The 566,513-nt window shown below is 44.3% G+C and overlaps 2 protein-coding genes, 1 long non-coding RNA gene and 1 pseudogene across 4 annotated transcripts in view; all 4 read right to left on the bottom strand.

The window, feature by feature from the left end:
* SOX21 (SRY-box transcription factor 21) overlaps window positions 1-2,683 on the bottom strand; it is a 7,506-nt gene extending 4,823 nt beyond the window's left edge. The window contains exon 1 of the mRNA XM_045070888.1: window positions 1-2,683. This exon is cut by the window's left edge and continues 4,823 nt beyond it. Within this exon, the coding sequence (XP_044926823.1) occupies window positions 1,822-2,652 (831 nt within the window). The 5' untranslated portion in view covers window positions 2,653-2,683 and the 3' untranslated portion in view covers window positions 1-1,821.
* A 251,379-nt stretch (window positions 2,684-254,062) lies between these two features.
* ABCC4 (ATP binding cassette subfamily C member 4) lies at window positions 254,063-501,394 on the bottom strand. Of its 2 annotated transcripts, none has more exons than XM_045070905.1 (31): window positions 500,948-501,394; window positions 457,981-458,091; window positions 457,297-457,417; window positions 446,932-447,156; window positions 427,832-427,921; window positions 425,730-425,893; window positions 425,053-425,178; window positions 423,853-424,102; window positions 414,636-414,737; window positions 409,529-409,618; window positions 408,180-408,371; window positions 398,887-398,981; window positions 398,576-398,662; window positions 392,939-393,035; window positions 389,518-389,727; window positions 388,373-388,513; window positions 387,935-387,972; window positions 387,263-387,357; window positions 385,319-385,465; window positions 342,296-342,375; window positions 313,211-313,361; window positions 307,622-307,741; window positions 306,309-306,419; window positions 305,265-305,365; window positions 303,966-304,157; window positions 295,058-295,213; window positions 284,632-284,721; window positions 276,927-277,099; window positions 276,386-276,491; window positions 267,425-267,559; window positions 254,063-255,814 (listed from the first exon to the last, which is right to left on the bottom strand). In XM_045070905.1, the coding sequence occupies exons 1-31, from the start codon at window positions 501,019-501,021 to the stop codon at window positions 255,707-255,709; spliced, it is 3,978 nt and encodes a 1,325-aa protein (XP_044926840.1). In that variant the 5' UTR covers window positions 501,022-501,394; the 3' UTR covers window positions 254,063-255,706. The 2 variants fall into 2 exon arrangements, with proteins under 2 accessions (XP_044926840.1, XP_044926841.1); XM_045070906.1 differs by lacking the exon at window positions 500,948-501,394 and adding an exon at window positions 487,621-487,819.
* An 18,036-nt stretch (window positions 501,395-519,430) lies between these two features.
* On the bottom strand, window positions 519,431-519,550 carry LOC123389468 (annotated as a pseudogene).
* Window positions 519,551-541,826: 22,276 nt separating this feature from the next.
* LOC106005216 lies at window positions 541,827-545,565 on the bottom strand. Its single transcript, XR_001178435.2, has 3 exons — window positions 545,526-545,565; window positions 544,937-545,179; window positions 541,827-543,181 (listed from the first exon to the last, which is right to left on the bottom strand). It is a non-coding gene; the product is annotated as an uncharacterized LOC106005216 (long non-coding RNA).
* Window positions 545,566-566,513: the final 20,948 nt, after the last annotated feature.

The raw sequence follows: 566,513 nt of genomic DNA, 5'->3' as shown, positions 1-566,513 counted from the left end.
CTTCTTTCCTATTCACGATTAAAAATGTGATAAATCAGGTTTTTGGCTCTGAATAACAATGGCTTGATTTAGATTTCCTAGTAAATCTATTCAAAAGTGAAACAAAGGCTGCCTTTGGAGGATACCTTACACTTCACCTGGACCAGGCACGTAAGGGCAATTCAGATAAAAATCTTGTTAGGAACTCAACAAGAAATAGAGGATTTTCTCTTTTCCCTGGTTCAGGCTTTATTTAAACTCTTTGTTCAAAAAAAATGAACAGAGTGATAGTCGGATTCTAATTTACAGATATAGTTTAGACGTCTAATATTAAATTAGAAGATCACACAAGAAAACCATTTACACATAAAGGTTAAAACCAATACTTAAACTTTTTAAAACTTTATATTACATAAAGTCAAAATGAAACTAAATACATGTTAGCCAACTTCATTCACAAACATTAGTCAAAAATATATACATTTAAAAAGAAACAAAAAGCTATAGTTGAGGTTCTTTTCTCTAAAATGTGTTTTATCATAATTTGCAAATGAATTGCAGGTAATCTAAAAAATAAGCTAATTAGGGAAGGAACTCCAAAACACATTTAAGCGGTTCAAGTTGGTGAAGAAATGCTAGCTGAAAATCAGAGACATCTGTCAAACAATTCTGTTTTTCTTTCCAGTTTTGCTAAATAATAAATATATCATTGCCACTCAGACGAAAAAAGTCTGATTTAATCTTAGATAAAATTGCGATTCTGAAATAGTCCCGCAATTTTTAAAAGTTAACTTTGACATTTGCTCAAAATGCTTTAGAGTCTAAAACCGACTCAAATTTAGGGCAACGCAAATAACACATTTTCAGACTCCATGTTTTCACGGACATATACACATTTACAATCTTAAGGTGAACTCAGCCATAAGGGGAAAATAGGAACAGTGCCTTTTATCTTTCTGTAAACTGTGTCAGAAATCCGAGCAAGTGGACTCAGGGAGACTTATCAGCTGTTGTTGTTGTTGTTTTAAGGTATAAAATCGAATTGACAACTTTTCATCTCGCACAGATTTCTTGTTTGCATTCCTTGCTCTTAAGAGCTCTCGCTCTCATTTGCATATGACGTGATAAACAAAAGAAAGCGTGATCATCTCACATACAAAAGGCCAGATTGGAGCCGGTCACTGGTCAAGAATGGATCCGGTCTGTGAGTTCTGCTTGAGAGAACAGAGATTTGCAAAGTCAAAAAGTACAAATAGGGAGCAAGGCCGCTCAGAGCCGTATCGCTCTGAGAAACTAATGACACAGATCAGCTTTTCCCGTGTGCCAGCCATTTCAGACCTAACACTTGAACAGAGTGCATGCGACACAGACCAGGAGGGGGATAGCCCCCCCACAAAAAAAAACAAAAACAAAAACAAAAAAAAAACAAGATAATGAGAAACAAAAACAAAACCGACAATTAACTTCCAACAAACAAAACTGGAAAGCCCAACATGTCAAAAAAAAAGTTACTCCTCCACCTCCTTGGGCCCAAACGCAACAGGTTCCGAAGTGCAAAGCAAACATCAACTGCTGTCGGATACAACCGCCCTCCTTAAAGTGGGCTGCCGAAGTGCGGGTCTGAAATGATCCTGTGAATCCACACGCACACTCGCCCGAGCACGCGCGCGCTCTGCCACTCGCGCCCCGACTGGCATCTCCGCCTCTGCCTGCACCTATACATCTTATGTACATACAACCCGGGGCCCCCGTCGCGGGAGGGCGCACGGGGAGGCCGCGGAGCTCGTACCTATACATATGTACACGTGCGCACACCGGTCCTCGCGAGGCGGCCCCGCGGGGTCATAGCGCGGCGGCGTAGGCCGCGGGGTAGGGGTCCAGCTGAGGCTTGCCCATGCCCGGCAGCAGGATGTAGGCGAGCGGCGGCTGCAGCCCGGGGCTGGGCCACGCGCTGCAGTTGCACGGGATCATGTAGCCCGGGTTACCCGGGCTGGGGTGCGAGTGCGTGTGCCCCCCGGCGGCCGCCGCCGCCGCTGCAGCCGCCGCCGCCGCGCCGTGGAAGGCGCCGGCGCCCGCGGTCGGGTAGCCCAGCGACGACGCGTACGGGAGGCCGGACGACGACGACGAGATCTCTGCCATCTTGGAGCCCAAGTCGAGCAGCGAGTAGGGGCTGCCGGCGGCCGCGGCGGCGGCGGCCGCGGCGGCGGCGGCGGCCGACTGCGGGAAGAAGACGCGCGCGGCGGCGGCGGCGGCCGCGGCGGCCGCCTTCTCGGGGTTGGCGAGCAGCGATTCGGGCACCAGGCCGCCGCCCGCGCCCGCGTGCAGCCCGGCGCCCGCCTTGAGCGCCGGGTGCTCGGCGTCGGCCACGCCGCCCAGGCCGTAGGGCACCGGGAAGGCGAACTTGTCCTTCTTGAGCAGCGTCTTGGGCTTGCGCCGCGGCCGGTACTTGTAGTCGGGGTGCTCCTTCATGTGCATGGCGCGCAGGCGCTTCGCCTCGTCGATGAACGGCCGCTTCTCCGACTCGGTGAGCAGCTTCCACTCGGCGCCCAGGCGCTTGCTGATCTCCGAGTTGTGCATCTTGGGGTTTTCCTGGGCCATCTTGCGCCGCTGAGCCCGCGACCACACCATGAAGGCGTTCATGGGCCGCTTGACGTGGTCCACCGGCTTGGACATGCTCTCGCCGTGCCGCGGCTGCAGCCCGCCGCCGCCGCCGCCGCCGCCGCCCGGGCCGTCGCCCTCCGCCCGGAGGAAATCAATGTTGGCTGTCCGCGGGGACCCGTTCGGCCGGCCCGCGCTCGCCGCGCCCAGCTTCGCGCCCCGGCGTCGCTCCCGCCCGGGGAGAGGGGGCTGGGGGCTGAGCCCAGGGCCGCGCCGCGCCCCGGGCCTCCCTGGTCTCTCCCGCCGGGCGCCCGGGAAGATCCTCTCGGGGGCACAGGAACTTCTCGGCGCTGCCCCCACCCCACGGTGGCAGTGGGCCCTTTGCTTTCTTTTTGTCCTTCCTCTCCGGCTGCGTCGGCTCGCGAACTCCCCGCAGGTAGTCGCGGCCCCGCAGAACTCTCCTCGTCCTCGGTCTTTTCTCTCTCAAACGCCGCGCAGCTCGGAAAGTTGCGTCGCGAGGACCCCACCAAGTTGAGCCGAGGAGCCCGCCGCCGCGTGCTGCCAAGTGCCAAAGGGGGCCCTCGGCGGCTGGAGTGTTTGGGTTCTCCTCGGTGACTTTCTCATTTGACAGTAGCAGATGGGGGTGGGGAAGGAGGGGAGGTGGCCCCGGAGGAGGAAGAGGAGGGGGAGGCGGAGGAGGGTCCGGGCGCAGCGAGGGAACGCAGAGCTCAGCAACGGTTATAAATACAAATACAGCAGCGCCGGCCGGTCTTCCTGACTCGCGGCAGGGCTCGCCGGCGGGAATCCCCCCCACCCCGATCGGCTGGGGGCTCGGGGCGGGGAAGACGTCTGCCGCCCCAGCACCTGCCTCGCGGGTCTTCCTCTCCCGCTGCCGGTCCGGGAAGGAGGCTGGAGGCTTGAGCAAGCCTGGGGTCGCTGGGCCTCAGGGGAAATCCTTCCGGCTCGCCGAGGCGCCGCGTCCCGTAGTCCCCCGGGCCATGCCGGCTCCGCTCGCTCTGAGCTCCTCCAGGGGCACCGGCCGACTCGGGCTCCCGGAGAGCGCCGGGCGTGGAGGGCGGCGCTGCCGCGGTGCGGCGCGGCGCGGCGGGCCGGCTCCGGGCCGCGTCCCCTCCTGGCTCCTCCCGGCCGCCGCCCGGCACTTGCAACTAACTTCAACCAAGTTTCCTGCGCCGGCGCGCTCGCCCGGCTGCGTGCGCCCGCGTGTGCGCCGCGCCCGGGGCCCCGCTCTCCCGGCTTCTCCCGCCCGAGCCGAGCGGGCGCCGGGCGGAGGTGCTGGAGGAGGGGATTTAAGCAAAACGCGCCATCACCTCTATTCGCAGGTCCGCGCTGGGGCTGCTCCCGCTTCCCCCACTCCCGTAGCACAGGGGGCCCCTTCCTGGCCCAGGCCGCCACTCCGCCGCTCCCGAGGCGGCAGGAGCCCCGTGCACGGGCTCAGGTGAGTGTGGCTACCTGCGTGTGCACGCGCCCGGAGCCGGCGCGGGGTGTGCATGTCCGGCCGCGATTGAGTGTGTGTATATCTGGGGGCATGGAGGAGGTGGAGCCCAAGACTCCAGGAGGGAGGAGGGACCAGCGGAGCCTCCTCCCGCTCCCACACCCCCAGGACCGCGAATTAAACTGGAGCCCCTCCGCCCCCTCCATACTCCTCCTCCCACCCCATTCACTGGAGAGCAGGTTGAGGCGAGCGGAGAGCTAGGAGCGCGCCGCGGAGTCTGCGCACTGTTTGGTGCTGGCAACCCCTGGTGTCATCCCGGCCACCCCGGCCCTGGTCGCGGCTCTGGGCTCCTCTGCCCGGAGGAAGGAGGCGCGCAGGAGGAGGAGAGCCTCTCCAACGACGGCAGAAGAGGGGACGCGCTCTAGAAAATGTTGGAGACTTTTCCTAGGAAGAAAGCTCATTTTCCTTGGAGGTCCAGATGTTACTGGCAACAGATGCTGCCCGCATTTTCTTGCGCTGGTGACGCACCCAGTCAGAGGTAGTGAAGTGAAAAATAACTCAGGAGGAACTGAGCGTGCTCTTGGCAACCCTTTCGGAAAGGAGCTCGCCCAGGGTGAGAATAGGCATCTTTGGCTGACTGTTGAGCTCTTTGAAAAAAATCTGAGTGTTTTGTTTTGTTTCTGTTCTGGTCGACAGAGCCACCTTTACGCTGATCTCTTTAAGGTACAGTTAACTTAACACGATCTCACTTAAATGCACAGCTAGGGGGAAGGTGTTCAGAATCAGTAAGTGTCAAACGTCGCTCCGAAAGAACAAAGTGAAACATACCAATCACTCTGTACTGAAATCGCTTTATGCTGTTAAGCTCAGTTTCCTTTAGAAAGAGTAGTTTTTCCCTCATAATTGACAGGATGCAAAAAAAAAAAAAAAAGAAGAAGCATGCGTTTGTTTGCATATTTTTATCACTTCTTGGTATGCTGTAGCATGATCGGTCTGGAGGTTTTATTCACAAGTTGGCCTGTCCTTCAGGGAGAACTTGCTTGCCTTCTTTCTTTGGCAGTTAGGATGGGACCTAGCCATGCATGCGGTGTACACAAGCAGGAAGTTCTGTAAGCAGTTAACTCTTGAAGACTTCCCCGGGATGTATGTTCATCCCATACCCAGACACACAGACACAGGGCACTGATTGTAGTTGTGAACTTAAATAAAACTGTTTGGGCCATCAGATATATTTAAAAGTTAGGCTTGTTTTAGTACTCATTTTAAAAATAATGATTATTGCTTTTATTTTAGTTGCTGTGACATACAGAAACGTGAGCCAACAGTGGAATGTATGGGAGTCTGTATTTTTCTTACAGTATCTTACTTTGTATGTTTACTTTGTATGTCCTTGTATTGCTGTATTGCTGAAACAATTGGGCTGATTTCTGTAGAACCATTTTCCTTTACAAGCCCTATAAAGCCACCAGGTCATTCACAGACTCTGGGTGGAGTAACTTTAAAACACTAGCAGGTGTAATTACATAGACTAGAATATTAAATATACTGTTTTGTGATGATAAACGACAAAATTATCATCCCCAAGCTTTCAACCCAACTTCTATAGTAGGTTTGAGACAAAAATATTATACACTGTCATATGAAGAACATACGCATAGGGATGCAAAATTCGAAAAACTGTTATTCACTAAACATTGTGGATAAAGTCGAATCTAATGAAAGTTATCTTAACATATACAGATAAGGACTGAGAAAAGGTATTTATATTGGTGAGTTAAACTATAATCTGCTCTTTGCAAATTTACATTAAAAAATCTATTGTAATAAATTATTACCACGGGGAAAAAAATGTTCATACATGGAACTGAAACGTGTGCTTATATGTTAGAACGTCTTAGAGAAAGTAAAATACATAAGCTTCCTTGGATATAGTTTTATAAATCGTGCAGTATTGCCTGTTTAGTGATATTAAGTGACCCAAATTTGAAAGTTTTTAAGTCCAAGAAGGCTGAACTATAGAAAACAAAGGTGCTTTCCATACCTGAAAAGAAAATAGTTCCTGTGTGTTTGTTTGCCTAGTCACCAAATTAAATTTCACACATGTCAAAAGAGGAGAGATTTGGTTTTCAATTTCAGTTTTCAGAGGGTGCATAGCCTTGGCCTAGGCCCTTCCCAGCCAAGGCAGGGCCCTCTCAGTAAGCTGGAGTGAAAGGCAGGCAAGGCAGCACTGGTCCTCTGAACCAGCCTTCACACTTCTCCGAATCTGACTGAGCTTTTCACAAAGTTTTTATGCCGTCTTCTCTCTTACGTGCCAAAATGTAAATTCAATTTTAAAGTCCACAGATCATATGCTCGAATGGAGATGAGGTTATATTTTTGTTCTTTTTTTTTTTTTAACCTAAAGATGAAAAATACCAAGATATAGGGAATAGTGTGTGTGAGTGAAAAGTGAAGGTGAAATAAACTGAATGAGAATTATAAGTTCAGCGGGCTTTATATGGTTTGCTCTTGAGTGGGATCAACCAAAGAAGCCTGTATCTTGAGCAGTAGAGGCGGCGTGGGCTCTGCATTTTCCTTGTGGCCGCTTCATACCCGCGATCACAAATCTGTCTCGCCAGAAACTGAGAGGCAAATTCTATCCAAAAAAGTTTGTGAGTCTGTATAAATTCAGTTTCTATTTTTCCCCCTGAAGTCCTCCCCAGTCAGTGGTCTTTTTTCCGTTCTAAAGCTTTCACTAGGAGGCAGCAATGAGGTTGTTGGGGAATTAAAAACAAAACAAAACAAAACCAAAAAACAAACTACAAAACCTTGGCAACACCAGACCGACTGGCTTTCTTTCTCTTTCTCTTCCATAAAAGAAGAGAGAATATCTTGTTCCCAAAGGAAGACAAGGGATCAGAATGAACTAAATCATTTTCCTCCATCCTTTCAGTCCTCACGCCCATACTGGATTTTCACAGAGCCGGCTCACCAACACATTTTCCTAGAACCACGGAGCTGGTGAACCACAGCAAAGAAAGTCCACTAGTGGGGGACCAAGAGGTGAGCAGAAGAAAGTGACTGAGCAGTAAAGGTGCCGCCTTTACTGGAAGTTAGAGACGAAGTCTTTGCACCTGGGAACACTAGCAGCCACAGTGAAAGAACTTTGGGGTTCTGGTCTGAAGCAAGTGTAATGAAAGAATTCATAAGGTTTCAGACCTGCATAGAAAGGTAATACAGCCTGTTTGTCCGGTTAAGGAGGAAATGAGCAAACTGTGACAAAAGCTACCTCATCTGGGCTCTTGTGACTGTTCTCGAGCTCCCTAACTCTTGTCCCATCAGCCCCCAAACGGGGGGGAAACCCCAAATCTGGAGTCTGCAGAAAGCCGAGGAGATGAAAGAGGCCTTGGATCAGGCACAGCAGGAGCCAACAGCTGCGCAAGTGGCCTTTCACTGGCTCCTGCTACATTTTCATCTTTTTGAGATGTCTGTCCCTTTCTTCTCACCGCTCCTGCCATACCTGGAAACTGGGGCTAGACAAGTCAATTAGGGAGACACCTTTCCTCATCCTTAGCAGTGCTGGGGCAGGCGAGCATTTTCCAAAAGGAGCTTCACCTAGATGACAGAGCAAGAAAAACAAAACCCAAAACAGCGCACCCTCCCGCTCCCCTGCACCCCGCCAAAAAACACCTAAGGGGGGGGGAAAAAGACAATGCAAATAATCCAAGACAGACAACTTCACAAAGTATTGATTTCAGATCCCAAGACATTCTTCAAAGCAAGGAGAGAATTACCCCTCTAAGGACAAGAGCTTCTTGAAATATGAGGGAGACAGCGGGGAACAAACCCAGAAATGAACAAGGCCATTCAGGCGTACCCTGCAGCCTGTGTAATGAAATCTCGTCCCAACCTATTTGCAAGCGAGGAAACTGCCGTCAGGTGTGGTGGGGCTACTTGTAAATTTCATCACCCCAAGGGCTTTGGTTGTTTTCCAGAAGGAACAAAGCTGAGAGAGGGAGTACCCCTTAAGTGTTCCAGAGGGGTGGTGAAGAAGCCATGCTTCGGGCTTTCCAAACTCGCCGTCTTACTGTACCCCCTTCCAACGTGCTCCCTGAGTGTTCCTGCCCCTGAGAAGGTCTCCTGTCTAAGGATGGGTCTGCTTTCGAGCTCACTTTTTTAGGAGAGCTCTATAAGGTAAGACCTACCGACCGCCATTTGCAATTGCGGAACTGAGCCTCAGAGCAGATGAATCACCTGCGCAAAGTCCCACAACCCAACACAGAGGAATGGCCTTTGGATTAAGCCCATGTCCCTCACCACCAGCACCACCAATCTGAGACCTGGCACAAGACTCAGCCCCCTCCTGGCACAGAATCTTAATTCCACCTCCTTCCTCAGACCTTCTGTGACTCCCTCCATGACCCACTGCCCCTCTGAGGGAGTGCTCAGTGGCATTCTCCCCAGGAAGACGGTCCAAATCCACCTGAGAGGTCATCTCCGCAGGTCTCTTGCTGGCTCCTCTCAGCACAGATTGGGTCTCAGCTGCGATCCACCTTTCCCCCTCTTTGGGCTTCCCACCACAAGCACCCCTCAGTTGCCAGCCCAGAAAGACCCCAATCTCTACCCTCTCTCTGACAGCTGGCTCAGGGTCGCTATATGAGAGTCTCCTACCAGTGACCTCTAATCTCAGTCTTTCTGTTCCTCAACACAAGAGATGTTCCTTGTCCATCCTACCTCTCTCCTTCCCTCTTTTGTGAACTCCAAGTACACAAAGTTGGTATAATCGCAATTCCCACCAGATTTTTGACATGCTTGCCGATTGCTCCCTCAATGGTCTGTTTTATAAGGTAACAATGAATCCACCACTCAAAATAAAATCTGCCTGTAAACCTATATCAAACCAAATGATCTCCCCAGTGAACTATGTACTTGCCTCCCCTAACCCAATGTAACGATTTTCATTCCTTCCTTTTTTTTTAAATTTAGCTATATAGCTTTTCATTTATTTATATGTATCCTTTAAAATTCATCAATACGTATCCATTAAAAGAACATTTTTATTTTAATTTTTAATATAATATCTATTAATGAACTGTTTTCATTTAATTATATTGTATGGATTCAATAGTACTGGATATCATTGAGTTTATTCGTCCTAGATGCAATGTAATATTCAATGATATAAATGTACCACAGTGTATTTGCTTATACTCTCCTGTTTTGAGCATGCGGGTTGTTTCCGGTTTTTAACCATGGTTGCCAGAGGCATCCTTGTTCTTGTGTATTATACACATGCAAGAAATGTTACAGGCACAAAGCTGTGAAAATGGGAAATACCTGGTGCTGTACCCCTCTTCCAAGTGTGTCCCTTTGTGTTTGTTTGCCTTTGATTTTTTTTCCCTGCGCATTCAAAGAAGTTGTCCTTTATATTTTGTCTAAAGTTCATGGTTATTATCTATGGGCAGGTAGGTCTTATAGGAGCTCTTTCTCCATTTCCAGAATCCATCTGAAATTGAGATGAGGTTTGATCCCCCCCCCCTTAGGATACTCAATTTTCTAGAGCCATTAATTGAAAAGACTGCTTTTCTATACTGTTCATTAGTGCCACGTTTGCCATCTGATGTGAGTCAGTTTCTGAGCTCTTTATTTTACTTCATATTATTCATTTTTTCTATTTTTTCACAATATTGCACTATCCTAATTCTGGCAGAACAAGTCTTCTCATCTTGTTCTTACTCAAAATTATCTTGGCTTCTCTTGGCCTTTGCCCATATAAATTTTAGAACAGATTGTTAGGTTCCAAATATTCTTTAAACGCCTCAAATTTTAACATTATTTTTACTTTTAACTTAAGGTATAATTGGCATAAAACATTATATTAGTTTTAGGTGTACACTGTAATGGTTTGGTATTTGTATACATTATGAAATGATCACCACAATCTAATTTACATCTCTCATCATAAGTAATTGCAAAAACTTTTTTCTTTTGCTGAGAACTTTTTAAGATCTACTAAAACCCAAACACTTAAAAAATATTTTATTTATTTATTTGAGAGAGACAGAGAGAAAAAGAGCACTCATGGGGGAAAGGGCCAGTGGGGAGGGGCAAACACACTCCCCCCTGAGCAGGGAGCCCCGACATGAGGCTGGATCCCAGAATCCTGGGATCATGATCTGAGTTGAAGGCAGATGCTTAGCCAACTAAGCCACCTGCCCAACCCAAACCAACCAAAACATTTTTTAAAAGCCTTTTAGTTAAGATTGCTGTGATTCTTGGGGTTGATGTAGGGAGAATTGACATCTTTACAATTTTAACACTTGGAATCCACGAGCCTAATTTCCTTCCCTTAATTTTGTTCTTCTTTAATAGTCTGTTATCTTACAATTTTCTAGTAGAATTCTTATTCATCTATTATTCCTATGTTTTTAAAACTATTTTTGATGTTATTACAAATAGCACATTTTAAAAATATCTTTTTAAAAAGGTATCTTTTAAATGATTTTATATTCTATGGTTGGTATACAGAAATACAATAGATTTTTGTATATTGACTCTAAGTGGCAGCCTTGTAAAACCATTTTTTAAAAAGATTTGATTTATTTATTTGACAGAGAGAGAGATCACAAGTAGGCAGAGCAGCAGGCGTGGGTGGTGGGGGGAAGCAGACTCCCTACTGAGCAGAGAACTTGATGTGGGGCTCGATCCCAGGACCCTGAAATCATGATCTGAGCTGTAGGCAGAAGCTTAACACAATGGGCCACCTAGGTGTCCCGTAAAACCATTTTAAATTCAAGAAATTTATTTTTGGGTTCTTTTGGATTTTCTACCTACAAAATCATCATCTGTAAATAATGGGAGTTTTCTTTCTTCCTTTCCAATCTTGTATACTTTATTTCCTTTTTCTTGTCTTATTGCGCTGTCTACACTCCTCAGTTCATTGTTGAACAGAAGTTGTGATAGTGGGCATCTCCACGTTTTTCCTGACCTGTGCATGGCATAGTGAGGGGAGGGAGTCATGGTACTCTTTAGAGCTTTTGGCTGTCAGTGATCTACTTCAGTTCTGGTCCCACTGTCACCCAATCATACACCCAAACCCATTTTCCTGGGATTCTACTTGGTTACGCTTTTCTGACTTGGACAGTTTGTTTAACCACCCAGTCTTTTTCTCTAAAACAACAGCAAGCCCACCTGGTTGGGTCCATGAACTCTGCACACTGGAAGAATATCTCCACTGGTATAAATTCCTGCATCTTCCATTCCTCCATCAGCCTGGTGGAGGTATTCGCCAAATATCGTTGCTCATCCCCTGAGTGGTTTTCATATTAGATCGTTTGCTCTGACCTGTCTGAATGCCACTTTGCTATCTTCACCTTGCATTAGGAGCTATACCTTCTATGCCTGCACCATTAGGGGCTAGGTGGTGGGACTGGTTTTCTCTAGTTTCTTGTACCCCCTATGGAGAAGGTCACTACTTGTCCCAGCCTCAGCGCTCGGTGTATTGAGGACAAGACAAGTCCTCCATTCACTCCACATGGTCCATGCCAAAATCAGGATGTTTGTTTCCCCAGCTGCATAATGTTCCCTTTCCTTCTTCTAGAAGCACAGCAAAATAATCCATAAGCAAGCAAATGACCTAAATCCTTCTAATTTTTGCAACTTCAGTGTACTAAGGAGGATACAAGGCAGCAATCCAGAAGCATTAGGGAATGATGGTTAGTCTGAGAGCAGTCTGCTCCTAATCATTCCAGCTGCCTGAGAAGTTGACTCATGACCTCAGTGCACTTATCACCCCCCTGGTATTTGGAGAGCTGCATTGTATTGTAACGCTTTGTTTGTGCACTAAAGTGTTTCTATACACTAACTTCCTAGTTGACGTGTCCTTTTGTTCATAATCAGCCTCCAATTTCACATTCCAGCCAGTTGTCAGGAGTGGCCAGACGCTGCGATCATAGGCATGCCTGCAGCGCGGATTTCAAGGCACTTTTAAAACAGTATTTGACATTTATGCGTGTACATTGTCTCCTAGCAAATACATCTATTGCTGTCAAACAAAGCCTGGTATTTGATAAAATTTGTCTTTGTTTATTTACTTGAGGCAAAGGGCTTTTTCATTGTGTCCCAGGGCTTGCTTTTTAAGAAAATACTGCCTTTACTCTTTGGACCCAGGAGAGTGAGTTAAGAGGCTGGCAACGACCTGATAAGAAAGTAAGATCAGATTGATTCATTAATAATAATTTGGAGCTGCTTCTTTTATAAGCGTAACATCAAGAGGCTGCTTTCACTGCTCTCTGCTTTACGTCTCTTCATGCCCAGCCCAACTGTTTTTCCAGTACCCACACCTCTCTTTTATTTTTTTAAGATTTTATTTATTATTTGACAGAGATCACAAATAGGCAGAGAGGCAGGCAGAGAGAGAGAGGAGGAAGCAGGCTCCCGCTGCAGAGAGCCTGATGCGGGACTCAGTCCCAGGACCTTGAGATCATGACCTGAGCCAAAGGCAGAGGCTTAACCCACTGAACCACCCAGACACCCCCAGTGCTTGCACCTCTTGATTTCAACTATTAACTTACTATGTATTTCCTGACTTCACTTTAAATATCCTAAGGGCAGAGACCGTATCTTATTGATCTTTGTATCTCAGTGCCTAATGAGGCCCTGGGCATTGAGTAGGCATGAAATAAATTGCTGAATGAATGAATTCATTCAATGAATGAATTCGCCCCCACGCTGAAGGTCTGTGCACACACCGCCAAGGAGGGTTGAGGACCAAACCTTATGATTCAGGCACAGGATGACGAAGCTAATCCTGATCAGTTATTTAATTAATTAGTCTTAATGACGTCTGGAGGCATGCCGGAAATGAGGAGACCTTGGTAACGTCTCTGATCCCCCTAGTAGAACTCCCGCATTCTTGCCTTCTGTAGCCGGGGGACTTGGTCATTATTAAAGTTCTTCATCTTACATTGCAACCAAGGACACATCTGTAGCAAGGACACCAGTTTTTAGAGCGTTCAACTGGAGAAGGTATTTCACCTCTGGTTTTTTGAAGATCCCGGAAAATTTACAGCTGGATTAAATCACCATATACCTCTTTTTTTTCCCCCCTATAAAATGAAGGAAATACTTAAAACACTTAAAGGTGATTGCAAATCTCACTGGCTACATGCTGAACACCACAAGCTTCTTCTGGGCTTTTGCCATGAATGATGGAGTGTTTACTCTGAAAGCCCAAGGCAGCGAACCCTCAGCCCTTCTATCCAGTGTGTCAGACTCACAGGTGTGCCAAGATTTGCCTTTTTCCAAAAGCTGCCTTTGAGTCACAAAAGCTACATGTGAATCTTGGGAAGAGAGCAGGTCAAGGGGGACTTAAATATTTTGTTCTGAACTTCTGCTATGGGCTGAGTTTGTGACCCTCACCCCCAAATTCGTATGTTGAAGACCTAACCCCCAGTGTGACTGTATTTAAAGGTGGGGCCTATACAGAAGTCAAAAAAAGGTCACAAGGATGGAGCCCTGATCCAACAGGGGTGGTGTCCTTGGAAGAAGAGAAACCAGTGACCGAGCTCACCCTGCGTGCACTCAGAAGAAAGGCCACGGAGGACAAAGCCACTGACTGCAAGCCAGGGAGAGAGAACCTGCTGGAATCTTGATCTCGGACTTCCTAGCCTCTAGAACTATTAAGAAAAAAAAAAATTATGTTGTTTAAGGCACTCAGTCTGAGGCATTTTATTATGACAACCTGAGCTGACTCAGGAATATTAGAACTGTATTGTTCGATATTTTACATCAAAAAATGTATTTTTGTATTTTTTTTTTGTAACAATAGAAAGCTAATAAATATAACCCTCATCCTCTGAGAACTTCACTCTATTTCACCCCAGAAATGAAATAAATCATTCTGGGGTAGATAACATCCTTCCTTATTTCCAAAGCATGATGGTTCCACGTATAAGTACAGAATAGTTCAATGGCACAAACTATGAAAAATTGTTAATATTATCTTTGCTCATAGACCAACGGTGGTCTGGGATTCCAAGTTGGGATTAAGGACCTCTATCCACAAGTCTGAGGCAGGGGTCTTTGAGACAGGATGGGTGACTCTGCACTGCTTGGGGTGATGATTCCAGAGGCAAAACTTGTTAGGGTGGGTGAGGAAAGTTACCCGGAGCATTCACACTGCTCTGCTTTTAAGAAATTACTGCAGTGAAGTCTATGGTGGGTTGGGATGGCAGACTGAGGGTTAAGGGTATGAATCTTTCACTGTGTTCACTGTGTTGCCATAGAAATGGAATGGGCTGCTTCTACCCCCCATGCTCAATGACGACAGACTTTATGGGAGATGACGGATTGAGGCAAATTCTCTGTTACTCCTTGGGGGAGAGAGAGAGGTGAAGAAGTAGTAACACAACCAGTGAATCTGGGCTTGTCTTAGTGTTTGGTTTGACCACAGAGCACAGTGGGATTGTTATAGTGGGACTTCTAAGAAGCCTTGCAACTTTCACCTGGGTCTCTTGGTCTCTAGGAGCCCTGAACTTCCGTGTGAAAATTCCAACTACGCTGAAACCCTCTATTTAGAGATATGCTTTCATAGGACCGTTTGACTCAAGCCTTCACTGCCGAGGTGATCAGAGTGATGTTGTTTTGGATCCTCCAGAGTGGCTCATCCGCCCACAGAATCCCACCCCGTGACCTTTTGTCATGCCATATGCGACAGAAGAATTGCCCAGCTGAGCCCTGCCCCTGCACCTGACCTACAAAAGCGTGAGATATAATACAATGCCTGTATCACACCCCTTAGTTTAAGGAAAGCTTGTGATACAGCAATAGAAAACCAGAACAGCCTGCATCTGGACATCAAGGTCAAGGGTATAATAATGAACTAACCAAATCAATCTACTACTTTACAAGTGGCTTCTGTTGAGGATTCCTTCCTTCTCTTGACCTGGAGAAGTCAGATGTAATCTAGCAAGTGAAGGAGGAAAACAGAGGTGGTAAAGCCTGTAGGGGGAGACTTTCTCTCAGTGCAAAGGGAATGACTTAACAGCTGGAGAAATTCTGTATCTGACAGCCTCCTCCCCACCAATCTTACATTAAATACGGTTTTGTAGGGAGGATGGAGAAGTTAGGAGTTCCTATGCAGAGCTGAGACTACTCTGTTGTAATCTCATCTCATTCCCAACCTGAAAATAAGTTAGTCTTTTTTTTTTCTTTTCAGTCCTTGCTCAGAAAATTAAGTTTTCTCTTCCAGATTTTCTGGGAATAGCCAGTCAACAATATACCCTTTACTCTCCACAGGAGAAAGACAAACTTTATATGATCACATATGCCACTTTTCATCTGTACAATTACTATTATTTTTTAAGATTTTTATTTATTTGAGAGAAGGAGAGACACAGCGAAAGAGAAACACAAGCAGGGGAAGGGGGAGAGGGAGAAGCAGGCTTCTCGCTGAGCAGGGACCCTGATGTGCAGCTTGATCTCAGGACCCCAGGATCATGCCCCGAGCCTATGGCAGACGCTTAATGACTGAGCCACCCAGGCGCCCTAGGATATTCTGTAAAAAAAACAGTGCTTCAAATGTAGAGTATTAGAAGATCTCAATTAAAAAGACAAATACAGGGACTCCAAATATTTCATATTCCTTGTTAATATTTGCCTGGTGTTGGGGAGGTTCTAGGGTCCCAAAACGTAGTCATTGTTTTAGAGATTATATTCAGGATTACATTTCTTTTTCCTTTTAGACTCTAAATTTGGGATTTTATTATTTTGAAATAAACGTGAATAAATTATCTTCATTGGTCTGAGAAAGTAATCTGTTATTTAATGAGAGCAAACTGCACATCTAACAATGATACTGTTGAAACAAAACAAAACTGAGTAGCAACAGAAGACCTCCCTAGAAGACACAAGAGCTTTACTGAAAATTAACATGTAACAAAGGACTTTGATGACCTTCATCTGGGGGTGGTTCCACCTCTTTTGCTTTAGCGATGAGCTTTTTACTTTCATCTCTTTGGGGGGATGTGTTGCTTAAGGAAAATATTAGTAATGTCTGCAAAGACAGATTAATAAATTCCAGAGCCGACTGGACTCCTACTCAACTTGATGAATCAGTGGTTTTGTGGTTTCTGACATCAGCAGAGCCCATCAATTAAAATACATACTGCAATGAATGAGTTTTTAATTATAAACACGCTGAATAGCACACTATCATAGAGAATAAACAATATGTATTAAAAAGGCAGGTAGGAGCAACACAACATAAGGAACAGTAAACCAGAAATCACACGCTCTGTGTTTGAGTTCCTTCTCTGCTTGGTTTCCAGCTAATTTTTGGAGCCTTGGTCTTATCATCTGCAAAATAGTCCCCCCGTCCTAACTCACTTGTGAAGTTGAATTGAATAAAATGAGGCAATGCAGATGAGTGGTAAGTTGTTATTTTTCAGAAAAAAATCTGTTAACTGGGCAAGCCAAGGGTAGAGAACAGAGGTGTGTCTGGTTTCCTGGAGAGTGTGGGCAAGATGGCTGCTCATTAGGTCTAGTGCAGAGACACCTCCAGAGCCCTTCAGAGGCTGGAACTAGCTGGAACTGTTCATGCTATCTTCCCCCACAGGATGTTTTCCATGTTAAGGCACATTATAAGGCTTGTATACTCTGCCTCCTCTGATGCTCAACACCCTTCTTCATCCCTCCCAGGACTCCGTCATCAGGGCAAGCATTCGTGGCATACTGTACTTCTTTAAAGCTTCCTTATTAGGATATATTCACCACACAATTCACTCATTAAAAGTGTACAAGTCGATGTTTTTATTTTTTATTTTATTTTATTTTTTTTAAAGATTTTATTTATTTATTTGACAGACAGAAATCACAAGTAGGCAGAGAGGCAGGTAGAGGCGGGGCGGGAAGCAGGCCTTCTACTGAGCAGAAAGCCCAATGCGGGCCTCGATCCCAGGACCCTGAGATCATGACCTGAGCAGAAGGCAGAGGCTTTAAACCACTGAGCCACCCAGGCGCCCACAAGTCGATGTTTTTAGAGTTGTGCAACCATTACAACAATCAGTTTTAGGCCATTTTTATCACTAAAAGAAACGTCATTTGAAGGAAGGAAGGAAGAAAGAAAAGAAAGCAAGAAGAGAGAGAGAAAGGAGGAAGGAAGGAAGGTTATATTCATTAGCAGGAAACCGTGTTGTACCTCAGCTGCCTCATCCCCCCTGAGCCCCGACAGCCCCGAGCAACCACTAACCTACCTTCTGTCTCTACAGATTTGCCCATTGTGGACATGTCACATAATCATGTAATATGTGGTCTTTTGCGAAGGACATCTTTCATTAAGCACCATGCTTTCAAGGTTCATCTATGTTGTAGCATATATCAATGGTTTATTCAGTTTTATTGTCGAATAATAAATAGTCTTTTGTATGGCTGTACTCCGTTTTATTTATCCATTGATCAGTTGATGGACATTGAGGTTGTCTCTATAATGTAGCTATTATGAATACTGTTGTCATGAACATTTATGTAGAAGTTGTTCTGTGAACATAGGCTTTTACTTTTCTTGTACATGCCCAGGAGTGGAATTATTAGTGATATGGAAACTCTGTTTGACCTTCAGATGAACTCCTTGTCTCTAGAATGATAATGTAATAAGGGTCTTAGCTAACTGTTCAGCTATTTTCCAAAGCAACTGTACATCTGTAAATCCCTATTAGCAGCTTACAAGGGTGCCAATTTTTCCACATCCTGGCCAACTCTTGTTATTATCTGTCTTTTTGGTTCCAGCCACCGTAGTTGGTAGAAATGGCATTTCCTGTGATTTGATTTGCCTTTACTTGCTAGCTAATAGGTTTGAGTTTCTTTTTAATGCATTTTGATCAATTATATATCATTTTTTGGAAATATGTCTGTTCTTTGTTCACTTTTAATTGGGCTGTCTTCTTAAATATTGAGTTGTAAGAGCTCTTTTTGAAATAGGGGAGTGTGAATCCTTCAACCTTGTTCTTTTTCAAGATTATTTGGTTGTCTAGAGTTCTTTGCATTTAAATAAGTTTGTTGATATCTACCAAAAAGTCCAGCTGGGATTTCTGTGTGTATTGTGTTGAATCTATATATCGATTTACAGAGTTTTACCATCTTACGTATTAAGCCCTTGGGAACATGAGCATGGTATGCCTTTTCATTTATTAAGATCTTTGTTTCAACAGTGTTTTGTGGTTTTTAGTGCACAAGTGCAACTTGTTAAATTTATTCCCACATACTTTTTGGTTTTTGATACTATTGTAAATTAAATTGCTTACTTAATTTTCAGATTGTGTGATAATAGTGTATAGAAATATGATTGGGACGCCTGGGTGGCTCAGTGGGTTGAGCCTTCGGCTCATATCATGAACTCAGGGTCCTGGGATCGAGCCCCGCATCAGGCTCTCTGCTCAGTGGAGAGCCTGTTACCCCTCTCTCTCTGCCTTCTTCTCTGCCTACTTGCGGTCTCTCTCTCTCTCTTTGTCATAAATAAATAAATAAATAAATAAATAAATAATTTTTAAAAAAAGAAAGCATGATTGATTTTTGTATATTGGTCTTATGTCCTGCAATCTTTCTAAAACTCATTTTTTAGTTCTGATATTTTTTTGTGAATTCCTAGAAGTATCAATATACAAGTTCATATCACCTTCAAATAGAGAAAGTTTCTTTCTTTCTAATTTGGATACCTCTAATTTTTTTTTTTAATGACTATATGTTCTGGGTAGGACCTCCAGGGTACTGCTGAACAAATCTAGAGTGTGTTTAATCTGTCACTGTTAAGTATGATCTTAGCTCTGAGGCATTTTATCAGGTTGAGGAAGTTTCTTTCTATTTTTAGTTTATTGAAGCTTTTATTTTTTAAACATGAGGAGGTGTGGAATATTGTCAAATACTTTTTCTTCTCTATTGAGAGGATCAGATGCCTTTGTCCTTTCTTTTATTCACATAGAGTATGACATTGATGGTGGAACCTTTGCTTTCCTGGGATACATACCACTTTGTAATGATGAATAATCTTTTATATACGTTGCTGGGTTCAATTTCTTAGCATTTTATTGAGGAATTTTGTGTTTATATTCATAAGAGATACTGATCTATAGTTTCCTTTTCTGATGTTATCTCTGTCTGGTTTTAATATTAGAGTAATATCGGCCTCACAGAATGAGTTGGGAAGTGTTTCCTCCTCTTCAATTTTTTTGAAAGTGTTTGTGAAGAATTGGTATTAATTCTTTAAATGTTTGGTAGAAGTCTGCTGTGAGGCATCTAGGCCAGGGGCTTTTATTCATGGGGAGTTTTAAGATTATTAATTCACTCATTTTTGTTAAAGGTTCGACCCAGATTTTCTATTTCTTCCTAGATTTTGTCTTTCTAAGACTTCTTGTGTCTTTCTAAATTTTTTTTTTACATTTTATCTAACTTGTTGGCATACAGTTGTTTATAATATTCTCTTACAATCCTTTTAGACTTTATAATCCATTACTACTATTAGGCTGGAAGTCATGTTCCTCTTTTATTCCTGATTTTAATAATTTTAGTCTTCTCTCTCTCTCTCTCTTTTTCTTGGTCAGTTTAGATAAAGGTTTGATAATTTTGTTGATCTTTTTAAAGAAACAACTTTTGATTTTGTTGATACTATCTGTCAATTTCTATCCTGTATTTCACTAATTTCCATTCTAATCTATTGTTTTATTCCTTGTTGTTGCTTTTGGATTAGGTTGCTCTTGCTTTCTCCAGTATCTTAAGGTGGAAAGTTAGGTTACTGATTCGAGATCTTCCTTCTTTCTTAATACATGGTTTATTGCTATCCATTTCCCTCTAAACACTGCTTTAGCAGTAAGCCATACTTAGTTATATCCTGTTTATCTTTAGTGCCTTATAAAATATAGTGAATCGGTGGTTTCTTAAATAGGAATATATTATTCAGTTTATGCATGTTTGTGAATTCTCCAATTTTCTTTCGGTTAGTGATTTGTAATTTTACTCCATTGTGGTCTGAGAATATACTTTGTATGATTTCAGTTCTTTTAAATCTACTGTAGAATATGTTTTGACCTAACAAATGGTACGCTGGAGAATATTCATCTGCTCTTGAAAGGCGTATGCATTCTGGGGGCCTGGGAGCTCGGTCAGTCGAGCATCTGACTCTTGGTTTCAGCTCAGGTCATGATCTCAGGGTCCTGAGATAGAGCCTCATCCCAGGGTTCATGCTTAGAGGTCTGCTCGAGGTTCTGTAACTCTCCCTTTCCATCCGTCCTTTCCCTCCACTCTCTCTCTCTCTAAAATAAATAAATAAATCTTCAAAAAAAAAAAAAAAAAAAAAAAGGAAAGCATATGCATTCTCCTGTCATTGAGTGGAGTGTTGCATAGATGTCTGTTTGGTTTAGTTAATTTATCGTGTTTTTCAAGTCCTCTGTTTCCTCGTTGATTTTCTAGTTGTTCTACTGTTTATTGAGAGTGGGATATTATAGTTTCCAAATATTATTATTGAATTGTCTACCTTTTCCTTGAATTCGTTAAGTTTTTGCTTTACATATTTTGGGCTTTTTGGTTTAGGTACATATATATTTATAATTGATTTATCTTCCTGATTGACTCTTATCACTACCTAATGTCTATATTTCTATTAACCCTTTTTCCTTTAAAAAATATTTTGCCTGGGGTGCCTGGGTGGCTCAGTGGGTTAAAGCCTCTGCCTTCAGCTCAGGTCATGGTCTCAGGGTCCTGGGATTGATCCCCAAATCAGGCTCTCTGCTCAGCAGGGAGCCTGCTTCCCCCTTTCTCTCTGTCTGCCTCTCTGCCTACTTCTGATCTCTCTCTCTCTTTGTCAAATAAATAAATAAAATCTTTAAAAAGAAATGTTTTGCCTGATATTACTATAGCCACTCCAGTTTTCTTATGGTTGTCATTTGCATAATGTATCTTTTTTATCGCTTTTACTTTCTACCTATTTGAATTTTCGGATTTGAAATGTCTCTATATATAAGATACACCTGGGTCTTGTTTTTTTTTTTAAACCCAGTCTGACATTCTCTCTCTTTTGATTGTATTGTTTAACCAATTCAAATTCAATGTTATTAGGGATATACTTGGATTTATGTCCATCAGTTTGCTTTTTAATTTCTATGTCTCAAGTCTTTTTGTTCCTCTCTCTTTAACTATTTTCTTTTTGCACTAAGTGAATATTTTCTAGTCTAGTGTTTTAATTGCTTAAATTAATTGCCAGCTGGAATGGGGCTCAGAAAGGGTGGTATATATGTATAAACCTATTACCACTATTGGGTGAATATTCAAGGATTTATTGTCAATGGGGAGGGAGATATTATTAGATAAAAGAGAAATAAGAGTAAGCACTGTTCCCATGGCTAGAAAGAATGTGGAGAGGAAATACAGACCTTATTATATGAGACAGGATATTCTGCTTAAAGATTAAAAATATTATGATTGAATATATCGAGAATTAACTTAAGAAGGAATATTTGTCTGTGAAAAGCTGACATATAATTTATAAAAGCTACAAGAACCCAAATTATTAGTTGATGCAATTATTTTCCTAGAGCTAGTGTAATTTATCAATGTCCATGGAATTTTAAGGAATCTATGAGGATAATATTTCAAATTCAGGGGTAGATTCTAGATCTACTTCTGCCATTATTCCCTTACTCATTTATTTACTCATTATGCTTAAAACACTTTTTTTAACTGTGAGGAACTATGGGACTTTTCTTAGACAAACTATTTAACTCCTTTTGTCATACAATAAAAGGATTGGATTCTGTAATATCTAAGGATATTTCTCCTGCTCTAAAATCTCATGATTCTAAATGGTATAGTTGAAACAATCATTCCTTCATTATTCAGCAAATATTTATTGATCTACTAGGGGTGATCCATTGTTTTAGGAATGATGAGCACAGTAGACATAACTGCTGCCTTCATGAAACCATCAGGCATTGAAACAAGTAATAACAAGAGTGACAGCTTCATGAAGGAAAAAGTATAGGATACTGTTGGGCTTCAAGTCACAATTTTTCTAACTAACCCTGGTGGGACAGATGATCTTTCAAAGGTTTTCCTGAGGAAGTGGATTTGATGCTGGCATTTGAAGGATGCATAAGAGTTAACAGAAAAGCATAGTTCAAAGGGCAGGATATGGGAAGAAAGTTCTAGAAAGTGGTGAGAACATGTTCAAAGCCCAAGGACAAGAGAAAGCCTAGGGGGTTTGAGGAACTCTTAAAAGTCAAGTATGTCAGAATTCAAGACAGGAAATGAATAGAAATGAGGCTGGAAGGAGAGGAAAAGAGATCACAGAGCCTTAAGTCAGCCACTTAAAGTGATTGGTCCTTCACCTGTGGACAGTAGTGGTCTATCCAAGTGAAATCAGATGCATGTTAAAAAAGATGACTCTGTCTGTGAAGCATGGGGGAAATTGGAGGTCTCTGAGGTATCTGGATGGTCTGCTCTAGGGTGCGTGTGAGAATGGAATGAAGTGAATGGTTTGAAAATTAAGTGTTTAATAGTTGCTAATAGACTGGATGGGGAAGCTAATTAAATGCTAATAAATTAAAACTTAACTCTGTACCTTAAATGATTTAATACAATTTACAAAGATGCTTACAACTTAGCTGGGCAAAATATATTTACATGCTTTCTAAAACAAAGACGAGGGAAAATAAGAATAAAAAGTTAACAACCCAGAGGAAGATCAGTTTCTGAAATGAAACCCCTAAAGTCCTATTCCTTTAGAAATGGCTCTCCAAAATAGATACATATGTGGGCGTATTTATGATTATCTTGAGAACTGAGAGGCAAGAAAATGTGTTTGTCTGAAGAGGTGGTTTTTGATAATGGTATGGTGGGTGCTAATCTCAATTTGTATTCTTGGGTGTGTGAGAAATACCACTCCTTTCTGTCTTCTGTAAATGAACTTGTTCTAGGTTTTTGGGCAGCCAGCATGGTAGAACAGTTACTGCTAGTTGTTATGGGCATCCCTTCAAATTCCTGGGGTTTATGCAGTGTCATTTGACCCTTCAGCTCCACCGGTCCTCATGGTTCCCCTGCTGCGGCCAAGACTCAGGAATCTGAGTGACCTAGGAGACCTGAATGACAGTGAGGTCCCACCAGGGAAACAGAAACCACACCAGGTTTTTTCAAATACAAAGCGCTCGATCTGGAATCTGTTACACAAGAGATGAAAACCTGAAAGAGCAAACAGGGATCACTGAGTAACCGGAGATGCTGACACAGGAAGCCATTGCCACCTGGAAGACTAGACAAATGAAAGGAATTTGGGGATTACCAGAATCTAGGAGTGCAGGACGGGACCTGTGGGATTGGTTCTCGGACCTCTGAGTAGGGGGTCCCACCTTTCTGCTGCTGGTATCTCTGAAATGGTGGGGCTTGTTCTGGTTGCATAAAAAGAAGATGGCAGCTGAAGCCAACTGCTGTTGCTGGAGTCATGCTGATGAGAACCCCCCACCCCCCAAAAAAACAAGGAATATTTTTTTCCCTCCTTCCATCTTCCAATCTGCCTCAGAGCCTTCCTTTGGCAGAACATGGCAAGGAGGCCAGGTGACAAAGGAGTCTGGGAAAGGAAGTTTACAGAGCTCTAGTTTCAGCATCAGAGGTAGAATATAGAAAGGTAGCTTGAAGCTGAGATGTGCCAGGTAAAGAATGGGCTCACTAGGGGAACCCGTTCCTGGCAGCCTTGCTACTCCAGACTCACAGGTCTCTCTCCTTCCTGGAGCTCACTCTCTCCCCCTAACTTGTGGGCATTCCTTTCTGTGTCTGCCTTTTAAGAGTCTCTCAAATCCTGCTCTGTCCTCCCCAGGAGCGTTCACAATAAATGTTGGTGTCCAATAGAATCGGACCCCGAAATGATTAACAAACGACTAGTTCTTCTTTTCTTGAGGGCAGATCTTCCAGGAGGCAAGGGTAAATGTTTCCATTCTCTCCTTACAAAGAAAAGAAAAACAAAGAGGTTACCTTCCGTAAGAGAGCTGAACAGCCACCAGCGGCCACAGTCACCATGCAGTGTGACGTGGGCTGAGTCATGGCCCACAGTGATGTCCAAAACCTAATCCCTGGGACCTGTGGAGATGTGATTAAGGGGATTTGCAGATGTGGTTAAGGTAAGGACTCAGAGATGGGGGAGGTTATCCTGGCTTCTCAGGGTGCTCCCAGTGTCATCCCAGCAGGAAGAAGCAGGAAGGTGAGAGTCAGAGAAGGACCCATGACCGTGACTGTGACCGCAAGAGCAGATGCCAGAATGACGTAGGGCCTCGAGTCAAGGAATGCAGGTGACCTCAGAAAGCTGGAAAAGTCCAGAAAGCAGACCCTTGCTTAGAGCCACAAAGGAATGCAGCCCCCCCTGGCCCCACAGAGGGGAATCCTGTAAGAAAGACTCACTTCAGACTTCTGCCCCCCAGAGCGGTAGGATGATAAAGTTGGGTGGTTGGTGGCAATTTGTCACAGCAGACATAGGAGACTCATGTGCCACCACCTACTGTGGGGCTACAACTGAGCCTCGGGCTGGAATTTGTGCAAACACCAGTTACGTTTAATTCACTCAGCCACTTGATGAGGCGGAAGATGATCATTCTCATTTCACAGATGAGAAAAATGACTTAGAGAGAAAATGGATAGACCCTGTATCCCGCCTGATAGATGCGGCTGGCATGTGGAGACCTTGGGTGTGCCCCCAACCAAAGCCTATAGGTCTGATCACCAGAGAACTGCTTTCTCCCTGGAACCTGCAACTAGAACATCAGGAAGAAGTCCTCTTACATCCTTAAAGGACTATTAAAGGTAAACAGTTCTGCATGTCTTTAGACATTTTTACATATTAGCGATTAAAGCAGCAAAATGCTAAACATCTTGGTCGAAATGGCACCTTGACGTTTTATTGACGGTATGAATTTTTGAAGATCTCTCTTTTTTTCATTTCAATTCAATTAATTAACATATAACGTATTATTTGCTTCAGGGGAACAGGTTTGTGATTCATCAGTCTTACACAGTTCACAGCACTCTTCCTAGCACACACCCTCCCCAGTGTCCATCACCCAGCCACCCCCTCCCTCCCATTCCGCACCCCTCCAGCAACCCCTACTTGGTTTCATATGATTAGGAGTCTCTTAGGGTTTGTCTCCCTCTCTGATTTTGTCTTATTTCATTTTTCCCCCTCTTTTCCCCTATGCTCCTCTGCCTTGTTTCTGAAAGTCCACATATCAGTGAGATCATGTAATAGTTGATTTTCTCTGATTGACTTGTTTCACTTAGCCTAATACCCTCTAGTTCCATCCACATCATTGCAAATGGAAGATCTCTTTGGGAAAAAAAAAAAAAAGGTGGCTTCAGGGGTACACTTTAAGCAGTATGGATTGATCTATAAACTCAAGAAAGTCGATAAACTCAAAAAAAGCAGAATCAGGCCTATAAACACAGGGCCTGTCAACTCTAATAAAGCAACTCCATTTTTATAGACTGACATCATACGTCTTTGGAATACAAGTCTATGTGGAATATTATTTCTTTAAAACTGATAGGAAATTGAAAGATTGTTATAAATCAGGAGATTGATAAAGATTTTTTGAGGATTACAGCCCTTAAAAAACTCTTTGTTTTAAGCCAAAAGCATGTGGGTATTTAGAAAACATAGACAAAAAACAAGAAGAAAACAAGTATTAATTTCTTATAAGTGTATGTTCCAAAATTAATACAAGATGAAAGATTTTGAGTTTTGTGACAGGAACGAGAATTTGCTTACTCCACAACATAGATGTACATAAAAAATATAGTTTCTTTATTTTGTTTAAAATCAGTCTAGTTTTCCTAATGAGCTCTCACCTCCTGGGATGCCTAAAACCATTTAGACATTTGCCTAAACTAGTAATTCAAACAATTTCTTTAAATAATGCTTGCTTTTCTGAGACAACTACATAATGTTCTCACTTCCTCTGCTTGTCTCTAGAACAGTATCTCGTTATACTGGGAAGCAGGGCTCATATGATCTTATAAAAGCCAAATGAAAGGCTTCTTGGATCTAGATAGTGTTTTTCTTCACTTGACCAAAAACTGGGGAAACACTTGAGAAAAGAGAAAAACAAAAGGCCAATATACATATGAAAAAGTCCTCAAAATCAGCAACTATACCAAAATAAAAGCCTTTGTACAGTGAAGGAAACCATCAACAAAACAGGCAACCAACTGAATGGGAAAAGATATTTGCCACTGATATATCTAATATATAAAGAACTTATACAACTCAACACCAAAAAATCCCCCAAACAATCTGATTACAAAATGGGCAGAAGACCTGAATAGATATTTTTCCAAAGAAGACACACAGACGGCCAACAGACACATGAAATGGTGCTCGATTTCTCATCATCAGAAAAATGAAAATCTGAACTACAATGAGATATCACCTTACATGTGTCAGAATGGCCAAATTAAAAAAGACAAAAATTAACAGCGGTAAAGAGGATGTGGAGAAAAAGGAATTCTTGACTATTGGTAGGAATGCAAATTGGTGCAACCACTGTGGAAAATAGTATAGATGTTCCTCAAAAAATTAAAAAGGAAAATACCAGATGATCCCATAATTCTACTACCAGGTATTTACCCAGAGAATATGAAAGCACTAATTTGATTTGATATGTTTATTGCAACATTATTTAAACCTGCCAAGATATGAAAGCCACCTAAGCATTCATCCACAGACAAATGGATAAGGAAGATATGGTACACATACACACACACACACACTGGAATATTACACAACCATAAAAAGAATGAAATTGTGCCATTTATGACAACATAGATGGACCTAAGGGGTATCCTGTTAAGTGAACTAAGTCAGACAGAGAAAGACAAATACCATATGATTTCACTCATAGGTGGAATTTAAAAATAAAACAAATGAATAAGCCAACAAAAAGCAGAATCAGGCCAGAAAACACAGAGAAAAAAGTTGATGGTCGCCAGGAGGGAGGAGGGGGGTAGGGCGAACAATGTGGGAAGGAGAATGGGAGATATGCCCTCCCAATTACGGAATGAGTAAGTCACAGGGTTCAAAGGCACAGCACAGGGAATACCGTCAATGATATCGGAACGGGTTGTGTGGTGACAGATGGTAGCTACCCCGTAGTGAGCGTAGCACAATGCATAGAGAAGGTGAATCACTATGTTATACACCGGAAACTAATGTAAGATTTTGTGTCAACTATACACAAATGAAAACATTTAGAAAAAAAAAATGCTCAAAGTCACTCGCACTCAGGGAACTACACGTTAAAAATGACACTGCACACCTATGACAAATGCTGAAATGTAAAAGACTGGTTGCTATGAAGTATTGGAGAAGACATGAAATTCTGGAATTCTCATTTAATCCTGGTGGGAGAGTAAATGAATTCAACCACTTCCAAATTTTTTGAAAGAATCCATTAAACTAAACATATTGGATTTTTTTGCTTTTGGCTCTGCTCGGACTTTTGATTCTCAGCTATGTTTACAATAATAATATCCACTCGTTAGGGGCTGAGTATTCCTGCCCCCCTACACCCCATCCCTGGGACCAGATTCATAGGTTGAAGACCCAAGCTGCAGTGAGCTGACGTCTGGAGAGGGGTGCTTTCGGTAGGTAATTGGGTTTAGATGAAGTCATAAGGGTGAGGCCACATAACGGGATTAGTGCCCTTATAAGAAGAGGAACAGACAAGAGCTGACTCTCCGCCTTGTGTGCACAGAGCAAGAAGGTGGCCATCTACAAGCCACATGCACAATCTGCTGGCACTTTGGTCTTCAATTTTCCAGCCTCTGGAACTGTGAAAAATAATGTCTATTAAGTCACCCAATTTACGGTAATTTTCTTTTATAGCAGCCCAAACAGACTAATACACTATAATATCATATACTGATCTGTAAGGGGAATTCCTCATAAATTCAGCTAAGCCATGCACACAAAAGGCCAGGCAAATCAAGGGTGAGGAGAAAGAATGTCTTCAAATGCTCAGCAGGATCCCCCCCCACACACACAAATTCTAAGGATTGTCCCACCTTCAGTTTTGAGCCACGGCTCTAAGCAGATTTTTGTCATTCTCAATGACTTTTCTCATGCACCAAAATTCAACATTTTCCCCAGTGCTGCTGTTTTGACTCAGATAAGGACTATTTTCCTGCAATAAGAAGATAATTTCACTTATTAATGATCAACCAGACATTAAAATGTATTTCTGTTTATTTTAGGGCATGCATATCCTCCCCTACCTCCTCTGCCTCTTCTTCCTTATTCATTGAGAGCTACGTATTGAGATCTGTGCTAAAAGCTGCCCCTGAATGAACTGTTTTAATACTCATCACTAGTCTAGGAAATATGTACTCTTTCATTTCACAGGGACCCCAGACTCTGAGGGTTTAGCAGAAAGTCTGAAAGCTGAGAAGAAAAGCCCGGTTCCTACGGTTTACAGATGACCGCTCTGTGTTCGCCCAAAGTCTCCACAGTTGGATGGTCAGCCACAGCCTTTTTCTTTTTTGACTTTTTTGGTGGAACTGCTGACCAGGATGTGGCCAGATAGGCAAACAAAGTGTCTTGGCACAAACCAGTCAGTCCCTGGGGATGTCGTCCTTCCTGCAAAACAACAGAAAACAAAAAATCATGAGCCAGGTGGCCTAAACAACAGACATTCATTTCTCCCAGTTCCAGAGGCTGGGCACTGACGATCCAAGTGCCAGACATGTCTCAGCGAAGGTGGTCCTGGGTATTAGATAGGAAACCCCAGATGCGTTATTCAGAGCAAAGCACACAGGATCCCAGACAGGGAAGGTATTCACCATCGCACGGTGAACCTGACAGTTTTCTTTAGCTCAGCGCATGGCAGCCAGACTTTCTATCTTCAAAGAGACAAGGATACACTCTAAGCACTGTGATGCTCGTAGATGGACAGAAAGACCATACATATGGGGAGTATGGACCCCGAGCGTGAGGGTTAGTAGGCACGGGACAGGGTGATCTCAGTCTCACATTCTGTTCACAAGGATTCCAGGAGGTTCACAGATGTCCCAAGGGGCAGCATGTGTAGGAGGGAGGGTTGCAGGTATGAACACTTGGTTCAGGTGTTAACTCTTACAACATGCCTAGTTCATGTTCTCCAGGCTCATTGAACTGTTGACTCTAGGGCGCCTGGGTGGCTCAGTGGGTTAAGCATCTGCCTTCAGCTCAGATCATGATGCTGAGGTCCTGGGGTGGAGCTCAGCATGGGGCTCCCTGCTCAGTGGGGAGTCTGTTTCTCTCTCTCCCTTTGCCTGCTGCTCTGCCTACTTGTGTTCTCTCTGTGTGTCAAATAAATAAAATCCTTTAAAAAAAAAGAACTATGGGGTCCATTACCAACAGCTTACCTGGAGAGAGTTTTGACCGTTTGCAAGCTGAGCGGCTTGGTCCTGGAGCTGGCGGAATACTGGAGACGGAGCCCATGATGAGACCAGTGGACGAAGACGCTGAGCACTGGCATTTAGGACCAGCACCCCTTGGCCTTTGCATTTCTGTTCCCCAGTAGCTGACCTGGAAATAATCCCCACTCACCCTACCTTCCCTAATGGCACCACTGGATTCTGGCCTAGATGACCCTCAAGAGTTTGGGCTATTGTTTCTCTCTCATTTCGAATATAAAGATCTTCCTGGAGCGCCTGGGTGGCGCCATCGATTAAGCATCTGCCTTTGCCCCTTGCAGGACTCCTACTCAGTGGGGGGTTTGCCTCCCCCCCTTCCCCTCTGCTCCTGCTTGCTCTCTCTCTCTCTTTCTATCCCAAATAAATAAAATCTTAAAAAAAAAAAAAAGTCTTCCAACAGAAACCAAAGTAGATAGAATAGCACGATGAGCTCATTGCCCAGTTTCCATAATTCCCAACGTTTTGCCAGTTTTTTCATCTGAGTTGTTTCGTATCTCTTTTCTGCTGTAGTATTTTCCAGCACATCCAAGAGCTCACTTAGGCTCACAGGCAGAGATGCAGGGTATCTCTTCAGCAAGTCTGGACTTTCTTTTTCTCCCAGTAGAACTACACCATCTTAGCACACTTGACAAAATTAGCAAGTACTATTCAAATAGCCAGTCAGTATTCATTTTTGGGGAATGGGTGATTTGCTCAAATCAGAATTCAAACAAGACCCGTGTGTCGCATATGATGGCTACGCCTCTCTAGTTTGTTTTTTCTCCCCGAACAGCATCCCTCCTTCTTGTTTTCATGGTGCTTATTTCTTGGGTGGTTTGTTTGAGGAAGTGGGATGGCAGACAAGAACCAAGCAACTTCCTGAAATATCTGAGTTCTTTTCCCATTTTTAATTTTACATTTAATATCCTTAAATATCTGGTAAATAAAGTTATTTTGCCGCCCTATAATACTAATGCATTATGATATATTAGTAATATTATATTAATAATAATATATTATAAATTATATTATATTAAATATATGTTATATTATATATAATCATATATAATTTATATATAAATACTAATATAATTATATATTATCTAATATAATACTAATGTAGTATAATATAATTATATTATTATAATATAATATTATGTACTTTGCCACCAGGTAGGTATTTCAATGGGGCTTCAACTAGTATTGCTTTATTATTTTGGGGACCCAATAACAGCTATTTGAAAGGGTTTTTTTCCACATTATACAGCTCAGTGTTGGTAAGGTGATTTCAGTACGTTACCACATCTTGAGCTTATAGCCCTTTTTTTCAATCATCACACAGGTATTCAGATATTTCTTTAAAACATTAATTATACAGTTTATTCATCTTATTCTTTACAGATCCAAATTCAATCCAAAATGACTCGATGTATCAGTTGTCACTGTTTTATGATTTTCTTAAAAATTTGATGACACTGGATTCTTTCTCTAGATTGCTCAGAAGAAAGGTGATCTCAGATATACACACAGATCTAAAGATAGCCAACAGTGCTCCTGCTAAACCGATGGCATGTTTGGTATAGAGAGATTGGAATGTGCCCCGAGTTCCTTGTGTACCGACATAGAACATGACCTTGTTCTGCAGAGACCAAGATCCTTACCCAGCGCCGCCATAAACACGTGACCTCCTCATTCCGAAGTGGACTGTGTATGTCAACTCCCACGTTCAAAGCCAGAATCGATTTCTGATGCACGTTGCATGTATGATTTTATTTCACTTGAGAAGTTTTTAGACCATGAACTTTTCCTTCTGGGAGACATAGTAACATTATCCAGGGAAGAAAACAAACCAACATAGCAACTGGGATGTCTGACTTCCACGCAATTAATCGGGTTTCATCAGGCACAGCATTATGGATCAAGTAAGTAGGACAGATACACTATGTGTGTGTTACCGGGAACACACGTGTGAAACACACCGGAGCATTCTCATTTGAGAAGGGGATCACAGCAAAGCAAGGACGTGCTCTTCTGAAGCTGACTTCTCTCTGGGGCTCTCCTCTGCCCTCTCTCTGCTCGAGTGGGTACAGAGGCCTAACCCCCAGTGCAGTTGAAAGCTGATGGGCCCTCATTCAGATATGGGGTGGGAGCAGGGTTTAAGAAAGAAAGAGAAAATGGAAAGTTTATAAAGAAAAGAGGAGGAGGGCCGAGAGAGACTAGAGGTCATGAGAAACCAGTGGGGACAAGGAACACGAGGCATATCAAGTCCTATTAGCCTGGAACTGAATTCCAGGAAGAGTCACTCAAAAGCTTACTAACCAAAGTTGGTTAGTTGCAAATGTTGGGTTTAATTAAAAGATAACCCTTGCTAAAATCATAGCAGACTCTTCTCTTTATCTTACTCTCTGATTTTAAAGTCTCACTGTATTCGTGAGCTCAGCTTTCCTTTATTCTTAAAAAAAAAGGTCAAATAGTATTTTCATTGGTTATAAGGTTATTTTGTTTTGTAGATATCATTTTATAAATGTGACCGTGGCTTTTATAACAGCAACCTTTTGTTGCTGTTTTTCATATCAAAAAAATAAAAAAATTTAAATGGTGGCTTTTTGTTATTTCACGTTGATTCATTCATCTCTGTCTTTTGTTAGACAGACGTATGTAGGTGCACAGACCCTTAAGGACGCACAAATTCACCTTGCTCACTCTAAGCACCTGGCCTGGCACTATTTTTAAATACTTAGCTTATTATTTATACATAATCTCTTCTTGAGGTATAATCCATGACTTCTTCTTTATGCAAAAATTAGATAATAATTTCTATAAACTCTAAGTTAAAATTAAAGATTTTTAACTGAGCCACGACTGTACAGTTCAGTTTATGCATTCTTGAGCTATGCATAAGCCAATTTTCAACTCTTGTGTTATGGAAGGATTAAATTATAGCTTTGCAGTAGATTAACTTTCTTTGTATTATTGTATTTATACATCTGGTTGGTCTATTACGCACTTTCTCCATACTATCTTATAAACTGATTAGGACATAACTCCTTTTCTATTGTATTCATAAGAGCCCACCATAGCATGGATTTAAAAAGCAAAATTAAATACCCAGTATCTCTGGCTTAGAAAATCACGGGTTCTCAATTGCTGTATTGTAATTCTGTCTATAGATCTACCTAACTACATTGAGCTTTAAAAAGAAAATGCAATTAAAGACACAGATTGCTGTGAACGAGGAATTTTATTCCCCCAAAAGTAATGAGTAAATTTTCCCCATTCCTGACCCCAGATGGGACATCTCCGAGATTTGCTTTAGAAAGACTTGGGTGACGCTCTTATGTCTTAATACAATACATAATATATAAGAATGTTCCCAGATCAGTTGGCATTTCTTTTGGCTGGAAGAAGCTGAGCCTTTGTGTCCTAAAATTATAGGCACATAATCCTTGAATCTGCTGTGTGGCCAAAAAAAAAAAAAAAAAAAAAAAAAAAACCCAAGAAAGAAAGAAAAGAAAACAAAGAAGGAAAAAAGAAGTCAAGCGCACTCTTTTTGTTTACTGAACACTCAATACCCAATATGAAAGCAAAATGCTTAGTATTTTACTAAGGAATAAAATGTCATTCAAGTGATAATACCCTCCACAATTTAGCAGTTTCTGGCTTTCGTGTTTAAGAAAAACCAACTAGATGGACTGGTTAAATCCAACCAAAGGTCAAGGGCTTTGAAAGTTCTTCCTTATGATGTGGGAGATGGGCTGGCCCCCATGTGCCCCGTTGAGAGCGGCAGGTTGGGCAGAAAGAAACAGGCACTGGTGAAGGTAGGGGTGTGTCAGCATATACGTGTGGAAGTGGCCCGGTGTATAACATCTGGTGGCATTTTCATTTGAAACAATGAGCCATGTTAGCTTAAGATGTTTCTGGTGTCTCTCCCCGGGCAGTAGCCAGAGCTTCTTGCTCCTTTGTAATTCGATCCTTACTTGCCTCTGTGCCCAGGTCCTCTGTGAACTCCTTTGGGGCAGGGACCAAGTTCACATGGCCCAGTCTGTACAGGTGGCTGGCCCAGGGCCAGGCACTTAGTAGGTGCTTATGAACTGTTGGCTGAAGCAAATGAGTGACTACAAGTGACTACAAATGAGTGACTACACGCTTCTTTTTTAAAAATTTTAATTCGGGGTGCCTGGGTGGCTCAGTGGTTTGGGCCGCTGCCTTCGGCTCGGGTCATGATCTCAGGGTCCTGGGATCGAGCCCCGCATCGGGCTCTTTGCTCCGCAGGAAGCCTGCTTCCCTCTCTCTCTCTCTCTCTCTGCCTGCCTCTCTGCCTATTTGTGATCTCTGTCTGTCAAATAAATAAATAAAATCTTAAAAAAAAAATTTTAATTCAATTAGCCAACATATAGTACAGCATTAGCTTTTGATGTAGTGTTCAATGAGTCATCGGTTGTGTATAACACCCAGTGCTCATCAATCACGTGCCCTCCTTAATGCCCATCACCTAGTTACCCCATCCCCGACCCACGATCTTCTTTGGAAATACTCTTTCACTCCTGTCTGAGAGCTCCACGCACCAAGCCTTTCACTGGGTCTAGCACATCATAAATACTCTTAAGTTTGTTGCCCCATGGACTGAGTCGAGCCTTCAGAAGCATTCCAATTTCTAGACTGGAAACTAAAAGTGACTGATAACTTCCATAAAACATGCTTTTTCTTTCTATGACTTTGGCTATTTAAATAATAATTGTTCCCAAGGCCTTTTAGGGCACCCACTTACGTTCTTTGGGAGAACACATAAATTTTAGGGTCCAAAATGTGGCTTCTATTAGCTCATATTGCTTTCCTTAGCTGCACTGAAAAGTCTAGAAAATTGTCATTGGTGTTGAGAGGTATAAAACGAGGCTTGCAGGTTCAGTAAGAAATCACCCACAGTATTTCATCTTTTCCTCTTCCTTCCTCTTTTGTCCCTTGTTTGCTTTTCAATAACCTCTCTTCCCACCCTATCTCTTGTCTGCCTTTGACTGCAGGAGCTTCTCTCCCTATGAAAATGTGCATTGGACCGTGACCTGTACAGTCCATGGAATTGTTCTCAGGGTGAAAAACCTTCATGACTATTAGAAACAATTACCATTTCCATTTACAACCAGACCAAAGCTTTATGAGTGGCAGAGATGTAAATTTATTTTAGCCTTAAATCTCAAGTATGATTCTTGTGTATGGGAAACCAGGAGTAGGAGACCAGTGTGATTGGGAGATACATTTCAATTAATTCTTCCACCAACACCTTATCTCTTCTGCATCAGAACCTTTTATAGTGTTAAAATTAACAATTATGCAGCTGATGGTTGGCTAAACCCACCAGGGGACCTGGAGAGAGCCTCAGATAACACGACACATATAAATCATTCAGGAGGACAATTCATGAAAGAAAAGTTATCTGTGTTTGGGATGACATTGGAAGAACTAAATAGGAGTCAATTTGAAGAAGGGACATTTTGTCGCATTGTCCAGCTTGCCTTTTCCTTTTTTTTTTCTTTTTTCTAATTGTGTCATAATATGCATTTTTAAAATTAATTATCCATTTGGTGGCAAGATAAAGGTCTCTTCTTGCGCTCAGGAAACAGTGGCCTCTGTGGTGAAAGATGATTTCACATGAGTAGCACTCGTCAAGAAAGCTGTTACCAGATAAGGTGGCAAGTCTTCTTTGAAGAAGCACAATGAAAGGTGACAGACAAGTCCATGTTTACCAAACTGAATAGAGAGGCCTGGAGATTTCAGCCTCCTGATCGGTTACATAAGCAGAGAGGACCAGATCTGAAATGATGTTACACCGTCTCTGTGGTTACAGAGAGCACCAAGCAGTAAGCACTTAACAATATGATAACCTATGAAACTGGGTTCTAGAGAGCACCGAGCACTGCTTTCGGGATCTCTCCCTGCAAATATTTGGCAAGTACCTCTAGAACTGGCTTCATGCTTAGACCTTCATCACCCTAAAAGAGGTCGATTGCGGGGCATTTAATCATGTTTATAATTAAAACATTATTATTTTTTTAAAGTAGCCCAGCAGGGAGCCCAACGTGGGGCTTGAACTCCTGATCCCGAGATCAAGATCTGAGCTGAGATCAAGAGTCAGATGCTTACCCGATTGAGCCACCCAGAAGCCCCTAAAACATTTGATGATGCTTATGTATTGTTCTTGATGCAGGGAAAATAAATATGCACACATATATTCTGGAATAACCTGAAATTTCATAGGACCAATTGCCAGATACTACAATCTTGCGAGTGATCTGTTTTGCGTATTTATATTTTTATTTAAATTTTCTCTTTTTGTATCATTTATCCCACTGACACTTTAAAAAAAAATTATATCTGCATGGTCTTGATTCATCCTTCTCGGCTTCTGGTTTGGATTTTTAAATTTCACTCATCGTCAACAGAAATATTTAACCTGCTGTTTGCACATCTGGAATAGTAACGAGCCTCAAAGCTTTAATAACCACAGGGGTGACAAAATTGTCCTATAATTTTCATTTCCTTAAAGTAATTTATTCTTTTCCCCTCACTCCCACACCTTGCTACTAACATGCCGAAGAAATAAAAGTCATGAGAGGAGAAAAAAAAAAGATATGGGTTTTTGACAAGGTTCAATGACTATGTCACAGTTTGGTGAACATTTTACTATTCATTATTCTTTAGTGAAGTATGAATCAGAGTTGCCTTAATATTTATTTGCATCCAAAATACCTGGATAAAATTTATTGTTTTGTTTTGGTAGTCCATTAAATTGTGCCTTAAAGTATTTATGATGACACACGATGTTTTTAATTATTTGCTCTGATGAGCATATCAATTATAATTTCATTCTGGTATTTAGTTCTTTGGGAAGACATAAATGTTTGTGATCAAATGTTAACAATCAATAATGGTGCAAAGATGTCATTGATTTGTTTAACACCCTCATTAAAGTGTGGAAAATAATGGTGAGGATATAGACATAACCATTCCAGAGCAAATGTCATGAAGACACGAACAGCGTCACATAGGAGAGGACTGACAGAAACAGAAGACAAATCCAGACTGTTCTATACCAGAAACTGTTCCTTCATCAGGCTTTTTTGTGGAGAGAAACATCAAGATCAAGGTAAACATCAGAATCCACTCGTAATTTTTAGACACGCTGACATATTCAGGTACTAAGAATACAGGCAGATAATACAATATTTTGTAGGTAATAAAATATATTTGTCCCTCATTACATACATCACACTCTGAGTCATTTGCTGCTGATGAATCCTTTTGTCAATCCTATAATTTCAAGGCTAAAAAACTAAGGACTGAAGGTTAAAAAGGCTTTAAAAGGCTTTAAAAAGGCTAAAAAACTAACTCTTTTTTCTCCAAAGGATAGTTGGACTGGGTAGAGACTGGCCAACTTCTCCCCTCTGTCCCAGAAGAGCTCTAGCACATGGGTCTTTTTCCTCCCTACTCTACTCAAAGATGTTAATTAAAATTAAAAAGAAACTAGACATAATGCACATATCATAAAATTCACACATTTAGAATGTGTATTTCTGTGGCTTTTGTGTATTCAGAGAGTTGTGTGGCCACCATCAATATCTTATTCCAGAACAAGTTCTTCTGGCCAAAACAATAACAAAACCCCTTACACCCTTACCCATTAATAGTCACTCTACATTTCCCCCAACTCCCAAGCCTGCCAACCCCTCATCTTTGCTCTGTCTTGGTAGATTTGCCTATTCTGGACATTTTACATACGTAGAATTCTAGGATATGTGGCTTTTTGCATCTGGCTTCCTTCACACGGCACTATTCCCTGACACAGAGAAAAAAGATTTTTCTGCCCTCACGGAGGTCGTAGTATTGTAGGACAATCCAGCTGGGTTAATACACACCAATCACAGAATGGACAATGCGTTTTCCTCTTGACCCTGTCTTCCGTTTCTTTGGTGTACGATGTATCAGTACAAAACAATGACCCCCATGATGCTGTTGCCGGGGTGACAAGGCCTGCAGAATTGGGATCTCCTTTATCTTCAACTCTACCTTCAACTTTATGCTCAGTTTTTACACTCAATTCTCTTTATTTCTGAGCCGAGGACCGAGAGACTATAGAGACCCAGGGTGGACTCATGGATCACTTTCAAGCCGCCTTTCATACAAGGGCAGACTCGCCCTGCTTTTGCTTCCCTGTTCACCGTTTCATTCCACATCCACTCATTACGCTGCCGTATTGGGTACCATATTGGGTGCTGGACTCAAGATGCATCCTTGAGCATCCACTCAAGATGTTGCCATATTGGGTGAGGGACTAACCCACAGAATAACGCAGCATCCCGGAGTGCCAGGCTTTTGTACGATGTGAAAGATGATATTCTGATTTGTCTGACCTAAAGCTGTCCCTTAAAAATCCACACAGCAGCCCCAAATCCTCTCTTACTGCCTTTAAAATGTTCTGTGAACATCTTTAACTCAAGTCAATAAAACCACTTTTTTACTCACACATGTCGTAAAAATTTTCTGTAGGAGACTTGAAAGATAAACTCTACAGAAGACGGTGAGAATCACCCATAACCTCGGCAGGCAGGATAAGCTGATGTTGACAACTTACATTTACTTCTCTCTGTTTGGGGGCACCTATATTCTTTCAAATTCAATAAAAATAACTGAGTACCTTTTATGGACAAGTGGGAAATTGGAAGTAGATAAGAACAAATCTCTTGGAGTTCACCAATGTTTGAAAATAAGGATCACCAGGGCGCCTGGGTAGTTCGGTTGGTTAAACTGCTGACTCCTGATTTTGGCTCAGGTCATGATCTCTGGGTCATGAGATCAAGCTCCCTGTTGTGCTCCAAGCTGGGTGTTGGAACCTGCTTGGGAATCTCTCTCTTCTTGTGTCCCTCCTGCCACATGCTCTCCCTTTCTCCCTCTCAAAAAAAAAAAAAAAAAAAAAAGAAGAAGAAGAAGGAAAGAAAAAATAAAAATAGTATTACCCCTCCCTCTGCCCAACGATAAACAAGTATATTTTCCCATTCCTTGGGATATTCAAAAACCATACTCACACCTGTATGTGAATGAGCCATTTCCAGACCGATTCATTTATGTTGTTTACTATTTTTTAACCATTAAAAAGAATGTTATGTTAAAATCATGTTGGATAATCTTTTACATAAAAAAAGCATTCGTAATTAAATTCTGAGAACAAACCGTCAATGGCATTGCTAAACCAAAGGGTATTTTTGTTTATCTTTCAGCATATTTATGGATATTGTTAAATTATCTCTAACCTATTATGCCAATTTATACTCATACTGGCTTTGACTAATAGTGTTCCTTTTTCAATCTCCTGGACAAAACTGACATTATAATTGTAAACATCCTTACCTACTTATATAGGCAAAATGTTATCTTTAATTATTGGTAAAGTTGAATATTTTTATATGCTTATTGGCTATTTTTGTGCATATATTATGTATGATTTGACTATTCTTGTCTCTGCCTCTTTTTTTAGGTTGCAGGATTTGTTTTTATTGGTTAATAAATGCTCTTTATATAACAAATGATCTGTCAGATATTACGTAATCTAGTCTTTGCAGGTTGGCTCAGCCAGTAGAGATGGTGACTCATGATCCAGCCCCCGCTGGATGTAGAGCTTACAAAAACAAAATTTAGAATTAAAAAAAGAAAAAATATAGAAGTTTTAAATGTTTTCATAAACTACATTTATTAATATTTTTCTTCATAGTTTTCTGTCTTTGATTTCATGTTTGATTGTCCTTTTCCAATGTAAAGTAAAAAGAAAATTCATATTTTTTTCTTCCAGTTGCTATGTTTTTAATATTTAAATCTTTACTCTATTTGCAATGTATTTTGTCATATGGAGATGTAGGTATTCAACTTTACTTTTTCTCTGATAGCTCTCCAATTGCACATTTATTGAATAAATCTTCTTTTTGCAAGTGACTTACGAAGTCTCCATGAAACACTAAGCTCCTACATACACTAGAACGCATTAGTGCTTTCTTTCCTGGGTACACTGAAATTGTATGTATTTTGCTATTCTTGTCAACTGTTCCAGGAAGAGCCAGGCACAAATCTCACTGTGAAAAAAGAGTAAGATCTTCCTCTCCAGATTCTAATTTTCTCTATTTCTTCTTTGAAAAGAAAAAAATGTGACCACTTTTTGGCTTCTGTGTAATGTCTGATACAGAGCCATGCTTCATCTATGTCTGTTGAGTACTTGAATGAGCAGACTCCTGGGAAAGCATCTGTGCACATGACATCAAGGTGGTCAGAGGTGTGCACTGGGCAATCTTCAGAAGTCACACAGAGCCCAGCAGTGAGGTCATGAGACCCGAGCACACAGTCTGCTTCCCACAAGGCAATCACACAGCTCACTCTTAAGTTGTGTTGTCTTCATCGAAACAATTCCCTTCATTCTTTGATCCCAATGTTCGTGACATTCCAGAACTTTTTTTTTTATCTTCGAGAAAAGTCCTAGCAGGAAAATCTCCACTGCATGGCTTCAGACATCGTCTTATGGAACTCCTTTTTCTCTCTGGAGTCCAACTCAACTTCTTTTCTCCTTCCTGTCCTTTTTCTTCTATGTGCCGAGGGACTGGATCCCTTGAAAACTTTCTTTGCCATAAAAATGAAGTTTGACAAATTTTTAATAGGCTAAATTTTAAATTTTTGTCTAGTTATTATACCAAAAATGAACGATTTTCTGGGCCCCTGACAAATTTCCCAACTTTTGAGAAATTGGCTTCAGCTGCTATGGTGTGTGAAATAACATAGGCAGTCCTTAGCACAAATGTACTTCAAAAATAGGAGTCTCTTTTCAACCTTTCCTACATGAAAATGCATCTTTTTCTCCCATGAGACTATATTCTCATTGGCAGAGATGATTTATTACCTGACTTTTAAAATCCAGTATCTAGCCCAGGGCCTGGTACAGAGTCAAACTTTAAAAAAGTATATGATGATTGAATAACTGAAAATTCAATAAATTTTTATTAAGTTATTAAAAATTATTGTTCAACGAATAAACAATAAATGAATGATATAATTAGAAAAGATAGTATCAGTCCCATTTTTTTCAACCCTAATTACTATTTGTCAACAAAGTCCGCTAATTCTGCTAGCCCACTTTTCTGTCATTATGTTCCAGACTATTCACTTCTGTACCAAACTCCATATGCTTAATTCCATTCTCCTTCAGATTGATGCTTCAAAAGTTACCTTTCCTTTACTTCCAGTTCTATTACCATTTTCCAAGATGGAAATGCAATTCATTTCCATCAATGTGTGTGTGTGTGTGTGTCTGAGTCAGTGTGTGGGTGTTTGTGACTGTGTGTGCTTGTGTGTGTCTATGTGTCCTAAGCAAGACTTGACCTAGGGACGGTGCTCAGGTAAGAGCTATTGAATTTGAAGTCTGATTCTTTTCTCCTCCCCAATCTTATTAATGATCCCGTATCTTCTGCACTTGAACTTAGGTATTAACAGCTACATTTAAATAGCTTCATTACCCTCATTTCTTATACTAGAGCTTACATTGTTGCCTTTCTGGTACTTAGACTTATCTCTAGATTTTTCGACATAATTTTTATGTAATATTAACATTAAGATGGAGCATGCCTTTATTCTTATAAAAGTTATTCTTTTACCATATTTTGTGATTCCAAAACGTTCTCAAAATTTTTCTGTCTTCTTAAAATAACTTGGGTGTAGTACTTCCTCCTGACCACAGGTGTGCTGTTTCCTGTATTCTTCCTTCTTCTGGGGCTCAGATGCAACTAGACCTGCTTCTTATCTTCTTTGGTCATTCCATTTATTGATGTCCTCCTCCCTTTTTCTCCCCTTCTCCCCCCTCTCCTTCTTTTGGCTTTGTTTTCTCTTTTTTTTCCTCTATCCTTTCTGTTTTGGGACACTTCAAATAAAGCTCTCCCTTCGAAGGAAGTGTTTTGGGTTTCTTTTTTTTTTTTTTAAGATTTTATTTATTTATTAGAGAGAGAACATGAGCAATGAGCAAGGGGAGGGGCAGAGGGAGAAGCAGACGCCCTGCTGAGCAGGGAGCCCCATGCAAGGCCCAATCCAGAAACTCCAGGATCATGACCTGAGTGGAAGACAGACGCTTAACCGACTAAGCCACCCAGATTCCCCCTAAGGAAGTGTTTTGTATCTTATTTTCGATAATATTTAGGTAACTTCCATCTCTGTTTTTTTTTTTTTTTTACATTGTTTTACTTTCTCCCGTGTTCCTTCATGAAATCTCTTTTATTAACCTTTCCCCACTCTGCCACGCCATCTGCATTCTCTTCTCCCTGTTTCCTTCTCTCACACCCAGGAAACAGGCTTACGTTACCTGTTTGGGTTTTTCCTCAGGATTTTCGTTGTGGGCCCTTAGAGCTAGTCCAGCAAACCTGCCTGGGCTTAGCAACAGACCTGTGTCTGCTTTTATTACAAAGAGGAGACACAGCCCCACAACAGACTTGCTGGTGGAGGAATTTTGAATGTGTGGTTTTCTGTATCAACTTTAATCTTTTGCTGACTCTTCAGACCGAACCGAATCAAACAAAACCACAAGACAACAACAACAAAAAAAAACATGACAATCTTTTTAACAGTAATTTTCTTGATCCATTCAATTTTATTTTGTATCTGTATTCCCTTGCTCCAAAGGTTTATTGTTTGTTTTTACTGAAATCCTTAATACAACCAAAATGTCTTTCTATTGTGGTCACAATGCTTCCCATACCCAGAATTTTATTCTCCAAGAGACTGAATCGCATTCTGAATTACCAAGACTGTCTTCCCAAAGTACTTACCCTTTTCTCCTAATGCTGTATCCAAAGTAAATGCTTGTATTTTTTTCCTGGTAATATGAATCACCCATCAAGCACGTTGTTTCCTGGGATTTGAACCAAAAAGTTTCTTGCATCAAGAGAAAGCTCAGTAAATTTTTGTTGGATGAATGGGTGAACCTTGATTTATGTCATGCCAGTTGTAATAATAATTAATATCTTCATCTCCACCAATATTACAACATTTTTATTGCAACAGTTAGCATTTACCTGCTTTGGGCCAAGGACATAAAACATGTTAGAGGCGTTATCTAGTCATAGTAGCTGTGTGTAACTTGGTTTTTCTTTAGAATTATTTAGATTTCAGGATCCCCTTCTATAGGATTGTAGATACTTTCTGTCAGATACTTCAGGGTTCCCCCTTTTCCTGAGGTCATTTCTATGTATTAAAGTTGTAATGGACACTGTTCTTAACCAATGTAACTCCCCCACCCTCCTTGTTAACAAAATACTGATCTACGGGCAGCAGAGTGCCCAGCTTAGTCTCTGTTTCTCTGCGTCCTCTGCAGCTGGGGTAACTAATTGTGGCCAGTGAACATAAGAGGAAGTCAGCTGGAACTTTCTAGGAAAACTTTTGTATCCACATGACCTGATGCTGGCACCACCTCTCTCCTCCTTGATCTCAGATGTGATGCCTGGAGCTGTGGCAACAATCTTGTGACCATACCAGCCAGGCCCTAAGCTGCAAATACATTACTGAACTATAGAACCAATTTGAGTATTCCTCTGTTTTCTGAACCCTGCCATTTTTTATTTTCTGTTCTAGTTTTTGCTGTGATGGTATTGGTGGCGGCGGCAAGGGTATCATGTGTTTTGGTGCCTCTCTGGGGTATGACGATATTTGCAAAACTAGTCATAGCTCTGCTGAGCTATTGTAATGGTGGCTCCCATTTAGCCCCCATAGGCATTCTTGCTCTGTGTAGACCCTTTCTGCATTGACTCTAGGCTTGGTCTCATGACTTGCATCTGCCAACAGGACATGAGCAAGCATAGTGCAAGTAGATGGTCAATACGCCATGTGTGTGGGCCTTGTCTGCTTGGAATGTTCCCAGCCATGATGGCCTGAGAATCCTGGCCCCACAGAGAGGCCAATGGAAAAGAAGGGAGGCACTCATGCGACCCTCAGCAGAACAACCTGCTAATAGCTGGCACAAGTTGACGGCCATGCGAATGAGCCACCCTGGCTAGTCCAACCCAGGTGAGCCTCCCGCTGAACCACATAGAGCAGAAGACTTGCCTAACTGAGCCCAGGCAACCCACAGAATCATGAGAGATCATAAAATGCCTGTTGATGTAAGCACTAAGGTTTGGGATGGTTGGTTACATAGTAACAGATAACAGGAAATGTTCCCTTCTTCCTAGATATGCCATGAGTTAAAGAATTGCGGTATCCTACAGACTAGCACAGCTGTAAAATTAGGAAAAGAGAGAAGTATTTGCTTTTGCATTTTTGCTGCAAGTCCTAGATATAATTTCTGTGTCTAGGGGAACATGAGAAGCCTGATACATTATGAACCAATTCAAAACACTACGTTTTCTGTTTAATTCTACTTAGCATTTATATAGCACTCATTATCACAGAAAAGAGGGGCTTTACGATGTTATTATTTAGCATTTATATAACACTTTTTGCTTTTAGCATATATTATAAATTATTTTAATTTTTATATTTGCAAAGTACGTTAGGATCATTTAAATTTTAAGATTATTTCATAACACTCTTTGTGAAAGAGAAAATTTATAACCAATATTGAGCACAATTTATATCTTCCCAGGGAATGTGCATACTTTGGCTATATAGAAAGCTGGGTGCAGGGGCGCCTGGGTGGCTCAGTTGGTTAAGCATCTGCCTTTGGCTCAAGTCACGATCCCAGGGTCTGGGATTGAGCCCCACATCGGACTCCCTGCTCAGCGGGGAGCCTGTTTCTCCCTCTCTTTCTGCCTGCCACTCTGCCTACTTGTGCTCTCTTTCTATCTCTCTGTCAAATAAGCAAATAAAATCTTGAAACAAAAAGAAAAGAAAGAAAAAAGGAAGCTGGGTAGCAAGGAATAGAAGTAAGGAATAGAAATGTAGCAATGATACAATTGCAACAAAGGCCATACCAGATCAATCGGCATTGAAAAAATGAGTTCCAGCCAATTGCTCCCTTCAAGCAATATTTGATACAAATATCCCAGAAGCCATAAATATCTTCATATAGCAATTCAAGTGGGAGGCATTGCACTGTGGTAGATCAGAGCAAGGCTTTGGAATGCCACAAAGAAGGTCTTCAACCTTTCTGATGATTAGCCTTTCATCCATAAAATGGATATCATTGGGTGACTGTGAGCATTAATTGAGCTTGCATGAATAAAAACACTTTATGTAGGCCTGATCTGCTGAAAGTGCCTAAAAATTAGAGCTAGACCACTAAGATGGTATTAAGATTATTGCTAAGATCTTCTTACTTAGATCTTACTACTAAGATCTAATTACTCACTAAGATTATGTACTAATTGAGAATTAATTTCCTTATTGTCACAATGTTGTCTTGGCTTACAGCATGACCATGCCATCCAGGAACTTACCACTTCTCTTATACTCTCCGTAAATGATCACCGAGAGGGAGTCCGTCACAGGGTTTATTACTCCTGTGGTCCTCCTTATCAGCTGGAAAGAGTGTCTATTTCCCTCCTGTTAAAGCAGCTCTTCCTAGTGGAGGAGGGTGGGGGGATGGGCTAGATCGGTGACGGTCATTAAAGAGGACACATGATGTGATAAGCGCTGGGTGTTATATCCAACTGATGAACTATTGAACTCTACATCTGAAACTAATGATGTACTATATATTGGCTAATTGAATTTAAATTAAAAGAATAAAGTGCACTCTTCTTTATTGTTATGAAAGGACATGGGGTTTAGGAATTCTCCACAGAGCTCTGAAGCAGAGGTCATCAGGTAGTTCTGGTGAACGGGGACACTATGCTATTCCCTGGGAAGTATGGAGTTTTCTTACTTAATGGCAGGGGCACCCACACAATATCTCCCTCTTCTTAACAATGCCTTCAGTGACCCTGGCCATTAAGATTTCCTATTGCCCCAAGAGAGCATTTGGCTGGTGCCTTCCAGGGTTGAGGAGGACAATGGGGCCATCGTTCCTTTGTTTCCTGCAAAAAGGAAGTTGAGGAATGTCTGCTAGATGGCTTGTTACATCTTAGTGCCAGAGTTATAATTTGAACTCAGTCTTATGTTCTAGAAATGCATGTTCTTTACAGAGCTGCAGAAAGAGTTTTCCTATAGAGTCTTACAGTTTGAAATTATACAGTTATCTATATGTGTGCGTTACCAAATGATCAGTCTGATTCCTCAAACTTTCAACTCAATTGGCTTGGGCCCCAGAATTTAGGGGCTTGGTTTCCTAAGAGAAATTCCTATTTTCAGCTTGTTTTCACACAGAGCAAAGGAGACACCTGGGTTCTAAAACTAGTTTGTGCTTCTGAATGCTTTCACACTTTAAAAAACAAACAAACAAACTTCAAAACCGGAAGTTAAATAGAATGACAAGTAGAAACTATCATGTTATCTTTTTTTTTCTTTTCTTTTTGAGATTGTTAACCAAGGGTAGACAATTTTCTAAAATTCATGTATACTTTCAAAAGAAAACATAAAATACTGGGTCCATGCATCTGTTTCAGAAAGACTGGCTGTCTTTAGAAGGAACTTTTTTGTTTTATTTTAATTGCTCTCATAGTTCTGTCTCTGTTTTGAAATGTGTTGGCCCTGAAAAGCTGTGGAAACACTTAAGTTGAATAGTTTGTCGATTCTTATACAGGTAACAGGTAAAACCACCAACTTTTCTGAGGTATTCTTGAATTATTAGATTTACTCATTCTCAGGCATTTTCAAATCCCATTACTTAAGGATTTGGCCCTAGCATCCTTCCTATCTTAGTTCTCCCCTACAACACAAGCACGTTGGAGAAAAACTATGCGGCGGTAAAAGTGAACAAGAACATGAAACTTGAGCTGTGCTGTGGGCAGAGGTAAAATGTCAACAGAAGGCTCCTGTCGTGCTTTCCTGTGGTTCTAAAAGCTGATTCCTGAACAAATAGGACAGCAGAACCTGGATAACTTGGGGGATGTTCTTGTAAGAAGCCCATAAACCACAGTCACTGAAACACAATGAAAAGAGGAAGAGTTGGGGTGCCTGGGTGGCTCAGTGGGTTAAGCCTCTGCCTTCGGCTCAGGTCATGATCCCAGGTCCTGGGATCGAGCCCCACATCGGGCTCTCTGCTCAACGGGGAGCCTGCTTCCTCCTCTCTCTCTCTGCCTGCCTCTCTGCCTAACTGTGATCTCTGTCTGTCAAGTAAATAAATAAAATCTAAAAAAAAAAAAAAAAAAAAAGAGGAAGAGTTGGAATTCATGAGCCACTAATAAGAAATATTTAGAGGAAGAAAAGCTGTTAGGAAAAATGTTCAAAATGAAAAAGAAATTGATACTTGAATATGATGCATACAAGAAGGGGGGAGGGAAAAAAAAGCCCACAAAAGAGATTCTTAAAAGTGAAAAAGCCCTGGAGATGAAATGTTATATAAATATCGTTAGTCAGTTACAATCAGCCACGGCAAAGCCGCATGTTTTGTAACTGGAAGAACCGACAAAAGTGAAATGACCAGGTTAGCATGGGAAGAAGGGAACTGGGGGAAAGAGTGCTTACTAACTGCACCAAAAAGAGAAAAAAAAAAAAAAGGAGGGAGCTGGTATTGAGGACAGCAACAAACCTCCCCTTGGCATTATGATGGCGTTAAATAAGAACTAATGATCATAAACGATTATGGCCAAATCCAACAAGAGGGAGAAAAAGAACCCACTGACATATGAGATCCAAAGAATGGAATTTGTGGCAGGTGGAGGAACACGGATCAAATTCTTCATAGCATTCTTACCAGGTCAGTCTGCTGGTAAACCCCTTAGTGGTCCCCACTGCTTGCTGATGATTCCACCCCCTCAAGGCATCGGTCCTACAACATCTGGTTCTGCTTCCGTCTTCAGGAGAACCCTCCAAAGCAGTAGAACCTTGCTCAGAGCTCTTGCCTTCTCCTCTTCAGGGTCTGCCCCTCTACCTCGAAGTAATGTTCCCCCTTCGTTTCAGCCTTTCTAGGCCATATATCAAATATACCGCAGATTCCCTTCCCCACTATTCATCTGTTCAGGAAATACACACTGACCACCGACTATTACCTGGAACTTATTCTAAGACTCTGGATACTGCAGCAAAATAACAGATTGAAATCCTGGTCCTCGGGGAGCATATTTCAGTGAGGGGCGGGGAAGGGACGTGGCCAATGAATAAATAAACAAGCAACAGAATATTTATAAAACCTCTCCCCATCTCTCCTGTATTGGTTTCCCATGGCTACGGTAACAAATTACCAAGAACTCAGTGACATTGGACAACAGAGATGCGCTCTCTCATGGCTCTGGAAGTGCTGGCGAGGCCCCACCTCCTCTGGAAGGCTCTGGGACAGAACCCTTCTGGCTTCTTCCAGCTTCTGGTGGTGGCCCGCAGTCCTTGGGGCCACATCACCCCAGTCTCTGCCTTGGTGGGCACACAGCATGCTCGTCTTATCTGCGTGGGCCCCTCCCCCTGCCCCGTCCTCTCTCTCAGGAAGCCACTTCTCCTTGGTTCTAGGGTCTTCTCTAAATGAAATCCAGCATGATCTCATTTCAAGATCTTTAATTAACTCTACAAAGACTCTTTTCAGTAAAAATAAGGTCCCTTTCCACATTCCAGGCACTTGTGTCTGTTATCTTTTAAGGGGCCATTGTTTTGGACGTAGCACATCTTCCAGGTCCATGTAGACAAAATTTCTAATATGTTTTGAAAGCACATAACCCACTCATTTTGTTGTTTTATTTTTTGAAGAAAAAAAAAACACCTTATATTTTGTATAATGGCCATCTTTGGACTTGTTTTTTTTTCCTTTTTTTTTTTAATGTGTTTTTTTTTTTTTTAAAGATTTTATTTATTTATTTGACAGAGAGAGATGACAAGCAAGCAGAGAGGCAGGCAGAGAGAGAGAGAGAGGAGGAAGCAGGCTCCCCGCTGAGCAGAGAGCCCGATGCGGGGCTCGATCCCAGGACCCTGAGATCATGACCTGAGCCGAAGGCAGCGGCATAACCCACTGAGCCACCCCGGCGCCCCTGGACTTGTTTTTTCTACCCTTTGCTGCACCCACTGCAGCAGCTCCGTTGAAAGTAGATGACAATGGCTTTTTGTCGTTCTCCACTGCTTCCCCTCTGGTCCAAACATGTAGTTTTGTGGTAGCCTCCTCTCTGTCCCTCCCCACCTCGTGCACCCCGCCCCTCCACAGGTGGGGCTCCTCCCAGCAGGAGCAGAGCCCTTCTAAAAGCAGACCAGAGCCTCTGTAGGTCTCTCTGACAAATGTCACCTGCTCAGAATGCTTTCCAGGATGATCCTAGCTAACATTCAATGTACAGCGATCAGTGTGATTATGTATTTGTGGAGTATACGTTTCTTATCTGTCTCCCTGCCCTGCTCTGGGATGTAAGTGTTTTCTGAGCTCGCTCTTTTTATTTATTTATTTATTTTTTAAGAGGTTAAGATGGACATCAGGCCTGTAGGATTTTAGGACGCCTGGGTGGCTCAATCAGTTAAGCGTCTGTCTTTGGCTCAGGTCATGATCTCAGGGTCTGGGGTTGGAGACCTGCATCCGGCTCCCTGCTCAGCGGGGGGTGGAGTGGGAAGGGTCTGCTTCTCCTTCTCCCTCTGTTCGCATGCAAGCCCTCTCTCTCCGAAAATCATATTGCTTTAAAAAATATTATATGAAAAAATGGAAACTCAAATAGGTATGATAAGATCAGGGTGTTTTAAAAAATTAAATGTTAACAGAGAGGTCTGTTCATTCTAACTCTTTCTGATGATTTGTAGAAGTCATTCCTAAATCAGCGGCGGGAACTATAGCGCCTGCTCTTCCTTCACCTCCCACATACGGGGCACATGCAGGAGGACTCTCAGGTCGTGTTTGACAGATAGTTCCCTTAGCCAGGCTAAGATGCTGTTCTGCCGCAGTAACAGGGGGCACCATGGCAACCATTTGGGAAGGTTGGTGAAGAGGAGCTGAGCTCAGAAGGCACAGTCACTTAGCGCACAATTACCACACGTCATCAGTGCCCATGACTGTTGCCATTGACTAGCAGCCCTGACACCATGTTGGTGTATTTCACTACTTATGATTCCATACCCGTCCTTTTCTGACCAGATTTGGCATTGTCAGCAAAGAAGGGGAAGGAGAGGAATGACAAGAGGACATCCGGGAGAGGTGTGACGTGGCCTCTTCATAAGCCCATTCATGGTGTGGGCCCTCCAGCATGGTGGTAGGAGAGGTGGTGTTCAATTTTACAAAGGAAATAGAGAAACGTAGTTGAAGAAACTTAGCAAGGAGTTACCATAGCTTTGTGTTTAGGCACAGATTTGGAGTTCGAATCCTGGTTCTTTCTCTAAGGAGTATCTTTTCTTTCATTTCCTAGAGGGAAGGGAGCAGGGAGGCAGCTTCCTCCTTTCTAGTCAGGGCCCCTATTCCTCCCCAACCCCCCAAACTCCAAACAAAGCGTCCGAACTAGATTTGGTAGGTGTTTCTTTGTTGTTGTTGTTATTATTATTATTATTATTATTATTTAACAGGGGTATGACTTGATCAAAATAAGATTCGGTGGAGATAACTTGGTGATGACCTAGCAGACAGAATGGAGAGAAGACCCAGCCTGCCCGCCACAGTGGTTTGCATAAGTGTCTTCTATGAACGTGAGTGTGAACATTGGGAATGGTCTCTGGGAATGGAAAGGAAAGAATGGAAGAAAAGTCAAAGGCGTCTGAAAACTGATTTAAAGCGAGGGGCCACGGAAATGGGGAGGACATCAGCAAAAAAGACTTAAATTTAAGGAGGCAGAATGTGAACAATTAGTTTGGTGGCAGGAAAGGACGGATGAGTTTGGTCTCAAACAAGCTGACCTTCAGATGCAATACACAGACGAAGCGAGAAGGAAACGGGGGTCGGGAAAGAGAGCTTGAATATGTGAGCGCATGAGCTACGATGGGAGACCAGAACGGGAGAGAAGGAGCAAGGATGCTTCCAAGACAGTCTGGCAAAGGGTTTTTTGGATTCATAGGGCAACAGAAAATACGGATCATTTAATAGGGTTTGAAACAGAAACGACAGGCAAATAAGTTAGGTAGGACACCAAGTTTGACCAAAAGCATTATTTTATTCTTGTTTTTGTTTGAGTCTAGACATGATTATGGAGCATCAATCTTGTCTTTAGATTTGATCTATCACGGTCACTAGACAAACTTGTCCTGTGAAATTGCTTATGTTTAATAGGGAACACTCTGGCCTCACTGTGAGTGTCAGGCCCACTCATAATGATGCCGGGACCTAACTGGGCAGTTCTAGGCTTCCCCCCATTGGCGGGGCTGCTTTTCCCTTTCTGACTATGAGTTCTCCCCAGATGCTAGTAGTTCACTGTTACTCAATAACTAGTGATATGTGTTTATTTATTCAACTGACTTTTATTGAGCAACTTTTATGTTCTGGGAATATAATGATGGTCAAAGCAGACATGGAATCTTTTGGAAATTAGAGCCACAGTGGGTAGAAGAGAGATGGAAACACATTAATTAAAGAAAAAATGTATTTAATTACAAGCTGTGATAGCTATTATGAAGGAAAAGTGCAGAGTTGTCAGAAAGTATAACCACAGAGCTAACCTAGCCTATAGAGTCAGAAATTGATGTTTGAGCAGAAATTGAAAGCATAAGTAGGAATTAGCTGGGTGAAGAAGGTGGAGATGGATGGTGGGAAGGGTATTCTGGGTAGACTGAATATCATTTGCAAAGGCCCTGGGGCAGACAGAATTTGGAGAAACCACAAGAAGGTCCATCTGAAAGCTATTTCCAAGTTTTCTCTTGGATCAAACAATATTTGTCACAATATTCAGCATTCCAAATAATGAATTCAAAAACTTAATGGGCTGTTTAGAAGCCAGTTGGTTTAGCAGAAGAAAGCTGCCATATAGTTTGTAAGAGTTGATGCCATAACGGTTTATAAGAAGCAATGGTCTCATTATCTGGGAATTCATCAAAATCTCACTGTTATCATTTGAACCCAGAACGTTGGTGTTTTCACACTGAATGCTTGGTCGGTTCCATCTTCTCGCCCCTCATTTCTTAATTACTTTCTTGTATTCTGTGTCTCTCATTAAATCCCTAGCCCCTCTGAGGATAAAGGTCTCTCCTATTCATCTTCACAGATCCCCTAGCACCTTGGCGTTTAGTGGATTTCACTGGTGTCACTAACATTTCTTGAACCATATGCCCAGTGGTGTTCCACACGAGGATACAAAATCTAAAACAATGACTGCCCATCCTCAGGGAGTTTAGAGTTGCTGAAGGAATCTGAGCCACCATCTTAAAACATAAAACATTTTGGGGCTACTTTAACAAATAACTCGACGTAAATTTCGACAGTCGCTTCTCCTGCGATAAAATAATATTTATACTTCAGAGGCTAAGAAGCTACTTTTAATACTATTTTCGTTTTTCCAAATAAAGTTGGAAGATTACAAGATGGTATTACGGTTGTTAAAATCAAATGACTTAATTGTGATCCCATTTATAATTGATGCTTTCACCTTGAGGTATTTGAAAATGATGTGCAATTCCTTTTATCTTTCCAATGGCAGCCCCTGTAATGCTTGTGGGAGCCCAAGATGGAGAATTAGGAGCTCTTCACTCGGCCCCTGACTCACCAGGTTACCCAACTTAACCTCACCATTTCCTCATCTGTAAAATGGGGATAATAGTACTTCCCTCTCTCGCTGGGGTGTCATGAGTATTAATTAGTGTTTGTCAAGTGCTTTGAGATCTTCAGATGAAAGGCCCCGTGGAAACCCAGTCTAAAGTCTTATTATTTAAAGCTCCTCACCTCCCACTTTCACTGAGCAGTGATTACCAATTATAGCCAACTCTAAGTGGCAGTAATGGTGCATTGAGACACGACAAGGCAAGTTTTATTGGTCCATTAGGACATGCCTATTTGGGTGAATTAGTTTTGTGAAAACGGTTACTATGCCAAGGACTTTTATTTTGGGCAGTTGTTGGTCTTAATAGTTGAGAGTTAAATATTAAGCCATTTGGAAAGGCTGGTTTCGCGTTTCAATTGGGAAGATAGCCCTTCGGGGACCGTTCCATTTACATCTAAAGAAGCTTAGGTATGTAGTGAGGTAGAACTTCCCTCTCATAAAATGAAGTTATATTTATATGGAAGGCTGACTTCAGTTTCTGAGAAACCAGCTGAATAACGAAGACAATACTACCCACTTAATTAGCAAAGGAAGAAGTGTCTCCCACATATAATTTTCTGGATTCCAATTTCAAAGGATTCATAACTTGTGAAAAAAATTAATTTTCTCATTAGAACCATATTTAATACATGGCAGCAAGTTAAATCAATTCTTGGTACCTTTTTTTTTTTTTTTTTTTTTTTTTTTTTTTTTTTTTTAAGCTCTTTTGTGGATCTGTATTGATGACCCAGTATTTGAGAATTAGCGGTCTGGTGTTTGACTTCAAAAAGGGGGCACATTCTTACCGGTGATTGCAGAATCAAAATAACATATGTTCTTTAAAGAATTGAAGCACCATTAATTTGTCTTGTTTCAGGTTTATTTGTTTTTTGATCTAAAAATGCTTAGCATTTTCCTGGTTCAATAGTAACAGCTAATTTCTTCTTCAGGAAGCAGGGTATTAGCTAGATAAGTCTGGTTCAAAAGCTATCTGAGTTGTGAACACGATGATCTTATCTAGACCTGAGATGACACACGCATATTTTCACGACCACAAGTTTCTTTTTAAAAACACACACACAAAAACAATTCCATAAAAGCCAGGATGCCTCAATTGTGGCAGAATCGCGTGTTTTTCATTTATCTACAAGGCAAGACAGAAAAGGATGAGGTAAAAGGATTTTACTAAGTTTTTTTTTTTTTTATGTAGAAAATAATAAACTATCTTCCTATCAGGTAGATCACAAGGTAACGTTTCATCATGAATTCATAGCGTGTTTATAAACACTATATGATCTCATTTAGATTCATTCTTAATTCGCGATAATTTGAGTGTGAAGAGATGTAAAAACACCATTGTTCTCCCCGTGAAAACAGAGTTCCTTGAACAAATTCATTGTGTAAACAAGGGAAACACTTTCTTTACTTAAGAGTGAGGCCTGACGTTGTCTAGGGCCTGAGAAACCAGCTAGTGGCATTGTTGGCATACAAAGAACATGCCAATTATGACTGATTCTTATCTACCTATTAACAGACTTAGCAGTCACTCCTTAACACTTAGAGCCCATTATCCTGACCATAATTTTGCTGTTTGCTTACTAAAATACACACACACACACACACACACACACACACACACATCTTTTTAAAAAATCACAGATTTAAGTGATCTAATGAGTGTTCGTCTATGCCTATTTCACTATTTAAAAAAACTTTCCCTTAAAAATCATGAAATTCCTGAAAATCACGTATTCACTCATTCAACAAACCACACCACTGAGAATCCGTCACCCCTGAGCTGGAAGGGGGAGGGGAGAAAAGACGACCACAAAGATGTGTTGTGTAGTGTGACATCGGAGAAGAATCTTATTTATTCTGGTGAATTCTGGGGAGGACAGACAGTAGAAAGGGTGCTACCAGACTTCATTTTTTTCTGGAAAAATGGTGTGGAATTATGGGAAGGACCTGGTAGGAGGCAGGAAGGAAGAGAGTGCAATCAAATACAGGTGCAGCTGAAATGCCGAGAGGGCTCGGGTCAGACAGAGCCTGGCTCATGCCAACTAGATTTGATCCCCAAGGTGACTGGATGTGGTTGGAGGGATTAGCAGGGTGGTATGTTCAGATGCAAGTTTAGAAAGTTCTCTCGGGTGGCCCTGCTCAGGACCTTCCAGAGCTGGCTCATCAGTGGAAGGACTAAATGACACAAAGTAAAGGCAAAAACACCATTTATTGTATTTGCTTTTGTCAGGTTAAACATTGAACATTAAAATCAAAAGCATTTGAAAAGATGAACTAGCCCCATTTTCTTTCACACCCTCAGTAACAAAAAAAAGCAAACAAACAAACAAAAAAATTACTTCCACTTATGTTTATGTCTCCCTTTCGGTCTTTCATGAAATCCAAGCAACTATGAATATGAATTCGTTTGTTCCCTTTCTTCGCCCAAGGGTAGAAGATTATAGTCACTATTCCGCACCTTGCTTTTCGTTATTGTTTTGAGGGAGGTTTGTCTTTAGAGTTTTTTGTTTTGTCTTGTTTTTTTTTTTTTTTTGAGATTTCGTTCGTTCAGAAAGAGCAAGCTTGGGAACCTATATTTTTATAACGCTCCTCACTAATGCTGATAATCAGTTAGAAACCACCGACCTATGGGATGGTTGAGAAGCATATCAGTTTGGAAGCAGGAAGCCAGGTTGGAAGCAGTGGGAATGGGAAGGAAGGTACACCTTCGGAGGTACATGGGATCCTTAGTATGGGAAAGTCATACTGCATCAGGGTAATATTTCAAAAAATATTTGTCCTAGGTGTATTCTATTCCCGGCAAGTTGGGTTTCACAATTACAGCCTCAAACACGGGTCAAGGGGATGGTATTGCTAAGGGAGGGAGTTGGACATGGGGCAGGGGAATGTTGGCTAGGTGGAAAAGGTTCAGGCAGAGTGGGGCCTTGGCTGTATTCCCTCCAGGGTGGCAGAGGAGGGCCTGGGTTTGGTCCTGAGGTTGTCTCTTAGTCAACTATTGTATGGGGGCAGAGAAGGCATCCCAGATTCTCCAGAAGCCTGTGGAACGGTACATATGTTGGCTGTTGGACCACCTGCAAGCTTCATATAGAATTACTGCACAGGGGAGATGGGTCCCTGATCTTGAGGTCTCCCATGGGGATCACCCACAACAGAGACCAAAGGGTGTCACAGCCCTATCTTGAGACTGCCACAATACCCAGGCGGCTGAGATGGGTTCCTTGAGAGGAAAGGAGGGCTTTCCTGCCAATGGAATGGACGTGGGGTTGGGAAAGGACCAGCACTGATAGATCCAGGCCCCCAGTTTACCTTGATGTACACACAGAGCTGCCATCTTGGATGGGAGTAGAAGGAAGGAGAGGAAATTTGGAAAAGTGAGCACCTCCCCTCAGGAAACCAAGTTACCTTAAACAGATGCTTAAGTTAGTGGGTCCGGCTGAGTTTACTCGTATTGTCAACAATGAAAAGCAGATCGGTGATAGAGGGGGGAAAAAAAGAAGTGATTTTTTTTTCTTTGCACATCTAGCTAATATAAGTGCTTTTGCAATGCCCCTATGACACCATTCACATTTTTTATAGTACATGGGATTTCATACTTTCCCCAAGACCAGAGCATTTAAAGATGGCGAAGAAAAGAGTTTTGCCCAAGGCTGAGAAAAGTGCTAGGAAAATATGCAGGTCAAAGAATAATTGAGTTGATTACAGGTACGTTTATTAGCCTTATTTTTTTGAAGGTGGGAATTAAGAAAGCTCTCACAGAGTTAGAAGGGCAATTATATGGGACTAGTTCTGGAGTTCTGCTCGTGAACTTGGGCTTTCGTTCCTTAAGACCATTCTCCTCCTATGGGTCATTTTGGCGGTGTCTTTAGTCTACTTTAGTTTTTTACCATGAAAACTCAGAGGAAGTTAGTTCATCAGTGCAACTTTCCTGGGTCCCTAAATTCTAGAGGCAATGAGAATTGGCATCAACGTGGCCTGCCTGGAGGATTTGCTGCATTGCTGATGACTGATGGTTGATTTTTTTTTTTTTATAAACATATAATGTATTTTTATCCCCAGGGGTACGGGTCTGTGAATCTCCAGGTTTACACAGTTCACAGCACTCACCATAGCACATACCCTCCCCAATGTCCATAACCCCACCCCCCTCTCTCGACCACCCTCCCCCCAGCAACCCTCAGTTTGTTTTGTGAGATTAAGAGTCACTTAGGTTTGTCTCCATCCCGATCCCATCTTGTTTCATTTATTCTTCTCTTACCCCCCAAACCATTTTTTAAACAAACTATGGACTACTCGCTTTGATTGGCCTATTAGAGAAGTCGTTGGCCCTTTAAGGGACAATCACTGCTGTCAACAGATAGGATTCTTTGGTAGAAAAAAAATGACCCCAGAGAAAATGTACCTTTCAGCATAGCTGGTTTCCTATATCCACTCTCTTCTTTTGGGCATGAGAGCAATGGGTTCCAGATCAAGGTCTGAAAACCCATTTACCTACCATTAAAAAAAAAAAAAAAAAAATTCAGCTCTGCATTGCCCCTAACCCCGGAGGCTCATTCTGTTAATTGAGGTACAAGAGATATTATGAAGAACAGACCCAAAAAACCCAAATTGTTCCTGCTCTAAAATGTTTAAGTGGTCCAGAATCTGTCAGTAGATGAGGTGTGCCACATAAAGAGTTTGAAATAAGTTATTTGATCACAAGGTTCATGTGGTTCAGGCAAATGGCTTAATTGTACAGTATTTTTTATTAGGTATAGTTGTTAGATTTTGCATTATATAATTTGGTTGCTGTTGCTCTTCAATAAAGACCTTTAATAGTAATATAAGCCATAAGTACACGGTGATGCTGACCTTGAACCATCAGATGTAAAGACTATTGAACCAATAAAACATGCCCCTAATTTCTCCTGTTACAGTCGTTACTTTTTTAAGGAAAAATTATTCTAAGAAAAAATAGAAAAATAAAAACTATTTGAAGGAATATTCTTATTAGAGGACCAGTAATTCAGAGGAAAAGTAAGAGACAACTACCAATTAAAACACAAGTCAAGAATTTGCTACAGAGAAAAAAGATATTTAAAAAAGATGGACTGGATATTACATACAATTATTGATGTCGCTCTTTACATATACGTGCTTTTCGGTTCAGTTCTCTTTTGGAAAAATGTGTTTTGTTTCGTAATTTCTCTCAGCCTGGGATCTCCTTCTACCTTCGCTTCAAACTTTCCTCCCGTTTCTCAAAAGCAAAGCTCTCACAGAGGCCAAGTTTGCATTTTCAATTTGTTTGCTGGTAAAAGAAAAATAAACAAGATTTTAGATGTTTAAAATGAGTGAAAGTAGGACGCTTGGGTGGCTCAGTCGGTTAAGCGTTTGCTTTCGGCTCAGGTGATGATCCCAGGGTCCGGGGATCAAGTCCACATCGGGATCCTTGCTCAACAGGGAGCCTGCCACTCCCTCTGCCTGCCGTTCCCTCTGCTTGTGTTCTAACAAGCAAATAAATAAAATCTTTTTAAAAAAAGATAGATAAAATAAGTGAAAGTTGCCCACATGCTCAGAAAATTGTCTGGGCACTAATTAGGGGAAATTTTACACAGGTAGCATTTCAGAGACTTCTCTTAGCTTGTGGGTTTTCACGATGGATTCTTCCTTTTCAATCCACTTTCAGAAGCATCTGGGTGGAGATGGGGGAAGCTGAGCTCCTCATCAAAACAGTTTCCTCGGAGAGAAAATGGTGTTTGGGGAATCTCTGCTCCTGGGCGAGTTTCTACAAGTTGGGCGGAGCCCCCCACCCCCACCCCCCCCATCATGCAAGGAAATGGACGGAGTACTTGCCCAACATCTTTGGGGGAGCTGATACTATAAATGATAAATATTATAACTAATATTTATTGTCTATTATTTCCCAGATCTTTCATGAGCACTGGGGCAGTGAGCACAGAACGGTGCTTGTGAAGTCCACGTTTGATGAATTGAAAATCAGGTTTTAAGCCGGAAGCATCGACTCTCCCCTAATTTGGGGGAGGGGGGAGGAAATGTGGCTTCTTTTTTAAAACATAATTTCTAAGACGTCCGTGTTTCCATCTTCTTCTCTAGCTCACGCGTGCAGCCGGGTGATCGTGGGAGAGCCATTTATTTCCTTTGGGCTTTGGTTTCCTCATCGAAACTTAGGGAATTTGTTGGAACAGGAGATCTCCAAGGGGGCCTCAAACTCATATAAATCAGAGTCACTGGATGGCTTGATGAAGCACATCCGGCTGGGCGCCACCGGCAGTTCACATTCTGATTCCAAGAGCATATGAAAGTCACCTTCATTTCTATCCAGGCCTTATTTAATTCACTGTGAAGCGATAAGGCAGCTCCCCCCAGCCAAAACTTTCAGTCCTTCTCCTCCCCTATCTCTTCCCTCCTCTTGGCAGATCTGACGTCTTTGGGGAGAGGAGGGGGGTGGACCGTCTCCCTGGCGCAAGTCAGGCAGGGATGTTGGTGAGCGGCTGGGCTCCTGAAATTCTGGCCCGTTGTTGAGTTTGTGTATAAACTAACAGGTTGTCAGAGTCTGTCTGGGGCATCCCTATACAGATGTTTTGATATCTCTGTGGAGGAGGCCACCTCTGGAATGAATCTTTACCCATGCCACATGTGGTGAGAAATGAGTGAAATCGTTGTGATCAAGTCTATGTTCTCTGGCTTCTTGTTTTGTTCTGTGATTTCTGTCCTCGTGTACATTTCCTGTACCCTGTCATCACCGCGTTGGTCAGCACCTGACACTAAAAGCCTTGGCTTTCCCCACAGGAGACCCAGGGGAATCTTGAACCCTGAGAAAGTAGCAGTGGCTTGTTCTTGGTCTCCTGGATCAGGTCCCATCGGGCTGTCTTAGACTGCGGGTGAGGTGATAGCAGCGGGGACTCCTCATGGCCCCCCGACACCCAAAGCTGCCGTAGGTCCCCAGTCAGCCCACGGCTGGCTGCACTTGTCACTCTCAATTTTATACTTTATCTTCCTAAATCTTCATCAGGCCATGTATCTATCAACCGCAGTATACATGATACTGATTATCCTATTTCATCTCACTATTCTGCTTTTAAACAGGGAGGGACCATGGGATCCTGAGTTTGGAAATTATATATTTGGGTCATTTTCAACTATATCTGAGAGCACTACAGTGAAGAGGGTACTTTGGGGCTGCCAAGGATATTAAAAGAGAGCAGATTGGACAGATCTCTCACTGAGCTCATCTCTGTCTGTCTTGGGTATTAAAGTTCTACATAGGATTTTGTTTTTAAAAAGTTAAGTAGCCTTTAAAAACAGCAGTTTGAAAACAACTGCCACTAATTTGGTGTAAGATCTCATCGCACAATTGGGAAATCAGACTCAGAAATTAGCCCAAGGTGACACAATTACAGCAGAGTGGCCTCTACAAGTTCAGGTAATTTGCTCTTCCTAAGTCTGGCCTCCGGACCCAGGTGGTGTGACTAGCATTTATTTGCAGATTCTTTATTATTTCTTATTCACTTAGGATTCCCATAAAACGAACCATTTTTGAGTGTCTGATCCAGGGGCATCTACTACACCTGCAATGTTGTGCAACCATCTTTTCTGTCTGGTTCCAGCATATTCTAATCACCCCAAAAGGAAACCCCGAGCCTGTTAATCACTTTGTTCCCATTCCCCTGCCCACACCTGCCCCTGATGATCACAGATCTGCTTTCCATCTCTGTCATCTTCCCTGTTCTGGACATTTCATAAGACTGAAATCATACAATATGTGGATTCACTCACCAAACAGAGCTCACGGCAACATAGTGCTTTATGGACCAGCACTTTAGGATTGTTGATGGCTGAGTAATATCCCACTGTGTGGATCGTGCACACTTTTGTCTGTTATTTTCTCTTCGAAGACACCCTCTTCTCATTCCTGGGAGTATGTTGCCAGCAGCCCTGCTCCCCTGGGAAGGAGACAAATAAAGGTAACAGCTAAATTATCACACTCAAGGCCTTGTCCTCAGTTGTCCAGTGCCGATTTCTGGTCCCTTTAGCATCCAGCTGGCACTGACCTTGAGTCAGCACTTGATCGCCCTGTGCCTCAATTCCCTCCACTAATGAGGGAGGGAAACAAGATGAGATGACTCCTCGTGACATTCTCCACAGGTAATAATGAGTTAACCCTCATTAAAGGCTTTGAGGTCCTCAGACTTGAGGCGCCATATGTCATATGTAAATACGAGGTCGCCATGTAATAAGCATCCACCAGGAGCTCAGTGGGTCTCTTCTAGCTCCCTTTTTATAAAATGACAAGCACTAGTGAACTTTCCCAGGCACGCTGTGTGTGCTCTTCCTTTTTGCTAGGCAGAGTGGGGTACCTTCAAGGGCTCCTGTCCCAGTGCCTCCAGCCCATCAAATGCTCATCAACCCTTGAAAGAACTGCAACATGTCGAAAGCTACCGAGCACCACCATTTGCTAAATGTAAGACATTCAGTTCTATAATCTCCTTCGAGCTTCACTGCGCCTCTTGGGATATAGATGTTATACAATTTGAATAGGAGACGCGAGAGGCTCAGTGAAATTATGTGACTTGTGCAGAGTCCCAAATTTCAAAGCCAGGAACCGGTGGAAGTAGGACCCATTTCTAGTTGTGTGAAGCCTTTATGCTCTGCTTCATCCCCTGAGTTGACTGGTTCCTGTCCCGAGAAGGTCTGAACAGCCACACTGGTCTGCAAAACCTGGGAGAAAATTGTAGAACTGAATGGAAAAAACACACTGTGCTGAGTTGAAGAGGGTCCCTCCTTCCCCAAATTCACATCCAACCAGGACCTCATCCAGAACATGACCTTATTTGGAAAAAAGGTCTTGGCAAATGTAATTAAGATGGGACATACTGGTTTAGGTTGAGCCCTAAACCAAGTGGTTGGTTCTTTGATGAGAGAAAGGAGAGGGGAATTCGGACACAGAGGCCCACAGAGGGAAGATGTCAGGTGATGTCAGGCAGAGATTGGAATGGCGTAGCTATAAGCCAAGTGACATGGGAAGTTGCTGGCAATCGCTAGATATTAGGAACAGGCAAGCAATGATTCTTCTCTAGAGTCTTTTAGAGTCTTCTGCTGAAAACTTGATTTCAGACTCCCAGCCTGCAGAACCATGAGCCAGTAAGTTTCTAGTGTTTAAATTCAAATTTGTGGTAATGTTACAGCAGCTTTTGGAACCCAATGCATAAACCTTTCTCCATCAGTTCGTGCATGGATTCTTTCAGTGGACTATTAATCTCATGGAGTTACAATCGAATGAAAAGATTCTCTGAACCAAATTGCCCAGATGGCCAAATTAATGGAAAATTGAAACTTTTTGGAAAAAAAAATTCATTGTACACACATATCCTTTAGCTACATGGCTATGATGTTTGTTAGGAAATGTTGGTGTAGGGGTACCTGGGTGTCTTAGTCGGTGAAGCACCTGCCTTCTGCTCAGGTCATGATCTCGGGGTCCTGGGATGGAGTCCCACAATGGGCTCCATGCGCGGCAAAGAATCTGCCTCTTCCTCTCCTTCTGCTGTTCTCTCCCTCTGTGTCAAATAAACAAATAAAACCTTTAAAAAGAGAGAGAGAATTGTTGATGTAAGCAGGAAAAAAGGAAAGGACTAAAATGACATATATTCATAACTAATGGAATTAAAGTGATAGGCTAGAAACAATAGATTTGTTTGGAGGGAAGTGAGAACTACTAGTGATGGAAACAGTCTATACAATTAAGGAGGAGAATGAGGTGAAAACAAAATACTCAAGGCATATATTGAAGAACAAGGAAATGTAAAAACCTGACAGAACTTAATGTCTTGATTACTACATATTTATCAGGATGAGCTTCCTGGTTAATGAATCTGGAAATAGAAGGTGAACTGGATTTTTCCACTTTGGGACAATTCTATATAGATTAATTAAAGGCAAATATAATTCCTTGTCATAATATAGATTAGCTATGGGGACTTTTTGGCTGATTCGTACTTGTGTTGCTTTTTATTAATGGCTTCATCCTACTCTTTACTGCTGAAGCCTATGGCTGTAAAAAACCCTAATTTCCAAGCTAAGGGTTGGGTAGCTGGCCGTGATTTTCATTCACCAGAGCAGAAAAGAGCAGAGGATGGTGACCTGAAGGTCTGATTTTTGTGGCAAATTCTCATCAACTAGTCTGTGGCCTCCAGTAAGACCCCAGTCTCCCTGAGTCCCAATTTTCTCTACGTGCATATGCTAAAATGCCCCTTCCAGGCAAATGAAGAAGCCAAGAATGATAAAGTTGCTACAGAACACATAGGGGTTGGGGTAAGAGCCAGACCGAAGGGTATGGGTGAATGTATTCTTCATTCTAAATAAAATTAAAGATTTAAGATGAAGTTTCATGAAAGCCTAAGAATATCTAGTAAATGAATTCTTGCCATTGACTTGATACTCCATTTGCTGTTGTACATACAAGTTCAAAAGATATATCACATCCCCGTGATAGCTACCCTACATTAGAAGAAACTGACGTGGGGCGCCTGGGTGGCTCAGTGGGTTAAAGCCTCTGTCTTCGGCTCAGGTCATGATCCCAGGGTCCTGGGATCAAGCCCCACATCAGGCTCTCTGCTCAGCAGGGAGCCTGCTTCCCTTCCTCTCTCCTCCTGCCTCTTTGCCTCCTTGTGATCTCTGTCTGTCAAATAAAGAAATAAAATCTTTAAAAAAAAAAATGAAGAAACTGTCATGAATAAAAATGACACTCTCAAGGAAACAGATTAATGCATTGATATGTCGTACCAAAACATCTGACCTAAAAAAAAAAAAAACTGCAGTCCAAAAACAGTGAGAAAAGAGCCAGACCCACCAAGCAAGCAAGGAGGTTATTATTATAACCTTCTGTGCATAGATACATGCATATAGAACTTCCAAAATGCCTTGCTTTTGGTAGCTGCTCAAAGAAGATTGCTTGGATGAATAAATACTTGTCTCTTCATGACACCATTTTCCCCTCCTCTTCCATTTTCAGTTTGCTTTCATTTTGATTTCACTGGGTTTTGCTTTGTGTTGTGTTTTAGACTTACGAGCAGCAACTTAAGAAATGGATTGCCCAAACACTTTCTTGCTCCTTCCTTGACAGTTCCAAACCCACGCATTCAGCCAAGCTTTTGAAGAACCACGTGGATCTCTTCATTAACCGTTCATGAGACTTCATTTTAAAAATAAAAGCATGTCTGTTCATCCCAAATGCAAACTAAGAAAAAAAAAACCAACCAATTCAATTATTCCTTTAGGTCAAACCAACACCAAAAATCATTTGCCAGGGCTACATTTTGGTAATATTGAAAGTTGAGGAGCACCTGGGTGGCTCGGTTGGTAGAATGTCCGACTCTTGGATTTTAGCACAGGTCGTGATCTTGGAGTCCTGGATCAAACCATGGGTCGGAATCCCTGCTGAACAGGGAGTCTGCTTGTCTCCCCCTCTCCCTTCCCCTGTTCACGTGCTTGCTCTCTTTCTCTCTCAAATAAATAAATCTTTAAAAAAAAGGTTGAGGTGAAGATGAAGTACAGGTTGCATTTGGGACAGAAAGGACAAAGTTTCATTTTCTCTGCAGAACTGCTTTTATGGGAAACTCTTGTAGCTGGAATGTCTTTAGCAATCGTACCTAACATAATTCCTAAATTGCATAGAACTGCTATCCTTTGTCCTTATCGACTCACAGTATCCTGGCAATCACAGGCCATTCAGTGTAATGGAAAACAGAGTTTAGAGTTAGAATTTGGTAGGAGAACTAGAGCTTGTCATTTACCCCTTTTGTGCCATTCTATCTTACACCTGTTGGATTATTGTCATCATTGACAGTAGTTCTGTCCCTTTTCTGGACACAGTGACTATTCAGTCCATGAGAATGTTCATCATAATAATTACAAAAGGAGCTTTCAGATCCGTGGATGAAAGGCATGGGGTAAATACAGAGGCATTGTGATTATCAATCATGATTGTTGCTATTATTACGATCGCTGGCTGTTATTATAGTTTTATTAGAACCTCTCAGGAGTAATGGCCATGCTGGTGATCTTAAAGTTTTTTAAGAACAGGATTCTTTGCTCCTTTATCAGTTTTAGTTGATCTCGATCCTCGTTTAATCTACTAAGGATTTAAGTTAATTGAATTATTGGAGCTCAGTGAAAATAGCTGCAGCACAGTTAGAGGGTAAATCATATCAGTTTTTGTGAACCAGATGAAAGATAACTTTCAAAAAAGAAGTGAAAAGTTCCATTTATGCTTCTCCTATCACTATGCTGGGACAGAACATTTTCACTCGTGGAAATCAAGCATATTATAAGGAGCATAATTCGGCAAAAATACATTGTTGATGGTTTATAGATGTTGATTCTAGATTATCTATATTATATATCCAATTCAATGAACCATTTTTCATGGAAATTATCCATTTCTCCATGTTTCTGTATTCCCAGATTATTGATCACTCTACAGAATGATGGTTAATGTACAACTACTTTCTACCCTCAGTAATTCATAGTCTAGATGGACAGAAGACAAATAAGTCAACAATTCTAATACCCTGTGCTATGCATTATGATAGAAATATACATAGCACACTAATGGAATTCAGAGGAAAATCACCTAGACTATGGGGTGGGGTGCCCAATGCAAGGAGATGGTGGGAATAGAAGAGGGAGAGGAAGAAGTTCACAGAGTAGATGGGCCAACTAATGAAAGATAGGTAAAATTAGCTGGGGAAAGAAGAATGATAAATTTTATGATATATTTGGAGAAACTTGGTGTGTCTGGAGGATAACACGACTTTGGGGAAATGAAAGTGAACCTGGTCAGCTGAGATGGACCAGAACACAAGAGCTCTATATGTCATGCCAATGAGTTTGGATTTGGTCTTAGAGGTAGTAACGATCCTTATGCTATTTTAAGTGGAGGCTTAGAGAACATTGTTTGGGAAAGACCATCTCAAAGGCAAAGCATGGACCAAAGAGGGTGGGAATGGAGAGAGATTGAAAGATACATATAGAAATATTTGGGAGAGTAAAATCAATAGAACTTGGTGATTAATTGGAGATGGAAGTTGAGGGTAAGGGAGGACCTAAGATGATTAGCAGATTTTTGGCTTGTGTGATTCCAAGCATGATGGTGCCCCTCACTGAAATGGAGACTATGTGAGAAGGTACAGGGTTCAGGGAAGATGAATCCTATTTTTTTAAATGTTGAAGTGGTAGTGTGGCAACTGATTTCTTGGTTCATTTCCTCCACTCACTGCAGTGAGGATGGTGGGAGAGAGGAAGGAGAGACAACTGTAGAAATCTTTACTAAGAAATGAAGATCATTTGATTCCTTTTTTTTTTTCCACTAAAAAGATTGTTATTCAAGGCTGAGTAGATACTGTTGTCCTGTCTCTAAGATTTATCTTGACAAGTAAGAGCTATGTCAACAAACTTGAATTGAGAAAAGGAAAGAAAAAGAATCAATACAAAAATTAAATTATACTGAGTTTCAAGATACAAATACAAGTGCTATAAGCACTTAGAAACCCATGGTGGGTGGCAGTTTCTGAACTCAAGGTGCCTGTCGTATGTGGCAGTACCATGGCAGGCTGTGAAAAGAATGATGGGAAACACAGGCTGCAAGTTTCAGCGCTGTCACTGACAATTTGCATGATTTAAAATAAGGAAAGCTGGGGGCCCTTGGGTGGCTGGGTCAGTAAAGTGTCTGCCTTCAGCTCAGGTCATGATCTTGGGATCCTGGGATGGAGGCTGAGTAGGAATTCCTGCTCAGCAGGGAGTCTGCCTCTCTCTCCCCCTCTGCCTCCTCCCCACCCCCATTCTGTTCTGTCTCTCTCTCAAATGAATAAATAAGTATCTCTTTAAAAAAATTAAAAATAAGGCAAACTAATAACCTTCTTCCATATCTATACTTAATACTTTTATAGCCTTTCCAAAATGCAAGCTTCTGTAAAAGTTAACAGCCTAAATTCAAATCCTGGCTTTACCACTTTCCAGCTACACAACTTGCACAAGTCATTTAACTTCTTGTATCATGGTTTCCTCATCTGGGAAACTGACATCAAAAAAGTGATTACCTCATCAGATTGTTGTGAGAATTGAATCACTTAAATGTATATAAAGCTCTGAGCACAACACCTGGCACATTATAAGTTTATGTAAGTGTTAACTGTGAATGTTACCGTCATAAACCATTATCTCTTCTGAGGAGCCCACACTAATTGGCTGAGTATTTAAAAACTTAAGAAGGTAAAACAGCATTTTTTTTCAGTCAAAAATAGTTGTAGCTTTTAAATGATTAGAAAAACATAATAAAATTTCACAAAAGACCAAGACGTAATTATTTGTGAAGTCTGTGCCTTACCCTAATATCAAACAGGGTTGTCTATGAATATCTTGAGGGAAGAACGCGGACTTGAGGGGAAAATCTGTTACTGTCTAAAATGTGTTTAAAAGAGAAAACTTTGGCAAAGTACCTGTGAAAAAATGGTGAGGGACCGGGACACATGTGAAGGTCTACTTCCTTAGAAGAATATCACAAAACATGGCTAAGGAAGAGAAATGGGAGTTTTGAAAGAGAAAATAAAGCCAAGGGAGAGATTGTCATCGGAGTTTTGGAAGCAAGGATTCCTTTCCTTAGATACCTAAAGGATTTAGGAAATGACACAAGCTTTGGAAGACAAAAATAAAAAATGAGTAGAAGGATCACTAATTCCTATCTTAGCCCTCTAACATTGTTTTATGAATCTTTGTATTAATTGCTAACAATCATGTGAGGTAGAGTAGTCCTTATTTAATACACAAGAAAACTGAAATTGTATAGATATGCAGAGTTGATTTGAATGTTTAATGGTAATAACTTAGACATGACTTAATAAAAATGATAGAAGTGATTATGGGAGATTGAAAAGTTTTTTTTTTTAAAGACTTTAATTTATTTGAAAGAGAGAGCATGAGCAGGGGGAGAGGGAGAGGGACAAGCAGACTTGGTGCTGAGCATGGAACCAGATGTGGGACTCTATCCAAGAACCCTGAGATCACGAACTGAGCTAAAGTCAGAGGCTTAATTGACTGAGCCACTCAGGTGTCCTGAGAAGCAGAGTATTAATGAACAGTTGTGTAAGTATTTTCATAGTATAGTTAAGAAGGATAATGTACCTTTAAAATGCAGGCCCAGAAAATGTCTAACATATCCAGTCACCAGTTAGAATGTTTAAGAGTTGTTTTTATCCTCCCCCTATACCTTGGGTGCCCTCTCCACACCCCTATGTTTAAATCCATATAGTCATGCTCTGGGACAGTTACATTTTAAACCTCAAAATCAGATCTCTAAAAGAACTAAGCAGGGCAGGATGGTTATTGGTGTGCCAAAATTTATGTTCTCCATCCAATAGGATAGAGTTGTGCTGGAAAATGGCTGCCTTGCTGGGGACTACATTTCCCAGATGGCCTTGCAGGTAGATGGAGTCATATCACCATTTCTCACTAATGGCAGGTGAATGGAAATGATGGGTATCTCATTTTAGGATGTTATTCTTCACCCACATGCCTGCTCCTTTCACTGAGCAGATGCCGATGACAAGGCCCTAGGGTTTGGTGGATTCACAGGTTGGAATAAGACCGGGTCCCTGAATTACTGTTTGGAGCAAAGTCATCAGAAACTCTCACCTGGGTCTGTGTGTGAACAACAAATAAATTTGTGTCACGTTAAGACACTGATATTTTGGGGTTTATTTGTTTCAGCCATCAGAGTTCCTCCAAAGATAACAGTAAATATGATTTTCTTTTTAGTGATTATTTATTTTGCAAAAACAGTTTTTTAAAGGGCCTATCACTGAATTTGTATTCTTAGCTGCTCTGTGTGTATACTTGGGAAATCACTTGGCCTGGCAAGCTTAATTTGCTCATTTTCCAAAGATGAATGAAGATAAAATTGTGTCTACTAAAGTGCCTTCAAAGTATAAAGGGCAGGAAATGTGAAATATTATTAAGATTGCAAGAGTGTTTCATACTTCTGTGACATCACACATGCTTTCCTTTTGGAATGCCCTCATCCCCTATCTCTTTCTATGGCTCACACAACTGTATTCTTCAATTTCAAAAGTTCGAGTTGTCTTCTCACTGAAGACTTTTTCAACACCACAAAGTCTCCCTTTTCACTCCTTTTCTCTCTTTTTGTTCTAGCCAGTGGCTAACTGTTCCCTTCTCTTAAGCATTGTACACGTTATGATTAATGAACTCAACAAATACTTAACTTATCATCTATTATGTGTTGGAAAGTATTCTAGGGTGGGATAGCAATGGATAAGGGAAACAAGGTCCTTGCGTTTGTAGTTTATAATCTAGTAGGAGAAGGTAGAGAATCAACCAGTAAATACATTAAAAAATTTTTTTTGAGATAGGGACAAGTGCTGTGAAAAAGATATAGAAACAGTATGAGAGAATCACAGGGAGGAAGGGAGCTGCTTTCCACTGTGTGGTCTTAAATGGCCTTACCAAGAAGGGGATGTTTGGGTTGAGCTAAATTACCAGAAGGAAGGAGCTATGAAGAGCTCAGGGGAAGTGTTTCAGGCAAAAGGAGACATAAATGCAAAGATACATACACCTCATGGGCAAGGAACATGGAGATGAGTGTGTTCTAAGTAGAGAGCGTGGGGTTAGTGGTCCAAAGCTGGGGTCAGAGAGGTAAGCAGAAACTGGTTCTTGGGGGCTGTGAACTCTATGGGACTATGAACCATATGAACCATGCCTTATGAGGTAAGCCATGGGAAGAGTATAGGTTTTATCCTGGTTCCAATGGGAAGTCACTGTAGATTTTCAAGCAGAGGGAAGAGTAAGGTCATATACATTTGGGAATGGTTACTCCAATTAGTGATAGGATGGTAGTGGGCAAGAGTGGAGAAGGTTAAGGGGCAAGTGCAAAAGGGTGAGAAAGAGATGATGTGGCCTTAGACCAGGGTGATACAGAGGGGGGGACAGAGAACACTGACTGTCAATGACATCAATTAAACAAGCAAATCTTGACTCGGGCCCATCAGGCTGTGTGACTCTGGAGAAAGGGCTCAATGTCGGAGACTGTCCACATCTGTAATACTTATCTCAACAAGATGGTAAGTCTTAGAGAAGATAATTTATATGTGACAATTATATATTGTTGTTACAGACTGAATTGGGTCCCCCACCACCAACACCTCCGGTTCATATATTGAAACCTTAATCCCCAGTGTGACTGTATTTGGAGATAGGCCTTTGTGGGGGTAACTAAAATTAAATGAGGTCATCTCTAACACAAGAGGAATGGTGTCCTTATAAGAAGGAGCAGAAACACCAGAGTGTACTAGCTCTTGTTCTCCCTGTGCGAGAACACAGAGAAAAGACAATACAGGGCAAAGATCCCATCTGCAAGCTGAGGAGAAGTCTCACCAAAAACCAATCTCACGGGCACCTTGATCTTGGACTTCCAGAAACCACAACTCTGGGAAAATAAATTGGCATGTGTAAGCCACTCAGTCTCTTGTATTTTGTTACTTTCCACTGAATGGACTAATAGAGTAATAATAAACCTTCTCCCACACAACCTTATGAGCTTCTTCAAGGATATCATGGTGTCTTTGTCTCCACTGCACCCCCAAGAGCCTAGTTCACAGCTGCCACTAGGGCAGAGTGACTGACTCCATGTATCTGTTTGCTGTGGAAATTTCTGTCCATGTGGATTTCAATGTGGAATCCAAGCTTTAGATATTGTCATTTAGGCCCCAGCTTTAAAAAATTTTAAATTGCATTCTTTAAAAATTGAATTTAAAAAATTATAAAACTCTTAAAAGAAAACTTAGGCCTAAATCTTTGTGTCCTTGGATTAGCTATAACACCTAAAACACAAATAACTAATATATATATATATATATATATATATATATATATATATATTTATACCTCATTAAAATAGAAAACTTTTCTATATGAAAGGATACTATCAAGAAAAGAAAACAACATTCCACAGAATGGAAGAAAATATTTGTAAATCATGTATCTGATAAGGGTCTAGCATCAAGGATACCTAAGAAACTCTTTCAACTCAACAAGAGAAAGAGAAATAATCCAGCTTAAAAATAGGCAAAGGATTTGAATGGCACAAATAGACATGTCTCCAAAGAAGAATGGCCAATAAACACATGCAAAAATAGTCAATATCGTTAGTCATTAAGGAAATACCAATTAAACCACAATTAGATACCACTTCATACCCACTAGAATGGCTATTTAAAAAAGGGGGTGCCTGGGTGGCTCAGTCAGTTAAGCATCTGCCTTCTGCTCAGGTGGTGATCCCAGAGTCCTGGGATCAAGCCCCACATTGGGCTCCCTGCTCAGCTGGGAGCCTGCTTCACCCTCTGCTCTGCTGTTACCCCTGCTGTGCTTTCTCTTGTGCTCTGACTCTCTCTCAAATAAACAAATAAATGTTTTTTAAAAATTTAAAAAATTTTAAAAAGAGACAACGATCAGTGTTAGCAAGCATGTGGTGACATTGGCGATCTAGAACATTCCTAATGGTAATAAAAATGGTGCAGCCACTGTAGAAAATAATTTGGTGTTTCCTAAAAAAAAAAAAAAAAAAAAAAAATTGAAAATAGAATTGCCAAATCATCCAGTAAGACTACTTTTGGAGACATACCCAAAAGGATTGAAAGCAGGGTCTCAAGAAGATATTTATACACTCATGTTCATGGAAGCACTATTCAGAATAATCAAGAATTGGAAGTAATGCAAGTGTCCACTGACAGACAAATGGATAAACAAAACACGTATATACATACAATGGAATATTCTTCCATCTTATGAAGGAAGGAAATTCTGACAAATGTTATAACATGGATAAACCTTGAGATCATTACGTTGAGTGAATGAGTCAATCACAAAGAACAAATACTGTACAATTCCGTGTACATGAGGTACCTGGAAGGATCAAATTCATAGAAATTGACAGCAGAGTGAGGGTTACTAGGGGCGGGGCGAGAAGGCGAACACAGAAATTGTTCAATGAGTACAAAGTTCAATTTTGCAAGAGGAAAGAGTTTTGAGATTGATTGCATAGCAATGTGAATGTATTTAATGTTACTGAACTGTACAACTTGATTTGGTACATTTTATTTTGTGTGTATTTTATCACCATTTAAAACAATTTAAAAGGTCCTTGACCATCTCATGCGTGTGTTCACAGGTCACACCAACATGTCTACACACACAGTTCCTCTCCCTTGATTTCATTTATCCTCATTGTGAGGCTCACGGTCGTTCCAAGTGAAACAGATATGTACTCACAAAATTAATCCAAATTCATTCGCAGGAGAAAGGCCAGACTTACCCTGCTTTAGATGACAGAAGGACCAAGGTTAAAACTCTACAACTTTTGCACAGGCTATTTTGTCTTAAAACCCTGGACAGAAACTATCCTCCAGAAGCTGGATTTTCCTTCCCGGTAATGGATTGTCTTCGGCCTGTCTTTTGCTGTAATCAAAGTTCGACTCAATAGTAACAAATGGCTCTGAGTGTTCTGAGGCTCTACTTGACAGGCTATAATTAGAAACACTTTACTTGACCTTTTATAAGCCATGATCCCCCAACAAAATGCTGCCAAATCACATTTTAAAAAATGCTCTCGCATCTTTTGTGAGTGCGGGCAAGATTACAGGATACTTTTATTTTAGAATAATTACACAGTGACCTTCAGAGTTATTTGCAAAGGTCATATTCTCTTCACATACCCTTGATTTCCTTTCAGTGTTTCCTTTTGTCCCACCAGACATAAATTTAGCGAAGGCAGAAGAAAGACAGAGAGTATTTTTTTTTTCTGCGGATGAACACTGAGGAAGATAGTTCAAAGTCCCCATAGGCGCGCAGAGGGCTGTGGGCTATGATAGGCTATTTTCTACCATTTAGCTCCTGCATTATCACTGCTCCTTTTTCTTCATTATTCGCCACTTATCACAGGCAGCATCACTGCAGAGCCCAAATAGAGAGTTGTAATTACCCCGCTGCCACCTGATAGCGCCTCTTCTATCATCTTTATCTCACGAGGCCTTGCTGTTTCATCATTGGATAAGGCTTGCCCATGGCAATGCCTGCGATAGTGCATCTCACAGATCCATTTAACGTTTACTCATTTATCGCAGAAAAACGCTGAGCCCGGGCCATTATGAGACGCACTTGCCAGTGTATTTGTTCGGGAGGTTCCTGTTACTCCCTTCCGCAGCAGCCATTTCCCCCTTTTCTTCTCGGAAACACCCAGGCGGCAACTGGCTACGGAGATGAAATTTTAATGAAATCGTCCGGCGGACCGGAGCACCGAGCCTGCCTCTGGGTGCGGGTGGGTGCGTGGCCACGGGAGCGCACGTGGACACCCACGCGCCGGGCGGGGAGCTCGGGCAGCCGTCCAGCAGGTGCACCTGCCCGGGCCGGCGGGCCGCTAGGAAGGGGGCGCTGGGGGCGCGGGCAAAGTTGCTGTGTACACACACCTGCGGAAACATCGCCTTTGGTAAGGGGTTGGCCTGCCGTTGATTGTAAAACTCGGAGCCAAAGTTGATTTCTAAAAAAATATATAGGTACATGGGATGGGTACCTCTTTGACAAATTCCTTGACCTTTTCCCCTGGGGAATTGTCCTTGGGGAATTGAGCCCAAGGACAGGTTTCAAGAATAAGTGATGTGTGTGTGTGTGTGCGTGTGCGCACACACACGCATGCACGCCCGTGTGCAGACACGCTCACGTGTACTCCCATTCTGGTTAGTGCAGTTAGAGGTATATGCTTATATACGCATATCTATTTAAATGGGATAATTTGCTCACCTCATGGCCACTGCCTTTAAAGTATGTTGGAAATTCACAAGGGTATTTTTTAAAATATTTTATTTCAATTCAATTCAATTAGGACATACAGTATTATTAGTTTCAGAGGTAGAATTTAGTGATTCATCAGTCCTGTATAACACCAGTGTTCATTACATCAAGTGACCTTCTTAATGCCCATCACCCAATGGTCACCTCCCTCACCCACCTCCTCTCTAGCAACCTGTAGTTTCCTAGAGTTAAGTCCCTTAAGATTTGCCTTCTTTTCCATTTTCATCTTACTTTATTTTTCCTTCCCCTCCTCTATGTTCATCTGTTTTGTTTCAAAAGGGCAATTTTAAAAGATTATATTTATTTATATTTGTTAGAGAGAGAGTAGAAGCAGGGGGAGAAGGATGCAGAGGGAGAAGAAGGCCCCCCCAATCCCCATCCTCTGAGCAAGAGCTGGATGCAGGACTCCATCCCAGGAGCCTGGAATCATGACCTGAGCCGAAGGCAGACCTTTAACTGAGCCAGCCAAGTCTCCCCCAAAGGGCATTTTTAACAGCTTTGTTGAAGTACAGTTGATGTACCAAAACAACAACAACAACAACAAAAACAAACAAAAAACAAAACTCTGTGCATATTTAATACTCAGTTTGATGAATTTAGACATGCACACACCTGTTAATACCACCACAATCGAGGTAATAATCATAGGCTACCGCCTCCCAAAGTTTCCTTGTGTCCCCCTTTTGTGTTGTTTGTGGGAAGAAAGCTTAATATGAGACCTACAGTCTTAACAAATTTGTAAGTGCTCAGCACGTCTGGTTAATTACAGGCACTACAACCCAGCAACTTTCCAGAACTCACTCCTCTTGCATAACTGAGCCTTTCTACCCACTGAAACACAAAAGGTTCTTTTTCACTCTGGCAGAAAGGCCTATTAGGGAGAAAAAGAAATTTTAGGGTTAATTTTCATAACACTCTTATAAATATTGAGATTGTTAGTAGTGAGTCTAGTTAATATTAATTGACCTTAAATTAACAAGTGAGAAATGAAATGAAAAAAAAAATAGTTACATTCATTTTAACAATGGAAGTTTCATTTAAGTGGACTTTAAAAAACACTCAGTGAAAGTTCATTTTAATAAATAACAGCTTGAAAAATCTTCCTTTTGCTTGTCAGACAACGTTGCAGACAACCCTGCCCATTATGGGAAAGGCAGATTTGTGTGTGTGGTTGGACATCGGTGAGAGAGAAAATGTGTTGCTCTCCATACTAACAAAAGGTGCACATTTCCCAAGGGTCGGATTTAAAATGTGGTTTTACAGATGTGGTTTTTAAAATTACATCCTTCATGAATATTTAATCTGGCTTGATTAATTTACTTTATGGGATGATCTATTTAAAACAACAAACAGTAATTCCTCTTAATAACCACTACCTGTCAGCTCACCATGAATGCCTTTGCACACACGCTGATAGCAAGGTATCTGGACACAATTTCCCAGCTTGTTGAAAAGCTCTTCTGTGCTCGTGTTTGATTTCTTTGTGATATTGAGATAAATTAGAATTGTGCCTTGCACTTCTGTAAAACCATTCTTTCACAGAGTAGCTCTGAAGGGAATAGGTGTGAGACAAGTTTGGGCTGTCCTTGAGAAATAAAACCCTACTGCAGAATGCATAGGGTTTTATTATTTAATTTAATTTTTTTTAACTGCTTTTTGTGGACATAAGAGTTGGCTACATGGGGTGCCTGGGTGGCTCAGTGGTTAAGCCTCTGCCTTCAGCTCAGGTCATGAACTCAGGGTCCTGGGATCAAGCCCGCAGCATTGGGCTCCCTGCTCATCAGGGAGCCTGCTTCCCCCCACCTCTCTCTGCCTGCCTCTCTGCTTACTTGTGATCTCTCTTTCTGTGTCAAATAAATAAATAAAATCTTAAAAAAAAAAAGTTAGCTATGAATAGAGTTAAGGAGATGATCAGAGTTGGCCCTCTACGAAAAGAAGGGGCCCCAGGTTTTTAAAAAGGAAGAAAAATAATTGGATTCTGAGGCTCATCTAGAATAAGGATGAATTTTATGAAGTCCTATTTTCCTGGTATTTTACCCTTTATTTTTATTTTCTGTTTGAGGAACTTACTCTGTGTGTTTTTAATTGCTTTACAGTTGTTCTGGGAAAAAAAAAAAAGACTTGAGATTATACATCCTCAGTTCAAATACAGTTTAATCAATGAGAAGACCGTTTATTTATTTACTATGACTTCAAATGTATCCCCTGCAAAGAGTAGAACAGCACAATAAAACCTTCCAGAGGGCATCCAAAACATGACTGTAGGTTGTGATTTCTATTTCTGTCTTTCACCAAGTAGACTTAGAAATTGACACCAGGTCCTGGAGGATGTCCCCACCCCCATGTTGATGGTTTTCCAGTGGCTCCAGGGGAAGACCAACTCAGTGCCTCCACGAATCTCCTGCATGAGCCATGAAAGTTGTTCATCTCCTTTGACTAAATGCCTTGGCAATGGTGTCTGAGCACAGCTACATCACATAACCTTGCTTACCGATGTGGAGCCTTGAGCAAGTTACTCCCAATGCCTGTTCTCTCATATGTACAATAGGCACAGTCACCCCACCTACCTTACAGGGAATGTGACAGACTGAGTGCATGCACTGAAGTACGCACACAGTGAGTGCTGGGCCATTGATCACTCTTAGCTGTTTTCATCGGGTATTAAAATGGTGCCCTGGGTTGAAGGAAAAGTAAGTATTGGGCCAGTGGAGCCAATGGGCAAGACATCGCTCTGCCCTTAATCATTGTCTGGTCTCCATGGGTGAGGCGGGTTTTTCTGGAGCATACTTTATTTACTGAATGGCCAGGGTTGTTTGGCTCACGTTGAGTCACAGAAGCAAAGTCATAAGGTGATTAAGTCACGCGTGGTTGTACGTCTGACAGGTAAGAAGAACCTCCTGGAGGCCCGTTTGTCCCAGGGAAGCAGAGTTTTGTTGCATAGTGTATATTTATACAGAGAAGGGAACATAGGCTTTTAGATAGTGAGAAGCCAGACCAACACCGGGTGTTAGCATCAGGAACCTGATTGCATGTTGGGTTTCAGATTCAACCAAAAAAGGTTACATTAAAATTAAAAGGTTTCTTTATAATCTAAAACTTCCTTTAGAGAAGCTGTTTTCGAAAAAAAAAAAAGAAGAAAAGAAAAGAAAAGCTGTTTTCAGTGAGTAAACAGAATCCTCTTTAGAATTATATGCTCTTTCTTTTTTTTACTGACCAGGATGGCTATTGGACTCAGGGCAAGAGAATTCAGGCCTCAGGATGAAGTGTGTTATGGCCATTGCCCAAAGATGAGGTAGGAGAGAAATTTCCCAAATACATGGGACTTCCTCCCAGAGTCAGGATAAAATCTAGGTGAAGCAACACCTGGAGTACTGACCAGCCAGATAGTTATGAACTCACTACTCTAAGCTATGGCTTACAAATGAAATGCCTTTCAGATTTAATATATTTCTACAGTAACTTAAAAGACCTGTCCTTTTTCCTCATTCAGTGCCATCAAAGATCACTTGGAGGGGATCTTAATTGGAGGTCTATAGGGTTTTGGAGAATCTGTGGATCTGAGAATTTCTGCCCCGTTTTGAGTCTTATGCTCATTTTTCTCTGAGACAGTACATGCTTTGGATCAGATTTTTCAAAAACATTTGTGTCCCAAGAAGAGGTGAAGAACCAATCTTTTGCAACAAACTTTCCAGAAAAGGGAAGAACAGAAAATCTAATAGGAGAAAGAAATCTGATAAAAAGCACATACAAAAGGAAAGGAAGAATGGGATACAGGTTTTCAGAGAGTAGAAAAGCCCGTGCAATCTCGTCTCTCCTTTTGTGCTACCTTCTCATACTCCTTCACTGGCCTTGGCCAAGCCCTTTGGCCATGATTCAGGAAGCCTAACGCTCGGGTGCTCACCCTGTTCTGGAGCGGCATGAAGAGGTTTCATGTAAACCCCCGCCCACTTGAGAAACAAGAGCCAGGTCATTAGTTTGAATTGGCCCGGATTTTTCTTTCTGTTTCAAAGAGCTATGATTTGTGTTACGTGCACCCTGACACAAAATGGCGTGTTGGGTCATGCACGTCTTAACTCCAGCTTTGTGGAGCTCCTGTGTGTCATCCCTCCTGACTACCTTTTACCACTTTGAATAAAAGTATAGGTGTTATTATGGCAGCTCCTAAAAGCAAGTCTATTGATCTATTAAAAGAAGCACTTTTAATTAAGCAATAATATGTGGTTGATTCAAGATGCCAAGTAGTAAATTTCTATGAATGACTGCCAGGGGAGAGCATTGCAGAAACTTATTTGAGTGATTTGCCAGATTTGAAAGCTCTTCTTCCAAGAAAACCTCTCTCCCTCACTGGAAAGCCAATATATCTGTAATTTTTACATTGCTATGTCTTAAGGACATCAAGGCTGAAATCAGCTGCATTTCAAAATGGATGATCTTATTTACCTTCTCCTGGGACCTCACCTTACAGATAAGAGTTCGTGCTTCATTGAGAGAGTTATTTCTCTCCCGGGGAGCATTTGTCCCTGTTCCTATCCTGAACAGGGAAAAGGTTAATAAAAGAACAATTATCATAATTTTATGTTGATGCTATTTTAAAATTTCAAAATCCTGCATGGTTCAAAGGTCAGAGGTAGAGGTGGGTATCAGATAAAGCTCGGGTCAAGTCTCAGAATGATTGGTTCTTCCCTCATTGCTGATCCTGTACTAGCCTGAGTGTCCCTGTCTATAAATTCAGTCTATTTAATGCCTTCCTGACAAGGCTTTTCTCAGTCGTAGCTCCCTGCCTCCTCTTGTCATCACCTCCCCAGCTGGTAGGTTCTCCAGTCTCTCCAGCTATCCAGATTTCAGCCACACTGAAGAACCAGCTCAAACCTGCCTCCTTCACCAGGCTTCCCCCAAGACTTTCAGCCCACAATGATTTTCGTTTCTTGCTGAACTTACTCATGGCACAGATCTGTCTCTGTTATGTATAGTTTTATGTCACCATTGTCCCACAAATGTTCTTTTTATGTTTTGAAGCAGATTGAAAACTCCCTGAGGGAGTCCATCTGGAATGTTTCCCAGCACAGTACTGTGCATATAGTAGATGCTCACTAAATAATAATGATAAGAGGAATAGCCACTTTATTTTCTTGATGTGATGATCTGACATTGTGAGTTGGAGAAAATTAGTGAGGCGGGTTTCAGCCTGTGCTTGGGAATTTCCCTCTATATTTGGTTTCCTGTCATGGCTCTTTAAAAAAGGAGAAAAAAAAGAGAAATCAAGATTATACTAAGGTTTAGACATTTAGATAATTTAGTGGAATCACAACAGATTCCCCTGGAACTGGATTCCAGATTCCACTGGAAAGGAGCACCTGGGTGGCTCAGTGGGTTAAGTCTCTGCCTTCAGCTCAGGTCATGATCTCAGGGTCCTGCAATCGAGCCCCGAGTCGGGCTCTCTGCTCAGCAGGGAGCCTGCTTCCCCCTCTCTCTCTGCCTGCCTCCCTGCCTACTTGTGATCTCTCTCGCTATCAAATAAATAAATAAAATCTTAAAAAAAAAAAAGAACTGGAAAGGTTGCAAATAATTCAAGTAAGCACACAGGTGTCATACTGGGATGCTGTCATCTGTTAAAAATCAAGTCTGTGTTGGGCACAGGGGTAATCAGTTTTGTACATGCCTCTTGCTTTTCACCATCTCCCCACCCATGAGGTGTATTATTATCTACATGTTACAGCTGAAAAAATGAACTGAAGGATGTACCTGACTTGCCCATGATCACCTAGGTAAAACATCTTGATGTTGGGATTGTAAATCGGGTATCTGACTTCAAGGTCCATGATTTTTTTTTACATTATTTATTTCCCTCCTAACTTTACTGAAGAGTAATTGACAAATATATCTAATACAATACATGTTGAAAGCATACACTGTGATGTTTTAATATATATCATGGAATGATTACCAAGGTCAAGATAATGAACACATGCATCACTTCATGTGGTTAACTCTTTTAAATTGTGTGTGTGTGTGGTAAGCTTAAGATCTACTCTCAGCAACTTTCAAGTATATGATACTGACTAATAACTATAGTCATGATGCTATATATTAGATTCTCAGAACTTGTTCTCCTTATAACCAAAAGACTGTAATTTGACCTGTATCTCCACAAACCCGACCCCCACAACCCCAGGCAAGCACCACTCTTTCTCTGTTTCTATGAAATTGGCTTCTTAAAAAATTATTATAATTCCACACATAAGTGATATCATGCAGGACTTTTCTTTCTCTGTCTGGCTTATTTCATTAGCATAATACCCTGTAGGTTCACTTATGTCATCACAAATGGCAAGATTTTCTTCTTTTTTATAATTGAATAATATTCCGCTGTGTGTGTGTGTGTGTGTGTGTATCACCTTTCTTTGTCCAGTCACCTGTGGAAATGATTTCTTGCTACTTCTTACAAAATACTCTATTATTGTTTACTTGATATGAGAGTCATATATATACATAAACATTTTTCCTAATGGTCAACACAAAATTAAGCACTACTGCCTTTATTCATTTATTCAGCACATATTATCTGAGTATTTTCTAAGTCCCACGCTTCTCTTTCAGGATGGGGTGTTGAACAACACCTTCCTTCCTAAAGTGTATATACTTTAGAAATCAGAGAGACACACACACAGAACAATGAGCTAAAATGTGATAAATGCTGTGAATGAAGGATGCAATGAGAGCCTAATTATGAAAATGATTACTGTCATCTGGGAGAGTACGTGAAGAGGTGGTAGAGAGGGAGGGTGGGAAATGGGCCAAGATATAGATCAAAACCAGACTGGGACAGAAGTTATATGCCACATAAAATTTTAGGATTATGTTCATAGGAAGGCACGTAGGTAATTAAGCATAGGAATGACATGGTTACATCTGTAATTGGGAAAAATAGCTGGAGGCAGTGAAGAAGGTGAACTGAAAGTGGAAGGTATGGAGGCAGATGCAATTAAGAGGTTACTGGAGTGGTCAGGCACAGAGATCACCAACGGTGTTTGAGTCTGTCTGAGTATCTGAGTGTGTCATGGACAAGGTGGGGGGAGGGGGCGGGTGGGAGATGGATTCCAGAGCCATTTCGGTTAAGTTAGAGGATTTCTGCATAGGGCTGTACTTGAGGCTAAGGACAAAGGACCTTGGTTATTTTAGAGGTTTCTGGCTTCTGTGACATGTGGAGGGTGGTGCCCATTAGTAAGATAAGATAGAAAATGTGTTTTGCTTTAGTCTGAGTTGGAAATGTGAATCAGGGGCCTGTGAGAGAGGCAATGGCTGGAGAAATGAATTGGAAATCATTTCCAAAGAGGCGGTATTCAAAAATGTGGAAGTGGACAAAAGCATCTACCCTGGCTTTGATCATGGAACATTCCAATATGGCAGGCTAATTGGCCAAAGGTGACCCTGGTTTGAGCAGAATGCATGAGCCTGCCATATTATTCCTGATTCCTTAAAGGACTAACTTCCAGTGGAGAAAGCCAGGTGTATTTTCCCACCACCGCTCTCGGTTGACTTTTCTTACAAGCTGTATGTTGCAGCCCAAGAAGCCTCAAACAGGTGGTCCAGTTTCAATTCTGAGCTGCTGCACAGTGAGGCTCTAGACTTCAACAAAGGCAGGGAGAGACAAGAGCTGATCCAGAAGTTTGCATTCCACCCAAGTCAGACCTAAAGCTCAGAGCTCAACTGCTAAGAATTAACCAACTTACTACAAAGTATATCTCAAGTTGTGAAGGCGGTTTAGCAGCAGTCCTTCTGGGCCATGGTTGAACCAGGGACCCACCATCAGGGGTGGTGCTCTAGGTTTTAGGACAATTTCCTTTGGGTCATCACCAGACAGAAAAGCCTGTGGCCACTTCAGGTACCTTGAAACCTGTTTTATATGCTTAGTAGATGGCATCTATGCAACTATGGCATCTCCCCGGCCTGTAGGTCATGCCTTCAAAGACAGTCTTTTCAAATACTAGGCATGGGTGAAGGTTGACTTAAGTTAGCCCCGATAGCAGAGGTGGCTTGGCAGAGGCATTAGGAGACTAGACTCTCTAAATCCTGGCCCCATTAATTACTGTCTCTGGGTTTCAGGCAAATTGCTTACCTTCTCTGTGCCCACATTTGCCCTATATGAAATCGGGGCACCAAATGCACTTGATCCCAGACTTAAATCAGACAATCTGTGTCAAGTGCTTAGAATAATACCTATCACATTGTACACACAATATTAGCTACCATTATTTTTTATATGAAGTTTGGATTGATTCACTGAGTCAAATAGCCAAGCATGCCGGGTTTTCAGAGTATTCTTTCTGTGGATTTCAAGATTTCTGTGACTCTGGGACCCCTGTCCACTGCCTTCACAATTTCAGTACCATGGCACCCATAGGGCAAGTAGGACCTTGGCTAGTGAGGACTTTGAAATGACAGGTCATTGTACTCATTTTTCCAAAGCACTTTAGTTTGGCAATTCCTCTATCACTAAAAAAAGATTAACACTTGACATGATAAGAAAGTTAGGTCAACAAAAACCTTTGATCCAGGAGATAGGATAAGATAGAAAGTCACAGACTTCTATGGGCTGGACATATAGCAAGGCTGACTTCTAGGAAAATGCCTGCTGATGACTCAGTTTATCTGTAAAAGACAAATCTAGTGGAGACTAATCATGAAAGAAATGAATTAATAGTGTTAAAGATGAGATAGGAAGGAAAGGCATTAAAGGGAGAGATTGTCATGGTCAATAAGAATGAGGAAGAGAATGACCCCAGCCTGAGTAATCTCATCCCATCATTTGGTTGATGTGCTGCTGCTGATGGAAAAACATTGAAAAGCAAAGAAAAAGAAGTCAAAGGACAGACAAGTCTCCACCTGTCTGGCTTTCAGTCTTTCCTTGGCAAACGTGGGGGTTGAACAAAATGACCTCTGTGGCTTCTTCCTGCATTGTCATTGTATGATTGTACAGTTCCAGTGTAGAGAAAAAGAGAGAATGAAGGGCTGGAGTTACTGTATATGCACACACACACACACACACACACGCACACACACACACAGAGCCACCTAATCATGCACAAACATCACGTCTACTTAATATTTTCTCAATTATTAAATTTTTATTTCATACCCTTTGTGTGTTAGGGACTGTTTAGCCCTGTTCTTTCTCAGCAGTTGTGATTTTAATCAGCTCAGAGCTGTAAACTAGAAGACCTTTCCCACACTTGCTCTTTTTGTCATTCTGTCTTTGTTTCAGAAGGGAAATCCTACAAATGAAATGAGCCCGTGTGCTTGTCTTTTTCCTAGCTAAGAGGCAGGAAGCATGGGAAGACTGGTTACCCTGCCATCAGCTTGGGGGAGCCCACTCTATGGGAAGGCAGGATGGGGCTGTTAGTAAGAGGAGAAGAAAGCAAGCTCTAGCCAAGGATTGAAGGGTTTAAAAAGGAAAGAAAAGAGCACAGGGCATGGACCACTGGTCTGGTCTACAACAGGGCCCTGGAGACAAGACCTGTATGTAATGCCATATTATAAGAGAGTCCTTTGCAAGCTTTAAAAATATCTTAGGAAAAATTACCTTGGACAGTTTTGAGAAACAACCACTTGCCAGAAACAGATGTTCTTGGACTTATTTTTGCTTTATTTCATGTCAGATACATTCAGAAGTTTTAGCTTCACTTGGTCATGGATCAACCAGTTAAGCACTGGATGCTGGAAATGGTCCTTTCCTAGTTTTCTACTATTTTGAATGTGTTTGTTGTGTAAAGCTTTCCATTTCTTCTAAAAAGCTGAGGTATATATGAGATAAATTATCTGTACACAGTAAATCTCTCAAAAACTAAAAAGTCAGAGTATTAGTTTCCTATTGTTGCTGCAACACAGTGCCACAAAGGAGTGGCTTAAACAGTGGAAATCTATGATCTTACAAGTCTGGAGGTTCGAAGTTGGACTTGGGTCTCACTCGAGCTGATGTCAATGTCAGCAATGCTGCCTTCCTTTCTGGAGACTTCACGGGAGAATTGGTTTCCACGCCTTTCCCAGTTTCTGTTGGCTACCCGGATTCCCTGGCTTGTTCTTCCATACCCCCACCCTTCAAATCAGAAGCACTGCTTCTCTGAGACCACATCACTCTCTGCCCACAGCCAGGAAAATTCTCCAGTTTTAAGGTCTCATGCAATAAGATTGTGTCTCACGAATAATCCAGGGTGATCTCCCTATCTCAAGGCCTTTAAATGAATCACATCTGCAATGGATATTTTCGGGGGCAGGTGGGGCATTATGGTGAGTATCTAACTAATGCAGAGTTGGGGATTTTTTTTTTGTTCAATGAGGCCCGTGGATTGTGAGATGTGCTATACTAAATTTCTACCTAGAATCCAAAATGTTGCTTCTTACAGTCATTCTCAATATATAGTACACCTATGTCATCATTCCTCCTTAAGTTATTATTTACCTTGGGTTATACAGTTGGACAATTCTCATTTTCCTTGTGCAAACACACACATACATACACACACACAATATCACAATATAGGTTTCCCCAACCGAAGAGCACATTTTATTTATTTATTTATTTAATTAACATATAATGTATAATTTGCTTCAGGGGTACAGGTCTGTGATTCATCAATCTTACACAGTTCACAGCACTCACCACAGCACATACCCTCCCCAGGGTCCATCACGCAGCCACCCTATCCCTCCTCCGACCCCCCTCCAGCAACCCTCAGTTTGTTTCCTGAGATTAAGAGTCTCTTATGGTTTGTGAAGAGCACATTTCTTATAATCCAACACAGTGTCCAAAAGTCTTTCCACAAGAATTGTAACTTCTAAGATTGTTTGTTTTGCTTCTTAAATTCCACATGTGAGTGAAATCATATGACATTTGTCTTTCTTTGACTGACTGGTTTCACTTAGCATTGTACTCTAGCTCCATCCATGTTGTTTCAAATGACAAAATTGCATTCTTCTTTATGGCTGAATAATATTCCATTGTGTGTGCTCGTGAATGCGTGCGTGCACGTGTGTGTACCCCATCTTCTTTTATCTGCTCATCAGTCAATGGACATTGGGTTCTTCCCAAAATTTGGTTATTGTTGATAAGGATAGCCCTGGCTTTGGGGAGCACCAGGGGTTGTGTGGAAGTGTTGAATCACTACAAGGTATACTTGAAACTAATATTACACTGTTTGCTAACCAGCTGGAATTTAAATAAAAACTTTAAAAAAATACCCAAGAAGAAATAAAAACAACTGGAAGTTAACAGCAGTCTGATTTATCGTTCACTGTTCTGTGTCCCATGATCTTGAACATAGTATGTACTTTAAAGAATTTACTTGAACAGTACAGTGGTTACTTTAGAGAAATTTGGTAGACATAAAGATCTCTCAAAATCTGGAAGACCTGGAAGGTAGAACAATTGATTGTCTTATACATAACCATCTGGGGAGAGGGCTTGGAATATGTCAATCCCAAATAGTTTCCTTGTATAATCCATATTTTTCTCTTAAAAATGTGTTAATAAAAAAGTTTAACATGATATTCACAATCTTTCTATTTTCAAAATGAAAAAAATATATTTTTCATTGATAAAAATATCTATAAAGAAAATGTGCAACCACAAACTATTCCTTTCTAAATTGCTAATGAACATTATATCTCTCTATGCATATAGACTCAATTCTATGTACACAACACAATGCAGATTTTGCTTCTATTGTTGACTTCAAACAAAATGTTTTGGAGTTTTTTCTATGTCAGTGAATATACAGATGGTCTTTAACTTATGACGGTTCAACTTATAAGTTTTTGACTTGATGATGCTATAAGAGTGTTTGCTATACATTCAGTAGAAACCACTTTGAATTTTGATTTTGATCTTTTCTTGAACTAGCGATATATGACACGATATTCTCTCATGATGCTGTTTATTAGCACTTTATATTGTGTGTTTACAAAAGTGGTATTGATCTGTACTTTCCCTTTATAAAGCTGATTTTATCATTATTAGCTTCACAAAGAGAACTTAGAAACTGTTTTTTTTTTTTTCATTTTCTGAAAAGCTTAATAAGGACACCATGAAGATTTGAAATTATTCAACTCTGAAACAAGCTACTCCTAACACATTTTGGTGTGTAGGGAGGAAATAATTCTTTGGTATCTTCTATTTCTTCCACGTTTATTGATCTGTTTATTAGGGCTTGGGTCTCATTTTTGTTCATTTATGTTTTCATAGAAATCAATGTATTGGACACAAATTTAATAAATTTGCATGACTTTTTTAAAAGTATTTTGCCGTAACTCTCCCATTTTGTCAGCATCAGAAGTGATTCACCCATTCTTATTCCTAATTTGGTTATTTGTGTCTTTTCTCTATTATTTATCAGACTAGCTAGTGAGCTTTTTATTTATTCCCAGCTATCTGGAGATATTGACATATAGTGCATAAAAGTTTAAGGTTTACAATGTGATGATTAAATACATGTATATATTGTAAAAAGATGACCACAATGTTAGGTTACATAGCTAGTGATTTTTTCTTAAGATATTTTTTATTTATTTGACAGAGAGAGAGAGGTCACACGTAGTCAGAGAGGCAGGCAGAGAGAGAGGAGGAAGCAGGCTCTCTGCTGAGCGGAGAGCCGATGGGGGACTCGATCCCAGGACCCTGAGATCATGACCTGAGCCGAAGGCAGAAGCCTTAACCCACTGAGCCACCCAGGTGTCCCCATAGCAAGTGATTTATTAACCTTCTCTCTTTTTTTCTAATATAAGTAATTATTTTCCTTCTTGTATAAAAGATACAGATGATAAATCTGATGACATCCAGTCAGATTTACACTGATGATTAGGAGTCTTAGCAACTGGTTAGATTAGGAAACTGAACAATCCAAGACACTGGTTTGGCTCCAATGGCCCCCCTGAGAAAGAAGGCACCAGAGTTCAGCTACTTTCTCCAAAAGACAAGTGTGTAAGGAAATGAGAATGTCTGGTTTGTAACAGAGTATGGAGTTGTAGCTGCTCATGGAATATACATACAAGATTCACTTAGAAATCTAATTTTTTTTAACTTTTTTTCCCTGATTCTCTTCCTTGTCTCATCTCTCCATCTTCTCTGGCCATGCCATTCACCTGTTTCATGTATCGGTTGGAGCTATCAGAAAAGTTTGTAATCAGCTACTTTTTAGAATGCCTAGGTCCTGCTAAAACATATTCAACCTGAAGATTCTGTATAACTGGGGACGAAAGGGAGAACTTTTAACAAAATGCACAGTGGGTGGGTGTAAGAACAGGGAAACTGATTGTTTCTGCTGTGGGTTTTCATCATCTGTTCTGAAAGTTGGAAGGCAACCATCTACTTTTCATCTGGCCTCCAGGAGGCAGTGAACCTCACTCCCAGGGCTAGTGTTAAAGGTAAAGGGGGTGACAAGTGGGAGTGGGGGGGTCCCTGTGAGGGAGAGTAGTTACCACTTGAAAATATTGTGTGGTCACAAATACAGTATCTTATCTAGTTCTTATACCAACTGAGCCACGTAGGTATTGCCATGTTTGTGGATAAGAAAATGGGAATAACCTGTGTGATTAAGGGAGTCAAATAGACAGGGGGCGGAACTGGAAGATGATCCCAAGTGCTGCTGACTTCGAAGTTTTTCCTTTTTTTTGTTGTGCTGTGTAGTCTTTCTCCTTGTGACCCAGAAAGGATGGGTGTCATCATTAGAGTCTTGTAGACAAGGGCCACCAGCAGAGTCTCTGCAAATCCCATGGACTATTATCAATACCCTGTTGTTTGTTGTTGCTCAGATAAACTCAACCTTATAAATATGTCCCGTGTGTGTGATTCAGAAATTGCAACTATCCCATAAGAATCTATAGACACAGGGAAATTGCTCGTGATGTCACTCCCCTTTGGCCGCCAGTTTGCTTCACCACTAGCCAGATGGAAGGCCCTCTTCTCTCACACAGAACGGTCACATTTTATCATATAATCTTTGGTGCCATTGACTTTAATTCTCCCTAGAGTAGTGGCAACTAGTACTTCCTGTGCTGGATCTCCAGCATTTTGCATAATTTCTGGCCCATTTGTAACTTAGATATATTTGGATAGATTGACTATTTCTTTTACAGGTTCCAACGACTCTTAAATTTAGCTTTCTATTTCATGTATTCTATTAAAAAAATTACTGAAAGTAATCCTTTCACACTAGAGACATTTATGATCATTTGTAAACAATAAACGATTAAGCAGAAATGCCATAATCACTTTTAATTGGATAAATCCAATCTGCAAAGGAAGACTAACTCAATATGACATGAACTCAAGTCTTGGCCAGCCTGAGACTATTTTCCATCCACATTGTTAGATCGAATAAGGAATTACCAATCCAAAAGCATCTACCAGTTTAGTAAGACCATAGGAAGCCTAAGACAGTGTAAGAGCTGTTGAGAGTTTTGTACTGCATTTGCATATCTGCGAGATCTGTGAATGATACCAAACTGATCATCTTTTCCCCCACGGCTGTGTAATGCCATCTTCTCATATACTAATGTGACACAAGTTTTTGCATCTCTTTCTGGACTTTCCATTGCTTTGCTGATTACACTACTGATTACAGTAGCTTGAGTGTAGGTGTTAAAATCTGGTAGGACTTGTCCCTCTCCCTTATTCTTCTTTTAAACATTTTCTTCAGTATTTTTAAATGTTTACTTTCGATATGATACTTTTAAAATCTTGCTGGCCCTTTAAGTGGAATTATGGTAACTTTATAGATGGATTACCGAGGATGGTTTTATTTAGAATAATGACTCTCTCAGTGTACCCGAAGAAGGTGTGTCTTCCCGTGTTTTCAAAACTTCTTCACGATTCTCAGAAGAAACTCAAAGGATATGTATTTCACACACACAGGCACACACTCACACACACATCCTTGAATTTACTTCAGTTTGTTGTAATTTTTCTCTTTATTCATTATTTTCCTTCAAAAGATTGTCAGTTCTTGAAGGGCAGCTCTTTCTTAGTAGTAGTTGTAACCCAGAACCATGGGCAGTGCTAACAGGTAGGGAATGCTCAAGAACTAAATGGGGGAAGTAACTACATTAATAAGGAAATGTTTTTGACCATTTAAGTGACTGACAGTGAATGTAAGGAGGTAGAGGCTCCTGGTCTCAAAATCAAATTAAGACAAGTGACACTTACTTCTCTATTTAAGTAAAAAATTCAAAGGTACCAGAATGGACTCTCCATTAATATTCCCTTTTCTCTAAGGGACAGAAGCAGATCGAAGGCCAGAGAAGGGCTCTTTAGGATACAAATTCTTTATAGCAAAGGCACAGATTCTTAACAAAGTCCTCAGCTCTCTCCTCTTTTGTCTGTGGTGATCGAATAGGGATTCTGTGCTCAAACATCTCTTTCAGGGAAAACATAAACACTCCAAAATTTAAACTTCACAGAGCTGCATTCAAATTAATGAAAGCTGGAGTTGTCGCTGTTCTCAGGATGCCTGGCTATTGTGGACAATACCTTCTCAAGCACTTTTGGCAGCCAGTCTCTTGCACAGAGCAGTCCAGGGAGTACCTCTGCCCTCTCAGCCATGGAGTCCATATCCTAGGGGGCCAGTGGGGTCAGGAGTGGGGGGGGGCGATAAGTGCCTGCAAGGGTTCTCCAAAAAGGCAAACCTCTTGAGTATCTGCCTTTGGAAGTGCTCGCTGCAGTAGAAGAATGAACATTGACCCTTGGTCCTGCTGAGAAAAAAAAAAAAACAAAAAACCAGAAGGGATGACCACTTATTCCAACTTGACCAAAGTGGGAACAGGTCCCTCCAGAGGTGTGGCTGACCACACCTGCATGAGGAGATTTTGCAGATACTTTGGATATTTGAAACCAGGTGTTGGTAAGTATATATATAGTATATATATAGTAAGTATATATATAGTTGTTCAGTCTCTTTAGTTTGTCTATCAAGAAGCTGAGACCAGAGAATCTAAATGATTCAATAGTACTTACCTAGCTAGTTAGAGTCCGAGCTGGAATGAGAGCAAACAGCCCAACGTTCTTTCCATTCTGTTTCTCTGCCTCTATAGAATGCCAATCTGCCTTCTATTTGAAGACATTTTTAATTCAAAATTATTTGCTGTTAGACTAGGTGGAAATAAATCTGGGCTTCCAAGTTTTTGGAATCTACTTTTAGAAAAAGTAAATAAATCTGCTTTTAGAAAAATTATCACTGCCCTGGAATGTTTTTCAAAATGTGCTTTAACATGCTTGTTCAGCTTAAAGTATTTTGGGTCAGGGTCAAGAGAGGTAGCAACTGTCGGTCAACGTTATCACTATCTGAGAGAAATTTAACTCTCACCTGGTGCTGAGCAAGGCATACAGTTAGAAAAATCACCCCACTTTGAACTTTCTTAAAAAATCACAAAACATGTGAAAAAAAAGGTTTCTTTTTAGCACTTTGGATGGTTATAAAACATCTTTCCTCTCAACCACATGTATGAAAATTCTGACAAATTTAGGATAGTTTGGCAGTTCCTTTCGAACCTATTAGTACCTGAATCATAGAAGATCTGATCGTGGGATCTAAAATCATATTGTAAAATGTTATGTAATGATCTTGTCTGCAACGAGTCAGCTTCAGTATGCCTTTCCCAAGTTGGAAATACTGAACTTAATAATGGATACAAAGATAAAGGGCCGGTTTTGTATCAGTTTCATTTACACATTCAAGAACAATCTATTTGTGATTTAATTATGCAATTATTCACCTCAACATGTCCAATTCTGTACTAAGGACAAGGATGAATAAAACAGACATGATCTCTACCTTCAGGAAGTTTAGAGTATGTAACCTTGAGAACTGTTACAAGAGAAAGGATTGTAATGCATGTTGGGAAAGTATGACAGGGACTTGAAGACAGAGCCCTTTAAGACCTAAAGCATGATAAGGAAACAGAGGATGAGACCTAAGAGAGGGCGAAACAGGGGGAAAAGTGAAAACTGTGCTTCCTCTCTCTCTTCTTCCATTTCCTCCCACCCCGGACTATGGCCAAGTTGTCTCTGCTGGAGGCAAACACGGAAGGTCCTTCCATTCCCCCAGTCCATTCTGCTGCCTCTGGAAGCTGATGTTCACTCCATCATGCCCTTCATGCTTCCAGCTCAGTGAATTTCATTTCGTGGACCTCTTAGAGGCGCCATGTTCTTCCTCTTCCCCTCTTCCTCCTCTTCCTGCTCCTTCTTCTTTCCTTCCTTCCTACTACAAATACAAGTAATCATTCACACAATGGGGTGAAGTGTTAACATGATTATTGAAAATGAAATTATGTAAAATTAGATTTAAAAATATAAATGATATTAAAAAGATTTTTTTCTTTTTTTAAAAATTTATTTATTTGAGAGAGAGACAGTGAGAAAGAGCATGAGTGAGGAGAAAGTCAGAGAGAGAAGCAGACTCCCCGTGGAGCTGGGCGCCTGATGCGGGACTCGATCCCGGGATTCCGGGATCATGACCTGAGCCGAAGGCAGTCGTCCAACCAACTGAGCCACCGAGGCATCCCAAAAAGGTTTTTTGAAGTAATCTTTTCCCCTTCAGCATAATACGCAATATGTATGAAAGTATACGCATAATGCAAATCTGTGCTATGAAGGACAAATAAACAAAATAAAAACAAAACAAAAATCAAATAAACAAAATAAACACCTGTCCATCACGCAACACAAGAAATGGACTTCTGACCATATTCCTCTTCCTTGTCCAGAGGCAATCACAAGTCTGAGTTTTGCATCATTCTGTTGTTTGTCTATATTGGTATGAGTCCATAAAGAATATGTTTTGCAATTTTTGTGGTGTTTGAGATTTGGATAGTGGTATCAAACTGTGTTATCTTCTCTACTTGGTTTTATCCTCACCATTATATTTCTAAGATTCCATTCATAGTTGCAGCTTATTCAACCTCCCTGTGGTATAGTAGCCCATCATGGAAATATATCACAATTTGTTTTCTCTTCAATGAACATTGCATGTTCTTTCTCTTTTCATCCACTCACCTGTCTGTCTATAGGTTTTTCTATCCATTCCTCCATCCAAATTTTTTTTTAATTCTCCTTCAGCTTTATTGAGATACAACTGATGCACAACACCATGTTAAGTTTAAGGTTTACAGCATAATGATTTGATGTAGATGTATTGTGAAATGATAATCATGGTAAGTCTAGTGAACATCCCTTACCTCATTTAGTTACAAAACTATGGTTTTTTCCATGTAATGAGAATATTTAGGATTTACTTTCTGATCAGCTTTGAAGTATACAATTACAGAAAAAGAGATCAGATTTTGTGATTATCAGAGGTGTGGGGAAGAAGGTGGGGGAAACTGGATGAAGGTGGTCGAAGGGAACTTTGACCTTAATTTTATTTAATATATATATATATATAATTATATATATAATTATCACCTTAATTATGAATAAGTACTGTGGATGTAATGTAAACATGATGGCTCCAGTTAATACTGCTGTATTGTCTACTCCTCCATCTATCTTTACAAACAAGGCTGCTGTGAACATTCTTGCATATTTCTCCAGAAGCATATATTTCCTCTGCATCTTTTTCTTAGAGCATAAACTTAAGATTAGAACTGGGCCAGAAAGCACATGCCTGGTCAACCTTACAAAAATAATACTAACTTATTTTCCAAAAAGCTTTTTTGAATCTTTACAGTCTTTCACATCACTCCACTTCCTCGCCAATGTCAGGCATTGTCAACTCACTTATTTTTGCCAACCCAACAGTTATAAAATAGTATCTCATTGGGTTCTTAATTTGTATTTCCTTTATCGCAAGTAAGGGTGAGTAGTTTTTTGTCCTTATTCACCATTTTAAAAGTTCTTTATATATTCCAGATATTAATTCCTTTTCCTGATAAATATGCAGCAAATAGTTGTCTTCCCCCTACTCTCTAGTTAGTGGCTTCTGTTTTCACTTTCTGTGTAATTAAGTAACCAGAACTCAATTTAAAAGTAACCCAATTTATAAATCTTTTTCTATTCTTTATGCTTTTCCTTTCTTTCAGAATAAATTCTTCTGTTCCTTAAGGTCATAAAGGTATTTTATATTTTATTCTGAAAACATTAAAGTTTTATATTTTATGTCCAATCCATATAAAGTTGATTTTTTTTGTGCATGGCATAAAGTAAAGATCCAATTTCCTAATAGCTTATTAATTGATTATTGATTATGTCCTCCATTCTTCTACTGATCTGTGGTACCACATCTTGTTTTCATATATATGTGAGGCTATATCTGGACTCTTTATTCAGTTGCATTGGTAATTTTTTCTATCTCTGTTCTTTTCGATTATGGACTTAATTGCTATAATTTTATGATAAGTCTTGATAAGTCTGGTAGGGAAATCTTCCCTCACTCTTCTGCAGAACTGTCTCGGTTGTTTTTGGCTCTTTATTATTCTGTATATATTTTAGAATCAGTTTGCCAAATTCCTCTAATAATTCTTTTGGAGTTTTGGTGGAGATTACTTTGAATTTATAGATTAACCTAAAGAGAATTGGTATCTTTATTATCTCAAATTCTTCCTATCCATGAGTATAATATATCTTACCATTTGTTTAGGTTTTATATATCTTTAAATAAATTTGTTTTATTTCTTATTATTGTAAATGATGTGGCATTTAAAAAAATTAGGCTTTCTAACTAGAGCTACTAAGTTATTAAAAGGCATTTAAAAATATTTGATCTTATATACAGCCCCTCTGTAAATGCTCTTATTAGTTCTAGCAATTTGTAGACTCTTTTGAGTTTTCTATATATACAATCATATCATTAGTGAGTGAGAGTTTTATTTCTTCTCTTTCAGTCCTTTTTAACTTTTATTTTTCTTGTCTCACATCTCTGGTTAGGACCTCTAGTAAATGCTGAACATTGAGTTGAAATAGTGATAATACTTTCTTTGTATTTTTTCCAATTTTAAAGCTGGTTTAAATATTTTGCCTTTATGAAAAATGTTCACAGTAGATTTTTAGTAGAGACCTCTTATAAGGGTCTCTTTGTAAGATATAGGAAGTTTTTTATAAATCATATTTGACTAAGATTTTTTCCCCACTCTTTAGCATGAATAAACATTTGGTTATATTCAAAGCTATAATGGGAATAATTTCAATAATGAAATTTCTATGTTAAAACAATTCCACACTTAGGGGTAAATTTAGTTTGTTCATGATATATTTTCACTGTGTAGGATTTTCATCTGTATTTATAAGTGAAACAAGTTAGTGATTTTCATTTTTTATTCTCATCTTACCTAGTTTTTAATTTAAAGTTTACTAGCCTAATCAGATAAATTGGGCAGTAGTTCCTCTTTCCCTTTCCCTTGAAAAATTGTTTAAAGGTGGAATGACCTGTTACTTGAAAGTCTGGTGAAACTCAATTCAAAAAAAAATCATCTGGACTTGATGTTTCCTATGTTGGAAAAAATTTCAAGTTACTATTCACATTCTTTAATAATTACAGGACAATTTGCACTTTCTAGTCTTCTTGAGTCAGATATTCTAAGTTACAATTCTGGAAGATGTATACAGTTATATCCAAGTTTTCAAATATGTTGATGAAATTATTCTTAGTGCTCTCTTATTTTCTTCAAAATGTCTTCTTTTATCTATACTCATGCCCCCTTTTCAGTCCTAAAATTTTTTATTTGTAACTTCTTTCTCTTTTCCTTGAATAAGTTTATCATAGGTCTGTTAATTTTATTAGTCTTTCCAAAGAACCAAATTTTGGCTTTTTTGATCATGTTTGCATTAATTTTTGCTATTACTTCTACTATATACTTTCTTCTACTTTGAGGAAGGAGAATTTTACTGTTATTTTTCTAACTTAAATTGGATTCTTATGCCTTTAATTCTCAACTTTTGTTCTTTCTAATACAAGCATTTAAAACTATACCTGATAGAAAACATATCTTTTCACCAGCACTATCTTGCCACAGACTAAAAGTGTGTGTGTCTTCTATGGCTACCATTTTATTCCTTAAGAAAAACGTTGTTTATGGAAGATTTTAAACTTATTAAAGAGTAGATAATGCAAGCACTAGTGAAAAGTAGATAATGAATTACTTGATCACTGATTTGCTGACCCCTACTCTAGACTAGAGGCTGCCAATAGCTGCAGGGAATATTTCGCTTGTGCCCAAGTGTATAGAGAAGAAGAAATTAGGGGCCAGATGGAAATAATTAAAGCAAAGTCTGGAAGGGAGATGGTCCATCCATTACCCTCCAACAGGAAAACCCAGGAATTGAAAACTACTGATGACCACCATTCGCTCTTAAGGCTATAGCTATACTCAGTAACAGAAAACTTGGGGTGTCCCCTCCTTGCAAAGCATTACAGTTGCTAAGGTTGTAAACTGAAGTTCTTTCTTCTGAGAATGATGATGAAGATGACAACAAGGGACAGAACTGAGAAATCTCTCAGTGAGGATCCAAAGCATGAACAGAATCCCATGCCCCACTCCTTATTCCCCACCTCTGTACATTTTTATATTTTCTGTCATTGCTTAAAAAGTATATTAATATACATACAAAATTCAAGTCCCTACTTCTCTGATGAATGGCATACTTCTTACAATTTTTCTCTACTCTGCTTTTCTTTTTTCTTTTTTTTTTTTTTTTTAAGATTTTATTTATTTATTTCACAGACAGAGATCACAAGTAGGCAGAGAGGCAGGCAGAGAGAGAGGGGGAAGCAGGCTCCCGGCCAAGCAGAGAGCCCGATGTGGGGCTCCATCCCAGGACCTTGGGATCATGACCTGAGTCAAAGGCAGAGGCTTTAACCCACTGAGCCACCCAGGCGCCCCGCCATTTTTCTTTTTAACCTCAACAGTATATCCTACCAATCACCCCACAGTGGTATATAGAAATGTCATTTATTCCATTTTAATATCCAGCTATTATTTGAACAGCCCATCATTGATAGACATTGGCCATCACAAACAGCCCGCTTATCACAACATAGCCATTCTTGGTCCATGCTGCAGACTTTACATGTAGCATCCCATTTAATTCTTCTAGCTATCTTATAAGAAGAGGTTATGATCTCCCCTTTACAGGTGAAGAAACTGAGGTCTGCAGAGGTTAAACAACATGCCAAGGGTCAAGTAACCGTAAGAACCAGAGCAGGAATACCTAACATCGTGACTATGCTCCTGGGCCTGCCTCCTTCTGATTCAGGCCCATGTTGCAGAGGAGACCAGGATCCTCCTTCTCTGATCCCCGCAAGCTTCATGGCACCAACTCACATTTTTTGGCAAATGGATCAAAACCCAGCTTTCTACCTCTTCCAGCTTCCAGCCCTCAGGAGGGAGTGGATCTGTTAAGCAGCTGCACAAGGTTTGGAAAGTTGCCCAGGATGCACAACCCCCTCTCCCCTCCCCACACACATAAATAGAGTTTTCCTGCCTCACCTGCATTCTCCCTGGGTCTCCAAGAACCGCCCTGCTTGAGAATCTCTCTCTGCCTGAGGCTGTGTTTCCCCGGGGCACCCTCTGGGGAGAGCAGAGGGGTGCATGGCTGAGCTAGCCTCTCCCTTTTGAAGTCAGAGGCCCACAGGACTTTCAAGGCTCTGCTGCCTCTCCCTTCTTGTGTCTATCCTGAAATGACCCGATGCCCCGCTAGCTAATCAGGGACAAAAGGATGAGTTTAGGGAACCTGAGAAGCACTGGAAGCTCTTCCCTGGCCCTCTAGGCTGGCCTGAGTGTGGGTAGAGCCAAGACATCAGAGAATATCAGTCCAGGGGTGCCCCCAAAGTCCTGGCAGTTGTAAGGGGTCAAATGACAGCAGCATCTGGGTCCAGGTTACAAAGGCCAAGGCAGAAATTGTCCAGGACCTCAGCATGGCCTTCCCGGGAAGCTGCTGAGGCTGCCCATCTCTGTGCTCAAAGCAGGACAGTGCCTTATGGTGCCAGGGAAGGAAACCATGCGTCTGTCCTAGGTGGTAACTCTATGTAGTAAGAGAGCCAGCAAGGAGACTGGGAGAAGCTCCGTATTTTGGAAGCACATGGTTGGCCTTAAACACTGGGTCAAACTGACATTTTATTTTTGAAGCAAACAAAACAAGTAATAGCTTATATTCACCAAGGGCGTAGGCACTGCGATAAAGAACCTACCTGCATCCGTTTAGTTAATTCTTACAATAATCCCGAAGATACAATTCCCGGTTTACAGCAGTGAAAATGGCAGCTCAAAGAGCTTAAGTGATTTGCCTGAGTTCCCAACGTCAGTAAGCAGGGGAGTCCTGATTCAAACTTGGTTCCGCCGACTGCAGAGTCTAGGTACTTGGCCATGTTCTTACGCTGGGGTCTCTTCATTCAGTCACTCAAAAAATGTTTTTTCAATATCTACTCTGTACTAAACACATGTTATCATGGGAATATGATAGTCAATGAGACAGACATCCTCGCTTCTGTGGTATTTCTCTTCTAGTAGGGGAAAAAAATAAACAAGGGAATAAGTAGATTACAGGTCACAGATTCTGATAAATGCTATGGCTCCCATCTAATATTTGAGATTGCTTTAAAACAAACTCTTTTTAAATATCTTCTAATCAAAAGACAGGAAAGGGTCTACGTAAACTCTCTTTCCATTGCATTTGTCCGTGCAATGTATAGTATTTTACCACTTAGCCAATTCTTCTAATCTGAGCTCCTCCCAGGTTGAACCCAAACCAGTTTCATTATTATGTGCATTTTTTAATATTCTGGATTCAGAGTTTCAAAGGATCTGAGTTTATACACTCTAACTCCGTGAAATGGTTAGAGGCATGTCCTCAAGAAAATTAAAATTATGTCCCAGGAGGAATGTTGGGAGGAACTACAGGAGGTTTTTCAGCAAGAGGGAATGGCTCTCTCCCACAGGACATAGCCATTTTATCTCTTACACGGTGGAACTGTGTGAAAATCTCTCACGAACAAAGACAGGATAGGAATGCAACCTATAATTTGAAAGACAAGTATATCAGATGAAAAGTGATCTAAACAGTATTATTATATTCTACTATTATCATTGTTCTTCCGTGTCATTGGAAGATTTAAATCAAGGCTATCTTTTGTTCTTTAGGTTCACAAATACCTGGGGGGTAGGGAGGGAGGTAATATGTGTTAGCATTCCCATCATTTCCTAAACAGCATCTGAATTAAAAATATCTGCCCCCTCCTCGTCTGACAGGGACCTGGAGTTTAATTAGATTAACATCTCTAAATTGCCTTAGGTTTCCCAGAGATAGGCATTAGATAAACATAAGGTATTATTATTATTATTAGCATAGTGTCATTATGTTATTGTAATTGTGTGGGTTCTCCCATAAAGCTTCACAGGATGGGATCCTGCCCTGGACCATTATTCATCTAGGGCTCTGAGCCTAGGCGAAAGGCACACCCGCGCTGCCCTGTGTTAGCGTGCTCATTGGGATTATGGTAGTATGTACGATTATTGAACAACGAACCAGGATTCAAGCTTGTCGCAACAGTCGTCCAATTGTTCTTGATGTTTCCTATGTGATTACAATCGTGTGCTCTTCTTTATCTGTTTGATGGCTTGGGGCAAGACATCACTTGGGGCCAAGGAGAGACAGGCAGGGTCTCCTAGGATGCTGGAGTGTATCCCTGTTGGGCCAGAGCCCCAGCGTGGAGGGGTCCGGGGGCAAGTCTCTCGACAGCCACTGTCACCTAAGCCATTCTGGCCAAAACCAACTTTGAGGGGCTCCTCCATCACATTTGCCACCTTTAGGAGCCACGGATGGCTGTTCTGGAAAAGATGAAGGTGGGATCCATTTGGGAAAAAGGAAGGAAGAAGAGATGGAGAGCCAAACAGCACACGGGAGAACCACTTTCTTAAGATTTGAGTAGCCGATCCATCGCTAAATGGACCAGCTGGTAAAGGTGTACGTTCTCTCTGAGGAGGGTATTAATAAATCCAACGATTGATGTTATCGGTGATGAAAATTGTAGTTTGAAGTTTGTGAGTTTGGGACCTGCTTTATTTTATCTTGCTGTGCTCTGACAATGTCACACTCAAAGGTCATTGTCATTCTGTTGCATTGTTTTTCCCCCAGGGACTTCTACTGTTATTTGTGCCCGGGCTACTGTGGTGACAGATGTGGCCACAATTACTTACCTGAAATCCTTGCCCTTAAGGTCAGGATTCTTTTTCCTTCTCCTCCACGGAAGGGGCAATGTTTTGAAAACCTGAGAAACTAACTTCTAGGTGTGAGGTGGTAGGTCCCTGTATCTACTTCCGTCCCATAGTTCTTTGCAGGGCTCAATAGCATCACTTTTAAATGAAGGGAAAACCTCCCGACTGATGCATCAGTGGTTTGTTGAAATTTTTCTGTCTATTTGAGCCTGAGACTAACGTGGCTCTGGGATTTACTAAACACGTTTGTAATGACAGCGTTACCCTTACTCTCTCTTACTATTTAATGAGTGGGTCTCGGCGGCTGTTTCATGAGGGGCTGAGACTGTCTTAGAGGGGAAGTTATTCTGTTCTTGTGTGAGGATCAGCCCCCACTGCTGGCTCTGCCTGGGGAAAGGCAAGGCTGTCCCAGGGTGCTGAGGAGACGGGAGGCAGGGTTGTGCGCACAGACACTGGTTTCAGAGGCAAATGATTGAATAAATCAGCCACCGGGACTTGAACTGCTATTTCTCACAGAATTTGCAGGAGCATTTCATGTGTGACTACAGGTTGCAGCTGGCCTGGCCCCGGTTTTGTGCAGCTGAGTGCTTAGGCCGACACTTTATTATCAGAACAGAACAAATCTCGCCGATGCGCTTGGTATAAAGAATCCCGGGGAGTCTCGGCACCTCATTCTCCCGCCATTCTCTCCAGTTTTTCTGCTGTTGCAGTCCGGATAATTGCAGTTTAATTGGGTGACATGAAATGAAAACTGTGTCCACATTATCCAGGATTATCTCTTTTTCCTGAAGCCTGCCACCGGTCGAAAGGGACCCATTTATCAGACCAAAGAGCTGCGCTCGGCTGCTTTTACAAGCAGGGAAGAGTGTGGGAACCGGCTGGGAAGGAGAGAAAGGGAGCTGACAGCTAAGAAAAATTATTTCAGTTGTTTATCACGAGGAAACTTTATCTGATTCTTTACAAAATGATACGGAGGCCGGCGTGTCGAGCCATGAGTAATGAACATTGACCAAGTTGGCTTCCTCAACGGGTCAGACCCAGCACTGCCTCTCCTTTGTGTGGGCGCAGATCAACTTTAAAAGCCTCTTTCAAGCGGCATGAATGCACTTCATTTTACCAAAAAGAACTTTGTATTGATAGCTAGAAAAAAGGAAGGTTGTTTAAAAAGGAAGGGTAGACAATCGGGACAAAATGAGGAGCTTTTAGCTTCTATTATGAGCATGCCGTCCATTCTTCTCATTTGTTTATACATCTCCCCACCACCACCACTGTGCAATAATGTCTCTTTGCAGTTATATCCTTCCTCTTTTATACCATTCATATTGAAAAAGCCCTCACATCATGACCACGGTAATAAATACCATAGAAATGTGGGTATAATGTCAATTTGCATTCTGTGAGAAGATCAAGGTAAACCTGAGGGCCGGAGGAATATTCTGCTAATACTCATTCATCATTCTCCAGATCCAGGTAAAAGAAGGACCTTGTCACTACACTGCAAACCCCTTCTGTTGCTATTGCGTTTGTGTGAACATTTTAGCCTAATGCATCAATTGTTAAGTAGAAAGAGCAGTCTTTGAAATTGTCTATTGCACTCAAATCCCTAGCTGTACAAGGTCTGGGCAGGAGGCGTTCCTATTCAGAAGGAAATAGAAGGCTTTAGTTCAGTAAGCACAGTGTGGTTGAAGGTTACGGAGGATAGTGTACATTTTTTAAATGAAAGTATTTGAATGGGGGAACCTCATTGTCTCTGAAGGCAACAGTGAACATGAAGCCAGTGTCTGGCGAAACGGTATGATACGCAGCTCAGGTCCTTGTGTTTGGAGTTAGTCCTCAATGGCTGGTGGGCATCAGGGTGCCCTATGTGTGTAAGGTGGAGAGTCTTTTATGTACAGAAATAAACACTTCATCGCACAGCGAGATGTACGTTGTGTCATTGCGCACATGGACTGGGTATTCTCGATAATGCCTGGTGTTCAATTTGGTATTGACCTTCAAAAATAAGGAGTGGCAAGACTGGAAGTTAATGTGAAAGGCCAAAATTAGAGATTCTACATATATTATGAATAGATGGTTCATTCTATTTATTGATTATTGAGGTCATATGTATACTGAGGTCATATAACTCAGCGACCTCTAGAACTCTGGGCTTCCTCTTCTCTCAAAACAGATGCCCAAGTGTCAGTAATATTCCCAAAGCAATGACTTCCTGTCGGATTTAGACGCTCTCTTTCTTTTTCCATGTTGATCAGAGAAAAGTTTAAAGAAGTTTAAAGAAGCAGGCCCTTGGAAGACAGCCGTAATTCCCCTAAGGCTATCTTTCTCTACTATCTTTAAAAAAAAATTATTAGATAAAGCTATCTTTTTATGCAATAATTTATAACATTGTTGAACAAGGGGTGTGATTCATAAAATTCCTATGATAATCTGTTATGTTTATTCTAGCCCACCCGCTTAAAGAACTTTAAACACAGATCTTTCTTTTCTTGTGATTTGTTTCCCTTTCCTCTGCCTCTGTGCTGTCTGTAATTAAATACATTCCCAAGGGCCTCTCTCTCCTTTCACTCATTTTTCTTTCCATTTGAATTATCATCTTTTTAATGTCTAGTTTAAATAATGTGTGATTTATTCAGAAAGAAAAAGTCATATGTCAATTACATTTCATCAAAACTGGGAAAAGGAAAAAAAAATCACATTTAATTTTTGCAAAAAAGCATGAGCACAGACTAACTCCATGGAAATCTCCAAATCTTACCGTATGGAGAAAAAAAACTCGAATAAAATGAGATTTTGATACAGCTTCTCCCTGTGCTAAGAAGACGGATCCACCACATATTATTATCATCTTAATTTAAAATTCTAATTTATCCCCTGGCTCTTAAAAAGGATCTACTGGTCCATACGCCACGTTTATAGCCATAACCCAAAGCAAGAAAATTTGACAAGACGTTATTTTAAAAGGGATCTTTCACTTCTTTCCAAATACCGAAGAAATCACGTCCCTTGACTTGTTTTCCCTCCTCTGGCACAAATGACAAATACACACACAGGCAGACAGAACTCCACGTCAGACTGATTTATAAAAGCCTGGAGATGAGTGTTGGGTGATGGGAAACCTATTTGTCAAATAGCCACGCCTACTTCCCTCGCCTTCCTGCCGGTCAGGACAGAAGACGTCTCGGATTAGGCTTATAACAAACACTGGAATGTTTTTCTTTATGTTAGATATCGGAACTCTGGACGTATGGGCAAATATACTCATCCTCTGGAAAAGAGGCAGGTATGGATATTACAAAAAGGGAGGGAGATCACACAAAGACTGACGGCAGGGGTGCCATTACTGTCCATCAAGGCAGGGGGAAAAAAAAAAAATTGCATACATTGGGAGCCCCCACCTGGATTCCATCCTTCTATATGCTACCACATGGGAAGGATATAGAAAAAGCAAGATATAACAAAGCAAGATATAACAGAGCAAAGCAGACAATCGAACAGACCCAGAGATTCTAGAAAACCCGAAGGCTGAGTGAGAGGGTCCTGCCGCTCTCCTACCCACTCATTCGGGTGTAGGTTTTAGCCGGATACCAAGTGGAGTTTTTTCACTATTTTTAGGCAGTTCCCCATTCAAAGCTCAATTAGGAGTAGAATACAAAGATCATCTTTTGAATCTGGATAAGGAGGACCCCCCCCCCCAAAAAAAAGCCATATGTTTTCATGCAACTGCAAGGTAATTATCAAAGAAATCATTTGAGGGTCTAGGAAGTCACTCCAGATGGTCCCCTAGGGACATGGACCCCATATAGAGCTGCAATGAAACAAATCCAAGGGGATCCTTTAGAAGTACTGAAAATGAAACAAAAACCACGACCATGATGACAGCTAACATTTATTGAATGCTTATTACGTTAAGAAAGCACTTTACCTGCCTTACCTCACAACAAACCCAAGTCATAGGTGTTAGAAATTCAGGCATTGGGAGGTAAAATAATTTATCTAAGCTAACACAGTGTCACATGTTGGATTGTCTCTTCCTCACCCCCATCCCAGTCCTGCTAATTCATCTGTTGACCATCTAACCCCCAGTACCACAGAATGTAACATTATTAGGAAATTGAGTCTTTGCTGATGTAGTTAATGAAGATGATGTCATAACTGGAGTAAAGTAGGCCCTCACTCCAGTATGACCATGTTCTTATAAAAAGGAGAAATTTGGACACACACACACACACACACAAGAAAACAACATAGGAACATGAAGGCAGGGATAGGACAACACCTGTACAAAGCAAGGAATGCTGAAAATTGCAAACCACCAGAAGCTAGTGGAGAGACATGGACAGATCCCTCCTTACAGCCCTCTGAGGAACCAACCCTACAGACACCCTGATCTCAGACTTCCAGCCTCCAGACATGTGAGACAATATATTTCTGTTTAAGCCACTCCGTTGTGGTATTTTGTTGTAGCAAACAAATGCACAGAATTGACAGGTGGTGACGTTGGAACTTAAACCCAGGTCCTCTGGCTCAGGTTGCAGGCTGGGAGCACTGCGCCCTATCACCGCTTCTCTGGAACCTTGCCTGCAATTTGGAGCTCCCTAGCTAAGTAAGCTCTAGTAAAAGCCCAGGGCATTTCTACATTAATCCCATGTGATACTTGTTCTCCAGAGCAAAGAAAGATTTCCCTATTGTTATTTGAGATCATAGGATGTTAGATCGAGAGGGACCTCAAAAAATATTCTAGGTCATGCCTGGGGGGTACCTTAGGGCCGCCCACAATGTCAAAGGAGGAGAGCAAGCAGGCCACTTCCAGGACCCCCAGTCTTACTTCACTGCAGTCTTGTGTTTTTCTATGCTTTGTCCTTGGGGCTTCCACATAGGATTCTGTTTGAAGAAAGGGTTTGTAGCTTAACAGATGAAAACCACTGATCTAGTTCAAGTCCATGATTTTACTGATGAAGACATACAGGTCCAAAAAGACTGCATGAAACTCTCAAGGATGTGAGTGAGCTTGGCAGAACTAACATTGGAAGTCACTTCCATTCTGTGAAAACTTACTGCTCATTATCATAGGGAAAAGAGTGGGTGTTCCCTGAAAATGGAGGATCCCAGTGGGGTGGCTGACCTTGGAATCTGCTGATTTGGGGGCTGGTCTTCAGCCACTTTAATAGAAAAAAAAAGAGCCTCGGTATGTACATTGGTTCCCAGGAGAGTGCACCTGACACCATCCCTCATGACATAGAGAAAAATAGTAGCTCCGATACGGAAATTCATGCACAGGTTAAGATTCTAGACGTTTCCCTGTTCATAGCCCAGGTGGGAGCACTTTATATAATAAAGCTCTTACTGTCTGGCTACTAGTGGGCTCTCCTGGTATCTGAAAGTTGCTTTACGATTCATCTATCCCACAGAGTCAGGGAAAATTGGTAATACACAAATGATAACAAGAGGAAGAATAAATGATGTCTGGAGAAAGAGAACTTCCTTTCGAGCCTAAGGAACCTGTATGTGACCCCGCCTTCTCTCAGAATCTGTTTACTTTTAGGGGCTTACCCGGGCTAAGAAAGTAGCTTTGGGAGGGGGACACACTTGAACCCCACATGTAGTTAGTGGTTAAACATATCAACACTGATGGTTTGGGAGAAGGAAATTGGACAGAAGCTAGTTTCTGTGCAAGAGGAAGGAGAGGCACAGAATGAGCTGAATGAAGCAACAGGCCCTAAGAATTGAGGAGGGGTTGGAATTCCTGTATGTGTGGCTGCCGTGAATTGACCGTTGTTCCTATGAACTGGGAGAATTGCTTCATTAAAGCCTTTCGTGCCTTGGGTCCAAGTTTCCACACTGTGGTCCCAACCCCCCTTCTAACCCTCCCTCTCTGCCCTCTCCCCTCATAGGAGACTGCTCAGCTGTCCCAGCATTACAAGGTCAAGAACATCATCAGCCAAATGTGGAATCTTAAAGGAAATCAGCACCAAGATGGCAGCCTATGCTAACGGAGAAGATCCTCTATTGGCTTATGATAGAGAAAATAGCTGTTCCCAAAAAGTCTCTTAAAATTCTAAGGTTAAAGTAGTGCTGCTGTGAGAGAGACTCTTTTTAATTGAGAATAGCAGAGAAGGAAGGGATGTTTGCTTTCCGACTTCACAAGATCCTTGCTGGCCAACATGAATTGGCAGGTGTCCCCTCTAAGAGGTGGTGGAATGCCAGCTCCGTTGGCACTGGGACCAGAGCGGCTCAGCCAGGAGGGTCTGAATTCCAGCAGAAGAGCCCTGAGGTAGCAGGGGTGTTGCTTGGTCAAGGCCAGCAGAAGCCGAGCCCTGGTTTGGCAGAAAACAACTACACTGATTCAAGAAAACATGTAAAATGCCTCTTGCAAATTAGTGGAAATGTTTGGAGGAGGGTAAACGCCAAGGAATTGGGTTCCCCCACATTTGCAGGTCAGGGTTTGGAGCTTCCTGAATGTGGATATTCATGCAGAGATGACCATATTTCCACACAGAGGCCAGCAAATCCTAGGCCACTTGGGGTACCCATTGCTACTACTGTCCAGTGGGTATGATTACAGAACAATTTGCTCCTTAAATACTAGTTTTCAAGACCCCAGTGAGAAAAGTGAAATCCTAATTCCTTCTCTGCATGAAGTCTCTGCATCGCTGAAAATGAGTTCTGGCTTTGGCACACCAGCCAGCCAACTAAATATAAATGCTTACTCTCCTTTCTTCCCAAATACCATTGTGATGACAACAAAAAAGAACAAGAGGGAACAAGGGAACTCGAGGGAAACGGGAAAAGAAACATCAGACCAGAAAGAATGATGAATTTCTGGAAACAGGAAGCAGAAGTGAGACAGTGAGGGGCCACGGGAACAAGCTCCAACCAAAAAAACATTGCACACTTGGGGCATCTCCTGCCCCTACTACTGCTGAACCAAGCTCCTTGCGGAGTAGAAGCAGGACGAGGCCAGGAAGTGGTCCCAGGTATCAGCCAGACTTATAACAGAGGACCCTGGCTCCCAAAAGCACCAATGAGCAGCCTGAGTTGCCTTCCAGCCAATCAGGATAAGGGAATTTTCTCCATAAAAACAGGCCCCGCCCCTCCGTTCTGGGAGGGCGGGGTAGGTGTATCCTATGATGGTGTTGGAGTTCCTTCAGCTGGAGCTCTAGTAGAACCCTCCCTGTGCCTTTGAGTTCTAGGTTCGAGGTCGCTCTTACCGTTATCAGGGCCAAGAACTCGGCTAGGGTAACAGAAAGAGTAGAGCGACGTTCTGGAACTGGACAGTTGAATAGTTCCTGAAAGAGTGGTGGGCATGCAAGGCATGAGCCAGAGGGGTGAGCCAGACAGGGGCTCCAAGCACAAAGGTGGCGACGGATGGCAGGAGTGAGTGAAAAAATGATAGTCACAGAAGTGTTTTGCAGTGTTACCCAATCCAGGAGATGGGTAACATTCGTTGTTGGCTGGAGAAACATCAAAGTTCACTTCACTGTCCAGCAACCAGTCAGAGGATGGCTTTTCTCCTGAGTCATTCTGGGAGAGCAGCTCGGCCATCATTAACCCATAGTGTCTGGGGTCTTTCCAGCCTGCAGAAAGAGGTAAAGAGGTCTTGGAGGAGTCCTGCTTATGCTCTTAAAGCACTCACCCAAGATGGGCTCATGACCTTAGACTAAACACGTAGCCGTAAGCACACCTGGGAAATAAAGTCTCACCTTGAACCAGGAAGAAGCAGAGCAGATTTTGTTGAACAGACTCGTACAGCAAAGGACAACCAGAAGATGAACAATAAACATTCAGTGTTACGGCACAAGACGGAACAAGACAGAAAAAAGACAACAATCAACCTCAGAACTGATTCAACAAATGTAAGAGACATGTCGTAAGTTCTATTTTTTTTTAAGGTTTTTATTTATTTATTTGACAGAGAGAGATCACAAGTAGGCAGAAGGGCAGGCAGAGAGAGAGAGAGAGGAGGAGGAAGCAGGCTCCCTGCCGAGCAGAGAGCCCGATGCAGGACTCGATCCCAGGACCCTGAGATCATGACCTGAGCCAAAGGCAGATATTTAACCCACTGAGCCACCCAGGTGCCCTCGGAAGTTCTATTTAAAGTTTTGAAAAAACACTGCATCCATTTAACTAAAAAATTAGGCTGCTTGGTAAAAAAAAAAAAAAAAAACAAAAAGAACCCAAAGAACAGAAAAGAATCATTCAAGTGTGATGACTAAAATCTTAAATTCAGTAGATGGGTAGATGATAAATGTGGTTGTTGGTTTTTTTTTTTTTTAATTTAAATTCAAGTAGCCAACATATAGTACATCATTAGTTTTGTAAGTAGTATTTTATAATTTATCAGTTGCGTTTAACTCCCAGGGCTCATCATATCACGTGCCTTCCTTAATGCCCATCACGCCTACCCACCACCCCTCCAACAACCCTCGGTTTGTTTCCTAGAGTTACGAGCCTCTCATGGTTTTTCTCCCTCTCTGATGACCTCCCATTCAGTTTTCCCTCCCTTCCCCTATGTTGGTTTTGAATTTGTCAAATAAACGAAAGGAAAAACCAGGCTTAATTATAATTAAATAACAGGATATAAAAGTCATGGAAGTCGGAGATACAGAGGCAGAAATGTGGAGGGGACAGGTAAGGGCTTGAATTTCCTCAAATCACATGATAGGAGGTCAAGCCATACAGACTGAAGCTAGTGGGTCAAACAAATAGAGGAATAAGTAGATCATTTTCATTGATAAAATTAACCAATAGAACTAAAAATAAATGTGACGTTGGGAGGGAATAGAGAAAGAGCAAGAAAGTAGTTCAAGTGAGTTCAAAGTTCTCAGCCACTTAGTATACCTTCAAGTTGACAAGTCAAGTAAGAAAAGAGGGCACAAAATATCTGGATATATGGAGGTAACTGCTGGGAGAAATATAAAAGAAATAGAAAATACATATATAATTTATATTTTATATAAATATAAAATAAATATAAAAAATAAAAAAGAAGTACAAAAAATATAAAAATATAAAAGCTTAAAGTGGTTGCCTTTAGCAGAGGGAACTAAAATACAAAGGGGGGGGGAGGGTTGGCTTTTCTCTTGTATCCTCAGATATTTTAAATTTCATTATCCTATTTTTTCTTGTATTAAATAAGTTTGGGAAGGACACAAGCCCCCAGGAGTGGCTGTGGTGAGTAGGGGTTTGGGTAGGAAATTTTAACTTCTCTTCCTTCTTTATTTAACCATATTGCATTTTTTACAGTAACAACCATTACTTAGTATTTAAACCCCTTATTAAAATGTTGACTATCACCATCCCCCAAACTTCAGGGGGTTATGAGAGGAACAGGCCCCTCCCTACTATAAAGGGCAACAGGCACAAATCACAAAATCAAAATTGTGCAGTCGGGGCTCTGAATTTCACCATGAACCGCATCCATTTTTGTAAGAAACAGATTCTCGGAGGATGCTGGATCTAGCTTCCTATGGGCACACTTTACAACTTTAACTGATTCATTGTGCCAATAAACCTCATTGCGTTATGACGCCGTTTAAAAAGCTCTGTAGAGGTGCACACTTTTCTTTTTGGGTGCTATCACCCAAGGACATTCGGTACAAGATTTTTAAAAATTTATATTTAAAGCACGAGATTCCTAACTTTTCAATACTGTTAACTCTTTAACAATTTATTTCAAGCTGTGATGTGTATGAGCAAAATCGAATGCCAGAGGGCTAGCTTTTATGGTTCTTGTTTTAATAATCGCATGGTAATGTTTTTTTATTAATACAGCTTTGTAACCCAAGCCCTGACTTTGACTGATTTAGTTTAATGACCATATAACTTCCACAGATATCAGGACATACCTTAGGCCAGAAAAGACTGGAAGGTTCTGAAAGGAGAAACTGCAGGAAGCAAAAACACATTCTGTTCACTTAACAGTGTTTCTCGCTTGATAGCAAATAAATATTATTTCTATGTTATAGATGTCAGAAGTTGCGTGAGTCTTCACTTCACTACATGGGGAGTCCTCGGAGGACAATCTGGGGTGGGACCAGGGGGCTGCCGCGTGCACTGCGAACCTTCGAGAAATATGTGTTGAATGAATACACATATATTTGAGTTAGTGGATGGATGAATAGATAGACTTAGGTGGACTTCAGTTTTCAGAGTCTCTCTCTGGTTCTTTTATAGAAACCCACACCACCTCTCTCCTATCATGGTCACGAGATTACCAAAGTGAAATCTGAAAAGTTTAAGGCCTCCAAAAGCCAAGACTGACCCCTGAAGACTTATTTTCCAGTTTTGATCAAAGGGAGCCATAGGGACTGGCTTACTTCCTCCATGAGTGGCATTTATGCCAAATAGAGTTCATAGGCTAGACAGTCCATTCTTAAGTAGGTGAATTTATTTCAAAGTTTAGACTGTAAATAGGGCACCATGGAAACCATAAAAGTGAAGGTGCGGTGATTTACAGGAAGATACGTGTTTAAATCAGAATATCTCCTTGGGTGAAAACATATCACCACCCAAACAGATTTTATCAAGGGGCAGATTCAGAGGTAATGATGGGCTGACGTGTGAGAGATAAACCTGAATAATGGCTGGCCGATCTATTGAATTTGGACATTCATGAGGATTTCCTTCCAGCAATTCCTTCTAGAACATGCCCCAAAGGGAAAAACTGCTCTCCCAGCATGATATCTGTGAACCTGTGTAGCTTTGCAATGAAGTCTTTAAGAGAGCAGTACTGAAATAAACTCAACTCTCCAGCCTGCTTTTCCCCCAACAGCATCACAGTCCTCTCCTGCTAGGGATGGAAATGGGAATTATTTATCCCAGGGCTCCGGAAAGCCACAGTGGAATGGGAGAGCCCTTTCTCACGGATGCCCTGTCGTTTCTTCATTTGTGGGAGCCTCACACTTCTCACTGGGCTCCTTCTTTAGGTCTCCCATGAGGTCATGACAACATGGGCCTTGCCAAGGACCCCTTCCTTGGCTGGCCTACCATCACCTGGGAGCCCCGTGGGGATGTATCTCAGAGAGAAGTACTAGATCTGAAACAAGCGATTTCAGTTTTGTCATAGGGTTACGCCCCTTTCTCTCCCTCCCATCCCCCAGTTAATCTGCTAGGGGATTGGTGGGGGTTAGGGATCTGACAAGTTTACCTTGACACAAAATCTCCTTGGCACGGCTCCAAAAGATACAGGAGGCCACGCCCTTAAATATAATGTAGTCCAAGTGCTATTAAGCTAATTATAGCATTCATTATAGAACTATTTACAAGGCAAAGTCATGCAACGTAAAACATTAAAGAAGCCTAATTACACGACCATGGAGGAGAGCAGGCAGGCTATCACTTATGAGGCCCTTGATTAATCAGCTGGCTCTGAGAATGGGTCCTATCCAGAGGAGCCCAAAGCTGGAAATGACCTTTTGGGGAGAAGACAGGTGTCTTGGGCTCTAGGGTCTTGCTAGTTCTTTACTTGCTCTTCATTTCGATGATGAGAAAATACGTATTATTTTTTTCCTTGAAGAATGAGAGCCTTCACAGAGCAGCACTGCCCTTGTCAGTCACAGGTATCTCTCCAAATCAAGATGAAGGAAATCACTAAGGGTTCACAAGTGTGATGGTATCTCTATGCATAGAGTAGATACCAATCTTGTTGTCCTTCAGCTTAAAGGAAACGCCACCGGCTACATTGTGGTGTTTCCTGAATGCTGCTTCCAAGGATTTGTAGGGTTTGTTTAGAAGGATGCGGGCTCTGGTTGAACCTTCCCTCCTCTTCATGTTCCATATGACTCAGGACATGGCGTGTAGACTTTATCAATTCAATCCACTCACAGAGGGACTATTTTCTCCCTTGGTTTTTAAAGTGTTTCCGGTGTGTCTCCAATTCAGCATTCCCCTTCCTATTTTTGATCCCATTCCGTCATTCATCCAAAGGACAGCAACTCCATTCTTCTGATTGCTCGACCCAAAAATCAGAAGTCCTCCAGACTGCCTTTTTTATGCACATCCCACATCCAATCCCTCTAAAAGGCCTGTTGGGTCTTCCTCCAGAAGATATCCAAAATAGGTGGGTAAGTCACTTAATTTCTCAGAGCCTTTGTTTTCCCATCTGTAGTATGGGGATGTCCACTCCCAAAGATCTGTTGGAAAGATTAAATGACATAGAAATAAGGCAAAGTGTCAGGTAGCTGAGAAATGTTTCTTAAGCGTTAACGTCCTTGTTACTAGGCATACACGGCAATTCAAATTATATTACCTGGGTCCTACTTCTGTGGAATGATGAAGGATTCAGAGGAATAGCAAGAAAGAGGCACCAATCAAGTATCGAGTAATGAAAGAAATGTTAGTTTAGTAAAGGACCTAAAAATGTATGCAATTCTATTAAAAGTTTGGAAACTACGATTAGTCAAGAGAAGTACATAGATACTCTTAAAAAGACAAATGAACAGAACATTAGAGAAATAATTGGCAACCTAAAATAGCATGTCGAAATTAGCATGTCGAAGCCAGGAACTTTCATGGAAGAGGGGAAGAAAAAAAAACTTAGAAATTTGAACAAACTATTATAAATATATATAGCTTTTAAATCACAAATATGAATACCTCTCATCATGTCTGTTTATGAGTTATTCTTAGAAAATTCAACTTCTTCACCTTTTCTGGATTTTCCATGAAGAATACATGTAATTTCATAATCAGAAAAACATTCTTAAAAACCACTTGCTTTGATAGAAACAAAATGGCAACCCCCTATTTTGTAGTTAACAGAGATTCTAATAAAAGAATAAAAAACTCTAGGTTTCACCTGGTTTGCATTTATTTTGTTAAGATATGAAGTTTTCAAAGGTTAAAGGCTGAGCCAGTTTCCACTCAAGAAAATCAAACCTCGATTTACTCATAATTGGAAAGTAAGTTAAAAATGTCAACATTTTGGGGCTAGTAATTTGCATTTTAAAAAAGTGAAACATATCCATACACATTCACGGTGTTCTATCAGTTTCCGGGGGGAGAGGGCTGTTTTTATAGTGTTTAGTTGTTTGGTTTCGGCTTGTTAAGTTATAATATTAAATGTGTTTATAAAAGTTTGGGGAATATAAAACTAATAAAAACGATCTTCAGTGTGGCTTTTCCCATAGGCTTCCCTTTGAAGTGCAGTACTGTGGTTTAAGTAGTTTCAAGGCTATATTTATTCTATAATTTTAAAATATAAAAGTTAATAACTTAATAGTAGCATCTTGAACTATAATTTAATTGTGAAACTGTTCTTCCTCTTGACCTCGCAGTTCAATATAGTTAGGGTTTGAAAATCAGGCTGCAAAAAAGGGTAAATGCACCCAGATTTTATTCTCAGAATTTACTTTATGACACATGACTGTCATATCTTTTGGTCGTTGCCCTGAGAGGTATATTGGCAGCCTGAACTTGCTGGCAAATATCCCAGTGAACCAGCCTTGGTCCTGCGCATATACTATGTTGGGTGCTTGCAAATGTGTTGGGATGAGAGAAGAAATAAGCATTCTCGAAGTTTTTCTTTCAAAAAAATACTCATAGCACTCCCACTCTGTGCCTGGAGCTGTGCTGGCTCTTTCTATCCATGTTACCTCATTTAATTCCTGTGAATGTAAAATCCGGAAGTGAGGCTTGAAGGCCGCCATCTTCCATGGAGGGACAAAAGAAGTGGTAAGACCAGGACGGGAACCGCAATCACCTAAGTCTCCTGCACACCTTTCAAACTTGAGTGAAAATGAATTTAGGAAGAGGAGACGGTGTGGCCAAAATATAAGCCACATTCCAACAGAACACACAACGGAGTAGGATAGCCTACCGTTCTGAAGATAGCAAAGCAAAATAAAATGGAGGTCTCGCAGACTCGTCTGTAGGGGCGCCATGCCTTATTCCATGAGGCTGTGTGAGTCCCAGCTCTCTCGGTCGTCAGGGTTACCAGCAGGGCAAGGAGACGACAGTATCAGGGAATGGAGTCCTCCTCTGTGGACAACAACTCACCCCCATTACAAGACCCACCAGCGGAGAAGGGAAGGGGCACATATCAGGCCCAAAAGCCTTGTGCACCCCCCGTGGGTGGCAGGGAGGGGTACGCCCACCGCCTCTGTGGGCCAAGCGTCCTGGTGAGTTCCTGAGCAAGATGTGGCTGGAGGGAGCAGAAATGTAAGGGCCGTTGTTTGTTTTCAGGGTGTTAGAACCCATTCCATTCCCCTCTTTCTAACAGGAATCTTGGTGCTGCCACTTTCTTGGCAGAACTGTGACCCATAGAAAATGACCTTATAGTTGATCACCAAATAAAAGATCGTGATGAGGTTCACGCTGTCCCTATTGTGAGGATATCGGTGAAGATATCGTGTATTACACTGCACAGGAAACAGCTTTCCTAGGTAGAATTGTTTCTACCTGGTCTTAGTATCCAAAATGGATGGTTTTTGCTATAGACACTGTGAGTTACATCCCCAGTCAGGATTAGAGCCAAATTTAGGGTCCCCATTAGAGAGTGCACAGCATTTTAAAATAAGCGTTTTCATATTAGCCTTATTCCTAGCTCCAATTTTTTTTTTTTTAATTTCTCACCTAAACACATTTTGTTACATTTTTGGAATAATCCCCCTTAACTTGCCTAGGAGGCCTCTGGAAACAGGGGAAGATAAAAGACACCCCCACCTAGGCATCCAGGCGACCGAGCTGCTGGTCAGAGAGAGTCCATGGGAGGGAGTGGGGATGATCCCAGGGTCTTGCCCTCCCTCACAGGTGTCCCCCCTAAAGGGCCCTCTACGACTAAGCATCTGCATGTGGCTTTGTGAGACCCTCATGGGAGGCGGAAGCTGCTGGGGGAACTTGAGAAATTACAGAGAGGCTGTAGAGGAAAGCTCCCACCTCGCTGTGACTGAGCCCCTGTGAATCTTGGCTCGCGGGTGCAGGAGCATGACCTCGGGGAGATGCCTTCCCCTCTGCTAGTGTCCACATTTCTAAAATAAGAACATGGGGCACCTGGCTGGCTCAGTGGGTTGAGAACCGCTGGACTCTTGGTGTCAGCTCAGGTCATGGTCTCAGGGTCCCGAGATCCAGCCTCAAGAGCGGCTCTGTGCTCATCAGAGAGTCTGTTTCTTCCTGCTCCCTCTCCGCCTCCTCCTCCCTCCACTTGTGTACTCTTGCTTTCTCTCAAATAAATAAATCTAAAAATAAACAAACCAATAAAAATAAGATAAGAACAATAGCAGTGGAGAAAAATGAGATATTTATAAACTACTCACCCAGTGCTTAGTTCATAGAAAGTAATAAGTATATGTTAACATTTATTATTTATACCATCATCATCATCATCATCCCAGACAAGAAAAATTGTTTGCAGAGTCCTAATGACTTCGTGTGATATATGTGCGCACGCACACACAGATCTCCTCAACTGTCTATTACAATAGAAAGATCATCTCTGGCCTCAAGGGTCTCACAGTGATTCGAGCAAACAGGTGAACAGGTGCGCTCCCATCAAACAGGTATGAGTGCGTATCCTGGGAAACTTGTTAAGGACGAAAGCGTGAGGGAGCTGGGCTGGGAGTAATTTGCTGAGGCAGAAACAGAGGAGTCAGCTTCCTTTTTCAGGTAAGATTTAATTAAAAGTGTGACCATTTACATATCTTTGAGACCTGCAAGGAGAGAACCAGTGAAGGGGGCCTTCCCCCTCCCTAATTCTCCGCAAGGTCTGGCCCAGGTGAAAGAGGACCCCACTTCTTCCAGCAGCCTGCCGCCTGATTCTCATTCCCAACAAACCCCAAAGATAGGAGAGGCTTGGCAGCCAGCCAGAGAACCCCAGCCCAGCTAGCCTGGTTGTCCCCTCCGCAGCCTCCTGGGGGACGTCTTCGTGACGGCACCCCTGAAGCTCCTTGAGAATAGAAAGCAATGAATATGTATTTCTTGGCATCAGGTGCACACCTTCCAGAACCTTCTTCCCATGCATCTTGTCATGGGAAATAGGACCCTCCCCCCACTCGTTTCCCACCCCGTGTCCTCCAATCCTTCCCTCAAACACATACGTAAGTCACAACAAAATCACTGTACGGTGTCTCATCCCTGTTGCTCTCTCCATTGCATTAAAATAAGTAGACATTAGTTAACTCATTCCTGACATGCTGGAGAAATTCTTTATCTATTGCTTAAAATCTAAATCTCAAGGGCATTTCTTCCTGTTTCATGATGCGCAGAAATAGAGAACCGTTCTCCACTTTCTTTTGCTGAAGAGCTCTTAGAATGTGGCCACACTGATTTTAACAAGACTTGTGGGACCTGGAGTTCTTTGAAGAAAAAATTACTACTTGACACAAGATATTCTAAGTTTACCTAAAGTGGAGCAGTTTGAGATGTCTGATGAGTCTGTGTTTTACACACTTTAAACACATAAGGCAGATACCCACTTGTAACTGGACAGATGCTTCTAACGCTATCATTGGATTAGGGAGTTTGAATGGGAATTTAGAGAAAATGGCTGTAAGAATCCATCTTACCTAGGTGGTTTAAAAAATGTGAACTTTTGCTTCTTATATTTCCTGGAGAAATACAATCTATGAAATTTAAAAAGTTGAGACCAAAATGGGCTAGAAAATACTGGAAGGAAACCAACAATTATAAGTCATTGGTAGGAAGATAATTAAGAGTGTCATTATGCAGATATTGCAGTAAAAGAATATTTGCCTTGGTGACTCATAATAGCATTAGGCATTTGAAATGAAACCAGTGAAATGTTATGTGATGAGAAAACAATTGATCTCAGTTTTTATGTACACATTCTCATTGCCTGGAGTTTCTTCTTGTTAAATGAAGTTCTTTACACTTTTTAAATAGTTTGCTAGGCAAAGTCTTCATTTAAAAGAATTATTCCTATCACAAATGTAACAGGGCTCTAAGGAATATTTCTATGCAATTTTATAATGATAATATAATACACAATCTGTATTTATAATAACAAAATATGATGATATATTTATAAATACATAAGAATCATAAGTGAATTTTTTATAACTGTTGGACTGTGTTAGACTTCTTAAATTGATTTATTGCAAACATGATTTTCTTCCTTTTTCCTATGGGTTTGAAGAGCTCTCTCAGTTTTTATTCTATGTGACTCAACTTCATTTTTAGCAAGTTGCTATGTATTAGAGATAATAGAATTTTGTGGTTATGAAAGGACTTGGTCATTGTAACATGGGGACTGAGGTTGAGTTTGCATAAAGACTAGAAGCCAGATCTCTTTCTTTTAATAACTAAATTGCGCATATCCAAAATTCTTACCCATGGCTTTTTAAATGCTTATGGAAATCTCTATCATCAAACTGCTACAGAAAGCTAGGTGATATTCTAAAGGAGCAAAATAATATATCAATGACAATTTGAGAAAAGACATGTTGCTTCTGCATTCTTATGGGTGTCTGTAAAAATACTACTGTAACAAAATTTGGAGTGATTTCCTGCAACTAGTGGCTAATAATTTATCAGAAATAACTTTTATAGAATAATATCTTTTTTCCATATTAAAATAAAAAACAGTATAATTAGCTTAAAGTTTGATTACGACCCCAGACCTCAACCCAGAGTTTAGCTGCCTCAACCCAGAGTTTAGCTGCTAGTGGAGCCTGATTAGCCAACATTTGTTGACTGAACAGACAAAAGAAATTGTTCTAGAAACTGGTTAAGTCTGATGGACCACACTTCTGTAGTCAAAGGAAATGGAAAAGTTAGGTTGTTTTTCTAAGCAATTTAAGCAAAAGTGATTGTGGATCAGGAGGAAAGAGGGCACGAGAGAGAAGAGCAGAGTGCCGAGAGAAGGTAAAGTAATCTGAATGATTTATTCGACCATTCCTGGTGCTTTAGCTTTGGAAACCTGGCTCTAATATGGCAAATGGGCAGCATGTTAAATATCCTTTTGGACTCTCGGTCCATTTCAGTTTCCATCAAATTCCACAGCCTTCTGGGAAGGCCCATTCATTCAGGGGGTTCAACCAATCTATTCAGTGGGCGCCATTATCCACGCCCATTCATTCTCGATTCATGACTGGGAGATACTCCATCAATATTCGCTCAGTATCCTTTCAGTTATGCAGTGTGAGCGATATCAGAAAATCTTTAAGCCAGGCACAGTTCATCTTAGGCAATTTTCATAGCACTTCTTACTGCCTGTGTATTTATTAACAGTAGAAGAGACATTGTCTGGCCTGATCAGTGTATTGATCACAAGTGAATGCCCATTGTCTAACTCAGTACCAGACGCATGAAAGGAGCCTGATACATATTTGTTGAAGGAATGAAAGAATAACTATCACACACACACACACACCCTTTCCCTCATTCTCTTTCCTCTCAGTGCCTGACAGGCAGCGGCAGGGGACGGTGTCTGTTTGGGGACACATCTTTTGGGGTGAAGTTTAGACATGAATTTAGACCAGACACCCATCTTGGGCCCATTGTCCCCGGGCCACAAGTCTATGATGGCAACTCTTTGCTCAGATGACTGAATTCATGTTCACTTCCTATGGGTGATAATGCTCTACTATATTTCACCTTCAGTCATGCCCACCATAATGACAGTGACTTAATTCAAGGTGGCACTGGGAAGCCACTCAGAGCTAGCTGCTTTCTCTACTGAGTTCACAGAATGGTCATTATTCTTCTGCACAACCGCCTTTGCCACCTCCATTGGAAACCCCTGAAGAAGACATTGTTGTTGTTGTTGTTGTTTTACAGTTATGTTTTCATCAGGTACATAAACTCCTAACACAGTTCATGGTCTACCAGGAAATCATCTTAAGGAAGCATTTCCTGAAAGGCTATGAGGCACCTGGCATATCACATCCACTCTCCAGTCCAGGCAATGGTAGTCCCAAGAAGATGTTAGGACCCTCATTTCCAGATTGGACAACTAAGACTCTGAAGGTTTAAGTAAGTTCCCCAGGTCAAATAAATGTAAGAGCCAGGACTAGAATCCAGATACTCCAAATCCATACTAGAATTCCATACTAACTCCAAAGCTCCTGCTGTTCCCACTGCAAGGCACAGCCATCCCCATAGCATGGATGCCTCCCTGCTGACTTGTTTTTATGACACGGTACATCCTAGGTACTTAGGGAGCAAAAGAGCATTACAATGTAGTTGTCCTCAGAGAGCCTGTATCTTGGCCATCCTTGGCATGCTCTGTGATTGGACACTTAAGAAGTAGACCAATGCTTATGACAATATAAGGATGCAATAATTATTATACTGTTCATGAAATCCTAATTAATTACTGGAGACAGCAGCTGTATCAGGAACCTGAGCATAATCAGATCTATCTGGATAGAATTATATTTTGGTAAGGAAGCTGTGGGCCGTGGCTCAAATAGACCTCTATCTCAGGATCACTGTGGGGAGAAGCCAGCTCTGTGTTACTGTTATCATCCCCACACGGTTTCTTAATCGCAGCAGCTGAATGAGATCACGATGGTGATTATGCGATGCAGCGGGAACATTGCCCCAAACCAATGATCCCACAAGTCCAAGGCTTTAATTTCATACCCCATCTTAAGATCTGATCATCATTTCCTGTATGGGGCAGTCAAACACTTGTTCTTTGCTTGCAACTTCTGTGAACGAGCATCCTTCATTGGGGAAGAAAAGAACCTTAAAAATAGATGACTATCCAACTTTAACTTCAAGTCTTTTTATTGAGGAATAAGCACAAAAACCACAGACAAATTTGTACCCAGATGATGGCTCAATTCTTGTGACCTTTTTTTTTTTTTAAGATTTTATTTGTTTATTGGACACAGAGAGAATACAAGCAGGAGGAGCAGTAGGCAGAGGGAGAGGGTGAAGCAGGCTCCCTGCTGAGCAAGGAGCTGGATGTGGGACTCAATCCCAGAACCCTGGGATCACGACCTGAGCTAAAGGCAGATGCCCAACTGACTGAGCCACCCAGGTACCCCTCACATGACCTCTTTTAGAGGCAGAACTTTTTAAACCAATCTTTAGTTTTAGAATAGTCCTAGGTTTACAGAAAAGTTGCAGAGAGAATACAAAGAATTCCCACCCACCCCTCACCCAGCTTCCTCCAATGTTAACCTCTTACATTTCTGTGGTTCGTTTGTGACAGCTATGGAAGCATTTTCCACCTGGTAACAAAAATCTGTGCAGGGGCACCTGGGTGGCTCAGTGGGTTAAAGCTGCTGCCTTCGGCTCAGGTCATAATCTCAGGGTCCTGGGATCGAGTCCCGCATCGGGCTCTCTGCTCAGTGGGGAGCCTGCTTCCCTCTCTCTCTCTCTCTGCCTGCCTCTCTGCCTACTTGTGATCTCTCTCTGTCAAATAAATAAATAAAATCTTTAAAATTAAAAAAAAAATCTGTGCAAATGATGGGCTAACACATGGCCAGTGACTGGCAGAGCCTCTTCCAGGCAGTTTTAAAGAAAGGCAGAAAGGAAAGAGTTCAAAATAGGAGTGACTGGGAAGTGGACAAGGTGGGAAGGAAAGCCACAAAGCAAAGAAGCCAAGGGTAAGCAGCATTCAAGTTGACTGAAGAGCTGCATGGAAAAATGAACTCTTGACAGCAACCTCACACTATACACACGAAGTCCACTCCGGCTGACTTTAGATACAAATGAGGAAAGAAAATAAAACTAAAAAATTGCTAGAAACTAGCCTAGAAGTTTCTTGATTTTGGAAAGGTACAGGTTATTTATGTACGTATGTATGTATGTATGTATGTATGTATTTTAGAAAGAATACACAAGCAGGGGAGAGAGGGAGAGAGAGAGAATCCCAAGCGGGCTCCACACCAAATGCTGAGCCCTGTGTAGGGCTTCATCTCAAACCCTAGAATCATGACCTAAGCCAAAATCAAGAGTCTCAGATGCTCAACCAACTGAGCCACCCAGGCACCCTAAGGTATAAATTTCTTAAGTGAAACATTAAAAATATTAATAATTTGGACCTTGTTGAAATTAAGAACTATTGTTTATCTGAAGACACCAATTCTAAGAATGGAGAGGAAACATTCCCAGTTCATATATTTGACAGAAGACTTATATTCAGAATATACAGAGAGCTCTTGCAAATCTGTGAGGAAAAGGCAAGTCAAGTTTCTACAATATGGACAAAAGAATTCTGTAAGCATTACACAAAATAAAGAGAGCCACGTGGCTAAAATAAGCATCTCAGTGCTCAATCTCATTATTCATCAAGGAAATAAAAATTAAAACACAGCATGATACTCTATGTATCTCCCCAGAATGACAAACTGTCTTGAAACTGAGAATTTGGAATGTGGAGCAACTGGAACTCTCATGCACTTCTGGGAGAAAATGTAAATTGTTATAATACTTCAGGAAATTGTTAGATTGTAACTCCTAAAGCTGGTTGTACACACAATCTATGATCCAGCAATCCCATGCCTAGGGATATGCATAACAGAAATGTGCACATGAGTATACAGAAAGAAAGCTATGTAAGGGGCATGCAACACAATTCCTAAAGTCAAAAATAAACTCAAATTGGAAATAAGCCAAGCTTTCATCAACAGTAAAATGCATGAATAAGTTGTGGTTTATTAGTACAATTAGTGAAAATAAACCACAGCTACATAGCATGATATGAATGAATCTCACAAACTTAGGGCTGAGGGAAAAAAAAGTCAAACAAAAAAAAAGGATATCTTGTATGATTCCATTTACATTAAGTTCAAAATTGTGCAAAACCAATGTATTTTGGTAGTAGTAGCCAGAGTAGTGGGTGCTTTGGGCAAGTAATGACTGAGAGGACATGAGATTCTAGTAATACTCTATTTGTTTTATCTAATGGTTACTTGGGTGTTTTCACTTTGTACAAATCCATCAAGCTGGACACTCAAGATCTCTGTGCTTTTCTGTGTGTATTTGTAGAACCTGAATGCTAGGGTCAGTATATGATGATAATTTTAAACTTTTTTGATGTTTTAGAAATGATTGAAGCATTATTATATGATGTTCTCATAAAGGATATTTTGGTCAGAATTACAACCCAGCAAGGATAAAATGGAAGGAGGGGCTCATATTTGCCTGAAAGCTGTAATTCCAGGGAGAAGACCATTTTAATCCTTAATTAAACTATTCTTTATGCCTGGACAGTGACCACCAGCATCTCTTTGAAGGACTACAATGAGTCTCTTAAGTAGTTCACAAGAGGTTTTCACCTGGCTTGCTAAGATTGTGATGGATATTTTAAAATTCACCTTACAGGGAAAAGTTGATTCATGCAATTTTCTGTTTGCCCATAATTTCAGGGTTCTGCAATTTATCTGAGAACTCAGAGAATTTGCAGAAATACAAGAAAACAGTACCCCAAATTGCAGTGTGCAATTTACTTGCCCATAGAAGTCTCTCTTTGTAAGATAAGACCATTTGCTTTTGCATTTCTGTTGGAGAGAATATGGACAACTGTTTCTTCTCAGAAATGTATAAAACAAGCCTCAAGAGGAGTTGGCAGTTTCCCAAGTAACTTACCTGTAGAATACACTCCTAATGGAAAAGCTCACAAACCCACTTTTTAGAGTCCTTCCCCCTGGGACTGTCTAGCCAATGTATTAAGCTTTATGGAAAAGGGTACAGGGCAATCAAGGCTGTAACAGCCTACATGACAGTGAGAAGTGGGCTCTGGTGTGCTTGTGGTTGGAGAGGAAGGGCTGCTGCTTCCCTAACCGCCCACTCCAGAGCTCTGTGATAAATGCATCATGTGGTCTCATCCTATGTGGAGCCCCCAAAATGCTTTCATCCTGGGTGTTGAATAGAAGAACAGATTGGGGAAGTGAGCAAGTCCCAGAAAACAGTGGTTAGTGCTTCTTCTTCTGCCCCATTTTCCTGCAGGAAATGGCTCTTTTCTTCCAACCACCACGCCTATAGAAGGACGGTGACGTTGAAGCCTTGAACGTTGCATAGGTACATGGTGGGAGGCCCAGAAAGTTCTCTTCCCAGTTCCACAAGCAACAGCAATCCCACCAAAGCCTTGGAGAACAGGAATACTTCACAAGCCAGAGTTTAAACATAAAAATTTGTCAGTTGTTATCTTCTCAAGAAACACATGTATACACATGCCTGTTGTCTACCATCATTGGAGTGATTCGTTTGCTAGATACAGGGTTACTCCTATGCCCTGAAGAGTTTGCAGCTATCTTTGGGGTGTGATTTGAAGACTGAGAAGGGCATCCAGTCACAGTTCCAGAAATAACCCCCATTAATGGTTTCTAGTGAGAGGGTTGGCTCCAGAGAGCCTTCTCCAGGGGTAAGCGGGCTAGCCAGATGGAGGAGGTAGCACTTACTCATCACCACTACCTTCACCGTTAACACAAGGGATTGTCGCAGCTTAGCTAGCTGTCACTCAGCATGAGGAAGGACAGGCAACTCCTCCTGGAGCGGCGACAGACCCTGTAGGGGCACCAGGAACTAACTGGAAAACCCTTGGGAAAACTACGTAGGACAGAAGTCTCCTTAATGATGTTCTGTGGGCCGATTCCAGATATCGATTTTTTTTTTAAGATTTTTTTTTTTTAATTTGACAGACAGAGATCACAAGTAGGCAGAGAGGCGGGCAGAAACAGAGAGAGTGGGAAGCAGGCTCCCCGCTGAGCAGAGAGCCCCATGTGGGGCTCAATCCCAGGACCTCCGGATCATGACCCGAGCTGAAAGCAGAGGCTTTAACCCACTGAGCCACCCAGGCGCCCCCAGATATCCATTTTAAGTCCATCGAGTAAAGAAGAAATAATCCTGAAATACACTCTTAAATGCTGAGTATGAAAAAGTAGAATCCATCATCTTTGTGTTTAATGCAAGTGAATTAGCCAGAAGCCTTTGGGATCTGTTCAAGCCCGGCAGGGCTGGGTCCCTGGCTAGTTTATAGGATTGTAGGGTGCCTCTGCTCTTCTGTTTTATGTTCCCAACCCCATCCAATAGAGATACACGTCTTGTGTCCGAAGCCCGTCAGCACCTTTATCCTATGACGCAAACATACAAATACGGTCCACTCCCTGTTCCGCGTTTCCTGCCCACAGCCCGTCCCACCCGGCTCTGGCCATTCGCGTCCCAGCTCTTGGTGGAAGAGATAGGCTGCACAAAGGAAGACCAAGGGACTCTGGGCTTGACCCTATGGACACACTCGGGCACCCCATTTGCCCCGGACATAGTCATGAGCAGGTGGACACTCCTGAACGAAATTGAGGACCATTGCTGAATGCAACAAGGGACGCCAGCGTTCCCGTCCGCCCACATTTCATTTTTATTCTTCATCTCAGGCTGCCTTTGCCCGCCGGCCAGGAAGCTTCTGAGTTACCACTGATCTCCCTTCTGGGCCAACATCATGGCAGAGGAAGGCCGGAGTAGATGAAAAACAATATAATTCTAAAAAAGAAAAAAAAAAAATCAAGGTCAGTAATACACATTTAAAAAACAAGCTAAAGCAGTCTTCTGTTACATAGCCTAGCCCATTAATGTCCGTTTCTAAAAACAATGAAGGGGGGCACCTGCGTGGCTCAGTGGGTTAAAGCCTCTGCCTTTGGCTCAGGTCATGGTCTCAGGGTCCTGGGATCGAGCCCCACATCAGGGAACCTGCTTCCCCCATCTCTCTCTGCCTGCCTCTCTGCCTACTTGTGACCCCTCTCTCTGTGTGTGTCAAATAAATTTTTAAAATCTTTAAAAAAAATTTTTTAATACATTAAAAAAAAACAATGAAGGACAAGTTGGATGAAGCCCATGGATTTTAAATATTTTCCACTTCAAGTTTTGTTTGGCTCTTATTTTGCTGACGGGTCTGCTGATACTGAAATAGGGTAGTTTGCAGACACTGCGGGCAAGTTAAAAAAAAAAAAGTAATCTGTATTCATTGGTTCAGTAATGATTTCTGGACTCGCTCTTACAGGGCGGGTGCCCAGGGAGGGCCTGCCTTGGTGAGAGCTGCGGGTTCAGCCTCTGGTACAGTCTCCAGCATTTGGGGAGGTATTAAAATTCTTCCTGAAAAATTAGCGCTGCCCTAGGTGATGAAGAAGTAGGTGTTCTCGCGATGTTGAGTCTACAGGTAGAGAAATACTCTGAGTTAAATTTCCAGGCTTTTCCTCCAGGAAAAAAATAAATAAATAAATACACAAATCATGAGGATAGGAAGTCTTGGATGCCAAAGGGCCACAAACCAGTGTTGTGCCTTCTGACCCTGTTGGTGAGCAGGGTCTGCTTTTCCCTTCTGAAAAGTAAGAGTGTGCTTGCGCTGATGAACCCAAAGAGCCCAGCCGAGCTGTTCTGACTACAAGGAAGAAGGTGGGTCCCCAGTACATTCAGTGGCTTTTCCGCTCTCTGTAGCATTTGGACCGCTTTGCAGGACGGGGGCTGATGGATGCGATGCGAGCCTGGGGGCCCGGGCACACGTGTCCCCTGGCCAGGCCATTCAGGGGCTGGGGCACTGTTGTCGCGGTGGCCTGAGGAAGCCCCTGGCAGGAAGGAGTTATGTAAGCGCTCTGCAGAAATGTTGCTGGGGTGAGATGTTTTCGTCCTCCTGCAGCTCCGCGTTGCTGGGCAGCCGTGGGCTGGCTGTCCTGGCAGTTAACGTGGAGGACAAGTCCCAGACTGTCCACTTCAGCGGCAGCTGCGACTGGGAAGACTGTTTGCAGCCCCTGGGTCGCTGGAGCCAGCCCAGGGCTGTTCCGAAGGTGGGGGGAGGAATGCATTTCCCCACCTGCATTGTCTTCACGGCAGCTTCCCTTTGCCGCTGCCCCTGGAGAGGAGACCCCTGCAGAGACACAAAACACCAGCGGGGGGAGGGTGGCAAGGTCCCTGCAGTCCCCAAAAGGCAGTCTAGGTAGGGAGGAGACCCGTGCCTTGCCTCCCATTAGCATCAGATCACTCTAACCTCATTGAAAATGAAATAGAGTTTGCAATCCTTGTGCCTCTGCCCGACAAATGCCCCATAAAGCTGCATATGCAAGGCAGATTCCAAAAGCGATGGCACTGTGCTTATTAAAAAGTCAGCCCTTAATTTTTCAGTGGAATGCTGTGTGTGTCCCATCATCTGATGCCTAGCACCTCACTTCCAAAATTGAATTTTGTCCCAGCTTGCCAAACGAGCCCATTAGTGACAGCATCAGGAAGTCCTGAAATCTCCCGGTGACTGGAGAGGGTTCATTAAACAAACAGAACAGATCAGGATGATGTCTGGATTTGATTCCTGGCAGGGATTTTTTACCGCTCAGTTTCCCCATTGGTGAAATTATGACCAACGTCCCTACAAAACCGAAGCAGGAACCTGTCACAGATGCAGCAGTTTCAGACGTGGTGTCTTTCCAGCCGCCGTGAAACCCACGAAGGGACACTGAATTTTCATCCAGACAAGAGTTCGGGCTAGCCGTGTCATCACTCAGAGCCATCTCTTCGGTTCCCCTACAGGACTCATGGGTGATGGTTGCAGAAATACTCGAAAAGAGCCCCAGAATTAGAGCTAAACACACAGACGCACCCCTCACATCGGCACACGCACCACAGAGTGCTAAACCCATAGCAGAACAGACAAGGAACTGGAGACGTGGCAAAGCAAGAACCAGATCGAAAAATCTCCAGTTCGAGCTGAGCGTCACACACCCAGGTCAGACGTGGAACAAAGGCTGGGTGAACTCACTTCCATCCTGGAAGAAAGGAGTGTGACTTGAGTTGTTTGGTGTCACATTTAATGATACCGTGATGCAGATTTCCACATGACACAACCCCTCTTCTGTTGTTGTTGTTGTTGTTGTTGTTGTAGGCTCCACACCCAGCATGGAGCCCAACGAGGGCTTGAACTCACGACCCTGAGATCGGAACCAGAAATCAAGAGTCGATGCTTAACCAACGGAGCCACCCAGGTGCCCCCAACTTCTGTTGCTTTTAAGAAAAGACACCCACAGTGCTAGTTTGGATAGCCATCGTCACAAATAAGGGGCAGGGAAGTCAGAAAATGTGGGCTCAAATTTATGGGCCAGTTCTGTAGTTCATCCACAGAACATCCCGCTGACTCCGGCCAGCAGGCTCCACGGTGTGTGTGGAAACAGCTCCGCCGAAACTACGCAACGGACCTTGACTTAACACTTCCCAAGACTTGAACACTAAACAATTTGCCTGGCTCTTCCTATTCTTCTTTGTGACGGTCATCTGCTGTTTGACCACGTTTTGTATTATGGATAGCCGACTTAACACACATCCAGAGAGGTCCAGACGGAGGGACACAGAGAAAAAGAAGAAGAGGAGGAGGGAAAGAGAGACAGAGACAGAGACAGAAAGAACAAGTCTTTTCTCTTTCTCCATTTTTGTTTTGATTTTTCTGGAAAGCCACCTTTCTTTTTTATAACAAATCTGTCTACTTCTATTCAGGGATGATTGGCACTAGAAATAAAAAGTTAAATGTCTTGCGTAATTGGAGACGACTTCAAAAAAACAATTTATACTTGTTCTAATGTCAGCAGCCACCGAAGAGAAAGGAGAATCATTTGCAAAAAAAAAAAAAAAAGTCACAGGTCTAAGGCTTCTAACGGTGTTGAGCAGAGTGCACGTTCTGTGTGCTTTTCCCAACGGGCGAGGAACCCTGTGAATGGTTGTGTTCAGAATATGCGGTTGCACTGTCAAGTTCGATGGCAGGCAGACGGGAGTGGTGTTTGGAAAAGTGAAAGCAATCACTCGAAAATCATTTTGATCATTATATATCAGAGTACCACTGCAGGGCAAACATGGTAGGGTCTAAGACTCATTTTATAATACATATAAGATGGCTCCCAACTTTGTGTATTTTCAAAATAATCCCTCTCTTTGCTCAGTAATTATTATTAAAGATTTAGTTATGAGAAGCCATCTTCCAACAGCAATGTCTGAGTCACTTCGATGGGCACGCGCTCTGATCTGTTTTCTCAGTGGGACAGTATGAAAAATCAGAAACTAAACACGGTTAATATGTATGTTTCCCAAATCAGTGATTTTTATGATATTTGAATACTGGACTTTATAGGTTGGAAATAATACATATGCTACTTATTTTAGACACGGCACTACAAAATTAGCCAGTCAGCATGCTTTGTAAAAAATGCGTAACATGAAACAGGAAGACCTCTGGGACATGGGGCAGAAGTAGAAACAGACCCTGCCCTTTATACTCAATGTGAAAATATTTTATTTGTGCCAACAAAGCATTACTCAGAAGATGGTTTCCGAGCTGTCACATTTGAGGTAAATCTCACATTTTGTGCCCACCTTACATTTTCCCTCAAGGTGCGATAATGAAAGAATGAACGTCCAGAAAACGTTAGAGCTATTCAGAGTGGCCGTGAGGTGAGGTCTTAGGAATGACAACCCCTGGATTTTCCTTGATATGCATGACTTTCTTCCCCAGTCTTAACAAATTATTATTCTGAAAACTTCACATTAGGAAAAGTTAACGGGCATGAAAAGTGTCGCAAAAAGAGAACTTGGTCATTGACAGAAAGCGATCGAGAAGGTTCCTGGTGAGACAAGAACGGGGAAGAGAAGTTCTTCTAGCTCTCTGAGCGCATTTGTTGGTTCTCTGTACAGCTGCTCATCTCCATCCCAGGCTACCTGGGGGTAAGGGCTCCTTGTTTCTGGGCAGGATGGCTGCCTCGAGCCTCATCCCTCCAAGCTCCGGTCAGGACCAACTTAGAAGTGACCAAGCACCACGAACTCAGTGGACACTGGCTCACCAGGCAGACTAGCTTCCTTGTTTCTCCTCCAAAGACGACTTCTCTTGCAGCATCACACAGAGGACTGCTCTAAACTCCCAGCTCTGCTGCTCTACTGTCTCTCTTGCCATAGGACTATGTTCACGACAGTCCGGATTCATAGCAACGACCGCTGGAGAAGACAGCTTGCTGCTTTGCCCACCTGAGGCGGCTGAAGTCTGGATGTCCGGGTGTATTTGCAGCAAGGGTTTGCAACAGTAGCTGCTCGGGTGTGCCCCGTCGTCTCCTGCATGACCTGTGTGTCAGACCCCAAGAGCAGAAGGACAGAGAAGTTAGACCAGACGTTTGTTTGATGCTACAGCTCTTTGTTTACTTGCCGTTGCTGTTCTGTTTAAAACCCACAGGCAGAATTTATTTCATCAGTGGTGGGCGAATATGTTCTTCAAGTAGGTTTTTAATTTTCCGGTGATTTCTCAGACTTTGTATCAAATAAAATGAAGAATAAGCTTTAGAATACCTTTTAGTAGACCTAATTTCTGAATCATTAATGAATTTCTAAGTCATTAATGGACCATTGCTATAAAATGGAGACAGGAAATCAAGAAGGCGTTCCTTGTTATTGATTTGCTGACTCCCGATGGTTACTATAAAGTCTGCCTGTTATGTTCACCCATGCACATACACACTACGTGGGAAAGGTCATGTTCTGTCATATGGCATTATACCTTCCGCCTTCAAAATGTTCTCTGATTCCTAGAAAGAGAAGAATGTACAACCCAGCTTCTGAAGCTTTGGGCCCAGCTGTCTGACTTTATTTCCCACTCAGTCTATGGATTGCAAATTGCAAAGAAAATTAGCAACACTGTTAAAAATTACAATGATTCTGCTACCGCAAAGATTCCTGACTTTGAGAAATAGTCTTTTGCGGAAGGGACAAAATACAAAACAAAACAAAACAATAAAACCATTTTCTCGTCCAATCTACACAGCCTTCGAATGTAATTGATACACCACTTACATTTCACCCAAAAATGCTCTACAAACAATTTATCTAAGTGTGGCCCCTTCGTTTAATGCCATCTGCATCTTTTTAAATCACTCAGAAATACTCTCCAAGATAGTTAACCTCTGCTGTCCTGGCATTTTTCAATTATCGAGCTGAAGCCCAAGAACATATTTATAGGGTGTATGGTTATTACAGGGTTAAGGCAGAAAATGTCTGAAGAAAATCAGCTTAAATATGTTGTACAACAAAACATGTTATTGCGGGTATGGGAGTTAGGCTATGATAATGAATTTCAGACTCAAGTATTTTCTTTGATTGTCACAGAAATATGTGAGGAGCCTACGGTTTGCATTCAGGGTTCGGCATGGAGTTGGTTGCATTTCATTACCAGAGGCTAATTGTCTGAAAACTGTATTCACATCCAGAGGGTTGGGGGCGGGGGCAGGGAGACTCCTGGGGACCCAGACGCCCTATGTGGGTGATTTCTTAAAAGAGGAAGGATTAGTAGTAGCCATTGGTGTTTCAATACTTTTTGAAGGGGGGGGCTCAGATTATTTCGGGTCCCCAAATCACACCCATTTGCAGTTAATTCCCTGCCCGTGGACCCCTCGCCTCCAACAATCTCGATAGCCTTTTCCAGAAGGATACGGAGATCTCTCCAGAGGTCCATGAGCGTTCTCTGTTAGATCATTAAGTATGTCGATAATGTTCAACAATCAAACCGAAAGAAAATACACTATTAATCCACTCCTTCCCGAGTGTTTGTTAATTGTAATCATTCATCACCCTAAGCCCGAGCACTGACTTATAATTTTTTTTTAAAATTGGCCGAGATGCTGTGCCTTGGTTAAATACCCCTCAGTACATGAACGCGACAAACCTAAGAGAAAGATGGGCATGTTGCCTGATAAAGAATTACAGTAGAAGTGAAAGGCTGACCTACAGTCAGGGAATGTTAATCATTTTTACACCAAAGTGAGTGTAACGTTTCTATAGGGAAATTACTTCAATCTGGTCAGTGCAAGGAGCAGTTTGTATAATCGGATTGCAAATAAGGTTTGATCACATTCCAGCTTAATCTACTCTCTGAGCACCATTTACGGCACTAAATCAAACCCAGGGAAGCTGCCGGCGTGGTTTTCCAGTCATTACACCCAAGGGGCAGGGACTCGGTAATAAACAGCAAATAAATTGAAGCGCTGAGTTGCCTGCTACAGGGCATTTCTAATTATCCTCTAGTTTAGCTGGAAATTGTCATGCTCTCATCACAGCCTATTTTAACTGCTGCTGAATAAGAGTGATACTTTTAGGCTGAATTAATTGAGAATATGAGGAAATGCAGATTGCGCCTCTGTTGCCCCCTCCCCCGCTTCTCCTCCCCGCCAGCTCACCCCCCCATCCCTGCCCACTTATTGTAGGCATTTAAGAAGACCTGAGCAAACTGTTTCTTCTGACTTCATCAGTCTCCCTCCACTTCGAAGGAATCAGAAATGTAATGTAACAACGGCACGCCTCGTTTATTTCAATTACAACCCTGAGGAGCCACCAGAAAGGACAGCACTAATAAAGATGACTTGGAAGTCCTCCCAAATGGGCTGGCAAAGTAACGATGGCGGGTTCTGTCCCCCGAGCTGCCGGGTTGCAAATGCAGTTACCAATCTGTGGCCTCACGAGGCAGAATCGGCTTGGGTCAGAAGAGGTGACTCAGCTAGTGGGGTCCCGGGGTGGCCTCCTATCTACCTACACTATAGACTCTCCCCGCTGTCCTGGGAGCAGGATCAGTGAGGCTGCGGTCCCGATGATCTTAGCAGCTTGAGCAAGCTGCTCGGTGGGTTTTGAGCACCTTAAGAAATACCCATTTGGGTAAATTCTGTTGGGAGGTAAGCACTGGGAAGGGTTCGGATCCTATGATTCATTTGAAAGGTAAGGTATGGGGGCACCTGGGTTAAAGTCTCTGCCTTCGGCTCAGGTCATGATCCCAGGGTCCTGGGATGGAGCCCCGCATCGGGCTCTCTGCTCAGCAGGGGAACCTGCTTCCCCCTCTCTCTCTGCCTGCCTCTCTGCCTATTGTGATCTCTGCCTGTCAAATAAATAAATAAAACCTCAAAAGAAAAAAAAAAAAAAAAGAAGAAGAAGAAAGGAAGAAAGGTAAGGCATGGAAGCCATGCTTTTTGCAAAATAATAAGAGATTTTAGAAATTTAAGATTTAAGAGAATCTCTCCTCCTTCAAGTTCAAAGACTGTGACTCTAAAGTAAGGCGCATTGAAAAGCCGCTCCTGGTTTCCAGGCAAACTTAGCAGTGCCTAGGCAGTCTTCCCAAGTGGGAATGGACTTATTATTCGTTCTGACTGAGCTCCTAAAGTGAGATGAGAACAGAGAACAGGACCTCACGGGGAAAACAGAAGGTTCTAAGCTACTCGTTCTGCTTCCGGCTTCCACTCTCCAACCAGCTTCTGCCTATCTTCCTGCCGTTCAAGTGATTTTACCGGCTCCCCTGGTGATCTCAGGATTGAGGGTGAATAACGTCCTATATTCAGGAAACTCTCTGACTTCGTTTCATATCAGGCAGCACAGCTCAGCCCTTCCAGCGGAGCAGAATACAGCCACCTGTGTGCGGGTGCTGGGGGTGGGGGTCGGTTTCTCTCTCTGCCCTCAGACCAGCGAAACATGGGAACAGGAGGAAGTTCTCGACCACTAAGGCAGGGCTTTGCACAGCAGTCCCTGTGCAATCTAAAATGGTCTTTCACTCACGGATTTCAAAGCACCTTTCATCATGTTTGTATGCTTTCCAGAATGTGGACAGGCAAAGCATATAGGTATTTTATTATCCGATGCTTTTAACAGCAAAGACTTTCTCCATGATGTATTCATTGCAGCTGGTAAGAAAGCAATGTGTCCTCCAGCTTCTCTCTTGGGGACTCGGAGGCACGATCGTGACTCCTGGTCTCCAGCCCCGCCCCCAGCCCTGGAGGGTTTTCACGATGGGGCACCTGTTAGGAGGGACTCCTTGTTCTCAGTCCTTGTCCTTGAGGGCTGTCACAGGAGGCCTTCGGCGGTGCTAACAAAACTCCTGGTGACATGTGGGAGGGAAATAGAAGAATTCTCCAGGGGAAGCACAGAACTACCATATTTTAAGAAAGGCTGCAGAATTTCAAAGCCCGCTGGTGGTATTAGGCAAGCTGACCTCAATTTAAGCAAATTAGGACCACCTGAACCTAGAAAAATATGAAAAGTTCTACTCAACTAAAAAGTTTTTCTCCATAGAAGGGTTATCCACAGAATTTCTTTAAATAGGCACTTCCGTTGGTAGATCACCGTTATGTCGCGTGCTGCTGCCACACCACAGCCCAAGTCCCCTCGGACAGGTTTGTCGACTGGCTTTCCTTATCTCTAAAGTCAAGAGCTGAGAATGCTCACTTCACGGGGTTACTATGAGCAATAACACTAAATAGATACCAATCAAAACCACAACAAGATACCACCTCACTCCCACCAGGATGGCTATTAACGAAGGACATGGAAAAACCAAAACCTCCAAGCATTGCTGGCGGTGTAATTTGCAGGTGCTGTGGACAACCGTTTGGCGGTTCCTCCGAAAACAAAACATAGAATTCAGATGATCTGGCAATTCCACTCCTAGGCATATCTCCAAAGGAACTGAAAGCAGAAGCTCAGGACAGATGGATACGTACACACCCCTGTCTGTAGTAGCATTATTCACAGTAACCAAAAGGAGGAGGCAATTCAAATGTGTATCAGAGAATGCATAAACAAACAACATCGCTTACATGCACAGAGGAATATTATTCTGCCCGAAAGAGGAATGCAGGGCTTACTCACGCTACAACGGGAATGCACCTTGAGGACGTTATGCTAAGTGAACAAAGCCAGACACAAAAGGACGTGTGTTGTATGATTCCACTATGAGAGGTACCTAGAATGGTCGAATTCACAGAGACAGAAAGTACGGTGCTGGTCATCAGGGGTTGGGGGGAGGGAGGCATGGGGAGTTACTGTTTTGTGGGTACAGAGTTTCTGAGTGGGATGATGAAAAAAATCTGGAAATGGATAGTGGTGATGGTTGCAAAGCATTGAGAATGTTCTCAACGCCATGAAATTGTACACTTAAAAGTGGTTATTAAAGGGCTGAATCTGGGATACCTGGGTGGCTCAGTAGGTTAAGCCTCTGCCTTCAGTTCAGGTCATGAATCCAGGGTCCTGGGATCGAGCCCCGCATCAGGCTCTCTGCTTGGCGGGGAGCCTGCTTCCTCCTCTCTCTCTCTGCCTGCTGCTCTTCCTACTTGTGATTTCTCTCTTGGTCAAATAAATAAATAAAATCTTTAAAAAAAAATAAAGGGCTGAATCTTACATCTATTTTACCACAATAAAAAAGAACAAAAAGTGCTAAATCAATTTTTAAAATAACCTCTGGGACTGATGTTCCATATATGCTATTTGATTCTAAATCCTTTGACTTATGCAAAATAACGGCTTGCCCAAAGTTTCAAGACCTCCCCTTCGGACACGCATCTTGAGTGGATGTCACCCCTGGGGACACATCAGAACCTCCTGGGGCATTTTTTAAATATATTGCCTCCTAGGCCTCAGGCCTGAGGGTGGCCCAAGAGCGGTATCATCTGTTTACCCCAGGGCACTCAGTCATTATTTCCACCTTGTGAGTCTGCCGTCATGTACAAATGTGCAGAAGTATTGCCCAGGTGAAGTCCTCTTCTGTGATGGGCAGGGACAGTCCTTCAGCTGCCTGGCTGCTGGTTACCCTCTGAGGGCTAACCTCAGAAACTAATATTGATGGAGTGTTTATAATCTGCCCACTGAATGTTCTAGGAATCCCATTTAACAGAGGAAGAAACTGAGACACAGAGAGACTAAGTCGCCGGCCCAGGTTACTTGTTACACGAGCACATGGGTTCACCTGAATTCAGGTCTGGGTCTGAACCAAGGCCTTCTTTGGTTTTCCTGCCCCAGTCTTCCTGAGCTTTCTTGTTCCCTGGCCCTAGCACTTACCTCGTGGCAATATGGACTAGAACCAGATCGCAAATCCTGGCCAGGCCAGCGTGCAGCCTCCCCACTTCTTCCTTCCAAGGCCCTTGTGCTATTTCTCGTGTCTGGGTCACGGGAATAAGACTCCATCCTCAGCCAGTGTCACCCCACCCTGCTGCCCTTTCCTAGGTTAACTAGAACTGGATCACCCTGGAAAGTGAACCTGCATGTCCCCAAGACGCCATGAGCTCTAAACTCTCAGCTGCTTTGCCTAATACATCCCATGGGGCTCCCTTTACTGCCAGATGGTCTAGAGAATATGTTTACTTACCTCTGGGTTAATGATCCTTTCTCCTTTGCTGACATCACACACAATTGCCATTCATTTAACCAAGTCTTAGCTGCATACTGTCCTGGAGCGGCCTGGACAAGGACATGGCATTTCAGTCTGGGAATTTAGTCCAATGTACTGCTTAGGGCAGGGTGATAGATGTACCTCGCACAACTAACTCCACATCCACCCCGATTTCGTGCTGTCCTTTCCTGGGGGTCAATTTTATCTGATTCAGCAGAAACCCAGGAGGAAGTCTGCAAAAAGGTATGTTGTACCCCCAAACAGGAGAGAACTAATAAATGCATCAAGATGAAACTCACCCACCCAACTCTCCCCGGCACAGAAGCACCTGTTGCAATGGCCATGCTCATTGGGCAATGGGCCCAAAACAGCCTTAGAAAAAGTCACCTTTGAGGGGCGCCTGGGTGGCTCAGTGGTTTGGGCTGCTGCCTTCGGCTCGGGTCATGATCTCAGGGTCCTGGGATCGAGCCCCGCATCGGGCTCTCTGCTCCGCAGGAAGCCTGCTTCTCTCTCTCTCTCTCTCTCTCTCTGCCTGCCTCTCTGCCTACTTGTGATCTCTGTCTGTCAAATAAATAAATAAAATCTTTAAAAAAAAAAAAAAGAAAGAAAGAAAAAGAAAAAGTCACCTTTGAGAGCTCAAGTTCCCAAGACACTTTTGTCTCAAGTACTTGACTGAAGCTCTACAAACTCTGGGTCTGACCAGGTCATTGCGCCCTTGGACTGCTAGCTGAGTTCATGTTCTCATCCCCAGGTACGTGTTCAAGCCACAGCATTCACCAGAAGATGCTCTCGAGCTGCTCCAGAGGTCTGTCTCCTCAAGAACACAGACGGTGAACACAGTCTCCTGGGCTGAGCGGGGAATCATACAGCATCAGCATGAGTAATAATTTCACTTTTTACCTGGATATCCAGAGAACGTCTGTTGTGGGATCCATTGTGCCCCCACCAAAAGATGTATTGAGGTCTGAACCCCACGTGGCTGGGGATGTGACTTCATTGGGAAATAGGGTCTGAGCAGAAGTCATCGAATTAAGATTTGGTCATTAGCATGACTGGTGTCACCTAATGACACTTAGCCAATATGACTGGTATTTCTCCAAGAGGAGGAAAAGGCCACGTGAAGGTGGGGACACACAGGGACAAGGCCATGTGACCGTGGAGGCAGAGCTTGAGGGCTGGGAAGTCAAGTCAAGGAATGCCAAGGACCGGCAGCCCCATCAGAAGCCAGAGGAGGCGAGGAGGGCTTCTGCCCCGACTCTCAGACAGAGCGTCGCCCGGGCTGCACGGTGCTTTGGGAATCTGGCCTCCAGAGCCGGGAAGGAAATCATCTGTGTGGTTTGAAGGCTCCCCCCAGGCTGGTGTGCCTGCTTGCAACAGCCCTAGCAAAGTGCTACCCTACCCTTTTCTTCAGAGTCCATTTGGTTTGGTATCTGCATTTAAAGTGTCTACATGTTGTCGATACGCTGTTCCATATTGTGCTCTTTCTTTTGGTTTTGAGGCAAATTAATTAACATGATACAGAGAGGGGAGAATACAGATGCTGAAGCCCTCACTTTAAGCCCTCATATTCCTTTGTGCTCCATTATTGCACCAAATTATTTAATTGGGTCTCTCTGATTGTGCTCAGACACAGAAAAGAACACAGTCTATTGTGAGACGCCCTGCAACCATAATGCAATATCAAATTCAATTCCCATCCAAGGGCTCGCTGCTGAAAGCCTGTTCTGTGGCTGCAGATTAATGAAGATCTGCATTGAGCAAAGTGGTGGTCGTAGAGACATTATTTTCCTCCAATAGAAGGCCTATTCTCGAAGAACAATAAAAGCATAGAGAAGCGTTAGTCTGCTTACGGATAGAAATAAATCAAAATGAATAAGAGGGCTGATGGAAATAGTCTGAAAGCAGCGGAGTGCAATTCTGAAAATACTGTTTTTGTTTTCTGAGGACATTTTCCTTCCTCCCCGCTCACCGCCCCCCACGCCCAGACCCTTGTAAAATGCTGCTGGGTGGGGGATCAAAAGCTGCGGAGTGAAGGACAAATCTGAAAATTTAAAAGCCAGTTATAGATAATCAACATTTTATAAATGCAATCCAGGCCAGCTTTGCCATTTCTACTCACAATGGAGAGGCAGAGGGAGAGGGCTTTGGTGTAAATTTGGGCGGGGGGCGGGGGGAGGAGCCACACCCAAAGAGGGGACCATGGTAAGGATGGCCAGCCGTAATGTGTGGATTTTAGCAACTACACACCAGGTGGGTTCTTGGTCCTTTTTGCTCCCTTTCTTCTTAAACAGTGGGGCTTTCTACTCTTCCCTTCTTCCCTCTATCCCAATATCCCCAAAGGCCTTTGCCTTGAGGTGGCCCCTTCTCCCCTCCCTGCCCCCATCCTAATTTTAAACCCCATCCTAAATTCCATAAAGAATTCCCCAACTTGACACCATCAGCCTTCATTAACCTCTGCCTGTTCCTAATTTCCTAAGATCCATATTACCCATACTGCCCCTGTGACACAGGTGTGTCTTACATCACATGCACCCGAGCCATCCAATATGGCAGCCACCGGCCACGTGTGGCTACTGAGCACCTGAAATGCAAAATCCAAATTGAGATGTGCTGCGAGCGTAAAATGCATACCGATTTCTAAGAGACAGTACACAAAAAAGGGAACGAGATACCTCAATAATTTTTTAGAGTTGGATTACGTGTTGAAATGATACTTGGTTATACTGGGTCAAATAGAATATATTATCAAGATTAACGTCCCCTCTTTCATTTTACTTTTTTTAAATGTATCTGCTAGAACATTTTAAGTGGCGTAGGTGTTCACCTGTGGGCCTTGAATTCTATTTCTATTGGATAGCACTACCATGTACAACTGAGGTTGTAGACCGTCTCTGGCCATCTAAAGTAGAGGCCATCTAAGCCAGGACTGGAAGTCCAAGGCACTCACCTTGGCATTCCAATAAGATATCCAGCTCTCCAAAGTCAAGTCCTGGGCATCCTCGCACTCACCTCTCCATGGCTCCTCCTCTTCCCCAACCCAGCAAAGACTGCTTTTCCAGGCCAACCAAGTGGGCCCGACGTCACACTGCCCTGCACACCTGCTGCATCTCTTTCCTTCTTGGGAGGCATATCGTCCCTCCTCTGTCCTTTCCTGCCCAGCATGCTCTCGTGCTGTTCCATCGCCTCCTATCAAAGATCTATCCGCAGCCAGTGCAGGTGATCGATTATGTTTAATGACTGATTACGGGCAGCCTTCCTCAGCACACTGTCTCTTTAGCAAAGGCAGAAGAAGCCTCTGTGTTGGCTTAAGGCAAACGGAGGTCTGCGTGAATGCCCACTTGCAGCAGGAAGCTGATGAGGGAGACCCAGTGTTAAACATGAAATGGGTGGGAAGCCCTGAAACCCCCCACTCTCCATTCTCCTCACGGTGTGTGCACTGAACGGAGGAGAACCTCCACAAAGGATGCCTATGGGCACTCCTGCCGGCGTCCGCTCTCTGACCAGAGGCTGCTCTAGTGTGGGATTCTATCACCACTGCTCCCCACTGTCTTCTCTCTGTGTCACAGTCATCGGTCTTTCAGACAACCCCCGTCCACCTCGAGGACCTCAGCCCTGGCTCATCTTCGTCTCCTGTCCTCTGCTTGCCCCCTCATTGGTGACCTCATCCTCCTTGATGAGAAACCATCTTCCCAACACGTGAGCATTGTGCTGTTTCACCGTCGCAACGCCGCAAACCCTCCCCTCCAAACGGTGTCCGATTCTCATGGTGTTACCACAAGGAGAACCTTGATTCATGTGGCTTTGCTTCATCTCCAAGATTTTGACCTCAGTGCTTCCCCTTCGTCTCCACGATCTGGTACCTCTATCTGTCTACCGAGTGCCCCCATCCCTCTCTCTTCCGCCAGAATGCCCGTTTTCCTTGGCTTTACCCCCAAGGCCTACCCTGTTTGACTTTCTGATTAGTGTCTATAATGGACTCCTTTTCACCCCTGAAACCTCCTTCACCTTTGACCTTCTGTTGGGCAGGTCTCATTTCCAGCCTGATGTCGTCGTCCAGGCTGCTGAGGTTTTTAGATAAGACAATGTGATCTATATAATGTCACCTACCACTAATACTGCTATTAATACTTCTACTCTCATTTTTTATTGTATATACTTAAAGTGTTCAACTTGGTGGTTTGATACATGTGTACGTTGTGAAATAATCATCACAGTTGGGCTGATTACCATCGCCATCACCTCACACAATTGCCATTTGTTGTTTTATGAAGTGAGATCACAGGATTCACCCTCTGAGCAAATTTCAATATGTAGTATGATGCCGTAACCATGCTCTCCATCAGACTCCAGATCTGATTTACCTGGTTTATTCCTCTGTGTGACTGAAATTCTGTGCCCCCTGACCAACATTCCCCCTCTCCTCCTCCACACAGCCCCTGGCGGCCATTATTCTGCTCTCTGCTTCTGTAGGTTTGACTATATAGATTCCACCTATAAATGGGATCATACCGTATTTGTCTTTCTGTGTCTGATTTATCTCACCATAATGTCCTCCAGGTCCATCCACATTGTCACGGATGGCAGGATCGCCTTCTTTTTCAAGGCTGAGTGCTATTCTATGATACATATGTGTCATACTTTCTATATCCATTCACCTTGGCCTGGTGGCTGACAACCCCTTTGAGCTCTCCTTTTAATTAGCTTCCAATTACATTCCTATCCAAGGCATTTCTCTCTGATCTTAAAATTCACCTCACGATTCTTTCTGCATAAATTCACCTCTTGTGGAGCGGCTGGGTGGCTCAGTTGGGTAATCAACTGCCTTCGGCTCAGGTCACGATTCTAGAGTCCCAGGACTAGTCCCGACATCCGGCTCCCTGCTCGGCGGGGGGTCTGCTTCTCCCTCTGACCTCTCCCCTCGCATGCTCTCTCCTCTCATTCTCTCTCTCAAATAAAGAAATAAAATCTTTAAAAAAAAAAAATCACCTCTTGTAGAGGAAATCAAGACCACTCAATACTAAGTGTCTTAACTTCCCTCATCTCTACCTCTGTCTTTCTGTCCCCATCATCAGAAATGCTTCATTCACTCTCCTCTTTTCTGAGGAAGAAGTGCCCTTCCTCCCTTAGAACACGACACACCTCCTGCCACCTCCAGAGATTTTCTTTATCAACCTTGCATTCTCTTTTGCTAGCATCTCCAATCTCTGCCTTTTCCCTGCCTACTGTACTCCTTTTCTCTGCCTACTCTAGTCCAAATATCTTTTTTCCTGACACTTCCATCCTATTTCAATTCTACTTCCACTGTTAAATATCTTTAAAGGGTATCTGATATTTGCAACATTGCCACGGGGCTTTATCCCTCAAGACCATCTCATGAAGATTACCTCCTATTCAAATGACTAAGTCCTCATATTATCTATCTTCATGTTGCTCTATCCCCGGGCAGCCTTTGACATCACTGGCCTCTTACTCTTTCCTTCCTTCTTTTTAGGTTTTACCTATAGTACACTTTCCTGGGTCTCCCTTTAAGATTCTAAATTCCCTCCTACTAAAGATTTATATGACTCTGCTTTCTTTGCTCAACCCCTAAATCTGGGTGTCCCAAATTCTATGGGAAGCTCTCTACTTACACATTTACTCCTGTTATTCAACTGTCAACTTAGCACGGATAACTCCTACACACACGTGCGTGCACACACACACACACAAACCCACACACTGATGAGATCTCACTCCCAATCTGTAGGCCTGATGGTGGCATGGCCCGGGGCATGTCTCCCAAACTTTTGATGAAGAATCTGCATTCTCCAAATCTTCTCGTCCTTCTGACATCCCATGTCTCTCATCCAGTCACTGGTACTTGGACGCACAGAGTCCTCTTCCACCTCTTCCACTCCTGCTTTCACGCTCCATCCCACCCCGTTGATTCTGTCCCAGCGGTGTTCTCTCTGTGGCTGTGCGCTTCCATTTTCACAATGTCGCTGACATTAACCTTAATAATGTCTTCCTTGGATTGATACCAAAGAGCACCAGAGCTGGCTTTGTATATATCCCATTGATCAAACACAATTTTGTATCAGGAAAGAGGTTTCTGAAGTAAAGAGTCAATCAACAGCAGCTTCACTCTAATAGACACATTTTTTGTTCAGTCCATCAACGACAGTCTCACTGGAGTATCCATACTCCCCCAGCTAAAGGTCAAACAATTCCTAAACACCCCCATTTTGGGAAAATCACTAAACATCTTCACTCTTCTCCCAAATCCTGTATAAGACCAGGTATCAGTCATGAATGGATTTCCCCAAAAAAAAACCCTCACAATAAATGTGAATTTCTCATGTTTTTCCCTGTATTTCTATTAGTTTCTGACTTACATGTTTGGACGTTATATCATTTGATAGAAAAAAAGATTTAAGTTCATCTCATCTTTTGGTTGATTGTACTTACACCATATGAAACATACTTCTTTGTTCCATTAAATGGTGACTTCAATTCGATCTCATATATTGTTACACTCTCTTATTTTTCTTCCTATTTGTCTATTATATATTTTTCACAAAATTTGCTTTCAACTTCTCTATTGTTTAGAAGATGTACTTTCTATAAATAATGCAGGAAAAGATTATGGTTTTTTTGAAGTCTTAAATTCCCTTTCAAGTAACAGAGAAATTTAATTCTTTCATGTTTATTGTGATTTCTGATATATTTGGGCTTCCTTGTGCCATCTTATTTTATGTATTCTACTAAGTATGTTGTTGTTGTTTCAATTTAGGTAATCTCTACACCCAACATGGGGCTTTAACTCATGACCTTGAGGTCAAGAGTCACATGCTCCTCTACTAAGTATGTTTTATTGCTATATTTCCCCTTTTTCTGCTGCTCATTTTCTCATTGGATTGAGTTTTATTTTCTTATAGTTGTTTGTTTCTTTTTTCTGGCCCCCACAGTGGTTTGGAAGTTCTTAAGAGAGTAAGAGAAGGAGACTGACTTGGGGTTTTTATGGTAGTTTGGGGAAGGGGCAAGGGTTCCACATGTAATTTGAACTTCCTGTCAACACCAAAGGGGAGTGCACCCATGCTGTCATATCAGCTTTTCCAGATGTGGGAGAGAGGGAAAGAAGAAGGAGTGAGGTTTAAAAGCTGCCAGCACTCAGACAAAACAGAGTCAGATTCTGTTACATTGGTGATGCTCACTTTCTGGGCATATTCCTTGGGATCAAAGCACTTAATGCTATCACCAAACTCTAGCAAAGCTTAATTAACACTTACATTCTCTTTTTCTCATCTACAGACCAAACTGTGTCTGACCAGGGAGTCTATAGCCTCCTTAGTATTCTTGCAAACTCCGTCTCAGAACAGTTCCTTGGAAGTGAGTTCCAAGAGCCTGCATTTTTGCTGCTCTCCCACTCTTCTTCACTGCAGTGCCATTGTTCAAATGACTTGGCTCTAATTCTAGCATTTGTAACCAGTCCTCAGTGCAGATGGTTACGTACTGTACAGGGATCCTCAGCAATCCCGGATGAGCCCTGACATGTATCAGGATGACTCAGTCCACAAACTTAGGAATGCAGCACATTGAATTTTATTTCTTCTATAAGTTTCATTTCTATTTTAAGTCTCCATTCCATGCAAGGGGTAGAAATCTAATTCCAGCCAACTGAGGTCTCATCCCCGTCTCAAGAGCTACCGCTAAGCTCTCAGAGGCTTACATTGTAACCACCCATTGGGTTTTAATGAAGTATGCTTCAATATACTCAGTAAAACGATTGCTGAAACATTATTTAGCATTCTTTATGTAATAACTAATATTCACCCATGCTTTCATATCATATGCATTCTTTCACTTAATATTCTTTTTCTAAAGATTTATTTATTTTAGAGAGGGAAGGAGAGAGAGAATCTCAAGCAGTCTCCCTGCTGAGCACAGAGCCCCACAAGAGGCTTAATGACCCTAAGATCATGACCTGAATCAAAATCAGGAGTCAGATACTCAACGGCTGAGCTACCCAGGTGTCCCCCACTTAATCTTCTTGATGTACGTGGCTAGGAAGAAATAGAATTTTGTCCCAAACATTTTATCACATTAAATGGAAACAACTTATTCTAAAGTGTTGTCCTTTTTCTTTGTATTTTGAAATTTCCAAACCAAATTTGCCATTCAATTAGTGAAATAATTTTATTCCACTAGGATATAATGTCCATGTGATCAGGCTCATATCACCTTTGTGTCCCTGATGCCAAGCACATTGCCTGGAATGTAAGTGATCAATAAATAAATATTTCTAGAATAAATGGATATATTTTCTGGTTGTGGTATGGTAGTCTTACTCATACACTTTCTGTTTTTCATTATTTATGATTTATTGTGCAACACTTCCAAACCACTTTTGGAATGAGATGGGAAACAGGAAGAAAGGAGAAGAGAAAACAATGGGAGGGGGGCAGTAGGGAATGGAAAGGTAATGTGAAAATGCTATCTAGGCAACTCCACTAGCTGACAACCTAACACTTCTCTTTTCTTCTCCCTCTCCCCTCCCCACAGACCTTTTTAGCTATACCTTTTTCTATTAGTGCATTTTCTAAAGAACCAAAGCATTGAGTATTTGTGATACACAAAACAAATAACAAACAGATCCGGACAGAACAAGGGATTTATCTATCCATCCATAAATTATTAACTGGCCTACTATCACCAAGTGATACCAAAGTGATATTCAAAGGGATACAAAAATATCATGAGGGGATCTGGAAATGAAGACCCTCCCGAGTGCTTACTAGGTGGGATAAATGTATAAGCAACATGGTGAAAGATGTATGACTGGGGTGTAGAGAGCACATGAAAGGATGGTGACACAGAGGTTAGGTGAGCTGAATCCTGAAATATTAGTAGGTGCTTGCCAAGAAGTGAAGGCTAAAGAGCTGTTAGGAAGAGAATTCTGGGGAAAATTATGTTTCTTCCCCCATTCTTCTAAAGCAAAGAATATTTGCAAATTTTAAACTCAAACTCAAGGCTGATTGCCTTAAAACAAGAACTATTTAAATTTAATTTAGTTTTGTGTTACCTAAAGGTGTACTTAGATTAGAGGAGACCAATTCATTTGGCCAACAGATTTGCTTCTGAAACACCATGTACACAAGACCCAAACATCCAGAGAAATGGTTTCCTCTTGGAAAATCTCTAGATTGTACTCCAAGTGCCTTGAATTCAACTAACAATGAGAAATCTCCTTTTTAAAACAAAGTCATTAAAAGTTGGATAGTGTTACTATTGAAAAATATTCTTTATGAAGAAGTTGATTTCTTTGATATAATATTCATTTCCCTTAGGGAAACACCCTCAATCAATGAAAGTATTTTTATAGCAAATAATCTATTGCTTTAAGTTCATTTAAATTGATGTGATAATCTGTTTCAATTCCTGTGGCAAATTTCTATATGGAAAGAATTTTAATTAAAATAAAAGTAATATATGCATTTGACTTTTAAAAAAAATCCTAACAGTAGAAAGAGCTTATAGTGGAAAAATAGCTCCTTCTCCAACCCTCTTCATCCCCAGCTACCTCCCAGGGTGATGGGGGGATCACAGAATCCCTACTTTCAGTCCTTCTAGTGCTTACCTACATACCTGTAAGTGGTATATTTCACCCTCATTTCTTTACCTCTCAAGCAGATTTGGCTTCACTTAGACCCCTCATCTCCATGTTTTACTATCACCATATTTTACTTCTTCTATCTGTTTACCTTTGTAAATTAACAAATTTGCTTCAACTTATACTTCTCATTCTGCCAACTGGAGATAGTACATCTTAACACTCAAGTTTGTAAGGTGAGAATATTAACTCCTCTGTCTTTCTTGCCTGCTCTCCTCCCCAACTATCCCCTCATACCCCATTTCTGCTGGCCATACTGTGTTTTTCAAAATAAAAATTGCCAAAAACAAGGGCAACACATAAATCATGTTCACCACAGATTCAAGTGTTGTGATACAATGGTATTTCCTTCTCTAGAGTACTGAAATGGTTACCCTAATTCCATTGTTAAAATGGACTCATCTTTATTAAATTCCATCACTTACCGAAAAGTTTCCTACAATTTTGTTTGCTTTGGAACCGCATCAGGCTTTGCACAACTTTTCGATTTTCCACAAGATTCTGACTTGGCTCTTCCAGTTGAGAGAAGAATCACATGCATTCATACAGTATCCTTAATATCTTTCAAGCTTCTTATGCATTCTATTACTTGAAGTCAATTTCAGTAATTTTTTTTAATAAAATCTACTGATTTTCTCTGCTAACCAGAAACCAATTGCTTCAAATTTGGGCCATCACTTTCTTATATATTTTTTTTCCTCCCATGAAGTTTTAAGTGTCATTTTATCTCTTGAATTCTGTACCTTTAGTAAATCCTCAAGGTCTTCTAACATCTCAGTTTTTCTGCTCTCTGATGGAATCACTCCACTCCTTAGACCTTCCTCAGGAAACCCTTCATCCACCCGCATGAGCCTGGATTGGTTTATTTTCTAGACCCCTTGCATAACTGTCTTCCTGGCACTTCCCTTCTTTGCTTTTCTGGATTATTCTACAGTTCCCTGCACCTCCTCTTCCCTTTTTTGGGTTTACTCTCTCATTTTACTGGAGTATATCCTCAAGTGATTCCCCAACGAAAAGTGTATGACTAGTAAACTACATGAGTTTTCATAGGTCTGAAAGTATATTTATTTTGCTCTCCTCCTTGATGAGTACTCTGGCTACATATAGAAATCCATTAAAATGCATTCTTTCTTTGTAGGCACTGCCCATTGCCTCTTAGCATCCAGATTGCTGATAAGTTTGATGCTACTTTAATTGTTGGTTTTTTATTAGTAGTCTATTTTTTTTCCTCAGTAGAACGTTTAAATATATGCTATTATTCTTGCCATCCTGCAATTCTATGATGATTGTCTGAGTGTGGGAATTCTTTCAAACAACCTAGTTAGTACACAGTAGTCCCCTTCAATTTGAAGATTTGCACCCCTATTAGCTCTAGGAAAATTTCTATGTTTGTTGTTATTATCGTTTTGCTAATTTCCTCATCTCTAATCTGTACTTCCTTTTTGGGGGGCACTCTTATTAACTGTATTTTGACTCATCTAAATTAGTGCTCTGGGGTGCCTGGGTGGCTCAGTGGGTTAAGCCTCTGCCTTTGGCTCAGGTCATGATCTCAGGGTCCTGGGATCGAGCCCCACATCAGACTCTCTTCTCAGCAGGGAGCCTGCTCCACCCCCCCACACCCCCTCCCCCGCCTGCTTCTCTGCCTACTCAGGATCTTTCTCTGTCAAATAAATAAATAAAATATTTTTTTAAAAATAGTGTTCTATGTCCTTATTCTTTCTCTCCTATTCCTTGTTTCAGAATTTGGTTTTACCTTTTTTCTTCAATTTTTTCATTCTTCAAATGTCTTTCAAACATCCAATCAGTATTTTCATTTCAACAACCAAAAGTTTGATTTTCAAGAGTTCTCCATTTCTTTTTATGACATATTGTTCAATTTTCTGAATGTATTCTCTTCTGTTTTCTTCTGATCAGTTTTTCTGTTGATATTTTGCTGGTTATACTTCTTTCAAATATCTAGTGATTCTTGACTGACTTCATTTTTTAAAATGAGGTCCCAGGAAGATGTGTAAGAACTCAATGTGGATGGATAGTGTTGGTCAGTTGGGAGACTTCTTGAGTAAAGTGAATATATACCAATAATTAATTCCTTGTAAGTCACCCCTCTCACAACAGCCCTAGTAGAATTGCCTCATTCAGGTGTGATGTCTCCCCAAGATTCTACCAGGTTGCTTCCTTCTCTTCCTGCTATTGTGCCCTCCATATTTATTATGGACAGCAGCCGTCTCCATGTTACATCTCCATCAGTATTTTCCACTCACTCTCTTTCACCCAGAAATATCCTTCCCTCACTTAGGAACTCCATCAGTTTCTCTTCATTGCACGGGATTATGCTTTGCAAAAACGTCTTTACTTTCATTTTACTAGAATCTGGGAATGGGAAGAGAAATACATGTGCTAAATTCAAAATCTACTACTAATATTATCAAAAATTTTTACTGATGTGAGTCACCTGGGTGGTTCAAGCCATTGGGTCTCTGACTCTTGGTTTTGGCTCAGGTCCTGATCTCATGATTGTGGGATGGAGCCCTGAATCAGGCTCTGTGCTCAGTGCAGAGTCTACTTCAGATTCTTGCTCCCACTCATTCACTTTCTCTCTCTCTCTCTCTCCCAAATTAAAAAAAAAAAAAAAATCTTAAAATTTTTTTTTCATGGATGCATATATTGGATGTGAAATGATTTCAAAAAGGAATTTGGGGTTCTTTTCATATTTGCTTCATTAGTTTCAGAGTATGTCAGTTAGAAATGTCTGACTATAAGTAACAAAAATCCAGATAACAGTAGCTTAAATAAGTAAGGAGCTATTTTTGTCTGTAAAAAAAATTCGGGGAGTAGATAATTTAGGGTGTTCGCTCATCTTCTAAATGATGCTATGAGGAAAGGATTCTGTGCCTTTTTATTTCACCCTCTCTAGGATGGTGGGTTTTGTCCTCACGTTTGTCACCTCAGGCAATGGCTCCTGCCATTCCAGATACCACATTAACATCTGAGGCAGGAAAAAACTAGACTTCTCGCTCTTTCCCCCATCTTTCATCCACTCACTTCTCATTGGACAAAACTGTGTCACATGGCCACTCTTATCTTCCTGGGACCTAGGAAATGGAAAATTATCCTTGATTGGGCATGTGATTCCAAACAAAATTGGAATTAACAAGGAAGCAAAGATAGATATCCAATAGATATTAAATAAGCAGCCCATAGTGTCTAAAACAGAAAGCAAAATATTATTTCTTTTTAATATTATTCTTTTTAAGATTTTATTCACTTATTTGAAAGAAAAGGAGAGAGAGCGATAGAAGCAGAGGGAGAGGGAGAAGCAGACTCCCCACTGAGCAGGGAGCAAGACGTGGGGTTTAATTCCAGAACCCCAAGAGCATGACCTGAACAAAGGCAGACCTTAATCAACTGAGCCACTGAGGCACCCTGTGATTTGTTTTTAAATAACATTTTGGAAAAAATACCTGTACAATCAAATGCAAAAATACAAAATGTAAGTGATCACCATTAAAATTCTAAGAGCCCACATGCAAAAATATATTATGCAATTTCAAGCATTTTTTAAGTTTTTCAGTCAAGTTTCTCATATTTTGAAAACATCTGGCAGTCCAAAGTACAGTACAAGTATTTGCAATTAACATGTATCAGGGTCACGATCAAATTGCATGATGGGGGGGCACCTGGGTGGCTCAGTGGGTTAAGCCTCTGCCTTCGGCTCAGGTCATGATCTCAGGGTCCTGGGATCGAGCCCTGCATCGGGCTCTCTGCTCAGCCGGGAGCCTGCTTCCCTCCCTCTCTCTGCTTGTCTCTCTGCCTACTTGTGATCTCTCTCTCTGTCAAGTAAATAAATAAAATCTTAAAAAAAAATTGCATGATGGTCATTGGTCGATCATATTATTCTTCCACCTCTTTACAAGATCAAAACCAATATCTTCTATAAGAAATTAATTTTTTACAGAAAGTAATTTTCTGTTTGTCTTAATGCTTGCTTCCCCTTTCAGCCTGATACTCATTGTACAGGGTAGGATACCACCTCATGAATGCAGGGCTCCTGGCCATCAAAATTCTTTTTTAAAGGAAGTGAAGGTTAAAAGGAATCCCAGGACTTCTTGACTTACAAATGCCTGGCATGTTAAATATTTTTTATGTATTAATATATAAATGGCCATCTCAGCCAAGGTCTTATCTTTTGAACTATCTGCCACAATGGGTATGCATAGGACTCCAAGGCCCTCTCCAGCAAGCTGCTTTTCCACTTAAAGAATTCTAGAGGGCATTTAATTTCAAAAGGGTTTTGCTGCATGTGATCTAAACCCAGAATAACAGTGGTGTACACAAAATAAAATTTTATTTCTCCAATATGAGAGAACTCCAGAGTTAGGAAGTCCAGGGCTAGTAAATCAGTTTCATAGAGTTGTCATGGTCCCAGGCTCCTTTTATGTACTGCTTTACTCAACCTGTTGCTTTCCCCCTGATATCCAAAATGGCTGCTTGAGCTCCAGCCATTATAGCTACATTCCAGATCGCAGAAAGGAGTAAGAGACACTTTAAAAACACTTCTGGTAAGTGACACTTCCTATAAGCCATTGGCTCAACACATGGCCATACTTAGATGCAAAGGAGGTGGGGAAAATTTTTCCTGATTCCATGTGGCCCATTAAAAAGCAGGTATACCTTGACCAAGGAAGAACACTGGGGACAACAAGCCGTCTTTGTCACAATAGAAAAATGACCACTTAGCAAGGCTTTCTACGACTCTGTTACACATAATGTGCCAGGCCCTGTCCTGAGTGCTCAGCATATACTCACTGATTCTCATAACACCTCTGAGAAGTAAGTGCTGCTATGTCTGGTTTACAGCTGACAAAATGAGATGTACAGAGATTCTTTTAGTTGTCTGATACCTTGTACACAGCCTCACGCGGCACCTCTTACCCTGAAGTATTTAATTAAGGCTTTTTGGTGATCTTGACTGACAGTGAAAATGCCCAGGTTTCTAAGAGGCTGATTTAAAACCCCTTACTTTGGGTAATTATGTTTGCAAAGGGTTCTAAATTATTGATATTTATTTTCTAAGACTCTGTGCCAAGGAGCAAGCATTACAAAGCTGGGTGCTAGAAGGAAGAGCCCTCATGATTAGACTTGTTGGCTAAATATCCGCAAAGGACTGGAGTCTCCAGCTGATTTAAATTCTGGCCCCAGGGCAGGGTCAGGGGGACAGCGCGTCCCTACTTTGTGCGCTGTTGGATGGTGAGTGGTCTCTAAGACCTTGGGCAGTGGCCCTAGAACCAGGAAAGAGCCGGATGTGGAGTAGGAAGATCCCTAGGGACCGCACATGCCAAGGGCAGCTGGAGGAAGGCTGGCTTACAGTCATCTTTTTTACATCACTGTTTTCCTGTTATTTCCTAGGTGGGATGGGGTCCTTTAAAGTCCTGGAAATATAATATGACAAACGGCCTTCCATCACGACAGCTGTCTGATCCAGAAACACAGGAGCAGAATCGCCATTTCCAAAAAGCACCATCATCTATGTTCATCCATTTTCTAATTGCCTTTTCCAAGGTTTCTGCTTGTTACAGCTTTCACGGTACACAATGATGACAGGTCGCGAAGCCTTTCAGATTATTTTGCAGTGAGTTTTTTAATATTTCATGTAAACCGTAGACTGTAACGTTTATGACCGTTTCCTCATCCTGCGCGAAGCTTGCCAAATAAAATAGCAGGAAGGAAAAGTCTGAAAGATTTTTATGTGCGGACCCTTTCTGTATCTTTCCTTAAAATATATTTCCTCTCCTTGCAACAAAGGAACTTTCGCTGCAGGAAGCTCGGTGCTGTGTTATAACTTTCATATTACCCGGTCCACAGCCATTTTTCTTTGGCTGCATGGTGTCTATCATTCATTGCAAGTTTACTTCATTCCCCTGGATTCATAGCCGATGCTCTGTGGACCATAAAATTTCAGCTGCAAAACCAGAACATCTCATTATTTCTGAAATATCAAGCTTGTATCTTCTTGATAAATAATTCCTACTAGTATAATGTATCAGACTAAAACATATTTTCTGAGGCCAGTGAGGTTAAAGCGGCAATCTCACCTTTTTTAATTTTTTTGCCCCGAAGACAGTGATTTCCATATATAGAGTGACCCCGGTTTGTGTTGAACATGAGGAATGAGGATGAAGCATGAAACGACATATATTGCTGTCAGAGATTTGAAATGAGGCCTGCTAACCTGTAGGCAGCCTTCCAAACTAATCAGCCCCTCGCAGCGCCAATGCATTCAGAGGGCTGCATACCTTAGCCAGCAACCGGCTGGGAAGTTCCCCCCTGCTTCCTCCTTCTCCCCCTCCTTTTTTTTTTTTTTTTTTTTTTTAAATCACAGCCATTGACAAACATGACATTTTAATGCAATTCTTCCTTCCTTCTCAGTACTCCACAGGCAGAAGGAGAGAAAGTATCCATTCCCGACCGGCTCTGGGACACACTGGTCTCATCTGGTTTCCCAGGTGCTTGAGGAGTGGGTGTGACTGTTGGGATTTGCTTCTGAATGCCCGTCAGTCATCGGGGCTTACCAGGTGATAACATTTTCAGTCTTTCGGTTGACAACAGTCAACGCTCTGGAATTCAGCCACTGACTGAAGTGGGCTGCCCCGTGTAGCGCGAGAAAGTTGTTTACAGGAAATCACGTCACCCCTCTAGGTTTTGTTTGTTGTTCATTACATGGTAGTAACACTGGGAAGGGGAAGAGGTTTTTTTTTCTTTTTTTAAGTGGATAATTTGTTTTCTGCTTCCTGAAGTCCTCTCTTTTAGTGTCTGCTTCATAAATAAGGAAATCTGCCGGAGCCTTGCCAAAAAAAAAAATCTGTGTCCCAGGTCTGCCACTGAATGATGGTAGAATTTACAATGTATGATTAATTTATTAAATCAATAAACTATTGGTAATAATAGCAATATTAATATTTAAACTAGTAATAATACTATTAAAAATAATAAACTATTGATTTATTAAACTTATCTATTTACATGTGTTGATTTAACATCTGTATACATTCGATATATGTATGTAATGTACACACACGTCTACACATACATATATACAGGCACAACTCAGGTGACTTAAAATAAGTCATTTCAACAGTCAATTATTCCCCTATCTCTCTGTTGGGGCTGCCCTTCTGGGAGCTATTAACAATGCCGAGAAGCCCTGGGATTGTCTGCTCCGGTGAGCCTTGGGCCCTTGGTAGACCATGACTTACTTCAGGTGGTCTTTGCATCCATATGTTCACCAACCCTTCTCCGAAGACTGAATCCACAACATTCACACATACAAGGGCTGTTTCCACACAGCCCACATAGTGGCTACCTTGATCCGTTAGGCTAGAGGTGCTGCCTGCAGGAAGCAGGGGCTAGAACCAGAGGACAATTACAGCCAGCTGACAAAAACTTACTTTGACTTTTGACTCCTGGGGCCTCCATGGAGTGAAGGTCACATCACATGTATCCCTTAACAGAGCCAAAATGTCACGTGACCAAATCATCCAATAAGCATCCCCTTCTTGTAGCCAGAACCTAGGCAGCCATGTTTTCTTGACTGACTTTGTCATTGTACCTGTCAACAAAAATACAGCAGCTTGTTGAAGAGGAATTTAGATTAGTACTTTGAGAAGCACTAGCGAAGTACTCTTTAGAAGTGCTAATGAAGAGACTTCTTCTAAGGGGAAAACTGCATCATTAATGGCTGACTTCCAATTTGGATTAATAATGTTACTTTAAAATATGTGAGCGTAAAACGTGGTATGACTTCCCGATGCTCACAGTCTCGTGATAAATCAAACATAAAAAATTTAAAATTCCAATTAGCAGCATGAAAGTACGATGTCATTTTGCTGAAAATACTATCGCAAACTTATGTCAGGTGGGCTGATAGCCACAACACAGACTCTTTTTTAAAGTCTGGCCTACCATGTGGTGTGTGATAATTCAATTCTTCTACCATTTTTCTCTTTCTAAGCTATTTTTAGAGTACTTTTGGTTATCATTCAAAAGAAAACGGCAAACTAGGAGATTGTTACCGAGTGTGCCCAACAGCAATGAAGGAAATGTCAGAGGCAGCATTTTCAGCAAACAGTTTAGGCAGAATGTCATTCAACATAGGAATATCCTTTAAAAAAAAAATACACTGTTGGGGTACTGTGACAGAGTTCAGTATCAACACCTAGAAGTAAGTCAGAGCAAATCAAGCTTCAAAATAAAGTGGACGGGGCGCCTGGGTGGCTCAGTTGGTCAAGCGTCTGAGTTCTGCTCAGATCATGATCTCTGGGTCCTGGATAGAGCCCTGCAATGGCTCCCCGTTCAGATGGGAGTCGCTTCTCCCCCTCTCCTAACCACCCTCTTCCCGCCCCCCCCCCACCCAGGCCACAACCTCGGCCCCTCCCCCTCCCGCACTCTCCCTCTCAAATAAATAAATAAAATTTCTAAAATAAATAAATAAATAAAGATGACAAGAGGACATCTTTTTCTTCTTAGGATTTAGGAATTTGTGAAATTTGGTGAAACATTTTTCTGAACAATAACTTTTCATATTTACCAGATGCTCAGACTTCTTGCCTTTCTTTTTATTTTTTTTAATTTGAGAGTTAGAAACATAGGTATCGCAAGAGAATATTTGAGTTGCCTCCTTTTATACCCACGAAGCCGCTTCCTTTCTAAATTGTGAAAAGCTCATTGCAAAGTGTCTCTCCTTTATTCAAACCGCCTCACAGGGGGTTGCCAACCCAGGGAGATTCGCCCCTGGGGTGTTCGGCAGTCACTTCGCCCACTAGAAGCTGTAGCAGTGTACTTCTTGCCCAGATTTGGGGTGATTTGACGTGAATGAGGTCCACATGCTGCCAAGGATTTCTACATTAACAGTTTTACACTCCCAGAGAACTGCTCGCCAGACGCTGCTCTCTGAATTGCCCCATATTCGTGGAAGTGGCTTTTGACTTTGACAGCCCTTCATTTGACTTGCTTGTCACTTGGGAAATTTTTGGTGGATGCTTTCAGTCACAATTTCTAACTCAAGTGTGCAAGTATAGGGTTTTCTTTTTTCTTCCCCCGACCCCCGTAGGGTTTTTTTTACCCCTCTCCTGGAGCTTTACTGGTATTTTCTAGAATTAATTCCACAAAGGATTAATCCCAAGGATCCACAATCACAGCCGTAAAAGATGTGGAGTCTTTTTCTTATTAGGAAGTGTTATTTAAGAACACGATCCGATTGGCATTTTATTCTAACAAATTGAGTCATTGTATTAATAATCTAGAAGGCATGATGAGCATACGAGTAAATAACCAATTTATATATATTTACGGCAACTGGGTGAACTTTGTAAAATTGTGTTCCTACAATTGTCGCTAAAATGTGTTCAGCATTTTGCATATTTTAATTCTAATTCTACCCCCAAGAAAGATTTTTGTAAGTATTTTTAAGAAGAGAAAGCACACTCCAAGAGACAGCTTTGTTTGGTTTAGGATTTTTCGTAAGTTGCTGAGCCAAAATTCAAACTCAAGCCAGGTTCCCAGAGTGTTCCCCTTGAATCTGGTAGAAAATGGATAATCATCTCAGGGGATTCTGATGCTCTGACCAAAGGGGCAAATAGAAAGGTACAAATGGAAAAGAATGAACTATGTTGTGACTTTGCATTGATTTCTTCAACAAATATTTACTATACATATAGACTATCCTATAGGATATTCTAATTGCCGCAATTAAAGGAGTCATTTTTGCTGAACCACAAATCAAATCTTGGAAAATTTCAAAGCATTGATGTACATCGAACACAGAGAGTAGAGCTATAACTCGCAAGAAGTTAACTACAAAATCCTGAAATATGGAAATTAAGAAACATACTTCGTAAAAGTCACAGCGTAGGGAATATAAGTCAATAATACTGTAACAGTGTTGTTTGGTGATGGATGGTAGCTACACTTATGGGGAGCTACACTTATGGAGCTACATAGGGAGCTACACTTATGGGGAACACATATGGCATATGGTAAATTCATGCTTTGTACCTGAAACCAAGGCAACATGTGTGTCAACTTAAATGAACAAAAATTTTAAAAATAAAAATAAATACACTTCAGTTGGATATTCAGGTGAATGTCCTAATCATTTCCTTTGCCCAATTTCTAATATTTCCTTAGTCTGTTTTATTAACATCAATTCATGCAAGTTCTTTATATAGTCAGCATATTAATTATTTTGCCTTATACATATGTTGAAAATCATTTATCTCAGTGTCTGACTTTTCTTGTGACTGTTTGTCAATTTAAAGTTCTAACTTCTGTATAGTCAGCTTTGTCATATTTCTCTCATGATTTTTGTTTTCGTATCTTATTTAATAAATCCTGTTCTTTCTTGAGGTCATAAAATTATTTTTCTGAAGTTTAATATGTAACTTTTTTCAGAATCAGATTATTAATATGTCTGAGGTTTTTTTTTTTTTAAAGATTTTATTTATTTATTTATTTGACACTCAGAGATCGCAAGTAGACAGAGAGGCAGGCAGAGAGAGAGGAGGAAGCAGGCTCCCCACTGAGCAGAGAGAGAGATGCAGGGCTCAGTCCCAGGACCCTGGGATCATGATCTGAGCCGAAAGCAGAGGCTTTAACCCACTGAGCCACTCAGGCGCCCCTGAGGTTTTTAATGTTTGGAGTGAAATAGGACCCAGAGTTTATGTTCTTTCATGTCGAAAACCAACTGTCTCAAGACGCAGTTGTCAAGTCCTTCATTTACTTCTCTGCTTCCTTTCCACGGATTCATTTATCCAGGCTTACACTAACCTTTCCCCCTTTTAATTTCTAGAACTTTATAATGAGACTTAATAGCCAGTGGCATAAGTCTTGCCCCGTATCAGAATTGCCCCCGGTGTGGTGGTCAGATGTGGGGAAGAGGGAAAGTATTCTATAAATTTAATGATTAATCTCAGTCCTTTAAGGGGACTGGGACTCTGGCTTATGACCTTCACAAGTGTTTCTCAGCTTCCCCCCAGTCCCCGTAAGTTAGACGGAAAGTGTAAAGGGTGGTGGAGTGGGAGGAATGGCCTCCCGCAGCTGGGAGAAGGATCTGGGAGAATCTTCTACTCTGAGAGTACAGCGGGCCCCCCTCATTCACGGGAGACACGTCCCAGACTCCCAGACATGCCTGAAACTGTAAATAACACCAAACCCTAGAGATGCTGTGTTTTTTCCCGTACATACATTCCCATGCTTAAGTTTAATTTATCAGTTAGTCACAGTGAGAGATGAACAAAAGCTAATAATAAAATAGAACAATTACAACAATATACTGAAAAACAAGTTATGTGAATATGGTCTCTTTCTATCTTATTGTACTATACTCGCCCTTCTTCTTGTGTTGAGGTTAAATGATAAAAATGCCTCCTGGAGGAGATGACGTGAGGTGACTGATACAGGCACGGCAAAGTAGCATTAAGCTGTCATTGACCTTCTGACTTTAGGTCTGAAGGAGGATGATCTGGTACTGAACCAAGCTTGGGGGTGGGTAACAGCAACCAAAAAAAGCAAAACCACAAAGAAGGGGGAACTACTGTGTTTTGCCAGGATTACTCTTCCTCTCCCCTGCCAGAGCCATGAGATCGTTCTAGATCTTTACTGTAAGATATTGACGGAGTTCCTGGACGGAATAAAAATGTTTGCCACCCTCCACCCCCACCCTAAGATATAGCCCCAGGAATTTCTCACTCTCATACCAACCTACATTCAGCTTCCAGAAGTTTGTCAAAATTGTTTCAAGTGGAGAAATCACCAAAAACAAGACATGAAGGGACAAGGAGATGAAAAATAAAAAAGAGAAACTAAAGGATGAAGAAGGTAGATTTTAAAACTCCAACACACATCTAACCCAAGTTCCAGAAGGAAAAGAATTTTTAAAATTGTAGAAAGATATGAGTCTTTTCACTGAAAGAGCTCCCCATGGATTCCAAGGTAATCCCAATAAATGAGGGTTTAAATAATTAAAAGACATAAATAATTCTTTAAAGATATATGAGAGACCAGTCCCATCTTGAAAAAGACAAACTATAAGAGACTCTTAATCTCAGGAAACAAACTGAGGGTTGCTGGAGGGTGGGAAGGGGAGGGTTAGGGAGGTTGGGTTATGGACTTTGGGGAAGGTATGTGCTATGGTGAGTGCTGTGAATTGTGTAAGACTGATGATTCACAGACCTGTACCCTTGAAGCAAATAATGCATTATATTTTAATAAATAAAAAAAATTTAAAAATAATAATAAAATAAAGTTATACAGGGGAAAAGGAATAGATAATACAAGCCAAAAAAGTAAGAAACATCAACAATTGGTGGAGACTGTAAGAAGACAATGGAATCAAGGAAAGTTTGAGTTAAGAGTACCAAGAAATTTAAGACCAAAGAAGTCTAATGTGCACAAAATTTTAATCTGAAGCAAACAAAGCATCAAGTGTTATCGAGCATGAGAAGAACCTTAGAACTGAGAAAAGGCCATGAAATTTGCCAAGAAGTAGGTCATTTGTGATTTTAAAATCAGTCATTTCCATACAATGATAATGGCAGCAGGCATACTGTAGAATATGAAGGAAATGAGTAGAAAGAGATCTAAGAATTCTAATCATATATTATTGAGATCCTGGTAGCATAAGTATATCAACCTCTGCTCTGTTAATGTGAAAAAAAAGTTGTTTCTTCTACGAATTTAGTAATACTTATGTATGTATATAGATCTCATCCTTTTCTGTATATAACCACTGAATTTAATTGAAGCGGAAAAAGGCAGAAGTGATGACAGAAACATTGCCCTGGAAATGAGGAGACTGGCCATCTAGTTCTGGGTTATCTGAGAGTGACACCCGAGGCAGGACCACATTGAGAGGGGGGAGAGAAGGGGAGTTTAGACTGAGTGGTTGACAGTTACTGGCAGAGGCACCTTGGCATGCTGCTAAATTTCAACTGATGTTAACATTGAACTTTGGTGACAATTTACATTTTGTACCATCTTTTATATGGCATGTTGTGCTGAATGGGTCATATGATGAAATAGAGAGTAGGGTTCCACTTACTGCCAAGTAACTGGTAAACACATGACATAACATCAAGCCACCAACAAAGAAAATTATGTGTTTCTTCAGTTTGTGAGAACACTGTCTCGTGCATTTCAAGGATATCTTGGTCAGGATGGGATATGGCTCTTTTCAGTCACTAACCCAGGAATGAAGGGGGACCATACGTATGGATCTCTTTACAAACTCTCTAAGACACGGATACTCTGTGTGTAGCTGGAATTATGGTTAAATTACAATTAGTGCTGTCTTCTTTAGTATATTTAACTGACTCAATTCCCTTAAGTATAATAACCATAAGTCTGTATTTGAAAATGTGTTATGAACGCAAAATGATGGCTTAGTCATCACTGAGATCCCTTCCAGCCAGAATATTTGATCATTTTTTAAGACAAGGTATACTAGTTTTGATGTCCATTAGAAACCAATCTGTTTCAAGGAATGGAGACTGATCTTTGAAAACTTTTTTTTTTTTATCTTGATGAATTTAGAGCATCAAAAAAGTCTACCCCAAGAATAATTTTTGGCTCAGGATCAATGACATTTTCATTTGATCAAAAGCGAATTGTTTCTTTCCCCCACTTTTTACTCTTGCCTTGTGTTTTTGTTCTTTGGAGACATGCCAGCACATGTAAATAGCTATGTTAGATTACTAATATTACCACCCTGTTTGAGGAAATGGTTCGTTATTTGAAGAACACCTCACCAAAGATGTAGGCACATTTAAACCTCAATGAGTTACCACTGCACCTCTTTTAGAATGACTAAAAAATTTAATGGATCATGCCAGAGTTCCCAATAATGTGGAGGAGGTGGGATTCTCACACAGTGCTGCTGAGAGCGTAAAACAGTGCAATCGCTTAGGCAAACACTTAGAAAGTTTCTTAAAAAGTTAAACGTACACTTATCATCTGTTGCAGCCATGCTACTCCCAGGAATTTATGCAAGAGAGATAGAGGCGTATATCCTTAGAAAAAAAAATCATACCCAAATATTCAAGGCAAGGTTACTTATAATAATCAAAACTGGAAATGATCCAAATGTCCATCAGCAGGAGAGGAGTAAATTGTGGAATACCTAAACAACGGGCTAATCCTCAGCTACCCAAAGAATGACTTTTTATACACGCTGCAACATGGAGAGTTATAATTTAATTATCCCAAGCAAAAGAAGCTGGATAAAAAGAATGCAAAGGGTATAATTCAATTTATGTAAAATTCTAGAACATGCAAACTAATACGTAGTGACACAAAGCAGATCAGTGGTAGGGGGTCAGAGAGGGACAAAAGGGAGAATCTTTATTTATTTATGTTCTCAAAGGGGAGGGACCAGAGTTGTTCATGGTATTCTTTTATGATCCTTGATGCAGAGGGAGAATGTTTAAAAGGCACAAGAAAACTTTGGGGGTGGGGTGATGAATATGGTCACTATCTTGATGGCAATGATGGCTTTGCAAGTATATACAAACGTCAAAATTCATCAAGATTATATACACTTTATTTTATGCATTTTATTGTGTGCGCATTATACCTCTAAAGATCTGTTTGAAGAAAAAGAGGAGTGAAAACCTTGAGGCTGTTACAATTAAATGGGTTGATACTGACATGTAGTGAAATCCTGAGTAAATGTTAGCTATTATTATTATTATTATTATCAGCCAAATGGGGACCAGATCAGTTTCCCCCTCACTGGATCAGGGGTAGGACAGAGTGGGTCAGCGCAGGTAGAATGCCCGACCCCTGCACTAAGCTCCTTCCCAGGTGTTCTCAGGAGATGGGGGTGGTGGGTAGAGAGTGTCTGCTCTTACTATTATTATTTGCTTGTCATAATACTTAAACAGCCCCTTTACCTACCAGGAATTTTGATGGATATTAGCATGGTCTAGCTTCCCACTAGCCCTGGGAAGTAGGTCTAGATGGGCCAGACATTACCGCTAGGGGACCCTAGGGCTGCCGCTGACAATTTAGTTCCCCAGCTGTGGCTGCTCCTTATGGGGAGAAGGGAGGTCTCCTCCTGTTGGAAGTACTTACTAAAGAGCTCCTGTGTCTGGGTGCCGTGGAGTACAGGGTAGAGTCTCATTCCAGTCTTTAAGAAAATAGACTCAGGGCGCCTGAGTGGCTCAGTCGGTTAAGCATCTGTCTTGGGCTTGGGTCATAATCCCAGGTCCTGGGATGGAGCCCTGCATCAGGCTCCCTGCTCAGTGGGGAGCCTGCTTCTCCCTCTGCCCCTCCTCCTGGTGGCTCGCTTGCTCTCTCCCTCTCAACTAAATAAATACATAAATAATCCTAAAAAGAAAAAAAAAAAAAAGAAAGAAAGAAAAATGTAGCCTCACTGCGATGTGGCATGCAGTTCGATATCAGTGACATTTACCAAGGTTTACCGCCGCCAGGGGCAAGGTCACCCCCTTTGTAACCATTTCTCACTTAACCGACCCTACACGTAGGTATGATTACTATTATCATTATGATTATTATTTTACAGGATGGGATTTTAAACCATAAAAAGTTCCAAACCTTAATCCTAAAGTCCTTCTACTAGAAACCCTGTCCGTTGTCTCTTACCAGTTTCTTCCCTGTCAGAAGTTACCAGATCAGGTTTCTAAGCAATCAGAGCCTTGGAGAGAACTGTTTCGGAGCGTTTGTCTTTGAAACGCTCTGGTGGGGAGAATGGAACCGGGTACAGCAGAGTCTCAGGGTGGTGGCCGAGCGTCTTTGGGCAGGATGGACAGAGCTTCGGAGAGGAACGGGACAGGCTCTTCCCCGCGAGGACCCGGCTCCAGCTCCTGGGGAAGAGCCATCCCAGCGGCCTGCGGGGGTGGGTGGCAGTGCTGGGAGGAGGGGGCACTCAGGTGGCCTGGGGACTATCACAGGCCCTTTTTGTGAGGGCCTGTTGCCAGTTAGCGATGGGTCTTCTGAGGGCAAGGGAAGAGAATCGTAGCAAATCCGGTCCAATTTCCTCTGTGCAAGGGGAGCTCGTGAGTTTTGTCTTTTGGCCCCACTTGGGTTAAATTTCAAACCCCTCAATGTCCTCACACCTTTAGGTGGTTCTGATCATTATGAAGTGTTCATTTCGGTTTATAACTTTTATTTATTACAACACGCTCATGTTTAGCATCTGATATAACCGAGGGGAAAATCCATGTGGTTAATCTCTCACAGAGGATTCTGGCAAATGTAGGTGCTCCAAGCCCTGACCAGGAAGTCAGAAGTGAAGCTCTGTGTGGGCAACACAACAGAAAGTCCGATTTCCGAACATGCACCTTGACAGGTTGAAAATTGTTTAAAACAAAAGAATTCTGTTCTGGCTTAATGCCTCTCTTAACGCGAGAAACTGCTCGCCTTGGAGAGTTGCAGTAACATCTTTTTGCCCATGTAAGTGAAGGCACCTTGTCTCAGCTCTCGGGTCTCATCTGCAGAATGGGACGGATTTCATCTCCAGCGCCTACTTCGCAGGGATGTCACGAGGAAGTAAGGAGATCGTGCCCATGGGAGTGCTTTAAAAAACAAGAAATAAGGGCCGCCTGGGTGGCTCAGTGGGTTAAGCCTCTGCCTTCGGCTCAAGTCATGATCCCAGGATCCTGGGATCGAGCCCCACATCGGGCTCTCTGCTCAGAGAGGAGCCTGCTTTCCCCTCTCTCTCTGCCTGCCTCTCTGCCTACTTCTGATCTCTCTCTGTAAAATAAATAAATAACATCTTTTAAAAAAAAATAAGAAATAAGATAGAGAAATAACATGGCATTCTTGCTGACGTGAAGAATGATGGTAAAAATGATCTCATCTTTTGTTTCAAGGGGAACAATTCGCCTTACATCCTATCTGCTGCAGGAATACTGACCATCATCACTGGAGTGTGATTTCTTCCCTTTAATGCTTTTAGCTTTGATTTAAACATGATCTTGAGGGGCGGTGGGTTATGCAGCTGTCTTCAGCTCAGGTCAGGATTTCGGGGTCCTGGAATCGAGCCCCACCTTGGGCTCCCAGCTCAGCAGGGAGTCTGGTTCTCCCTCCACCTCTGCCCCCTCCCCCTCCTCCTCCCGCTCTCCTCCTCTCCCTCCCCTTGCTCGTGCACACTCTTTCAAATAAATAAATAAAATCTTAAAAAACAAAAACAAAAACATGATCTTGAGCAGCTGGTCAGATTTAATTTTATCGTAACCGTTTGTACCTCAGCAAGGATGAAATGCAGAGGGGACTTAACCATTCCACTTTCCTTTCCAAACTCTGGGGAATCATGAGTAAGAGGAGAAGATGGCATGAAGCCCAATGTCATCAGAATCTAGATTTTAATTTAGGTGACTTAACGCATAGAGTAAAATCTTCAAAAAAAAAAAAAAAAAACTTATTCTTGGTAGGGCTCCGTTTTCTCTCTCAGTTACAGCAAGAGAGTAGGTGTGATGTTCCAAATTTCTAAAAATTCTAGCCTTTCATCACAGTAACTTGCCAGGTAATAATCACAACACCTATCAAAGAACGTTTTCTTCCCTCCATTTGCAAACAGGAAAGCAGGTAAGGGGAGCCAAGTGATTTGCCCGAAGTTCACGGAGAACTATCAGGTGCCAAAGCCAAGTGTCTGTCTTTTGGTTTCTCTGGAGGGTGGAATGAGTCCACCATGTCCGCCTGGATGGCTTAACCTATAGCAAGTCCATGGTGTCTCTCAAGCCATAGCTCTCACCCACGCATATTAGAATCCCCACGCTTTTTAAAAAATACAAAACCGTAGTGACATGCCACCCACACGCATTAAGATGGCTAAACAGACAAAGAAACAGAAAATGACAAGTGTTGGCGAAAACATGGAGAAATCGGATCCCTCGTGCCCTGTGGGTGGGAAGACAACATGGTGCAGCTTCTACGGAACACAGTACGGTGGCTCTTCCCCAACAAAATTAAGCTGGGAGTTCCCGGAGTTCCACTTCGAGCTATGTAAACAGAAGGGGTGAGAGCAGGTAGTCAGAGAGCTAAGCGTTCATCCGTGTTTACTGCAGCGTATTCACGGTATCCAAAAGGTGGGAGTAACCTAAGAGCCCATCAGCAAACAAGTGGATAAACGAATCGTGCTCCATCCACACCACTGAACAGCACTCAGCCCTCAAAGCAAAGGGACACCTGCTGACACCTGCTACATCATGGGGGGAACCTTGGGAACATTACGAGAAATGAAACAAGCCAGACACAAAAGGATGGAGACTATACGATTCTACTGATATGAGGCACCAGGGGAGCCAAATGCCCAGAGACAGCCCAGGGGCCAGGCGGAGAGGTGAAAGAGACATCACTGTTTAACGGGAAGCGAGCCTCAGTTTTGCAAGGTGAGTTTTTGGAAATGTGCGTGCTGTGACTGCCCAGCCATGGGAATGTACTTAAAGCCCCTGAACTGAACTCTTAAAAATGGCCAATGTGGTCGATTTTCTTTTATGTGTATTTTATCACAATTCAAATTAATTTTTTTTTTTTTAAGACTAATGCCAGAGCCGGACTCCTGGAATCAGACTGTCTGACAGTGGGGTCAGGACTCTGGCCTCGTGCAAAACTTCACTTTCGGCTGCACAGTGAGTGCTGAGAAGTTTTGCTCTAGAACCCCAGGTCTCCGCTGCGACCAAATGCCTTGGAAACCCTCATCCTTGAGACCAAAATGGCATTTGCTAGTTTAAGCCAAAACAAAAACCAAAATCACTGGCGTCGCCTCCTGCGAATATTCTCTTGAGCGTATTCTCGGAGAAAAGAAAAAAGCTTCTGTCTTGGGTTTGCCGACAAGAAAGAGTCTTCTGTGAGCTTATTCTCTTCTGAAACAAACCTCACTCTGAATTCTCTGACCCAGAGAAACAAGCTCTGGTATCTGGAGAAAGCAAACGGATCCCCGGCTCCAATCAAGGGAAGAATGCCTGGGGAGTCAGAAGAACATTCCGGTGTTGTATAAATTTCTGGTGAGGTTTCAGCCTGCAGCATTGTCCTGAATTCTATGCAAAACACCGGGGATGCTGGTGAATTGGGAGGTGACTCGGATAATCACGGGCCTCGGGCCTTGCTGCGATGATGAAGTTAGAAAAAAAGAATAGGTTTACAGTCAGAGGAAGAGAGGAAATGAAGGAAGAGGGGGTTTATAGAGTGTGCCAGAAGATGCAGGAGAGAGCATGTTGCAGAGCCCTAAAAGAACGATGCTACACTCTAAAGCCATTAAGCGTCCGTTCCCTTCTGCAAAGACGTGGCAAGAAATCTGGTTTAGGTCTGGGGGAGGGAAGGACCGATGGGGCCCTGTCGACCCTTAAAGTCTTTTATCTTTGTTACCAGTGTGGGAGCTGGGTGTCTCATTCTCATTCTGGTTACTGCTATCGTCACCCCAGTGAGCTGGTGCCTTGTTTGGGTCATTACTGTCCCAGAGAATCTTCTGCTCTGATGGGTATGTTTCAGGGGTCTACAGGAGCTGATTTTTATTGGCTGGGTGGAGTGGGTTGTTTTATTTTCAGGAATTTTGTGAGCTGGTTGTTAAGCATCATCATGATTTAAAAATTGAATTCCATAAATATATGAAGTATTATCTGAAAAATAAAGGTAATAAATACCCCAAACTCATTACACCTTAATTATTTCCCTCTTATGTATACACTGAGGTTTGCGCTATCCAATATGGCGGCCACCAGCCATACAGGCCCATGGAGTGCTTGAAACTGACTAGGTGACTGAAGGAGGGAGTTTAAAGTCTTATGTAAGTTAAATTAATTTATATTTAAATAGCCACATGTGGCTAGTAATGGAGTGTGCCAGGCCTGGGGGGGTTGCACGAAGCTACCTATCCCATTGACCGACTGTTGGAAGAGCATTTATTTCAGTTGCTAGATGAGTATCTTTCTCTTTCATGTCAATGAATTTAGTTTGTATTGTCCTTGGGATCTGACCTCAAGTTATTTGGGGGGAGCAGTGGTGAAGGGAGTGGCAGACAGTGAGGGAGACTGAAAATTCCTTCTCAATTGAATTCTTGGTGCTTTGTGAGTTTGCATGCTAATGCCAGCAGGAAATGGTTTAGCCTGCTATCCTGCCTTCCCATGAGCCAACACACAGCATGGCTGCCTGGTCCAGAGCTGACGTGAGATGCCTGGTGACACGGGCAGGCATTTCTGGGGTTTCCTTAGACTTTAGGAACAATGGCAGTCTCCTCAGATGCACAGGGGACTCCATCCAGGATCCCCTATTCCAAAACCACCAGCTTGACTCTGTTTGCAAGGAAGTGAGCAGGGCTCTGGCTGCCTAAGGTCAAGCCCAGTCAAGGTCAGCCGTCTGGGAAAGGGCAGGACTATTAACACCTGAAGGTACTGCTTCAGATGTGCTCCTCCTCTGTCCCCGGCCCATTCCCCCCCAGGTAGCTAGCTCCCTGCTTTAATTTCCCTGCAGGTTTCAGAAAGGATGCATTAAATTATCATCACTAGCTGTTTTGTGAGCAGCCTTTTGTGGCCAATAATGAGTGTAATGAGAGAAAAGAAAAAGGAAAAATGGGGTGATTGAAGCTCACCAGGCTGCTTTTGCTGAGCTGTTTGTAAAGCAACACAGACAGACAATCGGGGTCCTTTTTTGCCCATTAATTTGTATCTGTGTTTTCATTTGTCGCTGAAAGGTGAGCCTGTTTATTAGGCATCTGCTAGACAACAGAGACCCTTTTACTTAACCTAAGGTGGGAGCCCAGAGCCCGTGAGTCATGTGACTCTGCCTTCTGCTGCATTGCCTTTGCAATCTTGTTTCTAAATGAGTCAGCTCAGTGCGCCCTGCTATGTGATTAAAGGAAAACTACAGCTGGGACTCTTCCCATTAAACCTTTGACATCCTAATAAAGCTGCCCCTCCTTCCTAGCCCCAGAGCCGTGGGCTCTTTGTGCTCATCTGGACCACGGAAACAGCCCCTAATGTCTTCCTAAAAAGGCAGTGATCTAATCTTAATACTCCCATGGTCTAAAATCTTCAGTGGTTCCCCGGCTATCTGTGAGGTCTCTGAGAGCAGGGAACCTGTATCTTGCTCAGCTTTTTTTTTTTTTTTGTAAGATTTTATTTATTTGTGCAAGAGAGGGGTGGGGGTGGGGAGCAGAGGCAGAGGGACAAGCGGACTCCATGGGGGAGCTCCATGGGGGGCTCGATCCCAAGACCCTGAGACCAAGAGTCAGAACTCAACTGATGTAGCTACCCAGGCTCCCCTCTTGATCAGCTTTTTTTTTTTTTTTTAAGATTTTATTTATTTATTTGACAGAGAAACAAAGAGATCACAAGTAGGCAGAGAGGCAGGCACAGGGAGAGGGGGAAGCAGGCTCCCCGCTGAGCAGAGTGCCTGATCCCAGGACCCTGAGATCAGGACCTGAGCCAAAGGCAGAGGCTCAACCCACAGAGCCACCCAGGCACCCCTCTTGCTCAGCTTTTTAGTCCTAAGAGCTTGTAGCAAAGAGCCTTGTCCTTAAGAGCTGCATGAGTTTTTGGACTGGACTGAATCGAAAGCAAGCAAATAAACACAAACCAGAAATTCCAATCTTTTCATGAGGTGCTGTTACTTGGTTGGATATGCAGACTTTTAAAAAAAAAAAAAAAAAAAAGTTGTACTTTTTCCTAGAGGAATCATTTTCAATTTTTTTCTAATAGCAAAAACCTTATACATTTTTGATGCCTGCTGTCAAAAGTTGTATGTCAGAAATTCTCTATCTTGGCCCAGCCCGTCCGTGCCCAGGTTCCCAAGGCACATCGGAGACCACGCTGAGGACAGCCAGAGAGCTTCCGCTGTGAAAACACTCAGAGTAAGGAAGAGACCTGGGCGGAAAGTTAGGCGACCCGCCTCTGTGCCTGTTTCGTATTTACTGGCTGAAAGAGCTTAGACAAGCTCTGTGTTTCTCTGTTGTGAAACGGAAATGGGGCTGAGTGGTCACCAGTGCTTCTCAGCTCTCATGTATGTCCATGATTTTAAAGGGTGCTGTACATTTTCCAAGGACATGAGACCCTGCATCCACTTCTTTCCATTTGGGGGCCTGTGAATCTTACATATTAAAGGCTTTAATTTAGCACTAGTTCTATCAGGGTTCATTCAGGAGACACCTGCCCATTGCCGAAGCTGTAGACTTGAGGAGCGCACCTGGGTTATTGCTGACTCCGCTAACTTCCAGGGCACACCTGCTCTTTGTCCGGGGCGTTCAAGCCCCTCTGTGGAATGATACTAAGGAAGTTGCTCAGACAAACCTCCTGTCCATCCTTTTTCCACCCCAAAATACAATCCAATGCTAACTGTATTTGGAAGGCAGCTATGCTCACCACTATACCACCAACGCATTAACTCTATTTTGGGGTTAATTCTGAAGAATATGTGTTCTTGCTCCCGCAGCAGACTCTGTGGTTCATCGCCAGGCCCCCTCTTTAGAACTAACACATGCAACCCCCTGTCTCTGGGAGCCTCAGCGGCTGAGGACCTATAGCGGCAGCCATCACTGCAGATCCCCCAGGGTCCCCGGGGACTCACCACAACCAAGGTTGTGTCTAGAATTAAACATGGAGATAAATTCTTTGTTACCACCCCCACCCCCAGTAAGAGGTGTGGGTTGAATCCCACCATCCAGCCACCTGGACTAAACCATCACAACTTCCATGTCCCACAATGATTTCCGGAACCTACTTCTCTTGCCTTCTGTCACCATTGCTTACGAAGCACCTAGGCTAGACTGGGTGCCATATAAATTCCTAGCAGAGGGACCAGAGAGTAAATGGCCCTAAATCAGCAGGGCTGCCTTGAGGCCACAGACTCTCCATCTCCTTCTCCTTTTTTTTCCCTCCTACAATTTCACAGTTCTCAAAATGTCAACAACTGAAGACTAGAAAAATGCCTAGAAATAAAAGTAAAACTTAAAAGTGATGCTGTCTTTCCACTCTGTTATTTTCCCCATAGTTTTCCAGGATGCATATTGGGTCCTCGTGCAATGGAAAATGCATGTAAAACATAAGCTTTGCGTCGTACATTGAGGGAGAGATGGTAAGAAAATAAGTCTTTGAAGAGTGGCCAAAGCTTCACCTTCTGGGGCCCCCAGCGCCTGGGGTAACGCGGGACCTCAAGACTGGGAAGTTGGGTGGGGTTGGGGACTAGAAGGCTCAGCACACCTGGGAAAGTGCGTCTGTCTCAAGAGCTAACTCCAAAGTAGCAATTTCCACAGTTTTGGATGATGACTGTCGCTGTCCTGGCTGCTCCTATCCTGCCTATCACCTGTGGTGAAAGTTATTTTAGTACGAATCCTGAGCTGGGGTTTCTGCCTTGGTTGGAGGCTAGCTCTTGGTTCAGAGATGACCAGAATTCATGTCAGCCATGCCCACACTTCCCTCGGTGACACAAGCAGGATAAACATGGGGCAGAATTCAGGGTGGTTCCCCACAGCTACGAGGCCGTGGGCTCCTTCTCTCTGGGCACCCTCTTGTTCAAGGATGTTGAGTTTCCATAACGGGCATCAAGAGTTGTGACTCCCAGAAACCCTGTGATAACGGGATGCTTTTGCAGGCATCCTGAGATTCCAGAAAGTGTGTCTCCCCCTAAACACCTTTTAAAAGACACAAGCTCACTGGAGCTCCAAGGTAGGGTTTTCCAGTCCTCCCTCTGTGACCTCTCTGGGTGTACCTCAATTTACTCCCCCCCCCCAAAAAAGATTCTATGTAGGTTTCAAAGCTAAGTTGACTTTTATTCCCTTGAATTTTTATAAAGACACATATATCCAATAAAGCAATCCGGGGAAGGTATGGCCTGATAGATCAAACACGTAACCAATGTCATGGGCTCTCTGTCCTCTCCTCTGCTCTCCTTAACCCCTTAGTCCTAGTTTTCTAGAACACAAAGGAAGAGGCTGGAAACAAGTTTTGGGGGTGGGAGAACCAAATGCCTAGGAGAGGACCACGGGTGTTTTTTTCCAGAAGAAGGAGCGTTGATCAAACCAGGCCAATCCCTGGGTGGGAAGAAGTGTTGCCGACTTCTTTGCAGAACCCTTGACATGTACCCATCCACACACCTGGGCTCTGAGGTAACTCTGCAGGCTTTCTTGGAGAGCGAAAGGACTACCTTTCAAGGCTGTGTATGCTCCACATGGCCTTCCTGCTCGGAGGAAGGTCCCAACAAGCAGCTGGGCACCACCTGGGAGCTCGTGGAAAATCTCAGCTGCCACTCCTGCGCCCTCATTAAAGATCTGCATTTTTCACATGTGCCCTCATTGAATCTTTAGCACATCAAGGTCTGAAAACTGCAGGTATGTAGGCTCCCTCCTTACCAGTGTTAAAGGATCTTAACAGCCCGCAGGACCTCCCACCATTGCCTGAATTTTCTGCCCTCCAAGCGGGATGAGGCACCCATCCCCAGGGTTCCATACTGATGCCTGGGACACGCCATCCCACTGCATCCCATACTGGTTTACAGTGGTCTGTCTCTGCCAGGACTCTGCCAAGACCCTGGACTAGGGATATGGTGCAGCAGAGTGATGAGAGTGGACTCTGGAGCTAGCCATCTGGGGTCATGTCCCAGCTCTGCCACTAACTAGTTGTGCCATGTTGGACAAGTTACTTAACCTCTTTGTGCATCAGTTTCACCGTCTGTTAAGGAGGAATCATTGGAGGTCTCTACTTAATGAGATCATTGTGAAGATGAAATTAGTTGGTAAGCCACATATGTTATGATATTGACTGATAGAACGCATTACAGTGTTTGTTTGGGTTTTGTCTTATTAGACCAAGCAAACCCAGTACCTCTGTGATGTCTGTAAGCTTTGCATTTTTATTTAGCCCTAGGTAATCAGGGGGGAAGGGGTCTGGGGAGGTTCCCTTGCCTAAGACCTCACAATAAATTCAAAGTCGTGGCAGGACCAGAACTAGAACTCTTTTTGGCTGATCATTTGTGCAGGATTAATATCTTAATATTGCTGCTGTTAAATCTGTCCAATGGGAACACAGTGAATTTTTAAGTGGGTTTCTAGGGGCGCCTGGTGGTTCAGTCATTTAAATATCCACCTTCTGCTCAGGTCATGATCTCAGGGTCCTGGGATGGAGCCCCGGGTTGGGCTCCCTGCTCAGAGGAAAATCTGCTTGTTTTTGTTTTTGTTTTTGTTTTTTTAAGTAAGCTCCATGCCCAAAGTGAGGCTTGAACTCACAACCCTGAGATCAAGAATCCCATGTCCTACCCAACTGAGACAGCCAGGCACCCCAGGTCATAAAAACTTGTACCCTATGCTTCTTGTTGCCAAAGACCAGTGACCATACCTGCACTCTTGAAGAGTAATGGGTCACCCCATCTTATCACCCAGAAGACTCTTCTGCCATCCCAAATTCCATCCCAATTTTATAGCGTTTGACATACAAAATCCTTAGGGATACACGAGCTAACTTGACGATTATTTATTAAAATACTGGGAATTTAAAAAAAAAATACACCATAGACTGATAAAAACTGCCCTTTCTAAATATTCATAGTGTGTATTTTCAATATTGCAAAGAAAATTCTCATAGCACTATGACCAAAATAACCCAGACCTCCTTATTAATTTATTTGCCTAAAAATCATTTTCGTTCTGAGTATGAAAATGAACACCCATATAGTACAACAGTAGTAAATACTTTGTTTTGTTTTTAACTGAAAGGGAAAAAAACTGAATTTTAATTTGAATACTAAACCATCCAGAATATCTAGCTGAAAACATGTTTTTATTATTTGCATTCTTAGGTCTGGCTTGTTACGCTTTTAGCATATCTACTGATATCACTCACAATATTTTTTCATTTCATATATTAATATTTAATATTCTTTAAACATTGTTCAACCTTAATGGTTGTCTAATTTCTGTTTTTCATCCACAGAGAAGCTATTAATTTATGAGCATATAGGGCAGTAAGTAATAATTTGCATGAATGCCCTGACTAGATATGCTTCCCTAGGCCGCCCAGAGCATAGACTCTGGAAGGAGTGATACCATCTATTGGCCAAGCTCCAATGAACATTGCTTTACAAGAAGACGAAAAAAAAGTTTTTTAATCCATAAAGAAGTCTGCTAAGTGAAAAATCAACAGAGATGACAGGAACCGGTTTGTTTCTATTCCTTTCTTCCTTTTGTGTGTGCTCCGCAGTTTTCTGTCGGGAGAGATTTCTGCAAATGGCAAAGCAGTAAAGGAGCCAGAGCGCTTTGAAGAACTGGAGACCAGCTCACCTTTCTCTGTGTCCAGAACCTCGCCTCCCCCCCACCCCCTGTTACTCTGTGGGCAGAGCTCCGTGTCCATGTGCCACAGCTGAGCTCACCCAAAATAACGTCAGTTGGGTCAAAAAATCCACTGAGGCGTCAGTCCAACCAGCATTTTAACTCTATCTAGATGTCTGAAATCTACTCCACACCCCTTCCCACTGGTAAAGATACTGTGCCTTGCGTAGATTTGAAAAATGGTTTGGGACAGCACAGTAGTGCCCGTGTTAGATGTTAATCTTGCATTTGGAGGTACAATTGCACAGTCAGAGGTGAGAGAACACTTTATATTTGAAAAGGAATTAGTTTAATTGCCCTCAAAGCACTTTCAATACTTCCCTGCTCCCAAAAGGTGTGGGGTTCTTTCTTTCCCCTTGGGCGAGGAAGTCAACGATGAAGTCAATCACTGTCCCCATAAATCCTGGCCACGAAATTACCCTCCCCAGTGCTAATGCATTCTAGAGTTACCTTTCCTAAAATCTGGGATTTATAGCCACCTCGGGACAGACGCCACACTGGCACCCTGAGGTAGATAATTAAGGTAGTTACCCAGACAATTTAGAACAGACAAAATAATTTTTCCTCAATTATGTACGTATTACTGTTTGTCTTTCCTTTTCAAGTAGCTATGTGATTGTTATAATTCTCTTGTTTCATTTTTTTCCCCATGTTGAACAAGCCTTATAGGTAACAGTAGAAGTTTAATATGGTTTAAAATTAGTGCCCATGCTAATAAAAGCTCATCTCAGAATCCAGTATTTTGACATTCCAAAAGCATATTTAGCAGAAACAACAATTTTCCCAGCCATTCAGGGAAGTTAAACTACCTTTCCCAGTGCCGGGAGAAGTCAAGACTCAGAGCTTTACACCAGGCTCTGGAAAGTCATAACGGTACTTCAATTCTCTTTTGCTGAATTTACGTAATGGCTAGACTTTCTGGATGTGTTTCTCCTTATCAAAATACTAAAACAAAATTAGGACAAATTAGTACACAAAATAAGTGCTTCAATTCGAAGCATACATTTTTAGGGTCACATTATTTTGGATGGGGGGAGATGATTTCTGTTGTTTAATTGTTTTTGACTAGAATTTTTATGCACCAAAAAAGCATATTTGGATATAAATTTATCCATAGATGAACGGTATTCTGCTGAATATTCAGTAAACTGTAATGCTACTTCCTCTATCCATTGTCCATTTATTAATAGAAGAGTTCTGCTACTTGCCATTATGTAACAGAAATAGCTTAGTTTAAGACTTACTAAAGATTTAGGACTCTATTATTGAAACCATTATTTTTAGCATATGATAATAATTTGGGATAATTTATATAAACAATGTTTTTCTTTTCCTATAAATTATAAACATTTAAAGTAGCTTCTCTTATATCACGAGCTTTGAATGCGACTCGAGCTGCCCTTACGACGCTTAGCCAGCGAGAGAAGCCACGGGACTAAAGGGACTGCCTTTGAAATAAGCTCATTTGTCACTGTTTTCACTCAGGATGGTAGCATCTTAGGCTTTGCTTCTTAAGGGTAGGGGTTATCAGGCAGAGTCATGACATACCACAGAGTCAAGGTCAGTGTTGTTGTTAAATAATAACAAACATCTGAAAAGTATTTTTTTCTGGGTTTTGGGGGGAAGTTGGGGGGATAAAGGGAGAGTGCTGGTCATCAAAGCAGAAGCCAGACCAGTCCGTAATAGCTTCACTGTCTCTCTCCAACAGCCTGAAAGGGCTGCCTTGAACCGCATCCCTGCTAAGTGCCCAGGGACTTGCAAAGGGTACAAGGAATGACACGCAGCCTGCAGGCAAGGTCACCCCGTCACAGGCCAGAGAGCGGGGGGGGGGGGGGGTGCGGTCAGGGGGCGGGGCTCCTGCTATGGCTGTGTTGGCTGCGTGGCCTGATTTCAAAATTACCTCGTGTTCTTTTCATTTTACTGATGGATAACATTGTAATAAGGAAGAAGCCCAGGACAGATGAAAAGAAACAAACAGTGTATCTACACTGTGCTATGATCAAGAAAGAGGCCATGGACATTTCTCTTGGTCCCGAAGGCAACAAAATAATCTAAATTGAGTTTTTAACTATTCTGAGTATTAATAAAAACCCATGAGAACAATAAATTCTGTGTGCTATTTTAGCAATTAAATATAAGTTATCTGGGCTTATTTTCCAATAGTATTTGCCACATGCCTCATTAACATTACCTGGAGAGGGAAGGTCTAAAAGAAACAATCAAGATTCCTTTTACAGGGGCACCTGGGTGGCTCAGTTGGTTGCGCCTCCGCCTTCAGCTTGGGTCGTGATCCCTGGGGTCCTGGAATGGAGCCCCAAGCAGGGCACCCTGCTCACAGGGGAGCCTGCTTCTCCCTCTCCTCCTCACTTGTGTGTTCTCTCTCTCTAAAATAAATAAAAATCTTTTTTTTTTTTTTTTTTTTAAGATTCCTTTCATGGGGTCCCTGGGTGGCTCAATGGATTAAAGCCTCTGCCTTTGGCTCAAGTCATGATCCCTGGGTCCTGAGATCGAGCCCCACATCTGGCTCTCTGCTCAGCAGGGAGCCTGCGTCCCCTCCTCTCTGTCTGCCTCTCTGCCTACTTGTGATCTGTCAAATAAATAAAATCTTTAAAAAAAAAAAAAGATTCCTTTTATAAAATAAAGATCAACATTTTAAAATGTTGGCTAGTGTATGTATTTTAGTACTTCTTTAGTACTAAAATAGTACTTCTTTAGTACTCTTATTAAGTGACAGATTTGGGTTTTTGTTTTTTTTTTTCCTTTTGAGATATTAAAACTGGTTAACTATGACAAATACTTTTATAAAAAGTAGGTCAGGGAAAATGCTGTGGCTCTATTTGACAATTTCAACTTCTGGATGCCCGTCAAGAAGCATAAGTAAGAACTGTCCTCCAGGTACAAGTGCAAAACTGTTCAAGGATCCCAATCTAGGGCACCTGGGTGGAATTAGAATCAAGAGCCCTGATTCCATGGGGTCAGCCTAGTTCCTCTGCAGGTTTCAAAAAAATCAGACTTGCCAATTGTGGTAAGAAACAAAGTAACAAGTCAGAAGTATAAGTAAGAAGTAAGTAACAAAGTAACTCTATACAGTTATTTGTATAGGAGTTACTTTGTTACTTACTTCTTACTTATACTTCTGACTAACATGTTACTTTGTAACAAGTGTCAAGCATGTTATCTGCATTAAGGCATTTGTTCCTCAGAGCAGTGTTATTAATATTTCCATTCTTTTACATAAAGAAACTTGTCCAAGATCATACAGATGGGAAAAGGCAGAGCTGAAATTCAAACTTGGACTTTCTGGCATCAGCTTGTTTGCTTCTAATGGAGGCATCCCATTCTGTCTGGTTTAGCAGCCCAGGTAACTTAAGGTCAGTGGCTGACAAATCATCGTCATGGGCCAAGTCCAGCCTACTGCTCGTTTTTGCATGGCCAAGAGCTAAGAACAGTTTTTACATTAAAAAAAAAAAATTTTTTTTTTTAATCAAAAGGAGTATAAGACTCTGTGTTGTGTCAACATTACCTGGTATGTAAGTTTCAGTGTCCATAAAGCTTTATTGGAACACAAGCCTCTTCCATTCCTTTACACATTATTGAAAGGTGCTTTTGCGCTGAAATGACAGAATTGAGTAGTTGCAAGAGAAACTATATGGCCCACAAAGCCAAAAATATTTACTGTTCGGTTCTTTTAAGACAAAATTTGCCTGAAGTCAACAACTGAGCCCCTAAGGAGGGAGGCAGAAACAACATGGGAGTTTGTCAGAATAGGTCAGATCAGAAATTGGGACACCAAGTTCATCATTCTACCTCAAACACAGGTGTAGAAGTTGCCAGTTAAAGCTTTGTTGAAAGCTGGTCTGTTGGAATGTTCCAGGGCATTCTGGAATTCCAGAGTCCTCCACAGCAGTTTCTTTCTTACAAGAAGGATAAGAAATGACAAGTTGAGGTTGGGACAAAATGGTGAGTAGGTGAGTTCATGTAATGTTTTTAATTACTTAATAAAATTCATTTTTATAATAAACCCACTTCCAGAGGGGGAGAAAATAACCCACCAAGGTCATTGCAATAACATTCCTACCTGATGATGGTTCAAGGCAGGAGGGTGTTTTCTGGAAAAGTTAAGATTTCTAAATCAAATTCTTTCAAAAACAGAATAAAACTCTCAAAATGAACAAGAGCGTTCCATGATTAAATGTTTTCTTAGCAGTAATAAAACTTCACTAAGTTGTACTTACTGAAAATAAAATCAGACTAGTTTACTTTTTTTGATCAAACAGTTTTTTGAACGAAGCTAATTATTTTCAGATATAATATTTCGAATTAATTAAATATTGGCTCAAAGGCACCAAATGTTAAAAAATAGATATCCATATGGGGCACCTGGGTGGCTCAGTGGGTTAAAGCCTCTGCCTTTGGCTCAGGTCATGATCCCAGGGTCCTGGGATGGAGCCCCGCATTGGGCTCTCTGCTCAGCAGGGAACCTGCTTCCCCCTCTCTCTCTGCCTGCCTCTCTGCCTATTGTGATCTCTGTCTGTCAAATAAATAAATAAAATCTAAAAAAAAAAAAAATAGATATCCATGCCTTTTTTTTGGAACTAAGAATGAATAAAACCATTTATTCTCTAATATATTTCAAATATTTGCTCTGGATAATGGTTGCACTATTATTTCACATAATCTCTATATAATGGATTTGTTCAGTAGAGAGGAACTGGAAGCTAACTTATACCCAATCAGAATTAGTGATTTTTAAACGTTTCAGCAACCAATGGTACAGCCATCACCCAAAGGAAATGGCATGTTTCAGCAAATGTCTATGTGGACCCGGATTTTACAGATCAGAAGTGAGATGTGCTGGAGAGCAAATAAAGGAGGCGAGTAAGTATTCCACACTGTTCCACTGACATCTGTCCATTCCTTCGCTCTGATCGCCACGCTCTCCGTTAGATTCTGGAGCTACAAGGATGACAGGGACGCCTTTGTCCCCCTTACCTGGACTCTCAACTCCACTTTTCACACCTTTCTACCTCTCTACTTCTGGAGAGGTTTTTCTCCACTGTTCTCATTATGCTATTTCACCATTTCTGTAGTCTCTCCCTCTGACGGTCTTACCTTCCCAGGAGGATTTTTAGGGCATCATCTAGACATCCTACCTGGTCTCCTGGATAAAAATGTGCATCCTGTCAACATAGCAGCCTGCCAGACAGTTACCTGTTGCCACAATAATGCTATGCAGCAAACAATCATAACACTTCACTAGATTATAATAATATGCATTTATTCAGCTCCTGAGTCTCTCAGGTTCCGTCGCTCTGACCACACTCGGCTGGAGCTGGACTGCCGGAAGGTGCGTAAATTTGCTGGTTTGGGCTGGGCTCGCTTATACGTGCAGAGGTCAGCTGGCTGTTGGCCAATCCAAGGTGGCCAAGTTCATCAACCTGCAGGCTAGCCAACAGGTAGGTCCTTCTCATGGACACGACACAGGGCAAGAGTAAGCAAGCCAAATCCTGCAAAGTGTCTTTCACGTACATATATCACATGTTAGCCCTCAGCTCAGGACAGACTGTGTAATTTGCAATCCTAATGCAAGAAGAAAATGTATAGCCCTTGCTCAAAAATGATTAAGAATTTCAAATCAGCAACTGTAGAGCATTAAACTAAATGCCAGCACCTTCTAACTAAATGGTAAGTCACATGTGCATGAAACCAGCCCAGCCTCTTGGTAAAAAGAAGAGGATCATCTTTGGGTACCTGTCATGGGTCAGAAAATTACTCACAACCAGCCCTGCTCTCCAAAAGCGGCAGCAGAAATTAAGACCCTTAAAAACTAACATTAGAAAACGGGGCCCACAAATTCTACCTATTGATTTCAATTTTATTTTTCTAGAAGCTTCTAAGAATCACTTAATTTCAATACCCAGACGTTCACTTCAAGGCTGGAGCTTCGCAGTCAGCCAGGGCCAGGCCACAAAGCAGCAATACTTCCCGACTTGTCGTAATTAATTTCTTGGCAGTCATTGCCAAGGGAGAGAAATGCTACTGAGAATGAGAGAGGCATACAGTCTCCCCAGTTAGCACGAACACACAGTGCAGAGGCGACTTCGGGAAGCCTGAGTCGAGCCCGGCTTCACCACGCTCCATGTAACTTACTAACCTTAAGCAATGAGACAGCCTCAAGAGTGAGAAAGGAATTTAAATGAACAATGGGAAGTCATCTTTCCTAAGTACTTGCAATTAGCGGCGACCCTCAGAATTTCACGATACGAAAATGGACATTTTGAGGAACCCGGCTTTATAGCACTCAGCACTTTAGTAATCAGAGGAAGTTCCCTTAAGCTTGTGGTGATATATGAAGTGAGCAGTTGGCCTTTTCACCTCTTATTGCTGTCATCAGATTTCTTCCCTTTAAAAAGTTCTCATTAATTAAAAAAAAAAAAAACATAACCAGCAGCACAATCAGAACCTGAGTGATTTCTTCTTGATTCTGCAAATTACATTAATGACATAATAACTTTAATATAAAAACCATGGCTGTCAGATGCTCACATCACCCAATCAATGGAAACAAATCATTTTCTCTTATGTTTAATGATTCTCTCGAGGAGTAAATCTAAGAAAACAGAACAGTCAATCAGTGAGGAGGTTGCATACATTGTCTCTCATCAGTAGAATTGAAAACAAAGGTTTCCTTTATTGTGTGAATTTCAACTAGCGGAAATCAATTTTTGCACACAGAGGGAGGGGGATCTATGTGGTGGACATTAAGATCTGACTTTGGTATTATAAAGTCCCAGCAGAACAATTATTGCGGACCATGGCTGCAAATCAAGGCTCACTTAGCCGTTTTGGGAAAACTGACTCTGTAAACCATGCCATGTACAAGAGGATGCTTTGAGAGTCTATGGTCCTGCCCTAACTTTGTCATGTGTTGGGTTTTTGGAAACAGAGATGTCCTTCTAGATAAGGGCAAGCAGTGCCATTGAAGACATGATGTTTGCAAAACACAGACCCACGTGTCTAGTTCGAACCCACTGCAGAGCTGTGCAAACCTTCTTTGAACTTGGAGCTGCCCAAAAAGAGCATGAAATAGAACCACTGAGTTAGCTCTGGCTGCTCGTTTTAGATGCAGCTTCGGCATAAATGTTGTAAGGTCACCTGCTGTGTTGCCACCAACTTAGGGGAGGTCAGAAGAGCAAGACAGGAAAAGACAGAAGCAGGAACATCTTAAATATGAGGTCACATCCCATGTTAACTCCTTAAAAACATGGACTTCCTTCCTAACTTCCTCTTCGTTTCAGCTTCAAAAGTGTCCTTATGACTATTTAGGATATGAGAACCAAGCCCAAAACTCTGTCCTAACTTTTTCCATTTGTGGTATCATTGTTTTTTTGCCATTCCTTCAATCCCCTGTCACTCTGAGATAAAACTTTCATTGCCTCTGTGCTGGTTTCCAGGTCCCCGCTCCTCCTACATCACACACCACTTACCACAGCCAGGGTCATCCTGAAGCACAGCCACCCATATCCCGGTTCTCCCTCAAACATCCCAGAATGCTCCCATGATCAACTGTTCAATTTTCCACATCGCTGCTGCCCTTTTCCTCTTTCCAGTCCCCAGGGGAGACTGGATTGAGGGTCAGGAGCTCAGCTTTGCATTTTTAGGGATTTGATTTTTATCAGATCACCCAGAGGTTTTTCACACCAACCAAGCTCCTGCGACTGAGTTGTAGCCAAAATAAGTTTCAAGGAACACACGATCACTTGATAGCTAGAACATGTCACCAGCTGCTCAGTGTTTTCTTTCAAAAGAACCAGAAGGACTCTGGGTGGTCAGAGAGGAGAGCATGAGGAGCTGATCAATCTTCCTGAACAACGTAGTCACGTGATGATAGCTAGCATCTGTCAGGAAGTATTTATCGCGTGTGTACCAATTGTCAAGTTCCAGGCCCTTGGGGGTTCATCAGTGAATCAAAATGAAAAAAAAAAAAAAAAAAAAAAAAATCTTTGTAGAGCTTATATCCTATGGGAAAGCAGTAAACTCTAGAAATAGCAGATGAAAAGCAAACATGTATAGAGCACTTACTGTGTGATTGGCTCTGTTTTAAAGGACTCATTTATTTCTCTTGACATTCCAATTAGCAGATACTATTATTATCCCAAGTTCCCAGAGAAGGGCACTGACATGCTCAAGGTCACATGTCTGACAAGGGGTTAAATCCCATCCATTCTCTACAACTTTTCTATTTCCTTCTACCTTATGGGAATATATTTGTAGGATAAAATCCTAGAAGTAAAGCTGTTGGATCCAAAGAGTAAGTGCATTTGAAATCTTGGTTGATAAGTTCAAATTGCTTTCCACAGGGGTGGTACCGGTTTACAATTTATAATATGAGAGCGCTTTTCTCCATGTGCCTTTATCAGCATTGCAAACAATGCTGTTATCAAGCTGATAGATGAAGAGTGGCAACTCATCTAGTGTTTTAACTTCCAACCCCTTAATTGTGAGACTGACCATTTCTTTCTGTGTTAATTGGCCACATGTGCATGCGTTTATGTGAGTGAACTGCCTGTTCTTGACCTTTGCCCATTTTCTTTTGGGTTATTCTTTTTTTATTAACACATATGAACTCTTCATACATTAATGAAATTAATCCTTTGTTGTTGATGTTCCTAATAATTGCCCCAGTTTTCTACTTGTCCTTTGCCTTTAAGATTTTTTTCTATGTGAACATTTAACATATTGCTCATTTTTTTCATTTTACAGTTTCTGTTTTTACTGATTTGCTTGCTGAGAATTCCAAAGACCCTTTCTCTGCATCAGGGTACAATGAACTAAAAATCTCAATTTACATTTCCAAAAGAATTTTATTCCAATTAAATTGAATATTTTGACTTCCAAAATAACACTATTTCAAAAATACCATTCATGATATATCTGTGGTCAAGTAGGATGAAAGACAATGGTTTGGTAGATTCACAGTTGATTTAAATATTTTATTCTATTAACATTAATTGGGATCAATACAGCCTAAAAGAAGATGCTACCTAGTGGCATAACGCTAGTCTCTGTGTTTAGTTCAATTCTGTTTGGTATTTTGATTAAATATTTGAATTAGAATAAAACGGATATCCTTGCTAGATTTAGTAATGGCACAAAGTTGGATGGATGTTAATATACCAGATGTCAGATACATATTCAAATTGATTTTGACAGCTCGGAACAATCAGCAAAACTAATAAGATGAAATTTAATAGGGATAAATGTAAAGTTCTGCAATGAGGTTAAAAAAAATGTTGGACCAATTATAAGATGAGAGACACCTGAGCCATTGGCAATTCAAATAAAATTGTTTAGGGGGTTTCATTTAATGAAAATTGCAATACTGGCCAATAGACAGAATTGCCGGAAGAGCTAATGAGATCTTGAATTATGTTAATAGAAATACTTCACCCAGAATAAAAACAGTAATAGCCCCAGATGTATGTTTTGCTGGTGTGCCCGTGCTCAGAGAACTGTTTCAGTTCCGAGTGTCATATTTGAAGAGATACATTGACAAAATGAAGTTCCTCCAAGAACAGAAACCATATCATTGGGATATTTAAGCCAGAAAAAGAAATCTGTTAGTGGGGAACAAATAATCATCTTTAGATATTTAAAGGACTGTGATGTGAAGGCATGATTATACTTACCCTCTGTAATCAGAGAGTGGGACTGAGACAGCGCAGTCATAGAAAGGGAAACTCCTACTCTGTTTAAGAAAGTTTTCTACTCTTCAGAGATGTCCACAAATTGAATGATCGCCTGATGAGAGAGTGAGCTTTACATCGACATGGATATTCAAGTGAGGTTCAGGGGCACTGTAAGAGAAGTCAAGCATTAGCTGAGATCAGACACAAAATCACAGGGAATCTGTTATACATAGTTTAAATAGGGCCAGGTTTGCAGCTCCAGTGTTAGCCCTATAATAATGTCACTTTCAATTAGTAGCATCCCATTAAGCATTATTGAACTGGAGAGAGAAGAACAGGGTTTCAAGCTCTCTCTCTCTTTAAAAAAAAAAAAAAAAAAGATTTGTTTATTTATTTGAGAGAGAGAGCACGTACGTGCACGCTCGTGAGAGGTGGGAGGGGCAGAGGGCAAGAATCCTTCAAGCAGACTCCCTGATGAGTGCAGAGCCCCCATGGTGCTCCATTCCACAACCCATGAGATCATGGTCTGACACCCAAGTGTCCAACACTTAACCAACTAAGCCACCCAGGTGCCCCCAAGCTCTCTTATATGTGCTGCAGCCAATAATATGTGGTACCCTTGGAAGTACGTCTTGTTAAAGAACATATATCGTGTCTGCTAATGCAGAAGGAAAAAAGATTAAAAAAAAAAAAAAAAAAAGCAAAAACAATTCTGGTCCAATGCTCTTTAAAACTTTCTCCAATGTGGGGCACCTGGGTGGCTCAGTCATTAAGCATCTGCCTTCAGCTCAGATCTTGATCCCAGGGTCCTAGAATCGAGTCCCACATCGGCCTCCCTGCTCAGTGGGGAGCCTGCTTCTCCCTCTCCCTCTGTCCCTGCTTGTGTGCTCTCTGTTTCTCTCTCTCCATCTCAAATAAGTAAATAAAATCTTTAAAAAAAAAAAAAGTTCCTCCAATTCTGGGGGCACCTGGGTGGTATAGTTGGTTGAATATTGGACTCTTGGTTTGGACTCAGGTCATGGTCTCATGGTGGTGAGATCTGGCTCCACACTCAGGGTGGAACCTGCTTGAGATTCTCTCTGCTCCTCCCACTCATGCTCTCCCTCTCTCTAACATAAGTAAATAAATCTTTTTAAAAAGTAACTTTGATTCTGGAAAATCAAAGATTGTGCATCTGGGACAGCAGGTGTAGCTTCGGTTAGAAGAAGGTGGTGGAAGACAGTTGGAAGAGGTTTAGGAAAGAAGTAGCTGCACCTGAAGGGAGGAGTGCTTGGCCACAGGCAAGTTCTCGAGATGGGAAGGTGTCCACAGGGTTAGTAAACAAATGATCTAAGGTGGAGATGGAAAGTGGAGCTCGGTCACATGAAAGAAAGCAAGTAACCAACTTTTGGAAGCAGAGTTCAATGAAACCAAGACCCTTCATGCTCTTGACCCAGCCTGTTTTTGCCCAGGCCATCCCCTATCCTACCCTGCCCACAGAAGACTGCTGGCACCTATCTGAACACCCAGAGCCCTCTCATTACTCGTGCGGTCCCCTCTGCCTGGAATTCTCTCCCTTCCTTCTTCATGGCAATCCCCTAGACCTTCCTCCAGACAGAGCTCTCACATCACCTCCTCCATGAAGTCCCCCCAGGTGCTCCAAGCAGAGGTAGGCACCTCCTTCTCTGTGTTCTAAAAGTTCCTTCCAGGGCGCTTGGGTGGCTCATTTGGTTAAGCAACTGCCTTCTGCTCAGGTCATGATCCTGGAGTCCCAGGATTGAGTCCTGCATCGGGCTCCTGCTCGGCAGGGAATCTGCTTCTCCCTCTGACCCTCCCCCTTCTCATGATCACTCGCTCTCTCTCTCTCTTTCCCTCTCTTGCTTATTCTCTCTCTCTCTCTCAAATAAATAAAATCCTTAAAAAAAATTCCTTCCACATAAGGATTACATTAGTAATTAATTATCAGCACATAATTATTCTCAATATATATGAGTGTTGCACTAGACCTTGAGCCCCTCAGAGCTAGGGACGATGTTCTGCTGATGTTTCACCTTGTGCCAGGTACATATTTGTGGCTCAATAGGAATATGATGAATGAATAAAGGAATGAATCAATGAGTGAAAGACCAGCAGCCCAGCTGAGGCCAGGCTATGGACGCCGATATCCTGTTCCTTTAGTCTGCCATGAAGAGGAGCGAGCCCCTTGTAGCAGATGACTATCCCCAGGTATTGAGACTGAAATATTTCCAGAATAGAGAGCAAGACACATTGTTCTACATGAGTCTCAAATTTTCCTGAAATCCTCTAGAGACTCTAACATACTGTTTTGCCCAATAAATATAATTGTTCACACTATCCATGTATGTATCACACAGATGAGCAAACACAGATATGGATATGTGAATGAAGACTCATTTCCTCAAGTGCAAATTGATTTTCCTCAGTCCAGATGCCTACTGTGCCCCCCACCCCAACACTGACTTTATTTCTTCCTGAGACATCTTCTGTCTTCTGCTCAGTCTGGTCAGATCGGCAATTGATTCGAATGAGATGACTGCCGCCCCGCCTCATACTGGTCACCAGTTTTTACTTCACTCGTCTGTTCAGTTCCTTCCAGCTCTGTCGCTCACTGTGCCACTACCCTCATTGCTGTTGACTTTCCCAACCAGAAATTACTGTCTGGGAAAGGTACTCTTCACATCTGCCTGCTGAAGGCTCCAGTCCCACCCCTGGAAAGTCCGTTTCTGTCTCCAGGCATCACTTCAGATATTTCCTGGCTTCTAAGGAAATATTCTTCCCTTTCCCTATTTAAATATTTTTGAATCCTTCCAACAACAGCCTGTCTAAATGAGGCCAGTGCTTACTTAGCACCTATCAATATGCTGTCCCCTGTACATAGACCTAAAGGCACCGGCATGAATGAAGTACATACAGTCCTGTGTCCCCATTACTCCAGCTCACATGGCTGCCCTGACCCCCAACCCAGGCTTAGCATGACCTGCTTCCCTAGTACTGAATTACCCCAGATTTCTTGATACTGTTACTTTCCCCTAAGAGACTTCAAGCTCAGCTTCTTGGAAACGCACCACAGCAACTGGTTGCATGCTAAATGTATAGTAGGCATGATAAATATTTGCCACCTGAGCTGGAGGGGGTGGGTTTTCAAGGGTTGACATGAGTCATCCTAGGACAAAACTTCCAGATCACTTGGTTTTCTTGGATTGGGCACAGGATGGGAAATTTTACTCTTTCTATTGTGATTTTCTCATTAGAGAAAATAACTAAATTTTCAGAATTTAAGACAGGAATTAAAATCATCTCATTTGGGAGATATTTTTCCGTGTTATAATCTGGTTGGCCCTCTTTCTTTGCCAGAAAATTGGGATTCTGTGACATTTTTAGGCTACGGTTCCTGGTTTCTTTTTCCTTCTTTGTGCCTGGGTTCGGTCTTACATAGGGTCAGTTTTGATGTCAAGAAGTAGAAAGACATGAGTCAGACAAGCTGGACCCATAATTCAGAAACACATTTTCTATAGTGAAAGACATGTGCCATCAGCTAACGGTAAAGTCTTTCCCTTTCTGTACACCTGACTCTTATCATCTGAAAGGCACTTCTCTTCTCAAAGGAAGAAAAAAAAATAAACTAAAATATAAGCCACCATTAGGAGTATAAAAAAAGATTGCAGATAGCTGGAAAACGGATTACGCCGTGCACCAGGATGAAATAACCCCAGCACCAAAAGCCAGGGCTGCCGAGGATCAATTACCACTGAGCCCAGTAATGATCTTCCTACATCAAAAGCCCTTTCAAGACACAGCCACATACCTGCCCGGCAAAGACTCTTGAACCAGAGGATAATGTAATCATCAATACTATATCCTTTCTCTTTTGTGAGCACTTTAGAGAAAGCCCGGTGGAGTAGTGACTCCGGTATTAAGTGTCATTTTAAACAATACCTTGAAACCATCATGCAATCTTACTCCTGACATGCGGAGTATTTGCTGCCACGGTCGGTCCACCTGGTACGTCTGGTCGCTTAATAGAATAAATCCATGATTTCCTTTCCACTTGCTTTCTCGGCCAGGCCTGGCCAAGCCTGGCCAAGTAAGTTGCAAATCAGTTGAACTTACCCCTCTTTTCTGTTTTGTTTCGGGATCTGGTATTTGTTTGTGCTTTATCTTTCCCTACCTCTTCATAAAAAGAGTAAACCAGTCCGCCTGCGAGCGTATTGACTGTGCTAAGAATGCGGGATTGTGTTGCAAAGGAGCTCAGGCCTGCAATGTTATCACTCAGCAGGACTGGGTCCCATCAGAAGGCACATGGTGTGCCATGACGTAGCTGGTCTTCGACCACAAAAGCAGACTTTTCTCTGTGAATTAGACAAAGCACACAAAAGGCAACAATAGCTAGCATAAACACCATTTAATACTATTCACAGGCCATTGAAGAGATGGGCGTTGACGGAGAATTACTGCAAAGGCAGCACATTGTGGGCAGATAAGAGGGAGCCTAGCGAACGGGAAACATCACTGGAGCCGGCTGACAGTCACCATATAAGGGTGGGATTGTGGGGCTGGCATTTACCCCAAGGGTCTTTACAGTCAGAAAAATAAAGAGAAATTAAAGCATAAGGAATCCTCTTTGTGGGCACTTAAAGCCCATGAAGCAGCACAAGAAGCTAGACAATTGTCTTTTCACAACTCGTCTGTGCTTTAGATAATTATGAGAAGGAAACATTTGGGGTGTGCTCGCTTATCGGATTCGATATCACCCGTGGGGGAGACTCGTCTGTAAAAACAGATGAAATTTTCACAGCAAGAGGAACCTCCGTAGAAACTTTTGCCTCAGTTTAAAACAGGGAGAGCTACGTGCGGCTGGATTAGTCGGGCAGGTCGCTGTTTCTGGAACCCTCTGTTGGCTCTGTGAAGTGTCTGGGGCAGGGTACCCTCATTTTTCACCAGGTACCTAAAGAAAACTAAAATTAAATAATTTCTCAAATCAAATAAACCCTTAGAAATAGAATGCCTACCTTTAAAATATTGATCCCTCTGTCTAAAAGAAATTTACTTATACAGATATTTTTAAGTAGGAATTTAAAGTACTTTAAGTAAATCAATAATGATAATCATTCTTTGGCGCATACTGAGTTTTTCTTCTTCTATTTTATTATTGTTATTATTTTTTAAGCATAACGGGTATACTAAATATAGTGAGGAAGATTAGTGATGAAAGCACAAACAGATTTTAGAAGGGCCCTTGGAATGTTCTGGAACGTCATTTTACTGAAGACGAAAAGAGAGCCAGGGAGTTAAATGACCAGCCAGAGTCACCCAGGTAGATGTCAGGTCTCCCTGATTCCCTGTTCCGCTCTTTTGAATATAGAAAATTTTTTTGAATACAGAATTCCTTCCCGTGTAAAATAAACTTTTTGGTCATTTCTTTAGCGGCTAAATCTTGGACAGGTTTGCCTCACCTCTCTGCACCTCGCGCTCACTGTCCGGGCATGCGCGTTAGCCTACGGCATAGAGCGATGAGATGGGCTCCGGTGGGACTTACTCCAGTAGAGACCTGGAGTAAGCCTGGATGGCTGTTTTGTTTTCTTCTCTTTGGTTTATAAAACAGCCAAGAGGGCTTTGAAGACCCCAGCCTCATGGCATCCTGGCACCATCAGAGAACATCTGGGTCGTCCTGACAGGTGAGAGTCTGCAGTCCAAAGGGGCTAGATCGGCCCGAGGCACACACTGACGGACCAGTTCTCAGCTCTTCTAACTGCAAACCACAGTTCTCTTTCTAACACTACTTGATGTCTCTTAAGACCTTAAAAAATACTCTGTAAGAACAGTGACTCTGCCCGGTGTCACATACTGGGTTGGTAGAAGCTATGTACATTAAATTCTTTTCTTTAGAGCAATGGCTCTCAAATGTTAGCACGAATTAAAGAGAAAGAGAGAGAAGGGAGGTCTTTCCCAACATATTCTAACTCCATAGGTTTCCTGCGGGACCCAGGAAACTGTATTGTTCTAAAAAGCACACGGTCCTACCCAGGTGATTTCCAGGCAGGTTGTCCAAAGACCACACTTGGAGAAAAATTACCTGGAAGTATCCACTCCTTCCTTCCTCCCCACTCCATCTTCTGGAGGATCCGCATTTAGTTTTCCTTTTTTTTTTTTTTTTTTTTAAGTATTTTTATTTCTTTATTTTTGCGAGAAAGAGAGAGAGCGAGCTAATGGGGGGTCAGGGCAGAGAGAGAAGCAGGCTTCCCACTGAGCAGGGAGCCCCATACAGGACTCGATCCCAGGACCCTGGGGTCCTGACTTGAGCCAAAGGCAGATGCTTAACCAACTGAGACACTCAGGCATGCCACCTCCCCCCACCCCCATTTAGTGTTCTCACCTGTACTATGGTTCCACTGTTTCCTGTTCATTTGGTCTGCTAGCAGTGATGTTAGCGAACGGAATTCTTTTATATCAATTAAAAATAACTAGCAAAAGCTAGTTCTGCGGGAGCTGATCCAGTTAGTGGTCTCCAAGCCCCAAATTCTGATTCTGACTCTAGCCAACCATTTGCCCATGAAAACACAACAAATAAGCGACGGAGGGGGTGACAGATCATCGCGGGGACCTCAACACAGACCGAGAAGCTCGCCGAAACACACGCTCTACTCAACGGTGGGTCTATCCACATCAGACGTGCGTTTATTCACCTGTTGACCATCTGTGTCAAGGACTGTGGTTGTGGAAAAGGGAGACTTACCTAAACAAGCCGCATTCCTTCTACCCTCAGGCCGACTGTGATCTAAAAGGGAAAAGGAAAGCGTATACACACTTGACCTTGAGTAAAAGGCGCCTTGTCTGACCCACGATGGTATGCATCATAGAGTTCAGCTGCTGGTTTCTATTTTCTTTCTCCTGAAGTTGCTTAAAGTAACACAGGGATCAGATAATGAGAGAAAAGCCAGAGCAAAGACGATAAAGCAGGAAGAGGCCATCTGCTGGCAGTTTTCTTCCTGTCCGCGTCTTCACCATCCCTATTTTTGCTTGCTTGACTTCCTCTGTCCATCCTGAAGCCTCCGAGTTCACACATCTTTTCTCTCTCGCTTCAGCCCCATCCGGAAAGGTATACCAGGGCAAGCGTTCTGTGTGGGGCGCTGGGCACGGCCCCAGTAATGGAAAAGGAATAAAAATGGGACCTCTGCAATCAAGCAGGCAGGGAATACGCTTTCCAGAGCCATTTGTGAATGTTTCCTCTCCATCCTACAGCGGATCAGGTCTTTCCACGTAATGGCGTCGCGTCATCTGCACCACAAGCCTAAGAGCACGATTACCCCATTCACCGGCAAGATACCAAGCCTTGGGGAGACCTAGTAACTCTCCACGCTTCACACAACTGGAAAGGGCTAGAGAAGAGACAGAAGCCCTGTTTGATTCTCAAGTTCTCAGTCTTCCCTTGCCTGAAGTATGAACCCAAACATTGCATGCATTCACTTCATGCCTGGTCTGGAACTCACTGAGATTATGCTAATGAGGTATAATGAGTTCTGCAGTGACAGCCCGTTAATGAATAACAAGGCAGTGTTCTCAGCCGGAGGCAATTCTGAGACCCTCACCCACCCCGGGATATTCGTCAACTTTTGGAGCCATTTTTGGGGGGAACAGAGAATGCTTGGGCAGGGAGGGGACAATGAGCCTGGAGAGGTGCCCGCCAGCCTGTGTGCTAGACACAGGGTATGCCTTTCTCCCACTGGGAAAGGGGCAGAGGCGGAGAGGAGAGTGGGCAGGGGCCATGGTAACCCAGAGACCATCCTAATGAGGACAAGCCTGAGAGCAGGAACCATCAGGGCATACATGCAGAAAAAGATGGATAAGACACTGCAGAAGAGGAATCCACTTGCTTTGGCCAGTTAGCGTTGGGGGCCACTGAGAGATGCTGAAGTGGGAGAGAAGAAATTCTCAGGGTGGGTGAGCCGGTTACTCAGGATGTGTCTTTTTCCTTACTCTCTTCGTTTGGAAACCTCATCACTGTTTATCATCTCTTCACCATGCCTGAATGCAGTGGGGAGTTCTTGCCCTATCTTTTCTCCCAGGGTCCTGTCCCCCACCTCCTCAGGGTGGTTATGCCCATGCCTCCAGCTGAGAAATGCAATAATGGAGTGGTTGGAGCACTGACCACTGTGCGCCATCAGGCTGGCCCCAGGTAGGGTGCTTGTGGTCCCCCCACACCGCCCAGAGCCCCAGTCGGCCCACATGTTAAATGAGCAAATGTGCATTAAATGAGATATTAGAGAAAGCATGGCTGTGACCAAAAAGGCAGTGAATCATAAGTTTTGGTGAGGATGGCAAAAAACTGGAATGCTCATACATTGTCCGTGGAAATGCAAGATGGTAGAAACACTTTGGAAAACCGTTTGACAATTTCATAAAAAGTTACACATAGATGTGTCATACGACCCAAGAATTCCACCCCTAGGTATCCTCCCTAGAGAAATGAAAACATATGTCCCTACCAAGACTTATATAAGAATATTGCTCACAGCAGCAATATTCATAGTAGCCAGAATATGACAACAACGTAACTATCCACTAGCTGGTGAGTGAGGTGTGTTCCAACAGTGACGTATCACACAGCAATGAAAAGAAATCGTAGTGATACATGTTGCAACGTTGATGAACTTCAATACTATTATACTACATAAAAGAAACCAAATGTGAAAGACTGCATATAGTTCTGGTTACCTTTGTATGAAATTTCCCAAAAAGGAAAATCCATCAAGAAAATATAGATCAGTGGTTGCGGGGCACCTGTGTGGCTCAGTGGGTTTAGCATCAGACTCTTGATTTCGGCTCAGGTCATGATCTCAGTGTCATGGGATCAAGCCCTGCATTGGGCTCCACGCTCAGCATGTGATCTGCTTAAAATTCTCTGTCTCCCTCTCCCTCTGCCCTCTTGCGCACACACGTTCTTTCTTTCTCTAAAAAAATAACAATAATAGTGTAAGGGCCTATTTAACCAGAACAGCTCTATCCTGACCCTGCCCCAACCCCCTCAGAGAACTTACTTAAAAACAAGTCCCAGAAACCAGTCCCACATAACAAAGCCCAAATACAAGGGTGGGTCAGGCCAGTCTGAGGTATCCAATCAGTGAGGGCATATACTGTCTCCTAGCCATCAAGGTGGATGGGCCCCGCCCTTTGGGTGCTCTCTGGGTGCCCATTCTGACCAAGGTGATAGGCTAATTCAAATATCTACTATAGGGTAAATTGTAATTCAATTGGTCACCTATGTGTGACTTAGCAGGACTGTGCAGCTTTCTCTGTGTTACAATCTCATTGGTCACCTGTGCATGGCCAGACCCAATCACATGGCCTTTGCCCTTAAAAGCTAGTCTGTAAGTCAGAGAGAGGTCGCCGTTTTGCAAAAGACTTCCCTGGCCAGTCGGTTTGATTCTCGATGCTTGGCACAAAATAAAGCTTTGCTTGACCTTCGCTTTGTATCAGTCTCACTCCTTTGACCATGAACCCAACAATAGAAAATAGATCAGTGGTTGCCTGTGGCTTGGGGGTTGGGGGTGAGAGCAGGGAGTGAACACCCTAGGGAGTCTTTATGGAGTGATGGGAATATTCTATAACTGGTTTGTAGTGATGTTTACCCAGCCCTGCTTTGCCAAAAATCATTGATTGTATACTCACGATGGGTGAATTTTATAATATGAAAATTGTATTTATTTTTAAAAATGACCAGGGACAGTTATCTTTGTATAATGCTCATTCTAGATGCTTCACTGTTAATAGTATCACTCCCTATCGGAAATAGACAAGATATCCCTAGAAATTGGACATAAAACCTACTTTTTGAGAGGAACACATTTAAGAATCAGGAGACAATGGTCTTGTCCAAGGAGGCTGAGAGACAATCAGGTGTGACCCAGAGGCATGATTGCAGCGCTACATCCAAAACTATAATCTCACCATTTCTGGTTTATACATCAGTCTGTCATGAGTTTGGTTTTACATGACTCAATTTCACTCTACTTGTCTGACTCTGGGTTCTCTGATGAGATTTATCTGGCTTTGCCAAAAAATATTTCTCAAAAGCTTCATAAACCTCAGCTCAGTTCTTGCTTAAGCCATTACAATTTCTCAATAACTGGCAAAAACTAATAAAGCTCAATTAGACTTTAAAACATACCATTACACCCAGAATTTTAAAATGTTCAAAGTTATGGATAATGACAGACAATAGAATTGATTCTTCCTGTCTCTATTTTTGTCATTATAATGTGAGAGGCCATTAAAACCTTAAATCAAAAATTATCCTGCCTCAGAAACTTTGAAATCAACTAACTTAATATAATTATATTCACAGAACAGAAGGGATTTATTTTCAATATAATCAGAAACTAAACATATCCACCGAGTCAGGCAAAAATTCATGGTTTATAGCAAATTAAGGATTAATAAAATATTCTAGGCAACATTATCAAGAACCTGAGATTTAAATCATGACTTAGCTTTTCCTTAGTATTTAAGTAATCACTGGGTGCAAAGTCTTGGTCGAGTTTGCCACCCCCCTCCCCACCTCCGCCCTGGTGTATATTAGACATTTAGGGTTTCGTCCATGGATCAAATTACCCCAACTTCGATTACAAATCATTATAGCATTATACAATTAGCACCAACGGACCAGTTGATAGAACTGGAACTTTCCCCGTTATCTGAGTCTTGCAACAGCCAGTGGATCTGGAAAAGAGGATGTTTGCCGGCCTTCCCCCCCCCCCCCCGCCCCCCTACCCCAGCCTGTGCTGAGGAAGGAGGAAGGAAGTTGCAAGCCCAGTAAGCAAGGCAAAAGAGCCAGGCACTCGCTCTTTTGGGGAGTTCATCTGACAGCGGGCTCCAGATGGGCAGAACTGGCAGCTTTCTTGCGGCCCGTGTGAACTGCATGATCTCATGCCTTTCCGAGCCCGGGACAGAACTGAGGGGCTCTATTCACACTGCACCTGCCCCCTAAGCAATCGCATTGATTTCTGCTCCCAGAAACTCTCAATAAGTGTCACTATTTCACTGGGTTTGCTGCCCCGTTTATCACCCGGAAAGAAGGGTCTAGCTTCTTGTGTCTATGTGATGGAACTTTTCTCTTTATTTTCCAGTGTATTTATTTTTGTAAGAGACTTCAGAGACCAGAAACCCACACACAGCCTTTGGTTCTGGATCTGCAAGAAATGACACAACATAGTATTTCATTATTTCTTTAAAAGATGATGTGTGATGAGTCTGCTTCTGTCCACTGACTCATAGTAAATTTCTCATAACCAAAAGAAGCGTGTCAGAGGGAAAGCATTCAAATGACACTTTCTCCTCTATGCTTTAATGAAATTTTTCTTTTCTTTTTTTTTTTTTTCCTTTTGTAGTTTTAGTTGGTTAACCATAGCAGATAGTCATCATAACCCACAGAACCAGAGAAATGAAAGGGACTTGGTAAGATCAGTTTACCCTTGACTCGATGAGGTTCAGACCGTCCCTGAAAAATAATGTTTTATTCCCTCTGCAAAGGTCTCTAATGAAAGAAGCTTCCCAAAACTCATGTCATATACTACTTCAAGATTGATACTCAGCTATCCCCGTGCCCCACTAAAGGTGGATTCATTCTGTGGTTCTGGAAGTAGGATCTCCCTTTGGCTGCTGCCTCCAATGGAACATTAACCCTTCTGAGCAGCATCAGCATGTCTCTTTGTGGCAAAGCAATTCGTCCCTTTGAATAATTATTCTCTGATTATTATAAAATGACAGGACTTAAGAACTGAAAGCCACATTATTGACTATTACGTCCAACTTTCCTGTTTGTAGGAACCTATCTACATCCTTCCAACAGCTCTAGCCCCTACTTAATTAGTCCCTGAGATGGGGAGTTCATTCCACAAGAGGATGACAGTTAGCCATGAGGCAGCCTCCATTGTCAAAAAGTCAGTAAATTAAAATGTCCCTTGAGCAAAATTTGCCTCCCAGTGACTTCCACTGGGTTCCACTGGTCTTTCTAGAAAGAAAAAGAACAAACAGGAACCTCTTTCTCATAGGCTTTCAGATAGTTGACTGTACTGATGGCACCATCCCTTTGCCCTAACTTTCATAGAGTTGACAATACTGATAGCACCATCCCTTTGCCTGTCACCAACATTCTGATGACACACACTGCCCCACTTTGCTCCAGATCACAGGTCCGGATTCCACTTTAGCTGTGGTCCTCGTTTGCACTTACATTGCAATAAAACAACATTAATATTAAATCACAGTGAAAATGCTATATATGTAACCTAAGTGCATGGACAGTAAAGAATAAATATGTTAACTAAAGGGGGAAAAAATCTCCACTTGATATTAGAAACTCTACAGTGTTTTACATTAGCCAACTCCAAAATGGAATATGCTCCAAATAACCCTTTGAGATGCAGGAAGAAAACTATAACCGATATTTCTTCATCTAAAATACAAGAAGGAAACTAAGTCCTGCTGAGTTTCATTACCTGGAGCAGGACATGTGTAAATTTACAAATAAACATGCATAGATTGGGGATACATGCTCAGATTTCCTTAATTGCAGGGATGCACTTTCAAAAGTGTCTGGGGACCTGTGGTTTAAACTATATTTGTGATCTATTAATCCATTAATGTTAGTTATAAATTTCTGTAAGGAGAGTAGGATGTTAGTGTCCTAAAATGTAAAAGAGACCTTTTACAACAAGGTCTATGATCGTGACAACCAAAAAGCAAGTCAAAAATCTATTTTAATGTGTTTTAAATTGCATCAGCTGTTTTAATAACCAAATCAAATAGATACAGTTTGTCCAAAGCTTTCCAAAATAGGGCAAGTGGAAACAAAACCTCCTTACAGAAACAGAAATTATCAAAGGTGTATTCTAATACCCATTCAATCCACTTAGAAATCACTTTCCTATTGAGTTAACTTTCTTATTTTAATGTTGTTGTTGCTATTATAAAAGTTACCTGAGTCAAGATAATATTTTTTTCTGAGAGATTGTTGGTGATGATTACTCAGGAACCACTTCTCTTTTTTGGAGCAGTGGGGCATAAAGCAGAGATAGTCTGTGTTCTGTTCAGGTACACACTTCATAAATCAGGACAGTACAAATCTATGCTATGGGCTCTTTCTGTAATCCTGAATCAAGTGCTAATGTTTTAGATCTTTCTCTCTCTTTAAAATGGGGGTCGTGGCACGGAGTCGTGAAGAAACATCTGGTTTAAGAGAAGACAGCAACAGAAAACAAAAACTTAGGAAGTAAGGAAGGTGAACTTAAGAAGTCTGAGATAGAGACACGAGCCACGTATAGTTACTTGAGAAAGATTTCTACTCTCAACCTGCCAGTGATATTTCCACACCGCAGTGTCAGTAATATCGTAGCAAATCATCCTCAAAATGGGGTCTTTCGCTGTAATATGAAGGAAAAAGAAACACTTGAGAAGCACATTATTTATGCAGTGAATTTGTAGCACGTCTTAAAGAAGAGGAGGGGCGCTCACACACGCGTGCGTACACACACACACACACACACACACAGAGTAACGCAAAATACCCAAAGCACTGAATCCCTCTAGGTCTGTTTTGCTATGATTTTTACAAGACAAGCTGTTGTCATTAAAGCTGATGAGTCATGGGTGATAATTGTCCCTATTGAAGATGTACTTTAATAAATGGTCAGGAACTTCCTTTCTGGGTGGGATTCCATGAACCACGGTGCATCTCTCTGCATCTCAGTGGGGATGGAAGCAGAGAAGCAGGGCCACAGACAAAGCAGAATCCCAAGGATGCTAATGTGCTCAAGAGGGTTAGGCAGCTTGGCCATCTTCCTTTTCACCCATTCCTCTCAAAGTCCGAGCCACAAACACTGCCCAGCGCCAGGGCACCTGCCGCCCGGAAATTCTCTGACGAAGCTGCCTGATTTGAATCCTAACTAGAAAAACCAAAGACTTCAGCTCAGACTCCAGGGGAAGATGAATAACATAAATGGCCTTCTCCCCTAGAAAAAAAAATCTAATTATATGTGTATAGATTTTTTTAAAGGTTGGCACTGAATACTAGAAATGTATTAAAATCATATTTTCTCGCAATAGGAAAACTGAAAGGGAAATAGTATTCTGAGACAAAGGGCCAACTCTGAAATCAGGAGATGGCAACAGTTACAAAATGCAGGCGTGTGAGGAGAGTGTATCTGTAAGGTGCTGACAACGTCTCTCATCCGCTGTGTGGGGAGAAGGGCTCAGAGGCTAAGAACCATCACCCTTTACCTGTTCTCTTCTGAGCATCCTCTCAATGAGGAGACTCTCTTTTTTCACCTTGACCTTCGTAAAAAATCTTTTTTGAACATGAGGGGTTTTTTGTTGTTAGTGATGGTTATAGATTTGCTATACATCTATATACTAAAGAATTCAACTGTTGCTAATACATTGGCATTACTAAAACTACCATAAAGAACGTTCCAGGGGCGCCTGGGTGGCTCAGTGGGTTAGGCCTCTGCCTTCAGCTCAGGTCATGGTCTCAGGGTCCTGGGATCGAGCCCCGCATCAGGCTCTCTGCTCAGCGGGGAGCCTGCTTCCCTTCCTCTCTCTCTCTGCCTGCCTCTCTGCCTACTTGTGATCTCTGTCTGTCAAATAAATAAATAAATAAATAAAAGAACGTTCCGGGGCAGCAATATTGCATAGTACTAAGAACATGAACCTTGGACTCTGAAAGGCCTGGATTTGAGTCCTCAGTCCATTACTACCAACCGCATGGCCTCGGCAAGCTATACAAACCCCCTCAGCCTCAACCCCACACCCACACGATGGGATTATAATACCTATAACTCAAATTCAGTCTAAAGGGAGATCTGAATTACAGGTGCAGATGTGGATGTGAATCACAGAAGTTCTCAGTAAACAGTCGTTATTGGTGTTGTCATAAATTCATAACTATTGTTAAATACTCAGGTTAAGATGGTAAGGGAAATGTCTTATCTTCAAACTAGAATGGATTTCTGCTTCTCAACTCTGAACAAATGTATTCTATTTATTCTACCAAACTCCAGACCGGGTGCGTGCTTTTGCTTGTAAATATTTATCATATTATAATCTTTTGGAGAATTTAAAAAGGAAAAGTAATCTTTCAAGTAATATCCAGGGTGACATTATAATCACATCTTGCTTTTAGCATCCCCTCTGGACCCATATGGGTCCATTACCCTGATTTTCAAAATGTGGGACAAAATGAATGAACTGTATCCACAGGAGTTTCTCCTGTTCTCATTCAAACTGTAAGTCTATTTACATAATTTTTTAAAATTATGGCCAGAGAAAAATAGTTACTGATCCAGGTCAAATCAATGCAGTCCCAGCAAGGTCCTCAAACTTACATATTAAAGGCATAACATTAAGAAGACGTTTTGCAGGTGTCTAGCTGGCTCAGTTGGTTAAGCATCTGCCTTTGGCCCAGGTCATGATCCCAGAGTCTTGGGATAGAATCCCACATCAGGCCCCCTGCTCAATGGGGAGCCAGCTTCTCCCTCTCCCACTCCCCCTGCTTATGCTCTTTCTCTCTGTGTCAAATAAATAAATAAGATCTTTTATAAAAGAGAGAGAAGGTTTTTGCCACAAACTCTAAAAACAAGGTTGTGCACCCTCCACATCTTAGTATACTATTAATTTAGACCTCTCAGTTTAGAATACTTAGACTCACGTCTACTAAGGCAGGCAGTAAAGGCTCATTAAGCATAAAAAGGAGTCCTGAAGATGTGCAATTGTTATCGCATGATGCAGAAGTAAAACTCTTCATACCTATATTTTTAAGAACTGGTTTTGCTGGGTCACGAATTTCACCAAAACCTGGCAGCTTTAAACAACAAATATATATGATCTCACAGTTCCTGGGAGCACAAATCTGGGAGCAGCTTACTAGGTGATTCTGTTTCAGGGATCACCTCTCTTGCGGTTATAGTCAAGCTATTGAACGGGGCTGCTGTCTCATCTGAAGGCTCAACTGGGAGAAGATCTAGGTCCAAACTCACTCACTCATGGGGCAGTTGGTGGGCCTCAGGTCCTCATTAGCTGTTACTGGGGACTTCAGTTTCCTCCTTTATGGGCCTCTCCATAGGTTGCTTGAAGGTCTTCATGACTTGGCAGCTGGCTTCTCCAGCTCTTTGCAGGGTTACGACATGGCAACTGGTTTCCCCCAGAGCAGGTGAAGAGAGAGAGAGAGAGAGAGAATGGGCCCCCCTCTGAAGCCACAGTCTTTTATAACCCAATTTAGGAAGTGGCTAATCACCACCTCTCTGTATCCTATTGATCTCATGGACAGTTCTGTACAGTGTGGGAAAGGCTGACACAAAGACATGAAGACCAGGGGTGGGATTACGGCCACCTTGGGGGTTGACCACAATACCCATAGCCGTTAGCAGCAGAAAGGGCTCTTCTCTGACTTAAAGTTACGAGTTTTCTCTGGCTGAAGGAGGATAGATGGGCCTCGTGGTCATGGGAGGGCCTCAGTTAGAGCAAAATCAAATGAAAGACTTATTCCCAGGCACTCAAATGTGAGGCCATTCCTGAAGGTTCATATTGTGGTTATGTTTCTATAGAGAAAATATGTTTTTCCTGTGGCTTCTCTGCATGAGATGAAAAGAGTCCTGATTTGGAAAGGGTTTTTTTTTTTTTTTTCATTCCAAGTCTTTTCTACTTGGAATGAGGAAGGGGTCAGGGGAAAATGATTTGGAAAATTCTACTTTCACGTGTAGTTACTGCAGTCTCCCAAAATGTTAGCCCCTAGTCAGGGGCTAACTTTTCAAGAAAACTAACTTGGATTCACAGGATTCCAAGGCTGCGAGATACCTAGAGCCATGTGTTTGCTTCGTGCGTGATGGAAGGGGTACCCTGGTTAGTAACTGCCTTCCCAAGGGGCCACTGAGGCAGAGACAGACTTCTGAATGGAACTCTTAGAAGGATAGTATTTATAGTAATTTTTTTTTAGCCAGGAGGAGCTCAGAACAGGATTTTGCCAACATACCACACAGCCTTATTTTAATTTATTCAGTAGACACCTAGGGAGGACTGTCTGTATAAAGGAAAGAAGAAATAAAGATAGGAATTGGTTCTTGTCTTCAAGGAATCCATCTCCTCGAAGGGGGGAGGGGGGGGCAAAGCTGAAGCATAATGTCAGAGCAATGTGATAAGAAGACAGAGCCCAAGCATACCTCTGTAGCCGTTGGAACTGACTGTGTCTGGAAGGTGACCAGTTGCCCTTTACTGAGTATGTGAGTGGTAGGGGCTGTGTAAGGTGCCTTAGGCTAGGCTCATTCACTCACTGGGTTACTGCTTCTACTGCCCAGATTCCTTAGTCAGGTAATGAATTTGTAGACAGGGTCTAGCTAGGGAATGCAGCCAGCCCTGAGAATACTGGTTTTTCACCATAACTTAAACATTTGAGGCCTGGACCATTAATGGTACTTAAAATCAGATCTGAGAGTTCTCAAACTTGGGCTATACCTGTCTTTTCCTTCTTTAGGCAGATAATTCATATCTAGCACATGTCAGAGACTGGGCTAGAGACTGAAGACAGAGCAGGAAATAACCCACGTGTGTCCCCAAGCAGGTTTTATGAAACTCATAGCCTACTCCTCCCCTTCCTTCTACAGAAATGGTGACTACCCCCTTTTGCATCACTGGTAGCTTTATTTTGTCATTCTTGCTGACAAGATTGTGCCTACTGCCACAAGGACATTCAGGCTTCAGAAGTTAGCCTAAAGACCGCTGGCTTCTACAGGTGAAGAAAAATCATGAACATATCTGGTGTTATCGAATCGGTGTTATCATTTCCTTAGAGAAACCCATTTTGGAGTTTGTTTCCTCAATACCAAGTGTACAGAAGACCTTAGTCAACCTAGCAGCACCCCCAGAATGGACTTTCCTTTCCAGGGTTTGTGACAAGAATGCTTTCTTCTGTGAGTCATAAGAAAGTAATATCAGAAGGAGGGCTTGGGTCACCTACGGGAAGTAATCGCTACTCGTTTGTGTGTGGTTCATTGGAACACTGAGGTTTCCCAGGACTAGCTTGTTAATGGTTGAACGAGCTAAGCGCCAATCAGGAGCAAACCATTTGTTTTCCATGAATGCTTCCACTTCTTGTGACCTGGAGCCTTCCCCTCAAATCCCATCTCTTTAGGGAGAATTCGGGGACAATGGATTAATGGCATTAATATTTTCCTCTTCACCTCCTGGAGAGCTCGCATTTTTCAGGAGAAGGTGACATCAGTGTGAAACTCACCCTTCTTAAGCTTTCAGAAACATGTCTCCTTATTTAAAGATTAGATTACCCTTCTGCCATTGTTTTCCATTAGATTTTGTTTCCTTTCTCCTTTTTGGGGAAGGCCAGCTCACTATTTTTAAAAGGTGATGGACCATGTCAGGATTTAGAAAGTGAAAGGAATGAGAGATTGGTTTGGATTTTCTCACTCTCTTTGTGTGCTCTGAAGCTCAATAAACTTCCAATGGTGACTGCAGGTATAGGGGTAGAGGAAAGCTTTTGTATCCTTAGAAAACCTAGGTTTCAGTTGGATTATAGAGGTAGTCAAGAGATAGGGGAAAAAAGTTCAAACAGCACTTTGACTACTTTCCATGTCAATGGAAATGTGTCAGTCATATTCCATTGCTATAAGAATCAGCATGGTTAAGTATTGATAAAAAAATTTTTAAAGGGCACAATACAAGTTATCAAAAAATTGGATGAGTTTGTTGTAATGAAGACAGGACTGTAGGTAGTTTATATTCAAGTTTATGGATTTTTCTGAATACTGAATAAATTGTCAAAATGGCACTAAAACTCGATGTAAAAGAATCAGTCCAAACTTAATCTGTTTGATACATCTTTTTGTGATTTTTTTCTGAAGACTCTAAGCAAAAATTTTAAGCTCATTCCAGCTCTGCTACGTAGATTCACTGGGATTTGAGTATATTCATTTATTGTGTGGGTCTAATGTCACCTTTCTTTAGAGCAATTTACAAAATACCGCAGCACAGGGCGTATCTAAAGCAAACGGTAAAACCGAGAGGTGCAAATCTTACTGCAGGCTTATAGAGAAAGGAGGGAAATTTTTTAGTCTATGCTTAAAATCTGAAACTCAGCATTAGTCGTCAGTCAGTTTTCATCACGCCTCCCCAGTTTCTCCACCCAGTCAATGCTGGCTACGGGAGCAGAGGTACCTGTGGCCACTCACAGGTTAAAATACTAACTGATTAAAATTTTTCCAATTTTCAGCATGTGCCTCCTGGGAGACGCTGGGGATTTCTGTGAGGGACAAGACTCAGAGAGTTAGTGAACTTGAATTCACAGCCAGCCAAGGCATTCATTTACTTCCTTCATACAGTTGTTTCACACTCCTCATTTCTGAGTCCTAGCCTTGAGATCTTTCTGCTCCCAGAGTTGTGCATTATCAGCAATGACTGAGAGAAAAAAATAATTATGTGTGTGAGGGATTAAAGACAGTACCCCGACCCAAAGTTAAGGAATGACAGAATGAGGCACGACGCTATCACTTTTTTGTTGTGACTACTCTCTGATTTGCAGAAATAAACGCTGTGTAAGCATTATCAGATAGCCAGTGCCTCCCGTCACTCTTTCTCTTCATGTCTTTTGATTTGTGTCCACATATGTATAAAGGAGGATAAATTAATTAACTGTGCATAATTACCGAATTCTCCAAACACACGCAGACTTTACCCAGTGGAAGCCAAAGGAAGCTGTACATTGCACGTAGTTGGTGTAGATGGTAGATAGCCATCATCTGTTGTAAATCTATTCCCACAGCGGGATTAAGTGATTCAAATTCAAATGATGCCTCCATAATATGTTGTCTAATGTGAAGCATTGTAAATTTCCTCATGGCAAAAATCGAGTAACGCTTTCCATACAGAGTATTTTTCAGAACTATACTAACTATAAGCTGCGGTTAGATATCAAAAGATAATGACTTTAGAGAATATAGGCTTTAATGACTGCATTTTTGTGATTGGGTTCCATTGTTATTTGGCTAGAGGTATTAATTTAATTAAATGTACAAGAGGACTTCCTCCCAATACCCGAAGAAGACTATTTGCATTTTTAAAAATTATCATAGCTTGTTATGTCATTGCAGCCAGTGGGGCTGGCTGGATGCCTATGACATTACCCCCAGTCTTCCTCTCTCTGCAGCCTCTCTCACCATAATTCGGTTTCCCTTCGAAGTTTTCCAGTGTATTGCACTCTATAGCTCACGTCTTCTTGTAAGAAGCAAGTTTGTTGGCTCATTAATACAAAACTTACAGAGAAGGTTCACTACCTATTGATCTAATTAAATGTTTTTGAGTCAGGACAACAATAATAATGGGATTAATTATTGTAATTTGTGCAGCTGATGTAGATACATAAATAGGTAATCTTTATTTTTCAATATCGCTAGTGGAAAATGATTTCAGACATTAGGACCTGGGAGAGCCGGGAGCTACAGCTGCTGAGTGAGTGCCCCTCCCACGGTTCTGGCCAGCAGCCCCGACATCCTTGCACAAAGTAATCACAGATCACAGCATTTAATCACTGAAAACAAGCACTCCAGAGGACAGCAGTGTCAATATCCCACTCTCTCATTATCTGTTTGGATTGCACATCCACACTGTCAGATAAACAGAGTGGAAAATTAAGATTAAAAATATGGTAATTTCATTTCAGGCAGCAGGCACCACTCACTGCCCCTATTATGCTATTGATTACCTCTGAATTCAATTTTTCTTTCAATGCAAACTTTAATCTGTTTGCTACCCAGCAATTCAACTCCCCAAGGGCTATTTGAGAGTAAGTAACCATTTAATCTGATGCTAACTGAAAAATCACCGTCCTTAATGAATTGTGTAAATCATTCAGCTCTAAAGCACCTTTGACTTCTATTTCATTTTTTATTTTCTACTCAATATAGGAAAGGATCGGTGTGTGAATAATTACAAAGTAGCAAGTATTTTTACATAGAGCAAATATGATAAAAACCCTATTATAGTGGGGCATGTGTAATGAACAGTACTTTTTAATTTCAAAATAGCTATTCATTAAAAAAGAATGGAAGATTAAAAAGAGAGGCTCAAAGCTCAAGGTAAAAGTTGATAGACATTGTAATTACATGGTTAATTTCAAAGATTTATATGCTGTTATGATTTAAAAGGAATTTTTATGACCTGACATTTTCATTTGAGAAGATTTTTTATTTAAAATTAATCTTCGAGCTCCTATTCTTAATTATTTCTTGGCAAGCGATAAATGAGAATACAAAAAAAAAATGCCCTATATCAAATTTTAAACAGAATAAATGCATGCGAATTTTCGAACAGCAATAAAGTGGTTTTTACTTCTTTGAATTGCTTTACATTGAAATCCTCGGTTGGAGGAATTTGTGGGAGAGAGCTGGAAATTATTGGCCCATTTAAGGGAGCAGCAATCTTACTGCAATGCAGCGTTTATGACATTTCAAAATATCAAATTGGAGAGACGGTTTCACTCGGGCGATTTGATTGTCTTTCAAGTTGGCGTTTCGAGTTTTCAACAGGTCTCTTTCCCCGCTCGTCCCAGACCCCGAGGGCTCCCAGGAGAGGGGGTGGAGGGCGCGGACAGCTGGGGCTGGCCCCCCCACCCCCACCCCGCGCGGGCCGCAGCAGGAGACCCGCCGCCCGAGCCCCGCAAGCGCCCGCGCCGGGTGGCAGCTCGGCCTGCTCTGCGGGCGCCCGGCCCGGCTGCGCGGCCGAGGCTGGGGCGCCGGGCGGCCGGGCGCTCTGTCATTTGGCCGCTCGCTGCAGGCCGATGACACGGCGCTTCCCCCTGGCAGCCCCACAAAGTGTAGGGCCGCAGGGACAACACGGCGTGGCGCCCAATTCCCCGGCCTAAGGGGAAGGTGGCGCCCGGGGCCGAGCGCCGGCCACGGGGGCTCGCAGCCCCCCGCACCCCTGCCTCTGCGGGCTCGCGGCCGGGGCGCCCTTCACACCCTCGGCCTCCCGCAGGCGATCGCAGCTGCCCGCGGGCCCGGGCCCGAAGTTTGGGGCCGACAGCGAACAGGCAGCGCCTTTTCTTCGCTCCCTTTGGTGCTTCCAGGCTCCACGGGGGCAGGGGGCTTTGCAGGCCCCCCGAGTCCCCATCCTCACCTCCACCCTCGTGCCTCTGCTGGGTTTGGGCCCGGTCCCTGGCTCCCCCTTCCGTCCTCCCCCAGCACCGCGGGGGCCTCTCACGGTGCCGGGGGGGTCCCCGAGCGCCCTGGGGGCTACGGAGAGGGGGCCTCCGTCTGGGAGCAGAAGCGAGATGGGAGCGGGTTTAAATCGTCGAGTCCCAGGAGGAGCGAGGCGGCCCCCTCCCCGGGCGAAAAGGGGGGGACCCCGGCGGAGCGCCCGAGCCGGGGCCCGGAACTCCTGGGCGCGCGGGGAGGGGTGGGGCGGCGCGGGCTGCGCGCGGCTCGCTCGGGTCCCAGCACCCGGCGGGGGCTGTGCTCGTCTCGCCGGCGTGGCCCGCTCCACCTCCCCTCTGCCTCGCACCGAGCCGGCGGCTGCGGCGGCCGTCGCGTGTGCCCCGGGCGGCCGGGTACCCGGGCGGGCCCTCTCTAAGCCCCAGCGCCCGCGGGCGCCCGCTCGGCGGCCGGGCGCTCGGGCGTCGTCCAACCCCCGCGCGGCGGCTCTGCGCTCGCCGAGCCCCAGCGGCCCCCGGGACGCTCCTCGGCGATTTCACTTTCCCGGGGGAGGATGGGCGGGGGACGGGAGGGGGAGAAGAGAAAGGAAACCGAGAGCGCCTAAGCCAGGAAATCCCTTCGGCCCCGTCGGAGCTACCCTTCTGCTCGCTCTCCGGGTAACTTAAGAGTCTGCACGAAGCCGGGGGCTCGGGGAGGCGTCCCGGCGTGGAATGTGCAGAAGTCAGTCGTGCCGGCCGAACACCGAGGTCGAAATTCTATCCCGCACCCAGCCCCGGCTCTGAAATCCTGACCTCGAGCTGATGGGTGTGATTTCAGGTCAGCCGAGCTTCTGAGAAGGCGGGAAGGCAGACTCTGGCTCGGCGCGACTCACCTCTCCAACCTCCAGCAAGGGCCTTTTTAGCCCAAAGCAGGATCAGGGCCCAGATGGAAACTGGTCCGTTCCGTGGATTCCACTCGCTCCGAGCTGTAACCACTCTGTAGGCTTACTTTCTCTTTGCTTGTTTTTTAAAACAACATTAGCAAAGACTTATTTCATTCATTAGCTACTTAGTATCAGACAACGTGCTAGGCAGAAGCCCAGTTCATGCAGTTTTTAAAAGCACTCTATTTTGTTGAAAGGAAAACAATACTTAACGTATTTTAAATACATGCATTTCTTCTCCAGCTGGCTGTAATAACTTCCTTAGAACTCATCCGAACTCTGCTTGCCATGATGGTGTGAAGACAGTGAATTCTACAAATTACCAACTACTAGGTACTGGCCTGAAGATGAGTGCTGACCTTTTAAATGTATTTAAAATTGTTATCCCTAATAGATCATAACGCAGAGATTTCTGATGGGGCTTTAAGGAGAGAATATTTAGACTACACATTGATTGCTATTTTGCACACCTACAATTTAGGAAAAAGTTTTCTTCTGTTTGCTTTTGCCAGCATTCCAAAGGCCCGTGATCTCAATGTGTTTATGAAGCAGCACATTTTTCAATTTTAAAATACTGACTCATGCACAAACCTCAAAGGGAAAAGAAAGGAAAAACCATCGTTTGTTCTGATCGGTGATCTAAAAATGCCTGGGCCAATTTATTTTTTAGCTGTTGATTTTTAAAGGAACCCTTTCACTGAGAGGAATGTCAAGAAGCTGAGCCATTAGATTTGCCTTTTCTCAATCTGAAAATGCATGCAAAGCAGCAACATTTGTAAACGCAGACCTATGACGATATATGTAAATGAAATGCTTAATCAATGCAAAACTCCTTTAAAATATTAAGTCTGAAGTGTCATATAATACGGCGAAAAGGCAGGTTTGTGTTCTTCAGTCTCTCTGATGTCTAGTGAATTTATAATGGTCTTATTATACTGAAGGTATGCTATTAGCACTGAAAACTGAGAATTTCCCATCATCGTTCCATATTTTCTTTGTTTTTTGAAGTTACGTCTTATTGTTTAAATGATCATTTCTTCTGGTTTGAATATTGGGAAGCAATTGGTGGAAGAGGTTGGTATGAGGCGTATAAGGCTTTATTCCCTTGCTGGTGTCATCCCCCCCTCCTCTGTCCCTAAAGTATATGTCAAAAACAACCAAGTATATGAGTTACATTTAACATGCAAATATCACTTTCCCTTGATTTTTAAAATCTAACGATGGGAAGTAAGAAGTGGCATTAAGGAGGTATCACTTTATAGTAACAGTATAACTGTTAGAGTTAATTGGGAAAACAAACCCAAATGATTCTCCTAGTGAAACACTGTTGAATCAAAAGATGGTCTAACCGACAACCGCCTGGACCAGGTCTCCATTGAGAAAGGACTATGTCATTAACCAGAGGAAGGAGGAAGTCCATCTGGAGGAGATGAGGGTCATTCCAGAAACCCTACAGAGGGAATCAAATACACTGAAATTCCCAAGGGCAGGGGACCAAGCAGCTTGCTGAATGCTCATTTGTACAAAACAGTTGTTCTGCACTGAGAACATCAACAGAAAATTAAATAACCAACCTGTTCGTCGTTAGTCTAGATAAGGGAGATCACTCGACTTTTTGCAAGGAAGTGGGGGAAATCCATGGAAAAACATATGTTAAAGGCATGGATGTAAATTATAGAAATGTTCAAAACTGGATGAAAAGAGTAGGAAGGAGTAAAGACATCAGGGGTTGGGAGGCATTTATTCATTCATTTGTTCAACAAATGTTTACTGAGCACCTACTAGCTCCAGGCACTGATCAAGCTCTGGCGTTACAGACCCTTCCCAAACAGAGCTTACACTACATTCACCTAAATTAATGCCTACCATTAGTGCATTGCTAGGAAAGAGAAAAAACTTTCCTAATTTGTTACTGGGTATTAATTCTATGCTTTGCTTTGGACTGTACTGTCTCTTTAGTCAACGGAATCAACAAAATTCCAAAGAGAGTTCTTCCCATTGACTCATTCAAGTTCAGTTCAGAAAGGCTGTCTGAACTCATCAACTTTCACAAAGGGAGGGGAAAATTAACATTTCAAGCACCTACACCTGTTCTGGGTGTATTAGATACATTAGCCCATTTAATCCACAAAATGGCACCCAAGGCTATTATTATCACCTTCTCACAGAGGAGCAAACTGAGGCTCAAATATGTTAAATTTCTTACTCATGCCATGCAGCAAGTCAGTGGGAGAAATCTATTTTGAATCTAAGTCAGTCCTCCCAAGCCTGTCCTCTTCTAGCAGGAGAATCCATCGAGCTGGGTGAAGTCACCTTAGAAGCTGCAAGGTGTTTCGGAAATGTCCCTGACTCTTGGTTTATTTTAAAATAGCAATTCTTACAGCGATACATAACAAGACATGGCTATCATTTCATCATTGCTAGTGAACACCTTAAGCACCTTCCTCTCGTGTGATTTTTTTTTTTATTTTCGCTTGAATTAATGGTGTAGAAACAGGGCCCAAATTATGGTTTATCCTTTTATCTACAGATATCTATCACCGAGGTCCCCATCCTGAGGTAGTCTGTTCCCAACCATTTGTGTCCTCGGGCTCATCCCTCTGACCCAGGCTCTCTGTGCGTCATTCTGCTGTGGTCAAACTGGGGTTTCTTCTCAGGAAGGCACTCCAAGTGAAAAGAACTCCATTAGAATGAAAACAGCAGGGGCACCTGGGTGGCTCAGTGGGTTAAAGCCTCTGCCTTAGGCTCAGGTCATGATCCCAGGATCCTGGGATCAGGCCCCATGTCGGGCTCTCTGCTCCGCAGGGAGCCTGCTTCCTCCCCTATCTCTCTCTGCCTGCCTCTCTGCCTACTTGTGATTTCTCTCTCTGTCAAATAAATGAAATCTTTTTTTTTAAAAAATGAAAACAGCAGAGTCATGTCAGCTTCCAACTATTGCACCAATGTACAACCCCACAGGTACTAACTAAATCTTCTTTATAATCACTTTTTTTTTAAGATTTTATTTATTTATTTGACAGAGAGAAATCACAAGTAGATGGAGAGGCAGCAGAGAGAGAGAGAGGGAAGCAGGCTCCCTGCTCAGCAGAGAGCCCGATGCGGGACTCGATCCCAGGACTCTGAGATCATGACCTGAGCCGAAGGCAGCGGCTTAACCCACTGAGCCACCCAGGCGCCCCTATAATCACTTTTTTTTATAATCACTCTCAGAATCGTTGGGCATTATCTGAATGTCAAGAAGCATCCTCGGGACAGGAGCGATCTCTGCACTTTAATTACCAGACTCTAGAAAAATACAAATGAATCCCAGGAACCTGGGTGGATGCGGCTGCTGCCGGAAATTTCCTCACCGCGCCGTGATTGGTGGAGCCGTGCGTGACGTCACAGCCATGAGCCAATACACGCTGAGCTTCTTAAAACGTCATTGTTTCCCTCTTCGGAGAAGTTGGAATCAACTCCATGGGCAGAATCCACGGTGGCGGCTTGCAGTTCTGTAGAGCGAACAGTTTGTTAAAGAGAATCCAGTGGTGTCCCGTAGATCCGCTGAGAGGAAGGCAGGCACAATATTGCAGGATTCACCTCAGTGTGGAAGGCGTTAAAGACTTCAAAATCCATTTTCAAATGTTTCTTTTCTTCTCTGAAGTTTTCTTGCCAATGAAGCCTCCTTCCTGCGAGCCTGCTGCGGGGGGCCGTGTCCGCCGTGAAGGTGACTTGGTACCTTCACTCTGTTGTGCACTTCCAAAACCCCTGTGGTCCCTTTTCAACCTCCCCCTGAAGCTAGGGGTTTTCTGTCAGCCTAACAGTGTTTTCACGGAAGCCCTTCATTTGTGCCGTGTTTTTGCAATTTCTAAAGTGCTTCTGCAAAGGTTCTCTCGTGTGGGTCTTCTGGGTTTTTTTCGATTTGCAAAAGCAGACGAGGCACCTCAGCTTCAGAGAGATGCCCGGACTCGTCCACAACGAGACAGCTCGGGAGTGCTGGAGTCCAAGGCCGGCTGTCTTCCCACTCAGCACCCTGCCTCTGCAAGGAAACCAGTTTGGGTCCCACATGGAGCTGTCAGATTTTCCACCTAAAAGTTCCCAGATCTGCTCAGACATATAAATGATAGCATTATCGAGCTTTATTAACAGAACGAAAAAGTTCAACACTCCGTTTCCCATGAGACCTTTTAAAGCGACCTTTAATTTTTCAAGTCGTTTTTTTTGTTTTGTTTTGTTTTTTATTTCGGACCAGATGGCACTGTCTGTGCCTGATGGAACCGTGTTTATTTTCAGTCAGCTTAGACTCCTGCTTCCAGTTCTTGTAGAATATTTCAGGTTCATGTTCAAAAGCTGCTTAGCTGTCCAGCCATTGGTCGATTGGTCAGTGGAGGTGAGTGAATTATGCTAAAATAGTGCTGGCTTGGCTGAATTTTAAGGAGTTATTCACAGGAACAAAATGTTTGGAGCTAGCATTCTACTAGGCATATGGATCTGATGCTAGATTCTGATGTTTTTTCCAGTTATTTAAGGAGATTCTCTCTCTTTTTTTTTTTTTTTTTCCTAAATATGCATCCTTAGCTGGTCTGTCTCCGTCAGTTGAAGATATTTGCAGGATATTCTACATTCCTGCCATAAGATGATGGATACTGCTGATCCTGGGTCCGGCCACATCTGTAGCATCTCGGCCTCCACCCGGGGTGTTAAACAGATTATTTTTCTATCACTCTCACCCATACTGAATACGCTGAATGCTGTATCTCTAAACTAGCTAGCCCACTCTCACAGCCTGAGTCTCCATTATCGGCAGCCACAGCATGCATATTTCTATTTAGTTTCCAGTCCTTAGGGAATCCTCTCTCTGTGCCCTTCCCGAGTAACAAAATCTTTGGATTTTCCCTTTTCTGTTACATCTCCTGAAATACTCATCTTCGAATGTGTATTCAGAATGGTTACAGATAGCCTTCCCACAACAGCAACATGCCCCTGCCTGCTTTGAATTCTGGCACACGGCGACAATGCAATCATTTTATGCATGCCTGCCTGTGTCTTCTGGCTGCTTTCAGTCCCGGTGCAAGTCTTGCTGCAGTTTCCAGAAGCACAGTGGATACCAAGCTGTTCTAAAATGTGCACCCTTTTTCATCACAAATCTTCGCCTGTTTGCTTTGGATGTGCAGTTCTACACCAGTCTCTTGGTTAAGGCACTAGTGAACTATCCCTAAACTGCCAATATCGGGACACTTCTATAAAACTATGGCATGCAAAACAGCATGTTGATATGTATACGCTGAACCCTCTTATATAGACAATAACAGAGGCGCTAAAAGGCCATTGGGAATTCTGGCTTGAGTGTCGCAGGTGTGCAGGAGACAGACTGGCTTTCCTACAAACGGCACTCTTCATCGCAAGGGCAAATTCGGCTTTGGAGGAATGAAACACAGGAGGGAGAACCTGCTCTCTTCACCCAAAATGCCCCTGGAATGGCACATCTTCTCTTCACAATTGGATCTGCAAGATGACAAATTTATTCTGGTGTTGTTCAAAAATAACTGATCTTTATTCCTATTTATGTTTTTCAGACTACCATAAAATTGCTAAAGGCATATGTATCATGTGCTCCGTGTATCCCAACAATTTTGGTTCTTTGAAAGAGAACAGTTGCCAAGGCAGGGATCTGGGATATGATTTTGTTTACTTTCTGGATATATTTTCTTAGGAACAAACAAGTCCTTTGCCAGCTAGGATTTACCCAAGAGAAAGCGTGACTAAAAGCATCTCGAGCACAAGACGCTTTCTCTGACTGAAGAGTCAAAGCAGCCTTTCCTTTCCCCAGGAGCAAGCTCACTCAAGTAGCCACACTTATCGATACTCTTAATTAGGGATAATTTGCACTTCAACTTGGGAAAGAAGGATGTCACAGCCCCTGACGAATCTTTATCAGGATTCCCATTTTAGAGGCAGAGCAAAGGAGGCACAAGGTTAAGTGATTTGTCAAAGGTTGCAATAATTCCTTCCACCGGTGCTTCTGTCCCCACTTAGGGACAGAGATGTGCTCCCCCAGAACTATTAGCAGGAGAGAGCAAAAAGAAGAGATTGGTGGAAACACGGCTGAAACCTGAGGCTTATGGTGGAGAGGAATAGCCAGGAAAGCTTGATATAAGAAGAAAGAGATCTGGATAGAGCCTGCCTTTAACTGGACAATGGGACCAGTGAGTAACCAACCATCCATGCTTACTCGCAGAAAAAGAGTAACAGAAATAGTCATCCAATGATTGAATATGTTTTTACCAAGGGACTGCTTTGTAAATGGCATGGTTCCAGGCATCCTGTAGCAACGTATGAAGAAATAGTAAATTAATCTTCTAGGAGTTTTCCATATAATCAGGGAAACGGGGCATATAAGCATAACAAAATGCACCCAACCCTGATGTCCCAGTACCTAGTGTAAGTACTGGGGCATAGTAGATGCTCAGTAAGTGTTTGTCAAACTAATAGTTCTTCACTCCCTATCAAGCCCAAGCTCACACTCTGCCCAAGTGGTTATGCATGGGATTTGACTGTGTTTATGTAGTAGGCTTTAGGGAAATCATGCTTAAGTTGGTTTTAGAGTAAGTTTTTTAAAAAATGTTTAGCCTTCAATTTTCAATAACTTCTAACTTTCAAAACAGTTCCAAATACAGTAAATCAATTCCTGTGTATCACCTTCATTTTTTAATTTTTTTTTCAGGTTTCAAGTTTCAAATTCTAGGTAGTTGGGGTGCCTGGGTGGCTCAGTTGGCTAAGCGTCTGACTCTTGATTTCAGCTCAGGTCATGATCTTAGGGTTGTGAGATCGAGCCCCTTGGGGGGCTCTGTACTAGGGGTGGAGCCTGCTGAAGATTCCCTCTCTCCCTCGCCATCTGACCCTCCCCCTCCCTCTCTTAAAAAAAATTCTAGTTGACATATTGTGTAATATTGGTTTCAGGAGTAAAATTTAATGATTCATCACTTACGTGTAACATTGTACTCATCACAAGTGGCCTCCTTATGCCCATCCCCCATCTAGTCCATCCCCCACCCACCTCCCTCCATCAACCCTCAATTTGTTCTCTATAGTTAAAAGTCTCTTGTGATTTGCCTCCCTCTCTTTTCTTCTTTCCCCTTGGTTCATCTATTTTGTTTCTTCAAGTCCACATATGTGTGAAATCATATGGTGTTTGTCTTTATCTGACTTACTTTGCTTAGCATTATGCTGTCTAGCTCTACCCATGTCCTTGCAAATAGCAAGATTTCATTCCTTTTTATGGCTAATATCCTATTGTATATATTCATTCATCTTCTTCAAATGTTAACATCTTATATAACCACAGAATAATTCATTATTAAAGCCAGAAAGTTAACCTGGGTACAAGACTATTCACTGGTCTTCAAGACTTCACTGACTGTCCCATGAACAGCTATTGTCTGACCCAGGTGTTATCTGTATTAAGTTGTCCAGTGTCCTTACTCACTCGTAACCTGAATCTGTTCTTCAGTCTTTCTTTGCCTGTCATGACTTTTGGAGACTACTGCCCCGTTATTTTATAGACTATCCCTCAGTTTGAATCTGTATGACATATCCTCTTGATTAGATTTAGGTTGTGTCTTTTCGGCAAGAATTTCGCTGTTGTGTCCTTCCCAAGAGCATGAGGTCATTCTGTCTTATTCTGGGCAATGTTCATTTTCCTCAGTGGGTCCTGGTGATATCTGACAGTTTCTCCACTGAAAGGTTACTATTTTCCCTGCATAATGAAGGAGTTTCCTCTGGGAAGATATGTAGAGATTGTGCAAATACTCTGCTTCACATGATACTCTTGCCCATTAATTGTGACGATCTCCCCGTGATTCTTGCCTGCAACAATTATTACTGTGATATTTGCCAAATGGTAACTATCTCCTTCCACCATTCCTCTCACTTTTATTAATCAGAATTCTACTTTAAGGAAGAGCTGTTTCTTATCGCATTCACTTATTTACTGAACTGTTTTTTCAAGAAAGAAGAGGATTTCATGAAGGCAGGGTGCTCGGCTCTAACACAGCAAGCACTGGGTGAACAGTGATCACCAGGTTGAGTGAGACAAAGAACAGAAGCTGGGCCGTGGTCAGAAGTATCATTGTCGGAGAGTAGAAAACAGGTTCTGAGAAAACAGGAACACAGTCAAAGGGCTAGTCAAAGAAGGGCATCTCAGGTACAACTGATGGCTGGCGACGAGGTACAAGGTATCTAAAGACAGGTAATGGCAGAAAGATGAGTTAGTTCGCAAAAGGAGAAAAAGATAATTCTGTCGACCTTAATGACAAATCAGTGCAAAAAGAATGGTAGCCACTTCCAATGGTGACTGGAGAGGTAGAAAGTGCTAGAGATTTGTAGGAAAATGCAAGGAACCCTCCTTGAGTTGGGATGAGCTCCACCTGTAAGCATCCATAAGATGTCCAGGAGCCTGAGAAATGGAGTGGAAGCAGCCAGTGCTGGAGGGCAGGGCATTCCCAAACCTGAGAATCTGGAGGTAAGCTGGCTCTTTATGCTTGATGCTGCCTCAACCAGAGGAAGTCATACTGCCTTGACCAGGTAATATTGGGCAGAAACAGAGTGTTCCTGAGAGTATTTAGCTGTTACATAATGGTCTGCATTCTTTCTAAAGAAGAAAGGAAACATTCAGGGTCCACAGTGATACCCTACCCCCACCCCGTGAGCCTACTAACTTGTGAAGTCTACTTGGCGTTTGCAGTTCTCCTCAGCAGTGAGCAGTGAACACACTGAGCCACTGGGAGAACCTGAGGTTTTCCTTACACCATCTTCTCTGCCGGCCTCCCCACCCAAGAAGTCTGGTTTGAGCACCCCCTCATATCTTGTGTAGCCCTCCAAGTACCTCCACAAGGTCAGTTCTAGTCCCCCTATTTAAGTATGTTTGAAATACACCTTTGGGGACAATGGGAATTTGATCAACTCAAACTCCTTTCTGTTCTTTCTTTGGTTAATGAGGGCCGAGGTCACCTCTGTAAACCTGTCCTGAGCCTTGTAGAGCCATCAGACCATTTGCCCATTTTCACCACCAGCCCTTATAGGGTCACTGAGCCTGTCTGACAGGCAGAGGTAGCCTAGAGTGGCCCCTCTCTCTTTGCTCTAACCCTCAGATGAGGGCTGGCTCTTGCCACAGGGCAGTGGAGATCCCATCTTTCAAACTGGTAGGGCAGCAGCAAGGAGATACTCCAGGAGAAACTGAGGAAAACCTCCCAAATTCTTTCATGCAGACACAGAGCGTTGCATCACTGGCTGCACTTCCACTTGGCCTGGAAGGGCCACGAGGGTCAGGCCTTGGCCTGAAACCTGCAGCAGAAGAGAGAGGGGCAACACCCAACCATCACTGCATGGAGCTCCCAGTTTTTCAGAGACTGAATTTTCCTTTTCCTGTGGAGAGAAGCTTCAGCTTCAGATATGTGTTCACACTTCAGCTCCGCCAAGGTCATCTGTTCCATGCCTCTTTCTCCTCAACAAACAAAATGGTACCTGAGTGCCAGTCAATGAATGGCAGTTATGATTAATGTCATTGGTGAAACCAGTTGTCCCATGGCCATATTCTGATGCATCTTGCCTTGTAGTTCAGAAATCTGGGGGTTTTTTTCCCCTCATGATTACTCAGATTGCTTTTTTGCACCACTGCCATCCACTTTAATTCTCTCATTCTCGGGAAATTGGATAATGTCTACTGGTCAGAGCATTATGCATATGGGTGAAGATTACTAAGACATCATCCATTTGAAATGTCATAATATTATACTTAAGTATCAGTGGATAAAAACCAAAGCAAAGTTCAATAAACCAAAAGTACTGCTTGCAACAGTCAAGTGAAACTGTTCTTGACTATAGGTTTCTCTACTCATTTAACCCTTAATGAATTCACTCCCCTCCCCCAGTGCCTGGGAGAACTATCCTGGATGGCCACACCACAGTCCGTATTTTGTTTCTTTATTTTTTTACAAGGGTAGTTTAGTTTCCATTATTTGTGATAGTTCTTAATAGCATATATTATCCAAATAATGATGGCCTAGTATTATGAGCCCTTAGTGAAGATCACTGTTATTAAGTCTTGCTGAGAAGTGGGGCATGACTGCCAAACTTTTTTTATAAGAATTACAGGGTTCCTGGGCTCAAAGCAAGGTATGGCAGGACTCGGCAGTTCAAGACAAACACAGAAGACTGTTAAAGCCAGTGGAGGCTGGAGGCAGCTCTGGGGAAGGAACTTAGTGGACGGAAAGTATTGTTCGAGGGCTGGGTGCCAAGAATCTCATAGAATTTCTGTGAAAGGAGCACTTGCATTAATTATTAGCTTCTTCCCTTAAACTAAGGGTAAAATGTCTTTGCCTAATCCAAATGTATGCCTATATTGAATAATAAATGTGTGGCTCTGTGTGTGTGTGTGTGTGTGTGTGTGTGTTGTGTGTGTGTTTCCTCAAATTACATATGGAAGATCAGAACAAAGTTGGAAAGTCAGAGGCACTGTGCCTAAGAACCTTCACCAATAAGCAGTACTTTCAAAAGCCCAAACATGTTTGGAGTTTGGAATCCTGCCATGAATATTTTTTAGGATTCTACTGAAATATCCTCTTGGTCGGTAAGTTTCTCGTACAGCCTAGTGAAGGAATTTATAGGCATGGTTTTTAGGCCAGTTAATATCCAGAATGGCTCTGGGTAAAGTGGCATGAGCTCATCTCTACTTTCTCCCTGTGAGAATAATCAGTGGTGATGTGCTCTTGCCTCGCTTCTGAACATGTGCTTGTGAAGCCCTTAGAGAGGAATGACTTATGCCAGGCAGGTAGAAAATGATATAGTTTTTATTACTTTATTACATGTGAATCTCCCGGTGTGTGGCAAGGTGATTAAAAGTTTCTACAGCCTGATTTATTTTCATACCGATTTGCAAGTCTGCCTTAGCATTTCTACATTCCTTATAATTTGGGTATTTATGACCCACTTTACAAGGCACTTGTGTAATAGGATATCAAACTTAAAAGTGGTATTGTATATACAGAAACTCTATTAATAAAAATTACTAAGTAGTGCTATTTGTTTATAGTAAAAGGAGCCTCATTTATGCACAAGATGGAAGATTCCTCTATGCACAGTGATTTAAGTAGCAACTTGGAGATTCGTTTTTCTGGTTTAGCTATCTGAGAGGCTAATTTCTACAAAATTCCTTGGCCAAACTTAACTCTTAGTCTGTCCCTTCCAATACATGTATTTTTTTTATTTTCACACATGGAAGAGTCTCTTTATGATTTTTACAAATCATGCATGAAGATAGGTTTTAAATCACTGCCCTGTGGAACGTTGAGCTGGTCAAGGTGAGCATTGTGTTGGCCATACCAAATGCTACTGCATCCTTCCCTCCATTGATGAAACCAGTGGAATCAACTGAGTCTAGATTGCCCCTCTCATGGTGTATCTCAAACCATTCTTATCATCCCTCTCAGACCCCAAATTCTGTGAAATAACTGGAACTTAAAGTGATTTCCTCACTTGATTCTATCCACAAGCAATTGAAATTGCCATCTTGACCTTGATCCCATTTCCACTACAGAAATCAAATTAGCAAGAAGGGCTGAGTGGGTCCTACTGCAGTCAGCGGAGTGACCAGCAACAGCGACAAGTGGGGTGGGAAACCCAGAGACACAAGTGGGGTGGGAAACTCAGAGACAGTGGTTTAGTGCAGCTTCTCATCTTCTCCTCCCTTAAGTCCTCTTCACAAAGAAGGATCTAAAATGGTGGTTCTCAAAGTTTAGCTCTCAGACCAGCAGGATCAAGACTATGTGTTAGAAATATCAAGTGTCAGATCCCACCCCAGACTGACAGAATTAAAATCCCTGGGGTTGGGTCCCCCACCCCGCAAATCTGCAATTCGGATTCACCCTGAAGTTGGAGAACGACTGAATGAGAGAAACACCCCCTGTGCATGGCTGCAAGAAGCAAATCTATCAATTGTTTCAGCCTTTTCTGATGACTTGTCTTTTTAAGGGTGGCTGCCACCAAAATTTCTTTTTAACTACCAACTGGCCCTAAGTCCAAACACAAATACCCTAGCATTTTTGAAGAATTCAGATGAGATTTTATTTGTCCATGTTTTCTTCTGATGCTCAGCTACATTCTGCCTAATTCCAATCCAGGGTAAATTCCGCTTGACCTGTTCCCATTTTTTGAGTTTAAATTTTATAGAAATCTTTACCCAACCCAACCTTTTTTTCTTCTCAATTAAACACTCACACACTACTCCTCTGACTAATCCAACTCATTTTCCATCCTCACAGGAAATGAACAAAATGAAGTTAAAAAAGTGACAGGACTATGTCAAAGACCACATATATGGTACACACGACAGTCTAATTATCTGATATATTTATCTGTTTTCCCATGGAATTTCTTATCATCCTGCAAGTGCTTTTGCGTGTTTATGTGTAATGTATAAAAATCAAGTATTTAGTCATTATATGGTTCAGCCTTGATCAGAGCATTAGGGTTATCCAAGAAGACAAAGAATCTTATAAATTAGTATCATAATCCCATTTCTCAGATCAGGAAATAGAGGCACAGAAAGGTTTGTTTGGATATAAACATTAAGCAAAATCCTTGTTGGTTTGTTTGAAATGAAAACCTCTTTAAGTCAAATTTCCAATTCAAATACATTATAATCAAGTAAGTGACAATAGAGACTCTATCTCTTGTATTTGTGAATAAAATTCAGATTATTCACAGGCACAGTGTGAGATTTGAATGTAATTGCTACTATCAGCGGCGTTTACTGAGCAACTAGATAGGATAGGGCACTTACCTTTAGTCTATGAGAGTGACAAAGGAAGTAAGAGTTTTAATCTCGGATCTGGAAAAGGCTAGAGGAAATGGTGACAAATGAAAGTTATATAAGTGAAAACACACACACACACACAGACAAAAGTGATATGCGAATAAATACAAACTTACATGAAAGAGAAAGAGTGCTCACTATATATTCTGTATCTTTCCCGGATTCCCAGTCTCTCCTGCAGTTAGGTAGTTAGGATTTGTTCTAACTGACTATGTGCAATGGCTAAGATGGTTCAGACCTGGATTTGCTCCTCCGTTCCTTTCCTCCCCTTCTGTGGCAACCTTGGAGGCCATGCTTTTCACATGGTATAACTGTAAAATAAGGAGGGAGGACTGCCCAACACACCTAAGGGCTGACCTGAGAGAGAAATAAAGTATGATTGTATTAAGACTTTGAGAGTTGGGATTTGTCTGTTCCAGCACCCCATGTTAATAACCCTAATTCAACCTGGAAATATAAAGCCATGCTGTGCACCTGTGCCTACCCTCGGGTTCACTCTTCCCTCATCAGGAATGCCCTCTACCTACTCCCTGTCCATGTAACTGAATCCTAATCTTCTATGACCTAAGTCACAATGCTAAGTCATTGATTCATTAGACAAATATTGTTGCACGCCTAGTATGTGTCAGGTATGCATTCATTCCTGAGAATTCAACTAAGACAGACACACCCAGGCCCTGATTTCACAGAGTTTATACTACAGCAAGGAAGAAAAGAAAATCTAACAAGGGACTCTAATCCAATCTCCAAACAGACGCAATTTCTTCCTCCTCTGAGCTTTGGGAGATTCTCATACACACTTAGCCCTTTCTACCCTCCATGACTGTTGTTATTAGTAACATTGTCTCCCTTGCCTGCCAAGTGGTTAAGTATTTTGATGGTAGATAATTTATTTATCTATGAGTCTTCCCCAACTTTATGTACATGGGACACTCTCTGTAAATAATTACTGATGAAATATAGAGAGGGCTATGTTACATGTGTGAAAGCAATTGCTAGAATTATTTTTGAGAATTGAAACTTTGAGGGGGTGTGTCTAGGAAGGCTTTATGGTGACTTTTCAGGATCATCTCACTGCGATCGAAGAATTGATAATTAGCATTTTCTTCCTATGTGCCTAGCACATAGGAAGCACTTCATACGCACATTAAATGAATGAACTGAATGAGTGGGTTATCCACTTTCTTATTGATCAATGGCTCTCCTGATTGAATGAATTCCTACCCTAAGGTATCTTCGGTAATTGAATGAGACATGCCATGCATTTTTGTGGCAAATAAAGACATTTCCGAGCCCACAGAGCAGCCAGGATATTTATTTTTTCTTTTTAACATCTTGAAAAATCAATAGACTTACACCAGTTCTGAGCATTTAAACCAACTCAAATGTAATTTTCTTTATAAAGGAAAACACAATTGGCGAGGTTAAGAATCCTCCTTTTTAAAGTTTGGTGAACTTATATAAATTATGAATTAGTGATCTTCTTAGGATTCTGCTAACCTAAAATAATTTCAGGTTTGAAAGAAAGTGTATAGACTTCCACATTAATTTAATGAATTTAATTTTCCAAAGCTTCTACATTTCATAAAAAGTGTAACAAAGACTAAAAGAAAGTGAGGTGATCACGTTTTTATACTAAATTTAATTCCACTTTAGGAAAAGAGTTTGCTAAAATATTCTATCAAAAATTATAAAAGTAATTGGGGAAATTATATTTTTACATTGTTTCCCACCATCCTCATTTTTTTCTGTGGAGGTCCACCAAGGATATGCCATCATTTTGTATCTGTCATATTTTTTTATATTCTTTTTTGTTATAATTGTTCTAGTACTATGTGATATTCTAAGTCAAGTTCTTAACCACTACCTAGTAATATCACTTGGGAATATTAAATAGTCATTTTGTATGCCCTGATTTTATATTTCTAAGGTCTCATCTTTTTGCTTTAGAAACATTATTTACTTAGCATCTTAGCTTCCTATAAGTAGTGATTAAATTATTAAGATTAGATTTGTCCTCAAATAGAAATAAAGAGATTATCCTTACTCTATAATAATACTATTCTGGTAAATATAAAATAGAAACTCCTGGTTTTGTTTTTTTTTAAGTGTCAGAAGCAGCACAAAGTTAACTCAGCATAATGAAGCAAATGTAATTCACATTAAAGAGAAGTACATAGTAATAGTAGTAACATATGCTAATGACTTACACATTTTAATTAATGGAGTTGTTTATCGGGCTTCAGACAGCCAGGCAGAAGTCTCTCCTATTATTTTTGGAGGCATACAATCTTGCAAATTCAAAGTTGTTATGTATGGAACAAATCCAGTGAGCTCCATGTAATTCAGAGGAGCCTTTCCAAGCCTGAAGATTCATTTTAATTGTAGATACTAGTAAATGTATATTTTTACCCAGGTTCTTGTTGACCAGGTGTTGTATGTTGCCTGATTTTTACATCACCACTGAAATTGAGACTCATTGTGTTAATTTGGGTCGTTCTCAATGATGGGACGTGAATTAGAACTATCCTGAGTGAATGTGTAGATAATAAGTCAGATCTTTCAAAATCCTTATTTCTATTAATGAAGGAATTTCATTGTTTTTCTTCCTACCAAGTTCTGTTGAAGTGAAGGTTTATTCAAGGCTTATCGAACTCAACTAAACTCCAATGACTTCAGTTCAAATCAATTTAAAGTATGAAGAATGAAGGGATGGGTAAGAAACCTGGATGGCCAAACTCGGGCACTTCAGTTTAGAGAGCAATCCCAGAACCTCAGAATCTTAAAGCTGGAAGGGGTCTTAAGTAGCTACCTGGTTGTGGGACTTCTGGCCGGGCCAATGGGAAGCCATGGTAAAGTAATGGCCCACGGTCATGGTCACCAGCTAATAACTCAGCTCGAAGCACAGTCTGAGACCTACTCCAGCCAAGTGGTCTTTCTCCCAGCAGACTTCCTCCTCAATGAAATCTGTTTGTGTGAAATCACCCTGTTTTTCAGACTCTCTGCTAATAGGACCATGGTGAACAGGGGCACGTCCGCTCACTGAAATAGAGGGCAGCCATGAAAGAGAATACTTACGAAGGTTGCGTGGTAACGCAGGAAAGTCACAGAAGGAGACGATAAAAACAGCAGGGGTAAAGCTGTGTGTATAGTAGAATGACAAGAGTTTTCGTAAAAGCCCTTCAATAGAAAATAAAGGAGGAAAAAAACTGAATGTGTCTTGTGTTTATATTTGAATGGTAGGACTAAAAGAAATAGTTTCCCTTACTCCCAATTTCCAATACTTTCAAGTTCCTTTATAAGTATGTCCTATTTTATCTTTTTAGGATTTATTTATTTATTGGAGAGACAGAGTGTGGAATGGGAGAGGCAGAGGGAGACAGAGAGAGAGAGAGCCTTCACACAAGCAGCCTTCACACGGAGAGCAGCGCCTTAACGAGGGCTTGATCCAACGACCCCGAGATCATGACCTGAGCCCAAATCAAGAGTAGGACACCCAACCTATGGTGCCACCCAGGCACCCCAAACACATCCTGTTTCAGAGTGGAAAAGTGAGAACTGTTGTTCTCTGTTTGAAGATAGCTAAGGCGAAGTCCTTTCGCAGTGGGTCGAATGATGTTATCTGAAGAGGATCAACAGTGAAACACAGCGTGCAAGCCATCCACTCAAGAAGTTGAAGCGAGGGCACTAGTAGCTGTCTTCTGGCCTGTCTTTGCACAGGAGGCCCAGGCCCAGGCCCAGGAGGCAGGAGAACACTCCCCACCCATGCTCAGCTGGAGCCCTCAAAGAGAGGCGTATGTAACAGGAGCAGTAGAGGGCATTTGTCCCAGAGAAGACAAATCCAGAACGAGACTCCTTTCCAAGCACCAGGGAGCAGACTTGAGCAACACACTGGAAGGCTCATGACCCTGAAATGTGAGGGCCTCATTGAAATGGGGAAATCCTGGGTTTCCTCACAAGGTTCCGTTACTCATTTAAATTGTGATTATGAACCATCCTGATACATGACAACTTTCACAGCCCCTCTGCTTACCCTAAATCCAGGACACCTTTCCTTCCACCAGGCCTTTCAGCCACTTCTAAATCCCCTCACGTGTTGGAGTCCCAGTGGCCTTTCAGTTGGCTGACTTGCTCTCCCAGAGGAGGCTGCAAACATTTCTTTTCTAACAACCTGATGGAGGCATAGTTCACAAGAAATGAATGGCTCTTTTTTAAGATATGTGCACTTTAAAGGGTTTTAACAAATGTATAGACCCATGAAATCCCAACAACGAATAGGACAGTAACATTCCATCTTCCCCAAAATTTCTTTGTGCCTCTTTGTTTTCCATCCGTCTGCCCTCTGCCCCACCCCCCACCTCACACACCCCTCCTCCCTTCCCTGGGCGGTGGTTCTATATCCTGACTATACAGCAGATCCACTTGGAGAAATTTTTAGAAATGATTGATTCCCGGTTCTCCCCTGAACCATTCAAGCCAGATTCTCTTGGGGTGAGGGGTTGTCTAGCCTTTTTTGAAAGCTCCTCAGGCAATTGGTTTGTGCAGCCCGGGTTCTAGAACTGTGGAATCCTTTACGAAACCTGTGGGTTCCGTGCTGTACGCCATTTTCCTTGGAAGTACTCTGTAGTAGGTCAGTTCTATTAAATGATCAGAAAAGACCCTCAAATCTTCCACTATCAAAGCCTAATTTCTGTTTTCCACTTGCCCACCGAGTCTTTGGAAACTGTGACACAAGTGACTTTGATTATCAGCTCATTGGCTTATCAATTTAAGTTCTGTATGTAGGAATGAATGAATAATGAATGAGTGAGCTTTTTCTAGAGATCTGCCCACTTTCTCTGGCTCTTTAAGTCATCCATCACCAAGGTGCTTCCAGAAAAGAGAGGTTTGTGGGGTTTTTTTTGTTGTTTTTTGTTTTTAATAGGTTCTATGCTGGCCCATGCATGGCTTGAACTCGCGACACTGAGCTGAGATCAAGAGTCAGGTGCTTAACCAACTGAGCCACCCAGGCGCCCCAAGAGAGATCTCGTAGACTTTTATCTATAGAAAGTTACATATCAGAACTGCATCACCAAAAGCTTCACACAGAAAGACAAAATGAAAGACATCATTTCCATCAAAGGAACATGGCATCAATTGTAATGTTTCTTCTGTATATTAAGAAAGACATCTTATTTTCTTCTTTCACATAATTAGAAGTGGCTGGGTGGATTCCATCTGATTTTTTTTTCTTTAAAAAAAAAAAAAAAAACTGCCTAAGGATTAAAAGCAAGCATGGAAAAATTTATCTCCAAAGTAAATATTCAGGAGAGTTGTGGCACCTTAGTATTTGCTCCTTTGAACACAGTAATTAAGGAATTTAGATACCTATGTTGATATACTTCTAATGTTCATTTGGAATATCTTATTCTGTGTTCTGTATTTGTCAGGGCGGTTCCCATGTGCTTTTGACTATGACTCGACTGGGCTCTCTTGAACTTGACATTTCATTATGTGGTGTCTCACCTGACACACTTGGGCTGAGAAATTCCCGGTTTTCGGGTTTGTCTGCAAAAAAACTTATTACGTATAATGTTTTTTGTTTGCTCTTTTGTCTTAGAAAACAGTCTGCTTGCATATTTTCCATAGAGAACCATGGGCTACTCAAGGCTGTTCTTCAGCTTTTATCTGCGTCATCTACACACTTTAGGAAGACACAGGAAGAGAAATTTGGTGCAGTTGCCAAGTAATCTCTGAGGTTTTTCCAAATTGAAGTCTCTTTTGCAGAATAGGCAACTTATAGTAATAAGTGAGACTCAAAATCAGATGCCTGAGCTTGGGTCTTGTCAGATAGAAGAGTTCCGAAGGGGGTCCAGATGTCGGTGGAATACGAAAAGCTCCTGAATAAAGAATGTGTCGTGGGTCTGTTCTCTGCCTGGATGCACAGAAAAATGGACCGAGGATCCTGCGTGGTAATCATAAACCTTACTCCTCAGTGCAATTTGAGTAGATTCCTAAAAACAATAGCTCTCTAGGGCACTCGTTTTGGAAAGAATTGTGCAACTTCATTTTTTCCCAGAAAGGATTCAGCGGGGACTTTTTTTTTTTTTTTTAAATTTCCCCTCTGGATGTGCTGAGGGGGCAGTCCTCGCCTGTCCACATGGTTGGGAAGAGGAGTTCCAGAAAGTCCAAGTGGAGGCTTGCCAAGAGAGTCTGCCTGATAACTCAGTCCTCTAGTGCCCAATGGCTGGAGGGTGTGGCCCGAAGAGAAGGGAACACATAATCATTTTCTATTTAGTCACATAGTAAGTACAGTTCCCACAGTCAGTTGGGTTGTCGGGCCAATGCAGAACTGATTGGAATGCCACATAGTTGATCTGATTTAGTTATTGAGAAGGCCAAATTCAAGGGAAACTGACACTTCAGAACCCAATGATTTTGGCCATATCTGTTGCTGAAGGAGATGTCTCTGAAGGTCCCCAAGGACTGTCAGGGCATCAGACTTGAAGTTCAGAGAAGTCACAGGGCAACTGGACAAATCAAGGTAGTACAGTCGTACTTGATCAGATATTTCTCCACTTTATTTCACTTTAAAGAGGGTGAGCCAACATCTATTACTCACTCATCTTGGGGGAAACACATTGCTTACAGAGAATAATAAATATTTATAAAATGTGTCTTTGCCTTAGGGGAATTCACAGTCTCAATGAAAGATACACCATCAGCTGACTGATGGAGCTTGAATAAGTAACAAAACATAGGGCAGAAAGATCTTTCTTTGGGAGTCTTGAAAGGAGGCGTAGCGTCCATGGAGAACAGGCATCAGTGTCCTCATTCCCCTGTGAAGCCAGCTATTGGGTGTGGCAAATGGATGAAGGGAATCGAGTCTCACAGGTTGAAAACAGAAGCCAGAATAATGGCACAGGGTAGTACTTACTCTATGTTTGCCAAATAATCATCATCCCAAACCACTGCTATAGGACTCTTTCAGCAAGCGTCAAAATACCCACTTACATGAATTTAAACAGAAAAAGGGGGATGGGAAATTTATTAATGTTCCTGAAAAACTCAGAGTTGCACACAGGCTTTGCTGGACACAGGTACTCCTAATGCCCAGATTGCAGTCCATCTCTCATTTCTTAATGTTGAATAAGACTCTTATTAACATCAGCTGGGTATTCTGTAACATAAATTCTTAGAGCTGGAAGAGCCTTTGAGAATACTTGGCAACCACTCCAAATTCCTCTAAGGGTGTTGCTCTAAGGAGTATAAGCTAAGCACGGCTCACCGAATCCACGGTGGGTCATGTCCCCTTTCCCGGACCCATCAATGTGAGTAGGAGAGATGAAATGTCTTAATTGGCTGGGCATGTTTATGTTACCGCCAGCCCTTATCAGGTTGGGTATGCATGGAAAATATGAAAATATGGTCTCTATCCAGAAGACAAGGTAATGGATGTGAGTCCAGAATAGAAAATAAACCTCCACTATAAATACCATGCCTTGTGGATTTATTAAGTGGTAGGAGTTGTACAAAGAGCTTTAGAAATGGTAAAACATTTGATCTACTCAACAATCCCACCAAGGTGGGAGGAAAGTCAAAATACTTAGTCACCTGTGAATCAGAACAAATGTGGGAAGGCCCCTACAGACCCAGAGCAAGATCTCAGAGGCCCGTCCTACACCAGGCATTGGCCCCTTATTTACTGGGTCAGGAGGAATTCTGGAGAAGGGAGGTCTCATGGGTGAGACCAGGACAGCTGGGTGACAGGGGGAAGTAGGGAGGGCATGAGGCAGAGAACCCTACTAGCTGTTCTAGAAGTATTTCACTATTTTCTAACAGCTGGCATGGTCATATTAATGCACACCAGATAAGTTGATAGTTGGTAGTCATGGATTTAGGGAGTATCTCTAGTTCACAGATGACGAAGTTTATCTCACAGAAGTTAAGTAGCTTGCTCAAAATCATATTAGTAAACTGTAGGACTGAAATTCAAAACCACATCTATATGATAGTAAATCCCAGGCCCTACAAAGAATTAGAATAATTCAGAGATATTTCATATATTATAATAAGTGCCCATATATACCCATATCTTACCTTTGAATGAGAAAAAGGAGCTTACCCAAAAAGTGGCCCCATGTAGCCCCAATGTGCCAGAGTAGCTTTTGTCAGTAATCCCAAAGCTCCACCTTCCCAGCACTCACTCTATTACCATGACCGCTATTCCATTCAATTCTAAATGTTCAGTGTCTGGTTCTGGGGATAACAAGACATAAAATTAATGGCATAAGCACCGGCTATTTCTTATATCATTTCATGTACCACCTTAGTTTTGCTGCAAAAATCCGAAGGAAAGAAAATGTTTTATCAGAAAAGTTGAAAGTTCTTTGAGCATATTTTAGCATTTGTAATTTTTTTTCTTAAAGATTTTATTTATTTATTTATTTGAGAGAGAGTGAGAGAGAGGGTGTGAGAGCAAGCATGAGTCAGAGGCAGAGGGAGAGAGAGAAGCAGACTCCCCATTGAGCAGAGGGCCGGATGTGGGGTTCCATCCCAGGACCCTGAGATCATGACCTGAGCCGAAGGCAGATGTTTAACTGACTGAGCCACCTGGGAACCCCTGCATTTGCAACTTAATAAAAGTTGCTTCTGGAATGTAAGCCACTCCTAGCCCTCACACCACATCGTAAATTTCTCCACAAGTATAATTATTAGGAAATATACTGTTAATCTTTCTGCAGCTTGAGAAGGATTTCATTTCTTCCCCCAACACTGTGATAGTCACCAGAAAGTCATGGATGAGCAAAATAATGTCCTTAGATTATAATTGTGTAGTGGAAACAAGGACCAAAAAAAAAAAAAAAAAAAAAAAGGGCAGGAAATTATTAGTCTTACAAAATGTGAAAGATTTTACATGATGGTCTTTGAAATCATATTGCTTGGGTTAGAATTCTAGCTCCACTACTTGCTGGTTATATGAACTTGGGCCTGGCATTAAATAACCTGAGGTTTGATTTCCTAATCTAAGATATGGAGGTATAATAGTATCACCCTAATATGGCCATTCTGAGAATTTATGAAACAATCCATGTAAAGCACTTAGCATAGTATCTGATATATTTTATACCAAGTGCTCTGAGAATAATCATAAAATAGGGAATGTGAAGAAGACCAGAGAATTGGTGAAGGCTTCCTGGAAGAAATATTGTGTGAATGAATTTTGAAGGTTAAATAAGAATTGAATAGATAAAGAAGGAGGCATAGCACTAAGGTAAGAAGTGTTAGGTAAGGAGCATCAGTAAAGTAAGGTAAGGAGCGTGAATATAAGAAGACAACAGACACCATGCTGTTACCAAGATGCTGGCTAGGAGGAAGGGGATGATGACAGAGAAAGATACATGATGACATGACATACAGGGCCTGTGTGATATGTTTTATACCCACACCTGGGTCTATAGCAGTGCCTTGCACAATGCTTATGTATGAATGAGTGAGCAAATGAATGAAAGAATGAATGAAAATCTATCTTACCTTTCCAAAGCTGTGAGGGTGTGGTGGTGGTGGAGAAAATATTTGCTGCCAGCTCACCCACCCATGATAAAAAAGGCAGATTCTACAAGGATGCTGGGATTGGGCCATCCCAGGACAGTGAGGCCAAGAGAATGGTGACAATGGAAAGCTGTCACAACCACATGGCTGGTGCAGGGAAGGAGGTAGTGTCTGTGCCCAGTGGGAGCTGGAGTGGGAAAGAAGAGCTATAGTCATGGAAGGACACTGGTACGCCCAGACATGCTTCCTGAAGAAGGTAGGGAAAAGGAAGCTACACCTCCATTTTCCACTTTTCTGGCCCATCAGTCTCCTGATGATGTCTCTCATTTGTCGAACCAAATGAAGGTAAGCCCTTGAAGCAGCCCAAGTGTGTTTCTTTCCAAATAAGACAGAGAGGAAGAACAATCAATGAAGATGAAAGTGTCAAATGGGAAATCACCACCACAGATCCACAGATATCAAAATCATTAACAGATCTTAAAATATGATTGATCTACTGTGAAGGCTGCTTGCTTACTGTAACTTTATTTATTTTTTAAAGATTTTATTTACTTATTTGACAGAGAAATAGAGAACACAAGTAGGCACATAGGCAGGTACAGGGAGAGGGAGAAGCAGGCTCTCGACTGGGCAGGGAGACTGATGTGGGGCTTGCCTGGATAATGACCAGAGCTGAAGGCAGCTGCTTATCTGACTGAGCCACCCAGGCACCCCTCCCTGTGACTTTAATTCCAATTGACTTGAATCTATATTTTAAAATATCATAACATGAGACTGGACCACTTTATTTCACCATACAGAAAAATAAACTCAAAATGGATTAAAAACCTAAATGTGAGACCTGAAACCATAAAAATCCATGAAGAGAGCACAGGCAGTCATTTTTTTCTGACACCAGCCGTAGTAACACTTTTCTAAATATGTCTCTTGAGGTCAAGAGAAATAAAAGAAAAAAAATAAACTCTTGGAACTACAACAAAATACAAAGTTTTTGCATAGCAAAGGAAACAATCAAAATTAAAAGGGAACCTAATGAATGGGAGAAGACAAAAGACATATCTGATAAAGGGTTAGTATCCAAAATATATAAAGAACTGATACAACTCAACACCCCAAAACCAAATAATCCAATTAAAAATGGGCAGACAACATGATACATGATAGGATGCTCAACATCACTCCTCATCGGGGGAATGCAAATCAAAACTAAATTGAGGAAGAGTCAAGATGGCAGAGAAGTAGCAGGCTGAGACTACTTCAACTAGCAGGAGATCAGCTAGATAGCTTATCTAAAGATTGCAAACACCTACAAATCCAACGGGAGATTGAAGAGAAGAAGAACAGCAATTCTAGAAACAGAAAATCAACCACATTCTGAAAGGTAGGACTGGCAGAGAAGTGAATCCAAAGCAACAGGAAGATAGACCCCGGGGGGAGGGGCCGGCTCCCGGCAAGCGGTGGAGCAACGGAGCACAAAATCAGGACTTTTAAAAGTCTGTTCCACTGAGGGACATCGCTCCAGAGGCTAAACCGGGGTGAAGTTCAAGCGGGGTCAGCGTGGCCCCAGGTCCCGCAGTGTCACAGAAGGATCGGGGGTGTCTGAGTGTCACAGAGCTTGCGGGTATTGGAACGGGAAAGCCGGCTACAGAGACAGAGCCGACAGTAAGCTCACAGCTCGGGGTTACCTTGAACCGTCGCAGGCTCAGTAAGCTCAGAGTGCGGCCTCCGGCCAGGCAGACAGGAGTAACTGGGCGCTGTTCTCTGAGGGCGCACTGAGGAGTGGGGCCCTGGGCTCTCAGCTCCTCCAGGCTGGAGACCAGGAGGCCGCCATTTTCATTCCCGTCCTCCGGAACTCTACAGAAAGCACTCAGGGAACAACAGCTCCCGAAAGCAAACCCGAGTGGATTACTCGGCCGGGCCCCTGGTAAGGGCAGTGCAATTCCGCCTGGGGCAAAGACACTTGAGAGTCACTACACCAGGCCCCCCCCCCAGAAGATCAACAAGAAATCCAGCCAAGACCAAGTTCACCTACCAAAGAGTACAGGTTCAATACAAAGGAGAGCAGCGGAATTCCAGAGGAGGAGAAAGCAAATCGCAGAACTCATGGCTTTCTCCCCATGATTCTTTAGTCTTGCAGTTAACTTAATTTTTTTTTCTTTTTCAATTTTTTTTTCTCTTCTTCTGCTAAATTTTTTTTAACTTTTACGCTTTTCTTTTTTAACGTTTTTAACTAGTTTATCTACTATATATATTTTTTCTTTTTTATACTTTTTCTTTATCCGTTTTCTTTTTTTAATTGTTCCTTTTCTTTGCTTTTTTTTTTTCTTTCCTTCTGAACCTCTTTTTATCCCCTTTCTACCCCCTCATGATTTGGGATCTCTTCTGATTTGGTTAAAGCATATTTTTCTGGGGTTGTTGCCACCCTTTGAGTATTTTACTTGCTCCTTCACATACTCTTATCTGGACAAAATGACAAGGCAGAAAAATTCACCTCAAAAAAAAGAACAAGAGGCAGTACCGAAAGCTAGGGACCTAATCAATACAGACATTGGTAATATGTCAGATCTAGAGTTCAGAATGACGATTCTCAAGGTTCTAGCCGGGCTCGAAAAAGGCATGGAAGATATTAGAGAAACCCTCTCAGGAGATATAAAAGCCCTTTCGGGAGAAATAAAAGAACTAAAATCTAACCAAGTTGAAATAAAAAAAGCTATTAATGAGGTGCAATCAAAAATGGAGGCTCCCACTGTTAGGATAAATGAGGCAGAAGAAAGAATTAGTGATATAGAAGACCAAATGACAGAGAATAAAGAAGCTGAGCAAAAGAGGGACAAACAGCTACTGGATCACAAGGGGAGAATTCAAGAGATAAGTGATGCCATAAGACAACACAACATTAGAATAATTGGGATTCCAGAAGAAGAAGAAAGAGAGAGGGGAGCAGAAGGTATACTGGAGAGAATTATTGGAGAGAATTTCCCCAATATGGCAAAGGGAACAAGCATCAAAATCCAGGAGGTGCAGAGAACACCCCTCAAAATCAATAAGAATAGGTCCACACCCCATCACCTAATAGTAAAATTTACAAGTCTTAGTGACAAAGAGAAAATTCTGAAAGCAGCCCAGGAAAAGAAGTCTGTAGCATACAATGGTAAAAATATTAGATTGGCAGCAGACTTATCCACAGAGACCTGGCAGGCCAGAAAGCACTGGCATGATATATTCAGAGCACTAAACGAGAAGAACATGCAGCCAAGAATACTATATCCAGCTAGGCTATCATTGAAAATAGAAGGAGAGATTAAAAGCTTCCAGGACAAACAAAAACTGAAAGAATTTGCAAACACCAAACCAGCTCTACAGGAAATATTGAAAGGGGCCCTCTAAGCAAAGAGAGAGCCTAAAAGTAGTAGATCAGAAAGAAACAGAGACAATATATAGTAACAGTCACCTTAGAGGCAATACGATGGCACTAAATTCATATCTCTCAATAGTTACCCTGAATGTTAATGGGCTAAATGCCCCAATCAAAAGACAGAGGGTATCAGAATGGATAAAAAAAAAAAAAAAACCCATCTATATGTTGCCTACAAGAAACTCATTTTAAACCCGAAGACACCTCCAGATTTAAAGTAAGGGGGTGGAAAAGAATTTACCATGCTAATGGACATCAGAAGAAAGCAGGAGTGGCAATCCTTATATCAGATCAATTAGATTTTAAGCCAAAGACTATAATAAGAGATGAGGAAGGACACTATATCATACCCAAAGGATCGGTCCAACAAGAAGATCTAACAATTTTAAATATCTATGCCCCCAACATGGGAGCAGCCAACTATATAAACCAATTAATAACAAAATCAAAGAAACACATCAACAATAATACAATAATAGTAGGGGACTTTAACACTCCCCTCACTGAAATGGACAGATCATCCAAGCAGAAGATCAACAAGGAAATAAAGGCCTTAAATGACACACTGGACCAGATGGACATCACAGATATATTCAGAACATTTCATCCCAAAGTAACAAAATACACATTCTTCTCTAGTGCACATGGAACATTCTCCAGAATAGATCACATCCTGGGTCCTAAATCAGGTCTCAATTGGTATCAAAAGATTGGGATCATTCCCTGCATATTTTCAGACCACAATGCTCTGAAGCTAGAACTCAATCACAAGAGGAAATTTGGAAAGAACCCAAATACATGGAGACTAAACAGCACCCTTCTAAAGAATGAATGGGTCAACCAGGAAATTAAAGAAGAATTGAAAAAATTCATGGAAACAAATGATAATGAAAACACAATGGTTCAAAATCTGTGGGACACAACAAAGGCAGTCCTGAGAGGAAAATATATAGCGGTACAAGCCTTTCTCAAGAAACAAGAAAGGTCTCAGGTACACTTTAAGACTAAGGTCTTAATCTTCTCAAGAAACAAGAAAGGTCTCAGGTACACAACCTAACCCTACACTTAAAGGAGCTGGAGAAAGAACAAGAAAGAAACCGTAAAAACCCAGCAGGAGAAGAGAAATCATAAAGATCAGAGCAGAAATCAATGAAATAGAAACCAAAAAAAAAAACAATAGAACATATCAATGAAACTAGGAGCTGGTTCTTTGAAAGAATTAATAAGATTGATAAACTCCTTGCCAGACTTATCAAAAAAAAAAAAAAAGAGAGAGAGAAAAGGACCCAAATAAATAAAATCATGAATGAAAGAGGAGAGATCAAAACTAACACCAAAGAAATACAGATCATTATAAGAACATACTATGGGCAGCTCTACGCCAACAAATTTGACAATCTGGAAGAAATGGATGCATTCCTAGAGACATATAAACTACCACAACTGAACCAGGAAGAAATAGAAAGCCTGAACAGGTCCATAACCAGTAAGGAGATTGAAACAGTCATCAAAAGTCTCCAAACAAACAAAAGCCCAGGGCCAGATGGCTTCCCAGGGGAATTCTACCAAACATTTAAAGAAGAACTAATTCCTATTCTCCTGAAACTGTTCCAAAAAATAGAAATGGAAGGAAAACTTCCAAACTCATTTTATGAGGCCAACATCACTTTGATCCCAAAACCAGACAAGGATCCCAACAAAAAAGAGAACTACAAACCAATATCCTTGATGAACACAGATGCGAAAATTCTCACCAAAATACTAGCCAATAAGATTCAACAGTACATTAAAAGGATTATTCACCACGACCAAGTGGGATTTATTCCAGGGCTGCAAGGTTGGTTCAATACCCGCAAATCAATCAATGTGATACAACACATCAATAAAAGAAAGAACAAGAACCATATGATACTCTCAATAGATGCTGAAAAAGCATTTGACAAAGTGCAGCATCCCTTCCTGATCAAAACTCTTTGAAGTGTAGGGATAGAGGGCACATACCTCAAGATTATCAAAGCCATGTATGAAAAACCCACTGCAAATATCATTCTCAATGGAGAAAAACTGAAAGCTTTTCCACTAAGGTCAGGAACACAGCAGGGATGCCCATTATCACCACTGCCATTCAACATAGTACAAGAAGTCCTAGCCTCAGCAATCAGACAACGAAAGGAAATTAAAGGCATCCAAATCGGCAAAGAAGAAGTCAAACTATCACTCTTCACAGATGATAAGATACTCTATGTGGAAAACCCAAAAGACTCCATCCAAAACTGCTAGAACTTGTACAGGAATTCAGTAAAGTGTCAGGATATAAAATCAATGCACAGAAATCAGTTGCATTTCTCTACACCAAATACAAGACAGAAGAAAGAGAAATTAAGGAGTAAATCCCATTTACAATTGCACCCTAAACCATAAGATACCTAGGAATAAACCTAACCAAAGAGGCAAAGAATTTATACTCAGAAAACTATAAAGTACTCATGAAAGAAATTGAGGAAGACACAAAGAAATGGAAAAATGTTCCATGCTCCTGGATTGGAAGAATAAATATTGTGAAAATGTCTATGCTACCTAAAGTAATCTACACATTTAATGCAATTCCTATCAAAGTACCATCCATCTTTTTCAAAGAAATGGAACAAATAATGCTAAAATTTATATGGAACCAGAAAAGACCTCGAATAGCCAAAGGAATATTGAAAAAGAAAGCCAAAGTTGGTGGCATCACAATTCCGGACTTCAAGCTCTATTACAAAGCTGTCATCATCAAGACAGCATGGTACTGGCACAAAAACAGACACATAGATCAATGGAACAGAATAGAGAGCCCAGAAATAGACCCTCAACTCTATGGTCAACTAATCTTTGACATAGCAGGAAAGAATGTCCAATGGAAAAAAGACAGTCTCTTCAATAAATGGTGTTGGGAAAATTGGACAGCCACATGCAGAAAAATGAAATTTTAACATTTCCTTACACCACACACGAAAATAGTCTCAAAGTGGATGAAGGATCTCAATGTGTGAAAGGAATCCATCAAAATCCTTGAGGAGAACACAGGCAGCAACCTCTTTGACCTCAGCCGCAGCAACATCTTCCTAGGAACATCGCCAAAGGCAAGGGAAGCAAGGGCAAAAATGAACTATTGGGATTTTATCAAGATCAAAAGCTTTTGCACAGCAAAGGAAACAGTTAACAAAACCAAAAGACAACTGACAGAATGGGAGAAGATATTTGCAAATGACATATCAGATAAAGGACTAGTGTCCAAAATCTATAAAGAGCTTAGCAAACTCAACACCCAAAGAACAAATAATCCAATCAAGAAATGGGCAGAGGACATGAACAGACATTTCTGCAAAGAAGACATCCAGATGCCAACAGATACATGAAAAAGTGCTCCATATCACTCGGCATCAGGGAAATACAAATTAAAACCACAATGAGATATCACCTCACACCAGTCAGAATGGCTAAAATTAACAAGTCAGGAAATGACAGATGCTGGTGAGGATGTGGAGAAAGGGGAACCCTCCTCCACTGTTGGTAGGAATGCAAGCTGGTCCAACCACTCTGGAAAACAGCATGGAGGTTCCTCAAAATGTTGAAAATAGAACTACCCTATGACCCAGCAATTGCACTACTGGGTATTTACCCTAAAGATACAAATGTAGTGATCTGAAGGGGCACGTGCACCTGAATGTTTATAGCAGCAAAGTCCACAATAGCCAAACTATGGAAAGAACCTAGATGTCCATCAACAGATGAATGGATCAAGAAGATGTGGTATATATACACAATGGAATACTATGCAGCCATCAAAAGAAATGAAATCTTGCCATTTGCGACAACGTGGATAGAACTAGAGGGTATCATGCTTAGTGAAATAAGTCAAGCGGAGAAAGACAACTATCATATGATCTCCCTGATATGAGGAAGTGGAAATGCAATGGGGGGGTTAAGAGGGTAGGAGAAGAATAAATTAAACAAGATGGGATTGGGAGGGAGACAAACCATAAGTGACTCTTAATCTCACAAAACAAACTGAGGGTTGCTGGGGTGAGGGGGGTTGGGGGAAGGAGGGTGGGGTTATGGACATTGGGGAAGGTATGTGCTATGGTGAGTGCTGTGAAGTGTGTAAACCTGGTGATTCACATACCTGTACCCTGGGGGATAAAAATATATTATATGTTTATACAAAATTAAAAAATTAAATTAAATTTTTAAAAATGACCCAAAATCCCTAAATTGAGATATTACATCACAGTTGTCAGAATGGCTAAAATCAACAAGACAAGAAACAGCAAGTGTTGTTAACGATGTGAAGAAAAAGGAGCCCTCCTGCACTGCTTCTGGGATACAAATTAGCACAGCCACTATGGAAAACACTATGGTGTTTCCTCAGAGTTAAAAATAGAACTACCCTACAATCCAGTAATTGCTCTACTGGGTATTTGCCAAAAAATATAAAAAGACTAATTCAAAGGGATACATGCATCCCTATATTTATTGCAGCATTATTTCTAATTGTCAAAATATGGAAGCAAGCCAAGTGTCCATCAATATATATATATATATATATATATATATATATATATATATATACACATATATAAAACATATTCTTTATCCATTCATATATATATTTAATATATATATATATTACATCTTCTTTATCCATTCATTATCTATCTGTCTATCTATATATATATATAGGCATATTATTCAGCCGTAAATAAGAATGAAATTTTGCCATTGGCAACAACATAGATGAACCTAGAGGGTATAATGCTAAGTGAAATCAGCCAGTCAGAGAAAGATAAATGCCATACGATCTCACTCATATATGTGGAATTTAAGAAATAAAAGAAGCAAGCAGAAGAAAAAGGAGAGAGAGACAAGCCAAGAAATAGACTTCTAACTCTGGAGAACAAACTGGTGGTTATCAGAGGAGAGGTGGGTAGGGGGATGGGTGAAATAGGGGATAGGGATTAAAGAGTACACTTATCATGATGATAATAAATTAAATTTAAAATATCATGACGTAATGATATATCAAAGACAAGAATCATAAAAGCTATCATGAAGAAAAGACAAGTTACTTACAGAGTAAAAACAGTTAAAGTGGACTTCTTACCAAGACTAGGTGCCAGGAGACAATGATGAAGTAGTATTTCCTAAATGATAAAGGGAAGTAATTGCCATATATAATTTTATACCCAGATAAATTATCATCAACACTGGTGGAGGTGGAGATGTTGGGGGAGAGAGGGGATGGGCAAAACTCTCTCTTATCCCAGATCTACAGTAACTAAAAAGTTTACTATTTGCCTAAGTCTATTTTATCTACTGCACCAAAATACTACAGATTGGGTGGCTTAAACAGGTTCATTTCTCACAGTTCAGAAGGTTGGGAAGCCCAAGCTCAATATGCCCGCTGAGGGGCGCCTGGTTGGCTTGGTCGGTAGGGCTTGCAGCTCTTGGTCTTGGGGTCATGAGTTCAAGCCCCACATTGGGTGTGGCACCCATAACCAGGTGATTTTTAAACAAACCTTTTACTTTAGCATAGTTTCAGACTTACAGAAAAGTTGCACAAACCCAGCTCCCCCTATTTTAATATCTCACCTTCTTATAGTATACTTCCTATAGAATACATTTTTTTTCCTAATGTCCCTTTCCTGTTCCAGGACCATCCAGGACACCCCATTACACTGAATTACTAAGCACAGCCCACACTCAGGGACTGGAAAGCTAAGCTAAGAGGAAATATTGACACCAATTATTTGGAATTCTGCTGTATAGTGTATTTACCTTTTCTCCCTATTTACTGAATTATTCAATGTCTCTTTCCTACTCATGTGGGCTCCTGGATATTTATTTTGTACTTTGGATTAGAATCTAATATTTGTTTTTTTACTCAGATTGTTCCAGGTTTGGCCACTGCCAGCTCTCTCAGGTTGTATCCCTTTGACACAGCCCCACTGTTCTGTTTTTGAGCACCTTCCTTCCTTCCTGCTATTTTCAGATGCTCCGGGCTTATGGTGAAGACTCCCTGCTCTGGCCCTAGGATCAGCCATGTCTCCACAGAGCCTCATCTCTTTATCATGACCAGCCTTCAAACAATCTGAGTACCAAATGAAAACTAAATTCCTGGGATCAGAAGCTCATCATTTCTAACTCCTCCTGTAGCCCACAGAGCTCTGGCCTTTCAGAAAATGTAGTGCTGGTGAGCTAGCCCATGACTAACACCACTGACCAAATGGTGTTGACCTGAGCAGCTTTTTAAAAAAAGGCCAAGGGGGCACCTGAATGGCTTAGTGGGTTAAAGCCTCTGCCTTCAGCTCAGGTCATGATCTCAGGGTCCTGGGATCAAGCCCCACATTGGGCTCTCTGCTCGACAGGGAGCTTGCTTCCCCCTCTCTCTCTGCCTGCCTCTCTGCCTACTTGTGATCTCTGTCAAATAAATAAATAAAATTAAAAAAAAAAAAAAAGGCCAAGATGCCTGGGCCAGGCACTTGGGGATTCCAATTTGGGCAATCTGAGATAATGTTCAGACCCTCTAGTTCCATAGGTGATGGTGATGAGCAAACAGGGCTGCAGACAACATACAGATTGTCAGCTTTAGATTATTTAACCTTTGATAATCCATCATTTGCTGAGCAACTACTGTGGGTTACATGCATGATCTTATTTAATCACCACAAAACCCTAGAAATTAAGGTTATCATCCTGTGTTAACCAAGGCTGAGCAATTTGTTCAAGGTCACAGAACAGGGGCATCCACGCTGAAAGAGTTTTAACTGAAGTCACAGCCTGTGCCCAATTCTCCGCCATCTTGTTTCCCACTTGAAAGCACTTCTGTCGAGTGGCTTGTAAGGGTAAGCAGCACTTCCTGCCCGCGGTTGGCCAGGCCCTGGAAACAGGTTATTTTCCCTCATTTGATGGCCACTTACCCTTTTCCACAGCAGCTGAAATAATACACTGTGTTCAATTGAATGGCCAAATCAAATTATTCTGGACTTTGATAAATTTGCTATTAAAGGCTATTTAGTGAAAAGGAAGGAGAGCTAAAACAAGAGGGAATGGAGAGAGGAATTTGACTTAATGACCTCCTAATAGCGAGGCAATATTTGAAGCCCTTCATCATGACTGAAGTTACAAAATAATGATGTGGACTTTAAGCTTTTTAAATCAATTCCCTAAAAGGCACCACATTTGGGAATCAACTAATTATATAGCTTCTCATCTTCCAGGTGGGGATCCTTGACAAAAACATGGACGACCCAGAGAAAGAGCCAGAGATTATGTGCATTCGTTTTCTATTACCACATAACAAATTACCACTAACTTGAGTGGCTCCAAACCACACCCGTTTATGAGTTCATGGCTGTGTAGGTCAAAGGTCTGGGGTGACAGCATGAATAAAGGTGTTGGCCAGGCTGACTTCTCATCTGGAGACTCTAGGGAAGCTCTGCTTCCCAGCTCATTCCAATTGTTGGCAGAATCCAGTCCCTTGCGTCCTCGGACCCAGGACCCTGTTTCCTTGTTATCAGTAGGGGCTGCCCAGCAACGTGATGGAGGTGGCTCCCACATCACGTCACTTGGCTCCGCCATCCCCCATGTTGGCCAGTCCTTCTGTTTGCTCTGACTTCTCTTTTCCAACTTCCAGACCCGGAAGCCAGGTCTTTTAATATCCCTATCTTAAAATCAACTGATTTGGGACTAATTAATCTGCGAAATCCTTTCACAGCAATACCTAGATTGGTGTTTTCATTGACTAACTAGGAAAATATGTGTTTATACCAGGGGCCCAGGAATTTGGGGAACATCTTAGAATTCTGCCTACCCCAGAAAAAGAGAGAAGAGGACGAGAGACAATCATGAAGCAAAATCATCTTGTTTTCCTCTCTGTTTGTTGTCTTTATTCATAGTAGTTCTATATTTCTTTCCCTTTTCTCTCAATCTCTCCTCTAACCAAAATGTTCCCTGCATTGCATGTTACATTGTAGGTAAAACTGAACTGGAAAATTGAAATGCCCTGAAATGTATCCAGTCCGACCAGTGGGGATTTCCCTGTTCCTAACTATGGGCAATGAAAGAGGAGAGGTGGCTACCTGCCCCTTCGCCCTCCCTTCAAGGAATCCCAGTGAAGCCTGGGAAAAGACCCAGCCTACCAACCAACCAACATGGCCGGGAGAGTGCCACAGCAACTGGATGGGGATCCCCCAGTGTTCCTTTAGGTTTGGATCTGAGGAGTCCTGGACAGACAATTCGTGTGGGGTAAAGGCGTGGGACCAGCTTTCTCCACTCCGGGACATCATGGCTCCCACTAAGCCTATGGTTTCTACTTCATACTGGTTCTGATGTGTACAACATACTGTTGGACTCTTCAGAAGAAGGAAAGAAAAAAAAAAAAAAGGTGAGGGGTGCCAGGGTGGCTCATTGGTTAAGCATCTGCCTTTGGCTCAGGTCATAAGCCAAGGGCCCTGGGATCCAGCCCCAGGGGGTTGGGCTCCTTGCTCAGTGGAGACCCTGCTTCTCCCTCTCCCTCTGCCTACTGTTCCCCCTGCTTGTGCTCTCTTACCCTCTCTCTCGCTGACAAATAAATAAGTAAACTCTTTAAAAATATAAAATTTAAATATAAAAAAATAGATTCCTTGCTGTGATTTATATGGTCCTCGAAGTGTGCCCACCACCCCCCACCCCCACCCCACCCACGGCCTCTGCTTGTTACTAGACAATAACTTTTTGAATTCCCACCCCTGTATCAGGAGAAATCTCTACCAGAAAATTGAACAGTGCTAGTTTGAGACCATGGAGGGCCGCATGTATTGCTTCTCAAATCTTCAGAATGACTTGGGGGAGACCCTACGCGGACCAAGTGATTCAGAATTCCTTGGGGGAAGGAGATTTCACTGTCACAAACTCTTTCCCCAGATGACGCTTACACATGCTAATGTTTGAAGTCAACTGATCCAGAGTTTAGAAAAAATTCTGTAAAATAATGAATGTGGATCTGCTTGGTAGTAATTTCTCCTTAATGGGAAAATCATTTAAAAAAAAAACAACTATACAAATATATGTCTTCTAAAATGTATTTAAAACACATACATAAGACCAATATAAATATATTTATATGGCAGTTATTATTAAATTCGGGTAATCTACCTTTTAAAATGGCGCAACACACCTGGGGGGACCAGAAAGTCCGGTCACCTGACGCACACGCTCACTGATTCACTGCGCATGCTCCCTTCAATCAGTAGCCGCCAGTTAGGAAGCCAATGGTCTCCGCACAGGTGTGCGAGGATTCAATGCTCGTTCTGTGTTAGCACGTTTGTCCCACTCAGCTTTTCTCGTAGTTGTAGCTGAGAGATGGCAGTTTTAACGAAAAGCCGATCTTTTCAACAAAAAGTTGAACCGTTCTGAGTGAGGATAAATTATTTCAGCCTCCAGATCCTGAAAAAACTGGAAGGTGAGCTCTCCAAGATGAAATAATTAATGATTTTTGGAGCAGCCATTGCAAAGATACCCAAATATTGCAAAACATGCAATTTGTGTTCTCCTTCCCTTTGCTACAACACCCTCTGTGCTCCAACAAAAACAACGTAAATGAATAGACTTGATGTTGCACCTGATACGAAGTTCTGACTCAGCCCCATTGTTCCAAATGTTAATACCTGATAAAGAGACATAAAGTAGAGTTCATTAAAAGTCTATTCAGTATAATATAATACAAAGTATAAGCTGAAAGACGTTGATTTTATTCTTTAGTTTGTCATATAGTTGTTCAATTATGTAAAGCTGTGTTTGTAGAAGTTATTGTCTGTGATAGTGCATATTAAAGGCATATGAATTATCGATAATAAAAAGACAATTCAATGAAAATTGAGCCAAAGAGGGGCGCCTGAAAGGCTCAGTTGGTTAAACGTCCGACTCAATCTCAGTTCAGGTCTTGTTTCATGGGTGGTGAGTTCAAGCCCCATGTCCGGTTCCACACTGTGCATGGTGCTTACTTAAAAAAAAAAAAAAATGGGCAAAAGATTTGCAGGTATCTCTCACGGAAGAAATAAATAGATGCAAAGGTGTTCAACAACACTAGCCAGAGAAGACATGCAAGTTAACCAAACGAGACACTAGCACACCCCCATTAGAATGGCTAATTTTTTTTTTTTAATGGACCTTACTACAGGCTAGATCTCGGGTCTAGACTTGTATTTTTTAAAAAACCTGACATTACTAGGTGTTGGTGAGGCTGTGGAGACGATGGAATTCTCATTCGTTGCTTAACATGACAGAACTTTATTCTCTTAAGACGTCCAAAATGAAGGTGGCAGGCAGGGTGGTTTTCTCTGTGGCGGTTCTGACCGAAAATCTTCCCTCTTCCAGCTTCCGGTGGCTATCGGCATTTGTTGCTTATGGTGCATCTCTCTGGGCTCTCCTCCAGGGGTCTACTCCAAACTCCCTCGGCTTCTTCCTCATGCAGGTGACTCCAGAGTGTAGCCAGATTTGTGAACCGTGAGCTCTGGCCAAGCCAAAACAGCTGTAAGACGCTGCCACTCATTGGGGGAGGTGTGGATGGATACCAAGAAGGTAACCACAATGCCAGCTACCAGCACAGTTTTGGGGGCACTGCCGTGTCCTGTTGGTGGGCCAAATGCCTCTGCAGGAGCGCCACCTTGAATTCGGGAACACTTTTTTATTTTATTTTATTTTATTTTATTTTATTTATTTGACAGAGAGAGATCACAAGTGGGGGGGACAGGCTCCCCACTGAGCAGAGAGTTCCATGCGGGGCTCGATCCCAACACCCTGGGATCATGACCTGAGCCGAAGGCAGAGGTTTAACCCACTGAGCCACCCAGGCGCCCCTTTATTTTTTTTTCTTTTTAATTTAAATTCAATTAGCCCACACATAGTACATGATTAGTTTTAGATGCAGTGTTCAGCAGTTCATCAGTTGCTCATCCTATCACGTGCCCTCCTTCAGGAACACTTCCAAATAATGTTTAATGAGTGCCATCCCCCCGACCCCAATACATTTGAAGAAAAAAAAAAAAAGGCACTACCTGTTTTCTGGCCATTCCATGTGGTTCCGTTTCCAGGTAATGCTTGGTGAGCAAATGCATCTAGGGATTACCTCTCAAAAGTGTCCTGTGGCCTTTGTCCATTGAATGGGAACCCCTATATTCGTATGCCAGATGTCCGCTTGCCTACGCCTCCTGCAGGGAGGGATAGGGGACCTGAGGGCTCCTCCCCCCCCCCAACACCCGTTCTGCGGGGAAGGCAGCTGGGAGCCCCCGTGCAGCGCGCAGGCGCGGACTGCCTCTCGGGGAACCAGCTGGGCATCCTCGCACCCGGCTCTGTGGGCAGGAGCCGACCCCTTTCAACTCTACCCAAGCCTGCCTGCCTATTGCATACGCGCTTCGTTCTTTCTTTTCCTGTGACCAGGGAGCCAAGAGGGCAGATTCCTCAAGAAACATCCGAGAACAGCCCATCCTCAGTGCGCCCCAGATCGCAGGGCGGCGATTCCCGTGCGTCGACCACAGCCTTTTTCCTTGGGGCGGCTCAGCGCCGGCCTCCCTTTCGCCCCAGCCGCCGGGGGACTGCGCCGGCGGAGGACCCCCTGCGCGCGATGCGGGAGAAGGCCTCGCGCAGCCCTGGACCTCTCCGTGGGAACGCGCCCGCGGTCGCCCTGCCCGGGGGCCCGCGCCGCGCCCCTCCCCGCCCCCGGGGCCCGCAGGCGCGGCCTGTGATCGCGTTCCAGGGAGCAGGCGGGCTCCCGGGCCGGGCCGGCGGAGGCCGGGCGCCTGTGATCTGCGGCCAGGGAGCGCGCGCGCCGAGTGTCCCCCGGGCGCCCGCCTCTGATCGCCCGCCAAGCGCGGCTCCGGGCCCGCGCTCGGTGCTCCCGGCGGGGGTGGCCCCGGGCAAAGGGACGGGGGAACCCGGCTCGGCCGGGGACCTTGGTGCGTTGCGGCTGCTCCTTGGCCTCGTGCGCCCGCCTGCCCCCACGACGTTGGCCAGGTCCCGGGAGGGCACCCCCGCTCGCCTCAACACCTTCGCAGCAAGGATCCCTCCTGTCCACTCACCGGACGGAGCCAGGGGCACAGCCCACCCCCAGCCACAGGACCTGGCCCTCCGCCGCTCATCACGTGCGCGAGAACAGAGGAAAAGGTGGATTCGGGCCGCCTTGTGGGCAGCAGGGCCTCTGCTTTGCTGAGCAAGGGTCTGGCCAGAGAGAACCCGCTCATGGTATTTTTGCTGAATACAAGGTGGTTATTAGAACAGGTGTGAATCGTTTAGCAAGAAAGAAACATTTCTTCCAAAAACGGGTCCCTGTGCAATCTCAAAGCAGACAAAAGCCCCACATTAGCATCGGTTGTGCAAAGCCACCTGTTCAAATAACTCCGGCAAATAGAGCAGAACAGCCTTGGAAGAAGAAAAGAACACAAAGCAGAGCAAATACTTGAAAACAAGTCCTAGGGTGAAGCTTCATCAGAGTCACAGGCAGGAATGGGGAGAGGTGCTGCCCGCTTGTAACCCACACTTGCAGGACCTATTTTTAGCAGCCTATTTGCTTCCATTAGATGTTGAGATAGCCGTTTTCTGAGCCTTGTCAAAGTACAAATGCAGGAGGAAAATCCCGCCTGCCCTAACCCAGCGCGAGTTTATGTTTGCGAATCCTGATTTCAGGCCACGGGCGCGCGGATGGGATGTTGTGAGCAAACAGCAGCTAGGCGCTGGAGAGACTGCGTCTCTGGTTGTTGTTACTACTGTCTGCTTAGGTCCCAGGAAAACAAAAACACGATTTCGTCAGCATTAATTTTCAACATTTTTGAAATGTTATTTTTACATTTGCTTTGTGGCGTAAGAGAAAAGCGGAGGAAGGAGTGGAACACGGCAGGGAAAGGAGCCAAGAGAAACTTGACTTGGGGAGAGTGGGTGGGGGATCAAAGGTGGTGGTGGCGGAGCTGGGGGAGGACCAGGGCCCCGCACTGTGGGAACAGAGCCCAGTGATGCAATGGGAACACGGGCAAACAAGGGGCCAGAACCAGCCCTAGATCAGGGCAGGAGGCCAGTCTCCATAGGATGAGGTGTTTGAGAGCCAAAGGGCACAGCTCTCCAGAGCCGCTGCATGCAGGGGCTCGGTCCACGGTGTGGTTCACGAGCCAGCGGCCTCAGCATCACCTGGAAGCTTGTGCAATGCAATGCTCTCGGCCCTGCCCTCTGATCTATAGCACATCATCAGCAAGATCCCCAAGTGGATTTTATGCACATTAAAGATCCAGCAGTACCGGGGCGCCTGGGTGGCTCAATGGGGTTAAGCCTCTGCCTTCGGGCTCATGTCATGATCTCAGGGTCCTGGGATCAAGCCCCGAGTCAGGTTCTCTGCTCAGCAAGGGTTCTCAGCAAGCCTGCTTCCCCCCATCCCTGCCTCTTTGCCTACTTGGGATATCTCTTTCTCTCTCTGTCAAATAAGTAAATAAAATCTTAAAAAAAAAAAAAAAAAAAAAAGATCCAGCAGTACTGATCTAGACCACTCAGGGCAGCCAGGATGCTGAACGGGCTGCCCGAACGGCCCCAGCCCACCTGCAGGATGGATCTGTTGCCTGACTCCATCCTCAAAGGGGCGACGACATCAGGCAGCATTGATGGTATGAGTCGTCCTGGGCCTGGGAGGGCCTACCGGCTGGGGTTGGCAGTAGACAGGATGGCCTGTGTCGTCCATGCTGTCCTTACTTGTGCAGCTGAGGTTTTAGCAGGTGTGGGCTGTGGGTATTGGCCAGCTCTCCCCACACTTCCACGTGTCAGCCCAGAACCCAGAGAACCCAAGAATTCTAAATGTGAATCAGGCCTTCCAGGTGATTCTGAAGGATTTCCAAGATGGGACAATAAAACATCTATTAGTGAACATTGTGTTAGCTTGACTTTAGCTAAACCTATTTAGACATATGATATGTGGGCCTCCGTTTGTTCTCTTGCTCTGAGCTGGAAAATATTAGGGGTGGGGCCTGCCAGTAGTAGATACTTTTTCCATCAAAGCAGAGAAAAAACAGAAATGATTGGCATAAATAGCACACTTAGTACATAAAAACACGTCTCCAATCAATGATCGCAAAGTTTAACTACATCTGAATTTTTTCATGTTGAGATGTGGGTGACGGTTATTTGCCATAAGCAAGGATCAGCTTGTTCAACAATACTCCGTATGAAAGCCATTCATTCTCTCAACTGACACTGATTATTCTTCTCCTATGGTCCAGATGCCGTGTTTAGCCAGGCTCCGATAAAAGAGAACTCATTGACCTTGAACACTCCCTTGGCACCTTAAGGAGAAATCTTTCTTTACTAAGGCAGCCTGGTTCTTCAAGTTCCTTCTCCCCAAAATGAGGAACTCCAAGTCAAATCCTCCAAGATCCTCGCACCAACTATGTCCCAAAGTGAATATGAAGGATAATTTGGCTTAATAGGCAAGACCGGCAGGTGGCTGGTGGTCACATTTATACCTTTGGCTATAGACAGTGAAGCCAAATTCACTAATTTCCTGTGTGTTATGCAGGATGTGGGCAATTTCCTTATTATGTTTGATATCTTGCAATATGATTGTTGAAATATCTATATTGATAAGATTTCTGTGTTGTTTACTGAGGATGAGTTCTTCCCTTCCAGAAGGCTCCCAAATACCACTTCCTCCAAATCAGGTGTGGTATCTACTACTTCTTCATTAGGGAGAAAGCAGTAGGGTAAACTCACTCATCTAAAGTATTAGTGACTTCATGTTTTATCCCTTCATAAGAACGCAATATCTTATTTTTAAAAGTCAAGAGCACAAGGTATCCATAGGAATGCATCACCAGTGATGGCCCTTCAAGCATCAGTGAGAAACATATTCTATGTAGAGGATTTTCCCAGGACTCCTTAAGTCACAGTAACATGGGTGGGCATCTGGTCTACCTCCTCAAAAACCAAGCTTTGAAGAGAGGCTCCTGGCACTGATGAAATCAACATAGTGATATCTTGCTCTGGTAGAGGTAACTATTGCTGGTTTCAATATGGAACTGATTCTCAGATAGGTTGTATTATCTCCATCCAAAGGCCAGGAAATTCTTTAAGCTCTAGTCATGTTCTATTTAGCGGCAGAGGGAACAGAGGTGAGAAAGCAAGGAAAGAACCCAGAGTTACCGGCAGATGGCTAAGCTGTTCTCCTCCCTGGGTGGCATGTGTCCAGCAGCAGTCATCATGGCTGAGCTGACGTGATGATACAGTCTTCCTACTCAACCATTCCCCAGGAGCCCACCTGCTTGAGAAGGACTTGAAAGTCTAAATTCCACCCAAACAAGTCATTGTCTTAGATTGCTAGTTGTCATCTGCATTTCTGCCCCTGCACTTGGAAATCAAAAGCTCAAACATTATTACAAAATGGGGAAACACTAAGTTTCTCAGAAAATTTTGCCTAAAATTTCTTTTTGCCTGATAATTTGATTTTAGATGCCTCCCGCCCCCCCCCCCAAAGACATGTGGTAGCAAATTTAGACCCATTGTGTAATTTCAAAGCCAGCATTTCAGTAAAACCATATGTGATATACAGGAGACCATTATTGTCCTTGTTGGATGGTGTATGGACAAAGTAGGTCGTGTTCATCACTATTAACTTGGTTTTCTTCTTAACCCTTCCACAGTGATATTTAGGTCTTTATTTAAAAAGATTTCCAAGTTTTAGAAATGAATGATTATCTGACCTAAAAGTGTGGTTCAAAAATTGTTTTTGAATGCAAAGCCTCACTAAGCCCAGTGTTCATGTGGCCTGGACTTTTAATGGGAATAACATCGGAATTTTCAAACTGGCCAGATAGTGCAAGAGAATAGGAACACTGGAATGATATGTAGACCATGATAAAAACTTTTCTAAGGAAGCGTACAGCTCATGAGCTAATGGAGTATCTGATGTAAAGGTGTTGAAGTTAGAGCATTTGTGTGGACAGATAAGACATTTTTCATAAATAAAATATAAACTCACTATTCTAACTGAAAGAGGCAATATGACTTCTCTTTATAATTTCTGGACCTTAGAATTAACTCATGCTTGTTGTAGGTAATTTGGAAAGTGAAAATAAAGAAGAAAAATTAAAAAATCAGTGATAATCAAATCTCTTAGAAATAACATTGTTAATATTTTTATTACTTTATTTCAGAGCATTAAAGATATGAATGTGCTTTACAAGGTATTTAAAAATTAGACGATTTTTCTCATTTAATATTATAAAAGGAGTATTTTTGGAAATTATCTTTGGAAAGACTATTTTGTTGGCCTCCTAATACTTTATTGCATGAATATACCAAATTTGGACCTTTTCTGGAATATAGCTTATTTCCATTTTTGATTTTACAAGTAGTATTGCAACAAATATATTTGAATATGGGTTTTCTCATTAGAATTCATAGTTCTATCTTTGAAGTTGATGCCTAGAAATTTTTGAGCCAAAATACAGGAATGTTTTAAGGACCTTAACATGTGTTACTATGTGACATCTCAGAAAGTTTGCAATTTACATCTCCACCAGCAGTTTTGAAAACGCTTGGTTTGTTATGTCCTTGCCACAAGTAAGTACTATCTCTTAACTATGGCAAATTGGAGACCATAATGCACCCTCATTATTTTCACTACATTCACTGTAAAACAGCAAGGAAGAAAAACTATAAAATTCTAGAAAAACTAGAAATATTTAGTAAAAGAAATCAAATTTCAGTAGAACTGTAAAGTGACCAGAGACGTTCATCTGTTTTGTAGAATCAGACATTCCTATTTCTCAGCACTCTTTCAGATTGCCAAGGTGAACTTTCTTGAAATTGGTTTCCTATCTGGAGGAAAGGAATTCTAGAACAAATATCCTTGGCTCATGTGCTTGTATATTTACAGGTAGCATCAACATAGCAATGATGCTTTCTTCTAAAGTTCACTGGTGCCAGAACCAGATGGGTTAAACCAAATCTTTAAGAAAATGAATGAAAAGAAGTTCGTCTATTTTCAGATTAGGAAAATGCACAGCAGGATAAGCCTGATGGGTACAACTCCAGATAGGAATGTCTTATGTATCACGGGCAAGAACGAGAGCCTTCTGGTGGAGATGAACTGACTCCAGAACACAAAGTTTGGAATCGTCCACGGGGTTTTTGTTGAAGGGCAACGAACAGCACTTGGTGTTTCAATTGTCCGTGGACACCCCAGGCAACCACTTCTAACCCCGGTTCTGTTCTTGACAAAACCTCCACTCAGAACATGGGGGACCCCCCAGGTGGCTGCTCCCTCCAAAAACGGAGTAAAAAACGGTCCTGGAGATCTGGCCCATAGTGATTCTGCATTTGACATTGTCATGGCCTTAGAAGATCACATAAGGCTGGCTCTTGCCTGCATGGAAAATAAATCCGTTAGCAGGAGGCACCATGAGTCTACCTGCTCCCTGGTGAAGAGCATTTGCTTCCAGCTAGATGGGAAGCCTGCAGCATGGAGGGGGCTGGACCAGCCCTACTCACAGAACTAGAATCGTCTGATGATCTCTACAGACCACGGGGAGTCAACTCCGGCTTTGCCGAATATGGAGTCTTCATTGTGGCTGAGCTGTGGCACTTTTTCTTTTCTTCTTCTTCTTCTTTTTTTTTTTTTTTTAAACTGATGTCTACATCAAAGTTGCAGTAAGAGTACAATGAACTCCAGTGCATCTCTCATCCAGGTTTGCTCATTTAACATGTTTAACTACATTTGCTTTCTCTCTTTATAGATAAGATAGGTAGGTAGGCAGAAAAATTGTTTCTGATCCCGGATGATATATGATATGACATATATGATATGACATCATATATAATACAATATAATATATAACATATATATATAACATAATTCTTTTTATTGAACTATTTGAGTAAGTTACAGACACCATAAGCCTTCCCTGCTAGATACATCAGTGTGTATTTCTTGAGAATAAGGACATTCTCTTACATAACAGGGTTTGAGAAATTTAATATTGATAAGACTCTATTATCTATTATCTACAATTCTCATTCTTGTGTTACCAATTGTCTCAGTATTGATTTTTTTTTTTTTTTTTTTTAATCCCAGGATCCTAGGAGCCTGGATCATGTCCTGAGCCAAAGGCAGACACTTAATGACTGAGCCACCCAGGGGCCCCTGTCATTAACATTTTTAAAGAGTACAGGCCAAAGGTTCCTGACTGGCTCAGTCAGTGGAGCACATGGCTCTTGATCTAGGGGTTCTGAGCTCTAGATCCACGTTGTGCATCAGATTACTATAAAATAAAAAAACTGGTTTTTTGTTTTGTTTTGTTTTGAGAAGAGTACACGTCAGTGGTTTTGTAGAATGCCCTCAATTTGGGATTGTCTGTTGACTTGAGATTATGCTTTTTTTCCCCCTTAGTGGAAAGGCAGAAGTACCCCAGAAATGGTATGATGTCATTGCCTCGCACATCAAGGGGCAGGGTGTCAGGTGGTCCTTTACTGGTGACCCATGGTCACTTGGTTAGGGCGGGGTCTGCCAGAGTTTTCCACTTTAAAGAAACAATTCTTCCCTTATGAACTGATTAGTCTGAAAAGATACTTTCAGTCTGTGCAAATACCCTGTCCTGTCCCTCTGCCTCCCAAAACCCATTCCTCCTATATCCATTTAGCAGCCTCTGTTGGATGTTGTCTGAATTATTTCTGACATGAGGACTGCCATGTGGTACTTCTTCCGTCACTCCTTCCACAAGTACTAGTTGATATTTTACTGCAAAAACAAAACAAAACAAAACAAACTTTCCCTTTTATCGATCACCTATCTTATTAGAATCAGTATGGATTCATGGATTTTTTTTTTAAAAAAAACCCATGTGCTCTAAAATTGAAATATAAAAAATCCTCCATCCTCTGTTGATGGTTTCTTTCTTACAGCACTCTTAACGTGATATAAACTCTGCCTCAAAGAGACTCGTTTTTAATTTTTGTCTAGTAGTTTGCAAAATTTAATTTAAAAAATGTTTTGCACGTAATGCCCTCCAAAATTAAATATGATTAACTTTTGGATCAAACACTGTTTTTGGAATACCCAAAGCTTCCATCTATTGGGATGGATAATTGTGAGTTGGCTAGTCTTATGAGCATGGTTGCTGAAAGACAGAATTTAGTCAAAACCATCCAATGTAAGCTTTCCGCAAAACATTCTTAGTGTATCTAAGTCTTGATCTTGGTTCTTCTTGAAGAATCTTACCATCCCAATGTTGACCCCCAAGGCAAGTTAGATGGGCCCAGAGTATACATGGGGGTCTTACAGGGCTGAGGCAAGTTATTCCTTTTATTAATGTTATTTTTAAGTTCTAAAATCAAATAAACATATGTTTCTCTCTGTTTTTCAACACACACTGCTGTTTTAGTTTTTAGGAGGGAAAATGAGGTTATTTTCCTTAGAACATTAGATTTAAAAAGTACAAGTTCACTTAATCCATATTCTTTCTGTTTTCCAAGGGAAATCAACAGCTCACACATAAAACCTTAAGTTCCTCAGAGGACTTTTTTTTTTTTTCCTCAGAGGATTTTTCAAGTGGCCTGGTGTGTTCTTAGGGACCTTCCCCGAGAGCATGCTTTAGATTCAAGAATATAGCGGGTATAAACACATACACAGTATTGTTTTGTTTTTTCGGTATCTTTTTAGACTAAGGGGGAAAAAACTCTTAATTTCGAGCAGGAATTTCATTATTTTTAACTTTTTAATGTTATGGAGTATTGCAAATGCAGAGTGGAGACTTTTGAAAGCCTATGAGGTTGAAGTTTAAGCATAAATATGAAATAATTTTTGCTTGATATGGTAACAATTAATGAAGAGGCTAGTATTTATTGAGACCTAATTACATATTCAGCACTGCCCTAAAGCAGTGCTTCTCAATGATCTGGGATTAAGAATCAGTTTAATTACTTTTTAAAGATTTTATTTATTTGGGCGCCTGGGTGGCTAAGTGGGTTAAAGCCTCTGTCTTCGGCTCGGGTCATGGTCCCGGGGTCCTGGGATCGAGCCCCGCGTTGGGCTTTCTGCTCGGCAGGGAACCTGCTGCCTCCTCTCTCTCTCTTGCCTGCCTCTGTCTACTTGTGATCTCTCTCTGTCGAATAAATAAATAAAATCTTTTTTTAAAAAAAGATTTTATTTGTTAGAGAGTGAGCGCACATGAGAGAGAGCACAGGCTGGTGGGGGGAGGGGAGAGGTAGAGGGAGAAGCAGACTCCCCACTGAGCAGGGGCTGGACATGGGGTTCAGTCGATCCCAGAACCCTGGGATCATGACCTCAGCCGAAGGCAGACACTTAACCAACTGAGCCACCCAGGTGCCCCTATTTAATTATTTTAAATTTTCAGTCCACTGCAAATTAATGCAGATTCCACCACTTACGGCGAGAACGTAGCTCAGGCTACATGCTCCTCACCATACAAGGTCAACACTCAAATTCCTCTCTAGCCTGCTGGACAAGATTCCACCAATCCAGAGTTCGGATGTCATGGCAATGTCAAATAGTTGCAGACGGTTCGTGGACTGGTATTAGTTCACAGACCGTATACTGTGTCACAGTCACATTTAAACTTTGCAAGAGCCCTCTGAGCAAAGCACCATTCTGATCTCAATCTTACAAAGGATTGATGTGTAGTGCTCTTCCTGACCATAAGATCTCACGGTTAGCAAGTGATAGATCTCCTGTCCACAGCCAGACAGCCAATGCGCAGAAGGAGCCAGTATTTGAACCTAGAAGACTGTCTCCAGAACTTGTGCTTGTTTCCTTTGAACTCTATGCGTAGTAAGAACAGTTTGGCAGAGACCATCAGATGAGGAGCTCCTCAAACATATCTTCCATGGTCTACAGACCCACCTTCATCCACACCCATCTTGCTCTCTTCTCTTGGTGGAAGAGGGCGACCCTCTTCTTGTCCAAGGTCAATGATGCAATCCCGTCTCTTTGGAGGCTCTTGGCCCTGTGATCATCCCAACCAAAGCAACTATGCAAGGGCAGGAAATAGATTCACTTTCCAGATGAAGCAACTGAAGTTGAAAAAGATTGAGAAACCTGTGCATAGAAGGAGGGCTACGTGGCTAGAGGGTGACATATCCCATTTTTGTTGTGGATGGTGCTAGTTTATTGCTTAGGCACCTTAGCTGGTTGACACTTTCCTTTCAGTCAGAAATGTCCCACTTTGGATAGTACATTCTCCTGGTCACCCATTTTACTAGCAAGTGGCAGAGACAGAATTGGCAGGCAGATCTGTGGGACTGACTCCAAACCAGGGCTTTCTGCCCAGGCAGGCTACATCTTAAAATGTCAGAATTATAAAGTTTAAAAGAAAGATTTCTTCCGGAGCACCTGGGTGGTTTAGTTGGTTAAGCATCTGACTCTTGGTTTCAGCTCCAGTCATGGTCTCAGGGCCATGAGACCGAATCCTATGCTGGGTTCTGCAGCCAGTATGGAATCTGCTTGTCCCTCTCCCTCTGTTCCTCCCCTCTGCTCACACTCTCTCAAATAAATAAAATCTCAAAAAAAAAAAAAAAGGAGCATTTCTTCTGTCATTATTCATTTCAGCAAACATTTATTGAGCATCCCCTTTGTAACACTTTGCTGTAAGATGTAATTAAAAAACAAAGAGGGCACCGCTCAAGTCTTTAGAAGCTCTTGGTTGAGTGAAGAAACAGGTCTAGTTAGGCTAGGCTACAGAATTTACAGGGCCCAGTGCAAGATGACAAAGCAAGGTCCTTTGATTAAAAATTAAGTGTTTCAAGATGGCAGCAAAGGACATCAAGCTAAGTTTAGACTTGGCAACAAAGGACATCAAGCTCAGTTTAACACATGGGTTGGTCGGGTATTACAGAAATACATAGATAGGAGCAACCCAGGAAAAGGTTGATCCTAAAATGGTCTCCTAGAAGGGATGAAAACTGGGCTGACCCTAGAGAATGGGCCCCTTCAAGGACATTGCTCCAGCTGCCGGAAGTGCTGCTAGTAGGCAATGTCCAGCCACCAGCCCTTCTGGGAGCATCCCATATGCAATAGCCAATCAAGGCAGGAGTATCTTTAAAGGCCTGGACATCAGCCCATAGCAGGACACTCTGATGGGCTATGTGAGTTCCAGGAACCCTGGCAGGGTCAGCTAAGGTCACCCAGCCGGCATTCCAGCTTCATCCAGCTTTTCCCTCTGCCCTATCCTGTTTCTTCCCTTGTGATTCTACAAGCACTGATCTCAAAGGCACCCCTAATAAACATTCCCAACACGCCACCTTGGAGTCTGTGTCCCAGAGAACCGAAATGCAACAGGTATCGAAAATGATTCCAATACTCGGTGTTGGGGGTTTTGCTTGAAAATTATTGGTTATATATATAATATTGTCTCTAAATCCCCCAAATGAAACACAAAATGGAATTACTTTGTGTGTGAATATGGTTAACCTTTGTTTAAAATACAGAATTTGAGGGGTACCTGGGTGACTCAGTCAGTTAAACGTCCAAGTCTTGATTTCAGCTCAGGTCATGACCTCAGGGTTGTGGTATCAAGCAGCATGGCAGGGGCGAGGATCCCCCACATCCTCAGTGGGGAGTCTGCTTGAGATTTTCTTTTCCTCTTCCTCTCCTACTCCCTGATCCCCATCCCCTGGGCTCACACTGTCTCTAAAAAAAATCTTTTAAAAAATATTCAATTTGATGTGTCTGTTAGCCATTTGTATGTCTACTTTGGAGAAGTGTCTGTTCATGTCTTCTTCCCATTTTTTTGACGAGATTATCTGTTTTTTGAGTGTTGAGTGAGGAGTTCTTTATAAACAGTTCGGAGATTCCTTAAGAAATTAAAAATAGACCCTATGACTCTGCAATTGCACGCCTGGGTATTTACCCCAAAGATACAGATGTAGTGAAAAGAAGGGCCATGTGTACCCCAATGTTCATAACAGCAATGGTCACAATTGCCAAACTGTGGAAAGAGCCAAAATACCATTCAACAGATGAATGGATAAAGAAGATATGGTCCATATATACAATGGAACATTATACCTCCATCAGAAAAGATGAATACCCAACTTTTATATCAACATGGATGGGACTGGAGGAGATTGTGCTGAGTGAAATAAGTCAAGCAGAGAGATTCAATTATCATATGGTTTCACCTGTTTGTGGAGCATAAAGGAATAACCTGGAGGACATTAGAAGAAAAGTGAATTGGGGGAAATTGGAGGGGGAGATGAACCATGAGAGACTGTGGACTCAGAAACAAACTGAGGGTTTTGGAGGGGAGGGGGCTAAGGGGTCAGGTGAGCCTGGTGGTGGGTATTAAGGGGGGCACATATTGCATGGAGCACTGGGTGTGGTGCATAAACAATGAATCTTGGAACACTGAAAAAATAAAATTAAAAAAATTAAAATTTTAAAAAGAAAATAATAGTCAACTTGATAAGGATCAACATGCCCATTAAAATGCCTGCTTTGTGGAAGCAAATCCATGAATTTTTTGCAATTCTTAAGGAACTCTAGAACCATTTTCAGCCTGTACTTGTGGAATGATGTCATTTATAACTTTCTAAGAATATAATTTCCTTGTACTGACACACTCAATTTTCAATCAAAGATCTTTTGAGAATTCAATCAGTTGATCACTAAATGGGGTTAACCATTAACATGGTTTTTAGGAGTTTTCTTTTAGTTTGAACTTTCTTAGTTTTCTTCATTCCAAGTGAAATTTGACCAAAATTTCCTTTTGGTCAAAATATAATTCAACTATTCCCAGAACTACATTAGAGAAACTGTAAACTTTTTTTTCCCCTTGAGATGTGGTACCCAGAATGTCATAAATTATCTTGAGTAAAAATGTTATCTTGAAAACACTCCAAAACAGAATTGTGGAAAGTGACTTCACATTCAGGTGCTAAATTTAACACATTTCAAGACATAGTATTCTAAACATCACTAAACTTTTCAGAATTAGGTAAGAAACAAATAGCTGCGTAATCTCTGGTCAGACCCTCTGTAAGAAAAACATAGATTTCCCTCAGCTCACACAGGAACAAGGTAGTCACCTGATAAGTTAACCAATGACTAACCAAATTATCATAATAACAAGTCTAATTCACTGCATTGAATTGACTTAAACTGTTTCTTCACAAGGCAGCAACCAATTATGGTATTAGGAGGAAACTTCTGGAGGTGATGGGTAAGTTTATGGTATAGATTGTGGCGATGATTTAAGAAGCATAAGCTGATCTAAACTTATCAAGTTGTACACATTAAATATGTAGCTTTTTGTATGCCCATGTACCTCAGTCAAGTGGTTAAAAAGGAACCCAGAAAGATCTTACAGTTCCTTTGGATAAGTGGGATTTATCTTATTAATTGGCCAGAGGAAATATAGGCCTGGACCTCTCATGTACCAAGAGCTTAAAGTGAGGCCATTGGCTAGGGGTCACAGGACAAGGCTTCCACAAGTTCATATTTTAAGAACTCAGCACAGGTAACTTCCCAGATGCAGATTGGTCACTGAATTTAAATGAGATTCTAAAAGAAATACAAGGCTGAGAACATTTTTCCTGAATTGCAAAAAGGGACATGCAACAGAAAATAAAGGAACACAATACTGACCTAACCGCTGCCCAATCAAAAAAAAGAAAAAGAAAAGGAAAAAAAAAACCCACTTTAATATCCTAGAAACTTCCTTTTTGTTTCTCCCAATTACCAACACCTTCCACCTCCCCAAAGTGAACCAAGTGTCATGACTTTGAACACTACGGTTTCAAGATCTTTGGAACTTTGCATAAACAGAGTCATCATTAACCTTTGGGGGCAGATTTAAGTTTTTGAGATTCACCTGTGTCGTCGATGTGGTGTAACTGCTTCCATTGGTGTGGAGTATTTTATCACATCGTGCATTTTCCTCCTGCTGGTGATGAGCTTTTGGATTATTTCCAGTTTGGGACTCCTAGGAATTATGTTTCTAGAAACATCTTCGAACTTTTGGAGCCCATGTATACATTTGGAGTAGAGTTAATGGATCACAAGGTGTGCAGCTTGAGTAAATGCCATCAAAGTGTTTTTCCAAAGTTGTTTATTCGATGTACTCTTTTTTACACACACAGCAGTGCATGAGAATTCCCATAGCCGCAGCGGTGCTTGATGGGTTTCCTTTTTTTAAAGATTTTATTTATTTATTTGACAGAGAGAGATCACAAGTAGGCAGGGAGCAGTGGTGGGGGGGCTGGGAAGCAGGCTCCCTGCTGAGCAGAGAGCCCGATGCGGGGCTCGATCCCAGGACCCTGAGACCATGACCTGAGCAAAGGCAGAGGTTTTAACCCACTGAGCCACCCAGGTGCCCCGATGGGTTGCTTTTTCATTGTAGCCTGCTAGCGGATGTCCAGTGCTAGCTGGACATGGCTTTAATTTGCATTTCCCTGGTCACTGATAAGAGTAAGACATTTCTAGCTATCAGTCACTCGGATATTCTCTTTTGCAAGGTACATTTTTGGGTCTCTAGTCCATTCCTCTAACTGGGCTTTCTGTGTTTTTCTTTTTCTTTTTTTTTCTTGTGTTTTTCTTAATGATCTCTTAGTTCTTTATGTTCTGTGGTCCTGGTTCTCAGATTTTAGTATCAGAAGCACCCAAAGGGTTTGTTAAGACACAGATTCCTGGTCCACACCACCAGTTTCTCATTCAGTAGATCTGGGAAGGGACACAAGAATTTGCATTTCTGACAAATTCCCAGGTGAGGCTGATGCTGTGGGTCCGGGGACCACCCTTTGAGAACCAACGTTCTACAGTGTTTTAGTGTAGCAGCAATAAATGCTTCCTGTTAGTTCAGGGCTAAGTCACCTTTCAAAAAAACAAAACAAAAACCTCAACAACTTAATACTTGTTCAAGCCTAGGGCAGAAGCTAATACTCTATCCCTTCCTGGAAGGGATGCAACCAGGCTGGTGTTTCAACCTGTCTGAAACCCACCTGGCTAAACTTAGAATATTTGATACATCTAGTTAGCCAAGAGAACCAGTTGATAATGAAGACATTTTTTGATCTCTGGAAAACTTGTTGGCTTTCAACAGCAAGGACATGAGTCAGTAATCCCTCTAAGAACAAAACACAGACCCCGGAAAGGAGATGAAAACTGTCATTTATTTCAAATGAATTTTGTTTCATTAGAAAAAAAATGCTATGACATTAAAACAGAAATAAAATAGATACTTTTTTTTTAAACTGCCTTTCACCTCTAGAGACCAAAAAAAGCGCATACACGTTTCCAGTATTTCCGCTGTGTTAACAAACCTCATTGTCATCATTGTTGTCCTTCAGTCTCCTGAAATACTACCCACGACTACAGAACGACTTACTGACTTGCTGAACTAGACGTTCACCTTATCATTTCTAAATACGAGGAGTCCAACAGCGACTGCACTCAGTGTATCTTGTGTAGTTTGCTGGGTGTGCTTTTTAAGGCTTGATGGTATGAAACATCTGTTTCTCTCTTTGAAGAGTGCCCAGATCTGCTGTATTGAGGGCGTATCGATGAATACAGGCAACTCGACGGTGGTCACGCCTTCACCTGGAGGTCACGAGCATCTACTTAGAACCGCAACCGTAAAACCTTTAGCAACCTGAACTCACGCACCGGAGCCACCATCCAGAAGAACGAAAAGACCCATGGTTCAAATAAAGTGCAGCAGGCCTGGAGAGTAGAGCAGTTTGCAGAGTCGCTCATCAGAAAGACCCAAACGAAGCACTAGTAGTGGTCCCAAGGAGAATAACCTGGGCAGCCCCTGGGTGCACCCCAAGAACACACTGCACAGTCATTGCCATCTTTGCCGAAGAGGTTTGGGCTTCCTCACCAAGTCAGGAAAGCCTGCGTGTGCAGAACAAGGATGGCAAGAAAGGCTAAATCAAAAAGGCTTTTAGTCAACAGACCGTTAGGGGGCAGTGAGCCAGAAATCCAGATAAGACAACTGCTCTGTGATCCAGAATTATAGCTAGTGGTTGGGTCTTTCCGGAAAATGTCACCACGCTGAGCCCTGGGGCAGAAGTGGTGCCCGTGGTGGAGGTGCGCACATCCAGAAGGTGACCGATGGTCACATGTGTGTCCTTCGTGATCAAGTCACCCATGGTGAAGAGGCATGATGTTCTCTTCCTTGTCTTTCAGCACGTGTCATTAAACACCGCCCTCCTGTGTGTCAAGCATATATCCTTTTTGGGAGGGGGTCACTCTAATGTCCCTTAAAGTGTATTTTCAGTTTGTCCTATTAGTTGTATCTGTACGATTTCAACCAGAGGCCTCTGGGGAGAAATAATGGATCCCCGTGAAGTTAAAGGAAGTGGCCAAACAAAACGGCAACTTCACACAGTCTTCAAGTAAATAGAATCCCTGATATCACTGGAAAGTAATATGTAATTTGGGAGGGCAGTAAAAAAAGAAAAAGAAAAGTCTGTGACAACTTTGTCTTATACCTAACAAAATGAGGTTTGGCTCTGACGTCTCTTTAAGGCACCAGACCTGGTTAACAGCTTTTACTGGTGTCCTGCACCTGTGATTTGGATAAGAAAAAAACAAACAAACTATAATATATAAATAAAAAAATAGTACATCATCCTGCTCGAGCTTGAAATCACCAAGTGAAGTCGGAGGAAAACTCCAAACATCTTGTATGTGTAAAATATTTTTTGCTAGTGTAAAAAGTACAATATATAGTTACACAGTGCAGAAACTATACAAAATGCCTTTGGAACAGACTTGATGTTGGGGTAGGATCACAGCGCTGTCTCAAAAATAGTGAAGGCTGAGGGCTGTCCATTGGAAGCATTCATAATCACGTGGTCTCTGTGAGTAATATCTGGGTAATTCCTTTTGAAATACTCCTAGAAAAAAAAGAAGAAGAAGAATGACAGGTGTAAAAAGAACATGTTTAAAAGTTTCCAAGTCCTCCTCCCCAAGGTGATGCATGTCTATGCCCACGTCTTCACGTGAAGGGCATCCCACTGCTGGTGGAGGTATAATTAAAAAACAAAAAAACAAAACAAAACAAAACACCAAAAACCAAAACAGGGACTTGTTCCCTTCAATGAAGGAAGCAGCCGATTAAACTCCTCAGCGGAGCTGGGCTTAATGCCAAACAACCTGTAGCTCCCCTTTTGCTTCTGATCATTCTGATTCACAGATACGTTTTATCACTACATTAAATTGATAAAGCAAAATCATTTTACTGACACAAAACCTGAAGATAAATTAAAAACAGGGTGACAAAGAGGCCGGGGAATCTAGTGTCGGTACGAGGGTTTCTCATTTTCACACATAAAATGAGCACAATAGATCTGGATGTTAATATCAGGTTGTAATCCCTATATTTTATAAACTCTGATTGACAAGCATTGAAACGCCGGCGTATACGTATGAAATATCCCGGCGTTTAATTTGCGCGGCAAAGCAGTTACCGGGCCCTATAGAAATGTGATCTGTGGATAGTGGGCGACAATAATGAAAAGAGAAGCAAGAGCTTTAACAATGACTCAACCAAGCAACTTCTCTAAAATGTAAGATGATACCAAATAATAGGACAGTTCTTTGCCAAGCCTTTGAGTTCTTGAATTCTACCAATTTCTAGCTGAACTAGAAGAGATACAGGTTTTCTGATAAATGTATAATCAGAACATAAAGGGAATGAAATGCTGTCAAGTTTCTCTGTTCCGCAATCATCAGTTTTTAGTAGCTGTATCCTATCTCAGTTCCTTGACAGGTGCGCATAACAAAATGGAATAATGTCAAGACTTGTGAGCGCTTATCTCAAAATGGGTTTGGGTGAAAAAGGACTTCAAATGTAATTTTTTTCCCCCCAAAGAAGAATGTGAAAAGTTTTGTCTGAGTCTTTAAAACAGAAAATGTACCATCTATCTGAAGGTTGACACGTGTTCTGATCTGGATCTCTTAGTCGCACGATCCTGGATCTATCTTACAAAACCAGGCTCCGAACACATTTGTGGGTGCTGTCAACAAAGTTATCATGGCAGATAATGGGCTGCCCATACAAAAAAGAAAATTGCTGGGACACCTACCTGCAGATTAAGTGTACTTTCTTTCTCTCTTGCTGCTTGCATACTTGCTACTCCAAAAATAACATTACCTTTGAAATATTATATATTAAAATGTCACTTAAGGAGAAAAAGAAGGACTTCAAGAATGTTTGGACCGCACTGGGTGAAATCGGAGGCTATTTCCATTATCATGCAAGTATTTCAAAATAACACTTTTGGGGTGGTGATTTTTTATCTTTTTTTGGCAAATGCAAAGCAGCTCATATTTTGTATGGTGATCTATGTCTGTACTCTGAAACAGCTATTTCTTGTTGAAACTCAAATCAGCCAATAAGAGAAAAATACACCCTCATTTTCTGCTATTTGACGGTCCTCTCCCAAGTAAGCCGATGCCTTTCCCCATAACCCGCTCAATGTCATTTAATGCGCAGAAAACGTCATTATTAGCAAGGCTTCGTTGAAACAGTCTTAGTCGCGTGGTCTGAAAAACCTGAAACTGAACCCTGAAAGCAGAGTTTCCCGCGTCGTTAAATCCTTGACTCGACCTTCATTTCCTCCTGTGCTGCTGTGTTTGGGAGCACACTCCGATGACAGTGGTGACAGGGAAAGATCCTCTGCCCCAGGTGGGCGATGGAGGCAGCTGGAGGAAGGGGCCCCCAGCCGCAGGCTGAGCCCGGGATGGGGAGACCCATGTCCACGGTCTCTCTCTGGGACTCCCTGCTGATCCTGGGAAAAAAAATTCGCTCCTGCCCTCTCCATAGGGGCTGCCTCACCTGCGAAGTGAGACAGCGACTTACCTCCCAGGGACTAATTACCGGCTACCAACGGCTGATGAAAGACACGCCACGGTTAAGTGGCAGGTGTGATGACGAGGCCGCTCTGAGTGGGGCCTCCCCAAACCCCACACCCCGGGTCCGTGGAGGAGAGCAGCAGCACCACACTTGAGTGAGGAAAACAAAACAGCTGGGACGCCTCCCGTTCGGGGAACAGAGTCACCGGGGAGGCAGAGAGGTGTGAAAAATGACACACGGTGCAGCCCTGACGCTGACTGCTGACTGCCCCGTTCTGTCTCAGTTTCTCCACTTGTCCGAAGGGGCAGTAACAATGCCAGCTCCAGAGAGTTGGGACGCATCAAGGCAGCGATGCCCTTAAGAGCTCGAAGGCAGGACAGGAGGACAGCAAGACCAGGGAGGACCGGGTTTCTCGTCCCTTCTCCACTCCTTCTCCTGGGTTTGGGTCATTACAGTCCCTCGGATGGAGGCTGAGACAAAGTGTGTCACTGAGTGTGTCACTCCCACGGGTCAATGAAGCAGGAACCTCGGAATCAGATCCCACTAAAAGCAACAGAGCGATAAAAGCTTCCCTGGGCGCGGACGAAGGCCAGCCACGGAGCTTTACTGCCGTCGCCTCCAGAAGGCTTCAGTTCAGCTCAGTTCTGGCTCCAGATCCTTCATTCATTCTCATGACACTGCCCAGGCCTGGCTCCAGGCCAGGAACTCTCCAACTCGTCTTTACACCAGGTCTAACTCCGGGGTATACGCTGGCAGGCGTGTCAGCAAGGTTCAAGAGTACTGGAGAGGGGCACCTGGGTGGCTCGGTGGGTTAAACCTCTGCCTTCGGCTCAGGTCATGATCCCAGGGTCCTGGGATCGAGTCCCGCATTGGGCTCCCTGCTGGGCGAGAAGCCTGCTTCCCCCTCTCTCTCTGCTGCTCCCCCTGCTTGTGCTCTCTCTCCTTCTCTCACTCTCTGTCAAATAAATAAATTCTTTAAGGAAAAAAAAAAAGTACTGGAGAGCCATAGAAGACCTCTTTCACCATGGAAGTGGACACCCCCTCCCCTTATCCTCTCAGAAATCACCCCAGGCAGCAAGGGTGCTGCCAGACGAGAAAGCAGCCCATCTCTGATGAACTCAGGAGTCCTCGGAAATCCCAAATGGCAAGATATCGGATGGGCTACCATATGCCGCTGGATCCTGTGGGGCTAGTTAAGCCAGAAGAGGGAGAGCTACGGAAGAGCTCGGCCATTGTGGGAAAGCACAGGTTTCCAACTAACTGGTGACTTCTAAGGCATGTCGGCGAGGAACCGACCAGAATCACCATCTCTGCCTGAAGCACGCACAGTGATGAAGCCCTCAGAGAAGAGAAATACAGAAATGCAAGTGACTGCCCATCTCTGCAGGCTAGGGAGGAGGACAGGCTAAGTGAACACGCATTTTCAATTTCTCTCTCTTACACACACACACACACACACACACACACACACTCACATTCTTTCTGTGGGTCATAAGGAGTTTCTATGTTAAGGAGAGAATTCCCCTTAGTCTGAGACAGTGCCCTAGTCAGCACTACCCTAAATATATGGTCCAGGAAAAACTCAATTCCAAGGTGAGTAGTCAGAATAACAACAACAACAAAAAATATATTAGTACACAATCTGTAAAATATACCCCAAAAAAGTGAGGAAAAGGAAGAAGATAAACATACGGCAAACAAACAAACAAACAAAAAAACAAAACCCAAAAAACAATAAACAGATGAAAATTATATAAAACAGACAATGCAATACATTCAAAGCAAACATAGAACAATCAACCTGAGGACAACAGAAGTTTGGGAGTTTGGAAATATGGCTCAGCAACACAAAATGATGAACCACGAGTTGCCTTGGGCCAGAAGTGAAGGGAAGGAGACTATAAAAGAATTACAGGGGGCTCCTGGGTGGCTCAGTGGGTTAAAGCCTCTGCCTTCAGCTCAGGTCATGATCCCAGGGTCCTGGGATCGAGCCCTGCATTGGGCTCTGTTCAGCCGGAAGCCTGCCTCCTCCTCTCTCTCTCTCCCTGTCTGCCTCTCTGCCTAATTGTGATCTCTGTCAAATAAAAAAATAAAATCTTAAAAAAAAAAATCACAGAAATGACAATGGTAGAGATGTAGCCCAAAGTGACTGAGCCATGGCTGGAAACAAACAGGATGAGACATGGAGGACAGGATTGAGAAAGCAAGCATAATTAGGAATTTATAAAGAATTAAAAGGATCAAGGAGAAAATAGCTTTATAACACAAAGGCCAGATAAAACACACACACGACAGATACTTAAAAAGAGGAAACTCCAACCAAAAGTAAAACAAACAAACCAAAAACAAAACAAATACTTCAAAGCTATCATTTAGGTAACCTCCAGAAATAAAAGACTTTGAGCTAGGGACCTGAAGAGTACAGAATACCCCAGGAAAAACTACGTGCCTTCATAATAAAGAAAGAGTCCTTCAGGCATCCAGGAAAGAAGATCGAGTTACTTCTAACTTGGCCTTGGACATCTCCCCATGAATAAACAATGTCGGGGCAAAATTTACAGCATACTAAGTGAAAGAAAGTGTGACTCAAGCATTTTATAACCAGAACATTTAAATTAGAGACGCAGCAAATACTTCATACACGTGGTAAAGTCACGGATTCTAACTCCAATGAGCCCTCCTTTAAGATGGTACAGAGCTCCGTTTTCCAATCCTTTTATTTTTACTGTCACCACAATTGTATGTACTTTCCATATTCACTGAAACTCAGTAGGAATCAACACCTATGCTGAAGGAACTTCCAAGAAGTATTTACTATTACACTGTTCTTCTCCCATTCCATTCTTTGGCATCTCATATTTTAAGACAAGCTAGTGATGACTGACTAAACAGATTTCACAGCCCCACGAATGGATCTCACAACCCCAAGTCTGAAAGACAAAATGCTAGAGGACAGACTTTAGCCAAGTAAGAGATGGAGAAAGTAGCATTTTAAACAAGTAAGTAAGTAAGTAAAATAAGGGGGTTTAAGTATTTTTTTAAAAGATTTTATTTGACAGAGAGTGACAAAGCGAGAAAGCTGACACAAGCAGAGGGAATGGGAGAAGGAGAAGTGGCCTTCCCGCTGAGCAGGGAGCCCGATGCGGGGCTCTATTCCAGAACCCTGAGATCATGACCAGCACTCAAGGCAGATGCTTAATGACTGAGCTGCCCATGCATCCAGGGCTTAAGTATTTTTAAAGATTTGAAGGTAAATAGTAGAATAGAAGGGAAGCTATTTAGACAACTAAAATCTGGTAGAGAGAGGGAAGAGATGTTGTCATTGTTCACAATGGGGAATCAATAATAATAAAGTGTTCCTAGAAGAAGTGTAAAGTACAGACATAAAACAATGAGCAAAGAAAAAAAAAAAACAGAGGTGCCTGGCTGGCTCAGTCAATTAGAGCCTGCAACTCCTGATCTCAGGATCACATATTCCAGCCCCAAGTTGGGTGGAGATTACTCAAAAATTAAACAAAAACAAAAACTAAAAAAGAAATACATACTAATTGAAAAGTTTTAAAAGAGAACACTAAAAGCTGAAAACCTAATATAAGATAAAATACACCTATAATCTCAATAAATGTAAATGGACTAAATTCATCTGTTAAAAAGGCAGGGGGCTAAGACTGAATCTCAGAGCTAAACTGAACCACATGCCATTTGCAGGAGATATATTTATAATCTGATACTAAAAGACAAAGACATATGAAAACATTGAAAACAAAGTGAAAAGCAATTCAACTGCAATTTTGAAACAGCCTGCATTCAGGGTCAGGTGCATTTCTAAGAAAGAAAAGCACTTTTAAATAGTAGAAAATATAGTTCATAGCAAAAACCCAGGTCATGAATATATGTAGACTAAAATATCATAGCATCAAAATTACCAAAAAATGGTGGTTAATTATCCAAATTACCAAAAAATAAGAAGAATTAAAAAGTGGAAACCTCTTTATGAGACTAACCTTATGTGACCTCCCTAAGTCACATCAAATGGACCAAATAAGGGCAGAGAAGATGTACCTAAACAATACAATCAACAAGGCAAATCTAATTAAAAGTTATCAAATGCTATACCTTAAACAGACAACAGCCCATCTTTTCATATGCCCAAAGAACATTCACCAAAATTGCCATACATTAGAACACAAAAAAGTGTTACAAAACACTGGTTTGGGGTGGAAACAGCACAGACAACTTTGTGATCACAAGGCAATGAATATCAATGTTGTTGGGTAAAACAGAAAACAGAAAAAAACAACCTCCCCATCACAAGGAAGTTTTAAAGACCTCTTTCTCAAATAATTCTTGGACCAAAGTGAAAACTAAAACCAAAATTGTAGATTTATATATAAAAACTTTTCTATGACAAAAGCACTATATTTCAGAGTAGCCAGAACAGTATTCAGAGAAAAGTTCACTGTCTTAAAATATCTGTATGAATGAGTAAGAAAGAATGAAAACAAATGCAGTCAAGAAACCACAACAGTATAAAGCACAGAAGGAAGGAATTAAAGGATATAAAAGCAGTAAGTGATGAATTGTAACACAAAATATAAGAATCAGTTAAGTAAATCTGTGAGTGTATTCTCTGGAGGAAAAAAAACAGAAAACAATTAACTTAATTAGAAGGAAAAATGGGGAGAAAGGAGCAGAGAAAGCATAAATACTAGGCAGCCATTAAAAAGAATGAGATAAAATGTGTAAGCCTGATGATTCACAGACCTGTACCCCTGGGGCAAATAATACATTGTATGTTAATAAAAATAAACAAATAAAAAGAATGAGATAACTACATGCATTTATATAATTGGAGAGAGTAAATGAAAAAGGAAAACATGGCAGTCACTGGTGCTTCAAACACAGAAAGGCTGGCTGTGCACAAGTTTGTGTTCACACAACCGGACGGTCCCAAGTGGTGCCAAAGGTCCCTCCTGAGGGCGGAGCCAAGTCACGACAGGTGAGGGCAGAGGACTTACATTTTATTTATAAACTAGAACAACTCTTTTTAAAAACAGCTAAGTTTCTGAATTTTGTGGCACTAGCTTGTATCATCTGTGGAAAAACAAAAACCCTATTATTAAAAATAAATTTTAACCATTAAAGAGTCCCTAAAGCTACCTAGAAGAATTTTGGGTACTTCTTCTGTTATTACAGAGAGATAAGGGTTCCATCAACAGCCTTGAAGAAACCAATCCTCCTCTGATCGTTGAGAGATAAGTCTCTTCTATTTGTAAAATGCTCTGTATTCTTCAAAGCAGGTAAGTATACACCATCTCATCTGGTCCTTGTAGTAAGAGCACGATGAGTGAGGCAGTACTGTAACCCCAGCACAGCAAATAAGGACCCCGAGAGGCTCAGGGATCTCAGAAGACATGCAGGACCATGGGGCTGCTGAGCATTTCTTCCATCTGTTCCAACTGGTCCAGGCTTATAGGGCGTAGGATATCAGGATTTCCTGACTTTGGGGCTGTATCTGGTGATTTCACAAATGGATAAAATGGCACCTGTTACACACTGGGAACAAAAAACTCCAAAAAACCTTAATTAGGTCTGTTTCACCATGGAAGAGAATGAATGATGGGCATTCACCCTTGGTTATGGGCTGAACTGTGTCCCCTCAAAATTTCTATGTTGAAATCTTAACCCCTCAATACGTCAGAATGGGACTGGTATGTGAACATAGGGTCAGTTAAGTTAAAATGAGGTCACATCGGTGGGTCCTAATCTATTCTGACTGGTACCCGTATGAGAGGTGGTTAGGACACAGATACACACAGAGGGAAGACCATGTCGCTAAGACAAAGGGAGAAGATGGCCACCTACAAGCCAATGAGAGATGTTTCAGAGACCAACCCTGAGACACCTTGTTTCAAAATTCCAGATTCCAGAACTGTGAGAAATACATTTCTGTTGCTTTAAGACACTAATGCACCTTTCAGCTTTATGTACCTAAAAAATACTTTCTCTACTATTTCATGGCTCATTTATGAGGGTCAATCAGAGAATGATTAAGCCTGCCTACACCAATATTTTCAGAAAAATATCTATATGTCAAGAAAACATGACTTGGAAGTCCCTTTTCCTAGATGCTGAGTTTTCTTGTCAAAGGAATGAACTCCAGTCTCTTAGGAGTGGAAGGCTTGTTGACTTACGCTAATCTGCCTGCTGTTATCATTCTCTGCGATGCACTGATATTCGATGCTCACACATTTTAAAAAGCTGACCATCTGACCACCTGTTCTAAGAAGACCAAGCATATGCAGAAGTAATGTCAAGAAGATACTCAAATGGGGTGAGAACTGGGGCATGTATGTCCTTACATCTCTCCAGAGACTGGATCTGAGCCAGTGGCAGTACTGAAATCCCACGGGGATGTTCTGCCTTTAGGAGAACCTGGCCTCACATTGGACACCTCATAAGAAAAGAAGCAGGGTTTTGAAACTTAACACATGGACCGGAGCAGCGCTCTGCCCCACCCAGCAATTCGCCCTCTGCTCTCCACTGACCAGCTCTGTGGCCCCAGGTGAGTCCTTGATCCATTCTCCTCATCCATGAACTGAGATTTGGGATAAGAAAGAACCGCCATGAGGATGAAATGAAATCATACATGTGAGAGCCGTGTAAGATAAATGATCAAGAAGGGCCCAAATAGGAGACTGCAAGCTGGTTCAGCCATTCTGGAAAACAGTATGGAGGTTCCTCAAAGGTGAGAATAGAGCTATCCTACGACCCAGCAATTGCTCTACTATGTATTTACCCCAAGGATACAAATGCAGTGATCCGAAGGGGCACATGCACCCAAATGTTCATAGTAGTGATGCCCACAATAGCCAATCGATGGAAAGAGTCCTGATGTCCATTGACAGCTGAGTAAATAAAGAAGATGTAGTGTGTGTGTGTGTGTGTGGTGTGTGTAATATTCCATTGTGTGTATGTATATATTATACATACACACAATGGAATATTACTCAGCCATCAAAAAGGGGGGGGAATCATGCCATTTGCAATGACATGCATGGAACTAGATCTCACTCATATGTGGAATTTGAGAAATGAAACAGAAGATCATAGAAGGGAGGGAAAAATAAAAACAAGACAAAATCAGAGAGGAAGGTAAACCGTAAGAGACTCTTAACCACAGGAAACAAACTGAGCTTTGCCGGAAGGGAGAACAGTAGGGGGATTGGGTAACTGGGTAATACACTATATGTTAATTAATTCAATTTAAATTTTAAAAATATAATAGAGCAAGAAATACACACAGAGAACTACCCAAATGTAACACCATTAATATTGTTAAATGAGGTGTATGATTACTGGACTAGGTACCACAAGATTTCTAACTCTGCTACCTATGAACATTTCTGTACGTACCTTACACTTGCACTAAAACATGTTAAAAGGACAGATTTCTACTTCTGTGTCTGCTACAAACTAGAGTTAACGTAAGTTAGGGCTATCTTCCTTATAAGGGGCCTTAGTTTCCTCATTTGTAAAGCGAGGGTGTTCAAATATATACTGTCTTATGTTATCTGGAACTATCTGTGATTTATTTCTCATTACTCAACGTCTTGATAATATACAGTGATAACACATTTTTAAGATGGAGGCTTTGACACGTAGGTGGGGACCCATCTGTTTGATGTGAACTGCCTGAGGTCAAAGAACAAAGGGGTTTGTGAGATTCCTGGCTGTTTCATGAGTAGATGATACAGGGGATCCCCAGTGACTGACTGACTGGGTATTAGGAGGGAAGGGCTCCCTGGGAGACACTAGATGAAAACACTCTGCATTTCAGGCATAAAAGCAACACAGGGCTCCAAGTGTAGCGTCTCTACCTTCACATACAATGTAGGTATTTATGAAAAGTTCAGGGTACAGATTTCCTTGTCCCTGACCCTCGGTTTGAACTCTGAATCTCCTAGTTATTCAGTCAGCTGTGTGAATTCAAGCAATGTCCTTCCCCTCTCGAAATCTCAGCCTCTTAAATCAGCACCGGGAAGAGACAAGCTCTAGCAGGCTACAGGGCATGGCATGTGACATCTAAGCCTCATCCTGCGGCTCCAGAGGCTCAGCACACAGACGGAAAATCTCTGCTCTTCTCAGTTCAGGGGTATATACCGGAGATGACTAAGGCACAACTCTGACACGTGAGTTCCCAGCACAGTACTGTGCACACATACATACATTTACTGAATAGTTTTTGAGGACGAAAGCAGAATTCAAAGGAATCCCTTACAAATAATGGAAGCACAGATCTTCGTTTCTAAGGACGGGTGAGATGAAGCAGGGACAGAAGAGAATTCAAGCTGTGTTTTAGATAAATCTCTTATACGCAAGTACTATTAAATCCTAGGACAGATTTCCTCCAGATACTTAAGATATTACACAAGTAATTTCTCCCCACAGTGAAAATCTGGGAAGTGCAAATAAATAAATAAATAAATAAAGTGAAAAGAAAAATGTATCCATAATTAAAATGCCCCAGATGAAGACTTCTGATGGGAAACCTCAGAAGACCGTCGGTTCCATGCATCTCAAATGGCAAGAACACCTGATTTTCCTTTCTTTCTTCTATGTTTCTATCAATCCAATTCCCACCTTGTATCAGAAAGTTACAAGTGATGCCAGACACTAGCTTAAGTCCCTGAAAGCAGCCCTCAGTTTTCCCATCACACCTGTACAATGAGAGCCTTCAATACTGTTATTAGAAAGATACCAGATAATCTGGATTTTGTTCACTTTTTCTCACCAAACACAGTGCTTGGTACTTTCACACCTATCAGCTCTATAAAAAGGCTTTGTAAACTTTCAAGCACCACTCAGACTACAGCATTAAGACAGTACAGATTCTTGATCATTCAAACGGCGAATTCATCCTCCACAAGGCAGAAGAAGCACAGGTTTTGGAACGAGGCCTGATTCTAAACAACCAAGAATCAGGGAGGAACCTGGGCAGGAAGTACCCATATCATGTAGTTTTCTTTACAAATCATGAAACAGAAAAGCCACCTACACATAGCTGGATTTTTCTAGAACTGGCTCTTTCTAGACTAGACCGAAAATATCCCATATTTCTTTTTCCCCAAACTCTTCCAAATATCCTGGACGTGCCTTGACCACATTTGCATGTCAGAGGTGGGCAGCCGCTAGATTGAAATGTAACTGGTCTGCAAAACACGGACATTCTGTGCCACAGGAGAATCTGTACCCCCCAGAATCGAACATGGGAAATCTTTAGAATCTGGTCTCTCTCTGCAGGTGGGCACAGAGGCCGGCGCACCTGAGCAACCCACAGTGTACAGAACAGGCCCACGTGCCCATGCACCCAAGCGCCCCCACGTGCCCGTGCACCTGAGCATCCCGAACTGCGGGCACAAGTAACCCTGCACACCTGTGGCTCCCCTCTCCCCCACCGATTCTGCCGATTCTCAGCAGACCTGACTTCAACCCGGGACATGTTGTTAAGACCCAGTCATGAAGCGTTGTCTCTGAAGGCTTATAATTGAAAAGGGCACAGGGTGCTTGTTACGGCACCCCTGGTGCCAGATTGCGAGGGTGAACGGCTGCGATGAACTTTAATTACCACTCCTTGCGGCGGGCTCACCTGTTTTGCTGTTTCGGTGAGGGCAGCAGCTTCTGCCTTGCCCAGCTGCTGTACCATCTTGTGAAACAGGCTTTCTTCATTCTGCAGCAAAACATAGGGTTCATCATACTCCTTCAGTCTTCCTGAATCCAAAACCTGTTAATCAGCAGAAAGAAACCCATTAGCGCACAATGTTTTGCAGTCACCTATTATAACTCAGACAATATTTCGGAAAGGGGCAGGCGAAGGAGAATAGGGAACATCCATTTGGGTGGTAGGCCTGGCTGGTGTTTAAATGGTTTGATAACCCTGTTTTACTAGGCAGACAAAGGCCTGGCCCGACCTTTTATTATTATAATGTTATAGGAAAGGAAGAAAATGAAAGTTTTAGACTGTGATTATGGGCACTCAGCAGTCCTGTGGCATTTTATATTCCGCCAAAGGCATTTTGGGTTGTTATTAGTTAGTGCATTTAGCTCTCAGACTCTGAGCTTTGAGGGCCATTTATACATACATTCAGACCTGGGAAATTTCTTGATTTAAGAAAATCAAAATCAATTTATCTACAAAGTAGGGTGATGTCATCCAGACCAGACGGAGGTGACCTGACGGCAGATTCACTGCCGAGCGGCCTTGACAGGATCTGAGCAGTATCTGGAAAAGAAGACAGTTCTTCTGGAATTTCTTTAGGGTCCTGGAATAGGGCAGCCGTAAGAGGGGACAAAATACCCCCATCAGCGAGAGTAAGGGGCATCTTGAAGTTGGCTTTCGTTGGAGCTTATTATTCTAGGAGCGAAAGACCGGCTCAAAGAGCTGCCACCTAAGCAGCTTTTAGCCTAATTGCTCCGCATAGAAGAAATCTCTAGAAATCCAATTTTCTCTCTGGATAAGACTAAAAAAGTAATTAAGAAACTGAGCTCCAAATTCCAGCGATCATGGCCCGCAGTCCACGGGGGCAACCCAATCTCAGTTACAGAAGATCTGAGTATTGTTTTCACAGTTATCTTCCCCGCTTCCTTTTCTCTCTTTCTTCCAAGGGCCGGCCTTTCAGCCACTTTACTGCTCATTAATATGTCCACTAATTGGAAACTGAAAGGGAGAGGAAGGGGCTCTTAACTCTCCATTTCTACTTATTAGTAGCTCTGGTTAATGGTCGGGGAGGGAAGAAAGAGGCTGAGACAATTGGCCCCAAATGATGTACCTAGGAAAACAGTCCTGATGCTAAGTGGTACTTCATCATTTCGGTGGTATTTAGAGTAAATTTATCTTAAGGGGATTCGGCAGGAACTCCAAGCAGGACGTGGGCTGTTTGTCCACATCTAGGGACTGCAGTTAATTCCATCCCGTGGTATTTAATCAGAAACATGTATTAAGTCTCATAAAGGGCATTTTCCTGTTAATCTTTTGTTTACTTCTGTGAATCACTGCTAAGGGCAGCTTTCTCAAAAGAGTTCAAGAATAATTGAATCTGTCACATCCACATAATAATTAAAATGTCCTATAATTTGGCATGCCAATTTAGATGCCCCGAATGTGTAATTTTACTTAAGCATAGCATTAGAGAGCATAACCACTCCTCCTGATGTTGAAGAAGAGAAAAAGCCATTGTAAAATACAGGTTTCTCTCGTGCTTGAAGACTAAGTAAATAAGTGAATCAAATTACTTCATACAATGAAGAACTTTATATTCTTGCAAAAGCAACGACTTAAAAAAAAAAAAAACGATTCAGACTTGGCAGAAAATGAGTTCTCCAACTATAAAGACTTCACCTAATTTTTAACGGAATGAAAGTATTACTGATATTTGTCCTTGTCCAACTTCCTACTCTATTCACATTTTTGAGTGAATAGTAAATTTTCCATTTCCTCCCATATTGTCTGAAAACACACAAATGCCACGGAGATGACTAGTTCCCAGACTTGACCAGTATCTGAAAAGGCAGAGCCAGAAAAAAAAATGCGTGCTTTCAAAAAAGCAACAGGATTAACAATATCAATTACCAAAAGGCTATTTGGGTCAAAATACTTTGAGCCTTATAAATAGTAAATATAAAAGCAATGTAACAAAGAATGACTACCTTAAGATGAAAAAAACCAAACAAACCCCAAAACCCATCCCATAACTAAAATAGTGATCTTTTGAATTTGAAAAGGATAAAAACAGCTGTGGATTGAACACTCATTGTATTACATGCTTTAGAGACATCATTGTTAAATCTCAAGATGGACAAGGTACTTAATTCCTTTCCTTGCGCTTCCTTCCTTCCATCCACCCACTTATCATTCCTTCCTTCTTACCTTCCACTCTCCCATCCATCATCCATCCATCCATCTACCCACCCAAGAAATACTGACACCCAATACCAAAAGCACTGTTCTAGGAACAGGGAATTCCAAGCTGAGCGAGACACATTGTGTCCAGAAACCCACAGGCAGAGATAAAGACTGAGGCGCTACTGTGTTGAGTCCTTTGGCTCAGGCTACAAAATCAAAAAGAGAGCGGAGGTGGGATTCAAACCCAGAATCCCTATTCTTTCCCAGAGAAAGACACTTGGATTATTTATTATCAGAAAGCAAAATAAGGGAGATGAGAATTTTAACATTCAATTTTCTAAGATACCATTCCTTATGGATAGTATCATAGATTAACTTTTTATAATTTAGGAAAATATGCCTATAAACGTAAACACTTCCCCCTGTCCGCTTTCCACTGCATTTTTATTATGCTCAGGGCTCAAATTATTTACTGTGTCCCTGGCAGATACTCACAGAAAAAGAAAACCAATTTTATGAAACTTTTAGGACGAATAAAGCGCAAGTAATACATGCCAAAAACACATTTGAGGAAAATAAGTAATCTTTCATTAATTCCTGAATTTATTCAGCAAACACCTCTTGCATACTTAACTGCATTCACGTCATTATGAGTTATGCTATGCGGGAGGCCAAAGATATATAAGTCACAACCCCTGATTTTCTGGAATCTATACTGAGAGAAAGAGAAAAAAGTCCTCAAATGTCAATAAAGGCAAGGAAAAAAAAAAAGCACAAGGGGGAGTTTGATAGCCAGAGTTTGACTTCTGGCCACGGGTTCTGAGGACAAGCTTCAAGATGGAGAAAGCGTGCGAAGCCGAGCCTGAAAGAAGGGCGGGGGGGCTTGGACATGCAGCAGTGGGGCTGGGGGGTGGAGAGGGGTCATTCCAGAGACAGAGAACATGGGTCGAGAGGTCTGGAGTTGAGCCTGTCAGCTCCTTAAGGGCAGGAGGCCATGGTTTCCCTTTCCACTGTTGCATCTCCACACCGCGGCGTTGTCCTTGGTATGTAGGACATGCAAGATACATGTGGACTCCGAGTGAAATACAAAGGAAACTAAATATGGGGCATGATGGCGTGACTGCCCAGTAGCGTAGCTGAGAGGACTCTGGGGTGTGGCTGGCACTGGGACTAAGGTGATGGGATCTGGGGATTGCAGGACCAGGGACAGAGACTCAGAGGGCCAGGTCCCTGAGGTTGCTGAGTGGGCAAGAGAGGCACCTGAGGAACAGACAGACCAGACCAGGGTTGAGGACGGAGGCTTGAAACTCTTTTATCTCACACACCGGAAAAGAGAAGCGAGAGAAGGGGCGGTCGGAGAGGAGGGAGCACTGGCAGAAACAAGAGTGTGGAGCCACCAAGACTCAGGTCTACAGAGCCCCCCTTGGGGATGCAGACGGAAAAAAGTCCAGGAACGCAATTGTACCCGCTTCGCCTTTCCATTTACTGGTTTGAGCAAAGATTCCAGGTCTTTCAGAGCAAGGAAACACAAAGCAGCTCCAGACTTTAAGTACAGAAAAACAGGTCAAATTTTGAGATTTTATTTTTAACATCTTTTATATCTGAAAGAAAGCCTCCTGTGATCACCCCAGGTGCCCCCAACCCTCCTATAGCCCGAGTTAAACCACAGCTCCGAGCGGGTGTGCGAGCAAATCCCACGGCACCAGCATTTTTCCAGGAACGCCAACCTCAAATCACTCGAGCTCTCTAGCAGGCGAAGGGAAACACTTTGTATTGGATGAGTCAGTCAGTTACATAAACTCAATGAAAATGTGCTTCTCAGGCCTGTGAATCCACAGATATTCCAGGTACCTGTCCTAGATATAAAAATTAAATGGACCCATTGCAAAATAATCTCACCATGTTTAAACGGAGGGATGCCATCAGCAACAGCGGGGTGGCTGCAGGGAGAGGTGGGGCCGGGGCGGGGGGTGGTGGGCAGTGCGGGTCAGGGTAGAAGAGAAACCTGACAACAGCAAAGAGATGCCCGGGACAGTTTTCAACATGGCAACGAGCAACTCAGGGAAATCCCACTTAGCAGCCAGCGGAGTGGGAAGGTCAGAGTCTCGGACCTCTGCGTTCAGTAGCCTGCACTGAAGAGGCAGAGGGATGGTAAGTTTCCCAGCCGTGGAAGCTGGGTCCCTCCCTGCTGAGACGGATGCCTGTGATCTCTGCGATAAGACACCGTGGGGAGTATTACTCAGAATCCTTTCTTCGGTCTTGAAATGGTCAACCACTGTCATCCGGGGAAGCGAAGGCCAGGTCACAGTGGGGGAGCTGCTCCCCCCTAATTCTCGCCATTGCTTGTAAGCACCCACCTCCTCCCCCCAAGGATTTCGTCTCCCAGATTGTGCTTTCGACCTTCCGAGTCATTATTTTTCTCTCTGAAAACCTGGATTCGAGTATTTAAGGAGCTGTTCTCTTCCGGAATGTTCTAACTGCGGCTGCATACGGAGGCTCCCTGAAGCGAAAGTTCCAGAAAGGTGAAAAACGGGATTTAATTTAAACTCCAGGTAGCTCTGCTGTGCTTCTGTGCTCTTCCAGGTGGGTATGTTACAACAGTGTCAGGATTGATTTCTCTGGGAAAAACTCTACTCCACAGGGGCAGGAGTTTAGGAAGAAAGGTAAAGACTGTAAGACCATAGCATGGCCTGTGAACGGAAGAGGAGGACTCCGGGCTTCTCAGCCCCGGCCATCGCTCTGCAGAACGCCCGGACTCCTGACAGTGAAGATGCTGAACCCAGACGGCAGGCAGCAGTGGTGGGCAGTGGACGCCTGCTTTGCTCCCGCTGCCGGGGGGAGTCCAGGGATGCTATCTGGACTTCGGGGACGCGGGGACCAGAGGAAAAAGCTGTCGCCCTGGCTGAAGAGAAGAAAGGTCACCAGTAACCAGCTAATCCTCCAGCAACAGGGAAGAAGCCGTCTTTAACGCAGAACCAGTGGTGAGTATTAGGAGAAAGAGGATTTCTAATTTGTCTGTCTTGCTCCACTGTTTTGTGGCAACTGAGCAATGAGGAAGATTAAATTAGCTGTCACGACGACTACATCATGTTTAATAAAGTTAAAATTGGAGAACATCTTTGTAAAATAGAATTGTAAGCCTAACACATTAATGGCGCTTAATGAACCAAAACTGGGCCAACACATAAACAAAGCTATTAATTAGGTCACAGTTGTTTCCCAACAAGTCTTTTGTTTGATTTACTGACAGTAAACAAAACAATATCCATATGTCTTTGTGCAGAAGTATTCACCAGTGCGACAAAATGTAATTATGACACCGCGAGTGCGCACAATTACACGACTTTACGATGACAGGGCTGTTGCTTATGCCCTTCCTTAGCATCCGTCACCTCCCCAGTCGCTCCCCGAGGCCGGCCACCCTCCACCCCTCTCCTGAGCAGCGGGCCTTGCGGCTGATGGACACGTCTTTATGCCCCTACAGCTTTCAGAATAACAGAACAGACCATCGCTTGCTTTTTAGAAAGGAAATGGGTATTTCTAAAGCTAGCAAGAAAAGAAGAATTGCTCCCCAAATCAAAGGTTCAAGAAAAGAACACGAATCATGGTGTTTCGCTGGACCGGAAGCCAATGGGATATCAGATGCTCTAGAATAAAACAGAAGGTTTCCACCTGGAGTGGACAGAGCACAGAGGACAGCTCCCCATCAAGGAAGCTAGGGAACGCATGCCAGAGGGATTCCCTGAGGTCCCCTCCGGCCGTTCCTGTCAAAGGAGTCAGCAGTCAAAACCAGCTCTGACCGCGATGGGAGCTAGTGGCCGAGTCACCTCTCCTGGTGGGAGCGGCAGCCCCATGGAAACAGACAGAGGCCACCATGGAAAATAAAGGCCTTCCAGGCACAGGCCACAGGCTCTAAAGAGAACCCTGCACTTCCCATCTCCAAACTGACTTGTCCCTCAGTCTCACCAACTCCCCGGGATCTCAGGCCCCTTCCCTCATGTTCCAGGCTCAACCAGTGGTCCTTTATCGGCCACCAACCCAGCCATCTCAGCAACCCAAGGCACCAGCAATGCCTTAACCTGAGCCGCCATCATCCAGTCCAAACTGAAAGGCAACTGACAGGTTACCTATGTGGTTTTAACTCCCTCTTTAAGGAATGAGGGAGAACAGAGTAAGGCCAGGCTGGAAAGGAAGGGAGGGACTGTAAATTACTTTGCAAAACCCTATGAAGGCTGTGGACAAAGACAATGACGGAGAGAGAAAAATCTGAGGTTCTCAAAATTTACCGGGAGATACTGGTAGGAGAGCATTCCACAAATGAGCACGTTTTGAGAATAGCAATAAAGCTGACTGGTTAAGGGGATACAGAAAAGTTCTCACCTGTGGGTCAGGCACTGATGGGTATGATTTAGGAACGACCAGCAAACAAATGTGCCAGGTTCTGTCCATTGCTGTTTCCCTAACTGATCACACATTCCAAGGCCACAATACTCCAAGGAAGTCTGAGTCTGAGGTGACACAAAGGAGCTGCTACCATCCCTGTCGTCAGACCAAACACCAAAACTAACTCTATAGGGTAGATTTAGGAGCAAGGGCTTTTTTTGGACGGGACCCCAAATGAACTGGAGATCAAGCCAGCTTCCTGCCTCCCCCAAGGCCTGACAAAGTGTGTCAGACAGGGAAACGTCACGGCATCACTCATTTATTGTGGAGGAAGGTCGCTTCCGGGGACAGCCTGTAACATACGATGCCGAGAGACGAGAACAACGTGACAGGAAACAAACAGAAATGACAGGTTATTTTTCCAGTTCCCATTCAAGAACACAAAACGGAGGACTAAGGATGCTTGATGCTAAATGTTTCCGGAATCTAAGAGTCACTGTCCCGCCATTGTGGACCACCACAGCTGGGGTGATCTGCTTCCTCCCGTGACATTCTAATCCAGACTGGCCACATTGCTTGAAAACCAAAGCATCCTTTTGGTTGGGAATACCCAACTCTTGTTGTTTGCCTCGTCAGAGCTCATTCCATACATGTCCGGGTCTGGGAGTGCCAAGGTTGAAGGCACTGCTTCACTGTGGAGAGTCTGGGGTGTTCTCAGTGCCCCCTTCCACCACCCCCATCCCGTCTGGTAATGCATAGGAAGCAGGCTGGGAGGCAATATTCCAGAAACTGCCCCCAAAAGTCTAAAGAGACAGCTCCATTTTCACCAGACATAAGGAAGCTTGGATATTACTAATTGTTTATTATGAATTATTAACCTACGTAGTCCAGACCATCAAAATCACTGGTTAACCCCATCTGTTTGCCTCTCACGCACTGTATAGGCCTTCTTTATCTATTTCCTTCCTCACCACTAATCAAAGAGTCACTGTAGTGTCTGGTGACAATGGGCAGAAAGTCAGCCTGTTGCCACAGGTGGAGAGGCAGCCTGAAAATAACTCGCATTCCTTGGAATCATTTGCATACAAAGGCTTTGCCTTTGAGGGATGACTTTCTTATCATCTTATAAAGCCACATTCTAGGATTTACTGAACCTGAGCAAGCAACAGAGGGAAAGGAGACAGAAGAAAAAAAGAGAGGAAGATAGAGACCAAAGGGAGGCCTCGAGGAAGGGAAAAAGGAAAGAAAAAGAAGGAAAGCCCGAATTACTAAGAAAGAAAAAGCCAGTCAAGGTCTAGAGACCAAAGCTTGGAGCTTCTCACGTGTGTGGTTGCCTGATCCACTGTGTGGCAGATTTGCTGGCTGGTCACCTAGCCTCTCGGGCCCAGATGTGCCTTTCTTCCTGCACTCTCGTGTGAGAGGCTGGGGCTGGGTTTCTGCAGACCCCAGGTCAGAGACCTTGGTCAGTGGGTGCGCTGTTGGGTTCCCCCGGCAAGGAGGACTGGGGGGCCCTGACGGTGGGACACGGAGCCAAAGGTCTCCCTGGCTTATGCCACCCTGCAGCATCGCCTGGGGACTGGTGCCAGCCCCCATCTTCCATGAGAACACACACTGAGAACGAGCTTCTTGGTGCACCTCACAGACGTGACCTGCCGCTGGGCAGTGGCTCTCCTTGGAGGTCTGAGCACAGGAGTCCTTAGGGACTCTCCTCTGAGTTCGTGGGTCCAGAAATCTGTCCTGAGGCTCAGTAGCTGCTTCCTAAAATTATTAACCCCGTGTTTCCCTTCCACGTTCTCAGCCATCCAATTCCTACGTTAAATCCCCTACATTAAATCCTTTCTGTTGAAATACATTGTGTTTCTGACCAGAGCCTCTCTTCTCAGACTCCCCTCTGATGCTACATCATGTGAACATCCCAACAGCCGAGAAATCCTGCAACTTACCCAAAAACCAACGGGCAGCCTAAATGAAGGCTAATTTTTTGATTAGGAGAATCCAAAATACTGAAACAACTGTGACACAGTGAAAATGACTGTTTTACCCGCTGTAAGAGGAGGCCAGATCTTGGATTTGAAGTATTTCCATGGCTGACCATCATACAGAAAAAGGACAATTCAAAAAACTTTTAATATGGAAATAAGAAATTATTATATAATTTTATATTCTGAAGGTACAGTTAAGTATTTAAGTTATTGTCAGGGATAAGCAGAAAAATGAATGCAAAACGAACTTATTGGAGGTTTCTATCAGGCTGTACACGGATGGTTAAGTTGAAAAACTGAACATTAATGGAAACACCTGGAATGCCACAGGTGAGAGTCTTACCATGATCTTGTCGCTGTCAATAATGGTGTTCAACCTGTGGGCAATGGTTAACACGGTGCACTGGGCAAATTTCTCACGGATTTTTTTTTGTATCAATTCGTCAGTTCTGGAACAAAAGGAATTGTATTTATTTCAGTAGATGAGGAAAAGCAGACTTAAGACTTAAAACAATCATATGACATTTTCATAATGTTTTTAAAAAAAATCACAGACATGATCTTGTTGAAAAAACTGAGTATCAAAATATCTATTTAGAAATGTCCTATTTTGCATATAATGACATAAAATATTCTTCCCTCCAACTGCTTGAAACTTAAAGGAGTTGAATTTAGGCAACTAGCTCTGTTAGGATTCCTTCCAAAACCATTCACACTGTTATCACTCATTTTGGCATCTCCCTCTGTTTTCTAGAATTAATGTTATCAAGAGGTGTCTTGGGAGCAAAGAGAACGCTCAGAAACATTTCTGAGCATCATGAAATGTTTCTCACCGACCGCATTTAAAAATTGAATTCCAGGGTCCAGGGACTTCAGTTCTGTACCTTGGATCCACGTTTGCTGTCGCTTCATCAATGATCAATATCCGGTTTCTCCTGAGGATGGCCCTGGCGAGGCACACTAGTTGTCTCTGTCCAACACTGAAGTTCGATCCTGATTCTGCTAATTCGGTGTCCAGTTTGCCAGGAAGTTCTTCAATGGCTTCTTTAAGCTGTACCTGTGGATGCAGAAAGAATGACCTCTTCCTAAACGAACTCCTATTGAAGCAGACAAGCCCACTGGACATGAGAGCTCTGAAGTCCTCAGGACGTCACGTATTTTACATGCCTAGTCACGTGATGGGGGGGACTTACTGCCAATCGCGGTTTACTGAAAAAGACGGTTGCATCAACTCAGGACAGAATGATTCTGACCTAGGAGCACATGCTTAATGGGAGTCTAGACTCTTGTGTTGCCATCAGTAGGCACCGTCTGTTCACACATGAAGAGATATACAGTATGCTGAATAAAGCTATTCTCAAGGTAACATAGGGAATAATTAAAAATGTCCCTCCTTAATTTTTAGAGAAAAGGTAACTGTAGGAATTTATATGGATAAAAAGCACAACAGGGGTTCCCTGGGGGCAGAGGGTTAGCCATAAATAGGTAAGAGAGAATCGGGGGTGGGGGATAGAAATGTTCTAAAACTAGATGACTACAAATTGTTACAATGACTACAAATTTACCAAAAACCACTGAGTCACACTTAACAGTGAGGAAATTTTCTGTAAAATGATACCAATCAAGTTGGTGATAAGAAATCACCCCTGCCACGTGATGTCCACCAGGAACCCCTCTCGGGATTAAGTACGGAAATTTCTCAAAACATGAAGCTATTTCTCTCAGTGTAGTCTAAACACTAAAAACATTAAATGGATCAGTATGGTTGAGTCAAGTTTCCCAGAATACATTTTTGTATGGGAGTTGGTACACTAAAGGGAGAAGAAAAAATTTAATTGTTACAGGAAGTATGCTTCTCTAAAGATATAATCTTGTCAGCACTTTACCATTTTGGAAGGTTTTAAAGTTAAAAAAAAAAAAATTCACAAATTCAAACAATGGCAAACCACACCTCATATATTAGCAAACCTGGAACCTATTTTGGGGATGGGCTCTTTCCCAAATTTAATACACCCTGCTAGACCAGTCAAGTGAATTTACTTTAATCTCATAAAGGATTTCCAGTGAATGAAAACTCATGGAAACAGGGCACAACATCACATCTTACTTCCCCCAGACTCTGAGTTTAGATAGTGTTTATATTAATCTACCTTCATACAATTGTAAGTTCCAAAAACAACAAGCTGTTCAACACTGAAGATAATCCGAAACCAGGCTGAGTGGTAGAGCTCAGCTCCATGCCTATTTAGGGAAATTTTATAAGAACCAAACTCACGCTATCCTTGAGGGTTAAAGAATAGAAAGTAAATACACTTGGAATTAAGAAAACCAAGAGATCGTTGGGTGATGGCCAAAAAGCAGGCACATGGAACTGCAACGTCAAATGACGAACCCCAAGGGTGCGTGAGCAATGTTTTTACAGCACCCTAAATGCTGAAGCACTTCTGTGAATGTGATTATTGTGCTTAAGACCAAAGTCCAATCCCCAGGAATGGGAATCTGAGTTGGGATAAACACAGTGTTGGTACTCAGCATTCACACGAAAGCTATAAAATCTAAAGTGTAAGATCAGAATGGTGGGGGCCAGTCCGTGCACTGGAAAGTATGAAATGAGAGATTTGGCTTAGTCAACCCCCTCCACTACAAGGAGGAGGGCCCACAGGTGATTCTTCTTATGAAAAGATTCCTTGATCTATACCCCAGGGGATGGAACCCATTGAGGCTTTGACCAGCTCTTCCTTCCCAGTTGACTTTGCTAACACCTAAGCCAATGTGTCTTTCTTAAGACTGGACATCCTGACGTTGGAAGAGATAACCTCATGCTCACCCCCTGACTCACATGACAGCTCACTAGCCTGGTTTTTAATCTTCCTTTGGGTTGCCCATAGCTGCCTGATGAATAATAAACAGGTTTTCCAGAAAACACAGTTTTCTGAGATTCTGTCTTCAATGACCAATCAGGGCTGATTATGAGAATGATATGAACATGAAAGCCGTCTCTAGTGTTTTCATTCATTCATTCATTCTATCTATAATGAAGTATTGAAACCAAGAAAAGATGAGAGAGGCAGAAGGCAGTAAGCAGGAGATACACCGAGGGAATGTGAACACCTGTGACCAGCATAATATTACCTCTGGGTCTTGAGTGAGATGAGGATTATGTAGGAGGAGGTCCTTATTCTTATACCACATATAGTTAGATATCTACCGGTGAATTGTAACTTATAATGAAAATTTCTGCAATTTACTTTCCAGCAGGTTCAGCACAGCACAGACTACAGAAGAGAGGAAGCAGACGTGGTCATATAAGAACCAGGTGAAGGGGGCGCCTGGGTGGCTCAGTGGGTTAAGCCACTGCCTTCGGCTCAGGTTATGATCTCAGGGTCCTGGGATCGAGCCCCGCATTGGGCTCTCTGCTCAGCAGGGAGCCTGCTTCCTCCTCTCTCTCTCTCTGCCTGCCTCTCTGCCTACTTGTGATCTCTGTCAAATAAATAAATAAAATCTTTAAAAAAAAAAAAAAAAAAAAAGAACCAGGTGAAGGGTGCATGTGTGTGGGTCATACTATTGTTTCTGTTTTCTTGTTATCTGAAAATTTTTAAATACAAAATTGGGACCCGGAAGCCAGACAGCCTGGGCATGAGTACTGCCTGCGTCTAGCCACTGGGCAAGTTCTTTACTTTCTCTATCGTAGCTTCCCGACCTGTAAATAAGACTGCAATGATTTTAAAGGTGCCTAGCACCTAACATTGTTGGAATATAAAAGGAGTCAGGATGTGTAGAGTTTTCAATACTGCCTGATACAAAGAGATCAATAGATACTTTCTGTCTCATAATGTGGTCAGTTAAACTCCCTTCATGTTTGGCTTTATTTTTCTTCTTCGCACGCATCGGTATGGATACTTGATTACATATCCATTGTCTTATGTTCCATCTACTCCATGAGAATTCTAGCTCCGAAAGGGGATAGTCTCTTTTGATGACTGTAAGAGTCCCAGAATCTACAAGAATGCCTCTCTAAAAAGCTCCCACTGGGTATTTATTGGATGCATGAATAAACCCAAAAGTGTACTTCATTTTGTGACATATTTACTCCTATAAAAATCAGAAAACAAATCCATGTAATTTATACAAGATACCGTTTTCTTCTTATTAAATGTCATTGTAAAAGAAATGAGTTCCTCACAACAGCTACGTAGCTTCAAGATATCCTAACATCATACTTTAAAGTGTATAAAGGCATTTAAAAAATAATTAAGGAGGGGCGCCTGGGTGGCTGAGTCAGTTGAACAACTGCCTTTAGCTCAGGTCATGATCCTGGAGTCCTGGCATCAAGTCCCACATGGGCTCCTTGCTCAGCAGGGGGTCTGCTTTTCCTCTGCCCCTACCCCTGCTCATACTCTCTCTATCTCATTCTCTCTCTCAAATAAAAAAGAAAAAGCTTTAAAAAATAATTTAAGGGGTGCCTGGGTGGCTCAGTGGATTAAAGCCTCTACCTTCGGCTCAGGTCATGATCCCAGCGTCCTGGGATTGAGTGAGTCCCACATCAGGCTCTCTGCTCACCGGGGAGCCTGCTTCCTCCTCTCTCTCTGCCTGCCTTGCTGCCTACTTGTGATCTCTCTGTCAAATAAATAAATAAAATCTTAAAAAAAAATAATTTAAGGAAAAAAGTTCAAATAATGCTATTCAAAAATACTTACCTCCTCCATACAGAATCCTTCAGATTATTTTTAACCTTAGGAAAATAATAAACTACAGCAAAACTGAAAATAATGAACTGAATTCATATGACAGCCATTTGCAGCATCGTAAACCTCGTCAGGGTAACCTGCTATGTGTACGGAATGGACCAGGTGCCAGCCCCCATCACAGGAGGCTAACACGGATGCCGCATCCTCTCCACATGTTGTGGAACTTTCTTATTTGTCAAAGAGAAAGGCTGATGCAGGCTGGAGAGAGAAGAGAGTCTGAAGTGCAATCAACAGGTGGGTAGGAGCTTTTCCTAGAACTAAGCCAACAGTAAATGAAGGGAAGGGAGAGCTCATTTACCAAAATGTGCAGCCTCGAGAGAAATGGAAATGCAACATTTCACAAAAGAAGAGCTGCGTTATACCCCCCCAAGGGTACAGTGCTGATGCTCGGAGTTCTTGGGCTTGGTTTCCTATATATTGAGAAAGACCCGTATTCTAATAGAGACACCATCAGCGGTGAACATAACCAGACAATTCCTCCATGTTCTAACATGACATACACCACTCTTTTTTTTTTTTTTTTAAAGATTTTGTTTATTTATTTGATAGACAGAGATCACAAGTAGGCAGAGAGGCAGGCAGAGAGAGAGAGGAGGAAGCGGGCTCCCTGCTAAGCAGAGAGCCCGATGTGTGGCTTGATCCCAGGACCCTGAGATCATGACCTGAGCTGAAGGCAGAGGCTTTAACCCACTGAGCCACCCAGGCGCCCCAGACGTACCCCACTCTTAATTGCACATCCCAGGATTAAAGCTGTTCGTTGTTGTTGTGGCTTTTTAAAGGAGTATCATACTGCTGAGCTTTCTATGTTATAATCTTTTAGCCCCTTGACTAATAAACTGCTTCATTTCTAGTCATTATTTGTATTTAAATATTGCTGCTGCTTTTTAGGTACCCCAAAGGCCACCAATTTTCTAGTGAACTTTCTTTGGTTTGTGACTATTTTTCAATACATGAAAAAAGAGGTCAGATGAGATGGGCAGTGTGCACAGGACTGCCCCTTCCGACCTTCTGGCTTGTCCAGGAGGAGGAGGAGGAGGAGGAAACACAACCAAAAGGCCTTAAAAATAAAAAATCTTTTTAACTGGACTTCCTAAACAGGAGAAGACAGTAGTGCTCTCTTACTGGCTCTCAAGCCAACCCGATGAGTCGTTTCCTGTCTGGCATCATTTGTAAAGCAGCTGACCACTTGGCTAGCCCACCTTGAAGGGAGGTCCGAAGACACCGGTCTCCTACCCTCTACTGGAGAGCAGGGCTGCTTCTGATGCACTCGGGTGCGGACGGCATGGGAAGAAGCAAGCTGTGGAGATGGTGGGTAGACTGAGTACGACAGATCGAGAAGAACCTGAATGGCATTAGACTGACTCCTCTGTATGGTGTCTTTCTGGATAAACCCGCATCTCTTCTACCTGGAGCACAATTTTCGGGAAGGAAGTCTCTTCGTTCACAGACCAAAGACCTGGAGATTCTAAGGACTCGAGGTGAAGGGTCCCTGATCTATTACAGAGCGAACCTCCCTGAAGAGGGTCATGGAACCCAGGTAAACACTGTGCCAAGTGTGTGGGCCTTCACCTGCCAGGAGTTCGCTCCAGTAATAAAGCAATAAAAGTAATAAAGTACACCAGAGAAAATCTGGAGAATTCAAGAAAGCCAAAGGTGGAGGATGACTTATTGCTTTATTATTCCCCAACTAAGCAATGTTTATGTTTTGGTGCCTTTATTAGGGACACCTATCTGTGTATGACTAAAACAGCTGGAATCATACTGTAAATACAATGAGATATTCCTATTTTAAGAAAATCTACCAAATCTTTTGTGGAAAAACATACACATCATGAAGAAATAATTTCTAGAGAAACACAACTGTGGGATGAATTCTCACTCTAAGAAGTATCACGGAAGCAATGAGGTCAATTCCAGAAGCAACACACGAAAACCACTCACTTCACTTTGTGAAACAGTCATGCTTATTTCTATTCAAGAAAGTTCCTAATGTAGTTGAAAATAAAGGTAGATCTTACTATAACCACTTCCATTGCATCATTTTTAGAATTCTGAGAAGTTATTAATTTTTATTTTAATTTTGGAAGAAGAAAGAAATTTAAGATGAAATATAAGTTATGATCAAGGGGCACCTGGGTGGCTCAGTGGGTTAATGCCTCTGCCTTTGGTTTGGGTCGTGATCCCAGGGTCCTGGGATCGAGCCCCGAGTCAGGCTCTCTGCTCGACGGAGAGCCTGCTTCCCTTCACTGTCTCTCTGCCTGCCTCTCTGCCTACTTGTGATCCATCTGTCAAATAAATAAAATCTTAAAAAAAATAAGTTATGATCAAAGTTCTAAGATAGTTTTTATAGGAATTGTCTCCTAATTAACATTTCTTCATGGTCCTGGAACAGTGAGTTTCTAGAGTAGTTTTACTATCTGAGAATCTATCAGGAGAGAACTCAAGCTCTGAAACAAACAGAAAAATAATTTACCAGTAATTACTGTTTTATTAAGGTGTGTCACAATTGCACCATCAAATTTGTCATACGAGTTCAAAAGCATTAATGTTCATCCTATTTTTCCTTAGGTTGGATGGCTAACTGTTCTGCCCACCTCTGCTCTTCCAGAATTTCACCAGAAAAGACCCACCAACGTAAATGAAATCAGAGATCCCCTGCTTTCAAGTAGGAAGGAGGTGAAGTAATCGGCCCAATTTAGGCAAATAAAATCCCTACGGTTACTGGAAAGCAGGGCGGGTGTGTAAAGACTCAGCACCGACATGCCTTCAGAAACCAGAACGACCGGCAGGAAACTGTCGGGCCTCCAACTCGGCCTGCTCACAAAGCTCATCTATAAACTGGAAGAGCTCAGCTTTCCCTGAAAGGGTGACACTCAATGACAAACACATTAATGCAGAACAACACCACCATGAGCCATCAGTCACGGGCTGTGTGCAACTGTTTTTAAAGAAATAAGCCACGTGGTCTCCAAATGAAGAGATCAAATACTTAGTACCTAGTTATTAAGTGCTTTTTTAAAAGCCGAGGACTGAGCTAGGTGCTTCGAGGGTTTAAAAGACTGCCTAAGGTTTAGAAGTCGGACATGGTTTCTGCCACCCAGGAGCTTAGAGTCAATTTGCAGAATTAGGACAAGGACATAAAACAATTAGTATCAAAACATACAAACCAACAGCATCCTAACAGCCTGAATCCTTCCCATGCAAGAGCAAGGAAATTCAAAGGAGTGGTCCAAATGGAAACACTATACAAATAATAGAAAACCCTCTAGAAATGAATAGATCAGTATAAAAACTTAGCAAAAGTTCCAGGGTTCTGTTATTTCTACATACTTAGTGCATTAAAATTACATTTGCCAAAAGTAACTGTTACACATTCTCTTTAACTTTAATAAACACTTTCCTATAAACCCTCAAAGCATTTTATTAGTATGATCTCATTTACTTTTCCCATCAATAATGAAAAACTCTCACCGTCTTCATTTAGTGGACGTTCCACAAGAACAGAGAAATAAAATGAATGTTGCAGGTTAACTGGTCAGTGAAACTTGGACCCATAAATACAATGTCCAGTTGAGTGCTTTGCTAAAGACAAGTAAGATAATATATCCAGTGGCTTTGGGTTCCAGGAAGAAAATTACAATGAAAACAGGAGACATTTTACTTTTGGTTTTCATCATCATCAGGACACACATTCTAAGTGTATCCAAGTCATCAACGCTCTCCAGGAGGGTGAACAAAGTGAGTCAAACCAATCCGTTCCCATTAATTACTCACAATGTTCTACAGGTACAGACATACAAACCGATGGTAACAAGTTTAATAATTCCATTTTATAAATTACCTCTGTTAAGGCATTCCATAGTTCCTCATCCGTATGCTCATTAAAGGGATCCAGATTCTTCCTCATTGTTCCAGTGAATAAAACAGGTTCCTAAATACCCCAGAAGAGTGGATATTATTATAGGCTCCTGTCATTTTATTTCAATGCGACATTCCAGAATTAAAATATAAAACCAAAATTCACCATAATCATTAATAATACAGTTGCAAATGTCTGTTCAGACAAATCAGTATCTCTATTAATTTTCTATTATACGAAGTGGGACCCAAAATATCTTCCAGACCCCTGAACGCTAACAAAAGAAACTGCTGAAATGTGTCGTTTTAAGAAGAAACTGAAGAGAAAGGACGATCTGGTTTTTAAAAACGCCTTCCTGACAGTATCTGCTTACACAAGAAATACACGGATAGGATTATTTCAGGAATGTTACATCAAGAGCACTTGGTAAGTTTATCGTCACTCCTGGTGCGACTCCAGAACATAGTAAGAGTATGTTCTGTTGAAGGTTGTGACTCCAAGCAAAACTGGGCAATATGCTCCCACATGCACTGATGAAGAAGCCAAGATGTTCCCTCCACAGGTGGAGCTGTCTTCTGGGATGGGGAATCTCTCCCCACGCAGGAACAGGACACCCTGTTCTCTTGTCCTAAAAGAATGCAGACAAATGGGCCCAGCGGCGCCTCTGTGCGTCAAGAGATGCCTCTGCTTTTGGACCAGCTGATCCCCACATTATCTTGTCTGTGCATCGGGATTACACGCCTCACAGAACCTCATCATTACAACTGCAAGGGCAGGATAACCTGAAACCCATTGTGGCGTGTGTACTAAGGAAATTATTTTAATTTACATAGCTCTTTCCTATTCATGTGCATGAGGAGGAGCCACAATTAAGTCACTCTTGCAATATATGCCTCCTTCTGGGTTTCAGGAGAGAACCCCGTTCATGCAAGTGTATGTAGGCCACATACGTTTTCTTCTGGAAGACTCTGATAACCCAGGCCAAAAGAATATGGGCAGCAGGGAAGAGCCCAACTGCGTATTTTCAGGGAAGGGGGCAGAACAATGAGATGCACAGATGTGGGAACGGGAGGCGAAGGGACTCTTCCATAGGCATCCGAGAACGGCTCAAGGGAATTCCCACCTGCCTCAAATCTCGCCTGACCGAAACATGCCTGCCTCAAGGCAAAATCCAAATATTAAAAGACATTTTAAAAAGGACACTTTGTTTTTACAAAGTTGACTAAGTGTCCCATATACCCCAAGAGCAATGAAAAATAACTGGTCATATGATGTTTCAAAATGATTCCTGAACTGAAAGACCCCAAGACGCCAGGTCAAAGTCTTCCTTAAAATTACCAAGTTTAGGACCAAAGACTAAACCACCATCTAAGCAATGGTATGAGTTCTCCATCAGGGAGATAACAATCATGGTCTTCGGTATTTGAAAGTCTTTGCTCTACTTGAGAAGTTCTTCAGATTCTGTTTTGTCTTACTCTTCGTAATGATCAATTCCAACAAGAGTTCAACAAGCTAGGCCTTTCTCCTCCTCCATCTGATTCCCGGAAGGTTCCCAAAGGGAGGAGGGCTGTTACCCATCCTCCTTCCGCCAAGGCTCTAAACCATGGCCAGGATCTGCTCTGGGGCCCAAACTCTGAGGACTGGGATTTGGGGAGGTAAAGAGGCTGAAAGAGAACAGATTAAGGAATCAGCTTCAACACCAAAGGAGGAGGAGGAGGTCTCTTGGCTTCTACTAACCACAAGCCTGTCCGGATGTACAGGACCCAAATACGTCTGCCTTCAGGGGCTCTCATAAAGCAAACTCGTGTCCAGTAAGAGGTGTATGATAAAGGGTCCGCCTGGTTTCCAAAGTACACTCTGCAGAGGCGTTACCAAAGCTAATCTACAAAAAAACGGCCTTGTGTTTAAAAGACAGAATTTCCTTCCTTTGTTAAATGCTAGAAGGGCCCGGGATTCCCAGCTTTGAAAGTCATGGTTTTGATGGTTTTAGAGAACGGGCATGGGAGCACACCTTTAAAATGCGATCACCTCGCTCACCACCAGGAAGGGTCTCTCTCATCACCTCCCTCACCTTTTTCTCTTTAGGAAAAGGTCTGGAAAGGGATGACTCTCTCCAAAGACTGGGGAGCTAGTGGGATTCTTTGCAGAAAGCTGCAGCTGCTTTATGCTGAGCTTGAAACAGACCCTTCGGGTACCTGCAGGCCGTATGGAGGTTGTGCTCACGTCAGCGAGTCACCGCAACCAGAAAAAGAAAAAAGTTCAATTTAACCCTTTCCTACTGCCACTTAAAACTCTACTGTCAGTCTGAAGGGATATGGTAGACGATTACTCATGTTTACTTAGCAGTCATCAGAAGAAAAGAGTTTAGTGGATTCGAATTATTTTTCTTTGTCATGACATGCCAAATATGTATTTCAAAATGAGTACAATTTCAGTCAAAACTTGAATAAAGGGAATGATTTATTAGAACATTAACTGATTGAAGCCGTATTTTTTTTAAACCAGCAGGCAATTTGTTAACAATGTCTGTTTTAATATGCCAATGTGTTTTATGCATGGTGTTCATTTTGGTTTCTATTCATTCTACTTTCATCCACTTGCCAAATAAGAAACCACTATATTATCTTCAAAAGGTAATAAAAGTGCTCACGGGAGACACATACTGCAGAAGCAGATAAGGGTCAAATTAATTATCATTTCTGATAGATACTATTATTTAAAGTACCCACCTCCAAGCAATGAAGTTAATAAATGAATCTTATAAATAAATGTTGTAAAAATGTTTACAGGCAGAACATTTCAGTGTCGAGATTTACGGCTGGACACACACCCTTCATGTAAACACAGAATACAGACTAAATATATTAGCCCAAGTATATTTTTTTTCCGAAGGTACACAATTAAACCTCATTTAATAAGAGGTGGCTGGCATGGCTGAGTTAGGTAAACAAATAGTCTTGTTCTGTGTCATCTTTTAAATAGAACCTGAGCTTCCAATCTGTTTTTCATCAGCTTAAAGTTGACTTTTTTTTTTAATCCTCTGTGCCATATTCGGTAATGTTCTCCTTTGTTACCAACATAACACAAGTTCCTATTGGCCATGTGACCCAAAAACGGCCCTTCTGAGTCAACGCATTTAGTGAAGTAAATTGATAATCCCTCAACACAACTGTAAGACAGAACCACAGTCCGACCGGGCCTTTTGTATACGCTACTGAAAGACAGACCGGCCGTTATCCTAAAAAGAAACCCTACCCACTAACCCTCCAAAGCTTAAAATGACCCTGGTCAAAGACAAAAAAAAAAAAAAAAAAAAAAAAAAAAAAAAAAAAACCAAAAAACCAAACAAACAAAAGGTACAAGTGGTTACAAACCCGGCAGATAATGCACAACACTTTACTGCACCCTCGTCATGTCAGGCCCCAACTAGGAAGCGGCCCGCGACTAAAATCTTCCGGACTGGCTGCTGGTCCCCAACGTCCTACCAGCGACATTTTCATCTCTAACTGGAGGACCTTTACGAAGGGCAGCGCGTATCCCTGTTCCGAGAATGAGAGTCACCTGAAGGAGCTTTAAATCTTGCTTTCCTTTTTTTTTTTTTTTTTCTTTTAATCCTGTAGCCTCTAAATGAACCGATCATCATCCATATTCAGAAGAAAAGAACATTGTTTGCCAACAAAGGAAAAAGAAGTTAAGTCCTGTAAAGTCCTCTCTGGACACAAAAAGGTCAGGAGCTCTGGGAAGCAGTTCCCTGGGCTTTAATGAAGACTTCAGTGTCAGAAACAAAAGGCTGACTGCATTAGGCTACAATCCAGTTGTATTTCTTTACTAGTAACAGCATACCTACCTCTTCTCTTGCAGAGTTTTGTTCCCAACAAGGGAAAAAAAAAAGAGAGGGAGAGAGAGAGAGGAAAGAAAACCAGGTAAGAATAAAGAAGTCTTAAAGAGACAGCTCTGGTGAACCTTTTCCACCTACGGAAGATAACCCAAGGAATGGAAATACCGAAGAAGCAGAGTGGATGGTTTAAAAAATACCTCGCTTTTGCTTTGATTCTCAAAAAGTCTATTAAATGTAAAAAATGAATCTGTTTAATCATGATAAAGAGGATAGCTGTTGATCTGTGCCAGCCCTTGGGGTGCAATCATAAATAATGAATTTGCATGGCATCACTTTTCAACTGAAAACATTTTCTTGGTGCCAAAAGGAAAGGAAGGGGCCTTAGATGTAGAGGATCCATCCAAAAGTTTTGAAATCCATTTTTCCAGATCCTTGCAGATAAGCAAGCTCGTCCCTAAATACAATCTTGTCTTGCTCATCTCTGTGGGGAACGTGTTTAACTATTTCAGGTCGTGAGCACAAATGGAAGCGTCTGTTTCGGCGACCTGTTCCTGTTTGGAAGTTCAGAAAGTGTTTCATCTTTATTTTTTTTATTTTTTATGTTTTTTGCTCACCCTTGCAATTATACGAGTGGCGGAGTACATTCATCAGAACAGAGGTTTCGTTTCTGAACGTTCCCTACAGGATTGGCCCCTGACCCTCCCGCCACGTGTCGCCACTCCCCTGCTGCTTGTTCTGACGTCGGTCCTGCCTGCGATCGCCTCTCTCCCAGGTCTGATCTCTCACCGCGCAGTCAAGGGCGACCAGGATGAGCCTGGCAGAGTGGGACCGCCTTGGAAGCTCACGGCTGCAGCCAGGTTCACGCAAGCCTGGAGCTAGGGAATGACGCAGACCTGTCTCAGCGAAAGTGGGAACACAAACAAACAAACAAAAAACCCTGGAAACAAAAACAAAACCCCTCCATTCTTCTTTGCAGAGACTGCTCCAAATTTCGCTGGTTCCCTAAATCAGGGTGTTGAGACACAAGGACGCTGCTTCCTATTGATTTGGGGGGGACAGAAGGGTGCAAGCTGTCTGCTATGCTGTAGACAAATAACTTTAAGGGCCAAGACCACCAGACCTTCCCACCTCCGCAGTCAGACACCGTACAGAGGACGGGCTCTCAGGTCTAACAAGGTATGATTTCGAGTACCTACTCCTGAGGCTCACCCATGACCTATAAATGAATTAACCCCTTTTCCTAAATCGATTTTCTTTCAGTGCTGAGTGTGCTTCAAATCTTCAGCCAAAGTCACAAGTGTTTCAGCCTTTCAAAACCACAACCATCCAAATGGGAAAAACTGCACCGGACGTATCTTTTGACTTTGCTCTCTATTGACTCTCCTTCATCGTGGTTTCTGGGAATCCTTTTGGAGTGGGGTAGAAAACAATGGGAGAGATATCGGAGGTCGTCCAGTTCAAAAAAGAAAAACAAAAAACTATATGTATTTAAGTCAGACAGCCCTGAGCTCTGATTCTACTGTTCCGTATCTATTGGACTCAGGGTATGTCATTAACCAGGCCCACCAGCTTTCTTTTCCTTCCTGGAAAGCAGGGAGAAGCCAGCGGGACTGCTGTGAGAACTGGGGCCACCCGGGAGGCTCCAGGCCTGGGACTCATACGTCACAGGAGCCCGGCCAGACAGGGGACCGTGAGGGAACGTGCTTTCTCAAACTGCTGGTGCGGCCCATGGGTCATGAAAGCCGTTTTGTGCTTCATGACCATCATTCTGTCTTTTATACGGAAGAGCACAGAATGGACATAACAGAAACTAGAGTGCGGAGCACTAGGAGTGACAGTGTGGGGGGGAATACGTGTTTCGGCACGTGTGTGTGCACACGTGTGCGCACAGGACCGTGAGACAGCAGTGCTGCTGTGGACGTAGGTCCCTGGGGCTCTGGCCCCCAGCACAGTGGGCAGCTGCCCGGGATGCAGAGGGGGGACTCCCCCTAAAGTAAACATGAACCCTGGTTCAGCCGCTTGCTGTTACGTGGGTTCAACTCCCGGTGCCTCCATTTGTAAATGGGTCCAACAATAGGGGGAACCACAGAACCGTGAGGAGGAAGTTGGGGGACAGGAAGGAGAGAAGCTAAAACACGTGAAGGATTCCGCAAATGTCACGTACTAGGAATACGTGTGACATTTGTCCGGGATGACAACCAGCACCAGAGCGACAGAAATGAGAGCGACAGCCTCCAGGGGAGGTAGGAAATAGCCAGGCATGTGGGGAGAGTGGAGAAAACAGGGTCTTCATGGGGGGGCTGCACAGTATTCTTGGGGCACAGAGCAGTGGTCAGGAAAGAAGGCAGGTGGGCGAGGAGCCAGAAGACTAAAGAAAACAAGTGATACTTCTCTTGTTCCTAGTGAGAAAAATGTTGGGACAGGTTTTCTGTTCCATGTTACCCTAAAATTCACATTGGGCTCACTTGTTTTGTTCCACCGTTTAAATTTCTAGAAACAAGTTGGTTTATGTGATAAGCAAGAGATGTAAAGGAAATCACCAAGGACCACAAAAACATAAATAGAAATTGAAAAGCATCTGTTCCTGCTTTTACTTAAGTAACAGTAATACTGGAAAGGCTAGTGCCCTGACCCTTAATTGATACTAGTCACTACTTACGAAGCATTCCTGAGAGCAGAGCATGGGGCCACACACATTTTCTCATCCCGTTACATCATCAGGACACATCAGTGAGGCAGTAATTACTAGACCTGATTTAAGGACAAGGACAGTGGAGCCTGGCGGCCAAGTGACGTCATCAAGGTCACTCGGAATAAAAACGTGGGTCGTGTTGACCCTTGAAGATTCTATCCCAGGCTCCCTCCTGCAAGATTTCCTGGGACCCTTTACACATTTTGCACAGTCTCTCTAGACTTGCTTTCATCAACCAACATCGCACCTTAGAGACAGCAAGTGAGAAGAGAAAGATTCTGTGTTTACAATGGTTGGCGATCACTATCTACATGGATACAAAGCTTAGTACTGTTTTGTAAGCACAGTCTCTGGATGTGTGCACACCTCAAGCAAGCTCAGAAGTAGGGTGGGAAGTCATGGAAGAAAACCAAAACCTGGTGATGTCAAGGTGTATTTAGTCTTTGCTCAGATGTGCTTCCAAAACATTAGTGGCAGAGCCAAGAATCATCTAACGTTATTTCTTTATTTATACAGTCCTTTTATGTACACAAGCATACAACCATTTCTTATTAAGAAGCATTAAAAATAATGTGGGACATGTTCCTCGATCCTTTCATCCAAGGACATGAAAGTACTTCACGGACACACCCTTCGCTTCTGCTAACTAATCTCATTTGGCCCATTTCAGAGATGGGTACAACCAAAATATAAAACTTGGGAATTTCAACTCATATATTTTCTACTGCAATCACGAAGTCATGAATTTACTAGCCAGAGGGAATTGTTAAATACAGGGACTGAATGTGCTGAAAATGTCTTTCCATTTTTCCTGAAAAGGGAGAGGTTTAAAAAAAATTTTTTTTAGGAATGCCTAGGTGGCTCAGTCGGTTGGGCACCTGCCTTCGGCTCAGGTCATGGTCCCAGGGTCCTGGGATCGAGTCCCACATCAGGCTCCTTGCTCAGTGGGAAGCCTGCTTCTCCCTCTGCCTGCCTCTCTCTCCTTCTTTCTGGCAAAATAAGTAAAAACCTTTTAAAAATTAAAAATAAAAATTTTTTTAGAATGGACAAAATAAGTGAAGGGGATTAAAAGGTGAACTGCCTGTCCTGTGCTGAACATTTCATTATGTATATAAATACGGAATCACTGGGAGGTACACCCGTATCTCATACAATTACTGTATGTCAATCTTCAATTAAAAAAGAAGAAAAAGAAAAACACAGAAGCATCAGGATGGGAGAGCTAGGAAAGATTTTTTTTAAATTGTGGTAAAATACATATAATACTAAATTTACCACCTTAATCATTTTTAAGTGACCAGTTCAGGAATATTTAAATATATTTGCATTGTTGCATAGCTATCCCTACCAGCCATCTCCAGGCCTCTTTTTATTATTCCAAACTGAAACTCTGTACCCATTGAACACTAACTCTCCATCCCTCCCTCCAGCCCCTGGCAGACACCACTCTACTTCCTGTCTCCACCAAACGGACTCCTTAGGTAGCTCATATAAGCAGAATCATATGGTATTTGTCCTTTCGTGATGGGTTTATTTCATGAAACATAATGTCCGCGAGGTTCATCTCTGCTGTAGCTCATGTCACAATTTCCCTCCCTTTGAAGGCTGAACAGTAACAGTTCACTGTGTGAACACACCACACTTTGTTCATCCATTCACCTACCTAAGGACATGCAGACTGCTTCCACACTTTGGATCTTGAGAAGACTACTACTATGAACATGGGTGTACAAGTATCTCTTAGAATTTCTGCTTTGGATTATTTTGGGTGTATATCCAGAAGTGGAACTGCTAACGGGATATGATAATTCCATATGATCGTTCATATGTGACTTTATTATTTTTCATTTTCTGAGAAAACTCCATTTTGGTTTCCTCAGGGGCTGCATTTTACACTCCCACAAGCAATAAAAAAGGGTTCAAATTTTTCCACAACCTTGCCAACACTTGGTGTTTTCTGTTGTGTTGTTTTCTTTTCTTTTAAGATTTATTTATTTATTTATTTGACACGGAGAGAGAGAGAAAGAGATACAGTGAGACAGGGAACACAAGCAGGGGGAGTGAGAAAGGGAGAACCAGGCTCCCCACCGAGCGGGGAGCCCAATGTGGGGCTCGACCCCAGGACCCCAGGATGGTAACCCAAGCCAAAGGCAGATGCCCAATGACTAAGTCACCCAGGTGCCTCTGTTCTGTCTTCTAAAGTATTCTCTATACCCAACATGGGATTCAAACTCACAACTCTGAGATTAAGAGTCACATGCTCTACTGCCTGAACCAGCCAGATGCCCTAGTCTTGTCCGTTTTATTGAGAGTAGTAACGGGGGGTGAGGAGGCATCTCATTGTGGTTCTGAAAGGAGTATCTTGATTTTGATTGTGAAGTTACTTAGAATAATAATTCCAATTATTTCAGAGGCCCGTGGTAGGCATCAACAGCTTTACTCAATCTTAGGATGAAAGTCCACATTCTCCTCCGTTCTGGGTGCTGTATTCTATATGCTTTCTAATAAACAGGCACGCACGAGCTCTTTATATCCACATGCCAAGAAGCACATCTGCATGGCTTTGTCTCATTCCCTGTGTTTCTCAAGTGTGTGTGTGTGTGTGTGTGTGTGTGTATGAGAGAGAGAGAGTATTTCTCAGCTTCTTTTGATAGGCTGATGATTGTAGAGTATAACAAAGCCCTAAATTAAAACAAAAACAAAACAAAAATCAGCTAAGTCTGGAGTTGAGTATGTGTTAACTGCCAAGGCAGAGGGCAGAACAAAGACCAGACCCCAGGGCTGCAGGCCTCAGGCCACTGGGCATGGGGCCTACGCTGCCCTTAGCTATATACTTGGAGGACAGCATTTGCTCAATACATAATTTCTGCATTTTTATTGAAACTGAATGGGCCAACCACAAGGAGTGACAGGAGCTTGGACTGTGTGTAATTCAATCTCTGGAAGGTTTCCTGAAAGTCACAATTCTATTAAGAAGCAGAATAAGAGGGTGCCTGCGTGGCTCAGTCCATTAAGCAACTGCCTCTGGTTCAGGTCATGATCCCAGAGTCGTGGGATCGAGTCTCACATCAGGCTCCCTGCTCAGCAGGGAGTCTGCTTCTCTCTCTGACCTTGCCCCTCTCATGCTCTCTTTCATTCTCCCTCTCTCTCTCTCTCTCTCTCAAATAAGTAAGTAAATAAATAAGCAGAATAAGAAAACAGAATCAGGTCAGAAGCACTCCACACACACGAAGCCAGGCTTCACAATGGCTCTGGGCGATGGTGCTAGGAGCTGCCTCATGAGGGAAAGAAACCTGAGGTGCAGAGAGACGGCCCTCCTTATCCTGTGTTCTTCTCAATATTCTCTACTGCCTCCTGGTCACAGTTCATTTACTAGTAGCCAATTCGAAGTCTCCCCAAAGCATCTCCACACACAGTAGTGCCCCAAGCCAGCGGTTTCACGTCTCGCCCTCCATGGAAACAATTACCTTTGAAAAGTCAGCTTTATCTCCTACAGCAAAATTGTATCACTAAAACACTTAAAACTCATGTTTCCCTATAGTGGCCTCTCAGGGGCTAAACAAATCATTTGTGGTTTCCTTTTCAGAATTAGGTGTTTATCAGTGGATAAAACTGTGGTACCTGGGGAAGTCTTGAGTCCAGAAATTTCTCTGGTAAGTTATTAAACCTCACACACACACACACACACACACACTCACACACACACTCATACACACACAACCCAGTATCAGATAAAAATACTTGCTGTTAAAAATATACCCTATTGGGGCAAAAGGATTAACGCTTCATTTTTTCTTTAAAAAAGGCAGTAAAATTAGAAGCAATTAAACTTAAGTTCCCTTACAAAAAAGGCACGAGAAATGCCCTGACTTGTATACCTGAGGTATGATGGACATTTTCTTCCTTAAATCGTGAAGTCCAATTTCAGTTGTCAAGATCTTATCAATCCAAATTTTACCTTCCGGTTCTGACAATCTAAAAAGGGCCGAGATGAGGGAACTTTTTCCAGCTCCTGTTCTTCCCACAATGCCGACCTGTAAAGAGATCCAGGAAGGATTAAGCGTAACAATATGCCACATACCTAGGAGACACTAGAGTTGTTGAATATGGATTAAGGAAGTTCTATATTGAATTTGGTAAGAAAGAGGGTCTCAACTTTGGCACTGTTGACATTCTGGGCTAGATAATTCGTCATCGTAGAGAGCCGTCCTGTACCTTGCAAAATGTTTAACTCCATTCCTGCTCTTGGCCTACCAGATACCAGAAGCACCCCCCAAATTGTGGAAACCAAAAATGTCCCTTGTGTCTGGGGGCCGGGGGCGGGAAGAGGCAGGCACTGTCCTTGGGTGAGATCCATTTCGTGTAAAGAAAAGTTAAAAATAATACCATCAGGGGCACCTGGGTAGCTCAGTGGGTTAGGGCCTCTGCCTTCAGCCTCCGGTCATGGTCCTGGGGTCCTAAGATCGAGACCCACATCAGGCTCTCTGCTCAGCAAGGAGCCTGCCTCCCCCTCTCTCTCTGCCTGCCTCCCTACCTACTTGTGATCTCTGTCAAGTAAATAAATAAAATCTTTTAAAAATACCATCAGCCTGGGCGCCTGGGTGGCTCAGTGGTTAAGCTGCTGCCTTTGGCTCAGGTCATGATCTCAGGGTCCTGAGATCGAGTCCCGCATCGGGCTCTCTGCTCAGCAGGGAGCCTGCTTCCTCCTCTCTCTGCCTGCCTCTCTGCCTACTTGTGATTTCTCTCTGTCAAATAAATAAATAAAATCTTTAAAAAAAAAAAAATACCATCAGCCTACCAACAGTAAAAAACCAACAATTTCCTCAGCAGCTAGTAAATCGGTTTTAAAATCAGCATTATTCCCAGTGTCTGTGTATTTTGAACCCTGAGAATTTCTTGGAGAATTTTATACAGATATCAATAAGTGAAAAGCGCTATACATAAACAAGTAATCATTTTCTCAGAATTCTACCACCTAAGAGGAATTATTCTTCGGGAGAACAACCAACACATTTCTGGCTATTACATTCTGTCTTGGAAGGAAACACCTTAAAATTTTAAAATCTAAGTCTCAGGGTTCTAAAAAACAGTAGCCGGTAGCTGAAATACCCCTAATGAGTTCATCGTCATCATCAACAACAACAATACAAATAACATTTGCTTTTTATAGGGGGCCTTTCATCTGAGCAGTTCAAAAGGCATTTTGCAAAGTAATTAATACTCACAATTACCCCCTTGGGAAAGATACGTGTCCAGTATCAGTCTGGTTATTAGAACCGTGTCCAGTATCAGTCTGGTTATTAGAACCGAAGCAGAGAGAAATTAAATGCGGTGACAAGATCAAAGCGCCAATATAAAGCAGGTAAAATGCCGGTCAGGAACGAAACTGTATTATATAAAATTGGTTTTTAGTTGTGAGCATTTAAACCTGTATGCAGAAACTGACCTTTTTTTTTTTTAAACAGCAATGAGCTTGCCCAACACCTAGCTACAAATTCCCTGGTGGGAGCTTCCCAAGAGATGGTGTCATCCCAACTAGCTATCTGGAATCAATGACGGCTTTAAGACATGCTTTGGAGCATTTGTAAATTCAGTACATTTTGAAAACTCACAGCTTTCAACAGAGAAGAACTTTCTGAGCACTGATTCTATGCTGGGAACTTTGCATATCATCTCAGTGGAATACTTTCAAAGCTTTAAAGTTTCACATGTGTAACTACTGATGACCTTTCAAAAAAGACCCTACCTTTACGGGGATAAATGTAAGGGAAGTGGCTTTGGCTAATTTTATCATCTGTTTATCATCATTTCACAGATGGGTCATTTTCTGCCCATGAGTAGGTCCAAAGGTACACACGTCACACACATACACACACACATGTATATATCTCCTGGGTTTCTCAATGTACATTGAGGTAAGGTTCTTCTCAAATGTGTATCAAGCCATATCACAACACAGGCACAAATTGTGTCTCTGAGAATGTGTGGATGTTCCCAGGCTTTCCTCACTCCAACTAAAACCAACCCATCTGTGCAAACTAGAACGTTTGCAGACTTTTCGTAAAGATGGGTCTGCTGCGATACGGCAGGGGGCACAGAGGGCTGCCCTCAACCACAGGACTGTGATCTCCAAGCTCAACTGAGAATAAACACCAAAAGGCAATTCAAAGAAAACCGGGTTCTAGCTAGCCCTCTCTCCTGTTCAGTCATCCAAACGGTAGCCCGTGTCATTTGCACTGCACCAGTGGGCTTTACCAACTTCCCATGGAGAATATCGCCACTATCAGTAAGTTTACACACACAAAACCAAACAGATACTTCAAGATACTCTCATTTATGCTGATTTACAATTAACCCTATACATTTTCCCAAAGAGGCTGAGGGTTTCTGGAAAAAAAAGAGAGAGAGAGAGAGATGTCTTTTTTTTTCCCCCTCAATTTAAAAATTTGTATTGGTGTGTTGTACGTTGAGACATTTCTATCTGGATCTCTATAGATCACACTCAACATGATTAAGAGCCAATTTCCATTTCAACAAAACAGTTGCTTTTTCTAACTCTCCCATCTTAATCCCATAATTTCTAGGCTCGTGGGCTCAACATGTTCACCCTACTTCCAGCTTCCTCCGCGCCCAGGATGGCACCAACCCCTAAAGATTCTACCTCTGCAAGCTTTCCTGACTCAGTCTATCACCAGAACACAAGGCTACACGGCATCTGAAAACACAAAACCAACTCTTCTTAATTATAATCAGTGCAAATGAAGGTAAAAAGTCAATGGCTATTAGTCATAACCCCACCACTTTGATTTAAAACCATTCTACAGATGACAGATTTTCTTTCTGGACCTATGTGTGTGTGTGCTTAAAGATACAAGCTCACAGACTTAAACAAAACGAGATTAATATGAACCAACTGTAGTAAACTGTTTGCACTTAATATTTCAACAGAATATTTTAATAGCCACATAATATTAGATTTTATGTGATCATTTATTTAACAGACCCCCTATTTGTGGCTATTTCAGCTGTGTCCAATATCTTGCTATTATAAATAACTGTGTTAAATATCCTTGAAGCTAAATCTTCACAAACAACTCTAATTACTTCCTTAAGATAAATTCTTAGGGGCGCCTGGGTGGCTCAGTGGGTTAAATCCTCTGCCTTCAGCTCAGGTCATGATCTCAGGGTCCTGGGATCGAGCCCCACATTGGGCTCTCTGCCCAGGAGGGAGCCTGCTTCCTTTCCTCTCTCTCTGCCTGCCTCTCTGCTTACCTGTGATCTCTGTCTGTCAAATAAATAAATAAAATCTTTTTTAAAAAAAAAAAGATAAATTCTTAGATGTGGAATTGCTGAAAAACAGGTATAAACATTTTCAAAAAGTAATGCCAAGCTACCCTCTAGAAATAGGATAGCAGTTTTGACTCCCACCTGCTTCTCTGCATGTTCACAAGCTTGGGGGTTATAACAGCGCTTTATTTTTATTTATTTTTAGAGATAGTGTGAGTGAGTGCGGACGTGAGCAGTGGGGGAGGGGCAGAGAGAGAGAGAGAGAATCCTAAGCAGGCTCTATGCCCAGCACGGAGCCTCGATCTCAGGACCCTGAGGATCCTGACCCCTCTGAGCCAGAATCAAAAGGGGGACGTTTGGGTGCCACCCAGGCACCCCTATAACTTTGTTTTAATTGACATCAGTTTGATTCCAACATGTGGACTCACTTTCCCCATTATATCTTGGTAGGAGTACACAGTAGCTACTGGCTTCCTATCTCCTGCCTCTTCCCACCATGGTCCACATGCACTCACTTCTTGGCCCATGTTTCTGCAGAACAGCTCTGTGCCCACCCAGGAAGTCCCTTCTAGGAAAGCACCCCAACTGACTCTGCATTCTTAAATTGCTGGGAGTCAGCTCTCTCGGGATTCCTAGGAAGTGGCAAGAGTTACATGCGCAAGCGCTGTGCCACGTCACCTGGGGCTCGATCCTTCATTTGCAGGGGGACAGCATCGTGCCTTTGCTGATGCTGGTCCCAGCACCCCGAAGGCTCTTTCCATGCATTTCCACCTGCTGAGATCCTGCCCATGTGTCACCAAGTCCATCTCAAATGCCTAAGTCCTTGCAAATACTCTTCCTGCCCCCACATGTAGCCTTCTCCCATGCCACGGAGGCAGGTCACCTTTTTCTAAACTTTGATAAAAGGTGGCCACCTTCTAGCTTATCTAATAGCCAATTTTATACGACTTTCCTTGTTCTCCTAGATCACAGGCTCTGTCCGGATTCACCTTTGCACACTTTTTATTATATTATGTGGCATCCTGTATGGAACTGAGGTGGTTGAAGTCAGGACAGACTAATTTATGGAAAACCTGTTGCCACACTATTGGGGTCTAGGATAGGGGGCCAGGGAAGACAGACATGGCCAATGGATCCTATCATCATAGAAACTAATGCAAACGGCAGACGACAGCTTCTGCACTGGAAGTGGTTATGGCCAGATCGTGCCCCAAGGCAATTACAGCTACGGTTGTCTGAACATCTGTCTGGCAACAGCCTTGGAGCTGGGAGGGTCTCCTCCTGTTGGAAGTGTACAACCCTAGATGACCTACCACTTTCATTTTGCAGAAGATCAGAGGGAGGCTTAATAAGACTAATTAGCCTGCCTGGAAGAACAGAGCCAGGAAGGGGCAGAATGGGACACAAAACCAGGTCTGCTCAACGCTTGCCCATTCCACCGGTGGCCCCCTTATACCTGGATGGCCTGGCAGCTCATTACATCCCTGTGGGGACAGGACAGGTGTGGCTGGGATCAAGCAACTGGCTTCTCCTGACCCTACCACCTGACATTCAAGGCGTCTACTGTGGAGGATGGGACAGAAGGCTTGACATTTCTCAGCGAAAAGGATACCCGTGGTCGGCGGGCACCTACAGCCAGACTGAGAAGGTACAGGGTGCCTGGGAAACAGGCCACACAGACCTATGGCGGCCCTGGCTTGTGCCATGAGATGAATTTTCCATCCCAGCAGGTGGTAAAAGGGTCTCAGACATATTGCTACACTTGGTGGTCAGTGACTCCAGGCCCAAGCAGGGCCAAGCCTGATACAATACTGATGGACCCTGTACGGTGGTACTGGGGAAAGGCCGTAGAGCAGGAGGAATGCTGTCTTTGTTGCGGACAGACTCCACCAAAAGACAAATCGATGCATAAACTTAGAGTCATAGAGAATGAAATTATAATGGAAATCCACAACTGGCAGAATATAAAAGTAAATAAATCTATAAGGTGGGGACAGAGACCTTTCTAGAGCATCATGATCAGTTACAGGGGTTGGGAGAATTCATGAGCCCAACTTCAAATTGTCAAAGGACACTTCTTGGAAACCACGAGTTACAGTCATTGTGGGAGAGAAGACATTTTGGCAGGGCAGGGGCTCAGAGACAAGACGACCCGGTGGCCCGAGAGTCAGCATTTCCAAGATACTCCCAAGCGACGCAGGTACCACAGACTGGGCCGCAAGGAATCAGAAAGTCAGCAGGGGAAGTGAGACGGACTGGAGGGAGGTGAGGGGTTTCTGAGAAGATATTATGTAAAAGAGGTGAAAATGTAGGAAACTAATACTTTTGCACATTATAGCAAGGTCTGGTACACATCTGTAAAAATGTATTATCCAAGTAATAGCTCTGAGCAAGAAAAAAAATAACAAACCAAAATCAATCTACCTCTAGAGCTGGAAAATGCTTTAAAATGGCCCAGTACTCTTTAAAATGATCAAATCAACCACAAAATCATCTAAATGAAAAATGCAGCCAGTGGTTAGAATCTAACCAGGAAGCCTAGGGTGCTGTTTACCTCATTTTGGTTCTTTATTTTTACTTGTTATTTCTTCCATGAATTAGAAACCTGCTTAGTACTTATTACGTTTTCCTGTTTACTATCACTTCGAGGAATCTGGACAGCAGAGGAAAATGCTGGAAGAGAATAAAGCCCCATCTCTCCTGTATTGGCCCATTCCCACTCTGTCGACCCTGCAATAGTCTGTCCCAGCCAAATACACAAGAGGACGGGAACGGTGATGTCCCCGAATAACAGGACTGGGGCTGGGTGGAGAGGAGGTAAAACCGGCAGTGACGTCACTTCATGATTCCGCGGCCTGGATATAGTCGCTAATTACTTAAACCAAGCAGAAGGGGACACTGTCCATAGGCCCAAGACACAAACCAAACGATACCATTGTTATAACTGTCTCCAAACTCAATGCCCCCGACATTGTATAATCTCAGATAATCCTACAATTCGGGGGAGGGGAGCATTTACGATGGAAAAGTACACACCTGTTACATTTCTAAATTGTACCACAGTTCTCGGGTGATTCCATGTATGGCTTCGAGGGAAATTTAAGATGCGTGCAAATTAACAGAATTCTGTCTAGCATGGGCATCCTGATGGACACACGGTCTGCGAGGAAGCAAGTACCCCTGAGTGCGCTCGGAGGGACAAAACCAGCTACGGAGAACTGTCTCAGGACCCGGCCGCCCTCACTGCCCTCCGGGTCTGCACATGGGGCTGGAAATCATGAGCAGCTAGCATCTGTCACGCGACGCACTAAAGCTGCTCTCTGGGTATCATTTGAGTAGTGAGTTGAACATTTATTCTTTCATATCACAAGGGTATCATCATTACGTTACAGCCACAGTCCCCTAAATGGGTCTGGGAGAAAGAGCCGGCAGGTCTCTAAGTATTTAATGCATCTGGGAAATGGGCTGTTTCCGAGAGCTGTCTGGAATGCATGTATGTTTTTGTGACGGGCTGGTGTCCCCCGTGTATTACCCACTCACCACCCCCGCTGGCAGACCGTCAGCACCCACCACGTGCCCAGCACGTCACTTTTGGGGGACCAAAGACAAAAAGCAGCAGCCTCTGGGTGCCGTGAGATCCAGAGCCCAAACCACAAAGCTTGCTGCGAGTGCTACCTTTTACTTTCTCATTTTCATTTTTAATTCTTTTTTTAATTGCGGTAAAATGCACGAAACAAAAAATGTCCCAACCCAGGTGTCCCAACACCTCGGGGGTGTGGTTCAGTGGTGTTAAGTACACTCACGGTGTAGTGCCAACACTCCCCAAGATGCTTCTCGTCCTTCGAGACTCAAACTCGGTGCCCGTTAAATACCAACTCTGCCTTCACCTCTCCCCCGGCCCCTGGCGATCGCCATCCTACTGTTGGTCTCTACTGGATCTGAGCAGGTCAGGAACCTCGTGTAAGTGGGATTGGACAGTATTTGTCCTGCTTTGTCCTCAAGCTTATTTCATTGAGCGTAACGTCCTCGAGGACCTTCCACGGGTCCTCGAGAAGGCAGTCGCCTCCTCCTAAGGCTGGATAATATTCCATGGTAGGGATGTACTACATCTGCTTATCCATTCCTACACTGATGAACCGCTTGGGCTGCTTCCATTTTTGGCGTTCGTAATGCCGCCATAAACAAAGGCGTACGGTAGATGTGGTTGTTTAAAAATATGTAAGATGCTGTGGGAGAATTAAGGGTCTCACAGAGGCAGATGCATCAGAGCTGACTGGAAATGAGCCGGCTTTCACTAGCCAGACCACAGAAGGGCAGGGTCTCTTGAGGGGGAGGGACAATGTACGCAGACTGGGGACAGGGAGAGCAGGAGGCTTTGGAGAAGCTACAAAAGAAATACCCATGTGGGGGTGTGGGGGTTTGGCATGCTAGGAATTACGGCTGGAGGGCGCCTGGGTGACTCAGTCAGGTAAGCATCTGCCTTCGGCTCAAGTCATGATCTCAGGGTCCTGGGCTCGAGCCCCGCATCAGGCTCTCCCTCTGCCTGTCCACCCCCTGCCCCGGCTAGTTCTCTCTCTCTCTCTCTCTCTCTCTCTCTCTCTCTGAAATAAATTTTAAAAAGAATTTAAGGAATTGAGGCTGGATAGGTAGGTGGGGAAAAAGCTTCCTCCAGTCTCGTCTATCCTGGTTCCACAGATTCTTCAAAGGGCCTGCCCTGGTGTGGGTCGAGGGACCCGGGTCCCACCGCTGCTGGACAGAAACACCAGCAAGTGCAGGTCACAAACCTCTCCTGCGTGAATCAGCCCCTGCTCCCTTGGGTTTCCTTTCACCAACTTTGGGCCCTTTTCTGCCTCCCGCTGGGGGCTCTGGCTCAAGCCCTGACTGGGTCACAGATTCTAACCTCTTCTCTGGTGGCTGAAGCCGGCCGTGCAGCTCCAGCTCAAGTGGACCTGGGGCCTCACTATGGTTCCGCCCTCCGTGTGCCCAGCCTGGGAGCTATCAGGAGGCCCCGTAAGGATCAGATCTGTGTTTCCGAAAGAAGCAGTCCACAGGTGGGAGACAGGGGAATACGGGTTACGGAAGGGCAAGTCTCCGGAAAGGGCCAGGGACGGGGGGGCTGTAATAGAGGCTGCCATGGCGGAGGAAGAGAGGGATTTGAGAAATCCTAAGAAGTAAGGATAGGTAGGAGATAGAGATTGAAAAGGTTAGTGATGAGGAGCGAGGGTCGACTACCAGGTCTCAGGTATGAATAATTAGTGTCCGGGGTCAGCCCACCAAGCGCCATAAGGGAGCTCACGATACAAGAACAGTCTGGTATCCCCATTCCATGGCTCATTTCCAGGACTCCCCAATAGGCTCGCTCAACCGAAATTATAGCCACAGAGGCACTAGGTGCCCCCTCCTCCCCTCCCCCCGACATGGTCACCAAGAAGCCAACAAGCAGATGCGGTGTTAAAGCTTCTGTGGAAATCTTAAAGAGGCAAGATGGTTTAAACAAACCTTTTCCTTTGATTTAATGAGTGCTGTCAGGTGCTTCAGAACCAGAGGCCCATCTAAACTGTAGGAGAAGCTAACGTTGTCAAAAACGATCGTGCCGTCTTGGGGCCAGTTGGGCGGAGGGCGGTTCTGGTACTCCCAAGGGGCTTCTTTCTCAAGGTCTGTATACTCCATCACCCTTTCCACTGAAATCATCTAAAAGACAAAGGACACCACATGGCTTAGGAACAGAGCTCTCACAAGTGTCCAGAGATTATAAATGAACTGTTGATCTTTTACACTAGCTGGCTAGGGACATCTCAGGTCTCGATATTCCCAAAGGACAGGAGGACGAGTCTGATGAGGAAACTTTGATGACTTACAAGCCTGTGCACCGTCTCGTAACACTTTCCCTGAGGTCTACTTCCTTCAGCACTACTTTAAAACTAAAAGAACTACAGAATTAGAGATTCTTAGAGGATGCTGGAGATTTTATTTTTCCACTTTTTTTTTTTTAATTTTGTTTTTTCTGAACAAAAAGTACAAGGATTTTATCAAAGAAAGGGATACTTGTGGCCAACGATCCGGAATCTGGCCACAGAACAGCCACCTGTGTTGGGGGCTGAACTGGCTAAGTCATGCAGTCTCATTTTAATGATGAGTCACTTTCTCCTCTCTCAGAAGAGCACAGGGGAAAGATTTCTTGTTCATTGTTTTTCTCTTGATGAGAAGGCGCTAATACCCAAGGAGGAGATAATTTATTTACTGACTGAGGCCTCCTAACCAACCATCCTGACACCTTTGACTAGCGCACTCCAAGAAGTAGCTTATTCTACCAGAAAAAAAGGGACGCCAGCAAATTCAGGTGCACAACACGTACAAGAATAAATGCTAAAGCGGGGGAGGGGGCGCGCAAGGGGAGACAGATTTAATTAAACAAACAACCTCAAAACACTGAATTCTTCTTTTATCAGGAATGAGGAATTACCCATTAAGAAACAAAAATAAACAGGCCTCTAAGACATTAGCTTCTATCCTCTCCAGGGTTTCAGAAACTCCCTCCCACAGAGAGAGAGACATTTATTACATTTGAAGACAGTTTGCGGCGGATGTAAAACCTGCTGACATAGCACACAGAAGACTGAGAAAAAGATGTATATATTTTATTTTACGTTAACCTTAAACAGATGCAAGAGGGATCTAAAAAACTTGGTTAGCTACGATGTAAAAATAACAGTTTTAATATTTTACATAAGAAGCGCTTTTATGCCATTGAATGGCGGGGAGACTTGAAAAGGCTCAGAACGTTCAGATAAACATTACCATATTCTCCACTTCGGCGCTCTGCCGGACGCACCACTGGAACATCCCCATGAGGGTGAGGGCGTAGGACAACGCCAGGCCAACCTGCCCAGCATCTACAGCTGAAAGAGGAAAAAAAAAGCGGGAATAAAATTAGTTCGGCACAGGTCCTTCTGTCAACTCACCAACAAGATTCCTCTGTCATGTTTAAGTACGTTGTCTATCATGATAGCAACAGTTCTACTTTATCTGATGACTGAGACTACAGTAAAATAGAAAAGTCACAATTAATTAAGAAAGGCTATTAAATGAGCTTATTAATCCCAACAGGATTGACACACTCTTGACTGTATGCCAGCGGTGAGAAACAGCGGCATTATTGAGACCCCCAGCATGACGGTTTCAAGAATCCTGGTACCAAATTTCACTTTCTACGGCCAATGCAACCGCAGTTGGAAATCACTAAAAATAAGGCACTGGGTTCTAAGAGCCAAGGCGTTTAAATCCAAGCCATTACGCTCCCTGTCCCATTATTAAGTATTGTGAGTCAGCGTTGTTACTGTGGAATTGTTAGGGATAGTGAATGTGTGCCACACACGCCAACACCTGCTCTTCGGGTACCCACCTGGCAGGGAGGAGAGCGTTCTTTCCTGCTTAGGATCTTTCTCAACCTAGAGTACCAGGCAGGGGTGACCAAGAGAGCCGAATAACCCTATCGTGAAAACTTAAAGCCCTAAGTAGACAAAATGCCTAAGAGAAAACTTGGTTCTCCCCTCACAGCAACCAGACGCCACACCAGAAATGTACAGAAAATTAGCTACTACACCGGCACAGTCCTCAACCTGTTTGAAGACAGAAGGACCTCATCGGGATCCAAATGACCACTCTGCACGGACCATGCTGCTGGATCACACCCGACCCGACACACAGCAAAGGCTTCTATGCGATTCATTAGAACTAAACAGTAATGGCATTGGACAAGGTGGCAAGAATTTAATTTAATAACTGTAAACGCAGCTATAAATTGTAGTCATACCACAAATAGTTCTTCACATCTGTACTCACTCGTTGCCAGAATCAAGGACCCGAAGGCAACAATAATGACAAAGATGGCGCAGATGGCATCCAGACGCACGGCGAACCATCGGGACGTTGTCAGGAACAAGAACCATGCCTCTGGGTTTGGAGAAGCATCATAAGTGAAAGGAAGAAGGAGAAAAAAACAGATTCACTGCTCTGAATGAGGGAGAGCATTTTGCAAGGGTGAGCTCCAGGAGATTTTTATACAACACAGACAGCAAAGTTCCACACGTGAGGAACCAGAAGGTTCCAGAAAGCTAAGTTCTGACATAAGACGATATACGGTCCAAGCAGGAATTGGTACAGTGGCTTTGTGGGAAGTAATGCATTGAAAAACTCAACCCAGAGATTATAAACAGAAACAGGATTAATAAAAAATACATGGATAAATGGGCTCATCAGTACGTTTGTCACAGCACCAGAACTCAGCGTGAAGCTTGTCCTCATACCTGGTTTACTGTTCCTGGTTCTCTGGTAGCAGAGAGCACAGCTCCCACTTTGTTTCCAGCACCTTCCATACTTACTAGAGGGCTCTGCACACTGTGTTTATTCCTTAGGATCTGGTATCTCAGGGATCACTTTAATAAAAGTAACTACTTGCAGCCTTCAAAATGCCATCTTATCTTCAAAATACAATAAAGATTGGAAAGATGGGCCAGGATTTTATAAACTTAGAGGAAACTCTGAAATTTTTAATAGCAAAAAACCTCACAGATGCAAAATAATACATATCAAGTGGTAGCAAATCTGATCATCAGGAAACTGATTTCCTCAGCAAATCCTGTCACCCCGCAGGCTCTGAAAATAAGAACTGGCAAACTACAGTCTATGGGCCAAGAATGGCCCACAACCTGTTGTTGTAAATAAAGTTTTATTTAAACACAGCCATAGCCATTTGCTTAAGGACTTTCTTTGCCTATGTTCCTGTTACAATAGTGATGTTGAAGAGCTATAATAGACAATGAAGTACAAAAAGTTGAAAACATTTACTATCCAGGTCTTTACAAAATAATTGACTGACCCCTGCCCTAAAAGGACAGAAAGCCACAGGGCGTGGAAGGACAATGCAAGGCCCTCAGAGGGTGGGGGGTGGGGTGAGGGGAAGCGGTGTTGTCCCAGCAGAATGGGGACACACACAGGAGATTCTGAGGAATCGTGGCCTAGAGGAGGGGACGAAGACATGCTGAGGAAGGGTGAGGGTCTGGACCAGGGGGAGACTGAGAGAGAGGAACTGACCACCAAGGACAAGAGAGGGAGCCTATCCCATTCTCTGAAACCATTTCCAGTAACTTACAGACCTGAATGCAAATCCTGGTGAGCATCGAACAGTTCCTGAAACCTCTCCTCAGCTTTATACGCCCGGATGGTCCAGAGTCCCTGGAGAGAGGACGACAAGTGGGAGAACACCGGACTCCGTGCTGGGGAAGCAGAGACAGACAGTCGGTGAGGCCGGATGTGGCGAAACCGGCTGCCTCCCGTGCTCTGTGGCTACCTGAACCCCCAAACCCAGAGCTCTGCCACGACGGCTGCCTGGGGAAGACTGGACGGTGACGCTCCTGGAGACGAACAAACACGTCAACCCTCAAACTCCTGGTCACACCACTGCATTAAAGACCTGAAAAGCAAGTTTCGCTTTGAACCGATCTTTGACCAAATTCAAGTCCTTGCTAGATTTGAATAACTGAATTCCTTCTTTGCTAACTCATTTGTCAAGGTCTGCCTCACACCCGGCCCCTCCCCATAACACTTCCCTAACAGCCCTCTGGGGGAAATTCTGTCTAGTAATTTTTGAGTCACCAACGTTCTTACATTTAATTCTGCTACAGTACTCACCACACCGAATTATGAACGCCTGTCTGTGCGCCCATGTCCACTACTGGACTATTAACGAAGGGCCAGGATAAGTCAGCACATCCCTGAAACTGTGACAGGTGAGGGATGTGTGTGGGGACTGGTCAGGCGGCCATTCTCCCTGCATTCCCGGGTATCTCTCTGTGTCTGCTCCTGAGCCAAGAGTCTCTTTCTGGAATAACAGAGAACCTGGGTATTGTACTGCCCTTGTGTCCGCAGGGCCTGGGCGGCCATGGCACCTATGAAGAGTCTTGACTTTGGTTGGAGGCGTCTGCCCTGATGGACACCTGGTGTTCAGAGGTCGCCATGGGACACTAACATTGATCACTCTTTCAGAACCTGACCGTGGCCTTAGTGGCCACTCTCTTCTGAATAATTTCATGTGGGTTTGAACCCTGATGTCATCCGACCAGTCGTTCATTGCCCTGCCACCCTCTCTAGGAGCACTGTATGTGGACACCAGGTCTGGTCCCTGCCTCTCAGGGAAGACGTGGGCTGCAGGCTGGTAGGCACCAGGAATGAGGCCCTGACTAGCTATTGTCAGGGGCAGGGCTGCGAGCCTGGGGCCTCTCTCTGAGACGAGTAACACCTTGTGCTTTATCGGCAGGTAACACTCACTTACCACTTCGTTACCTGTGCACATCCTAGAGGAGAGCCTTAGTAAAATCCCAGGCCAATCAAAGATCACTTATCTCATGGGAGGCTGCAGAGGTTTTATGAAATGATGCGGAGAAACAACCGAGGGGAAAACGCAAACTTATTTTGGAGCCTGACTGCTGAGCCTGGCATCCGGAGGTGTCTCTGTGTGAGCTCAGTCAACACCTCTGTGCACGTGGCACTGCAGGTATGGGCGGGGGGTGGGGGGAGGGTGCTGGGTACAGACGCAGGACCTCCTCTGACAGCTCAGTGACCAAGGCTCCTCAAGCAAGGAAAGAGCAGGTTCTCCGCGAGACAGTGCGGTTTAGAGAAGATGGGACATGCTGGGCTGTGGACCTCTTTGCTGACTGGGATAGTGACAGATAAGGGCCCTTGCCTGGGATGCTGTTTTAAGGAAAAAAACCTTCTCTGAACCAAGGCATGAGCTAACATCTCCCCTTGTATCTACTTTAGGCAAAAGAGCCTTAAGTGAACTCAGCGGTGGTTTGGACCATCCTGTTGTGGGTTTCTGATCTAGGATCCACACCACTCTCTCTCTTCCTTATACCAAGGAACCTTTGGCCTTCCAGTATTTTAACTTCCATTAAATCTGTACTTTTAAGACAGTCATATGAACATAAGGGGCCAAGTCCATGTTTTAAGTAAGAAAGGCTGGGAATTCCGAATAGGCCTTTTCTGGCACTCCCTAGCAAATCCCCAGAACAAAGTGAGGAAATAGGGCGCTCAGGAGAGCTCCAGGCCTACCAAGAAAAGTACCAAAAGTCCAGCTCCAGAAAGCACAGAGAAATCACTAGAACCATGTCCTCATTTCCTGAACAAATGCTGGGACATACACAGTTTTAGCACAGACATTTGTGAGAAGGAGGGAGATGTGGCCTTTCTCTCAGGCGGAGTCCTTGAACGAAATGCTTCTCCACCGGCCATCCCCACTGGCCTCCCTCATCAGGAGATCAAGGCTGTGGTTGATTTTTCTCTGGAAAGGTTTCAGGTCAGGGTCGACTTCAGAAATCAGGGGCCATCCCGGCCTTGAACACCAGGGAACCCAAAGACCACAGCACCAACTTTACCTTAGAACCAAGAGTTACAAGTGGTACAGCAGGGTTCTCTACCCAGGAACAGCGATCCTGTTTCTTTCACACCCCACTTAGGACAGAGTGGGATGCCAGGTTGAGTGAACTGGAGAGTTTTCAATGAAAATTAACCAGCTCCACAGAGGGAGAGTGCTAAGGCTCTGGTACATTCCCTTGCCCAACAGAACACCTGTCTCCCCACAGCGACTGAGCCGGCAATCCTGAAGTAGAGTTCTACGACACCTGTGGCGTTAGACAAATGCAACCCGGCCTTTCACGAAACTGATGACTGCGTGTCCCATGACCCTGAGGACTCTCTGGGACACACCCTACAAGGACTGCAAACCCTCCCCAGGAGGGAGAGGGCAGGGAGCTGCCTCGAGGACCTGGCCTCCAGCCTGGCGGTAGGTTATCATCTAGGTTGGGTGAAGCCTGCTGGCTGTTCTTAATTTCCTCACGTTCAAGGTTCTAGCACCTTTCCACATGGCCAAAAAGCACTTTACAACCATCAACACAAACAACCCTCACGAGAGCCCCAGAGGGCAGGTGCTATGATATCCTTGACAGAGGACAAAGTACAAAGTAGGCAGAGGGATTAAGAACATTGGCCAACCCCAGTGGTAGAGGTGGGGGTCGGACCCAGCTCTCATTCCTGAAGCTGCTCTTCTTCAACTGCCACAGGGTCTCAGAGGGACAATAATCAGGTTAAATCAAGATGCCAACATATAACTAAATGCATTTTTCTCCAGACTTTGTAGTTCAAGTTTAGAAAACCCCAAGAATCGTACTTAGTGCATATCCGGTAGCCTACCCTTTATTGTAGGTCTTACCAGGCACCTTCGGTTGAACAAAGCCCCTGGAAATCCAGCATGAGAACTAACAGCAGCAGACTCGGGCAGCTATGGTCTGAAACCTAGGACACAGGGTTAGCCCTCCCTGGCGATGCCCACAGCAGACATTGCTGGTCGATCACAGTACCCTTACACATGGAACTGGGATGCGGCTTCCTAACTCAGGCATGGCCAAATGATGAGAGCTGGCTAGAAAGACGCAATAAGCAGGGTCCTGGTTTTATGCAGGTAGCCTAGGGCTACCAGGCTCATTTTTGCAAAAACGGGAAACCATTACGATCGGCTACAAATGAACCATTCAATTGGTTTCAGTTCTGGGCCTGAGGTTTCAGAGGCAGCTAGGCAGCACGATCTGAAAGTCATCTGTGAATGTCAGCAGTCCTTTCAAAGCCCGCGGGGGAAGCAGATTTATGCCCGGTAGCCATAGCAATCAGGTATCCACCTTTTAGCCTCCTTTTTGCTGGTGGATCCAGCAGTGGCCACAAGAAATACTATCACTTACCTCTTAGAGAAAACAAAAGAATTGTTATTTATGGCACAACCCGCAACCCAGATAGATGACAACAAATGGTTCTAATCAAATGGTCGCCAGCATTTGGTCATCTGGGTGTGCGAAGGAAGGAATATATGTCCTTAATGTTGGGGGTGTGGGAATAGTCCACATTATTTCCAAATATCCTACAGGGTCCATGCTAACGTTCTCAAAACCTCCAGATCAAGCTCTGGGCAAATCCTATACTGTTCCTTGACAAAGGCTCAGGGGATCCCCTTCTTATTCCAGACACCCCGTCTGAATAAACCCGAGACCTCCTTCGGAACAAGTCTGATGTTGACAGACTCCATGTCACGAGTGGCCTCCAATCATAAATGTCTGAACCTTGTTGTTTACACGGAAGATTGCATGGAGCTCATTATTTATTCCTTCTGCCGTTTCCACGTCCCGCCACGGTAGCATCGCCACGGTAGCATCACCTCAGCCCGCTGGCCCGCACATCTGGACAACACTGCCCCACCACCCCAAGGAAACCCCTTACAAAACCACACCTCACAGCTTAGCTGGTTCTCCGAGGACTAAAAAATTTGTCTACAGCTTTTATGAAATCAATGCCCATTATCCTTTATGCAAATACTTATGATATTATTAACCAGGGCCATTAAGCATCCAACTCGAATTCCGCACAGGTCATGGTCTCAGGGTCATGAGATTGAGCCCCACGTCAGGCTCCGCACTCAGTGTGGAGCTTGCCTGGGATTCTGTCTTTCTCTCTGCCCCTCTGCTGCCCTGCACATGCTCTAAAGCAAAACGAAATTTATTAAAAAATAAACACGCATACATCATAACAACAACAACAAAAAAACCACTTTATGCTGACGAACTAGTATTTTTCCACTTGGTGGATCCAAGAACCATGAGACCCAATGCTTCTCTTTTTAGCTTGACTTTCAGAAAGATCAGTTGGTATTAACACGCAGTAACTATCCATAGTTGAATTTTCCGATACAAACCTCTTCCTTCTTCATATTTAGGACTTTATACCCCTTTTTTGGTAAATACACCAACCGACTCTCCTTATGATTTTTTTAAAAATAGTGAAATATGTTTGTGCATGAATGCGATAAGCTCTGAATTACTTCATCCTCTGTGATTAGCTGTGTTTTCCCATTATTCCAAAACTAGGAAGTTGAATAGAGAACAAAATGAATGCATACTGAGCAGAACCCTCTCCTGTGCCCTCCCAAGGGAATTATATTCAGGATCCATTTATAGGTACAGCCTAAGGAGAGGGGGGAACACTTCAAACAGTGTGGCATGACAGGAAATACCAGTGATAATAAAGAGTATGTAAAAATAACAGTGCTTATCTTTTCAAGGCATTTAACAACCGCAACTTTTTTGCCATTTTTTGAGTCTGCGATAGTAATATATTTTTCAAATGTATCACTTCTGACATACGACACCTTCTCCTTTGCCTAATCTTTCCCTTTGTCATTTCTAGAACCTTCAGGGGAAGAAAAATTCCCTATTTTCGCTCTGTGTTAGTTCCAGCGTGAAATATTTCTTTAAAAACATTTCTCGAGTGCCTGCTCCATGTCTGGAAGTACATCGTAACCGAGAGAGAAACGGTCCCTATCTTCACGGAGCTCACAGACCAGTGGAGCTTTATTGCATAGACATCCTTGCTCACAGAGCTCACAGATCAGTGGAGCTTTATTGCACAGACATCCTTGTCTTGTCTCTTCCTGGTGTTCCTGCAAAGCTGCACCTGGTGGGCCACCAGCTCCACTGGCCCTAAGCGCCACACTGACTCACAGTGGACATCATGTTCGATGATTTAATACTAACTTGGAGGGAAAAATCTGGAAGGTAGAGTCTGCACGGTTTTAGGGGTCCCCTTAATTATGGCGTAAAGGAAGTGAGCCCGTATCACCATCCCAACCTGAGAGCCTCTGTACTCACTTGTAGATTCCAGGCGTTTGACATCTCTCGACGTTTCTAAGAAATACCGCCGAAGAACAAAGAAAAGGATGCCAAGGGGGATCAGAGGAATTGCGATCCACGGAATGACAGCCACCGCCACGCCCACCACACCAAGAACCTGTAGAAATGTCTGAAACAGGGAAAACAGAGACAGAGGCCTTCTTAGGAAGAATTCACTTCAAACACGGACTTTAATGGGTTGTTTTGTTAGGATTCAAAGACCTGTTGGAATAGAAGGGAATGTTCTCCCATCAAAGAAATAACAGGGGGCGCCTGGGTGGCTCAGTGGGTTTAGCTGCTGCCTTCGGCTCAGGTCATGATCTCAAGGTCCTGGGATCGAGCCCCGCATCGGGCTCTCTGCTCAGCAGGGAGCCTGCTTCCCCCACCCCTCTGCCTGCCTCTCCGACTACTTGTGATCTCTCCGTCAAATAAATAAATAAAATTCTTTAAAAAAAAAAAATAACAGAATATTATAGGTGGTCCTGAGGATATTATCTCATACTTGCGATGTGCCAAACACGGTAAGAACTTTCTAGATACGAGTCCTCCTAACATGCTCAGGAGGCCTAGGAGAGTGGACTTACAATCTTCCCTATTTAACAAATGGAAAGTTGGAGACTCAGAGAAGCAGGACTTGAATCCCAAACTATCATGAGTCAGTAGATACCGTCAGGGAAATCAGTGAGTGGGACTCACCGATGAGGAACCCCTAAGACTCAACTACACGTGTGGGGATAAAGAAGTGGCTCATTACAAATCCAGTAGGAAAATGCAAATGCATTTTTAATTAAAGTATGGGTGACACGCAGGGTTTCCTCAGTTTCATGTGACAACACAGCAATGTTCTCACCCTGTGCTTAGACTGTGCTCACGTGTGTGGCTCCATCTGCCCTACCTTTGGAAGTGGGGATTCCCCTTTCCTGGTTTTCTATCCACAATTACCATTTACTGAGTGTTCACTGCGTACAGGGCTACCCGTTATGTATTTCACATGTGTTAAGTTATTTAATCCTCAGAATAGCCCTACGGAATACTGGCACTATCTCATTTTACAGACGGAGACTGAAGCACAGAGAGAGGAAAAGCGACTTGATCAAGACTGCAAAGCCGGAGTCACCAGAGACAGTGAGCCGACATCATTAGCCGTCCTGATCTATTTAAGCCAGCCCTCGACATAATGCAACTTTTTATTATTCGGGAATACAGTCTTGACTTATTTGAGCCCCCTAATTTGTCCTTCATTTTTCCTCTAAAGACCTTACTGAAGGAATCTCAGAGTTCAACCAGGATGCCTAATAAAGAAAGAAGAGGAATACAAGGCAACCCATCTTTGGTATTTCTTAGAAATCTGATGAAGAGTTTTGATAATAAGGAAACACAGGTCTTAAAATTTGTTTTTAACGTTTTATCATCCACGCCAACAGACACATGAAAAAGTGCTTGACATTACTAATCATGGGGGAGATGCAAGTCAAGATCCATGATGAGATACCACCTTCTACCCCTCAGAATGGCTAGTATCAAAAACACAGGAAATTACAAATATTGGTGAGGATGTGAAGAAAAGGGAACGCTCACACATCACAGGTGGGAACGCAAACTGATGCAGCCGCCATGGAAAACGGAACGCAGGTTCCTCAAAATTGGAAATACCATGGGACCCACCAACTCCACGAACTGGGTATTTACCCAAAGAAAAGGAAAACACTAATTTGAAAAGGTATGTGCCCTCACTATATTTATCACTGTATTATTTCCAAGAGCCAAGATAGGGACGCAGCCTGTGTCCCTCAGGAGCTGAATGAATAAACCAGAATGAGGTCTGCCAGTTGTGACAACAGGGATGAATGGAGAGGGTATGCTGCTAAGCAAAATAATGTCAGAAACATACCCTATATGATTCCGCTTACATGTGGACTCTAAAAAGGAAGCACACAAAAAGCAGAAACAGACCCATAAATACGGAGAAATGATGGTTGCCAGGGGGAAAGCGGGTGGAGATAGGCAAAATGGGGCAAGGGAAGTGGGAGACATAGGCTTCCAGCTATGGAATCAACAGGTCACAGGGTCAAAAGTTACGGCAGAGGGATTAGGGTCAATGGTACTGACGTGGGGGTGTATGGTGACAGATGGGAGCCACACGCGTGAGCACAGCCTAAGCACAGGGTAAGAACATTGCTGTGTTGTCACATGAAACTGAGGTAACCCTGCGTGTCAACCATACTTTAATTAAAAAAGGCCAGCACGGCCACCACATTTTTACAGGCCAGGCTATCCCATTTCTGAAAAAGATTTCGAATGAGAATATGACAAAAAATTGGTTTTACTGCCAAAACCACCATAAATATTGTCATCTGGATATTTAAATTTTCTATCATTAGGGTAAATATTTATAATCTTTATTTCACAGGCTAATGGCGGTCACAAGAGCCGGCACCATGGGTCGGGTGTGAGCGCACACAAGGCGCTGAGTGGAGTTCTGGGAACGCTCGATGGTGACCTTGATCCCGGGAGATGATTTTATCCCGGGAGAGGATTTTACCTTGGGAAATGATATTGGTGAAAAAGACCAGGAAGCCTAGAGACCCAAGTCACTGCACGAGGAGGATGGAAGTGTCCATCTTTGTCAGGAAAAGTGGGACATCATGGGGCACAACCTCAGGTGAGAGGAATGCAAGGGACACTTCGCGTCTGCTGGCCAGGACAGCAGAGTCGTTGAGTGGTGGGGACAGGCACGTTCGCATGGCATGGGCCGAGGGCTCCAGAGTTTGTGAACTCAGATGGACACAAACCCAGGACCCAGCGCACCAGCCACAGAGGGCTGTGGAAACATAGGGAAGAATCCACAAACACGTTTTAGAAGGTTCCATGACTGATGAAAGAATTTCGCAGGCTGGCTTAACAAACAGAAGGAGCGGCATTGCACAGTAGTGCTCACAGCTGATGGACATGCCGGCCCAAGAGCGAGCCGCGTCGCGACGGCTGACCTAGGTCGTTCTGTGGCCTCTCAGAAGGCGCGAGCCCGGGCAGCAGGCCCAGGGCGCATCTCCGAGGAAAGGATTAGCAGGGTAATGCCGGACAGAGACACAGGTTATCATCTCACAGCTATTTCCAGTCAGTTTTCTCCGAGGGGCCTCACAACAAGCTCCTGAATGAGAAAAGTAGGAGCTGTCATTTCCATTTACAGATAAGGGATGTGAAAGCTGGAGGTTAAGTGGTCGTCCCAAGATCTCCTGGGATGTTGCCGTGTTATGGAGAAAGCCAGGAGGAGTGCCTGTGCAGGGAATCCTGCAAGCAGCCAGAGCATGGAGACAGGAGGAAACTTCCAGAACTATGAATGTGCGGATAGGAGCCCCAGGGAGAAGCAAACTGCATTATTTTGATGTAGACTCAGGTGCTTTTATGGTTTCTGCCAGTCTCTCCTGTGGTATCCATACATAACCCAAAGCAAAGAGGCATGGAATTCTGAAGGAACAAAGTCCCATCGTAAATGGAGCGAACAGGGCTGTCTGGGCCTCTCTACTTTCATACCTACACCTGACCAGTTTCTGACAGCTACTGGATTAGCTGATGCATTCCACCCTCCTACAACAATGAGGAAGACAAGCTTCTTCCTTCATGCTCATGAGGTCCTTCTAGCTCCTTCTATGTCTGGTCTTAAGTAATCACTAGGCTTGCCACTATCAATTGTCAGAAAAAAAAAATCCGAGATGTCGTTAATCATAAAAATATAAAAATTGACAATTTGGGGGGTGGCTGGGTGGCTCAGTGGGTTAAGCATCTGCCTTCGACTGAGGTCTTGGTCCCAGGGTCCTAGAATGGAGCCCCAAGTCGGGCGCCCGGCTCTACAGGGAGTCTGCTTCTCCCTCTCCCTCTGCCTCCATCCCTCCCCCTGCTCAAGCTCACACACTATCTCTCTCAAATAGATAAAAATCTAAAAAAAATATACAGTTTTTTATGGGGCGCCTGGGTGGCTCAGTGGGTTAAGCCTCTGCCTTCGGCTCAGGTCATGATCTCAGGGTCCTGGGATCCAGCCCCGCATCAGGTTCTCTGCTCAGCAGGGAGCCTGCTTCCCACCCCCCCACCTCTCTGCCTGCTTCTCTGCCTACTTGTGATCTCTCTCTCTGTCATATAAATAAATAAAATCTTTTAAAAAAAAATTTTTTAATGTACATTTTTCTCCAGGAGACTAGTCTCATTTGATTGAACAACTATTCACCAGTTTCAATGATCTGGCTCTCCCTAGGGAGGCGTCCTTTTATGGCTAACCCAGCTTACCATATTACCCGGACAGCAGAGGGAGGCTCAAAACACAGGGCTGTGCCAAAATGGCTCTCCGTTTTTGGGTAGCCACTAAAGACCATGAACTGCTACTCTTCGCAACTCCCTAGTTAGGTTAGGCCTTTCAGATTTGATGCCCCCGAATCCCAAAGCAATTCCAAGAGGGTTTCGGTAAAAGTTTTATTTCCTCTTGTGGGTCAGGCTTTAGCCAGCCTCACAGTGAATTAGTTGTTATACTATATGTAAACACATAATGTATAGGTTTACATTTATACATGTTTATGTACAGACATATGTTTATCTTCTACAGCAAGCAAATTTTTTTTTCAGTAATCTCTATGTCCAATGTAGGGCTCGAAATCAAAACCCTGCAATGAAGTCTCATGCTTTACCGAGGGAACCAGCCAGGCACCTCCAGCAGGCAAACTCTTTATGAAGTTGGCAAAGGGCAAAAACAGTATCCGAGCAAAAAAGGTATTTTTCCGAAGGGGGAAACAGAAGATTCTGGTGGAAAACAAACCCTTATCCCTTCCTTAAAGCCGATCTCATTTCTTTCTTCCATATTCTCAGGAATTCCAAGGAGCCCAAAGGGAGACACTCAGTTCCTTCCATCTGATTGGATTCCAAGCCCATTTGCTGACCTATGTCCTCAGCCAGTGCCTCTGTACCTCTGATCTCGATAAGGCACAAAGAGACAATGATCTTTACACAGCAAGAAATACATTGACCCAGAAGCTCCTGAGCCAAGCCTTGCTGCCCAAGACCTAAGGATAACCTTTATTTTGATAACCTTGCATCCCAACTGGAACATACCAGTTAGGAATTCGATCTCAAATCTAGGAACCCACAGGTAAAAATACAAACAATTCTTGAATGTCTTTCACTTGAGAGGACATGTGACTTTTTGTACTTCAGAGTAATTCTGTAGCATATAGAGAAGGTCAGCCTAGGCCTGGAGGGGAGCTACATTAGCCTGGCACTGTGCCGTCTGACAGGGTCGAGGACCAACCCTCATGAACAGGAACAGGAGAGGAAACCCATTTCACCATTTCATCTTCACTGGGATACCCCACCAACATAAAAGGCTGAGGAGAGGTAGTAAGAATTCAGTGTATAGAAAGTGCCTAGCTGCCCAAACTTAACATCCTAAGTACCATTATTATTACCCTTCTGTGTGCTCTGGAAGCCAGGAGGCAGACAAGGAGGGATGCTTCGTTAACACTTATGGGCCCAAAGAATCTTAAAAATATCATGGAAGTTGGATCCTGAGACATGGCTCCCTTTAGCCACTGGAACAATTTGGTGCTACCCAGGGACACATGAGAGCAGATGTGACTGTTCCCTGCAGGTGGTGATAAGGTCACCTATACCAACGCGACCATGGCGTTTCTTCGGCTGTCATATCTGAGGTCTATTTTGTGTGACTATGCACGTTTGAAATGTGATGACCAATAAACCTCACATGGACTACATTGTTCAGTCTCCATTTTCACCCCACCTGGAGGCCTCCCAAAGAGAACCTCAGGATAACGAAGGGAACTCAACCTTTTTTGAGATTTTTTTCTTTTCTTGTTGCGTATTCTTTTTCTGCTTCAAGCCTCGCTTCTTAGTGAAGACGTCCCACCCTGAAATTACTCAGCTCATCGAGGAGCGTAAGGAAAAAGGTAGAGAACCTCCAAATCAACAAAACCAAACCAAACACCAGATTATTCAATATGGCCAAAGGAAGAGACCAGCTTGGCATTTTCTACTTCATGCATCATGAGCCGGTGTCGGTATCAAGGGAAATACAAAAGCCAGATTTTGTGCACTAGCAAATTCCAGGAAATTAAGCAGTGGCCACTGCAGGTTGGCCTTCTTGCACACCTACGCCGCTTCAGATGCCGGGAGGACCCTGTCCCCGTCCCCTGTGGAATAGATGCCTAATGAGCCTCTCTTTCTCAGAAAAGAAGCTGCCCTATGAGTGGCTGCTCTTTCTGATTAAACCACCCGGGCATCTAAATAAACTGGTAATGCAGTTTACAAAAGCAATAAAGGAAAAAAATTCTACCTGCTTTGATTGAAAAACTGCCCAAATCTTGAAAAAAATGTCATTACTTTATTGCTTGCGCTGATGGCAAATTTTCTCATAGCACTGAAGAAAATCTCCGTACCTACTTAACAACCAAAGAAAAGGGGCGCCTGGGTGGCTCAGTCATTAAGCCTCTGCCTTCAGCTAAGCTCATGATCCCAGGGTCCTGGGATCAAGCCCAGCATCAGGCTCCTTGCTCAGCGGGAAGCCTGATTCTTCCTCTCCCACTCCCCCTGCCTGTATTCCCACTCTTGCTATCTGTCTCTCTGTCAAATTTTTATTAAAAAAAAAAAAAAAAAAAAGAAGAAGAAAGAAAGAAAGAAAGGTGTGGTGCAACTGTCCTACTCCGCCCAATACCAACAATGGGTAACATTCCACGAGGCTTGCCTTGTGTCCAAGCTCGGCAGTATTTCACACGCTCTGTGTCATTTCATCCACAGGTTCAACGCAAGCAGAGGGATTATCCCTCCACCCACCAAGAAGGAAGCTGATGCTCGGAGAGGTTTAGGGATTTGCCCAAAGCTACAAAATTCAGAGTCATTGTGCCCCTGAGGCTGTTCTTAGGATCTCTACATGATACTGCATCCCATATAAAGATTCATACCTTAAAAATACCTAAATACACTCCTGTTTTATGTTTTTCCTTTCTTTTGCATTTTCCAGTTTTGTGGGGTTTCCTGCGGTTGTATCAAGTCTCCCCCGTGAAGTGCTCAGTCCTAGATTCCCAGCTCTTAGGGAACAGTGTACTTGGCTCACAGAGCACGGCTGATCACTAAAAAGGTCCTAAAATACGCTGTCTAATAGAACACACAAACACATGCTGATTTAAGCAATATTGTTTGATAAGAAAAAAAAATTTCTTAAGATGAGATGTAAGCCCAGAAAGCAAACGGATTTGGGGGAAGTAGGGGAAGAACCAATTTAACTGAAATAAATACACAAAACCCAAAAGCATAAAATGAGACTATTCTACATGCTTCGAATTTGTATTGGGATGGTGGTGAACACAGTTTCCCCACAACAGGTCTTCTTCTAAAATTACCACTGTATCCCTAACCTTACAGATTGTAATGTATTTCTTTTCATAAGCACAAGTAATAAATAAAAATCTGGTTGGTCTGTTTGGCATTTAACTACCAACTGCTTATAGCCCTATAGGAATTCCTAGGTATCTACCCACAATTTACTTTAAACTTAATTCCACGGGATTCTGTTCCTGCTAGTCTTTGTGAAGCTTGTGCCAAGGAACATGTTTCCTATAAACAGCAGTAAAAATGTATTCTTCTTATTTTATGCAAATAACTATGTCATCCATACTTCTGGCTCACCCCATTCTTATTTGAACTCTTGCTTGCTCTCCGACTTCTATTAGGCACAAAGTGAAATGTGTATTTAATCAGGGGGCCACTTAGTGCGTAGACAGTACTTTTATTATCTGTTTACAGTATTAAAAAATAAAATCGGGATCACTAAGACTGCAAACACCTCAAAGGAATTTCAAAGCTTTGAATTCTGCTGTCAGTCAGACTCTTACGAATTCTGTTCCAAGTTCTGATAAGTACAAATCATCCAGATTGCCTTAAACGATTACTGATTTTGCAGAAGATAGGCCTGACGTGCAATAAACAAAGCAAGATTCACTTCTTGGCAAGAAAACGTGGCAAGATTGTCTTCTGATTTAGAGAGAAGAAAAAAAAAAGCAATGCCTAGTTTTTAATCAGAAGCTGTTTACTGATGTGGGTGTTGGAGAGATTCTTCTACCTATTTATTCTGGAAACATATGAGATTAAAAAAAATAAGCTTTCAATGAAATGACGATCACACAGATTGTGTTGCTGGCTAATACGATATGTTTGTGGAGGCTGTAAAATTTTGAACAGGCTAAACGAAACTCCAAGTATTAGGAACTAAAATGCAATTCCCATCACCTCCTCATTACTCATCAATGACCAGATATATAAAAGCAAAGGGACAAATATGAAAGGCTCTTAAATATAAGCTCCTAACCCTTAACACCGATCTTTGGTTCATATTAAGGCGGCAGGTGTAGGGGACATGCTTATATAGGGATTCTGCTTGTCTCGGGGAGTTCAGAAATCAACTCTGGTTCCCAGAGCCCTGCTTTGTCACTTGTCTCTTCTGACTCAATCAGCTCTGTTAAATCAGAACTTTATGGAACACTGATGGGTTATTTGTATGAAGACAACTATACAATCTCTCTTTAAGAGTAAACTATTCTAAACTTGTTATTTCTTTGAGATATACTAGTCACTGTTCTCACCCTCCATTTGTTGGTCTTGGATTTTTACGTCCACACCAGCTCTTAATCCCGAGTCATAGCTAACTCCACTGAAAAGTGGATGGGTGCTGTTAGGCTTACAATTTTTTAAAAAAAGATTTTATTTATTTGACAGAGAGAAAGAGAGAGACCACAGGCAGGCAGAACAGCAGGCAGAGGGGCAGGGAGAAGCAGGCTTTCCAGTGAGCAGAGAGCTGGACGTGGGGATTGAAACCAGGACCCTGGGATCATGATCGGAGCTGAAGGCAGCCGCTGAACCGACTTGAGTCTCCCAGGTGACCCAGGCTTATAATTTATTAACCAACACAATATAAAGCATTAGGGAAACATAGTGCACTTCTTCCTTTTTTCTTTCTTTCTTTTTTTTTTTTTAACCTTCAGCATATTTCCTTTGTCAATAGCTTCTTTTCTATCTTTTCTTACTGGTACAGCTTATTTTGAAATTCAAGGACGGAGCCCATGTATATGCTACTTTTAAAAGACGCACCTTAAAAATAAAGGTAGGAAGAAAAGGTTGGAAAAGGGTATCCTATGAAAACACTAACCCAAAGAAAACTGAAGTATTTATCTATACCACACTAAACAGAAACATTTATGCTAGGATGCATTCCTAGAAATAAAGCAAAACATTTCAAAAGAATAATTTGTCAATTTATCCATTTTTTTATACACACACACACACACATACACACACCCCTAAATTTATATACACCTAATAACACAGATCCAAAATATATAAAGCAAAATCTGACCGAACCCTGGAGAAACAGACAAATCCATAACCATAGTGGGGAATTTTAACCAAGTTATTATCTCAATATTTGCTAGAATAGCACATAAAGATTAAAAATACAGATGTGAAAACATGAACAAACTTGATCTGATTGACATACAACACTGCAGCCAATAACTATACAATACACCCTTTTCAACTAAACATAAACTGGGCTATAAAGCAAACACCAGCAAACTTCAAGGGCCAGAAATTATACAGAATATATTTTGAACTAAGTGGATTTAACAACAACAACCAAAAAATCCATTACCTAAATATAGCCAGAAAGTCACTAAATAATTGGATATTCAGTAATACACTTCCCTGACATCTGGTTCAAAGAAATTATAATAAAATTAGAAAATACATTGATATAAAAGAAAGTAAAAATCTGCTAATATTAAAATTCAAGGTCTGCAACTAAAGCTGTATTTAGGGGTAAATTTCTACCTTTATTTATTTTGTTTTTTAAAGAAGGGCTACAGGTGATACATAGGAAATCTTTACCTTTCTCTTATTTTGCTGTGAACTTAAAGCTTTTCTTAAAAAAAATACAGCCTTATTACAGGGGGTAAAAAAGAAAGGCTAAAAGTCACGGGTTTAAAATGGGCAGGGGCACCTAGGTGGCTCAGTTGCTAAACATCTGGTCTTTGGCTCGGATCATGATCCCAGGGTCCTGGGATCAAGCCCCACGTCAGGTCTCCCTGCTCAGCAGGAGGCCTGCTTCTCCCTCTACCACACCTCCTGCTTGTGTTCCCTCTCTTGCTGTCTTTCTCTCTGTCAAATAAATAAATAAAATTTTTAAAATAAATCAATAGAAAAACAACAGCATATTAAACTGAAGTATCCAGAAGAATAAAAGAGAAAACTAGACATGAATGAGAAGAAAACTAACTTCCAAGGAGAAAACCAACAAACCCAAAGCTGTACTCTTTAAAAGCATCAATGAAATTAATGAACCCTCACCAAGACTGATCAAGGGAAAAAAAAAAAAAAAAAGAGGGGAAAACTACCATTATCATGAGTTAAAAGGGGATAACACAGCACTTGTACTGATAAATTTTTAAAAGAATTTTTTCAGGTGGCTCCACGCCCAGCATGGAGCTCAACACGGTGCCTGAACTCATGACCCCAAGATCAAGACTTGAGCTGAGATCAAGAATCCAATGTTCAACAGAGTCACCCAGGCACCCCTCAAATTACAAAGTTTTAATGCAAAGGAAAAATTTCTTGAAAAATGATGTACCAAGACTGACAGAAGAAGAAAGAGAAAATCTGAATAATTCCATATCAATTTAAAAATTTGAATGCATAAACTTCTCATGGAAGTTTTAGGCCCAGATATCCTCCCAAGTAGATTGTGCAAAAAATTATACCAACTTCTTCCAGAGAATTTGGTCCACCTCCATCACGATATAAAAACCACACAACAAATTCAAAGTAGTGATACATGAATAAAATGTGACAAGATGGGGTGCCTGTGGCTCAGTCAGCTAAGCTTCAGCTCCAGTCATGATCCCAGAGTCCTGGGATTGAGTCCCGATTCAGGCTCCCTGCTCGGCAGGGAGTCTGCTTCTCCCTCTGATCCTCTTCCCTCTCATGCTCTCTCTCTCTCAAATAAATAAATATTTTTTTTTTAAATGTGACAAGATGACCAAGTGGAGTTTATACCAGGAATGTGAGGTTAATTTAACATGTAAATATCAATCGGTATAAGGCAAATAATCATGTATCTAAAGAAACGTAGAAAAAATATTTGTCGAAATTCAACATCTATTCTTAAAAATAAATAAATAAATAAAAATCCTCACCAAATGAGGAATTAAAAAAAAAAACTCTTAAAATCTGGTAGCAGATATCTACTCCAAATTGTAGTTAACATCATTCTTAAGGGAAAAATATTAAAAGATTTTTGCTTTAAGATTATGAGATGATCTGGGCGCCTGGGTGGCTCAGTGGGTTAAGCCACTGCCTTCGGCTCAGGTCATGATCTCAGGGTCCTGGGATCGAGTCCCGCATCGGGCTCTCTGCTCAGCAGGGAGCCTGCTTCCCTCTCTCTCTCTCTGCCTGCTTCTCCATCTACTTGTGATTTCTCTCTGTCAAATAAATAAATAAAATAAAATCTTTAAAAAAAAAAAAAGATTATGAGATGATCTTATCTCATCATTTCTATTCAACAATGTGCTGAAGCTCTAGCTGTCCATCCACAGTAGTAAGTTAAGAAAAGGCAAAACCAGTCATATATTTTAAATGAAGAGGTAAAATTACAATTATGAACAGCTGACATGATTGTATAAGTAGAAAATTCTACAGAAAACAAAACAAACACCAACTCCAGGAAATGCAAAACGAGCTCTCAAGTTCAATGACACAATGCCAATATACATAAATCAACTGTATTTCTGTACACTAGGAGCAGCAATTGGAAAGTGGTATTAAAAACAATCCCATAAGTAGAATTAAAATACAACAAATACTTAGAATAAATTTAACCAAGAGTGCAAAATTTTTTAAACATAAAACTATACAACATGCCTAAAAGAAGACTTGTAAAAGAGGAGAGATAAGCCATATTCGTAACTGAAAGATGTCATATAGCTAAAATCTACAGCTAAAAGGAAATATCAAAATCCCAGCAGGCTTCTATTAAAAAAAACCAAACTGAAAGGCTTCTAAAATTTATATACTCTAGTAAAGGATCTAGAATGATCAAAACAATCTGGACAAAGCAGTGCAAAGTTACTAAATTTCAGGTCTTACTAAAAAGTACAATAAGGACAACTGCAGTGTGGGTCTAAGGACAGATACACAGATCAGTGGAACAAAATAAAGAGACATAGACTTGCTCAGAGTCCAAGCATTTTTACGCAAGGTGCCAAGTCAGTTAAATGCATAAAAGTCTTTTCAGCAGATACGAATAAAATAACTGGGGAGAATCAAACAGAAATGAACCTCAGTCCATACACAAAAATTAATCCACGATGCCTCAATGTTTAAAAAGGGAGAAAGAGGAAAGTTTCTTCTCACCCCTTCAAGATACAAAAAGATTTCTTAGGATAAACGGACACACACACACACACACACACACACACGGACTACAACCAAGGGGAAAGGAAAATGCGAACATGTGACCTCAACAAAATTAGAACTGTTCTTCATTAACAATATAAAGAGGCAAACCATAGATTGTACGAAAAGTAGTCCAAAAAAGGTCTAGATTAGAGTATTTTTAAAAAACTAATGTTAAGAAATGTACATAAGGGCACCTGGGTGACTTAGTGGGTTAAGGGTCCAACTCTTGACTTCAGCTCAGGTCACCATCTCAAGGTTGAGGGAGGGAGTTGCGTGAAGGGCTGCACTCTGGGTGTGGACCCTGTTTAAGATTATCTTTCTCTCCCTCTTCCTCTGCCCCTCCCCACCACCCCGGGAATCTCATGAGTGCTCTCTCTCTCTCAATAAATAAATAAATAAATTCCTATAAATCAACGAGAAAAAGAATTTCTTAAGGTTTAAAAAATCAGCAAGAGATCTGAACCAATATATCACAAAAGAAGATATCTGAGTGGCCAACAAGCATGCAGGAAAAAGAGCTCTGCGTCACTCATTAATCATCAGGGAAGTACAAATTAAAACCACAAAGAGACTATTCTCCAGTAGAAAGGCCAAAACCAAAAAGGCTGATAATACTATTGCGAAGGTGTAGAACAGCCTGAACCGTCCCATATAGCTGGCGAGTCTATAAAATGTTGCAACTATTTTCAAAAACCTTCATACACAAAAATTAAGATTTTATTTATTGGAGAGAGAAAGCATGAAAGGGGGGAGAGTCAGAGGGAGAAGCAGACTCCCCGCTGAGTAGGCACCCCACCCCCACCCCCACGCCACCGCCATGTGGGACTTGATCCCGGGACTCCAGGATCATGACCCAAGCCCAATTTTTTTTAATGTTAGCACACACGGACCTTATGACCTAGCCTTCCTAGGTGTTCAACCTAAAATAAATGAAAACACATGTCCACGTCAACACTTGTGTTGGAAGATTCATTGTTTAAAAACTGTCAACAACCCAAATGTTCATCAACTAGGGAATAAACAGATTGTGAGATCTTCATTCAATGGACAATCATTCAAGGAAAAGAAAAATGAATCATGCGACATGCAACAGGGATGGGTTGCAAAAAGATGCTGACAAAAAGGTGGCAGCCACAGAAAAACACGTACTATACTGATTCCGTTTATATGTACGTAGCCTGAAAATAAGAATACTGATTCCCTGTCAGGGGAAATCCAGGAGAGCTGGGGGTGGCGAAGTCTGGGAATTAACTACAAGGGGTGAGAGAGACATTCTGAAGTGATGGGAAGGTTCCACGTCTTATTTCAGATAGTCTGTCACAGGGAGGCACACAATCATCAAAACTCCTCAAACAGGGGCGCTTGGGTGGTTCAGTTGGTTGAGCAACTGCCTTGGGCTTGGGTCATGATCCTGGAGTCCCGGGATCAAGTCCCACATGGCGGTGGCGTGGGGGTGGGGGTGGGGTGCCTACTCAGCGGGGAGTCTGCTTCTCCCTCTGACTCTCCCCCCTTTCATGCTTTCTCTCTCCAATAAATAAAATCTTAAAAAAAAAAAAACCTCCTTGAACTATTAAAAAATATTCTATTGTGTATAAGCAATACCTCAGTAAAAATATCAACAGACTAAAAAAAAAAAATGAGAGATTATGACAAGGAATTCCTTTCCCATTCCTTTGTCATGCTCAGGCAGGCTTTGGCAGCATGTGAATACACAGCCATAATGTCACATGGTGATTTCCTGGGGAGCCCTGTGGGGAGGGAAGGGGAAGGCAAGGGCTACTGGTAAGCAGCCTGCGCGCCTCAGACAAAAAATGGCCGCTGTGCCGCGTCCGGCGTATCTGCCGTGGAGCCCTGGCCCTCAGCTTCAAGGCCAAAGATGTTCTTCTCTCCTTCGTGACTCCATGCAAATGCCGATCCGAGAACACCAAATCAATGAACCCACAGAAAGGGCTCCAAGAAACAAGTGAGTCATGACACTCGCCAGCAAAGACAATACAGACGACCATGAATCATGTTCCACAGCAGACTGGAGAGAGAGACCCACACAGAAAACAGCGAGGGCAAGACTTTTACTACAGCTGAGGCCAGTTCTCCAGCCCACCCCTTTCCTCTTCCTCTCATCCTGAAAACCCCCAAAGTAGCTAGAACTGAAGGAACGTGATCAAGAACAGCATATGGAGACTCTCGAGGTCGTCAAACTCAGCAAATATTTCGCCACTTGCCTCCCCCGAGCAACAACTGCCCATTTAGCCATTCGTGAGGGATGCAAGATGGCCCGGCGAGAGCCCCGGGAGTGAGTGCCCACCCTTCTGCAACGGACATCACCCAACAATGCCGCCAAGTTCTACGCTCTGCGCAATACCACCACACGGGATGAAAATTAGATCCTTTTTTTTTTTTCTTCTTTAGGTCTTAATTAGCTTTTTCGTAAACTACAAACATTATCATTGGCGCACACATGCTGGGACAGACAAATTGGACGCTTGTTGCCAGCCTGGGAGGGTCCCCGGGGATTAACAGCCAGGATGCTGATGCTGATGTTGATGCTTCTCTAATTGGGCTCACTAAGCATCAGGCTGGGGAAATACTGACCGGCTCATCTTCCTTTAAAAAACAAGACAGGTGAAGGAATCACATGAGTGGGCTTGTGTGAATCCTATCACCCCAATCTCAGAAACCTAAAGGTCAAGTGCTTGCAGATATTTCCAGGAACCCAGATCACCAGATCACCTTCTCTTAGCAAGGAAACCCACTTCAGCCTGGCAGTTTGCATGAATCCTTCCTGATCGCTGGGACTGGCCGTGCCCTGGAATTTTCCATCCTTGCCATGGCTCCGGCTAAAGGGCTTTTTGTTGATTTTTTTAAAAGCATGAAGGCACTGTGGGTTCCGTGCAAATGGAGGGGTTTACTTTTAAAGAGTCAGTAAAACAGAGATCTTCCAAATGAGGGCAAGGCAGCCTAACGAACCATCTCCTTTGTCCAGTGGGGATTTCAGGGCGGGAGCGGGGAATGGGGTCAACACCCCATAGAAATCGCAAAACGACGACGTCATTGTTCCGTGAAAGAGGCTGGAATGCTTTCTACACACTTTCCCTGACATCTCTACACAAAGCCATGCAAGGGTCAGCGGTACTGAGACAAGGAAAGGCAGTTCCACTCTTTTGCGTCTATAAAAGCAAGTGACCCAACCTATTGTGCCCAAGTCTTAGGCTGGCTTTGTTCTCAATATCCAGATGCGGCAGCTTTTTCTTCCGTGTTCCCCCTCTGGAAAGAAATGACTGCCGACACCTCCTTCACAGTTTCTTTTTTTCTGGGGCATTTTCACTTCATAAAGCTGCAGTCAATGTGTTTTGTGTGTGGTGAGGAGGGAATGACACGTTCCGTGGTGGTCCCCACCACTGCCTGCATTGGTGGCTCAAGTGGCCTCGGGATTAGCCCTTTGTGCTCCATGAAAGGATATGAAAAGTCAGTTATTTAAGCTCAGTCAAGCTGTTGATTTTTTTTTTCTTTTCTTGGATGAGGGGTGTGTGGGGAAGAAAGGTTTTGCAATTCAGTTTTCCTCAATAAATCACAGCATTTTGCTGAGGGCAGCTGTGTGCAAGTTCACATGCTCAAGAAGCCCCACTTTTTTTTTTTTTTTTTAAGTTAAAATGCTTAAGTCAAACTTCCGGCTTCTTACCTTCCTTTTGAATTGTTTTGCTGTTAGAGAGACTTCTTGGAGGTTATCGCTGCTTCAGGTCATGAATTCTAAATAACCGAGTGTCCTTACTCAGATATTATCAGGGCGCGGGGAGGGTTGTGGGGGGGGGGCCTTCCAGAAACTGCCTTAAGTTTGCTAATATGAAATAGGTAGGGTCCCATAGTCCCTTTTGGATTAACACATGAGTCTACGTGTAAAAATAGCCACTAAAATCTTCAGGGAGCTCAAACTTGGAATCTCTGTGATCCAGGCCCGTGTGGTGACATTCACGGACCCCACAACCCTGTGACAATTCCTCTGACGCCGCAGAACACCATTACCAAACTCCTTCTCCTATTTAAAAAGATAGGCAGCGCTTTAAAAAGAACTACCCATTATTTAGTGCTTAAGTGTACTTAGATGTTATGCTCGGACGTTTATTAAAACCATTTCATTCTGTCTTCACAACAACCCTTGTGAACTAATACCACTGGCTCTATCTTACAGATCAGAAATGTGTGGGTGTCTGAGGGCAGGGACAGGAAAAGGCAGAGCTAGGGCCAAACGTGGAAAGGCAGGCTGGGGTGGGGGGTACCCACTGTACCCACTCCACATTTTAAAGCTGTTTACATTATAAATGATACCCATTAACATATAATCGTGTTTATGGCAGCACATTCAACCCTCACACCACTAGAACAGAAGCTTTTCCTAGAGAGCCAAGAGCAATGACAAAAAACATCTGCAGGGTTTCTCCACCCTCAAGTACAAATCACATGACACAGATACATAAATTTGTTTTTTCTAGGCTGCCTTCCTTCTTCTTCTGGAATCGTGAGTGGTCCCAACTGGTCATCAACTAGAATTTGGCTGGGCAAGGGGGCAACATCCGCAGTAGCTACAGGAGCTGGGGGACACAATGGCATACAGACTCACGACCGCCCCCTACTGGGATATGGCCTTGGAAGGACATCACTTGGGGCAGGGACAACTCTTCCGGCAGTGTGGACACACTAATCAGAAACAAGTGTTTTCACCAGCCACGCTTAGCATCACTACCTACACGTCCCAGAGAGTTGGCCAAACCAGCGCCTCTTCCTGTCCCCTATGTTGGCAAAACTCCCCAGCATCGAGGTGTCTTCTCCGTCTCTGTGACTTTCCACCGATACTCAAATCCAAATCCCTGAGCCGGACACGCGGGTCCCCCAGTCATCTGCCTCCTCTGTACCTGTCCATCTTCATCTCCTCTATGCCAGATCTCAAACTTCACATTCTGGCACCCCTGCGAACTTCCCAAGCTCTCCTTGGCTTCCTGTCCTTGGTGTGTCTGCCTCTCCCCACACGAGGCTCAGGGATCACCAGGATGTCACCATCCACTTTCCCGGGGAGGGTTACAGAGATGCCTTAAGGGATACACTTTGAACTAAGAGTCGGCCAACTCGGAAATAAATAATACAAAATCTTAAAGTTTTGGTTTAATTTAAAAGCATGTACAGATCTGGTATGGGAGTGTCTCGCAGTACTTCTGACATCGATCACCCCGGAATGCAGCACCCAGGACTCCCGAGACCCCTGGGATGTTCGTAACACAGAATCCTCCTGTATTTCTCCAAGCCCCCCCCACACACCCCTCTGCCCCACTGATGGGCTGTCTTATCCATACTTAGAAAAAAAAATTTTTTTTTTAGTGAAGCCTTTACTAAGTCTTTCCAAAGCACTCCATTCACCACACCTGCTTTATGAGTTCACACAGCACCTACTGTCATTATAAAACAGCAACAAGGGCAAGGAGCAGGAACACGTGTAGGAAGGATCAGGGCAGACTCCGGGGGAAAGACAGTAAGGCCAAAGAAGGCAGCAGAGAGCACGCGCACCCCAGAGCCCGCCAGCCACTAAATCGTTTACGGCAGGGATGGAGAGCCGGACAAAGTGCAGGGGTGGGAGAAAATGCAGGAACGGCTTCAACACCAAGAACGGGTGCTGACTCTGCCACCCGATCTAGAGCACTTGTGAGTGAAGGAATGAAAAAACAAGGGAAGGCTAATATTTACCTCGGGAGGGTCAAGGGCAGGTTGAGAGTCAATATCTTAATTTCCGGCGACACTCAGTGCGTATTTCACTGACTTCACCCTTAATTCTCCTGAAGGCGACAGATGGCCTCACAGACTGCATCAGATCATGAAACACAGTGGCCGCAAGAAGAGAGAGAAGTCTGAAGCATTGAGATCCTTTATGGAAGCGGCCAAGGTCTCAATGCATGGGGCAGCCACCATGCTGGGCAGCACAAACCACACTACTCATCTTGATTTTCAGTAAAATCCACCAAATGGGAATAATGTTTTCCAAGAAGAAAGAGGCACCACACATTCTTGTTTCCCTTAAAATGATGCGGTGAGCAGCCACTCAACCTCCTCAAAGACCTTGGCTGGGGCCGACAGTTCATAGGTTCAAATCTAAACTCCTCAGACAAGTTTTCAAGATTATCTTCAAATGCAGACCATGCTTCACATAGAACCCTACATAAAACCCTCTGTTCCGGCCACACACATTATTTTCCCTGCCTTACTCAGTTTACGATGTGCAGCAAGCTACTTGGTTTGAAAGGGTTACGTATCAATGATGTAATGGCTCCTTCACGGGGCATTTGTGTTTATGCCTCTATACGTGTACACAGACACACACACACACACACACACACACACACATAAAAACACTCACAGGCTCTGTTGTCTGAACTCAAGCACATCAGACTTCTATCTTCACAGAAAAGAATGTTAATGCCTCCATTATAAAATCTTAACTTTTTTTTTTAAGATTTTATTTATTTGAGAGAGTGAGCAAGAGAGAGAGAGCACACGAGCAGGGGGAGTTGGAGGGGGAGAAGCAGGCTCCCTTGCTGAGCAGGGACCCCAATGTGGGGCTCCATCCCAGGACCCTGGGCTCATGACCTGAGCCGAAGGCAGACGCTTAGCTAACTGAGCCACCCAGGTGCCCTTAAAATTTATTTTATTGATACTTTTTCCTAGTACTCAAAATTTAAACTGCTACTTGGACAGTTGTTTTAATTAAACCATGAAGTGTTTATTTTTGTTATACGAATGATAGAGCTATTTTATGCAGTTCATATATTATTTCCAGTGCTTAAGTTTAACAATCTAACTTTTAACTTTACTATATTGGTGTCCCTGTCTTGCATTTCTAATCACCGGTGCAGTATAGAATTGGCTGTTGTTCATGGGTTTAAAGCCAAGTTTCTATTTTTTTTTTTTTAAAGATTTTATTTATTTATTTGACAGAGAGAGATCACGAGTAGGCAGAGAGGCAGGCAGAGAGAGAGAGAGGAGGAAGCCGGCTCCTGCTGAGCAGAGAGCCTGATGCGGGACTTGATCCCAGGACCCCGAGATCATGACCTGAGCCAAAGGCAGCGGCTTAACCCACTGAGCCACCCAGGCGCCCCCAAGTTTCTATTTTTCAACAAAACTTCAAGAAACGTTCATTTGTTCGTATCCCAATTATTTGTCCTTGTTTACATGACAGTACTACAGAGCTGTACATATCACACCCCAAACATGTGTCAAAATATGCGTAAAAGTGGTACCTTCCACCTCCTCGTGCGCATGCCTAAAAAAGTCACAATTTCTCCTGTACTTCTCCTGACATCAGGCTTATGGTAAGATAAGGAATAAAGTTCTAAAGTTCTTGGTCTCAACTTTACAACCAGCACACATTTCAAAAGGCATTTATGGAGAAGAAAACCGATTTGTCCACCTTTAATTCTAAAGGGGAGGAAAAAAAGGCTAGTACCACAATTGCAAAAGGTTTCAATCTCAGATACCATGGGGCTGTGTTATATGAGCACTTCTCTGACCTGCCGGGGAGGAGACAGAGGCATGAGATGACAAATAATTAAATTATCATTAGAGATTCTACCTGGAATTTCCCTCAGTGAGAATACTCTGCTGAGATGGAAACACAGAAAGGGGCACCCTGTTTCTCCCTCAAAAGCAGAAATGAGTATAACTCAAAAATATACACATAAGGGGCACCTGGGTGGCTTAGTGGGTTAAGCCTCTGCCTTTGACTCAGGTCATGATCTCAGGGTCCTGGGATCGAGCCCCCCATCGGGCTCTCTGCTCAGTGGGGAGCCTGCTTCCCCCTCTCTCTGCCTGCCTCTCTGCCTACTTGTATATCCGTCTGTCAAATAAATAAAATCTTTTAAATATATATATATATATATATATATATATATATATACACAAATAAAAGCTTCAAACTGATCACTTCCTAGCTGTGTGACCCTGGACAAATTATGTCCTTATGTATTACAAGTCTCCTTTCCCTCATCTGTGAGACGAGCACAGTAACTGCAGGTACCTCCCGAGTTGCCAGAAGGAGATTCTACAAAGAAAAGATTTGAAACGAGGCTTGGCACCCACGCGGAAGTCACTCAGTGTCAGCTAGGATGACAGTCACCGCCCGCTAATGCGGACTATCATGTCACCTCCCGTGTGACTTCAGACCTTCTGGCTGAGAGCCACTCACTGTGTTTAGAAAACAAGAAATCCTAAAAGAGAAAAACTGAGAAAATTCAGCTTTGCAAAAAAAAATCCTACATCAACCTTATTTTTTCACGTTAACTCAGCTGGGGGCAACCCGGTGCGTGAGAGCCACTGCTGGAAACGGTTAGGTTGTTGGAAGGACGAGAGGTCCGCGCTGACCGCAGAGACCCGCCTTCCCGTCCCAGGACGGGCGACACGGCGCTCTCGTCTTTAAGGACTGAAACACCACGTACAGATCGGGCTCGGTTTCCGAAGCTGCGCTGTGGGGGACGGGAGGCCGCTATAGAGCCCGAAGCCTAGCCTTGAAGGGACTATGCTTATACTGAGGACTTAAAACATTTAAAATTCTTTCAGCCCTACGATCCATGTCAAATATACATTTTTTGCCATCTGAAATGTGAGCATGACCCTCCTCTGTTTAAAAGATTCCATTGGGGATGCCTGGGTGGCTCAGGGGGTTAAGCCACTGCCTCCGGCTCAGGTCATGATCCCAGGGTCCTGGGATCGAGTCCCGCGTGGAACTCCTTGTTGGAGGGGAGCCTGCTTCTCCCTCTGCCTCTGACTGCCGCTCTGCCTGCTTGTGTGCACACACACTCTCTCTCTCTCTGACAAATAAAAAAATAAATAAAATCTTTAAAAAAAAATGAGGAAAAAAAGAGAAAATTCCAAAACAAATGCTTTTAAAAAAATAAAAGATTCCAGTGGTTTCTCACTGCGTCCAGAAGAGAAGCTAAAGCCCTTAACCTCTGCAGTCCGGCTCTGCCCAGGCCTCAAGCTCCCTCCCTCCCATGTCTCCGCTCCGCTCCGCCTTCCCGCTCCTCCCTCTCCCTGGGAACCTGCACCTGCCCCTTTCCCTGAGCGCGCTCCCCCGCCCGCCTGCGTCCAGGTCTTGTCTGCATGGCTGTTTCCTTCCTATTTTTTTAAACCCAGACATCACCGCGTCCTTGATCATCACCATGTTTCATTCAAGCACTCCTGCAAGTCCCCGGCAAATGCTTTCCTTTTCTTACTGCATTAGGGAATCACTGGGATTGCCTTATAAACATGCCCGTTTCCCATCTGTCTTCTGCCCTGGAATATAAATTGCTGAAAGCCGGGACGCCTGGGTGGCTCAGTCGGTTTACCGTCTACGTTTGGCTCAGGTCATGATCCCAGGGTCCTGGGATCAAGTCCCATGTCCGGCTTCCTGTTCAGCAAGGAGCCTGCTTCTGCCTCTGCCTGCTGTTTTCCCTGTTTGGGCTCGCTCTCTTGTTCTCTCTGACAAATAAGTGAATAAAATCTTTAAAAAATACAAAATACATAAATTCCTGGAAGCCAATGCCTGGTTCTACACCCAAATCCTAGGAAAAGCACCTGGCACATAGGAAGTGCTCAGTAAGTTATCGCCTGAGTGGAAATGAGGTTGACATGGCCTTGGCATAGGACACAGGGATGGTTTTATTGCAGAATAGCGTGCCCAAGGAAAGTTTCACTAACGGGAAGAGAAACCTCTGCTGATCCTTGAAGAAGGAAGAGGGGGTCCATTGGGGATTGGGCCAAAGGGGGGTGTGGAACACAGAGAAGAGCCTCAGTGGTCCGCCCAGCAGGCACGTCAAGTTCCTTTCCAGGAGCTGTAAATAGATTAAATTTAAGGGCTGGGAAATCTGAATTTTACTCTCTAGGCCTGAGCTCCTTTGTAATACATATCACTGGTAAACAAAACACAACAAACCATTTAGGCATCTATGCTAGGATAGGGCTGCCGTGGTGAGGAAAGGGTGTGAGTCCCGGTTCCCGCGGTGGGGACAGCCGGTCCGGTAGGAAGATGGAATCCGCCTGTCCCTTTAATGGTCCCAGCCTTCTAGGACAGACTAGAGTCTCTGGTTCAGAGAAGAAAACAAATTAAGTTCGAACGAGCATAAGCAAAGAGACTGGCACTTGAACCCGAAGAACAAAGGTATCTGCTGATCTCAGAGGATCATGGGTAGGTTAATCTATGCACCGCCGTATTCATGAGGCAAAGACGGAAGAAACAAAGAAATAATAAAAGGTGGGTCTCTTTTATAATTACGAAATGTTAAATAAACGATCTAAGCTCTCACTGAGAGGAATGAGAAGGAGTCCACTGCAGAAAAGAGCATGGAATGAACGCTTTAAAGTAATAAAAATTATTAAAATGACCAAGTATCCTTCAAGGCTTGCCAGATACACCAAGGATGAACAGAATCGTTAGAAGCTGAATTCACTTGGCACCGACTTTATTCTTGAAAACAAAGCTAAGCCCCTTGCCTCCCGGGACTTCCTCTGGGGCACTCTGCAAAATTAGTGTCCCATACTTGGCAAGTGATGAATTTCTGGAAGACTCCCTCTCCCGGAAACGGGCGGGGGCTAGAGGAGAGCCATGAGGGCGTCCCACTCACCACCGTCTCTCAGAACCTCGGCTCTAAGCCCTGGTTATCAGCGGGATTTCGGGGGGAGATATACCACCCCCCACAATGCCCCCGAAACACAAGCTCTAAAACCCAAACCACCCAGGGACACACTGAGCAAACTCCTCCAAAGAACAAGTTGCTCTTATCCCAACGGCTTGCTCTCAACCCAACTGCCTCCACTCTGACTCTCGGCCTCTGCAGCCTGGACTCCTCCTACCCGAAACCTGCGCCGGCTGCTCACCGGACCCTCATGGCCAAATCCAGCCGACAGCTGTCTGCGTCCTCACCCCGCTCCGCCTTTCACACACCTGTCCTCCTTCGCTTTTGCAGCCCCGACTCCCCTCCTGTCTGCCCTGCGGTTCTTCCCAGGGCTCCTCTGCTTGCCTTCTCTTCCCTCTGCTTTCTCTTTCAGTGTCAAGACTTTTTTCAAGTTCTGGATCTTGGCCCCTAAAAATGCTTCGCTCTCTCTGGGCAATCTCATCCATCTTCCCACCATCCATGACCACCTGTTCCAGGAAGAAGATGCAGGCTCTACGCTCATGCCGGGTCTCTCGAACACCAGGGCTCGCACTCCCAGCCGCCCGTAGCATGCCTCCATTGGGAAGTCCCAGAACGTCCCCAAGCTAAGGGAACTAAAAATGGCAGACGGGGACAAGAAAGCAGACTTCTCTTCTCTCCCACTAGAGCCTCAGCCGTTCTCCCATACAGGCTCCCTCCTTTTATAATGTCACACGGTATGATCACGGCTGACCTTCTGTCTCTCCCAAGAGAGTGAGCCTCAAGGAAGACTGGGAATTAAATGTCATTTGACTCCACAACCAAGTCCAGCAGGGTGCCGAAAAGATACAGCATTTGGTCAAACGAAAGAAGACAAAGTCTCCATCTCCCATCCCTCATCCCAGCACACGGTGGGAGTTTAAGAAAAGATGGGGTGGGAAAAGCAACACAGAGACATGTTATCGGAATGAGAAATGCTGGTAAAACTACAAGTCTGCACACTGTAGGTACTTTATAAAAACAATGTCTCCCTTTTGGGAGAAATTTCAGGATTTTCCATGATCGTTCTAGTTGCAAATGTATTCACAAAACAACAGATCGGCACAGATAGGAGAAAGAGACCAGCATAATTAAAATTAATCATTAAAATTCATTTTAACCATCCCTCCAAACTTAAACGTTATTAAAACATTACAAATATTACATCTGCGTGGTACCTTTATTAATTACACCAATCGTTGCTTTGAGAAAATTAAAAGATGAGATTTAGGCTGCTGGGATTTGGGCTACAGTAGTAGGAAGTCAGCCACACACTTAAAAATGTGAATTTTAATTACTGTGTCTATGTTTTTATTTGTTTCTTTGTTTGCCCAAATACATCATGTTTTGGAGGGCCAAAGTCTTATTCAAGGATGGGAATATTCACTTCCCATCATTGGTTTCTCATGTCTGAGGCCCAGAGGAAAAAGCATGATACTATTTGTCTTCCTATCCCTATTTTCATAGAGAAATTTAGTTCTAACACGTGAAGAACGAGATCCCAGCTTGATAGAGGACTCGGTTTTAAAACTATCGTTAACACCCGATGCTGTTCCGATTTTTGTGAAAGCAAATAAACAAAACGTGTCTGAACATCACTGATAAGACAAAGGTGTACTGCCAGCCACTGGCTACTTATCTGATAAGCCCAGGGCAACCCTGAGGTAACCTGCAGACTGTTGTTATTCTGTACTGTATAAATTATTTATTTCCGAGGATATATTCAGAAATTTCCCTCCCTTCTGGCGCAGCCTTCCAAAAACACCTCACTGGTCAAAAATCAATCTCTCTTCATTCACTACTTGCTCCGCACCTGGGTGAGCCCCGGTTCCCAAAACCCACACGTGAGCTCCACTGCTCTGTGGGATTTCTCACTCTCACGTAGGACAATAGAAAATACGAGACACATTTTCAAAATCTGCCGTGTCATAGTCTCCCATGAGCAGGATTAGGAATAGCTAGTGATCCAAAAACAACACAAAACAACAACCAAAAAAGCCATAAATATTTAGGCACATACAAATCTCTTGTTGAAGTTCAAGGGACAGAGTTAGGTAAACACCCTCTACCCAGCCAGCATACCTGGCCGGAATGTTCTCATCCCAATCCATTTAGTTGACAAATAATCAAATCTTTCCCTGATTTCTGACTCGTTTCTACAGGGTATTACCACCTCCAGGAATCATGTCTCCGATGGAAGTTTCTGATCTCAGGTCTCTCCTCAAATTTCTCAGCATCAGACTCAATCGGAAAAACAATTAAGTTCTAACCCAATGGTTCGCGTTTCTGAATCTTACTTACAAAACCATCACCGTCTTACAGAAAAAGCAACCAAACGTGCATAATCTGGATTAAAAAGTTCACATGGATAAATGTAATCACATTATTTCTATATCTATTTGATTTTCACTGTCCCCAAAACGCATGACCACAGGCATCTCTTTAGTAAGGAAAAACAAAACAAACAAAAAAATCACACATGTCAGCCTTAATTTGAATATTCTGATAAGTGGAAAATGTAACCCCCACCCCCTTCATGAAGGTCTCTAAGCTTTGGATTTCAGGTTGCATTCCATTTGTTTCTACAGGAATCCTGCCAAGTTCTTTCTGGCTCAAGAGCGCTAAACGTAAAAGATGTGTAGATTGGGAAGGACCACATCTGCTCATGGTCACGCCAAAGGTAACTTCATGACAAGGGAATCCCCGGTCCTTTTTAAAACCCAACTGTTTCAATTAAACTCACCTGTTCCATTTGAAAGACTCAAGTTCTGGGAGCTTCTCTGAGCACAGGAGTTGCTGCTGGAGTCAGAGTGCTCTTACCCAAAGACTCTGACGTGAGACAGTATGTTTGGGGCCCCCCGCCAAGTCAGCAGCAGGTTTCGCTGTTGACATCAGAAACCGGGGCAACAAGGAACCGTTTTACTAGCTCGATACGGAATGGGGCCGACACAACCCTTGAGGGGAGCTCAGGAGCTGGACGCAAGGTCTGAAAACCATTCCCGTCTCGGATCCCCGTGTATTGGGGAAGGTGCTCCTGTTCACACACGTAACATTCATGATACCCGTATGCTTTCCCGGACTCGTTAAAACTCTTAAATGTATTAGAGGACTGAATCCAAGTGGGTAAAATTTCTTATAAAAAACTAACACCCCCCCCCCCAATAAAAAGGCAAAGAAAACCCAGATCTGCTTAAGCAAAGCCATGAGGTGAGTCAAGCTGATTGTCATTTTGACCTTGCTTTGCTTTAATTCAGGAGCCTATTTAGAAATGTAACAAGCAACCCTCTTCATTCGGCTCAGCTAGCAGAGCTAATAGGCTTCTAATTAATTTCCAGAAGATTGCTGTTATAACTAACAGGTTTTAAACATTTGGTTGATTGGGGAAAATGAATTGAATATAATGTATTTGATTTGGAAAATTAGTTTTCATTCTATGTGCTTACCATAATAGTGTTTATTTTAAGTTTACATGATTCCATTAAGAGTCCCAGAACACCACCGGGTTGTTTTTAGCCTTAACAGGGTCCTATCCAACTTAAAAAAAAAAAAAAATCAATTTACATTTTGATTTTTGTTGTCCTTTATTTAAGGGCAGGTAAAATTCATTTTTGTGGCTTTAATAAAAATCTTCATTCTAATATAGCCAAGAGGACTAAACACTTCAAAATGATCCCAGTGATACCTCCGTCAAAAGCCTGCTCATTGCACGCAAATCCTCCGGGGAAAGGCTTCTACACACCAAGTAAGATGAACCAGTTACGGCATTGTTTATGAAGTTTCCCTTGATTCCTCCTGACAACCATTTAAACAACGACTGTTGGGAAGTGTCCCTCAAAGAACCAACAACAATAGCAAGGATCAGAGCTTTTCTATGTAGCTAATACTATTTTTAAAAGGAGAAAATATTTCTTCCTGGAGGGATTATGAGAAGCCTTATTAAAGACACCTGCAAACAAAACAAGTGACAATAGATCTTTATCATAATTGATAACTGAGTTATCCTTGAGACAAAACTTCTTTCTTGGAGACAATAACTTCGAGATTTACTTCGGCTATTAGAGTCAAGACATCAGCTAATTGGGACTACCGGTGGAAGTCTCACCAAGATTAAGTGAGCAGGTAATAAAAAGGCCCTTGTCTCTCAGTGAAAGAGAAGTACAGAGAGACTAGAATTTTCTCTCCTCGGGCAGCTGAGAATGTTTTAGAATGAATTCAGGCGGCGTCTCTCCCTGTGTTTCCATCCATCATGCAAAAGTAGGTAGGTAGATTCTGATTAGGAGGGCTGACCATGTGCCGAGCCCACAGTGGGCCAGCCAGCTCTGGAAACTCAACCTCTGCCTAACTTGCACTTGGCAAGCAAAAGAACCTTCCCACAAGTCTTCTCAATGTCATTAACCATCACCGGGAAAATGTGATCCTGTTTTAGCAAAGAATTCCTTCTTGCGGACAAATTATATAGCAAAACCCAGCAGGACATGTTTAAAAATTAAGTTCGCAGAAGAGGGACAGAAAAGCAGAGATCTTTGCAATAAAAGCACTGTCTCCGAGTCTCCATTTGGTTCACGTTGGTAACAGTGCACGCCTTCACCCGGGGGCCACACTGTCTGCTGTCACATACTCATGGCTGCATTTCTGAGTGACTCACAGAAATGCCTGTGGTCATTTCAGGCTTATTAGTGACTTTTATAACATAGCTAATTTTCCAAATTAAGTAATTCTGGCTCTTTTTATAACAACGGCTCCAGAAAAGTCCCTAAGTTTTGACTTGAACTACATCTGAGCATTGAACAAAAGTGGGGGAGGGTGAGGAGCGACCATCAGGATGAGGCCATGATTGCGGACCCCAGTGGCAGCATTTCGACATCCTGGCCTTACAAGGTGTTCGTGATTACTCAGGGGGAGTGAAACAACAATTCAAGAAGTGTTAGCAACAGCAGCGGTGAGCTTAGAATACGTGCAGCTGTTGATGAATGCGTGTCATTTAAAAAAGAAAAAAAAAAGCCCACTTGGAAATGAAGAAGAAAGGCCCCCAACCTGAATCGCTGAAAAGTAGACAGAATTAAACAGCAGGAAAATCATCCCACGTGTGCAGCAATACTGAGTGAGCAGATGAGGCATGAGATGACCCAATATCGTTCCGCAGAACTCCAAGTTCACAGACAAAACAAATACTATATGGAAGGTACTTTTGAGATTGCTGGGTTTCACACACACACACACACACACACACACACACACCCCTTAAGACTTAGAGCCATCAACGTGTGAAAGAAAAGCTGCCTAGAAAAACAAAAAAGACATTTTCAGAGATGACTTTGATCCTGTACTCAAATTATTGGCTTAAATGTACTTGCCTCTAAAGGCTTTGTATCTGCAGTAACCGCTCCCTATTGTCCTTGCTAACAAAGTATTATTTTCACCTTATTATTACTAATCTTTTCTTTGTTAGCAACCCCACCTGGTTTTATCCCCCCAAATAGTGCAGTAAATATTTGTCCTTTGTGGTAATACAATGCATAATTTAGTTAATCTGAGCTATCTTTCCGTGAGAGGTGATTGTTTCTATATTATGAAATGTGCTCACGGTAAAGGGACGTTTGTGCCAGATACCTGGCGGGCAGATAGAGAAGCACTTACCAAGCATGTAGCTGCTTCGAACCAACCTTGACAAGACTGTGTAGCCACTCCTACACATGAGGTATTACTCATGTTAACTTAGTCTCCGAATCAGAACCACACCTTTCTCTTACAAACACGGCCTTTACTAAGATAACATGACATCGTCAGGCCGAGAGGCCCACCCTCGGCCCCCATGGAAAGGACTTGAAAGAACAGGAACTACAGTTTTCCACTGGAGAACTTGGCATCACTGTGACCTTACCTGGAAGAAATCTAGAAACGTCAGGGGTAGCAAGTCATCCATGTGCCCAATGTCTTTGGAGAAACGATTTAAAATTCTTCCTGCAAGAACAGGATATGAGAAATTACTCATTTCCCCAGATAGGCCCTTTAAGAGAAACAGTTCACGGACAAATCAAAACAATATTTTAAATGCACATGTATTTAATCTATTACACATTCATACAAAATAAGCCCATGTCAGTGGTAAAGAAAAAGAAAATGAGATGATACCTAAAGAGAAACAAAAATACCACCAGAGGGTGGTGGGCAGGGAGTTCAAATTCGGTCCTGATTTTTAATAAAACAGAAGGGGGAAAGACATCTTCTGGCAGTATCAGGAAGGGCTGGTGGATTTTAGAATGTTCTCTCCTTTCCTGTGCCTTCTCAGGTGCCCTCCTGCCCAGAGGCTGAGTTGGTAAACAAACAAATACAAAATCCATAAATTGATCACAATTGCTATACGAATTTTGCTTCGGTTATCAGAATTTTACTATGTGGTACTTATTAAATAAATGTAATTATAACCTCTCTACCTCCCTCCCCCGACCCAGGATGGTTCAGGGAACCTCCCTTTTTTTTTTTTTTTTAAGATTTTATTTATTTATTTGACAGAAATCACAAGTAGGCAGAGAGGCAGGCAGAGAGAGAGGGGGAAGCAGGCTCCCTGCTGAGCAGAGCGCCTGATGTGGGGCTCGATCCCAGGACCCTGGGATCACGACCTGAGCCGAGGGCAGAGGCTTTAACCCACTGAGCCACCCAGGCGCCCCAGAACCTCCCATTTTGAAAAATTTTGGAATCCTGCCATTCCCGAGTTGAGAGTTTACAACTGGGGTGATAAGTTGCTATCTTCTGAGGTATAAGCGAGTGTGACAAACAGACTCATTCTTAAAAATCCAACACGACCAGAGGAATGCAGGCAGAAAAACAGAAATATGACTTAATGATGAAAGATCATTTTGTGGGGTGCCTGGGTGGCTCCGTCAGTTAGGTGTCAACCTTCGGCTCAGGTCATGAGATCGAAACCTACGTGGAGTCCCTGCTCAGAGGGGAGCCTGCTTCTCCCTCGTCCTCTGCCCCTCCCCCACTGTTGCTCCTGCATGTGCTGCACACTCAATCACTGTCAAATAAATAAAATCTTTTATAAAAAATCATGTTGTAATGAGCACTGGTTATTACGTAAGACTGATCAATCACAGGGGCATCTGGGTGGCTCAGTCGGTTTCAGCTCAGATCATGATCCCAGAGTCTGAGATTGAGCCCCCTTGGGGCTCCCTGCTCAGAGGGGAGCCTGCTTCCCTGCTCCCTCTGCCCTTCCCCCGCTTATAACTCTTTCTCTCAAATAAATAAAGAAAAAAAACTTAAAAAAAAAACCACAAAAACAAAAACTGATGAATCACAGACCTATACCCCTAAAACAAATAATACATGTTAATTTTTAAAAAGAAAGATCATTTATTACTCCTTGTATCTCCCTCCTCAGAATCCATGAGAACAGTATATCCTAAAGGCTTCAGGATTGGAAAGTGAGAACAGATCTATAATAAATATCTAGTCTTTTAAAAGACAGAATTCACAGAAACTGAAGTTACACACACACAGTTTGTTTTGGTACACACAACTCTGGAGAAATGTGTTTGTCTCGGCCCCTGAACTTCTTCTGTAATGGAAGCTTCTGGAAGCCAGCCTGTAGGTAAGACATGGGTCCTCTACACACTCTTCCCAATGTCTGTCAGAAGTGACTTCCCCCTGGGGCCCTCCATACCAAGCCACAACTGGGCCACGACTGGGCCATGACTGGACCACGACCCGGCCCATGAAAGGCCAGCGGCAAGGAGCTGAGCTATTGCCAGATGCGCAGGGTCACCCGGGGTGAAGAGTTGGAGCGACTGGAAGCTTCCGTGCTTGGCCAGGCCACAGCATGACAACCTGGGCCTCCAGGTCTCTGACTCAGGTTCAGGAGATACAGACTCCAGAACCGGTCTTCGTACAGTGACATTTTTGGCAGGCCGGGCGACAGCTCCTCGGAGACTCTAACAATACCTCCTTGAGAGGGTGATTCTGAGGATTACCTGGGCTCATGCATGAGAAAGAACCTAGTCACAGTGCCAGGCACGGTAAAACAAAACAGCAAGGTGAGATAACCACTGTGGCCCACAGGACCTGAAGCCGGTCTCTCGGAAAAGCCCGGCTACCAGCACCCTCAGAAGGTCAACCCGTGAAAACGCACATTCGAGAGCTTTCGGATGGAGCTTGAGATCTGCATTTCTACCAGGCTCCCAGGTGGTGTCTGCTGCTGCGACATCACCTGGGACGCCAAGTGATGACCACACTTCGAGGGCCAGAGGTTAGGTGATCATTTCATCAGTCGTGCTTTAGAAACATGAAAATCAGTCGGGCAACTTCCCACATATTCTTAACGGATTTTGTGAACTACCTGGCTATTTTTGACCTTCCCGAAGTATCAATATCAAAATGAGGAAAAAATACATTTAAAACTGTTAAAAGAGGGTCGCCTGGTGGCTGAGTCAGTTAACTGCCTTCAGCTCAGGTCATGATCCCAGAGTCCTGGGATCAAGCACCGCATCCAGCTCCCTGCTCTGTGGGAAGACTGCTTCTCCCTCTGCCTCTCTGTCTCTCATGAATAAATAAATAAATATTTTTTTAAAAAGATGTTAAAAGACATAGTTTAAACACTTATTATTTCTTCAATGAAAAAGCCCAACTTTTCAACATAGTCAAGATTCAGAGCACTGTAGAATATAGCTCAGCTTAAATAACACAGAAACCAATATTCAAGTTTTGGGTTTTTTGGGGTTTTTTAAAAGATTTTATTTATTATTTGAGAGAGAGAGAGAAAGCATGAGAGGAGAGATGTCAGTGGGAGAAGCAGACTCCCTGTCAAGCAGGGAGCCTGATGTGGGGCTCGATCCCAGGACTCCAGGATCATGACCTGAGCTGAAGGCAGTCGCTTAATTAACCAACTGAGCCACCCAGGCGCCCCCCCCTTTTTTTGAAAGGTGAAAAGGCTACACAGAGATGAATGATACATGATAACCACCCCTTTTACCTTCCTCCAGATGTAGATCCAGAGAGACCCATGGTTGGCAAACAGCAAAACACAAACAAAAAGAGAAAAAAAAAACCAAAAACACACAAAAATATGAGAAAAACCATCTCCCCACACGGCCACTACAGTAACTGAGCTGGACGTCAAAGACGGTCAAAAACCTAAATGCTCCTTCAGCAAGAGGCAGAGTATAGACAACGTGACATTAAGAGAGTCAGTAAGTTACTTCCTCACTCCAAGAAACAAAGGGACGAATTTCAAGTTCACGGCCCCGTTATCAACTTTTCTCAAAGGCCCTCAAATCAAATCCATGACGATTTCCCATCACACACACGCCATGCCTCTTCATCCAAACGGCATTTGGCCCTGCTGGAGCGACCCCCGGGACGTAGAGGGAAGGGGGATTCACCATGAACAGGGGGAGCCCAACCCATTTCCAGACTATTCTGTTAGGCAGGACTTTCCGTCATTAAACCGAATCTTGCCTGCCTAAAACAGGCAACCCTGTGCTTATCCTGCTTTTATAACCACACGGAGTGAATCTAATTCCTCTTGACACGACAGCCCATCAAATGCTTGAAGAAAGTTAATCACATCCTTCCCAGACTGCCCACACGCCGTTAGCCCTTGGTGCCTCAATTATCCCTCCTGAGATACTGAGTCCCATCTTGGCCACTGCTTCCCGCCCAGACTCAGGTGGCCGGTCTCAGTGAATGCCTTATGTCTGGGATTCAAGTCAACAGCCCACGCCTCGTCTGATTACCTCGGGGTAGAGTCGCAACACCATCACCCCTCTCCTGCACAGGACAGATAACCGATCATGAGACCGACCACGACAGTCAGCTACGGTGGCCAGATCACGTTTTAGACTCACACGGAATGAAAACCCACACTGCACGGGTAGATTTCAGGGAACAACTGGGGGATGTATACAAACAACTTTAAGAAAGTGTTCCTTATGACCCAGAAATTGTAGGGATGTATGCATCAAAGATCTTCAGTGTGGGTTATCTGGCAAGTGAGACGGGGGAACCCGAACATTTAGTCTGAAATAAAGTCTATAATGTATTGTGCGCAATTTTAATTGTTTTTTATCAATGCTATTTTCTAGAGTGACTATGTATTACTTTTGTAAGAAAGTAAAGCTGGGGGGGGTGGTCAACTGGGATGGCTCAGTTGGTTAAGCCTCCAATTTTGGCTCAGATCATGATCTCAGGGTCCTAGGATCAAGTCCCGTGTCTGGCTCCATGCTCCATAGGTGGTCTGCTTGAGGATTCTCTCCCTCTGCCCACCCCCTGCTTGTGTGCTCACTCATACGCTCTCTCAAATAAATAAAATCTTAAGAAAAGAAATAAAGAGAAAGAAAGGGAGGAAGGAAGGAAGGAGAAAAGAAAGAAAGAGAAGGAAAGAAAGACAGACAAACGTGGGGAAGGGAATAAGGCTGGGAACAAAGGGGAGGCACAGAGAGAGACAGAGAGACCTCATCTGGAGTCCACACCACCAGAGAACCAACCAGGGTCTCCTAACTGTTCTGTCCACAAGACAGGGTTCCAGGAAAGAGGTCATCAAACTTCTGGTCAAAATACAAATCTGTAAGTGATCTTACTTTAAGAACAGGGTCTACAGTCTGAGCTGGAGTCAATCACCTGTCAGTAGAATTCTGACAAATCTCTCATCCGGAGGATTCCTCCACTTCCTTAAAATAAACTATAACACGAAACTTGGAAGCTCCCATGTCTAGTATAGACCCTATGCTTTTTCTTTTTTAAACAAAAAAGGAGGTAGGTTTACATACCATCAAATATTGAAGTATATTTTTATTGAGGCATATACTTTGTATCTTGTAATATTCATCCCATTTCAAGTGGGATAACCATCACCAAAAATCAGTGTTAGGACATTTTTGTTCCCCCAGTAAGATGCCTCATGTCGTTTACAGTGACTTCCTGTTCCCAATCTTAGTTAGCCTCAGGCAACCACTAATCTACTTTCTTTGCTCTTTGGGGGAGATTTCATTAAAAAAGAATCAAATGGCATGTGGTCTCTCATGTCTGAATTCTTTCATTTAGTCCAGCATTTCCGAGGTCCATCTATGCAACAGTGTATCAGTAATTCCCTCCTTCCGAGTGCCATTCTTTAGCACAGAAGTGGTCTTCAACAGCAGCCCCATCAGCCCTATCAGGCCACAACACACCTGACTGGAAGGGTGAAAGTAGATGTGTTTCATCAACTCTTGGATATTAGGAACTTCTTTTTACATGCTCATGTTTAGCCTCATGGAACGTTCTAGAACCTAATTCTTTTGCTATGAATGTGCCACTGGTTTGATAGCCCTGCAGAGTCAGAAGCCAGGAATGCTGGGTCTGGGCCAGGTTGTGAGGGTGGTGGAGTGTGGAAGGCAGGACAAGCGAAAGAATCACTGTCCTAGTGATAAGTAGGATCTCAATCCAAGCAGTAAAGGAGAGAGTCTCTCCAAAAGGGCAGAGAGGACAGACTTGTACCTTACAGGGACAATGCAACATGATGGGGAAAATCTGACTGAAAGGAAAGGATGTTCAGTGGGTGCCAGAGATGGTCACCAGGCTGAAAAATCACAATGTAGGCATGAGAGAGAGAGGATGAGCATGGAGTTTCTGCGTCATTCTACACAAACCAGTTCAGCGTAAGGACAGGAGCTATGCAAGCTTGGGAGTTCCCCGTGTCCATCACCTTCACCATCAGAACAGGTCATCAACATGGTAGCTGCTCAAATAATGGCATGAAATAGAGCAGCAGGAATTAGGAAACCATCAGTGGGAAACCAGCAAGGTTCTTGTCTTCCTCTGACACTCAGTAGCAACCGGTCTGTGGGTAACTCATTTGAGGCCCACTTAGACACAATCTCTTGTCTGTAAAGAGGAGACAATCTTATTTGCTTCTCCTACGTGACAGGATCAAAGATCGTGAGGTTAAAAGAGACAGTGCTTAGGACGGCACCCTCTAAGCTGTGAGATGGCACACTCGTGGGGGTTGTTGTCTGCATTCTCATCAGGGATGGTAGAGCTTTAAAGGACCATGCAAGGTCATGAGGGCTAGTCCTTTCCAAACCTTGTCAAGAGTCTGTGATTCCGCAGAGGTGCCTTGAGAAGGAAGTAGAAGCATCTTCTCTCACCATCAAAGGTCACCCCACCCTTCTCGCCTGAGCTGCCAGTTCCCTCCTCCAGCGCTCTCCCAGAACAGGCTCCCTCATATTCCTCTGGACATTCAGACAGCGGTGGCCTTTGAAGAGAGGGTTCTGAAGCTAACAGAAATGTTCAAATCCTTTTAGATCAAGCTCCTGGTGCTAGAGAGGAGGACCCATGGTCAGCTTTGCTCAGGGTAATGCAGTAATATTTCCTAAGAGGCAGGTGTTACGGCCAAGTCATCCTGGCATTTCCACACATCAGAAAAAGGAGACATGAGAAAGTCTACTTTTTTTCTCAGGCTAGAACCATCATCAGTTTTTCTGGCTCTCTTCGTAAACTCTGCTCACTGTCCTTCCTGAGACTTCCTGTGCATTTCTACACACCAAATCTTATGTCCATTCCTGATCTCCTAGGGCTTCCTTGAGCACGTACATGGCTATTGTATAAAACACCTGAGACTCGACACATCTAAACTGAACAGAAGTCTTTGAGGTTGGCCCACAAATGCCCACGTCCAACTTTTGAACTTTGCCTTAGACCTCTGCCCCAACACCCAGCATGGAAACCTGTAAGTCATTCTGACTGATCTTTACCTCACATAAATTACTAGCGGGACTTCACTGCTCACTTACAATAATTTCATGGACATCCTTGATTCGTTATCTGTCAAATCCAACCCATCGGAACAGCGACAAGAAGGGAGAGAAAAGAGATCCCTACCTGAACCATTCATCACTCCTGGCTCCATGTTTGTTCTCATGAGGGCCTTCTCGCTCTCCCATTCGCTTGCCAAGTAGGCCCACCATCCAGGCCCATCCACCCAGATTTCTCAGCCCTTTCCCTCCATGAGACTCTTGCTGACAAATGGAGCTCCCAAGCATGTGCGACTCACTTGACCTTCTCCATCTTGATCAGACAAGCTTGGGAGACCTGTGCTGTCCCCTCAGAAGCCCACCACAGGCCTGGCCACAACTAACAGACCAAAGGAGACCAGGGTGGCCAAGCCGCTGAGTAGCTGCCAAGTCATTCAGAGTTCTGCTCTCAAGAACTACAAGGTCACAGGGTAGCAGGAAAGTGGAACACATTCCCCACCCAAGCCAAGGGACCCAGCTATACGCAGACACCCCAGGACAGAGAACCCAGCTCCAGCTTCTGGAAAGGGGGTCTCTGCTTTTGGGTCCATGGGATGCCCCCTTCCCTTCAACCAAGCGTTTCACATCTGAATAACTCAAGTAGATCCCGTTTTTCACCCCAAACGGCCTGACTAGAACTATCGCCACAGATCCAACAGGAGACTCGCTTATCAAAATTAGGGACATGACAGATTTTTGTCCAGTGAAACGTTCAAATTACTCATTACCTTGTAGGTCACAAAACTTATTTTTTCTTGTAATCATTCTGGCAGAACCTTTATCTTGTGAACTACAGATTTGTGTTTTTAAATAAAAGAGACAGAGCATAAATACATCTTTTCTTGATAACCCAGAACTAGCATTCAGCGCATCCGTGGTTTGACTGAAACATGGCGGGGTCTGAGACGCTTTCCCACACCCCGACGTACCAGTTTTCTAATACCGTGCTTCCAGCCACCACATCTCGCCGTTGTGCAGAGCCTGCCTCCAATCTGCTCCTTGACGTTTACTGATGAGGACTGTGGAAACCCTGCAATCAAGCAGGGCCTAAAATAACACTCAACCTGCTCTCAGCAAAGACATAAGCAACTTTCGTGGTCTCAGGCACAGGTTTTCTGACACTTTATTTGTTGAGAGACTATTTCTGCTTGCCTCCAGATTCCCCCCAGGGTCTGGGTATATTCTCAGCATATCTCATAAACCCATTCAGGGGTTTAACTACTCTTTAAGTATACCAGTCCTATGTTCACAACTGGCGTGTACACCCTTTGTAAGCCAGAACCACATTTAACACACAAACTACATAATAAAATGCCAAGTGCCTAGCGGATACACAAACTGGATTTGCTATAAAAAAAAAAAACCATAAACCCAGCAGCTTTCCAACTTTTTTTTAAAGATGATCATGTTCTTTCTTTTTTTTTTTTTTTAAGATTTTATTTATTTATTTGACAGACAGAAATCACAAGGATGCAGAGAGGCAGGCAGAGGTGCGGGGGTGGTGGGGAAGCAGGCTCTCCGCTGAGCAGAGAGCCTAATGCAGGGCTCGATCCCAGGACCCTGAGATCACGTCGTGACCCAAGCTGAAGGCAGAGGCATAGCCCACTGAACCACCCAGGCACCCCCGTGTTCCTTCTGTCTCAGAAACCTAGAAGATAGGGAGGCCTGAGTGGCTCAGTCGGTTAAGCTACTGCCTTCAGCCCAGGTCATGATCCCAGGGTCCTGGGATCAAGTCCCGCATCAGGCTCCTTGCTCAGCAGGGAGCCTGCTTCTTTCTCCGCCTCTGCCTGCCACTCTGCCTGCTTGTGCGCTCGCTCTCGCTCTCTCTCACAAATAAATAAATAAAATCTTAAAAAAAAAAAAGGAAAAAAAAGAACCTAGAAGATAACCTTGTCACCACTGCAATCGTAATTACTGCCCTTTTAAATTCCTTTCCTTGAGGCACCCAGGTGGCTCCATGGGTTAAGTGTGTGCCCTTGGCTCAGGTCATGATCCCAGGGTCCTGGGATTGAGCCCCGCATTGGGCTCTACACTTGGAAGGGGTGGTCTGCTTCTCCCTCTCCCTCTGCCTTTCCACCTGATTGCACTCTCTCTTTCTGTAATTAGTAAATAAAATCTTTAAAGACAAATAAATAAATACATCCCTTTCCTTACTTTCAAGAGCCAAAGACCACTTGTCTTTTTCTCGTCACACACATTAAATTTCAATATAGGCATCAGCAGGACGGGGGGTCTAGTTTATCCCCTGCTGTCTCCCCGGGGCCTGAACAATGCCTAGCACATCGAAAGTGCTCCAACACATTCTGAATGAGTAGATAAAAACAAGCCCTTCTGCCGGAAGTAACAAATGGTTCGTTTCCAAATTGCGGTCTCTATTTCTGGTGCTTGATATTTCACAGTTTTATTTGGCAGTGTTTTCCCAACTAGGGAAATTTGTGTTGTGACATGAAGCGTCTGTTCTGTCACACTTGTCACTTTCCTCGCGCTGTTGTTGAACCAATTTGTCTGCGCTCCTTCAGAGGCTGTCTGAAATGTCCACGTGCAGACCGGGAGTGCTGGGTACAGCAATGGCGCGATCGCAGGAAAGTCCCAGAAAGTAAGGGATCCGGGCGTTTCAGAGGTGAAAGAGCCGAGAGGCAGGACAGCAGTGGCCAGGGCTGGGTGTGTGGCCTCAAGGGACGGGTGTGGAGCAGACTCGGGTCCTGTGCGGGTGAGGAAGCCAGCAGAGGAGAGCAAATACAGACAGACGAGAGGGGAGGTGCAAGGTGCAGATTCTAATGGGACAGGTCGCCAGATATGGAGGGAAAGCTCTGGCCCATCGTGGCCTGGGCTTACAGAATTCCTCTGAAGCTAGGAAATCCCCCTAAGAACTCAAAGGTAAAACACACAAGAGACCATTTAATTTCAGCGGCCACCTTCCGAAGGTGACCGCACACCATTTTCTTAAGGCACTGGATTTGGTATCCAGGCCTAAGAGGGTGACATTAACCACACACTGAGGGAGAAAGCCTACTGTCCCCTACAGACAGCCCTTCAAAGGGCCCTTGTTCCTCGTCATAGTGAATATGGGATCCATGCACCTATGGGGGCTGGTTTTTTTCTGCCCACCCTGACTACTTGCTTACATGAACAGAGTCAGGTCTAGGGGGCAGGTCTGATGCATGACTCCTGCTCACTCCAGTGGCAGCAGCGGGAAGATTCGGGGAAAGTGACAGCTATACAAACCTAATAAGTACGACCGGGGGTAGCCCAGGATTCTACTAGGGATCCCAGGGTCTCTTTAGCAATATGAAAAATTTCCCAGAATCATCACACTGTGCTACCGAAGTCCAGAGGTCACTTGCCTCTTCATATAATTAAGACATTAAAAATAGAAATTCCAGGAGAAGATATTTGCAAACGACGTATCAGATAAATGGCTAGTATCCCAAATCTATAAAGAACTTAGTAAACTCAACACCCAAAGAACAAATAATCCAATCAAGAAATGGGCAGAGGACATGAACAGACATTTCTGCAAAGAAGACATCCAGATGGCCAACAGACACATGAAAAAGTGCTCCATATCACTCGGCATCAGGGAAATACAAATCAAAACCACAATGAGATATCACCTCACACCAGTCAGAATGGCTAAAATCAACAAGTCAGGAAATGACAGATGCTGGCGAGGATGCGGAGAAAGGGGAACCCTCCTACACTGTTGGTGGGAATGCAAGCTGGTGCAACCACTCTGGAAAACAGCATGGAGGTTCCGCAAAAAGTTGAAAATAGAACTGCCCTATGACCCAGCCATTGCACTATTGGGTATTTACCCTAAAGATACAAACGTAGTGATCCGAAGGGGCACATGCACCCGAATGTTTATAGCAGCAATGTCCACAATAGCCAAACTATGGAAAGAACCTAGATGTCCATCAACAGATGAATGGATCAAAAAGATGTGGTATATATACACAATGGAATACTATACAGCCATCAAAAGAAATGAAATCTTGCCATTTGCGACAACATGGATGGAACTAGAGCGTATCATGCTTAGCGAAATAAGTCAAGCAGAGAAAGACAACTATCATATGATCTCCCTGATATGAGGAAGTAGTGATGCAACATGGGGGCTTAAGTGGGTAGGAGAAGAATCAATGAAACAAGATGGGCTTGGGAGGGAGACAAACCATAAGTGACTCTTAATCTCACAAAACAAACTGAGGGTTGCTGGGGGGAGGGGGGTTGGGAGAAGGGGGGTGGGGTTATGGACATTGGGGAGGGTATGTGCTTTGGTGAGTGCTGTGAAGTGTGTAAACCTGGCGATTCACAGACCTGTACCCCTGGGGATAAAAATATATGTTTATAAAAAAATAAAAAATTAAAATGAAAAAAAATTATAAAAACAAATAGGAATTCTATGATCCCAGGGTCCTGGAATCAAGCCCCGCATCAGGCTCTCTGCTCAGCAGGGAGCCTGCTTCCCCCTCTCTCTCTCTGCCTGTCTCTCTGCCTACTTGTGATCTCTGTGTGTCAAATAAATAAGTAAAATATTTTTTAAAAAAATAGGAATCTCAAAGTTCTATTACATCATTTGACGGATGGGGGCGGTTCAAAAGGATGCGTGTGCTGTTTGTCTAATTAGATAGTGCTCATTTCTCCTCCCCCCGGGAAGATATTGGACTGCCCCAACACAATGACTTGTAAAAACCGCAGTGTCTTTGAGACCAAGGGCGATCTGCTTTCTAGCCACATCATCGAGTCTCCCTTCCTCCCGGCTACCACATCCCCTCACTCTGTACCTCTACCACCTGGTAGCCCATTAGGAAAAGCCTCTTCAGCCCCTACGCAGGGGGCTTGCCATTTAAATTTAAAACCTGATTGCCTGGTGTCTCTTGGGACATTTTCTAACCTAATGTTAGTGGCAGGTTAAGGCAGCACACGGAAGGGAATACAGCACCTACAAGACAAAGAATGCCGTGCGCACGCGCGCACACACATACACACACACACACACACACACACACACACACGGCATGGAGCGCACACTCAACCACGGTCAGTGGGAGTCACACACAAGGTAAGGCACAGTTGGCTGGACTCGTTTCCATGGCGGAGACATGGCCCAAGAACTTGGAAGGAGAGCAGAGAATGGGCTGATGGAGAATGGAGTCTGTCCAGGTATGAGGAACGACATGTGTGAGGACTAAGACGTGGGAACGTCGAAGGGATGACAAATGTTTGCCTACTGGATGGAAGGAGCATGACCTCAGGTGTGCCGAGACAGGTGTGTGCTTCAGTGCGTGGACGGAAAAAGCCAAGTGCTGGGGGAACTCCAGGGAAAATTCCCTGTGGTCAGAAAGATCCATGTGCTCTCTCCCATCACGCCTCTTCAAAGCCATTCTCTTATACGGAGAAGCACTGAGGGCAGCACCCATCTACCCCCACCCCTGTCACCCCAGGCTGACCAAAGCCTGAGGAGGGCTCCAGAAGATGTCCTGGGACCCATTCCATTCAGACTCTATATGCGCAAACTCCCCACAACGACTACACCCCCTTCCCGTCCTTGAGCTACACCTCAGAGATGTAGGCAGGAGTTCTTATGGTTGTTTTGGTTCACTGATGCTTGGTTTCTAGAATACCACCACCTACCACCACCATAGGAGAACCCAGTAAGTGCCAGGAACTATTAAGCACACAGTACACATCATCTCAAAACTATAGGCCAGACAGATCTGTATTTTACAGATGGAGCAGCTGTGGCTTAGAGACAGGAAGAAATTAACTCAAGGACACTCGGCTGTAAAGTAGCCAAGCCAGGACTCATGCCCAGTGTGATGGGGAGTCAGAAAGTTCCTTAGCACCAGATCAACGGCATGGAGCTTCTTTACCAGACACAATTTGAAAGCTCTATTAATATCTATTAATAAGGAGGAACCAATTAAATTATAGGCAGGGCTGGTATCAAGGGCTATGGCCAGACCAGGCTCATTCTGACTGGCTAACACCTGCCCCACGGGATCCTAAATCCTTTGAATATCACACCTGATTAAGAGTTCCAGGAATTGTCTTAGCTAACCATAATTAAAGTAAAACATTTAAAATAACTCCACCTTGAAATTCAATTACACAAGTTACTGTAAGCTGAACCCAGAGACTAACAAGCAGGCAAATCAGCGAGAGAATAAAGAAGCACATGGCTTTAATAAAATGTGTATCACTGATTGGGAAAGTCCAGGGGCTTGAGATCCAGCTCACCCCAGGCCTTGACCTGTTGTGTGACCCGGGGCCAAGTTCAATGGTGACTGCTGAGAAGTACCTTAGGAGATTAACCTTGAAGGTTGCCCCATGATCACCCCAGGAAACCATTTTGTTACAGTAGCCAGATATGCGTTGCCATGATAAGTCAGTAAGTGATCATTATTACTTTACATTTCCTGGGTATTACAAAGAAAAACGTTGGAAAATTAGACCAGGCTAATTCCATGACCCCAGACCTCACACGTCTATCACACAGGACTACGTGTGACCTCACGGCTCACACACGATCAGGGATGTACAAACTCTTGGACAAGAACAGGTCAGAAAATCTCTAAGACAGTGGGTCGGAAACACAGCAGGCCCAATGAACACTGTGGAGCCTTTCCACTGGGAAATGCCCACACCACAGATTTGCCTGAGTTCAAGAGTCCCTAAAGCAGGAACCAGAGTGAATGGAATGGCCACGGAGTTCAGAGGCCTGGCTAGGAACCTCCGACTCGAGAACAGGAAACCACCAATCACTTGACTTCTCTTGCCCTGGGAATGCACCACCCCGTCTCCAAGAAGGATTCTTCTCTTGGCGCACTGCACCCCAATGTCTTCCAAGGCTTTGTGCACAGACACTCTTGCCAATCCGGGAGGAACAAGCACCTAAAACGTGGCGCCATCCTCACCTGGGGGATTTGTTCCCACACAGGTGGTGGTAGCCACATCTGTTCGGGATGCCTTCACCTAAGCAAAGAAGTCCCGCTTCTACACCAACAAGCATGAGCCCCAGTCACCGAGAAAACCCCGATGGGAAATTACCACGCGGCGCGCAAAACCAATTCTTATACGTAATGCTCAAAAATAGGACAACAAAACGTCTGGGGTGAGAACGTGACTAAACTTGAAGACAATGGGCCCTCCCACTACCCACCCTATGTAAAGTAACCAAAGGTGTGCTGGAGACAGATCAACCAACACCCAAATCTGCTCTCCAGCGCATCATTTTAATATCCGGGAACCGCCAACAGATGTTACACAAAACTGGCTGAGCTGTGTTCAAGGTAAATGGACCTTTGTTTTAAAGAAAAAAAAAAATAGCAAAGCAAGAAAGAAAAAGAACACGATTTAAAAAGAGCGGGGAAAGGGACACCTGAGTGGCTCTGTCCTTTACGCATCTCGACTCTTGATCTCAGCTCAGGTCTTGATCTCAGGGTGGTGAGTTCAAGCCCCTCGTTGAACCTACTTTAAAAACAAACAAACAAAGAAGGGGGAATGAGGAGATCATTTTCGACTACGTTTTTACTTTTTTGTACAAATTCAGATAAAAGTTGGCAGAACTGGAAATAAGGCTCGAAGTGTTGTAAATCTAATCGTTGGCCGGTTTAAAAAATGCTACCTCTTCGCCAAGCCGCTGCCTATTTTGCACACGGAATCACAATCTAGTCAAATACCTCCCACTCCTTTCCAGTTCGGCTTCTGTCCTGTGTGCACACTGGTATAAACCCGTCATCTGTTTTCTAAAACCAATAACCAGTTCCCCACCCAGTCCTCGGTCTTCTTGATTTTTTCTGTGGCATCTCACGTTCTAGTAACCCTCTTTTTGAAACGGGCATGTATGCTGGGATGATTTTCTTTTTAAATGTATTCCATGTATTTGTTTTTCTTAAGATTTTATTGATTTATTTGACAGGGAGAGGGAGAGCGTGCGCACAGGCAGGCAGAGCAGCCTGCAGAGGGCGAGGGAAAAGCAGACTCCCCACCGAGTGAGGAGCCCGATGCAGGACTCAATCCCAAGATCCTGAGATCATGACCTGAGCCAAAGACAGACCCTGAACTGACTGAGCCATCCAGACGCCCCTACTATTTTTTCTTTTTAATATCCATCTCTTTGCATCCTACTACCTTGCTTGTTCCCGAAATACAACAGCCTCCCCTCGTAATTTGAGGGTCTCACCTCTCGGAACTCTCGCCCCCAAACAATGGTCACCACACCCCAGCTCGTGCTGTTGGCCACTCTCCAAGGACAGAGAGGCCCCAAGCAGAACCTACCCCTGCTGCCTTTTCTCTCCCTTTCCTCTTCACTGCCTCAATGCATACAGCTGGGGGGCTCCTCCCAGGGACAGCTCGTGTGTGTACACGGGACACATGGCGTACCTGTGAGCTGAGGAAGCCTACACCTTCCTTAACGTGTTCGACGTAGTCCAATAGGTAACTTAAAAAGAATTTTAACACAAAAGAAAAGCTTCACAGACATACGCTCTAAGTCTGGGCTTCCAAAACACTTTGATATACTAAAGGAAAAATTAAAAGCCAGACTCTATTTGGGTTTCCAACACTCAAGGAACATTCCATGAGCTGTGAGCAGGCACAGGGGTCGGCCCATCAGCAGCAAGGTGCGTGAAGGACAGAGGGCACTGCCTTCTTCAGCGCCCTGGGTTTTGTAATATCAAATAACTTAATCAGAACACAAACTGTTCTTAGATTTCTGCAGAGGTAATTAAATAACAATTCAATGCCAATTAATCACAGTCAAATAAGAGTCTGTCAGAGAAGAACTCTATACACATAGGAGGCTATTTAATGGTCAAATACTTGGCAGGATCTTAGTTAAACAATGATTCATTAAACCCCCTCGGCCATACAATGGCCAGGCTGAGCCAGAAGTGAAAGCACCGAAACTCTTTTGTTTGCCCATAAAAAGACATCAGCCCTCCGTGGGTGCACGATATTCCTTCCTTCCTCCCTTAGCAGACTGATCCTGTGTGATTCCGATGGGCTCAGCGAGAATTCAGACCAGGAACGCAGGCCTGGGAGCCCTTGGTTCCCAACACAGCAGCGAGGTCCCTCTTTTCTTCCGCAAGTGCAAAAAGGAGACCGTGGACCACACCTACGGAAAGCGTTTATTCACTCCCCACAGGGAAAAGAACAGCAGACTCAGAACCTACCTTCCAGCCCCAAGGAAAGGCCATCTGGCCAGCAGCAGGCGGCTGCCCACTAGAAAAAAGCCCTGATCCGCGCAATTTGTCGGCAGCAAAAACCCATTTAACATTTTTGGTTTCCTGCACCCCCTCCCTTATCAACTTGGCTCCCTTAAATTAAACATCCCTTTATAACACAACTGCCCGTGAAAACCCAGAGGTCCCTGTTAAGTTTCGCTGATAATTCCCAAAGATTTTTCATCACACTTCTCGGAGGGACTCTATTACCTTCCAGCAAGTTCATTTCTTGCTAAGGAGACTATCTAGGAAAACGACATCGGTGTGGATGCTGGTTTTTGCCGACACAAGCATTACACATGCTTCCATAGTTTCACTAATGCTATTTTTAAAATGCATGATTTCTGCCCTTCATTGTTGATGCCGATCTGAATTAGAGATCGCCGAGTTGGCTGAAAATGGGCTTTATGGGGTTATATTGCAGATACTGTTGACGATTCTACTTGTCTCCTCGGAGAGAAGTTCTAGTCTGGCTTTGTTAAATGCTTGGGTCATCGCTAGTTTCACCAAGCATTTAAAAAAAGTTCTAAGAAATAAAATTAATTCCATTTCTCTCTTTTTTTTTTTTTTTTTTTTCAGAACAAAAGATGTACTACCTAATATTTTTTAATGTTTCATGCAAAACAAAACGTTTTGAAGGGGATATCATTCACCTCTCCCCGCCGCCACTGGATTTATTACCATGAATCAAAGCTAAATATACATGACAAGGTTTTCATGAAAAAGTCAAGAAACTTTATGGAAAACTTATGAGTATAATAGATTTCAACTTTGCTCATAAATTGGGCAATTGGAAACCAAGATCCACTTTGACGGGATCTTGTTGGATATAAAATATCAAATTCATATGCAGACTATCACAGTGAATGTAGGACACACTGCATATTGTTTCAAAATATATATTAACTATAAGGGCCCCTAGGTGGCTCAGTGGGTTAAGCCTCTGCCTTCACCTCAGGTCATGATCTCGGGGTCCTGGGTTCGAGCTCCTCATTCGGTCTCTGCTCAGCAGGGAGCCTGCTTCCCCCTCTCTCTGCCTATCTCTCTGCCTACTTGTGATCTCTCTCTCTGTCAAATAAATAAATATTTTTTAAAAAACATATTAACTATAAATCAGAGTACACAGTCCTAACACAGCAGCGAAAAAAAATAAAGCACTGAGAACCTGACTTTAATTATGAAGGTTAGACCTATTTTTGTGATCCCTCAGACATGAAACCCAGCATCTGATTTAAGCTGCTCTGATAGCGGGTACAATGATAACAGCCTTACCTGTGTCTATTTCTCAGTTCAACTGTGACACAGAACGATTTTGAGAGGGGCGGAAAGTCACACTGCGTCTGTACATAAACCTACCATAGCAAAACAAATTTTCCTGCAAATATAAGCAGTTTTACAGTTTATCAAAGTGGTGCCAAAAAGTAGATTTATTCCCATTAAGTGCTGACGGGAATGAAACATTTCAGCAGTAAATAAAGTACATCGTAACCCCGTCGTCCAATCAATGAAGTCATTAAAAATAGACGGCATTCTTCAAGGAAATGGTGAGTTTAGGGGGAAAGGGGGGGATCCTCGGTCGCAACAGAGGCTGTCTCTCCAACACGGCAGACAGTCACTGATCTGGACCCTCTCTCCTCCATGTGCCTACAAAGAAATGTCTATGAGTTCCTTATCTTTCTTCCTGTGTATTTAGGCATGTGAACTGCCACATGGCGTTTCCAGCTTTCCCACAGGCATCCCATAAATACAAATAAGAAAATATGCCCTGCTTTTTTTTCTTCTTCTTCCTCTTCTAGGCCCCAAACTGACAGAATATTATCACTTTTGTAGACTCCTGCAAATCGGCACCGTCGCATTGGGCAGAAATGTGCTGAGATTATAATATCCATTTATCTAAACTGCCAGCATGTAACAAAATTCAGGTAGGGTGCTTGCCACCTAAATTAATTTACTACTTGAAAAAGACTTCTTATGCCAAGCCTGTCAAAAGAAAAACAGGAAAGGAGTTAAGAAACTGTAAATAAATCTAAACACGGTTTGCGTTTGATCTAATTTTCAAGTGTAGGATTAAGAAGGAGGAAGCGTGCCAAGAAAAGACGACAGGAGGAGACTAGCAACAAAGCAGCCTGCACACAGAGCCCAGAAGCCACATCAGGGACCCTCAGGAGCCTGCCGCCCTACGGCTCCAGGGGGCCTGGCCCCTGCCGCCACCAAAGGCTGCTGCTGAAAGCCACCTCCTGTGATTCACCCAAGAAGAGAAAGGGTGTGACCCCCTCACATTCACTGGGATGGCCACTAGTCACAACACACACAAAAACGAGAAAACAAGAAGTGTCGGGGAGGATGTGGAGAAATCAGAACCCTGGTGTGCTGCTGGTGGGAACAAAAAATGATGCACAAAAAAAAAAAAAAAAAGAAAGAAAAGAAAATGATGGACATAAGCGCAAAAGGACCAGAGGCAGGTTCTTTTTTTTTTTTTTTTTTTTAAAGATTTTTTTTTATTTATTTATTTGACAGAGAGAGATCACAAGTAGGCAGAGAGGCAGACAGAGAGAGAGAGAGGGAAGCAGGCTCCCCGCTGAGCAGAGAGCCCGATGCGGGCCTCGATCCCAGGACCCTGAGATCATGACCTGAGCGGAAGGCAGCGGCTTAACCCACTGAGCCACCCAGGCGCCCCAGAGGCAGGTTCTTAAACGAATGCTCATCTACCCGTGATGGCAGCATTACGCACAATCACCAAAAGATGGAAGCATCCCAAGCAGTCACTGATGGATGAATAAAGACCAAATCACACACACATGCGCACACGCACACACACGCACAGAGGATTATTATTTCAGGAGCGCTGGGTGGCTCAGTCAGTTAAACGTCTGCCTTTGGCTCAGGTCGTGATCCCAGGGTCCTGGGATCGAGCCCCGGTGCCTGGCTCTGCATTCAGTAGGGCATCTGCTTCTTCCTCTACCTTTCCTCTGGCTCCTGCTCTCTCTCAAATAAATAAATGGAATCTTTGAAAAATAAATAAATAACATGAATATTATTCAGCCTCAAAGAAGGAAATTATGACACAGATGAATCTTGAAGGTATCCTGCTCAGCGAAATGAGCCAGTCACAAGAGAAGGTGTATGACTCCAGTTATCTGAGGTTCTGAGGATAATCTCAAGAACAGATGGTAGAACTGGGGGCTGTCACGGGCAGGGGAGTACGGACGGGCAGGTACTGCTGAACGGGGACAGAGCTGCCGTTGGGGAAGGTGAGAACATTCTGGAGCTGGCTGGTGGCGATGGGTGCCCAGCAATGTGAATGTGTTCAGTGGCACTGAGTGAACACTTAAAAATGGTCAATTTAATGTGTACTTTATCACTTCTTAAAATTGGGGAAAAAAAAAAAAAAGGAAGGATTCAAAGTTCATGGCTATGCTTCTCTTAGAATCCATCCTCCGTGTCACACTCATCCACTCCTGGCGATCCAATGTGCCTGGGTCAGGGATGAGGTGCCTATGGTGGCAGCCATCTCTGTTAAGGGCCTGAGGAGGAACAGAGAGACGGAGACGGGTACACTCACGGGGACCAGGAGGTGCCTCGTCCCCCCACCCCGGACCCCAGCCCAGGAGAACTTGCTCTCCTGGAGGATGAGGAGAGCGGGTTGGAAGTGAGCGAGGGGAGAGGCTGCCCGCTGGCGGCAGACAGAGCTGCAGAACAGTCACACGCGTCACCCGCCCACCGCACGCTGAAGAAAAGGAGAGAACGTGGACCGTGTTAACATTTTAGTCTGCAAAGCATGGCTTGACCTTTAGAAAAGGCTGTAGCAATTTACCTTTCTCCAAAAATATTTTACACAATCAATATTCTGGACGCCCCCGCCTTGTCCACTCCCCAACCCCTTGAAAAAACTTCCACGGTAAGATGCCAAAAAAATCAACTATCGTCGGAAGTCAGCCCCCCTGGATGACGCGGCTAAGTCAGCAAGTGGCAACAAGCGGCTTCATTCCAACCCTGCCGCTCTCTACGTTTCCGGTCAAGGGCAGCCCCCCACGACCGTCCTAGGGCCTCAGCAGGGCAGCAACAGCCAAAGGCGTGATTAAGAGCCTCTGAAAAGCGCTAATGGCCCCTGCCTTTTGTGAGTCTTATAGCCTCGGAACAGGACGCTAAGGGGAAACACCAAGGTAAAACAAAAACGAATCTAAACGGAACACAACAGGGAAGACCGTCTATTCTCTGCACTTCTGGGCACGCGACTGTTGCAATGAAAAGCAAAGACGAATATATCATGGGATCAAGAAAGGAGGAGGAGGACTAGCCTGGACATTTAAAGAAGGAAAATAGGACAGAGTTTTCTAGAAAAGAGTACCTAGGAACACATATTGAGGGAAGAGTGATCCTTGGGGCGTCTGGGTGGCTCAGAGGGTTAAGCCTCTGCCTTTGGCTTGGGTCATGTGTGATCTCAGGGTCCCTGCCTCCCCCCTGCCTGCCTCTCTGCTCACTTGTGATCTCTCTCTGTCAAATAGATAAATAAAATCTTTAAAAAAAAAAAAAAAAAAAAAGAGTGATCCTGAGAATCATGTAAATGATGGAAAAGAGCCTTGAAGCTGAGTAGGCAGGAAGAGGAAAGGACCCTCCAGGCAAATGGAGAGCTGGAGAGGGCCTCGGAAGGATTGCTCCCGGGACCTTTGGGGCCTCCCTTTCAGAACAACGGAATCAGTCTGGGGAGGTCTAACCTTCAGGGCAGGGTGCTATACAGGACCTAAGTGACTAGCCGGGGGTAGACTCCTATCCCCAGAGGTACACTTCATGGAAAACAGCACATTGTATCGGTTTTCATGCATATTTTTTAAAGGCAGTAAGTTAAAATCATTAGCTAATTTGTTTTCTATCACAGTAAGAAAATTCGCTAAATATGTTCTCCCTTAGGCAGCAACTGTTTGAAAACTCTGAATAAGCCCGAGTGCCAGTTAACTAGAGACGAGATCAAAGAACTCACCAGCCACTCATATCATTCCCTTACACTCAGCACCCACCACCAACCCCGGCGAGATTCTGAACGTTAGGCCATTTTAAATGGTTTCTATGTTGCTCATAGGACCCAAAGAAGCAGGGAACAATAAAGTCAGAATCAAAAATAGTCAAATGGGGAGCACAGAAATTCTAATTTCACAAACCCAACCACGTTCTTTTTTTCCCAGAACCTGACATTTTGGGGATCATGTAAAATCCCAGGAAGAGCCTATAGTTCTCAAAGAGAAGAATCCACATGTCACTAGCATTCTAAACACTAACGTTTAGAAAGAGAAAATATTTTGACAATTCTATTCAATTTAGCTTTTCATTTTTTAGGCATAGCAGCCATCCACACTGAGCATATGAACAGCAGAGAGGAGCACGGCAGACAGCGGCCTGAGGCCACTAGTTACGTCATGGACATAAAGAACAAAAACTATGTTCGTTTTTTTTTAAAGATTTATTTTAGAAAGAGAGAGCAAGCACATGCAGACTCTGCACTGAGCACGGAGCCTGATACAGGGCTCAATCCCATGACCCTGAGATGGTGACCTGAGCCGAAATCAAGAATTAGAGCCTTAACCAACTGTACCACCCAGGCGTCCTGATATAAATTTTGTTTAAAAAAAAAAAAAAATACTCGGGCTCTCTGCTCAGCAGGGAGCCTGCTTCCTCCTCTCTCTCTGCCTGCCTCTCTGCCTACTTGTGATCTCTGTCTGTCAAATAAATAAATAAAATCTTTTTTTTTTAAAGATTTTATTTATTTATTTGACAGAGAGAAATTACAAGTACACTGAGAGGCAGGCAGAGAGAGAGAGAGAGAAGGAAGCAGGCTCCCTGCTGAGCAGAGAGCCCGATGCGGGACTCGATCCCAGGACCCTGAGATCATGACCTGAGCGGAAGGCAGCGGCTTAACCCACTGAGCCACCCAGGTGCCCCTAAATAAATAAAATCTTAAAAAAAAAAAAAATACCCTACTAGTTTTCAGGATTGAAAGATTTTTAAACATTAGATCACAAAAGTAGCTTCTATTTTAGTTAAATAATCAACCTGTGTTTTAGAATACATTTTGCCGGGGCTCCTGGGTGGCTCAGTGGGTTAAGGCTTCTGCCTTCGGCTCAGGTCATGATCCCGGGGTCCTGGGATGGAGCCCTGCATCAGGCTCTCTGCTCAGCAGGGAGCCTTCTTCCCACCCACCCCCGCCCTGCCTGCCTCTCTGTCTACTTGCGATCTCTGTCAAATAAAATTAAAAAAAAAAAAAAGAAAGAAAGAAATACATTCTGCCAAAATCGAAAACGATGGATTTTTAGATGTTGGTATATCATGGGGCGCCTGGCTGGCTCAGTCAGTCGAACGAGCAACTCCTGATCTTGGGGTTGTGAGTTCGAGGCCGATGTCAGGTGTAGGCTACTTCAGAACAAAATCTTTAAATATATATGGACAAGTATATGTCAGCATATTGTGATTTTTCAGATGCAATTTAGTGCAAAATTCATTAAGTGGAAAAATGATTCTCTGATTTTATAGTAAGGCTTTTCTTATTGAAAAAGGAGAGCTCTAATTAAAAAACAAAAAAGGCTGGATAACCATGGTTTAGGCAGACGGTAGCATTTCTGAGGGTACAGCCAGCAAGAATTGGCAGCATCGGGAGTCTGAGCCAAGTTCTATTATTAAAGTCACTGATTATAAGGCCGATTCCTCAGAGGAGAGAGCCAGCCCCTAACCGAAGGCAAAAGGTTCCTCTCCAAATACACTAACTTGGAGAAGACAGAGAATTCTATAGGCCTCCGAGCTAAATTCACCTACCCTGAGTGAAAGTCCTTCCGACTGTCAAACCTCAGGGTGGTCGATATGCCAGGGAGAAAAGAAAGGATGGAAAATCACACACCCGGAGATGCAATGAGTCACGGGGAGTGCCCAGGAGTAAGGCTGCCAGGTGCCCGACCTGCGAACACCTCCCCAGGTCAGCACCATCCGACAGCAGAACTACATGAGACTACTGCAGAAAGGGCTCCTGAGGTAGGACGGAAAGCACCACATACTTCTGGAAAGACGAAACTGAGAGCTGGGCCAGGGGTGAGCAACAGGAGGGTCGGGGTTCGACTCGGCATGGTTGGCTCTGCAGAGAACACCGCAGGCATCACTCAGGACTGGCATGAACGTGGGCAAGACCTTCCTTCCAAAGCGGTCCTTCACACACCCACCCACCCTGCCCTCCCCCGACTCCTGCCCCCCCCCAGAGAAGAAGCAAGGAACCAGCCTGCTGGTTAACCAAAGATTCGATAAACCAAATCCATGATCCTTGAAACATTCAGGTAAGAATTTTATCAAAGACGGCCATGGGGAGTTTGAGACTTTCCTGCTCAGAGCACAAGAATGCCGCCACACGGTCCCACCTGAGGCTGAGTCTCCATCAGGCCTCGATGGCTCCAGATGCTTCCTCTTTCAGAGACATTAGTCACAGTGGCACTAATGTGTCACCACAAAAGATCGTGCTATTTTCCATGTAGATGGCAGTTAGTACGGACTTCTAAAATCTAGAAAATGAGACCCATGCTTTTAATGGCAGTCTTTAAAAATCCTATAGAACAGAATTAACACTATTCGAAGAAAAAGGAGAGCAGTAATTTACTCCCATGTTTTAGAGGAAGAACAGAAACTTCAGCAATAAGATGGGGAGACACAAGAGCCCAGAGGCATCCCAGAGAGCGGACTGGAATTCCCGGGCTGGAGGAGGGCTGCAGGCAAACAATCCCATGCTCAGCGGAGGAGAGAGGAAGCGCCCCCAGTTTGGACGGGTTCTTCACCTGGTTCTTCAGGCCCGGTCTGAAACATTCCTCCAAACATGATGTGGCTGGTAACCACTCTGACTCAGTTCTTTTAATATAAATCATTCTAGGGACTGGCCCAAAGTGCTGGGAAGAGTTCATAAGACACAGGTCTTTGATCTTTGTGGCTTTGCCATGTATGTTTTTAAAATTTCTGGAATGCACCCAGGGAGGCAAACTGCTTGACAGAAAACACTATAAATATCCGAATAAATAAATACATACAAACATCTGGAACCCTGATTAAGCACTATAGTTTTCTTCTTTTGCTTTTTTCAAGGACGGGGGTGGGGGGCGGGCAGAGGACAACCACCCCTGAACGGCATTTTTATTTTTATGAAAAAATGTCCTACTCTTTCCTCGTGATAAACCCCCTTTGACACGAAGACAATGTGTAAAAAGCCGCCATCTGTAAGTCCGGAGGAAAAGGGAGCTGATGGTGTCCTGTAGTTACCTCCCCACAAAGACACCACATAAAGGCCATTCTAGAACCAAGACGTTACTGCAACTCACTTTTTAAATAACCCATGGTCGAGGAGTATCTGTGATGTGGGAGTCATTAGTTCTATGACAAAAATAACTGGACGACAGGTTAACCTGTTCTGGAGCAAACTCCGCGCACAAGGACCGACCCTCAGTCATCACCCAAGTGTTTCCTGCTCACACATAGAGCAGAAAAAGTTAGTTTCTGCCTTTTAATGAGGCACGATGAACAGTAATTAACGGTGAGAAGACACGTTATACTCAACACGATCAAATTAAAACCCCCAAGAAATCAAACTGGCCACAGACCCTGTGCTTCAAGTGTGAACCAGGACTCAGATAGTAATAGAAATGGCGGCATGTTAAAATACCTTCGAGAAAAATCCTGGGAGTATCTTGTCCTACGCCGTCATGAGGTCCCCTGATGAGACAGAGCTTTGGCAAGCACAGAAAGGCAAGAAGGCATCTGACCAGGAGAAACACTTCTCATAGCTCTAGAAAGGGGGTTAAAAAACTCCACACACACTGCTTGATCCCCCGCTGGCCTGGGGCTGCTGGGCCCCGCCATCACTCCTGCCCACGCTCACTGCACACCAGCCAGGAGGGCCCGGGTCACCCCCAGCACCCCCACCTCGCATTCCCACGTCTGGATGACTCCAACTCCCTCTCTAGCCGGTTCCTCCAGAGACGCCACACACCAGCCCCTCCTCAAAGCTGCTCAGGCCTCCTCAGACACCCACACGGTCCCCGGGGCCCCCTTCTCCGCTATGCAGACCACAGCCATGCTAACATGGCGACTAACGCGGTATCTAGCAGAAGACACACAGGGTTTGGGGATGCTGTGCTCAATCTATGATTCAGGGCTCAGTAAGTGTTTCTCCACAGACGGACGGAAGGGTAAGCGCGTGTGCTCAGAAAGCCGCCTCTTCAGCATTTGCCTTGTTGGGAAACGAGAGAGACTGTGACTGTGAGAACGGAGGCCAACGCTGAGACAAGCAGGCATCGTGTCCAGTGGAACGATGGAAGGGGCCTCCAAGGGCCAGCTGCCCATAAACGGTGGGGGCGGGGGGAATAACCACTGGTCAAATTCAAGACAAGAAAGATGGTTCAAGCTTGTTCCTGTGGCAGCTGCAGCCCAGGAACTTGGCCCCGGCACAAAAGCATGAGGGCAAACTGTGTGGGGGGGGTTGGGGTAGTCAGGAAACCTTCCAGCTCCCGGGGCCCCCCACCAGGCCTGGCGGGGGCAGCGAGCTCCATGAAACAACTCGCCCATTCGGACAGTTTTAGTGCCTCCACCTTGAGGCAGGCCCCACCTACAGAAACGGTCTATACCCAACAGATAAAAGAACTCATCGGGTTCTGCAATCTAAACCCCTTCTTTGCAGCTTCCAGATATTTAACGGGCCAGCATCATCCCGAATTGCATTTCCCCCCTCACTGTATACCCACACAACTCCCCATCGTGGTAGCTGCTTGAGAGGAAAAGGTTTCTGCGCCGAGTGGCTGACAGGTTAATCACATCGATACCAACCCACGCTTCCCTAAGTGTCATGGCGCCCCCTGGTAAGAGGCTGGCAGCAAGCCAGAGGGAGAAGTTTTCATGGACTTCAGGCTGACCTCCGGGCCTCTAGCACCCATTCTGATCTGTTCTGTGACCCGCCACTGGATTCTGATTCTGAGTGTTTCCTCAACTATCTCCCCACCCCCACTTCTCCTGGCTCCACTCAAAAAGCCCCACTTCCTCAGCCCTGCCTCAGGTTCTGCCTCCCAAGTGTCTCCTTAGCAGGACGTTAACTGCTAGAACTCTAACACGCCATCACTAGACCAGCACGGTCCCACCAGCCTGCCTCATGGACACACCCACTCCTTTCGATATTTTCCCAGCTTTGGGTTGGGATGGTATTTGTTCTCCAGGCTCCCTTGGAGGACAGACCCGTCCATGGATCTTCCACAGCCTCTAGATGAGAAGCACCACAGACCGTCTAATGGTCTAATATAGACTGCCCATGGGATATGCCTGGTGTATAAAACCCAATATGGAATTAAAATGTCTCTCCTGCACAGGTAAGCAAAATGAACAGCAAACCGTCTCAGTAATCCAGGCTACCAAAGGCTGCACCAGGATGTTGTCCCTGAAGGACCAATATGCCTTTCTCTTTGTGGACAGTTTAAAAAGATGCATATCGAATAATGGCCTTTCACACATTCGTTAAACATCCAGGAACTAAGGAGAGTAGAAATTTCTATCTAAGGGGGAAAGGCTGGACAGAGGGTTTGAAATCTCTAAGGAAATCATTTAACTTTGAAGAAAAAAATCAGAAATTCTCCACGGGCAGGATCTGGTGTCTGCCCATTGTACCTGGTAAAACCCAGCTAACACAATTGCAGAATATTCTCGGCCTGCCGTTTATGGATTTCCATGGCTAATTTCTACATGCTACTTCTTCTCCCCTTTTCCCTCCAAATGCACATTCTGCCCACCATTCCCATCCCTCTCGGGTTACGTGTGCTATTGTAACCTACACGAACAAATATTCATCTCCTAAGAGCTATACGGCACAAGTTTTTCATGCATATTAGGGGAAAATCAGGCTTCTGCAAGACATCAAAGTCCTTTCAGACCATGACCTTACGGTGTTCTTACCAGCATTCGACACTCGCCTGCATTAAATAACACCTGTATAGGCTTGTAACGAAGAAAACTCACTGCTGGATCCCAGTCTCTCCGACGGGCACCCACTCCACAGGCTGCAGACAGAAAGGCAAGTGGCTCATCGCTGAAAGGTTTCCTTCTAGCTGAACAGAGCCACTAGTCACAAATCTGAAATTGCTAGTATTTTCATCAGAAAGGAAGAAGAGAGCTTTAATTCACCAAGACGCTACGACGTGGAGGCAGCAGGCGGCTCAAGGCTGAACGGGTCGAGCCGACGAACGCGTGAGAAGTCATCGAGACAGGAATGGAGGAGAGAGCCCAGGGGAGCAATTTTCTTTCCTCGGATCAAAACACAGTGTTCCTTACCCTCGGACTTCCCAGGTCAGTTTGCTTTTCACCTAGGTCTCTCACTTTGTCTCTCGAGCATTTTGTCTGGATCCGTGCTTTATCAGCCAGTTGCTTTTGCCTGGCATGCGTCCTCAAAACTCCACAACAGAAACAAGAAGGTACAAAAGTTGAAGAATGCCAGACGCCTCCAGAAATGCAAAATGAAGACAGAACACAGGATACCATGACTATAAAGCCCCATATTACCATCTCTCCTGACGAAACTGCCTATTTATACAGGGTGCTGATGGGGGCGGGGGGGTTCTAATGACATTTTTTATATGTTTGAGCCAGTATTTGAAAAGAACCTTACAGGGCCAGGAGTAAAGAGACCACAACCTTGTGTTACTTGAACCCAAGCAAGGTGAAGCTGGTCCAATCGGCCCAGGGAGCCAGCCTCGCCCACAACAGCAAATGGTGCTTTAATGCAGGATACCTATTCCCGCATTTCTGAGTTTTTCAAAAAACTATCAAAACATAAAGGACACTGGAAACAGGTTCTCCCAGAAGAAGAGGAAATAGTGATGCATCAACATTATACACCCAAGTTGACGACAACGATAAAAATCTGAAAGATGGATAAAATTAGGATTAGATCCTGTCCTTACACTATTTGAAATAAAGCGAATGAGCACCCTTAAAGTATCTCACTATAAAACACTGACCTGGTGATGTGGTAAGATTTCCTAGACACTATTTTCCTGCGAATTTCCAAATATCACTTAACTTCGGTGGAGAACAACTAAGAAAGCCAAACTCTACGTTATTGAGAAAGATTTAAGACAGAGGCAGCAAAACACAATGAAGAATTTTTTTTGTCTTTCTCGTTACCATGATTTGTGAATGGAGGAGCTTAAGTATCTAAAAAGCGATCTACAGACCAAAGCCTGAATGAATCAATAAAATGTATCTGTAAGTAGGATTCACAGGAGTTGATACATCCGGGGCTCCAGGCTGTTAACCTAAGTTCTAAGCCCACCACGACAAGTGTGGTACTGCACCACAAAGCTTAGCAGGACGGTTTGTCTGAAAATATCCAACAGGAGAATTTATCCAGTCTTCTATTACACCCCACACCCCCATGCTTCTTTTTATCTATAGGACCACTGGATAGGATTCCTACAATATCGAAGACATTTTGCTCTGGTTCTCTCTGTAGGAAACTTCCCAGAACTCCATTCTATCCACCCCATGAACCAATACCTCCAACCATATTATTCCCCCATTCAAAGTCAAGATGAGCCCTACTAAACACTGAACTGCATTTCCAACACAGCCTACGTAAAGGTACTTCTGTCTTCGTGACTGCACACGTTTTGGAATGGTGAGCAGTACTCCTAATATGATAGGATTTAAGAACTACTACTCTTTCTCTCTGAGTCCTTTTTAAGTTATTTTAAAAAGCTCATACCAAATGCTGTGTTGTTTTTACTCCCCTTTGAGGACCCGAATGGCAAGGAAGGGCCTACTACAATCCCATGATCCCAAGCTGTGTCTTATAAAACCAAATACTATAAATGTCAGAGCTAACATTTTCCTAAAACATGATCAGCTTTAAAATTAGCAAAACGTGAAGGTGTGACAGAAATGAAGCGGACTGTCGTGGAAATATCTGCACTCCCATTTCATTACAGCCTTATTCTCAACAAAGTCTACAAACAACCTAAGCGTTCCTCAAAGGGTGAATGTATGATGATGTCTCACACACACACACACACACACACACACGCACACAAGCACTACCCACCTTACTACTACTCAGAACAGAAGGAAATCGTGCATTTGCAACCACATTCACGGACCTTGAGGACATCCCGCTAAGTGAGATAAGCCAGACAGAGAAAGACAAACACTGTGTGACATCTCTTAGATGTGGAATCTGAAAACACTGAACTCATACAAGCAGGGAGTAAAATGGTAGGTGGGTGGGGGGGGGGCCCGGGGGTGGGGCACGATCTAGGCGTTCACACTTGTAAGTCCTAGAGATCTAATACACAGGACGGTGATTACAGACAACAAAAGGGTATTATAAACAGTAAACCTGCTCAGAGACTAGACCTTAATTGTTTATGACACAAGAATAACCATGTGACATAATAGTGGGGTTGGCTAACACCACCACACCAATCACACTGCAATATAAATATATCGACTAGATGTACGCTGTATGCCTTAAACTCAGGCATTGTTGTATGCCAGACGGGTCACGAAAACAGACAAACAAATAAACAAAACCATCATAAAGTCATGAGAAGGTACTAGTTGAAACTCTCTAAAAAATGCAGAGCCGTGAGAAGGGGTTAAAGTGATCATCTGGTTTTCAGAAACAGTCACTTTCCGAACATCCACCCCCTCCTCCCCCACCTTGGGACTAATTCACTTCCAAATGCTAAATCCCCCTGAAAATGGATAAAAGCAAGAAAGAGCGTAAAAAAGCTGAATCAACAGAATGAGGAAGGTAAAGACCGCAAATTTTGAAGTATTTCTTACTCTTGTATTTATACACACACACACACACAGACACACACACACACACCCTGACTGCAAATACAACGATTGCATACACCTCATAACATGTGTATTACGTGCTGGACTGTCCAGGACATGCAAATTTTCTGAAATTTTAAAAATATTTCTGATCAGCTTGATGTCCACATCCATTTCACAGGAACTAATACGCAAGACAATTTCACCTTGACCTGGAGAGTACCATTATTGTGTAAAAATATTATAATGCATAGGGAATGGATGACACGGCTTCAGAAAATGCCCACGGAGAATTCAGAACACAGTCTCTGGTTCTCTTATGCAAAATTCCCAGCACACTGGTGTATGGAGATGTTTAATAAATATTTAGTTATAATCTGTATGCAGATTATAATCTGTGGGCTGATTAATCATTTGGAGCGATCACCTGCTTAATTTTCAATTACAGGCATCGGAACTCTCCATTCCCACATAATAACCAGTGAGGACAATAACGACAGGAGTGAACAAGGAGGCGAGGACGAACGCACATCTGCTACATACAAGCTCTCGAGGCTGAAGAGAGTGTGGACTTCTCGGTGCCTTGTTGCTTCTGAAGATGAAACGAGACAATGGAAGTGACGGGATTTTGAGAGGCTGAAACTGTCAAATAAATTTACGATGTTGCTATAAAATGCCAACACATAGGGAAGTGTTCCAGAGGTAGCCTACTTCGGGCTGATCCTCAATTTGATAAGCCACGGGGTAATAAACGCCAACACACAACACCTCTTCCGTGGAAAGGAGGCTCATAAAAACCCTCTGAGTCTTGACAACCCTGTTGTGCTTGTCCATGCCATCAAACTGTTTCTAAGTGACTTCTGCAAGACCACAGAACCATGGACTTTCGGAGTCAAGGGCCCTCTCAGACATTATGAGGCTGAATAAAGATGAAGACTCAGAACTAGTTAGGCGCTTGCCGCCTAACCACTAACAGAACTAACTACAGACAGGTGTTCAACCGGTTAAGTCTTCTATCTTCACTTGGGTCTCTGCACCCAAACCATGCATCTCTTCACATGCCTCAATGCTATTAAAGTCAGCCAGTAAATTACAGCATTTAAATGGTCAGTTTATTAATGCTAATTGGACAGTATATATAGAAGAGCTGTATTTGTTCTGCGGGCTTATGATTCCTTTAAATGTTTTAAAAATATAATCTACAGTTCATAAGAACGACCCCCGGAATCTCATTTTCTTCCCCAGCTGCTTTAACCATATTGTGAGCAAGAAGTTTTGAGGTATCAGAATGTCCATCTGATAGAAATGCAGAAGGACTGCCTGGAATTAACTGGAGTGAACAAACCACAAAATGTCTCTAAAAACATCCCATGAATAAAATTTGAAGGCTTGACAATCTAAAACTGCCTTAGGTCAACTTTAACTTTCAGTTGTGAAATTTGTCATTTTTCATGCTTTTTGAAAAAGGTGAATACATAGAAGTTCTACATTTTGACCCGTTAGAGCATTTTCAAAAATAGTAAGTTCTGCTATTCCCAAAAAGTATATGCACTTCCCTGGAAAGATTCCCATGTTCCATTTAAATAGAACTTATTTTATAAATTTCAAACTGTCTTTCCTTAATTATACAATAGACTTCTGTAATAAACTTCAGCCATATCATTTTTAAACAAAAAGTAAACCAGATGTTTGGTACTTATATGCAAAATTGAGCTCTCATTGTGAAACCAAATTAAATTAAAATGAACTCTGGAATGAAGCTAAGCCCCCAGTGAAAAACAACAAACACACACACACACACACACACACAAAAATTAAAAAAAAAAAAAAGATGTTGTTTTGTGGCTTGTTTGGTGATTTGCCTGTTTTTCCTTGCATCTGAGAAAACACACACCCCATTCCCCATCCCCACTGTTTTGTCAAAATTAGCAGATGCATTTGGATTTTGTTTTTTAAAAAAAGGCAAAAAAAAAAAAAAGCCACCTCTAAAATGTCAACATGTCAAACAGTCCAAAGTTAATCGACGTCAGCTATATGATAGGCATCGTTTCCAATCCTTTACATATATTAAATCTCTTAATTCTCACATTAAAAAAGTTTGGGTCTACCACCCTCTTACCATCCCCACTGTAAAGACAGAGTTGAAGCAGAAAGAGGTGAAGTCATGCAGCCAAGGTTTGTTGGTGGCAGAGCTAAGATTCATATTCAGGGAGGCTGCCTCCAAAGTCTTTACCACGGAGCCCAAATTATACTCTGGCTCAAAACCACTATTGGGAAAGACAAGAGAACTGTTCAAATGGGTGTCGTTAAAAATGAAAGGTCACTCTATTTGCTGGTTGATTTTCAAATGTTAAGTTTCACATCTCTTTAATAGAATCTAACAATATGAACCTTATTCTGGTGTGACGCTCTAACTAAAAGTCTCTCTCTCTCTCTCTCTCTCTCACACACACACACACACACACACGCCACCCCAACCTTCGCCAGTGCTACTTAAGACAACTGTGCTTCGGTCAAAAGGACCTTGATGTAGGGACATAAGAATTCAGGGAAGAGAAAAGATGGGCTATTTAAAAAAAAAAAAAAAAAACATGTTTATTCAAATGTAGAGGATACTCATTCTGCCACCTAAAATGTCACACCCTCCTCTGATCTAGGGAAGATTTAGTTAACGTTGATAGAGTAAGAACAAAGACAAGACGGCATACCTTGTGTGAAAGAAGACACGAGTGGTCAGAACATTTGGCATCAAGGATTAAAGCTTCTTGATTCAATTTTTAGAATTTCCTAACGTATGATGAATCTCTTCACCTGGGCTAAAGACTTGACAATTCGTTAATAAACAGCAGCTTATCTGATGGTACGATAAATCACTGTCTGGATGACACAGGTGTTGCCTTTTAAAAGTACTCTGGCTATTTTTGTCAACAACTATTTATTTAATCTTGAAGTCAAGGAAGAAGAACAATTTTCTAGTAACACTGATGACTCATCATCTTGAAATGTGCGTTTATTTTCCTTTCCTACACGGGACTATGTCAAGACCGACGTTTAGAAGTTAGCACCCTAACGAATACTTCCGTCCACCGCAGAGCTTACAGGTGCAACTCCTTCAACTACATCTGACTCCTGTTCGTTTTTATGCTACGAGGGAGAATAGAGGGAAGATTAATATCAGCATGAGATATAATTTCAAGCTATTTCTGCCATTCTATTCTCCAAAAAGCTAAAATAATGAATTTATAGTTCCCCCAAAGGAAATAAATTTAATGAGCCCCGGTCATTCTGACACTAACAGAAAGAGGAAAAATTCTACAAGAAAGGACTATATACAAAAACGCCACCACTTCCTTCTTCATCTACTTTTAAATATTTAACGGTAACAAAAAAAGTTAATCCATGATTCTTACATCTCAAAGCACCGCTGTGATCTAGACATATGGAATTATATGTGTGAGAATATATATGTCAGGATAAATCCACAAACACTGCAAGATCCGTTCGCATACTTCATGCATAACAAAACTAGGTGCTCACTACATTGTACGCCCGAAACAAACATTAACACTGTGTAAACCACACCGGAATTAAAAATTTGTTTTTAAATTTTAATGTTTTTCTTACCACTCTCGAAACTTTTCATACTTTCTGACTACATGCCTCAAACTAAGAATACTTCCAGAAACCTCCACTTAAAATTTAGAGACCAATCAAAATCATTAACCAGTTATTGATTTCAATATCCTAAAAATCAGGGACGTAAGCTGAAAATCAACCAGAGCAGACACACTGGTTTCTACTGATGTATAAACAACGCCTGCTCTAGAGTATTCTTTCTACCAACAGCCGACCTGGAGGCAGGATGTTCCCACCACGAGAGCACAACTGTATTTGGAATAACGTCTGGATAAAGATTTTTAAACACATAACAAGTCTAAAATAGACTTTCCAGGTGTTCAAGAGGTTGAAACATTTCCCCATGTGATACAATCTATTAAAATGCAAATGCAAAAAAGAAATGAAAGGAAAATATTTCCAGAACAGAGAACTTGATTTTCTGATAGCTTTCCACTTAACCACAGTGTTTTAATAAACTTCCATTCAAAGTGTTCTTTGAAGCCTGTTGCCTTTTTTTTTTTTCTAGATGTTAAAGCGTTTCCACCTAAAGGAGGGGGAAATTTCTGAAAGGTTGATCCTGGTTACTAAGAATGAAAAGAACAGCGGGCAGATCATGGATGGATTTCATGACAATATTGTCAGGGAGAAAGCTGCCATTGCTTATGCTCTATCATCTGGCAAAGCAACTGTAACACACTTTGGGGTGCCTGGGTGTCTCAGTCTGTTAACCCTCTGCCTTTGGCTCAGGTCATGATCCCAAGTTCCTAGGATTGAGTCCTGCATCAGGCTCCCTGCTCAGCAGGGAGTCTGCTTCTCCCGCTCCCTCTGCTTCTGCCCCTGCTTGTTCTCTCTCTCTCTCTCTCTTTCTGTAAAATAAAGATTTAAAAAAAAAAAAAAAAAGCATCAGTAAGCAGGTTCTAAAAGCCCAGGAGAAGTATGTATGGATACTTATTCAAGGCTAACGTGCTTCTTTCTCATGCACTTTCCAGAGATGAGCTCTAAGCACCTAGATGGTTCCTGATGGGTCAGGAGAGTATTGGAGTAGCATCAAAAGTCTGGTTAAAAGCCAGGCGGGGTTTGCTGTAAGCTTAGAGGTTATTATCTTAAGTCAATCACTTACTTTTGTTTCCTAAATTCCCCCCCCTCTCTCCAACTGGTGTGATTTTTCATTTTGAAACAATTGGTCTTGAAGTTCCAGGAAAACAGTTTTGGAAATTTTATGAACTCAAGGCCAACGACTTAGGTAATTGATTATGAAAAAGAAATATACCACAGGGCCAGGTGTGTAAGTGTGTCTTGTGTGTACATGTGAATTAAGATTATCTGGCCTACAAGTGTATTCAGTCTTGGAATTGGTATCTTCCCTACATGGAATCATCAAATACTGACACTGGATAGCATTTTTGGTTGGGTGAGGGCGGCAGGGAGTTGGTTGTTTTAGAAATCATCCATTGTCTGCAAATATTTAAGTTTGCAAATGCCTTTAAAAATAGGAACTTTTTGTTCCAATGCTTGGGACCACAACTTACACCCAGGAGAGGACTAGGAAATGCTTGAGGAGTGAAAAACACTTCCCTCTTTTCACCTGTGAAACCCGAGGCAGAAAAGTGACGGGCACAGCTACCCCAAAGCTACGTTTCAACAGAATGGGGTCTTCCCCACATCAAAACCTGCATCTCAACTCCCTACTCATAGTTCAAAATGTCTACTGAGGTTTTAAGATGCATGAAGTAAAACTATCAGGTACCAAATATTGAAGCGCCTACATCTGTCTTCAGTGCACAGCCAAACCCCCAGGAAATACATTAGGTGTTTGGCAATATCATTTCCTGGACTGGTAGATAACAGGAGAAGCTGGAACCTTTGTACGGTGCCTTCCATGAACCACACAACGAACCATGTATATAGGTCTTCTCTTCGGGCCATCACATACCAGAAACACGGTCCACCATAAATAATCTATTACAAATTCTACTTTAGAAAATAAATAGGGAAGTGTTCAATTTAATGTCAACACGGAGTGTCAAGACAAAAAGGCTCTAATTCTATTTCGACACTCTATAGTTGCATTGTTCTCAAAGGGCGTGGCACAGGGAGATGCAAATTCACTCCTGAAACCACCCCTTCTATCCCAACTTCTTCTATGCAGCCAACAAATACTAATCGGCTACAAAGTGTCCAATCCTGCGTTCAGAGGCTTTTGCAATAACATAATAGATGGGCTCTATGAGGACTGTGGCCCCAAGGCTAAGAGAAGAGACAGGCAGTCAACATGTAATTACCTAAATTACAATTTAACCATAATTGGGACAAGTACTATAAAGATGTGATTTAAAACAACCAAATTTTAAAACTTTATGTGAAATATAATGTCACAGGTTCGTTGCTGTAAATGTCTGGGTTTTTTTCTTTCTTTCTTTCTTTCTTTTTTTCCATTTTCTTCACATCAAAATAAATGATAATGTTTAAAGGAAGGGAGCTCGTGGGTTAAAGCCTCCACCTTCGGCTCTGGTCATGATCATGATCCTGGGGTCCTGGGATCAAGCCCTGCAAGCTCTGCTCAGCAGGGAGCCTGCTCCCCAGCGCCCGCCTGCTTCTCTGCCTACTTGTGATCTCTGTCAAATAAATAAATAAAATCCTTAAAAAATAAATAAATAAAAATTAAAAAATAAAGGAAAGGGGCCAGGGAGCAAATGATGAGAAGATGAAGATTTCCGTTATAAAATGAAAATCAAAGTTCAGTAGAGCTACAAAGTCAAACTGTGGACAGGGACAACTGACCGTAGACCAAAACCATATAGAATTTTGATCCCGCAAATTTCCATCCACTCACACCACATGTCAGAGCACGGTGCTTTTATATATATTTATCGATATTTATTTGGGTTGAAACCAGCCCAGAAATACTACTCCAAATTCTCTTGAATGGTTGCACAAAAGTGATAAACTATGTCGTAAAGATACTTTGATGTGTTTTCTGTCACAAAGAACTACAACGTTGAAGTAATCATCGGCCTATGATTTTGGGGGGTTGGTTAAATAATAGTATTTGAATTACTTTAAATCACACACTCCAGAGGGTAATGCCAGAGCACTAAGCACACTAACACGAGAAACTGGAATACACTAGTGAGGTCCTGAGTACCAAAATCTGCCTAGCTCCAAACTGGCTGAACACTGAGGCAACACAAACACAAAACTAATGAAAACAGGGGAGTTTGGGGAGTCTTACGATCATAGCTACAAATATTAGAGTGAAGTGAAGAACTTCTATATTATGATACATATGTCACTTAATGGGGACTCTCCTGGGAAATAAAAGAACACAAGTAAAATAACATACTTAACAAATTCCTGAGATATTACGGGATTCCCACTTTGAACAAGGCACAGGTTTCCCAAATCTTATCTTTCTGCCATTTTATTGGACAACCACAAACAGTGCTTTCTCTGTTGCTAAGCTGTCAGTATTTCCATGTACAATGATTGTGGAGGGGGAAAAAAAAAAACAGGACTAAAGACTACATTCTAATAGATTAAAAATATATATCAAAATGGTGCAATATTTACCAACTCTGGACAAGAGCTATAATAATCATCTTTACAGAGATTACTGACAAAATAACAATAGTAATCAAATATATGTAACTATGTAACTATTTAAACCCCTAACAAAGGCTTTTATGATACTATTAGCAGTAAACAAGCAACTCCCATAAAATATGACTTAATATCACCCTGATAAAGAGTTTAAGTACATATAACTATTGTTATGTGAAAAAACATTATTTTTAATATGTGACAAGCCGACAGGATTTAATTACCACACCTACTTCAAAACTATTAGCTGTTTCATTCAAACCTGAAAAAACAATATTTATACGGCTATTGAGAATCATTATGATTGATGCAATCTTTTGTGTCATTCCCTTTAGAGTCACTTGCATTTGTTATTATTAACAAGGAAAAAAAGAAAAGGGAAATGTGTGTTTCTGTTTTGCAACAAAGCCTTTCAGATGATGACTAACTTCTTCCTTTGAACACGAAAAGCCTCTTTAACTAATGTACATATAAATATGTTCTTTACAATGTGCACAAGCAAGGAAGGGGGGGCAGGGGCAAGCCTGTAGGACTTAAGCCAGAATTAAAAGCAACCTAGGCAAGATGAGTACAAGAAAGCTGTCAGGATAGATGTTATTCTTACTCTCAATTTCTTCCAGCTCATCTGCTCTCAAGGAAGAAAAACCATAGTTTCTTTTAGCCATATCCACAACAGATCTCACTTGAAAGGAAACACAGCCAGTGATCTGGCATGAATGGGCACATTACCAATTTTCCGGCATCACTACTGAATATTTATGTCGGTGACGAATGATGACACCGGTGAAATATTTTAACACGAAGCCTTGCCTTGTAAATCGTCTCAATGCTGTGTCAAAACAACACCTACCATAAATCAGAGGTTTTAGGACCAGTATTTCTTGTTCTAACATGCTACCTGCTCAGCAGAATCACTTGTGTGAACAGGCATAGATTAATGTGTGCTAAGCACAGCCATCTTCCCTCCTAACTTATAGAGCTATAATTTAACAGGCCTATTATCGTCAAGGTAATTTTGACAGTGCTGAAATATTATACTTGTTAAAAATATGCATTTAGCACTAACTCCAGTGGCCATTTGAACAGAATAAACAGAGAGGTATCCCTACAATTATCTTGCTTCTCCACTGATGACTCTTTTTCGAGCAAGGCAGCACAATGTTGACAAGTGATTTTATAAAGACTCCGGCAAGACAGTTCTTCTGATAGGACAAGAACCTTGCCACGCGGCTCTCGGGTCACTTTTCACTTCTCCTCGAGATATTTAGTAGCAGCTTGTAGTGGATGCTAAAGTGTCCCTTTCCAGGTTCAAGAAACAGAACAATGGTTCAACCCTCCACCACTCACCTCCCCCCAACGCTCAACTCCTATCCATGCATACCCCCAAATTCAGGATAGCTCAGATTTGTGAAGGCATCTCCAGAGGCTCATTTCCAACCCAAATTAGAAATCTTAATCCTTTGGGTAATTCAAGACTTTGGATTAGGAGGAGACACAAATAGGTCTCTCACAATTCACGGTCCATACATTTCCTGGGCACAAGCACCTTCCACCAGGAGAATTAAAGTGAGAGAAGAAGAAATTACTCTATTTTTTTTCCTTTTATATTACTTTAGCCCTAACTTAATCTGTAAGGGAAGGGGATATATGTGTGCGCTCTTCTTAGGCTGGAGACCTAAATAAGAGAACTCACACACCGCTGTAAAAAAATCAGTCCTGTGACACAAATGCGCTGGCCACAGCCCAGTGTTAACTTTGCACTTCCCCGAGAGAATAAACAAACACCAACATTACAGCGGCTCCCTTTCTTAAAGCCAAATTAACAAACGGGATGCAAACAAACAAATATTTATCTGGAATCCATTACGGTTGATGCACTCAGCCAAGTATTGTCGCCGTTTCCAGGCACGAAGAAACAGGACAACTGTCCATCTCGTCTCCAAAATGAAGGGTGAAACTCTAGAGACTGGGTAGGAATAGGACATCTCTACGGACTCTGCTGGCATGGAAGGAAACTGAAGAAACTGGTCCTAGTTCTCCCTAAACTCATGTCATACGAGCGACCATAGTCTTACCCTTAGGAATTAAAATATATCCAGTCAAGATGTCAGCGGCTGCCTATTCCAGTTACGAGGCGAGAAGGTGTCAGTTAAGAAATCCAAGCAACCCTGTTAGAAATGTCGGATATTCTGGGACAACACTGTAATTCATCCATCATTATGTCTCAAACATAAGGACCTACAACAATGGCTTTAAAATTCTGTATCAACAGTTACAAAATACAGACTCAAGCCATAAAAAAATGGAATTTCTAAGTTTTAAATTTAAAAAGATAAAAATCAAATAGATAAAATAAAATATAAATAAAACAGGTTTTTGCAATAAAGTGCCCAGATTATATCCCTGAAATACCGTAGATCATGCTGCCCTCTTGTGCCAGACATAAAAAATAAAACAAACTCAGGCCGACCAAGGAAAACATGGTTTACACTGCATACAGGAATTCTCTCTTAATGTCTGAATGATCCTCCTTTTGACCTGGGATTTGTGTTACCTGTGTCTTAGATCTGACAGAACAGAGATGGAGGAAGACAGAAGTTGATCAGGGAAGAGACAGGTGCAGCCCACAGCACGGGGACACAGATCACATCCACAAAGCCACACCTCAACTCCAGGTGCAAGCAGAAAGTGCTGGAAATGCTGGGACAGCTGAGAACGCGCAGCTCTTTCATAAACAAACACAACAACATTACCAAAATCCGCAGAGGAGGAAACGGTTGTTTAAAAAAAAAAAAAAAGGGAAGAGAAAAAGAAGAAAACTGGCTTTTGCCCTTCTGAGAAGATATACTAGCTGACTCAAATTTTACCCAAACAGCTTAAGATCGATTGGTTTATGAAAAATCAGTGGATTTTGTGCATTACAGAAGTGCATTACAGATAGTGCATTACAGAAGCAAATAAGGTATATAAACTTCATGCGAGCACATATAGGTTCAAAATGGAGAGAAACTGGCCGTGGAGGTTGAAGAGATGGAATCTTGTCAAAAATTAGAGCTCTGAAGGGGCGCCTGGGTGGCTCAGTGGGTGAAGCCTCTGCCTTCAGCCCAGGTCATGATCCCAGGGTCCTGGGATAGAGCCCCGCATCGGGCTCTCTGCTCAGTGGGGAGCCTGCTTCCCCCTCTCTCTCTGCCTCCATCTCTGCCTGTCTCTCTGCCTACTTGTGATCTCTGTCTGTCAAATAAATAAAAAATCTTTAAAAAAAAATCATATAAAAAAAATTTAGAGCTCTGAAGTGGTGAGTTTGAAGGATCTCCCACTGATGAACACGATGGGAGCGATAATGAGAAGGGAGACAGCACATCTCGGGTGGGAGCACCCGTGAACAAAGGGAAAAAGACATTTCCACAGTCTGGATCAGGGTCACTGAGAATATTCCAGAACAGGTGGAACTGAAAGTGACCCTGGAAGGCAACTCTAGCAGGACACCTGCAAATCCAGGCGAGGCTATGGTGTCGGCAGCCCGTCACCACTCCCAGTCTCGCTGGCTGAAAACTACCCCCGGGGGAAAGTCCTTCCTATACCTTCTCTTTTCCAAACTCCAGGACACTCTCAAGACCATGAGATGGACTGACTTCTTCCTGAGAGGGTGCTCTGAATGACAAAGTACTGAGAAGAAAACGAGGTGCTTCCTGATCTCTCCAAGCTGCTCAGAGGACACTCTGTAACTCGGGGGTGGGGGGGTAGGGGGACCCACGACATCACACGAGCACTTGTAACCATTTCACGTGGATACTTAAAGGAACTTAACAATTGAGCCCCGCCACCCCCTCAACTCTAGAGGAGAATTATTTTTTAATATTATATAACCATTAAAGCACATACCATCAATGATGTCTACTACGAACCATAATTCAAGCCTTTGGCTTGTTCTTCCCCTTAGGTTAAAAACTACAAAAATTGGGATCCTGGGTGGCTCAGTGGGTTGAGCCACTGCCTTCGGCTCAGGTCATGATCTCAGGGTCCCTGGGATTGAGCCCCGCATCAGGCTCTCTGCTCAGCAGGGAGCCTGCTTCCTCCTCTCTCTCTGCCTGCCTCGGCCTACTTGCGCTCTGTCGAATGAATAAATAAAATCTTTAAAAAAAAAAAAAAAAAACCTACAAAAATTTTAACCCTATGGTAAAGTCTACCACTTAAGATATTTTTAATTAAAAAAAATTTTTTTTTACTCTACCACCAAAAAGAATAAATAATTCAGGGTCCCTTAACGTTCTGGGCCAACGAGACCTATCTTTGGAGTCTTTCCTTGGGCTTCTGTTTTCTCGAAGGAATGAGGACCGGCTAACAGATGGGGGAGGGGGGAGGTGGGCAAGGTTAAGAGTGGTGTGCCACTCTAAGATGAGCGACCCTGAAGATTGAGGCTCGGTCCCAAATCCTTGAATAATATATAAATCAGCATGAGGAAAAGCCTGCAGGTCTTGAACGGGAAGAGCCCAGTTAACCATGGCCATGAGAATTCAGAGGCTGTGATAAGAGAGATGCAGCCCCACTTAACCGCTCCAAACTTTATGACTGTAGCTCTCAAAGTAACTGGCAAAGTGGAGCGGCCTCCTGGTGTCCAATTCGTAAGTCCCTGTCTGACGGCAGCCACAACAAGACTGCTCTCTCTTGGGGGCCTGTGCGGGTCATGGTGTCTGTGCTCTGCGAGGGGCCCGGACTAAACAAACATGCGGAATGAACCGCATAGAATGCTTTCCTGGAACAGTCTTATTTAACCCTCATGACAGCCTCGTGAAGCACGAAGGTCAGCTCAGAAATTGCAACCCACCACTTCGTCACTGTAGCTAAGATACCATAGGCACTGACTCTCCGAGGTGCGTGAATGTACTGATCTGCTTTATTCCCACAATATCTTTTTTCTTTAAGATTTTATTTATTTGTAAGATAGAGAGAGTGCACACACGCAAGCAGGGGGAGCGGCAGGCAGGGGGAGCGGCAGGCAGAGGGAGAAGCAGGCTCCCCACCGAGCAGGGAGCCCGACGTGGGACTCGATCCCAGGACCCCAGGATCAAGACCTGAGCCGAAGGCAGGTGCTTAACCAACTGAGTCACCCAGGCGTCCCTTAGTCCCACGGTATCTTGCTAAGGGAGTGTAAGTACACAGCATCCCCATTTCACAGGTAAGAACGCCAAGGCACAGAGAAATTAAGTAACTAGCACGTGAGGATGAACAGAACCACAACCAGCTCTTAGAGTTAGTAGCTGGCACCAAGTCTGAACCCATGCAGCTGGATCCACAGTCCCCACTGATCACTGCAACATTCCGCTTTGAGATTCGCCCGCCCAGCAGCATCGACACGCTTCGGCCGGATCACACAGCTACTGAACAGCCAGCCCACCTCCCTGCCTGGACAAGCCCTGTCAACTGTCCCCTGCAGAAACAAAGCCGCGCTGGGCCTGAACAGAGGGAACACGTGTGGAGGGACTGACTCTTCACAGGAAGCCAGGTCAGGAGGCTGCCTTCAGAAGCAAGACAAGTCAAGGGCCTCGGGCTGGAGGGTCAACCACTAAGGCACTTCCGGGTGCGCTCATGTCAAGGACCTCACTGCTGCCGATCTATGTGCAAAGTGAACGCTCATTTGTTTTCCACAAACACTGGAACAGAAGCTTCTAGGCCCCCCATAGTCAGATTTTGTCTGACAGGAAGCAAACCGTCAGAGGAGCTTTCTGTAGAAAAGGAATCAACACACAAAGCCATTTCTTCCAAGCCTCTCCTCGGTTTCCAGATGCTGAAATGTGGCCAGACACTAACTGTGTCAACAAGGCAGACTGACTGAGGAACTTGGGTAGACGTCTGACTTACCTATTGGGTTTCTATCAAAGAACAACACCGGAGCTCTCAGAATGGACTCGAACATTTTGTTGTGCAGAGTCTGCGAAGAATGAACGAGAACGTAGAATACCAAAAGAGATCTCGCTATGCCGAAAAGGACGGTAGCCACCGTTAAACCTGAAAGAAAGAAACATCGCTCAGAGAACATCTCCTTTCTTCAGCAATGCCAAAGCACGTCTGGCAGTTTAGAAAGATATTGAGTATTTTATTCCATAAAACACCATGGATTCTGTAAGAGTTCAATGCATTTGTAAGATACGTTCGTAAAGAACATAATTTCTTTCTCACTCATTAAAGTGAAACTATATGTAAGAAAAAAAAAATCAGGTGTAAACCACAATTTCAGGCTAGGCTTTCCTAATTCAATTACAAGTTCTATTAAAAACTCAGAAGGAAGAGAGAGAATTATAAAAACTAGTCGATCTGCCCTTCTCCACATTTCGAGTTTTACTATTTACACGTATCATAATCTAAAACTGCGGTACGTTCGGACGCCGGCATGTGAATTAACAGGAAACGCGGCAAATGATGTCCCATCTCTTTGTAGCAAATACCCAGGTGGTTTCTACAGAATATGAAAATACCATATTAAGTGACAAGTAGAAAATCTCTCAACTGAACCGCAAGAAAATACAAATTCTGGGTTCGTGTGAAATCGTCTCAGTGAGTAATAATCTCTCCCGCCAAGTGTTTTATACAAAAACAAGAGGCATCTTTAAATGCACAAAATCATTTAAATTATGGATTTTATTACGGACACAAATGAGTACCTATCCCCTGAACTCCCAACGCTAAACAGACGGCGGTCATTTTTGAGAAAAATACCCCATCAAGTGCACTTTTCCCCTTCAGCGGACACCTCACTGTTGTTTACACTCTCAGAGCTGCTCAAATGCCTCAACTCTGTCCACAGATGTTCTCCCCATTTTCCCGGGCACCCCCCACCCCCCAGCGCCCAGCGTCCATCCCACTTGAATGTGCAGTAAACCGTTCCTTCCTCCCTCCGGGCCCCTCGTGCCTCACCAACGTGGAAGGTAAACTGCTCATGTGTTCAGGGTTTCTTAGCGAGTGCTCAACGAAATAAATACCAAATTTCAGTGAGTAGGTTTTCACAAAGATCACTCGCTCTATCTTTGCAGAAAGCTTGTACGAGCGTTTCCGGTGAGAATATTTAAAATTTTAGATGAGGCTTTTCATTAAAAAGTATGTGATGCCACCTATATTCTAAGCACTCTTGTGAAAACAGAGTGCTGTGTTAATATTAGTCTGGCAAGCCAAATGTTAAATTAATCACACAGTTGGGGACGCGATAACATTGTGATCTCAAGGTAAGAAAGAGAAGGAATCCTAATTCCCAGACACAGGATTTTTCCCTGCTTAGCTTCTCTCTTAAGTAATTAGTGAAGCCCAAGAGAAGAGCAGTGTGGGGTTGGGAGCTTTGCATACCTGCGAGGGAATAATGCTTTTATGTGGGGGAACCTTGCTGCCAGAGGATTTCATCCAAGTTCAATAAAAGCCAGGGGTTTATTCAGACAGAATTGGAACAATCCGAACCACAGGGTGGGGATCCGTTTCTAATCCCCTTGCCCATCCAAATAATGATATAAGATTTAGCTAAAGCAACCCATTAGAATAGACAATAGCCACAAATTTCCAGTGGCTGATTTTCTGAATGCTCAATCCTGGTTTGACTTCCAAAATCCAGTACAGAGCAAATTAAGAGTCTTCATTCAACCTCTTTCTTCTAGTAGATTTTAAAAATAATTATTCTAATTAATTCACAGAGTAAATGCGACTCAGACTCTTAATCTGTTAAGACATTACTGAATTACTCCTGGAAGCCCTAGTTACTCACACAGGCTCATTGTAAGCACCTCAGACTCCCGGATAATAAACCGAATGATTAAACTTTACCTGAATAAATTCCTAAGTACCAGGCAAGATCGACCTTCTCAGTGACATTTTCTGTTCCATTTACCGTGACATTCAGGGCACTTTGTTCATTTGCCCTGTGGGAAACAGGGGGAAAAAAAAATATTCAACTAGAGATGGAATTCAGATAAGTACAAAAAGAAACCAAAAAAGTTAGCCTGAATTTGGGGGACATGATTTATGCTAGAAAAGCGTGCCTTGCCCCGGTTACATCTACCTTATAAAAATCTAACTTTCAGGGGCGCCTGGGTGGCTCAGTCATTAAGCCTTTGCCTTCGGCTCAGGTCATGATCCCAGGGTCCTGGGATTGAGCCCTACTTCGGTCTCCCTGGTCTGCGGGAAGCCTGCTTCTCCCTCTCCCACTCCCCCCGCTTGTGTTCCCTCTCTCACTGTGTATCTCTCTGTCAAATAAATGCATAAAAGCTTTACAAAAAAAAAAAAAACTTTCAGTTCTCAAAACTGTCTGAGGATCCTTCATGGGGAGAGACTATGGGAGGGCCATAGTCCACCAGCAAGAACTTTAGCTTTCTTTCTCTTTGGGGAATCTAAGGGAGGATCAGGATAGGACGCTCAATGAGCCCACTTCTGCCCAGCTCTGTGGGAAGGAGGCTGCCTGACTTTGTGGCCCCGAGCAGGAGACTGGAAGCAACTCACCAGTAGGAGAGCCACCAGTCCTGAAGAACGTAGGTGACCTAGAACAGGGAGGCAAAAAGATGACGCCACTTAGCACCTCAACACTCTCCCTCACCCAAAGGGACCGTCAAAAGGCCCTGGAAAACAGACACGGTTCTTCCAGCTCTGGTCTACGCCAAGCCCAACACCCCAAGGAACACAGCAAGTGAGTGCACGTTACATTTTAAAATCTTTAAAATTTAAAATTTAAAATCTTTAAAAAACATTCTTTTTTTTAAAACCCCTAGAAGCTTTCTGCCATGTCCACTATCACCAGGAAAAGTCAGTTACTCTGTCCCCCAAGATACCACATTTCAAGGCAAATCCAAGTGGACTGCAAAATACAGTAATGAGAGTAAATATAGAGAGCGTAAGTGGGACCAGGCTGAGGCCACAAACAAAATAAATGCCTGCGTTTACCTGAGCTACGACGTTTAACAGAATGAGGAACACAATGACCAGCCAGTGAGCGCCGGCCGCTAGGTAATTCTTGTAGGCCTTAAAACCGACTTTTCCCTCTGAACGACTCTCCTCGGATACAGCAGCCGGTATGTTCTCGTTCTGAGAACGGAAAGGGAGGGATAAAAGGCAGTAAGAGAAAAAATTTTGTATAATGTACCCCCAAACTTCAGAAGCTCCACAGTGCGCCCCGTTGGCAAAGCCAGGAGCAGAGTGGCCCGTCTTCCACGCAGCGAGGGGCGCCAAATGGGGCACGTCCTCAGGGGAAGGGTGTACAAGGATCTCACCAAACTATATGCAGTCATGGTGGGACCCACCCATCCCACTTCTAGGGATCTATGGGCAAAGAGGAAATGTTGTTTGTACGAGGTCATTCACTTCCCTGAAAGGGGAACGTTACGACTTCCAGCACAGGCACAAAGTATTCGATTCACGTATAAATGCAGAAGCTTATTCCACAATAATAAACAAGATGCTGTGGAGCTAACGTATCACCTCAGACTACTGGCGTCCCTCAGGAATGGAAACGCAAAAGATCACAGGAGCTCAAACTATGAGCCAAATACAGAAAACAGTTCAAACAGCAAGAGGTACGGGCATCAGGATACCGGGGAGAGCGCGTGGTCTTTGGTTCCTAAATTTCAGAGAGTGAGTCCTCCCCAGGACTCGTCTGCATCCTTACCAGGATCATCCAGGCTCCTACAATTGGACTGTGCAGGCTTAGATACTGAGGACCACTTATGCATATTTTTAAGGGAGAAGCAGGGCATTTCCGTGTGGCTGTGCAGAGAACAAAGAATGTCCTGTAGGTTCACAGAAGCCAAGGATGTCCTTGGGTGTGTCTGTAGCCCTCTGTGGTCTCAGAGATGGCTGAGATGTGGGTTCTGGAACTTGAAGCCCCCCGACATTCTCCACCCAACACCCAAAGGAGAGCCCTGATCAGGCCTGCTCCCTTCATTGCATTTTAATTTTACCAAGTCCATGGAATAAGGCCTTGGAACTGTAGGATCCACTTTGGGACCAAGGAAGGGGTCATGCGCGGAGAATGAAGACACGTGAGTACGCCGAGAGCCCACAGGACCAGGGCCCGCAGCAAGGGAACTCACCGTCTGGACCTCCTGCACGCCGTCTTTCAGTGAGGGTCTGGACGACTGCTGGGACCAAACGGAAGACTCGGAGAAGCTCCGAGTCCTCAGGACGGGAGATCCTGGAGCAGGACTCTGGTCAGCCTCCTCATTCTCCGTCTTTAAAAGGGAGCCGAAATCCACCCCAGATTTCAGAAACTCCGTGTAAGTCCCCTTCTGTACCATCTTGCCCTAAAATAAAAATAAGAGAATTTGATAGGAGTTCACGTGCCTTTGATAACACTCCTCTAACGCTAATCAAAAAAAGTTAATTGGTCTTAAATTACCATTTTCATAAGAGAATTACCCTTAGGCCTGGAATTCTGTCTGACACATGAGGTGCAACTCGACTGGACACAGAACCGAGCATTCTGTTCTCTGTCAAACCCCGTGGTAGGTGCCCTGGAACCCCGCGTTAGGGATGGAGGTCACGAACTACCACAGGGATTTAAAGAAGTAAAAAGTACAGATATTGGCGGAAATACCAGTACAGGTTTTTTAGACGACATGGAAATGGAGGCAAGTGTCATGTATTTAAAAGAACAAGGTCAAGCCAGGGAGGGAATTCCAGGGAAGAACAAAGCTTGACACTATGTGGTCACCTGTGCATGGCCAGAGTTCCCTATCGACTCTCTGCTGGCCATGGCCACCGTATCACATGCCACAGAGACCAGACACAAGGGAGGTCGTCTTTACAGCTGCCCACAAACTCAGAAAGCTCCCAACTGAGAATTCAATACTCTACCTGCTAAAGTTGTTAACACAGGTGACCATCTGACTGGGGTGACTCTGAGGCCTTGGTTGGGGGGGTTTCTGCCATCACGAGCAAACCAAACCCTAAGCCAGAATCAACACACTCAAATGCATGAAAATTTAAGCTTGGGAAGCGCCAACCACAAGCAGCCAACTAGGCTTTCCGAAATCAAGCAACTCCTTTAAGCTCCAACAAATTAAATAATTTTCCTGAAACCCACGTGACACATGACTGCACAGCTCCCTTCCTTACCAAGTCACAGGAAATAATGCGCAGGTGTCTTCTGTGGGTTCTCAACCCCAGGAAAGAATATGCAGCAGTTCTACTCAGTGGCAAACAAAATCCTGGGCAAAATCTCAGGGTGCCAAACAGAGCAAAGGAGGAAAGGCTCAGGGGACAGCAGGCCAGGGAAAGGGAGGCAGCCTGGGACCCCGGCTGGTACCCTGCCCATCCCGTGCCCGGGCGTGGACCACAGAGAAAGAAACCCAATGAATCTTTTGGGAACCAGTCTGATCCTGGAGAACCAAAAAATTATTCATGATATAGTGTGTGTCTTGTTCCATTTGGGAGGTAAAATTCATATGCCTCATTTAATGAAATTACCACTTCTGACTCAGGAAGTACAGGTGCACAAGGAAACGACTAGGGGTCTAGAGGGAGACGGCAACTCGGTCGGCAGCCCCACACCAGCCATTTCCCGGGGGACGCGAGGACAGCCAGCACTGCTCGGCGGCTAGAGAGGGACCAGATGAACAGCAGGAAGGAATCCAACTCCTCCGGTGGACGAGTACTGAAACCGGCAGTGCGGTCCTCAAAAAATAGCAGTGAGGGGACTGGCTGACCAGCTTGTTCTCCTGCCCCCTGGATCTGTCCTCAATAATCCCGCCCACACTGGGGTTCTACCAGACTCTCTTCTGCCCTCTGTACACGAGACAAAGTGTCTCCAGATCAGGCAGTCAGAGCTTCCTCGTCCCGGAGGGTCGCAGAAGGGCCGACACGGGGAACTGCTTCAAAAGAGGCAGTTTCTGTGCTCTTGCCCTCCTCCATAGAGCAGAGCCTGGTTTGAGGAAGCAAGGCTCGGACCAAGGGCCTGAGGCAGCAGAGCAGAGTTAATGACCGAGGGGCTGAGGCTCTCAGGCAAACACGCCAAGGAGTGAAACATCAAATCACCACCAAGGTCAGAAAATTCTTACTCATTTCCATCGACCCCCCCCCCAACCCCATGCTGGCTGTTGGGGGTTGAATGGTGCCCCCCGCCCAAGAAAATACATTTGAGGCCCAAATAGGATACCTACGGATGGGACCTAATTTAGAAACAGATCTTCGTAGATGGAATGACACTGGGGTCATGCTGGAGTAGGGGGCACCCCAAAGCCAATATGGCGGACGGAGGAGGAGGAGTTCGGACGCAGCAAGCACTGCGTGACTACAGAGCTATAGACCATAGGGCCATGGCTACAAGCCAAGAACAGCAAGGACAGCTGGTGAACACCAGAAGCTGGGAGAGGTAATGAAGGAGAGCAGGACACTGCCGGGGCCTCGGTTCTGGACTGGTAGCCTTCAGAAGGGTGAAGGGGATAACCTTCTGGAGATGAAGCCCCCCACTTTGTGGTGCTTTATGATGGCCGCTCTTGACGCTGACACGCCGCCTGAGCCCACGCATCCTTCTTCTGAACTTTACGGAGACCTCTGCTTCTGCTGTTGGTCCTCCAGCAAACGTCAGGAGGCATCTTTGCAAGCCGTGCCTCAGACCGTATCCCTCCTCTGCTGTGGACTGCCCAGTGGCTTCCAACCCACTACCAGGCCAGCAGCCCACTGCTCCAAGCCCACCTCCCTCACACTCCCCACAGCCTCTGCCTCAGACATGGCTCCCCGGCCGTTCCCCCAGCAGGCCAGGTCAGGTCCTTCCTTAGGGCCCCGCAGCTGGTCCCCCTGCCTCAGCTGCCTCTCCCCTAGGTGACTACCTGGCCGGCACCTTCGTGTCACTCAGGTCCCCTGAGGCACCACATCCCCAGGGAGGCAGTCATGAGGTCAGCCGCCCCTCACCCAACCATCTCTCCCCATACGGATGGAAGCTCCGTGATGGCAGGGACTGGCCTGACTTATTACTGCACAGGCTCTCCCAGTACTGGGCATGCGCAAAGCCCTGTGCTGGGAGACCAGCAACTGACGAGACCCTGGAGAGCACGTCTCCACCAGGGGGGGCCTCAGCGTTCCGGCCACGCCCGCCATCGATGGCGGACACTCTCTGAACACACTGCAGGGGACAAAGAGACACAAACATGTCTTAGTAGCTCGAATTTCCAAATAATACAATTTAATTTACGTCATAGAATAGGAAAACAGAACCTCTCAATAAAATAGCCTCATTATCCTCAATGATTCTGCCAGAATGGCTATAATTTATAACCCTGAGGTAGCAGTTTTATCTGCTTGAGCGTAACAGGGCTCGGAATGCGATAGTTCCATTTCTACATGTCTTTGGATTCATGCTCAAAAGGCAGGAGTATGAGCTCTGGGGAGAGCGGGAGGCAGAAGTAAGGAAGGAGGGGGAGTTTCGCACAAACCCAAGAGGAGACCTGCTGGGAGGTCTCACCTTCGACACACCTGAGTGCTAGCAAGCTCCACCGACTTCTAGAAATTACTTACATCTTTCAATATCAGAATCTGACTTGCAGCTTTTAGGTACTGCAACTGGTGAGTCACTAAGATTGTGATCTTCTCGTGCAAGGTTTGACAAATACACCTATAAATGTAAAAGGTACAGTATGCAGAAACCGCGTTAATGGGGGTGCTCCAAACGGGAAAACACACATTCTGAAAACACAATGACACAAAGACAGCACAGGAGTCAAAGATCTGTGGCATAAGCACCAGCTCAAATACAAATCAAATACAAATAAATGTCAATCAATGAACCCAACCAGGTCCCCACATCTATCAGCAGCAAACTCGAGTCTAGCTCTGCTAAGAGATTCTAAAAAGCAGTCCAGCAAAGGAGTCACCAAGTGCTAAGGGTACTCCCCCACCAACTGAAACTCAACAATTATTTATTATTTCATGATGGAAAACGATTGAGCAATACTGAGATTCCAAACCTGACTAAGCGAAAATACGAGTTATTTCATCCCTGTATAGGAATGGGAGAAGGAGGGATCTATGTCATACAAAAATGTTTACTGTTTTGTCTCCTAGGTGATTAGGACTTATGATGGATATATATATACCAGCCAAAAGAAAATCCGAACTCCTCAGTAACCTTCACCAAAGTGCGTTTTCTTCTTCTTCTGAGATTTTTTCTGCGGGACAGAGAGTGGGAGCAAGAGGAGGGACGGGGAGAGCAAGAGAGGGAGAAGCCCTACGCAGACTCCCTGCCGAGGGCAGAGCCTGCCGCAGGGCTCGAACCCAGAACTGGGCATCCTGTCCTGAGCCAAAAGCAAATGCTTACCAGACTGAGCCACCCAAGCACCTTCAAAGTACATTTTCTAGACACTTCTTCCCAGATACTATTAGAAGACAAACGCTGGCATGGCCTCACTTAGGGTCTACAATGTCCCCACGGTCCCATGCTGGGAGCACATCGCCTTTCACTAGGACGAAAACCTGCCCAATAGGAGTATGAAAGAAGAGAATCCAAATGGCCCAAATCGTAGTGGAAATCACCCCATGGCTCCAAGGACACGCCAGTTCTCTCAGTACTCAGGTGTTTTTCTACAGTAACCCCTCAAACTGCTCATTCTAAATGTAGACCCCTAGGAGCTCTACTCCACCACGGTCTGCATCCTCTCCAGCTAAGTGGGCGGCCCAGGTGGGGGCCCCCTGACCACAGGCGGGGCCCCAGGGACACGCTCTGGGCCCCCGAACCCTTGCAGAGAAAATCTCAGCAACGTGGGCCACTCTACCTGCATATGGAGGTCAGATGGAGAGTTCTAGAAGCACCCAGACTGAAGTTCAAAGCCTGACAAGGTCAGGGAGCTACCAGACCTCTGTGAACCTCGGTTCCTTCATCTCAAAATACGGCTGCTGACAACGCACAGGGCATGTTGTGGGAAGAGCACCATTCCGCTCGGTGAACAGTCTGCTCACCCTCTTCCGTAACCACAAGGGACCCTTTGCTTTGGACTCAGGACAGCAAAGTCCTACGGGGACCCTTCTGAGAGTGGACCTGAGATCAGAAGACCCCAGGCTGTAAACACAAATACTATTACCCCATTCTTTGTGTCCAGAAGCACGGTATCCCTTTTGGGGGGGTCCCGGTGTGGCTTTGCATCCTAAGTTTGCTGACCGAGCAAACCCCTCTTCCAGCTTAGCACTAAAGCATTTAACGGAATTGTTTCTCCTTAATTCAAAATTCCATGCCAGGGTATAGTCCCTGACGGGGTATTAACCGAATCTGATGGGTCTCTATGTCCAAGCTGGGCTACTGGGAAAGTTTTACAATATTTTCCTCCTGACACCCACCACAGAGAAAGGAATATAATTACAATGATGCCATTAGGTGACGGCTTTAAATTTTTTCTAAATTATGCTTTTTAATCAACATCCCCAGGAAAATATTCTATTTGCCAAATTTTTAAGAGTAAAAAATCCCAAGTCATGCCATTAAAAAAGGAGAGAGAGCGATTCAGTAAGAAGTTATTGAAGGGCGGTGTTGAGAGGAGCCATGTGCCGAGGTAGAGGGGTACCAGTAAGAGTCACTACCCTCCTTCACCCCGTCGACAGAGGTGAGCTGCAGCCACTGATCGAAGCGTGGAGGACACAGCCACAGGACAAGAAAACAGAGAATGCCCTGCACGGTGTGGAGGGAGGCACATTCAACAAATACAGAAAACGTACTCCCAGGGAGGGATGTGTGCCATGAAGACAAAGCAAGGTGACGGCTGCGATCTGGAAGGTAAGGGACACAGGGACAGTGAGACTATCTGGGTGGAGCGTCCCTGCAGGGAGGTACAACAGGGGCGGCATCTCTGGGGACAGAAACCACCTGCACCCAGTGCCTTCGTGCACTCACTATGGAGTGGGTGGACCGGGGCGGGGGGGGTGGCGGGGTAGGGGATGACTCACCAGGGACCAAGTAAAGGACACTACGGGCTGGGAGAAGACACAAGGGCACATGGCAGATGTGTGCGAACAGGGGATGCGGCAGACGGCAAAGGACCTTGGTCAGCATTTGAGGCCAGCGGAACGGCACCCGCACGTGAAGGCCTGGGACAACGAAGGCGAACAGAGCAGGGACAGCATGGGGCGATCCCATCAGGACAGACTCAAAGGACTGATTATCCAGGACATGCGGGTGTGGGGGGGGCAGGGGGGCTTTCTAAAATACGACAAGCTCCACCGCTAGAACAGCTTAGACCAAAACCCGATCACCCAAGGGCCTCTGAACCCCCCCTCCCCACCGCATGAGACAGGACCCACGTCAATGTTTACAACGTACCGTCGTGAAACTCGCAAACCTTAATGACCTTGGATATATATATTCACGACCGAAGTAAACCGTTAATGGCGAGTAGAAGTGTAATTCATTCACTTTTAATACAAAACACTTCACATTACTGAGCTCAACACAACCGCCATCTTTCATAGCATATTGTTTGGTCCAATTTTCTAGCTCGTTGAGAACATTCTCCAGCTGCTGCTGAGTGATTTCCTAAATTGCATTCGTGCTCCCTGCCCTACGTTTCCCCAAAGAACGTGGTTCTGATTAGCAAACAACAATTTTAACAAGCTCGCTTCTATCAAGTGTATATCCAAAGCCATTAAACAGGAAAGGTGCGAGAGGACTTTATATAAATACTTCCCACGTTCAAAGAAGAACTTGGGGGAGCTTGTGATAAGCACACTGATCCCCGCAAAGGAGAACGCCTTCTTCTTTCCTCCCAAGTGACACAAACGCAATGGCCAGTGGAATGTGTTCTCGGAGTGATGGAGAACTGGTGTGGACCCACCCAGGATGGGGTGACACACAATCGTGACCTCAGGGTGAGGCTCCAGGGGGAGGGAGGCTGGGCTGTTCCGCACACCCCCGAGGGTGTGGGGCAGGGAGTCTCTGTCACAGCGCTGGGCCCTGTCACTGAATTCAGTCACAAGCCACAGGACACCTCCCTAAAGGAGAACTCATCAAGTTGGGACCAGGACGGGAAGGGAAGAAGGGGGTCAGATCAGAGAGCTGGAGGCCACAGCAAGTGTTAGGGCTTGCCTGTCCGCGTTCTGAACGACTCACGACTGCCATATGCTTTTTCTTTAAATTGTGGTAAAATTTGTATAACAGTTACCGTTTCAACCACTTTTAAGTCTGTATTCTCAGTGGTGGCGTTGTGGACACTCGCCCTGCTGTGCAACCGTCACCACCATCCACCTCCAGAACTTGCCGTCATCCCGGATCTAAGCATTTCATACATTCGCATTCAGCGGGGAGGAACGGGGTAGCATGTTAGGAACCCCACTGAGGAGACACTGAGCCCCAGGCTCCTTGCATCCGGAATTCAGAGCTGCCCCACACGGCTAACTCTGCTAAAATCTCTTTACTTGGCTACTGAGGACTTTGAATTGTGTCTCCCCACCCCACAACCCCAAAATTCACATGTTGATGCCTTAACCCACTGTACTTTAGAATTCAGTGACAGGACATCTTTTTTTTTCTTTTTTCTTTTAGTGACAGGACATCTAAAGAGGCAATTAAATTTAAAAAATGAGGCTTTGATGGTGAGCCTTTACCCAATCTGACCTGCATCCTTAGAAGAGATTAGGATATCAGGAGATGGGGCGTCCGGATGGCTCAGCCGGTTAAGCACCTGACTCTCGATTTCAGCTCAGGTCACAGTCTTGGGGGTCATGAGACTGAGCCCCACTTTGGGTTCCGGGCCCAGTGGGGAGTCTGCTTGAGATTTCCTCCCTCTGCCTCTCCCCTAAATCATATGTACACATGGTCTCTCCCAAATAAATAAATCTTTAAAAAAAAAAAAGGGGGGGGGCGGGTCCTAAGGAGAAAGCCACGAGGGGTGCACAGGCACAGAGGGGAGACCATGTGAGGACAGAGTATGAAGGTGGCCATCAGCCAGCCAGGGAGAGAGGTCTCGGGCCAACACCCTTGTCTAGACTTTCAGCCTCCAGACTTGGGAGAAACTCTCTTTCTCTGGCTTTAGTCCTCCGTTGTAAGTGGAGATGTTTTGGGCAACATGATTTGCAAGAACATCTACCTCGGTGCACACATCAGGGCTTCAGGAAGTGCATGCAAAGCGCTCACTGGCTTTGACGAGGTGAACGACAGTAAGGTAAGTGCAGTAGACACGGAGGCCATCTGAGCAAGAGCGAGCTCACGATGCTTCCAAATAGGGCAGCGTAGACTCCACATAGACGGGCCACGTGTTAGCTTACGCTCTGTGCAGAAAAGGTTCAGAGCTGTTCTGTTTCAGTCGGGTGGTGACGAACCAAGAGCCATCAAAACCAAACTCCAGAGACGCCAAGTGAGAGTCAGAAGGGGAGCTCGATTCTAGATATCTGGTTTCAAGTTCAAGTTAACCCTGTGGGGGTCTTATGTAGTGATTCTAGTAAGAACCCAGGAGCCACATTGTGATATGGAATAAGACATTTTTTAAACACTAGGCTTCACCAGGTGTTTCCTGACCTACAGGGTCATTAGCACAAACCAGCGAGGCCACTCCACAGGAGCGCGACACGGGCATTTCTAAGGTGCCACCAGCAAAAATGATAAAGGAAAAGAACCAGGAGCCAAGGGTCATGTTCCCGAGTCCCGTTCTTCCATACAAAAAGTGCACATCTGCTTTCTTAGCCCATCAACAGTGTCTTGGTTATCGAGGGCAAGGGGACACCTGCCATCCAATTCTGTCTTTTTTTTTTTTTTTGAAGATCTTATTTATTTGACAAACAGAAATCACAAGTAGGCAGAGAAGCAGGCAGAGAGAGGAGGAGACAGGCTCCCTGCCGAGCAGAGAGCCCTATGCAGGACTCGATCCCAGGACCCTGAGATCATGACCTGAGCTGAAGGCAGAGGCTTAACCCACTGAGTCACCCAGGTGCCCCCACTTCTTCACCCCCTAAGGCCTGTCCTCCACTCCCGCCACACGCAGCGAGCACCATCTGGGCCTTCCTTTTATTCTCTAAAGATGTCTCTGAAATGGATCTTCCGCGGAAGGAAGGGAGAAGAAGGAGGGACACCACAGCAGAACAAGCGAGTCTTCAAAGCACCCCGGCTTCCCTAAGCCCTCTTCCCCAAACTCCACGGGACGGCTCGAAAGCAGCAAGGACAAACACGGACCAACTCACAGTTCGAACAAGTGCCGGCCAACTTCTGCGTCCACTGCACTGAGAGGATCGTCCAGGAGGTAGATGTCTGCGTCCTGATACACTGCTCTAGAAAACAGAAGAGGACGTGGGCCAGGAGAACACTCCAGGCTCCCGGGATCCCGTCTCCCAGTCGTGGTGGCCTTCAACAACCTGGGGCGTGTTCACTCCAAGAGCCCATGAGATAGTGAGGCACGCCCCGTCTCCCCCACCGTCACCCCCCGGAGCAGGTGGTCTCAGGTCGGCCACCCCAGGAGCAGCGCACAGAACACATGCAACAAAACTGTGGGTACCTGGCGAGGTTCACCCGGGCCTTCTGCCCCCCGCTCAGTGTGGCTCCCCGATCACCTATCACGGTTAAATCTCCGTCCTCCAAAAGCTGCAAATCCTGCACAGAGACAGAAGGGGAAAAAAAAAAAAGATTTACAACGTGTTCTCCAGTCACCCAAGACGTTCGGCTCTGTGCTTTATACCTATATATGATTGACAGCAAAAGGTCGACTTTGAAGTGACTAAATGGTGACCTTGAACCTTTCCAGAAAAAACTCAGGGCTTTTTGCTTCCGTTTTGCAGCTTTTCCCGCCGTGTTCGTGCATTTCACCATCTTACCTGATGTTTACTGAACACCGACTACATGTCTGGCATTGTTCAGGGCGCGATGAATTCGGTAGTTAACAAAAACCCTTGAGTTTCCATGGAGGGAGACTGACAACATGAACAATTAGCATGAGTGCAAGTCCTAAGTACTACGAAGAAAAAATAAGCCTGCTTGGGGGACAGAAAAAGTCCTACATGGGGGTCAGGAAGGGATCTGAGCCGAGGGGCTTTCGCAAACACACGAGGGTGTCTGTGCGGACCCGGGAGCTGTGCCACGTGCAAGAGCCAGCAAGAGCCAAGGGCGCAGGGCAGACAGGTGCCCAGTGGGTGCAAGAATGAGCAGGGAGGCCAACCGAGCGGAAGAGGGTGAGTACAGAATGAGGAGGGGCGCCTGGGTGGCTCAGGTCATGATTCCAGGGTCCTGGGAACGAAGTCCGCGTTGGGCTCCCTGCTCAGCGGAGAGCCTGCTCCCCCCCCCCGCCCCGCCTGCCTCTCTGCCTACTTGTGCTATCTTTCTGTCAGATAAATCAATCAATCAATCAATCAATCTTTAAAAGAAAAAAAAAAAAAAAAAGAATGGGGAGAGCCGGGCCCCTGGGTGGCTCAGAGGGTTGAACATCTGCCTTCAACTTGGGTCATGATCCAAGGGTCCTGGGATCGAGTCCCGCATCAGGCTCCCTGCTCCCCAGGAAGCCTGCTTCTCCCTCTCCCACTCCCCCTGCTTGTGTTCCCTCCCTCGCTGTCTCTATCAAATAAATAAATAAAATCCTTTTCTAAAAATTGGGGAGAGCAAGCGCAGAGATAAGAAGGAGGGGCCACGAGTTTCATGCCCAGTGAAACAGAGTGGGGCCACGGGGAGGAACACCTGACCTGCTCGCAGTTTTTCAGGAATCCCTCTTGCTTCGTCATGAACACAGATGGGAGGGGGCACAGGGTGAAGCCGAGCACACATGAGGACGGGCCTGTATTACTGGAGGTTGAGACGAGACAGTGGCTAGAACCAGAGCGGGCGCAGTAGACGTGGAGAGCAGTGGGCACGTTTCCGAGAAAATTCAGAGCAGAGCTGGTGAGACCTGCTGATGAGTGGGAGCGGGTTGTGGCGGTGCACAGGAATGACGCCCTGTCCTCCACGGGAGAAAGGGGATGAACAGCCCCACCGTTTACGGAGCTGGAGGGAGCAGTGGAGGCCAGCCAAGATGCCCACTGGGGACGTCAGGCTGCAGCCAGACGTGAGCATCTGGACGTCAGTGCTGGGGCTGCTGGTGACAGCCGACAGCCACCCATGGCCTGGGAAGCCCTGGGACTCAGTTTCTCAAAGAATAAATTTATCTCAACCAGCCAGTGTGCTGATCTCCACCTCAGCCTCTCGCCCTCGCAGAAAGGCGAACACTTGTCTTCACACTGAAGGCACGGTGACAGAGCGACAGATGAGAATCGTTCAAGAAACAAGAGCAGAAAGAACAGTTTGGCAGGAAGAACAGAAGGGAAGTCACAGCGTGTTCGAGGGACACTGATCCTGTCAGTAAACTAAGGAGACGCTCGTTCCATGCAAGGCAGGTGAAACTCCAAGCCACAGAGAATGAGCTTGGACGTGAAGACGTGGCAATCTAGCAGGTTCTACCCGAAGCTCTCGGGCTCCTGGTGGAGACAAGCAGAGTTCAGGGGAGGGTGCTGGTTACCAATCATACCTCTCAAATGTCGCCCGAGAACACACAGCGACACCTTTCTACACGGGACACCCACCGCTTGGCCTCCATTTTGGCCAATCTGAGGAGAAAGCACGTTGGAATGTCCATGACAAGCAACTCCTCTGACCTCCTTAAGGCCTCTTTTTCCTCTTTGACAAAATGTGGAGACAAGAATGGCCATGCTCCAGGCTGCCGTGACAATAGACACGCGGACAAACACCTCCTCTACGTAGGAAAAGGACACATATCCACTGTAGCCTGTTAGTGACAGATACACGTTTTCTGATCAAACCAACCATGGGACCTCGTTCAGTGTGAATCACAACACGCAGAGCACACCCCCTACAAGGAGATGGGAAAGAGAGTGCGGAACCTCCATCCTCACCCACCCTGAGAGCCCACAAAGGTACACAGAACTCCCCGTGCGCTCGGAGGCTCCCTGGATGCCAATAAACGAAAGACAGCAATTGCTCAATCGTGAAAATTCATGACTTCATGTTACTTCTTTGCTGAGCTCAGACATCAACACCATCTATCTCTTGCTTTTGGTTTCCATGCAGAACGACGGGCCATCCGGAAGTAGGCCCCCAGCTTTCCACCCCCACACAGTTTACTTGGCCTCGATTCACTGCTGACAGTCCAGGGAAAGCGTTCTTCATTTTTAAGCCTTGATTTTCTGTGGCTTTGTTGTCCTTCCAAAAATAGCACCAGGTTGCACCAAAGCAATCTCAGCCGTTCTCTGCAGGAGGCCCTTCAAATGTACCTAGCATGTAGCACAGTCAGGGAATAAGGAATGAACTCTCTGAGCCCAGGAGTAAGACTTGGGAGTGTGATGCTGACTTTGCAATGTATTTACGGACAAGCCTCAGAGAGAAAAAATATTTCGAAGAGCATAAGGTAAAAATCAGAGCCAGGCTGATTTCCTAACCACAGCTGTCTGGTTTGGCGAAAGGGAAGAGCCTGAGTTGGGCATCTATTTCCAGTCTCCCCAGTGAGCAGAAGGTGTTCCCACCTTAGTTACATCTCAGTGACATTTACCCAAGTATGCTGTCTCTAATGGTTCTCACTAACAGCAGACTAGAGGAAAAGCCAAGAAATGGCTTTGCTGTTTTGATGTCACCAAGCCAGAAACCTACCAAGGTCTGGTGATGGTGGAGACTTCAGCAGAAATACGACTGAACAAATGTTGATGGTTTATGATAGTCCGTTACAAGGCCTGGGGGCCAAGGAGGGCTGGATCCCAGAGTCAAACGGCAGAAATTCTAGGCCCAGATCATAACTTTTTGTCCATGACTGGCCCTCTTATCATGGCCTGTCAGAACCTGCCCTGTCCTTCCAGAGCCAGCTCAAATACTCTCTTCCATGCAACCATCCCTGAATTTCCCAAATCAGAAGTCATCCCTCTTTTACTGGATTCCCATGGTATTTCTCATGAAGGGCCCACCTTATCTCTGCCTCATCACCTGTACAGGTGTGCCCAGCTTCTCTCCCCAGCTCCTTGATGGTAAGACTTAGGCACGAAGCCTGGTACACCTGGACACCCCGTAACGATGAGTCCCAACTCTTCACAAGCTGCAAAGTATTGGCCCATTTCACAGGTGAGGAAACTGAGCCCAGGTTACATCATGGTCTAAGGGCCGTCAACTGTTAACATGGGATGGGGAATCTGAACCAAGCTCCTCTGAGTGTGTAGTAGCCTTTGATTCTTCCTTCCTTATCATGCTGCCCCAAGGGGTCGCTGAAAAGTACATTTAAAAGTGTATTTAAAATTTAAAATGAATTTAAAATATCAAAATTAGTGAAGACTTGATGACCTCTACTTCTGCACACACAGAGGATCCACAAACTTATTCTCCGTATTTCGTTGAGCCTCCTATGCCCCTTTTGTACTCACTGATTTCCTAGTAGGTCATAGGTGAGTAACAGTTTTCCCAACTGAGAGAGAAAAAAATGAAGATAAAACCATAATTATTCTACAACCGTCAAGGTTATCGGAAAAGAAAATGTCCAAGTTGGCAGAAATGGAGCAAATATGAAAAGAAACTATAAGCTTGTGAACACCCGAGAGGGGCTTATAAACTCAAATGATCTATGTGGGAAAATATTAAACCTGAATTTATCAATGCTATACCTTCAAACATGTATTGCCTAAAAATGCTAAAATGTCTTCAAGTGGCAAAAGAGAATATGCAAATGTTACAAGATCCATCGCTTATGTCAGAACAGTATTTTTACTGGGGACTTAGGTAATGAACTACGTTAGAGCACCCACACAAGGATCAACTCAAATAAGGGAAGGTCTAGACTCAAACGCCTTTTTTCTAACATGTCACATTTTATGGATGTGATTCTACCCCAAATTGGCTACTCTTAGAGTTAAGAGCCAGTATCTCTCCCACGTGAGTCTAACATGTACAAAATGCTTGTGATGCCCCTAGAAATCGGGTGCTGTAGGATCCTTATTGCCTTTCATCCTAAGAAACACCTCATTGGGATGATCATCTCCATTCCCAGCAGAAGAAACTGAAGCTTTGTATGGTTCAACGAACCCAAATCGCACAGCTGGTAAGCAGAGAGACTGGGGTGCAGCCCACAGCTGTCTGCCTCCGGGGCCTTGGCATTCAACCAGTGGGTCTCTAAATCATGCTCTATAACTCATACACCATCACTTTGAGTAGGTCATCAGCCCAACTCGATGTTGCTGAATGTGATTGCTTCCTGTCTTCCCATTTTATCTCAGAAACGTTTTCTGCTCAGTGACTGATGTTCTGGTGTCCTACACCTACTCATTAGTAATACATGCAACCTGGAAATGTTGCCTTTCTTTTGTTTTATTTTCCTTCCAGGATTTGGGGGAGGCTGTAAGGAGAAATCCTTATGTTACATAGAATTTAGAGAAAAGGGCTATAATATAATAGCCACCATTTATCAAAACCCTGGCATGTCTGCATTTTACAGGTACTGCCCACCGTCTTGACGATAGTCCCATACCTCCCCCACTGAATCAGAAAGGAAACAGACACCCCAAGTTAATGCCCAAGATATCCAAAGGCCAGAGCTTTTCCACTGTGTATGCAATCTCTGTACCTACAACATCATTCCAGAAAGCCTGTATCCTCTGTGGTCATCTCGTGTACATGCACGGACACTAAAATTCCAAGAGGAGATGAGCAAAGGATCTGCTAACTCAGCAGGTGGTGTTCTGGATTCTTAAAGCCTTTACCAGCCCTAAACAGAGTCACAGAGGGCATTTCAGGATGGTGGCAAAACCTCTTGGAAATCTTCTGACCCAATGTCCGCATTTGCAGTAGGCAGCAAAGACGCAGGCAGGTTAACAGGACGTGACCACAGTGACAACGCCGGGGACAGGACTCCACTCTCAACGACATCAGCGCCCTGGCCTCCTTTTCTGCCGAGGAGGGAAGGAGAACAAGAGGCCCAGACTCCACGTTCCCACGCCCTGCAGCAGCTGAACACAAACCTGCCCTGTACGACCCCCTTCCCACCAGTGTGTGTGCCCATCCACGGCGCCCCAGAACACAGCCCACACACGGGTCCAGTTGTCCTGCGTGGTTTTGGCAAAAGCATCAGTCCCTGCAGAAAACCCTGAACGGCAGCCACCCATCCCAACATCTGCTTTTCTGCAGAGACGTTCAAATCTGGGAGAACAGAAAGGGCTGAGCGATCACCAGAAATGCAAGGTCATGCAGAGAAACAGCCCAGCCCTGGCCTAAGTGCTCTGAGCATTGAGAGCTGAACTTGATGAAAGTCAACAGAAAACGCCTGAGCGCTGTTTATTGCATACGCTGCATTCCACCTCCTTCAATTACCCATTTTTTTTTAACATTAAAAAAAAAATCACAAGGACCCCTGGGTGGCTCCGTTAGTCGCATATCTGCCTTTGGCTCAGGTTAGGATCCCAGGGTCCTGGAATTGAGCCCCGTGCTGGGCTCCCTGCTCAGTGGGGAGCCTGCTTCGCCCTCTGCCTCTGCTGTTCGTGCTGTCTCTCTTTCCCTCTCGCCCTTGAATCAATAAAATCTTTGAAAAAAAAAAAATCACATACATATAATCTATTCATTATTTTAAAAGTGACATCTATTCAGGCTACAAATAAATTTAATTCCCCTTTTTTCAGGAATGCCCCCCTAGCCTCTTAGGCAATCGAATATAATCTATCTTGTCATGTTAGAGGTCAATGTCAAACATATCATTTGCAACTGGCTCAGTGTGGGGAGGCAAAGGTTTAGCTTTCTGTTGTATGTGAAAATGCCCTTCATGATTTGGGGACACGTGTATCTGTCTGAATGTGACTGGCCAGATAGACTGACTTACCATTTACTCTTAGAAATTCTTCCTCCTGGGACGCGTGGGTTGCTCAGTGGTTAAGCAACTGCCTTCGGCTCAGGTCATGCTTCTCCCTCTGGCCCTCCCCCTCTCATACTCTCTCTCCTATAAATAAACTCTTAAAAAAAAAAAATCCTTCCTCCTGGACACACAACCACCCGCACTCAAAGGGCCATGACAAGGACCAGGGTTCCCAGATGGCTTACGAACGGGAAAGGCAGAGGTGTAAGCATGAGAAGGAAAACCTCAGCTACTGGTACCCAATTAGGGTTGGACCCTTCCCAAGTGGACGACACACAGGTACGGGAACCACACGCTGGCCTCTTTGGCCACTCACTCCCGGCAGCCCCTGCGTTGACAAGACCCCTGCTCGTGGTACAACACGCGAACTCCACAATGAGTTGATCATGTGGTCTGCCTCAGGACTTCTTCCCCTTTTTAGAGTAATTGTTGCTACTCCGTGTGAATGCCTGTTCAATGCTCAAACTGAAGGTCCTCGAAACAAGCTCTGGATTTTTTTTTTTTTTTTTAGATTTTATTTATTTATTTGAGAGAGAGACAGAGGGACCGAGAGAGAGAGAGAGAGAGAGAGAGAGCACGCGTGCACACGAGCACGAGTGGGGAAGACAGGGAGAAGCAGGCTCCCCACTGAGGAGGGAGCCCGACATGGGGCTCGATCCCAGGACCCTGAGATCATGACCTGAGCTGAAGGCAGACCCAGTTCTGGACTGTAACTGCCGAATCCCTCCCGTTTCTGCACACGCAACACTGTCCTGGAGCAGGACTCCTGATGGCCTGCCCATGGCCCACCTGCCTCGGTCTCTGGCCTCGAGCTTCTCACCAGTGCCACGCTGGTCTCCGCCTCCATTACCCAATGCTAAAAGCTCTTCCTTACACACTTGCTCAGCTGGGAGGCATCGTGGCCCCGTGGAAAAGCAGAGAATCTAGGGGCAGGCCAAAACCGAACCTGAGCTGCAAAGGTTTAGGTGACTTGTTTCATCTCTCCAAGCCTCAGTTTCAGCAACGACAAAATGAGGACGGTGCCATCAAAGGTCCCGGCAAAAGACCAAAAACTCATACACCTGTGTGTGCACGTGTGTGTGCATATGTGTGCATGTGTATGCGCGTGCGGGGGGGCAAGCAGAAAAATGATCGGCACACGGACTCGGAAAACATGGGGTTTATTACTACTGTTTTACAACTGTTCTCTCTCTTCCTTCGCGGCATTTGCCATTTTGACAAAAACCCAGCCCATCGCTGCTAACTTGATGTTGTTCCTGAAGACACACCATCTCTCATTAACAATGACCCAGGGGAAGGAAACAAAAGCCCATTAAGCAATTATGTTTTGTCCACATCATAAAATGCTACTCATCTGATAAAATCTAGGTTGTTCAAGCCACTGTTCAAGTGAAATTACTATTTCCTCACAAGGCTGGCTTGGAGCCTTCAATGCCCTTCCTTGAAAAGTCTGTCCCAGCGTTTTCCACTGAGCATAAAAGAACAGTCGGATGTCCAGACCGCATTGAACAGACCCCGGGGTGAGCCCTTTAACGCTATTATCCACTGAATTTTATGACCCAAAGGGAGTCACACAGTATTTATCAATATGTGGGTTTTTTTCCTTTTTTTTTTTTTTGCTAAATTATATTCTCCGATCAGAGAAGTTCGTTTTCCGCATTCATTCATCCATTTGACCGAAATCCCAAACACAATTAAACAATTCGTCTTGTCATTTTCTGCGGAACAATGTCGTTTCTGCAAACCATCTCTCCCCTTGTAAAAGGACGTAGTACTCCAAAGAAATTTAAAGCATTTCCTTTTCTTTAAATAATAAATCACACGTGAAAAATCAAGCAGAGAGGAGACCTACGGACCGAAAGGGACCCGGGAGATGGATGAACCAAGTGCGAAGCACAGTCCTTACGTGGAGTCCGATTCAGACCAACAGCGGACAAGATCCCCTCGCGAGGTAATTAGCGAAATGGAAACTTGACCAGAACGCGGACAGTATTACGGAATCGGGGCCATTTTTCAAGGACGATAACATGGTTTCTTTTCAAAGGCGTTCTTACCATTTAGAGAACAAAGGAACTATGTGCACATGAACTAGATGAGGTCTAGGTTCTGCTTCAGAATTTGGGGTGTGGGTGGGGCTGGCCAGAGAGCAGGGGCGCCAGGGCGGACAGACACCCCCCACCCCCAGCAGAGCATGGCTGAAGCTGGGGAATGGGTACACAACGGGTCATTACATGACTCTGCCTTTGCAAATTTTTTTTAAATGTCCCTTTAAAAAGTTGAAAGTGAGTAAAACTCGGGCACCTGCATGTCTCCATCGGTTAAGAGGCCGGCTCTTGATTTCGGCTCAGGGCATGATCTGAGGGTCACAGGATCAAGCCTCACGTCGAGCTCTGCGCTCAGCGTGGGGTCTGCTTGAGATTCTCCCTATTCCTCTACCCCTCCCCTCACTCACACTCTCTAAATAAATAAAGACTTTTTTTTTTTTTTTTTTGAAAAGGGAATAAAGGGGCGTCTGGGTGGCTCATTGAGTTGAGCCTCTGCCTTCTGCTAGGGTCATGATCCCAGGGTCCTGGGATCGGGTCCCGCATCAGGCTCTCTGCTTAGCAGGGAGCCTGCTTCCCCCTCTCTCTCTGCCTGCCTCTCTGCCTACTTGTGATCTCTGTCAAATAAATAAATAAAATCTTAAAAAAAAAAAAAAAGGGAATAAAACTTCACACAACCAAAAAAAGCACCCAGTGAATGCCGTCATCACATCAGGATTAAAACAGGAGTATACACGTGCAGAGGAATACAGGGCATTTGCCCACAAGACCAGCTTGAAGCGTTAAATGACGTCCAGAGATCTTCCAAACATAAAAAAGGAACTAAGCCCTGTCGTTTAAACCAACACTATTACCCTTTGACACTCCAGTGACAGGTAACCGCAGAGTCCTTACCTTTCTCAAAGCGCAGGCCTTTATCACTTTCTCGTATCGTTCCTTCTCATATTTCTTCCCAAATAAAATGTTACTCCTCACAGTTCCCGAAAACACCCAGGGCTGCTGAGAAACGTAGGCGATCCTTCCATGCACGCTGACCAGCCCCCGGCTCCGGGGCAGCTCGCCGAGGACGGTGCTCAACAGCGACGACTGAAACAGACGGCAAACGAGTCCCTGTCAGCAGCAGCACCCGGCACAGAGCTGGCTACCGCCATCCTCAGCCTGGCCCGGCCCCGGGCCTTTGAGACCCCTCAGAGCTCCTTCCTTTTCAATACAATACAGGACAGCCCTGGAAGGTGCAATCAAAAATTTCAAAGCCCACAAAAGTGAGTATCAGCCTGCTCTGCCCAGGGGCATCTCCCCCAGATGAAAGGGGTTACTCGAAGACTGAGAACGCTGGCCATTCTAAGAGAAGGCTGGTGTGCTCTGCACTGCATAAGTCCGATCCAGGCTTTGTAAGCACGGAGGGGGCCCTGCACCCAGGCCTCCTTTACTTGAAAAGACACTTGTTCCTGGAAGGCTATGTGTAAACCCTCTATCCCACGCAGCAGAAACTCTGAAGTGAGTCAGGCTGGCAGATAGAAAATCCATCTGAAATAATTATCCCGTCATTCATATATTCTACACTTAACTTCCCCTATTTTTGTTTCCAATGCATGAGGCAAAGTGCGGCATGCACACTTCCTTTAAGTCTTTCACAACACGTGGACATGGTATGTCTGTGCCTACTACTATTAGAATGATCCGAATGCTGAACTGAAAATATCCTTTGGCGCATCTGTCTTGCCCCAGGATCTGATTGCTTCTAGAGGGCAAATGAGTCTGAGCCGTCTTACATGTGTATCTTTTGCTCCCAGCACAGCGCCATGCACACGGCAATACAATTACCACCTGTGCAGTGATGTGACGAGGGGGAGTCATCTAAGGAAATGTTTAAAGCTTTCCAGAAGGGCCTTTACAACTCTAGGTTTCCTACAGGCCCTGCTCTGACAAAAGTAAGTCCCATTTTCTTGGCTGTTCTATCTCAAATAGCAGTCACATCAAGAATCTGCTTCACTGAGATATCCAACTTCCAGACAAGCATTTCCAAACTGTGTGACTTCATGCACCAGGAAAAACTCAACACACACTGAGCAGCTTGATTTGGCTGCGTAACCTTCTTGCAAAGCTGAGGCTCCATGGAACCCCTTTTGAGAAACACATTCTAGATAGACCCAATTCAAAACTGTGTGATACAAAGCCCAACCTCAAGAATTTAATATGGGATGTGGCGTGGCAGTGAGCTGTCACAAGGCATTATGACTTACCTTTCCTGCTCCCACAGGTCCGATCACTGCTAACAATTCCCCCGGCCTCACAGTAAAGGAAAGGTCTTGTAGGGTTGGCGTTTCTGATGTCTACGGAATGAAGTTTTAAAAAAGACACTCATTTCAATAAAGTAACACAAATTACCTCAAGAAGAAAATAAAATCACAGCCACTCATACGTGAACATAACCCACATCTCTATCTTTCCTATCTGAAGATTCTGTGTCCCAGGAGTCCTTTTCACTCAACTCTTTCTCTGGGGTTTAGCTGCCTTTTGAAGACCTGTTCTCTTATCAGATTTGGGTATGAACCCCGTTCTCAACACCCACAGAATTTAAATGGTAGGTATTTCCTCGACATGAAAATTTCTTGGTACATGGTAACATGAAAAGAAAATAATTAACAGAACATTCAGTAGACGAGGGGGTTTTGGGTCACAATTTTAATATTTTATTTAAATTCAATAATATACATACAGTATATTATTAGTGTCAGAGGAAGAGATCAGTGCTTCACCAGCTGTATGTCACACCCAGTGCTCGTCTCGTCACGTGCTCTCCTTAATGCCCATCACCCAGTTGCCCCACCCCCCACCACCTCCCCTCCAGCAGCCCTCAGTTTCCTGTAGTTAGGAGTGTCTTGTGCTTTGCTTCCCTGTTTGTATCTTTTACCTTTTTTTCTTTCCTTCCCCTATGTTCATCTGTTTTGTTACTTAAATTCCACATGAGTGAAGTCACATAATTGTCTTTCTCTGACTTATTTTGCTTAGCATAATACCCTCTCTAGCTCCATCTACGTTGTTGCAAATGGCGAGGTTTCAGTCTTTTGGATGGCTAATAATATCCCATTGTGTGCGTGTGTTGTGTGTGTATAAGTATGTGTGTGTAGATAGCTCACATCTTCTTTATCCGTTCATCTGTCGATGGACATCTGGGCTCTTTCCATAGTTTGGCTACTGTGGACGTTGCTGCTATGAACACTGGGGTACACGTATCCCTCTGAAGCACTGTGTTTGTATCCTTTAGATAAACACCTACTAGTGCAATTGCTGAGTTATAAGACAGCTCTATTTTTAACTTCTTGAGGATCCCACACTGCTTTCCAAAGTGGCTACACCAGCTTGCATTCCCAACGGCAGTGGGAGAAGGTTCCCCTTTCCCCCCATCCTCACCAACATCTGTTGTTTCCTGAATTGTTAATTTGAGCCATTCTGACCAGCGTGAGGTATAGTATCTCATGGTGGTTTTGATGCATATTTAGTATAGGCGGTTTTTAAAATTTTACATTATGACCCTTGGTTTTAATCTTCTATTCCATTAGCCCCCACAAGGTGGCAGCATAAGTACATGGCACGCAGGGGGCCCCTGCCTGGTAAGTAATTTGAAAGCTCCAATAACCTCCTTTGATAAGGAAGGAATCTCAGTAATGCTCACAGAAGCCAAGAAAGTACTTTACATTATAAGGTCACTCTGGGCAAAAAGACTCCTGTCAACGATGGCCAAGCTGTCGTAATCACAGCTCAAATTTAACACCAACAAAAACAACGCCTAAATGACAATGGAATTGTGGGCCACAGTGATAAAGTCCGAGTTTTCTAAAGGTAGCATGTCTTTATTACCTGTCCTAAACAGGGACAGCAAAGCACTTCTCCTGTTAAGGACACGAGGAGGTGTGCACGACAGCACAGAACCCAACACAAGGAAAAAGGATAAAGCAAAGATCATGCTAATCAGAAGTTGTATTCCTGAACATTCTATACATTCTAAGATAAAGGGGCGCCTGTGTGGCTTAGTCAGTGAAGTGTCAGCTTTCAGCTCACGTCATGATGTCAGGGTCCTGGGATCGAGCCCCACATCAGCCTCCCTCCTCAGCGGGGAGCCTGCTTCTCCCTCTCTCTCAAATAAATAAAAATCTTTTTTTAAAAAAATCTAAGTTAAAGAGACATTGGGTTAAGAAAATTCTAAGTGCCCATGCTAAAAAAAAAAAGAAAAGAAAAGAAAAAAGTTCAGTTTTACAGTTCTGCATTCAATCTGTTAAGGGGTCAAATTAGATTCGCTTCCATAGAGAACTTCCAAATATCAGAAAATCACTTGCTGAGTGAAGGGTGTATTGAATAAGGGAGTTTAGCAGAGCATGGTAAAAACTGAAATGAGGAGGTTTCCTTTTCAAGCAATACTTGGGGTGATCTATCTTTGAAGCAAAAGGCCAAGGGTACGAAGAAGGACAGTTCAAATTGAGACTACAGACCTCAGTAGTAGTCGCCAACTACGAGAATGTCTGTCCAAACCCAGAAGATCAACAGGCACTGCTTAAGGTGAAATTTAAAGAGGAGCTACTATTTGGGGATAATCCTGACTGTGGGTTTTGCTCGCCCTGTTATGATCCCCACCTGCCTCCCCATGAGATCCTTCTGTGGGTCCTGACTAGGCACAGCCCCATGGCTGGGGATCTAGTGCACGGATCAGGATCCCAAGCCCTTTCGGAAGGCCGCTAATAAAGGGCTAGTGTTCTGCAGACACAGGTGAGGAAACGGCCTCCCTTATCACAGGAAACTGACGAGAGCTGATCCGAGGCAGCGCCACCCCCCCGCCCCCGGCATTCTAGAAAAGGATTCTTCAAAAACAAAGGGCAGAAGCTGCTCTTCAGAACAATCCCGGCAAGTACAACCACCCAGGACAGGAAGGAAGAATCCAAACCACGGAGAAGCGAAAGCAGTGGAGATTGGGCAGCGGAGCTCACCTTCTCACAAACACGTGCAGACCGGGACGTTCCAGGCCTGACCTTCAGGACCCCTCCCCGTTTCCTGGGTGGCTACAAGCAGTTACGAAAATGCCCGAGAGACTAAAAGCACAGCAGGAGAAGTGAAAGGTCTGGATCATTTTCAAAATGAAAAAAACTTCTCTGGAAAGAACTGAACGGATTACAAAATGGGTACGGACTAAAACAGTGATAATTACACTCCATCGCCAAAGGAAAACCAGCCTCAGAGTTTATAAGAATTCTAAAACTATTAAGAAGCTGGATGTCCGTACGTAGAAACGTTTGTTTTAAGCTTCTCCTCTCCTTTCCTCATGTCTCCTAACTAACTCCTTCCAATTTTGCTACATTTGACTCCAGTTACGACTACAAACCAGCCGTCACATGCCCACACCGGCTTCCTGCTCACACAGGCTTCCTGCTCCCCGCACCCCAGAATTTCTGGAGGGGCTGGACAAGATTCACTTCCCTGGTGGGGACTTCAAGATCAGGCGCTGCTCAAGCGTGACCAGCAGGGGGCAGCATCTGCCAGTTGAGGGCCACTCTGGCATCACTATGCGATGCCCCCTCATGGTGCCAGTCACCTGCTGGGCTCTGGGGAGGCAGCCCTGAGCCACACAGATGAATCACCCTACCCCGTGGCAGCGTGGAGGCTCCCACCGGACCATGCACTTCAAAGCTGACAGACTGAAACTAAGTGCATTCGTTTCATGAATGAACCCCCGTGGGTGAGACCTTTGCCCAGTTACCCGCCCGGCTGTCTGGCACAGCTGCTCAGAAAGTCCACGCCCTTCTGCCGCCCAGCCCAGCAAGCGCCGCGTTTGGCCTCAGCTTCCCTCCCAAACCCCCAAAGTCTGTGCCCTCCCCTAGCCAAGGCTCCCACCTCTGTGACCTCATCATACAGGCCCTCATCACTCCCAGCGTGAGGCACGATCCTTACACGGATGCAGCCAAGACACCAGAATGGGGTGTCCACTGCTACAAGACAAGCCACAGGAAAAAAGTCAAGAACACGTTCGTAAGTACTAGAGAAGCGAACAGAACTGCTCACTTAACAGGGCTGCAGGGTTTGGCACAGAAGCAGTTTGGTGATGAGTCACCTCCCCCGGGAGGTGGTCACGACCTCAGTGCTTTCTAACTCAGGGGCATTCGCAGACAGAAACTTCAGCAGTGCTTTCTAGAAGCGCTCACGGTGTATCACGAGGAGAACTCTCCAGCAGGAGGGAATCTGCCACACCAATGAAAAAACAGTCCGGTGAGGTAATACCTGGTGTGAATGTCCACGTGCCACCGTGCCTGACGTGGCCCTCTGCATTTGGAGACACAGGAGGCTGGCACCCACAGTCCCCCACCTGCCGCGTCCCCTCTGCGGGGCCCTCAGAGCAGGCCCTCCCACCAAGGTCCCCACTCCTGCTGGCTGCCAGGCTCCTGAGCTCTGCTTCAGATGGGTGACGCTCTGGCAGAGGCCACCTCCTCCCGGCATCCCTCCCGCCTTCGCTCATCTCTGGGCTGCCTCACACACCACCCTTTGCCCTCTTCGCTCCTTTGTTCTTTCTCTGCTTCGGTGATGAACTCCCTTTCTCATGGTGTGAGCTCTGTTTTCCTGACTAACCCAGACTCTGACAGGAGAATGCACATAGAAGACCACAGAAGCAGGCCGGGAAAGCGGTTCAGCGGTGGACAAGGGAGGCCGCACGAGGCCTGCAAGGCTGAGAGAGCGAGCACAGTCTCTCCTGTTTTTCTCATTTGCCTAAATGCCATAAAAAAGCCAAATGTCAGAAAACCCTCACGACCTCACTTATTCTATCTGTCAGCTTGCCACGGAGCGAAACCCTTAAGCTGGAAATCATCGGCATTGACTAGTCCCACCGGTTGCCTCCTCCCTGACCTTGGCTGCCACCAAAGCAGCTGGAAAACTTCCAGAAGCTGAGCACAGGGGAGCTATCACCTTACCCCACAGCAATGACGTCAATATAAAAAACATACATTGATTCCCCCAAAGTCTCTCCTCCATAAGAGTATGTATCTTAGTTAATCTACGTGTACTGTATCATTCTTCTGGTTCAATCCTGTAAATTCTAACATCACCAATTTACGTACTCATTCCGAAAAAATGTGGTAATACGTGGAAAGTTCTCTTAAAGATAGGGAACAACACATCAAATGCCTTTAACTGATTTTATACTTTATCAGTTGCAAACCTTACTCCTGATTTTAAGCATTTTTATAACACACTTTCAAGCAAATGCAGCCAGTCACATTTTATACGGTGGGAGAAAAATCTCAAAATTCACATCCACGTGACCAGTCATCCTACAGCAGCTGTGATCTCATGAGGGGTGATACATACCTTATCCCAAAAGGCAGTGACGTCCTGCACATGCACTATGGTTTTACCATCTGATGGCAGCTGTGGGGTGCGCTGTGAGATCTCGTCAAGCAACAGAAAGTTCTGCAGAAGAAGGAAAAAGGCGGGTTGAGCTGCGGGAATGAGACACACACGAGAGTAATTGCTTCCCTGGGAATGTGCCGTGGAGCATTTTATACAGCCCGTCTACCCCTTCACCAACTGCATCTGAAGGCTTGGCAGCAATCACGACACAGTATACATCAGGTGATTGTATAATAGAACGCCTAGACAGAAATAAAGAGTTCACAAAGTTATCTTCGTAACCCTCCCAACAAGGGTCCTGAACCTTCCCCGAAAAGAAAATACAGCTCCAAACAGTGAACACATTTCGAACCTGGACATTTGCGTTTTACTTCTGTGTTACCAACAATAAACAGGGGAGTTGGTTGAAAATGATTCCATAAATATTGACCTAATCCCACCATGTGCCAAGCACCACGCCAGAGGCCGGGAACACAAAGATGAAGGCCAGCGTCGCACCCCCCCGACTCCCCAACCACCTTCAGGAATCGGGATGGCCCCAAAGGACAGGCTGGGAACACGAGACCAGTGGCAGAGACTCCGGATGAAAAACGGGGCTCTGCCCATTTATTTGCGGTAACCTTTCCCTGGGCACTTAGGTTCATGCTCTCCCTGTACGTGTCCAATCAGTGTATCACTTGTCATTAACTATCCTTTGTCATCATTCTTTTTTATTTTTATTTTTTTAATTTGAGACAGAGAGCATGTATGGATGTGCAGGGAGCAGGGAGGAAGAGGAAGAAGTAGACTCCCCATTGAGCAGGGAGCCTGATTTGGGGCTCAATCCCAGGACCCCAAGACGATGACCGGAGCCGAAGGCAAACGCTTAACCCACTGAGCCACCCAGGTGCCCTGCCCCCATCATCATTCTTTTTAAAAAAAAAAAAGAGAGAGAGAGAGAAAGAAAAGCTCCTGACAAGTTTCTATCTCTTATAAAAAAAAAAAACATTTTATAAGCATTTCTCATTATCCCTCAACTCTTCTCCTTAGTAAATACCCTGGACAGCAGAAACCGCCACGTCTTCCACTCCCTTCCCGTTTCCCCACAAGTTAGCAGCTCAAGGCTGCAATTCGGACTGAATTAAATGAAGCCCTGGGCGGGGCGGGGGCAGGGGCACCTGGGTGGCTCAGTGGGTTAAAACCTTTGCCTTTTGGTTCAGGTCGTGATCCCAGGGTTCTGGGATCCAGCCCTGCAGGATCTCTGCTCAGCAGGGAGCCTGCTTCCCTTCCTCTCTCTCTGCCTGCCTCTCTGCCTATTTGTGATCTGTCAAATAACTAAATAAAATCTTTAAATGAAGCACTGCTAACTGTTACAAATGTAACATAATCACATATAGGAAAACTCCTTGTTCTGCAAAAGCTAGACAAAATTCAAGAAGAGTGCATTGGCACAGAAACAGGATAAACAACCAAATCACCCCTTCCCCCAAATCACTGAACGTGTGGCAGAGACTGGTAACGGCCCTCAAGGCTGCACCTGTGCTCCTGTGGAAACAAAGCCCTAGTTTTCAGCTGGCACATGGCAGCCTGGAAAAGGGACCCTCCTTCCCAGCCTCCCAGGGAGCAGTGTGTAGCCACATGACTCAGTACAGACCAGTGGAAAGTGACAATGTCTGAGAACCCTTTTTCTGCCCAGTGGCTTGGAAGTTGCCAGCTTAGTCAAAGCCCCACAGAGTGAAATAATAAAAAAGTCAGCATCTGCAGGGGCGCCTGGGTGGCTCAGTCGGTTAAGCATCTGCCCTCGGCTCAGGTCATGATCCCAGGGTCCTGGAATCGAGCCCCGTGATAGGCTTCCTGCTCAGAGGGAAGCCTGCTTCTCCCTCTCCCACTGCCTGCCTCTCTGCCTACTTGTGCGCGCACTCTAATAAATAAATAAAAATCTTTAAAAAAAAATAAATAATAATAATAATAAAAGAAAGCATCTGGATCTCTGACACCACAGAATAAAATGCCAGCCACGGAACTTCTTAGAGGGTGAACTCTGTCCTCCCTGAAAAGATGTGGTGAAGTTATAAACCCAATTACCTCAAATTTTGACTTTATTTAGAAATGGGGTCATTGCAGATGTGACTAAGGTGCGGTAGTGGCAGAGCAGAACTTTAGAGTTCTAAATGCAGTGCGACTGGTGTCCTTAGAAGACAAAGAGGGCACCCGGCGGGCTCAGTCAGTAGAGTGCAGCTCTTGATCTTGGGGCTGTGATGCTGAGCCCCACGTTGGGTACAGAGATTACTTAAAAATAAAATCTTGAAGGGGCGCCTGCATGGCTCAGTGGGTTAAAGCCTCTCTCTGTGGCTCGGGTCATGATCTCAGGGTCCTGGGATCAAGCCCCACATCGGGCTCTCTGCTCAGCAGGGAGTCTGCTTCCCCTTTTCTCTCTGCCTGCCTCTCTGCCTACTTGTGATCACTCTCTCTCTGTCAAATAAATAAATTTTTAAAAATAAATAAATAAATAAATAAAATCTTAAAGAAGAAGATGCAGAGACACACAGGCAGAAAGCATCAGCTGCCTGATGAAGACAGAGATCAGAGTGACGGGCCAGTAAGCGGAGGAAGGTCAAGGTCTGCCCACAACCACCGGAAGCCGGAGAACACGAGGAAGGCTTCTCCCTTGTAGGTTTCAGAGGGATGGTGACCCTGAGGACAGCTGGATTTCAGGCTTCTGGCCTCCAGAACCGTGAAACCACAAGTTTCTGTTGCTCTGATGCACCCAGTTTCCAGAAACCTTGTCCCAGGACCCCTAGGAAACCGACGCACAACCTTAGGAAGATTTGTGCAAAAGAGAAAAATCACATACCCTGTGTACGCAGCTTATACAAGAGTACTCTAGGACCCACGGGGCAAACCTAACCCTAACCAACGTGGGAAGCAGCTGAGGTAAGCCCGTGAAACCATTTTAGGGAAACAGCACATAAGTCACCTGCTCCTCCAAAAACTGCTTGCAGTCATTAAAATCTTGTTTACCAGTCACAAAGCTACATATCGGGTACCACATTCTACTTGGCAAGAACCAGTAAAGCTGACCATGGCAAGTCTCTTCGGTGCAGGAAAACACGCTCCCGCACATTTCTCGAAGAACCGGCCAGCGGGAGGCAGGGTCTGCTTGCCCAGTCCCCACTCGTCCGGGGTCCCGGCTCGCTGGGAACCTGGCGATCTGCCCCATGCCTGTGCTAAGCAGGGCAGCGGAACAGACAGGTGATGGATGAAGGCTCCCCCTTGCAGGCTTGAAAACCAGCCTGACCCAAACTCTCTCTCCCCACGTCAACCTGTTGTGCCACAATTCCGCTCCCTCCCAATTCTTCATTCCTCTTGAAACAATGTTACTTTGGAATCTCACCAGCAATTATTTACAATACTGACACAGTTTTTGGCTACCCCCCATACCTCCCAGTTCCTTCCCCAGCAGCCCCAACTGCGCCAAACTTACCCCAAACCCCACCCCCCACTGATCCCACTGAAACACTGAGGAGGCCCACCAGGCTTAAAACCCTTCAGCGACCCATGAGCACCTAAGTCAGCACTCCCCGAGTGGCCTCGACCTTGATACTCTCGAGTACTAAACCAGCCCAGCCTTCTCAGCCCATCTCAGGCTCACAATGGCCCCAGCTGGCACTGCCCACCTTACTTCTGAGTGCCCAAAGGGGATATCAAGTCATGGCGACGCAGAAGACGATACCATTCATGCACTTACAAAGAGCCCCAGCTCCAACATTAATACTGAGCCTCGCAAAGGGTCCGCACATCAATAGACAGCCCCTAAGGTACAAACAGACCATGTGACCGGCTCCAGTGGGTCTAACCGCTAACTACATTGCTACGGTCTTACACAGCATGAGTTAACAAGGCAACAAGCAGAAGGTTACAGATATTATAAATCTTGTCGAGACAGAAGAGAATTCCAATTTTATAGCATAAGCATATTACCAAGGTATAAAATTCAATATTCAGCAGATGCATATTAGAATAGCAATCCCTCTCCCACCTCCAAGAGAAGAAAAACTACGCACATACTGAGAAAGTAAATCTATTGAGCATTTGTCCAGAAATAATAGGTCTGAGTGGAGAAAGAAGTCACAGTTTCCCAGCAGTTAAACAAGACTCTCCATTCAACACATGAACGCCTTGTACAGGGGCCAGCAGCGCTGGGCGGATTTTTCTCCAGGACTCAGGCTGATGAGAACGCTGACTTTAAATTGCCATTAACAGCCATGAAGCCCATACCCGGAACAGGTCATGCGGGAAAGTGTCAGACGTCAGAACTCAAGCCAGAAAGATTGACTTCGGAGTGGCTGGTGGGCAGAAAGCCTAAGCAGCTTTATGAACAATATCACCTCCGAGACACACTTTACTGGATGTAGACGTCATCGAGACTCCCAGTGCTTTGAAGTGAAGACAAGATCTTTTATAATCCTATTGGACCTGTTCAATGTCAGTAAGAGAAAAATAGAAGGAACTTCTTGGGCCTCTAACCTCATAATAAATCCCTCATTTTCAGTACGTGGGAAAAAGGAAATGGAAAAGTCTGGGTAGAAAAGATGACAGTGCACTCTAAAGCCCACCTGAGGCCTTGCCCCAGGGCTGTGGACCATAGCGCCAGCTTCAAGGGGTGAAGGTCTGCTGGATTTAGTTCCTGCAACTGCCAAATGTGACCGTCCCGGGAACCGTGCTGGGGGGCCCGCCCAGCCCACCGAGTCCAGGCTGTTAGAGACAGAGTCAGAGCTCCCGTGTGCCCCTCAAGCTTCTGACCCCACGAGCCAGACCTCGCCCAGTCCTGACACACACCACCCCCCACCCCCCCACCCCCCTCACCCCCCCACCCCGAACGGACTCAGCATAACTTTGCTTCCTCTCCTGCTGCCATGGTTACCTCTCCCTGCACATTAACACATCTAAGTGACAGGAAGAAGAGTGAACACCGGATCAATTCATTCTGTTTGGTGCCTGTTACCTCTGTCAGGTACCCAAAGTCAAGACATGCTCCTGGAGGGCTCTCCCATCAGGCCCTGTCTACAGCAGCCCAACCCAAACCACGTCATTCCCTCCTGGACTGCATTAGCTTCTCGAAGCACCTTCCGGCTCTGCCCTGGGTCCCACCCCACGTCCTCTGCTCTAGTCCCCAGGCTACAGCCGAAGTGAGCTTCATGGTGCCTGGAGGCTGCCGTTGCCCCGGCTCGGGCCACCAGCGCTCTGTTCTGCAGCCTCCGACACTTCTGCTTCCTCAGACACGCGGATCTCCTTTCTGGTGTGCCAAGCCCTCTTTAGGAGCTCTTGCCACCTAACCACCAAACCCCAAAAATGTAAACTTTCAGCCTCCTACCTACCCCTAACCCTTGCCCCTCTCCCACCCCCTGCAAACCTCCAACACAGGTCACTCTCCAGGTCACTCCTTCAGCCTTCCCAGGATGCTTACCTCCAAAATTACAGCAGCCTGTCTGCAGAGAACCTCCGACTTTCCCTTTCAAAGACGGATGACACAAAGCACACGTGAACAGTGAGGGTCATCGTTTGCGTACCTATGAGCCTCCACTTAATGATACATAAGTACCAAGCAGGAAGGACCTCTGCGCACTATCACCGAATACATGCAGCTGGCACAGCCCCAGGCCTAGGGCAGGTGCTCAGTTATCCTGTGGAGTGACTCGATGAATTCCAAATGTGCCCCCAAAAGGTCCAGCATAAACAAAGACCAGTGTTAGTTTCTCCTCCCAACTGACTTTAGTCTTGCCATGACGTGACGGCCCCAACTCCCTAAAAACCTTCTGCAAGGTCCCTTTCGTGCTACACTATTTTATGCACCACATGATCCATCAGAGAATGAAAGTTACCGCTTTCCACGAAAACCACACTCAGTTGCTGGATATCCGCAGAATGTCAGAGACGTGGCAGAGCTGCACACTTCCTACAGTGGCGCATTTTCGGAGCATGAGCCATCCGTGAGGTGCACAAAGACGAACACGGCTCCGCAGCCACTCCTCAGAAGTCTAGAGTTCACTGAGGAAACGACTTCCACAAACAGATGGCTTCCAGACACACAGTAAGTGAACCCAGAGTCATATCTGGGGAGATCCGGCGGGTGTGGCAGTTAATTTTCTGTGTCAACTTGGCTAAGACAGAGTCCCCAGACATTTGCGCAAACACAGCTGGATGTTACAGTGAAAGTACTTTTACAGATGAGACTAACTTTAAATAAATTACTCTCCATCGTGGTGGGTGGGCCTCGCTCAATCAGTTGAAGACCTCAAGAAGAAAGAAAAGACTAACCTCCAAAGAGGAGGGAATTCTGTCTGCAGACAGCCTTCTGACTCAAGAAGCACTCTAAAGCCACATGGTTTTGGGGCGCCTGGGTGGCTCAGTGGGTTAAAGCCGCTACCTTCAGCTCAGGTCATGATCCCAGGGTCCTGGGATTAAGCCCTGCATGGGGCTCTCTGCTCAGCAGGGAGCCTGCTTCCCCCTCTCACTCTCTGCCTGCCTCTCTGCCTACTTGTACTGTCTGTCTGTCTGTCAAATAAATAAATAAATAAATCTTTAAAAAAAAAATTAAAGTCACATGGTTTTAATCTTCCTTTATTTCACAATGGCCAAACTAATGTTACTGACCAAGTAAGACTGGTGTTTCCATCTGCAAGGCCTAAGAGCCAGCCCAGGAGCTGGGCCAGCGGAGTCTACATGGACTATGTCCCACTCAGATCCATCAAGTCCACAGGTGCACACACAGAACAGGGGAGACGCAGATCTATGCGTGCTCTAGCTAAAGACCCCTTCCGAGGTCCACTGTTCCAGGAATGCCCACTCCAGTCTGCTTCCTCACTGCATTTCTCTGGCTTCCAGTACAGCCTGGGTCCCCTCACACCTCTGCTGGTCCCAGTCCTCCCCTATAACTGCTGCTTCAGTCCATGCAGTATTTATCTGACGTCCATGATGGGCCCAGCATGGGCCATGAACTATGCACAAGAACAATCAGATACGGTCTGCTGTCCAGGGCCTTAGTATAGGCCTGGGGACAGAATCACCCACTTGACCTGCAACTGAGCAGTGGGGGCACCGGCCCTGTACATAAATATGGAAGTGTGAGATCAGCATAATGAACAGTGCGGGGGGGGGGGGGGGCAAAGACCCCCTCCCCCATGCACATGAATGTGGCCTATCACCGACACAAGCACCCCCCCAACCGCCACCACCAGAGTGGAGGGTTGGGCACCGGGAAACACAGAGTGCAGCCGGTAGAGCCTTAAACGCAGAGTTTACAATCTGGATTCTGCAGGAACCGATGGGGGCCTCTTCAGAATGAGACTTGATGAAAACCACACGGAAGGAAATACTCCACATGCCAGAAGGCACTGGGAAGGCAACTGTAGGCAACGGACGGACGGGTAAGAAAGCAGGGTCTGGGGAAACTCCCCGCATGCCCAGTGGCTCACCTCCTGCAGGAGGCCCTCCTTACCCATCCAGTGGGAAGGCCAAGCACTGAGGTCTGGAGGCAAGGAGCTCGGGGGCCTGGACCACAGCAGGCACCAGCCGCAGGGGCGACAACTGCAAAATTACAGCAAAACTCACAGCCCTCTCACAGCAGGCATCTGGAGAAGTTCGACGTACGCTTAGAACATCGCCGAGGCCGAAGTTGTGTTCGTGCTCTTTCAAGATGCAAAAGTTACATAAAAGAAACGTTCTTGAGGGGCGCCTGGGGGACTCAGGTGGTTAAGCATCTGCCTTCGGGCTCAGGTCATGATGCCAGGGTCCTGAGATCGAGTCCTGCAACAGGCTCAGAGGGGAGTCTGCTTCTCCCTGTCCCGAATAAATAATTTTTTTAAAAATATCTTTAATAAAATAAATAAGTTTTATTGAAATACATGGGTCACTACTTAAAAGTTGCGGGAAGGCCCTGTCGGAAAGAATGGGAAACTTAGGGACCAGAATGGACCCCCGTAAGACTGATCTCTCTCCTGGGTAATATTTTTTTTATAGGAAGGAAACTTCATCAGAAGAAGATCTCAGCTTTTATGACAAAACTGTTCTGAAAAAGGGGAGGGGAGGGGAGGAAGGGAAATTAAGCCCAGAGCCATCAAGCTTCACTAGGGATGTACTACGACATAGCCAGCACTGTGGAGGAACAGGAGAACCAGATTTATTTGTAAAGCCCAGGTACTCAGGTTCATGCCCTGGCCCTGCTCACAGAGCTAATTTATCTCCATGTTCGACCTCTTCACAAACATTGAGCACCTACCATGTGTGGGGCCACATCTTAGTGATGTATGTTATTTGCCCTGAGCCATGCAGGGACAGCTAATTTGGAAAAGGAGGTAGTGGGTATGGGGCGGGGGGGGCGGGGGGAGGGCAGATTTGGAAGCTCTTCCCAGAAATGGGCTGAGACCGGCAGAAAGTGAAAGGAGAGCCACAGGCATTCTCAGAAACCACGCGCCCGGCATCTGCAGAGGCAGGAACCCACCTTTCCCCAGGAAGAAGTACGAGCAGCAGAGGCCATTCCCCTTCCCAAGGAGCGGGGCCCTTCTGCAAGCTCCCTCCTCCTCTGCCCAGAAAGGACTCCTCTTCCAGCCCCTCCCCAGACTGCCACCAGTCGCCACCCAGTCACTGGAGACGGCCCAAGGGATGAGATCTGCTTGTGCATTTCCTCCTGCGTCAGACGTTTCCCTCACCCTGCTGTTCCCCGCTGCACCCCCGAGCCCCGGGCCGGTGCTGTTTCTCCTGCCGCCCGCCGATGAGCAGCAAATTCGTTATCTGTGGTGCACGCCACCTGGGACGACGGGGAGGGGAATACAGGCCACATTCCGGGACAACTGCGGGCTTCGATGGCGAGACAGTTAAATTTCACCTAACTGCAACACGATGACACCAAATTCAAAGCAGGCCTTCTGCTTAAATCCATTTATGACTTGAAAGGGTTGTTTGTTGGGGCGCCTGGGTGGCTCGGTCCGTTAAGCGTCTGCCTTCGGCTCTGGTCATGATCCCAGGGTCCTGGGATGGAGCCCCGCGTCGGGCTCGCTGCTCGGCAGGCAGCCTGCTTGTCCCTCTGCCCTTCCCCCCAACTTGTGCTCTCTCACTTTCTCTCCCAAACTAATAAATAAAAGTCTTTAAAACAATACCAAAAAAAAAAAATAGATAAAAAGGTCGTTTGTCACCAGACCTTGATCCTTTGGATGCTGATGACCGCCTCGGACACCTTCTCAATGGCCGCGGGGAAGAAGAGGGTGACGGTCAACCGCACAGCGCCATACAGCGACACGGCCACGAACACGTGGCTCGCTGTGATCACGTTGCCAAGGAGCACATAGGTGGTGAAAGTCACGAAAATGATGATTTTGCTTGCAACGAAAAATGACGCCAAATTCATTCCTCTGAGGTAGGAACTGCTCAGAATCTTGGAAATTTCCTTCCTGGAAAAGAGAGTTTACAAGGAAGCATCAACATCCAAGTCGTGGACTCAAGTGCCTTTTGCATGTGGCCCCTTTCCAGGGAGGGGACCGGGATTAAGACAAACCGTTCCTCGCGTTATGGAAATAATCCTACAGCACATGGCCTGGGGCCGACCCCAACAAGAGGACCACATAGTCATCACCACATCGCGCATCTGAATAAACGGAGGCTTCATGTCACGTGTTAATATCCTGGGTCGGTCGGACCAGGTATGAACATTCAGTCCACAAGCGCGCGTCCATGCCTGTCCTGGGCCGGGCTTCTTGCTGACGGCAGACAGACACGTGGTCTGTCTCCTTTAGGAGCTTAGGAACTCAGAGGAGAAGAGAATAAGCAACCCAAAGATATGTGCATGAGACAGGAGAGTGCATCCAAAGGTACAAAGTAGATGGTAGAGACATGCGCTGACACAGACATACCGTGCGCGGAAGGGCCAAACTCCCCAAATATTGACATCAGACTAAAAACAATTCCACAGACCTAAAGCAAAACAAGGCGTAACAGTATTTCCATGGCTCTGTTTCTCTGTTTGGCATGAATAACACTGCTGTACACAGTCTGGCCCAGTCTGTACAAACTTCCCACTTGTGCTACGTTAACATAAAAACATAAACTATAGTTTCCATGTAAATGTCATACTTGCAAATGCTACCGGCATTGCTCATTTGGGATTTAGAGACTTAAGAAACATCTGGAATTTCATTTTTGTAGTAGAAGCAGCACAGGCACTCTCCTTCCTTTAGGACAGTAAATGGAAAGGCAGGTTAATGTGGTTTACAGCGCAAGGCGGGGTGGACGGCTTTGGGAGTTCACATTCTAAAGGTTAAACGCCCGAAGACCCCTCAAATATTTCCGTGGAGGCAGGAGACAGAAAGTACAAAAACAGGCTCCAACAGACACAGAAACTTACCGTCTCAAGTGGGTGATAAGGTCTGCAAACGACTTCTCCCAAGCATACATTTTTATTATTCTTATGCCAGTTATAACCTCATTCATGGTCCTGATCCTGACGTCTGTGAAGGCTGCGGTCTTACTCCTAAGGGGACAGACAAGAGAGATGAGCCACAGCCCCACTTCCCTTATCAGCAGCGGCCACAGCCTGAGAACCAGGGATCCAACGATGCCCTACAACGCCTTTGCTCAGACAACTCAGGCAGCTCCTACTCAAAACACAGATGGAGAAAGACTTCTATGAGGAAGTCCACAAAGTCCATCCCAATTCAAGAAGTAACTTGGAGAATTTGCAGTAGGGGCTAAGGAAGGCACAGGAAAGAGAGTCAGATACAAACTGTCAGCTCCAGGAGGTCACGGTTGGGTAGGGGAGGCAGAAAGGCCCCGAGATCGAACAATAATACCATTGGCTGCAGTGGAAAAAGTGGGAACAAAGTGCCAGGGCGCAGAGATTAAAGGGGCTGTCAATTCTACTGGGTAAAGGAGAGAACAGGAGAAGCTTCTGAGTTCTAGGAGCTTTCTTCAACAGAAAGAAGAGATCAGTAAAGCCTTTTTGTTTGTGATCGGAAGCACAGGGCAAGGCATGGATATGGACAAACACACATGCCCTGTTTTTTAAACCAGCGCTTCTCTTACCGGAATGATGAAAACAACTTCCCGATGCAGCTTTGCAAGGGCAGAAGGATGATGAGGACTGCGATCCCAGCAAGACAGGATATTCCGATTTCCATCCAGAGCAAGGCAGTCACTGCGATCGCCTGCAGTGGCCCTGCCCACAGAAAGTGCAAGAATATTGTCACCTTAAAAGAAAAAAAGGCAATGCGTTCTTAGGACAACATGAGCACAAAACCAGGAAGGACCCAGTACAGAAGCCATCTGCTCTGAGAGGACAGACAGGAACCTACACAGAAATGATCATGGGGGGCTTTAAACTCACTGGAGCAAAAATCCAAGTACCCAGATGAAGCTGTTCCAAAACACCACAGAGCAGGCTTCAGGGACATCCAGGGAGAACCAGACTAGACCAAAGCATCGGAAGAAAGACCTCAATTCTATCTGCCCCCTGCGTGGGCTCAGGGTTCCCCCAAACTTCCTCCCCTGGGTTCCCCAGTAGCTTGCAAAAGTCTGTATTATGGAACCTGCCATACTCTTGAGTAATTACTTGATATTTACCTCCCTGTTAGGTTGTGGCTTCTCCAGGGAGGAAACTAAGTCTTATTCATCCCTGAAACTAAGATTAGTTCATGTTTGATGAATGAATAATTAGAAGTGGTGTAGAGCAATACAACTCGGACCAGTAGCTACACTGCCCTGGATAGTACGGTATATTCACAAGGTAAGTACAAATGGACTGTGGCAGGGTAGAAAAGAATACGTCATTTATGCCTAGGGATTACCCATTGGGCATTCTTTTTATTAATCAACGTCTTTGTGGGGCACCTAGGTGGCTCAGCTGGTTGAGCGTCTGACTCTTGGTTTCAGCTCAGGTCATGATGTCAGGGTCATGGGATCAAGCCCCACATCTGGCTCTGCACTCAGCATGGAGTCTGCTTGCCCCTCTCCCTCTGCTTCTCCCCCCTGCTCATGCTCCTGTGCTCTCTCTCACAAGCTCGCTCTTTCTCTCAAATAAATAAATAAAATCTTTTTTAAAAAATGAGGCACGTGGGTAGGTCAGGTGGTCAAGCATCTGACTCTTGATTTTGGTTCAGGTCATGATCTCAGGGGCATGAGAGATGGAGCCCCACATCGGGCTCTGTGCTCAGCAAGGGGCCTGCTTGAGATTCCCTCTCTCCCTCTCACTCTGCCTCTCTCCCCACTCATGCCGTCTCCCTAAAATAAATAAGTAAATAAAATCTTTTGTAGGGAGGGTACTTTCTATGTAGCAGGCACTCTTGGGGTCACAGAACAATCCCTGCCCACCAGGAGGTCATTCTATGGAGGAGAGAGGTCATGATAGGGAGGAGGAGAAAGGATCCAGGCAGCAGCACCGACCAAGTGTGCTCAGAAGGGCCACTCCTGAAGGACTATGGGACATTTCCCCAGGCTAGGTAAGAACACTGCTGTCTGCGTGTATATGACTGAAGTACGCTGTAAACGCATTCCGAAAACAAAACTCTTCTCTACCGGACAACACATGCTATTATGAGTTGAACACAGAAGAAATGAGAATTGGATAGAAAGTATCCTCATCTCAGGGTACCTGGGGGGCCTCAGTGCGTTAACTGTCTGCCTTCAGTTCGGGTCACAGTTCGGAGTCCTGGGATTGGCCCCCGTGTCGGGCTCTGCTTCTCCCTCTCCCTCTGCAGCCCACTCTGCCCACTGGTGCACACTCTCTCTCCCTCTCTCTCTCTCTCTAATAAATATCTAAAATCTTTTAAAAATAGGGCACCTGGGTGGTTCAGTGGGTTAAGCCTCTGCCTTCAGCTCAGGTCATGATCTCAGGGTCCTGGGATCAAGCCCCTCATCGGGAATCTCGGCTCAGCGGGGAGCCTGCTTTCCCCCCTGCCCCTCTGCCTACTTGTGATCTCTCTCTGTGTCAAATAAATAAAATCTTTAAATAAATAAATAAATAAATAAATAAATAAAAATTTTAGAAATAAAATTTTTTTAAAAAAGTATCCTCATCTTCTGTCCTCAAAAGAAGTCTGGCCTACACCAACAACTGGCACCTGAAATTCCAAGTAGTGAAACCAAGGAAGAGGGTGGGAATGCAGAAGGCTTCCTGGGGGGCAGCTGACCTGGTCGAACTTGTTCACGTCATTGGACAGCAGATTGACGATCTGGCCGGTGGTCGTCTTCCCCATGGCCACGTTACTGAGGCGAAGCGCCTGAAACAGAAGAGGGGAACGGAGACTTACGTTGCTGCAGGGACATCAAGCCACACTTGGGAAAAGAGCAAAGTGGAGTGTGTTCTGACGGGACCTTGAGTGATGTCAGGAGAGCAAGGTGTCCTGCGAGAGCGGGGCTCTGGGGACCTGCGTTCAGCCTTCCTCCCCTCCATGCGGTGGCAGCCGCATCCCACAAGGAACAAAGGGAGCAAGAGGAGGCACAAGGCAACTCTCTCGCCCCGGTTTTTGATGAATTTGGACACGCTGAAAGTATAAAAAGATATATACTTGGGTGTCAACTCACGTAATTTTGAGCCACACTCTGTGAGTGGAGAGGCTGTCTATGGACAAAAGCTAGGGGACGGACTATATCTGGAATCAGTCATTATCTCTACATGTGATGTCATGCAAACACTCTGGGTCTGAAGTTTCCTGTGTGAATGGAAATAACCCGGCACTACCTAGACGGAGCTCGGGGTTCCTAGGAGTGGGACACCTGTCATCCACCAGGAGCAGGACACCAGGTGACTGAGGAGTGCTTGTTTCCCTTTTAGAAATGGGACAAGATAAGAACAAGCAGCTGTAACTCAAGTGGGACCTGGACAAGTGGTCCCAGCACAGGGAGCTGGGGACAGTTTCCACAGAGTAGCACTGTGGGCAGGCCAGACCCTGCATGATGAAGAGGAGAAACCCTATGGGAAGAAGGGAAGAGCACTGAGGCCGGAAGAAACAGCACGCAGAGCCAGGGAAGGGACACACAGAAGCAGTTAAACCATGAACACCTGAAATCTGGCTGGAAAGGTAGAATGAAAGCGGCTCATGTCTGGAAAACAAAATGAAACAATAAACGTCTTTTTTATATTTGAGTGAGAAACTCAACTTTAGGAAGACTGAACTGTAGAAGTGACTGGCCGGGAGATGCTCCGAAGAAGGGGAGACGAGGGCCGCCTCGTGACGTAGTCCAGGTGAAAGGTAACAGGACGTGCACTAGGACTGCGTGAAGGGAAAAGAAGAGCCAGACACCCATGAAGACACTCTGAAAAGTACGAAGTGCCACACAAGTGTAAATAAATCAGTCACAAAAAAAGAAAAATACAACCCTCTCCCGACTAGGGAGAAAAAAAGAAAGAAACGTCCCTCCAGGAAAAGAAAGAAACTTTAGTGTGCCTTCATTACTGAAAGCTATTCTGAAAATATTTTTAAAGCCACATTTACATACAAATACAGGTGAATCCCGCATGCAGAAAATGCACTGTCGAAGTAGATATCTGATAACGAATTGGAACAATGACAATAAGACAGAATGGCACACAAAACTGATTCTAAAACTGATCATTTTCAAAAAACAAAAACAAAACCTCAAGACAAGTGCACCCATCTCTTATCGTCACTCACAGAGAGTCACTGCTGCTGGCAGTGAGAACCAGAGGGTAAGATGGCACAGGTGACAATCTGTATAAAGGGCCACTCTCGGTGGACCATCGGGACATCTTGTCATTCAGTCACAGCTGAGACTGAGGACAGAAAGGGTGACTCTGGAAGAAACGCTCACCTAGGTTAACAGCAGCATAGCCGCCAACACAGAAATGAATCATCTGGCAAAAGAAAATCAGGCATACTCTAGCTAGGCCAAAAAAAAACCCATGGGGTGTCATTCTTGTTATTAATGAGGAAGACAGAGCTTACAAGCCAACTGTCAGACTTCTGCTTCCACCAGGAAAGAACAGTCAGCACTGGACTGGCCCTCAACTGTTAAGACTGTAAAGCTGGACCAAAGAGACGAAGCAGCTGTTCGGGCATTGGCCACCAGGCGGCAAAAGACCAGAAGCCTTCAGAGCCCTGTATCTCACCTGGCTTTCTGCCCAGGCACACTTTTGGACCAAGTAGAACAGCAGTTTCACTGAGCCAAGGAGGAAGAGCTACCTATTCCAAGTTGCAGAAATGTCCGGAATTTGCAAGCCCAAGTGGCAGAAGGGAAGGTCCCAAAAGTTTTCACAGGGAGTTAGCAAGGGGGGTTAGCACCCATTGCGGGCTCAAGAGAGATTCCAGAGGTCATGTGAGGAGACACAGAGTTCCCACTCAACAAGAATAAAGAGATCTTCACAAACACCTCAGACACTCTATTTAAAGACCAGGAGGGCCATGACTTAGTAATAAAGATCATACTCTAGAGTAAGAGCCATGCCCCTTAAGACCGAGTTTAAGATGGAAATATCTGCCATAGACAGATACACAGACACATAGAATAGGAAGGTAGGTAGTAACATAGGTAGATAGATCTGTTCCTGACAGAACCAATCTGCCAGGAATTGTTCATAAGAACAAAACGCAATACAGTTTAGTCAAAACCCCCTATAATATTAACCCTCATAACATCCAACACAGTAAACAATTATTAAACATACAAAGAAGAAAATGTGACCCATGATCAAAGACAGAGAATAGAGGCAATAAAAGTAGACCCTAAGATGATCTAGATTTTGGAATTAGTAGATGAGAACTATAAAATCATTATACAAATATGTCCAAGGAGTTAAAGAAAGATATGGTTATAACAACTGAACTGGAATGAGTAATTTTAGGAGAACAATGAACACTACCAAGAGGAACCAAATGGAAATTCTAGAACTTAAAAGTACAATATGAAAAAATCCACTAGATAACTTTAGAAGCAGAAAAATTCCATTGATCTGTTCCCAGATTCATCAAGTCTTTTAGATGACCATCTGAATAACAGAAGAGAGAGAGAGAAATTGAAGGGGGAAAAAAAGAGCATAAGGGTTCCGTGGGACAATAACAAGGACTGAAACACACATGAAAGTGGATTCCTGGAAGAAAACGACAAAATAGGGAAGAAAAAAATATGTGAAGAAATAATGTCTGAAATTTTTCCAAGGCTGGTAGAAAATATTAAATTACATACTGAAGAATCTTAGCAAACACCAGGAAATATCAAAACAAAGACTTTTCCTAGGGCACATCAGACTCAGACTGAAGAAAACAAAAAAACCGAGAAAAACAACACTTTACACATAAGGGAACAATACAACTGAGGGCTGACATCAGAAACCTTGGAAACAAGACAGTGGAACATTTAGCGAGAGTTAAGAGAAAAGAAAGAATAACTGAATTCTATAACCAACACAAATGTGCTTCAAATGACGATGGTGAATTTAAGACATCTTCAGATATACAAAGTCTGAGAATTTATCACCAAACTAAACTTTAAGATATTATAAAAGAATTTCTTCAGGGGCACCTGGGTGCCTCAATTGTTTAAGCATCTGCCTTCAGCTCACGTCATGACCCAGGGGTCCTGGGATCAAGTCCCACATCAGGTTCCCTGCTCCACGGGGAACCTGCTTCTCCGTCTCCTCTCTTTCCCTCTGCCCCCACCCCGTGCTCGCTCTCTCTCAAATAAATAAAGTCTTTTAAAAAAATAAATTTCATTCAGTCAAAAGGATCTGGTACCAGATGAAAACTCAAGATGTACAATAAGGAATAAGGAGAAACCCAAATGACAAATATGTAGCTAAACATAAAAGATTACAAATTTCCTTTTAATCTCTTTGAAAGACAAATGGCTGCTTATTGCAAAAAATGGTCACACTGCATGGTGTAGATGTGAATGATTACGAGACCACAATGAATGAGGAAGGGTAATAGAATTTTACGCTTGTACATTTCTTACATTTTTGTGTAAAATAGTCCAATATTAAGATTAAACAGACTATAGTAAGTTAAGATGCCTATTTGGATCTCTAAGTCAACACTAAAAACACACAAAGAGAGAGATACTGCTAAAAATCCAATAATGGAATCAAAATGGAATACTAAAAAATTTCTGATAAACCCCAAAAAAAGTCAGGAAGACGAAAAAAAAAAAAAACAGATGAAACAAATAGAAAATAAATAGCAAAGTGAAAAGCTGAAGCCCAATCACATCAGCATTTACACCAAATGTAATACATTAATACTATAAGCCAGAGACTGTCACAAAGAATTAATAAAAAACCCAAATTGTAGTATAAGGAAGACAGATTTTAAATCCACTGACAGATTGAAAGTGAACAGATAAAAAAAGATATGCCACACAAACAATAGGTACAATGAATGTGGTGTGGCTCTATTAACATCAGATAATACAGACCTTGAGACGAGGAACATTACCAAAGATTAAGACAGACATTTCATACTAATGTCATTTCACCACCCCTAAAAGTGTACGGATCAAATTATAAAGTTTCAACATACATGAGACAAAAAGAGAACGAAAGAAGGGCCCCTGGGTGGCTCAGTGGGTTAAGGCCTCTGCCTTCTGCTCAGGTCATGATCCCAAGGTCACGATCCCAGGGTCCTGGGATGGAGCCCCGCATCGGGCTCTCTGCTCAGCAGGGAGCCTGCTTCCCTTCCTCTCTCTGCCTGCCTCTGCCTGCTTGTGGTCTCTGTCAAATAAATACATAAAATCTTAAAGAAAAAAAACACACACAGAACAAAAGAGAAAAATCAGAAAAGACTACAATCATAGATTTCAACATCCCTCTCTCAGTAATTGATGAAAGTAAAAAAAAAAAAAAATCAGGATACAGAAGATGTGGACAACACTAGTAACTACCTTCATCAGACATTTATGGAACACCATGTCCAACAGCTGCAGGACTGACTTCTCAAGTACACACTGAATATTTCTCAACACTGACCCTATATGCTGGGGCCATAAAATAAATCTCAATAAATTTCTAAACATAAAAATGTTACACAGAATGTTCTCTGGTGACAGAAGAATTCAACTGGAAATCACTATGATAGCTCTCAAAACTCCAAATATGTGAGAATTAACAACATAACTTCTAAACAGCCACGTGACAAAGACGACCTCCTAAGAGAAATCAGAAATATTTTTAAATAAATGAGAATAGACCATATATCACAATTTGTAGGATACAGGCAACCAAGTCTTAGCAGAAACTTCTGGCTTTAAATGTTTGACATTAGAAAGAAAGAGAAGTATAAAATTGATGATCTAAGTCTACCTAAGATCAAGACCAAAGAAACAGAAACATGCGCACACACACACACACACACACACACACACAGAGACACACATAAACAAGCATGTTCATACCTACAGAAGAGCCTCTAGTAAAATCAATTACGTGTCTGTTGCCCCCAGGATCTGTCAGCTCATTTGAGTGCACAGAGGCTGTCATATTCATCTACATCAGCAAAATTATAGAAACAGCTGCCCTTTATTGAGCACCTATTACAACCCAGACAACTGATTAAGAAACAACCTTATAAAACAAGAATTACTCCTATTTTGCAGATGAGAAAAGAAGCTGAACATATTCATGCCTGACAGAGAACATTGGGTACTTATTTTTTTTTTAAATGAAGCAAAATTACCACTCTTCATTAATGTAGAAAATTCAAGTTTGGTTCTAATAAATTATGTATGTTACAGCTGAAAAACAGTTCACGTTGGGTGTAGAGAAAAAAATGCACATATTAAAGCAATGTTTTGGTTTCATATTTCCTTAAGTTGACAGGGTGTAAAAGGATACTGTTTAGTTAAATTTGTTTTCCTTGTAAGGGCACAATAGTTCCACCATGAGAGCAAAAAAGAAATAGAAACTGGAAGCAATTATTTGCACTGTATATACCAGACCCAGGATTAGTATCTTTGCTAAATCAAGAAGTCTTACATAGGGCACCTGGGTGGCTCAGTGGGTTAAGCTGCTGTCTTCGGCTCAGGTCATGATCTCAGGGTCCTGGGATCGAGTCCCGCATCCAGCTCTCTGCTCAGCAGGGAGCCTGCTTCCTCCTCTCTCTCTCTGCCTGCCTCTCTGCCTACTTGATCTCTCTCTGTCAAATAAATAAATAAAATCTTTAAAAAAAAAAAAAAAAGAAGTCTTACATATCAAGAATTATAAAAGTCTACTATTATATATATATATATATATATAAAAAATTATAAAAAAGTCTGCTACTATAAAAGAGTGGCAGCTAACAGATGCAGGAAACTCACTAAGGTAAACACAAATGACCACTGAAAATTTTTCAATACTGAAATTCGTTATGACTCAGAAATAATGACAAAGTGTTCTTTTTCATCTAGAAACTGGTGAACGTAGCAAAAACAGAAAGTGACAAGAGCCAGTCTTGGCAAGGGTGGGGACCATCTCAGTTTCCCAGAGACTATAAATAGTTGCCAGCTCTGTGGAAGGAAATCTAGCATTCAAAAGCCTTGCAGGGCACCTAGATGGTGCAGTCCATTGAGCGACCAATTCTTGACTTCAGTTAAGGTCATGAGGTCACGAGATGGAGCCCTAAGTCGGGCTCCACGCTGAGCATGATTCTCTCCACCTCTCCCTCTCCCCCTGCTCACTCTCTCTCTGAAATAAATAAGTAAGATCAGCCAAAAAAAAAAAAAGAAAGAAAGAAAAAAAGCCTTGGGGCACCTGGGTGGCTCCGTCATTAGGCATCTGCCTTCTGCTCAGGTCATGAACCCAGAGTCCTGGGATCGAGTCCCGCATCAGGCTTCCTCCTCCACGGGAGGCCTGCTTCTCCCTCCCGCACACCCATGGTTGTGTTCTCTCTCTCTCTCTCTCTGTCAAATAAATACACAAAATCTTTAAAAAAAAAAAAAACCTTGAAATGTATATACCCTGAGAAATTAAGGATGTCTCCAAAGGTTTCACTTTGGTCATGTTCACTGCACTGACATCTGATAATATAAAAAACTGGGAAGCAATCGAAATGCCTAATTATGGGTTATACTGGAGTCCACATGGCCATTAAAAACAACATTGCCGACTGTGGAATACAAACTCGATCAGCGTAGGCATCCATTTATAGGGGGCTCCTTCTCTGGGGGGGCATCAAAATACATCTAGAGTTATAAGTCAACTCTATAATCTGGCCCAGAAGAATGATTTTAATCAGTTTTTTAAAAAATAAGTAATATTTGTCATTCATTTGAAAAATATACTGTTTTCTTCTTTCTCAATTATTTTCATCAATACACGTGAAACACAAAACCCAAGTATGGACACATACCATCACTCTTCTAACAGTCCTTAAAAACAGAAACAGTTCTTCCCCATCTGAATGATGCCGATTCCTTACCACCAACGTGCCTCAGACCCAATGTCAAGGACCCTGGGTGTGTGTGGAGGACACTACGCCCAGAGACAGCCCCAAGCGGCCATGTCTTTGGAATTCCACACCCACCCCTTCCCTTGCTGTCAAGCTATCCCTCTCACCAGCACCTACTCCTGTTTCCAAACCAGGAGAGCTTCATAACATTTTTTTTTAAGATTTTATTTATTTATTTGACAGACAGAGATCACAAATAGGCAGAGAGGCAGGCAGAGAGAGAGAGAGAGAGTGGGAAGCATGCTCCCTGCTGAGCAGAGAGCCCAATGCGGGGCTTGATCCCAGGACCCTGAGATCATGACCTGAGCTGAAGGCGGAGGCTTTAACCCACTGAGCCACCCAGGCTCCCCTCATAACATTTTAAGTAAAATCACATCAAGGAGGCTCGGAGGAAGAACCTAAAGGATTTTCAGAACTAAAAACCAAGTACTTGGGTCACCTCTTTGGTATTTTTGGTTTCCTTCCTGGTTCGTGGCCCTGCCCCAGAGCTGAGTCTGTCAGATAAGGTGGTTTCCAGGTACCCTGGGTATGACTGCAACAGGCTCGTAGGAAAAGTACACTTAGCTCACCCAAAGCAGAAAATTGCCTATATTTTTCCAATATTGTTGCCTAGAGTTGCTTAGTAATGCTGCCACGTCTTCTTTCATGACTGCATAACCTGAAACCATTAAATTTTGTTTTTGAAGGAGGACACAGGGAGCACCTAGTATCTCCGTACCCATAAATATAATGGGTGACATCGCCATGAAGTTAATCAGAGCCCCTCTATGCTTCTGTAGAAGAGATTCAAGGAAATGAAAACCAAAGTGCATACAAAATCAACAACCTCTCTATAATTCGACAGTTCCATTGTCTTCTTTCTTTTTTTTTTTTTTTGTTTTTTTGTTTTTTGTTTTTTGTTTTCTATGACTGTCCTATAAGCCAGCACACCTGTACGGAAAGTTCTCTGCAAGCTTTGACATGGCCCTCCTGAGGCTACCATCAGCCTTCTTTAAGTTCATCAGCCACCTTTCTTTTACCATTTTACCGCTGTGATCTATTGGGGGTTAAGAGGCCAGAAGGACACATACAGACTTAACGCGTTCTGAGCAGAAGGGCCACAATGTGGACCCCAAGAACGACCAGGGGGTCTGTGATATGTGCTCTGAGGTCAGACTGACTCCACATTCCCTGACCTCATCACCTCTAGCCTCCATGAGTCCCTGAATGTGTGAGGCCATACGATGACAGTCACGTTCACAGTGAGGTCACATCCCTACATAACAAAAGACACCCCCTAACCCAGGCCCTCCCATCACCAATTTCTTGTTTTGAAAGACAAGCACCATGTGACTGGTCTCCCACACAAGAGAGGGGAAGAGATAGAACAACACAGGGCAGCTGGGGCAAAGGTGAGTTGCGGGGGTTGGGGGGGGAGTGGCCCTTCGGTGGAAAAAGTAATAATACAGTGAATGTGAAAAACCCAATGACAAGGACACAAAGGATAGCGAACACACACACACACACACACACACACAATTACAGGAGAGACTATCTTAATGAGAAAAATAAAGAGGAAGTATATCCCCAACAGAAGAAAAAAACTATCATCAACTTTTTAAAAATACCATGTAATATGTTTTTGTTTCTAAAAATTATAAAACATTTAAAAATGTTGAGTATAAACTATCTTGCCAGAAATGGCAGGCTGTCATAAAAATCTAGATATGAGGCCACACGTCAAGTCTTTTATAACATCTATATTTACTCAGAACTCTTGTCTCGAAAGAAGTTTCTAAAGTTTAATCGTGTGCTTTCCTTCATACTAAGACTACGAAAGGGAAGCAAAACACCCTCCACAGAGTCAACCACTGTGCATAATTTTACTGTCAAAAATGACTGTGTCAGGGCGCCTGGGAGGCTCAGTCATTAAGCCTCTGCCTTTGGCTCAGGTCATGATCCCAGGGTCCTGGGATCGAGCCCCACATCAGGCTCCCTGCTCAGCGGGAAGCCTGCTTCTCCCTCTCTCACTGTGTCTCTCCCTGTCAAATAAATAAATAAAATCTTTAAAAAAAAAAAAAAAAGAGAGAGAGAGAGAGTGTTTTACAAATGTGCATAACCTTTTTTCCTAATGTGTTTTATTTCTCAAAGCATGGAACTTAAGGAAGTTGGATATGCAGCACACGTAAAGGAACAGTGTACCCTCTTGTGCTATCACACAAGTTGTATAATTACTCATTCCCTTGTAAATACCGTGCTTGAAGCCTTCAGAAAACTAGTAAATCTGTACAGAAATTTAAAAAAAAAAATTGACAAAAGGAGATGCTGTTCAACTCGTCATTTTCACAACATTCGTTTTTAGAACCAAACCAATTAAAAAGCAGCAATGCCTTAACATGGATCATCAGTCCATACGAAGGAACGAAGAGAAAAGTGCAGAGACGGGGGAGGAAACCGCCTTCACCCACCGCAGTCTCCACCGAATGCCACTGTCCCACACCCAACGCTCTCCTGTCACTAGAGAGCAGAGTAACCAGTAGCAACTGGGGACCAACGCCTGTCAAGTCACAGAGATCCAAACAAAGAAAATAACCCGGTCAGTTCAGCTAATGGGTCCCAGAGGGAGGAGACGAGGACTTCAAAACATAACTAAGCCAGCCACGGCCGCGGGCTCTGCGCAGGGACCCAGAGCGGGGGTACCGTCCTATCTGGAGATGCCCTCCTCTTCCTCCGCAAGTGACTGAAAGTTGGTGGCCACTGTTGAGGACAAGGGCGAACTCTAACTTTTTTCAATGAAAACTAAGCAGAGGTAGGACCCGCACCCATTCCAAAAAACGAGGTCAACCTTGAAGACACTGTGCCAAGGGAGAGAAAAGGCAGGCACCCAAGGGCAAAGCCTGTGTGATTCCACTCACAGGAGGCACCTAAGCAGGCAGTTTCCTGGAGACAGGAAGTAGGATGGGGGTGGCCAGGGGTGGGGGGAGGGCACGAGGAACTGGTGTGATGGGGACAGAGTTTCAGCTTTCCAAGATGGAGAGTTCTGGAGATGGATGGTGGTGATGGTTGCACAAAGATGTGAACATACTTAAGGCCACCGAGCTGGGACACTCAGAAATGGTAAATGGGGTGAATTTGTTATGTGTATTTTACCATAATTAAAAATTCATGGATTTAGGGGCACCTGGATGGCTCAGTGGGTTAAGCATCTGCCTTTGACTCAGGTCGTGATCTCAGGATCCTGGGATGGAGCCCCGAGTCAAGCACCCTGCTCAGCGGGGAGTCTGTGTCTCCCTCTCCTTCCGCACCTCCCCTTCGCCCCCCGCCGCTAGATGCTCATGCTCTGGCTCACACACGCTCTCCCTCTCTCTCTCAAATGAACAAATAAAAAAATCTTACAAAAATAAAAATTCACTGGGGTGCCTGGGTGGCTCAGTGGGTTAAGCCTCTGCCTTCAGCTCAGGTCATGATCTCAGGGTCCGGGGATCGAACCCCACAATGGGCTCTCTGCTCAGCAGGGAGCCTGCTTCCTCCTCTCTCTCTGCCTGCCTCTCCGCCTACTTGTGATCTCTGTCTGTCAAATAAATCAACAAAATCTTTAAAAAATTTTAAATTAAAAAATATAAATTCATTAATTAAAAAAATAAATAAACAGAATGAGGGGCGCCTAGCTGGCTCCGTCAGGGGAGCAGGTGACTCCTGGTCTCCGGATTGTGAGTTCAAGTTATCAAGTAGAGATAACTTAAAAATTTAAAAAAGAAAAAAAAAATTTAAAAAAGAAATTAAAAATCCTTTTTAAAATAAACAAATAAATATATAAACAAAATGATCACCTTTGGCGGGGACAGGAAATAGCCACCAACCAAAAAAATTCTACAACTAAAGAAATACCTTCAAATAACAAAGAAACAAAAACATCTCCAGACTAACATAAAAATTTTAAAATTAAACTAATTGGATCCCGAAAGTTAAGTGTCAGTCATGTTTTCAGCACAAATCCTGGGTTAAGGAATGCAGACAGCCGTGCTGTGTGTTCACTGTCTAAGGCTCCACACCCACCACCACCCTGCCCACTGTCCCCTTCACCGTCCCTAGCACGATGACTCCCCAGTTGTCCTGCAGATAAGAATCCCTGGGACACAGATTAAATATACAGATTTCCAGGCTTCTCTTCACTCTGGGGGAGCAGGTCTTGGATTAAACCCAGGATCTGGGTTTGTATTAAGCACAACAATGACTCATAACAGAATCCAGTGACCCGCAGCCTAGCATATGACCTGTCCCCTTGCTCTGCTCGGCAAAGAAGCCGAACGGGTCCACGCTCCGGTGGAGGGCCACCCTGCCCTGTCGTGTACACGGAGCTCCTCGCTGCAAGGCCCATAAACACTCGGCAAGGAAAGGCCACGAGCAGACAGCTGCTGTCTGACGGTGGGCCAGCCCCAGCCCCACCTCTGCCACGAGCAAGTAGAGAACTAGACAAAATCATGTGTCCGGGCACCGGTAACAGGCAGTGCAAGACAGATCCCTGGGAGCAGGGACACTCAAAAGGTCAACGCGACCGCTGTCGTGGCTCTTGGCCAGCAGCTCATCTTCCAGCTGTGGCAGGGAGCTGGATGGAGCCCACGCGGGACAGCAGCTCCCACGGAGTTGAGGAGGCAGAGGTGAGGCTGGGCTCGGCCAAACCAGCTGGCACCTCCGAGGATGAATGAAAGGGTCCCCAATGTCCCAGGGCAGGGAAGGGATGCTGGGGCCAAGGCCTTAGCTGAGGGACGGGCTAAAAAGGCCCAGGTCAGCAGAGGCTGAGGCTCACCAGAGAGCTGGCACGAGGAGCAGAACACAGAGCCCTGAAGGTCAAGTTAGGGCACTGGAGTTCTTGCCGGGCCAGAGCGGAGAAACCTTATTAATAAGCGATCAACAAGGCTGGAATACAGCTGAGACACCAGGAAGACCACACCTGAGAAGGAAAGACCATGCGTGGAGCAGGGATTCTCAGCTGGGCCAGTGCTGTCCTACCTCCCAGGGGACACCTGGCACTGTCTGGAGACATTTACTGGTTGTTACAACTCAAAGACGCTACTGGCATCGAGTGGGTAGAGGCCACAGTTGCTGTTCAACATCCCACGATGCATGGGGTCCCCTCCATCCCCCAGCCCCCCAAAAAGAATTACACAGCCCTAAATGCTGGCAGTGCAAAGGCTGAGAATCTCTTCTCTAGAACTGATCTGCTCTAGACTCAACCTAGAAAAGATTACTACCAAGGCCTAACAAGGTCCCACAAAGGACACAGAGCTTGAAGGCTAAAACCTACTAACTGGAAGCTTAGAGAAAATAACCTTAGAATTCCCAAAAGTGTAAGTTAACAAAGGATAAATCAAGCCTACGCCAAGTTAAAAGAGATCAGTTGGTGAGTGACCTATTAATGCAAAATGCAACATTCCTCAAGAGACTATCAGAAGGCAGATCTGCAATGTAGCATTCAAAATGCCCAATAAATTTTGGGTCTGAGACACGCAAAAAGAACAACAACAACAACAAAAAAATAACCCACAGGAAAATCTAAACCATGACAAGAAAGAAAGCAGTCTTCATAATAAAAAGCAAGTCCCCCAAATATATAAATAAGAATTAAAAAGAAAAAACTTTGACACAGACACTGTTTTTTTTTTTTTATTTTATGTTCAAAGAGTTGAAGGGAGATATGTTCAAAGAATTAAAGAGAAATATGAGTAAACAGATCCTTGGCAGAAAAACACCAAACTGTAAAAAGAGCAAAGTGAACATTCTATCATTGAAAAATACAAAACTAGGGAGGGAAAACGCACTAGCTGGTCTTAGTAACAGTTTGAAGATAACAGAAAAGGGAGTCAGGCTGATTAAAAGAAAACTATCCAATCTGAAGAATAGAGAGGAAAAAATGGAATAAAATTTAGGGGGGGAAAAAAAGAGGGAACTCCGAGACACTTTCAGATGTTCTAACATACATGGAATAAGAATCCAAGAAAGAGGAAGAAGGAAATGGATCAGAAGATAATATTGTAAAAGATATAATAGCCAAACATTTCCCAAGTTTTTAGAGAAAGAATAAATTAAAGATCAAAAAGTTCAACAAACCCGAAGAGGCATAATAAATTCAAGGGAAATCACACCCAGGGTTCACTATCAATTTCTGAAAATTTACATTTTCTTTAAAAAGAAAATTTTAAAAAGAAAAATGTCTTTAAATCTGCCAGAGATAACACACAGGAAGACAAAGGCACAAATGAGAGTGAAATCTTACCAAAAACAAGGAAGGGGAGGGTTGGGGTGGCAGGTGATGGACACTGGGGACAGTATGTGCTATGGGGAGTGCTGTGAATTGTGTAAGACTGATGAATCACAGACCTGTACCCCTGAAACAAATACTGCGTTATAGATATTAATTAAAAAAAAAAAAATACCAAGTCAAAAACAAACCACCTGAACCAAGGTTATCTAACACAGGCATTTTCTCCATACTACATGTCATGTTTATTACACAAGACACATCACAGCCTTGCTGGACTCAGGAACACCAGACAAGCACCTTAGCATTCTGGGTGGGGCCATGTAAAACAGCAAAATCACCAACAAGAAGCAAAGAAGAGCAGAAAACAGGCCCTACATATAAACAGCCCATGAGGGGCGCCTGGGTGGCTCAGTGGGTTAAGCCTCTGCCTTCGGCTCAGGCCATGATCTCAGGGTCCTGGGATCGAGCCCTGTATGGGCTCTCTGCTTAGCAGGGAGCCTGCTTCCTCCTCTCTCTCTTTCTGCTTCTCTGCCTACTTGTGATCTCTGTCAAATAAATAAATAAAATCTTAAAAAAAAAAAAAAAAAGCCCGTGAAAAGAACACTGTTTACAGTAGGACCGCTGAAACAAGGCAGCAACCCCAGCTAGGAATATGCGTATCAGAGGATACAAAATTTTAGTGACATTGTGTGTGCCCACGAATGACTGTGAAGGAGCTCCAGGCCTTGATTTGGGGGTTACAAATAAATTCCACAAGCAGGCAATCTGCAAACGCAGAATCTGTGAATAATGAGGGTTTCCTGTACATAAATTCTTGCCAAGACAGATCCACAACAGAGGATAAAAGGAAACTCAGATGTTGGGAGGAAGTCACTCATCTTCAAGTTCAACCAAAGAAAGACAAGTACTCTCAAAAACTATCCTGTGGGGGGCGCCTGGGTGGCTCAGTGGGTTAAGCCGCTGCCTTCAGCTCAGGTCATGATCTCAGGGTCCTGGGATCGAGTCGCACATCGGGCTCTCTGCTCAGCAGGGAGCCTGCTTCTCTCTCTCTCTCTCTCTCTCTCTCTCTCTCTACCAGCCTCTCTACCTACCTGTGATCTCTCTCTGTCAAATAAATAAATAAAATCTTTAAAAAAAAAAAAAAATATCCTGTGGGTAATTCTAAAGAGAGTGAAGAGGAGATTTTAGCCAGAATAAAAAGGATGGTCAGAATGATCCGTTCTGCAAGGAAGACTGCACCAAGGAACAAGGACAGAGAACATGTCCATGAGCTCAAAAGCTGACAGCTCCAGCTTTCCCTGGCGTTCAGAGCAAACCAGCCATCAAGGTTCATTATGGAACTGCCACAGTTCTTCAAACTGGACGCAGAGTCAGGAAACCCACGGCCCATCAGGCTGAAGATCTTAAGAAAAAACCTCTGTGTCGTATGCATTTGGTAATACAAGAAAATCTCTGTACCATCCTGATTACAGAGAAGGCCATCCTGTGCGCCCAGGACTAGAGACCTAGAATATTCAGGCTCACGCGCACCCAAGCCTAAAGCCAAGGTCAAGTTGGCAACTGCGAGATCCGTTTCCACTAGCGATGGGGCTGAAGCTGCCATCTCCCCCCAGTCTGGCCCTGACTGCTCTGCTCTGAGCTGGGAAAGCAGCCCCTTGAGATTTGAAACTGGACATGTCCTGCTTCTTCTGTGGCCTGGACAAGAACAAAGATAGGACAGAAGCCACCAGTCCCACTGCAGAGGTGACAGTAACCCATGCTGGGAATATAACCCATGACAGGCAGTGACTTCCTTAAAATGAGCAAGTGTAATGTTCAAAACATCACTACGGTGAGGAACCTGTGTTCTTCATGTCAATCTGTTGACTTTCCAAAAGACACAGCCTATGTTGCATAATCTCTTTATTTGGTAAAAAGTTAAAAAAAAAAAAATGTCCTATAGATTTGAGGAAACTAAACAGACTCCCACGGGCCGTATCAAGAGACCACCAACCAGAATCACCGATCCAAACAAAATGCCACAGTTCATCCAAACTCCTCTTCATTTAGTCCTCACGTTTCGCAGAAAAACCAATGACCAAGTGGGTAAGTAACATGACGCCGCCACTGTGGGAAAGGGTAGGGCAGTTCCTCAAAATTTACCATCTAGTCCGGTCATGGCACTTTGGGGAAATGTCCCCAGAAAGAGCTGAAAATACAGACTTGAAGAGGGATCTTGCCCTTCCATGTTCACAGCAGCTGTATTCACAATCACCGAAAAGTGGAGGCAAATCTCCCGAATGCCCACTCACAGAGGAATGGGCCCCGTCCATACAGTGGGACAGTCATCGGCCTCGAGAAGGAGTTCAGTTCTGACACAGGCGACAACAGGGATAATGCTTGAAGACATGAGGCTCCGTGATGTGAGCCAGACACAAAAGAAGAAATTCCACATGAATCCACTTATATGAGGTACCTAGGAAAAGGGGACAAATTCGGGGACAGGAAGTAACGCGGGGATGGCGGTGGGGGTAGGGGCCGGGGAGTTCAGTGTCTAGCGTGCACAGAGTCTCAGTCCAGGGAGACCAGAAAGTTCTGGAGATGAATGGTGAGATAGTGGTGACAGCCACACAACGGTGTGAATTTACTTAAATGTCACCGAACAGTCCCCTTAAAGAGTTAAAAGGGTAAATGTGAGGTTATGCGTATTTTACCACCATCAGCCAAACAATAAGTAAATAAATAAATGCTCCGGGCACCTCACTAGCTCAGTTGGTGGAGCGGGCGACGCCAGACCACAGGGTTACGAGTTCAGGCCCTACATTGGGTGCAGAGCTTCCTTAAAAAATAAAAATCTTCAAAAAAAAAAAAAAAAAAAAAGAAAAAAGCTCAAAAGCCAAGTGCAATTTTACCAAAGCGGGGCAAAGGTCAACAAGTCATAAGTCATTTTCTTGTAGGCTACATCCCATGACATCTTGCAATATTACAAACTTCTACTACGAACCCAGCAGCCATTCCAGTGACGACACCCAACCCAGTGCTCTCCCAGAACCGGGGATCAGCAGGTAGGGCCCCAGCCTAAGGCGTGAATGTTCGGAGGGGCCTCTCAGAGCTTCGCTGCAGTGCCAGCTTCTGCCCTAAAGAGTCAGCCCACCTGCGGTGAAGAAGTGTCCTATTTCGTCCCCAGCAGGATTCTAGACACAAGGCAGTGCCTGAGGAGACCTGTGTTTCCCACGTTCCTGGCATTTCAGTTACGCCTATGGTCTGACCCAAGCCAAGTCTTTGTAAGGGGACAATTCTGTCAGGCTAATCAAGCCAGCAAATTAACACCTTTGGGAGATGTTTACAATGTGCCAGATCGGATCAGATTTCCCAAAGGCAAGTTCTAAAACGTTAGTGGGGAGAGGAAGAAAAACAGGTGGAACTATCACCACCTCACCTGGGCAGGAAAGAGCTTTGTGGGACTGAACCATCCCCCCAAACCTGGCTCCCACGATTAAGGTTCTCACAGTAGAGTCCTAGTGAAATTTCCTATTTATTTATGGGAGCGAAGCATGATCTAGCTAATTATATAGAGAAATCAGACCCGTTTCCTAAATGGTAGAAAGAGACGACAAGAGAACAAGCACAAGGAGGAGAAGGACAGCACGAAGACGCCTTGACTGGGGCGGACAGGCAGCGCTAAATATTTCACATCACCCAGGAGGCACCTGAAGGTACATGTCACAGCCTCCACGACAGTGAGAAGCCTCCGGCATGCCCACAATTCCAAGATTAACAGGACTCTGCTCAGAGGAGGAGCTGGAGGAGACATCTTGCGTTTTGCTAAGAAAAGTAGTCCTAAGAAACAGAAGCTCTAGATACGCAGCAACTAGGTTAAAGAAGCAATATTTTAAATTTAAATTGTTTGACTTGAACTTCCAATAAGGATTTTTTTTTTAAAAATAAGAATTGTATATATTGAGCACTGGCTGGCTCAGTCAGAAAAGCATGGGACTCTTGATCTCGGGGTCTTAAATTTGAGCCCACATTGGGTGTAAAGATTACCCCAAAATTAATTAATTAAAAAGTATTGTATATAGTTAAGTCAAATTTTGACAGATATACATTGAAAAATGAGTACTAGAGCCAAGCTAATATATCCATCACTCTACAAGCTTATCCTTCTGTGTGTACGGCAGGAATGCTTAAAATCGAACTCTCCTAGTAAATTTCAAGTATACAGTAGAGTTAAAATGCAGTGTTTTTGTTTTTAAAGCAAACGGCCCAAAATAGAGAGCTATCCAGTTGTCACTTCTTCTGTCTATGGCAACTCCTTGGTAAAGACCCCTGAAAGCCTCACTCCCTCCATGATACTTCAGACCAGGGTGAACTATGGAAGAATTTTATGGCATTTCTCAATAAAAAATGCTGACCACATCAAACCGGGTCTTGTTATTGAAACAGCTACAATGTATACTAAGGGAGAAGAACACGGTGCCTAAACTAGTAACTGAAATGGAAAGCAACATAAAGTACAACATAAGTTCTCTCTAAAATTACTAAAAACAATGCAAAATTTTAAGTTTCATCCCAAACATCAACCATTTTCTTTAATACTATTAAAAACAACCAGGGCGCCTGGGTGGCTCAGTGGGTTAAGTGTCTGCCTTTGGCTCGGGTCATGATCTCAGGATCCTGGGATCGAGCCCCACATCAGGCTCCCTGCCCAGTGGGGAGTCTGCTTCTCCCTCTCCCTCCATCCTTCCCACCCCTCCCCCCCCACTCATTCTCTCCCCCTAAATAAATAAAATCTTAAAAAAAAAAAAAACATAACCACAGAACAGTGAATGTGTCTGACATGGATTCTATATTTTCCTTTAATTAACACAATTACACTGAACAGGGTTAAATGCTTCATTTAAAAAATACAATTATTCCTTTTCTCAAATACAATCTGTTCTCTGAGATTTAATTTTACAGATCCAATTTCACAGACGGTCCCTTGTAAAATGTAATTTTGATGTAAACGAAAGTTTTAATGAACAACAAAAAAATTTCCATAAATACAACTCAGAGATTTAGGCATGACGACACTGGAAATTTCTCATGCCTAAATCAATTTGATCCTTATTTTTGATACTTATTTTTTCATTAGATTCCATTACCTGTAGAGTATTTTGCAACAGCCTGTGGCCAAATGTGATCAAAGGCAGGGGTTGTGATCTATCACAATAGATCAAATGTGATCTATTGATCACAATAGGAAACTTCCATCATGTATCGGTAAAGTTACTTAAAGGGAAAAAAAAAACATTCCCCTGCTATAAATAACAAGCTTCTCTGGTAAGGTATAAATGATTCCGGGGGGCACCTGGGTGGTTCAGTCAGTCAAGAGTGTGACTCCTGATTATGACTCAGGTGCATGACCTCAGGGTCCGTCCTGAGACTGACCCTGCAAGGGGCTCCGCATCTAGTTCCGTGCTGCGCGTGGAGCCTCCCTAGGATTCTCTCTCCCCCTGTGCCCCTCCCCCGCTGAAATAAATACATAAAAACAGAGATCCTTTTTACAAAATGTTTAGTCTACGAACTTTCCCAAAATGCTTTTGATACTTGGGGTGAGGCAGGCGTTCTGACACAAAGTGACACTTACCTTCCGATAAATCATGTGACACATGGCGATGCGCAGCCTCATGCCCGCGCACTGAACGTGGTAGAAGTACAGATGGTGCAGTATGGCCAGGATAAGCGTACAGACAGTCAGCACGGTGGCGTAGATATAGGCTTCGTGCAAAGCCACAGCCTTAGTAGGATCATGGTTTTCAAAGTAATTAATAATTTTCCCCAAAAATATGGGCTGGATTACTTTGGTGCCTTCCTAAAAGGAAAGGAGAAAGCTGTAATTAGAAATACAGGTCCTACCAGTTTTTCTGAAGGTAGCTTTGCGTTTATGACAAGCATGTTAAAAAGGCATTTTAACAAAGTGCTACATTCATCACTAATCCCCAAAGAAAACAGAACTCTTCTTTTATGTAAGACAACCAGATAATAGTTTAACCTTAAGCCAAAATTCTAAGTGCAAAAGCTTTAAAGCTTTAGTTTGCTGTGCTTGGGGTCACTGTGGGTGCTCGATGAATATTGCAACCTGTGTTTAGAACGCTTGGCCCAAGAGGAATAAGGAAAAATGGCAAAAGAAAGGTGTGGTGTGTGCTCGCTCAGAGGTGGGCAGCCCAGCTCACAGGCTCCCTGCTGGGTCTCTGCCATCAACATCCCAGCCCAAAGCAAAGTCCCGAATGGCTCGCTCACGGGAGGTAGGCGCTTACAACCTCCTTTCTGCATTAGAAGGGCTCTGGGGGAACAGAGACACTGGTGCAAACACGGATCTGAGCCCAACCCCAAATTCCACGTGTCAGTAGATCAAAAGAATGGAGTCCAGCCTCCAACGTGGGTTGGAGTAAGGAAACAGGACCAGGCTCAAGAGGCTCCCAAGCTCTCAGTCACAGGGGGCTCTGCTTTCAAAGATATCTATCCCTAGAAGTTGAGCACTGCTGCCTTGGAGTCAAAAATTAAGCTCAGCAGAAGGCAAGCTCAAAATAATGCCATCCATGGTTCACCGTAAGCCATACATCGCAGGTGTTGGTTTTAAAGAATTTTAACAGGAACGCTTCCCTCCCCCAAAGCAAAAAATTAAAATCCTACACCACTGAGTTAAGGAAATGCTGGGGCTTACTTACCTCCCAAATTAAGACGTAAGGAAAGAATTTTTTTTTTTTTTTTTTTTGCCCTAAAACGAAAGGCAAAGAAACGTCAACCCTTGCCCTTCCGTGCCAGATGGCCTTTCTACCCCACAACCTACATCCGCTCTTGTCAGGTACCATCAAAGGATGCCAAACACTCAGTGCAAATACATGTCACCCAAAGTAAACACACAGACCTTCCGCCACACTTCAACTAATGCCAAAAGTTTGGAAATCTTTCAAGAACTCCACTTTGAAACAAACATCTCCTCTTGGGCAACCTGTTCTTATTAACGCAGACGTGGCAACCAACCAACAGGTTCACTTCTGGTGGCTCTCCTCCGTCTGTCCGGAGGAACCCACAGCACAGAAGGGCAAGGGAACCCCGAAAAGCCAAACCCAAGACGCAGGTAACATGCATTTTCTCCTCAACCAACCAGTGCCCCTTCAGGATATTGACAGAAAGCGGTTCCCGTCCCTGAGATGGGTGTGACATTATGAACCCCAACACCACAGACATGCATACACCCGCTGGCAACCTTCACCATCAGCCTCCCCTTTCAGGAGGTCATGGCCCTTTTGTACTACAAGGAAACGCTGCTCACGGAAGACAATCAGATCTCAAGAACACAAAGGCTCACTGTTGCGTGTCCAGCAGGCCCCATCTTTCGTCCCAAGAAGCACTGAGTTTATGAAAGCAACCCGAATATAGCGTCCTGGGATCGAGTCCTGCATGGGGTTCCTTGCTCGGCAGGGAGCCTGCTACTCCCTCTGCCTCTGCCTGCCTCTCTGTCTGCCTGTGCTCTCTCTCTCTCTGATAAATAAATAAATAGAATCTTTTTTAAAAGAATTTTTTTAAATCTTTTCTTAAAGATTTTAAATAAAATCTTAAAAAAAAAAAAAAGAACACAAAATAAAGACAGGGCATTATCACCCAAACACTGGGATTTTTCTGCTAACAGTACTTAATAATCCACCAATCAGACACACTCACTAAAGAGTAATGCCAGCTCGAGACCCCCAACTCCCCACTCATCTGTCCATTCTTGATCCTTACGCTCAACTACGAAGAAATAAAACCAGGAAAATATGTATTATTAAACTTGAAAGTAACCATATTAAAACTTTCTGGAGAGCAGGAGCGAGGTCAAAAACTACGTGAGCAAATACGCCCACCTTTGACAGTCAAGATTCTTCCCACAAACCAGCTGAGAATACGGTCTTTATTATTCCTTCACAAGATTTCTTCTTGATTGTAAAACCATAAGGGGTTGGGTTTTTTTTTTTTTAAGATTTTATTCATTTATTCTACAGAGAGAGAGAGATCACAAGTAGGCAGAGAGAAAAGGGAAAGCAGACTCCCCGCCGAGCAGAGAGTCCAACGCAGGGCTTGATCCCAGGACCCCGAGATCACAACCCAAGCCAAAGGCAGTGGGACTCAACCCACTGAGCCACCCAGGTACCCCAACCATAAGGGGTTTTTAGAAGAGCCCGATATGATACCACAACACGCCTTGGTTCAAGGTCCTACCAGAGTTTCAGAGTCTCTGAAGCAAGTACTTCTTAATGGAGCATTGGGCATTCAGCTCCCTGAAACATCAGACGTCTGAACTCTACTCTTGCTTCTTATTAGGGTAACTTATTACACGGCTAGATGCCACAACTTGCCCCATGTAGTGGAAACATTTCTTACCCAACCCCACCACGCCTGATGTTGGAGAAAAGAAAGCAAGCAGAGGAAACAGAAAGAAGCTATCCGACAAAGAGAAAATGATGGAGTCAAACCTAACAGCCAAAAGGTCGGCCTGTTTAGAACAGTCCCTCCCGACTTCCTGCTTTCTCCCATAAGAGCGTTGGGCAGAATGGCCTACGATTTAGCCAGAGCTTGCTTGTCCCAGAATGCAACGGGTTGCCATTCCTGAATAAATCTGTTTTTGCTGGTAATGTAAGTGGGAAGTTCTATGTGTAAGGTTAACAGGGGAAAAGCAGTGAATGAACAGAGGAAAGATGAGAACCCCCACATTCTGCGACTGTCCAGTCAATTAACAGCTCTTGCGCAATGATCACAAACAGACAGGAGGTACCTAATCAGCGAGGCCCACCAGCAGACCTACCAAATCAATCAGCAAAGGAGAAGGGAAGGGGGGAAAAACCGAGTCGGACCCAGGTTCTAGATCTACCCAGAAGAACATGTTCCATGACTCGGGGCCTAAGGTACGGGCCACGTCCTGACTATGGGAATCTCTCCAGGACAAACAACTTGGAGTCGAGTATTTAATTTGAAAAAAATAAATAAAATTATAGTGAGAGAGAATGGAAAGGAACCCAGACAACCACTGCCAACCAAATGCACCTGATCTGGATATGGATTCAAACAGCAAGGGGAAAAAAGAAAAGAAAAGAAAAGGGAAAAGAAAAGAAAGAAAGGTGAGCTAGATACTGACGGTTTCTAGGATCAGTGTTAATATTTATGCATAATAATAGCTTTAGATTATATAGTGGAAAGAGTCCGTTTAAAGACACATACTAAAATACAGATGAAGGGGCGCCTGGGTGGCTCAGTTGTTAAGCATCTGCCTTTGGCTCAGGTCATGATCCCTAGGTCCTGGGATTGAGCCCCGCATCAGGCTCCTTGCTCAGCGGGAAGCCTGCTTCTCTCTCTCTCACTCCCCCTGCTCATGTTCCCTCTATCTGTGTGTCTCTCTCTGTCAAACATATAAATAAAATCTTTAAAAAAATAAAATAAAATGACATCGAGATAAAATGATGCAGCACTTAAGAACTACTTGACAATACTCTTGGGAAGCATGAGAGTGAGTGGGGTATAGAAGGGTCAAGACCGGTCATGGGCTGATACCCACTGAGGCTGGCTTAGGGGGACAGGCAAGCTTAATCCGCAGGGGAGGAAGAGCCATTTCCCCTCAACCCTTCTGAGCTAAGGACTGAGAACCTCTGTAATAAGAGACAAATTCACAGGAGAGAAACAAACACAAGTTTATCAACAGGTGTACCTCTGGCTCTGGAGAGCCCCAGGAAAACGGAGTAACCCCTGGGGCCAGAGCCACCGCCATGGGTGTGTTTAACCCAAAAATCATGGGAAACAGGGAAGGCTGACTGTGCTGACTGAGCTCTCTGCTGACAGGACTCTCTTGGGATTCAGAGCCACCGTCGTCTGCCTGGCACAAAGAGGGAGACATTCTTACAAACGTAGGTCTCCTTTATAAAACTAACTGTCCCTTACAGAAAGGTAAAGGGACAACACCCCTTGGTTCTGCTCCGTTTTCAGAATTTCTGTGACTGATGCTTCTCAAAACCAATCCTCTCAGGGGCACCTGGCTGGCTCCGTAGGTGGAACATGAGACTCTTGGCCTCAGGGTTGTGAGTTCGGGCCCCACACTGGGCATGGAGCCCAGTTTAAAAAAAACAAAACTTGTTTAATAAGCACAAAATAATCTGTAGCCCAAAGTGGCATATTCTGGGAAGGCATACTCTGCTATCCTTCCATCATATTCTAGGTTTGTATTTTTAAGTGTTCCTAAAAAGTGACGGGGGCAGTGGGGGAGAAACCGAGTGTGTGAACACGTACGAAGCAGTGGACACGGTAGCACAGAACCGCTGTCAGAGAAAAAACACCTCCTCTCAGCTCTCTGCCCATCGTGGGCAGTGGCCCTGGCAGAAGAAGGAGTCAGGGCAGAAGGCAACAGGCACCCGTCGGGCAGTCGGAACACTTTGCTTCAGAAACCAGGCCGGTGACTTGCATGTCCCATGACCTAAGACCACCCATGCCCTCCTGTGCCGCCGTATCTTTATCCTTGGAAATTCCTGCCTGGTGCACCTCCGAGGGATCCTGAGACAGGTAGATGGGATGCACGAGCCCACGGTGTCGGAACACCAGCACCGCAGTCCGTACAAACTAAGCTCACGCTCACTGTAGGCGAGTCCCAAGATGAGGCCCAGTCCACGCTTCAGGCAGAGGCCGGTTTTGCACACGGCTTGGAAAACCCACCGCTCCCCGACAGGCAACCATCGGAGAACAGGAGCTCTGGAGAAAAGTTGCTCATAAAGCCAACTTTTCTAAGGAGTTGCCAGAAGTTTTTTGGTTTTTTGGTTTGGTTTTTTGTTTGTTTGTTTTTTTAATTTAACCATTTTGAATGGTTAAATGCAACCAGCAGCCACTCCTCAGCCCTCTGGGTTAGAGAGAGGGGAAGGGGGTCTGGAACCCAGGAGGGACGGAAAGCCACAAAGGCCTGGGACAGCACTCAAGCAATCAGCCTTGAGGAGAAGCACAAATGACATGGGGCGGGGGGTGGAGACACGACTCTAAAGGATTTGGTTTACTTCTTGCCCAGCAGCTAAGTTCCAGCCCGCAGATGAAGACAAACCTTTGCCTCTCTGCAGCCTCTACCTGGACCAGAAACCACTGGCAAAAGTGGCCCCAGACAAAGGCCAAGTCACTGTCACAGAGAAAGGCCCAGGCTGTGTGGGGAGGGAGTCTCTGCTGCTGTCTGCCCGGTAAAGAGCCTTCAGGCGCCTCCTCCCCACCCCCACGGCTCTGGGCAGGAGGACCCTTGCTCTGTCCCCACGGAGATGCACACAGGGGCCGGGCACCCAGGGAGCCTGCCGGCTGCTCCAGCCCCGTTGGTGCCCGCCCGCAGGAACGCCCCCGCATTCAACATCGGCTCAGAGCTTGTTCTTGCGAGCCACACAGGCGTTCAGTTCTCACAGGACGGAGATGTTCACTCCTTTGAAATCCAACCTTCAAAGCCTCGCCCCCGCCAGCATCGCCCTGCCTCTCCCCACTGGCGGCTGCCAGGAGCACCCTGGGAAGGCCCTGCCCATGCGTTGCTTGGGAACACTCCGGTGCTTGCAAACTGCGGATAACCCGCGAGCTGCAAGCTTTTGAGAAAATCCTACCGCTGAGTTTAGATCTTCCACTACCTAAAATACGAAGGCCAACAAGCAGCAGGAAAGATCACAAAATGGGAAACTGCTTCATTAAATCAACTATTACACTAGCCCGCAACCCATGAAATGCGGAAACTACCTTTAACCACTGAAAACCCGGAACGGCACCTCAGAGTGATTCTGAACTGCAACAGAGCCTTACCAGCTCCAGTGTACAAAATCATTTCTCATGTCTCCAAAACAGCATTGTGCCAACAGGCAAGTCTAGAAAAACCAGAGTAATTTTGTTGGATTTCAGACTTCTTTTGCTGCCAGAAAAAATTCAAGGTTTAGGGGCACTTGGGTGGTTCAGTCTGTTAAGCGTCTGCCTTCAGCTCAGGTCGTGATCCCAGGGTCCTGGGATCGAGTCCCACATGGGGCTCCCTGCTTCTCCCTCTCCCACACCCCCTGCTTGTGTTCCCTCTTTCGCTGTGTCTCTCTTTGTCAAATAAATAAATTAAATATTTTTTTAAAAAATTTTTTAATTAAAAAACAAATTCAAGGTTTACTTCTGGTTGCACTCTCACACCGTGGGCTACCAGAGTGCCAGCCACCGAAACGCAGAGCCCTGGTATCCTCTCAAAGACACAATGAGGGGGCGCCTGGGTGGCTCAGTGGGTTAAAGCCTCTGCCTTCGGCTCAGGTCATGATCTCAGGGTCCTGGAATGGAGCCCCACATCGGGCTCTCTGCTCAGCGGGGAGCCTGCTTCCTCCTCTCTCTCTGCCTGCCTCTCTGCCTACTTGTGATCTCTGTCTGTCAAATAAATAAATCTTTAAAAATAAATAAATAAATAAAGACACAATGGGAACACCCAGCACGGCCACCATCTCATTTTCTAGTGGAAACCACCAAGATACTGGCTGCGTCACAGCACAAAGCGGTGAGTGTCCTCCGGGTAGGAGCCCAGCATCCCCACACCGGGTGTCTGTGCCCTCCACCCTGCTGGGTTCCACCCCAGACTGTCACTGTGTGGCCCCAGGCCGGCAGCACGCCCTGCGTCTGGGGGCTTGCCCACACACTGGTGACCTGGGGTCCTCATCCTTACCCAGCAAGTGCAAACCCACGCAAGACCTGCAGCCACCATCTCTCCTCGGAGAGCCAGGGGCACCTGCGAGTCACAACAGAGAGAGCTCCGCCTCTGCCTGGATCACCGGAGTCCCACCAGAGGCCCCAGGCTTCCTCCTGGTCAGTCTCCAGGAGCTCATCGAGAACGGGGTCTTCCGCACATGGGGGGCTGTTTACGAACTCGGGCACCAGGGCGGCCCCACGGCGGCCCCACCTGCATCCACAAAGGGACGGTCAAGAGTAGAAGGTGACCTTCTGAAGTCTCCGGGCCCACTTAAAGATCCCGCGGGGGTCCGCCCTAGCCACCTCCAGCGGCCAGGAGACACCGACACCAGAGCTCTGCCCAAATTTACTGTCCCGGTCTGACTTCCTGCCCAGGGAGTTCTTAGCATCCTACGTTCATGCAAGAGCCAAGTTCAAGATGCACGTGTCGGAGACCCTGCAGTCTGAGCTCTCGGCAAGCCTTCCTGCCACCGGGTGAGCTACCAGTCATGGACGCGGTCAGGCTCGTGGTCTAGAGTCGGAGCACCCGCGGCGCAGCTCTGTCCTCCGTGCTCTGTGGGACCCCGGGCACTCCCTGGAACGACCTGGCATTACGCAGCCTCGTTCCTCCAGTGCGGATAAAAGCGATACTCACCCTCTCATCTGAGCTGCCCAAAGGAATGAAAGTATTACCACATGTAGATCTTTTTTTTTTTTTTAAGATTTTTTAAAGTTATTTATTTGAGAGAGAGAGAGAGCAAGCATAAACCCAAGCAGGGGGAGATGGAGAGGGAGAAACAGATCCCTGCTGAGCAGGAAGGCCAATGCAGGGCTCAAGCCCAGGACCCTGCAATCATGACCTAAGCCGAAGGCAGATGTTTGACCTGTGGAGTCAGCCGGGCTGCCCCCTTGCAGCAGTTTCTGAGCTTTCTCAAGTACTCATTACTACACTACTACTATTACTACAGCCCTACACCACTGCCAGTACTGCTGTGGCCCCTGCCGCCACCACCAGGAGAACGAGCCCCTGCCGAAATTGCTACTAATAGTGCTATTACCACTCGTAGGAACTACTACTGTTGTTGCCGTGACTACAGAATACGAGCCTCTGCAGCCGCCAGCAACACTACCACCGAGTATGTCTCTACCGCCTCTGCAGCTGGCAGTAGTAGTAATACTACACTAAGTAGAGTATACATACACGGAGTGTAGTGCAGTGTAATACACGTAGGTAGCGGCCCACAACAGCGAGGAATCCCAGAAGCTCAGTCCAAACGCGGCCACAAGGGCCACCCTTTGAGAGCCGCCACCTTCAGCTTCTTCAGCCCTGGGCAGCAAACAGAAAGAAGAGAACCAGAGGCCGCAGAGGCAGGCCTGCTCCAGATACGATCCAGCACCAAACCCCAAGGACGCGGGTCCCTGCCCACGCCCAAGCAGACACGGTACATGGGCCCGCAGGCACGTGCCCAGGCTCCGAGGCCGCGCAACAAGCCGACTCCACGGGCACTCTGCTCTGGAAGGTCAGCAGCCACATCTCCTCGGAAATGCCGCACCCACCGGCCACAATAAACCCCAGCTTGTCACCCTGTGCATTTCGAATGGAGACCTATAGAGACGGCATAGAAACACCATCACTGGGACATCAGTACACAGGTCAAAGCCAGGCTGGGACAGCTTCAGGGTGTCCTGTCCCCTCTCCCACCCCCACCCCCGCCCCCAGACAGTCCTGCTGCTTTGCGTCTCCACCCGGCCCATCACAAGCCACGGCAGATCTAGGTGCTGCTGGGTGTCCCAGGTATTTGCCCCCACCCTCTGGCCAACCCCCTTTGTCACCCAGGGCAACTTCACTCTCCCAGAACCACCCGTCCCCTGTCGGCTGACAGACTGGTTGGCTGCAGTTACACAGGGCAGGGATCACGCACCTCCCCACCGCTCTCCCATACAACAGAGCCTTTAACCAGACAAACCAGCCAGCCCACCCACCTCACGCCCAACAAAACACACTTAGGACAACTCACCGCCCTTCTCCACCTAAAACCACCTTTTCACGGCAACCGCAACTCCCGCCCCTACGACTCTCCTACACTCACAGGCTCATCAACATCCCTAGGGCAGGATGACGGTGCGACAGAGAGCGGGGCCAGCCAGGTGGAGCGGAGGCACCCTTCCAGCAGCCCACAGCCCAGACCAGTAGGCGCTCACGGCTCTCACTGGCACTATGCCCGGGAGAACACGATTTTGCTGGATAAGCCTGACTGAGGCCCATCGGGCTAATGGAGTCACCGACCTCCTGGCTTTTTGCCTTCGCTTTTCCATTCCAGATCACTCCTAGAGTAGCTGCCGTGCCACGCTACCAAAGCTCCCCCTTCTAAGCAGCGATCCACACCAATAGTCAGCGACAGGAAACCAGAATAGGGTGGGGCCCGAAGCCTCCAGAATTCATGGAGCCAGAGCTCCTCCACCGAGGGGGTTTTGGCTCAGAGCACGTGTCCAGCTGGAAAGGGGGGCAGCCCAGAGAACAAGGCACCCTTGAGAGCTCTAACCAGCTCTAGCCCAGACACAGGGCCTGGGGTTCTGATCCCCTGGAAAGGGAAACACAAGAAAACCTGCTTGGGGAAAGCATTTATCAGATTTGGCCTGGTCAAGTTCACTGTAATTTGCTAAACACCTAATAAACTGTTTCATGTTATTCTGGGCTCTGACCCAAATTCACTTCCTCCAAATCAGAGGGCACATATTCCTTGAGGTTGAGGAGTCTTCTCTGGGTCAAGGGCCACTCTTTTTTTTTTTTTAAGACTTTATTAATTTCTTTGACGGAGAAGGATACAGTGAGAGAGGGAACACAAGCAGGGGCAGTGGGAGAGGGAGAAGCAGGCTCCCCGCTGAGCAGAGAACCAGTTGCGGGGCTCGATCCCCAGAACCCTGAGCTCATGACCTGAGCCAAAGGCAGAGGCTTAACCATCTGAGCCAGCCAGGCAACGATCTCTCTTAGCATTTATAACATTTACTGAGAGCCAACAGCATCCTAACAGGGCATAAAACTTCTGGGCCCCATCCTCCAACAATACGGCCTTTGAATTCGTTAAAAGAAAAATAGTAATGCCTCCCGCCCCCCGAGTATCCACCCATCCTGAAGATGAGCACAACGGCTGAGCCACGGGCATCACATTGCCTAGATGTGCGCTCTCCTCAGACATTGAAGTCACTTGCCTCTGTCCCCTAGTGTGCCGCCCACCTCAGTGCCCACCCACACGAGGAAAACAACACATGGGCCCATGAAAGCTTCTACCTCAATGAGCGTAAAAACTCCCAGAACTGCATAGGATTTCCAGTAACACTTTATGATGGCTTTCGTTAAAGAAGGCTTCCGTGCGTCTTTCTCAGCTCTGGAAACTTCTTTATCCCAGCACCTGCGAGGAGAAACACCAAGCGCGATGAGAAACAGCTCCTCTAACCAGAAGGCAGAACAGAGGAGGCGGCTGACGGGCCCGGGGGGCTGCCTCCCTCGCCCTGGATAACTGTTTGCAGGCCCCCGCCCCCACCATGAAAGACTCGTGAGGCGGAATCTGAAACACCAGAAAAAACATGCCTTGAGGGGAAAAGTTCCAGTCTCAGGAAACAAGTCGCGGCCAAGCGTGGCTGGACTAACAGCGCCAGGCGCAGGCCAGGAAGCCAGACGGGCGCACAGACGGCCTCCTCCGGCGAGACCGTCTCCGGGGACAGAGCCTGGCGTCCAGGGCCTTTGAGGCTGGCAAGCTGCACGCCACAAAAGCACAGGAAAGACAGGTCATCCCCGGAGCCACCAAAGGAGGCTAAGTCCAGGGACAGCCTAGGGGGAGGGCAGGGCACAACAGGAGAGAAGGAGGCTCCAGAAGGGCCTAGGGGAAGGCAGAAACCTTCTCAAACCATGAGACACACACTTAGGAGAAATTCTCACTCCTCCATACCCTTCTGCTTCCCGCCTGGGGCTTACCCTTGCAACTCCTCTCCCAGATGCTTGGAGCGATCTTCGGGAAGCACCGAATACATGTCATCTTCCTCTAACCTCCGTTTGTGCCCAATTTTAAACAAGGGGTTCAGCCACCTGTGAAGAATTAAGACAAATTAGGCATCTGTCTAATTAGAATCCCACATTCATGGGGTTAAAAAAAAAGTCTATAAAACAAAATAGCATATGATTTCACTTCTGTGTAGAATCTAAAAAACACTGGAAACAGATCCATAAATACAGAAAACAAACTGATGTTGTTGGGGGGGGAGGGGAGTGTGCAACATAGAGGGTTCGGGGAAGGGGGACAGGCTTCCAGTTACGGAGCACGAGTAAGTCACAGGGAGGAAAGGCACAGCACAGGGAATCAAGTCAGCAGTGTTGTAATTGTGGTGTGTGGTGGCAGACGGCAGCCACAGCTGGGGCGAGCACAGCACAACCCACGGAGTTGACAAAGGGCAACATGGCACAGCTGAAATGAATGTGACATTGTAGGACAACTACATTTCAGTTTTTTGAAGGTCTACATTAGAGATATTGGGAGGGAATGAATATGTGCTTACACACACACACACGCAAACAAAGCTCTACCCACTTGAGAAGTCCCAGAAGCAGGGACATACCAGAAGTAAAAAGTATACCCTATAACCCAGCAATTGAACTACTGGGTATTTACCCCAAAGATACAGATGTAGTGAAAAGAAGGGCCATCGGTACCCCAATGTTCATAGCGGCAATGGCCACGATAGCCAAAGTGTAGAAGGAGCCGAGACGCCCTCCAACAGACAAATGGATAAAGAGGATGTGGTCTATATACACAATGGAATATTCCTCAGCCATCAGAAAGGATGGATACCCAGCTTTTCCATCAACGTGGACAGGACTGGAGGAGATTATGCTGAGTAAGATAAGTCAAGCAGAGAAAGTCAATTATCATATGGTTTCACTTACTTGTGGAGCATAAGGAATAACATGGAGGACATTGGGAGATAGAGAGGAGAAGTGAGTTGGGGGAAATCGGAGAGGGAGACAAACCATCACAGACTGTGGACTCTGAGAAACAAACAGAGTTTGTTTCGAGGGGAAGGGGTGGGGGGATGGTTGGCCGAGGTATGCATATCAAGAGGAGGGCTCATATTGCGTGGAGCATGGGGTGTTCTACACAAACAATGAATCTTGGAACACGACATCAAAAACTAATGATGTACTGTATGGTGACTAACATAACACAATAAAAAATAATATAGGAGTGCCTGGGTGGCTCGGTGGGTTAAAGCCTCTGCCTTCGGCTCAGGTCATGATCTCAGGGTCCTGGGATCGAGCCCTGCATCGGGCTCTCTGCTCAGTGGGGAGCCTGCTTCCCCCTCTCTCTGCCTGCCTCTCTGCCTACTTGTGGTCTGTCTCTGTCAAAGAAATAAATAAAAATCTTTAAAAAAAAAAAATATATATATATATACACACACACACACATATGTGTATGTATGTATGTATTCTGGGGCCTAAATCTTGGATTTTTTTTTTTTTTTTTTACCATACATAGTTTCAAAAAAAGCCATCCAGGCCCAGGCGCCCCCTGTTGTTGTCCTTTTAAAGCCACCTAGTTGCTCCTTCCACTTTCAAATCCCGACAACCGCTAATCCATTTTCCGATGGAACTAGAGCGTATCATGCTTAGCGAAATAAGTCAAACGGAGAAAGACAACTATCATATGATCTCCCTGATATGAGGAAGTGGTGATGCAACATGGGGGCTTAAGGGGGTAGGAGAAGAATCAATGAAACAAGATGGGATTGGGAGGGAGACAAACCATAAGTGACTCTTAATCTCACAAAACAAACTGAGGATTGCTGGGGGGCGGGGGGTTGGGAGAAGGGGGGTGGGGTTATGGACATTGGGGAGGGTATGTGCTATGGTGAGTGCTGTGAAGTGTGTAAACCTGGCAATGCACAGACCTGTACCCCTGGGGATACAAATATATATGTTTATAAAAAATAAAAAATTAAAAAACAAAACAAAAAAAATCCCAAAGGTTACATATTATATGATCTCATTTATATAACACTTTATTTGGAAAAATTTGTAGAAAAAAAGTTTTTCTTATGATGAGAACTCTTAAAAGCTACTCTTAGCAACTTTCAAATACACAATACAGAATTATTAACTATCGTCAGCATGTCATCCATGACATGACCGCAACTTAATTTCGTAACTAGATGTTTGAGCCTTTCGGCCCCCTTCACCCAGATCTGAGTACTTTCCTACCTTTCTTCCCTAAGTAAGGAACCAGGTCTCCTAAAAATGTCCGATTCCAAGGTTGGGGAGGTTTATGAGCACCCCTAACAATTAGCTTTCCTAACTGTAATTTAAATGCCTGACATTAACCTTTTGATTGCTGGGGCAGCCACTTCAAAGATGTCCGTCTCTCCAAGGAAGACATTGCCAGCCATACGAAATAAAGAGCCAGGCCACCCGGACAGTAGCTAGTGGTCCCTCCTCTTTTAAGATGCTCACGTTCACCTAGATAACTGACCCTCTGGCCACTGGCTTTTCCATTCCTGGGCTTTAATTCCCTCTTACGTTTTAAATTCACCAATAAGGGGGTGCCTGGGTGGCTCAGTGGGTTAAAGCCTCTGCTTTCGGCTCAGGTCATGATCCCAGGGTCCTGGGATCGAGCCCCGCATCGGGCTCTATGCTCCGCGAGAAGCCTGCTTCCTCCTCTCTCTGCCTGCCTCTCTGCTTACCTGTGATTTCTGTCAAATAAATAAATAAAATCTTTAAAAATAAATAAATAAATAAATAAATAAATTCACCAATAAAGAGTGAACTCATGAAACTCCAGACACCCCACTCCTCGACAGAAGGAGTAAAGGCAGAAGCCCAGGGGTGCTTGGGTGGGTCCGTCGTTAAACGTGTCTGACTTCAGCTCTTGTCACGGTCCCAGAGTCCTGGGATGGAGCCCCGCATTGGGCTCCCTGCTCAGCGGGAAGCCTGCTTCTTCCTCTCCCACGCCCCCTGCTTGCATTCCTCTCTCACTGCCCCTCTCCCTGTGTCAAATAAATAAATAAATGAAATCTTTAAAGGCAGAAGCCCAGATCCCAGTGTGTGTGCGTGCATGCTTGTGCCCCCAGCACCTGGCCCATGCGGGCCCCAGGCACGCTCCAGGCACGCCCTGCACCCTGTAGGACCCATGAGTAATAGACCTTCTCTTTTCTAAAGTTCCCTAAAGGCCGTTGCTGAGACTTGACTTGCAACCCCAGGAAACCGCAAGGGCTGGTCTGGCCACTGGCATAGCTGCTAGAGCAAAACGCCTACAGGGCCTGGTGCAAAGTGCCCCCAGGGGCGAGCAGGGTCCAAGTCATTCCTAGAGACAGCGCCTCTTCCACAGGCTGACACCAACACAGGACGGGCAGAGAGAAGTATAAGACGGGCCTGGAACATCGCACACCATAAAACAAGGAAGCACTCTGGGAATCACAAGGATGTGCCCGAAGGCCAGAGGAGACAGCTCGAAGGGCTCTAGCCAGACAAAGCCGGGATACTTCCAGCATCAAATAAATAAATAGCAATGAGCCACACCATTAAGGAACAGAAGAATCCGTGAATCCTTACTGCCACACAAACGGGAGGGACGGAAAATTCTAGAATGCAAATACAGAAGGAACCGCGGAATTAGGGAATGACTGATGAAGTTAAAACTCATGGGTCAACGCATGATGTGCATCACGGTATTTATATAATTTCAATGAGCTCTACAAGTTACTAATTATGAAAAGCAAACAACGGTACCAGAGATCCACAGAGCCCTACACAGATGGCTTATATGTTCCGGAAATGACAATAATGAATGCAGAGACAGCCCAGCAGTAAAAAGTATCTCACCGATGTTGCCAGTAAGGACATTCCAGAGGCCAGGCGACAACCCGGGAAAGTAGACTCCTTCCTATTTCTCTTATTCAGGGCCTTATCCCTAGCACAATACCGAACACCAGCAATGAAGGGCGGCTCAGGAATGTTTTGCTGTTGTAACAATGAATTCCATGAATCACAAAGAAAGCAAAGAGAAACTGAGCTTCACGTTTTGCTATGGTAGCTTGGTGCCTCTGAAGAACCCCAGTCCAGGAGGTGAAGGCTGGGCTCTAGCCCCAGCAACGGTACTGGGGACCCCGCGGTCCCGGACCGTTCCCCGCTCCAAGGTCAGGAGCTCCACGACTGGTCAGCCAACACCTCTGCATCTGTTTCCCTCCCAGACAAAAGCATCAATCCGTGTGAGCTTTCCCACCAAAGAGGTTTGAACCGTACCGGGTGGTTTTCCCTGTGGAAAACGCTGAGGCAGTTAGCAGTGGGACGCACCCAGATGATAACACCCTGCCCTAAAATTCTGCTGGCAGAGGACAAAATGCTCATCACTGGAGAAAAGGAAATCAAAACCCCAGTGAGACAGAACCTCACACACAGGAGCATGGCCACTATCAAAAAAGAAATACATAACGAGTTTGGCGAGGGTGTGGCAGAGCCCTTGCCTGCGGCCATTGGGAAATGCAAAATGGTGCCACCGCCAAGGACAGACGTCACGATTCCACGTACTCGAGGTCCTTAGTCCAATGCAGACAGCATTAGAAACGGGGACGCCGTGCTTAATGAAACACTGATGCAAGATGAAAAGGGTCCCGGAGACGGGCTGCGCAACAACATGAGCGAGCTTACCACCCCAACCGTGCACTTCTAAATGGTTAAGATGGTAAACCATATGTTATCTGTATTTTACCACCATTTTTTAGAAGTTAATGAGAAAAAAAAATTCTGCCGGATGTGCTGTAGGTGAACCTCGACTGTGCCAACTTTCTCATTGTATGACCTTGAACTAGCCATCGGACCCCTCAGTACTGACCTCCGGCAAACAGGGAGAACACCACGTGAGGCTGCTCTGGTCCCTGCAAAGACCCACCAAATACCAGCCTTGACTACGACAAAGCTCTTAGGAAATCACATCACATTAGAGCCCCTTTAAAAGGCCCTAATAACTTAGATGAAGTCACTCAATTAAGAAAACTTCTTTTACCCCAGCTCTTGATTTAAAGACCCTCCCCACCCCCTTCAGTGCCCGAATCCCAAAAAGCCAGGCTGAGCGCCACAGACACCAACAAGGGGTTTTCTTTTTTTCTGACGGTTTTCTTTTCCATCCGATGGCGAGCCTACTTTGTGCTACCAGCTAGGTAAGGACCTGGACGCGTAGACCTGAGTCAAAGACCTCTGACTCCCAATGTACCCCCAGGGCTACTCAGTCGACAATTCCAGACCACCGGATGAGCCATCTTGCAACTCAGCTCTGCCCCAAGGCCCTTCCTTTCCCTCCCAGCTTCCTCGCTCTCCTTCCTGCCTCCGGCAGAGCCCTGAACACAGCAGGGACATTTCCTCCAGTCCCAGACTTGCAGGACTGTCAGCCCCTCGGGGCAACGACGACTCACATACCACTGGCCACCTGCATGACCACACACAGAGCCTGGGCACAGGTGCACGGGAAGGCACCTGTTGCAAGGTCAGAACAGCGCCCCCTGCAGGTGAGCTATCCTCAAAACGGGCCACTCCCCCAGCTCACTCGGCTCCCTCCATCCCCGTCCAAGCTGTGGACTCTGCAGAGGCTTCCGACCTCCACTGTGGAGCTTCCAGGGCTCACTGGCTGGCCTTCCTGTATTCCTCCTCTCCTACCAACTGACCCAACACCTCTTCGTCCTTGTGCTCTCGTCCCCCCACACCTCCCCGCACCACCACCAACCCGAGACCGTACAACCATCACGCATGGATTACCGTCCTAATTCCCTTCTATAAAAAAAAAAATCTTTCACACAATTCAGTACCAGTAAGAAGAATCACGAGGAAGCCACTGCTCCTGCAGACCAGCTTCCCCAAGACTGGGAAGAGATTAAAGCACCACTGGCCGGAACTAGCAAGGACGAGACAAGCAGCGGGTGATGCCCTATGAAGTCATGAGAGCGAGCCCGGCCGGCGCTAGCCACACGATCCAACCATCCCCAAGATCCCCTTCTGAGCCCGAGCGTGCCTGGTGCTGCCTCTTCCCTGATTATCTGGCCAACGGGCCGGTTCAGTGAAACAGGCACTTCTGTTTCCAAACTGTTGAACCACATCTCCCATAAAGGAGGACACTTTGTCCCCATAAAGGAAGCTCTTCCTTCCAAGCCACCACCTACAGTCCGGCCCCTGGCCCCTGGCCCCAGCCCTCCCTTCCAACCCTCCCCAAAGCTCTCTGCAACTCCTGCCTTTGACTGGCAAACTGCCCTGTGCCCTCAGCTCTGCCCTCTAAGCAGAGCCCTGGCTGGCCCCTGGGGACACAGCTTCCTCGCAGCCTCACAATGGCCCTGCAGTTTTCCAACTCCATTTTCTAGCCCCATGCTCTTCCTGTGCCCCCGAGCTGTCTACACCCCCCACACCTATTACTGCTACATCAGACACATTCTGTCACTCTGTCATTCCTTGGGACTTCAGCAGAGCACATTCCCCCCACCAACTCCTTGCATCATTCTAAGTGATGTTCACACTGAACACAAAGAGCACCCCAAACCGCAGCTGCTCACATTCTTGATCCTTCTGGAACCTTCCTGCCTCTCAATCTTTTTTTTTATTTTTTAAGATTTTATTTATTTATTTGACAGAGAGAGACATAGCGAGAGGGAACACAAGCAGGGGGAGTGGGAGAGGGAGAAGCAGGCTTCCCAATGAACAGAGAGCCCGATGTGGGGCTCAATCCCAGGACCCTGGAATCATGACCTGAGCCGAAGGCAGATGCTCAATGACTGAGCCACCCAGGCGCCCCTGCCTCTCACTCCTCTTATTAACACATCAAGGATGGTCTTTCGGACCTCTACGGGGGTCACCGATGGCTGTGCTCCCTCACCTGACATCCCCTTACTCACTCTGCAAGCCAACGACTGGAGGGCAGCCTCGTGCTCCCTAGGGGACAGCTGTCCATCCCCGGCCTTCCAGTACCACCCAACTGCTGACAGCCAGGCCCTTCCCACCACACCCCAGTTTTCTACAGCAAAGCATCTACTTGTGGCCTCCTGTCGGATGCCAAGAGGCAGCCCCTCTAACTCCCACAATGGAACTCCCGACTTCCCTGCCGAACCTGTCTTCCCCCGCTCTCTAAGTGTCAACCTCAAAGAGCCCACCGCTCAGACCGGAAACCCAGTCGTCCCCGGATGCCTCCCTTCCCCTCAGCCAACCCATCAAGTCAACCCACCAGCTCGGCCCCCCGCGGACCTGCTGACCCCACCTGCCTGTCTCATTGAACCACAGCGGCTCACTGGCTCGCCTGCTCGCACTCTTGGTTTCCGGGTCCTTCCACAGAAAAGCCAGAATGACTTCTTAAAAACACAAGGCCATGTGATTCCCGTGCAGCAGAATGATGCCCGACCTCCTCACGGGGTCACGTGTGCCCGGGGCCCTCCCAGCTCACCGGCCGCATCTCCCACCCGGGCTCCCCCAGGTCAGTGTTCCGCCTGCGGTGGTCCCAAGTCCCTGCTGGCCGCTCCCTTTCCTGAGAACAAACACTCTTCCCCATTTGCTCCCACGATGGCACCTTCTCTTCTCCTCCAGGTCCCAAACTCCCGGTCACCCCCACAGCAAGGCCGAGGCTACCTGCTCTTCAAAAACCAAACACACCCCGATTCCCCACTTTGTTTCCCTCTTCTTTCTTACCCCTTTACTACAGTATATATGTTCAGAGAAAAAAAATCCACTTTTTCTGTCTCTTCTAGAACAAGAGCTCCATGAGGGCAGGCCACCGTCTTTCTAGGGTATTCCCCGTGCCTGGCCCAGAGTGGGTCAGTCTGCACGGCTCTCCCCTGGGTAAGAAGCAGGGACAGAGGACACTCAGACACCCCTCTGTGAGCTCTGGTATGAAAGGGGAATGTGCAGGTCAGCCGAGGTCAGTAAATCATTCAACAAGTACCCGAGCCCCAATTAAATAAGTCATTTATTGTTCAAAGGATGCATTTTAAAGCACTCTTAGCTGTGGCTAATTATTAGTCATTGGGTTAATTTTCCCTGGAGATTCTGCCCGCCTGTCACTGGGGGCTCCAAGGCAGAGCTGGGGGGACAAGGGGTGAAGGGAAGTGGGGTTCTCAGGGTCAAGGAGACCAAGAGCAGGGCCTGGGGTGAGGGACAAAAGAGAGGCACACGGATCTCACGGTCAGACCCACACTAGCTCATTGGAACCCCTTCCCCCTAAAAGCAGGAGTTCTTAAGCTTGGCACTGCCGACCTTGGGCTGGACACATCTTAGGTACGGGGCCTGTCCTGTGTACTCTAGAATGGCCAGCAGCACCCCCGGATTCTACTGTCAAGATGCCAGTAGCATCTCCTCTTCCCAAGTTGTGACAACCAAAAATGTCTCCAGACATGGCCTGAGTGGCAAAAACCCTTGGGTCAGAACCATTGTCCTGAGCCTTTTCTCTTTCTAGAAAAGCCACTTCCCTTCAAATGTTGGCCTAGACAGTCATCACAGGGCATTGATAACAATCCCAGAGCCACCAAAACAAGGACGGTACAAACCCATTTCTCTGTTTGTTAGCCCAATTCCTCTCCAGGAACTCACAGCCCAGGTCCAGCAAGTAAGGGATTTATGTTGAAGACCGACAGTAGGACATGACAAGGGCGATCATGAGCTCTGCAGAAGATCAACTTCTTGGCTTTTTTCAGGTCACTCACCACTGACTGATCTCCTCTCCAGCATAGATTCTCAAAGTGGGCTCCCCAGACCGGCAAGCATCAGCATCTCTGCTGGAAATGCAGACCTTCGGGTCCCATCGCAGACCCCTGAGTCAGAAGCTCTGGAGTGGGGCCAGCCCTCTGTACCCTACCAACTCCCGCAGGTGATGCAGACACAGGCTCAAGTTGGAGACTGTGCCATACAGTGCGCCTGGCATGACCATCAGGAGACTCTCATCTGGGACTTACACCAAGGGTCCCAACCCTGACCAAATATCAAAATCCCAATCTCAACCTGGAGAGTTTTAAAACCAAGACCAACAGATGGCAAAGCCCCATGCAATGGCTGAATCAGAGTAAGCCAAGATAGAACCCTACTGGTTGGTCTTTTCCAAAGGTCCACCAAGCCCAGCCAGTTCTAGTCATTGGCCAGATCCAGGAACCATTTGCACCATGACGAGTGGAAAGCATGGACAGCTGGAGGCCCTCAAAGGAGGTTTGGGAGGGTTACCAGGAAGAGACAAAGCTTTTGAGTAAAATTCAGGAGAATCATTTGGAGGAGACCAGGTGAGAAAGAGGAATTTTTCAGGAAAACAAAACCAGATATGCAAAGACCTACTGTCTAGGAACAGCAGGTTCAAAACTGCATGGGGTCTGGTGTGGTAATGGGGTAACCAAAGGTCTTATATTCCAAATGAACTTTATACTTTACCCTAAAAAAGGGAAACAGTACAAGTTTTCAAGCCACTTTGTTGATGATGGACTTTGGGAGATAAGGAAACCAGTCAGGAATGTGACTTGAAAGAAACATTAAGAAAGGGCAATAAGGAGCGCCTGGGGGGCTCAGTGGGTTAAGCTTCCGCCTTTGGCTCAGGTCATGGTCCCAGGTCCTGGGATCAAGCCCGGCAATGTTCTCCTTGCTTGGCGGGGAGTGTGCTTCTCCCTCTGCCTCATGCTCCCCCTGCTTGTGCTTGCTCTCGCTCTCTCTCTCTCTCTCTCTCTCTCTCTGACAAATAAGTAAATAAAACCTTTTATTTAAAAAAAAAGAAAGAAAGAAAAAGACAATAGCCACATTCCTTCATGGAAGGAAACTAGACCCAATTTGCTCTCCCAGCCTTATTTCCCTCTCGTTAAAATAAATCTCACATCCCTTTGCTTGGTCCTAACTCTGAGACTGCCACTCCACCAAAAGGATAAATCACATAATCAATAATCAGAGTTTAAAACTCAACATCCTATCACTAATTGACTGTATCAAAACAAGAAACATTGCAATTCAAACCAACCTTTTAAAAAACTTTAATATCCTTATTTAATATAAACTGAAGCATCTGTCAAATTTATTCTTAATTAAATTCCTTAAAATTGGCATAGCAGTAATATGTATTTGAAGATTCGGGGAGTGGTAGGGTGCCTGGGTGGCTCAGTGGTTAAAGCCTCTGCCTTTGGCTCAGGTCATGATCTCAGGGTCCTGGGATCAGGCCCTACATCCGGCTCCCTGCTCGGCAGGGAGCCTGCTTCCCCCCTCTCTTTCTCTGCCTGCCTCTCTGCCTACTTGTGATCTTTGTCTGTCAAATAAATAAATAAAATCTTTAAAAAAAAAAAAAAAGATTTGGGGGGTGCCTGGGTGGCTCAGTTGGTTAAGCTTCTAACTTCGGCTCAAGTCATGGTCTCCTTGTCCTGGGATCACGTCCTGCACTGGGCCCCTTGCTCAACAGGAAGCCTGCTTCTCCCTCTCCCTCTACCCCTCCCCTATGCTTATGTGCATGCGCTCTCGCTCTCTCTCAAATACGTAATCTTTTAAAAACTAAAATAAAAATAAAATAAAATTCTGTATTGTATTTACTAAACATCTAAAAAAAACTACATCCATGAGCAACTCTGCTTACCATCAAAACCCAATAAATTCATTCCCATTAAAATAAGATACTAAAAAGGGATGGCTCATCACATACTAATAACAGCTATCAAAGGAGTGGAAGGGGAGCACAGATAAAGAAAAGTAATAAAATGTATATACAGATAGTTTACAAAAGTAGAAAGTCCAACTCAAAGGTACTAAGGGCAAGTTGTAAGATGCATAATAAAGAGATCAAAACCGGGGCGCCTGGGTGGCTCAGTGGGTTAAAGCCTCTGCCTTCGGCTCAGGTCATGATCCCAGGGTCCTGGGATTGAGCCCCGCATCGGGCTGTCTGCTCCGCGGAGAGCCTGCTTCCTCCTCTCTCTCTCTCTGCCTGCCTCTCTGCCTACTTGTGATCTCTGTCTGTCAAATAAATAAATAAAAAATCTTTAAAAAAAAAAAAAAAAAAAAAAAAGAGAGATCAAAACCAACTGCATTACCGTAGCCTAATGAGACTGTGGAGGGGGGTGGCTTCTAATGATAAATGAAGATATTAACTTCAAAGAATAAGTGGCAAAAAGTTTTTAAAATTTAGTAATTAACTCTTAAGTGGAGAAACCCAGTAGACACCATCTTAACCAAGTGATAGAAGTTACCACCACCAGTAATAAGACAAGTTGGCATCACATGCATAGGATTACACGGAGCATTTACTTCTTGGTGTTCCTACACAAAGAAAAATCAAACAAGCCCAAATTGAAGAACATTCTACAGAGCAATAATCCACAACATTCTTTAAAAATATCAACAACGTGAGAGATTGCATAAGCTGTTCCATATTGAAAGATGCTGAAGACACAGGAAAACGAAATACAACACATTATCCTGGGCCTAAAATGGGTAATGTAAACAAATTGCTTATGCAGGCTGAGAATTAGATGGTAGTAATGTATCAACATCAATTTCTGAATTTTGATTGGAATACCTTGGTAATGCAAAAAAGTGTTCTTATTTTTAGGAAATCTGTGCTAAAATTGTCAGAGGGAAATGGTGCATCAGGCCCTCAATCTACTTCCTTAAAAGTCAGATAAAAAGGAGTAATACAATAGCATGGCCAATACGGCAGAATCTAATATTAGGGAATATGGATGAAGATTTTGTGAGTGCTGTGTACCACTCTTGCAAATTCTGTCAAGCTGAAATTATTTCAAAGTAAAAAGTTAAAAAAAAAAATTAAAAATAAGAAATAGCAGGGGTGTCTAGTTGGCTCAGTCAGCTAAACACCAGACTCTGGATTTCACCGCAGGTAGGGATCTCAGGGTCCTGGAATCCAGCTCTGCATCAACCTCCTGGGGTCAAGCCCATGTCAGGCTCTGAATTCAGTGTAGAGTCTGTTTGTCCTTCTCCCTCTGCTCCCACACACATATACAAATACACACACACACACACACACACTCTCTCTCTCTCTCTAATAAATAAAATCTAAAAAAAACTTTTAAAAAGTACCAGATTTTAACATATTTCAAAGGCAATTATCAAAACTCTATGGCCCATAGCAGTGCCTTCCTGGTTGGAGCAGTTGGTTAAGCATCTCGGCTTCAGGTCAGGCTCAGGTTGTGATCCCAGGGTTGTGGAATCCAGCCCCACATCAGGCTCTACACTCAGCTCAGTGTGGGGTCTACTTGGGATTCTCTCTCTCTCCCCCTCCCACTCATGCTCTTGCTCTTTCTCTAAAATAAATAAGTCTTTAAAAAATTAAAAATTTTTAAAAACTCTATGGCCCACAGCAAACTTTATACTCATCAGTAAAAAACTGAAAACTTAACCTCTAAGATATCTGAACAAGACAAGGATGCCCACTCTCATGACTCATATTCAACATAGTAGTGTTGGAAATCCTAGCCAGAGCAATTAGGCAAGAAAAAGAAATAAAAGGCATCGAAACTGGAAAGGAAGAAGTAAAACTTTCACTATTTGCAGATGACATGACACTATATACAGAAAACCTTGGAGACTCCACCAAAACCCTATTCAAATAAATGAATTCAGTAAAGTTTCGGGATACAAAGTTAATATACACAAATGTGCCGTTTCTGTCCATTAACAACAAAGAGAAAGAAATTAAGAAAACTATCCCATTTACAACTGCAGCAAAAAGAATAATCTATCTAGGAAAAAAATTTAACCAAGGAGGTAAAAAACCTGCATTCTGAAAACTGTACGACACTGATGCGTGATGACATGAATAAATGGAAGGATACTTTGTGTTCATGAATTAAAAGAATCTTGTTAAAACATCCATACTACGTAAAAAAAAGAAAAAACAATCTATACTACAAAAGTAATCTACAAATTTAATGCAATCCCTATCAAAATTCTAATGCTGTTTTTCACAGAAATAGAATAAGTAATTATAAAATCTGTATGGAAACACAAAAGACCCCAAATTGGGGCACCTGGGGGGCTCAGTCAGTTAAGCATCTGTTAAGCATCAGTTAAGCTCAGGTCAGGACCTCGGCCAGGGTCATCCTGGGATCAAGTCCCACATCAGTCTCCCTTCTCAATGGGGAACCTGCTTCTCCCTCTCCTCATGCCTGCTGCCCCTGCTATGCACACACACACACACACACACACACACACTCTGTCAAATAAATAAAATATTTCTTAAATAGAAAATTACTGTTTTTTAAAAAGACCCCAAATAGCCAAAGTAATCTCAAGAAAGAAGAACAAAGCTGGTGGCATCACTCTCCTGAATTTCAAAATGTATTACAAAGCTATAATAATCAAAACAACATGGTATTGGCATAAAAACAGAGACATAGATCAATGGAACAGAATAGAGAGCCCAGAAATAAACCCACATATATAAGGTCAATTAATTTATGACAAAGGAGACAAGACTATACAATGGGGAGAGGATGGTCTCTTCAATAAATGGGTGTTGGGAAACTGGACTGCCAAATGCAAAAGAATGAAACTGGACCACTATCTTACACCATACACAAGAATTCACTCCAAATGGATCAAAGACTTGACCATCGTTTGGTATTAACTTAGCTGAGGGCAGGGAGGCCATGAAACTATAAAACTCCTAGAGGAAAACCAAGGCAGAAAGATCCTTGATGTTGGTGTTGGCAATATTTTGGATTTGACACCAAAAGCAGAGGCACAAAAGCAAAAACAAACAAGTGGGACTCTATCCAACTCCCCTTTGCTCCCTCCTTGTGCAACAATATGAATGGACGTCCCTAGAAGGTACGATGCTAAATGAAGTAAGTCGGACAGAGAAAGATAAATACTGTATGATTTCACTTATATGTGGAATCTAAAACACAGAACAGAGAAAGATAAATACTGCATGATTTCACTTATATGTGGAATCTAAAACACCGACAGAACAAACCAGACTCGGCTTTGGAAAACAAGCTGGTTGTTGCCCGAGTGAAGGGAGTGAGGGGATGGGCAAAACAGGGGAAAGGGATAAAAAGAGAAACGTCCATCCAAGTACAAACCAGGCCCAACCCTGCTTAGCTGACGAGATCAGGCATGTTCAGGGTGATGGGATTGAGACAAACCATAAGAGACTCTGAATCTCACAAAACAAACTGATGGTTGCTGGGGGGCGGAGGTTAGGGAGAGGGTGGTTGGGTTATGGACATTGGGGAGGGTATGTGCTATGGTGAGTGCTGTGAAGTGTGTAAGCCTGGCAATTCACAGACCTGTACCCCGGGGGCTAATAATATATTATATGTTAATAAAAAAAGTTTAAAAAAAGAAGAGAGAAACTTCCAGCTATAAAATAAGACACAGAGATGCAAGGCATACCTAGGAGATAGAGTAAATAACACGTAATGACTGTGACAAATGGTAGCTAGACTTATCTTGGTGACTTGGATAAGCCTTAGTCACCTGGATCACTTCCTAACATATATCAATATTGAATCACTGTGTTGTATATCTGAAATTAATAATATATCTCAACTACACTTCAATAAAGAGAAAGCTAAAAAGCTCCTGCACAGCAAAGGAAATCACCAAAGAAACAAAAAGTCAGCTTGCTGAATGAGAGAAAGCATTTGCAAATCTGTATCTGATGCGGGGTTAACAATCACCTATGTAAAGAACTCACACCACTCAACAGGAAAAAAACAACATGATCAAAAAATGAGCAGAGGATCTGAATAGACATTTTTCTGTCGAAGACATACGAACGGCCAGTCAGTACACGGAAAGATGTTCGACATCATTACTCTTCAGGGAAATGCAAATCAGAGCCACGGCGAGGGACGTGGCCTCACACCTGTTAACACGGCTTTTATCAACAAGACAAGAAATTACAAGGGCTGGAGAGAATGTGGAGAAAAAGGAACCCTCGTCCACGGCTGGCAGGGAGGTAGACGGGCAGAGCGACTACTGAAAAAGATCCTCAAGCAATTAAAAACAGAATCACCACACGGTCCAGCAGTCCTAGTTCGGGTAATGTACCCAAAGGAAACGAAATCATTATCTCAAAGAGATACCCATACTCCTGTGCTCACCCCAGTATTCACAGCAGGGGTGTGTGTGACCGCATATAGACACACACCGTGAAATACTATCTGACCTTTAAATAAAGGAAATCCTGTTATTTGTGACAACACGGATGAGCGTGGAGGGCATTACGCTACAAGAAGGAAGTCAGAGAGAGACGGATGAACACCACATGGTCTCACCAGTATGCGGAATCTTAAACAAGACGTCTTCATCATCTAAACCTAAGAGAAGAGTGGTTGCCGGGGGGGCCGGGGGGGGGCTGGAGGGGGAGTAGGGAGAGACGGGTGGAAGGATCCAGACGTCCAGCTCTGGAACGACTAACGTCTGGGGCTCGGACATGTAATGTGGTGACTGCGGCTGATAACATTCTGCCTTATCATTGACATCGGCTGGGAGAGAACTTGAATGTTCTCACCAAACAAAAGGGGGGGCAGGATTTGAGTGATGATGGAGGCGTTCATTACACAAATGGTGGGGGAATCCTCTTAAAACGTGTACATATATCAAAGCGTCACACTGTTCTCTTGAAATACCTTACCATTTTGTCAATTATGCCTCAAACCTGGGCCAAAAGAAAAAAAAAAAAAAAGATGACGACTTTGGCTGGTATGTACGCTCTTCCTGGACTTCATCCTGGTTGCTCTAAATCCCTGGAATTTTATAAATGAATATTTTTTAAGATTTTTATTTATTTATTTATTTATTTGACAGAGAGAGATCATAAGTAGGCAGAGGGGCAGGCAGAGAGACAGAGAGAAGGAAGCAGGCTCCTTGCCGAGCAGAGAGCCGATGTGGGGCTCAATCCCAGGACCCTGAGATCATGACCTGAGCCGAAGGCAGAGGCTTAAGCCACTGAGCCACCCAGGCGCCCCAATCCCTGGAATTTTATAAGTAACTAGAGATGGGGCCCTGATGGTTTATGGTAACCAAGGTGACTCACAGCAGTTCCAAGTTGAGTTTATGCTAACAAATGACTCAGGATGGGGGTTCCAGGGACAAGCCATATGACTGATCAGAGTGTTGGGCCAGTGAGTGATAGGGCACCGGGCCAGCCTCTGGGGGAGGCTGGGGATGGATTCCACTGGTGATGCCTGCATGAGAAAAACACAACAGAAACTCTGGACACCAGAGCCTGGAGGAACGTTCCTGGTTGGCAATACTCTGACTATTGTCACACAATGAAGTACCAGGAGGGTGATACCCCGTGACGCCACAGGGATAAGACACGGAAGCTTCAAATCTGGGACCCTCCCAGACCTCACCACCTTCCCTTTGGTTCCAATCTGTCTCTGTTGGAATAAATCTGTAATTGTCAAGACCGCACTTTCCCGAGTTGTAGGGGCTCGGGCAAATTACTGAACCTGAGTGGGCTGTGGGAACCCTTGACTTTGCAGCCAGCTTGGTCAGTAAAGAGGGTGGCCTAGGGACCCCCAAACTTGCAACTGCCATCTGAAGAGAGGCCAGTCTTATAGAGGGCTGTACCCTTCACCTGTGCGGTTTGGACAAACTCCAGGTAGTTGGGGCCAGAACTTTCTAGCTCTTGCTAGAGCTCCAGACCGATGCTCACATCTCAAGACACCTCCTCAGCTTGGCCTTGAGATCAGCTCGCCACTGGCTGCCCTGCTCTGACCATCCCCTTTCTGCCATGGTCTCCCTCTGCTCACCCAAGTTAATACCAAACGGTAATCCCAGACCAGGCACTCTCCAGCCTGTCACGGTCACTATGAAGACTCCCATCAGCACTGACTCAAAAGACCAGAAAGGTCTTAAAAGCCCTCTCCCCTTGCCTTGTGACCACATGCTCTAAGTCTAGGGCAAAGTTCTCATGTAAGCAGCAGGCATGAAAGCACCTGACACGTTCATGAACAGTAAACCCAGACCGCCCCCCTCACCGGGGTTCTGTGTCCGAGGACCTGGGGCAGAGAGACGAAGAATCTACATTGTGGAACTTGCTCATGGGTTTCATTTGGAGTTGCATGGCAAATTAATTATGTTTCCACGTAAGACGGACACACGAAGGAGGACGGTCAATGATCCTTTGATCACAGGGGGTTAGAGAACATACGCTGCAAATCTGGTACAGCCTGTAAACCTCAGAGGGAAACCCTGGCCCGAAGATGTCAAGGTCAGTTACATAATTGAACCAGGACCTGGTCTGAAGAAACCCGGAAAGGGTAGATCCAAGAGCCCTTCCTCCCCAGAGAACAAGCTGTGCCTGGGGAAGGGGCAGGGAAGCAGGGATTCCCCACATGGCCCAACAGACCAGCTACTGAACGAGGACACACGAGTCCTAGCCCCCGGTGTCCCCGCACGACCCCCCACCCATGTCGCCACCGATCACTGGTTCAGAAGTGGAACAGGGATAAGGCTCCAAACAGCTGTGGGACGGGACAGCAGCAAAACACACGAGGAACAAGGCCTCTCAGTAGAGGGAAGGGGAGCCCCTGGGCTTTACCACGCCACCAGGAAGAAAGTAGGATTCAAGTCAGGGGCACCTGTCAGGAGAAAACTTGGTCCTCCCTCACGGGTTAAGGGGTCGCTCAAAAAACAGCCAACTCGCTCAGGAAACCCAATAGTAAATCATGCTGGGAGGCCATCAGCCTCGCTGGGAATCACAATGACAACAAAGTGAAGGTATTATGCCAGAGACAATTTATATACATACATTATGTGTGTTATGTATACATATGTATATACATGTGTTATGTTATGTATATATGTACATAACTTGTGTGTATATGGGGTTTTTCATTCCAATATGAGCTGACCTATGAGCTAACAGACACATTTACAAGATTTTAAGATCTCAAACTGATCCAATTTTTCTCTAAAACAGCTCAGGAAGGGCCACCTGTCGCCTAAGCATCCAACTCTTGGTTTCAGCTCGGGTCATGATCTCGGGGTCGCGGGGTCCGGCTCCACACTCAGTGGGGAGTCGGCCTGAGATCTCCTCTCTCCTTTGGCCCCTTCACTGAGCATAAGTGCGCTCTCTAAAATAAAATCTAAACAAGAACAACAACAAAAGGGATGCCTGGGTGGCTCAGTTGGTTAAGTGTCTGCCTTCGGCTCAGGCCATGATCCCAGGGTCCTGGGATCGAGTCCCACATGGGGCTCCTTGTTCAGCAGAGAGCCTGCTTCTCCCTCTCCCTCTGCCTGCAGCTCCCCCTGCTTATGCACACGCGCACACACTCATGTCAAATAAATAAAATCTTTTTAAAAATAAATAAATAAACACTGAATTTTAAAAACAGATTGTGAAACCATCAAAGTAGGCACACTCATTAAAAATACAACCAAGCAGGGTGCTTGGCTGACTCAGCCAGTAGAGCATATAGGATTCTGATCCTGGGGTTGTGAGTTCGAGCCCCCACATTGGTTTAGAGATCACTTAAAACCTTTTAAAAAGTACAACAAAAGAACTATATACCTACTGAGGGGTGCCTGGGTGGCTCAGTGGGTTAAGGCATCTGCCTTCGGCTCAGGTCATGATCTCAGGGTCCCAGGATCGAGCCTGGCATGGGGCTCTCTGCTCAGCAGGGAGCCTGCTTCCCCCTCCCCCTCTGCCTGCCTCTCTGCCTACTTGTGATCTCTCTCTCTGTGTCAAATAAATAAATAAAATTTTTATAAAAAAAGAACTATACACCTATTGAGATTTAAAAGAAATACCATAGAGAGTTTGAAGGCAACTTTTAGTTCTTTTTGAAGGAAGGGAAGAGTTTGTGATTAGGACAGGATATGGGGAAGCTGGCAAAATCTTTTTTTTTTTTAAGACTTTATTTATCCGACAGAGAGAGAGAGAGAGCACAAGCAGGGGGAACAGCAGTGAGAGAGGGGGAAGCAGGCTCCCCGCTGAGCAGAGAGCCTGATGTGCGGCTCGATCCCAGGATCCTAAGATCATGACCTGAGCTGAAGGCAGAGGCTTCACCCACGGAGCCACCCACACACCCCAGAAGCTGGCAAAATCTTATTCTAGAACTTGAGTGGTAGTTACAAGGGGGTTAACCCCATAACAATTCTCTAATCTAGGTCTCTATTTTGTAGAATATTCTGTGCCTGTTTTATAAAATAAAGGTTAAAAACCGTGGCTGGGGCGACTGGGTGGCTCGGTGGGTTAAAGCCTCTGCCTTCAGCTCAGGTCATGGTCCCAGGGTCCTGGGATCGAGCCCCGCATCGGGCTCTCTGCTCAGAGGGGAGCCTGCTTCCCTTCCTCTCTCTGCCTGCCTCTGCCTACTTGTGATCTCTGTCTGTCAAATAAACAAAATCTTTAAAAAAAAAAAAAAAGTGGCATTAAGTGAGAAGTACAATGGACAAGGGTAAATTATATATAATCACAAATTGACCACTTCCTAGAAATATTTGCAAAAATCACCTAATAAATGCATACAGTGACCTAATAACAAAAGTAGGGATTTTGCTACCCTTCGTCAAAGAAAAAAAAAATTGCCTTGGGCTGCTAGGGCTGCCATAACAAAATACCACAGACAAGATGATTTAAACAGCAGTAATTTACTTTCTCACAGTTCTGGAGGCTAGAAGTCCAAGACCAAGGTGCTGGCAGGGTTAGTTTCCTCTGAAGCCTCTCTCCTCGGCTTGCCGATGGCCACCTCCTGTGTCCTTATGTGGCCTTTCCTCTGTACACGTGCCCCCCGCCCCGGTCTATCTGTGTGCGCACGAACTTTCTCTTCTTCTAAGGACACCTAGGAGACTGGGTTAGGGCCCATCCAGATGTCTTCATGTCAATCATCTCTTTAAAAGCTCTTTCTCCAAATGGAGCGAGTACAAGGCATTGGGGTTCCAACATGAGTTTTGGGGACACACAATTCAGCCCATTACACTATCATTCACCCATCAGAGTTAGCCAGGGGGAAGAAAAAAACGGACACAAACACCCAAGACAGGAAGAACAGAGTTGAGGCAAGACTGGCCAGGAGCTAAAAAACGCCAACACCCCTACCTGCGTCCTCAGGGTTCATTACACTGTTCCTCCACTGCTGCATATGCTGCTCATTATCCATCATAAAAGAGAAGGAAGGATGAAAGAGGGAGGAACAGAAACGGGAGGAAAACCCACATTTGTGTAGGTCTTAGTGGCGGGGTACCTTCTCCATAAAAGTGAGTCATCCAACAATTAAATAGGTGCCATTTATGGTTAAGAACAACATATTTTTCCTCTTATCAGTAGTAAGTATACTTTGTAAATAATTTGATTAGGGGCGTCTGGGTGGCTGAGTTGGTTCAGCACTGGAGTCTTGACTTCGGCTCAGGTCACGATCTCAGGGTCGTGGGATGTAGCCCCGCATCAGGCTCCACGCTCAGCAGGGAGTCTGCTTGAGATGCTCTCTCCCTCTGCCCCTCCCCACCCTCATGTGCCCATACGTGCTTTACAAGAAAGAAAGAAAGAAGATGCATTAGTCAATTGATACAGTGATTTAAGGAAAAGCCCTAGAAAAGGAGCAGTGGAAGGAAAGATGGGCCTCTACTGACCACGGAACCACACCATAGCTTGGCTCACCTAATTCCATCTTTGGCCCATTTGTGAGTCTGACCCTCCCTCCTCCCCTTATCCCAGGCACAGGGTTTGACCCTATTTCCTAGCCCCACCCCCCCTTACAGTTAGGTGAGACCATGTGGCACTGGAGAGGAAGGGAACCATGTGGCACTGGAGAGCCCACAGGTAGGGCTCAGGCCTTCAAACCCTGTCCACAGCTCTCCACACTCTCCCTTCCTGCTCTCCCAACCTCCACGAGGCAGCAACCCACAGGAGCCGGGTCCATGCACACAGATCACCTGGGGTCTGTTAAAATGCAAATTCGGATTCACCCAGTCTGGGGGCGGGGCCTGAGACTCTGCATTTCTCCCAGGCACCCAGTGATGGCCAGGGGACTGGTGTGCAGACCACAGTTCCAGCAACAAGGCTCTAGGGAGGGTCTCCCAGCGGGGAGGTTCTCCTTCCCAAGGCCTCAGACAAGGTGATCAAATCATGAGCAGCGGAAGACGCAGCAGAAAGACCCAACCAGAAATAGCCAGCTGGCCTGGCTCTTGATCCTTATCATAGATCAGCTCGGACCTATGATTAACCCCGGTCTTGCAGCACAGCTTGGGATGTGTGGCGACAGCTGCAGACAGATGACACTAGCGTGTGCAATGTCATAGCAGCTGGCTGGCTTCTATCAACAACGGAATCTGCCACCCTGAGTCAGAGGACAGGGCTGTCAACAGTGCGATCTATGAAGGCAGCCGCTGTGACTGCACTGAAACCACAGCGACTAGCCTGGGGGCAGAGGACCAGAAGGTCACGCAGCCTCCAGCGGCCACACTGCTCTTGCTCCAACGGAAGCCCAGGCAGAGCCTTTATACTTACAGACGCGGTGATCAACAGAGGGTTTGTCTATAAAGCCTCCGCCAATGTTTGTATCACCTGATCCCTTGGCATCCCAGTGTTTATAAACATGCAGGGATCACCATGCTTGTCCAAAACCTGCAGGAAGCAGACGAGAACTTGGCAGTAACCCCCAAGGACACTTTGAGTCAGTCCGCTCTGGTTTGCCGGGGACTTTCTCAGGTTTAATTTCAAGCTTAGTTAACTTGAGGTTCCTTCTCTATTTACATAACAGACCACGGACCTGAGAGAGGCAGAGCATGGGGCTGGCTCTTCCGTGAACCTGTGGCCTTAATCGCAATCAGTCTAAAGCCTGAAAACAGGCGGCAGACCTAGGGAGCTCCCACCCACCCAAGAGGTTGAAGAAGCCATCTGAATCTGAATTCCCAAGGAATCTAGATTATAGACCTGTACTCAGAGTGCAGGCTGGTTCACCTCCGGGGCATGCTGAAAAGTAACTTCCTTCGGGGAAATACTCTTAGGGTTCGGCTGAGAATGATGTTGGGGGCACTTCAGGTATCTGCGGTGAAATGTACTTACCACGTTTTCCAAGTTCATGAGCCCTAGACAGACCTTTCACAGGCAGGGAAAACAGCACTTCCCAGCCTAGCCTTTCTTGAAATGACCACAGATTTCATTAAGCAAACACGAGGTCTAGAGCAGTCCTCTCTACTCTGAGTGGTCAAGAAGCCCCATGGGGCCCTAGGTGGTTTTTACCTTTTTCTGTCTCTTCCAAAGTGCCTAGAATAATGAAAAGTGTATGCTAGGCAAAGCTAAACACCTTCTAGGGGTGCCTGGGGGGCTCAGTCAGTTACGGTTAATCTGCCTTCAGGTCAGGTCATGATCCCGGGGGTCCTGGGGTCAAGTCCTGAGTCCCATGTCCTTGTGCAGCGGGGAGCCTGCTTCTCCCTCTCTCTCTGCCCCTCCCCCTGCTTGTGTGCTCACTCTCTCTCAAATAAAATCTTAAAAAAAAAAAAAACACTCAAACACCTACTTAACACAGAAATAACACACATACACCAAACATGTCACTTCATTTTATGTCTTCAAGGCAGACAAAGAAAACACTAAGTTTAACCCAAAAAGTTTAGGAAGAAGCATCTACCACAATCAGCTTTCTCCCTTACTCAAAAGCAATTAATTTATTCAAAAGAAGTTCCCTTATTTAAACTCCCCCCAAACTTCCAAACCCCTTTTTATTTTCCCTTAAGTCTCCAAATAGCACATGGTGTTATGGTTTTTAAACCTGTTCTTTCCTGGTGACTCCGCTTTGATGATCTCTAAGACTTCAGTCGAGCACCACGGAGGCCCTTCTCCAGGCCCTTCCAGAGGACTCCAGGGTTCTTCTGCATTTTTTTCTTTTTAAGATTTTTTATTTGAGAGAGAGAGAGTGAGTGCAGGGGGAGGGGCAGAAGAGGGAGGAAAGAGGAGAGAGAGTATCTCAAACAGACTCCACACTGAGTGCAAGTCTGTCCCAGGGCTCACTCTCACAACCCTGAACCCCCAGGGCTCGCTCTCACAACCCTGAACCAAAACCACGAACCAGACGCTTCACCGACTGAGCCACCCGGGCAACCCCGGGTCTTCTTAACAAGCCTGCTTCAGCTATTATTTCTGCCCAAGCTCCCTTCTCTGACCTGACCATCAGATTTCTCTCTAGGTCATCACACAACAGAGCAATATAACATTTAAGGCTCCACTGGAACACTCTGATGGAGATTTCAGGCCCCTGCCTGGTTGTCATACAATCCAAAAAAAATTAAAACATATATTTTTAATAATATATATTTTATATTTATATATTTAAATAAATATATTTTATATATTTTACTTATACAATTATATATTATATAACATATATATTTATACAATTGTATTTAAAATATATTTAATTTTATATATATTTTATATCCATAAAATATATATATTTGGGGGGGCAGATGATATGAGGGGCAGAGGGGGAAGGCAGGCGGTCGCACACCTATGTTTTGTACTCCAAGAAAACACAATTAAAGTAGCTGTGCCTAGTTTTTCATTTCATTTTTATCACATCACCACCCTAGATTCTTAGGGGAAAAGGCACAGGGTTAACAAGCACTGATCTGACTTCCTATTATCCACGACTTAATAACAGAGGCTGCTTCAAGTCCACAAACAAAAGCTACAAGGCTCTCCCAGCCCCAAGGCAGAAGTGAAGGTGTGATCGAAGACTCCCCAGGGCTCCAGCGGGCTCTGAACTTGGAAAGACTCCTCCACGGCGAACCGGTCCTTCTTCGGGGCCATCCCCCTCCCACCTCCCTTCTAGACAACTCTTCAGAGCTCTGAGCGGGGGACTCCAGACCTGGAATATGGGATTTGCCGGCCACATTCTGACAAGCGAAAATAACCGAACCAGAAAACAGAAGCCCAGCGTACCCTCTCTTACACACAATACAGAGAACAGCTGTCCCGAACGATTACACCAACTTAAAATGTAAGAACCTCTCTACCTAGTGTTCAGCGTTAAGGGGGAGAAGCTAATTAGAAACCATACACTTTTCTCTTTGGGCAATACTGTGTCAATGGGACAGATTTTCGGAAAATTCCAGCTAAACCAGTTCATTCTTTGAAGCATTAGGTCAATTACAAACATACCAACCCTAGCTGCAGATTCAGAAAGAACAAAAACAGCCTTTGAAAAGCCTCTTACACGGTCTATTAAAGGGCTTATTCAGTAGGAAGTAGAAGACGGAAAGCTCCATAGGGAATCTCGGGACATGCTAAAATTGCTTTCTTAATAATCTTAGGCTCTTCTCCCGCTTTGAAAAATGTTTCCTGTGACCGCAAAACCTCAGAGGTGGGGGGAGAAAAAGAGCAACTGAAAACAACACAAATGGGTTTAGCAGAAAGCACGGGGTATTGCAGGTAGACATACTCCACAAATGGGCTGTCACCCCTGGCTCCCATCTGTCCCGTCTCCCCAGTCCCATACCCACCCCAGGGACACGGATTCCGCTTCCAGGCAAATCCGATTCCCTCTAGCAAGCCACTCTGCTCCTTGTCCCTCCACGAAGGTCACCCGAACTTCATCGAAACAAAGAGGAGGGAACACAGACCACCCCCCTCCCACCCCCGCTGCAAGAGTCTAGAAGAGTGAGGAACCAACGTACAACCCAGAAGCAGAGGAAACACCACCCTTTCTCCCTCCAAAGAGGCCAGAGTCAAACGGCATCTTCCCCCATCATCCCCACTGATCCCCAAGGTAGCAGCCCTCACATGCTCTCAAAGCACAGAATGCGTACATGCCTTTATGCATTTTTTTTCAAATGTAACCCACAACTTTTGTTGTAGAGATTTTATTTATTTATTTGACAGAGAGAGTGCGCACAAGCAGGAGGAGCAGCAGTGGGAGAGGGAGAAGCAGGCTCCACGCTGAGCAGGGGGTCCAATGTAGGACTTGATCCCAGGACCCTGAGATCATGACCCTGAGCCACCCAGGCGTCCCTCACTTTTTTTTTCTTTCTTTCTTTTTTTTTTTTTCTTTTTAACCAGGTTCTCAGCAACAGGATTGGAGTAAACAGGAATTCTGACAGTCACTAATTCAGATGAGGTCCTAAGTGCTGGTCTACCATGTGCCAAGACCTTTCCTGGACTGTTGCCCACAGATGGCCTCTTCCGTGGAGCTCACAGGAAGGAAAGCAGGGACAACTGCCTGAAGACAGGTCCAGAGCGATGACAACGATCAGGGCGAAAATGAAAGAGGCGGCTGAGGCTGGCGGCGGTTACTCTAGCTGGAGGTGAGGGAGGCTCTCAGAGGAGGCCGGGCGTGGACCGAGACGCAGGTCAGCATGTTCCAAGAAAAAGATCAGCGAGTGAGAAGCCCGGAGGTCTACGGCATGCACAGAAAAATCCTGAAATACTAAGCATTTGCCGCTAATGGAGCGGGATAATAAAAGAATGTCCTGTAGAAGGGAGTGTATCGGAGAATCTGGGAGAGGGAGCCGGGCTCCGGGACTTCTTCCATCTACCCAGTTACTACTGGCATGTTCCATGGACAAAGACAGAAACTGGCTGGGACTGGATGTGGCCCGAGGGCACACATTGTTAGTTCCTCAGCCAGGACAGTCACCTGGGGGTGCCGCCTGCCAGCCTCCACCAGCTCAGCAGCCCCCAAGTGCTGGGCGCCATGCAGGGCCACTCAGAGGTGAAGGTCTGTGTCATCTCAGGGGACTTCCAGCCTTTCCTCCTGCCCCAGGACTTCCCCGGTTCCCAGACAGCTCACCACAAGCCCCGGGCCATGGCCCCCTGGCCAGCTCGCTCCCCCTACCTCCCACGCAGAGAAGCTGAGTGCTGGGCCACAGTGGTCTTCACTGGCTGGACTCCAACGCATCCCGGGAGACCCGTCCGGCGCCATGAACTGGACCACCCATCTCCGTCCACACTCCCACCGCCTGGTGGGACCCGCCTGGTCTACGAGGGGCCACCTCCAGGGCCGCACGCTCTCCCGGGAGCTTTCACGGGAGCTTTTCACGCATTCTCACCGACGAAGCCCAGGCGGCAGGTTCTCCCAGGTTGGGGCGGATCCCGGGTTTTCACTACCCATCACTCCCGGCACAAGAGTAGCAAACGTCTGGCCTCACCCTGACCACACTTGCTGCCCAAGTTCCACGGCGCAGTGAAGGGTATAGTTTAGGGAATACAAACTTCAGCTCACTTAGAGCGATATTATTTATCATCCAACCTAAGACACCCCTAGGAGTAAAATGAGGGGTCATTAATAATTACAACAGGGTAAGGGGCAAAACAAGAGTTAGAAGCAAAAGGCACAGGTGAAAAGAAAAATTAAAAACAAGACTGGCAACAGCTCTAGGACCTCAGGCAATCAAAAAAAAAAAAACAAAAACAAAAACAAAAATTGACAATTTATTTATTTATTTGAGAGAGAGCACAAGTGGGAGGGGCAGAGGGAGAGGGAGAGACTCTCAAGCAGACTCCCCCCTCTGAGCTAGGAACCCGAGGCAGGGCTCGATCTCAAGACCCTGAGATCATGACCTGAATCAAAACCAAGACCAGATGCTTAACCCACAGCACCACCCAGGTACCCCTCAAAAATTTTATTCTTGGGGCATCTAGGTGGCTCAGTGGGTTAGGCCTCTGCCTTCAGCTCAGGTCACGAGCCCTGCATCTCTGCTCAGCAGGGAGCCTGCTTCCCCCTCTCTCTCTGCCTGCTGCTCTGCCTACTTGTGATTTCTCTGTCCAATAAGTAAATAAAATCTTTTAAAAAAAAATTTTACTCTTGATCTGATTTACTTTAAATCGAGGTAGGATTTCTTTTCCTTTAGTGGGGGGGAGTTGAGGGGGGAAGGCTACCACACCAAACCATTTCCTTCCGAAATAAAAAGAAGCAAGAACACCACAGAGAACAGTGGCCTATCTGGAGACCCAGATATAGACAGGGGCGCCGGGATGGCTCAGTGGGTTAAGCATCTGACTCCCAATTTCAGCTCAGGTCATGCTCTCAGGATCATGAGATCAAGCCCCACATTGGGCTCAGCGGGGAGTCTGTCTGAAATTCTCCTTCTCTCCCTCTGCTTCCCCCCTCACCCCGGACACACACATACACTCTCTCTCTCAGATAAATAAAATGGGAAGGGGCACCTGGGCGACTCGGTCGGTTGGTACCTGCCTTTCATTCAGGTCATGATCCCAGGGTCCCGGGATTGAGCCCCGCGACAGGCTCCCCACTCAGCAAGGAGTCTGCTTCTCCCTCTGCCCCGTCTACCTGCCTGTGATGTTTTTCTCTCTCTCTCAAACATTTTTTTTTTTTAATGGAGAACCCAGGTATAAAGAACACAAACCCTTCTCTCTATAGTCTAACCTAAGGCTTAAATCCATCAGGGGCCAGGGGCCACCTCAGAAGTAAAGACTTGGGGGGGCACCTGGGTGGCTCAATGGGTTAGAGCCTCTGCCTTTAGCTTGGGTTATAATCCGGTCCATGATCAGGGTCCTGGGATCAAGTCCCGCATCCGGCTCTCTGCTCAGCTGGGAGCCTGCTTTCCCTCCTCTCTCTCTGCCTGCCTCTCTGCCTACTTGTGATCTCTGTCAAAAAAATAAATAAACAAATCTTTAAAAATTAAAAAAAAAAAAAAAAGAAGAAGAAGAAGAAGAAGTAAAGACTAGGCCTGAATACAGACACCAGACTACTAATATAGGAAAAAGAAGCCATCTGTAACACATCAGGTTTCTGGAGGTACACCTCTTTTGGGATTTGAGAAGAGGGAAGAACTTTTTTTTTTAAAGATTTTATTTATTTATTTGACAGAGAGAGAGAGAGAGAGATCACCAGTAGGCAGAGAGGCAGAGAGAGAGGAGGAAGCAGGCTCCCCGCTGAGCAGAGAGCCCTATGCGGGGCTCCATTCCAGGACCCAAGGATCATGACCTGAGCCGAAGGCAGAGGCCTAACCCACTGAGCCGCCCAGGTGCCCCGAGGGAAGAACTTTTGCACAAACTAAAACACAATGCAGTTTAACAAGGAGCACCTCTTCTAAGAAGCCTTTTTTCCCTGGATCACACCAGCTCCTCAGGCTCAGCCCACACGCTCACTGGTAACTCTCCCTCCTCTGCTTCCAGGGACCTCTGCTCATGACTTCCAACATCTGAAGCTGGGGATCAAACAGCCCCATCCCCTCCATTGACGAAGTTGTGCTGCTGTGGGCCCAAAACATACCCTGTGCACCCCAGTATCCTCAGCTGGAGGCAAAGGGGTGCGCTGGGCAAAGCGTGTACAAACATCACCACGTCTACAGTACCACCATACCTCATGTGACAGGAGTGTACACAGTAAGGCAGCAAACTGTTCACAAAAGGCCTGGAGCGATCAGAATGTCTGTGCCCAAGATGAGGGGGGCCACTGCCTGCAGGGCCGGGGGGGAGCCCACCCAACACGCAACCCCTATCTTCACAAACCCCCAGACCCCATCGCAGATAGATTTTTGTGGAATCTAATGGGGGTGACTTGGGTTGCGGGAGAGAACCAGGAACCGGGGCTGACTTGGGGGGGGGACACAGAAGGTTCAAGAGAACATAGCAGGTAAAGCAGGAGGTGGAAGGAAGCACAGCACTGGCAGGTAATGTGGAATGGGACCTTCAGCCACCAGCAGCGCCCTAGGAGCCACGGGGAGGAGCCACAGGGAGGAGTCAGCACGCCAGGCTTCCTTGGGGTGGGGGGTCCCCATCCTGGAAGAACATGCTAGCCTCACCCGTGCTTACGTTCTCCCCCCAGCACCAGACGGTCGGCCCTTCCGCACACAGGGTGCCACATCCGTGCTCACGGTTACCTCTTCCTTGAAATTCCTGCCAGGAATCCCCTGTGAGAGGGAGGAAACCGCTAATGGCTTTGAACCAGACCTTCTCCGGTCTGACCCAGGGCTGGCTTAACCCCACCTGCCTCTGGCTGATCTCAGGTTCGCCAGTCGGGGTTCAACCCGCCTGCCACAGCCCTCACGCACCTCCCACACCACCGTCCCCACAGCCTGACCCACAGAGGAGGAGCCGTGCCTTCACTTTGTTCCGCCCTCGACAGAAAAACGCCAATTCCCAGAACTCAAAGGCGCCGAAATTCCCTGCTCCGGAGCGGAGCGTGTGGGAGTCGCTGCTCTGTGGGGCTCCTTCCTGCTGCACCCCATCCTTCCTGGAAGCCGTCCTAGAAACTGTGCCTCCCCCTTACAGGAAAGGAATCCCTCCCTCCCGGGGGGCCGAGTCCACGAAGCAGCCTTAAGGAATTCCAAGACTTCGGCTTCCTTTCTGAGCAGCTCCTAGCGGAGATGACCGAAGAGCGACAGAGTGAGAGAAAGAGACAGAGAGGGAGGAAGGGATCCTAATCTGGCGGACTCAGGGGGGCGAATTCTCTTTAAAAGATCTCTTTAAAAAAAAACCTGGACTACGTGCACGCGAAAGGGGAAAAGCAGAGAGGATTCGGAGCATGCTGAGAACGACGGTCCCCTCTTTTTCTCAGCTGTTAATACTTGGCACACTAAGGACTTGCACGGGGCTTTCACAGAAGCAAACTAACTTGGTTCATTTCCATGCGGATGTAAAAGAGAAAGTTCGGGGCACGCGCCTTAAAGAACCTAACGTACGTGGGACGGTCCCTCACCCCGGATGCAGACCTGGCTCCCAGGAACGGACACCAGCCTGCGCGATCCAGTTTCAGGAGCGAGAATGACACTTGAACTCCCCGCCAGTCCGTCCAGGAGAGAAGCTCGTTCTCCTACCGGGTCAAGTCCTCTGAAGGGTTTTTAAGGGCACTGCCTCCGAGACTGAAAAGTTCTGGGGACTTTCACCCTGAATTCGACTCAAAATTTGAGTCAGCAGGTCCATAACCAGCAGGTCGAGAGAAGGCTAAGGTCGTGAGGTCAAAGTCCTTAGTGAATTCAGTGTAATAGAGGTCAAATGACCACGATACAAAGCAGCTCTGACCAGTGACTGCGAGGGACACTGGCTCCAACCAGGACCTCCCAGGACACGCAGGGAGCCTCAGATAGGGTGAGGGGGGGGGATGCATTACAAAATACACAGACAGGGTGACTTCAGTAACAAAATTGATCCTCTCGCAGTTCTGCAGGGATGGAGTCCAAGAGCAAGGCAGAAATAAAGCAGGTGCCAGATGCTCACTTGGGTGGTTTTGGCCACGTTGCTCTGCTATAGAAGGGTTTTCTAGGAACCTTCTGGAGAATACAGCTACCACCATCTTATAATTTCCCAAGTGCTTCCGGACAGTGACCCCATTCTCAGTACAAATTACATTTCCCTTCGTTGCTTTTTTTTTTTTTTTAAACAAATCTTAATTTCTGCAGCAGTTACTAACAGATTACCTCTCCATGGGACATGGAGATGACACACCACACCACTTCCACATTCCCTCCCTGCTGCCTTGCCCTGCTTCATTCCAAGTGGGGACGAAAAGTAAGTGGATAGCATTTTATCCATTTATTATATTTAAAACACAAGTTTTAGAATACACCGAGACTGGGGTGCCTGGGTGACTCAATCGTTAAGCATCTGCCTTTGGCTCAGGTCATGAGCCACATCAGGCTCCCTGCTCGGTGGGAAGTCTGCTTCTCCCTCTCCGACTCCCCCTGCTTATGTTCCCTCTCTCATCATCTCTACTAAATAAATAAAATCTTCTTCAAAAACTAACTAATTAATTAAAATGGAGTCAGGAGGGGCACCTGGGTGGCTCACTCAGCCAAGCGTCTGACTTCAGCTCAGGTTATGATCCCAGGATCCTAGGATCGAGACCCCTCCATTCAGCCTCCTCCCGGAGCAGGGAACCTGCTTCTCCCTCTGCCTGCTGTTCCCCCTGCTTGTGCTCTCTTGCTTTCTCTGTCAAATAAATAAGATCTTTGAGGCGCCTGGCTGGCTCAGTGGGTTAAGCCTCTGCCTTTGGCCTAGGTCATGATCTCAGGGTCCTAGGACTGAGCTCCGTATCGGGCTCTCTGCTCAGTAGGAAGCCTGCTTCCCCCTCTCTCTCTGCCTGCCTCTCTGCCTACTTGTGATCTTTCTCTCTCTGTCAAATAAATTTTTTTTAAAAAGATCTTTAAAAGGGGGTGGGGGGTTCCTCTTCTTTGCCTACAGTTTTGCTATAGCTTGAATGTCCCCGCCTGCAATTTTCTGCTATTCCGATATAAATTCATTTTTGCTTGTAACACAACTGACAGTTTTATTTTTAAGGTCAACATTCCATAATGCCCAGCTTGCTCCTGTTTAAGGCAGAGCCCTGCATTTCCAAATTAGAGAAACTCCGATTAGGAAGGCTAAAGTCATAACTTACAATCACTGGGTAAGCCTGCTAAGTTCAAGATGCTCGGTTAGGCACCAGAATAAAGGTGTTAAAGACACTTGTTCCTGCCCTCAATGAGTTAACAACTTAGCTTTAAAAGTCACAAATGAGGGGCACCTCAGTGGCTCAGTGGTTTAAGCCTCTGCCTTCGGCCCAGGACGTGATTTCAGGGTCCTGGGATCAAGCCCCGCTTCCGGCTCTCTGCTCAGTAGAGACCGTGCTTCCCCCTCTCTCTGCCTGCCGCTCTGCCTGCTTGAGATCTCTCTGTCAAATAAATAAAATCTTTAAAAAAAAAAGTCACAAATGCGGGGCACTTGGATGGCTGTCGGTTAAGCATCTGCCTTCAGCTCAGGTTGTGATCCCAGGGTTCTGGCATGGGCCCCATGTCAGGGTCTGTGCTCAGCGGAGAGTCTGCTTCTCCCTCTCCCTCTGTGTGTGCTCTTGCTTGCGTGCTCTCTCAAGTAAATAAATAAATCTTAAAAAAAAAAAAAAAAAAAGGAAAGATCCCACAAGAGCCAGGCTGTGCTCATTAAGAGGAAATCGTGCTAATTCCTTTCTCTGCAGGATTTCAGACTGACTGCCAAGTACATAAGGTACCTCTGGACTCCCATAAGACAGACGACATGACCTCCCCACATACCTGTGGCAAGTTCATCTTCGACCCGTGCTCACGAGTGGATCAGCCACAACCTGCAGGACAGTTCCAAGACCTGTCCTTTCTGGCATTACTTTCAACCGACAGCAATGGATGCTGGACCCTGAGACCAACAAAATGAACTTTGTGTGGGGACAAACCCCACCGACTGTGATGTCAGTTGTCCATGTGTCCAACACAGCCCAGCGGTACATACCGCTCACCATACCCAAGTGTTCTCACCAGCCCAGGCTTCTTCCTGGAGCCCCCGACACACGATCAATGCGTACCCCACCTCCCTACTTAAACGTGTGGAAGGCATCTCAAACTGAATATGGTCAAATCCGAACTCCTGGTCTTCTCCAACCTACTCCTCCTGCAGGCGTCAGCAGCTCACTGAATGGGGACTCGATCCTTCCGGGGGCTCGGGCTGAACCCAGAGGCAACCTTGCCTGTCTCTTCCACAATTATTAGGTAGTTAGATAGTTAGATATTAGATATTAGATATTAGACATTAGATAGATTACATATTAGATATTAGATAGCTCCACAATCTAATATCCGAGATGCCCAGCTCTACCTTCGAATAAACTCTTTCCTGAACCCAACTACTCACCATCGCCACTCCCATCACCCTCCTGGTCAAAGCTACCTCTTGCCTGAACCACTGTGAAAAATCTCCCACAGGTCTCCCTGCTTCTGCCCATGGATTTTAATCTATTCTTAATATATCCCAAACATTTGGAATGGGGTAGTGGGCGGGGCAAACATTTTCTGTAAAGAACTAGATCATAAATATTTTAGACATTGCAGGTCATACAGTCTCTGTACCAAACACTCAACTCCGCTGTTGTAGCCCACGGACAATATATAAATGAATGAGCACAACCATGTTCCAATAAAACTTTATTTACAAAAATAGACAGTAGGCTGGATTTGACCTGCGGGTCAGTTTGCCAACTCCTGCTTTAGAACATTCCCCCAACACAGCAAGCACTCAAAAATAGTTGTTAAACTGTCAGATCAGTTACTTCAAACACTGACGCTGGCCAGAATAAACCTAGAATAGTAGGTAAATTCTAGATGCCACAGTAATATAAAGACGTTGATAAACCAAAGCATATTCAGTTCAAGCAGATGGAAAAGGGTCCAAAACCCCTGTCATTTAAAGGCAACCTAAGAACTGGAGACAAATACCTGAAAGATTTAATGGATCCATATTTTTTTTTAATTTTTTTTAAGATTTTATTTACTTATTTGACAGAGAAAGACACAGCTTAAGAAGGAACATAAGCAGAGGGAGTGGGAGAGGGAGAAGCAGGCTGCTCACCGAGCAGGGAGCCTGATATGGGGCTCAATCCCAGGACCCTAGGATCACGACCTGAGCCTAAGGCAGACAGTTAACAACCGAGCCGCCGAGGTGCCACCCCCCAAAAAAAGATTTAAATAGAACCATGAGGGTGGTCTTTGAAGAATACCAGAAGGCCAGCATGTGGAAGGGGGAGTCAACGCTGTGTGTTGACAAAAAAAAAGAAAAAAAAAAAGAAAGAGAGAGAGAGATACAGATGGGCAGAAACTACCCAAAAAGAAAACTGGCTTGTAACAGCAGTCTTCTATCATTCCAGAATGAAGATTAGTAAGAGCAGCAAATTTCCCCACTGAACGATGTCCAGAAGGGATTCCTGCATTGAGTATGATCTAAGATCTCTCCCATCCAACCCTATAACTCCGGGACCCTGGAAGTAGGGCAGATACCAGCTAGCCTGGGGAAGCAGAGCACACAGGAACTAGCCCCAGGAAGAGGATGGCCCAGAAGTGGCCACGGAACCAGTGAAAGGAATTAGGAGCTAACGCCAGAAGGACTAGAGGTGCTCATGGAGGCCAGGACTGGGCAGAAGAGATAAGGACGAAAGCCGGGAGGGTGAAACGGGCAGGAGTGTGATCCTGGATGACAGTATCAAAATCACCAGGTTGGGGGGGGAGGGGCGTCCACAACACCTGATCACTGTTCTCAGGACATGCCAGCCTTCCAGAATCCTGTGCCCTACACATGCCCGTCCACCCTCCAAGAGGACTCCCCACCTGTCCCACGCGACCCCTCCCTGAAGCCCCCCATTGGCGCGTGCATCAGTCCCACATCTAAACACCGCACACCCGACGTGTCGTCATTCTCTCACAGCGACCTGGACACATGGCCCACACTTTCTAGCCCACCTAACGGTAGAGGCAACCGTGTGGCGGACACCTTGCCGATAAAACGTGAGTGTCAAGGTCGTAGGTAGCTGCCAAGCCACGAACACAAAAACCGGCCACAAATAACTCCTTTCCGGCTGAATTAAGAGGACTTGGAGAGGACCCAAGAACCGAGCCACAAGATACAGAAAGACCAGCTACTGAGTAAGTGTGTGGGGTGGCTCCCCACTCCCACCAACCTGGAAAGGTCTACAAACGTGACTTCCTGTGTGTTTTGTTTTGGTTTTTTAACTAAGTCACTAAGATTAGGGGCTTGTTTTGCTCAGAAGCTGACACCAGTGACAGAATTAAGAAGACTGGACTGGGTGAGCGCTTTGAGAACAGGAATGTTATTTTTATGGATTTGAATGCAGGAACACAAAAGGCCCTCAAATGCTGGCCCAAAGAATTACCTAAACTACAAGCTGGACCAGTACCCTTGGCCTCCCACTGTGCTCTCAACCAGAAATGGACTTTAAGGGCTGAAAGAGAGCCCGGAAACTTGGTTCCCAAAGCTCAGTGTGAGTCTCCCAGAACCCTGTTAAAAAAAATTGACTCGGGCTGCCAACTCCCCCGCAAACCCCCCATTAGGTTCCTACCGGTAAGGCATGAGACTCCGAAATTTACATTCATCCTCTAACTGGGAAATAAACTCTGGCAATTTACAAACGAAACTGTTAGTTTACAAATGCTAAGTAACTAGAGGAAGGTGGCCTGGTTTCCTTTTACTATTTATTCACTATTTTGGTAAACCAACAGTGTTTGGTTCATTTAATCCTCTCAACAACCCTAGGAGATGGGTATCGTGATTATTCCCATCTCACAGATGAGGAAACTTGCCTTTGGTTGGGTAAGCGGTAGAGTTCAGATCTATATGGCAGGCACTTCAGCTCCAAGGCAGGGGGGATGCAGCTCCACGGTCGGTATCTCCTGGATTAGAGCTCAGGGCTGTACACATGGGCCTCTGGCAAGGGTACGGGCATCCAGCCTGCTTTCCTCCATTCGCTCCCACACCCTGGCAAACAGCCCAGTAAGGGGTTCACCAAGAGGCAGCTGCCCCTCATCAGTCGGGACAGCAGTCCGGCTCCGGTAGTTACCAGATCTGCCTCACCTCATCAGAAAAGTCCGGAGGTGAGAGAGATGATGGAAGATGAGACGCAAAAGGCAGGTCCTGAAGGATTCTGAGTTGCCACCCTTAAGACCTGCTCTTGAAAGCCGTTGGGAGGTATGAGAGGTTTTTAAACAGGAGGACGGCATGGATCTTAGGGGAAAGACTGGTGGGGGGAACCCATTGTGAGGAGGAAAAGCCAAGGGAGGCTGGAACAGAGGAGAGGGACACACGCTCCAGGAGGACGCGCACCTCTGTGCCTTTCCTTCCCTTCGGGTCTCACACATTCATATTCTGGAAGCGCCTGCCGAATGAAGGACTCCAAGGGCATGTCTCAAGTTCAGCTGACGGGATCTGAGGTCAGCAACATCAGCAGGAACAGACAGGTTGGTGCCTTATGAACCTGATGGCCAACAACACACAGGGCAGATCGGGCGACAGCATAATGGAGAGAGGGTGGAACCTTCTCCTGTGAGCATCTGAGAAGGGCGTGGTCACTCCCGGACCTGAGCTGTAAATGTCTGCTGGGGGTTACCTGTCACAGCCAGGCAGACACAAGCCTGAGCACTTGGGCGGCTGTGTGGGCTGAGGACATGGGCACCACACCAACTGGCACACTGCAGACCTCCCCCCGCCCACCGGGCTGTGCTGTCGACGACAAGTGCCCCAACCTCTCTGGAGATGCACTGCCTTACAGGACCGAGGACTGCCTGAGACACTGAAACAGCGAGCAAACGAGGCTGAGCCCCAGGAAGCGTTCAGCAGGTGTTAGTGACGATCAGTACTGCTGTCTCAGTGGACCCAGCCCCGAGGGCTAACCACCTTCGCCCTAAGTGCCCAGCAGGAACTGAAATGCAGATCCCCAAAATACCTTCCCAGAAGGAAGGACCCTCATCTGCATTTTTAATCGTGTCTTGGAAAATACTACTGAAATAAGTAAACACGAGTTTGTTTCATTTTAAAGATTTTATTTATTTGAGAGAGATACCGAGGGGGGAGGGGGGAGAGGGAGAGCAGACTCCCCACTGAGTAGGGACCCTCCCCCAAGCAAGACTTGATCCCAGGACCCTGAGATCACGACATGAGCAGAAGGCAGATGCCCAACCACCTGAGCCACCCAGGCGTCCCGATAAACATGAGATTTAACTTCTAAAAAAATTTAATCCTGCCCTCTATCTTACATTTTTAGTTATCTCACACTATGTACATAATATAAAGAGATTTTAGAAGGATTAATCTTGAAATGGCTCAATCTTTGGGGTCCCCGGCTGGCTTAGTCGGAAGAACATGTGACTCTTGATCTTGGGGTTGTGGTTCAAGCCCTATGTTGGGTGTAGAGATTACTTAAAAATAGTTAAAAACTAAAAATAGGGCACCTGCTCCCCCTGCTTGTGCGCAGACGCTCTGTCAAATAAAACCTTAAAAAAAAAAAAAAAACCCTGAAAATAAAAAAATAAAAAATGGATCAATCTTGAAATGGATCTAAAACTTAACATTCCAGTCTTCAGGAACCCCTGGCCATAACAACCAGAGGCCTTAGCTCTGGACTAGGAGACTTTACATTAACAATCATCCCCAGTCTCCCAATTTCAAGGCTCAGATCATTCTCTTACAGGTAGCCACAGGGAATTTGCAGGGCCAAAGAGAAGACGTGAACGCATTCCAAAGCCCTGTCCTTCCCGCTGCAGTGCTGGCAACCACCTTTACACAATTCATCAGCATAGAAACACAGAAAACATTTGCAGGGGCTTCAGATTCACACAGAAAAGAAACCCACAGAGACATTCTCGTGTTAGGGGACAGGGTTTGCTGTCCCCACTGAGAACTGACAGGCAAGATTTCGGATAAAGGCTCACAGGGCGCATGACCTCACTGGGTTCCTCACCCCACAGAGCAGGCCAAGCCTGGGAGATACAAGAGGGAGAGGGGATCCCCTGGAGAACTCAAAAAAGGAAATTATCTACTTAATACACCTGATGAATAGGAGTTGAGTTAACCCTACTCACATGGAGCAGATGCGGAACTGTGTAAAAACAGACAGAAAAAATCAAATAGAAATTAAAGGAGATGAACTTATATTCTGTTACTCGACTTATTTCATTGCAGAGGCTTAGTAAATTTCAGTACACCTTCAGGGTGTTCCACATCTTGCTTGGGCTTGGAATTATTGTATAAATTGGCCAAAAACTCATCAAACTAAATGCTAAAGAAAGGGGAACAGGGTGAAGCCAAACACAGGGCCCTGAAAAACTAAGCCAGCCTCCTTGTACAAAATGTGTACGTCTGATTGTTAATGAACAACAGGAGATTAACATTAGAAGTTATTCTGGGGAGGGGCACCTGGGTTGCTCAGTCAGCCCGACTTGGTTCAGGCTGCGGTGGTGATCTCAGAGTCACGGCATCCAGTCTGGACAGAGTCTGCTTGTCCCTCACCCTCTGCTTCTCCCCTACTCCCATGCTCTCTCCCAAATAAATAAATAAACAAAATCTTTAAAAAATAATAAGAAGAACAAATAAAAGGCATTCTAGGGGCAGCCGGCTGTCACTAAAACTTGCAACTCTTAATCTAAGGATTGTAAATTCGAGGTCCACGTTGGGCATAGAGATTACTTAAAAAATTAAAATCTCATGGGGAGCCTGGGTGGCTCCGTCCGTTAAGCACCTGACTTCAGCATCAGGTTCTCTGCTCAGGTCAAGGTCTCAGGCTCTTGGGACCCGAGCCCTGTGTCAGACTATGAGATGCTGAGTGGGAAGTTCGCTTCCCTCTCCTCTCCCTCTCCCCCCAACTCCTGCTTGGGCACAGGCACACACTCTGGCTCTTTCTCAAATAAAATTTTAAAAAAAGAAATTAATTTTTTTTTTTAAAAAGCATTCTTAAAAAGGTGCAAAACCCCAGTTTAAAATGAAACATCTCAAGTAAATAATTGAAACATCGCCAAAAAATAAATAAATGACAAAACCAAACCTCTTAGATTGGAAGTCTCCAATCTGACACCAGTGGCAGTCAGATTGGAGACTTAACAGCACTGGCTTTCCAAAGTGACAGTTCACAGACTGAACCAGTGGCAGGGGAGTGAGAACACAGCCACCCTCAGGTGGCCTGCATGCGTGTGGCCCAAAGCCTTCTCTAGGAACGGGTCCTGAGCGGCTAACCACGGGGAGAGGGAAGACAGGGAAACCAGGAGCACATCTCCAGGGAGCTGTGCACCAGGAGAGCAGGACACGTCCAGGGCATCTCAGGGGACAGGACAATCTAGTACCAGCTGGATAAGCCTACACCACTTGTTTCCAATAACAGGAAAGAGGAAGAATCAGTCAATAAACCATGATGAGAAAATGGGCTGTTTTGGGGCGCCTGGGTGGCTCAGTGGTTAAGCCGCTGCCTTCGGCTCAGGTCATGATCTCAGGGTCCTGGGATCGAGTCCCGCATCGGGCTCTCTGCTCAGCGGGGAGCCTGCTTCCTCCTCTCTCTCTCTCTGCCTGCCTCTCTGCCTACTTGTGATTTCTCTCTGTCGAATAAATAAAAAAAAATAAAATAAAAAAATTAAAAAAAAAAAAAAAAGAAAATGGGCTGTTTTGTTTAAAAAAAAAAGAGGCCTAATACCAAATACAAAAGGAAATTCTAGTGGACTTTGTATAAGAAAATGCTTACGGAGATTTAGAGGATGCTGGAATCTAAAAAAGATATATTACAGAAGCAACAGGAAAAACCAGAAAGAAGAGCTCAATAATCTAGAAATTTAAAACCTTTGATCTAGGGGCACCTAGCTGGCTAAGTCAGTAGTGTGTAACTCTTGATCTTGAGGTTGTAAGTCTGAGCCCCCATTGGACAAAGAGATTAAAAATAATTTTAGGGGCGGCTGGGAGGCTCAGTGGGTTAAGCCTCTGCCTCAAGCTCAGGTCATGATCCCAAGGTCCTGGGATCGAGTCCCGCATCAGGTTCTCTGCTCAGCAGGGAGCCTGCTTCCCCCTCTCTCTCTGCCTGCCTCTCTGCCTACTTGTGATCTCTCTCTCTCTGTCAAATAAATAAATAAAAACTTTTAAAAATAATAAGTTTTAAAATCTTTTTTAAAATTCTTTAAGAAAAAAAAAAAACTTCTGATCTAAATTAAGAGTCAAATGAAAATCTCAAAAAATAAGCACTATTACAAGTTTTTTCAAACATATAAAGACCTCACAGGAAAAAAGTCCAATACACAATTCAAAGATACAAAATCAAATTCAAATTAAAACCCTGATATTATTCTTAATCCATGACTTAGGAAAAAAAGTAATTCAGGTCCTTAAAGTTGACAATGAGCTATACATGCAAACCACTGAGGGTCAGTTGGTCCAAAATTAGAAAATAAAATTTTGCCTTTCACCAGTTACTCCACTTCTGGCTACAGAGAAAAAGGAAAAACGCACCAAAATATACAGGCATGGATCTGCATTACATCGTAATTAGAAATAAACAGTATTCAACAAAAGGGAAGTAAATTATAATTGTTAAATACCACATTTTGAAGATTTAATGCTATGAATAAATGTTAGCCGTAAAAAATTAAGAAGGGAAAATAAATAAATAATTAATTAAGAAGGGATCAGGATTCAAAACTATTTGGGAGGGGAAGAATAACTTTTTGGTTTTATAGAAAAGGCATGTGTGTGTTTTGTGAGTTTTAGGGGGAAGACTAAGAAACCAACGCATCAGCAGGTTTACCTGGCTAACAGAAATAAGTCATCCATATTCCTTTCTCTTTCTGTAGCTTTAAATATCTTACCAAAAAAAAATTAAAATAGAAAATAAATAAATCTTATACATATTCTTTTGAAAAATACAAAACACGGACACCTCCCTGGCTCAGTCAGTCAAGTGTGCAAGTCTTGGTGGTGAGCTCAAGCACGACGTTGGACATGGAGCGTACTTAAAAAATAAACCAAAATTCTGCAACAATTACCAACACCCATTGTGTACAGCTCCTCCTAAACCCAAGTTCAAGCTTGGATGTCGAAATACCAAAACCCACCAAAACCCCGCTAAGGCCATGTGTGTAGAACTCCATAAAGCTCGTTCCTGGCAGCCTGTGAGTAGAGGGCTACCAGTTCACAAGTTCAGAAAGCAGATGAAATTTGAGAAGAAAAGTAAACATCCAATGAGAAGATGCAGGTTTTCCCTGCAAGGTGGGCCTTGTCTCCAGGCAGCCCTTCCTGCCCGGACTCATTTCAACTTTCTCGCCGACATCCGGGTACACGTGGAAATCACCAAGGCGGCCTCAGATTTTCAAATCTCTAGACATGCAGAAGGTCAACAGATACAGGATGGTAATCATGGTCAACAGATAACCTCAAAAGACTTGCCCCTTTTTTAAAACTATAAAACTGGAATAACAATGCCAGTGGGCGTCGTAAGCCAGGCTCAACCTTCCATCAGAATCACTTGGAGCACAGGCTTAAACCTCACCCCCACCCCAAGTTTCTACATAATTTACAGAACTGGTCTGGAATGGGTGCCAGAGAACTTGCATTTCTAACAAGCGCCTGGGTGATGGTGATGGTGATGCCACCGAAGGTGTGAGGGCCATGCTTAGAGGACAGCCGCCCTCAAGCCGCCCTTAGACACACATCCTCAAGCATGATAGGTTTCACGTCCACCAGCTCATCCCCAACAGCAATGACTTTAAGAAAATCAGGCCTAAAACAAAGAAAGAAAAAAGATCCATCCTACAAGCACAAAGGCATGTTTGGAATAGCCTTCTCCGTGCATTTAAGAACAAGGATCCCAACAGCAGTGGCTCAGTCCAGCAGGTGCAAACACAGGGCTCAGGGCCAGATGGCCTGATGGGGGATCCTGCTCTACCAAGACACAGCTGTATGATCCCAGGCCATCAGGTGCAAGACAGAGGTCAGAGGTCCTTCCCTAGAAGGGGGAAGCTGGAAACAGCGCCTACCCGAGTCATCAATCTGAGTCCTCACCGGCCCATTTTCATGCACACACCTTGTGAAAAACCCATAAACAGAAAGTGCTCCCAGAGTTCCTTGCCCTAGCCTGAAGTTAAGGAGATGTTTGCCTACTTCATTACTATTTATGATAACCACACCCAAATTCCTTCTTCTACCCAAATTCTTCTTTCCTTAAGAGCAGGGCGCCTGGGTGGCTCAGTGAGTTAAGCAGCTGCCTTCCGCTCAGGTCATGATCTCAGGGTCCTGGGATTGAGTCCCGCATCAGGCTCTCTGCTCAGCAGGGAGCCTGCTTCCCTCTCTCTGCCTGCCTCTCTGCCTACTTGTGATCTCTGTCAAATAAATAAATAAAATCTTTAAAAAAAAAAAAAAAAAGAGGGGGGCCAAAGGGCCAAGAGAGGTCCCCACACACGGAATAAGCCACCATCAAAACAAGCCTGAGAGAGAGCTCACCCCCTTGGTATCTCCTAGGCTTTCCCATAAAAAAAGTTAAAATATCAGAATATGGGAACGATTAAAGCCTGAGGGCTAGTTTAGGGTCAAGAAACTGAAGATCTAATTATCAATTATCTATTATCAATTATCTAATTATCAATTAGAGCCCACAGGTTCGGGCCCATCTAGTTCATGGTCCCAGCTACCACATGGAAAACCGGCCACCTGCGTCACCTCTCTGAGCCGTTTTTCACCTGCGTCCTCTCCCAGCTCGGGGACCCTCCAGTGATTTTTGGGTGATAGGACTCCTGGACCGGACCACCCGCATGAAGACCACGGATCACTTCTCCAAAGCCTAGACATCCGGAGACGACCCCACAGGCTTCAAGGACCCCATCTCCGGAGCTGGTCCTCCAAGGTGGAAATGGAAATAATTGCAAAAGGGAAAGCGGCTGTGCCAAAACCGTACTCCAGCTGTGGTTACGTGTGTCCCAGACAAACGCTGACCGTGTTCGAGAACAGTGTTCCCATTCATGAAATAAAATGAAACGAAACCTGCCCCCACGAGATCCCAGGACACACGGTGTGAGCCGCACGCGGACAAAGGGAGACAGACAGCAGGACGTGGTCACGAACACAGGAGCCGGCGGAGTGTGCAGCTCCGGGTCACGTAGGGCAGATCGGTATATCGGAAGAGTGGGGACGCCGTGGGGGGTGGCAACGGTCCAGGGCCCGACTTAGACCTCGGTTTAGATAAAGGAGGCTGTTCAGAAGCTGCTTGCTTAGGAAGGAAAAGGTGCAGCTCGGGTTTGCGAGAAGGGCGAATCCCGGCGCGGTGCGGGGCAAGGCGGCAGCGGCTGGAGGCGGGGGGATCCAGGCGGTGCTCCCTGTGGGCAGGACTTCTCCCGGGGCGGCCTCGGATCTCCCCCTCCCCAACCCCTGCTGCGGCGGCGGCTGCCGCGGCCGCTCCGGCTCCTCCTCCTCCTCCCCGTCCTCCTCCCAGACCCCGGAGGCTGGCGAGGCCGCCGACGCCCAGGCAGGGGCCCCCTGGGAGCCCCGCGCCACCAGGTCCCCGGCTCCCCTCCCCAGCCCAGCTCCCGCCCGCCCGGCGCGCCAGGGCGCAGGCGGGGGACCGCGCGGCCGGCGTGGGGTGGCCCCCCCCGCGGCCAGAAGCCGCGCGGCGCCGGCGGCCCGAGCCCCCCCGCCACGACGCTCCCCCCTCCAGCCCCCGAAGGCGCCGGCGGCCGCGGGCAGGCGCGTGGCGGCGGCGGCGGGGGGATGCGGCCGCTCGGGCGGGGCGCTCACCAGAAGAACACGCGCGAGCAGAGGTTGGCGTTCTGCAGCGGGTTGGGCTTCACGTCCGGGTACACGGGCAGCATCTCGCCGCCGGGGTCGCGCCGCTCCGGGAGGCGCCGGCGGGGATGCTGGAGCTCCGGCGGCCGCGCCGGTCCCCTGGGCGGGAGCCCGAGAACCCGCCGCTTCCGGGAGCGGAGCGCCGGCGGCCCGCCCCGTTCCCGCCCCCCGGGCCGCGCGGCGGCGGCGGCGGCGGCGGCTGCTGCTGAAGCCGCCGCCGGGAGCCGGGAGTGCAGGCGGCGGGACCGGGCGGCGGTGCTGCGCGTCCCCCGTGCGGCGCCAGGCGAGGCCGCCCGCCGCGTCCGATGGAGGGGGGTAGGCCGAGCCGGCTGCCCGCAGGTGCCCACGTGCTCTCACCGGGCGGCGAACTTTGCAGAAGTTGGCGCTCGGGATCCAGGCACCCAGCGTTGGGGGCGGAGGGGAGGAGCCGACCCTGCCCACCCCGCGGCTCGGCGACGCCCCCTGGGCTGCGGCTTGCGGAGCACGTGGGGGAGCCGCCGCGCTGCTTTAGCCTTCTGGGCTTGCTGCCCTCATCAGGACCAAACCAGGGTGCTGTGGGAGGTTCTCCAACGTGAGAGTCAAACCGGTGACCTCGGCCAAGAGCAGGATTTAGCACAGATTAAACTGGTGGAGCTCCGAGACCTAAAGAAAGGTGGCAGGATTGCAAGAACAACTGACTTGGGACGATGAACGCACGCCATCGCTGGCCGCAGGCGGTTTGCCGCTCACAGGTTGCACTGCGCCCAGGAGCACCTGTCGGCTTTTTGCTGCCCTCCGAGACTGGGGAAGGGGCTAGGCAAAGAAGAGAGCCGGCTTTATGATTCCTTTCATCGTGGCCTCAGAGCCTAGCCCAGTAGAAGTGGCCAACAGAGCCTGCCTTACCGAACACGGGGATGTGCACTGCCGGGACCTTACTTCACTTCCGACTCCAACAAGGCCGGAGTCAAGGAGGTGTTATGACCCCTGTTTTCCAGATGGGAGAGATAAGGCTTAAGGACAAATCTTTTACAGTGTCCTAGAGTCATTAATGATGAAACCCAACCGGGACTCAAGAGTCCAACCTGCTCTGTCCCACTGGTGATGGTCAGTGTGTGCGGAAAGTGCCGGGGGGATGAATGAATGATTGCAGGGCTTCTAATGAACAAAATCTCGGACTCCCGCTCGACGACTTCAGTTGTCCGGTGGCCCTCATGGCCAGCGTGCAGCAGCTTCTCTCCCCCTCCAACCCTAAATGAAAAAAACAAGGTTACATGGTATTTATAGCAAGATCACTTTGTTTTTAAGATTTTATTTGAGAAAGAGCAAGCACAGGCAGGGTGAAGGGCAGAGCGAGAAGCAGACTCCCCGCTGAGCAGAGAACCCCTCGCAGGACTCATCCAAGGACTCCAGGATCTGACCTGAGCCAAAGGCAGCCACTTAACCGACTGAGCCACCCAGGTGCCCACCAAATCACTTTTTTTTTTTTTTTTTTTAAAGATTTTTTATTTATTTATTTGACAGAGAGAAATCACAAGTAGATGGAGAGGCAGGCAGAGAGAGAGAGAGAGGGAAGCAGGCTCCCTGCTGAGCAGAGAGCCCGATGCGGGACTCGATCTCAGGACCCTGAGATCATGACCTGAGCCAAAGGCAGCCACTTAACCGACTGAGCCACCCAGGTGCCCACCAAATCACTTTTTTTTAAATATTAGGTGAATTCTACCCCCAAGGGGTGATTCAAGCTCACCACAAGAGATCAAGAGTCACACACTCTATGGACTGAGCCAGCCAGGTGCCCAAAGATCATTTTATTTTTTTGTAATTTCCCATTTCCCATGGCTAAAATGGTGTTATGGATCTTGGCTTTTGGTTACCTGAGGTGGAATAGGTAAAAGGAATTAAGAGTCCACTCACCACGATGAGTACAGAGTAATGTAAGGAATTGTTGAATCATTATACTGTACACCTGAAACTAGTATAACACCATGTGGGGCGCCTGGGTGCCTCTGGCGGTTAAGCATCTGCGTTCTCTCAGGTCATGATCCCAGAGTTTTGGGACTGAGTCTCCCCTCGGGCTCCCTGCTCATTCGGGAGTCTGCTTCTCCCACTCCTGCTCATGCATACACGCTCTCGCTCTCACTCTCTCTTTCCCTCAGGAACCAGATATTCCAAAGGTCCATGTTTCCACAAATTTAAAAAAAAAAAAAAAAAGGCATTTGGGCACCTGGGTGGCCCAGTCATTAAGCGTTTGCAGTCGGCTTAGGTCATGATCCCAGGGTCCTGGGATCGACGCCCACATCCGGTTCCCTGCTCCTCAGGAAGCCTGCCTTGCCCTCTCCCACTCCCCCAGCTTGTTTCCCCCAATTTCTGTGTGTCTCCCTCTGTCAAATAAATAAATAAACAATGTTTTAAAGAAATGGTTTTTTAGTTTCAGTTATGCAAGATGAAGAAGTTCTGGAAAACGGAGAGAGCGATGTGACTATCGTTGGCAATACTATGTTGTATGCCTGAAGTCGGCTGAGAGCGTCAATCTTGGGTGTTCTCAAGAAAACAAGGAAGATGGGGAAGCTGTGAAGTGATGGGTGTGCTGATTGGCTTGGTTCAAGGACCTCACACTGTGTGCCTAACGAGTCATCAGGTTGTACAGCTTAGAGAAATACAATTTTTGATTGTCAGTTATACCTCAGTAAAGCGGGGGGAGGGGGGGGCAATGGCTTTTAAAGAAAGCTTTATTATCTTCAAACATTTTTTGTAAGTCAAATGTGTAAGAATGACAAAATGTTGATAACTTTTCATTGATAGCTGATGGGCGTTTATTATGCTATTTCCTTGATATTTCATGTATGTTTCAGAATTTGTTACAAAAAGGAAGACTATTAGGTCTGAATATTGTAAGAACACTATGAGTATTCAGTTACTGCCTTTCCGTGTGAGATTTCTCAGATAATGCAATCTATAAATCTAAACAATCAGCCCTCTCCTGATTACAGTTCTCTTTGAAACTCCGTGAATTTTCCAGCCCTATAAATGCTCAGCCACCAGGTCTAGTCAAAGCTAAAGGGGCCCCTGGGGCCCCTGGGGCACACTGTCGGTTAAGCCTCCGGCTCTTGCTTTCAGCTCAAGCCCTGAGATCAGGGTGGTGAGATCGAGCCCCAAAGTGGGCTCCACACTCAGTGTGAAGTCAGCTTGAGATTCCCTCTCTTTCTGCCCCTTCCTTCTCATTCTCTCTCTCTAAAATAAACAAATCTTTTTTAAAAGGTTGTGGGGCACCTGAGTGGCTCTGTCATTTAAGCATCTGTCTTCAGCTCAGGTTATGATCCCATGGTCCTGGGCTCCAGCCCCGTGTTGGTCTCCCTGCTCAGTGGGGAAGTCCACCTCTCCCTCTCCGTCTGCTCTCACCCTGCTCATGCTCTCTCAAATAAATAAATAAAAATCTAGGGGCGCCTGGGTGGCTCAGTGGGTTAAGCCGCTGCCTTCAGCTCAGGTCATGATCCCAGAGTTCTGGGATCGAGTCCCACATCGGGCTCTCTGCTCAGCAGGGAGCCTGCTTCCTCCTCTCTCTCTCTCTGCCTGCCTCTCTGTCTAATTCTGATCTGTCTGTCAAGTAAATAAATAAAATCTTTAAAAATAAATAAATAAATAAATAAATAAATAAAAATCTAAAAAAAAAAAAAAATGAAAACCTCTCACTAAAGTTAGAAGCCTAATGACTTCCCTTGTCACCCCTGCCCCAGGCCACTCTCTCCAGCCCCTGCAAGTCTCAGAATGACAGAGGGCTCCCAACTGCCAAAAACACCCTGTCCCTTTAGCTTCTACTGATTTTTGTTTTTCGTTTTTTGTTGTTGTTTTTTAAACTAAGATCTTTTGAAACCTTTTACCATTATTTCCTGTCAGTGAGCTAATATGGTATTTAGAAGGTTGACTGAGAACCAGTGTTGAATTGTAGAGAGAAGATTAGATTTGGAGCCAGGAGACCAAGGATCTAGACTTTTCCTTCATTACTTAAACTTCCTGACCCTTATTTTTCTCAGATCTAAAACAGGAATCAAAATTCTCCAGGCTTCCTACTTCCTACAGAGTTACTATGAGTCTCATAACTCATAAGTGTACTTCATGAAACATAAGACAGCATGCAAATAAAAGGGGTTTTTTGGGGCGCATGGGTAGCTCAGTCCGCTAAGCATCTGTCTTTGGCTCATGATCTCGGAGCTCTAGTTCTGGGATGGAGTCCCACATGGAGCTCCCTGCTCAGCGGGGAGTTTGCTTCTCTCTCCGACCCTCCCCCATCTCATACTGTCTCTCAAATAAATTATTTCTTTTCTTTTCTTTTTTTTTAAGATTTTATTTATTTATTTGACAGAGAGAGAGATCACAAGTAGGCAGAGAGGCAGGCAGAGAGAGAGGAAGGGAAGCAGGCTCTCCGCTGAGCAGAGAGCCCGATGTGGGACTCGATCCCAGGACCCTGAGATCACGACCTGAGCCGAAGGCAGCGGCTCAACCCACTGAGCCACCCAGGCGCCCCCTGTCTCTCAAATAAATACATAAAATTTTTTTTTTTAATTTTTTGTTTCATTCTTTCAACAAATGCCTTTGGCTCAATGAATGCCTTTCGGTATATGACAGGCATAGGCACAGAGTTTGCAAAGCTTGACCTGCATACGTTCGTTGATCTTAAATAAACAGTTCAGTACTATAAAGAGGCAGTAAAGTTGGAGAGGAAGTGGAGCAGTTGAAAACCTCACACGTTGCTGGTGGGGATAAAAAAATGTACAACTGCAAAATGACATTACCCAGGAATTGCACTCCTCATAGCCATGGGTTTGGAACCATCCCAAGAGGACCCCCCCCCCCCACCACCACCACCATCACAGCCGTGTAATCTGAAATTGGCTGCTGTACTTAAAGGGCAGGGACAGACTCAAGAAAGAGGCAGGTCATTCCAGCTGGAAGGCAGCAGTGATCGCATGTGAAGAGAACTTACATACAAGGCTTGTCTTGCGGGGACAGCAAGACAAAAGCAACCCCACACCCCATCAGGCAAATTTTTTTTTCTTAAGATTTTATTTATTTGAAAGAGAGCAAGCATGAGGAGGGAAGGTCAGAGGGAGAAGCAGACCCCCTGCTAGGCAGGGAGCCTGATGCGGGACTCGATCCCAGGACTCCAGGACTATACCTGAGCTAAAGTCAGTCATTCAACCAACTGAGCCACCCAGGCATCCCGCCCGCCCCCCGAAACCAGGCAAATCTTAACTAGCTTCACTCACATAGAACAAACAAGTTTTCTCAACACCACATCATTACATCAGGACTACGTCCTCGGGGCAGCCTCTGGCAGATTTTCAGTGTTCAAAAAGCAAGTGGAAAAAAGCAAGCGGAGCCCACATTCCAAGGACAAAGAAGTGGGTGAGCAGACTCCGATTGCTGGGGCGCAGCTCAGGTCTTTTCAATGACATACCCCAACACTCCCTACCCAAGATAAATGAAAACATGTATCTCAAAACTTAAAATACAAAACCAAAAACTTAAATACAAATATCCTAAGCAGCACTATTCATAAAAGCCAAAAAATATATGTTGGGGTCGGGGGGATTGAGAACCAAATGTCCATCAACTCACCAACCGAGGAGCGGATAAATAAAATGTGGTCTTACACACAATGGAATATTATTTAAGGAAGGACACGGATGCATGCTGTAACACAAAAATTATAACATTATATTATATTAATTACATGTTATATTAACATATAACAATTATAACATTGAAAATCTTACGCTGAGTGAGTGGAGTCCACCATTGACTATTGAGGAGGGATAGTGGACATCTAGAGGGAGACTCCGTCTCCTACTTGGTGATTTATTCCCAAACCTCAGAGACATAATGCGAATTTGTGCTTTTACAAACTACAAATTACTAGATGGTCCTTGGGATCCCTCTCAAATACCCAAAGCGTCAAGTGTGAAATCTGTAGTAGGTAGACTCGCTAATAATACAGTACTAAAATGGCCCAGCTGGGTGGCACCTGTGCAGTTCAGACGGTTAAGCGTCTGCCTTCTGCTCAGGTCATGATCTCCAGGGTCCCGGGATCGAGCCCCACATAGGGCTCCTGGCTCAGCAGGGAGTCTGCTCCTCCCCCTCCTTATGCCTCTCCCCTTGCTCATGCTCTTTCTGTACCTTTCTATTTCAAATGCATAAATAAAATCTTTTAAATAAAAAATAAAATGGCCCAGCTGAGACAGAGCTGCTCCTGAAACATTTTTCTCCCAAGAAATATGGGACAAATGGCATCGCCCTTTAAACATACCCCAGTGGGCATACACAGCAGGGCACAACTGATCCATGGGTCCCCCTTCTAGTAAGTCGCCACCTCCATATCCTCAGGGGTGGACGCCCAACTCAAATTTAGCCAGTCATAACACGCTATGGTCATGGCCAAAGGGATGGGCCCAGAGACAAGTTCATGGCCCAAACCAGTCAACCGGCTTTTTCTCTTGAGATTTTTTCCCCTCCTGGAGCTAGAAAAAGAAAACCTCACTTTCCTTTTATGATCAGGGAGTTAAAAAGATATGACCCGTATCTGCTGGTAGCCATGCCTCCCACATACGTGGAGAGGCCTGAAAGAATAAAGCAGGTATCCATGGGAAGGTCACACAGTCAACAATTATTTAGTAAACACCAACTGTGTGCCAAGAAGTGGTGTTCCAGGAAGTAGGGATACCTAAGAGAAAGATGAGTTAAAATTAAAAAAAAGAAAAAGAAAGAAGAAAGTAAGAAGAGTAATCTGAAGGACAGTCCTGGTGCTGTCGCATCTTTGGGGTTCCTGAAGCTGATAGGATCCTTAGTGTCGTAACAGGAGCTATCGCTCTCCATCATAGTCTCTGTCACATCTCCAAGTCAAAGGCAGCTTTTTCTGCTTCAAGGTCTTTTTCTGGCTACAGAAGCACATTGGGCCCATTTGCAAGGCAAGCCAGGACCCTGTAATCGACCCCCAAATGATGGGGACCAGGTAGATGACTGCTCCAGCCTCCTCGTCTGACAGCTGAAATATTGTCTGCCCTTGCTGTCTAGCAGGATGGCGCCCAGCTGTAAGCCCCGGTGTGCCTGCTTAGACACCCCTGGTTGGCCTCATCCTTTCTCTGTCTCACTTCTCCATTCCCTACAAATGTTTTTCTGGGATCACCTCCAAAATAAACTACACCCACCCAAGTCTTCACCTCAGGTGTGCTATGGTGAGAACCCAAACGAAGACACCGTAACCCCTGGGTTGTCCAACAGAACAGCACTCTTCACACGAGGATTCTGAAGACTTAAAATGCACGTCATCCAAATGGAGATGTGTTGTATGTGTAAAAAAAAATAAACACTTTCAAAGACTACAAACAAATATTTACCATCTCCTTTATGACTTCTTACATTTGTTACATACTGAAATGATAATGATATAGTTTTGAATGTAGGTGTTGTCCAGAACCGACAACCAAGAAAGAATTCTTGAGGTGTCTTTGGTGCAAAAAGGTGATTTTATGAAAGCATGGGCACAGGACCCAGGGCAGAAAGAGCTGCACTGGAGGGGCACCTGGGTAGTTCAGTCAGTTCAGCCTCTGCCTTCAGGTTGGGTCATGATCCCAGGGTCCTGGGCAGCAGGAAGCCTGCTTCTCCCTCTCCTGTTCCCTTTGTTTGTGCTCTCAGACACACGCCAGCTCGCGCTCTCTCTCTGTCAAATAGATAAATAAAATCTTCCCCCAAAAAAGAGAGCTGCACTTAGAGCAATTAATTTTATACTATGGGTTTGAAGGAGGTAGACCCTCAGGATGCTGGCGGCCTTGCTAGTATCAAGCTAAGTCTGGTTTTCCCTCTAGCGAGTCATTAACAGTATGGCAGCTGGAAGTGTCCTGGAAGAGTAACACCCATATCCCCACCCAGGAGTGGGGAGGCGGGACAGTCGGGGGGTCAGCTTGTGTGTCGGCTGCTGCTGGCCTTCCACTTCCTCATCAGTAGTATTTTGGACACACTGATTTAAAAATACCTTGCTAATACTGGTTTCAATTTCTCTCATTCTTTTTACTTTTTTTTTTTTTTTTAAGGGAGAAGCAGACTCCCCGCGGAGCAAGGAGCCCAACGCAATGTGGGATCCATCCCAGGACTCTGGGATCATGACCTGAGCCAAAGGCAGACGCTTGACCGCTGAGCCACCCAGGCGCCCCTCCTCTTTACCTTTTTAAAGTGACAACTATAAAACTTAAAATCACAGATGTGGCTCACTGTGTATTTCTGTGGACAGCATTGCTGTAACCAATGGATAGGCTCTAACAACACTCACTGCTGTCCTACCTAGAAAGCAAATGAATAAGATTGGTGCTGTTTTACAAATGACCTTGAAAGTACTCTACTTTGTAAAAAGAAGGCATCCTTAGGTTTCAGAACTTTTTTAAAAATTTTATTTATTGGGGCACCTGGGTGGCTCAGTGGGTTAAAGCCTCTGCCTTTGGCTCAGAGAGAGTGAAAGAGAACACAAGTGGGGAGTGGGGAGGGAAAAGGAGACTCCCCTCCAAGCAGAGAGCTGGATGTGGGGCTCGAGCCCAGGACCCTGGGATCATGACCTGAGCCGAAGCCAGACCCTTAACCCACTGAGCTACCCAGGCGCCCAGAACTTTCTTAATAGTAATGAAATACTTGGGGCACGTGGATGGTTCACCCCTGCTCCCCTCATCCCTGCTCAGCGAAGAGTCTGCTTCTCCCTCTGCCCCTCCCCCCACACTCACACTTATGTTCTCTTTTACTTCCTCTCTCTTCCCTTCAAATAAATAAATAAAATCTTAAAAAATAATATAAATATAAATATATCCATGTATCTGCTCTCACCTATCAAACCACCACAGATTTTTTAAAAGGAAATACCGCATTTGGGGGCACTTTGGTGGCTTAGTTGGTTTAATGTTGGATTTTTGGTTTCAGCTGGGGGTCACGATCTCAGGGTCCTGAGATCTAGCCCCACCTAGGCTCCGTGTTCAGAGTGAGTCTGCTTGAGATTCTCATTCCCTCTGCCTCTGCCCCTCCCCCCTCAAAAAAAATCTTTAAAATCAGTCAATCATCTATCATCAATCAATCATGAATCACTTTAAATGAGTGCACACCTACTGTACATCAGATACCCTTCAAAGTACTGAGGGTCAAGTGTAGAAGATAGACAGTAAACAGTAAGGTAGCAAGTAAGTAAATGAATGAGCAAGATAATTTCAGGTTTGATGAAGACTAGGAGGGAAAATCAGCAGCGAACGAGAGTGCTTGGAGATGGCTGGCGAGCGGATTTACATTGGGCAGTTAGGAACACTGCTCAAAGGACAGACTTGAGCTGAAACATGAAAGCCAAGGAACCAGGCTTGTGTAAATCTGCGAGCAAAATACCAACAATCCGAAATTAAAATTAAAAATCTACGTCGTTACATAGTATAACGTAGGGAGAGAAAGCAGCTTTAGACAAAGACAAGAGAGAGAACTCTTTTCGGATCCTTAAGAGAGGGGAGGACACACAGCAAACCACCCCTCCCCAGAATGGGGAGAACATTATAACATAACTATCCTGGATACGCAGGCTCCCCTGGCCGGAAGGGGCAGGGAAGGGACCTGAACAGTAGCTGATTAACTGCTGGAGGCTCAGCGTGCACAAGCCTGAAAGTTAAAAAATCCAGGGGGACCCAGCCATGGAGGGAACCCCACAATATTGTGAGATTTCCTTCATTTGACCAGGTCCCTACAGTTCACAGCAGAGAGACATCCCCTCGGGCTTCCCGTAGGGGTGAAGGGAAAAGGAACCATTTTTCAAATAGACCAGAATGCTCAAATCTTGCGTCTAGAAGAAACAAAGGTAAGAATTGCACCCAGCTTCTCGGGAACCACGCAAACCAAGAGAGTGGAGTGCCGATGGTAAGTGCTGAGAGAGACAAAGCACCAACCTCTGGGCCCTGAGAAACGGTCTCTCAGGAGCAAGGGTGAAATAAAGACATTCTCAGACAAACAAAAAGGGAGGCATTTTGTTGCCCGTAGACCTGCCTTGCAAAAACAAAACAAACAAAAAATAATGTTAAAGGACGTTCTCTCGAGAGAAGGAAAATCATGGAGGTCAGAAACTCAGATCTAGGGACGCCTGGGTGGCTCAGTTGGTTAAGCAGCTGCCTTCGGCTCAGGTCATGATCCCAGCGTCCTGGGATCGAGTCCCACATTGGGCTCCTTGCTCCGCAGGGAGCCTACTTCTCCCTCTGACTCTGCCTGCCACTCTCTCTGCCTGTGCTTGCTCTCTCTCTCTCTCTCTCTCTCTGGCAAATAAATAAAATCTTAAAAAAAAAAAAGAAAAGAAAAGAAAAGAAACTCAGATCTACATAAAGGAAGAGCCTGGAAGGAGTAAGTGAAGGGACCGTTATGCCGGGGACAGGTAACTGGTATATCGCAGGCTCTGCACAGAGGCCGCAGTGGAAGCAGATCTTGCAAGAGGCGCATCTGAAGAACAGTGGTAAAAGCAACAGAGAAGTGGCCAGGGATCCTCGCAGACAGGATGCTGCCCTCGGCTCCCCGTTTTTCCGCTTTCACTTCTCGCCCATGGTAATCACATGCTTACACCTCATCGATGGACTTGGGATCAGCCATGTCTTTGACTTGAATATTGATTCATTTTCACAGCACTCGTTGACTCAACTATAGACTCTGTATTCCTATCAGCTGACTCTGCCTGAGCCCTGGTGAGTGAGATGATTTTTTTCTTTTTCTTTTTTGTTTCCTACCTCCTAAAGTGGATTTCACTACATTCTTCCTGGTAATGGTTATTTTACCACTGACCACAGTCAGCAAGAAGGAGGAAATGAGATTAAACTTGCAGCTGGGGAGAAGAAGCCAGTGAAAAGGGACAGCTGGCCTTTAGCCCAAGGCTGGTAGCTTTGCTAAGAAAGCCTGGTATTGATGAAGTCCCTGAACCTAAGTCAGGTTCGGTGGGGTGAGGAGGTTCGGAGCCGACGACTAAAGAAAGAATTCTTAAGACGTCGTTGGTGCAAAATGGTGGTTTATTAAAGCACGGGGACAAGACCTGTAGGCAAGAAGAGCTGCTGCCCTGGGTTGTGAGGAGTGGCTGGTTATGTACACAGGAGTTGGGTAGGTGAGGACAAAGGGGTGTTCAGAAGGGCTATTGGGGCAAAGAATACTATCAGGATATTGAAGGCCTGGTTACTATCAAGTAAAGACAATTGGGAGTCTCCTGGTGGAATGTTACATTCCTGCTATCAAGCATCCTTGTTAGTGAGATTTAGGTTTAGAAGAAATTTAACTTTATTTACTTTTCCTTCTACCTCCGCCTCCTTCGGTTTTTTTATGGAGGGGAGGGTGACATTAGGGCTTGAGGAACTGAGTTCTGTGTCTTTGGAAATTGGGCTATTGATAAGGTAACTTCTTTGTTTGTAAATCTCAAGGATATTTGCAAACCAACGGAGACTCCTGCCTTGCAGGACTGTGATCTCTGCAAGTTAACTATTTATCGTTTTATGGCAGTCAGGGGTGCCTGAGGAATGCTACACATATGGAGGGGAGTGGGTGAGGGGGGGTGCAAGGCGCCAGCTTTTGCTTTGTCCTCCGCCAGCCTCCTGCTCCCTCATCAGTATGCCACCTTTTGAGATAAGCTGGTCTGTAAGGACATATGTAACCCACGTCAGGTATCTCAGCCAAGTTCAGAATCAAACTATGTGGTACGGTTTGCTGGTACCCAGGAAGAGATGCCGCTCTCTAAACTGAGACCAAATTCTAGCCCAGAAGTTACTACCTGTTTCACCAACTGGGGTGTACGTGTGCAATTTTTCATTCTTCGACAGCCAGACTGCTTAAGTCTTCACTTGTCAACCGAAAACAGCCAGACCGGCTCCTTCTAGCCTCTATCTGCGAGTGCTATGGGACCTCTAACTTTACTCTGCTACCCTCAAAGCATTTTTTATTTCTTGTTTCTTTTTAAAGATTGATTGATTGATTGGTTGGTTGATTTGAGAGACAGAGAGCACACATGTGAGCAGGAGAGGAAGAGGGAAAGAATCTCAAGCAGACTCCCTGTGGAGTACAGAACTCAGTGCAGGGCTTGAGCTCATGACCTTGAGACCGTGACCTGTGCCGAAACCAAGAGTGGGATGCTCAACCGACTGAGCTTCTCGGGCGCCCCCTAAAACCACCTTTCTCATTTGAAATTTGTACTTTGGTCCAGTGACCGAATAGCAAACACTGCCATCCATTCCTGCCTACCAACTTGCTCAGTTGCTATAAAACAACCATTTCTGCACTATAAATGAAAACACTTGTTTGCAGATCGATTTGAGTGTTTTATTATATTTTCCCGCAATGTTTAAAATAAGTAAATGGCAGATGGAGAAAATTAATATGCTAACATTAACTAGCAATAATGCAATTAAGGCAAAGAGGGAGAAATCATGAAGTAGGCCAAGGGTGGTGCCTCTTCCGTCTGCTTTGGATACATATTGGAAGTACGCTGGTGGAGCATAGGTTTCATTCTCAAGGGTGAGAATTTTTTTAAAATCTTAGAAACACTTCTAGCATCCTTATTCGTAATTGCCCAAAGTTGAAAGCAACCAAGATGTCCTTCAGTAAGCGAACGGAGAAACAAACTGTGGTACATCCAGCCAACAGAGTATGATTTAACACTGAAAAGAAGTGAGCTAGCAAGCCATGAAATGACATGGAAGAAACTTAAATGCACGTAAGTGAAAGAAGCCAGTTTGCAAAGGCTACGGACTGGATGGGTCTCACTGTATGACATTCCCAGGGAGGTAAAACTATGGAGACAGTAAAAGTATCAGTGGTTGGCAGAGCGTGTAGGTTGGGGGGGAGGGGCGTGAATAGGCGGGGCACAGGGAAAAGGCTCCGTACAACACCATAGTGGTGGAGACGTCATTACACAGTTGTTGAAGCCCGTACAATGCACAACACCAAGAATGAACCCTAAAGTCAACTAGAGACTTTGAGTGACCGTGCCATGTCAGTGTGCGTTCCTCCTGTGACTAACGCACCACTCTAGGACAGGATGCGGGTCGGGGAGCTCTGTATGTGTAAGAGGGGCTGTATAGGAAATCTCTGTACCTTCCCCTCAAAAAAGAAAGAAAAAGAAAAAAGCCTATGAAATACTGGTAAAATATTAGTGAATATTAGTTCAATAATTATTAGTGAAATTATTAGTGAATAAATTTAGAAAAATTATTAGTGAATAAAAGGTCAAGTGTAATAATAGAACAGGAAATGGAGAGATTTTTTTTCCCCAGGGTTTTGGGATCAAGCCCCATATCGGGCTCCCTGCTCAGCGGGGAGTCTGCTTCTCCCTCTTCTCCCAGTGTGTGCTCTCTCTCACTCTCTCTGTCTCTCTCTCTTAAATAAATAAAGTTATAGATTGATATTCCATATTAATAAAATATTCAATGATCCCTTAGAGAAATTCACAGGCTTATACATCATCTGATAGAGATACAACTTTCTTTGACGCAATCAGAAATTAGAAAGCCAGACATAGTGTTTGTCCTGTCTGTTTTTGAAAAATAATTTGTGAAACAACACCAAAGTTATCATCATCATCTTCTTTCCAACCCTTGCCAATTACATCACAGGATCCATTTTTTCCTCCATTAAAAATTTTTTTTTCAGTTTTTTAAAGGCGGCTTTAGTTAAACTAAGAGACGTAGAATTTGAAGAAATACATTTATAAGATTAATTTGCATTGTCTATTATTAATGTTCAATCGTTCTGGATATTCAGATACATTGTAGGACATTCAGGGATATAAAAAAGCTGAAGTACTTTCTATACATAAAGAAGTTTTGGAATTCTTTTTTGTTTCCTGAGGGGGGGCTTCCCTTCCTCCTCTTTGGTTGCCCTTTCAATTGCACTCTGGGAGAAGCTGTACGGATAAAAGTAGCAAGTTGCATCTAAATGAAGTTCTAGGGACACCTGGGTAGCTCAGTAGGTTAAGTGTCTGCCTTCAGCTCAGGTCCTGATCCCAGGGTCCTGGGATCGAGCCCCGCCCACATCAGGCTCCCCAGTCAGGGGAGAACCTGCTTCTCCCTTTCCCCCTGCCTGCTGCTCCCCCTGCTTGTGCTCTCTCTCTCTCCTTCTGTGTCAAACAAATAAATAAAATCTTTAATTTAATAAAATGATGAGGAATACATGGGTTCCTATTTGTAATGCACTTAAAATAATGCCTCAAACATAGTCAAAAACATAGAAGCTTTTTATGTAACTTGGAATAAAATAAATATATAAATAATATATTTGTTATATGGGAGGAAAATGAAACTGTTATCTGTAGAGTCACACTTTCGGGTTAAAGCTTTTACTATAATCTGAGCAACAAAAATGAAGTGCATAATGTTTCAATATTAAAACAACAAAAATGTTAATTTTAATGGGCATTATTCTAAAATACATTGTTGATGCCCTTCTAAAGGTATGTGAGACAGAATGACAAAGGTTATTTTTTATTCTTATTTTTTTAAAGATTTATTTATTTATTTTAGAGAGCAGGGGGAGGGGCATAGGGAGAGGGAAAGCCAGTCCCCAAGCAGACTCCACACAGGAGCCTGAGTGCGATCTCAATCTCACGACCCTGAGATCATGACTAGAGCTGAAACCAAGAGTCTGTCACTTAAGCGATGGAGTCACCCAGGCGCCCCAACAAATGTTCTTATTTGAAATCATTAGAAGCATGCATTATTACTCCATTTGGTACAGTACTATTAAGGCCTAATGAAACACAGGTGTAGGGTTTTATGGGTTTACTTACACATATTTAATAAAAGCCATTTAACTCTTTAAAGTTACATTCCTGTTTTTCTCATATTTTTATCTCTTCTCCCTTTGCTAATAATATTTCACTTCTCACTATTTTTAAGGTAAGATTTACTAGGCTTTAAGTAAGGATCTGAGGATCTCTGCTAGGAATAATTATTAGCTCGGGCAGATAATTTTGGCAATTTAGATGCTTCTTGGTCTCAGTTGTCTTCTTTGTGACTGAAATTGTCTGAAGAAGGACGCCTGCGTGGCTCAGTTGAAGGTCCAACTCTTGATTTTGGCTCAGGTCATTATCTCAGCCCTGCGGGCTCTGGGCTCAGAAGAGAGTCTGTTCCTCTCTCTTTGCTTCTCCCCCTGCCCCCCTGCACATGTGTTCTCTTCCTTTCTCAAATAAATAAATAAAACTTTTAAAAAAAGAAAGAAAGAAATTGCCTGAGGAATGACAGCTGGAAAAGTGAATGTCATTGTAATGTGCTTTGGTTTCCTAATAGCTTCATGAATGTTCCCAAACAATTTGTGAAAGTTTCCTCTTCTTTAAATACAAACTATTTCAAGAATACTAAAAAATCCACAAAATTTTACTTTAAAAAATGTACATATATCCCAAGCGGATTATATAAAATGATGACATTTGCCTAGATTTACTTAAGAATGTTTGTTAAAGAAATAAGATGGGAACAAACCAAAAAACTAATGGAGGGAAGGCAGACTGAGCTCTGAGGCCCTCCGACATTTCCAGGCAGAGAACCCACCCAAGGAGACTGAAGGGGACAAAGATGTGGTCACGAACATGAGGACTGTGTTTCTAGAAGGAAAGGCTGGAATGCATGCTTTTGAGATGCTAGTAAATTGAGGACAGAGGAGTAATGATGAGATTGGGCAAGGTGGGGCATTTTGGAAAATTAAAGCAGCACTTCAAAGAGAAGGAGACAGAAACCCCACACAAACGTATTGAGAGATGGCATGTGAAGGTGTGGAGACCGTGATTATACACAACTCCTTTGAGAAACTCTGCTGTGAGGAGGAACAGAAAAGAAATAATTACAGGCGTGGAGTTCTTGAGAACATATTCATCGGCAATGTGGACTATTTGGTGGCCAATCTCTAATAAGACGGTGTCGTAGATGCTGCCCGCACCTGCCCAGCAGCCCTGGGCCTGTCCCAGTTCGCAGGACACTGACTTCCTGCAGCCATGGCCAAGGACTTTCTCTGTCACCCGAGTCAGCTCTGCCCAAGCAGGAGGCAAGCCAGGAGTCCCAGGGAATTAACATCTCCCTCTGCCGCCTTCTCCAGAAGCCTCCAATCCATGCACTGACAAGAGCTGGTGTACAATGTTAGCCTTAAAAACAAAACTGTGAGTTCTCTCACCAGCGAAGATGAGTTTATTTGGGACTAGCAGAAAAGTTGCAATCCAGCACAAGCAATCTACAGCAAAGCCACAGGCAAGTCCCCAAAACAAAGCAGAAGACAGTCTTTTTTTTTTTTTTTTTTGGATACAGAGAGAGAGATCACAGGTAGGCAAAGCAGCAGGCACAGGGACAGGGGGAAGCAGGCTCCCTGCTGAGTGAGAGCCTAATGCGGGGCTTGATTCTAGGACCCTGAGATCATGACCCGAGCCCAAGGCAGAGGTGGCAAAGCCACCCAGGTGCCCCAGGAGACAGTCTTTTAAAGAGGAAAACAGGAGGCTGAGAAGGCCTGATACAAAAGAAAAGTCCATGAGGATGCCTGGAGGGCTCAGTGGTTTAAGGGGCCGCCTTCCGCTTAGGCCATCATCCCGGAGTCTGGGGATGGGCTCCTTACTCAGCGAGGAGCCTGCTTCTCCCTCTGCCTGCAGCTCTCGCCCCTTGTGCTCACTCTCTCCCTCTCTGAAACAAATACATTAAAAAAAAAAAAAAAAAAAAGGAAAACCCATTAGTGTGAATTGGGAGTTCCATATGGGGGCTTCTGATTGGCTGTGCTGCGACAGCCTCCCATTGGCTCAGCTGTTGCCAGGGGAGGAGGAAAGCCTTCTTTCCTCCTGCAGCGGGAGCAAAGTAGTATCCAGAGCAAGGTGTGTCTCTCCCTGTTGGGTCGGCCATTGACAAGGAGCGAGAGGGCAAGGGCACTCCGGGTGACAGCCTCCCAACTCCATTCTAAACAAGATTTCCTTTTATTAATTTTCACATTTCTCCCTTTTAATCAAAATATTTCCTTGAAAGGCTCTCTAATGAATAGTCAAGTTCTTTATATTTAGTGGTTTTGTCCCTTAGTGACAAGAAGGACCTTTCCTGGTTTTCCTATCTTATGGCAGGAGGAAAGTGCAGAGGTGCTGTAAATTACTTAAGGCCATGTTTGAGTAACCAGGAGGGTGAGGAGAGAGAAAAATCTTAGGAACTTTCCATCTAAAAATCTGTATCTTCTCAAGGCCATAAGTGTTGGGGACCACCTCAATGTTGAGTCAACATCACCTTCAAGAGCACATTGCTTTTATTTCTTTTTTTTTTATTTATTTATTGGACAGAGATCACAAGTAGGCAGAGAGACAGGCAGAGAGGGCAGGAAGCAGGCTCCCCGCTGTGAAGAGAGCCCAATGACGGGCTCGATCCCAGGACCCAGAGATCATGACCCAAGCAGAAGGCAGCGGCTTAACCCACTGAACCACCCAGGCGCCCCACATTGCTTTACTTCTTTAAAACAAGTTTGACAGGCAATAAAATACAAAACTTAAATTATGATACATAAAAACAGAAGATGTAGCGTAATTCCCAATTGGGTGATGGTTCTAAACTAGGACTCTAAGTCTGAAAGTGGCCAACTGAAATATTTATTGGCACTTACTCTGACACGGGAGAAAGGTTCTCCTTGCGAAGGCAAACCATAGTCACGCCTGGAAGTCTCTGTGTAAAGCAGGTGTGAAAGCAAAATAGCGAGTATTGCAAGCACACACTGAAGGAGATAACCAAGTCCTTCTAGGAAGGAACAGTGCAGGTACAAATATAAAGCAGAGGTTGATGAATATTTTGCAGAGGGCGAAATGTCTTAAAATTCCAAACACATCTTAAAACACCATTGCTATCTCAAAATGAGTGTTTGGAACTAAATGTGTTATTGCTAATACAGCTAGTATTAGGTTGCAAATTCAGAGACCATGCATTTGGATAAGAATTCAAAGTCAATTCCCAGTTGGGATGAGGGGCACCTGGGTGGCTCAGTCGGTTGAGCGTCCAACTCTTGATTTTGGCTCAGGCTTCATCTCATGGGATTTGAGATTGAGTTCTGAGTTGGGCTCTGCACTCAGCATGGAGTTTGCCTAAGATTCCCCCTTTCCCTACCCCCCTCCCCTGCTGCTTGCACACATACTCTCTCTCTCTCTCTCTCTCTCTCTAAAAATAAGTGAATAAAATATTTTTAAAAAACAGTTCAGGGTGCCTGGCTGGCTCAGTCGGTTGAGCATCTGCCTTCAGCTCAGCTCAGGTCTTGATCCCAGGGTCCTAGGACCAAGCCGTGCATGGGGCTCCCTGCTCAGTGGAGAGTCTGCTTCTCCCTCTCCCCTCTGCTCATGTTCTCTCTCTTACTCTCTCTCTCTCAAATAAATAAACAAAACCTTTATTTAAAAAATAGTTCAGATGAAAGAAGACTTTTGTGAATTCTGGACCTTCTTACCTTCAGAAAAAGCAATGAAAAATTAATTTGTCTTAGGATCATGAGGAGGCTGTTTCCAATTAGCAATAATCGTGCCTCGGATAAACCTCATTGGCTACGATACTGCCACTGCGCAAAGCTAGGAGGAGGCTGTTTCCAAAAGGCCATAATCAAAAGATTTTCCCGTTTCACAGGGGCTTAGGAAATGCAGACAGAGGCATTGTCTTCCCACGAGAGAAAGAGAGAAACAACAGCGAGAAAAAAGTATACAGGCCTGGTCTGAACATCTTGGGGAAGGGTCTTGTCAGATGTCATCTGCTTCAGTTCTGGTAAATCTTTGCTTTCAGGACACCAGAAGGCGTGCGGGTTCAGTCAGGATTAGGTGCTTTCTTTAGAGGTGTTTTGTGATTTCAAGAGTCTCTACCCTGGAGTTCGGCAGCACAAGGGTTGGTTACCAGTTCCTGAAAAAGGACCCTTCCAGTGAGGTTGAAGAGTTTCTCTGGAGGTATTTCTTCTAACAGTTGCAAGATACGATGCTTAAGGTCATCTGTCTCCCAGGTGTGCACTGTGAAGATTGCTCTCCCAAGGTATAGCTACATTTAATAGAAGCAATTAGACCTTTACACTATTGAAATATATCTCCTTTATCAACTTAAGTCAAAAGAAGCAGGAGCCAAGTATACTGGACACTCCATGGCTATCTCAGTGGGTGAGAGTTTATGAGTTCCCAAGGGGTAGGTCTGAGATCTAGAAGGACCAATGGCAGCGGTTTAGGCCAACATATTTGACAGTCTACAAACTTGGCCCGTTTAATAGGGCCATTAGTGTGTTTGATTAACCCTGAGGACTGAGGACGATACGCACAATGAAGGTGGTGTAAAACCAGCCAAACAGCACAAACTTGTTGAAGCATGTGACCAATGAAATGGGTTCCCTGATCGCTATGAAGTTTGAGAAGGATTCTCTGAGTAGGGATAATGTTTTCTAACAGAAGCGGCATTGAGTCTCTGTAAGAGAAAGCTTTGGTCCAGTGAGAAAACATACAAACAATGGACTAAGACATATTTATCCATGAAAGGGGGAAGTTGTATGAAATCCAAACTGTTTATATGGACACTTTCCCGTGGATTATACTTTGGGCAGGTGAGACAAGAAAGGTCGGCACTTTTCGTGACCTTATTAAGATTTTCCCACCAACATTGGTTCATGAATGCCAACAGACCAATAGTTTAATGCATGCACAGTGTTAATGAGTGCTGATTTTGGAATTTCTGGTGGGAACAGATTGTTATTTGGTCTAACCAGAGTTTCCTTTTTAGAGACCAACTGTTACCAGATTTCCAATATTGCTTTTCCCACCCTGGAGCCAATTGTTGGATATCTCACCAATTTTTCCAAAACTATCATTTGGGAGAACATCCCTCCAGACCATGACAGAGGTCTGGCTATTGATTTCCTTGAGGGCAAGGTTCTGGGCAGAAATATCAGTGAAATGGTTTCCTTTGGCCTCCAGGATGTTGAGTCTGGAATGCCCAGGGCCCTTAATAACAGCCAGAGCAGCCAGCAAAAGTGTGGCATCTGACATAAATTGTGGACATAGGAACCATTTTTTTAAAAAAGATTTTATTTATTTGACAGACAGAGATCACAAGTAGGCAGAGAGGCAGGCAGAGAGAGAGAGAGAGGAGGAAGCAGGCTCCCCACTGAGCAGAGAGCCCGATGCGGGACTCGATCCCAGGATCCTGTAATCATGACCCAAGCCAAAGGCAGAGTCCTTAACCCACTGAGCCACCCAGGTGCCCCCACAGGAACCATTTTTAATGTTTTCCCCTCTAAGGTAAGAAAGCCTCATTGTTTCTATAATATTCCAAAGTCATGAGCTACCCCGAGGGCGTATCAACCGTCTGTATAAATGTCTGCAGTTTTACCCTCAGCTAAGGTACAAGCACATCATTCTACCTCCTGGGCTAAAGCAGCCAAATGTAAAAGTGGTGTTTGAATGACTCCAGGAGGAGCTGCAATAACTTCACCATTACACTACTGGCCATTATCACTTTTTTTTTTTTTTTTTTTTTTTTTTTTTTTTTTTTTTTAGAGAGAGAAAGAGAGTGAGATCTGGGGCAGAGGGAGAGGAAAAATTTTAAGAAGGCTCCACAGTGGGGGGCGCCTGGGTGGCTCAGTGGGTTAAAGCCTCTGCCTTCAGCTCAGGTCTTGATATCGGGGTCCTGGGATCGAGCCCCCCATCGGGCTCTCTGCTCAGTGGAGAGCCTGCTACCCCCTCTCTCTATGCCTGCCTCTCTGCCTACTTGTGATCTCTGTCTGTCAAATAAATAAATAAAATCTTTTAAAGAAAAAAAAAAAAAAGAGGGCTCCACAGTAGGCACAACGTCCAACAGCAGGCTCCATCTCACAACCCTGAGATCATGACCTGAGCAAAAATCAAGAGTCAGATGCTTAACTGACCGAGCCACTCAGGTGCCCCTACCATTTTTATCCTTCAAATGAGAACCATCAGTAACCCACGAAAAACCTGTATTTAGTAGAGGTTTCCATAAACTGTCACAGGGATTCAGAAGGTAACCTGTCAGCATGAGGGGTTCACTTGGATCCAAATGTAGTCCTTGTTCTGAAATCAGATGCCTTAAGTAGTGAACCTGAGTTTGAGCAAACTGTAATTTTATTTTGAAAACTTTATGTCCATTTAAGCCCCAAAGGTGTGTTTTTTTTTAAAGATTTTATTTATTTGAGAGAGAGAGAGCCCAGGCAAGTAAAGGGAGGGCGGTGGCAGAGGAGTAGCAGACTCCCCGCTGAGCGGGAGCCCCCAGTGGGGCCGATCCCAGCACCCCGAGATCATGACCTGAGCTGAATACAGACACTTAACCGACTGAGCCACCCAGGCGCCCCAAGGCCAAAAGTTTTAACAGGTGGATGCTGTCTCCTGTGAGGTCTGAGAAGGGGAGCAGAGAAGCAAATCATCTATGTATTTTAACAACGTAGAGCCTGCCAAAAACTTGCTATCATTCCAATCAGCTTTTAAGGTGTGTGTAAAGAAGGACTCTCTATGAAACCCTAGAGTATTACTATCCAGGTGTATTTCTGTTCTTCCCAAAGGAAAGCACAAACATTGGCTGTCTTTATCAGCTGGAACATGAAAAATACGCTGTATAACTCACAACATCTTGCTTTCCGTGGGATTGGATGTCAGTAGGACATGGGGCTTAGGAACAACAGATTGTTAAGGGATGATAAGGTTATTTATGGCTCAGAGGTTGTGGACAAACCTCCAATCTCAGCCATTGGGTTTTCTCAGCAGTTAAAAAAAAAAAAAGGAATATTACAGGGACTCTTGTAGGGAGAATGCGGGCCTGAGTTTTGTAATCTTCTCTCTTGGGCTTCTTCTCTCTCCCTTGAAAAGCTTATTTGTAGAGTTTTGCTCAATTATGGGAAGAGGTTTTGAGAACCTGTTTGAATTTAGATGGGAGGCACGATGGGGATTTTGCCATTTTCAGTTGAAGATGCTGTCCGTAATGAAGATGGCTGCGGATCCCATAGGAACAAACGACCCATGTTCTTCGGACCCCGCTATAGAGCCATCGAAAAATGGAACAAATAAAAGATGTCAAGGGGCCATTTAATTTACCTACTTGGCTATTTTGATAATTATGGTCAAATTTTAACATTATTCCCCTTTTAGGGAGAAAGAAAATTCCAGCATGATTCTTTTCTAAGAAATCTTGGTCTAATAAATGAATAGAGGCAGAGGAACTACAAGGATAAGAGAGTGTATCCCTCAAAGGGCCCCCACAGAAGGGAATAGGTTCAGACAGAAACCTGCTGAGGTTTGGGCCCCCACACAGGAGCTATTTGAGTACTGAAAGAAGGGGTAGCTCTATGAGAGTGGGGTAAGGCACCAGAGTGTAGCTAGAGCATCTAGTCCTAATCTGGAGGGGATTCTTGGGGTCTGGCAAGAGGGGAGGATTGGGAAAAGGCTCTGTAGCTCCTCGGATACCCTGACACTGAGAATTAGGAGCACCTAGAAAAACTAACTAGAAAGCTGAAGGTGTCCGGGGTGCTAAAATTTGTAACAATCTTCTTTTCCAATGCCCTGGATCTTTCCAGTAACGACAGAAACTAGATGGTTCCTTTCATTTGGATGCGAGGGAGTTGGTTTGCCAAATTAACTACATGTGAAATGAACAGCTTCCCATTCCCATCCTGCTCCTTCTAACTAAAGGAGAAAGAGCTGGGTTTAGCTTATTAATAAACAGAGTTAAATGTTGCCTTCTTCTCAAAAGAAGAACAGAGCTTTCTGGGGTTTTTTGTTTTGTTTTAGATTTTATTTATTTCTTTATTGAGAGAGAGAGAGACTGCAGGCTAGCAGAGGGAGGAGCAGGGGGGAGGCGAGAGAGAATCCCAAACAGACTCCACTCCAGGGATATGGGACTCAATCCCACAACCCTGAGATCATGACCTGAACCCAAATGGAGAGTCAGACACCCAGGCGCCCTAAGACCAGAACTTTGTTAAAAGACGATTTGGAGTTGATTGTAATTGTTAAGTATGGGTTCATCAGGCTTCTGTGTTCCAGCCTGAATTTTCTTCAGAACAACAGGCTTAGGAAAACTACTGTAATTGCTCACTGGAGATTTCCAATAAGTGTTCTAGCATCTTGCCAAAAGTTAGGTGTCTGTGTCTCTAAACCCCTTTCAGGATCTTCTCATTAGATTAGTTTTATCCAGTGTTTGGCCCGAGCCTCACCAACAAGCATGTGAGCTAACTGATATGAATCTTGAGAAACCAGTTGCTAAATTTGAACAAGTACGCTAAATTCTTCAGCAAACTAATGAGGGCCCTCAGTCACTTTAGGAAACTCTCCAACTACGGCTCCTAATTTGGTCTTAGTCCAGGGAACTTAACAAATGTGGGGTTTAGTTAGATCCTCAGAAAGCTTGACTTCAAAGAAGCAGGTTTCAATGGGGGAAAGGAAAGGATGCCTGGGTGGCTCAGTTAGTTAAGTGTCTCACCTCGGCTCAGGTCATGATCCCGGGGTCCCGGGGTCCTGGGGTCCCGGGATCCAGTCCCGCATTGGGCTCCTTGCTCAGTGGGGAGCCTGCCATTCCCCCTGCTGGTACCCCTCCTCTCTCTGACAAATAAATAAATACAATCTTTAAAAAAAAAATAGACAAAGGAGAGTGGGGAGAAGGGGAGAGGTGCAGAGGCAAATGGAACTTCAGAAGAGAGAACAGAGGAAAATGGCAGGAACAGGCCCAGCACAAAGTGGCTGCAGAGGAATGGTGGGGGCAGGGAGCAGGGGCCTCAGAGGACAGGTTGACTCCTTTCAACTTTCAACTGTGTGTCTCAGTTAACTTAGCAATAATGTTTGCGAAGGCTTTCTTCTTTCTTTCTTTTTTTTTTTTTTTTTTTTTTTGCAAAGAGACAAATTTAGAGTCCTGAAAACACTTGGAAGACTCAAAGCACCATGTCAAATAGGCATCCGAGGGGTACCTGGGTGTCTCGGTTAGTTCAGCGGCTGCCTTTGGCTCAGGTCATGATCCTGGGTTTCTGGAATCCAGCCCCAAATCTGTCTCCTTGCTCAGAGGAGGGCCTGCTTCTTCCTCTCCTTCTGCCTGTCGCTCCCTTGGTGTTCTTTCTCTCACTATGTCTCTCTTTGTGTCAAATAAATAAAATAAAATATAAAATAAAATAAGCATCCCAGGCTTTCCCCCTAGAAGTTGCAGCATTCCAATTTAGAGTAAAACAAGTTCAACATCAAAAATTTCTCCATACTGACCACTGAAGTTCTAATTTATTTCTCGTTAAGTCAGTCTATTTAGTTATAAATGTGCATGTGGATGGACATAGTTTTTAAACATAAAACCAACAGATTCTGGGGTGAGCTCCAAGTATTTTGACAACTGGGATCCCATCTCCTAGAGGCTTTTCTCTGGAGTAAGGAGGAACATTCTTATATAGCACAATTTCAACAGCAACAGCCTGGCTTCAGAAGGAATCAGACCAAAGTCCTGTACTGACCCAGTACAAATAGTCCAGCCCCTAACAAGAGTGAAGCAAAAGGCTAGCACCACCCCAAAAGCACCGTCTGATCCCACAAAAAGAGTTGAATCAAAGGCCAACACAGTTCAAGCTGGCACAGTTCCAGCAGGAACAATCTGATTGCAAAAGAGGTTCAGGACAAAGAGCAAACAAATACTATCTGTGGGAAAAAACCCAAAACAGACCTCACATAAATTTTAAAGAGCTCAGGGGTGCCTGGGTGCTCAGCTGGTTGAGCCTCTGCCTTTGGCTCAGGTCATGATCTCAGGGTCTTGGGATCGAGTCCTGCGTGGGGCTCCCCTGCTTGGCGAGGAGCCTGCTTCCTCCTCTCCCTCTGGCCCTCCCCCCTGCTTGTGCGCGCACGCGCTCTCTCTCTCTCTCTCTTTCTGACATACGTACATACATGCATGAAATTGCCCAACCCAAGAACACACACGTAAAGTATATCTGAACCTCAAGGGCTAAAAAACGGCACACACACCGCATAATTACCTATAGCAGAATAAATTCTTGGTCAGAATTAAGATACTTCTGTCACACTTAAATGAAAACAATAGCTTTTATTGACCTACCTCACAGCAGCATTTGCTGAGTATATATACTTACTACTCTATTTACATGTAAAATGTAAACGAATCTTCAGGAGATAAGGGGAAAGAACGCTGCTGGTTCAATGTTCAGCCTTTAAAAAAATAAGCTCTATAAAACCCATCTGAATAGAAGTCAAGATTTAGATGAAGAAAATAAATGCACTCAGAAATGTAACCAAGTGTGGTGTAAACAGACAATAGACATTACTCAGCCTTAAAAAGGAAGGAGATCCTGACACGTGCAGCAACGTGGATGAGCCTTGAAGTCTGTGATATTGTGATTTATAATTAGAAATATCTATTTGGGAGGCGCCTAAGTGGCTCCGTTGGTTAAGCATCTGCCTTCGCTCAAGTCATGATCCCAGGTGGTAGGATTGAGCCCCGCATCAGGCTCCCTCCTTGGGGGGGAGCTTGCTTCTCCCTTTCTCTCTGTTGTTCCCCCTGCTTATGCTCCCTCACACTCTCTGTCAAGTAAATTAAAAAAAAAAAAAAGACTTTATTTATTTATTTGAGGTTAGGAGGACAAGCACAAGCACGCACGGGGAGCCGCAGGCAAAGGGAGAAGCAGGCTCCCCCCCACCCCTGAGCAAGGAGCCCAAGGTGGGACTCCAAGGACGCAAGCCAAGGGCAGCTGCTTAACTGACTGAGCCCCCCAGGTGCCCCTAAGCAGACCTTCTGGAGTTGTTTTTCTAGCAAGCCCCTTTCCTTCACACCTGAGTGCATGTTAATGAGGTGGCTTTTGGAAAGCCCCTAAGGATGGGCGCTGGTTGTCAGGGAAACCAAACACTGGTTAGAGGGTTGGTGCTTTCACTCCATCACATCCATCACCTGGCGGATGCGACAGGGGCTGGAGGTTGAGTTCCACCACCAATGGCCAGGGACTTAATCAATCATGCCTATGAATTAAGCCTCCATAAAAAAAAAAAAAAAAAGCCCTGCCTGAAGGAGTTTGAGGAGCCTCTGGGTGGGTGGACATGTGGACGAGCTGACCAGGTAGCACACCTGGAGAGGGCTTGGCTGTTCCATGGTTCTTCCTCCAAACTCTTCTCGGCCCATCTCTCTCCCACCTGGCTGCTCCTGAGCTGTCTCCTTTTTTTCTTTTTTAAGATTTTATTTATTTATTAGAGAGAGAGAGCACAAGCCAGGGGAGGGGCAGAGGAAGAAGCAGGTTCCTCGCTGAGCAGGGAGCCCGATGGGGATCAGGGGCAGGTGCTCAACCCCAGGACCCCGGGATCATGACCTGAGCAGAAGGCAGCTGCTTAACCAACGGAGCCACCCAGATGCTCCTAGTTGTCTCCTTTTTGTAAGAAATGGATATTTTGGTTACTGAACTGTCTTTCTCTGTTCTGTCAGCCACTCTAGAAGATTACCAAACCCAAGCAAGGGGTTCTGGGAACCCCGATTTACAGCCAGTGGGTCAGAAAGCCCACTGACAACCAGGACTCTCCATTGGCTTCTGAAGTGGGTGGTGGGGAGGGTCAGTCTGGTGGGCCCGAGCCCTTCACCTGTGGGGTCTGAGACTAATTCCAGGTAGATAGTGTCAGAATAGAGTAGGGCACCCAGCTGGTGTCCAGACCATCAGAAAATTGGTTGGCGTGGGGAGGAAACCCAAACATTGGTGGCCAGAAATGTTGGAGGCACAAAGACAGATACGGTGATTTCCGTCAGATGAGGTACCTAGAGAAGTCAGATTCATACAGACAGAAATTAGAATGGTGGCTGCCACCGCTGCGGGACCGTGGGGTTAGGGAGAAGTGGCAGGAGATGAGGAGTTACTGCGAAATGGAGACAGAGTTACTGCTGGGGAAGATGAGAATGTTCTGGAGACCCACGGTGGTGATGGGTGCACCACAATGTGAATGAGCTTAATGCCACAGGACAGTACACTTAAAAGTGGTCAAAAGGATAAATTTTATGTTATGTATATTTTATCACATAGGGGAGAAAAAGAATCCTTTTTCTTCTGCACTTCTAGGTTCTCTGGCTGGGGCCTCAAAATTTCACCTGATAAAGATAGATTAACAGGAGAGAAACAATTTGTTCAGAGGTGTGGCACAGAAATCCAGTGATAAGTCACTCAAGGGGGTCATTAGAGTAAATATATGGAGAAAGCTAATGGAAGAGAAGATAAACCTGTGCCAAGGTCTGTTTACAGACCCGGCTTGATGCCCACTTTCAATCTTCCTCGGGGATTGAACCCTTCCCAGGAAGAGGATTTGTGACAGACCTCATTTCTCAGAAGTCTCTGTTTTGCACTCACCCTAGAAGGAGCCCTCTGCCCTTTCCCATGTGAATAGACAAATTTGACTGGATGAGAGTTGCCTGGAGAGTTAATCAGATTAAAACAGCTCCTGCCAACAAGCCCACAAAAATTTCTAGACTTAGAAACTCCAGTGACCACCCTACCCTCTCGGGAAGCTTTGTACTATCGCTCAATAAACTTGGCTTTGCTGCCCATGCCTCTGTCTAGTCTACACCCCTTCCTTCTTCGAAGCAGCATGACCAAGAACCTCGGGCACTAAAGAAAAAAAAGTCCAACAACCAAGGTTGAGGTGACAGGAAACAGGGTGCATTTCTGCCCAACCCTGCCTTCCAGCAGCCCCTTCCTGCCTTCTGGGCCGGCCCCACTGTTCCCCGGCTGCTGAGGGGAAGCTGGAGCTCGGTAGCCCTTCCACAAAGTGGAGAATTAGAGAGATTTGGGTTCTGGGGAGCCTGTGTCACCGAGTCACTTAAAACGGGTTCTGCCCTGAGAAGGAGGGAGGCCTGATCCTCTGCCTCTGGGGCTTCATTCGAGGCTGGGGCAGCCACTGTACAGAGATTTTGAAGGAAGACTTCTCCTCGAAGTGAAGTTGTCCTCCACCAAATAGGCTTGGACCCAGAGCACAGCTTAAAAGCCACCGGCATCAACAACGTAGCCTCACAATCCCAACCATGCCCCCTGATACTGGCCAGTTTCGCAAGGGCTGGGTCTGTAATGTTCTAGAGTCCGGGGCCTCTGGGTCCAGACCCCGCCCTCCCTCCTTTCTCCACAGTGGAGACTCGAAGCCCCTCGAAAGAGGAAAAGTCTTGTTAAATTTTATTCCCGAGACACTGGCCTACGACTTCCATAACAATCCGTGTGGTTCTAAACTGAGCGATCAAGGTTACATAAATCATGCGGAAGACTGGAAGGCCTATTTGCTCTACAATTACAGAGTTCAGAGACTCCGGTTACCTGACTATTTTTCTGTACAAGGGAGATAATTTCAAGTTAAACAGTCTTTCTTCCAGAACAATGGAACCTATTCATAGACCTAAGGAGCCAGCCTTGCTCTGTGGGGCCAAGCCTCCATCCGAAACCAATGACCACACACGTCAGTAATCTGGAAGGAAATTTAGGGGAAATAGGAATCCTTTAAATCACATAGACAGACAGACATAGGGTCTGTCTGAAAGAAATTTCTGTGAAGAAATTCAAAGGGATGAAGGAACAAATGTGATTAAAGATAAGACAAAACAGAAGGACTAAAAGTGCGTTGGCACTTCAGTGTAGAAAGGCCAAAACCTATGCTAAGATCATTAAAGTAGTTCAGTGCCAGCAAAGTCATGAGGTACAGGGCACTTGCATTCTGGATGACAAAGCATGAAGGAATTTAGAATGGGACAAAGGGAGCGACTCTTGAAGACACGTTCTTCAAAAAACAGTGTTGAGGTAACAAGCCAACTATCTGAGAAAGAAATTTCGATAAAAATTTACACCAAACATGTATATATGATTCAAAGATTTTAAATACTTAAGAAATGAATCTATAAAAGTCCTAGAAATAAACATAGGTGATTTCTTTCTAATAATCTTGGCTTAGAGAAGACTTTTGTAAGAAGGCATAAAGCTGGCCATCTTCAAGAACAAGAGTGTTCCAGTGGATTCGGTAGAAATAAAAGTTGGCTGCATGGGGAACGGAAGGGGAAAATCGTCTCTACTGGCACCATCTTCCAGCTGGACTATGAATTAAATTTACATGAGGCAGATTAGCAGGGGAACAGAAGTTTTATTATGTGCCCACAGAGGCCCAATAACCAAACAGAGACATAAAAAAGTGACCAAAACAGGCAGTTCTTTAATACTTTTTAGACAGAAAGACAATAAATCTGTGAGAAATTGATAGGATGAGAAAACTGGACTTTGGGAGATCCGTTAGTAAGGAAATGTAAACATGATTTTGCTGGGGTAGTAAATCAGGAAAAAGTGATAAGGATTGTCTACACAGGCTTCTCGGCTCTAAAATTTCCCATTTTTGGTGATAAGGATGTCTCGTGACCTGCTGGCACAGCCAGGGTACCTTTCACACGGGAGATTTATTTCCTGCTGGGAGAGAAGGTGGTTCTCAGGAGGGTCTGAATGTCCTTGCGCAGCCTCTTAAGTAACTTTTATTTAAAATCATCAATATCCCTGGGGTGCCTGGGTGGCTCAGTCGGTTAAGCGTCTGCTTTCAGCTCAGGTCATGATCCCAGGATCCTGGGATTGAACTCCACATGGGGCTCTCTGCTCGGCAGGGAGTCTGCTTCTCCTTCTCTCCCCTTCCTCCTCCTCCCCTTGTACTGTCTCTCACTTTCTCTTTCAGAAAAATGATATCTTAAGTAATAATAATAAATCATTTGGTTTTATGATTTGCCTATAAAATAAAATTTTAAAACAAATCATCAATATCGGGGTGCCTGGATGGCTCAGTTGGTTAAATATCTGAATCTGGTTCATGTTATAATTTTGAGGTCCTGGTATTGTGCTTCACCTCGGGCTGTACCCCTACTGCACCCCTATCCCACTCCTGCTCTCTCAAATAAGTAAATAAAATCTTTTTTTTTAAGATTTTATTTACTTATTTGACAGAGAGAGAGAGAGATCGCAAGTAGGCAGAGAGGCAGGTAGAGAAAGAGAGGGAAGCAGGCTCCCCACCAAGCAGAGAGCCCAACACGGGGCTCGATCCCAGGACCCTGGGATCATGACCTGAGCCAAAGGCAGAGGCTTAACCCACTGAGCCACCCAGGTGCCCCAGTAAATAAAATCTTGTAAATCAATCAATCAATCAATAAAAAATAATCAGTATGCCAAACTGGTACGTTTTGAGGCAGTCTGCCCTTGGCCCCAACAAGGGCAAAGTTCACATAAAGAAAAATCAAAATGGAAATGACAAGCCAGGAAACAATAATGGCAGGACATACAGGACACGTAAAAGGGGTTGTTCCTTTAACTTCCAATGACAGCATATGAAGCAGCATGTAAAATACCAGCAACCCGGCTGAACGCTTAACAAAAGATCCAGAAGGCCCTTCATAGGGGGAAAAAGGCAAACTGCTTATGAACTGGAGAAAAGATGCTCAACCTTGCTCATAATTAGGGAAATACAAATTAGAACGACAACAAGATACAATTTTTCACCTCACAGAATACATAAGATTAAAAAAAATGTATTTGTGTAACAATGACTGTGGTGCAGAAATAAGCACCTTTAGAAATCTTGGTGAAAGTGTTTTGTTAGGGATTTACTTATTAATTAATTAAATTTAAAAGAGGAGTGGCAGACCAAGGGAGAAGCGGGCTCCACACTGACCAAGGAACCTGATGAAGGGCTCCATTCTAGAACCCCGGGATCGTGACCTGAGCTGAAGGCAGACGCTTAACCAACTGAGCCACCCAGGCACCCCTAACAAGGGATGAACGGTTTTGTTTTGTTTGTTGGTTGGTTGGTTGGTTGGTTTCTGGTTTTTTGTTTTTGTTGATGATGAAAGTTCTTGAAAAAAAATCTATCAAAAGTTTCAACACAACTTTGTCCTTCAGGAATACATCCTAAAGATGTAGTCACCTATGTGTGTTAGTAGCTCTGAAGAAAGATGTTATCACAAATTGGTTGTCACGGTGTAGACTGAAAACAACACGTGTGCTCCTCAGGGGAGAATGGGTTAAATTAACGCGGGGCATTAACCCAGTGCAATACTAGGGAAACAAGAAGTATGAGGTGAATCTCTGTGTGTTGACACAGAAGGCGGTCCGAAACACATCACGAAATGAGAAAAGCCAGAGGGAGGATAGTATTTCCATGTGTGCTATTTGTGGAAAACTAGAGCCACTAGCATACATCACCCACGCTTGCATCTGAACAAAGGACCTCACAGCCCTAACAGTTGTTGCCTCTGGAGAGGGTGGCTAGGGGTAGGATGCGGGAACACTTACCTTTCCTTAATAGGTTGTTGCTGTTGTTGTTGTTTAATGCACTCAGAATATCTGAAGTGAGCAATCTCTTTAATTTAGAAAGGATTGGCCGCATGCTTTTCTGTAACCATCTCGTAGCCACTATCCAAATGAAAAATATTTTGAGGGCCCCTGGGAGGCTCAGTCAGTTAAGCATCTTCCTTGGGCTCAGATCATGGTCCCAGGGTCCCAGGATTGAGCCCTCCCTGCTCAGCGGGGAGCCTGCTTCTCCCTCTCCCTCTGATCCTCCCGTCCACTCATGCACACGCTCTCTCTCTCTCTCTCAAATAAATAAATAAATCTTTAAAAAAGTATTTTGATCATGACTTAATAGAAATGTGTGCGTTGATGGGGTCTGGGATGAGTGAGGAGTGAGGTGGGACAAAGGAATTTGGAACAGCTATTTTGTTGTAAAATACATAGATAACCAGACACCTACTGCGGACACCAGATGACTCCTCCTAATCCGTCCCGTTTATCTGCAGCCCACAATATGTGATATATAATATCTTCATTTTTATTCAGATCTTATTTTAGAGATAGATATGTTTTGCATGATATGACCATGCTTTGCTTTAGCTAATATTACCTGACATGTAATTAATGTTCCTGTTTTTTTTCCCTTTCAACTTAATGGGTCCTTACGTCTTTGTAAACGGTAAAGGTCTGGCTTTTGTGAGTCATCCAACATGACAATTTCTTCTTCTTCTTTTTTTTTTTTTCTAAAGATGATTTATTTATTTATTTGGCAGAGAGAGAGAAATCACAAGTAGGCATAAGTAGGCAGAGAGGCAGGCAGATAGAGAGGGAGAAGCAGGCTCCCTGTTGAGCAGAGAGTCTGATGTGGGGCTCGATCCTAGGACCCTGGGGTCAAGACCTGAGTCAAAGGCAGAGGCTTAACCCACTGAGCCACCCAGGCGCCCATGACATGACAATTTCTTTCTTTTATTTGGTAAAATCAACTTGAATTTCTATGATAACTGATGTATGTGGACTTATTTCAACCATCTTATTTTTTACTATATTTTCAACATTTTCCATGATGAGCCCATATTCCTTTTAAAGTAGAAAAAATTGGGAAGCAAATTAAAATAAATTTGATTTAAATCATAAAACTGATGAGGGTGGTGATGAAAAACACCATTCTCCCTGGCCATCCTTGCTTTCATCCTGTCCAAAGACCGCACTAAAGACCTCTAGAGAGTGTTTGCCCTCTAGCCAGTCATTAGAGTAGTGAGGTTTCCTTTTATGTCCACACATGGCGATGTCCCCACCTGGCCCTTGATTCCTCAGGGCGTGGGAGGAAAGGGGAGGGTTAAGTGTTGGAGTGAGCCTCCCCAACACTCGGGGGCCTTATCCTGCTATTGAGTCTCCTAGGATATCAGCAGGATATGGCCCCAAGGTTTTTCCTCTCCTGGTTTCCCCAAACAGAAAATGCCATCCTTTGTCTAGACAGGACTTTGATGGATGGTAGATACAACCATTTTAAAACTTCATCTGAATTTGATGAAAACGTCCTGCAGCCACTTAAAATTTAATTTGTGGAGGTAATGTTTGTTCACTCTTGGTTCCTAGCCTAGATGCAATTTGGCCTCAGATACCTTTTGAAGTGCTTAGTCTGAATTTAATTTCGAAGTGCCCTTTATTTTTTGTTAAGTTCTTGGCGCTGTTTGCAATGCTTTTCCATGTTGGTCTGTGTCTTTGTTTAATAGAGTTTAAAACATTTTTTTTCTAACATAGTATAATGCTTCCCCAACTTTTAAAAGCTAGGCTACCCTGTAATACAAAAAAATGTTAAATTTTTTTTCAAATAAATTAAGCCCAAGACCTAACAATAAACTGAAGCAAAGGACAGCAACAGCTGTATTGTTTTAGAATGAGACATAGGTCTATCCAGGACGCTTTAAAATCTAATTAATGGGGAGCTAGGAATAGGGTAGCTGGGTTACAGACATTGGGGAGGGTATACATTATGGTGATTGCTGTGAAATGTGTAAGCCTGATGATTCACAGACTTGTACCCCTGGGGCAAATAATACATTATACGTTAATTTTAAAAATCTAATTAAGGGGCACCTGGGTGGCTCAGGCTCAGGTCATGATCTCGGGGTCCTGGGATCGAGTCCCGCATCGGGCTCTCTGCTCAGCAGGGAGCCTGCTTCTCTCTCTCTCTCTCTCTCTCTCTCTCTGCCTGCCTCTCTGTCTACTCGTGATCTCTCTCTGTCAAATAAATAAATAAATCTTTTAAAAAAATAAATAAAAATCTAATTAAGTTTCAGACAAGTCCAGCCACATAATTTGTAGAGCCCAGTGCAAAGTGAAAACGTGGAGTTCATTGTTCAAAAAGACTCCCCAAATGACAACAAGAGAGCATTACACCAATCTCAGGGTTCTCCAAACATGGGACCCTGAGCTAATGCATAGGTCACATGCCCATAGAGCCAGCCTTGGCTCTGGATGTTCCTGGTGTGTCCCACCCGAGATTAGATCACTGACCTTGCCTCTTGGTCACAAGAAGGCTGCAAAACCTCCAAACATTACATCTTATCACACTATTGCAGGATTTGTTTTCCTTCCGTGCCCATGGTTCTTGGTCACACCTCCTGGAAGAATCAAGAGGCAGACCAGACAGAGCGATGGGCAGCAAAGCATGGTTTATTGAGTGGTAGTAAAGCAAAGTATACTGAGTGACAGTCCAAAGCTCCCAAAGAGGGAGGAGACCTGAAAGGGTTGCCACCAGTTTTTAAGTCTAAGGGGTTTTATGGGCTTCGTTGGCAGGCTGTTTTAATCTGATTAACCTCCACGCACCCATCGTCCAGTCAGGTTTTAGTCATCCGTCTATCACGTGGGAAAGAGTGGGGGGCTCCTTCCAGGGTGGGTGTAAAACTCTTTTAAGAGTGGTTTCCTCTGAGGGCAGGGGCTTCTCGTCCCTGCCTGCTTTCTTCCAACTATCCTTCAACACCAATATGTAGAAGGAAAGGAAAGGGAAAAGCCCACTAACTCTGATTGATGTCTCTTTTTAAAAATAATTGTTAAAAAGTTTCCTCAAGGGACACTTGGGTGGTTCTGTCAGTTAAGCATCTGCCTTCAGCTCTGGTCATGATCCTGGGGTCCTGGAATCGAGTCCCACATCGGGCTCCCTGCTCAGTGAGGAGCCTGCTTCTCCCTCTCCCTCTGCCTGCTGCTCTCTCCACTTGTTCTCGCTGGATCACACGTCCCTTCCTAAGCCAGTAACTGACCAGGGAATAGAATTCCTGAAGGGCTTGAGATTCATTTCCGGAGGTCGTTGGATGCCCCTGTTCTAAACAGGCCTGCAGAGCATTCTGGTATACGGATACCAGAACAGAACTGGAGCTGGGCCAGCAGGGCACAAGGGTGACCCCCCGAACTGCCTACTCACCTGCCCCCTTGGCCAGGCACCTGCTCGAGCTCTGACAACTGGACTTACCTGCACAGGATTTTGGCTCGGGAACTAACAACGCAAACAGGCAGTTTAGGTGGAATCCATTCTTGCCCAGGTGGTGTTACCAGCGCAGTTTCCAGGTGTGGGGGTAACAGCTCTAATGGGGTCCAGCATCCGGGAACGTGCGAGGGGCCATGTCTGTGCCGGTTGGCAGTAACAAGGGCAGTTTTACAAGCCCAGTTATCTACAAGCCTACAAATTGTTTACAAGCCCAGGGTCTGTTCTGAAAACAAAAGTTCCACAGTGGTCGAAGACAAGCTTTTCCTATTTCATAATAAAGCCGAGTTCCAGTAATCACATCGATTGCTCAGCGAAGACGTGGTAGCGCTGTCCTACATATGGTTACCGGGGGATGGGATGAATCTGTCTATGTGGCGGAGTTTGGATGAATTTGGGCAATGTGTTATAGTCTATGCAGCCTGAGGATAATGTACTACTACTAGAACAGAGTAGAGATCTCTACTGACCGCTGCCGCTCGCACCCGAGTGTTTCAGCCCTCATCCTCAGGCCATCCTGACTGGACTTCCTAATGAATAAGGGACAGGCGGGGCTAGGGAGGGAGGGATAGAGAGGGGGCTCTGTGATCAGGCTCACAGAAATCCCCAAAATGTGGAGGTATAAGGAAACCAGAGATCAGAGAACACACCGGAGCTCCCTGTCCTAAGTGTCTGAGAGGGGAAACCTTATATGACAGTCTCTTGTGGTCAACAGAAAATAATCAGACCCTAAAAAGAAGTAAGGCATTGAAGATGTTATCACTAGTCCTTACTCAAGGATGCTGCCGGTAGAGCAGTCAAAAAGATTTAAGTTTCCTGGTTAGCTTTCTATAAAAGACCAACCCTAAAAAACCTCAGTGACAACCCTTTGGAGATCCCTCTTACTCCTGAGAGCTTTTCTTCTGGATCCTTATTTAATAAAACTCTATCTAGCTTTACCCACTCTCCTTTGTTTGCACGATTCATTCTTCGACCCCGTGAGACAAAAACCTAGCTCTCGTGCTTCACTGACATACCCATACCCATGAAGAAATACCCACGTGGAAAAGCCACATGAACCTCTAGAAGGCTAAGGGCATCTTCAAGCCTTCAGGTGCCTACCGGTGATTATGGGATGGACTCTGATTAGAAGGACAAGGATGCCTGCCTTGCACTCCTTCAAAATCCAGTTCATTCAGCAGAGCTCGGTCCCCTTGTGGGCCACGACATAGAAACATGACCATGAGGTATTTGCTTTGTTTGAACGTGCCTGGCTCTCACACAGAGGAAGCCTAACATCTTCCTCTACTTGCTTTTGCTAATTTTCCCAACACAGAAATGATTCCATGCGACAAGGAAATGTTTATCTTGAAAATCTCAGTTAAAATCTCAGTCTCAAGACTTTAGGAGAATAATTTTGTAATAGCTACAAGCCACCTAGATCTTATAGGAAAGAAATAGTATCCTGACACATGAATCACACCGTTCCAAAGACTTTAGTCTGTCGTCACGAATAAATAGGCACTTCTTATTACTTACAGTAATTGTAAAGCTCCGTAGATCAGTGCCTTGCCTGGTTGTAATGTTTACACAGATTGTCTGGGAATCTGGTCCAACTGTTCATTCCGAAGTCGTAGGTCTCGCTGGTGCCTGAGAATCTGCATTTGTTACCGTCTCCCAGGTGATGTTATTGCTGCTGGTTTGTGGGCTGTACAGGGTACAGAGCTCTAATCAAGCTTTAAAGATTTTATTTGTTTATTTTAGAGAGAGAGAAAGAGTGAGCGAGCAGAGGGAAAGGGAGATAATTTCCAGCAGACTGCCCTAAGAGCAGAGCTCGATCCCACAACCCCGACATCGTGACCTGAGCCAAAAACCAACAGTCAAGTCCTCAACTAACTGAACCACCCAGGCGCCCCAAGAGCTTTAATCAATCTTTCCTCATTATTTCAAGTGAGCTTTTAAAAACTCTCCAAAAATTAAACCAGTGGCTATTCATGTTTTCCTCTTACTATGAGGACGTCTTATTCTGTTTAGAATATATTAAATAAACATTTTGGTCTCTGTAGTTCTCCCTCTCTTTCTGAAGATGGACAGTACTTACTAGCACAGGAATCTGGAAACTTTATCTGATACAGAAAATCTTTGTGTACTCGAGCTCCAGAAATCAGGCCAGAGGCCAGTGTTTGTAAAACTGGCTGAGGTTTCCATAGCAGCTTCAGGGTTTTGCCACTTGTGCTGCTAGGTGGGATAGGAAAACTTCAGAATAAACAAACTTTCCAGGTGGCTTCTGTTCTTGTTTGGTTCCTCAGCTCCAGCTGGTGGGACGCCACTGGCGGACATCCATGCTGTGCCCACAAGCTCCCAGAGCGCCAAGGTGGACACGAAAGCCCTTTGTGGGCTGAAGCCCGTTTGGCAGCTTCTGAACTCTTCCCTATTATGTTCCTGTTGTTCTAGTAGAGGATTCCTCTTCCCCTTCAACAGTTTTTGATGGGATCTTCTGCGTCCTCGAACAGCTTCTGAGGTCGTTGGGGCCTGTTGTCTGATCTTGTGTGTCACACGCTCATCTGTGTAATCGCTCTTGTCTTCTTGAGCACTGATGGGAATGGCTGGTGTTGGAAACTTCCGTATTACTGGAAGGCAAGGTGCCTTCACGTGACAGTCGGAGGCCATTTTTGTGTCCCCGTCATGCCTTTGGTATGTGGTTGCCCTCCCTCCTTTACCTCTTGGCATGGAAGAAATAGGAGGCCACACAAAGTACAAATAGGAACGAGAGAACGGGATTCCTGACTTTTTAGTTTGAAGGGGGCTGGTCCTGGCATAGACAGTGGGGTTTGGGAGAACGGCCGACCAAATCCTCCTCCACGGGATGGAAATGAAAACTCAGGCTGGAGGGGAGCCAAGGCTTGGGAACTCAAGGCAGAGAGTTGGAGAACCCTGTCACCCACTGTCACCACCTCCAAAGCTCCATGGAGAGGGCAGGGGGAAGGGGGTGGGCACCAGACAACCCCTGCAGGTATGGCTCCAACTTTGTCTCCTCGTAGGAGCAGGGTGGGCCGCCAGCGCTGCACAGCACGTTCCCATGCCGTTAGCCTGTGTGAAGAGTAAGTCATTTCCAACTAGGGGTCTGGTAAAATCAGGGGAGGGGAGGCAGCAGTCTTACAGTGATCCGTGAGCCAGGGTAAGACAGCAGGAAAGAAGATGAAGCACAAATTGTCTACTCGGGGAGACCTAGTTAGTGCATTCCTTTGAAATCCCATAGCAGACCTGATTTTTAAAACAAATCAATTTTAATTTAATTTAATTTAATGTTGTTTTTAGAGAGGGGGAGAGGTGGGGGAGGTGCAGGGGGAGAGGAAGAGAGAGAATCTTAAGCAGGTTCCATACTCAGCCCAGAGCCTGACATGGGGCTCGAGCTCTCAATTCTGAGATCATGACCTGAGCCGAGATCAAGAGTCAGACACTTAACCGACTGAGCCACCCAGGTGTTCCCAAACAAAATAAACTTTAAAGAACACCTGCCCTGGAAAGCTGAAACAAGACTTTGCTAAAGTTGAAGGGACAACAATAGAAGATTAATGAATTCTTCTTAAATCTAGATCATCTGATTTATAATTAGGTTAGATCTATAATCTATTCTTTGTCCTCCACATTATACACAGAGACACTGTTTCCATATTGAAGATGCCATCTTAGCCCATCACCTAGGAGCTCACCCAGTTCTCTATGCACCCTAATGTCTAAGCCTTTCCCCTCAATTTAACTAATATCCAATCTTCTTCCTCAAAGGGAAGATATGGGTCACCACTCATTTCAGGAAACATCACAAAACAAAACAAAAAATAAAAACAAGCACAAAATATTATATTAATACTTTCTCTATATAGGGCCTTCTGGTATAAGGGAAGGAATGGGTCTCTTTCTTTTTATGAGGATTGCCTTATGGGATAACAAAGGAAACAGTCATTAAAGGTGAGGTAGTCCCTTAATATTCTATTTTTTTTAAGATTTTATTTATTTATTTGACAGACAGAGATCACAAGTAGGCAGAGAGGCAGGCAGAGAGAGAGGAGGAAGCAGGCTCCCTGCTGAGCAGAGAGCCAGAGGTCTTGATCCCAAGACCTGGGATCATGACCTGAGCCGAAGGCAGAGGCTTTAACCCACTGAGCCACCCAGGCGGTCCATTCCCTTAATATTCTAATAGGGCCATGCTGTAATGGGACGGGAAGAAATAAGACCCTCTTCTGCCCCTAAACTGGGATGTGACATTTCTTAGAGACCTAGGTGTAAAGGAGCAACACTGGGTTAGTTAAGGAAATTATTTTTTTCTTAAATATAAATATAGTCTGCATCGTTTCCTTGAGGAGTGGTATCTACCGTTGGAAACTTCTGTTTTACCTCTTGATAGAAGTTAGGTGAGTTTTATAGACCTTCTTGTTCTATCAGATCAAAGACTTAAAGAAGAAGACACTCACAGACCTCTCGGGGGTGGGATTCTGGAAGGAAATCCATCATCCTGGAGACCCATACTCACATTAGACCCAGAAGCCACCAACATCAGAGCATTTGCTCTTTCAGACACCCCTATGCTACCGACTCATGGCCTGAAGAAGTTCCCATCAGCCCAGACCAAGTGGTTTAGACTGGAGACTTGTACAACTAGCTAGGGGAGTGGAAATTGATTTAGGTGATGTTGAGCTGTCTCTATTGGGGTGTTGGATAGAGAGTCAAAGAAGAGAGGTGCAGAAGGGCCCCCCATGAAAAAAACAGGGATAAGGCAACAATGTTGGCATGGGGAGTGCCCGCTGAGAGACCTTTGGCGAAGGACCAAATTCAGGGATTTCCATTTTATACTCTGGGAAAAGACAAGTTGTCAAAAACTTCAGGCATTCCTCTCCTGCACTGAAATACTTTTTGAATTTATTCCAACTCCGGAGTTCATTAAATTAGAAGGTCCCTGCCTAGTGTAGTGTTGCAGTTTCAGGGAGGCTGAGAGGACAAGATGGTGACATGGGAAGGAAAAAATAGTGTCCCTCCTCTACCGACTGACCTGTGTGTGGTCAAGTGGACCGTGACTCAGAAACTCCAAGCCTGGACCAGCAGCTCCGTGAGGGGTGAGCGAGCAGGGAGCCGAAGGGAAAATTCCACACAGTATCAGGGACTCTCCTTAGTGCGCAACTCAAGAGTTCTGGGAAGAATGAATCAGTTGTCCATTACTGCATAACAGACCACCCTAAGACATTGGTAGTTTAATTTTTATTTTATTTTATTTTTTTATTTGTCAGAGAGAGAGAACTACTACAAGCAGGGGGAGCAGCAGGCAGAGGGAGAAGCAGGCTCCCTGCTGAGGAAGGAACCTGGTGCAGGACTTAATCCTAAGACCCTGACGTCATGACCTGAGCCAAAGGCAGAGGCTTAACCCACTGAGCCACGCAGGCGCCCCTCATCTCGGTAGTTTAAAATAGTTAATTAGGGGTGCCTGGGTGACTCAGTCAATCAAGTGTCCAACTCTTTTTTTTTTAAGATTCTATTTATTCATTTGAGAGAGACAGAGACAAGAGAGAAACAGAGAGAGCACAAGCATGGGGTGAAGAGGGAAGGGGAGAAACAGAGTCCCCACTGAGGAGGGATCCCGATATGGGGCTCCATCCCAGGACCCTGGGATCATGACCTGAACCAAAGGCAGACACTCAACCATCTGAGCCACCCAGGCACCCCTAGTACCCAACTCCTGATTTCAACATAGGTCACGATCTCAGGGTCATGAGATCAAGACCCACGTCAGATTCCACGCTCAGCAGGAGCCTGCTTGAGATTCTCTCTCCCTCTCCATCTGACCTTTTCGTGCTTGCATGCATGCAACTACTTTCTCTCTCTCAATAAAAATAAAAACAAAAACAAAATAATTGTTTCTTTAGTACCGTTGTGATGGTTGGTTAGGCAGCTTTGTTGCTGGCCTCACGTGAGCTCACCCATATGCCAGCAGATAGCTGGGAGCTTGGCGGGCCCCGGGTGTCCAACATGGCCTCCCGTACCCTGCAGCCTGAGCCGGCCAGGAGGGTTGAAAGAGCTGGATGGCCAGGTTCCTCTCTCCACATGGATCATCTCAGGCTACCTCACAGGATAGGGCTCAGGGACGGATTGAGCTGAGGTCTTCTAAAGGATTAGAAGGAGGTAGTGAGCAGGTCAAAGGCGGGGAGGCTCATAAGAGGGAGGGACATGATTTATAAGAGGGAAGAACATATGAAAGACCGTGTCGGGCAGAAGGAAGTAGTATGCTTTCTAGAAAAAAGAAAAAGGAATAAAGTTAGTTTGGTTTACTGCACGAGATACCAGAAAAGAGGGAGAGTGGGTGCCCCATCGCAGTTCAAGGAGCTAAGGATCTTCTTTTTTAATCTTCATATTAAGAAAAATGGGAAACCACAGAGAGCTTTTAAGCATGATCTGATTTGCTCTTCTTAAGAAGGAGCCTAGTTGGGGCATGTGGCTGTCTCAGTCAGTAGAGCATGTGACGCTTGATCCTGGGATCATGAGTTCAAGCTCCACATCGTGGGTAGAGTTTACTCAAAAGAAGAAAAAGAAAAGAGCAAGGTTATATATGTGAGATACTGCAAGGGAACGAGAAGCAGGGTCTCTAAATCTTGGCACTATTGACATTCTGGACTAGACAGTTCTTTCTGGTGGGGGTCTCGTACCGTACACGGCAGGATATTTAGCAGCGATCTGACCTCCCCGCCAGTAGCGCCCCAGCCCCAAGGTATGGCAACCAAAAATGTGTCCCGACTTTGCCAGAGGTCCCTGGAGGGCCAAATTGCTGCAGGCTGAGAACCACAGGGAGTGAATGCAGGGCTCGTGTGGCCACTATTACTGCGATCCGGGAGAGAAGTACTCATCGCTGGGACTTGGGTGGTGGGGTGGGGGTGGGATAGGCAGCTGGGATTTGAAAAAGAGGAACCCAACCCAGACTGTCTGGGTGGATGGACCCATTCCCAGGGTCCAGTCCTCAACCTGGCTCTCTGCCCTGCTCCTTCAACACTCCGACATGCTCTGGCCAAAGAATCTGGTCTTGCTTATGTTGGGAAATACTCACGGTCAGATGGTAGACAGAAAACATGGGCAATACGGAGTTACTTTGCACCCCTTTGTAGTTTGGGGATGTCACGTTCACGGAGGGCTTAAGTCTCCTGGAGGAACTGATTGAAGATCAGCAATTCAGGGTATTTCCGGGCTTGTTTTTCAATGAGGTTTGGAGAGCAGAGCCCGAGAAGTGATGACAGTGGAGAGAAGATTCTGGAATGCAATTGCAGAGGTCCCCTGCCCACCTTACCGGTGACGGCTGCAATGACGCTCGTCTAGCCATCATCCCACCTTTCCGCAGAGGCCAGCTGGTTCTTTTTTTTATTACGAGTGCCCTCCTTCGCCTTGGTTTTTACTCAAAGACTAATGATTCTCTATCCTTTGCCTGCCTGCAAAGAAGTATTATGAGGATTGTGAGTTCCCAACCCTAAAACACTTGGAATTCATTCACTAAAAGATCCTGCCCTTATTTCTCTACCTATAGAGTATGGTTTTCTGTAAGAGAAGAAAGGTTGTGTTTTCTACTCCTACGAAGGAAAAAATAGATACCCAAATCCCTTTCAAATCAAAGTTTTGTTCTTGAGTCAAAGGCACCTCCTGAGCTTCTAGCCAAGTCCAATAAAAAGGCTTTGTGAGGTTATCTAAAGCTATCAGGTTCATAAAGGTCATGTCTCATTCATGCCGAGCTTGAGAAGAGTGTCCTTTCTTTGCTTCCGACAAGGGGGGGAAATTGAATGCAAAATGCTGGTTGCATTTCTCCCCCAGTATCAGTCAGTAGTCCGTTGCATGCAGGCGATTTGACTCTGGAATCGGTATCATTAAACCCACGGCAAGGCAATCATATCGAAATGCAGAGAACAATATGAAAAACTGAAAGCCGATTCTTCTCTGCAGGGTCAGGAGGCCAGCACCTTTTCATCGACCTCCAATTTCTCTTCTGGACAAAGGTGACCATGAAGCATCACCACCAGGAACCCAGCCAGCAGCTGGGACTCAGTCCTACCCCTTCTCACTGAGAAGGGAATGCGAGGCTCTTTTTTAAAGTAAATTCCCATTAGTCAATGTGGAAAAGATGGCAGAAATTAGAAAATCACCACACAGCAAATCACAGTAATCATCGGTGCAGGCAAAAATAAGTGCTAACACTAGCAGGCACAATCATGATCAGCAATAGGATATTTACATAGTCTCAGAGGGTATCCGCACAAGACTCTTACTAAGCTCCATGGGAAAACAGTAAATGTACGGTCTGGAGAGAGCTTTGATCCAGGTGATATCATCAGTACGGAAAGCTCTCTAGATCATCCTGAAATTATCTCTATCTCCCAATAGGATTTCAACTTGAGGTGCTCCTGGGTGGCTCAGTCAGTTGAGTGTCTGAATTCAGCTCAGGTCATGATCCTGGAGTCCTGGGATTGAGTCCCACACCAGGCTCTCTGCTCAGCAGGGAGTCTGCTTCTCCCTCTGGCCCTAGTGCTTTCTCTCTCATACTCTCTCTCAAATAAATAAATAAAATAAAATAAAATAAAAAGGGGGGGTGGATTTCAACTTGACTGGTCCCAGGGGTGCCCAGCTGACACACTGCTTGGAGCTAAGATTAGCGTCTGAATGGCTGGCCTCAGGAAAGTAGGCTGCCCTCCCCAGTGTGGATGGGCATCACGCAATCCTTCAAATGCCTGCCTAGAACAAAAGACAGGAAGAAGAGATTCACTCCTTTTCCCCTGCCTCACCACTTGAGGTGGACATCTCATCTCATCTTCCCATGCCCTCCGACTGGGATTTGTGCCATTGGCTCCCTGGTTCTCAGGCCTTCAAACTTAGACAGAATTACACCCTTTCCTGGGTCTCCAGCTTGCAGAAGGCAGACAGTGGGACTTCCCAGTCTCCATAATCGTTTAAGACAATTCCTCATAATAAACGCCCTGTTATAGGTGTATATATATATCCTCTTGGCTCTGCTTCTCTAGAGAATCCTAACACATGACAGAGGAGAAGAACACAACACATTTCTATAGCATTCCCGCCAAAATTGCGTTACCTGGATTTAATTACAAGAAGATATTTGATAAGCCCACAAGTCACCAATGACATTCCTGTTGCAAAATTCAATAGTCATTTCTCATTCTAGGTTTTGCTCAACCTACCAGCATCACATAGTTTTGTGGAACATCTATGTTTGGATCACCTTTTTCTCTTGCTTCTTATGGCATAGCTCTCTTTTGGTCCTTCTCCTACTTTAGTCACCTCTTCTGATTTCTGTTGATCTTCTTACCCATGAACTTCTCTTTCTCTCATCTGTGCTGACCCCCAGGGTGATCTCATCCACTCCCATGACTTTGCAACTGCAGAAATGCCAGAGGTTACATGCTCATTCCAGCCAGCAGGGACTGAAAAGGGAAGAGGGGCATCTGGTTGGCTCACAAGGTGGGCATGCGACTCTTGATCTTGGGGTTGAGAGTTCCAGCCCCATGCTGGGTGTAGGGATTACAAATAAATAAATAAGTAAATAAACACACTTTTTAAAAAAGTTCTATCATGGAATGAGAGAAACAAACATTAAGAAACAACTTCTGCTGGTGGCAAATCTTATCATAGTCCCAGTTTAGCCAAGATAGAAGTCAGATACAACTAGAGTAAAAATAGTGGATTATTATAAGGCTAATCAGATGGTAACTCTAAATACAGCTGCTAATCTAGATAACAGTTTTTCCCTGGAGAAAATCAGCTTAGCACCTGCTACTGGATATGGATGTACTGAGCTATTTCATTCCTGTACCCCAACAAGCAGAGAACACCAAGGCAGTTGGCTTTTATCTTCAAGAGCATATACTATGCCTTCATAATGCCACGATAGGATGACATAAATTTCTGGCATTATGACACAACTTACTTAGCGGGGACTTATCATCTCACTGTTACACAGAGGATCCGTCTGGCCCACGACATTGAGAACATCATGCTGATTGGACCTGCAGAGCAGGAAGTAGTGGGCTTTGCACTGAATGGTTCTATTCGGGAGAGGTCAACGACTAGGACATAATGACAGCCACCCTGAAGGACAGAACCAAATGAGTTGATGGGAAATCCTCCTCGTGGGCAAAAATTTGAGTGGTACATACATTTCCTTACCCACTTTGTCTGGAAAGCTTGGCCTGAGAAAGATAACCCGAGATAAAAGACAAAGTCTTTGTCATTTCCCTTCATCCTTCTCTCCTTCCTTCCCTTCCTTCTGTGCTTTTTCCTTCCTCTTTCTTTCTTTTTAGCCTATTTATCTTGTCTAGCTACCCATCATGGCTAGACTTTTAGCTAGGTGGCGGGAATTCATGGTTGGAAGAACAAGTATAGGGAAGAGATACGTGGGTGGAGGGACGGAACTTGGGCGCAGTCCCTCAGTAGGATGATAATCTTGTCCCATGGGAAGACTCCCCTGGAAGTCCTTCACTGCTGAAGACGTTTGCTATTGGGGTATCCCCACTCCAGGACAGATCTTTGCTTGGCCTCTTCAAGACTTGCTCAGTGAGTTCACGAACAAAATGGCAGAGCAGCTAGAGGTGGAAGCTATGTCTGGACTCAGTAACGCAGACTTCATCTCACCAGGCTGGGCTTGCTGCTGTGACTACTGAGTGTCCAGCTTGCCCGCAGTGGCAGCAACCAGCCCTGACCTCTCAGCATGGTACCCTATGAAGGGTGTGCAAAGCCGCCCCAGCTGCCTCATGGCATATTGGTCCTTGGACCTTTCTATCATCGCGAGAGCAGCAATTTGGCCATGCATGTCCTGGATTTGGATTTGATTTCCCTCTGCACCATACTTCTGCCAGCCCCACCACCAGTGAGATTTACTGAATACCTTATTCAAAGTCATGCATTACATTCCACAGTTGATCCTGATCAAGAAACTCACTGACGGCAAAGGCAGTAATGCAACGACCTGGCAATGCCCTTTGGATCCACTGGTCTTACCATACACTCCATCTCCAGTTTGCAGCTGGACTTAAAGAATATGTCCTCAGCTGGGCAACACCTGACCCAGTTCTGTTGCACTGAGCACTGGCTTGCAACTCCTCTGTCAGTTTCACTACATCAGGTCTAACTGGCCCAGGCCCTAAATTCTTTCTTCCATCTTCATCCTGCTGTCACCCAGACATTTTTTTCACCTAGTGGTTTTGCTTCCCCTTGGAAGGAGGACCTTCATCTATATACTACCTCCCCCAACCCCCAACCCACTGTGCTGAGAAACTGTTGCTGTGTCTAGCCTTCAGAATTATGAGAAAACAAATTCTATATATGAATAGTGGACACACAACACCCAGGTTTGGTACTTTCTTATGGGGAAGCTAAAATAGCCAGAGTCATTCATTCATTTCTGAAATATGTATTGAGCACCACATACCACCAATCACTCCCAAAGACACTGAGGATACGGAATTTAAAAGGACAGAGAGGATCCTTGCTCATATGAAGTTTCTAGCCTAGTAGAGGAAGACAGATATAAACAAGTAAACAATAACTTCGGATAATGGGGAGTGCTATGAAATGAATATAATAAGTAGGACAGAGTCCTTATAAGGATACCAATCATTGAATTTAGGGCCCATCGTAATTAAATGTGACCTCCTCTTAACTTGATGACATCTGCAAAGACCCTGTTTCCAAATAAATGTTGCATTCACAGGTGGGGAGATTGGTGTTTGAACTTCACTCTATCTTTCAAACCACAACAGGTCAGGACTGGGAGAGGATGGAATCTTTGTAGCAATGAAAAGTCTCAAGACCCAAATTAGGAGCTATGATACACAGTCCAACTGCAGATTAGCAACGCAGTTCTCACAGCTTTTGCAAACAACCAATCCAGTGTGAACTAATGGGTTTTCACTGGCAAAATGGATATCTTCTAATTGGCACTCTGGATGCTAGAAATGGACCCTCATTGGTGAATCAGAGGTATTTAAGATATGTGGATAGACTAAAATAATTTGGACAGCATCATATAAACCTTACATGAGCAGGTTGTATGTAAGACTTTGAAAGAATTTTCCCTCTCTTCTTGCCAATGGATCCCGAGACATGGTTCTGAAATGGTCCCGTGTGTCCAGCCATGATTTCAGAGAATTTTGATTGTCAGTTGGTTAACTAATTCTTGTCTTTAAATTGCTGTCATCTGTCTCAATTCAACCTTAAAGCTGAGGGGTAATCCGAGTACATACGAGGACAGAGAGCTGCGCTTCAAAGAGCTTATAGAACCGGTTAGGTGAACTGTTTTTATGCTTGTTTGTTCATAAATGGTTTGCCTAATAAGCGACATTACTTGTGGTAGAAGCCCATCTGCAATCAGCAATCATTAAGATTTAGTAGAAGGTTGTGAGGGGAGGGGTTGACCTTCCTCTACATTTTAACTTGTGGCCGCTACACAGACAGAATCAGAAATTCCAGGAATGAGGCCGCTCCAGCAAAATCTACTCTATGTTTCTCTCTGAAAACCCAAAGGTAAGGATGACTTAGCAAAAGCATTTTGATAAAGAGGAGGGGATTTCCCCCCCTGGGAACGGTGACCAGGATTTATTGATCTTTACTGCGTTCTTGGAACTCAGCCACTGTCAGACCTGCAGCTCTGGGGCATTAAGCTCAGTCACAACATTATGCAACCATCACCACCACCCTTCTCCAGAATTTCTTCTTCTCCCCAAACTGGAACTCCGTATCCACCGAACACTAACTTCTGTTCTCCCCCCCTGGCCCTCTGGCAACCGCCCTTCCCCCCTCGATTTGAGAGATGCCCCCTGGGGAATCTAAACAGCCACATGTGGGGCCTTTCTTTCAAAATTTTAGCTCTGGTCACCCCACCTTTCTCATTTTGTTCCCTCAATCCAAGGGATTTAATCTGCTTCCTGCCGTTATTAATTTCAGGGCTACCTTGGCGTCCCCATTTGGCGTTCAGATTCCCGCTGTCTAGGTCATCAGTTCTCTGTATTTTTCTGTATTAAGTCCCTCTGTTTAATATACGAGCATGGTCTCTGTTTTCCCAACGAGCTCCCGACTTCGACAAACTGAGAACAAAGGCGTCAGTCGGGAAGGAGAGGAGAGAGAGGGAGGCAGGGCGGGGTGGGGGGTATTTAACTGGAACCAGTGACACCCTGTTCCACTCCACCTTGAACCTGGCAGAAGCAAATTTAAAATGACTAGATAAGGGGCGCCTGGGTGACTCCATCAGTTCATCATCTGACTCTTGATTTCAGCTCAAGTCATGATCTCAGGGTTGTGAGATCGAGCCCCGCATCAGGCTCTGCGCTTAGGGTGGAGCCTGCTTAGGATTCTCTCTCCCTCTCCCCCTCCTCGCATGTACCCTGCTCTCTCGCAAACCAACCAATCAACCATGAAACAGGGAGCTCCCACAGAGAAAGCAACCTCCACTGAAGGCCACTACAATGTGTAAAACCTCAATTACCAGATTAAATAGCAATTTAGACATAGCTGGAAAGTGGCTTAGGAACCGGGAAGGGAAATCTGAAGCCGAACGGACGACGGCACAAAGCAAAGAAGAGATGGAACGAATGAGACCAGAGAGAAAGGGAGGAGAACGGGCGGCTTGAGCGCGGGGCTCTGGTTGCAAGACCCGCACTGGCGTACTTAAGAAAGAGAGAGAGAGAAATGGGGGCCAGAATGTATGAAATGTGAGGAGACGTAGGGAGAATATATGTAAAGTAGGAATTTTTTAATAGAAATTGAGAATTGCCCAGAACTAAAGTAGCAGGTTCCATCTCAAATAGGATAAAAAAAGGACAATAGAATATGGTGAGTGTAATGTTTTCTACTTATCATATATGTATTATATTATTACATTTATCAATCATAGGAAAGATTTTTCAGATTGGACAAGAAACACCATCTAACTATAGGCTATTTATGAGAAATCCACCCAAAATGTAATGAAATCAAAAGTTTAAAGTAAAGGAAAATGACACGTCCAGAAATCATTCCCCCAAATAAGGTTGGGATAATAATAGTAAACGTTACAGACTGGGTGGCTCAGTCAGTTAAGCATCTGCCTTTCGCTCAGGTCATGATCCTTGGGTCCTAACATGGAGTCCCACATCAGGTTCCCTGCTCAATGGGGAGCCTGCTTCTCCCTCTGCTTTCTGCTCTCCCTGCTTGTGCACTCTCTCTCTCTCTCTCTCTGAAAAATACATAAATAAAATATTTTTTAGAAATTGTATACTGGTTAGAAATTAGAAAAATGTCTCCTCAAAATCTTGTTTCATAAAACTCTCCACTTTTCCAGGGGGTGCCTCCCGCATTTATCACAACTAGATGCATATAATTTCACCCACAGACATTCCAGAATGCAGCTTTAAGAAATAAAGACTTTTAAAAGATAATCACATCTCCATTATCACACTTGATAATCACCTAAATATTATCTAATACCCAATCATCCTGAAGCTGAATGTATATTTTCAGCACGATATTCTCAAGAATATCTTGAGATGGGGCCCCCTCAGTGGCCTAGTTGGTTAACCGTCTGCCTTCTGTTCAGATCATGTGTGATCCCAGAGTCCCAGAATTGAGCCCCAAATTAGGATTCCTGCTCAGCAGGGAGTCTGCGGTCGCCCTCTGCCCTTCCCCCACCCCCCCATGCACTCACTCTCCAATAAATAAATAAAATCTTTAAAAATAAGAATACCTTGAGGGGCACCTGGGTGGCTCAGTGGGTTAAGCCTCTGTCTTCGGCTCAGGTCATGATCTCAGGGTCCTAAGATCGAGCCCCACATCGGGCGCTCTGTTTGTCAGGGAGCCTGCTTCCCCCTCTCTCTCTGCCCACTTGTGATCTCTGTCTGTCAAATAAATAAATAAAATCTTTTTAAAAAGTTAAAAAAAAATCTTGAGAAACTTTGTCAGATGGTTTCTAAAGTCTTAAAACAAGATCTCACTAAAGTTTTCTTCTAACCCATCAGCTTTTATGAGCAAACGTCTTTAATTTGGCCTTGGATTTCTTTCTTTATTGAACCCAGGAGATTGTCCCAATGATCACTGTTTCCTTTCCTAAATCATTACAAGCCGTCAGTTTCATAATGTACTTTGGAATTTTACAAGATGGGTTTGTGGAATGATTCATGTCTTCCCTTTGAAATGCTGGAGAAATAACTCAATACAGCCTCTTTTGTCATTATTATTCAGTAACATAATCAGATACCTTGTCACCCAACATCTGATATTAGAAATTAAAAATAATTTTTTAAAAAGACTTTATTTCTTGGGGTGCCTGGGTGGCTCAGTTGGTTGGGCGACTGCTTTCGGCTCATGTCATGGTCCCGGAGTCCTGGGATCGAGTCCCTCATCTGGCTCCCAACTCCATGGGGAGTCTGCTTCTCCCTCTGACCTTCTCTGCTCTCATGCTCTCTCTCACTTTATCTCAAATAAATAAATAAAATCTTTTTTAAAAAATTTTATTTTTCTGACACAGAGAGAGAGAGCACAGCTGGGGGAGCAGGAGGCAAAAGAGAAGGGAGAAGCAGGCTCACCTGCCCCAGCAGGGAGCCCAATGTGGGGCTCAATCCCAGGACCTGGGATCATGACCTGAGCCAAAGGCAGCTGCTTAACGACTAAGCAACACAGATGCCCCTAAAAATAATTTTTAAAAAATTTTTTTAAGTTTATTTAAGCAACCTGGGGCTCAAACTTATGACCTCGAGATCAAGAGCTCCATGCTTTACCAACTAAGCCAGTCAGGCCTCCTAGAAATTAAAAATAATTTTGAAGAGAGGTATGAATATAGCAAAACTTGCAGTGTTGGGAGGATGTTACCAAGTGGAGGTCATGGGCCACCAAAAGCAACTTGTCCTCCTGTCACAGTTGTAGGGGGCCTGGATCCAGTGAAAATGCTACCATGTTTGTGTTTGCTGCATGCTACATACCCTACTTTATAAAGAGATGTGGGGGTACCTGGGTGGCTCAGTTGGTTGAGCGTCTGACTTCAGCTGAGGTGATGATTCCGGAGTGGCAGGATCAAGCCCCACATCAGGCTGTTTCTCAGCCAGGAGTCTGCTTTTCCCTCCACCCCTCACACCTCATGCTCTCTTTCTCAAATAAATAAATAAAATATAAATAAATAAGTAAATAAATGTCGGGCACATGGGTGGCTCAGTGGGTTAAGTGTCTGCCTTTGGCTCAGGTCATGATCCCGGGGTCCTGGGATCGAGCCCCACATGGGGCTCCCTGCTCAGAGGAGAGTCTGCTTCTGCCTCTGCCCTTCACCCCACTCATGCTCTCTTGGGTGTCCCCCCTCTCTCTCTCCCAGATTAATAAATCTTTAAAAAGAAGTGGAGAGGGACGCCTCGGTGGCTCAGTTGGTTAAGCAGCTGCCATCGGCTCAAGTCATGATCCCAGCGTCCTGGGATTGAGTCCCACATCCAGCTCCTTGCTCCGCAGGGAGCCTGCTTCTCCCTCTGACCCTGCCTGCCACTCTGTCTGCCTGTGCTCACTCTCTCTCTCTCTTTCTGACAAATAAAATAAATAAAATCTTAAAAAAAAATAAATAAATAAGTGGAGAGATGTAACAGAGCCATATCTCAGCCCCTTATGCCATTTGTATCCTCACCACCTCCTTGCCCTTCCGAGTAAAGCTCCCTGAATATCAAGGAATATGCTTTAAACAACCTGGAAGTTGGCTTTAGAAAGATTTCAGCTCTGGGGTGCCTGGCTGGTTCAGTTGGGGGAGCACATAACTTTTGATCTCCGTGTTTGGAGTTCAAGCTTACTTAAAGATAGAAACCTGTGGGGCACCTGGGTGGCTCAGTGGGTTAAAGCCTCTGCCTTCGGCTCAGGTCATGATCTCAGGGTCCTGGGATTGAGCCCCACATCAGGCTCCCTGCTTGGCTGGGAGCCTGCTTCTCCCTCTCTCTGCCTGCTGCTCTGCCTACTTGTGATCCCTGTCTGTCAAATAAATAAATAAATAAAATCTTTTTAAAAAAGTTTTTAAAAAAATCTGTAAAAAAAGAAAGGGAGGAAGGTAGGTAGGTAGGTTAGGTAGATAGATTTCAGCTCTGAGACGGAACTCTGGGAGGTCTGAATGGATTTGAGGGCAAAGTCCAAGGACAGATCCAAGAGCAGACCCATGAAGGGTTGAGACCCCAGAGGGCAGGACAGCGGGAGAACCAGCTTGGGGTCCAGAGGTGAGTCATTCAGACTCTTCATGTTCTTCCCTGTCAGTCCTGGGCTCACTCAAAACTCAAGAGGCTCGTTCTGGAACCTCGCCAAGCCTTCTCTGGACCTCAGGGCCGCTCTTCTGGGGAAGCGGGGGCGGGTAGGTTCAACCTAGAGGTTCAACTCTGCGGGGGAAGGGGGCGGGGCCACCGCTATCACAGACGCATGCGCAGTGGCACATCCGGAAGTCGGGGCCGGCGCAGTCCTAGGCCAGCGGTGCGGGGAGAGCGTCTTCCTTCCGGCCCAGGTCCGGAGGTGGCCTGCGGCGGACTCCTGCCCTGTTTGGACAGGTTGCCCTGTGACCCGCAGGGCAATGTTCTTAATTCATTCACTCGCCTTCCCCAGGGCCCTGGCCTGTGTGGCTCTGACCTGAGGTCTCAGCGATGTCCCCATTCCTGGTCAAACGTCGCCGGGAGCTCACCTGGGCCCAGGCCAGAGGGACTTCAGTTAATCCCATCCTTTCCGTGTGCTGGGATTTATCCTTGAAATCAAGACCCTCCTTCCACCAGGAAATAGAGAGCTCTGTTGTGAGTGGAAACAGAAGCGGCTGGTTAACAACATCACTTCTTAATTACCTGCTCTTTGTCTTCTGGCTTGGCGAGCTTTCCTGATGTGAAAGACAGGGAAAAGGGGGCGCCTGGGTGGCTCAGTGGGTTAAGCCGCTGCCTTCGGCTCGGGTCATGATCTCAGGGTCCTGGGATCGAGCCCCGCATCGGGCTCTCTGCTTGGCAGGGAGCCTGCTTCCTCCTCTCTCTCTCTCTGCCTGCCTCTGTGCCTCTATGCCTACTTGTGATCTCTGTCAAATAAATAAATAAAATCTTTAAAAAATAATAAAAAATTTAAAAAAAATGAAAGAAAGACAGGGAAAAGGATGTCTTTGCAAAAAAAAAAAAAAAAAAAAAAAAAAAAAAGTGCTAGTGCTCTGAGCGGTTTAACTTCCAGTCCGTGTTTAGAGCTGGTCCGCGGGTGCCTAGAATCAGCTCTGTGGGTCTCCTGGCGGCAAACTGGGTAAACAGGAGCCGTCCGGGCGCCGAAGTGGGCTGTGTGCACGGAACAGGCCTGCCGTTCGGTGTTCTCCTCGCCGGGAACGAACTATCCTATCCAGGCTTTCTGGAGAGGCTCCGCAGAGCCAGGCCTCCGTCCCTATCTCCCTGCCTTGCTTTTAATTGTGATAAATACACACACCATAACATTTACCATCTTAACCATTTCTTTTGTGCGGAGTGCAACAAGGAGCCTGAAATCAAGACCTGAGCTGAAACCAAGAGTCTGACACTTCACCGGCTGAGTCGCCCAGGCGCCCCCAACTTAACCATTCCTAAGTGCGCAGGTCCGGGGTGCTGGTCCATTCACGCCGCTGTGCCACCGAGCCCCAGAGCGCCTGTCCCCTTGCGAACTGAATTACATACCAGTTGAACACCTCGTCCCCCAGCCCCCGGCCCCTGGGGACCACCCTTCTCCTTTAGGGCTCTATGTATTTGACCATTCTGGGTGCTTCATGTTGGGGGGAATCCTATAGTATTTGTCCTTTTTTTTTTTTTTTTTTAAAGATTATTTATTTATTTATTTATTTGGCAGACAGAGATCACAAGTAGGCAGAGAGGCAGGCAGAGAGAAAGGAGGAAGCAGGCTCCCCGCTGAGCAGAGATCCCAGATGTGGGGCTTGATCCCAGAACCCTGGGATCATGACCTGAGCTGAAGGCAGAGCTTAAACCCACTGAGTCACCCAGGCACCCCAGTATTTGTCCTTTTGCATCTGCCTTATTTCACTCCAAGTACGTCCTCAAGGTCCACTCAAGCTGTAGCGTGAGACTCCACAGATTTTTCCGTCATCCTTTTGACATTTTTCTGGGCTTTCTCCTTTCCTCCATGTTCATCCAGTTGTGCTAACCATGGATGACTCTGTTGATTAAGAAGTTTATTCATGGGGGGCCTGGGTGGCTCAGTCAATTGAGCATCTGACTCTTGGTTTCAGCTCAGGCCATGAACTCAGGGTTGTGAGATCGAGCCCCACATGGGGCTTCACACTCAGCGCAGAACCTGCTTGAGATTCTCTCTCTCCCTCTGCCTCTGCCCTTCTCCCCAGCCTTGTGAGCATGTGCTCTCGCTCTCTCTCTAAAAAAAAAAAAGCTGATTCTTTTCAAAGGGGGAAGCAAGAGAATTGAAGATAAAAAGGTATATTGAGGTCTGAAAGCATTGATGCATCAGCGGAAATAGGATGGAGAGGGAATGGCAACACAGTACAATTGGGGGTGACAGAAAGAGACACGCGTCACCATGGCCCCAAGAACCTTCTGAAGGGAGAATCGTCTTTGTCACCTGTTCTGCCTCCAAGTAAAAAAATGGCCTTTTAATTTATTTTTATTTTTAAAATATTTTAAAGGAATCTCTATGCCTAATGTGGGGCTCAAACCCACAACCCTTGGGTCAAGAGTTGCATGCTCTACTGACTGAGCCAGCCAGGCCCCCCACGAAATTACATTTTTAAACTGATCTGTTCAACCTCTAATAATTCTGTAGTATTTTCAATTACTACCTCTCTCAGATGATAAAAACCTACTATTTTTGTTGCTGATAAAATGTTACAGACTCAAAAAACAAAAACAAAAGGCCCAGTCCAGGGTGTCCAGCATTATATCAGAAAGGGCCATGCTCCAGGGCTGGCCACAACAAATCGCAATATTGCCCTTCTTTTACTTAGTCCAAAGCTGACCCTGTGTTTGTTAATACGTTGGGTGTTAGGAAACAGGTTTTTGTTGGCCTCTTATTTCTAGTGATGGATATTAGAAAGTTGCTACAGCTTGGGGATATTAAAGGAGTCTCATGTGTGTGCACCAGCTGAGACAGCTGGAAAACACCACCTGTACATCTACCTGCCTTACGTGAACGTAGGAAAAGTATCCGCGGAAACCTCCAGTTTGCAGCTCTAATGGACAGGGCTGGTGGCTCCCTATGTGCAGCCATCCCAAAGAAAAGGCCAGCAGTGTTGCCTTGGCAAAGTTGTTCAAGTGAGGGGTGCCTGGGTGGCTCAGTGGGTTAAGGCCTCTGCCTTCAACATGGGTCGTGATCCCGGGGTCCTGGGATCAAGCTCTCTTCTCAGCAGGGAGCCTGCTTCCTCCTCTCTCTCTCTCTGCCTGCCTCTCTGCCTACTTGTGATCTCTGTCTGTCAAATAAATAAATAAAATCTTTAAAAAAAAAAAAAAAAGTTGTCCAAGCGAATTCTTCACAGAATTGCAAGAATATGTAAGTTGGAATTCCTATGTATGGGTAACCCTCAGCCAGCTCATGCTGTGTTATAAATAGTTTCCTGACTTTCCGTGACTTACAGTGATCAAGGCTTGAGGTATATTGTCTGTAGGTCAACTGAGGTTCTGCTCTTCCTTCCACAAGCATTCCTCTCTGGGATATACTGGTCTCAAGGCAGATGGCAAAGAATGATGGAGGAACCAGGGGAAGGATCTTAAAACTTACTCTACTTAGAAGCAATACATATTGCTTCGACTCACCTTTCATTGGCCAGAAACCATATATGTCCAAGCTGGAGCTTGCTGGCCAGTAGTAAGGAACAGAGACAGAAATGCAACCGAGTAATCCCACAAGGTCAGAGAATGGGGAGTGGATTGAGCTGCAAAAGTGGCCGCATGAACTATGTTGTACCTTCTTTGCTAAAAACTGTTTACCCAGTAAATATCTGTATCATTTTTTTTAAAGATTTTATTTATTTATTTGTCAGAGAATGAGAGAGGGAGAGAGAGTGTGAATGTACAAGCAGGGGGAGTGGCAGGCAGAGGGAGAAGCAGGCCCCCTGCCAAGCAGGGAGCCCAATGTGCAGCTCAATCCCAGGACCCCAGGATCATGACCTGAACCGAAGGTAGACGCTTCACTGACTAAGCCACCCAGGTGGCCCAATATCTGTAACTTTCATCCTAATTTTGCAATGAGGCAGTGTGGTGGGGAGTAGGGGGTTAGGAAGTTACAAAGTACAAAAAGTACAAACTTCTGGTGCTGAGATAGATCAATCCCAGGGATGTGAAGTGCGGCACAACGACTATGGCTAACCGTACTGTGTTGTGTATCTGAAGGCTTCCAAGAGGGAAGATCTTAAAAGCTCTTACTGCAAGAAAACAAATTTGTAACTATGCGTGGTGATGGAGTCTTGTTGGCTTTCTTCTCTCCCCCATCTCTTCTAGCCCATTTCCAAGCCCAGAAGTTTCTACTGGCAAACTGCTTCTCGACTCTACCTCCCCCTCTCTCACACCACGTAATCTGGGCTGCCATCATCTTCTGCCTATGGAACCAAACCGTCTTCTCAAAAAAGCCTTGTTTCGCCGTTAGTTGAAAGAGGATCTTGAAAACCCCAAGAGATCTGTTTTTGGCCATAATTTGAAGAGCTTAAAATGTCACTATTTGGAATTTGTGATTTGAAGGAAGAAAGGATTAAACACGGTCATGCTTTACTCAATAATTCCAAGTTAAGTTCCTGTAAAACATTTTAAATACACAAACACACACAAAGATGCATAAACACAGCTGGGCGCTGAGGGTGTAGTTTTCACTGGACCAACTGTTTAAGGGGGGTGTTCTGGGTCTGCTGCATTGGAAGGGAGAGGAAGTAGTTCTGGGCTTTCCCGGGTGACCTGGGGGGGGGCCACTCCCACCCCAGAGGGTGTCTTGGGATTCTGGTTCTGGTATCCTCCAGAACCTGAAGCAAACTAGAGAGTGGAATTCTCTTCATCCATCATCTGCCCGGTAATTCTCAAACAAAACCCAGAGTACCCTCAGCAGAGACAATGAAGCATAAACAGATTTCTTTTCTTCCTGCCTCAATGATTGCAATTTGATACCACTTTTCTCTTGCCTTCAGCAGACAGACAAGACCATGTCAAGCAGTGTAGCAGGCATTAGAGTAAATGAACATCTCAAAGTATAAAAATTGTTGCCTTTGGGTGGCTCAGTGGGTTAAGCCTTTGCCTTCAGCTCAGGTCATGATCTCAGGGTCCTGGGATCGAGCCCTGCATTGGGCTCTCTGCTCAGCAGGGAACCTGCTCCCCACCCCCACCCGCCTGCCTCACTGCCTACTTGTGATCTCTGTCTGTCAAATAAATAAATAAAATCTTAAAAAACAAAAACAAAAAAAGAAAAAATTGTTGCCTTTTTATTGTTGAAAAAATGTAAACCATGCAAACGAAACCATCACTTTCATTCTAAATGAATGGCATACCACAAGTCAACCAAATGATAGCCAGGATTAATTTTTCTTCAGGGTCCCTATTTCTGATCATTATTACAGCCTACAATACTGTTCAGTTGTTAATGGAAACAAAAATGTTTAAAAATTAATTTTAAAATATGAAAGGGATCTATAAGTGGTCCATGCTGCAAAGCCAATTGCTTTTTTGCTTTTATCAGCATATATAAAGAAAGGAAAAAAGAAAAAGCCGAGTCATGCTGAGTACCACTCATGAACTTCCTTTTCTTTCTCCTTTTCCTTCCTCTTTTTCAAAATAAATACATCATTAAACTGATAACCTGAAACAACCCCCATCAAGCACCTCCCTATCCTCTTTAATGCGTGTTAATCAGGGGCATTTTGTCCGGGGACAGGAGAGCAAAATCCAGTGCTAGCGATCCTGGGTGCTTGCTGGGGAATGAGCTCTTGTCTGGGCATTACTGCTCCGGCAGCATATCTGACAGGTACAGACAGAACAGAGAGGAGCGGAACGTTTCAAGGGCTTTATGAACTAGCTGTGGGTAAGTCAGTTCAACAGTTCAAGAGATTATGCCTTCAGTTTCCCCTTTCTACAAAATGAGAAGTATTAGAGATAACTGGGTGACCGGTCCTTTGTGGAGCAGAAGCAGACAGACCTAGAAGCACAGAGAACAAACTGATGGTGTCTAGAGGGGGATGGGCTGCGGAATGAACAAAATGGGCGAAGGGGAGTGGGAGATACAGGCTTCCAGTTGTGGAATGGCTAAGTTATAGGAACAAAAGGTCCAGCATAGGGAACATCATCAATGACATTGTCAGTGCTGATGGTGACAGATGGTAGCTACACTTTAGTGAGCACAGCATAAGATATAGAGAAGTGGCTTTTTAAAAAAATTGTATTTAATTAATTAGCATATAGTGTATTATTAGTTTCAGGGGTAGAGTTTAGTGATTCATCAGTTGCATAGAACACCCAGTGCTTGTTACATCATGTGCCCTCCTTAATGCCTGTCACCCAGTTACCCCATCTCCCATGCCCCTCCCCTCCAGCAACCCTATTTTTTCCCTAGAGTTGAGAGTCTCTTATGCTTTGTCTCCCTCTCTGATTTCATATAGAGAAGATGAATAACAATGTTGTATACACATGAAACTAATGTAACATCGTGTGTCAACCATATTCAAATTTTTTTTAAATTAAACGACCTTTTAAAAAAACTTTTTTGTGTATGCAAAGTCTCCTTGGTGTTCCCTTCTTCTTCTTCTTCTTTTTTTTTTTTAAGCAATCTCCACCCCCAATGTGTGGCTTAAACTCACAACCCCAAGATCAAGCGTGGCGTGCTCTACTTGCTGAACCAGCCAGATGCCGCACCTGCAGTTATTCGTATTTTCTTTCTTTCTTTCTTTAAAAGATTTTATTTATTTGACAGACAGAGATCACAAGTAGGCAGAGAGGCAGGCAGAGAGGGAAGCAGGCTCCCTGCTGAGCAGAGAGTCCAATGCGGGGCTCGATCCCTGGACGCTGGGATCATGACCTGAGCTGAAGGCAGAGGCTTTAACCCACTGAGCCACCCAGGCGCCCCCCCTCTTATTTTCTCCATAAGAAAACTCAAGTGTCTGTGGCTTCAGGGCTAGGGAAGTGGCAGAACCCTGGTTGGAAAGTAAGCTATGTGATCCCAAAGTCTGCATTATTAACCTCTACTCTTTACATTGCCTCCCTGTTCTCAGCCTTCATTCACTTCCTTGCGTCATCATTCTGTCGGTGTCCCTTCTCAGGGTCCCCAGCCCTCCGTCGCTACCTTTCTGCTGCCAACCCAAGCTTGCAGAAGAGCGGGACTGAGCGACAGCCCGTGGTGTCTTACTGGTGCGTGCTGCCACCTGGTGGCCGAACAGGGCAACTGTACGGACCAACGGTACCTCTCTTTGGGAGGCTTAGTGCTTTATTTGGGGGTAACAACAGAGCTCTCTAGCCGATTTTTTTTTTCTTTTATTTAAAGAGAGTAACATCAATATGAATTTTCTCAACTAAAGTTGTGTTCCCGAATTCACATGTCAGTGGAAATAGAAAAGGGGAGATCGGAGGAGCCAAAACATGGCCAGGAGCATTTTATCATTCACATAAGACTGATGCCTCTTTTCCTGGCATTAATCAGGGACACAGAAGTACAATCATGCTTGAGGTATTGGGATATAAGCAATTCTTCTATTTTTTTTTTAAGATTTTATTTATTTATTTGAGAGAGAGAGACAGTGAGAGAGAGCATGAGTGAGGGGAAGGTCAGAGGGAGAAGCAGACTCCCCGTGGAGCTGGGAGCCCGATGCGGGACTTGATCCCGAGAGTCCGGGATCATGACCTGAGCTGAAGGCAGTCATCCAACCAACTGAGCCACCCAGGCGTCCTGATAGTAGTAATCTTAGAAGAACGTAGCATTGTGAGAATAAATCTCCGTGGGTATGTATATTCCCAATTTCAGTAAACGCCAAACCTAAGACAGGACTATGGAAACCCAGTTACAAATGTGCTTATCCTTCCTAGCACATTGGATAGTGTTCCGTGACTCTTCCATGGGAGTCGTGGCCTCTGCCTGGGGCGATGATTTCAGGACAGTAGGAAGGTGCTTTGTTCTCTCCAAACCTTTGGTATGTGATTGTGAATGCTAGGAATGCCTTTGATGGAGACCAAAGCTGTCTGTCATGATGTGTGTTTGCTATATTATTTGGTCACAGTCCCTTCTGCTACAGAAGACAAGACAAACAAGCAAGATGCACAAACCTCCCATGTGCTAGGTATGGATAGTACACAAGAAAGTCACTTGTGAAGTATTAACAAAATGAATGGGATATATTGAATATAGCTGGTAAGCTGGCAATCTGAAAGCTAGGCTGAAGATACATAGAATAAAAAGAATATATAATAGGGGTGCCTGGGTGGCTCAGTGAGTTAAAGCCTCTGTCTTCGGCTCAGGTCATGATCCCAGGGTCCTGGGATCGAGCCCCGCACCGGGCTCTCTGCTCAGCAGGGAACCTGCCCCCCCCCATCTACTTGTGATCTCTGTCTGTCAAATAAATAAATAAAATCTTTTTAAAAAGAATATATAATAGAACAAACAATATTCATCATAGATAGAAAGACAGAAAAATCAAGTTACCATGCTTGCTCTAAGCTGCCAGCTGTGATGTGTTCATGTTGACCACACACCAGGGATGCCCAGGATTGTCCCACTGTGGCCCCATATGTGGCGGAGACAAAGTGCAGTGCTGTTCAACAGGCTAACTGGCGGCTTCTGCTGGGGCTGGGTGCGCATGCCCCGGTGTTTCTGATCCAGCAGGTGGCATATGGTCCCTTGCACCTGCTCTCTGTTGGGCCGCTTGCTCTAGTGGCAACCCTGGTCCTCACATCTATGCTTCCAGGAGGCTGACGCAGACCAAGGGTGGGTGGGTGGAGAGAGAGAGAAAGGCAGGTGCAGGAGCGCAGAGGAACTTTGCGTGAGCCGGGATTCAGGCAGTGTCGTCCATATATCCCCTTACACACTGTCCCGCGCCTCTTGACTTTTCAGACCATGAGTCTGTCTCCTGGCCCCTAGGGCAGCTCACCTCAGAGGCACTCTTGGAGGCTACCACCACATTCCAGGTAATTACCTACACAACTAGTACAAGTAAGGGTTAACCTGTCGGAGCACCAGAATTTCTACACAGGAGGAACAACAGGATAACAATTTGTCGGGGAAAAGAGGCCAAGGGACTGTCTTGAAGGTGCATTTATTGGCAGATGCACTTTTTTATCCAGAGTGGTGGCGGGACGTGGGACAGCTTTAAATCACTGAGTCACTGAGCTTGAAAACCTTTATCCCTGGGAGGGGCGCCCCCAGACTTAAATCCACGCAAATCCACAGAAGATAACAGGTTCCCCCACCCCCTGGAGAGCAGCTTGGGGCTGGCGGGGAGAAGAAGAAAAGAAGGTGTAGGAGGGTGTTGATGATGGGAAAAGCCACGAAGGAGAAAGGAAAGGGTAAGGGGAAAAGCCCATCGTGAGGCTCGCACATGACTCGGACGTTTATCAGATGAGAGGTTGCCCTGACGGCTCTGGGCTCACAGGACCCTGGTGACATCTCGAGCTTCCCGCCAGATGGGACCGCGTTTGAAGACAGAGATGAGGCTGTGGATAGGGTATGACTGACTAGGGGGGCGCGGGGGAGGGGAGCAAACCATTGCTGATTGTCATATGAGCCAAGCGCCCTGCTTGCTTTCCACACGCCCTTAGAAAGGACACTGGGCAGGGGATTGTATCTGCCTGGTTCGCAGCGCCCGGGACAACCAGGCATCACTCCGAGAGCCTCACTGAATCGTCTCGACAGCCCTGAGAAGATCGGCTTTTCCTTCCCCGTTTTTAACAGTTTAAATAATTTTGATTATGAAATGAATCTGTGTTGCTGAAAGCTGGGCGGGGGGCGCTGAGGGTGATGTGGGGGAGAGGCCGGGAGATCGGGACAGGTGGTGCCCGCGGGGTGCTCGTCCTCTTCCTGTGACCCAGTGCCCAGCTCGGGGAAACTCCACAAACGGCACACCTCTGTTCGTTTTCGGATAGTCTGCTCTGCTTTCATAATAAGCTACAAATAGCCTCGGACAATGAAGTGTTGAATTACCGTTGGGTGCAGCAACGCCTCTTTGGGCTACATACACCCAGAAGGATGGAAAGTGGGGGCGTTCCTGGAAGCATCACCCATCGGGGCTGAAGCATGGAAGCAAGCCAGGTGGGCACTGACGGACAAACAGATAAACAAAATGGGCCACATCCAGACCATGGAATAGTACTCAGCCCCAAAAAGGAAGGAAACTCGGACATATAACATGGATGAACCTTGAGGATGTTATGCTTGATGAAGTAAGCCAGACCCACAAGGACAAATATGGTGTATTTTCTCCCTCTCTTTCTAGAAGATTTTATCTATTCACTTGAGAGAGAGAGAGAGAAAGCAGGGGGAGAGGCAGGAAGAGAGGAAGAAGCAGACTCCCCGCTGAGCTAGAAGCCTGACATGGGGGCTCGATCCCAGGACCCCAGGATCATTACTCAAGCCCAAGGCAGACACTTAGCCATTGGAGCTACCCAGGCGCCCCGGTGTATTTTCTCCTATGAGGGGTGACCAGAGCAGTCAAATTCGAGCCAGAAAGTAGAATGGTGGTTGCCAGCAGCTGGAGGGGAGACACTTACGGTTTAGTGGGCAGAGTTTCAGTTTGGGAAGACGGAGCCTCTCGCTTATAGTGCATTGCTGCCCACGGCTTGACAGTGGGACCTGCATCAAATGCTAATCCATCTCCGTTTAATATAAAATTATGTTTTTAGCTTCTAGGCTGAGAGTTGATTCACTACAAACTAATCAAGAAAAGACAGTTCCAACACCAAATGATGATATGGTTATGAAATTATCATCCAAAATCCTGTCTAGAATTTACTCAAATCCGTATTAATTTAGAAAGCTGTGTGGAGAGAGGATGAGGTTTTGACAAGTCGCTTGGAGATGACGATTCATTTTTCGGAAGGAGCTGTCCAGGGGTACAAAATATTGAACTAGCTTCACATTTGCTTTGAAGGAACTTTAATCTTCTTAAAGAAGCCAGGAAGTTTCTTAGGGGAAGTTAGGGAGGTTTGCTGTGAGGTAGCAGGTTGACAGAATTCACGCCGCAACTCACTTTGCTTCTTCGTCGGTGCTGGGAGGTGTAGACGCTGCGTATAGTTCTGGAGTAATCTTACCAGGGTTCAGTCCTAATGGGATGCGTTGGAGGGGTCAGCCCGAAGTAAGTAAGGTCCAGAGATGTGCTAACCAAAGAAGAAGGAAAGAGGTCTGGAAGGTGATTTTTAAAAAAGTTGGGGGGCACCTGGGTGGCTCAGTGGGTTGAGCCTCTGCCTTCAGCTCAGGTCATGATCCCAGGGTCCTGGGATCAAGTCCTGCATCAGGCTCTCTGCTCAGTGGGGAGCCTGCTTTCCCCTCTCTCTCTGCCTGCCTCTCTGCCTACTTGTGATCTCTGTCTGTCAAATAAATAAACCATTAAAAAAAAAGTTGGGGGCACCTGGGTGGCTTGGTACGTTGAGTGTCCAACTCTCAGTTTCAACTCAAGTCATGATCTTTGGTTCATGAGAAGGAACCCCGGGGCGGGCTCCACATTCCCCATGGAGTCTGCTTGGGATTCTCAGCTTCTCCCTCTCCCCACGCCCCTCCCCCTGCTTGCACACTCACTCACTTGCTCGCTCACTTTCTAAAATAAATAAATAACATAACATAACATAACATTATATATATTTTTTGAAGTTAATCCCAGACCCATATAGACAAACAGAGTCAGACACCCGGGCCAGGTAACTGATAGCCACCAAGAATGCCAGTTTGGAGAGAGATGTGGAACCACAAGGAAGGGCTGAATACAAACCTTTGGGCCACTGGTGCGTGTCAGAGCAGAGCCCGAATGGGGACAGCCGGACCTTCCCTTCGTAGCCTGTCTGAGCTACTCGTGATCGGACCCCGAGGTTCCGTGCGAGGCCCTCTCCTGCTGTGCGTGTCCGTTTCACAATAAAGAGAAGGGAGAGTGCACCGTCTGTGCGCGAGGCCTGGGGCTTGCCATGTTGTCTGTAATTGTTCCTGCCGTGGCCGATCTTCAGCGTGTTGTGTTTCAGGTAGGAGCTGGAGGGGACACCGGTTACTGCCTCAAGCTCTGCCTCTTCTGACGTTGCCGGGTGCGTGCGGCAATGCGTGGTTTGGGGACAGAAGCCGGCTGAGTTGGCGCCCCTCTGCTCCGCACCCACCCTCCTGGGGACGTGCAGGGGGAATGTACCCAAAGGGTCTCCGGGTTGTGTCTCCCAGGGCAGATTCGGGCAACAACCAACGTCAAGAGAACCAGCCCCACTCATGCTTGTCTGGACCTAGAAGGATCTTCCCTGACTTTATGGCCAAGGAGCATCCTCAGAAAAACTCCTAATTTTCTTTGTTTATTTACAGGTAGAAAGGCCTGAATCTTTGTGTCTTGGGTAAAGGCCAGATCAAACGTTTGAGTCGCTACTCATGGTGGCAACATGCCAACTTGAAAGCGGGAAGCCCTGGGCAAAGCCGCGGGCTGTTTGGAGAACCCCATTCAGGGCTATAAATCTGGTTCTTTCTGTGGAGGCCTCAGACTTACCGAATACAGTGACAAATAATCCAATAACACTTTTTAAAATAAGCCACTACAATTCCAGATGACGGTGCTTTGTTAATTGACCCCCGTGCTGATGGCTTTAGCTGACGCCCATCCAATTTCCCACCTAGAATGGGGCCATGATATCCGCTGGAAAGCCACTTTAAACGAGGGTGGCCAAGTGAAAACACAGTTGGCCGGACAATACATTTTACGATTTCCTGCAATAAAACCATAATCGTGGCTTGTGATCACATTACTATGAAATCAGAGAGATAGATACGGGACATCTACCTCCTGATTTTAGATAATTTTCAGTGACACAGAACAAGAAATACAGTTATTATCGACCACGAGTTTCGCTAAGGGATTTGTCCAGAACATGCAAAACACCTCCTTTTCTCCCCGTATCTGCGCCGGGTCAGCATCTCAGCCTTTCTCAACCTGACTTTCTTACGAACATCTGCTGGCAGTGGTATCGTGAGCAAAGGGCTTAAGAGCTTGATTTTTACCAAAGTCCAAGTAGAGAAAAAATTTTTCCAGGTAATTCAAGACCTAAAAATGAAAGTCTCTGTCTAGAGATCCGCTTTCTTTCCGTTTGCAAAGTCCTCTTTCTCTTACCGATGCCGAAGAACACTGACATTTTATTGCACTACGATGCCGTGAAGAATTAATAAACTTACTCTGAAATGCATGTAAGGAAATAAAGGTCCACCGGAATCAAAGGTTTTATGGTTCTGAGAGCTTTCTTGAAGAAATTAGGTGTGGCAGTGAATATTTTTAAAAATGAGAAAAGAAAGCACAACAAAATACTGGGAATAATAGAAATGTAGGTCCCTTTCTTGTAAAATGTTTTTTTCTCTTTTTAGATTATATTTATTTTTATTTATTTGGGAGAGAGAGAGACAGAGCAGGTAGGGTGGGTGAGAGGCAGAGGGAGAGGGAGACTGAGGGGCTCGATAGGGTGGGAAGGGGCTCCCAGGGAGGGGCTCTACACGGGGCTGGATCCCAGGATCCTGGGATCATGACCTGAGCCAAAAGGACACACTTAACCATCTGAGCCACCCAGACATCCCCCAAAATCAATCCTTAAAAAGGGACGGTGGGGATGTTTGGGCCACTGAGGCAGGCTCTGGGGCGCGGGACTTGGGTTT

This window comes from Mustela putorius, unplaced genomic scaffold, assembly GCF_011764305.1.
Source record: "Mustela putorius furo isolate JIRA1106 unplaced genomic scaffold, ASM1176430v1.1 tig00003974_pilon_pilon_pilon, whole genome shotgun sequence".
Classification (NCBI taxonomy): domain Eukaryota; kingdom Metazoa; phylum Chordata; class Mammalia; order Carnivora; family Mustelidae; genus Mustela; species Mustela putorius.
This window is presented reverse-complemented; position numbering and strand designations above follow the sequence as displayed.

Bases quoted from the DNA above. Each gene is read 5' to 3' on its own strand.
- ABCC4 (XM_045070905.1), bottom strand. From the start codon at position 501,021: ATGCTGCCCGTGTACCCGGACGTGAAGCCCAACCCGCTGCAGAACGCC. The intron at 305,366-306,308 runs GTGAGTACAGAT...TTCCTCTTTCAG, and splicing joins GTCCTTGATTCTGGCAACGA to CTGTAGATGCTGGGCAGGTT. The intron at 255,815-267,424 runs GTGAGCCCGCCG...TTTTTTTTCTAG, and splicing joins TCACCGAAACAGCAAAACAG to GAGTATTTCAAAAGGAATTA.